Raw genomic sequence first — 524,469 nt, forward strand, 5'->3', positions numbered from 1 at the left:
AGATCTAGCTGAGCTATACAGTTTATAAATATATTGACAACTCCTAGGGATGTGAATATATTCTCTACAAACTGTAGATTAAACTATACTGACTAGCCTTCCTGCTCTATCTATCAATATATCTATCTATCTATCTGGTAGAAAAGACACTGTGTCTCTATCTATCTCTCTCTCTCTAACTGTCTGACTGCTCTGCTCTGTAACAAAGCCAGAACACACTACACGAGGCCGCCGTGCAGGCTGCCTTTTATAGTGTGGGGCGTGTACTAATCCCCCTGAGCCATAATTGGCCAAAGCCACCCTGGCTTTGGCCAATTATGGCTCTTCGTTTTTGGCACGCTGTGATTGGCCAAGCATGCGGGACATACAGCATGCTTGGCCAATCATCAGCGCTCAACGCCGCAGTGAATTATGGGACGTTTTACGTCACTCGAATTTGGCGGGAACGACCAGTTTTGTTCGGGTTTCATCGAACGACCAATGTTCGAGTCGAACATACGTTCGTATCGAACGCGAAGCTCATCCCCAGTGGAAACCTTGCAAGAAGATCTGAACAAATGAATGGGGTGGGCAACTACATGGCAAATAAGGTTTGTTGTAGAAAAATGTCAAATAATGCATTTGGGTGGCAAAAATATGAATGCAATCTATACACTGGGGGGAGAACCTTTGGGGGAATCTAGGATGGAAAAGGATCTGGGGACCTCGTAGAGGATAGGCTCAGCACTGGCATGCAATGCCAAGCTGCTGCTAACCAAGAAAACAGAATATTGGCATGCATTAAAAAAGGGGATTAACTCCAGAGATAAAATAATAATTCTCCCAATCTACAAGACTCTGCTCCGGCCGCACCTGGAGTATGCTGTCCAATTCTGGGCACCAGCCCTCAGGAAGGATGTGCAGCCAGATTAGTACCCATCTGCAGCCTAATCTGCGCCCACCCAATGCAGCCTGATGCCCATCTGCAGCATCAATGCAGCCTCTGTGCCCATCTGCAGTCTGATCTGCGCCCATCTAATGCAGCTCGATGCCTATCTGCAGCCTCACCATCTCATCAGGAGGGGCAAAACCCCTGCCACAATCACTGAGCCGTCATCTTCTGTACTCCGTCAGCAGTCACATACACAGTCCCGCCTCCACCATCGCCATTGGACCTGCTCCAGTGATTGACAGAACACCGGTCCAATGCCGGTTCCAGGGGCGGGACGTGTGTGTGACGTCAGAGCCGAGTAAACAGTACATGACGGTGCTCGTCCACCTCCTTCTACTCCGGCATTAAAACACGCACCCGTGATTTTCCCCCGGTTTTCAGGGGGGAAAAGTGTGTGTTATACGCCGATAAATACTGTAAATGTTTTGCCCCCTAGATGTTTTTGGGATTGGCCGCTAAGTTCTGGTCGTTTAAACCTAACCTGATCTCGGAAGCAGGCAGGGTACATCTCTGCTGTGAGTATTTGAAGCCCTCTTGTATTCATTTTTGTGATTCTTTCATCCTGACACGTTGCTATAGCAATGGCGGTGGCGAAAGTTCCCGCCCAGTTGCTCTAACAACCTGTCGATCAGGACATCCTGGTCGCTTTATTTCTGGTATTAAAAGCACACAAAATGATGGTATTAATGATTCCCATTGACTCCTAGAATAGATGACGCCGATATCCCAGGAGTCCATGGGAATCGCCTAGGCAGCTGGAGCTAGAAATGCTCCATACAAAAAGGAAAAAAAGGTATTTAGAAAAAATAAACTATTAGCCATTCGAAATATAGATGAGGATGGGCATTGGATTGATCACAAGTTAAACAAAATGGGTGGAACTCCACTTAAGGTTTGTTCTGTGATGTTCTTCCCCTGTGTGTGACTCGCTTCCCTTTTTGTGAGGTGATATATACAGAAGAAAGTCAGACCTTGTGGTCAGTCCAGGCATGGGAGTGATGTAGTAAGGACCAACTAAGTGCTATGTAAACTGGCAGAGTGGTGGAGATTCCCTTTATTTGGAACCCTGTCACAGGTTCTCAGAAGATGGACTTTAACCTCCCTGGCGGTATTCCAGAGTGTCGCTCGCCGGTGAATTTTCATTACCAAAAGTGGTAACCCCGAGCCACACTCAGGATTGCATCACAGGATCCAGGCACAGTTACTCACCTTGTCCCCAGGATCCTGCAATGTCCTCCTGCTGTGTCTGCAGGCTGTGTACTCCGCTCGATCTATCACTGTGCTGGGCTCTGTTCCCTGCAAGCGGCGCAAAGCATGGGGACGGTACCAGGGGCGGACTGACAACTCATGGGGCCCCCGGGCAAAAGAAGATTATGGGGCCCCCAGGCTTACAGATGGCCACCAAGCCAGGTGGCAGTACAGAGGCGGGGCAGCTAAAATCTCGGGATTTTCACATCAAAAGCATGTAGGTTTTGGACATATCAGGGACAGATGTAAAAAAAACACAGATTTTTACATACTGTCCCTGGTTTTAATGAGCCTGGCAACCCTGATGGGGCCCCCTAGTGGCATGGGTCCCTCGGGCAGTGCCCGAGTTCCTCAATGGTCAGTCCGCCCCTGGACGGTACCCAGCGCCAAATTCAAAAAGTAAAAAACACATACAGTACACTGTAATCTTACAGATTTGTCCAGTGCCCTGCATGCAGTTTTATATTATATATACTGTTATTTCTGCCTGCAAACTTGAGAATGTCCATAGCAACCAAAAACTGTCCCTTTTTTACGTCAAAAGCGATAATAAATTTGAATTACTTGTAGAAGAGTGATAGTGATATGTGGGGAAATCAACCACTGAAAGTAATGACAGCAACAATTCTGCAACTGAGCAAATTTCAGTATCTTTGATTTGATTACATTATTGATTACATTATTATTATTAATTAATTGTTATAATTATTTATAGTTATTTATTATTTTATGATTTCGTGTTTCAGTCTTTATCATACCCAGGATGTCTACTAGACCATTGTTGGACAGATTTTAAAGGGTTTGTAAAGGATTTTTTTTTTTACTTAATAGCTTCCTTTACCTGTAATGCAGTGCTGTTTTCATGTCCTCATTGTTAGTTTTTGCTCTCAAGTTGCTGTAATTCTTCTCTGATCTCCACACTTCCTGGTTGTCTGTTTCCTGATAACCACAGTACTGGGAGATTTCTCTCTGTGGTCACTAATCAAGGAGGTGTGATTACCGTGTGTCTAAAACCCCTCAGCACCAATCAGTTTCGTTTTCCAAACCATCACTGCCCTGTATTGGCTCTGTGGCTCTGTACAGCAGAGAAGCAGGAAACATGCAGAAACTACAGGTACATTATATGATTGATTTTTATCTATTTTTAATCGTTTTTAAAAGGAATCAGTTAACTATTATGTCTCTATACCCTGTAAACAGTCATTTCAGCAAAAAAAAAAAAAAATATTTGCAACTCCTTTAAGTGTGTTATTCCTAAGAATTACAGGCCTACAATATAAAACACCAAATTTCCATGCAAAACAATTGTACCGCTTTGAGCATCAAAAATCTGACATAATCATACCGTTGGGGAGATTAAGAAATTCAGTGGAATAAAAGGGTATAGTACAACACAGTCAACATAGTTACATAGTTAGTCAGGTTGAAAAAAGACACAAGTCATTCTAGTTCAACCATAAAAAATAAATACCAAATAACATCATACAATGCTTTTTACTCAATCCCATACCCACAGTTGATCCAGAGGAAGGTAAAAACAAAAAAACAGCAAAGTATGTTCCAACTTGCTACAGCAGGGGAAACATTCCTTCCCGATCCCGGGAGGTAATTGGATTTTCCCTGGATCAACTTTACCTATAAATGTCAGTACCCAGTTATATTCTGTACATTTAGGAAATAATCCAGGCCTTTCTTAAAGCAATCTACTGAGCTGGCCAGAACCACCTCTGGAGGGAGTCTGTTCCACATTTTCACATCTCTTGCTGTGAAGAAACCTTTCTGTATTTGTATTCTGTATTCTCCACAACCTGCAGTGCAACCCCCAGGGTCAGTGATTATTTTTGCATGTCACTACTAGTGTCTTGGAAATTCTCCTGATGACATTTTATATTTCTCCACCATTCCAGTTTACTGTATTACAGGAGGGGGTGGCCTTTATGGCTCAGCACCCCACAGTTCCTGCTATGTGGATGGGGGACTTTAACATGACAATAAATCCCAGCCTAGATAAACTCAGTCCCATTAACCATGTGTCAACTCCACCTTTGCTTACTAGATTTGGAAGGTTCCTTTCAGAGTTTACCCTGGTGGACACCTGGAGGTATAAGTAATAAGTAATCCCACATCGACTTGCTCCTCGTTTCGCCAGCTCTTTTGCCTAATCTACTTGATGTGGGGTTTGGCGTCAGGGTGCTTTCTGACCACTCCCCATATTGGGCTACTTTACGCTTGCCTACTCAGGGGTTAGCTGAACCCCTTCTGGCTTTCTACTATGTCAGATCTGGAGAAAATCCATAGGGAATGGGTATACTATTTCCGCACTAACCAGGGGTTGGCATCGGTTTGGGCGGTGTGGGAAGCTTTTAAATTATATAAGAAAATATTGTGTTGCGCTGATAATCAAGTAAAAAATTGCATACATATATATATACCATATACATAAATAAGAACCCCCTACACCTCAAATCAGGGAGGTATATGTGCAAAAGATAAACAAAAACCACTAAAAAACTATAATGTGAAAAAGTTCTAATAGAACCAGCAAAAATAGTTCATGGAAAAAACACAGTTCAGTACATAGGCTAATAGGAGACAGGTGTGAGATCCACAGTCCTCTGGTGTGCAGCTGTCATTATAGCAAAAAAAAAAAAAACCTTTCCCTTCTGGACTCCCCGATTAAACACAGGATATCAGCCGCTCATAAGGAGAAAAGAAAGATATATGGTGCAAATAACGTAATAAAATGGGAAATGAACCCTGCAATACAATGATTGCACTCACGGAACCTCGATGGTAAAAAGGCTCATCTGCAATCAGTCATTGAACGCCGCTCAGTGCTACGATCTCCTCAGAAGGACGGAGTCAACCGTCGATCGCGTCACTCGGCTTCTCCCCCACGCGTATCGTCAATAGCCACTTGACTTATTCATGGGTACCCATTTTATTACGTTATTTGCACCATATATCTTTCTTTTCTCCTTATGAGCGGCTGATATCCTGTGTTTAATCGGGGAGTCCAGAAGGGAAATGTTTTTTTTTTTTTTTTTTTTTTGCTATAATGATAGCTGCACACCAGAGGACTGTGGATCTCACACCTGTCTCCTATTAGCCTATGTACTGAACTGTGTTTTTTCCATGAACTATTTTTGCTGGTTCTATTAGAACTTTTTCACATTATAGTTTTTTAGTGGTTTTTGTTTATCTTTTGCACATATACCTCCCTGATTTGAGGTGTAGGGGGTTCTTATTTATGTATATGGTATATATATATGTATGCAATTTTTTACTTGATTATCAGCGCAACACAATATTTTCTTATTTATTCACTTTGGTTTTGTGCACCTCACGTGTCTGCAGCTTATCTTTAGTATTTTATATGGTTTTAGTAATAGCGCTGTAGTACCTTTTTACATATTTTTAAATTATATGCCCGCATGATCCTCTCCTCATGCATTAATAGGCACAAGGCATCTTCTAAACTAGTACTTCAACAGGTGGAGGAACATCAGAAATTCCTTGAACAGGTCTTTCTGACTGACCCTTCTGCCATCAATACTTCCCTCATGAGAATGCAGACTAGACTCACTGAACAATTACAATTTGAAAGCCAAACAGCTAATATTTTTCAGTAAGCAACGCATTTTTGAGCGTGGTGAATGTGCTGGTAAATTGCTCGCCTACATGGTCCATCTTGACTATAAGCCCCTGGTAGTGGTTACACGTTTAATACATCCAAATCAGACAGGGTTCATACAACAAGAATACATCATTCAATCTCAGGAGACTCTTCATGAATCTCCAACCCACGATATTGGTTCGCAGGGCAGTTCGCAGGTACGCAAAGGCGTTCAACTCCGTGGGAATTTCTCTGTAGGTTTGGCTTCAACCCGAAATTTATTAAATGGCTCCAACTCCTATACCAGGATACCACTGCCTGGATCAAGTCAATTGTAGGGTTTCAGATTCCTTCTCTCTCTATCGCGGCACCCATCAAGGCTGCCCCATATTCCCAATATTATACGCTCTGGCTGTGGAAACCCTCGCCATAGCTATCAGGGCACACGCAGATATTAAAGGCCTTTTGTATTGGACAGGTGACTGAGGTCATTAGTCTGTATGCAGATGATATGCTTTTGTATTTGAGGGACGCTGGCCCATCACTCTAGGCTGCTTTGCAGCTTTTCAAGCAATTTGGGGTATTCTATGGTTTGCAGATTAATTGGGCCAAGTCCCAAATCCTCCCATTGGATATAGGTGCCTCCACAGCAGTCCCCCTGGTCAGAGCCAGCAAGATCAGATACCTGGGCATATAAATCTCCCAATCTTTAATGGATTATATAGGCCTCAACCTTGAACCCCCTATAAGACCTCCTAAAAACCAAAACACAGACCTGGTCTCATCTTTCCCTTGGAATCGTGGGATGAATAAACCTGGTAAAAAAAGATACTCCTTCCCAAATTACTTTATATTTTAAGACATGCCCCTCTATATATCCCGGTACGTATATTCAAATCAATGGAATCTATTCTCAACATGTTCATTTGTTTAAGTGTCTGCAGGGCACACTTTCCCAATCACCAAGTTTCTGTGTGGCAGTCTTTCGCCACATGGAGGGCTTTGCAGTAGGGTTGCCATTTTTCATCAAGCCAAACCCAAACACTTTAGCTGCGCACAGGGCCGGCCCTATGATGGGACCGAGTGGTACCATGGGTACCAGGCAGCACTTTTAGGGGGGCAGCATACTGATGCCCACCAGCCCGTTCCGCCAGCTCCGCTACCCAAATAAAATTGATGTCCTTTTTTTCCCACAAATAGAGCTTTCTTTTGGTGATATTTGATCACCTCTGCGGTTTTTATTTTTTGTGCTATAAATATATATATTTTTTAACTTTTTGCTATAATAAATATCCCCAAAATTTAGAAAAATAAACTATTTTCTTCAGTTTAGGCCAATATGTATTCTTCTACATATTTTTGGTACCAAAAAAAAAAAACACAATTAGCGTACATTGATTAGTTTGCGCAAAAGACATTGTGGCCGCCGGCAATTCACAGGTCCCTTTATACTCCTGGATACATGTATAGAGCCATGGCAGGTACTTTTATATGCCTATATGCATGTATAGAGCCATGACAGGCCCTCTTTATACATCTATAGAGCCATGACAGGCCCTCGTTATACTCCTTTATACATGTATAGAGCCATGAGAGGTCCTCTTTATACTCCTATACATGTATAGAGCAAGGACAGGTCCTCTTTATACTCCTGTATACATGTATAGAGCCATGACGGGTCCCCTTTAGTTATCATGATATAAAATAATGAATGTGGGGGCCTTTTGGTTGGTGTGATTTTTTCTGGGGGGGGCAGCATTTCATTCTTGGTCCCAGGCAGCACAATGTCTTGGGCCTGCACTGGCTGCGCATAACAATTTATTTTGTAGTTTATGCTATAGGACTGTGAAAGACCTAAGACACCTTTTGGGTGCCCAAGAAAATTAGTATTGCAGTACATGTAGCATCCTGTGTTGCTACAGTGGGTGTGGCAAAAATGGGAGAAGTTTAAGGAGCATAGTTAAACCAAACAAGGTCAGTATGTCCCCCCCAGTACATCCACCCCAGGTCAGTCTGTCCTCCAGTATAATCCCTCCTTAGTCAGTCTGTCCCCCAGTACACCCCTCCAGGTCCATCTATCCCCCAGTATAATCTCCCCCAGGTCCATCTATCCCCCAGTATAATCCCCCCCAGGTCAATCTGTCCTTCAGTATAATCCTTCCTTGGTCAGTCTGTCCCCCAGTACACCCCCCCCCCCCCCCCAGGTCCATCTATCCCCCAGTATAATCCCCCAGGTCAACCTGTCCCCCAGTATAATCCTCCCAGGTCAGTCTATCCCCCGGTATACTCCTCCCAGGTCTGTCTGTCCCCCAGTATAATCCTGCCAGGTCAGTCTGTCCCCAGGTATAATCCTCCCAGGTCTGTCTGTCCCCCGGTATAATACTCCCAGGTCAGTCTGTCCTCCAGTATAATACTCCCAGGTCAACCTGTCCCCCAGTATAATCCTGCTAGGTCTGTCTGTCCCCCAGTATAATCCCCCCAGGTCTGTCTGTCCCCCAGTATAATCCTCCCAGGTCAGTCTGTCCCCCAGTATAATCCTGCCAGGTCAGTCTGTCCCCAGTATAATCCTCCCAGGTCTGTCTGTCCCCCAGTATAATCCTGACAGGTCTGTCTGTCCCCCAGTATAATCCTGTCAGGTCTGTCTGTGCCCCAGTATAATCCTGCCAGGTCAGTCTGTCCCCAGGTATAATCCTCCCAGGTCTGTCTGTCCCCCGGTATAATACTCCCAGGTCAGTCTGTCCTCCAGTATAATACTCCCAGGTCAGGCTGTCCCCCAGTATAATCCTGCTAGGTCTGTCTGTCCCCCAGTATAATCCTCCCAGGTCTGTCTGTCCCCCAGTATAATCCTCCCAGGTCAGTCTGTCCCCCAGTATAATCCCCCCAGGTCTGTCTGTCCCCCAGTATAATCCCCCCAGGTCTGTCTGTCCCCCATTATAATCCTCCCAGGTCTGTCCGTCCCCCAGTATAATCCTCCCAGGTCAGTCTGTCCCCCAGTATAATCCCCCCAGGTCTGTCTGTCCCCCATTATAATCCTCCCAGGTCTGTCTGTCCCCCAGTATAATCCTCCCAGGTCAGTCTGTCCCCCAGTATAATCCCCCCAGGTCTGTCTGTCCCCCATTATAATCCTCCCAGGTCTGTCTGTGCCCCAGTATAATCCTGCCAGGTCAGTCTGTCCCCAGGTATAATCCTCCCAGGTCAGTCTGTCCCCCAGTGTAATCCTGCCAGGTCTGTCTGTCCCCCAGTGTAATCCTGCCAGGTCTGTCTGTCCCCCAGTATAATCCTGCCAGGTCTGTCTGTCCCCCAGTATAATCCCCCCAGGTCAGTTTGTCCACCAGTATAATCCCCCAAGGCCAGTCTGTACCCAAGTTAATGTTCCCCCCACCGATATAATTTGAAGCGCTGAAAGCCGACGGGAGGGGAGAAGGAGATAGAAGGACTGGTGCTGCAGGACTGCCACTGATGTGTCCAGGATTTAGGTGGATTGAAACCCGAACACAAGATCTAAAACCCGAACTGTCCGGGTGAATCCCAGACAGGTGGCAACCCTACTTTGCAGGGCAGTTTTTCTCATGGCAGGCCTCAACTTTCACCATGGCACACTTAGGCCCAGATTCTTGTACACTGGGCGTATCTCTGCGGTGGCGTAACGTATCCGATTTACGTTACGCCGCCGCAAGTTTTTCAGGCAAGTGCTTTATTCACAAAGCACTTGCCTGTAAAGTTGCGGCGGCGTAGCTTAAATCACCCGGCGGAATTCAAATTCGGTGGGTAGGGGGCGTGTATCATTTAAATGAATAAAATATCCCAGTGTGCATTGCTCCAAATGACGTCGCAAGGACATCATTGGTTTCGACGTGAACGTAAATGACGTCCAGCCCCATTCACGGACGACTTGCGCAAACGACGTAACTTTTTAAAATTTCGACGCGGGAACGACGGCCATACTTAACATTGGCTGCTGCGCTGCTAGTATGATGTGTATAAATGATTCAATACCAACATAATCAGGTAAAATTAAACACACCACAATACACAAAGTGCTTAAAATGTGCAAAAAATATCAAAAGAGAAAATAGTGCACTGAAATATATAGTCCTTATAGCTGAGATCAGCTGAAAATGATTGAACGTGTAATCTTCATGTAAACACCCGAGTTGTGTTGGAAAAAATTCACAGCAAGTGTAAGATAGCTGATTGAAGAACCTCCACCTCAAGTAAATAATCTGCTTACCGAACACCAAATAATAAATCACATGTAGTACTGATAGATAACCTCCGTTCTCCAGCTAGGTTCCTCCACACCAGATGGAATTGATGGATAGTCCTTAGCCAGAACGCACTCATGCGTTGAACCCAGGAGTAAGAACAAGAAGGGCAAACATAGAGTAGTACTGCTAACAAAACGATTTATTGGTAGAACATAAAATATTGCACTCACATGTCCAAAGTAGTACAAAGGCGTGTGTTTTAAATGTAAAGCCGGCCGGCTTGAATAGTCCGCTCGTTCCTTCCGGATAGTCGCGGGCAAACAGTGATGACGTCAGCACGCCGTTCCTCCCTACGCCGTTTCGTCAATGAGATGACATCTTCCAGGGGCACGAGCGGCGTGCTGACTCGCCACTACTTATGTGCATTCAGTGTCAGTAGGACCGCCCAGACTTGACTTCCGGGGATCGTGGACACAGATCCGCCATTTTTAATGAGGGATCCTAGCCCAAATAGTGTATATCCCAACAACATTGAATGTTGGTGCCAACAATAATTCTCAATATTATATTGAATAAAATTGTATAGCAGCTAGTCACTAAGGCTAAAAGATATGTAAAAAATTATATAAAAAATTTGATATAAATTATTTACTAAACCGAAAGGATTATTAGTTACGGTCATTCTAATTAATCAGATTGAACCGACTTAGGTCATATACCGCAGACCTTTCAGCGTAAAATACACCTCAATTTATAGGTGTATCTTGGTTAAAAAACAACAACATTCAACCAGCGTTAGGCCAAGGTATAGGCACTCATTAAAGTATAAATCCCAAACCCATCACTGGTTGACAATGTGATGACATTAAATGTTTAAAATATTAAGTTAGGTCCAAAGGGACTCATATCATTGAATCCACTCATGATCCAACTGTGTGACAATATAAAATATATAAAAAATATAAAAACATCCGATCATGTATGGCAGAAAATGATCGGAATAACAAAGACAAAAATCAGTTAAAATTTGAAAAAGCGATGCATCAGATTGAGCTGATATGGCACACATAGGTGCAGATTTAGAAACAGAAAATAAGTTAAAACCAGAAAAAGTAAAAAGAAAAAACATTTTTAAGGAAGTCCTGATACCCCAGATGTCAAGTCAGGTTCACAACATGTACTTCAGAAATGATACTAAGTATTCATAATGTGGGATAACCTAACTGTTGTCAATAAACGCGTTGACATCAACATCTATATTTAATCCATATGGAGTATATGTACGAACACGGTGTATCCAGGCCATTTCTAGCCTGGATAGTTCTCTTACTAGAGAACCACCTCTCCAATGGGCATCATACTTGTCTATGCCCAGGAACAAAGTTCCCTCAGGATTCCTATTGTGACACAAATCATAATGGTGTGATACTGAATGATTTGGGAACCCTGATCTTATATTGGTTACGTGTTCTCCCAATCTGACCTGCATGGATCTCTTGGTTCGGCCTATATATTGCAACCCGCAAGGGCACTGTAGCAAATAGACTATACCCATAGAGCTGCAGGTAATGAATGGTTCGATGGAATGCTCTCTCAAGGTACTAGTTGACATAAATCTCAGAGTTTTTTTAGGTACAGCTTTGTTTAATGTACAGATTTGACATCTGCGACATTGGTGATATCCAGAAATGCCTCTCTGGAAAAAAGAGACCTTTTTAGTTGGCGGATCAACAACGTTTGGTGCTAATTTATCCCTTAATGAAGGGACACCTCTGAATATAATCTGAGGGTTGGCCGGAAGGAAAGTGCTAATTGTCCTGTCATTGCCCAGCAAATGCCAGTGCTTTTTAATAATCTTCTTAATAAGATAATGCTGGGTGGAGTAATTAGTGACAAAAGGTACAATAGGGCCTTCCCGGCGTGGCCTAGTGGCGGAATCTAAAAGTTTTGAACGGTCCATATCAGCAACCTCCTTCCTCACAGTGTCCAAGCTGGTGGGTTCATAACCCTTCTTAACCAGTCTAATTTTAAGGACTTGAGATTGGGATTGGTAATCCTCAAGTGACGTGCAGTTCCTCCTCATTCTGATAAATTGGCTCTTGGGTACAGAATTAAGCCAACTCTTATGGTGGCAACTCCCCACCGGAATGAAGGAGTTCCTGTCCGTCTTCTTAAAGTGTGTTTGTGTTTGAAAGTTACCCTCCTTCTTAATGATGGTAAGGTCAAGGAAGTTGATGGTTTCCCTGTCCATCTCGTGAACGAGATGGATGCCCCTATCATTATCATTAAGGGAACCTATAAATTCATCCAGTTGGAGTTTAGTGCCATTCCATAGGAGGAGGATGTCGTCGATATACCTTGCCCACAACAGGATGTGTGGGTTCCGGTCCTTATAGACGACATCCTCCTCCCATTTAGCCATGAATAAGTTGGCAAGACTCGGCGCATATTTTGCGCCCATGGCGACACTTCTAATTTGCTGGTAGAAATTGTGATTGAACCAGAAATAATTATGTCCAGCGGCATATTCCAAAAGTTCAATCAAATATTCTCTCTGTCCTTGAGGTACGTCAGAGAGAGCATCTAATAATATTTGACAGCTGATATACCTAACTCATGTGAAATGATAGTATATAATGAGCTTACGTCAGCTGTCACCAGCCAAGTGTCATCATTCGGCTGGATCTGAGACAGCATATTGATGACCTGCTTGGTATCTTTCAGGTATGATGGCATTTGTTGGACCAAGGGTTGTAAGAAATGATCAATGTATTTGCCCACCCTGGACGTAACCGAGTCAATGCCACTGACTATCGGACGTCCAGGGGGGCAAGTGAGGCTTTTATGAATCTTTGGTAAACAATAGAGAATTGGGGTTCTAGGTGCCCTGGGAATAAGAAATTCCCGTTCTTTTTCACCCAGTATACCTAGGTCAGAGCCTTTCTTAACTAGCACCTCCAGTTCTTTTTGATATTGATTCACTGGGTTGCCCATAAGGAGTGAATAAGTATCTCGATCATCCACCAATTTCATAGTGCCTTCGATATACTTCGAACGATCCATGACAACAATGCCTCCTCCCTTGTCCGCTGGACGGATAACTATTTGGCTATTGTTACATAGGGAGTCTAGACCCTTAATAAGTTCCTGGTCCATTTTCTGATTGGTTACCTTGATAGATTCTAAGTCTCTGAGTACAACATCCCTAAAGACCCTAAGGGATGGTGCTAACGTCCCTGGAGGATTCCATGTGGATGCATTAGCCAACCCTGACTGGATAGAGGGATGCTGAGCTATTGCTCTATCTTGATCAGGGAGGCCAGCGAAATAGCGCTTGATATTAATTTTCCGTATATAACGATGAACATCCATATACGTGGAGAATTTATTCATTTTTTTGGGAGGGGCAAATTTGAGTCCTCTGTCTAACAGTGACAGTTCTAATTGTGTCAAAGTGTGGGAACTCAAATTATAAATGCCCAAACCCCCTACATCCTTTGTTTCTTTGGGTCTTGTTCTCCTCCCCCCTCTGCACCCTCTTTGTTTTCTACAGGTCTTTTCACACCGTGATTGGTCCTGGGAAAACCCCATTGATCGTTTGTACGAGTGCCTAGTTGGTCTAAAGGGAAATCTCTTGAGGGGCCTAACCTGTAGAGTTCTTGAATCTGGTTAGCCCTCTCATAGTCTACTTGACTAGTATTACGTGGTCCATCCCTATCCCTCAATGGATAAAATTGGTTTCTTTCGTCAATATCACTGTCATCATCATAGTCATCTCCACTTCTACCTACTACTTTGGACATGTGAGTGCAATATTTTATGTTCTACCAATAAATCGTTTTGTTAGCAGTACTACTCTATGTTTGCCCTTCTTGTTCTTACTCCTGGGTTCAACGCATGAGTGCGTTCTGGCTAAGGACTATCCATCAATTCCATCTGGTGTGGAGGAACCTAGCTGGAGAACGGAGGTTATCTATCAGTACTACATGTGATTTATTATTTGGTGTTCGGTAAGCAGATTATTTACTTGAGGTGGAGGTTCTTCAATCAGCTATCTTACACTTGCTGTGAATTTTTTCCAACACAACTCGGGTGTTTACATGAAGATTACACGTTCAATCATTTTTAGCTGATCTCAGCTATAAGGACTATATATTTCAGTGCACTATTTTCTCTTTTGATATTTTTTGCACATTTTAAGCACTTTGTGTATTGTGGTGTGTTTAATTTTACCTGATTATGTTGGTATTGAATCATTTATACACATCATACTAGCAGCGCAGCATTCATTCCTTTTACAATTGATATTATTTGTTTATCTAACATTTTTTTGCTGCAGCAGCCACACTTATTTATTTATTTTGATTTACGTCATTATAAATTACATTCACAGACCTGCGCTGTATTTCCTATATATTTTTAACATTGGCTGCGCCTCATATAGCAGGGGCAACTTTATGCCGGGAAAAGCCTAACGTAAACATCGTAACTTTACCGCGTCGGCCGCGCGTACGTTCGGGAATTCGCGTATCTAGCTAATTTGCATACTTGACGCGGAATTCGACGGAAGCGCCACCCAGCGGGCCAAAAAAAATTGCAGTTTAGATCCGACGGCGTAAGAGACTTGCGCCTGTCGGATCTAATGGATATCAATGCGTAACTGATTCTAAGAATCAGTCACATAGATACGACGGGTCAGATTAGGACTTACGACGGCGTACATGGCGCTGCGCCGTCGTAAGTCCTTTAAGAATCTGGGCCTTAGTTTGCTCATCACTCTAAATACAGTCCAGTGGATTGAGAACAGGGGGGATCAAAATTTCATTATGGAACATCATGATTTGTAGTTACACTCATTATCGGTATCTACCAGATGCTGAAATTGCAGTTTAGGGTGGAGTAACCCTTTAATACTTAAGGCTGCAAGTAGTTATTGGTCTAGCATTGTGGCAAGCAATCTCTTCCATTTGCCTGCCGTGATAGTGAATATAGTTCATGTAATACTGATAGAAAACCTCCAGAATACATTTAGCTGCACTGCATATCCCTGCAACACAGACTTTAATTAACATTCTGACTGGAGAGCTTTCTTTGTGTGTATTTGGTCTCCCTTCCCCTCTCTCTCTCTCTCTCTCCCTCTCTCCTGCTTGCTTTGGAAAAAACTGCAATAAAGAACTTAAAAGCTTCTTCCAGAAGCCTGACCCCAAAGACTGTGCAGAGCTTTCATTGCCGAACCCTTTTTTTTTTAAGTGTTTAAAAGCTTTAATATTGAAGGCCTGTCAACTTTGTCCTGATTATTTGGCTTTCAGTTAAAAGGTTTTTGTTGTTGTAGCTTATGCAGTTGCTCTGTTGCTATGGGAACGTGACATCAATATGACGTTTTCCTGTTTAAAAGCTTTTAACTAAATTCCAGCCTGTCAGATGTAGGCCCCATTTTATGCTCTCAGACTTCAAGCTGTTGCAAAAGGGTTTCATATGCTCTGTTGTCATTCAAAGGCATCAGTTCTGCCTGAAGCATTGGGCTGCCTTTACGAGAGAGGGGGGGTGTCCTCTACTTAAAAGGTGCCCTGTGCTGGCAGCTCTTTTAAATCCCCTCTCAGCTGGCACTGTGGGCAATGGCTGCATCTGAGGTACCAGGTTACCTGCTCTCCTCACAGAGCGAAAAGCACAGGAGAGCCCGCAACTGGACAGACGCAGAGATGAGAGGTCTCATGTTGGTCTGGGAGGAATTCTTTGAGGAGCTGAAGCAAACTAAGCGCAATGCCAAAGTTTACGAGCGCATGGCGAACAAGCTTTTCGAAATGACTGGCGAGCACCGCCATGGGGAGGAGATTAAAATCAAAATCACCAACATGACTTTTCAATACAGGTAAGCTATGTCTTATAATTATCTTTTATCATTTACCTCCTATTTGGCATCGGGTATTGGGCAAATTACGGCGTGCTTGCGTGATCATGGGTTTACCCATTTTAAAGCTAAACTAATGGTCATTTTTTTTATTTAATTGCGAAAAGGCAGGCTTTTTATTGCAGAAGAGACATGCAACTTACCTGTCTATTTACAATCCTCTGCGGAATCTATACTGAGCTGCACATGCGCAGTTCAGTTCACATTCCAGGCACAATGCTAGCGTGTCAGGAAGACTGCGCTCCTGCACTGGCCAATCAAAAAGGCCAAAGATGGGCACCCGGAAGAATCCAGGGAGAAGATGCCAGCACAGATGAGGGATCTCGCGGGTATTGGACTGTTGGAACTAAGCAAGTATTTGTGATTTTGAAGAGGAGTGAGAAGGGACGGGGGCTGAGCTGTGCTCAGTGTCTGAATGGACACACAGAGCAGTGGCTCAGGTGCCTCTCATAGCAAGCTGCTTGCTATAGGGTTACTCAGCAGGAGGGAGGAGCCAGAAGCGCCGTCAGGGGACCTGAGAAGAGAAGGAGCAAGGCTGCTCTGTACAAGATTACTACACAGAGCAAGTAAGTATGGAATGTTTGTTATCTAGGGGGAAAAAAATCTGCTTTTAATATCACTTTAAGACTTTGTTGTCCTGCTTAATTTAATGTACAACATAGTAGAGGGGCCAGGAGTATTCCATACAACATGCACGGTACAGAAATATAATGTACAGAGGAGGATCAAGGCTGCTCTGTGCAAGACCACTACACAGAGCAAGTAAGTATGGTATGTTTGTTATCTAGGGGGAAAAAATCTGCTTTTAATATCACTTAAAGTGGAGGTTCCCCCTAAAAACATGTACCGTATTTATCGGCGTATATCGCGCACTTTTTTCCCCTTAAAATAAGGGGAAAATCGTGGGTGCGCGATATACGCCGATAGCCGCTTCCCGCGCTCAGTTTGAATTCCTGCGCCGACATTTACCGAGTGCAGTACACTCGGGTACATTCGGCTAGGCTCTGCTTCGCTCATGCTCACGCATAAACGTCACAGAGCGTGAGCGCGAGCGAAGCCGAGCCTTGCCGAATGTACCCGAGTGTACTGCACTCGGTATATGTCGGGGGAGGCGTTCGAACTGAGCGCGGGAAGCGGGGACACGACTTGAGGCGCGCGCTGGAGAAGCCCGGGAGGACACCACCGAGGCCGCAGACGGACGCCGGACCGGACGATGGACGCTGGGAAGACACCAAAACTGTAAGTAATAAAATCATATAACTTTTTTTTTTACAGGAATTTCGGGGGCAACTTTAGGGGTGTGCGGTATACGCGGCAGCGCGCTATACCGCGATAAATACGGTATTTAACATTCCATTCAGCATAATTCCAACATTTACACTATGCCGTTTTTTTTGTTGCTGTACATACCGTCTTATTGTTATTTTCCACCCGGCTTCGGGGTTCTCACTCCCGCAGGAGTAGGTGTTCCTATGCAGAGGCTAGATGATTGACGCCTTGTGAAAAACGTCCTTCCAGCGCATAAGGCGCGTCACCAGTTTTCCAAAAGTAGCCGGCTCTATACGGCGCCTGCGCAATCAGCTCTACACGGCAGGAACAGGCGCCGTATAGAGCCGACTAGCAGTTCGGCTACTTTTAGAAAACTGGTGACACGCCTTATGTGCCAGGGGGTAGTTTTTCACAAGGCGTCAATCATCTAGCCTCTGCATAGGAACGCCTACTCCCGCGGGAGTGAGAACCTGGAAGACGGGTGGAAAATAACAATAAGACGGTATGTACAGCACAAAAAAAACAGCATAGTGTAAATGTTGGAATTATGCTGAATGGAATGTTAAATACCGTATTTATCATCATATAGCGCGCACCGGCGTATAGCGCGCACCCCCAACCTAGAAGGGAAATTTAAAGAAAAAAAAAGAAAATACTTAGTTTGAATGCCCCTCGTCGGTGTCTTGCCCGGCGTCCATCTGCGGCCTTGTCCAGTCCAGCGTCCGTCTGCGGCCTTGGTGGTGTCCTCCCCGCTTCTCCCGCACTGTTTTTGAGCCGATCCCCGCTTCCTGCGCTGTGTTTGAACGCCACCACCGACATATACCGAGCACAGTACACTCGGGCACGCTCAGCTCTACTCGCATAAAGGCGGCACAGGGCATGACCGCGAGCGGAGCCGAGCCTGGCCGAGTGTACTGCGCTCGGTATATGTCGCGGCGGCGTTCAAACACAGCACGGGTATCGGCGTATATCGCGCACCCACGGAAAAAAGTGCGCGGTATACGCTGATAAATACGGTACATGTTTTTAGGGTGAACCTCAGCTTTAAAGACTTTGTTGTCCCGCTTAATATAATGTACAACATTAGTGCAGGGGCCAGGAGTATACCATACAACATGCACGGTACAGGAATATAATGTACAGCAAAGCATAGACAGTGCAGGGGTCAGGACTATAATGTACGACCTAGCATATACAGTGCAGGAGATGCAAGTATAATGTACTACATAGAAAATATAGTACAGGGGTCAGGAGTATAGCGTACATACAACATAGTGAATGCAGTGCAGGGGTCAGGACTATGTAAGATAAAGCTCTATGTACAACTATGTCCTAACTCTGGGGGATATTGTTTCCACTGAGCAGGAGCAATATTGTACCCCTTACCGACGATAAGTTGGAGAAAATACGCCCCAAATTTGGTGTAGGAAAGTTAAGTAATAGATCCCCTACCTCCATCCTAAAATGACTAGCCTCCCCCTTTTTGGTTCCCTTTCTGAGGACCCCAGTGTATGGATACCCGTGTGGGTGCACAAATGAGGGTAAGCAGCATCTCAGCTCTATCCCTCTGACCAATGTTTTCACCGATTCCTTTTCTCAGCGCTGCTGCAGTTCCCAGTGGCGTCACTAGGGTTGGTGTCACCCGGTGCGGTAAAACATGGTGTCACCCTCCCTCTGTCTAGGCTGCCCAGCACCAAGCAGGCACGGGCATGGGGCGCATCCCAAACCAGCCCCTGTAAATGATAGTATAGCGCAGTATAGTGGCAGGTTAGGGTAGTATAGAGTGGTATAGTGGCAGGTTGGTGTAGTGGGGTGGTATAGGACAGGTTAAGGTGGAATAGGGCATGTTGGGGTGATATAGGGTAGTTTGGGGTGGTATAGGGCAAGTTGAGGTTGCATAGGGCAGGTTGGGGTGGTATAGGGCAAGTTAGGGTGGCACAGGGCAGGTTGGGTTGGTATAGTGCAAGTCAGGGTGGCATAGGGCAAGTTGGGATGGCATGGGAAAGGTTGGGGTGGTACAGGGCAAGTTAGGGTGGCATTGGGCAGGTTGGGGTGGTATAGGGCACGTTATGGTGGCATAGGGCAGATTGGGGTGGTACTAGGGTGACCACGTGTCCCGGTTTGCCCGGGATCGTCCCGTAATATACATTTTTGTCCCGTGTCCCGGGAGCCTTCAAACCGGGACAATAGACAGTCCCGGAATCAACTGCCTGCCAGTCTGCCACACTCACTGCCACTGCTGACACAGTGCCGCTGTAATAAAATCATTCTAAATCACTGGTTGCTAGGGACGCCCCGCTTGGCGTGTAGCAACCAGTGACGTCACCGTGTCCCGCTCTCTCTCTGCGGCTCCGACGCCACCCCCACCTCCTCCTCCTCCAGCGGCCAGCCGCAGCAGAGAGAGCAGCAGTGTCACCTACCGCGGCCAGGGCCGTCTTACCGAGTGGGCACAGCCTGGGGCCCAATCAGGGCCAGACATTTGAAGCAGTAATCCGCCGCTCACCGCTCTCTGGCATCGGCACTTTTTTTATGCAGCGGGCTGCGGGAGCGTGACAGCAGCAGGGATTCGGAGAAGGTGGCCAGAGAGGATGTAAAAGCTCCCTGACCACCGAAGAGATGAGGTCTGCCTCCCCCCCCCAGAACTTGGATGCCTCCAACTCCTCTGCTTCAAGAACCGTGCGCCGCGCGGCCCGGGCCAGAGGAGTGGAGAACAGGCTGGCTGGGAAGTGGGAAGAAAGAACATGCGGAGCAGCGAGCACCCCCGGATCTAGAGGGAGACTCGGCGCTGCCACACTGCTGGCCATCAGGTACCGTACCTGGCATCCTGTACATACATGCCAGCACACTGAGAGGGGGCAGGGTGAGCAGAGGAGGGACAGCGCTATGTGGTCTGTCTCAGCCCCCCTATTCTGCCTGTCAGATCCCCATCCTCTGCCTCTAAGACCCCCATCCTCTGCCTCTAAGACCCCCATCCTCTGCCTCTAAGACCCCCATCCTCTGCCTCTCAGACCCCCATCCTCTGCCTCTAAGACCCCATCCTCTGCCTCTCAGACCCCCATCCTCTGCCTCTCAGACCCCCATCCTCTGCCTCTAAGACCCCCATCCTCTGCCTCTCAGACCCCCATCCTCTGCCTCTAAGACCCCCATCCTCTGCCTCTAAGACCCCATCCTCTGCCTGTCAGACCCCATCCTCTGCCTCTCAGACCCCCATCCTCTGCCTCTCAGACCCCCATCCTCTGCCTGTCAGACCCCCCATCCTCTGCCTCTAAGACCCCCATCCTCTGCCTCTCAGACCCCCATCCTCTGCCTCTAAGACCCCATCCTCTGCCTCTCAGACCCCCATCCTCTGCCTCTCAGACCCCCATCCTCTGCCTCTCAGACCCCCATCCTCTGCCTCTAAGACCCCCATCCTCTGCCTCTCAGACCCCCATCCTCTGCCTCTAAGACCCCCATCCTCTGCCTCTAAGACCCCCATCCTCTGCCTGTCAGACCCCATCCTCTGCCTCTCAGACCCCCATCCTCTGCCTCTCAGACCCCCATCCTCTGCCTGTCAGACCCCCCATCCTCTGCCTCTAAGACCCCCATCCTCTGCCTCTCAGACCCCCATCCTCTGCCTCTAAGACCCCATCCTCTGCCTCTCAGACCCCCATCCTCTGCCTCTCAGACCCCCATCCTCTGCCTCTAAGACCCCCATCCTCTGCCTCTCAGACCCCCATCCTCTGCCTCTAAGACCCCCATCCTCTGCCTGTCAGACCCCCATCCTCTGCCTGTCAGACCCCCATCCTCTGCCTGTCAGACCCCATCCTCTGCCTCTCAGACCCCCATCCTCTGCCTCTCAGACCCCCATCCTCTGCCTGTCAGACCCCCCATCCTCTGCCTCTAAGACCCCCATCCTCTGCCTCTAAGACCCCCATCCTCTGCCTCTCAGACCCCCATCCTCTGCCTCTAAGACCCCCATCCTCTGCCTGTCAGACCCCCATCCTCTGCCTGTCAGACCCCATCCTCTGCCTCTCAGACCCCCATCCTCTGCCTCTCAGACCCCCATCCTCTGCCTGTCAGACCCCCCATCCTCTGCCTCTAAGACCCCCATCTAAGACCCCCATCCTCTGCCTCTCAGACCCCCCATCCTCTGCCTCTAAGACCCCATCCTCTGCCTCTCAGACCCCCATCCTCTGCCTCTCAGACCCCCATCCTCTGCCTCTCAGACCCCCATCCTCTGCCTCTAAGACCCCATCCTCTGCCTCTAAGACCCCATCCTCTGCCTCTCAGACCCCCATCCTCTGCCTCTCAGACCCCCATCCTCTGCCTCTAAGACCCCATCCTCTGCCTCTCAGACCCCCATCCTCTGCCTCTCAGACCCCCATCCTCTGCCTCTCAGACCCCCATCCTCTGCCTGTCAGACCCCCATCCTCTGCCTGTCAGACCCCATCCTCTGCCTCTCAGACCCCCATCCTCTGCCTCTCAGACCCCCATCCTCTGCCTGTCAGACCCCCCATCCTCTGCCTCTAAGACCCCCATCTAAGACCCCCATCCTCTGCCTCTCAGACCCCCATCCTCTGCCTCTAAGACCCCATCCTCTGCCTCTCAGACCCCCATCCTCTGCCTCTCAGACCCCCATCCTCTGCCTGTCAGACCCCCATCCTCTGCCTGTCAGACCCCCATCCTCTGCCTGTCAGACGGCGTGTAGCAACCAGTGACATCACCGTGTCCCGCTCTCTCTCTGCGGCTCCGACGCCACCCCCACCTCCTCCTCCTCCAGCGGCCAGCCGCAGCAGAGAGAGCAGCAGTGTCACCTACCGCGGCCAGGGCCGTCTTACCGAGTGGGCACAGCCTGGGGCCCAATCAGGGCCAGACATTTGAAGCAGTAATCCGCCGCTCACCGCTCTCTGGCATCGGCACTTTTTTTATGCAGCGGGCTGCGGGAGCGTGACAGCAGCAGGGATTCGGAGAAGGTGGCCAGAGAGGATGTAAAAGCTCCCTGACCACCGAAGAGATGAGGTCTGCCTCCCCCCCCCAGAACTTGGATGCCTCCAACTCCTCTGCTTCAAGAACCGTGCGCCGCGCGGCCCGGGCCAGAGGAGTGGAGAACAGGCTGGCTGGGAAGTGGGAAGAAAGAACATGCGGAGCAGCGAGCACCCCCGGATCTAGAGGGAGACTCGGCGCTGCCACACTGCTGGCCATCAGGTACCGTACCTGGCATCCTGTACATACATGCCAGCACACTGAGAGGGGGCAGGGTGAGCAGAGGAGGGACAGCGCTATGTGGTCTGTCTCAGCCCCCCTATTCTGCCTGTCAGATCCCCATCCTCTGCCTCTAAGACCCCCATCCTCTGCCTCTAAGACCCCCATCCTCTGCCTCTAAGACCCCCATCCTCTGCCTCTCAGACCCCCATCCTCTGCCTCTAAGACCCCATCCTCTGCCTCTCAGACCCCCATCCTCTGCCTCTCAGACCCCCATCCTCTGCCTCTAAGACCCCCATCCTCTGCCTCTCAGACCCCCATCCTCTGCCTCTAAGACCCCCATCCTCTGCCTCTAAGACCCCATCCTCTGCCTGTCAGACCCCATCCTCTGCCTGTCAGACCCCATCCTCTGCCTCTCAGACCCCCATCCTCTGCCTCTCAGACCCCCATCCTCTGCCTGTCAGACCCCCCATCCTCTGCCTCTAAGACCCCCATCCTCTGCCTCTCAGACCCCCATCCTCTGCCTCTAAGACCCCATCCTCTGCCTCTCAGACCCCCATCCTCTGCCTCTCAGACCCCCATCCTCTGCCTCTCAGACCCCCATCCTCTGCCTCTAAGACCCCCATCCTCTGCCTCTCAGACCCCCATCCTCTGCCTCTAAGACCCCCATCCTCTGCCTCTAAGACCCCCATCCTCTGCCTGTCAGACCCCATCCTCTGCCTCTCAGACCCCCATCCTCTGCCTCTCAGACCCCCATCCTCTGCCTGTCAGACCCCCCATCCTCTGCCTCTAAGACCCCCATCCTCTGCCTCTCAGACCCCCATCCTCTGCCTCTAAGACCCCATCCTCTGCCTCTCAGACCCCCATCCTCTGCCTCTCAGACCCCCATCCTCTGCCTCTAAGACCCCCATCCTCTGCCTCTCAGACCCCCATCCTCTGCCTCTAAGACCCCCATCCTCTGCCTGTCAGACCCCCATCCTCTGCCTGTCAGACCCCCATCCTCTGCCTGTCAGACCCCATCCTCTGCCTCTCAGACCCCCATCCTCTGCCTCTCAGACCCCCATCCTCTGCCTGTCAGACCCCCCATCCTCTGCCTCTAAGACCCCCATCCTCTGCCTCTAAGACCCCCATCCTCTGCCTCTCAGACCCCCATCCTCTGCCTCTCAGACCCCCATCCTCTGCCTGTCAGACCCCCATCCTCTGCCTGTCAGACCCCATCCTCTGCCTCTCAGACCCCCATCCTCTGCCTCTCAGACCCCCATCCTCTGCCTGTCAGACCCCCCATCCTCTGCCTCTAAGACCCCCATCTAAGACCCCCATCCTCTGCCTCTCAGACCCCCCATCCTCTGCCTCTAAGACCCCATCCTCTGCCTCTCAGACCCCCATCCTCTGCCTCTCAGACCCCCATCCTCTGCCTCTCAGACCCCCATCCTCTGCCTCTAAGACCCCATCCTCTGCCTCTAAGACCCCATCCTCTGCCTCTCAGACCCCCATCCTCTGCCTCTCAGACCCCCATCCTCTGCCTCTCAGACCCCCATCCTCTGCCTCTAAGACCCCATCCTCTGCCTCTCAGACCCCCATCCTCTGCCTCTCAGACCCCCATCCTCTGCCTCTCAGACCCCCATCCTCTGCCTGTCAGACCCCCATCCTCTGCCTGTCAGACCCCATCCTCTGCCTCTCAGACCCCCATCCTCTGCCTCTCAGACCCCCATCCTCTGCCTGTCAGACCCCCCATCCTCTGCCTCTAAGACCCCCATCTAAGACCCCCATCCTCTGCCTCTCAGACCCCCATCCTCTGCCTCTAAGACCCCATCCTCTGCCTCTCAGACCCCCATCCTCTGCCTCTCAGACCCCCATCCTCTGCCTGTCAGACCCCCATCCTCTGCCTGTCAGACCCCCATCCTCTGCCTGTCAGACCCCCATCCTCTGCCTCTCAGACCCCCATCCTCTGCCTCTCAGACCCCCATCCTCTGCCTGTCAGACCCCCATCCTCTGCCTGTCAGACCCCCCATCCTCTGCCTGTCAGACCCCCCATCCTCTGCCTGTCAGACCCCCCATCCTCTGCCTGTCAGACCCCCATCCTCTGCCTCTCTGACCCCTCTCCTCTGCCTCTCTGACCCCCCTCCTCTGCCTCTCTGACCCCTCTCTCAGACCCCCCTCCTCTGCCTCTCAGACCCCCCACCACCACCAGTGACCAGACGAGGAGTCAGTCAGACAGTCACTCCATCTCCATTATATGACTCCATATCAAAAGGTGAGCAAATAGGGGCAATTGACACTGGGTGGCAGCATCTGATGGGGCACAGTAGCGACAATTTATGGGCACACTGGCATTTGATGGGGCACAGTAGCGGCATTTGATGGGGCACAATAGCGACAATTTATGGGCACACTGGCATTTGATGGGGCACAATAGCGACAATTCATGGGCACACTGGCAGCATCTGATGGGGGCACAGTAGCGACAATTCATGGGCACACTGGCATTTGATGGGGCACAGTAGCGACAATTCATGGGCACACTGGCAGCATCTGATGGGGGCACAGTAGCGACAATTCATTAGCACACTGGCAGCATTTGATGGGGCACAGTAGCAACAATTTATGGGCACACTGGCAGCATCTGATGGAGCACAGTAGCGACAATTGATGGGCACACTGGCAGCATCTGATGGGGCACAGTAGCAGCAATTGTTCGGCACACTGGTAGCATTTTATTGGGCACACTGGCGGCAATTGCTGGACACACTGGCAGCATCTGAAGGGGCACAGTAGAAACAATTGTAGGACACACTGGCAGCATTTTATGTGGCACAGTGGGAACATTTGATGGGGCACAATGATGGCATTTGATGGGGCACAGTGGCGGCATTTGATGGGGCACAGTGGCGGCATTTGATGGGGAACAGTAGGTGCATTTGATGGGGCACAAGTAGGTGCATATGATGGGAACAGTGGCGGCATTAGATGGGGCACAGTGATGACATTTCACGGGCACAAGTGACTGCATTTGATGGGGCACAAGTGTCTACATTTGATGGGGCACAACTAGTGACTGCATTTGATGGGGCACAAGTGACTGCATTTGATGGGGCACAAGTGACTGCATTTGATGGGGCACAAGTGACTGCATTTGATGGGGCACAAGTGACTGCATTTGATGGGGCACAACTAGTGACTGCATTTGATGGGGCACACTTGACTGCATTTGATGGGGCACAACTAGTGACTGCATTTGATGGGGCACAACTAGTGACGGCATTTGATGGGGCACAACTAGTGACTGCATTTGATGGGGCACAACTAGTGACTGCATTTGATGGGGCACAAGTGACTGCATTTGATGGGGCACAAGTGACTGCATTTGATGGGGCACAAGTGACTGCATTTGATGGGGCACAAGTGACTGCATTTGATGGGGCACAAGTGGCTGCATTTGATGGGGCACAAGTGACTGCATTTGATGGGGCACACGCGACTGCATTTGATGGGGCACACGTGACTGCCTTTGATGGGGCACAAGTGACTGCATTTGATGGGGCACAAGTGACTGCATTTGATGGGGCACGCGTGACTGCCTTTGATGGGGCACAAGTGACTGCATTTGATGGGGCACAAGTGACTGCATTTGATGGGGCACACGTGACTGCCTTTGATGGGGCACAAGTGACTGCATTTGATGGGGCACAAGTGACTGCATTTGATGGGGCACAAGTGACTGCATTTGATGGGGCACAAGTGACTGCATTTGATGGGGCACAAGTGACTGCATTTGATGGGGCACACGCGACTGCCTTTGATGGGGCACACGTGACTGCCTTTGATGGGGCACAAGTGACTGCATTTGATGGGGCACAGTGGCGGCATTAGATGGGGCACAGTGGCGGCATTAGATGGGGCCTAGGGCCCACTTTTGATCTTGCACACAGGCCCGCTGATTTCATGATATGCCCCTGCCCCCAAAACTGGCAAAAAAATATGTAAAAAAACGTCTTTTTTTTTGGGGGGGGGGGGGGTGTCCCTGAATGGCAGTTTGGAAATGTGGTCACCCTAGGTGGTACATGGCAAGTTAGGGTGGCACAGGGCAAGTTAGGGTGGCATTGGGCAGGTTGGGGTGGCATGGGAAAGTTTGGGGTGGTACAGGGAAGGCTGTGGTGGTACAGGGCAGGCTGTTTGGGGGGGGGGTACAGGGCAGGCTAGGGTGGTATAGGGCTTTTTGGGGTGGTACAGGGCAGGCTGGGTGGTACAAGGTAGGCTGTGGTGGCACAGTGCATCTTGGAACTCTATGTAGTGACACTGCAGAGTAACTCACTTACATAGCATGAATGCAGATGAAGACCCGGGCTTGTGGGTGGGGCTGCTGTGTCCTCGCCTCTAGCTGCAGCATCATCGATGGTGAAGGTGTCTGTGGGAGGAGAAGAGGAGGCAGCCACACCCACAGCTCCGCCCACCAACTCCGGCTCACATGGGGATAGCCTGACTGAGGAATGTTACAGGCAGCCTCCCCGCACGGCTAGATGCCCTGCTCGCACCGCTCCAATCAATACAGTACGGTGTTTAGCGGCGCGGTGGCCCCGGTGTCACCCCTCTGGTGGGTGTCACCTGCTGGGCATGTCAGCTAAAAAAATAATAATAAAAAAAAAGCGGACCGCACCCCCCGCACCCCCCTAGCAACGCCTCTGGCATTTCCAGACCAGAATGAGTCACTGTCTTGCCTCCCGTCACACAAAATTGTGAACTGAAAAATGGGCTGAATTGCCTTGGAGTAAGGAAAGGATTTTTATACAAATGAGCTGTGGGCACAACCCAACAGGGCAGGGCTGCTGGGCAAAGGCAGTGACAGACTCATGCTGTGATCCCAGGACACGGCCTTTGCAAGACAACTGAAAAAGTTGAGACTGTCCTGGCAAATCTGGAACAGCTTTGTGGTGTCACCTCCCTAGAAGGAGTGGCAACACACTCCGAAGTCATCTACTTTGCCCTCTCCTCCCTTCAGCATGCTTCCTGTCAGTACCATGTACATGCAGCAGAATCTGATTGGCTTTTAATGCCACCCTGCCCTTATCCCAGTCTAGGTGCTGCTGTGCAGACTCCACTCTGACTGGATAGATGCTGGTTCTTGGTCACGGATGTACTGGAGTCAGAGATATTTGGGCAAGTAGCATTTTTAAAAGATTAATATTGTACATTTCCTTTAAGACTGTGAGATTCCAGTCCCCTGGTATGGCCATTAGACTCGCTCACACTGACTGTTCTTTTGTCCACTCATTTATTTTACATTGTAGTGAATTTATCAGAGAGGAAGAAACACTTTGATGTGCTTTCTGTGTAAGATTTGTCTGTATTCAGGAGTGAGCAATAATGAACAGAGAAGCATGTCGGTACAAACGTGACCTAAGAGCACTGAAGAGATGCATTTAAACTCAATCTGTATTCTGATGCTCCATACATTGTGCATTACCTTTTAACCATCAAAACATATCAAAAACTATTCTTTTTTTTTTTTGTTAAAAATGCTATAAATGTTTTAAATGCTTAAGTGATTTAAGTAATAAATACAATTTTTATTGTATAACTGTATCTGTATTAAAACCCAAGTGAGCTTTGAGACTCCTTCCAGGTGCATTAAACCCAAAGAATTGTGATGTTTTCATTTTGTTTACAAAGCAGCCACATCCTGAGTAAAAAAAGCCTGCCCCTTGGCAGCATGCTGTAAAGAAGGAAACTTTCTGCGATAAAGCCGTAGTCACTGGGCCAGATTCATGTAGCACTTACACCGTTTTTTTTGGGAGTTGCACGGCGTAAGTGCAGATTTGCGCCGGCGGATCGCTGCGCCGTACCCAGAGAACCAGATTACGCCTCCAAATAGACTTCATCGCCTCGGTGTAACATTTCCACGCCGGCGCGGCGTTGGCGCAGATTTACGCTGGTCCGATCTGGCGCGGCCATGGTTTTTGTTTTTTAAATATGCAAATTAGGTTGTTGGGCCGATTCATCAATCTAAGCTTGACCGGCGCAGGCTACTCCCGATGCGCGGAACTGAAATTTCCGGCGCCAAGTTACCCCTCATAAAAGCAGGGGTAACTTTGCACCAGACTTGCACAGGTCAGCTGGAGAGAAGCTAAAGCAGCAGCGTTACAGACGAGCTGAGCAACAACACTTGCTGGACAACACATCTGTGTGCCAACATGCCAGGGGCAGCTGTGGTCCTTGCACTATTGCGTCGACGGGCACGTAGGAGGGCGCGAGAGAGGATATTCCGCACGCGCATTGACGTCTTTGCCATGGGGGAATTGGAGGTGTATCGCACCTACAGATTCAGCCGTGAAGTCATCCTGGAATTAACCAGAATCCTGCAGGATGACATCACCAGCCCAACACACCGCACACATGCAGTGCAGCCACTGGTGAAGGTCCTGGCAACCCTGCATTTCCTGGCCACTGGATCTTTTCAAAGAACAAGTGGATTGTCGGCTGGGATGTCACAATCCACCATGAGCAGGTGTGTGCACCAGGTTGTCCCTGCAATCCTGAGACGCATGGCCAACCAAATCATAAAACCCACCCAGGAGGTCCAGCGGCTGAAGACAATGAGAGATTTCTACCAAATTGACAGATTCCCACTCACCGTGGGGGCCATTGATTGCACCCATGTGGCACTACAGCCCCCCCGTGACATGGAGCACATATACTGCAATCGCAAGCATTGGCATTCAATCAATGTCCAGGTGATTGCCGATGCCCAATGCCTCATATGGCACGTCCGTGCCAAACACCCCGGGTCCTGTCATGACAGCTTCATCTACCGTCAAAGTGACATCCCTACCGAATTTGAACAGAACGTGTACAGGAACAGCTGGCTGGTTGGTGAGTGACATGGGTGTCAGGTATGACTGTCCCCCCCCATGATGCAGACATCACGAGGGGCACATGCATGACTAACATCCTCCTGTCTTTTCCCTTCCAGGTGACGCGGCATATGCACTGGGACCCCATATGATGACTCCATTCCGGAACCCCCAGACCCCAGGAGAGAGAAGATACAATGAAGCACACGCACGTACCCGTGGAGTGGTGGAGCGCACATTTGGCCTCCTAAAGTCCCGTTTCCGGTGCCTGGATAAGTCTGGGGGTACCCTGTTGTATTCCCCAAACTTTGTGTGCCAGATCATCGGGGCATGTTGCATGCTGCATAACTTCGCCATGAGAAGAGGCCTGGAGATTGAATTACGTGATGACCTGACCCCCGAACCACATAATCCCCCCCTGCCAGAGGCTACCCCGTCTGCTGATGCAAGAGCAGTCAGGACACGCCTCGTGGAGGGCTTCTTTTCACGTTAAATACCCACATTAATCATGGCACAATGATAATGCACGCATGTACACCACTGTGGTCCCTAGCACATACACCCCACATCCACATTGAATTGGATTAGACCGAAGTACCCCCCATGGTACTAGGGAGCAGCAACGCCGCACCAAGGTTCCAATTATGTTGCTGTACATTCATACACCTTTCACACGGGTCGTGGGGATCACTTCTCCCCAACGACTGAGGGTGACAAACCTTAATGGCAGGAGTGTCCCCCCCCCCCCCCCCCCACATTCACACACCATTCACACTGAAGCCTGCACTACTCCCCGTGTGCAGGGGGGAAAAAAACCCAATAACCTGAGTATATAATTAAAAAAAAAAAAAAACATAACCTGAGTATATAATTAAAAAAACTAAATCATAACCTGAGTATACAATAAATCAGTGTTTCTCAACTCCAGTCCTCGAGGCGCCCCAACAGGTCATGTTTTCAGGCTTTCCATCATTTTGCACAGGTGATTCAATCAGTTTCACTGCCTTAGTAATTAACACAGCCATTTCATCTGATGGAAATCCTGAAATCATGACCTGTTGGGGCGCCTTGAGGACTGGAGTTGAGAAACACTGCAATAAATAATAAAGACTCATAACCTGAGTAAAAAATAAATAGTCCAAAAAATCAACGGCCCTGGCGTGGGCTCTTTCTTGTCCCTAGTGTTTTGGGGCGCTGTTGCCTGGTGCGAGCAGGGGCTGGTGGGGTAGGTGGAGCTGGGGGGGCTGGTGGTTGAACCTCCCCCAGTCTCTCCATAGCTGCCTGCCTGCCCTCCATTGCCACGGCTAGCCGGTGGAGGTAGCTATTCGTGGCAGCCTGCATCTGCAGCCGGCGGGTGATATTGCTGCGCTGCTGCCGCCTTGTCAGCCTCCCCTCCTCTCTGACAGCACCTGCCAGGCTCCGGACCTCAGCAACCAGCTCGGATGTGGTGTTCTGCAGGTCGCCCATACAGGACAGAAGGGCTGCCCCGTTCCCCACAACGTCCTGCAGGCTCTCATTGATGTCCCGACTCTGCCCAGCCTGCTGCGTAACCGCCTCCTTCACTGCCACAGTGCAGGCAGCCTGGCTCTCGGCAGAGGACGCCAGGCTAGCTGCGACCCGGGTCAGATCCCCCGCAAGAGTCCCAATGTGGCAGGTCTGCCTGGTTTGGTCCCTTGCAAGACTTAACTCCAGCTCTGCCGGGACTCCCCTCGTTTTTTTTAAGCCTTCCTCGGGGCTGGCCCTGGAGGGGCTGGGGTCCCGTGAGGGTCTGGCCCTGGAGGGGCTGGGGTCCCGTGAGGGGCTGGCCCTGGAGGGGCTGGGGTCCCGTGAGGGGCTGGCCCTGGAGGGGCTGGGGTCCCGTGAGGGGGAATACCTGATCGGGATTGAGAGCCCTGAGGGGGAAACTCTCATGAGGGGAGAGGTTTGGGAGGGGCCAGCAATGGGGGTCTCCACCAATAAATAAAGAGTCTCCTCCTCTAACACCACCTGCTCCTCCTCCACTTCCTCCATCACAGACGTAGGGGCAGTCTCCACCCTGGATGTGGTGGGTTGCCCTGCAGCCAATGATGGCCCAGCTCCATCCTGCACATCTGTGGAGGACACAAAACATTCAGATGTTGGTGGACCCACACACTTGACACTTCTTCCCCCCCCCCCCACACACACACAAGCAACACACCCGAAAGAAGATAACACACTTACCTGTCCTCAAGGGCTGATCCCCAGAATCAAAGCCCTCCAGGCCCTCCACCAGCTCCCTAGCCAGGAACCTGGCCACAACAAGGTCCTCCGCTGTCAGGGTGATCCTTTTGGCTGGTCCTCCTCCTGTTCCACTGGCATGCTTTCTTTTGGCCACCAATTTTTCTTTTACTAAGCGACGCAAATCGTTTAGTTTCTTCCGAATGTGCTTTGGCTCCCTCTCCGCCACCCCCAAAGCATTCACCTGCGCTGTGATCTCCGCCAAAATTCTGGCTTTGTCAGCCTTGCCAGTGTAGGCACTCTGTGGCCCATAGAGGCAGTCCCCATGTTGGGAGAGGCCCTCAATAATGACAGCCCTCTCCTCTGGGCTGAAATTGGTCATCCGCCCACCTGACTCCTCATCAGCCATCACTGCCCCAGCACACTGCAAACGACCTAGCTTGGGAAAAAAAAGCTTCAGTACATTTGCACCTGCAGGGCGGAAGTCTGGGCTGATTTATGGACTGGGCGTTGGTAGTGGGTCGGCGTAGCTCAGGGGTCACGCCAGGGCGCAGTTCTGAGCATGTGCAGATTGGGGCATTTACCCCTGGATGGCACTTCATTAGCATAGGGTGACTCCCATTTGGCCTTACCCCGCCTTACGCTGTCTAAAATCCGCCCCGCTGGGGCATCGTAGACAAAAAAAGTTTCTTGAATCACCTAACTGCCGCTCCGCGCTGGACCGGTGTAGTCTAAAAATGATGCACCACGCCGGTGCAAATCTGCACCATTGTACATGAATCTGGCCCACTGTGAAGATGCCTGTAACACCCCCTGTTGAGTCAAAGCTAGGGCTCCCTAGTCAGCAGGGAGGATAAGCTTCGGTGAGTGCAATGATATAACCAGGAGGGGTGTCGGAACCTCCCCAGAGATACCACTGCTTCAGCACAGAGAGCAAGGCCCTTAAAGCGGAGGTCCGGTAAAAAAAAAAAAAAATTAAAAGTCAGCAGCTACACTTACCTGTCCTAGTCGCCAGCGATGTCGGCCCCCGCCGAGGCCGATCCTCAATCCTGGCAGCTCCAGGCCCCGCCATCCACAGTAAGGGAAACAGGCAGTGAAGCCCTTGCAGGCGGCTTCACTGCCCGTTTCCTATTTCACATGTCCGAGCAGCGCGGCGCTTTGTGAATGGGCCGGCTGCTTTCTGATATACACACAGTTCCCAGAATGCAGTGCGCCCCATTCACAAGAAGAAACCGAGTGTAGGAGGAGGAAGAGAATCCACCGCGGAAGATGAAGAGGCAGATTCGGGACTTCCGCATAGCAACAGCTATTTAGGGTAAGTAAAACATTTTTTTTTTTGGTGGAAAGATTTTTTTCAGGGTGGAACTCCGCTTTAAGCGTACTGCCAGGGGGCTGGCTTTTCTACACAGCTGCTTTATAACTAAAATGAGCTGTGAAACTTTGAACACTGTTCGTTTTGATGCACCTGGAATGTTTGTCGACCGCAATACACACAGATCTCACAAAAGTAAGTACACCCCTCATATTTTTGTAAATATTTTATTATATCTTTTCATGTGACAACACTGAATAAATGACACTTTGCTACAATGTAAAGTAGTGAGTGTACAGCTTGTATAACAGTGTAAATTTGCTGTCCCTTCAAAATAACTCAACACCCAACCATTAATGTCTAAACCGCTGGCAACAAAAGTGAGTACAAAATGTCCAAATTGGGCCCAAAGTATCAATATTTTGTGTGGCTGGCCACCATTATTTTCCAGCACTGCCTTAATTCTCTTGGGCATGGAGGTCACCAGAGCTTCACAGGTTGCCACTGGAGTCCTCTTCTACTCCTCCATGACGACATCACGGAGCTGGTGGATGTTAGAGACCTTGCACTCCTCCACCTTCCATTTGGGGATGCCCCACAAATGATCAATCGGGTTTAGGTCTGGAGACATGATTGGCCAGTCCATCACCTTTACCCTCAGCTTCTTTAGCAAGGCAGTGGTCGTCTTGGAGGTGTGTTTGGGTTTTTTATCATTATAGAATACTGCCCTGTGGCCCAGTCTCTGAAGGCAGAAGATCATGCTCTGCTTCAGTATGTCACAGTACATGTTGGCCTTCATGGTTCCCTCAATGAACTGCAGCTCCCCAGTGTCGGCAGCACTAATGCAGCCCCAGATCATGACACTCCCACCACCATGCTTGACTGTAGGCAAGACACACTTGTCTTTGTACTCTTCACCTGGTTGCCGCCACACACACTTGACAACATCTGAACCAAATAAGTTTATCTTGGTCTCATCAGACCAAAAGACATGGTTCTAGTAATCTATGTCCTTAGTCTGCTTGTTTTCAGCAAATTGTTTGTGGGTTTTCTTGGTCATCATCTTTAGAAGAGGCTTGGCCACCGTGCTGCAGATCGGTTTCAGGTTTTTGGAAATCTTCTTATAGCCTAGGCCATCTTTATGTAGAGCAACAATTATTTTTTTCAGATCCTCAGAGAGTTCTTTGCCATGAGGTTCCATGTTGAACTTCTAGTGACCAGTATAAGAGAGTGAGAGCGATAACACCAAATTTAACACACCTGCTCCTCATTCCACCTGAGATCTTGTAACACTAACAAGTCACATGACACCGGGGAGGGAAAATGGCTAATTGGGCCCAACTTGCACATTGTCACTTAGGGGTGTACTCACTTTTGTTGTCAGTGGTTTAGACATGAATGGCTGTGTGTTAAGTTATTTTGAGGGGACAGCAAATTTACACTGTTATACAAGCTGTACATTCACTACTTTACATTGTAGCAAAGTGTAATTTCTTCAGTGTTGTCACATGAAAAGATATAATAAAATATTTACAAAAATGGGAGGGGTGTACTCATTTTTGTGAGCTACTGCATAAATACTTTGCGGTTTGCAAGTGGTTTACCGGGATTATGCCTGAAGATATCAGTCATAACCCAAGTATGTTTTTTTTTCAGCAGATGGCTGACTTTCCCTTAAAACCATTCCGAGCTGCTCATGAGCCACTTCGCCGATCTCCGAAGCGGTGGAAGGGGAAGCGGCGGGAGGGGACGCCCCCCACTGCTTGCTGTTCCTTCTCTGGCATACCATTACCGCCAGTTTGCCTGAGAAATGATCTGCCAGTGCCGCTGTCTGCTCCCAAAGACGATTAAAGAGTTAACACTCTTTGATCGACTCTATGGCATTGGAAGACCAGAGCGACGCAATAACATCACTTCCATTCCAGTCTGGGAAAAAAATATTGAAAGCGTAAGATCAAAAAATGTATTATTTTTTGTCTTTAAAGATCTTTTTGATCTCAGTTCTCTTCATAAAGAGGACCTATCATCCTTATTTATTTTACAAGGGATGTTTATATTCCTTGAAATAGGAATAAAAGTGATAAAACATTTTTTAAAGTTCAGTGTAAAAATAAAAAGGAAAATTTTCTTGTAAAAAAAAATAAAAGTAAAAAGGAAAATAAATAATAGTAAAAAAAATAATTAAAGTGCCCTCATCAACAAAAGGTGGTTTTTCTGGTAGCTATTACCTCTATCAGACGCGTGTCTGAACTGGCGGCCTTGTCCTGCAAGGCCCCCTACTTGGTCATCCATCAGGATAAGGCGGTGCTGCGTCCGCAGCCCTCTTTTCTTCCAAAGGTCGTTTCGGCCTTTCACATTAATGTGGACATTGTTCTTCCATCCTTATGTCCTCAGCCGAAAAACCAGAAGGAGGCCACTTTACATTCTCTGGATGTGGTTCGGGACCTTCGAGTTTACTTATCGGCGACGGCTCCGTTCCGGAAGTCGGACTCACTGTTCGTGTCGGTGTCTGGTCCCAGAAAGGGTCTGGCAGTCTCGTCGGCCACCATTTCCATGTGGATCCGACAGGTTGTGCTTCAGGCCTATGCCTTGAAGGGGCGGGCGCCTCCTTTTCGGGTCACGGCGCATTCGACCAGGGCGATCGGTGCCTCTTGGGCTTTCCGACATCAAGCCTCTGTGTTACAGGTGTGTAAGGCTGCGACCTGGTCGTCGGTCCACACCTTTTCAAAGTTTTACAAGGTGGATGTGAGTGCATCTTCTGATGCCTCCTTCGGCCGCAGGGTGTTACAGGCGGCAGTTTAAGGTTGGAGTTCCTCCGTTAAGTAACTCCGGTTTTGTTTGGGGTGAAGCTTGGTTTGCTGCGTTGTTTTTTTCCCACCCCTCGAAAAAAAATTGACACTGCTTGGGGACGTCCCTACTGTCAAGGATGCTGTGTCCGTCTATGAACGGAAGAGAAAATAGGATTTTTGTACTCACCGTAAAATCCATTTCTCTGAGTTCATAGACGGACACAGCACCCACCCCTCCTTTGTACTGCTTGTTACGGACTGAGGCTGCTAAAGCAGGGTGTGGGTTATACCTGGGGAGCCACGCCCCCTGGGAGGAGCGGCACTTAGGAAAGGCTTTAACGCTTTAAGTGCTGTAAATTTCTGCCTAAGTCTCTCCTGGAAGGAAGGTGCATAACCCTACTGTCAAGGATGCTGTGTCCGTCTATGAACTCAGAGAAATGGATTTTACGGTGGGTACAAAAATCCTATTCCCCCCCCCCCCAAAAAAAAAAATGTATCCACTAGATGCCATTGGTGGAACTGCTGAGGAAATGCATCCTCTTGTCTACTACAATAGATCTCTATGGAGCCACCACAAGTAGTCGGGTAGCAATACTTCTGCTCTGGCATTGTGGTTTTTGGAAAACTGTATTTGAAAATAGACGGCAAGGAGGCAAGTTTAATGAGCACATTACTTATGTCCTCCAGTTCTTCCCATGATACTTCTTGGAGTTCTTCCTTGATGTCAGCTGAAGGTAAAATACTGTTTCATCTTTCAAGTGGCTTCCATAAGGAATTGTGGGACTGTCCCCAAGCACATACACATACTATCTCTACAGAACCCTCTCCATCTGTGGTTTCAAGCTCTTTCTTTCTTTTCCCCAAATAGTCACCTTAAGCAAACTAACACCATTAATAATACGCAAATTTCAAATGTCAGCAGCTCAGCCGCCATTGCCAACCGTAGTCTCTTCCCCTGGCTGCTGATGTATACAGACTGTCACTGGAAGGTGAAAGGTGATGGTAGGCTGTGATAAATATTCTGCTCTCACCTTCTCTATGTTGTGAAAGAGACGAGATTGAAGCACCCAGTGGGAAATAACTGGGTCTCGGGGTACAAACTGCAGCAACGTTTCCTTCACTGAATATACTTGTACACTGGTTTCTGAGCTGAATAGATTATATTTGGCAGCACTTTCTATAAACATTGGCAAAAGAAAAAGGTTGTTTAATGTATTTATTTCACATGAACTATAAGCTGTCTTTCTACAGAACCAAATTCAGCTCTAGAAGATGTTTTACCCCCTTTACGACCAGGCCATTTTTTGCTATTTAGCACTGCACTACTTTAACTGGCAATTGCACAGTCATGCAACGCTGTACCCAAACTAAACTTATATCATTTTTTTCACACAAATACAGTAAAACCTTGGATTGCGAGCATAATTAGTTCCGAAAGCATGCTTGTAATCCAAAGCACTTGTATATCAAAGCAAATTTTCCCATAAGAAATAATGGAAACTCAAATGATTCATTCCACACGCATTTATTCATAAATCCTTCAGTTTATAGTCCATATAAAAAGATTATAGCAATGTGATAGGTTGTGTACCCATAAAATGTCCATCCACAAATGGAAGCCTCCACAAGGGGATTAGAAGCAAAATCCAGCAGGAGCTACAGTGTATACAAGAGAAGAGAGGAGCCTCTAAGTGTAGCAATATGGTTACATTTAATGAAGGTACAACATTTAGCAACTCACATGTTGATGATTAAAAAAGGCACATCTAAGTATGCAGGGATCCGGGGTAAAGCAGTCCACCTCACCACCGGCTCTCACCGCTATTGGTCTGCAATCATGACTGGGAAGACTACCCTGAGATCTGAGACCGAGGCTTGGACCACTCGTGGAAGGGACGGCATCAATGGTGGTGCGGAGGACGGTCTATGTGGACAGCTTTACCCTGGATCCCTGCATACTTCAGGTAGGGCCTTAAAGGAGTGCATTACATACAGAGTTTGGAAAGGGGGGGGTTTACAAACAGAGTGCAGTGTTTGGGGGTGCACTGCACAGAGTTCAGCCTTTTTTCCATAGTTGCTTACCTCTGCATCCCCCATCCACATCTAACTGTCACCTCTTTTCAGCTCTGACCTCTGCATGCACTTGTAAACATAGAAGCCAGACTTCTGTGTTTAAGCCCAGGTTCACACTGGGCTGTGGGAGTGAAGCCGTGCGAGTTCAGCTGAACTCGCACGATTTCACTCCCGCTGGCAGTCCCGATTTTGGCTGCGATTATAGATATCTGTGCAGGTTTCTGCACAGATGTCTATGTAAATCGCGGCCCTAAATCGCAAAAAGTAGTACAGGAACTACTTTTTGAAATCGGTGCAGCGCCGCAGATGCAGCGTCGCACCGATTCGGACGGTGCCATTGCCGGCAATTTGCGGCAAATACCGCCGATTTGACATGCAATTTGACATGCCAAATCGCTTGTCAAATGTGAACCAGGCCTACAAGTGATAGTGGTGAACAGTCACGTCCCCCATGTTTCCCTCCTCGTTAGATGCCAAGCAAGGGTCACATAAGAGGCTTACCCCAGGGTGGGTTCTTCTGGGCTAGGCACCTTGCACAGGGTCACTTTATTACACATGGTACCTTTGCATTGTGCCGTTTCCATCAATGCTCTGAGACAAGGCTGAGGCTGCCATGGGGGGAATACTCAACCATATAATGGGCCTCTACTCTTATAGATAAATGTCTGGTTCCCTGTGACAATGTGCACCTTCTCTCTAATCCGTATTTGGGGGGATCAAGCAGGAAGCAACCATTGAGAGTGGTATACATGGAAGGAATTTGAATAAATTGCAGGAACTATTTTAATGGGTTTTAAGAGGTTTTAACTGTGAATACTCCTTGGTGCAAGGTGTAGCACCTTCGAATGTGAGTAGGAATACCTAGTTGTGTATAGTAATAAAAGTTAAAGTTCTTACAATATGGCAAATCCTCCTTGTTTTTCATATGATTCCTGTATGTGAAAGCTATGAGCACACCTGTATATTGGTGAGGGGAGCGGTGGATAAAGTTGCTGAGGAGGGATGACCCCTCTGGCAGTGGCGTAGCATGGGTTGTCAGCGCCTGGGGTGAGACAAGTAATTTGCGCCCCCCCTGACCCATGGATTTATCTATTTTCAGCCATCTCCAGTCTGGTCACATGATCCACCATGTGAGACAGCGGTGGCTGTAGGGAAGAGGAGAGCATGCTTGATAATGACTGGTAAAGCCTGGAGTGGTGACATCATGCATATGTTCCTATGTCCCACCTGTTGTTGGCGCTCCCTCCTCTTCACACTCGGGACAGCGCCCCTCTAAATTTTTCCCCCAGGGCGGTGGCCCCCCTCGCACCCCCCACGCTACGCCACTGCCCTCTGGTGATATCAAGTGTGGAGGAACTCCAGAGTCGTCGTGGACCTCTTTATGATAACATACATTACATGACTTACCTGTACCGGGTGGTCATACACAGTTCTCCTGTGTGGAGGTGATGGATCAATAGAACACTTTGTTGAAGAACTCCAACACCATTTTGAAGAATATTTGCACAGCGTTATAGCACTTTGGTGTTTAATACGCACTTATAAAATACTACTTTCTGGTGTGTGATGGATGTCCTAGAGCTGCGTGTACAGCTGCCCGTAAATAGGTGAAGGCAGCTGTATGCAGCTATGCACTGCTATTTGCAAAAAGTAGGCCATGTGCACAGATGTAATGCACCGAACGCACCTGTGTGCGTGGCTGCTTCATGCAAATAGCTGGTACAGGTACGTTGCTTTGCCCACAGGAGCCATTCTGCCAACTTATAAGTGCGTGAAGTGGCCGGCAAGTGGTTAATTGAACAAGCTGAAGTTAGAAGCTGGTTGGCTCCCATGCACAGCTGCACCAGACTTTGCACTCTCCAATTTTAGTAAATCAACCCCACTGTCTTTATGCTACACAAGCAAATGTGCCCATATACATGTAGCCTTATTATTATTATTAATAATAGTAATAATCATTTTTATTGTGTTCTATTATCAGATCATTCTAGGACTGGCTGCAAAAAAACAATGTTCGCAGTTTGGAAGTGCCAACTAAATTATTGCTTGAAAAATTGATTTTTAATTTTGTAACCAAAGTTTGCAAATCTGGGAACGCTTTTTAATGTTATTTTCTTTATCACTGTGTCTTCCTAGAAAGTTAAAATGTATGACGGATGGTGAAACTGTTCCCCCCGACTGGCCTTATTTTAAAACCATTGATCGCATCCTGTCTAAACTACCGGAACAGACAGATGGGAAGTTACAGCCTGGGCCTTCCACCTCTCAGACTGAAGCCTCGCAATCTCCGTCGGTCAAATCTACACCCCTCTATCTGCCCTACAACCAGTTCACATATGACGAGGGCTGTTTTCAGGATGACAATTCAGAGAGTTCCACAAGTCTGCAGTCATACAAGCAAAGGTAAAATACTGTACATGTTACTGGTGTGTTTACCCGGGAGTTGGAGGTGGCATTATCCCAGGCAATATACACTCATCAGACACCTTATTAGGACCGGGTTGGACCCCCTGTTGCCTTCAGTACTGTCTTTATTCTTTGTGGCACAGATTCATCAAGGTGTTGGAAACATTCCTCCGAGATTTTGCTCCATATTGACATGATTACATCACATAGGGCCAGATCCACAGCCAGCCACCGTAACTTATCTTTTCCCATTTAAAGTGGAGTTCCACCCATAAATATAACATTACAGCAGTAGTTTTAAAAAAATGTCATTAGTCCTTTATGAAAATTTTTTTTTTTTTTAGATGCCTTCAAAGTGTTGTTGCTAGGCAGAATAGTTAATCTTCCCACTTCCTGCACCTAGGTGCTTAATGCACCGCACAGACTCCTGTGAATGTAGTGGGTGTAACTTTCCAGGAGTCTGTGCACTCCCCAGTCTCAAAGAATCATGTGACTTGGACAGCACAGGTGCTGAAACCTGATCTGACACTGCTTGTGCAGCACTGAGCATGTGCGAGATCTGCAAGGCTGAAATCCAGGAAGTCATACAGTCTGGCTTCATGATGCCCACACTTAAGATGGCCCCAGTCAATTTCTATTTTATAAAGTGTCTAAATGCTGTAACAACCTAACAAAACGGACCTTAGTTTACAGACTAACTTTACTAGAATACATTAAGCTTGTGTATTACAGGGGTATTTATATTTAAAAAGTGAAATTGTGGCCGGAACTCCGCTTTAAGTTACACTGCCGGAAAATTTCTACCTAAGTGCCCGATCCACAAAGCACTTACCTAGAAATTTTCGGGTGTGTAACTTAAATTCCGCCGGCGCAAGGCGTTCCTATTCAAATGGGGGCTAGTCCCATTTAAATTAGGCGCGCTCCCGCGCCGGACGTACTGCGCATGCTCGTGACGTCATTTTCCCGACGTGCATAGCGCAAAATTACGTTACGCCGAGCTTCGTGAATCGCGCCGGGTCAAAAAAGTTGCGTCGGGAAAAAAAAAAGATACGGTGGGAAAAAAAAATAAAAAAAAATAAAATAACAGCGTCGCGGGTAAGAAGGGTCTACTTTTACAAGGTGTAAACAGTTTACACTTTGTAAAAGCAGCCCTAATTTTACACATGCAACTTAATACTTACAGAGAAAAAACGAAGCATAAAAGCTTCGTGGATCTCCGTAAGTGCTAATTTGCATACCCAAAGCGGCATTTCGACGCGAAATGCCCCCAGCGGCGGATGCGGTACTGCATCCTAAGATCCGGCAGTGTAAGTCCCTTACACATGTCGGATCTTCTGTCTATCTATGAGAAACTGATTCTGTGGATCAGTTCCATAGATAGAAACAGGGATACGACGGCGTATCAGTAGATACGCCGGCGTATCCCTTTTGAGGATCTGGCCCATAGTTCCTGCAGATTTGTCGGTTGCACAACCATGATGCGAATCCAACCATGCCACGTTCAAAGTCACTGAAATCCCCTTTCTTCCCCATTCTGATGCTAGGTTTGAACTTCAGTAAGTCGTCTTTGTGTTACCAAGCAATAGTGCGGGTGTACCTAATAAAGTGTCCGGTGAGTGTATGCTCATTCCTGAATGTTTAGATATTTTTCTATAATCCCAGCAATAGGATGACCGTATAAACAAGTTGTTTTCAAAAGACACAAAGTAAAGGCCCATACACACGATCTGACTTTTTGACAACAAACTTCAAAATTAGCAAGTTTTCAAAAAAAAACAACCGTGTGTACGCTCCATCGGACAAACTTTTTCGGTTTTCATCAGACAAAAGTTCGCTCTGCAAACGGACAATCTTTTCGGCAACAAAAGTCCTACGGTGCAAAGTCCTATCGTGTGTACAGAAGTCCATTGAACTTTAGTCCTAAGTACAAACACGCATACTCAGAACCAATGTTAAAATCAACCAACAATAGCAGAAGTTGACCAAAGGGTGGCGGTAAAGAGCAGAAAAAACACGTGATTTTGGGAAAGTTTGCTGAAAAAGTCCTGCCATTTGTATGCATACCAAGTTCAGGCCCTTCAAACAAAAATCCACGGAAAAGTTTGTTTGAAGTCCTATCGTGTGTATGAGGATTTATATAAACAAAAAAATGAGACTGCTCCAGAAATGCCGCAAAAAAGATACTTGTTTTATTGGACAGTGATAGCCAACCATTATATACAAGTAAAAAACACCACAGTCTAAACCTCCTGTCCATGTTCTGCCTTGTTTTGTCCCGATGCATGTACCTTAAAATGTAACTCTTGCCAAAACATGTTTGTTTTTGTTTTTTTGAAGAGTATTGAATATTTAGAACCTGTCAGGTTTTAATTACTGAAATAAATAGGGATAATAGTGCGCTAAACCTAAATATTATTCTTATTTAGGTACTTATATAGCGCCACCAATTTACGCAGTGCTTTACATATACATTGTACATTCACATCTGAATATATAAAATACTCTGTGCAGAATAAATCAGTGCAAAATAAATGAGTGCAGCAATCATAAATATAAGTATAAACATTAATGTCCACATGCAATCCAAAGTATAAATGTAGGTTCTTCTGTGATGGCCGGCGCTACTTTAAATTTGAAGGGTAGTCAGAGATTTAACTACCTCTGACTGTATGTTTTTCACTAAATTTGGGCTTCTGTTCCAACCATGGCTGTGCTGTGAGTGGCCACTATTGTTGTCTGGGGTGTCGTTATCACTCCAGGCCAAGGGTGGCAGCAGTCGGGTCACAGTGTTTTGGGTATTCCCCTTTAGCAGCCAATCAGAGTGGAGAGAGAGAGGGAGTTGATCGTCCCGCTGTGCATACTGGGGGAGAGTACTTAAGGGACAGATGTCATTAGCCCGGGGTTGTCGTCGCCGATCTTGGCCTGTCGTCCCACCACCCCCCGTGTGTGGCCCTCATGGCCGGGGGTGCGTGTTCAAATGTTCCTGGCTCTGGGACCACATTGGTCCAGGGTTGTGATCTACTAAGTAGGCCTGGTAGTCTGACTGGGGCTACGTTTGCAGAGTGGTCCTGTGCTGTCTGTCCTGAGGGAGGAAGCAACTCGATGAAGAACCTGTCTTGGAGAGCACGGAGCACGAGGCTGGTATCTCAGGAGAGGCCTTAAACTTCATCAAAGGACGCACCATTACTGAGAGGCTGAGTGATGGTCTCCTATCAGTTCTGAGTTCACAAGAGTTTATTCAAGAGAGATCGGGTGCTTAATCCTGTGTTGAGAAGGATTCTGGACCGAATACATCTCCACCTTTGGGAAGGTCTGTGACAGAGACTTTGCTAAAGTTTCCGTGTGACACCCTGGCTGCTAGGCTGGTGAGAGAGGCCTATCCAGGTGCACAATACTCACTCTGGCTAGAGCTACGTTGCTGGAAGCAGGAGTGTTTCCGAAGAAAGTTTTACACCTGAACCTACTACCTATTACCCTTCCACCTCTTCAACTACTACTTTTATTCTTTTACCATGTTGGGTAAATAAAGCAAAGAAAAAGAAGCCTAAAGTGTGGACATTGAAGTTTCCCAACTCTCATCGTATACCCTAGACGGGCGAAGGAATAGAGGTAACATGCCGCCCAAAACAAACCAGCAGCTCCTTCAGGGGTAGTGCTACAAAAACGAATAATCAATCCTTTCCAGAATTCGTGCCACACATTAATAGGAACAGGTGATAAAGAAGATGGTTGTCACCGCCACCTTTATGTGCAATGCCTGCTCAACTCAATGAAAGACCCCCTCGGGTTTAAATCACACTTTAATATTAATCCAGATCATCCACATAGGAAGCAAAACACCAGCTGTTTAATCAGAGATCCTGACAATTCCTCCCAATACCATTTGGAACACCAATCCTCTGAGTTTAATGCTTCACACCTGATCTGGTGTCTTCTGCAGGTTCCCATTCAGAGCAGAAAACCGACAGGCAAAGACAAACTCCTCCAGACCAGCCAAGGTCAGACCCAGCAATCAGATCCTCCTAAAAAGTTCCTCCTTGGAGTCACCTTGTCCTCTTCAGTTTTCTGAATTGCACATTTCCTGCAGGAGAGAGAAAAGAGTAATTTTCTGTCTCCTGCAGGATATGTGCAATTTACAAACTGAAGAGGACAAGGTGACTCCAAGTGTGCTCCAAGGAGGAACGTTTTAAGAGGATCTGATTGCTGGGTCTGACCTTGGCTGGTCTGGAGGAGTTTGGCTTTGCCTGTCTGGCATTGCACATAAAGGTGGCATTGACAACTATCTTCTTTATCCTCTGTTCTTATTAATGTTTGACATGGATTTTGGAAAGGATTGATTACACGTTTTCATTACCGAAGAATCTACATTTAGAATTTGGATTGCATGTGGACTCGGTACATTAATGTTTATACGTTATATATATTTATGATTGCTGCACTGATTTATTCTGCACAGTGTATGATGTATGTCTTTTATAAATTTAGGTTTAGCGCACTATTATCCCTATTTATTTCATATATTATTTAGTGTCAGGTCACTATTTAAATAGTTGCAGCTGTTCCTTTTTTCAACTTATTCTCATAGCAGCACTTGTGTATTTTTATCATATTTAATTGCTGCCGGTATCTTTATGGACTAGATTTACCTTTGGTGGTGACAAAGTCATTATGATAGGAAGAAAGAAAAATCTCAGAGGGGAGCACTCCAAGGCTCATGTGTTTCAAACAGGGAGATTTTGACTTTCTTATGACCTGTACACATGATCCGAAAATCGGACGACAGATCGTCTGACTTTTTTCGCAAGTAGAGATTGAATAAGTCACGAAAATTCTCGTATGACAAACAAAAAATCAGAAGTGATGTCATGTGTTTTAATGTATTTGTATTTTATATTCGGATGACAACTATACTGACCAAACAAAAAAATCGCACGATCTGGTATCGTACAAGGAAAATTTTCATGCTTGTCCGATCAAATAATAACGGGTCTTGAAACATAACCATTCAAATAAAGAAACCATTTATGGATAAGTTATATACAGTCCTGATCAAAAGTTTAAGACCACTTGAAAAATGGCAAAAAATCATATTTTACATTGTTGGATCTTAACAAGGTTCCAAGTAGAGCTTCAACATGCAACACGAAGAAATGAGAGTGAGACAAAACATTTTTTGAGCATTCAATTTCATGAAAACAATGAATAAACTGATGTAGCGCCCCCTTTACTTTCAGTAAGGGCACTACGCTAAAGTTAGTGGGAGAATGAGAGAGGTAAGTTGCTCTCATTCTTGATTATGTTAAATTTGGCTGTCGCCAAATCTGGATTGTTCTGTGGGTCAGACTGCGTTCTAGGGATGCGGTACCATCCCTGGGCGGCAGGTGGCGCCAGAGAGGTCCAGGCGGAGCCGCTTTTTTCTAGCAGCCAATTAGAGGGGTTTTCCCTCGCGGGGCATGCTGGGGAGGAGTATTTCTGTGGCGGAAGCCGTTGTTCTTGGTTCTTCGCGGGTTCCTGGTTCCAGGTGCGGCACCCACCTTTAGGGTGTGCGCACATCGGGGCCCCCACCACTATGGTCTACCTGGCCTGGGGTCGCTCGCAACACGGAGTTCCTGACTCTGGGCGGGCCTGGGCCCTCATGGCCTGGAGCAACTGATGCTATCAGGGACCCCAGTGACTTACTTGGTCCCCAGCTCTACTGAACAGATCCTAAGCTACGTGCTGTGTGGTGGGGGATCGGCTCAAGGAGAACCCGGATGCAGGTTGTCTGAGAGACTTGAACTGAACGAACCATCGGGGATCTGGTGACCGGGACATTGACAGGTACACTTCAACTGTCAACCGGTGACCCCATTGTGATTTATTGGGAGGATTCGCTCTGCTGTTCACATTGAGCCTGTGGCAGAGGCCTCATCTGGCATCTTAATCTAATCAGAGCCAAGTCCGTGGCAGGGACTTGTTCCTTCTCAGCAACCTTAAAGTGGCACCTCGGCTGCCAGGCCTGTGGCAGGGGTCTGTCCGGGGGCACTTCACCCACTCTGGCTGGAGTGGCGACGAACTGTACTGTTGCTGAGAGCAGGATTGCTTTCCTTTCATCCAAGCCTGATACCGCAAAGTTCTTTACTTCATCAACCTTTTCAATCTACCTCAAGTTGATGTTGGTTGTGTTGGGCTAAGAAATAAAGCATTCAGAAAACCTTATCTACGAACTGGACATTCGATTATTGCTCTACTCACTACCTTCACCCCTAGACAACACATAGAGGTAACTCAATACGCCGATCCCAAAACAACCAGCGACTTCTGAGGGGGTAGCGCTACATGGAAACAGACTGTTTTTCAGCTGATCAAAAGTTTAGAACCACACCTCCAAAAAAAAACTAAACCCCCCCAAAACAGAAATCCAACTTCCAAACATGAACTCAGTAATGAGTAGCTCCGCCGTTATTCTTGATCACTTCAAAAATTTGTTTCGGCATGCTTGATGCAAGCGTTTCCATGAGGTGAGTGGGAACATTTCTTCAAGTGGTGAAGACAGCCGCACGAAGGCCATCTACTGTCTGGAACTGTTGTCCATTTTTGTAAACTTCCCTTGCCATCCATCCCCAAAGGTTCTCGATTGGATTTAGATCAGGGGAACAAGCAGGATGGGCCAAAAGAGTGATGTTATTCTCCTGGAAGAAATCCCTTGTCCTGCAGGCATTGTGTACTGTAGCGTTGTCCTGCACAGACGAGGGCCCTCAGTCATGAAGAATGCTCTCTGCAACATCTGGACATAGCCAGCGGCCGTTTGACGCCCCTGCACTTCCTGAAGCTCCATTGTTCCACTGAAGGAAAAAGCACCCCAGACCATTATGGCGCCCCCTCCACTGTGGCGCGTAGATAACATCTCAGGTGGGATCTGCTTGTCATGCCAGTAACTTTGAAAACCATCAGGACCATCAAGGTTACATTTTTTCTCATCAGAGAATAAAACTTTCTTCCACCTTTGAATGTCCCATGTTTGGTGCTCTCTTGCAAAGTCCAAACGAGCAGTTCTGTGGCGTAAAAGGAGACAATGTTTTTGAAAACGTTTTTTGTTTTTGAAGCCCTTCAGTCTCAGATGCCGTCTGATGGTTATGGGGCTGCAGTCAGCACCAGTAAGGGCCTTAATTTGGGTCAAGGATCGTCCAGTGTCTTGATGAGAGACCCTGCTTATGCAGTTCAGCAACCCGACCACGTTCAAAAAGGGAGAGTTTTTTTGCCTTTGCCATCACAACGTGTGACTACCTGACAGAGAATGACAATGAATCCACATCTTTGCACAGATTTGGCCTTTTAAAGGCATGTGGTCCTAAACTTTTGATCAGCTGAAAAACAGCCTGTTTCAGTTTTATTCGTTGTTTTCATTAAATTGAATGCTCAAAGTGGCCTTAAACTTTTGATCAGGACTGTATATAGAGGGTGAGGTGGAAGGTGCACTTCAGATATATTTTGTATTAGAAGGACAAAGAGTAGCAAATTGCAAAGGTATTCTAAACTATCCAAACACTTCCCATGACAACCTAGACCAGTGATGGTGAACCTTGGCACCCCAGATGTTTTGGAACTACATTTCCCATGATGCTCATGAACTCTGCAGTATAGAATTATGGCAAATGTAGTTTCAAAACATCTGGAGTGCCAAGGTTCACCATCACTGACCTAGACAGATCAGGATGTACTGTAGATGGGCAGCTTTAGTCACATCAATCATCCAGCATTGCTCCTCATAAATGTAGTATTTTTTTTTTTTTTTAATACCATGGCTGTTCAAAATTTTGCAGTTTGGTATCATACATTTTATGGTTCAGTAATATTGGGTTATTTAACTCCTGTGCTGCTATTTCCCCTTGTATTCCTTAAATACTTATAGCTAAGCTCAGTAGCCTGCTCATATCCCACATATTTGAATGATATAAATGTAGCGCCGGCCCCGTGGGGTTGCTACGTCATACAGCATCCACACATTTCACCCTGCTGCCTGACATACATTAGACATACTTCTCAGTCAATATACAGTCTCTTGCTTGTATTTGTTGTTTTTATTAGGAACTTGGTTAGGGAAAAGGGACGTGGGATGCCAATAGGATGAACATTGCTTGGCAGAAAAAAAGTAGCTGCGTCACACTTCTTAGCAGAGTAAAAGTAACTGAGCATATGGGGCCAGATCCTCAAAAGAGATACTCCGACTTAACTGCTGTTCAGTCTGTGTGTAACTTTGGAAACGATCCTCAAAAGGCTTTTTCCAAAGTTAGACAGAAGATCCGGCATGTGTAATTGAATTATATATCAGACAGGAGGCTTCATATCTTGCATTAAACTTTCTTTTTAATGCTCATAGCAGAAATGGTAACAGCTATTCATTTAATACAGAGAAAAAATTCTTCATAGGACTACAATACCCAGCAGCCCCCGGGGGCCCCTCCCCCCCTGTCATAGTGTCTATATAAGGGGCTGTCTGGATCTCCTCCTCCTCTTTCTTTCTGCTCATGGCTAAGATAAGTACCATCCATGTTTCTGTTAATGTCTTTACTGTATTTTATAATAAGCTGTATTTTATAATAATGTAATATGTTTATTTTATACTGACTTCAGCTTAACAACTTTCTGACTGGATTAACGCACTGCGCCGTTTGTTTGGTTCCCCAGCGCTAGAGTTCTCTTTTTCCTTCTCCTGTCAGAAGCCATTTGTCATCCCCTCAGTTTCCTCTCTCTCACCCTCACACCGCACTTCGCGCGCTTTCCCTTGTGGAGGGGCGCGGCCGAGAGACGCTGTTCCTCGGCACGCCTCCCTGCACCTGACATCCTATCAGATCCAACGGCCGTAATCTCGCGAGATTACGGCCGCGTTCGTGAGGCGCGATTCCCTGCATCTCTTTCCACCTCAGAGCAACGGTCGGAAGGAGCAGGAGCGCGCTGGGGACTGGCTGTCTAGTTTTCTTTCCCTCCACTGCCGCAGAACCTCAATCAGGACCGCAATCTCGGTCAGGTACCTCGGGCAGACTAGGGGGGGATCAGCTGGGCAATACTTGACCCTGCAACAGCCAAAACAAATTATAATTTTAAAAGTGTCACTACTTGCCTGTCAGTGATTTATCCCTGACAGGGATTATTGGTACTAACATTCCAAATTTAGATATTATGGCTACCGAGGGCAATGGCTCAGGCCTGGGCAATGAAGTGGTGGATTTGGATGCATCGCATCTGTTATCCACAAATCTCATACAAGAACTCATTACCAAGTCCATTCAGGCGGCCTTGGCAGTTAATACAACAGGCTCTGTCTCAGTGCCATCCACTTCGGGGTGCCCCCCGACTAAAGGCAAAGCTGCCCAAAAACTTAAGCACTTGTCAGTGCATTTCGACTCCCCGGCAGGGGAAGTTTACAATGTGCCCCAAGCAGGATCCAATCCGACCTGCCACACCCCGCACATCCCAGACCACACTCGACCCTTGGGCCCCAAGGAGACAACAAAAGGGCATAGATCCGCCAGGCGGATTAAACCAGACTCATATGACACGTCCGAGGACGAGTCTGAAATGTCTGATGGAGCCGAATCCTCGGATTCACTCACAGACGATGAAGAGGATGCAGGGTTTACGGCGATCCACCATGACGCCAATAATGACTTGCCACAAAACGCCATTGTAGACTCCCAAGGGCAATCATTATTTAATCCGGACGAGATATCTCATCCGCGTTCGGGGGATTGGGCCCCACTCCCCCATGTGGCCCAATATCTGGAATTATGGACCAGACGGTCCTTGGATAGGGTCAACCGCAACAAGCTGCGGTCAGAATGTCCCAGACCACATGTGGCAAACAAAGTGGCTATCACCCCTGAGATAGACCCGGTTCTGCTCAAATATTTGACGAGATCCGGGAAATATGCAAAGAAAGGGATTGAAAGGTCCTTCAAGGTTATCCAGGATCGCATACTGGATATCCTTGGCCCCCTCACGAAAATACTAAATTTGGCAGAACAGGCGGCCTCATCAGCCCAACCTGTTGACCTCACACAACTCAGGGGCTGGGCCCAGCGCGCTATATGCCTGCTGGGCACAGCTAATACAACTTGCTCAGTGGAGCGCCGCCGCTCCATTCTGATGAAGCTGGACCCTCAACTCAGCCATCTGGCCGAGAATGAACCGGGACCATCGGCAGGAGGCCTTCTCTTCGGAGACGACCTCATTAAAAATATAAATAAATTTGTAAGTCTCTTTTCAAGCCTGGACAAGGCACAGTCATCACTGAGAAAGTCCCAACCCGGCCGGGTTTTTGGGAAGGCCGGTAGAGGCAGAGGGCGATCTACCGGCCGCTCTGTTCAATACAGGCCCTACTCGAGACCTGCCAACCAGCAGTACACTCCTGCTCCACAGCCGTACGCCATGCCGATGGCTCAACCCGCACCCTTTTTCCCCCCACGGGGACGTCCCTGGAGAGGACGCGGAGGACGTGGATTTCCAAGGTCTAGGCCACCGACCGGTGAGTTTTATTCCATCTTCAATTCCACATACACGGGTGGGGGGCAGACTGATGTATTTTTTCCATGCCTGGTCAAAAATTTCGACGGATTCTTGGATCCTATCGACGGTAACGGGTTATCGGATAGAATTCCTATCCCTACCGACCCTCAATGTAATACCCCCCCCTATCCATTTTTCGGCCCAAAACATGGAACTGATCGACAAGGAACTCAAAGAGCTCCTGGCCAAGGGAGCGGTCCAGGAAGTAGACCCCCTCTCCCCCGGTTTCATCAGCAACATCTTCCTGGTGAAGAAGAAAGACGGCGGCCATCGCCCTGTCATAAACCTGAGGGACCTCAACCAGCATGTGGCATACCGCCATTTCAAGATGGAGGGTATCCACCTGTTACGCGACCTCCTATGGCCAGGAGACTGGTTGATAAAAATAGATTTAAAAGACGCGTACCTCACGGTTCCTATGCACAACGAATCTCAGTCATTCCTAAAATTTCTGTGGCAGGACCGAATGTGGCAGTTCACCTGCCTCCCATTCGGCTTGTCATCAGCCCCTTGGTGCTTCACCAAACTCCTCAAGCCGGTAATTGCCGCCCTGAGGAGCAGGGGGGTACGCCTAATTATATACCTGGACGACATGCTGATCATGGCACGATCCAGAACATTAGCCTCTCTACACAGCCAATGGGCGGTATCCTTGTTGAGGGAACTCGGCTTCCTCATCAACTACAAGAAATCAGTCCTGGAACCCTCCCAAGAGATGGAGTTCCTAGGGTTTCTTGTGGATACCAACAAGGCTCTCCTTCTGTTACCGAAAGCGAAACTGGCTCTGATTCGCAAGGAAATCAGGGCCACATTACGCAAGGGTCAGGTCTCCCTTCGTTTGCTGGCTCGCATAGTAGGCCTATTATCGGCCTCTATCCAAGCCATCTTCCCAGCTCCTTTACACTATCGCGCCTTACAGAGACTAAAAACGCTCCACTTACGACAAGGGCTACGTTACGCGGACGAGGTCCCGTTAAGCCCGGACGCTATAGAGGAATTACAATGGTGGCTTCGCCACGCCATCCAGTGGAACGGCAGGACAATTTTCAACTCCTACCCGGAGGTGATCATAGAGTCAGACGCGAGTCGCCAGGGTTGGGGTGCCCGGTGCGGTCAAATCACCACCGGTGGGAAATGGTCCGTGGAGGAAACACACCTCCACATCAATGCCTTGGAACTTTTGGCTGCATACTTCGCGGTCAAAAGTTTCCTCCCTCATACCTCCAACAAATGTGTACTACTACGCATGGACAATATTGCAGCAGTGCAATACGTCAATCGCTTAGGAGGCACGAAATCCAAGATCCTGGCGGATATCGCATCCGATTTTTGGCAGTTCTGCCTCTCCATCAATACCACCCCTATGGCGGAATACCTGCCAGGGATTTCCAACACCGTTGCAGACTGGAACTCACGCTACCTTACGGATTCCAGCGACTGGACGCTGGATCGTTCGGTGTTCTTGACGCTGCAAACTCTGTGGGGTCCTCTGCATACAGACCTGTTTGCCTCTCGCCTCAACCGGCAATTACCCCGCTTTTACAGTTGGAGGCCGGACCCAGAGGCATTGGCAGTGGATGCATTCCGACAATTTTGGGCGCGGGGGACACACTATGCGTTCCCCCCGTTCAACATGCTCACCAGGACGCTCCTTCAGGTGGCGACCCAGGTGGCGACGGTTGTGTTGATCACACCCTGGTGGCCGACACAACCGTGGTTCCCTCTTCTCCTGGGAATGGCGATCGACTTTCCCCGTCTACTCCCATTCTCACCTCATCTCCTATCGAACGCGACCCTGGGCTGTCATCCTCTGTTGAGAGATGGCAACCTCCCCCTGTTAGCGTGGTTGATCTCAGGCTCGGAGTCTCTGAGAACGCGTTTTCACAATCGGCTAGAGACCTCCTCGCCTTGGCCTGGGCCCCAGGGACTCGGTCGGCATACAGATCGGCCTGGACCCTGTGGGTTCGCTGGTGTGATCAACGGCAAATTGATGCCGTTCATGCACCTGTACCAGACGTAGTGAACTATTTAGCTGACGCGTACGAGGCGGGCAAGTCTTATAGCTCTCTGAATGTATACAGGTCTGCCATCTCGGCCTATCATTGTCCGGTGGAAGCGGCACCGGTGGGTAAACACCCACTGATCTGCAGACTACTACGGGGGGTAAAATATAATCGCCCCCCCCGACCTAGATATCATTCCACATGGGATGTCTCCCAGGTGTTACGGCTCTTCACTTCTTGGGGGGAAAATGATATCCTCTCGTTGAAGAACCTTTCTATCAAGCTTTCTACCCTTTTATGCCTTATATCCATAAAACGGGTTTCAGATGTTAGGGCATTAGACATCTCCCGGCGTCATTTTTCACCGGAGGGTGTACGGTTCTCTGTGGTTCGCCGTACGAAAACAGGGATCCATACAGTGTTCTACCCCTTTTTTCCTGACCATCCACACATATGTGTGGTTCGGTGTTTGCAGCACTATGAAGCTCGGACGGCGACCCTAAGGTCAACAAACCAGAGTCAATTACTGGTTTCCTATGTGAAGCCGCATCTCCCAGTTTCCACGGCTTCATTGGCCAGGTGGGTGAGATCGGCCATGGAAATGGCCGGGATCGACACCTCGCTTTTCGGAGCTCATTCCACCAGGGGCGCTATGGCTACCAAAGTAGTCACCTCGGGGGGTTCCCTCGCGGACCTTCTACTGGCGGCGGACTGGTCGTCGGAAACGACTTTCAGACAGTATTACTTCCAACCCTCTAACCATGTCTCCTCCTCAATACTCTAATATATATTGCATGTACTGTATTAGGTGGTTAGCTTTAAACATGCAAGATATGAAGCCTCCTGTCTGATATATAATTCGGGATTTTCCTAGTAAACATGACGGTAAATCTGAGTTATATGAGGACAGGAGGCGATTATCTTCCCACCCTACCCACCCCATCATGATATGTTTTATCTTTCAGGTTACTGATGGGTGGAGTCTACGCCTACGCGGACGTTGAGAAGCAATCCGGAGTTCCCGTATGACGATTCTCTGTTTTTTGTTCCAGTTGAACACTGTTCAGATCGCATAACCAACACCCAGGTGATGTTTGTTGCTACGGCCCGTTTGGCCCTGTTCTCACCATCGACGGAAGTTTCCTCGATACCAGCGGGAAGAGATCCTCAAGGATAGACCTACGTGATGTTCCGTGATTATCCAAGATCGCATAAAGAAAGAGGAGGAGGAGATCCAGACAGCCCCTTTATATAGACACTATGACAGGGGGGGAGGGGCCCCCGGGGGCTGCTGGGTATTGTAGTCCTATGAAGAATTTTTTCTCTGTATTAAATGAATAGCTGTTACCATTTCTGCTATGAGCATTAAAAAGAAAGTTTAATGCAAGATAATCGCCTCCTGTCCTCATATAACTCAGATTTTCCGTCATGTTTACTAGGAAAATCCCGAATTACACTGCCTAATTTTAGGATGCAGTACCGCATCCGCCGCTGGGGGCATTTCGAGTCGAAATGCCGTTGCTAGTATGCAAATTAGCACTTAAGGCGATCCACAAAGCTTTCTAGCTTCCTTTTTGCGCCGTAAGTGTTATTTTGCAAGTGTAAAATTAGGGCTCGTTCTACAAAGTGTAAACTAGTTACACCTTGTAAAAGCCCATTCCAGCGACGGCATTTGGTATGCTTTCCCGAGGGAGAACTCCACGCAGGGGCGTACCTAGAGCATTTGGCACCCGGGGCGGATCCTAAATCTGGCACCCCCCCACCTTAAAATGTAATAATGTAATGTCCCAATGTGTCCCCTGCACACCTCTGCATCCTTAAATATCTCTTTGTCACTACTGTGTACCCCTCTCCACAACTGCACCTCTGGACCCCTTTACATTAACATTACACAGCACCCCGCACCTCTAGACCCTTTTACATTAAACAGCACCCTACACCTCTAGACCGTTTTACATTACACAGCACCCTGCACCTCTAGACCCTTTTACATTACACAGCACCCTACACCTCTGGACCCTTTTACATTACACAGCACCCTACACCTCTGGACCCTTTTACATTACACAGCACCCTATACCTCTGGACCCTTTTACATTACACAGCACCCTGCACCTCTAGACCCTTTTACATTACACAGCTCCCTACACCTCTGGACCCCTTTACATTACACAGTACCTTGCACCTCTGGACCCCTTTACATTACACAGCACCCTGCACCCCTGGGCCCCTTTACATTACACAGCACCCTGGACCCCTTTACATTACACAGCACCCCGCACCTCTGGACCCCTTTACATTACACAGCACCCTACACCTCTGGACCCCTTTACATTAAACAGCACCCTACACCTCTGGACCCTTTTACATTACACAGCACCCTGCACCTCTAGACCCTTTTACATTACACAGCTCCCTACACCTCTGGACCCCTTTACATTACACAGTACCTTGCACCTCTGGACCCCTTTACATTACACAGCACCCTGCACCCCTGGGCCCCTTTACATTACACAGCACCCTGGACCCCTTTACATTACACAGCACCCCGCACCTCTGGACCCCTTTACATTACACAGCACCCTACACCTCTGGACCCCTTTACATTAAACAGCACCCTACACCTCTGGACCCTTTTACATTACACAGCACCCTGCACCTCTAGACCCTTTTACATTACACAGCACCCTACACCTCTAGACCCTTTTACATTACACAGCACCCTACACCTCTAGACCCTTTTACATTACACAGCTCCCTACACCTCTGGACCCCTTTACATTACACAGTACCTTGCACCCCTGGGCCCCTTTACATTACACAGCCCCCCCCCCCACAGCTCTGGACGCCTGTATATTACGCAGACACCCCCCTAACAGTTATGGACCCCCTGCATGTTACACAGACCCCCCTACAGTGCAGACACCCCCCCATTCAGTGCAGACCCACCCCCCTACAGTACAGATCCCCCCATTCCGTACAGCTTCCCCCCTATTCAGTACAGCTCCCCCCTCCCATTCAATACACATCCCCCCCACCATTCAGTACAGATTCCCCCTCCCCCTTTCAGTACAAGCTCCCCCCGTCAGGACAGATTCCCCCCCCTTAAGGACAGATTCCCCCCATTCAGTAGTACCATAATGTACCTCATGATCGGGACATGCACAGACAGACATGCACAGACTGGTCTGGTCCCCTCCCCCTGTGTAGACATGCAGGAGGAGGGGGAGGCGTCTTTACACTGCTCGAGTCCAGCCCTGGCCGAGACTGATCAGAGCCACGACCAAGGAAGCAAGGGCGGGATCCGACGGGTGTCACTCAGGTGCAGCTCACACCCCCTCAAAGCGAGCCACTACCTACTTCTGTCATCACACGCCGCTGCCTCAACCCGCGGCGCCAGCTCAGCCTCACTGTCTCCGCTTCCGTCGTGGAGGGGAGCGGGGGTTGGTGCCTGCAGCTGCCTAAATCTGCCTCACTATCTCCGCTTCAGTTGCGGAGGGGGGCGCCTGCCGCTGCGCTGCCTAAACCAGCCTGATGCCTCCGCTCCAGTCGGAGGGGGGGCGCCGGCCTGACACCCCTCCCAGCGTGTGGCACCCGGTGCGGCCCGCCCCCCTCGCCCCCCACTTAGTACGCCTCTGACTCCACGGCAATTTGTAAAAAACAAAACCGGCATGGGTTCCCCCCCAGGAGCATACCAGGCCCTTAGGTCTGGTATGGGTTGTAAGGGGACCCCCCCTACGCCGAAAAATTGACGTAGGGGGTCCCCCTACAATCCATACCAGACCCGTATCCAAAGCACGCTACCCGGCCGGCCAGGAAGGGAGTGGGGACGAGCGAGCGCCCCCCCCCCCCCTCCTGAGCCGTGCCAGGCCGCGTGCCCTCAACATGGGGGGGTTGGGTGCTCTGGGGCAGGGGGGCGCACTGCGGGCCCCCCCACCCCAGAGCACCCTGTCCCCATGTTGATGAGGACAGGACCTCTTCCCGACAACCCTTGCCATTGGTTGTCGGGGTCTGCGGGCGGAGGCTTATCGGAATCTGGGAGTCCCCTTTAATAAGGGGGCCCCCAGATACCGGCCCCCCACCCTAAGTGAATGGATATGGGGTACATCGTACCCCTATCCATTCACCTGGAGGCAAAAAGTAAAAGTTAATAAACACACAACACAAGGCTTTTTAAAATATTTTATTATTCTGCTCCGGACGCCCCCCCTGTCTTCGTTATTAGCTCAATTACCAGGGGGGGCTTCTTCTTCCGCTCTCCGGGGGTCTTCTCCGCTCTCCGGGGGGGGTTTCTCCGGACTCCGGGGGGCTTCTTCCATCTTCTCCCCTCTTCCGCTCTTGACTCGGCGAACCCCGGTTCTTCTGCAGCTCTCCGGTGCCTTCTTCTTCAGCGCTGGCTGCCTGCTATGTTTGTGTGTTAGCTCGATTTCAAACAGGCAGCCGGCGCGGTCTTCTGTGACGTCAGGGTCTTCTGGTCTTCTGTTCTTCCGATGTTGCCTCGTCGCCTGTTGTCGCTGTAATGATGGAAGCGCGCCTTGCATCACATTTATATAGGCATCACCGTCCCATCATGCTCCGGCAGGTACCCACGTGGTGGGTGCCTACCCACGTGCACCCACCACGTGGGTACCTACCGGAGCATGATGGGACGGTGATGCCTATATAAATGGGATGCAAGGCGCGCTTCCATCATTACAGCGACAACAGGCGACGAGGCAACATCGGAAGAACAGAAGACCAGAAGACCCTGACGTCACAGAAGACCGCGCCGGCTGCCTGTTTGAAATCGAGCTAACACACAAACATAGCAGGCAGCCAGCGCTGAAGAAGAAGGCACCGGAGAGCTGCAGAAGAACCGGGGTTCGCCGAGTCAAGAGCGGAAGAGGGGAGAAGATGGAAGAAGCCCCCCGGAGTCCGGAGAAGCCCCCCCCGGAGAGCGGAGAAGAAACCCCCCCCGGAGAGCGGAGAAGACCCCCGGAGAGCGGAAGAAGAAGCCCCCCCTGGTAATTGAGCTAATAACGAAGACAGGGGGGGCGTCCGGAGCAGAATAATAAAATATTTTAAAAAGCCTTGTGTTGTGTGTTTATTAACTTTTACTTTTTGCCTCCAGGTGAATGGATAGGGGTACGATGTACCCCATATCCATTCACTTAGGGTGGGGGGCCGGTATCTGGGGGCCCCCTTATTAAAGGGGACTCCCAGATTCCGATAAGCCTCCGCCCGCAGACCCCGACAACCAATGGCAAGGGTTGTCGGGAAGAGGTCCTGTCCTCATCAACATGGGGACAGGGTGCTCTGGGGTGGGGGGGCCCGCAGTGCGCCCCCCTGCCCCAGAGCACCCAACCCCCCCATGTTGAGGGCACGCGGCCTGGCACGGCTCAGGAGGGGGGGGGGGCGCTCGCTCGTCCCCACTCCCTTCCTGGCCGGCCGGGTAGCGTGCTTTGGATACGGGTCTGGTATGGATTGTAGGGGGACCCCCTACGTCAATTTTTCGGCGTGGGGGGGTCTCCTTACAACCCATGCCAGACCTAAGGGCCTGGTATGCTCCTGGGGGGGGAACCCATGCCGGTTTTTTCTTTGAAAATTGGCATGGAGTTCTCCCTCAGGAATGCATGCCGCTGTCATTTTTTTTTTCCCCGACGCAACTTTAAGCCGTCGCGATCCTCAAAACTCGGCGTAACGTAACTTCGCGCATGCGCAGTACGGCCGGCGCGGGAGCGCGCCTCATTTAAATGGGACTCGCCCCATTTGAATAGGAACGCCTTGCGCCGGCGGAATTTTAGTTACACAGCCTGAAATTTCTAGATAAGTGCTTTGTGGATCAGGCACTTAGGTAGAAACTTTAAGGCAGTGTAACTTAAATTGGATTTTTTAAGTTACGTCAGGTTTTTGTGGATCTGGCCCATACTTCTTAGTAGAACAAAAGATGGTTGATTTGAATCTTGACAGTCTTTACCTCAGCACACTACTTGGGAGCTCTTACTTAACTGTCCAACTTTAGTCTTGTGTCATGCCATCAGCACATGACTAGGCCTCACTCTGAATAAGTCCCAGTGTCTTTCCTTGATAGCCCATTGAAGGCCGGGGTCTGCAGTACCCCTTTGTGGTAGCAACCGATTTGATAGAGAAGAATAGATGTAGATGGACTACTGATCCCAGCAAGTCCGATTACAAATCCTGCCGCCCTCCTGACTGCAGAGACTTGACACAAAACTCGCACAGTATCTCCCTCTGGCTCTAAATTTAGCTCCCCTGGCATGTCTCTTCCAAAGCTTTCCACTCACCGACACCTGTCTTGGATCCTTTCTGAATGACTTTACTCTGGACGTGCTGACCAACTGTTCTTCCAGCTCCTGTCTTACATGACCATGTAAGGAGAGGCTCCCTCTCAGCTCCCGAGTTCCCTGCCTGAGGTACAACCCCCCCCCCCCCGAAAGGGGGTTCCCTTAGACACGACAGTCTAACACTCCATCATTCAGTTCACCCAGCCGACAACTCTTCCCCAGCAGGCTGACCATGGGTATATATAGGAGGCCTGCCCCCTGCCAATTCTGCCCCTTTTCCAGAACCTTCTCCCTGTAAACAGAGGAGGCGCCCAAGAGACCCATGTCAGTCACCTACTGCTACACTGAACCACTCCCTTGACCCTAGATCAAAACAAACAGCATAGGCCTGCTTAAATTTAGCTGACAGCTTACACAAAAACCTACACTAGCACCTACCTACCTAAGGTAGTGGGTGCTACATAAAGATAATATATATCTATATATAGATCTAGATATATATCTAGATCTATATATAGATATATCTCTATATATATATATATATATATATATATATATATATATACATATATATATATATACACATATATATATATACACATATATATATATATACACATATATATATATATATATATATATATATATATATATATATATATATATATATATATATATATATATACATATACAGTACAGACCAAAAGTTTGGACACACCTTCTCATTCAAAAAATTTTCTTTATTTTCATGACTATGAAAATTGTAGATTCACACCGAAGGCATCAAAACTATGAATTTACACATGTGGAATTATACATAACAAAAAAGTGTGAAACAACTGAAAATATATTTCATATTCTAGGTTCTTCAAAGTAGCCACCTTTTGCAGCAGACACATCTCTAGAACTGTTAAAGCGGTTGTAAACCGCATAAACTTTTTTTTTTTCCCCCCAAACCTGCAATGCAAAAGGCATAATAGGCTAGTATGCATCGCATACTAGCCTATTATGAAATACTTACCTCGGAACGAGGTGTGTACCACTTACCTGGTCCACGCCGAGCAGGATGTCATCTTGCTCCGGCGTGTCTTCCGGGTATCGCCGCTCCAGCGCTGTGATTGGCTGGAGCGGCGATGACGTCACTCCCGCGCGTGCGCGCGGGAGATTTAAAATCGGCAGGGTCCGGCGATGCCGGTCCTTCAGCCGTGGAGTCCCCCCTGCGCATGCGCCGCCCGCATTGCGGGGGTAATATCTCCTAAACCGTGCAGGTTTAGGAGATATTATCCTTACCTACAGGTAAGCCATGTTGTAGGCTTACCTGTAGGTAAAAGTCCAAATAGTGGGTTTACAACCACTTTAAGAGGAGACTGTGTGAATCAGGCATTCATGGTAGAATATCTGCTAGGAAACCACTGCTAAAGAAAGGCAACAAGCAGAAGAGACTTGTTTGGGCTAAAGAACACAAGGAATGGACATTAGACCAGTGGAAATCTGTGCTTTGGTCTGATGAGTCCAAACTTGAGATCTTTGGTTCCAACCCCCGTGTCTTTGTGCGACGCAGAAAAGGTGAACGGATGAACTCTACATGCCTGGTCCCATCACACCTCCTCCTCCATGAAGCATGGAGGAGGAGGTGTGATGGTGTGGGGGTGCTTTGCTGGTGACACTGTTGGGGATTTATTCAAAATTGAAGGCATACTGAACCAGCATGGCTACCACAGCATCTTGCAGCAGCATGCTCTTCCATCTGGTTTGCGTTTAGTTGGACCATCATTTATTTTTATTTTATTTATTTATATATATATATATATATATATATATATATATATATATATATATATACACACACACAGAGCTACTCCTTCTATAATTATCATTGAGTGAGTGGGTGAGTGAAAAACCTATATAGCGCTACACATGCGAACTGAATCGCCTCAGGGCGCTTGGTATCCATTTCCTTCTATTTTTTGCCTTCAGAATAGGTGGGTTTTGATTTTTTTTCTGAAGGCCTGGTGATTCACTTCCGTTCGGATACATGTTGGTAATGCGTTCCACAGTCGAGGTCCTTGGACTGCAAATCTTCGTTCACCTTTGGACTTGTAGCGGGCCTTAGGCATTTGAAGTAAGTTTTGGTTAGTAGATCGGAGAACGCGATTGGGGTTGTGGCATTTAAATTTTTCACATAGATATTGGGGCGCACTTCCTTGTACACATTTGTGTGTCAGGCAGAGTGCCTTAAACGTAATTCGATCTTTTACGGGCAACCAGTGGAGGGACCTGAGGGAGGGCGAATTTGATTCCCAGGGTTTTTTTCCTGTTACAAGTCGTGCCGCCGTATTCTGGACGACTTGTAGATGAGCAATTTGGTATTTTGGGAGTCCGAGGTAAAGGGCGTTTGCATAGTCAAGTCTGGAGTTTATTATTGTTCCCACCACGACTGCTGTGTCTTCTTTTGGGATGAGGGGAATGAGTCTACGTAGCAGACACCACAGATGGTGGGATCCGCTGACTTCTGAACATATTTGTGCATCCATTGTCATGTCGGTGTCAAATGTGACTCCGAGACTTTTGACTTTGGTGCTAGGGGGTTTGTCCCAAAATGGGCGGGGGCGTCCATGTTGTTGTAGCAAGTCTCTTTCGGTTGGTGTGGAACTGAAGAAGTTCTGTTTTTGATCCATTGAGTTTAAGGTAACTCTCCATCATCCAATTCTCTATCAAAGTAAGGCATTTCTCTAGTCCGAGATAATGATCATTTTTGTTACTGTATACTGGCCATTTCCTGTTGCCTCCAAGAAAAACTGCTATTAGAAGATTAGTTAGAAGTTTGTCTTCCTGTAATTGCTATTGATTGTTTTTTGAGAAGGCCCGGATCTAGGAGGGTGCTGGGGTGGGATGCTCTCCCTAGGTTTTAGTTCTGCGCCCCCCCCCCCCCCTCCAGGTCTCCAAGGGTGTATAACTAATCCATGAGGCACTCTGGTGAGGTAAATTTAATGTAAGGTGGATTCTGATGGGGACATTTGATGTAAGGGGGTACTCTGTTAGGGACAATTATTGTAAGGAGGCATTCTGATGCAGACACTGGATGAAAGGGGGCACTCTTTCTCCAGATACCCAAAGCCAGATACAAGTCCAAAGGAGATCGAAGATTTGCAGTCCAAGGACCCCACCTGTGGAATGCACTACCAACCACCATCCGACTGGAGTCGGACCACTTGGCCTTCAGGAGAAGGATTAAAACCCATCTCTTCTGAGGTCAGGGGGTTCCTTACCCATGAAATGGATACAGCGCCCAGAGGCGATTCAGTTCGCATGTGTTGCGCTTTACAAGTTTCTCACTCACTCACTCTGAGGATAGCTTGAATGGGACACCTGATGTAAGGGGGCATTAAGTCTACAGATACAGAACTACTGTGCAGATAGCCATGTCAGGTTGACCATGCAGATAGAGATAAATAATCTGCTTTGAAAAGACATGAGAGGTCTACAGAGTTATTCTAACACTAAAATTGTTTGTTCATTTGTTTGGATAAAGTTAAGAAGGGTTAGAACCTCTGGCAGGCTTTCATTGATGTATGTGTTCCAATTGAGAAAATATTTACTATGTGGTTACTAGCGAAACATCTGTACAGTTTCAATTGTGTTATGAAGATGTCTCCTACTGGACCTATTGAGATATAGGGAACCATGAATACATTCCAGAGATTCTAACACTTTACTATGCTATCCAAAACTCAAAATAACAAGTCTTTACTGTATTACTGGTTGATGTACAAAGAGCCGGATTGTGAGTTTGCTCTTGCTAATATTCTACTTCTACTCTAGCTGAGACAAGATAAGATCTAAAGTCCATTATGTGCCTTGTTCCCTCACACTTACATTACAACTCTTTGTTTTAGGTCTGGTGAGAGGTCCATGAAGAAAAGGAAAGTGCACAGTTGTAGCTTTCAGAAGAAGTTGAAGGTCATGGAGAACATGTTGGAGGAACAGAAGCGGTTGAGCCGGGCAATGGAGGAAACCTGCCGGGAAGTACGACGGATTCTGGACCAACAGAACATCATCCAAGTACAGAGCTTGCAGCTCCAGGAACGAATGATGAACCTCCTGGAGAAGATGGTCTCCAAATCTGGACCATGACTGGCTCCACATACTGGTTTTGTAAATCTACAGCTTCCTATGGACAAGCTGCATTCCATCCTGTCATTGTGGTTTCCATTCATATACATTTTGTGTGGATGGTTCTCATTGGATGATGGGATCAAGATCAGATGATTAGACTTTTCTCTGAGTGCCTCCAATGGACCACATGTAAAACAATGTTCTGAGGATAGCGAATGAAACTACCTGGACATATGGGGCTAGATTCATGTAGGGGGACGCAAGTTTGTGCGGGCGTAGCGTATCCTATTTACGCTACGCCTCCGCAACTTAGACGGGCAAGTGCAGTATTTACAAAGCACTTGCTCCGTAAGTTGTGGCGGCGTAGCGTAAATCTGCTGGCGTAAGTGCGCCGAATTCAAATTGTCAAGAGGTGGGCGGGTTTTATGTAAATAAAACACGACCCCACGTAAATCACGTTTCTCACGAACGGCGCATGCGCCGGCCGTGAAGTATCCCAGTGCGCATGCTCCTAATCACGTCGCAAATAGTCACTGCTTTCGACGTGAACGTAATTAACACAAAGCCCTATTCGCGAATGACTTACGCAAACAACGTACAATTTTTAAAATTCATCGCGGGAACGACGTCCATACTTAACATTGGCTATGCCTCATAGAGCAGGAGTAACGTTACGCCGGAAAAAGCCTTACGCAAACGACGTAAAAAAAAATCCGCCGGGCGCACGTACGTTTCTGAATTGGCGTATCCAGCTCATTTGCATATGCTACGCTGAATTCGACGGCAGCGCCACCTAGCGACCAGCGTAAATATGCACCCTAAGATACAACGGCGTAAGAGACTTACGCCATTTGGATCTTAGCCTAATTTTGGCGTATCTTGCTTTCTAAATACAGAAAGAAGATACGCCAGCGCAGATTTGAATTTACGCGGCGTTTCTTTAGATACGCCGGCGTAAATTCTTTCTGAATCTAGCCCATAGTGTATAGGGATTGATTAAATCCCTTCATTACTGCTGCCTTCGCCTTCTTTATTTATTTTGAATTGCTTTTGATTATATCATTGGATTATTATTTGACTGCAACTAGCAAAACAAGGTTTGGGAAATTTTTATCTTCTCTAGCCAAAGGACTGAGTCACTCATGCACTTACAGTAAATGTATACAATTGAAGTGTTCTCCATATGTACAAAAGACGGTTCAAGAAGCAGCTTGCACAATGCTATTTACTTACTTATGTTTTCAGTTTGTGTGCAAAGATGCCCTGTGTGTGGTCATTTTTTTATTATTTTACACCTTGCCTATCAAAAACATAATCTGGGCTACCATCGCTAATTCAAGGCAGGCATATATCTGCATAGACAAAAATAGCTGTGATGGAAGATGCAGTTGTAAAATGGATGTGTAAGTTACAGTCTCCACAACTACTAGGTCATTACTGGAGCCACTATATGACTATATGTGACCCTCGGTGTTCACCACACTTGCATCAGCTTTCAGAAAATGATGCAAAGTACCAAACTCTCAAGGACAGGCATAGTACATACAGTATATAGGCTAAGGCCAGGACTGATTCCAAACAGGCAGAATGTGCAGCCTGCAGTAAACACATATTGCACAGCTGGTTCTAATCCTGAATAGCCAATTTAATTAACTGCAAATTATTATTTTATGCTGTTCTTCTTCCATTTCACGGAGAAGCAGATGCAAGGGACAGAAAATCACCTGCTTGTTTGTCTTGCCACAAATTTTTCACAGATACCTTTAGATCTGAAAATCTTCCAAAACGTTTCTGTAATTGTTATTATTAATTTATAAAGTTCACGTTTCATTTTTTTTTTGTTCTGGTGACCCCTTCATACTTGGGTAGGGGACAGGGGCGGACTGACAACTCATGGGGCCCCCGGGCAATAAAAGATTATGGGGCCCCTGGGCTTACAGATGGCCACCACGCCAGGAGGCAGTGCAGAGGCGGGGCATCTAAAATCTCGGGATTTTCACATCAAAAGCATGTCGGTTTCGGACATATCAGGGACAGATCTAAAAAAACATGGATTTTTACATACTGTCCCTGTTTTTACTGAGGCTGGCAACCCTGATGGGGCCCCCTAGTGGCATGGGGCCCTCGGGAAGTGCCCAAGTGACTCAATGGTCAGTCCCCCCCTGGTAGGGGACTGACTGTGGTTATCAATGAGAGACTCAGTGGGGTTTCCTGCAAACAGCTGTGGGCCAGAAGCCCCATTTAAAGCTATGGGAACCTGACAGCACCTGCAGCTATTCTCATGTTATAGAACATGCAGCGATTACCTGAGTTTGATTGGCACAGATAGCTTGCATCCCTGCTAATCACCTGCAGGTAATCGTTGTATGACAGATTACATGTGAATGGCTGCGGGACACTGTCAACTTTGAATGAGGCTTTCCATTCACAGCTGGATTTGCATTTGGCTTCATACACAAGTATTAATTGGGCCTTAAAGCGGAGTTCCGCTGAAAAAAAAATATATATTAAAAGTCAGCAGCTACAAATACTGCAGATGCTGACTTTTAATATTAGGACACTAAGGCCCCGTACACACGAGAGGATTATCCGCTTGAAATGGTCCTCTGGACCGTTCCCGCGGATAAATCCTCTGGCGGATTTTGATCTGATGGTTGTACTAACCATCAGATCGAAATCCGCGCGGAATCCATCCGCCGTGACGTGTCGCGCCGTCGCCGCGATGATGACGCGGCGACGTGCGCGACGCTGGAAGATAAAGACTTCCACGCATGCGTCGAATCATTACGACGCATGCGAGGGAGAGGAGCGGACGGATTGATCAATCCGCTGGACAGGATTCCAGCGGATAGATTTCTTAGCATGCTAAGAAATTTTTATCCGCTGGAAATCCATCGGCCGGAAATATATCCGCAGAAAAATATCCGCTCGGACGTACACACCACCGGATCTATCCGCTGGAACTGATCTGCGGATAAATCCCAGCGGATAGATCCGGTGGTGTGTACGAGGCCTTACCTGTCCTGGGCGCCCAAGATGTCAGGACCCAAAGCCAATCTCTCCCTCGGCTCTCGTGCGCTGCCGCCGCCATCTTCGGTAGGGGAATCAGGGAGTGAAGCCTTGCGGCTTTACTTCCTGGTTCCCTACTGCGCATGCGCGACCCCATTGGTACTTGCTGTCTTCTGGGACTTGTGTGTTTCCCAGAAGACAGCGCGGGGGGGGGGGGTGGATTACGCGCCGGACGTGGCGTAGGTCACCGCGGTGATCTATGCCTGGCAAATATTTGGATTACACATGTATCTGCTTCCTCCTTCCCCCTGAAAGGTGCCAAATGTGACACCAGAGGGGGGAGGGTTCCGAAAAGCGGAAGTTCCATTTTTGGGTGGAACTCAGCTTTAAAGCAAACCTAATATTTTCCATAGAGAATTTTCCCATGCAATAAAGCTATGTCTCGTAGTAGTTAGTAACTTTTAGCTGGCGTTGATCTGTAATGTTAGAGATATTTTGTAGATTATCCATGCCATTTCTTCCATTCTGATGAATGTTAGAGAAATACCAGCATTTATATTCACACGGTCAGAGGAACCTGTGTATTAATTGATAGAATATATTTTTCTGAATGGCTGAGCACCAATCAGATAGACTCCCAGGTATGAGACAGGAAGTCTTGGCTCGCTCCCGAGAACACAGTGCTGTATGTAGCCTCAGCTATATTCACTTTATAGCTCCAATCAGTGGCCTCACATGATAGGGAGGGGCATAGTTTATTTGGATAACAACAAACAACTATGTAAACTCTTTTTCCGCGTACACACGATCATTTTTCGGCATGTAAAAAACAAAGTTTTTAAAAAATTTCATTTAAAATGATGGTGTGTGGGCTTCACATCATTTTTCGAGTTCTGAAAAAACGACAAAAAAAAAAAATTCAAACATGCTGCATTTTTTACCGACGTTTTAAACTATGTCGTTTTTCGGGTTGTAAAAAATGATCGTGTTTGGGCTAAAACTACGTTAAACACCCGCGCATGCTCAGAAGCAAGTTATGGGACGGGAGCACTCATTCTGGTAAAACTACCGTTTTTTATGTAAGCACATTCATCACGCTGTAACAGACAGAAAAGCGCGAATCGTCTTTTACAAACACAAAATCAGCTAAAACAGCCCAAAGGGTGGCGTCATCCGCATGGAACTTCCCCTTTATAGTGCCATCATACGTGTTGTACGTCACCGCACTTTGCTAGAGCATTTTTTTAAAACAATAGTGTGTGGGCAACGTCGTTTTAATGATGAAGTTGGAAAAAAATTGTTTTTTTCTAGAGGCTGAAAAACTTCGTTTTTTAACAAGCCGAAAAATGATCGTGTGTACGTGGCATAACAAAAGCAGCAGTTCAGCTTTAAGAACTGTAGAAGTGGCTTGGATAAGCTATGAAACATCTTTAAACTTACAGAACAAGTCCAGTTGAATGTGACTATTCCTTTCTGTACCGTGTCCTGGATATATGAGAAGAACCTTCAGGCCTGGTTCACACCTATGCATTTTTTAGTGCATTTTCAGTTTTGCAGAAATGCACTACATTCCATTTAACATGGTTTCTTATTGGTCACATTCACATCGGTGCATTTTATGAAAAGGGCCAGGGACTTTTTTCTGTTTTTTGGTTCCATAGACTTCAATTAATCAAAAATATGTATTGAAAAATGCCCCTGAAATATTCACCTGCATAGGTGTGAATCAGGCCTCAGACAATAGAGGTTTTTATATTGCAATTTCTTTTTTAAACAAATTCTAAACCATATTCTTACCTTTTGCTTTCTGGAGATGCGGGTGTAGGCAATGGGCATTACAAGCACTTTATTCAAACGGACTGGTAAGTAGGAGGGCATGCCTACATTATTACCACCTGAACATTTCCAGTGTTGTAATAATAAAAAAATAAATAAAAAAAAGTCTGCACCCAAAGCCTGTTTGCAAACACAGTATCTTAAAAATGAACTCCAATTGCAGATGTAGCAAGGTCCCAGGCCTCTTTTGGTCTAATGAGAACCTCCAGGGCCAGAGATAGCTGACATCCTCCTGTATGTAGTGGGTTGTATGGCATAGTGGGTGCAAAGATGATTAAAGTCATTGGGCGCCAGACACTTCTTGAATCCAAAAGAGATTTTATTTCTCTTAACAAACTTTTGGGGGAGAGAGGATTTGGGCCAGGACACCCTTAGGTAGTTGCAAGTTCAATTAGCAGACAACGAGACTTCAACAGGAGGACAGCCATGCAGGGAAAGGCATCCAACAAGACGCCACATCTGCATGTGCGGGAATGCTGTCTCTTATGGCAACAGTCTAAAGCCGTGTACACACGATCAGTTTGTCTGATGAAAACGGACCGATCACCGTGTTTGGACACGGTTGGATTTTTGACTGATGGTGTGTAGGCAAGACTGATGAAAGTCAGCTTCATTGGATATCCGACGAAAACATCCATCGGATTCGATTCCATCAGATATCCGATCGTGTGTACAGGGCTTTACAGTTCCTAACACAAAGTTTAACAGTTCCTTTCACTTCCACTACAAGCGCTCCTTGTAGTTCTTCAGCCCACTGAGCTCCTGGTCTCTCTCTAGATCCGCTGATTCACTGACTCTGAATCCCTTAAGCTCTTCCAATCTTTACGGTGGTATCTTCCTCAAGCGTCAACTCTGTCTCTCTGATGGGTCCCTAGCTTGGCACTCAAGATACTTCTCAAGTTTCACTCCATTGGCCTGTTCGGTCCCTGGCTTGACACACAAGGCTGCTCTGCAAGCGTCACCTCCACTGGCTGGGTCCCTGGCTTGATGCCCACTCAAGTTTCCCGATTCTTCACCGTCTCCGGTTGGGGAGAATACTGCTCCGGTACTTGCTTCAGTTACTCACTCTAGTCCCTGGTAATAAGGTGGTTGGTCCCTTAGTGGCGACAGCTTCTCTTCTACCTTCGACCACAACAGGTTCTCCAGCCGGCAGAACCGCCACTTCTGGTTGGACTGCAAGCCACAATCCCAACCCTGCGCTGCTCTCTTGCTTCTGGATAGGCCCTCAGACAGCCTAGCAGCCAGATGTGCCAAGGATAGGCCCAATCTCTGGCCTAGCAACCCGGCAATACAATACACGTCCACCCAGATAGCCATCCAGGTGGCACAGAACAACGATCACTTGACTCCACCCGAATATATAGGCTCTCCCAGCAGGCCATGGGATTTTAAAAAAACCTGCCCATTGGCTGAGATACCCCAACACACCCATAACCTGAGCTTATGTTGCCCTTTTCGTATCTAGTTCCACAAAGTACCCGGCCACCTAGTGGTAGAGGAGAAAATTCCAGCAAGGTCAAATTTAGGGAGAAATCAATAGATCTCTATCAATAAACCAGGATAGTTATTCGTGGCAAGTAAATTTGTGAGGAGCAACCCTGCCTAAACTCCAGGGTGCTACACAGAGGATGCCTCTAGCTTAAATTCAAGCTCTGTGCAAATACCAATGAGCCAGTCAAATAAGCAGCTAATCAGATTTGGGGGATGTTCTTTACACAAACTGTATATAAAACGCAGAGGTAAAATTCTAGGTAAGGGTAGTTAACTGATAACAAGCAACACAACTACCAGTCATGGAAAACGGCCTTCCTACCCCCTAGTCACTGAAGGAGTCTATAAATGTTTGCACATAAGAGGCTCAAGCCCTGTACACACGATCGGATATCTGACGGAATCTAATCCGATGGATTTTTTCGTTGGATATCCGATAAACGTGTCCAACGCGGTGACGCAAAACACTACGACGTGCTGAGAAAAATGAAGTTCAATGCTTCCGAGCATGCGTCGACTTGATTCTGAGCATGCATGGATTTTTGACCGATGGACTTCCACACAGATGATCGGTTTTTTATCCATAGGAAGATTTTTAAAAAAAGTTCTATTTTTTTTCACCGATGGAAAACAAACCGATGGGTCCCCCACACGATCGGTTTGTCCGATGAAAGCGGTCCATCGGTCCGTTTTCATCAGACAAACCGATCGTGTGTACAGGGCTTTACAGTTTTTACACCATTTGATTACAATAAAATGTGTGAATTCTGAGAGAAAGTTGTGTGAAAACATTTGTAAATTGGCCCACCAAGTGTATAGAATTCCACATACAGTAAAGCCTTGGATTGCGAGTGTAATTGGTTCCAGAAACATGCTTGTAATCCAAAGCACTTGTATATCAAAGCCAATTTTCCCATAAGAAATAATAGAAACTCAAAGGATTCGTTCCACAACCATTTATTCATAAGTCCTTTATTTATAATCCATATAAAAATATTATAGCAATGTGACCAGGTTGTGTAACCATAAAACGTCCATCCACAAATGGAAGCCTCCACAAGGGGATTAGAAGCAAAATCCAGCAGGAGCTACAGAGTATAAAAAAGAAGAGAGGAGCTTCTAAGTGTAGCAATATGGTTACATTTAATGAAGGTACAACATTAAGAAACTCACATGGTTGATAATTTAAAGAGGCACATCTAAGTATGCAGGCATCCGGGGTAAAGATGTCCACATAGACCGGCCTCCGCACCGCTGTCAGTCTGCAATCGTGAACGGGAAGACTACCCTGCAGTAGAGCGATTGAGCGCAGCGTGGAAGGGACGACGTTCAATGGCGATGAGGAGGACGATCTATGTGGACTGCTTTACCCCAGATGCCTGCATACTTAGATGTGTCTCTTTTAATCATCAACCATGTGTGTTGCTAAATGTTGTATCTTCATTAAATGCAACCATAGTGCTACACTTAGCAAGACATCGCTTGTATATCAAATCAAGTCAAAATGTATTAAAACATTTTGCTTGTCTTGCAAAATGCTCTCAAACCAAGTTACTCTCAAATCAAGGTTTTACTGTAAACCCTTTTTTAAACCACTGCAGTGGTAGTTGGCTAAGGACATGAAAGTTGTAATTTCCCCAAAATATTGGCACAAAAACATGGAGATTTTGATTAAATGTTGCTGTTTTGGTTACATTTCTAATAAAATGCATTAACCACTTCCTTACTGGGCACTTAAACCCCCCTCCTGCCCAGACTAATTTTCAGCTTTCAGCGCTGACGCACTTTGAATGACAATTGCGCGGTCATACAACGCTGTACTCAAATAAATTTTTTATAATTTTTTTCACACAAATAGAGCTTTCTTTTGGTGGTATTTAATCACCACTGTTTTTTTTTTTTGCTAAACAAACAAGAACATAGAAAATTTTAAAATAGAAATCATGTTTCATAGTTTGTTATAACATTTTGCAAACAGGTAACTTTTCTCCTTCATTGATATGCGCTGATGAGGCGGCACTGGTGGGCACTGATAGGCTGCACTGGTGGGCACTGATAGGCACTGATGGGGACAGATAAGGTGGCACTGATGGGGACAGATAAGGTGGCACTGATGGGGACAGAGATAAGGCGGCCCTGATGGGCACAGATAAGGCGGCACTGATGGGCACAAATAGGGGGCACTGATGGGCACTGGTAGGTGACACTGATGGGCACTGGTAGGTGACACTAATGGGCACTGGTAGTTGACACGGGTGGCACTGGTAGGTGACACTGGTGATCAGCTTTTTTTTTCTCCTCACGCTATCAGAATGAGGAGAAAAAATAGCCGATTACCAGCTCTGTTTACATCACATGATCAGCTGTCATTGGCTGACAGCTGATCATGTGGTAAGGGGTCGGGATCCAGCGAGTCTCAGACTCGCTCATCGCAGAGCGCACCACGCCCTGCAGGGGGCGCGCAAGCCGCTCGAGAATGGGAGGACATCCATGGGCGCCCTCCCCGCAAATTAGGTCCGCACTGTAGCCGTCTAGTTAATGAAGAGGGAGGGTAAAATTATGGTGGCTTTCAAGGGAAATGGGCTTTAAAGTGCAAGTTCCCATTCAGCAACAGTTTACAAAAATCCCCCTATGCAATTCCATATCTTCTGAAAAGTACATACAAGCACTTCTCTTTTTTCAAATGGTGCACCTCCTCCCATGACTCTTGCACCCGTGGGGGGCCTCGCCACCCTGGCCCCTCAGTCCCCCTTCATCCTGATGTTTGCTGGATGGGCTTGGCACTACTATTGTGTTCCCCTTGGTGGCCCCTTCTGGCCATTCAAACTGCATGTGCACTTTCCAGCTGAACTCTGCAGTTTGAACCCTCTCACTGATGGAAATTCTGCAGGATTTCACTGGCCAGCAAGGGAGCCATGGAAACAAATTGGTATTTCTCTGCTCTGTATGGCGATCTTGTAGCTGGATAAATAACCTGTAAGTGTGCAATGTGTCTTAAGGTTTTAGTTGCCACTGCTACACGTCTATCGATGCACCACGTGGTCATTAATCTGTTGTGATATTTCCTATTTAGTTGGTTGATTACCACTGATTTAAAAATCTGACTTTTATGCTAAATTAACACTCAGACAGATCTTCATTTCTATGGTCATTTATGTAATTGCGATGCTGCAGAAGATGTTTCACCTCGAAATAAAATATTACTTTTGTACAAAAATCCTTCTTTTACTTATTTCAACTGCACATGATTGGATAATTAGGGCACTTTCACACTGGGGCGTTGGGGACTTCGGCAGTAAATCGCCACTATTTTTAGTACCCGCAAAGCGTCACTGCCGAAGAGCTTTGCAGGCACATCGACAGCGCTGCCCATTGATTTTAATGGGCAGGGTCGCTTTAGGAGAGGTGTATACACCGTTCCTAAAGTGTCTCAAAGATGATGCTTGCAGGACTTTTTTTTTAACGTCCTCTGGCTTCCACACTGGAGTGACAGGAGAGGTGCTCTGCAGGCGCTATATTTAGTGCAATAGTGCCTATAAAGCGCCTCAGTAGACATGTGCGTTCCCGTTCGTAACGAATGTATTTTCGTACGAATTTGTTAGTATTCGTACATTCGGATCAATTCAAGCATCCGAAAAGCTGAAAGAGCCAAAATACGAAAATTACGAATAAGCAAAATAACGAACAAGCGAAAATACGAACGTATGATTGGACAATCTTACTAAAATACGAAACAGCGAAAAAGCAAAAGAACGAAAATGACATCTATAACGAACGATTTGCATTCCGTATTTTAAATCCTTTGTCTGTTCATATTTTCATTCGTATGTTCGTATTTTCATTTGTGTGTTTTGTAAATCCGTTTCTTTGTCTGTTCGTAAATTTATGTACTTGTATCGTTCTTTCGAATGGGCACTGGGCAGTGTAGTTAGTGAGTGATGTATCTTACTTAAAGCGGAGGTTCCGCGGTTTAATGATTTTTAACTGTTAGGTTCAATGCATAGTAAAACATATTACACATTGACACTCACTTGCTAGCCGATTCAAATCGTATTGCCTTGTTTTCTGTCCTAAAGAAGAACTTTTAAAATTACATCCAGGCGTTTTCCATCTTGCTTGTGGGCAATGTGAAGCCCACAAGCAAAGACTTCCTGGATGCGGTGATGCGACCCTCCCATGACCGTTGGGGAAAACGAAGGACACACCCACTCCCACGAGGAACAGGACCCGGAAGCTACATAGAAAACCACTGGATAAAGGTAATCATTGAGCTACGGGGTAAAAAAACTATGGATTCTACATGTACTCAGCCTGCGGTTTGTAGTAATATAAACTTCAAATTTAGGGTGAACCTCCGCTTTAATATCTTAGCCAATCAGCTTATCTCTTTTGTGCTGAGTCACATTGTACAGTGTAAAGCCTCGTACACACGATCGGACTTCAAACAAACTTTTCAGTGGATTTTTGTCTGAAGGGAGTTGACCAGACTTTTGAAACCGAAAAAGTTTGTCCGATAGAGCGTACACGCAGATTTTTTTGAAAACGTAAATTTTGACGTTTGTTGGCAAAAAAGTCAGACTGTGTGTACGGGGCTTAAGAGAAAGTCTATCTTAATATGGATTAGCCGCGTGTTGCTATGTATTTACGAAAGTACAAAATTACGAATCCATTAAACGAAAATTATTATCTAACAAAATTACGTCTTACTAAATTACGAATCTTTATGAATCTACGGAACGAGACGAAACGGAACAAAAAAAATCGAACATTTTTGTTGTGCACATGTCTACGTCTCAGTGTGAAAGTGGCCTTAAAGTAATTACTCACAGAATTTATTGAATGTAGATTCTCAAATCCTTTACAAAGCAGCCTTATACTATGGGGTTTATTTACTATCACTGGAAAGTACAAAATCAGGCTAATTTCTGCATAGAAACCAATCAGCTTCTAACCTTAGCTTGTTCAATGAAGCTTTGGCAATAAAACCTGGAAGCTGGTTGGTTGCTATGCAGAAGTGAGTCTGATTTTGCGTTCTCCCTCTTTACTAAATAAATCCCTATGTCTCTTCTGCAGTAAAGGCTTCTTACCTTCCAGGCCACCAAATTCTTAATAAGGTACATTGAATTGCTTTCAAGGTTTATTCACGGCATGATGTATTGTCAGGATTGCCATACTCATCTACCTTACCAACCTCTCAGTGTCTGTCACCCCTCTCTGCCAATCCCTACACTGGCTTCCAATTACCCATCAAATTTAATTCAAAATACTAACAACAACATACAAAGCTATTCTCTGCCTCTAGATACATCTCCAATCTTGTCTCCAAATATCACCGGAACCGTCCTCTCCGCTCCTTCCAATACCTTCTGCTCACTAGCTCCCTCGTCACCTCCTCCCATGCTCGTCTCCAGGACTTCTCCAGAGCATCTCCCATCCTTTGGAATGCCCTGCCTCAATTTGTCCGGCTATCTCCTACTCTGGCCACCGTTAGGCGATGCCTCAAAACTCATTATAGCAAAGCCCATCCTGCCCTCACCTATTAATTAACAATTACAGGAACAGATTCCCTGTGTGCCCCTCGCTGCAGCAGCTGAAAGCTGGTGGAGAGGAGAGGGGGAGATATTAACTTTCAGCTGTTCCTGTATTTGCCTTCCTGCTGCACCAGTGGCGGCTGGTGGTATATTTTTTGGGGGGTGGCAAACAATTTACTCACTGAAGTGCTCTTCCCCCCCGAGCCCACCCCTTTTTTAAACGTATTCGAGCTACTGGCTCTTATTATGTGCTTCTAAAAAAAAAAATATCCATGCATCTGGCTCCCCGCATGTAGATTAGGGGGGCCGGTCGTATGGATTAGGTGGGCGGCCCTGCATTACGGGCTGCCACTGCACCGATCACCCCCTCTCTTGCTCACATCTGATTCCTCTGCTGCCTGGGCCCAGTACGGTAGGATAGAGCTGCACAATTAATCGTTAAAAAATCGTGATCTCGATTCAACCCCCCTGACGATCTCCAATGCAGAGTTTGCAGATTCTTTCATATAACAAGTAGAGAGACTTTATCTGCTCACTCAGCTGTCAAAAGAAAATATCCGGGCAGTCTGCCAAGTTCTTAACAGGAAACATTGGGGTGGATTCAGGTAGGGGCGCGCACTACTACGGAGGCGCAGCGTACCGTTTTTACGCTACGCCTCCGTAAATTACTTGAGCTACGCTTCATTCACGAAGCATTTGCTCCGTAATTTGCGGGGGCGTTGTGTAAAAGTGGCCGGCGTTAGCGCGCGTAATTTAAATGATCCCGTAGGGGGCGTGGATCATTTAAATTAGGCGTGTTCCCGCGCCGAACGTAGTGCGCATGCTCCGTCGGGAAACTTTCCCGAGGTGCATTGCGTTAAATGACGTCGCAAGGACGTCATTTGCTTCGGCGGGAACTTAAATGGCGTCCAGCGCCATTCACGATCTACTTACGCAAACAACGCAAATTTAAAAAACGCAACGCGGGAACGACGTCCATACTTAGCATTGGCTGCGCCTCCTAATAGCAGGAGCAGCCTTACGACGAAAGCGTCGTACGCAAGCGACGTAAAACTCGAACGCCGGGTGTGCGTACGTTTGTGAATCGGCGTGAGTATGCAATTTGCATACTCTACGCTGACCACTACGGGAACGCCACCTAGCGGCCAGCGTCAGAATGCAGCCTAAGATACGACGGCATAAGAGCCTTATGCCAGTCATATCTTAGGCTACAGTCGGCGTATCGAGCTTTCTGAATACAAAAAGTCGATACGCTGGCGCTACTTAGCAATTACGCTGCGTATCTATGGATACGCAGGCGTAATTGCTACCTGAATCTACCCCATTGTAACTAATGCTTCCTTCTTAGATCAAAGGGATAAACATCTGTATGTGTGAATAAAAAGTTTGGGCAATCTGCCAAGTTTGTAACAACATGAAATATTGTAACTAACTTCCTTCTTAAAGCAAACCCTGAGTCACGCTCGGGGTAGCTGTGCAGAGCCTGCAGCGACGCAGCTTACCTTCTCCTGGCAAGTTACTTACCTTGTCCCTGGATCCAGCGATGCATCCCCGCTGTGTGAGCGAGCGGGTCCTCGCTCGATTCACAGTGTCCCCGTGTGCCGCCGAACTCAGTTCCCTGCGACGTTACGACGCACAGGGGCGGAGAACGGCGCCAAATTCAAAAAAGTAAACAAACACATTACATACAGTATACTGTAATCTTATAGATTACAGTGCTGTATGTAAAAAATACACACCCCCCTTGTCCCTAGTGATCTGCCCTGTGTCCTGCATGTACTTTTATATAATAAAAACTATTCTTTCTGCCTGCAAACTGTAGATTGTCCATAGCAACCAAAAAGTGTCCCTTTATGTCAAAAATGGTTTTAGACCAGCTAGAAAACAGCGATAATAAATTATAATCACTTGCAGAATTGAGCGATAGCGATTTGTGGGGAAATTCGTCATAAAAAAATAAAAGTAATGACAGCAACAATTCTGCAACTGAGCAAATTTCAGTGATTTTGAGTTGTTTACATTATTGAATAATTTTTATTATAATTATATTATTATTATTTGTTATAATTATTTATAATTATTTATTATATTATAATTTATAATTTTGTTTTTAAAAAAATGTCATACCCAGGATGCCTACTAGACTCTTGTTTGGACAGATTTAAGTGAATTATTCCTAAGAATTACAGGCCTACAGTATAAAACGCCGAATTTCCTTGCAAAAATTGTACCGCTTTTGGTACAAAATTCCAGAAATAATCATACCGCCAGGGAGGTTAAAGTTCAAATCTTTTTCTGAGGCCTTGTACTCACGACCAGTTTCCTCGACAGAATCCATCAAGAAACTTGGTGGCAGAGCTTTTTTGCCGAGGAAACCGGTTGTGTGTACATTTTTCATCGAGGAAACTGTTGAGGAACTCGACGAGAAAAAAAGAGAGCAAGTTCTCTTTTTTCTCGACGGGAGTCTCAAATTGGCTCGTCGAGTTCCTGGTCGGGCTGGTTTCCGACGAGAAACTCGAGCGTGTGTATGCTAAGAAACCTGCGCTAGCTCAGAATAAAGTATGAGACGAGAGTAAAAGTAGCATTTGTAATGGAGATAACACATTTGTCACGCTGTAACAGACTGAAAAGTGCAAATCGTCTCTTAAAAAACTTTTACTTAACACGCAAACACAGATTAGCAAAACCAGCCCCAAGAGTTGTGCCAGTGGAATCAAACTTCCCCTGCCCTGCCATTGTATGTGTTGTATGTCACCGCGTTTGAGAACGACGAGATTTTGTCTTGACAGTGTGTACGCAAAGCAAGCTTGTCGAGTTCCTCCACAAGCCTGACAAGGAACTCAACGAGGAAAATGATGTGTTTCGCCCGACGAGTTCCTCGGTCGTGTGTACGAGGCCTGACACTTGTTTAAGTTAAAATCAATATTTCTTGCTAGAAAATTACTTGAAACCCCCAAACATCATATATATATATATATATATATATTAGCAGAGACCCTAGGGACTAAAATGGCAATTGCTACGTGAGAATCGTGATCTATCTTCTATGCAAAAAAAAAAACGTTTTAACCAGAATCATGCAGCTCTACGGGAGGACCAGTGCTGCCCCCTCATCAGCAGCTCTGGACACAGACTGCAATAAAAAGCTGTCAACATGTCTCTACTTTCTAAAAACGTAATAAAACATTTGAAGCAGACGTCCAGTTTCATTTTATTATTGTTATAATTTCCAACCTTTAAATCCAGGTACATTGAGATTGCATCAATAATGTCTTTCTGTTCAGTAAAGCGGAAAGGACCATTAAAAGGAAGTAATATTGATTTGCATTTCCTCTGCTAGCAAAATATTTCATTCATATTTTTTAGGCACTGTACTTTTATTCAGGTCATTAACTCTAACAAGTTTTCAACTTTCAGTAGAAATTAAGAACAAAAGAATCCAGCAGACTTTTCAGATGGATATATTAATTTTGAGTGTGATGACAAATGAGCCATTTCTATGAAGAAGCAAAGCTGCCAAGGTAGAGAGAGACTGGTAGAACCAAGGAAACAATCGGGATTGATTTACTAAAAAGGACCTATTTACAAATGGAAGAATATTTTGCATGCCGCTTAACTTTTGCCAAATATTGGTCCATTTTTTCTGTTCAAATGATTTATGGATCTATTCCAAATAATAAATCCATGCCACTACACTCTATTATCAACAGTGTTTGGACGCCTGCTTTTACACGCACATGAACTTTGATGGCATCCCAGTTTTAAGCCTCGTACACACGGTACGAATGCTGGCCAACCGAGCGTCTGATTTTTGTCAAAAGGGCGTGTGCCAGGATCTTGTCTTGTATACTAACGGTACACAATTGTCGTGCCACAAACACGATCGTAGTGACGTACTACGAGGAATTCCAGCTCTTGAGCGCCACCCTTTGGGCCCCTTCTGCTAATTTCGTGTTTGGTGAGCATTGATTTCGGGCATGCATGTTTGGCCTTTCAATTTTTGTGTGGAGGATTTGTGTACTGACCATACGAAAATCAGATGTCAAACCGTTGTTGAAAATTTACGATCATGTCATCCAACATTTGTTGGCCGAAAGTTGGACAACAATCGCCGATTTTAGGACAACAGTCCTAAACAGATTTTAGGACAACAGACAATCCCCTGTCAACAATTGTGTCGTCTATACGAGGCTTTAGTCCGTAGGCAGGGGCGGACTGACCATAGGGACTCTCGGGGTACTGCCCAAGGGCCCCATGCCACTAGGGGGCCCCATCAGGGTTGCTAGTCTTTAATAAAACCAGGGACAGTATGTAAAAATCGGTGTTTTTTTTACATCTGTCCCTGATGTGTCTGAAACCGACATGCTTTTGATGTGAAAATCCTGAGATTTTAGCTGCCCTGCCTCCTGGCGTGGTGGCCATCTGTAAGCCCGGGGGCCCCATAATCTTCTATTCCCCCGGGGCCCCGTGAGTTGTCAGTCTGCCCCTGTCCGTAGGGTTCAATATTGAGTTTCCCACCCTTTGCAGCTATAACAGCTTTACCATTGGTCCAAGGCTCCAAGGTATCCATTGAGCTCAGTGCCTCTGACAAGAAATGAGAGGCACTGTGAGCTCATCCTCTCAGTCTGCTGCAAACAGCTTGTATTTAAAAGAGAAGTATATTTTTTTAGATACTTTCCTAGGTGGATGCAGCATCAGACCGGCGCTGCAGCTGTCCCCTGGCGTCTCTGTACTGAGAAAAGTGGTGTTGTTGAGCTATGGAATGGGCCCACGTCCCTAATGGTAAAGAAAATGGAGAAAACTCTTCACTGAGAACCGAGACACCAAAGGCCGTGAATAGCTTGCTTCTCACTCCTCCCCGAGCAGAGTGATGCTGTCTGTCAGTCAGCATCTCTCCTGCCCTGTTCCTCCATGCTCATTGGAGCACTGAGCTGTGGAGGGGCAGGGAGAGACCATCTCAGTCGCTGAGACTGAAATCAGTCAAAGCAGCTGGCGGTTTCAGACTTCCTAAGTCGGGATTACGCGCTGTCTCGACTGATGGCAGTGACATCGGCAGACAGTGGACTTCAGACCGCTCTCCGCTGAAAAGGAATGCAAAACGAATTGCACTCTTGTGAGCCCAACCTAAAAAGCTCAGGCTGGACTTCTCCTTTAAACTGGCCGCTCTGTATGTAGCTTCTGACAGGCTGTGCAAATGTTGACCAGTGGTGGGGTAGGACTTCAGCTACCTAATGACCCCCAGGTCCCCGAGCTACGACCCTCAAAGACGATAATTTTTTTTTTCTTTATGTTCAGGGCAGGTAAGGCTCTGCCTCCCCTGACTGCATGTCCCTGAATTATTTCACTAAACAACAAACAGAATTGTCACCCTTTTATAAGAAGTGGGAAAAAAAATTCTACAGTTCTCAAGTTTAAGCGGTAATATAATTACAGTATGGCAAGGGGGTAAAATGACGACCAGTGACTGAATGCATCATTCAGTTATTTATTATTTTCATTATGCCCATGGTCGCTCTTTAATTATAAAGGGTGTGGAAGAAGGGTAACCAATATATGGACAATACTGTGCCAGCAACATAAGGTTTGAGTACTTTTCTGTACACTTTATAAATAAGCACTAGAGGGCGCCCATCAATCTGTCTCTCTGCCTCTTACTTGGGATATTTTCTGTCTGGACATCTGGAAATACTGCACATTGCTATAAACTTCAGCACATGGACAGCACTGTGGTAATGAAGAATTATTATACTGCCTAAACACACTATCACTATCTAGACTGCTACGCATGATTGCACTTTATAATGAAACCAAGGCGGATTTACTAGATGGAAGCGGCTAATGCATTTATGATGAATTTGTTTGAGATCACAGAACAGGTGGAGCTCCATTACATATTTTCTTCCTGCAGCAGCTTCACTAATCACTACGCCACCATATTCTTGGATTTTTGGTAAAATGTGTAGAACTTGGCACCTTATTCATCAATGGGTTTTCGTCAGGTTCTGAAAGTTTTTTACTATACTTTGCAAAAAGCGCTTGTTTATCCGTTCTGTAGAAAGAGCTTAGCTGATAGCTCGGCCTATGGTATCCATTATTGGAATCCCTCCCGTGGTGACCTTTTATGTATGAGTCTCATAGGTGTGAGCAGCCTATTGCTTTACGATGTGCAACCCAAATATCAAACACACATGGTTGTTATTTATTTTTTACAGACCCCATTGGGAGGCCTGATGTCTCCGGTTTGGGACAGAGAAAGGGACTGAGGACAGAAATTCCCCAGTCCCTTTTTCTGCAGCCTCAGCTTCACTGGACATTGAATGAATGGGAAATGCTCTGTGCTGAGCGGATTCCTGTTCCTTCACAAACTAAAGCATACTAAACACAGTTTACCATGCTTCAGTTCAGGATGGATTTGATTTAAATCACTGGTAAAAAGGCTTAATTTAAATCATAACTTTTAAAGACTTTCATCTCTGTCCCACAGCACGACAGACAGTCCCATTCACTATAAGTCCCATTCATGACAGTTCCATTCACTATAATGGGACGGCTGGTGATGCCGCAGTGACACAACAAGGTGAGGGACATGGTGGCAGAAGGTGAGTGGATGTCCGCTAACAGGCGCTGCCATGATGGATCTGAAATGACATGTGCTCTTTAAATGTAAGGACATATTCTTGCTGGTGGTTGGAATCTTTAATATTTGCAAACAAAATTAAAGGGGTTGTAAAGGTAAAAAATTGTTTCCCTAAATATCTTCCTTTACCTTAGTGCAGTCCTCCTTCACTTACCTCATCCTTCCATTTTGGTTTTAAATGTCCTTATTTCTCCTGAGAAATCCTCACTTCCTGTTCTTCTGTCTGTAACTCCACACAGTAATGCAAGGCTTTCTCCCTGGTGTGGAGAAAGCCTCTTGAGGGGGGAGGGGGTGAGCAGGCAAGTCAGGACACTCTCTTCTTTGCAGATAGAGAAAGGAGCTGTGTGTTAGTGGGCGCCCTGACCCTCCTGCTCGCCCCCTCCACCCTCAAGGGAAGAGGAAGTGAGGATTTTTCAGAAGAAATAAGGACATTTAAAAACAAAATGGAAGGATGAGGTAAGTGAAGGAGGACTGCACTAAGGTAAAGGAAGCTATTTAGGGAAAAAAATTGTACCTTTACAACCCCTTTAGAGTCGGTTCACACCTGTCCCCTCTCCTGTTTGTTTTGTCTCTCGAACCTCTACTGGCCAGGGTCCGCAAAGATCCAAACATCGAAGGAGTTAAAAGCGAGAAAGAGGAACACAAGTTATCTGCATTTGCGGACGATGTCCTCTTCTACGTAGTGAACCCCATAACATCAATTCCCAAGCTGATGACTCTTTGTGAGCAATATGGGGAAATCTCAAATTTTAAATTAAATCGCTCTAAAACAGAAATTCTGAATGTAAACATCAATAGGATAGAAGAAAGACTATTAAGAACAGTGTTTCAATTCCCTTGGGTGAAGGAACTTAAATACTTAGGGATCCGTTTGGCAAATACAAATAAGAAAATCTACGAGATTAATTATTTACCCTTACTAGACGAAATAAAGGCTGAAATCAAAAGAGTAAAAAATCGACCAATCTCATGGATCGGGAGAATAAATTTTTGTAAAATGGTCCTATTACCTAAAATGGTATACAAATTCCAAATGAAATGATCCCTATGGCTCTACCAAAGCCCATGCTCAATATGCTTACAAAATTGATTATGAACTACATTTGGAACCATAAGAAACACAGAATCTCCCTACAGACTCTAAAACAACCAAAAAATAAAGGTGGACTTGCTGTACCGGACATAAAAAAATACTACGAAGCAGTTGTCATATCGCGAGTAGTGGAGTGGGCCAGGGTCAACAAAGAAAAAAGGTGGGTCAATCTGGAAAATGCACTATCCAAGGTGAGACTAGACACAATAATATGGAACCCCCCCCCCAATTTAGAAAATTAAGCACGAAAATACATGGTATAACAAAAAACGCACTTAAAATCTGGGACACAGTAAACAAAAAAATGGAGAGGGAATTCAACTCACCCCTTATTGCACTAAAAAACAATGAATACTTTGCACCAGGGAAAACACAAGTGGGAGGAAATTGGATAAAGAAAGAATCAGCACAATTAAGAGATATAATTAAAGACGGACACTTGGTAACATATTTGGAATTAACACAGGAAAAAAGTTTGATGGAAATCAATAAATGGAGATATCAACAACTTAGTCGGTTCGTCCAGAAATTACCAACCCCACTGAGATCAGGGGAACAGTTAACAGAGATGGAAAAACTATGTTCATCGGAAAGCGTTAAAGGCACCATATCAAAGGTATATAGGATGTTAATAGAGACCGACGAGAGGGAGATACCACCATTTATTGAAAAATGGGAGAGGGAACTTAAAACACAGCACGATGGATCCCAACTAAAGAAAATGTTGAAACTGATACACTCCTCAGCAGTAGATAGCCGAACGGCTGAAACAAATTATAAATGCATCGCTAGATGGTACATAACCCCGAATAAATTAAGCAAATTTAAAGAGGGTCAATCAGAAAATTGCTGGAGGGGATGCGAGACCCCTGGTACTATGGCCCACCTATGGTGGGAGTGTCCCAAAGTAAAGATATACTGGGAGAAGATTTTGGAGTTAGTAGAAGAGATTACAAAAAATAAAATAAAAAAAGATCCATGGACGGTGCTATTCCACGGAGGTGAAGTAGGGCTAAGAAAATATAAAGAATCAATGGTCCCACACCTATTGAACGCAACTAAGAGGCTAATTCCCAGAAAATGGCAAGAGACAGAATGCCCTACGATTTGGGAGTGGATCGACGCCGTCGAAGAGACATACACGATGGAAGAACTAAGGGAAGGGCTAGAGGGGAATAGTATAAGTCAAAGTAAGAAATGGGAAGACTGGAGGGCTTTCAAGAGGTCATGGAGTTACGCTGAGAATCTGAGGGCTGACATAGGAGTTTCTGGAGAAACTTCATGAAGAGGCCATATCTGGTGAGGGGGGGGGGGGGGGAGGTTAGGGGGAATTAAACAGGACAGCACATTTTGTACTCTTTTCATACATTTAAATTTGAAAAAAAAAAAAAAAAAAAACGCAAATAAAATAATGTAAGTGATAAATAAAAGGAAGAAAAAAAAAAAATAAATAAATAAATAAATAAATAAAGAAATGAGTATAATATAGTCAAAAGCACACCCTTACTAATGATGTAAAACCAAATAGAGACGCTATGTGGGCTGGCAAAAACAAAAGCTGAGCGCTCTAAAGAAACTCTACGAGGTGGAACCTGAAGTAAGAAAAAAAAAAAAAAAAAAAAAAAGAGTCGGTTCACACATAGGCGGCCCGACTTCGGGGGCGACTCTGCAAGTCGTCCTGAGGACGACTTCAGAGGCGATTCGCAAAACGACTTCTGTATAGAAGTCAATGCAGATCGCCCCGAGCCGCCCCCGAAATACTACAGGAACCTTTTTTCTAAGTCGGAGCGACTTCCTATTAGAACGGTTCCATAGCATTGCATGGGACGCAACACGACAGGTGGCTGAGCCGCCTGTCGTGTCGCCCCAGTGTGAACCGGGTCTCTAGGTTTCCTATTTAGAGTAATAAGCTGTCGGATTAGTAAAACAGCGATATCAGAACCAATTTTAGGTTACACATTACACATCCAACTATGTGTGATTACAAATCACCCATAGTTGGAGAACTACTCAAATAATTTTATTTAAAGCGGAGGTCCACCCAATTTTTTTTTTTTTTTAAAGCCAGCAGCTACAAATACTGCAGCTGCTGACTTTTAAAAAATGGACACTTACCCGTCCAGCGCGCCCACGATGTCAGCAGACGAGGCTGAGCAATCGCTCGATCCTCACCTGCTTCCGCCGAGGATCGGTGAGGGAATCAGGAAGTGATTGCGGCTTCACTGCCCGATTCCCTACTGCGCATGCACGAGGAATCTCTCGGCGCGCCGTCACTGGTCCCCACTCTCTCCTGGGAAAGGTGTTTCCCAGAAGACAGCGGCTGGGGGGGGGGGGCTTTTGATGTGAAGGGGCTGGACAGGTGTCTGCACCCCCCTCCCCCTGAAAGGTGCCAGATGTGACACCGGAGGGGGGGAGGGTTCCAAAAAGCGGAGGTTCATTTTTTGTGTGAACCTCCGCTTTAATTAAAATAATAACATTATATCACATATTCTTGTATTTGCTTACACATAAATGTTTAGTAACTGAAACGCAAAAACAAAATATTTTTGAAAAAAACAAACAAACAAAAAAACTTAAAGTGGCTGTAAACCCTTTACAACCATTTTTACGTTCAGGTGAGCCTAGATTAAGGCTTACATGTAGGTGGTCGAAAATCTTCTAAACCTCCATGGTTTAGGAGATATTTACATAAATGATGGGCGCCGATGTCTACTTTAGCAACATCGATCGTCCTGTTCCTAAAGGAGCCCGTGCCATGATTGCGAATGCGCAGGAGTGACGTCATCGTGGCTCCGGGAAATCACAGCACCAGATCCCCGATACCCGGAAGTAACCCCCAGGAAAGATGTTAGCCGCCCGAGCGGTTTTCAAGGATGGCTGCGGCCTGCGGGGGCTTCGATCTGAGGTGAATATTACACAATGCTATGCATACTTGCTCTTTATGCCTTTGTCTTGCAGGGTTTTTCTGTTTTTTGCTTTTTTTAGGCTTTACTTCCTTTTTAAAGCGGACCTTCAGCCTTTTTTTCATTTTTCCCATCTAATAAATCTTCTGCCCTTGTTGTTTTAACTTTGGATGGTAAAACTTTTTGTTCTGCCAGTAAATACCTTATACAGCCCACTTCCTGTTTCTTGTCTAGTAAAAAGCCTAGGCTTATGACATCATACACAGCTCTCTCTCACTCTTGTGAGAGTTTGCCAGGAAGGGAGGGGGGATGAGTCATAAGAGGGCCAATGAGAGCTGTAGAGGTGTGGCTGTGTAAATCCAGGAAGTGAACAGGCAGCAGCTTTAGCTGCCCACAGTTAAAATGGATGCAGCCAGACTTAGTAGAAGGAGATTTCTGCAGCATATTTGGCAAGTACAAAATCAAAGTACCGTATTTATCGGCGTATACCACGCACTTTTTTGCCCTGAAAATCAGGGCAAATCGTGGGTGCGCGGTATACACCGATACCCGCTTTCCCGCGCCGAGTTTTGAATACTGCGCCGACATATACCGAGCGCAGTACACTCGGGTATAGTCGGGCAGTTTCGGCTCCTTCCGCGCTCACGTCCTGGACGCACAGGACGTCAGCGCGGGTAGCCGAGCATTGCCGACAATACACGAGTGTACTGCGCTCTGTATATGTCGGCGCAGTATTCAAACTCGGCGCGGGAAACGAGCGTGGAGGATGCGAGGACGCCGGACCCGACGAAGAGGACACCCGAAGCCGCAGACGGACGCCGGACCCGACGAAGAGAACACCCGAAGCCACAGAAGGACGCCGGACCCGACGAAGAGGACACCCGAAGTCGCAGAAGGAGGCCGGACCCGACGAGGCCGCCGATGGACACCGCGCAAGACACCAAAACTGTAAGTACAAAAAAAACTTTTTTTTCCACAGGATTGGGGGCACTTTTAGGGGTGCGCGGTATACGCGGGAGCGCGTTATACCGCAATAAATACGGTATATATAAAATAATATGGAAAGTGGTTGGAGGCAAGCTTCAGGATGACAAAGATGTTTTTATTACAAATTATGTGAGCAGACTGCAGTTCCTCTTTAAACTGAATATATCAGCTGGGTCAACATAAAAAAAAACTTCAAACGCGGTCCTTTCATTACAGCACGTCTTCTCATTATGTTGTTTCATTCAGGCCACAAGGCATCTCTTGGTTGCATTGCTTCCATTTTGCACTCATACCTGCTTTACCCAAAGGCAGAGGAGCTTCATTAAAATATTCCCAAACTGGGTCTCTTTTATGGTCTGCTGACATGTTGCTCCTCAAGGGAGGAGTACAGCACTTCTAGCAGAAAGATCACAAGGTTTATAAGCTGCATAGAAGGTTTCACTTTCATTTTTACTGCTTGCCCTTCCTCCTCACTTAGAGCCTGGTACAGATGCATTTCTCTTCAAACAATCATACAGTTTGTAATGTACATAGATTTGCAAAACAATGGGATAATGGGATATTTCTGAACTTTGTTTTATCTCGTGGCTACTGTGAAATTGTGTGAATGCAGCAATGCAGTGCATGTTATCCCAGCTTGGATTCATTGAATGAGTTTACCAAAAATATAATCATTGCAGAATATACAGCCTCGTGCTACATAACCAAGTTCCATTTCATGCTGAATAAACAAAATGATTTATGTATCTTAAATAGAAAACTATCTTTAGATAGATGCTTACTCAAAAAGCATTTTATTAAAATAAATTTGATAAAAATCTAGAAAAATCTGAAGAAGAGTTTGGGACTTTAAATGAGGCTCATATACTAATGTGCCTCCATCCCTATTTGTGAGAGGACAAAAATCAAGGTTTTGGACTTTATATGAGGTGTGTACCCAACAGTTGGTATATTACAAATAAATAAGGTATAAATTCATATATAAAAAGGTAAATACATATTAAAAACAATGGGCTAGATTCACATAGATCAGCGGATCTTTAGATCCGCGTGATCTATGTGATTTAAGATCCGCCGCCGCAAGTTTGAGAGGCAAGTGGGTAATTCACAAACCACTTACCTCCAAACTTGCGGCGGCGGATCGTAAATCCCCCGGCGGAATTAAAATTCCGCGGCTAGGGGAAGTGTACTATTTAAATCAGGCGCGTCCCCGCGCCAATTTAAATGAGCATGCACAGTCCGTGAATTTTCCCGGCGTCACTGGTTTCGACGCTTACGTAAATGACGTCCATCCGTATTACAGAACGATTTACGCAAACAACGTGAAAAAAAAAAATCGATGCGGGAACGACGGCTATACTTAACATTGGCTGCGCCTCATAGAAGCAGGGGTAAGTATATGCCGGGAAAACCGCTACGGAAACATCATGGGCCAGATTCACAAAGAGATACGACGGTGTATCTACAGATACACCATCGTATCTCTGACTTACACTGGTCCTATCTATGCGCCTGATTCATAGAATCAGATACGCATAGATAGGACTAAGATCTGACAGAGTTACACTGTGTTACACTGTCGGATCTTTTTTTCAATAAAAAAAAATGCGCCGGGGGCGTTCCCGCTGATTTACGATAAATAATATGTAAATCAGCGAGATACGCAAATTCACGAACGTACGCGGACCCGTCGCAGTGTTCTTACGTCGTTTCCGTAGCGGTTTTCCCGTCGTATACTTACCCCTTCTTTTATCAGGCGCAGCCAAAGTATAGCCGGCGTTCCCGCGTCGAATTTGAATTTTCCAACGTTGTTTGCGTACGCCGATTCACGAACACGCACGTCGCAAGTCCCGCTCACGTCGAAACCACTGACGTCCTAGTGACGTCAGTGGGAGCAATGCACGCCGGGAAATTCCCCGGACGGCGCATGCGCATTTAAATCGGCGCGGGAACGCGCCTGATTTAAATAGTACACTCCCCTAGCCGCGGAATTTGAATTCCGCCGGGGGATTTAGGATCCGCCGTCGCAAGTTTGGAGGTAAGTGGTTTGTGAATTAGCCACTTGCCTCCTAAACTTGCGGGAGCGGATCTTAAATCACATAGATCGAGCGGATCTATAGATCCACTGAGCTACGTGAATCTGGCCCCTTAACAACACTGCGTCGGGTCCGCGTACATTCGTGAATTGGCGTATCTTGCTGATTTACATATTATTCAGCGTAAATCAGCGAGAACGCCCCCCGCGCCATTTTTAAATTGCAGATAAGATCCGACGGTGTAACACAGTTACACCTGTCGGATCGTAGCCATATCTATGCGTAACTGATTCTATGAATCAGGCGCATAGATACGACTGGCCTAAGTCAGAGATACGACGGAGTATCTCTCTGTGAATCTGGCCCAATTATTTTATTGGGTAATCCAATCAGCAGATGGTAATTTATTATAACATGATTGAAGCGATTCATGAGATAAATTCATACATTGATGGTACAGTTGAGCCACAGCACACTTATAAGGATGTGAAATGAAAGAGCTGATTTATAAAGAATCACGATGGTATTTATCCATGATAGACATACATTGATATAAAGACGAAGTACCGGTACATAATAAAACCAGAAAGGTTGCATCCTATTGTACTCTACGCGTTTCGTAAAATTCACTTCCTCAGGAGTAGGTGCAATCCATGTATAAATAAACTCCGATAGCTGGATTCAGGTATCTTGCCGCAACTTTAAGGCGGCGTAGCGTATCGTATTTACGCTATGCCGCCTTAAGTCAGAGAGGCAAGTACTGTATTCACAAAGTACTTGCCTCCTAACTTACGGCGGCGTAGCGTAAATGGGGCCGGCGTAAGCACGCCTACTTCAAATTAGGCTGAGGGGGCGTGTTTTATGTTAATGGGGGGTGACCTGAAGTGATTGACGGTTTTTAAAGCGGATGTGCCACTAAACAAATATATTAAAAGCCAGCAGCTACAAATACTGCAGCTGCTGACTTTTAATATAAGGACACTTACCTGTCCTGGAGTCCAGCGGTGATCGCAGCAGATGACGAGCCGATCGCTCGTCACCCTGCTGCTCCCCCCTCCATCCACGGTGAGGGAACCAGGAAGTGAAGCGCTCCGGCTTCACTGCCCGGTTCCCTACGGCGCATGCGCGAGTCGCGCTGCGCCCGCCGATTGGCTCCCGCTGTGTGCTGGGAGCCGAGTGTTCCCAGCATACAACGGGGGACGGACGGGAAGGGGAAAAAAAACCCGTCCTTTGCCCGTATCGTAGGGCCGGAAGTGGGTGCAGATACCTGTCTGTAGACAGGTATCTGCACCCCCCTCCCCCCTGAAAGGTGTCAAATGTGACACCGGAGGGGGGGAGGGTTCCGATCAGCGGGACTCCACTTTAGAGTGGAGATCCGCTTTAAGAACGGTGCATGCGCCATCCGCGTACATATCCCAGTGTGCATTGCGCCAAAGTACGCCACAAGGACGTATTGGTTTCGACGTGAACGTAAATTACGTCCAGCCCTATTCACGGCTTACGCAAACTACGTAAAGTTTCCAAATTTCAACGCGGGAACGACGGCCATACTTAACATTGACTAGTCCAGCTATTTGATGGAATAACTTTACGCCTGAAAATGCCTTACGTAAACGGCGTATCTTTACTGCGACGGGCGCACGTACGTTCGTGAATCGGCGTATCTAGGCTTTTACATTCTCTACGCCGAACTCAACGGAAGCGCCACCTAGCGGCCAGCCTAAATATTGCACCCTAAGATACGACGGCGCAAGCTGTCGTATCTTAGCTAGGTTTAAGTGTATCTCAGTTTGAGAATACACTTAAACTTAGGACGGCGCAGATTCTGAGTTAGGTCGGCGTATCTACTGATATGCCGGCCTAACTCTCTCTGAATCTAGCTAAGACTGTTACCACGTGATGTTTAGGACCAAGGGCCTTCTAGAAATGTCTCCCCCGGGAACATGTACACGTCAGATTGTATAGTGAGGACTGTGGGAAGGTGCAGATCTCCATTGAGGGATGACTGATGACTCAGTTAGCCATCCATATAGGGTTCTTGTGTTGTCTGATATATCCATAATCGGAAATAAGATGCCATATATACCCAGGAAAAGTGAAGGATGAAGTCCTCTTAAGAGGAGTTAAATATATACGCCCTTTAACATTGATTTGTATCCACTCTGCTTCAGTTATAAATGGCCACAGTGAGCGATCGGTACCAATCACTCACTGTGTTCGTTCAGAAAAGGAAGGGGCTGGAAAATTATATATTTACTACCCCCGCTCTCCATCATAAAAACATCCCCCTGCAGCAGCCAGCGGGAGAGAAGGAAAGCCGTCAGCACTGCAGGAAAGGGGGGGCACGGTGGCCCGGCAACAGGGGGAATCTGCGCCGCACAGGGTGTTTAGGGTGGCCTATGACAAGTTTTCTCCCTAACCTTTTACATCCCTTGGGCTGCATTCACGTTGTGAAAATGTTAGGTAAAATGTGCGTTTTACAGTGTGTACAGTGTTACTGTAACACACAAATTGCAATGTTGTGCCCTGCCAATCGTTTTGAGCTGCACAGCGAAGCCCCATAACAAACATTTGTTTCAACAAACCATGAAGCGCCGGTGTGAAGCCCATTTCTTGCTTTCATTGCCATTACTCATGTCAGCCAATCAGGACTCGATTTGAAAAGGCGTGATTTCGGGATGAATTCTGATAGGTTGCTACAGTTTAGAATCTCATAAGCCACACACTTATTCTGATCTGATTGCTCATCAAAGACCGTTTTTGGTAGAAGACAGGGCTGCCATCAGGAATTTTGGGGCCCCTTACACAGCTTCAGGCATGGGCCCCCTGGAGCAGAGAACCGGGGGGGGGGGTGCTGAAATTGAGAAGCGGGGGGGGGGGGTCCTTTAAAAAAAAAAAAAAGGAGGAAATAAAGAAATATATATATATATAAAAAAGGGGGGTAGCCATCGGGGCCCTAGGGACCTCTGGGCCCTTTAAAAAAAAGAAACCTCTGGGCCCTTTAAAAGTATAAAATAAAAAAATAAACATTTATAAAAAATACATAAAAAAGGGAGGTTGCCATCCGGGGCCCTGGGAACCTCTGGGCCATTTAATAAAAAAAAATAAAAATAAAAAACATTTTTAAAAATAAATAAAAAAGGGGGGGTTGCCACATGGGGCCCTGGGGACCTCTAAGCCCTTTAATAAAAAAAAATATATATAAAAAAATATATATATATATATAATTATATAAATGTAATTTTTTTTTTTATAAAAAAAAAGGGCGGTTGCCATCCGGGGGCCGTGGGGACCTCTGGGCCCTTTAATTATATATATATATATATATATATATATATATATATATATATATACAGCCCTCAAAATTTCCACTCGCTTACTAGCATTTGGCGAGTGGATTTAAGCTGGGGGCGAGTGATGACAGGGCTGCATGACCAATCTCCCTCCAATCTGTGCCTACACTTGAGTCCCGATGAGATTGGCGGCCAAAGAGGAAAGGTGCATGCTCGGGAAAAGTAGTCTGGTGAGCCGCGCACAGGCAGAGCAGTATACAGGTGCTCTCCTTACAATTCTCATTAAAGCGGGAGTTCACCCATTTATGAAATTTTTTTTTTTCTCCCATAAGGTTCCTGCTCGTTTTGTCTAGGGGAATCGGCTATTTGTAGTAAAATATGTGCAGTACTTACCCGTTTTCGAGCTGCATCTTCTTCCGTCGCTTCCGGGTATGGGTCTTCGGGAGCGGGCGTTCCTTCTTGATTGACAGCCTTCCGAGAGGCTTCCGACGGTCGCATCCATCGCGTCACTCGTAGCCGAAAGAAGCCGAACGTCGGTGCGGCTCTATACTGTGCCTGCGCACCGACGTTCGGCTTCTTTCGGAAAATCGTGACGCGATGGATGCGACCGTCGGAAGCCTCTCGGAAGACTGTCAATCAAGAAGGAACGCCCATTCCCGAAGCCCATACCCGGAAGCGACGGAGAGGATGCATCTCGTAAACGGGTAAGTACTGCACATATTTTAAAATAAATAGCCGATTCCCCTAGAGAAAACGAGCAGGAATCTAAGGGGGAAAAGTGTTATGTACGGGTGAACCCCCGCTTTAAGCCATGGGACCTAACAGTATGACCTTCTGAGCCTGCCCCCCTCCCCCGGGCCCCGACCAATGTAGCTGGAGAGCAGAAAGTAATGAGTGTGGTGGAGGATTGCAAAAATTACCACTCCGGTGCAGCGCTCACTGAAAGTTGCCCTGACATGAGGGGCAGCCTTCTAGTTTGTGCAGTTTTCTTCTCCTTGTGCTCTATGTAAGTTTAGCCTGAGCACTGTGAACAGACTGGTCTCAATGTGTGCTGTGCGGTGTCAGTGTGCGCTGTGCTATGGTGTCAATGGCTGTACAGTTGTGTGGATCTCAGCGCTGGATTGTACTCCCTCCCGCTGTGCTGCAGCTCCTCTCTGCCAGCCTGAATAAAAGGGGGAAGTGGGGACATGCAAGCGTGGAGCCGCACACACAGGCTCCTGATGATGAGATGAATGGGAGAGAGAGAGAGGATGGATGGGAGTTGCAGAGGAGACAGCAAGAGAATGGGGAAGAGACCCAGTTCTAGTGCCCTGTCCCTCTGGTCTGCCCCCAGTGCCCTGTCCCTCTGGTCTGACCCCAGTGCCCTGTCCCTCTGGTCTTTCCCCAGTGCCCTGTCCCTCTGATCTGCCCTCAGTGCCCTGTCCCTCTGGTCTGACCCCAGTGCCCTGTCCCTCTGGTCTGACCCCAGTGCCCTGTCCCTCTTGTCTGACCCCAGTGCCCTGTCCCTCTGGTCTGCCCCCAGTGCCCTGTCCCTCTGGTCTGCCACCAGTGCCCTGTCCCTCTGGTCTGCCCCCAGTGCCCTGTCCCATTTTGTTAAAGTTGTTGTTGGTAATATTTAATTTTGTAACTTGATTATGCATAAAACATTGTCATTCCATGAGATAATCTACGAGGGCGTGTTTACGGGTGCAATTAGGCGCAGGGCAGTGTATGAAGTAGGTGGGGCAACTGGTGGCGAGTAACTCTTGAGGCCTGGCTAGTAGCTCAGGACTTGAAATTTTGAGCCCTGTATATATATATATATATATATATATATATATATATATATATATATATATATATATATATATATAATAAAAAATATATAAAAAAACATTTTTTTTATAAAAAATAAATTAAAAAAGGGGGGGGGGTTGCCATCCGGGGCCCTGGGGACCCTCGGGCCCCTTACAGGTGTACTGCCTGTACCCCCCTGATGGCGGCCATGGTAGAAGATATAATCAGATTTCGATGTTTTTTCTTTGTTGTGAAAGAGTCTTTGAAATAAAGATATATATGATTGGTGGTTTATTGTTAGGTGTATGACAAGCATTAGAATTCGTTTTTAATAAATCTCATCGTATTCATTAGATTCCCCCACTGCAAAGCCTGCTGGGAGCAGATGGAGCTGTGCAGTATAAAGCAGGCGACAGCGTGAGAGAGAAGCTGTTTAATGGCGATTCCTCCCAGCAGTGTACATTGTTCTGCTTGCTGATTATTCATTACAAGCTCCCGAGGTGATTTCAGGGAACAGCTTGTACACTGAGCTGCGGAACAATTTCAGGAAGAAGCTGCGAGTCGCCTGATGGAGGTTAAAGCCGAGATGGGAGAAGATTTCAGCGAAACAATTCACAACGCGCTAAAAGAGTGTCCAATTCCATGAGAAGGCTGGGAGGATCATTTTTGTGATTCCTTTGGATTATAGTGGACCTCACATAAAATCTAAATAGAGTTAAAGTGGTTATAAATCCTCCTACATAAGTTGTACCTGTTTTCTCTACAAAAAGTTAAAATTAAAAGTCCAGAATGTATAAAGCTTGCCTGAGCTGTCAGTAAAAAGGGGGTAAAGCACTGACGTTACTCTCTGCAGAACTCAGGGAGGAGAGTTCTGAGAGATTATTGGAGAGAAGAGACACATCCCCCTCCACAGAGCCAAGGCTGTCAATCGGCTGGAGGTCCCTCCCTCCCCTGTCACCTTTTTTCTCTTGGTGTCAGGAAAACTTGTCAAAAGTGATTTTTGTTGATAGCAAAGGCATGGGGCAGCAGACAGAAATGACAGTTGTAGCTAGATTCAGGTACATGTCCGAAAACTTTGCGGCGGCGTAGCTTAAGGCATTTAAGCTACGCCGTCGTAAGTTAGCGAGGCAAGTACATGATTCACAATGTACTTGCCTGCTTAGTTACGGCGGCGTAGCAGAAATGCAGGAGGCGCAAGCGCGCCTAATTCAAATTCGGCTGAGGGGGCGTGTTTTATGTTAATATGCTTTGACCTTACGTTTTTGATGTATTTTTTTAACTGCGCATGCGCCGGGCGCCTACATTTCCCAGTGTGTATTGCGGCTACGTACGCCGCACGGGCCTATTGATTTCGACGTGGACGTAAAGCATGGAAGGATATGCTTTGTTCAAATTTCATGTCTGAGGTTTACAACCACTTTAACTGCTTGCCGACCAGCCGCCGCAGTTATGCTCAAACAGAGATACGCTTAAACATATCAAAGATACGACGGCTTGCGCCGTCCTATCTTAGGTTGCAATTTTTCGGATGGCCGCTAGGTGGCGCTTCCATTGCAGTCGGCGTAGAATATGTAAATGAGTTGATACGCCGATTCACGAACGTACGCCCGGCCGCCGCAGTCGATTTACGCCGTTTCCATAAGGCATTTTCAGGCCTAAAGTTATTCCATCTATTAGGTGGAATAACAATGTTAAAGTATGGCCGCCGTTCCCGCCGCGAGATTCTAATTTTTTACGTTGTTTGTGTAAGTCGTCCGCGAATCGAGATTTACGAAGTTTACGTCCACGTCGAAATCAATAGGCCCGTGCGGCGTACTTAGCCGCAATGCACACTGGGAAATGTAGGCACCCGGCGCATGCGCATAAAAAAAAAAACGTCAAAAACGTGAGGTCATGCCTCATTACCATACAACACGCCCCCCTCCAAGACATTTGAATTTGCCGCCTTTACGCCCACCCGCTTTAGGCTACGCCGCCGTATATTAGCAGGCAAGTACATTGAGAATCATGTACTTGCCTAGCTAACTTACGGCGGCGTAGCCTAAACACGCTAAGCTACGCCGCCGTAACTTTGCACTGTTCTACCTGAATCTACCTACTTGTGTCAGATTTGTCTGCCGCAATGTCCCACTACAAATTGCTGATCACCCCAATTACTAGTAAAAAAATAAAAATTCCATAAATATATCCCATAGTTTGTAGACGTTATAACTTTTGCGCAAACCAATCAACCAATTAACGCTTATTAGAATTTTTTTTTTTTAAGAATACATGTTGGCATAAATTGATGAAGATTTTTTTTTATTTTTTTTATTATTGGATGTGTTTTATAGCAGAAAGTAAGAAATATTGTTTTTTTTTTTTTTCAAAATTGTCGCTCTTATTTTGTTTATAGCGCAAAAAAATAAAAGAAAGGTGATCAAATACCACCAAAAGAAAGCTTTATTTGTGGGGAAAAAAGGACATTCATTTTATTTGGGTACAGCGTCGCACGACCGCGCAATTGTCAGTTAAAGCAGTGCCGTATTGCAAAGAAATGGCCTGGTCATGAAGGGGGTAAAGCCTTCCGGGGCTGAAGTGGTTAAGTAAACAAATTAAAGTTTACCTCCAGCTAACACTTTCTAAGCTGTTACAACAAAAGTTATTTTTTTAATTCTTTAGGAATAATGTTTGAACCATATGAATAAAAGCTGGCCGTTGGAAGCACCCTGGCACCCTGGCACCCTGGTTCTATGGTTCCTATACAGCCAATGTCATGGGAATGGGATGCGGCTCATTAGAAAATAGATTGCAATGCTGACACCTACAATTAACAAAGGCCGTGTGTGTCGCCATGAATCGGGGAGAGAAGCACCACTTTTATTACAGGCCAGAAAACTTCTTTTCAACCCATTTCAACAATGAACAGAACTCCTCTTTGAATAAACAGTGAATTATACAATAATAGAAGTTGTATTTGGGCTGGATCTGCCAGTACCCGTCCATTGATCAGTGTCTGGCATGTGCCCATGGCACCTCTTGTCCATCTGTGCAAATTAGCAGATGTTTTCTATACAGCCTGGCAGGAGGAACAGAGGCTGCATACAGACTGGCACAGCGGTCTGATCTGTCATTCACAGCTAGGAAAGTAAGCCGTAATCAGAAAAATATAGAAAAGTTGATTGCCGTGTTTTATGCCAAAAACTACTACAGGCGGCAATGCTTGTCAGATGCCAACACAGAGGTTGGCCGTCTGCTCTATGTGTACAAAATGGGAACATTAATCTCCCATGGGAAAGTGAGGCAGCTGATATGTTGAAATATAGTAATAACAAGTAAAGCAGTATTAAACCCAAAACCCAAAATGTATGATATTGCAGCTTACCAATCATTAGATGCGGTAGCTGCATTCGTTTTCTTTTCTTTGGCCTTTTTCTACTCTGTTTTCACCTGGTGATCTGACCAGTAACACACTTCGGGCTAGATTCAGATAGCCCTGCGTAATTTAGTGCGGGGGTAACGTATCTCTGATACGTTACGCCACCGTAAATTAGGGCGCAAGTTCCGTATTCATAAAGAACTTGCGCCCTAAGTTACGGCGGCGCAACGTATGTGGGCCGGCGTAAGCCCGCCAAATTCAAATGGGGATGAATTAGTGAAAGAATCCCATTGCGCATGCTCGAAATTCCGCCGCAAATCGTCATTGCTTTCGACGTGAATGTAAATTACGTACAGCCCTATTCACGAACGACTTACGCAAACGACGTAAAAATTAAAAAATTTGACGCGGGAACGACGTCCATACTTAACATTGGTTGCTCCTCATATAGCAGGAGTAACGTTACGCAGGAAAAAGCCTTACGCAAACGACGTAAAAAATTTCGCCGGGCGCACGTACGTTTGTGAATCGGCGTATCTAGGTCATTTGCATATTCTACGCCAAAAACGACGGAAGCGCCACCTAGCGGCCAGCGTAAATATGCACCCTAAGATACGACGGTGTAAGAGACTTACGCCAGTCGGATCTTAGGCTAATTTCGGATTATCTTGCTTTCTGAATACAGAAAGAAGATACGCCGGCGCAGCTTTGAATTTACGCAGCGTATCTATAGATACGCCGGCGTAAATTCTTGCTGAATCTAGCCCTTCCTGTATTAGCGAGACAAAACTCTGGAGGAATGAGCACATTCTGGGGGGAGGGTAGTGTTAAAAGTATTAGCAGTTTTAGCAGGGTCGGTGTTCCATCAGATTCGGCGACCTATCAGAATTGGTAACAGAAGTGACGTTCCGTCGCCGTCATCTTGCTACACCCCGCACTCCTCCATAGTAAGGATACTCTGAGAAGGGGAAAGCGGACATCTTGTTACACCCACCAAAGTTTTGCATTTTACACTTATTTTGAACAGGAAAGTGAGTTTATATAGTGAAATACAGTGCTTAGAACTCCGTCTGACTGGTTAGATGTTGTTAAAAGCAGCAAACTTCTGTCAGATTAGCAAACCTGTGAGATCAGCAGCCGGCTTTCCGCTGCTTTTAAAATTCAACAGTCTAAGTACTGTATTTTATTATATAAACTCACTTTACTGTTAAATATACCGTATTTATCGGCGTATACCGCGCACTTTTTTGCCCTGAAAATCAGGGCAAAATCGTGGGTGCGCGATATACGCCGATACCCGCTTTCCCGCGCCGAGTTTGAATACTGCGCCGGCATATACCGAGCGCAGTACACTTGTGTATAGTCGGGCAGGCTCGGCTCCTCTCGCGCTCACGTCCTGGACCCGACGAGCCCGCCGATGGACGCCGCGCAAGACACCAAAACTGTAAGTACAAAAATCTTTTTTCCACAGGAATGAGGGTCCACTTTAGGGGTGCGCGCAATACCCTGATAAATACAGTAAGTGTCAAATGCAAAACTGTGGTGGGTGTAACAAGATGTCCGCTTTCCTCTTCTCAGAGAATATTTACTATGGCGAAATGCAGGGTGTAGCAAGATGGCGGCGACGGAACGTCACTTCCGTTACCAATTCTGACGGGTCGCCATATCTGACGAAACATCGGCGCTACCATAAGGCAGCTGGAGGCGCTATCATAGTGCGCCAGGGGGGGCAGTAAAATCCAAATCCCCTGCCACTTGCTAGGGATTCGGATTTTACTGCTGACATACACACTTTAGTAAAGCCGACTGTCGGCTTTCATGTGGAAGTGATACAAGCGTCTGTGAAGCCACCTATCACTTCCAGCACCACCACGATGTGCCGTCCTCCCTCGGCACTACCCACGCGTCGTGTTTACTGGGCTCCGCTGTCCCACCTGCGGGCCCCGGTGCTGTCATGACCGGCTGCCACTAGGAAGGGAGGCAGGAGTTCAGTAAACCTCTGTCCGCTCAGCCTCCCTCCTGTACACAGACCAGGAAGTGAGGTGTATGACATCACTTCCTGGGCCGGAGCTGTCATTGGGATCAGTGCTTCATTCATAAAAAATAGATTGGCTCAGAAAAATATCATATCGTGGCCATGGGCGTCCGCTGAATTTTTTTCAGGGGGGGGGGGCGCTTCCACAGCGGCAATACACAGTCGCATTTAAAAGCACCCTGCTAGTGGCCAAATGGCGCAGCTAAAACGACGGTAAAGCGGCGCTTTACCGATAACGCAGCCAGCTGGCAGTGTGAAATAGCTCTTGAGATAATTCAGCTTCACTCCATGCCCATATAAATATAGCCTAGAGAATGTACAGACCCCCCTTCAGCACAGACCCCCCCTTCAGCACAGACCCCTCCATTCAGCACAGACCCCCCCTTCAGCACAGACCCCCCCCCCCTTCAGCACAGACCCCTCCATTCAGCACAGACCCCCCATTCTGCACAGAAACCTCCATTCAGCACAGATGGACCCCCCCTTCAGCACAGCCCCCCCATTCAGCACAGACCCCCCCCTTCGGCACAGATGGACCCCCATTCAGCACAAACCCCCCCTTCAGCACAGATGGACCCCCATCCCATTCAGTACCTCAGATCAGCCATCAGCATGGCATGGGCACAGCAGGTTCCCTGTGTACACATAAACACTGTAGGGAAAGGCGGCTTCACTCTGCTCGCTGTGTCTGTGTGACATCCGGCCCGGGACTGCTCAGACAGCCCACAGCCGCGAGACTCTTCCACACCTTCTCTATTTTCCAGGGGGGGTCAATTGCCCCCCCCCCTTGCCCTATGGAGCGGACGCCCATGATCGTGGCCTTTAGATGGAACTAGTATCATAGGAAATAAAGGATCATCCACAGCTCCGCCTAGTGGCCATAATGTGTTTTTTTTTTTAAATGGACAACATTCGACCTGTAGAGGAAATGAGGGGAGAACATTCAGTATTTTTTTCCCATTTGCATAGCAGGAATATACCAGCAGTTTCACTGAATGAATAGCTATGCAAATGATTGCCATAAAATTTAGATGGATGAACGTCCAGCAAACATTTGATGTGCTAATCGAATGACTCCATTATGTCTGCCTAATATATGATCATATCGAGAGGACTGTTTAAAATATACCAATTATTCTGCATGCCATGGTCAAAATAATAAAAGAGGGGTCTATTAATAAACTCAAATATGAATGATATTAACTTTGTTAAATGAACATTTACCACATTAATGTTTTATGTAGTACTTGAACTGACATTATTTTTCATTTTAAGATTCCTTATAAAACCAATTAAACAAAACTCACCTATTCCCTTGAACTGAATAAAACACGTACAGTATTTGCATTTTCGCTGAGTCTTACAGGAAGAACGCAAAGCGGCTCATTGAATTACAGCGGTGAATTTTTATTATTTTAATGTACTCTAGTGAATATTTTAAAACTGGTAAAGCTGCAAATAATAAAAGTCCATTTGCAATTTAAGGTGCAGCTTTTTGTTTTTGGAATATAATCATGACCTTAAAGTGGTACCCCAATTTTTTTTTTTTTTAGTTTTGGATAGAATGAGGAAGGTTTAGAATCTCTGCCTGCTTTATATTGCGGTCTGTGTCCCTGTAGAGGAGAGCCTGTCATGCTGGCTATTGTTACAACTTGGAGGAAAATGTTATGGCTGCCACCAGAAAAAGGAGTAGAGAGGATGTCTTCCAGTTGTAACACAACTGATGGGATTTTCCTTTACTTCCTGTCATGCCTGTGAGACAGGAAGTGAAGTGAAATCCCCTTAAAGGGGGCTCTGCATTAGACTCACTCTTCAAACCTATCCATAATTAATAAAATATATATGCATAATGAAGAGGAATTTCACCCCCACCCCCCTATTATTATCAGCTATCAGAGTAAAACAGCTTTTCCACATAAGCAAAACATGACACCTGGCAGCATGGGTAAGAGAAACATGTGAGGGATGGACACAAAAATAGACTGTGCCTAGAGCTGGGCTTTAACCACTTTGCGACCCTGTTGTATTATTACAATAGGCTGGGCTGGTGCTCTGGTATCCCAGGTGGGGACGTCCCCCTGTTCATGTGCCTCGTGCGTGCCCAGGGAACACTAGACAAAGAGGAACACAGATTGTTGTACTTTGCCGCTGTGCATGGCCCTAGTACCATATGATCAATGTGATTGGTCACATGTCAGTTGTAATAAATGGCTGTCATTCATAGCCATTGTGTACTATTGTGATCTATGTGATTGGTCACAGTGATCACGTGGGACAGGGACAAGAACAGTGGGCCTGTACCATGTTATAGCTGTTGCCAAACACAACTATCACAATAGTACAAAATGGCATGTTAGTGGATGCCATTTACAGTGTAAAAGTGATTGCTTATACAGTGATCATCACTGTAATAAGCAAACATAGTGTACAAAAAAAAAAATCTGAATCACCTTCCCAGAGCAGTACAGTGTCTATGATAGAACGTAAAAGAAATTGACAAAAAATATGGAAGTTCTTAATACTGTTACCAGTTAGTTTGCCTGATCACTGCCACATCTGTAAAAATATTGTACTGCACTGTTCTGGATTTTAGGGTTTCTCAGGGTGCTACACAGCTGCAGAACCTCAGTGAACACAGACTCAGTCGCCAGACAGACCACACTTTCCCACAGCTGCGATCTGCCTCACACTGCACCTCACTGACAGGTGCTGATTCCTTCTTGTTGCCTTTCAAGCCTCCCTTGCAGGTGGGTTATATCTAGGGTTGCCACCTGTTTGGGATTCACCTGGACAGTCCGGGTTTAGAATCATGTGTCTGGGTTTCCGTCCACCTGAAGCCCAGACACATTATTCAGATAGGAATAAAGCTTGGAACAGGGCTTGACATAAGGGTGTGGGGCACGATCTACGCTGCATTACTCATCTCTTTGGAGTGCCCAAAAATGTCCCAGGTCTGTAATACAAAAAAAAAAAAAAACTGTGCGCCACTATAGTGTTCGGGTTTGGCTTGAAGAAAAATTGGCAACCCTAGTTATACCTAACCTCCAAGAACCCTCCCTGGTGTCCTGTAAATTGGTCATTATCATTTGTTTTATTTCATTATTATTGCTAAAATATTTTTTCATATTGAACAGCCCTGGGAGTAAAATACAGGAAGTATGCAGAATTTTTCAATTCTTTTATATATTTTTATTTCCACAACCTAATGTCACTGGTAATGTGCTGTGAGGCCGACTGACTAAATGGGAATGTACGTCATTATTTTGACATTAAAGCGGGGGTTCACCCTTAGAGGGCACTTTTCCCCCTTAGATTCCTGCTCGTTTTTACTAGGGGAATCGGCTATTTATTTTAAAATATGTGCAGTACTTACCCGTTTACGAGATGCATCCTCTCCGTCGCTTCCGGGTATGGGCTTCGGGAATGGGCGTTCCTTCTTGATTGACAGGCTTCCGAGAGGCTTCCGACGGTCGCATCCATCGCGTCACGATTTTCCGAAAGAAGCCGAACGTCGGTGCGCAGGCGCAGTATAGAGCCGCACCGACGTTCGGCTTCTTTCGGCTACGAGTGACGCGATGGATGCGACCGTCGGAAGCCTCTCGGAAGGCTGTCAATCAAGAAGGAACGCCCGCTCCCGAAGACCCATACCCGGAAGCGACGGAAGAAGATGCAGCTCGAAAACGGGTAAGTACTGCTCATATTTTAATACAAATAGCCGATTCCCCTAGACCGAACGAGCAGGAAGCTATGGGGAGAAATTTTTTTTTTTTACAAATGGGTGAACTCCCGCTTTAAATACTGGGATTATGGCAGCAGCTAGCTGGTATAGTTTTTCCCTTAGGCTTAAAGATAAAAGTGATATAGGCGGCGGATTCGCCAAAGGATCACCTTTATAGGCAGTGGAAGAGGTGACCCTCCCACCACTTCCAAGTAGTTTCCGAGCTTACCAAAGCCATGGGTAAGCTTGAAACCGATCCGTTGCAGCTGATGGGGGCCGCAATGAGGGCAGGATAGCCCCCACTTAGCGCTATGCCCTTGGAGGACCAGAGTGACCTCAGATGTCACTTACGGTTTCCGGGCTTAAAGACTATGGCCCGGATTCACAGAGACTTACGACGGCGTATCAGTAGATACGCCGTCGTAAGTCCCAATCCGCGCCGTCGTATCTTTAAGCGTATGCTCAAATTGAGATACGCTTCTCTGTTGCTAAAATACGACCAGCGTAAGTCTCCTACGCCGTCGTATCTTAGCTGCATATTTACGCTGGCCGCTAGGGCCATGTACGGCGATTTACACCAAGAATATGCAAATGAGCAAGATACGCCTATTCACGAACGTACGCGCGCCCGTCGCAGTAAGATACGCCGTTTACGTAAGGCGTTTTCAGGCATAAAGATAAACCACCAAAAAGATGGCGCAGCCAATGTTAAGTATGGACGTCGGGACAGCCGTCGAATTTCACGTCGTTTACGTCAGCCGATTTAGAATGGGGCTGGGCGTAGGTTACGTTCACGTCGAAAGCATTGACTATTTGCGACGTGATTTTGAGCATGCGCATTGGGATACGTTCACGGACGGCGCATGCGCCGTTCGTTAGGCGCGTCATTTACGTGAGGTCACAAATCATTACCATACAACATGCCCACTACAGCCTACTTTGAATTACGCACGCTTACGCCGGCCCATTTACGCTACGCCGCCGTAACTTAGGACGCAAGTGCTTTGTGAATACTGCACTTGCCTCTCTAAGTTGCAGCGGTGTAGGGTAAATAAGATACGCTACGCTCACACAAAGTTACGCCGCCCTACATGAATCTGTCAAAGGGTCGAAAAATATATATTTTTTCTTTTGCTTTTAGGGGTAAATGAGAGATCTGGGGTCTTTTTGAACCCAGATCTCTCGGTAAAGAGGACTTGTCATGCTTATAGGAATAGAAATTATCAAATACATAAATAAATAAATGAATAAAGACCCAAATAAATAAATATGAACGAACACATATGTAAGTCGCGCCCGCATATGTAAGCGGTGTCACGTGATCGTTAGAGCAAGAGCAATAATTCTAGCACAGGACCTCCTCTGTAATGCAAAACTGGTAACCTGTAAAAAAAAATTTATTGTCGCCTATAGAGATTTTTAAGTACCGTAGTTTGTCACCATTCCACAAGCGTGCACAATTTTAGAGTGTGACATGTTGGGTATCTATGTACTCGGTGTAACATAATCTTTAACAATCTACAACAAAAATTGGGCTAACTTTACTGTTTAGTTGTTTTTAATTTATTAAAGTGTTTTTTTTGTTTTTTTTTAAATTGCGTTTGAAAGGCCGCTGTTCAAATACAGTGTGACATAAAAATTTGCAACGACTGCCATTTTATTCTCTAGGGTCTCTGATAAAAAAACATATATAAGGTTTGGAGGAGTTCTAAGTAATTTACTAGCAAAAAATACAGATGTTTACTAGTAAACAATAAATGTCAGAAAATAGCAGGGGTGCTATGAGACCTGAAAGTTATTTCAATCGTTCCTGTGTTTTTAAAAGGTTGAAGAAGTACAATCTCTCAATAAACTCAGTGCCCTTGTAGGTGAGAATTGCCAAGGGTAATGTGCCAGCTAATAGTGTCCCCTGATGAGAAACAAGACATTCAGCCCTTGCTGTGTTTGCAGATTGAGGGACACTGAGACAAGGCTCTGGGTGAATTAATAATGGACTCAGCACAGGATCATCTTTCACGTCCTGCAACCGCGTGGGGGAGTGACCCAGGAAAGTGCAATGTAACTGACAGGCAGTTGCTTTTAAATTTAACGCGCCACTGATATGACTCTGAGAAGCTATAAAGCAAAGTACACAGTCTGATCCGGCAAAGAGCAGATGAATGAAACAACCGCCAGTATTTGATAATTGCAGCTATTATGTCACAAAGGTTTCTGTAGAACAGAGCAGCCATGTGTCAGTGTTACCTAAAAAGTACACCATTCCTTATGTATACATTTCTGAAATGTGGTCCACTTGTCAGAGAATCATGAAAAAGTATACGTTTCTAAAATGTGGCGGTGTAATTATAAAAATGTTAATTAAAAATTCATCAGATAAAAGTCGCGCTTTTCAATCATGTCTATACAAATGTAAAAATTCGATGATTAGAACAGTCCACAAGTGATGCAAAAATAAATCCTGATGTCAATCTCCACCATCCACCACAGTAGTGATCTTAAAGTGGATGTAAACCCAATTCATGAAATTTGAGCTGGGCACATATATCTGCAGTGTTTTGTTATCTCTCTTCAAAGAGCTAAGTCCCATAGCTCTCTCCTGACCTGTTCCTCTGTAATCAGCCTGATAACTCCTGACACATTTTCTGACACTTTAGACAAAAGCAGCCTGACATTTCTGTCTGGGGAGGTTGCTAAAATAGATTAGCAGGGAGCTGGCCCTATTACAAAACACCTCTCAGAGTCTCTGCCTATGATGAGATGGGGTGTGTGCCTTTCCTCCCATCAGCAATGTTGCCTATCTTGGCTGTATGCCCAGACATCACACTTTGTTAAACAGGAAGAGAAAATCTCCTAACACGATCTGAACTTTCTAAACAGTATATACTGTAAATGTGAAGACAGCAGATATACATATAAAACCTATGTTGGGAGATTTGGTTCATCTCTGTGTATCATCTGAGGCTGTTCACTTCACTGGGTGTATGGAGGGTTTACATTCACTTTAAATATCAGTGCCTCCACCAACAGCTGAAAGAATTGCTTACCAGCTCCTATTAAATTACTCGATCCGTTTCAATCAGGCTTCCATCCGGGTCACGGAACAGAAACGGCGCTGCTCAAAATATGGGATGACGCTCTAGAGGCCGCAGACGAAGGAGAATCTTGTCTCCTGATACTGTTGGACCTAAGCGCGGCTTTTGACACTGTAGACCACGGACTACTACTGGCTAGGCTAGCTGAAGTAGCCAGAGTCGCTAAAGGTGTTTTACCCTGGTTCTCCTCCTTCTTGGAAAACCGATCACAAATAGTGAAACTGGGGTCTTTCACTTCTGAAAAACGTACAGTGTCATGCGGAGTCTCTCAAGGATCTCCCTTATCGCCCGTATTGTTTAATATCTATCTTCGCCCTCTCTTTGAAATCATCAGTAACCAGAAGTTACTTTACCACTCCTATGCAGACGACACACAACTGTATTTCCGCATCTGCAACAAAAAGGATCATTCTCTTGGACTAGAGAAATGCCTCACTCTAATAGATAACTGGATGACAAACAGTTATCTTAAACTCAATGGTTCGAAAACAGAACTTCTCCTGTTTCACGCTAACCGGAAAAATCACCACGTCAACATGGACTCCCCCACCCATTCTGGGTAAAACTATCACCCCTAGCACCAAAGTCAAGAGTCTTGGAGTCATTTTCGATACCTACATGACAATGGATGCACAAATAGGGTCAGTAGTCAGCGGATCCCACCATCTGCTGCGCCTACTACGCAGACTCACGCTCTTTATCCCGAAAGAGGACATTGCAGTCGTGGTGGGAACAATCATCAATTCCAGACTCGACTACGCAAATGCCCTCTATCTAGGACTTTTTTTTGGGGGGGGGGGCATACCTATCTTTCACAGGTATTCTTTCCCCACTTCCGGGAGCCTCAGCCGCAGGTATTGATATCACGGCTGGGGCTCGCAGTATGGTTCCCAGCGTGAAGCCGAAAGGCTACAATGCCGGGTTCCCTTACTCGCAATGGAGGCGGCGTGCACGACAGCTGATGGAAACATCAGCTGCGGTGCTGACATCACTGGACTTACTGTACCCCAGTTACACCATATGCCCCTATGCTCAAGTCTGAGGTTCCGTGTCATCAGGTTCTTAAGGTGAGTATGGCTTTGCCTCTGTTGATCCCATTTTAGTTGATTGCCTAATGGTTGGTCAAACATTGTTCAATGTTGCTGCTATAGGTGTGCGCAGCCTATTGCATTAGGGTGTGCACCCCAAAGCTCAAACACGCGATAATAACACATTTTTATAAATAAATGTAAAAAATATCTTAAAATGTATTAAAACGTGAACAGTGTTAGTAGGGCAGTGGATGTGTCAGTAGGGCAGAGGTTGGTGTCTGTAGTTTTTTATTTCTATTACTTTATTTTCGTATTATTTTTTTACAGTTTTTTAGGAGCCCCATTGGGGGGCTTTGGTGAAATATCAGCAGGGGGGAAATGCACTACACAGTGGATGTGGGTGTGCCCAGGCACACCTGCCACAGCCCCTGTGCACGCCTATGATTGCTGCTGATTTGACAGCCCAATATGATGTAAATAAATTGCGCCGGGCATACGTATGTTTGTGAATCGGCGTATCTAGGTCATTTGCATATTCCACGCCGAAAACAACGGAAGCGCCCCTAGCGCCAAGCGTCAGTATTGCACCCTAAGATACGACGGCGTAGGAGACTTACGCCGCTCGTATCTTAGCCTAATTTAAGCGTATCTGGTTTCCAGAATACGCTTAAATTTACGATGGCATAGATTCAGAGTTACGACGGCGTATCTACTGATACGCCGCCGTAACTACTACGTGAAACTAGCCCTTTGTTGCATTCACTTCCTGTTTTGCTTTTTCTTTACCAGCTCTAGTACTTTAAAATCAGGAGTATCCAGGGATAGATCTGGATGAATTGACACGACTTGCAGCTACTTTGTTGCTTGTTCAGCTAATCCTTCTAATTGCAGACAGAACCCATAATGGAATTTGAGTGTGCTTTTTGTTTATCTGTATGATGAAATGGTTCTTCCTCATTAACTGACAAACAATACAAAAGACTCCAGATGCTTCTTCTCATCTCTGTCAAACAAACTAATAATTCAATCTCTCTAGTAACCACATATAACAATAACAGACACACCTCCAATGTCCGGAATTACTCCGACATCACATTCTACTAGTGCAAATACGTCACTTCATCAGGAACCCAACATCTACAGATGGAAACTCTGGACCATTCCTTTAACAAGGAGGATACATTATTTTCTAGCAAGAAAAACCAAGACAAAAATACCAGGATAAATGAATTGCATTATATGCCACAAAATCCAGTCTCATCAAAATGTAGGGTATTGTTTAACTTGCTTGCGCCGTCCTATCTTAGATTGCAATGTTTTGGCTGACCGCTAGGTGGTGCTTCCATTGCAGCCGGCGTAGATTATGTAAATTAGCTTTTACGGCGATTCCCGAACGTACGCGAGCCCGCCGCAGTCGATTAACGTCGTTTCCGTAAGGCCTTAGGCGGCCTAAAGTTATTCCACCTATGAGGTGGAATAACAATGTTAAAGTATGCCCGCCGTTCCCGCCGCGAGGTTCGAATTTTTTACGTCGTTTGCGTAAGTCGTCCGCGAATCGGGAGTTATGTCGTTTACGTCCGCGTCGAAATCAATAGGTCCGTACGGCCTACTTAGCCGCAATGCGCACTGGGAAATGTAGGCGCATGCGCAGTGTCAAAAAACTTCAAAAAACGTGAGGTCAAGCCTCATTTCCATACAACACACCCCCCTCCAAGCAATTTGAATTAGGCGCCCTTACGCCCGCTCGTTTTAGGCTATGCCGCCGTAGATTAGCAGGTAAGTAGATTGTGAATCACTACTAGCCTAACAAATTTATGGCGGTGTAGCCTAAAAAGGCTAGGCTAGGCCGCCCTAAAGTTAGGCCAGTGTGTGTGAATCTACCTATATGTGTCTAAAACCCCACAGCACCAATCAGTTTCGTTTTCCAAACCATCACTGCCCTGTATTGGCTCTGTGGCTCTGTACATCACAGAAGCAGGAAACAACATGCAAAAACGAAACTAGAAAATGCAGGTACATTATATGATTGATTTTTATCTATTTTTAATAATTTTTAAAAGGAATCAGTTAACTATTATGTCTCTATACCCTGTAAACAGTCATTTCAGCAAAAAAAAAATTTCCTTTAAGATGCGGCATTGTGGGCGCGCGTGCTGTGAGCTCCGCGAGTGTGATCCCGCGGACTCGATCGTCTCACAGAGAGGAAGAATGGGGAAATGCTGATGTAAACAAGCATTTCCCCAGTCTTCCTAGTGACAGGACACTGATCACAGCTCCCCGTAATTGGGAGTGGTGATCAGTGTCCTGTCACACATAGCCCATCCACCCTAAAGTTATAAGCACTCCCTAGGACATACTTAAAGGAGTTGTAAAGGAAACATTTTTTTTTTGCTGAAATTACTGTTTACAGGGTATAGAGACATAATAGTTAACTTATTCCCTTTAAAAATGATTAAAAATAGATAAAAATCAATCAAATAATGTACCTACAGTTTCAGTTTCGTTTTTGCATGCTGTTTCATGCTTCTGTGATGAACAGAGACAAAGAGCCAATGCAGGGCAGTGATGGTTTGTAAAACGAAACTGATTGGTGTTGAGGGGTTTTAGACACACAGTAATCACACCTCCTTGATTAGTGACCACAGAGAGAAAGCTCTCATTACTTTTTTCATCAGGAAACAGACTGTTCAGAACAGAGAAGGATTACAGCAACATCAGAGCAAAAACAAGCAATGAGGACATGAAACCAGGACTGCAGTAAGGTAAAGGAAGCTATTTAGCTAAAAAAAAAAAAAAATCCTTTAGTGACCCTTTAACACCTTCAGGGCCCCCTACTGGTTAACCCAATCATTAAACGCTGATTGCAATTTTTTTTACCAAAAATATGTATCGGCCTAAACTAAGGACATTTTTTTTTATATATATTTTTGGGGGATATTTATTATAGTAAAAAGTTAAAAAAATATAGCTTTTTTTTCAAAATTGTCGCTCTATTTTTGTTTATAGCGCAACAAATAAAAACCACCGAGGTGATCAAATACCACCAAAAGAAAGCTCAATTTGTGGGAAAAAAGGACGTCAATATTGTTTGGGAGCCACGTCGCACGACCGCGCAATTGTCAGTGAAAGCGACGCAGTGCCGAATTGCAAAAAGTGCTCTGGTCTTTGGCCAGCCAAATGGTCCGGGGCTGAAGTGGTTAATACCTGTTGCTGTCACTTTTTGCTGGACAGCATCTTAAAGTGGATAAAAATACAAATAAAGCCAAATAAAAGAAACCAAACCTATACTCCAAAGACCTGCTGGTAGGTTACAAGAAAAACAGAAATGGAAGGCGCGCACACCTAGTGCATTACCAGAGATGATTTAATAATAAAAAAAAAAATGTATAAAAGTGGGTACTCACAAAATGCAACTGACAAAAGGCCATAAACACAGTGGGCTAGATTCACATAGATTAGCGGATCATTAGATCCGCGTAATCTATGTGATTTACGATCCGCCGGTGCACTTTTGCGAGGCGAGTGCAGTATTCACAAAGCACTTACCTCGAAACTTGCACCGGCGGAGTGTACAATTTAAATCAGGTGCGTTCCCGCGCCGATTTAACTGCGCATGCGCCGCCGGCGAAATTTCCCAGTGCGCATGCTCCAAATGACGTCGCTAGGATGTCATTGTTTTCGGCGGCAACGTCAATTGCGGCCATCCGTATTCCAGACCGACTTACGCAAACGACGTAAAAATTTGAAAATCGGCGCGGGAACGACAGCCATACTTAACATTAGCTACCCCTCATATAGCAGGGGTAACTATCCGCTGAAAAAACCTGAACGCAAACGACGTAACAAAAAAGCGACGGGCGGGCGTTCGTTTCTGAATCTGCGGTTCTCCTCATTTGCATATCCGACACGTAAAAGTCCGAGGCGACACCTAGCGGCCGGCGGGAGATTGCAGCCTAAGATCCGACGGTGTAAGTCACTTACACCAGTCGGATCTTAGGCATATCTATGCGGAACTGATTCTTATGAATCAGTCGCATAGATCCGACCGTCGGATCTCAGAGATACGACGGCGGATCAGGAGATACGCCGTCGTATCTCTTTGTGAATCTGGCCCAGTGCATGGACATGCACAGAACACAGGGTACAGCTAACGTGTTTCGGGGGCTTACCCCCTTCCTCAGAGCTAGGCTAGTCTCGCACACCATGGGCAAGCGCTTTTATAGTTGCACGACCGCACAATTGTCAGTTAAAACGACGCAGTGCCGAATCGCAAAAAGTGCTCTGGTCTTTGGCCAGCCAAACGGTCCGGGGCTTAAGTGGTTAAAAAGAAAAAAACATAAACCTGTGATCTTTTCCTAGGATTGTGCCATAAACATGAATGCTCAGATCAACTTTTATGATAGAAGGATGGCGATCAGGAAGACATCAAGGTCTATTTTTGTGGAAAAGAAGAAAAATTAAACATAGCTGATCACAATGGGGGTTATTTACGAAAGGCAACTCCACTTTGCACTACATGTGCAAAGTTCACTTGAAATTGCACTGAAAGTGCAGTCGCTGTAAATCAGAGGGGTAGATCTGAAATGAGGGGAAGCTCTGCTGATTTTATCATCCAATCATGTGCCAGCTAAAATGCAGATTTTTTTCCTGGCATGTCCCCCTCAGAGCTACAGTGACTGCACTTTCAAGTGCATTTTCAGTGCAATTTTATGTGCACTTTGCACTTGTAGTTTGCACTTTTAGTGCAAAGTGGATTTGCCTTTTATAAATAACCCCCAGTGTCTCTCCAAATAGCTAACCACCAGTTGGTTTCAATGCAGAGGTTCCCAGCGCAGGAGAGGAGAGTATGCAAACAAGCAGGCCCGGATTTCCCACAAGGCCACAGAGGCCAGGCCTCGGGGCGGCAGGGCACAGAGGGGCGGCAGTGGCATGGAGTCCCCCGACGGCCGGAACATACAGTTAAGGAGCGGTAAGTTGCTTTCTAGCAGGGCTAAATGTAGTGCGGGGAAATCCACTCGCTCGTTAAGTGATTGTGGCGATGTCGCTGAAATCCCTTGTAAAATGTGTGCTGCCATCCGTCCTCCCCTCCCCCCCCCACATACCTCTCTCTGCTGGCTCTGTCTTCGGGACTCTGTTCTCCCCCTAGCTGACAAGTCCGTCTCCTGTCCCTCCCCCGATGTACACAGTAAGAGGGGTGAGCTGTGCTCTTCCCATCTCAGCTGTGACAGGAGTTCTAGCACAGTGCTAGGACTCCTGTTTTGGAGGTGACAGGGTCAATAAAGAGAACCTGTCACCTCCAATTGCTATCACACAGGGAATTGTTTTCTCCTATGTGATAGCAATAAAGTAGCAAAAAAGGTGAAAAAAAAAGAAATAATAATTAAATTAATAAAATTAAAAAGTAAAGCATAAGAAAAATAATATATATATAAAAAAAAGAAAAGTATACAAAAAAAAGTAGAAAAGTATACAAAAAAAAAAGTAAACGACAAGCTACAAATAAATAATAAAAAAAAGTAATAAAAAAAAAAAAAAAAAAAAAGAAACAAAAAATATTTGAACTAACCGTGCCATCCGGTTACCATTCTCCGTTGATTTGGGGGGGGGGGGGGGGGTTACATTGCGGAACCTGGCCTTGGGGCGGCAGGGAGAGAAAATCCGGCCCTGCAAACAAGGTTGAGCTTACAGGATTAGTATGATTGGTGTCCTAATGCCGGCTACACACAGTAAACATCCTGCTATTACAGCCACTTTCTGACAGATTTCAAGAGAAAAACAACCAAATGGATCAAGGCAATCGATCACCAACACTTCAGCCATATGATGGCAGTTATTTAGATAGGGGATCATAGTGCTGGCATCTCTGTGACGGGAACTACCAGCACTGATCTCCCAAGTATGTAAGCTAAGTTATTGTATTGCATCTACTAAGAGTGTAAACCACATTCTTTACACGGTGGTGGATTAACTACAGTCCTGGTATGTTTTCAGTTCCCTGGCCTCCGCAAGTTTAATGAGAACAGTACTTAAAGTGATTGTAAAAGATCACCTTGTGAAACAACCCATTCAGCTTAAAATAGAAATGAAATGCAAAACATTTTTGTATACATATAAAAAAATATATTATAAACACCTTTTTCCCCCTCATTTTTATAAGTGATCACATTCTCTCTGTTCTCAGCTGCTGGGGGCGGAGAAACAGCAGCACACTCAGCTTGCCAGTGAATTGCTGTCAAGTCTGATCATTGGAGGAGAGTACACTGAGTTCTCAGCATAGCTAGAGAACTGACCACATCGTGCTCTCTTGCTTAGTGTGGTCAGTTTTAAAAGGAGGGAAGAGGGACTGGCAGGAACACTAGAGATTTTACATAAAGGCAACAATACAAAGAGAACAGGATACTTTCTCATACAAGTACGTGGTACAGCAGCCACATATCAGCAATATAAAGTGTTTACCTTTTTTAAAAAAAAGAAAAGGAAAAGGAATATAAAATGTTGGGGTAACAAATGTTTTTTTTAACCTCTTCCCGCCCTCACGGCGGGTTTTTACGGCCACATTTTGGCTCTTAATTGCCGGGAGGCCATCTATATACGGACTCTGGCCTCCAGGCCACTGGGGGCGCGCGAGCGGCGCCGGCGGCGCGCACGCCCGCCGCGTCAGTCAGGTGCCCGCGATGTCCGCCAGGCACCCACGATCGGCGGTCACAGAGACAGAGACGTGGAGCTCTGTTTGTAAACACAGAGCTCTACGTCCTGTCAGGGAGAGGAGACTGATGGTTTGTCCCTTGTACATAGGGACAACCATTGGTCACCTCTCCCAGTCACCCCCCTCCCCCCACAGTAAGAATCACTAATTAGGGAATACATTAACCCCTTACTCGCCCCCTAGTGTTAACCCTTCCCTGACAGTCACATTTATACAGTAATCAGTACATATTTATATCATTGTTCGCTGTATAAATGTGAATGGTCCCAAAAATGTGTCAAAGGTGTCCGATGTGTCCGTCGCAATATCGCAGTCCTGACAAAAATCGCAGATCGCCGCCATTACTAGTAAAAAAAAAATAATAAAAAAAAAAATTCATAATTCTATCCCCTATTTTGTAGACGCTATAACGTTTGCGCAAACCAATAACTATACTCTTATTGCGATTTCTATTTTTACCAAAAATATGTAGAAGAATACGTATCGGACTAAACTGAGAAAAAATTATTATTTTTTCTTTTTTTATTGGATATTTATTATAGCAAACAGTAAAAAATCTGAAATTTCACCTGGGCAGGAAGGGGGTATATGTGCCCAATAAGCAAGTGGTTAACCACTTAAGGACCGGCTTACGTACATATACGTCATCACTTTAAAAATGAATATCTCGGTAACGGCAGCAGCTGCTGCCACAACCGAGATATTCATTGGCACTGCGCCCTGAGCCCACCCACTTGTGTGGCAATAGCAAATTAATATTCGCTATTATCTTCCTGCTTCTCCTCCAGGCCAATCAGGAAGTGGGTCCCGATTGGTCGAGAGGAGAAGCATATTATTGGCAGGCCAGGGGCAGAAGCAGGGGGGAGGCTACCGAGGAGGACACACAGGGGGAAGCCGCCAAAGCTGCCCTCGGCCTGGATGTAGTAAGTGGGGGTCTTGGGGGGCGGATGGGCGAGCGACCGGGGGGTTTGTTGGGCGAGTGACAGAATGAATGGAGGGGTGGTTTGTTTTGTTTGCCCCCTCCAAAAATGGAGCACCAGCTGCTATCTTATTTTCACATTTTTTGTATTTCCTTATTAAGCAATGTAATTGGGCACTCCACCTATATTTCAAACCAGTTCAGTTGAACTGAAAAGAAAAAATCAACAGAGAGATAAGATATCATCCATAGCATGCAAACACATAACACAGATGTGAGAAGGCTCTAGTGATTATCACACAAAGACATTACACTGCTAGCAGGCCTTCCAACATTCCTTCATGACACTTGTAAATGACTTCTGTATGCATGCTTTGCTATTCTTTAGAAAAGGCTACAGATTACATGTTGCCTCCATTGTTATTGGATATATCACCCCTTTAGGGCTGAAGCTTGGTGTAATTTGCTACCTGAATTGTTGTAAGGTAAGTTTGTCTCCAGTCCCACGAAGGTGCCTCAAAGTGAACCGCCGTACGACACAAAACTACTGTTTCTGTTTCAATCATTTTTATTTGTTTTTTTCTTTCCAAGTAAAAATAAGGCATGACAACAAAGCAATCTCTTACAGAGCATTGCACACGCAGGAGAAGATTTACTAAAACTGGAGAGTGCAAAATATGGTGAAGCTCTGCATAGAAACCAATCAGCGTCCAACTTAAAGCGGGAGTTCACCCGAAAAAATGTTTTTAACATTAGATTGAGGCTCATTTTGTCAAGGGGAATCGGGTGTTTTTTTTAAAATCGAAGCAGTACTTACTGTTTTAGAGAGCGATCTTCTCCGCCGCTTCCGGGTATGGTCTTCGGGACTGGGCGTTCCTATTTGATTGACAGGCTTCCGACAGGCTTCCGACGGTCGCATACATCGCGTCACGAGTAGCCGAAAGAAGCCGAACGTCGGTGCGGCTCTATACGGTGCCTGCGCACCGACGTTCGGCTACTTTCGGAAAATCGTGACGCGATGTATGCGACCGTCGGAAGCCTGTTAATCAAATAGGAACGCCCAGTCCCGCAGCCCATACACGGAAGCGGCGGAGAAGATCGCTCTCTAAAACGGTAAGTACTGCTTCGATTTAAAAAAAAAACACCCGATTCCCCTTGACAAAATGAGCATCAATCTAATGTTAAAAATTAAGTTTTCGGGTGAACCTCCATTGAAAAAGCTGAAGATAGAAGCTGATTGGCTACCATGAATAGGGTGACCACGTGTCCCGGATTTCCCGGGACAGTCCCGCATTTTGCAGGTCTGTCCCAGGTCCCGAGCACCTTCATTCCAGGACAATACAGTGTCCCGGAATGAAGCTGACACAGCCACCCCCCTCCCCTCTATCTGTTGCCACCACATCACCGCTTTACTCACTGACAGCACTTATCCTGGCCTGGGAATGTCTGGAGAGGAACAATCCCCGCCCCCTGCTTGTGATTGGAGAAATCATAAATCCCACCTCTTGTGTCTAATAACAGCAGGGCAGTGTAAAGCCAGCATTGGAACAAGGTCTCAGCCAGTCAGAACAAGTGCTGTCAATAAGTATAGTGGCGATGCGGCTGGCTTTTTTGGGGGCGTGATCAGTTCTTCTGGGTAGAGCGTGCATCCGCTGCCCCAGCTGTGCTGTGATTCATTAATGCACAAGCTGATTTTTGGGAAAGGGGTCCCTGAATGGCTGTTTGGAAATGTGGTCACCCTAACCATGAACAGTGCACCACTTAAGCCCTGTAGACTGCGGGCCATTCACAAAGCGCAGCTCGCTTCGCAAATGCGCATTAGGGCACATTCTGGAAAGCCACAAGGCTTCACTGTCGGTTTATCTTAGTCAGGATGGCAGTGCCAGCACCCGATCGCCGAATGAAGAATCGGCTGGGGTGAGGACATCACTAGATGCCTGGACAGGTAAGTGCACTAATATTAAAAGTCAACAGCTACAGTATTTTTTGCTGCTGACATAAAACATTTTTTGGGGGGGGAGCCTGGAGCTTCTCTTTAAGACCCATAGGGCCCATGGCACCATCAATACAATAAATCATCTGTAAGATCAACTTCAAAGTATTAAAGCTTATAACTTGTGTTGTAAAATTCCAAAGCATATTTCCGACAGACATCCTAATCATTTATTGGGGGTTAAATAACCCCTTAACTAAAGACAAATTACCATAAAATGGGAAACAGAAAGAAGATTAGAGGGGAAGAAAGGAAAGAAAGAATGAGAAAAAAAAAAGGTGGGTGCACAAAATAAGTTAGGGAAAGAAGGAAGGTCTGGTCGGGGATCCACTTCTCAAAAACCGAGGAGTCAGGTGGAACCTGCAAGTAGGTAATCCAGGAGGACCAGATATTTTCAAAAATAGTTTTTTTATCACTCAAGACGCTCACAATTTTTTTTTTTTTTAAATACTGTTTAAGTGATATATAAATTAAAAGAAAGTTATAATGCTATTAAATCGATTTGATTTTATTATTTGAATTTTTAAACTCATGTTTTGTAAATTAAAAATGCTGGCCATTAGCGGCGACAGGTCCCTAATCTCCATGCAAACATTCACAGTACAGGTGGAAAAAGTATATGAACCCCTAGACTAATGACATCTCCAAGAGCTAATTGGACTCCTGTTCGCTGACACCTCACTCCAATCAATGAGATGAGATGGGAGGTGTTGGTTACAGCTGCTCTGCCCTATAAAAAACACACACCAGTTCTGGGTTTGCTTTTCACAAGAAGTATTGCCTGATGTGAATGATGCCTCGCACAAAAGAGCTCTCAGAAGACCTACTATTAAGAATTGTTGACTTGCATAAAGCTGGAAAGGGTTATAAAAGTATCTCCAAAAGCCTTGCTGTTCATCAATCCACGGTAAGACAAATTGTCTATAAATGGAGAAAGTTCAGCACTGCTGCTACTCTCCCTAGGAGTGGCCGTCCTGTAAAGATGACTGCAAGACCACAGCGCAAACTGCTCAATGAGGTGAAGAAGAATCCTAGAGTGTCAGCTAAAGACTTACAAAAGTATCTGGCATATGCTAACATCCCTGTTAGCGAATCTACGATACATAAAACACTAAACAAGAATGGATTTTGTGGGAGGATACCACAGAGGAAGCCACTGCTGTCCAAAAAAAAAACATTGCTGCACGTTTACAGTTTGCACAAGAGCATCTGGATGTTCCACAGCAGTACTGGCAAAATATGCTGTGGACAGATGAAACCAAAGTTGAGTTGTTTGGAAGAAACACACAACACTTGTGTGGAAAAAAACAGGCACAGCACACCAACATCAAAACCTCATCCCTACTGTGAAGTATGGTGGTGGGGGCATCATAGTTTGGGGCTGTTTTGCTGCATCAGGGCCTGGACGGATTACTATCATCGAAGGAAAAATGAATTCCCAAGTTTATCAAGACATTTTGCAGAAGAACTTAAGGCCATCTGTCCACCAGCTGAAGCTCAACAGAAGATGGGTGTTGCAACAGGACAACGACCCAAAGCATAGACACAAATCAACAACAGAATGGCTTAAACAGAAGAAAATACGCCTTCTGGAGTGGCCCAGTCAGAGTCCTTACCTCACCCCGATTGAGATGCTGTGACATGACCTCAAGAAAGCGATTCACCCCAGACATTCCAAGAATATTGCTGAACTGAAACAATTCTGTAAAGAGGAATGGTCAAGAATTACTCCTGACCGTTGTGCACATCTGATCTGCAACTACAGGAAACGTTTGGTTGAAGTTATTGCTGCCAAAGGAGGTACAACCAGTTATTAAATCCAAGGGTTCACATACTTTTTACACCTGCACTGTGAATGTTTACATAGTGTGTTCAATAAAAACATGGTAACATTTAATTATTTTTGTGTTATTAGTTTAAGCAGACTGTCATTGTCTATTGTTGTGGCTTAGATGAAGATCAGATCACATTTTATGACCAATTTGTGCAGAAATCCATATCATTCCAAAGGGGTTCACATACTTTTTATTGCAACTGTATATCAAACACATAACTTCACAACTGTATGGCTCCCTCTAGCGAACAGCTCAACTGGTGTGTGTCCCGCTGTAACAACTCCTGGGAACAGAGAAACTGATAACAGTTCCTTTTTTTGGTGTCAGTCAATCTTCTGCTAGCTCAGTTGGTGCACTTATCTATTTGTATTCCAATAACAGGGTGAAAAGAGAGAATGATCACTTGATGTGTATAATGTAGTGATAAAATGAACGCTAGTCCTCCCAAATCATTGGGTCGCTCATAAGGCAATGTGTCTCTACTTGCGGCGCTGCTGACGCCAGCAAGTATCAGTAGAACTATAGGAGCCTTGCTCCTGCGACTCAGTTAACTATGTTGGTGGACAAGTGCCCTCTCACCACATGAGACCTCGCCTTGCCGGTGTCCTCAGTCCGGAACTTCTCTTCGGTTCTCAGTCTCTCTGTAACACGAGGTCCCTGGTCCTCCGCGCGGCCTCTCGCTGGATCCCACTGGATGGGTGGCTCCGGATGCTGCGAGGTGGGGACCCGTCCCTCTCTGGTTCGGTCGACAAGGCTTGTCCACAGGGATCCCTCTCTGGCTAGGCGATCCGCTCTCTCTCTCACTTTAGGACCAGGCTTCTCTGGCCTAGGTGCACCTGCAGCAGGCCTTTTGCCTGTTGAAAGATGGCATCCCGAGAGAGCGGGCTGAGGCCTCGCTGGTCTTAAATAAGTTCTCCCAGCAGACTGTGCGTGGCGCACTGCATTTTTGGTAGCACGATGACCTTGTGGGTAATGCAGTTTCAACCCAGCCCTCGGCCATGGAGTCTCTGTCTCTTGTACCACAATGACCATAATGCTTTGTCCTTGATATAACTGAACCAAACAAACTCCTATAATATAGCACACACCCGACACCAGAGGGAGCCAAATTTCTATTCAAGCACAGAATTACAGTCTGTTAAGTGCATGCATTGTAACACCTTGCTACAGATATATATCCTAATATATATATATATATATATATATATAGATATAGATATATATATATATATATATATATATATATATATATATATACATACACAGTATGGGGTTTGAAGGTGTTTTGAAAGGCCTAAATACTGCATTAATATTTACCTGGTAAATATGTGAAAAGGAACTCTGAGCTTCCCCTACTGACTGCAAATATAAATATGAAATATTTGATTAGAAAGGTTAGATTATATTAAAATTGATCAGACATTATTGTACAAAACAAAAAAATAGCAAACCCTTCAATGAACCACCCCCCCCCCCCCCCCCCCAGTTCCTGTCTAGGCTAGGTCACAATCAAAAATGACAATTCTCCCTGTGTCATCTTAACAGCAACCACTGTCATCCTAACAACCAACGATGTCACATGCATGCCAAGCATCACAGGAGAATGGTAGTGGACTTTCCTCTGTCCAGACCTGAAACCACCTCCACCTCCTGGGGGGGTGTCGAGGTTGTTGAGTGGGGGGGGGGGCGAAATGTCTCCTCCCTCAGCAGTCATCTCATCGACGCGCCGCAGTATATTCAGCGCTACGCCCGCCTCCTCCAATAGTACGGCTGCCGTTCAGCTCCGCCCGCCGCCTCCGATAGGCTGCCATTCAGCTCCGCCCGCCTCCTCCTATAGGCTGCCATTCAGCTCCACCCGCCTTCTCCAGCAGAACTGCCCATTCAGCTCCGCCCGCCTCCTCCTACAGTACTGAGCAGGGGGGGGGGAGCTCGGATCCTCACAGTGCGGGAAATGTAACCCTTTTGCTGGACTGCGGGAATATGCAGTCAGTGCGGGATAATCCCGCAGAATCCGTGCTTGTTGGGAGGTCTGATGGACACACATGATGTAAGAGGGCACTCTGATGTGGATAGCTGATGTAACGGGGCACTCTGATGGGCACACATGATGTAAAGGGGCACACTGATGTGGACATCTGATGTAAGGGGGCACTCTGATGGGGACACCTGATGTAAGGGGGCACTCTGATGGTGACACCTGATGTAAGGGGGCACTCTGATGGGGACACCTGATGTAAGGGGGCACTCTGATGGTGACACCTGATGTAAGGGGGCACTCTGATGGGGACTCCTGATGTAAGGGGAACTCTGATGTAAACACCTTATGTAAGGAGGCACTCTAATGAGGACTCCTGATGTAAGGGGCACTCTGATGTCAACTCCTGATGTAAAGAGCACTCTGATGGGGACTCCTGATGTAAGAGGCACTCTGATGGGGACTCCTGATGTAAGAGGCACTCTGATGGGGACTCCTGATGTAAGGGGCACCCTGATGGGGACACCTGATGTAGAAGGGCACTCTGATGGACACATATGATGTAAAGGGGCACTCTGATGGGCTCACATGATTTAGGTGGGCACTCTGATGGAGACACTTGATGCAATGGGGCACTCTTATGGGCTGTGGGCACATATGATGTAAGGGGGCACTATAATGGAGATACCTGATGTAAGGGGGTGCACTGAAAATTGACAAGTAATATTATTGAAATTCTAGGGAAATTGCACATTGCTTATTTTTAATATACAATTTTAATTGACCAAGTCCCAGTGGACGGGGCGAAACGTGTCAAGGAGCGTGGCTGGAGCAGTGCTGCCTGAGGAGGCCACACATTTCGTTAGCACTGGGTCAGTTTGAACAGTATCTCATGCAGAATAAGTTTGACATTTTCGGGGAAGTAAACATGCCACCTGCTCCCATCTTCTGAGCACCGGCAGGGAGATATTCAAGCCTCAGCTTCGAGCAGCACTTGGAGTTTCTTCAGAATCTGTGTCATAGCAGAAACATGAGATTCAGACCTCTGCAGGAGGAACATTTTCTGACCAGACCTCTTTGAATTTTATATCAATACCCCCGATGTAAACAGATGTTAAAATGTGATAAGTATATGTAGGCAGTGATACGTGTGCAAATGGTAGCTACCCACAATACATATGATTTTTTTTTATACATCCTTGTATTCCCCAAGTCTTAACCCTCTGTGGTTCAATGTGTGAAGCCCCCTGCCATGCCGCTCTATACAAACCTTTATATGAAAGTAAAGCAACATCGATCCCCTTAACAAATCAGACAGTTATATTAAATCATCACATATAATTACTCTGATCCTTCTGTTTCCGTGATGAATTTCCTAAGACTATTATTCACATCCTTAGACTACGCACAGACATATGGACATGTGTGATGGATTAATCCTTAAGAATAGTCTCTGCAAGCTTACAAGAGTTTGTCTGTCTCAGGCAGACCATTCCTGACACCATCCCTCCCACCCCATGATCACTATTAGATTGTCAAACCAGTGCCACCAGTTCAACTAACTAGGGATGACCCAGCCGGGCTGGAAACTTGCTGACAATTTGGTACTTTGTGTTCCTTACTCAGTCCCCTTCAAGTAAGTAAATCCACCTCTAGGTTACCGTGTTCTTCCAGGCAGATTTGTATCACCCGTCTGGCATCAGATTATTTCACGCACGCTATGTGGTCATTACTGAGACCGTCGGTGTTCATGCTAAGCTGTAACCTGGTTGCCTGCAATATGGTACTGGAAGACAATCCTTTTTGCAGTATATTATTAAATGAGCCAGATAGTTATGTATTTATTTATTACATTATTTGCTCATACAGTAAAACCTTGGTTTGAGAGTAAAGCAAAATGAAGGAAAAATGTTTGGACAGTCGTTCTCCAAAAATGTTGCTTTTATTGTAAAAATAAAATCACAGCATACATGTCACAGCAAGCAGGATACCAGCTGACGCGTTTTGCAAAACGCGTCAGCTGATATCCTGTTTGCCGTGACATGTATGCTGTGATTTTATTTTTACAATAAAAGCAACATTTTTGAAGTGCGGCTGTCCAAACATTTTTCCTTCATTTTGCATTATTATATGCATTGCCAGCACCCCTGGCTTCAGATCTGGTGAAGAGGTTCATCACTTTGCCTTGAGCGGTAATTTTCTTTCTTGGTTTGAGAGTAACTTGGTTTGAGAGCATTTTGCAAGACAAGCTAATTTTTTTAATAGATTTTGACTTCATATACAAGCGATGTCTTGACATAAGAGTAGCGTCATGTCACAACTGAGTATAAAATAAAAGAGAGGAGACTCTGAGGCCCCGTACAGACGAGGGAACATGTCCGATGAAAACGGTCCGTGGACCGTTTTCATCGGACATGTCCGCTCGGAGATTTCGGTCTGATGGCTGTACACACCATCAAACCGAAATCCCCGTGGACAGACAGCGCGGTGACGTGGCGGTGACGTTGACGCCGCCATGTCACCAAACCAGGAAGTAAAATACTTCCACGCATGCGTCTAATCCATTCGACGCATGCGGGATATATCTGTCCGCTGGTTAGGTGTACTAACCAGCGGACATGTCCGCCAGACAGCTTTCCAGCGGACATGTTTCTTAGCATGCTAAGAAACATTTGTCCGCTGGAAATCTGTCCGCTAGCCTGTACACACGATCGGATCTGTCCCCTGAAACTGGTCCGCGGACCAGTTTCAGCAGACATGTCCGGTCATATGTACGAGGCCTGAGTGTAGCAACATAGTTACATTTAATGAAGGTACAACATTTAGCAACTCACATGGTTGATGATTAAAAAGGGCACATCTAAGTATGCAGGGATCCGGGGTAAAGCTGTCCACATAGATCGTCCTCTGCACCACCACTGATGTCATCCCATTCACGAGCGGTTCAAGCCTCGCTTTCAGATCGCTCCACTGCAGGGTAGTCTTCCTGGTCACGATTGCAGACTGACAGCGGTGAGAGACAGTGGTGCGGAGGATGGTCTATGTGGATCGCTTTACCCCGGATACCTGCATACTTAGATGTGCCTTTTTTAATCATCAATCATGTGAGTTGCTAAATGTTGTACCTTCATTAAATGTAACCATGTTGCTACACTTAGAGGCACCTCTCTTCTCTTTTAGGCCCCTTTCACACTGGGGCGGGAGGTGTGCTGACGGTATAGCGCCGCTATTTTTAGCGGCGTTATACCGTTGGAATTGCAGCGGTATTTGGCCGCTAGCGGTGCAGTTTTAACCCCCGCTAGCGGCCGAAAAAGGGTTAATACCGCCGGCAATGCGCCTCTGCAGAGGCGCATTGCCGGCGGTATTATCGCGGTGTCCCATTGTTTTCAATAAGAAGGAGAGGTGGAGGAGCGGTAAACACACAACTCCTCTCACTGCTCCAAAGATGCTGCTGGCAGGACTTTTGGAGCGGTCCCGCCAGCACATCGCCTCAGTGTGAAAGCCCTCGGGCTTTCACATTGAGACTGCAGGGCAGGAGTTTTTCAGGCGGTATTTAGGCGCTATTTTTAGCACTAAACCGCCTGAAAAACTCCTCAGTGTGAAAGGGGCCTTATGCCGCGTACAGGCGGTCGCTTTTTTTTATGAAAAAAAAACGTAATTTTTTGTGAAGTAAAAAAACAACGTTTTTGAAACTTCATTTTAAAAAACGACGTTGCCTACACACCATTGTTTTTTCAAAATGCTCTAGCAAAGCGCGGTTACGTTCAGCACTCTTTTCCATTGAAGCTCGCTTCATAACTTGCTTCTGAGCATGCGCGGGTTTAGAAACTTTGTTTTAAACGTAATTTTAGCTACACACGGTGATTTTTTGTGACATAAAAAACGACGTTTTGAAAAACGACCCAAAAAATTGAAGCATGCTCAAATTTTTTTTTGTCGTTTTTCAGAAGACATAAAACAACGTTTTCCCCCCACACACGGTCATTTAAAATGACGTTTTTAAAAACGTCGTTTTTTTACTTCACATAAAGCGACCGTGTGTACGGGGCATTATACCCTGTAGCTCCTGCTGGATTTTGCTTATAATCCCCTTGGGGAGGCTGCCATTTGTGGATGGACATTTTATGGGTACACAACCTATCACATTGCTATAATATTTTTATATGGACTATAAACTGAAGGATTTATGAATAAATGGTTGTGGAACGAATCATTTGAGTTTCCATTATTTCTTATGGGAAAATGTGCTTTGATATACAAGTGCTTTGGATTACAAGCATGCTTCCGGGAAACAAATATGTATTTCTTTTGTCCATATGTACAGTCTAACAATGAAAAATTATGAAATATAATATTTTAAATCTAATGGCTTCCATTGTAGACCTAAAAATTTTGCTTGTCTTTGACTTCATAACTTTTTAAATCACCAAGCCAGAAGCAGCATGCAGCAAGTGAAGTCTGAACTTCATATATGCTTATTTGCTTCAGGTCAGTGACTCAGAAGATAATGAAGGCATTGGATTTACATGACATCCATACAATTATCATTTTTCAGTAAGTAGGGTTAACAGCCTTTGTAGCCTTCTTATTACAGGTTTACTTTGGTAGCTCTCATCATCCTCCTTGAAGACGAGGTTTTAATTGTTCTGACACACAGTTCCTGCTTCTTCTGACCCCCGCCATACTTTTACCCTAATAGGAGGCTGTTCTACAGAGAAATATATCCTTGCATTGGCTAAATGGCACACAGCCCTGTCCTTTCTGTGTTCACAGCAGTATATTTCATAACACAGGCTGCTGCGGGGACTCTGTGGATGGGTAGTCTTCATAGAAGGTAATGAGCATACCCACCATATGTACCATAGTAAGTGATTACTGCTCTCTTCTATGGAAGTGCCAATTTCAGAGACTATGTGCCAGGCAGACTCCCATGGTGGTATAGCTCCAGCAGATTCATTTTGCATAGAATAGAGAATTGAACCCTGTTGGGTTTTCCATGCTCCAACGCCCATGAGGTCCCTCACCAGCTCTGGAATCTTCCACCTGGCTTCTTCCAGGTGCTGGTCTTCGGCCATCTTGATTGGCCAGTGTGGGATGGCATCATACATCCCAACTTTTTGAGATGTGAACGAGGAACACCTATTAGCAAAAGTATGTAGGCATAAGACACACACCCTCTACCACATCCCCTTAATCGGTTCCCACCTAGCCTATTGGTGAATGATGCAGAGGCTGACCTCTTTTCGATCCGGGTGGTCGTCATATGATGTCCTTCCAGATCACACCACACGTACAGCCATGAGGCCGCGCAGCGGCACAATCTGTTACTGGCTGCGTCCACCGGACACAGCCAGTGACTGATCTCTGTAATGGCCCGCTATCTGTACCGTGTACCACTGTAACCAATCACAGCTGGTCACATGACAGCTGTAATCAATGGATGGCTTCCTTTCAAGCCATCCATTGTATACAATTGTGTTGCTAGCTGTGATTGGTTACAGTGATCACATGGTACAGACTGGGCCAATCAGGGCATCGGCTCCTGTGTCCGCACCTCCAGCGGCTTCCTCCGCCATGTGTCTCTTCTCTCTTCTGCCTAAGCGCTAGGAATCCAATAGGATCACCTGATGCTTTTAATCACTTCAGTCCTGGAAGGTTTTACCCTCTTCATGACCAGGCCATTTTTTGTGATATGGCACTGCGTTACTTTAAAGCGGTTGTAAACCGCATATGTAATTTTTTTTTTTTTTTTACCTACAAGGCAAAATGCATAATCAGCTAGTATGCACCGCATAATAGCTGATTATGAAATACTTACCTCAAAACGAGGTGAACAACACTTACCTGGTTCACGCCGAGCGAGATGTCATCTTGCTCCGGCGTGTCTTCCGGGTATCGCCGCTCCAGCGCTGTGATTGGCTGGAGCGGCGCCGCTCCATCGCTGTGATTGGCTGGAGCGGCGATGACGTCACTCCTGCGCATGCGCGCGGGAGATTTAAAATCGGCAAGGTCCGGCGGCTGCCGGATCTTCCGCCGTGGATCCCCCCTGCACATGCACCGCCCGCATTGCGAGGGGAATATCTCCTAAACCGTACAAATATTTTGCGCTGCCCTCTATTCACGGAGCAGTAGCTCCATAAATTTGCGAGGGCGCGCCGGCAAAATTGCCCGGCGTAAGCGCGCGCAATGTAAATGATCCCGCCGGGGGCGGGAATCATTTAAATTAGGCGCGCTCCCGCGCCGAGCGTATGCTCCGTCGGGAAACTTTCCCGACGTGCATTGTGGCAAATGACGTCGCAAGGACGTCATTTGCTTCAAAGTGAACGTGAATGGAGTCCAGCGCCATTCACAAATCACTTACACAAACGACGTAGATTTCAAATTTCGCGACGCGGGAACGACGGGTATCCTTAGCATTGGCTGCGCCTGCTATTAGCAGGAGCAGCCTTACGCTAAGCACGCCGTACGGAAACGACGTAACTTGCGTACGCAGGGCCCGCGCAACAATTGTGAATCAGTGTTAGTATGCAATTTGCATACTATACGCTGATCACAATGGGAGCGCCCCCTAGCGGTCAACGCAAGAATGCAGCCTAAAATCTGCGTGGCATAAGAGCCTTATGCCACGCAGATTTTAGGCTGCAGTCGGCGTTACGATGTTCCTGAATCAGGAGCATTCGTAACGCCGGAGCAAGTAAGCAATTGCGCTGTGTAACCTATGGTTACACAGGCGCAATTGCTTCTTGAATCTGGGCCACTGTGTTTTCCCCTGTCAGAACGACGATCTGCCTTGTTTACATAGGCAGATCGGCATTCTGCCTCTCTGGGGAACGATCGTCGGGTCCAGGCGGACATCGCGTCCACCGGACCTGCTGATTGGCTCCCCCTCTGGCCAATGAGCATGAGCACCCTTGCTGTCTATTGCACAAAATAATGTACAGGTCAAAAGTTGCCAACCTCCTGCAGCATTTTTTACTGACAAAAATGGAAAATGTATTGATGGAGCACATTTTTACTTACAACAACCTTAAAAATGACAGAACTCCTATTAAAAACGAGTACAACCTATAGTATAAACACAATATGCAAACACTGACAATACTCATAAGAAGTAATTTGCCTGGTTTTACACCTAAAAAGTCAACACAATATGACAAATTATCATCCCTTGATATTTACAGACAGTTGTAAAAATCACTGATTTTCACTGTTTGTAAATTTACTGACGGTTGCCAACCCTGTTACAGGTACGTTGTTTTGCGCAATAGAGCCGCCGAGCTGCAGTTTATCTACGGTAGGCGGTCTTTAAGTGGTTTAAAGAAAAGTCCCCCGGGGTGTACTTAGCTAAGAAAAACCCTCCTCCCTTCCTGAAGACTCCTGGAATGAATGACATCATTGCAGTGCGATTCCTGTACAAAAAGCATGTGATTTCCCCACAGCTCCTGTTTGAACCCAGGTTTATCATAGTGATTTTAGCCTGGGTTTACACCGGAGCAGTGCGGGAAATCGCATGTGATTCGGACAGGAATGGCACCACATTCCTGTTCAAATTGCATGCGATTTTTTGCAGTGTGATTAGAGTCCATTCATTTTGTATGGGCACAAATCGCACCACAGAGTATTGGTTTCAGGTATTGATTCATTTTCCCAAGTATGAGAAAATACTCGGTGTCCGCACCGATACTGGTATTGGTGCATCCTTAGAAGTAATGAAAAAAATGTTTAAAACAAGTAAATATAATATACTTTCCTATCTATTTACTAATGCTTGCAGAATCAGGATTAAAAATAGTCAATGTTGATAGAGAAAGTGAAGTTCCACTTTAAACTGTTGGATGTGATGGTCAGGTAGGTCTGCTAAGTAATGGTAAGGTAAGTATGATAGGTTATGGTCAGGTAGGTCTGATAGGTGATGGTCAGGTAGGTCTGATAGGTGATGCTCAGGTAGGTCCGATAGGTGATGGTCAGGTAGGTCTGATAGGTGATGGTCAGGTAAGTCTGATAAGTGATGCTCAGGTAGGTCCGATAGGTGATGGTCAGGTAGGTCTGATAGGTGATGGTCAGGTAAGTCTGATAGGTGATAGCCAGGTAGGTCTGATAGGTGATGGTCAGGTAAGTCTGATAGGTGATGGTCAGGTGGGTCTGATAGGTAATGGTCAGGTAGGTTTGATAGGTGATGGTCAGGGGGGTCTTATAGGTGATGGTCAGGTAAGTCTGATAGGTGATGGTCAGGTAAGTCTGATATGTGATGGTCAGATATGTCTGATATGTGATGGTCAGGTAGGTCTGATAAGTGATGGTCAGGTAGGTCTGATAGGTGATGGTCAGGTAGGTCTGATAAGTGATGCTCAGGTAGGTCTGATAGATGATGGTCAGGTAGGTCTGATAGGTGATGGTCAGGTAGGTCTGACAGATTATGGTCAGGTAGGTATGGTAGGTGATGGTCAGGTAAGTCTGATATGTGATGGTCAGATAGGTCTGATAGGTGATGGTCAGGTAGGTCTGATAGATGATGGTCAGGTAGGTCTGATAGGTGATGGTCATGTAGGTCTGATAGGTGATGGTCAGGTAGGTCTGGTAGGTGATGGTCAGGTAAGTCTGATATGTGATGGTCAGGTAGGTCTGATAAGTGATGGTCAGGTAGGTCTGATAGGTGATGGTCAGGTAGGTCTGATAGGTGATGGTCAGGTAGGTCTGATAGATGATGATCGGGTAGGTCTTATAGGTGACGGTCAGGTAGGTCTGATAGGTGATGGTCAGGTAAGTCTGATAGGTGATGGTCAGGTAGGTCTGATAGATGATGGCCATGTAAGTATGATTGGTGATGGTCAGGTAGGTCTGATAGGTGATGGTCAGGTAGGCCTGATAGGTGATGGTCAGGAAGTCTGATAGGTGATGGTCAGGTAGGTCTGATAGGTGATGGTCAGGTGGGTCTGATAGGTGATAGTCAGGTAGGTCTGATAAATGATGGTCAGGTAGATCTGATAGGTGATGGTCAGGTGGGTCTGATAGGTGATGGTCAAGTAGGTCTGATAAATGATGGTCATGTAGGTCTGATAGGTGGTGGTCAGGTAAGTCTAATAGGTGATAGTCAGGTAGGTCTGATAGATGATGGCCATGTAAGTCTAAAAAGGGGATGGTCAGGTAGGTCTGATAGGTGATGGTCAGGTAGGTCTGATAGGTGATGGTGAGGTAGGTCTGATAGGTGATGGTCATGAAGGCCTGATAGGTGATGGTCAGGTAGGTCTGATAGGTGATGGTCAGGTAGGTCTGATAGGTGATGGTCATGTAGGCCTGATAGGTGATGGTCAGGTAGGTCTGATAGGTGATGATCAGGTAGGTCTGATAGGTGATGATCAGGTAGGTCTGATAGGTGATGGTCAGATAGGTCTGATAGGTGATGGTCAGATAGGCCTGATAGGTGATGGTCAGGTAGGTCTGATAGGTGATGGTCAGGTAGGTTTGATAGGTGATGGTCAGGTAGGTCTTATAGATGATGGTCACATAGGTCTTATAGATCATGGTCATGTAGTTCTGATATGTGATGGTCAGGTTGGTCTGATAGATGATGGCCATGTAAGTCTGATAGGTGATGGCCAGGTAGGTCTGATAGGTGATGGTCAGGTAGGTCTGATAGGTGATGGTCAGGAAGGTCTGATAGATGATGGCCATGTAAGTCTGATAGGTGATGGCCAGGTAGGTCTGATAGGTGATAGTCAGGTAGGTCTGATAGGTGATGGTCAGGTAGGTCTGATAGGTGATGGTCAGGTAGGTCTGATAGGTGATAGTCAGGTAGGTCTGATAGGTGATGGTCAGGTAGGTCTGATAGATGATGGTCAGGTAGGTCTGATAGGTGTTTGTCAGGTAGGTCTGATAGGTGATGATCCTCGCATATAAGAACTCCCCGCAGCTCTATCAACAGAAATGGTCTAGTAGGTACAAAGCAGGGCTGTGAATGCCCCGTGGCCGTAGCTCACCCATGCGTCCTCCATTGTTTTGCTCTTGCTAGGCTATCTAGTCTCAGGTTACACGGCCTGTGTATATTCTGAGTTTGCTGTGCTATGTAATTTGGATGAGTTCAGTCCATGACATAAACAGTAATAATAGAAATAGGGTTCTTTTTCTCATATGTAGCAGTATAGTTCCTTTAGGTAGAGCGTCGTGTGTGCAGGGGGCTGCTGGCTTAGTTGAAATCTTGTGTCCTTTGCCTCACCCCCACATACATACCCGTGGGGGGTGGTAATCGTCCAGTGCTGTTATATCCCATAGTCACTGGATCTGTCACAGGCATTCACCATGTAGTGCCGACTATACCTGCCCTTTCTGCCCCTCTCCTTCATTCATAGATGCTGTACTATAACTTCCATCAGTGACAAGTGGATGATGAATGGAGGAGGGGTGGATGAATGAAATGTCTGCCTCCTCCATTCACAGACTGTAGATCTGAAAGACCCAGAAGCGGCTGGTGCTCTGAATTTTGGCGCCCCAAGCTCACCCTTTTTGAAGCCAATTAGAGCCTCCGACTCTAACCACGTGCTTCTAAAAAACGCCCTATTGAAATCCATGCGTTGCGATGACACCACTCCCGAGCATTCGCATGGGAGTCACATGGCCACACACCACCTATTGGGGCTGTCAATGTTCACTGAGCTGTGTTTAACCCCTTCCCTGCCAGTGGCATTTATACAGTAATCAGGGGCTATTTGTAGCTCTGATCGCTGTATAAATGACAATAGTCCCAAAATGGTGTCAAAAGTGTCCGAAGAGTCCGCCGTAATGTCGCAGTCCTGATAAAAATCGCTGATTGCCGCCATTACTAGTAAAAAAATAATAATAATATAAATGCCATAAAATGATCCCCTATTTTGTGGACGCTATAACTTTTGCGCAAACCAATAAATATACACTTTCTTCGCCTAATAGTCGCAAGTAGAAATTGAATAGGTTACTAAAGTCACGAAAATTTGCATACAAAAAAAAAATCGGAAGTGATGTCATGTGTTGTAATGTATTTGTTTTGTATTTTCAGACGACAACTATTACTAACAATTTTAACGCTTGTCCGATCAAATGATATCGGATGAATTGTCGTGATCGGCTCTTGAAAGCTCTGTACTAACGATCGGATTCTTCTTCGTACGATATTTGGATCGCGTGTACCGGGTATAACGATCGGATTATCGTACGATTCTTCCTCGAACGATATTTGGATTGTGTGTACCGGGCATAACGATCGGATTATCGTACGATATTTGGATTGTGCGTACCGGGCATAACGATCGGATTATCGTACGATTCTTCTTCGTACGATATTTGGATCGTGCGTACCGGGCATAACGATCGGATTATCCTACGATTCTTCTTCGTACGATATTTGGATCGTGTGTACCGGGCATAACAATCGGATTATCGTACGATTATTCCTCGTACGATATTTGGATCGCGTGTACCGGGCATAACGATCGGATTATCGTACGATTCTTCTTCGTACGATATTTGGATCGCGTGTACCGGGCATAACGATCGGATTATCGTACGATTCTTCCTTGTACGATATTTGGATCGTGTGTACCGGGCATAACGATCGGATTATCGTATGATTCTTCCTCGGATGATATTTGGATCGTGTGTACCGGGCATAACGATCGGATTAGCGTACTATTCTTCCTCGTACGATATTTGGATCGTGTGTACCGGGCATAACGATTGGATTATCGTACGATTCTTCTTCGTACGATATTTGGATCGTGTGTACCGGGCATAACGATCGGATTAGCGTACAATTCTTCCTCGTACGATATTTGGATCGTGTGTACCGGGCATAACGATCGGATTATCGTACGATTCTTCTTCGTACGATATTTGGATCGCGTGTACCGGGCATAACGATCGGATTATCGTATGATTCTTCTTCGTACGATATTTGGATCGCGTGTACCGGGCATAACGATCGGATTATCGTACGATTCTTCTTCGTACGATATTTGGATCGCGTGTACCGGGCATAACGATCGGATTATCGTACGATTCTTCCTCGTACGATATTTGGATCGTGTGTACCGGGCATAACGATCGGATTATCGTACGATTCTTCTTCGGACGATATTTGGATCGTGTGTACCGGGCATAACGATCGGATTATCGTACGATTCTTCCTCGGACGATATTTGGATCGTGTGTACCGGGCATAACGATCGGATTATCGTACGATTCTTCTTGGTACGATATTTGGATCGTGTGTACCGGGCATAACGATCGGATTATCGTACGATTCTTCTTCGGACGATATTTGGATCGTGTGTACCGGGCATAACGATCGGATTATCGTACGATTCTTCCTCGGACGATATTTGGATCGTGTGTACCGGGCATAACGATCGGATTATCGTACGATTCTTCTTGGTACGATATTTGGATCGTGTGTACCGGGCATAACGATCGGATTATCGTACGATTCTTCTTCGTACGATATTTGGATCGTGTGTAGGGCCCATTACTCTATCCATAATGTTTTGTCATTAGTTCTATAATAAAGAACACCTCGCCGGACACCTGAGCTCCTTGTGTGTTCATATAACGTATATCAATAGGAAGACTTTTGGTAATGAAATGTTCCTTCTATTATACAGGACTTGGGGTCACACAAGGGACAATGGGGATCTCTAGGTAACCCACATCCTCGCGGCGGTCTAGGTGGGCGCCATATCCGCCCTTGGTGTACATAGGTTGCCCTGGATCCGTGACAGCTCAGTGTGCCGAGCTCAGCCAATGGACGCCCTCCGTTCATATCAACACAAGCGTCTCCTAGGAGACGGCGGGGAGGGAGGAGCGAGTGGGGTGGACAGGGTGGGGATAGGCCGGGGAGGGGAGGAGGCGGCTATTGTCAGCTGGGAAGAAAGTTGAACGTTGGGAGGGAGAAGTTTTCAAATGACGATTATTGCGGAGTGTGCGATCCGGGGGAGCGGGACTTACCGGGACTGAGCCGGTGAGTGATGGGGGAGGGAGGGGCCACCCTCCGCTCTGTGCCTGTGTGTGATCACCGGAGGATCTATTGTGTGCGGAGAGGGAGCGGGGCTGGAGGAGGGGAGAGCAGGGGGGCCGGGCCCACCATCATCATCATCCTATTATACTCCCATCTACTGTGTCCGCAGCTCATACTTCTACTACTCCCATCATCCTCGACCTCACTACTGTGGGCATTCCTTACTACTAAGAGCTGGTACTATGGGCATTTCTTCTATACTTACTACTGAGTACTGGTACTATGATCATTTGATACTATTCTTACTACTCAGCATTTTCCACATCTACTCATTCTTCTACTACTCCCATCATCCTCACTACTATGGGTATTCCTTCTATACTTACTACTGAGTACTGATACTATGATCATTTGATACTATTCTTACTACTCAGCATTTTCCACATCTACTCATTCTTCTACTACTCCCATCATCCTCACTACTATGGCCATTCCTTGCTACTAAGAACTGGTACTATGGGCATTTCTTCTATACGGAGTACTGGTACTATGGGGATTGATACTATTCTTACTACTCAACATTTTCCACATCTACTCATTCTTCTACTACTCCCATCATCCTTACTACTATGGCCATTCCTTGCTACTAAGAACTGGTACTATGGGCATTCCTTCTATACTTACTACTGAGTACTGGTACTATGATCATTTGATACTATTCTTACTACTCAGCATTTTCCACATCTACTCATACTTCTACTACTCCCATCATCCTTACTACTATTGGCATTCCTTCTATACTTACTACTGAGTACTGGTACTATGGGCATTATTTTTGTCCTTGCTGGGTACTAATACTATGGTAATTCCTATTAAACTTGCTATCAAGTTCTGTCCACATATCCTACCCATCATTATACTGCTCCCATCCTCCTTACTACTGAGTACTGGTACTATGGCCATTGCTACTATACAACTACCCCTACTATTGAGTACTATGATCATTTCTGCTATACTTATTAATGTGTACTAGTACTATGGTCATTTCTACTGTCTTTGCTACTAAGTACTGGTAGTAAGGTCATCGCTACTATCCTTACTACTAAGTGCTAGTACTATGTTCATTCCTGCTATACTTATTAGTGGATACTTGTACTATTTTCATTCCTGCTATACATAGTTACATACTACTGAGTACTATTACTATGGCCATTCCTACTATACAACTATCGTCCTTACAATTGAGAACTAGTACAATGCTAATTCCAACTAGCCTTACTGTTAAGTTCTATAGTAATTTCTAATATCCTTGCTCCTGAGTACCAGTACTCTGGTCATTCTTTGGCCCCATACTCACGAGCAAACATGTCTGCTGAAACTGGCCCGCAGGCCAGTTTCAGCAGACATGTTTGGTCGTGTGTGGGCGCGAGCGGGCCGAATTCCAGCAAACATTTGCCCGCCGGGCCTTTTCCCAGCGGGCAAATATTCCTGGACTTGTTTTAAAACAGTCCGCTGGAATTCAGCCCGCTCGGACATGTACGGTCGTCAGTACAGACCTACCGTACATGTCCAGGCGCCCGCCGTCCCTCGCATGCGTCGAATGACTTCGACGCATGCGTGGAAGCATTTTAAAGGCGGGCCGCCCACGTCGCCGCGTCATTGTCGCGGCGACACCGCGTCATCGACGCGGCGACACCGCGGACACGCCCCGCGTATTGTTTACGCGCGGACTTCTGTACGATGGTGTGTACAACCATCGTACAGAAGCCCTCTGGCAGACATGTATGGTGAAAACGGTCCGACGGACCGCTTTCACCATACATGTTTGTCCGTGTGTACCCGGCCTTTCTGTCCTTACTACTAAGTACTGGTGATATGGTCATTGCTACTATCCTTACTACTAAATACTACGTAATAAATAATACTAAATAATTACTATAGTAATTTCTGCTATACTATTAATGAGCACTAGTACCATGGTCATTCCTATTATACTAACTACTAAGTATTGGTACTATGGTTGTTTCAGCTAGTCTTACTACTAAGTACTGGTAATTTGGTCATTGCTACTATCCTTACTAGATAGTACTAGTACTAATGTTAATTTCAACTAGCCTTACTACTAAGTACTGGTTGTCATTCCTACTGTCCTTTCTAAGTACTGGTGATATGATCATTGCTACTATCCTTGCTACTTGGTTCTATGGTAATTTAGCTAGATACGGCGATCCACGAACGTACGTCCGGCCGGCGCATTTTTTTACGTCGTTTGCGTTCGGCTTTTACCGGCGTAGCTCTTATGAGGCGTACTCAATGTTAAGTATGGCCGTCGTTCCCGTGCCAAAATTTGAATTTTTTACGTCGTTTGTGTAAGTCGTTCGCGAATAGGGATTTGCGTAGAATGACGTCACCGTCGTAAGCATTGGCTTGTTCCGGTTTAATTTCGAGCATGCGCACTGGGATACCCCCACGTACCTTGCATGCGCCGTTAAAAAAAAAAAACGTTGTTTACGTCGGGTCACAATGTATTTACATAAAACACGCCCCCATCACATCGATTTGAATTGCGTGCCCTTACGCCGCCAAAGATACACTACGCCGCCGTAACTTATGGCGCGCATTCTTTGAGGATTAAAAAAAAAAAAGTAAGTTACGGCGGCGTAGTGTATCTTAGATACGCTACGCTATGCGCCGATGTACGTGGATCTGCCCCTTGGACTTTAAGTGGTTAAACTTCATTTACACACAGAAGCTTGCTCTAAGAAGGAAGTTGGTTACAATGTTTCATGTTGTTACAAACTTGGCAGACTTCCTGATTTTTTAAATTTTTAGGGCCCTTTCACACGTACGGACAAACGGTCCGTTTATTACAAGTCCGCAACCATCCGCGTCCGCAAAGGTCCGCTTTTGCGGACAGAAGAAAACCCTATTTTTCTTCTGTCCGGCGGAACGGATCGGATGAATACGGACACACGGTCCGAATTCATTCGATTCCCCAAAGGGGAGAGCGGAGGAGAGACAGGGCGGTCTCTGCACTGTGTGCGGGGACCGCCCTGTCCGCCGACAGCTCAGCGAGGATTTACGGAGGGATCCCCGCTGAGCTAAACGGGCTAACGGAGTGGATCAATACGGATCCGCTCCCTGTGAAAGAGCCCTTACACAAGTTTATCCCTTTTGATCTAAGAAGGAAGCATTAGTTACAATGTTTCCTGTTAAAAACTTGCCAAACTTCCCGGATATTTTCTTTTGCAGACAAGTCTCTCCACTTGTTATATGAAAGAATCGGCAAACTCTGCATTGGAGATCGTCAGGGGGTTGAATCGAGATCACGATTTTTTTTTAACGATTAATTGTGCAGCTCTAAAATACCAATATAATTCTACATCTCCTGATGTATAATATATATGTAAAATGCTGTGTAAATTGATGGCGCTATACAAGTACCTGTAATAACCGCTCCATCCTCTGTCATACCAAATACTGGTACCAATATCATTCCATATCTCCTTCTGACAATTACTCTGCTCCCATCCTCCACCCTCCACTAATATAATTCTACGTCTCCTTCAGAGAGTTAGGCCCCATACACACGATAGAATTTATCCGCAGATACGGTTCAGCGGACCGTATCCGCGGATAAATCCTCTCTAAGATTTCAGAGGATTTCAATGCGATGGCGTGTACACACCATCGCATTGAAATCCGCGCTGAAATCCTCTGCCGATGACGTGTCGCGCCGTCGCCGCTATTATGACGCGGCGACGGGCGCGACGCTGTCATATAAGGAATTCCACGCATGCGTCTATTCATTACGGCGCGTGCGGGGAATCCCTTTGGACGGATGGATCCGGTAAGTCTGTACAGACGAGCGGATCCATCCGTTGGAATGGATTCCAGCAGATAGATATTCTGTGCATGTCGACAAATATTTATCTGCTGGAAATCCATTCCAGGGGAGATTTATCTGCGGATAGATATCCGACGGAGTGTACACACCATAGGATCTATCCGCAGAAACCCATTTGATGGGATTTATCTGCGGATAGATTCTATGGTGTGTATGGGGCCTCACTCTTCTCCATCCTCCGTAATACTGAGTGCTGGTACTAATATAATTCCACATCTCCATTAGAGAGTACTCTTCTCCACCCTCTGCTAATAAATGAGTACTAATACCAATATAATTCTATATCTCCTGATAACTGCTCCATCCTGTGCAAAACTGGTACTAATATCATTTCAATTCTCCTTCTGATCATTGCTCCATCCGCTGTAATACTGAGTACCAATATACTTCCATATCTCCTCATAACTCTGCCCCCATCCTTTCTACTACTGAGTGCAGGGAGTATTGTGATTAATGTTGTTGTTGTTGTTGTTGTTGTTGTTGTTGTTGTTGTTATTATTATTTAGCTACTTGTATTGCGCCGTCAATTTACGCAGCGCTTTACATATACATTATACATTCACATCAGTCCCTACCCTCAAGGAGCTTACAATCTAAGGTCCCTAACTCACATTCATATACTAGGGCCAATTTAGGCAGGAGCCAATTAACCTACCAGCATGTCTTTAAAGGGTGGGAGGAAACCGGAGTAGCCGGGGGAAACCCACACAGGCACAGGGAGAACATGCAAACTCCAGGCAGGTAGTATCGTGGTTGGGATTTGAACCAGCGAGCCTTTTTACTGCTAGGCGAGAGTGCTACTCACTACACCACTGTGCTGCTCAATGTTCTTTTCTGATACGTATACTACATTCATTGTTACCCGCTACAGAATACTAATATTATCACATCTTCTGCACTCCTGAATACCAGTATTATTATTATATCCCTTCTCTCTTTCTGATAATGACACTACTCCCATAGTATGAAATGTCACAAGTGTTCTTGTCATTCCTCCTCTTCTGATCATTTCAATGCTCCCATTTTCTGTATTATCGCGTTCACCATTCTTTTGATAGGAGTATTGGGCCAGATTCACGTAGATGAGCGGCGGCGTAACGTATCGTAGATACGTTACACCGCCGCAATTTTTCATCGCAAGTGCCTGATTCACCAAGCACTTGCGATGAAAACCTACGCTCCGGTGCAAGGCAGGCCAATTTAAATGGGCGTGTGCCATTTAATTTAGGCGCGCTCCCGCGCCGGACCTACCGTGCATGCTCCATTTCCAAACTCCCACCGTGCTTTGCGCAAAGTGACGTCATTTTTTCGAACGGCGACGCGCGTAGCGTAATTCCGTATTCCCGGACGGCTTACGCAAACGACGTTATTTTTTAAATTTCGACACGGGAGCGACGGCCATACTTTATACAGCAATAAGATTGCTGTGTAAAGTTAAGGCACCAAAAAAACCGACTAACTTTGCGACGGGAAACTAGACTAGCGGCGACGTAGCGAACGCGAAAAACCGTCGGGAATCGCCGTAACTCCTAATTTGCATACCCAACGCTGGTTTACGACGCAAATGCCCCCCAGCGGCGGCCGCTGTATTGCATCTTAAGATCCGACAGTGTAAAACAATTACACCTGTCGGATCTTATGGCTATCTATGCGTAACTGATTCTATGAATCAGTCGCATAGATAGAACAACAGATACGACAGCGTTTCTCCTGATACGCATTTGTATCTGCTCTGTGAATCTGGCCCAATGTAACTATCTTCTGTATATAGGTTGAACGCTATCTGCTTACTCCAGTGTTGCGTACTATAAAATGCTTTCCTCATATCTTGCTGATAATAGCTCCATTACTATTCAGTGTACATCAGAGTACAGTCTTTATTATGAGTACACAGATGTCTCTGGTACAATTGTCTGCTGAATACGGATTGTTGGATCTACACCTCTGAAGTCTGTTTATTATCCTTTTAGCTTATTTCAGGACAATATGTTGCTTTGTAGTGAAGCCCAAATGAAGATGACAGCCCAGGAATTTGCTGTTTTTTTGTTGTCGTTGTTGTTGTTATTATTATATATTTATTATATTTTATTTATTAATAATAATAAATAATTTATTTACATTTTGTATGTCATCAGTGGCAGCTCCCCTATCCTCCCCCTTCTCTTTGAATGCATGTGTCCCATATTACTGCTGTCTAGGTACCGCTTCTAGCAGACGCGATCATGAACCAAATCTGCTTTCCTTTTCTGTGAAACACAATCTCTTTGCTCATGTGACCCATGAGGCTCTCAGCTCCCTTTAGTGTTGCTTTCAGCAAGCTTGCAGCATGTGCACAGCACTGAAGAGTAGGTCTGAACCACAGGTATGATATGCGTTGCTCATTAGTAGAAGCCAGTTGGGGGATATCTCATTTCATTCATTGATCGATTGGTTTTTGATTAATTGTACAACTGTCAGAGAGATGTTGCTCATTGCTGTTTGTCTTAATCTCTTTTTTTTCACACAATAATGGTATAAGATCATAGAAAGAAATGAGATGTCATACCTAAGACCCCTTTCACACTGAAGCGTTTTTACAGCGTTTTAGCGTTAAAAATAGCGCTCTTAAAACGCTCTCCATGCATCTCAATGGACTCTTTCACACTGAGTCCTGCAAGCAGCATCTTTGGAGCAGTTTTTGGGCGCTAAAAAAACGCTCCAAAAACGCCCCTCTCTATTGAAATGAATTAAAAAGCGCTGTAAAAACGCCTTACCCTTTCATACTGAGGCACTGCAAAAACGCCCTAAAACGTTAGGGTCTTAGCGGTGCTTTACCAGCACATTGGGATTGCAGATGAGGCTTCGCTCTAATAACGCTGTAAAAACGCTCGGATAACGCTAGAAAAATGCCCCAGTGTGAAAGGGGCCTAAAAAGCTTGCAATCAATACAAGCACTTTGTAAATGAATCTTTACATCTTTGCATGGTCTTCACGTCACCAAACCGTCACTATTTAGGAGGGCCGGATTGGGGGCAGAAAATGCCCAACATCAGTGAGAATAAATATGACCTCAGGGTTGGTGGTCAGTAGGAGGAGTAGTAGTGCTCCGATTAGTAGGAGGAAAAGTATCCCATCATTGGTATCGGTAGAAGAAATAGCGCCCCCTTGTTGGTGTCAGTGGGAGGAATAGTGCCCCAAGGGCCGGATAAAGGCTGGAAAAGGGCCGCAGTTTGGAGACCCCTGCCGTAGACCTTTTACATGTTTCAGGAAGAAAATATCATGTTAAAATGCAACATGCCAACGCATGCATTGCTGTGTATTTAAAAAAAAAAAAAGTATTGGGCCTCATGTACACTGAGCCCAGCTCTTCTAAACTCTTTTTTTTATCTGCTTGCATGAGATAAGCAGCAGTCAAAACGTGACTAATGCCGCATTTTGCAAGCACATTTTGGTGTGGTCAGGCGTTTGGGCGCTCATTTCATTGGCCAGAATATTAAAGTGATTTTAAAGCCTTGTTTAAAAAAAACAAGACATAATTTCCTGCTCTGCAGCCGTTTTGCACAGAGCAGCCCACATCCTGCTCTTCTTGGGTCCCACACTGGCGCTCCTGTCTCCTCTCTCCTGCCCCCAGAGCAAGCAGCTTGCTGCGGGGGCACCCAAGCAGGTACGTTCCCAGACTGCAGCTCTGTGTGCCCAGTCACACATGGTGCAGAGGCTCGGCCCCCGCCTCCTTCATCTCCTGATTGGCTCACTGGCTGTGATTGCCGCTGCTGAGGCGCTTTGGTGGCGCTTCCCATTGATTTCAATGGAAAGGGGCGGTGTATACACCGCTCCTAAAGTGCCTCAAAGAAGCTGCCTGCAGGACTCTTTTTGACATCCTGCCAGCACACCGCTCCAGTGTGAAAGCACTTGGGCTTTCACGCTGGGATTGCAGAGGCTTTTTTCAGGCGCTGTTTTTACTGCTAAGGCGCCTGAAAAAATGCCTCCAGTGTGAAAGGGGTCTAAATACACCATTCCCAACCCGCTCCAAAGATGCTGCTTGCAGGACATTTCTAATTTATTGTCCCGCAAGTGAACCGCTCCAGTGTGAAAAGACACACTGGAATGAATGGGAGGTGGAATGAATGGGAGGTGCTTTGCAGCGGCTATTTCTAGCGCTAAAGTGCCTAAAAACCTCCCCAGTGTGAAAGTAGCCTAAAAGCCAGTAACTTCTTGTAAACAAACAAACCAAATGTCTGACGTCACAGAGGGGGAGGAAGTTCCTCCCACTCTTCCTAGTACTACCCATGTGACCAGTCGGGGGCGACCCACTTCCACCACCTATAAAAGTGATCGAGAGACATCTTGACCTCTGTTTGGTCTGCAGTTGCCATGGTGATGCACATGTGATCAGTTATGACACCATCCATTTAATGACTTGGCAGTTGAGTTGTACTCCATGTAGAAGTATGTGAAGGATCACATCATTATTACCATTTTGCAGTTATACCTTCTAGTGTACGGCTTTTCTAGTAAATAAGGGCTGAAGACATGATTTTTCAAGAAGTGAATATCTATTATTTTAAATTGTCCCTTTTTTGGTTGCTTCGTTTAGTGGCACAGTATTATTCATCATTAATAATTCAATATAAAGCATATGGAATTCTGGATGTTGGCTGCAGATAATTGGCAGTGGGGTTTTGAATATCCAAATACCCTATTATTCTTTTATGTTTATAGAATTCTTATAATATTTTTTGTATCAAAATAATAAACATGCCTTTTATTTACCTGCTCTGTGCAATGCTTTTGCACAGAACAGCCCTAATCCTCTTCTTCTGGGGTCCCACCGCCGAAACTCCGGGCCCCTCCTCTTCGTCAGGTGCCCACACTGAAATCCGCTTTCCCTGGGGGCAGCTGTGTGCACTCGCTGCTGCATCGAATTACACAGACGGTGGGAATCTGCCCCACCCCCCAGTTACCGTAACACAGGATTTGATTGACCATAAATCTGTCCAACAGGGAGAGAGAGGGAGAGAGATGCACATCGCTGGATCATATCGGGGGGATATTGCAGCACAGAAGTTTTTTCACCTTAATGCATTAAAATGAAAAACCTTCTGTGCTGCAGCCCCCCCCCCCCCTTTCTTACTTGAGCTCGATCTGATCCAGCTGTCTCTCACCTCATTGGACAGATTGATAGCGGGGGGGGGGGGGCATTGGCTTCCACTGCTGTCAATCAAATCCTGTGACATGGGAGCAGGGGGTGGGGCCGAGTCCCGCTTTCTGTGTCCAATAGACACATCAGTGGGACTCGGGAGGGTGCCCCCGTGGATAGTTGCTTTCCGTGGGGGCAACCGATGAAGGGCTTGGAATGCTGGTGGGGGACCCCAGGAGAGGAGGATCAGGGCTTCTTTGTGCAAAATGAAAGGTTTACAACCACTTTAAGGCTTTTGAACCACTTTAATATTGTACATCAGTATTGTTGCTATCAACGAAGGAAAAACAAAAAACAAAAAAGGGGGTCTATGGCAGCCAAAGAAGCTGGTCAGTCTTTAGCTGTCATAGTTTGGTGCAGTTTGGGTAGAATGACTGGTATGTCTACATAAAAAGTTATGAGCTTGTCATTCGACCCAGAATGGCGTATCCTGTATTATCTTATAATCAGCATGGTGTAATGGAAGATGGAAACAAACAGAATTTTTAAGGGTTGTCAATGAGCTGCTTTGTCACTTTAGTGCCATATTCACACATACAATTGTGCTCAAAAGTTTGGATACCCTGGCAGAAATCGTGACATTGTGCCATTGATATTGAAAATATAAATCGGCATGCCAAAAAACCTGGCTTTTATTTAAATGGAAAATTTACCTTTTACAGAAAATTCTGTAAGGTTAGCTTACACAGGACCCCCACCCCCAAGTCCTGCTGACCTGGAGTGTGGCAATTACCCGCTAGGAAGCATCGGGTCTCAGCCTCACCGGTAGAAATCTCCAAAACTTACATCATCAGGAGGTACGTTTTAGGAGCATTTCTAATTGGTCGGCGCCGTCACACAATCTTGGAACCCACATAGCCCGTCCTGTCGCCGCAGGTGAAGAGTAGAGAAAGCCGATGGGGTTTCAAATCCCCCGGACCGGTACAGCGCCGATACGATCTGTCAGTGCGGGGGTTCGCCAAACTCCATGTTAGTGGGACTGGGTGCAATGGGAAGAGGGGCCGGTGTAAGTTCACCTTACAGATTTTCTGCAAAGGTGAACTTACTAAGGATAGTGATTATATGAAGCCTTTTATTATCACATTTGTCTTTTTAAAAAATCACAATAACAGAAATCTCCCAAAAAAATGCTCAAATTCTACTCTACTGGAATACACTGCAACGGTGTTAAAGGAGTTGTAAAGGAAAATGTTTTTTCACCTTAATGCAATCTATGCATTAAGGTGAAAAAACATCTGATGCTGCCGAGCCCCCGTTATACTTACCTGACCCCTCGAAAGTCCCATGCGGTCCCGAGATCCTCTTCACCGCTCAGCCTGGCCGCTGATTGGCTAGAGCGGATGTATTGAGAGCAGCGCAGCCATTGGCTGGTGCTGCTGTCAATCACATCCAGTGATGCGGCGCGCCAAGGGGCGGGGCCGAGTGATGCAGTGAGCGGCTATGGACGGGAGCGTGCCCGCAATTACTGACCACCATGCGAGCTCTCGCATGACTGTGGTGACTAATTGCGGGGAGGACCAGAGACAGCCGCCGAGGGACCCCAGAAGATGTGGATCTGTGCAAAACTAATTGCACAGTGGAGGTAAGTATAAGGCCCCGTACACATGACCGGTTTTCTCGGCAGAATTCAGCCAGAAACTCGATGGGAGACGTATTCTGCCGAGAAAACCGGTCGTGTGTACACTTTTCGCCGAGGAAACCAACAAGGATCTCGTCGACCAAAAAGAGAACATGTTCTCTATTTCCTCGTTAGTCAATGGGAAATGTTGGCTCGCCGAGATCCTCGGCGGCTTCACAAGGAACTCGACGAGCAAAACGATGTGTTTTGCCCGTCGAGGTTCTCGGACTAGTGTACGGGGCCTGACATGTTTGTTATTTAAAAAAAAAAAATCCTTTTAGTAACCCTTTAACTTTGAAATTGGAATTCATATGCCTTACTGTCCTTGTGTTTTTGATGCAGGAAAAAACACACGATCAGATTTTCGGATCACTGTTCGTCCGTTTTTTGTTGCAAGCTAGTCTCATGTCGAAAGTGATGAGGTTACTCGCCATCCAAAAATTCTTGTACAACAGAATACAACTTCAGAAGTGGCGTAATGTGTTGTTAGTTTGTATGTATTCTTTCATTTTTGAGCATGCGTAGTCTTGCTTTTACGATTTTTTTTTTTTTTTTTTTTTTTTTTGTATGAAAACCATACTAATGAAACGAAAATTAGATGTTGAGTTCACGTACAACAAAAATGTTTTAGTCTGCCCATCCAGCTTTTGTCAGACGAAAAACTGTAATTGGCTGTCAAAATCGCCATACTAACGATGTGAAAATCACCACATCGTTTGTTGGATGGAATTTCACTTCTGATTTTCGGATCGTGTGTATGGATCTTTACTCGTCTATTGTTCTATCTATTGTTCTCAGCCTCCACCAAATTCCTTACTACTGCTGTGATCTGACTTCATATTAGAGGGTGGTTATGTTAGTTCTCCATGGTCCCTCTGTATGTAGGAATGTAGTCACCCTCCCTTACTCACTCTTGAGATGGGCCATGTTGTATGCACGTGACCGTATCTAACGTGCACTGTACATTCCAAACAAATGGATACAGGTGTATGTATTTTAATGGATGAAGAATGACACCCTTATAGACACTGGGCCAGATTCATGTAGATCAGCGGATCTTTAGATCCGCCAGATCTACCTGTTTTACGATCCGCCGGTGCAATTTAGCGAGGCTAGTGCATGATTCATAAAGCACTTACCTCGCAAATTGCACCGGCGGAATGCAAATTCCGCGGCTAGGGGGAGTGTACAATTTAAATCAGGCGCGTTCCCGCGCCGATTTAACTGCGCATGCGCCGCCGGCGAAAAAGCCCAGTGCGCATGCTCCAAATGACGTCGGTAGGACGTCATTGTTTTCGGCGGCTAGGTTACTTACGGCCATCCGTATTCCCGACGTACTTACGCAAACGACGTAACAAATTTAAAACTCGGCGCGGGAACGTCGGCCATACTTAACATTAGCTATCCTCATATTAGCAGGGGTAGCTATCCGCCGGAAAAAGCCGAACGCAAACGATGTTGAAAGAGCAACGGGCGGGCGTACGGACGTGAATCGGCGGTTCTTCTCATTTGCATATGCAACGTTTAAAAAAAAAGCGACGACACCTAGCGGCCGGTGGGAGATTACAGCCTAAGATTCGACTGGTGTAAGTCACTTACACCAGTCGCATCTAAGTGAGATCTATGCGGAACTGATTCTTATGAATCAGTCGCATAGCTCCGACCGTGGGATCTCACAGATCCGACCGTCGGCTCTCACAGATACGACGGCGGATCAGGAGATCCGCCATCGTATCTCTTGATGAATCTGCCCCACTGTATACATTTTATATGTGTAGAAATGCAAGTCGTTTATGCGGTAATACGTGGGTTTTCTTTTTATTTATGTTTTTACGCTGGATGTTTCTGCCAGCTTTTAACAGCAAGATACAGTGTAGATTATTTTAATTATATTGCCTGTTTGCATGAGCCTTTAAATGTCTATTACTACTACTACTACTACTACTACTACTACTACTACTACTACTAGTAATGGATTACATTGTTCTTTGTTCTGTTGTGGGGAGAATAGTAACAAATCAGAAATCGGCGTTCATTAAAATACACTGTATAATGCCGCAGAACGCTCTTCGATTTGGCTTCTGTGGGTTTTTGCACTCCATTGCATGTTGTACTTTGTTAGTAATCAGGTCACAGTAAGTATCTGCTGGAGTTGTGCCGGTTGTCCTTCATTAGCCTTGCCTTAAACCACAGGCATTGACCTTGCAAATCATTGTTTACTCGGCTTCTATGGAGTGAGGAGAATTGCAAGAGTGAAAAAAAAGTGGCAATCGGCCTGAGTCTGTGTAAGTTTCCACAGAGACGGGTTGGCATGTGTCGGACCGCCCTGGGAATACAGCAAGATGCTCTTTGTATTTTCCGGCCGCAGAGGAACAAACAGTGCGGGTTGTGGATTGACATGCAATGGTTGGAGCGATTTTTAGCTGGTGCCGAGCTGTCAGCGCATCCTCTGCCTAATGAGAACGACACAGCACGGCCTGGAGTCACCACACACACCTATTGTTCGGGGTCTGAGGGTTTTAATGAAGGTATGTGATATGGAGGCCGAACGTTAATTAACCACTTCCTGAACTAACCCTAAACAACATCAAGTACCAAAGTCAGAATGAGGATGTTCGATGCTGACGTATTCGACTGGGCTGGCCAGCCTGGCTCTCCTGGTTTGATATGCACATTGTTGGGGATTTCTCCTGAACTTCCACCACCAGGAACATTTGTGACTGATTAACGGAAAGGCAAGGTGTTCTGGGGAATAGCTCTCTTTCTCTTAAGCCGGCCATACATGGATCGAATTCCCAACAAATTTTCTTTTGAAAACTGTAAAAAAGAATTTTGGTTCAAATTTTGTACCATTAGGGCTCGTTTACACTTGCTTCAAAACATGGCTTCAGACACGCTTTTTTTAAAGCCTTCTTAATTCCGGTCACCAAATAAAATGGTTGGATTACAGTCCTGTTTACACCTTACAGCCGACGTATTCTTCTACATACAAAACAACAAAAAAAAATCACAATAAGCGACTGGTTTGCGCAAAAGTTATAGCGCCTACAAAATAGGGGACATAATTATTTTTATTATTTTTTTTACTAGTAATGGCGGCGATCTGCAATTTTTATTGGGACTGCGACATTATGGACACCGGACACTTTTGACACATTTTTGGGACCATTCACATTTATACAGCGAACAGTAGGGGTGCAACGGATCAAAAACCTCACGGTTCGGATCGTTCCTCGGATCAGGAGTCACGGATCGAATCATTTTTCGGATCGGCAAAAAAAAAAAAAAAAATTCTCCTCCACTGTAATACCCACATCTCCCCCCCCCCCCCCCCCCCTACTGTAATATCCACATCTCCCCCCCCCCCCCCCACTGTAATATCCACATCTCCCCCACTGCAGTGGCATCACTAGGGTTGGTGTCACCCGGTGCAGAAAAAAATGGTGTCACCCCCCCCTCCCACCAACTATAGTCCCCCCCCCAGTAAAGAACCCCCTCGGTGCAGACACCCGCATTGGGACAGACCCCCCCCCCCAGGTAGTACAGGCAGACAGATCCCCCCCAGGTAGTACAGGCAGACAGATCCCCCCCAGGTAGTACAGGCAGACAGATCCCCCCCCCAGGTAGTACAGGCAGACAGATCCCCCCCCCAGGTAGTACAGGCAGACAGATCCCCCCCCCAGGTAGTACAAGGCAGACAGATCCCCCCCAGGTAGTGCAGGCAGACAGATCCCCCCCCAAGGTAGTGCAGGCAGACAGACCCCCCCCCCTCAGGTAGTACAGGAAGACAGACCCCCCCCCCTCAGGTAGTACAGGAAGACAGATCCCCCCCCAGGTAGTACAGGCAGACAGATCCCCCCCCCAGGTAGTACAGGCAGATAGATCCCCCCCCCCCCCCGGGTAGTACAGACAGACCCAGTGGTGTGTCCCACGAGTGCTGGCTCCCCCTCTGTGGGTGTAAACAGAGGAGGGCCGCCGGGTGTACCAAGATGGCCACGGCTCCGGAGCTAGGCCGAAGCCGCGGCCTTTCCTAATGTTATGGCCGCGGCTCCGGCCTAGCTCCGGAGCCGCGGCCATAGCATTAGGAAAGGCCACGGCTTCGGCCTAGCTCCAGAGCCGCGGCCATAGCATTAGGAAAGGCCGCGGCTTCGGCCTAGCTCCAGAGCCGCGGCAATCCTCAGATCAGTGTGTGCTGATCCGAAGGGGGTGACCCATTCGGATCACGGATCAACTGTTATCCGTTGCACCCCTAGCGAACAGTGCTATAAATATGCACTAATTACTGTATAAATGTGACTGGCAGGGAAGGGGTTAACACTAGGGGGCGAGGAAGGGGTTAACTTTGTACCCTGCATAGTGTTTCTAACTGTGGGGGAAGGCGACTGACTGGGGGAGGTGACCGATCTGTGTCCTTATGTACAAGATTGATTTATAGCAGCAATTGGCTCGCGCTGCTGTCAATCAAATCCAATGACGCGGGCCGAGTCTGGCATTCTGTGTATAGGGACGTAAATGCTGGTCTCGGGAGCGTGCCTGCATGGATTTCCAGATGCCAGGAGGAGCCGCGAGCGCCGCCGGAGAACCCCAGAAGACGAGGTTCGGAGCCACTCTGCAAAACTAACTGCACAGTGGAGGTAAGGCTCCATGCACACTGAAGCTCATAAACGTCCGTTTTTGTGAGTTTGGGCGTTTATTTTTAACGGCCCATAAATTCCCCTCTATGTTATCCTATGTGTCCATGCACACATGGATGTTTATCAGCAGTGGAGTTGTCCGAACGCCCTAAAATCGTGTTCAGGAGCTGTTTTTCTGACCACAAGAAAATGCGTAAAAACGTTAAACACTGCTAAACTTTGACAAATGCTCAAAAACGTGGCTCACCAGCATTTTCTAAAGGTTTTTTTTGATCCATTCAAAAAAAAATGTATTCTTTAAAAAAAAAAAAAGCTAATAAACGCTATTGTAAAAAACCTTGAGAAACTCACTGCAAAGCTACTAGCGTTTTTATAAAGTTATTTTAACGTCCAGTGTGCATGGAGCCTTAGTATTATATGTTGTGTTGAAGCCGAAATAAGTGTAAATGAGCCCTTAGTGGGCCGCAGCAATGGCCCATTTTCATGCCGCCTTTAAATTTGAGTGATTGGGCATGTCAATTTTCTATTTATTTTTTTGAAAAACAAATTAATTTCTAATCAATAATGAGAGAATCATGCTAGAAATATAATCGACAAATAAATGCGCAAAAGCTGTGACCTGAAAAGAAGATTCCTGGCCACCAAATGTTCTTTTCTGTAGCAACATGAGGTGAAATTGAGGACTTGCTTGGGCAATGGTGGCACCATCGAATTATAAAACGCCCAAAATTTCTGATTTTCAAAAAACAATTGGTTCAGAATTTGAGCCATGTATGACCTACATTAGGCTACATTCATACAGCTGATGTTGCCAGCACACTGTGTGTGAACAGCTTCAGCGGTCAGATTTGTACTTTGTACACATCAATGGCCACTGCTGTCCGCTCACATATAACTGCTAGAGACTCTGACCAATCCTGGGCCCAGTCAGGATGTGTCTATGGTCGCTCTGCTTGCCTAGGTGAGCTGAGTGGAAGTGGGAGCCATTACCTGTCAAAAATAGGTACCCCCTACATATTAATTGTAGCGAGAAATGTTCAGCACCCCATCCTTCTTTAAAGGGGTTGTAAAGGTTCATCGTTTATTCTTTAAATTGGTTCCTTTAAGCTAGTGCATTGTTTGTTCACTTACCTTTTCCTTCAATTTCCCTTCTAAATGTTTTTTGTTCTTTGTTTGAATTTCTCACTTCCTGTTCCTCCTCAGTAAGCTTTCCACCATCATGCGAGCGGTGGAAAATCATTTAGAACAGCTTACTGAACACCTTACTGAGGAGAAACAGTTAGTGAGAAATTCAGACAAAGAAAAAAATCATTTAGAAGGGAAATTTAAGGAAAAGGTAAGTGAACCAACAATGCACTAGCTTAAAGTAACCTATTTAGAAAATAAAAAACGAACCTTTACAACCCCTTTAAGGACCTGTTTACATCTGTGTTGGCCCTCTGAAGAGTGATCTGCAATGGACTGCTTTTCAGTGGGCGTTTGACAGATGGCGAGTAGACGTTCTGTGCATACAGCTGCTGCATATTTTAGCCTGTCATTGATTTTGACAGGCTGCTGTCAGCAAGCTGTGTGCTGCACCTATGACTTCTAGACAGCGGGTTAAGTTCGAATGTACACTGTATGACCCTGTGCATTTTCCCTTTGGGGCTAGTTCACATCACATATGTTCCAGTGCTTTTTTTTTCTGCATGCAAAATGCATAGAAAGTTGGTCACATGTAGCTAGATTCATATAGATGGCCGAAACTTTAAGGCGGCGTAGCTTAAGGCATTTAAGCTACGCCGCCATAAGTTAGCGAGGCAAGTACATAATTCACAATGTACTTGCCTGCTAAGTTATGGCGGCGTAGCCTAAAGCGGGCGGGCGTAATGGCTCCTAATTAAAATTTAGCTAAGGGGGCGTGTTTTATGTTAATGGGGCTTGACCTGACGTTTTTAACGTTTACTTTTTAACTGCGCATGCGCCGTGCGCCTACATTTCCCAGTGTGCATTGCGGCTACGTCTGCCGCACGGGCCTATTAATTTCGACGTGAACGTAAATCCCTATTCACGGACGACTTACGCAAACAACGTAAAATTTTCGAATTTCGACGCGGGAAAGGCAGCCATACTTAACATTACTATTCCATCTATTTGATGGAATAACTTTAGGCGGCCTATCTCTTATGTAAACGGCGTAAATGTACTGCGGCGGCCGGACGTACGTTCGTGAATAGGCGTATCTACTAATTTACATATTCTACGCCGACCGCAATGGAAGCGCCACCTAGCGGCCAGCCTCAATATTGCAACCTAAGATAGGACGGCGCAAGCCGTCGTATCTTAGATATGTTTAAGCGTATCTCTGAGAATACGCTTAAACATAGGTCAGCGCAGATTCTGTGTTAGGTCGGCGTATCTAACTCTTTCTGAATCTGGCTAATGGTTTCTATGGCATAGTTCACACCAGTGCTTGCAGTTTCAAAGTTTCGGGGGAAAATAAAGTAGAACACGCTGCATTTTTCCTGCACAGAACTGTACTGGAAAGTGATAAAAACACATATATTTTTTTTACCACCCTCTGTCTGCCCAGACATGGTGCTGATTGGATGCTTCCATGATTTTGATTGGTGATTTTAATGCTGCATGCAGAATTTCCCAGGCAGTCTTGCCCATTAAACTATCCCATGTAAGTGAATGGGGTCGTGCCGCATTCATGAGCCAAATGCTTGGCCTGCAGTTAAAGCACATTCTCTCACAGCAATATTGCCATTCATCAACTAAAAAAAAAAAAAGACATCAGGACTTGGCAGCATCTCCTCCTGAATGCCTGCAAACCTCCTTTCACCGTCTTCTGAAAATTGATGTGATGCAGGAAACACAGTGAATACTGTGCGTTTCCCACATTGCACTGCAATCACACACCATCCATGCGATCTGCTGCAAGTGTCAATGTTAGATTAGCGTTACCCCAAAATGGCTCACAACATGCAGTGTGATTGCCAGAATCAGATCGCGTGTGATTCAGGTGCGGAAAAAATAGGGTCCTGCACCAGTTTGGTGCAGATGCAATGCGATTTAAGCCAAACAAAATGTATGTCTCAAATCGCACCACACAGACATTGCATGAGATGAGCACAGGAATGTGGTGTGATTCCAATGCGAATCACATGCGGTGTCCCCCCCCCCCCCCCCAATGCACAAGTGTGAACTAGGAATGCACTGATACTTTTGGTCAGGTACTCACCGATACCGAGTACCGATACTTCATGGTGTGATTTACATGCATACAAAATGAATGGGCACAAATCGCACTGCAAATAATTGCATCTCCAACGACTCCCCCCCCTCCCCAGCCTCCAGCAGTTCCAGCCACCCACTGTCCCTCTGTACCAGATTGCTGCTGTCAGACGCCAAGAAAACGCTTCACTGGTCTCCTTGCAGTGCTGACATTGCTTGCTAGACAGCTTCTGATTGGTCAGCGCCATCCATGTGACAGTGCTGACCAATTAGAATCCCTGTAGTCTATACTGACAGGCTGGGGGAAGAGAGCCGCTGGAAATGCGGGGCACAAAGCCATAGGAGAGGCAGATGTCCACAGTCGGATCAGGAGCCGGAGCTGGTGGAAGCCATCTTGCAGTGAGGTTTCCCGCACGGCTCCTGTGTGAACTCAGTGAATTCAGGCTTACTATGACAAGCCTGGGTTCACACCGGAGTGGTGCGGGAAACCACATGCGATTCGGACAGGAATTGTATCACATTACTGCTCGAATCGTATGCAATTCTTTGCATTGCGATTTTTGCACCCATTCATTTTTTTTTCAGTGGACGCATAGTATTAGTTTCGGGTACTGGAAACATTTTCATGAGTATGTTTATTCATGAAAATACTCAATATTGGCATTGGTGCATTCCTAGTGTAAACCCAGGCTGATTGTTGAAAGAAAATGTTCCTCAAATCATGAAATGCACTGATGAGAATTTTTCATACAAATGTTTGAAAATCCACTAGTGTGTGTGTGTGTGTGTGGCCAGCTTAAATGGCGGCATTTGTAACCGAGGTGTCTAGTCATAAGATACATGGCTATTCACATTACAGTGTTATTTGTTTCTCAGGTAAATGCTTCGCTGTTTTATTTGTGTGATTCAGACTTGTGAGCGGCTCTCCCTTGTGAGGATGTCATAGCGAGCTGTGCTGTGTGTACTTTGGCGCCGATATTCAAACAGAGCTGTGCGTTCGTTACTTTACCCTTTCACCTGCACAGGTCATGTGACTAGAACAAGTGAAAGACAACACCGCACTGGCTTCATTATTAATTCACCTGGAGTCTTATTTCAAAGACTTTTACCTCAGAAGGAAGTGTTTTCCTTAGTCAGAATAGACGTCAGTGTGCTGCCAGTTGCACATTGGTATGGTTTGTGTAATCTGCTGACACATCGGGAGTTCAGGGATATAGGACGCCTCTGCACTGTATGAAATGTGAGGTCCTGGAATGTTCATGGTTCTGTATAGATGGGAGTTCTAACTAAAACTGTACACTGACCATATAAAAATGTACACAAAGTAAGCACGCACACACTGCAGAAGAACCTGCAAGGACGGAAAGATTATGGCCTCATGCACACAGGCAGAAATAAATGCTACTGTTAGTTCTGCAAACATTCCAATGGAACCTTTCTAATAGGAGCGTCTTGAGTCGAAAAAGGTTCCTGTACTACTTTGGGGCGACTTCAGGGCAGCTTACATTGACTTCTGTACAGAAGTCATTTTGCAAGCCGTGCTGTATGGGGCGGCTTCAGAGTCGGACGACTGTGAAGCCGCCCCAGTGTGAACTGACACATAGAGGCGCCTGGCATTTTTTTTTTTTATGCCACTGAAAGCAGCTCTAGGTTATCTAATGTGTATATGCACGTTGTGTCATTTACAGGTGTAATTTAGAGCAGCGCTCAAAGGCATCAGGAAACAAATGTCCCAAACCAGCACTCAGAGAGGAGCTTTCCCATGTAATTTATTATTATAGGTACGTTTTCTATCTATTGTACATTCACATCAGTCCTGGCTTTCCTTCTGAAATGGCTTTATTCTTGCCACTCTTCCATAAAGGCCAGATTTGTGGAGTGCACGACTAAAGCCTCGTACACACGGCCGGTTTTCCTGACGGGAAAACTGCAAGGAGAGCTTTTGGCCAGGAATCTCGGCCGTGTGTATGCTCCTTTTCAGTTTTTCCGATGGGAAAACTGCCCAAATACCACCAGACAAAAAAAAGAGAACCAGCTCTCTTTTTTTCCCGGCGGACTTTTGCCCGGCGTTTTTTGGCAGTTTTCCTATGGGAAAAACTGCGATGGAGCAAACACACGGCCGGGATTCCCGACCAAGGCTCCATCGCAGTTTTCCTGTCGGGAAAACTGTCTGTGTGTAGGGGGAAAGACTGACCGAGCAGGTTCTCGGCTTTCCTCTCGGGATTTCCGACAGGAACTTTTCCCGTCGGAAATCCTGCACGTGTGTAAGGGGCAAAATGGTTGTCCTGTGGACAGCTTTTCCCACCTGAGCTGTGGACCTCTACAGCTCCCCCAGAATTACCATGGGCCTCTTGACTGCTTCTCTGATTAATGCTCTCCTTTCCTGGCCTGTCAGTTTAGGTGGATGGCCATGTGTTGGTAGGTTTGCAATTGTGCCATACTCTTTCTATTTTCGCATGATGGATTGAACAGCGCTCCGTGAGATGTTCAAAGCTTGGGATATTTTTTTTAATAACCTAACCCTGCTTTAAACTTCAACTTTATCCCTGCCCTGTCTGGTGTGTTCCTTGGTTTTCATGATGCTGTTTGTTCACTTTGTGTTGGTCTATCACATAAAATCACCATAAAATACATTTACGTTTTTGGTTGTAACATGACAAAATGTGGAAAAATTCAAGGGGTACGAATACTTTTTCAAGGCACTGTATGTACAACACCAGTAAACTCATGTCTTTCTTGATTTCAGACTCCTTTTTATTATTGTTTATAATTTTCTGTCTATTATGTGCCTCATATAAAAATGCCACTTTCTATTCTGCGACCTCTGGCTAATGAAACATATAAGCTGATATAAAATGCCATCACTCACAGGCTGAGCTAATATACAGTTTTAATAAGACTGGTGGCAGCTCTCTATTAAACTCCTCTGGAAAGAACAGCGGGAGGTGAGTACACTCAGTTAATTACACACACATCCATGCTGTTTTCTCCCAGAATCGGCTCTACAAAACCAGAGACCAGAGTGCAACTGGACCATTCTCCCAATGTGCAATGCCGCCTGCTCCTGCTATCTTCTGAATAGAGTTAGCTACTTCAGAAATATCTCTAATGCCTTGTACACACGACCGGTTTTCACAACGAGAAAACTGCCATTTTTTATATTGGTCGTGAAAACCGGTTGTGTGTATGCTCCCTACCAGTTTTCTCGACTAAAAAACTGCCCGCAAAAAAAATTGAAACCAGCTCTCTTTTTTTCTCGTGTTTCCCGTCAGTCTTTTTGTCGTTGCGAAAAACGGTCGTGTGTATGCTTTTCAGAGGGGGAAAAAACGTGCATCCTCAGAATCAAGTATGAGACCGGAGCGCTCTTTCTGGTAAAACTAGCGTTCGTAATGGAGATAGCACATTCGTCACGCTGTAACGGACTAAAAAGCGCGAATCATCTCTCGCCAATTTTTTTTTTTCTCAAAAAGGATGTTTATTGGTACATATGGTAACAAACAAGGGTATGCATACATATATAAAACTAAAACAGGCATTCCAGAAAACATTGGAATAGTACAAACTTAACTAATATATCCCTCCTGCATTCCACAAAACTAGCAGATAGTAAATATAAATCTAACCGGGCTGTAACATATCTCCCCCTGACAGACCAAGACAAAAGTGCAGTTGCAGACAGTTGTGCCCTTCACTTGTGACCTTCCATCACACCCCTCAAAGAAGCAGTCTGTCCATCACCAGTTCGAGCTGGGCCAACCCTGGAGTATTCAACCAAAGGGCCCACAGGAGCTCAAATTTCCCCTGTCGTCCTCTGTGCTGGTATATGTATTTCTCTAGGCGCAAAGTAGCACCCATCTGCGTTATCCATTCACCGAGGTTAGGAGGCTCAATTGCCTTCCAATGATGGAGGATAAGTTCACGGGCCTGGAAGAGGGCTCTGCCAATGGCTTGCTTAGGATTATCCTCAAGTAGTGTATCGTCCATGATGCCCAGGACACAGACTTTAGGGTCCTGAGTGATCGTGACCGAGAACACCGCATTCAGGTTGTTAAGAACCCCCCTCCTGTACAGGTGCAACTTGGGGCACCTCCACATCAGGTGAATGAGGTCCCCATGGTCCAGTGCACATCTGGGGCAATTATCATCTTCACCAAGGCCCATTTTAAACAATCTTGCAGTTGTGTAGTGTACCCTCATCACAATGAACAACTGCGATAGGCGTTGTGCAGTATTGAGCGAGCACCCCTGTACTGCCAGCAAAGCTTTCTCCCGTTGGTCCTCCTCAAATGCCCCTACATCCCTCTCCTAGGAAGACAACACCCGCGCGGGAAAACCCGGAAGGAATGAGGAGAGTAACATGGAGTACGATCTGGAGATAAAGCCCTTTAAACAGGTCACTTCAGTCATGTAGTGAAAAATCGGGGCAGGGGACAGAGTTCGTGGGTTGTCATCCGCCTGGGCCCTGACAGCGTGGCTTAACTGTAAATAATGGAAGTACATGGACTGAGGCAGTCCAAACCTCTCCTGCAGCTCCCTAAAAGGGAGCAGACGACCACCCGAGAAAATATGGACCAAATGAGTGACTCCATACCTCCTCCAGCACAAGTCAAAAGAAGCAATTCCCCATAATACTGATTGTTCCATATTGGGCTGTGCCCTGTAAAACCTTCAATATCTTGCAACTGGTGCGTTTTGTTCCAGATTTTTTTAATCAAGGCATAGGTGGGAAAGAGCTTGTTCAACTTGGCAAATTGCAATGCCTCAAGACACATAACCACTGCGTCTGTACCTGAAGTGTATTGTAAGAGGGTGGTCACCGGGTCCCCACCCCTTCCCCGTGGACACTGCCCGGGCAATATGCTGTAGTTGGGCGGCTAGATAGTATAGCCATGGATTAGGAAGGGCCAGCCCTCCCGCCTCCTTGGGCTTTTGTAACTGTTCCAGTTTGATTCTAGGGGATTTGTTAAGCCAGATGAAGGCCCGAAATAGGGAATTGATTATTTTAAAGAACTTCAGCGGGATCACCATAGGGGTATTATGGAAGATATACAAAAGTTGCGGCATGAATATCATCTTGGTGAGGTTTACTCTGCCCACTAAGGACATTTTCAATTTTGACCATATTTTTGTTTTGTCCCTAATCCGGCCCAACAGGGGAGAGAGATTCAGGGTGATATCACGGGGTTGCGGTGTGATCCAGATACCCAAATACTTAAATTCCGTAGACAGTGGGATATTCTGTAACATGGGGCCCCGTGTAGTTGCCGGGTCCAGCATCATAATTGCGGATTTGCTCCAGTTAATTACCAGGCCAGAATACGAACCAAAGTTTTGAATTACTGCCATGGCCTCCCCTAGGGATCCTGACGTGTCCCCCAGTAGCAACATAGTATCGTCTGCATAGAGCAAGATTTTCTCGTGTATCTGTCCATATTTCAAGCCAGTTATTAAGGGGTTGGAACGCACCAACGCTGCCATAGTTTCTATGGCAATGGCGAATAACAGAGGCGACAGGGGGCACCCCTGCCGAGTTCCTCTGTGTAGCGAGAAGGGGGAAGACACCCTACCCGCCTCTGTGATGACCGCTGAAGGGGAATTATACAAAAGTTTAACCCATTATTGGAACACCGGCCCAAATCCAAATTTAGTCAATGTCGCCCATAGATACTGCCCTTAAATTGTCTGCAGGGGACTGCATGTTAAGAAACAGTCTCCTGAGGTTAATGGCAGTGGATCTTTCCGGTATAAAACCGGATTGGTCTGGATGGATAATGGACGCTATCACTTTGTTTAGTCTCATAGCCAGTACTTTAACCAGGATTTTTATGTCGTTTTGAAGGAGCGAGATCGGCCTATACGAGCCTGGATCTAGCGAGTCCTTCCCGGGTTTAAGTAACAAAATTATACTAGCCTGTCTCATAGAGTCAGGAAGTTGTTGCGAATCCCGAGCCGAATTCAGAGTGCTGAGCAGTCTTGGTAATCTTACATCCCCATACTGTTTGTACACTTCGATTGGGATGCCATCATCCCCGGGTGCCTTGGAATTAGGAAAGGAGTTGGTGGCAATGAACATCTCCTCAAGAGTAATGGGAGCTTCTAGAGTTTCCTGGGACTCCTTCAAACACGGTAGCTCTAGCCCCTGCAGAAAATCCAGAGTCTCCTCCAATGTATGCGTCTGCTTTGAACCGTAGAGTTCTGAATAGAAGGCCACCAGTTCACGCATTACTAGGTCCAGATCATTCACAACCCTTCCCAGTGTATTGCGTACGACCCCGATAGACGGAGATGACTGCTGCGAGTGGACAATTTTGGCCAGGAGTTTGCCCGTCTGTTCCCCCTCCTCATAGAAGGCTAATCTATTAAAAAAACGTGTTTTGTCCGCTGTAGAGGCATCAATTCTGCTTAGTGCATCTTGAGCCGCTATCCACGCCTCGTGAGAGCCCTCCCCCGAGTTGGCAATGTATTCTGTCTCTAAGCATTTAATCATCTGTGCGGCCTAGTCTCTATGTGCAGATGTATTGTGCTTGATGGCATTAACCTCCGATATGAACACCCCCCTCAGGAAGGCTTTAAAAGCATCCCAAGTAGCACCCAAATCGGGATAGTCCGCATGTCTTTGCCAATAGGCTGCTATTTCACCTTCAATTTTAGTGTGAGAGGGAAAGAGATTCAACCAGAATGCATTCAGTTTCCATGGCGCTCTTGGTAAATTAGACTCTGGCCTGACCTTCAAGTGGAGCAAAACGGGGGAATGGTCTGAGATGCTTCTAGGAAGGTACTGGACCTTCTCAATGTATTGGGATGCCGATACCGAGCATAAACATAAATACATTTCAGATAGGGACATGTGCATTTTGGAGAAGCATGAAAATTGCCTCTCCAAGGGGTTCCTAATTCTCCAGGGATCTGTCCATCCCACCTCCTCTATAAATTTAGCCAGTGCCGGTCTCGCTCCCCGGGGCCACCCGATGGAGGAGGGTGCCTATCCAGATTAGAGTCTATTACACCATTAAGGTCCCCCACCAAGACTAGGGGCACTCCCGGGTTGCAGAGCTGGAATGTCAGAAGGGTGCGTAAAATTAATGGGTTAAATGGAGGTGGGACATACACTTTCGCTATAATCAACGTCAATTGGTAATTTCTGCAAAGTAGAAACACAAACCTGCCCTCCTGGTTGACCCTGGAGTCAAACAACTGAAAATCCAGAGACCGATGTATCAGAACACTCACCCCCCCCCCCCCCCCCCGAGAATAAGAGGAGTGAGTGGAGTGATACGCCCAACCAACCCAGGCAAATCCCATCCACGACACGGTGTCTGAGGTCAGATGGGTCTCCTGCAGAATACACACCGCCGGTAGATGTTTTCTAAGCGAAGTAGACACCATGGTACGCTTGAGTGGATCACTCAAGCCCCGCACATTCTGCAAAACTAAATTAGCACAGGTCATTATGGCACATTAGGAAATTAAGAGTTGTACTGCAATTGCGCGGATATGATTGCTCACCAGCCGAACTTGGCCTGCGGTGAGCCCCCGCATCCGCCACTCCAAAACAAATATACATCCCATGTCATCACTCCAACCCCCATCTCCCTAGCATGTACCCACGTCCCCATCTCTCAATTTTTAAAAAATGTAATTTTAAATGATCGTGTGTGGGCTTCACATCATTTTTCAGGTTCTAAAAAACAACAAAAAAAAATTTGAACATGCTGCATTTTTTAACGTAGTTTTAAACGATGCCGTTTTTTCGGGTTGTAAAAAATGATCATGTCTGGGCTAAAATGATGTTAAAAACCCAAGCATGCTCAAAAGCAAGTTATGAGAAGGGAGCGCTCGTTCTGGTAAAACTACCGTTCATAAGGGAGTAAGCACATTCATCACGCTGTAACAGACAAAAAAGCGCGAATCGTCTTTTACTAACACGGAATCGGCTAAAGCAGCCCAAAGGCGAATAGAACTTCCCCTTTATAGTGCCGTCGTACGTGTTGTACGTCACCGCGCTTTGCTAGGTAATTTTTTTAAAACGATGTTGTGTGGGCAACGTCGTTTTAATGATGAAGTTGAAAAACTTTTTTTTTCATGCTGAAAAATGATCGTGTGTATGCGGCATCAGCCATGAAAAATGAACAAAGCATATCCTTCTACTTGCCTCAATTCAAAGGACCGAATGTGATTCCTCTGTGATATCTCCTATCTCTGCTGTCTGTGTGCGTCATTGATAGAACTTTAAGCCAACACCTCAGCCTGTTGGGAAATGAACTGCCCCAATGATCTGTGTGTTTTAGAAGGCTCTACAGGAGAGAAGGTTACAGATAAACGGGTATAACTTGTAGGAGGATTTGTTTCATCTCTTTATTGCCTGAGTTCTATATTAACTTTAAATAACTCGGATGATACAAGACTGTAGTGTTTTTGGATATACTATGATCCATTTCTTTATATTTCTTTTAATGTTGTCCAACAGAATTAGTCTTTGACAATAGAAAGGATTACATTAAAAACTGTCATGTAATGCCACGTACACACGATCGGAGTATCCGATGGTCTAAAATCCAATGGATTTTTTCATCGGAAATCCATTCAAGCTGTCTTGCATACACACTGTCAGACTAAATTCTGACCGTCCAAAACGCGGTGACGTAACACACTACGACGAGCTGAGAAAAATTAAGTTCAATGCCTCCGAGCATGCGTCGACTTGATTCTGAGCATGCGTGAATTTTTCTTCGATGGAATTCCACACAGACGATCAGAATTTCCCATCGGAAGAATTTAAAACATAACAAGATCAGGATGCTACAGGGGGTGACAGGGTTCACTAAATACAGCCCCATTTGGGATAATCAATACTACCGGGAATAGCTAAAATACTGTATGGTCTGAAGTGGAAACATTATGGGGTGTCCCTTATGACGCACATAACTAGAGCGGGCAGCCTGAGATCCTTCCAGGAGCTCAGTGCTGACTTTCGGTTACCGCCATCCATGTACTTTTATTTGCAGCTTAGACGTGCGTTTGATGCCCAGAGGGAGGCAGATGTGTGGTCCATAGACTCGGCACCGATCTTGACTATCTGTTCGAAGTGTCTACCTACAAGGGGTTTATATCCAGTTGCTATGCCATGCTGCTGAATCTTTTCCTTCTGGGCGCCCCTTCAAAGGTGGTGGCCCGGTGGGAACAGGATGTGGGTGCGTTTGAGGATGAGCAGTGGGAGGAAGCCCTGCAGGTGGTCCCCATGTGCTCCCTGAACGTGGCACATAGACTGTCACAGCTATATATACTCCAAGGGTCCATTACACACTAGCCAGACTAGCTCGCATGGGATTGGAGGTGGATCCCATCTGCACTAGGTGCAGCAGGGACCACGTCGATCTTATCCACCTGCTGTGGCGCTGCCCAAAGCTCCATTTGTATTGGACAAAGGTCATCGACACTATTAACAGGGCTTTCCAGGTTCAGATACCTTTTGGAGCCTAAGATTTGTCTACTGGGGATAGCTGACAGCCTCCTGGTGGGGGATATCCCTAGGCAGGCTATTGGTAGAGCCCTGTTTCAGGCTCGCTTGATGATCCCGAGGCACTGGAAAGATACTGAACCACCCACGGTGCAGGAGTGGATTATGCAGATGGGGGTTACATTGAGGCTGGAAAAAGTTGTGTATCAGAGGAGAGGGACCAGCGGTAAATATGAAAAACTGTGGGCTCCGTGGCTGAACGTCCCGTGGCTGGCCCCGATAGATCTTGTATATGACCGTTTGTTTTAAGCTTGGGAGGGGTGGGAACATGTGTATGGTATGTTATACTGTCTACTTGCTAGAGTGTGTTGGATGGGGATGGCGGGCTTTGGCTTGTACTTGAAAACTTTGAACTGTCCACTCGGGGGAGGGAGTGGGGGCTATTTTACTTATAAGTGTATGGAGGTGTGCCGCGCCACACCGACTGTGTTTCTTTCTGCTTATGCTCTGGAGTTTTGTATCCTTTTTTACTTTTGTTCAATAAAAACCTTTGAGAAGAATTTAACCACTTAAGACCTGGACCAAAATGCAGCTAAAGGACCTGGCCAGGTTTTGCGATTCGGCACTGCGTCACTTTAACAGACAATTGCGCGGTCGTGCGACGTGGCTCCCAAACAAAATTGGTGTCCTTTTTTTCCCACAAATAGAGCTTTCTTTTGGTGGTATTTGATCACCTCTGCGGGTTTTATTTTTTGCGCTATAAACAAAAATCGAGCGACAATTTTGAAAAAAATGCAATGTTTTTTGCTATAATAAATATCCCCCAAAAATATAAAAATATTTCCTCAGTTTAGGCCGATACGTATTCTTCTACCTATTTTTTGGTAAAAAAAACCCGCAATAAGTGTTTATCGGTTGGTTTGCGCAAAATTTATAGCGTTTACAAAATAGGGAATAGTTTTATTGCATTTTTATTAATAATTTTTTTTTTACTACTAATGGCGGCGATCATTATGGCGGACAATTTTGACTCATTTTTGGGACCATTTAAAATGCATTGTTTACTGTGAAAATGACAGTTGCAGTTTGGGAGTTAACCACAGGGGGCGCTGAAGGGGTTATGTGTGACCTAATATGTGTTTACAACTGTAGGGGTGTGTGGCTGTAGGTGTGACGTCATCGATTGTGTCCCCCCATAAAAGGGATCACATGATCGATGACGCCGCCAGTGAAGAACGGGGAAGCTGTATTTACATACAGCTCTCCCCGTTCTTCAGCTCCGGGGACCGATCGCGGAACTCCAGCGGCGATTGGGTCCCACGGTCACGGAGCTTCGGACCGGGTCGCAGGAGCACGTGCGCCCGCGACCCCACGGCTGGGCTTAAAGGGCAACGTACGTATACGTTGATGTGCCCAGCCGTGCCATTCTGCCAACGTATATCGGCGTGGAGGGGTCCTTAAGTGGTTAAAACATGTTCTATTTTTTTTTTACTCCGATGGAAAAAAGTCTGATGGGGCCCACACACGATCGGAATTTCTGATGAAACAAGTCCATCTGACTTTTTTAATCGGAAAATCCGATCGTGTGTACGCGGCATAAGACATACATATATAGTTCTATTGCTGACATAACCTGCTGCAGACTTTTTTAGGGACTTGAAGGAAATTGGATTTTCATAAGGAGGTCAACAATGGCAGCCTTTGAATTTTTCTCATGATTGGTATCCTTTAATCCTCAAACACTTGTTGTATTTCTGTAGTGTTTCCTTGATGTATTTTGAGTGCAGGTTGACGTGGATTATCGCTTGTTTTAATGTGCACTGCAATGTACCCTATATTTTCATGTCATAACACGTGTCCGTGCTCGTTACCATGTTACAACATACACCGATTGGCCATAACCATAACATTCTGACCACTCTCCTAATACTGAGTAGGTCCCCCTTTTGCAGCGAAAACAGCCCTGACCTGTTGAGGCATATACTCTACTAGACCTCTGGAGGTATGTTGTAGTATCTGGTACCAAGCTGTCAGCAGCCGATCCTATATGATTCCTCCAGCTTACCTTGTTCCCATAGTGCAGGCATCACTAAATGGCAGCCCGCGTTACTGCTCTTTCTGGACCGTGGCGATTGCACCATTTAGTCGCCGCTTTTGTCCCCAGCCTCCTCCGCTATTATTAGCAGAGTAGAAGAGTGGACTGCGGGAGGCGGGACATTTCTGGACTGGGGGTGGGACCTGAGAGGTAGCTGCCTGTCATGTTAGGCGGCAGGTGATTGGCTGCTAGGAGGCGGTCGTAGCAACCAATCGCCAGTTCACCAAAAAGTCAATACGGCATCTCCTCGCCCGCCCAGTGCTGCTGCGCCTTCAGTTCACGATTGTCCCGCCTCCTGCTCTGTGAAAGATAGAGTGGAGAGGGAAGGGAGGAAAATATATGGAAATGTTAAGGATGGGGAGAGGCACTGCTATCAATCATCCAATGAAGAGCCAACTAGAGCTCTGAGAAAGTAACGCAGGATCGCGCCCAAGGAGATTCGGGTCTCAGGTAGGGGCTGGGGGGGGGGGGAGGGGGCGGTGACTGCAAGGTGCTTTTTCACCTCATTGCATAGGATGCATTAAGGTGAAAAAACACGAAGCTTTACAACCCCTTTAAGTGCAATGGTGACATGGTTTCTAGGATGTGCCACAGCCATGGTAATAATGGAATAGTACAAGTTGATTTTGTTACCGGAATTAATTGCCTGTGTCTGAAATGCAATATCCTGAAGGAGGTAATCGTTTGGCACAAATGACGTAGATTAATTGCAAAAGGTATTTCTCTTCTGGCTATTTCTCAAGGAAGGATTTGTCGTTTGTGGGATTGTTATGTCCGGTGGTAGGTAGGTAACCAGAAAAGCTTTTGGCTTTTATTTTTTATTTTTTTAGCTTACAGAACACTTGAGGTTTTATTTCATTAGCTCCAGTTCTTGGAAGATGTTCCTTTTTGCTTTTATCTGTGGTGGCGGACTTGATAGTTTTTGAGAACAAACATTGCTTACCCTACCTTGGTACTGTTTTTGGTTAGAAAAACTTGTAAGATTCTGAAAAATGGATATGAGTATATTAATGTTCTTTGAAAAAATTAATTTGAAGAGAGTTGATAGGGATGACCATTTTACGATTCTAGCAAAGTATATTGTTGAGATTGGGTAGTTTTAGCTTCTAAAACCAAATCTAGGGGGCTTATTTATAAAGTGGAATCCTGACGATTTTACACCATTTCTCCTGGATCCTGGATCACATAGCTAACCGCTATACTCGCTTCCTATCTTAATATGACTCTGTGTTTACCAGTCTGGCGGATAAAAGGGTAGAAGCTCCTCCTAAAGCCTTTATCCTACATGAAGACCCTGTTCTGCGATCTGTCTTTGCCACTCTGTCCATCTAGTAGAGCAGCCTTTCTCAACCTTTTCAACACAGAGGAACCCTTGAATAAACTTTCCGGTCTCAGGGAACCTATGCTAAAAATGACTATATCCACAACTCCTGATACATCAGTGTGATGGTCAGTGGGAAAATGCTCCTTACACTTGGGAAGTATGACACCCCCTACAGCTAAAAAGATCAATGGTGTCAGCAGGAACTAATCTGAGAGGCTGAAAATGCTGATTGCTCAAGAAACCCCTTCGCACAGGGTTTGACAAATTTTCTTGGAATCTAGGAGCCAGCTAAAAAAGTTAGGAGCCAGAAAACGCACCCCGTCCCGACGAGCTTGCGCGCAGAAGCGAACACATACGTGAGCAGCGCCCGCATATGTAAACGGTGTTCAAACCACACATGTGAGGTATCGCCGCGATTGGTAGAGCGAGAGCAATAATTCTAGCTCTAGAACTCCTCTGTAACTCAAAACATGCAACCTGTAGATTTTTTGAAACGTCGCCTTTGAATATTTTAAAGGGTAAAAGTTTGTCGGCATTCCACGAGCGGACGCAATTTTGAAGCGTGACATGTTGGGTATGAATTTACTCGGCGTAACATTATCTTTTCTAATATTAAAAAAAATGGGGATAACTTTACTGTTGTCTTATTTTTTAATTAAAAAAAGTGCGCTTGTAAGACCGCTGCGCAAATACGGCGTGACAGAAAGTATTGCAACGATCGCCATTTTATTCTCTAGGGTGTTAGGATAAAAAATATATATAATGTTTGGGGGTTCTAATTAGAGGGAAGAAGATGGCAGTGAAAATAGTGAAAAATTACATTAGAAGTGCTGTTTAACTTGTAATGCTTAACTTGTAATACCAACGGCCACCACCACATGGCGCCAGCTCACACAAGGAAGAGCTGGGGACTTCACAAAAAAAACATTTTTTTTGCCCACCTTTCAAGCCAAGTTGCCAGGATGCTATTTCTAGTCGCCATGGCGACCTGGCGACCGGGATTTGTCGAGCCTTGCCTTAGCAACCTTTTGGAGGAACCCTAGTTGAGAAACCTTGTACCAGGCCATAGCTGCCTGGTCCAGGGTCGTGTCCTGGGATCCTGGTTCTATCCCAACGCATCTCCAGCACCTGGAGCTCATGCCTGTAGCCCACTTTATTGCATTGATGAGTTGGTAGATCAGCTGAATTTCAATCCATGTATGGGCACCCTGGTTGTACCCAAGTCAATCCATTGATCGACTTGTGTAAACCAACCTGTCAAGTTTTTCCCACCGGCTATAGCAGTCAACACTAAGCATGTTCTGCCACCAGGGAAGGCTCCCCACTGGCAGAACACAATAGCGCTGCCAACCAGTGTTGAGGGGGGAATCAAGCAATTTTCTTTCCTTCCACCCATAGTGGAAGGAAAGAAAATAGCTTAAAATATGGCCTGCCTAAAGTTGGCAATAGACGGTTCGAATCTTGGACCATGTATGGGCAGGCTGATGAACTTGGGTATGACCATCATGTCGGATTTTCAGGATGTGATTATTGCCAGATGGCTTCTTGTGCCCCTGCCAAGAGAACACAATAGCTCCGCAGAAGGGATTCCCCCCATCAACACTGACTGTGTTGATAGGGGAATTGATCGATTTTTTTTTTTTTTTTTTTTTTCTTTCTGCAACCCATGGTTACTGGAAAGAAAATCGTATCATCTTGGAACTGCCTTCGTCATACCTTTGTCTCAAATGTTGATCTGTGAAACAGCACTGCTTTTCAGTATTGCTACTCTTCTTTACACATCAAGCATATTTTTCAGATATATTTTTTAATATTGAACTGATTGCACTCGTATCTTAAAAGAAAAAACGCATTTAGACCCCTTTCACACTGAGGCATTTTAGCGCTAAAAACAGCACCTGTAAAGCGCCTGAAAACTGATTGTCATGTCTCCCCAGTGTAAAAGTCTTGAGTGCTTTCACACTGGGGCAGTGCGTTTGCGGGGCAGGAAAAAAAGTCCTGCACGCAGCATCTTTAGGAGGGAGTGGGAGTGCTGTATTCGGCACTGCTACACCACCCCTGCCTATTGAAAAGAATGGGCAGTGCTTCCGAAGTGCCTGAAAAGCGATTTGCAAGCGCCGCAGGACGGGCGCTTATAACCCCTTGTTAACCCCTTCTTGGGTGTTAAAAGCAGCCCGCTAGTAGCCGAAAAGCAACACTTAGGCCCCGTACACACCATAGAATCCATCCGCAGATAAATCCCAGCAAATGGGTTTCAGCGGATAGATCCTATGGTGTGTACATGCCAGCGGATCTGTTTCCGCGGATATATCTCCCCTGGGATGGATTCCAGCAGATCGAATATTCGCTGACATGCAGAACATATCCATCTGCTGGAGTCCATCCCAACGGATGGATCCGCTGGTCTGTATAGACTCACCGGATCCATCCGTCCGAAGGGATCCCCCGCATGCATCGTAATGATTCGACGCATGCGTGGAATTCCTTATATGACAGCGTCGCGCACGTCGCCGCGACACGTCATCGCCAGAGGATTTCGGGGCGGATTTCAATGCGATGGTGTGTACACTCCATCGCATGAAAATCCGCCGAAATCCTCGAGAGGATTTATCCGCGGAAACGGTCCGCTGGACCGTATTCGCGGATAAATTCTATCGTGTGTATGGGGCCTCAAACAGCGGTAAATCGCTGCTAAATCTAGCGATGCTTTACCACTAAGGCCTCGTACAGACGAGAGGATTTCCGCTGGAAACGGTCCGCCGGACCGTTTCCAGCGGACATTTCTCCTCCGGATTTTGATCTGATGGCTTGTACACACCATCAGATCAAAATCCGCGCGGAAAACATCCGCGGTCACGTGTCGCGACGTGTCCGCGACGTCATGATGACGCGGCGACGTGCGCGACGCTGGAAGGTAAATTATTCCACGCATGCGTCGAATCATTCCGACGCATGCGAGGGATGGGGATCGGACGGACTTATCCGGTGAGTCTGTACAGACGACCGGATAAGTCCGAGGGACAGGATTCCAGCGGATAGATTTCTTGGCATGCTAAGAAATTTTTATCCGCTGGGAATCCGTCGGCTGGACAAATGTCCCCTGAAAATTGTCTGCTCGGGCCTACACACGACCGGATCTATCCGCTGGAACAGATCCGCGGATAAATCCCAGCGGATAGATCCGGTCGTGTGTACGGGGCCTTACAGACCCGCCGCCCCAGTGTGAAAGGGGTCTAAAACATACTGTAGATTTCCTGAAAGTCTACCTATTTTGTAGGCTTTTAATCTGCTTGAACAGTGTCAACATTTGCCAGGTATTTTTTCAGTTTTGTCATTTAAAAAATAATAATAATTTAAATATAAGTTTATTGACAAGATGGAATTAAATGGATGATAATTACGGTAATGCACTAACATGTTTTACCTTTTTGTACTTGTATTCTTTCTGTTAATGGTTTGCTTGCAGAGTGAGGAAATATTTGTTAACATTTTTGTCTAGCTGTACTGAATGTTTATTGGCCCAGGAAAGGGATTCAATGGAAGACAGATGTGTAATGTGTTTTGTATTTGTGTTTTCCAGGAGTCCGCGGCAGACGAGTTGAAGTTGGACTGGTATTTTTGTCAGCAAGATTCCTCAACATCTTATGTAAATGAAATGCATAGGCCGTTTGATCCCACCAAGAATCGTATAAAAATGCACAACTCTCATCGTCTTAGAAACGTTGAGGTGGCGCGAGGAAGAGCTGGTTATGGTTTTACTCTTTCTGGACAGTCCCCTTGTACCATAGGTAACGTGATTAAGGATAGCCCTGCTGAGTTTGTAGGACTTAAACCCGGGGATCAGATTTGTGTAGTCAACGAAATTAATGTCAAAAAGGCATCTCATGAAGATGTGGTCAAATTAATTGGAAAATGTTCTGGTGTTCTTCATATGGTCATCTCTGAAGGCGCTCGTCACATGGATTTATGCTCTAGCGATGAAGAAATTGCCTATTATGAGGGTAAAACTTGCTTGAGACCAAGGCTTGATTCAAAAGCCATGGGCATAAACCGAGCAGAGAGAGTTGTAGAAGAGATGCAGTCCGGAGGAATATTCAGCATGATTTTTGAGAACCCGGTATCTGGTGGAAAGACAGACAACCATGCACCAAAACAGAGGTCAAGGTCAATGTCTGCTTCAAATTATGAAATGAGAAGGGAGAAAAGCAAACACAGTGCAGAATTTCTTTCAACAGACGAAATATCAAAAATGATAAACAACGACTCTGTGTTCGCCAATGGGGTTCAGAACCTGGAGGACTTTGAGCTGGATGCAAGTATTTTAAATGTTGGTATGATCGTTGGCTATCTTGGCTCTATCGAACTTCCTTCCACAAGTTCCAACCTTGAGTATGATAGCTTGCAGGCTATCCGTGGGTGTATGAGACGCCTAAGAGCTGAACAAAAAATCCATTCCTTGGTGCTCATGAAAATCATGCATGACAACATTCAGCTTTGCAGTGATAAGTTGGGTATTATAGCCGTGTACCCTGCTGAAAAACTGGCGTTCAGTGCTGTGTGTCCTGATGACAAGAGGTTTTTTGGACTTGTCACCATGCAAAGTAATGATGATCAAAGCTTGGCACAAGATGAAGAAGGAATTTTAAGGACATCTTGTCATGTGTTTATGGTGGATCCGGAATTATTCCACCATAAAATACATCAGGGTATTGCCAGGAGATTTGCATTTGAATGTACACCAGATCCAGACACCAATGGGTGCTTGGAGTTCCCACCATCTTCAATGCCAGTTCTACAGTTTGTATCTGTTCTTTACAGAGACATGGGTGAGTTGATTGAAGGTATGAGGGCAAGAGCGTTTCTCGACAATGATGCTGATGCCCATCAGAATAACAGCACCAGCAGTAATAGTGATAGTGGAATTGGCAATTTTAACCAAGAGGAGAAAACAAACAGGGTGTTGGTTGTTGACTTGGGAAGTGCCCCAAATAAACACATCCCTCGCGGACTATGGGAGAATCCTGGTGGCAGAGCACAGAATCCATCAGTTCCACACTGGAATGGATATTCCAATGAGGATGATAGCCATTTTCCAGCAGCTGATAAACCGCAGAACTACAAGAAGCATTTGGGTCCATCGGCACGAATTGAGGTTCCTGTTATTCCACCAAGAGGACCACCACATCCCCCAAAGAAAGCTGGCCCAATGGATGTTGGAGGCCAGAAAAAATGGTTGCCTGTTCATGTAATACGAGATTGGCAGCAAGGGAATGTCAGTGATCAGGAGTCTTATGCTGACTCCACAGATGGATGGTCCAGTGTCAACTGTGGAACTTTACCTCCTCCAATGAGTAAAATTCCTGCCGACAGATACAGAGTGGAAGGAAACTTTGTGCAACCCCCTGCGTGCAAAGATGATTGGTCTAAAAAAGCCTTTGACATACATAATATTTTAGGGGCTTTACATGCGGCTAAGAAGTCCAGAGAACACCGAAAGGTAAGAAAGTTTGACTCGCTTCTTAATGAAAATGATCGTGGCGGCATGTAATGGTAAAATACACTGTCATAAAAATATAGGGCCAGATTCTCAGAGCAAGTACGCCGGCGTATCTACTGATACACCGGCGTACTTTCAAATTTGCCGCGTCGTATCTTTAGTTTGAATCCTCAAACCAAGATACGACGGCTTCTGGCTTCGATCCGACAGGCGTACGGCTTCGTACGCCTTCGGATCGTAGGTGCAATACTTCGGCGCCCGCTGGGTGGAGTTTGCGTCGTTTTCCGCGTCGGGTATGCTAATTAGCTTTTTCCGTCGATCCACGAAGGTACACGCGGCCGTCGCATTCTCTTACGTCGCCGCTAGTCGGCTTTTCCCGGCGTATAGTTAAAGCTGCTATTTCGTGGCGTATAGATAGACTTGCCATGTTAAAGTATGCCCGTCGTTCCCGCGTCAAATTTTTTTTTTTTTTTGCGTAAGTCGTCCGTGAATAGGAAAGGACGTAACTCACGTCTAAGTTCAAAAAATGACATTGGTGCGTTGTCATTTTGCGCAAAGCGCGGCGGGAAATTTCGAAACGGAGCATGCGCATTTCAATCGGCGCGGGGACATTTTAAATGAATCACGCCCCCTACTCGCCAAATTTGAAATACGCGCCGAGAAATACACTACGCCGACGTAACTTACGGCGTGAAATCTTCCTGGATTCGACTTGGAGCCAGGTAAGATGCGGCGTAGCGTATCTCTGATACGCTGCGCCAGGGCAATTCTATGTGAATCTGGCCCATAATCTCTACCTTGGGGGGGGAAAAATAAATATATATATATATATATATATATATATATATATATATATATATATATATATATATATATATATATATATATATATATATATATATATATATATATATATATATATATATATATATATATATATATATATAGCACACACTATATTGCCAAAAGTATTGGGACACCTGCCTTTACACGCACATGAATGACATCCCAGTCTTAGTCCATAGGGTTCAATATTGAATTGGCCCACCTTTGCAACTACGACAGCTTTGACTCTTTTGAGAAGGCTGTCCACAAGGTTTAGGAGTGTGTCTATGGAAATGTTTGTGGATTCTTTCAGAAGCACTTTTGTGAGGTCAGGCACTGATGCGGACGAGACGTCTTGGCTCGCAGTCTCCGCACTTATTAATCTTAAAGGTTTTCTATCCAGCTAAGGTCGGGACTATGTGCAGGTCAGTCAAGTTTCTCCACCTCAAACTTGCTCATCCATGTCTTTATGGACCTTGCTTTGTGCACTGGTGCTCAGTCATGTTGGAAAAGGAAGGGGCCACGCTTAAAGAGTTCCCTTCATTGGAACTAAGGGGCCAAGCCCAACCCCTGAAAAACAACCCCACACCATAATCCCCCCTCCACCAAAGGATTTGGACCAGTACACAAAGCAAGGTGTAATGCAAAATCTGGTTCGGCGCTGCATAGAAATAAATTGTCTTCCAGGATTTTTTGTCAAAGCTTAAAGTGGTACTAAACACACAGGGGCAGATCCACAAACGAATTACGCCGGCGTATCTATTGATACGCCGTGTAATTTCAAAGTTCCCCGTTGTATCTTTGTTTTATATACACAAAACAAGATACGACTGAATGAGGGATCGATCCGACAGGCGTACGTCTTAGTACGCCGTCGGATCGTAGGTGCATATTTACGCTGGCCGCTAGGTGGCGTTTCCGTCGAATTCCGCGTCGAGTATGCAAATTAGCTAGATACGGCGATCCACGAACGTACGTCTGGCCGGCGCATTTTTTTACGTCGTTTCCGGAAGCCTTTTTTCGGCGTATAGTTACCCCTGCTATATGAGGCGTACTCAATGTTAAGTTTGGCCGTCGTTCCCGCGTAGAATTTTGAAAATGTTACGTTGTTTGCGTAAGTTGTTCGCGAATAGGGCTTTGCGTAGAATGACGTCACCATCGTAAGCATTGGCTTGTTCCGGTTTAATTTTGAGCATGCGCACTGGGATACCCCCACGGACGGCGCATGCGCCGTTAAAAAAAATATGTAATTTACGTCGGGTCACGACGTATTAACCTAAAACACGCCCCCATCACATCGATTTGAATTGCGCGCTCTTACGCCACCTAAGTTACGCTACGCGGCCGTAACTTACGGCGGAAATTCTTTCAGGATACCAAAAAAAAACTAAGTTACGGCGGCGTAGCGTATCATAGATACGCTACGCCGGACGGAAGAATGCACCGATCTACCTGGATCTGCCCCACACAGTTTAATTTAGATTGTCTCTTCTATTTCTGTATGTGGATGATGGCACTGTAATTATTTTAATAAAAAAAACATCCAAGTACCTTTTTCCTAATCGACATACAGCTGTCACGTGACCCGGCTCTTTGCCAGCCTGTCTGCAGGGAAACGAGCAGGAGGAGCTTCTAGTCCACTGCTTCTGGTCACATGTTCAGAATTAAACAGCCTTTGGGATACTGAGTAAAAATAAATAATTGATTATCAATAAACTTCTTTTAAATTGTCATACAAGTATATATTTGAAATCACGTTTTTATTATTTCTTGGCAATAACATGGTGTTGGCTTATTTCTGCCAGTCACAGGCTGTGTCACACCCCTCCAGCCTGAGTCTTAAATTAATAGGGAGGTGAAGCCTCCATTAATCTACATGTAATATCCAGCCCCCATTGTGTTTAGCTGGTTAGTGGACATGGAGGAGGAAGGGAGTGGGCTGTAATTTACCACTGTGCATAAGCCCACTAGTGTGTGACTCTATAGTCCACATGGGCTGCTCAGATGTGATGGGGAGGAAATGCTCAGCTGTAGCATAGAAACTCACTGAAAACTGAGCGTGTGCAGAGTTACCACCATAGCTGCAAAATCCCTAGCTGAATTTGTACAGAAGGTGGAGATAGAGAGCAGCAGGATCAACCAGTTTTTTTGCAGCATAAAAAAAACGAATCTCATAGTGACTAAAGCCTCGTACACACGATACGATTGTTGGCAGGGGATTGTCTGTTGTCCTAAAATCTGACCGCTAGCACGCTCCTTTTGACAATTGTTGTCCAACTTTCGGCCAATAAATGTTGGATGGCAGGCTAGTACATTTTTGGCGGACAGCGTTCTGTTGTCTGATTTTCGTATGGTCAGTGCACAAATCCATTACACAAAAGTAGAAACGCGCATTCTCAGAATATATGCTCACCAAACACAAAATTAGCAGAAGGGGCCCAAAGAGTGGCGCTCAAGAGCTGAAATTCCTCGCAGTACGTCACTACGTTCGTGTTTGTGGCACGACAATTGTGTACCGTTAGTATGCAAGACAAGATCCTGGCACACACCCTTTTGACAAAAATCGGACGCTCGGTTGGCCAACAATCATACTGGCCCGAATTCAGATAGAGATACGACGGCGTATCTCCTGATACGCCGTCGTATCTCTGAGTTCCGTCAAGGGATCTATGCGCCTGATTCATAGAATCAGTTCCGCATAGATCTCCCTAAGATCCGACAGGTGTAAGTGACTTACACCGTCGGATCTTAGGCTGCAATTCCAGGCCGGCCGCTAGGTGGCGTTTTGTTTTTTTCACGCGGCGAATATGCGAATGAGGATTTCCGCCGATTCAGAAACGAACGCCCGCCGCTTTTTTTTTTACGTCGTTTGCGTTCGGCTTTTTCCGGCGGATATTTACCCCTGCTATATGCGGCGTATCCTATGTTAAGTATGGCCGTCGTTCCCGGGTCGAATTTTGAATTTTTTACGTTGTTTGCGTAAGTCATTCGCGAATACGGATGGCCGTAATTTACGTTCACGTCGAAACCAATGACGTCCTAGCGACGTTATTTGGAGAAATGCACGCTGGGAAATTTAGCGGACGGCGCATGCGCAGTTCGTTCGGCGCGGGGACGTGCCTGATTTAAATTCTACACGCCCCCTAGCCGCGGAATTTGAATTCCGCCGGGGGATTTACGATCCGCCAGCGCAACTTTAGAGGCAAGTGCTTTCTGAACAAAAACTTGCGCCGGCGGATCGTAAATCAGATAGGTTACGCGGATCTAAAGATCCGCTAACCTATCTGAATCTAGCCCACTGTGTGTTCACGAGGCTTAAAGCGGGGGTTCACCCTATAAACCCAAAAAAAAAAATTTTTTTTCCTCTACCATAAAATCAGGCATTGTAGCGCGAGCTACAGTATGCCTGTCCCGATTTTTTTTATCCCCGTACTCACCTTGTACTCGTACATCGAAGATACCGACTCACCTCGGGGAATGGGCGTGCCTATGGAGACGGAGGATGATTGACGGCCGGCTCTGGCACGTCACGCTTCTCCGGAAATAGCCGAAATAGGCTTGGCTCTTCACGGCGCCTGCGCATAGCCTGTGCGCAGGCGCCGTGAAGAGCCGAGACCTACTCCGGCTGTCTTCGGGGAGAGTGACGTGCCAGGGCCGGCCGTCAATCATCCTCCCTCTCCATAGGCACGCCCATTCCCCGCGGGAGCCGAAATCTTTAATGTACGAGTACACAGTGAGTACGGGGGTAAAAAAATCGGGACAGGCATACTGTAGCTCGCGCTACAATGCCTGTCTCGATGGAAAAATCATGTCAGTGAGGGTGAACTACCGCTTTAAGTGAGTATGAACATGTAAAACAGTACAACATTTATTGATAGTTTTTTATGATGTGGGTTTAGTGACCCCTTAATTGAACAAACTGAAGTTAGAAGCTGATTGGCTCCCATGCACCGCTGCACCACATTTTGCACTCTCCAGTTTTACTAAATCAACCCCCTTAAAGGGATACTAAAGGTTCAGTATTTTATGTTTATTTTTAAATAACAAACATGTCGAGCTTGCCTCCACTGTGCAGTTCGTTTTGCACAGAGTGGCCCCGAACGTCCTCCTCTGGGGTCCCACGGCGACCGTCTTGGCTCCCCTCTGGGAAGTTCTCTTGCGCGGCGCGCTCCCCTGCATAGCCGCCGAGTGTATGACTCAGGCGGGGGGGGGGGGGGGGGGGTTTCGTGTCACTGGATTAGATTGACAGCAGCGGGAGCCAATGGCTGCGCTGCTATCAATCTATCCAATGAGAAGCCGATCAGCCATGGAGAGAACGCAGAATGGCGCCCACAGAGATTTGGAGCTCAGGTAAGTAAAATGGGGGCTCGGGGGGGGGGGCGGAGAGTGCAAGGTGTTTTTTCACCTTAAAGTGGAGTTCCACCCATAAATATAACATTACATCAGTAGTTTTAAAAAAATGTCATTAGTCCTTTACGAAAAAATTTTTTTTTTTTAGATGCCTTCAAAGTGTTGTTGCTAGGCAGAATAGTTAATCTTCCCACTTCCTGCACCTAGGTGCTTAATGCTTCCTAACCTACACCGCACAGACTCCTGGGAATGTAGTGGGTCTAACTTTCCAGGAGTCTGTGCATTCCCCAGTCTCAAAGAATCATGTGACTTGGACAGCACAGGTGCTGAAACCTAATCTGACACTGCTTGTGCAGCACTGAGCATGTGCCAGATCTGCAAGGCTGAAATCCAGGAAGTCATACAGTCTGGCTTCATGATGCCCACACTTAAGATGGCCCCAGTCAATTTCTATTTTATAAAGTGTCTAAATGCTGTAACAACCTAACAAAACGGACCTTAGTTTACAGACTAACTTTACTAGAATACATTAAGCTTGTGTATTACAGGGGTATTTATATTTAAAAAGTGAAATTGTGGCCGGAACTCCGCTTTAATGCATGTGATGCATTAAGGTGAATAAACACAAAGCTTTACAACCCCTTTAACTTCTTCAACCTCAGCTGAACTCGCACAATTTCTAACCCGCATCAGTATGAACCTAGGCTCAATGTCATTTTAAATACTTTTAGTTTTAGGTTCCCGTAAGTCCCTGTGAAACAAAATTAACCTCTTGACCACCGCCCCATGTCAAAAAGACGTCCTCTTTTTAAAGATGGATATCTCGGTAACGGCAGCAGCTGCTGCCACAACCCAGATATCCATCTCTCTTCAGTGGGCGGTGGTGTACACAATAACGGCGGTCTTCGCGGCGGATTCGCCGCAAGATCGCCGTTATCGGTGGCGGGAGAGGGGCCCCGCTCTCCCGCGCCCTCCGCCGCTTACCTGAGCCGTCGGTAGCGGCGGAGGCGATCGGTCCGTTCAGCAGCTGACTGGGGTTGCGAGTGAGAGAAAAATGTCCTTCACCCGTCCCCATAGCTCTGCTGGGCGGAAGTGACGTCAAAACGTCAGTCCCGCCCAGCGTCTTAAAGAAACATTTTTTTTTTGTCATTTGAAAAAATGACAGTTTCAATTTTTTTTTATTTTTTTTGCATTTAAGTCTAAATATGAGAGCTGAGGTCTTTTTGACCCCAGATCTCATATTTAAGAGGACCTGTCATGCTTTTTTCTATTACAAGGGATGTTTACATTCCTTGTAATAGGAATAAAAGTGATACATTTTTTTTTTATTTCAGTGTAAAAAATTTACGAAATAAATAAAAATAAATAAGAAAACAAAAAAAAAATATTTTAAAGCGCCCCGTCCCGACGAACTCGTGCACAGAAGCGAACGCATACGCGAGTAGTGCCCGCATATGAAAACTGTGTTCAAACCACACAAGTGAGGTATCGCCGCGATCGTTAGAGCGAGAGCAATAATTCTAGCCCTAGACCTCCTCTGTAACTCAAAAAATGCAACCTGTAGATTTTTTTAAACGTCGCCTATCGAGATTTTTAAGGGTAAAAGTTTGACGTCATGCCACGAGCGGGCGCAATTTTTAAGCGTGACATGTTTGGTATCATTTTACTCGGCGTAACATTATCTTTCACAATATATAAACAAATTGGGCAAAATTTATTGTTGTCTTATTTTTTAATTTAAAAAAGTGTTTTTTTTTTCAAAAAAAGTGCGCTTGTAAGACCGCTGCACAAATACGGTGTGACAAAAAGTATTGCAATGACTGCCATTTTATTCTCTAGGGTGTTAGAAAAAAATATATATAATGTTTGGGGGTTTTAAGTAATTTTCTAGCAAAAAAAACTGTTTTAGTCTTGTAAACACCGAATCTGAAAAACAAGCCCGGTGGGAAAGAGGTTAAAATAAAGAAGGCTCATCACTGTGAACCAATGCATTTTATTTTGTTGCACAGTGCTGTCTATTTACCATAGCCCTTCACTGTCCAGTCAGCATCTGGAGGTAATGAGGATTTAATTGCCCACCAGGTGGTGAAGCATGAGTGTGTGAATTCCAGGAATGGCTGGCAGCATTGTAAATCTTCCTTTTTTTTTTTTTTTTTTTTTTTTAGGTTCGTATACAGTATTTTAGCTTTTTGCTGGGAGCTTAGATATAATAAGGCAAAGTGCTGTAAGCCATAGCAAGCAATTCGAATTCTTATTTCACCAGCCGGACTTTAGTAAGCTAAAACATATTTCATATGGAGTTTTTTTTTTGTACAAAGTTTAGGAGAGTTTAGCTGGGTTTTTTTTCTGCCAGAAAGCTCCAATCAAAAACGCAAACCAGATTTTTTTTCCTGCCTCTAAACATTGAGCTTAAAATATGCCTGTAATCATCCTAATGTGCATGGACACCTAGGAGACCATTGAGCTCCTTCTACAGGAAAACACACAACTCCTGTAGAAGCAGCGATTTTAGCCGGTGTGCATGGAGCCTAAGGGTTAATGAGCTCTCCATGTCCCCTTTGACCTTTTTTATTGGGTAATTGTAATAGTCTGGTGATCATATTTGCTCATTGGCACTTGTCTTTTTATATTCTGTTTACTGACATTTTTTTTCCCTTTTGCTAACTAGACCACATCTTGAAAATTGTTTGTAACTTTTTAAAAGCATAACAAAATTAATTTTACATTTACAATTGTACAGTTACAATTTTACATTTCCTAGAATTCAGCTTTAACATACAGGAGGACCATTACTAATTGGTTAAAAAAAGTTGCAAATGTGTCAAGTTAATAACAAGTAATTTGGATCACAGAAACGACTACCGTATTTATTCGAGTATAACGCGCACACGTGTATAACGCGCACCCCTAATTTTCGATTAAAAATCGGTATAAAATCATTTATTGTATGTCCAGCCATGTCCCCCGTATGTCCAGCCATGTCCCCCGTATGTCCAGCCATGTCCCCCGTATGTCCAGCCATGTCCCCCGTATGTTCAGCCATGTCCCCTGTATATGCAGCCACCTACTGTTAATCACCGCGGCGCGGGAACATTACAGACAGCGTTCGTTTGAACAGCTGTTTTCCCTGCCGCGCATAGACACTTCCCCTTGCTCGCGATTGGACAGATCCGTCCAAGGGGGAGTGTCTATGCGCGGCGGGGAAAACAGCTATTCAAACGAAAGCTGTCTGTAATGTTCCCCGCGCCGCAGTGATTAACGTTGTAGCGGCGTTGGTGGCGGCGGCAGCAGGGGAGGGGGGAAGTTTTCTATTCTAGTATCGGCGGTATTAGCGGGAGTACGAGTACTCCCGCTAATACTTGGTATCGGTCCCGCCACTGCCACCCCACCCCAGTCCTCGTTTATAACGCGCACCCAAAACTTTGATTTTTTTTTTTTGGTATAAAATTTTGCGCGTTATACTTGAATAAATACGGTATGAAGGAATGGGCGTTAAAGTGGTACTGAAGGTTGTGTTATAAAAAATTTAAAACGAAAAGCAAACATGTCATACTTCCACTGTGCAGTTAGTTTTGCACAGAGTGCCCCCCGATTGTCCTCTTTTGGGGTCCCACGGCGGTCTCTATTGGCTCCTCCCCGCAATAACTAACCCCCTCTGGGAAGCGCTCTCCCAAGGGGGTTACCTTGCGGGCTCCCGTCTCATACACTCAGCGTACATAGTTGCCGAGTGTATGACTCGGCCCCGCCTCCGGCGGTCACGTCATTGGATTTGATTGACAGCAACGTGAGCCAGTGACTGCACTGCTATCAATCTATCCAATAAAGAGCCAAGAAGCCGTGGGGAGAATGACTCGGTATCACGCCCACGGAAGTTCTGGGGGGAGGGGGTGGCGGGCGGACAGTGCAAGGTGTTTTTGTACCTTGATGGATAGGATGCATTAAGGTGAAAAAACACAAGGCTTTACAACCCCTTTAAGTGGTAATTCCCTGATGATATAGCATACACATATTCATTAAAACAAACATTTATTGAAATATATACAAAAAAACATGTACAAATAAGTAAACAAGCATGATAATAAAGGGGTGTTATATGGAGCTTACCAACATGTTTCCTGGCACAACGGCTGCTTCTTCAGGGCTTCATTCCATAGTTATTTTGAGCATAGCTACACATCTATGCTCAAAATGTCTGACGTGTCCAAGTTAAGTGGAGACCAAAGATAAATAGTCTAGTCGGCGAACAACGTACAGGAGAAAGAACCCAGCTGGATCAGAGATTACGTAATATTCACCCTCAAATCTGAATATGGTGAATCACTCTAGTGTTTTTTTTAAGCTCCTAGAAGCTATTATTAGCATTTTTTTCTGCTCTTAGAAGATAAATCCTTTGGGCCAGATTCATGTACAATTCCGGCAGCGTAACGTATCCCATTTACGTTACACCGCCGCAAGTTTTTAGCGCAAGTGCTTGATTCACAAAGCACTTGCCTGTAAACTTGCGGCGGCGTATTGTAAATCCGTCCGGCGCAAGCCCGCCTAATTCAAATGGGGCGTGTATCATTTAAATTAGGCGCGTTCCCGTGCCGAACGTACTGCGCATGCTCCGTTTTGTAATTTCCCGCCGTGCTTTTCGCAAAATGACGTCGCACCGACGTAATTTTTTGAACGGCGACGTGCGTTACGTCCTTTCCTATTCCCGGATGACTTACGCAAAAAATTGAAAATTCTACGCAGGAACGTCGGCCATACTTTAACTTGGCTGGTCTAAATATAAGCCATGAAATAGTAGCCGTAACTTTACGACGGGAAAAGCCGACTAGCGACGACGTAAGGGAATGCAACGAGTGCGCGTAGCTTCGTGGATCGCTGTAAACAGCTAATTGGCATACCCGACGCGGAAAACAACGCAAACTCCACCCAGCGGGCGCCGAAATACTACACCTATGATCCGAAGGCGTACGAAACCGTACGCCTGTCGGATCGAAGCCAGAAGCCGTCGTATCTTGGTTTGAGAATTCAAACTAAAGATACGACGCGGCAAATTTGAAAATACGCCGGAGTATCAGTAGATACGCCGGCGTATTTTGACTGTGAATCTGGCCCTTTGTGTACATGCACACTACTTTAGGCTATTAGCATTTTTTGAGCTTCAGCTTCTAGGAGCAGAATTTTTTAATTTTTTTGTAGAGTTTCTTGGAGTTTTTTTCCAGCAGAAAAATATGCTGAATGCTCCTAACTGCTACTAGCTGCTCCTAACTGCCACTAAGCCTAGGTTCACACTGAGCTGTGGGAATGAAGCCGTTCAGCTGAACTCGCACGATTTCCCTCACACATGTCAGCCCTGATCTCGGCAGCGATTTCACAGACATCTGTGAGGGTTTCTGCACAGATATCAATGGACATCACAAAAAGTAGTACAGAAACTACGGCGTTGCACCGATTAGACCGGTGCAATTGCCGCTGATTTGACATGTCAAATCGTATCAGTGTGAACCAGAGCTAAGGCTGTATTCGCACCTGAGCGTTTTTAGCTCGAAAAACGCCAGAGAAAACACCAGAAAAACGGCCAACAAGCAAAATCCCATTCATTTAAATTATATGGTTCAATAAGATTTTTATTAAGAATTTTTTGAAAGAAGTAAAAGAATAGAAAACATAGGTCGGTCACCCAACATCGGGCAGGCCGGTTGTCAAAATTTTAAGCAGAAATATTCCACGTCATAAAATTCAGTACAAACAAACTTTGAAATGTAACAAGAACATTTATTCAAGGATCCCTGCTATTCATTGTTCAACCACTAACAAGCACCTCTTCCGACCTGGGCGCCCCCTTGGGAGCCTGCTGCGCCCGAGGCCAGGAAGAAGCGAGAAGAGAGGCTAATAAGTGCAGGGGTGCCACTCAGAGCTAGAAAACCAGTAAGTTTATACATCTACTATAACTTCAGGCAGGCCAAAGAATTCGGATCATACCAAAAGAAGGCACGGGGTGGCCATGGCTAAACCAACCCATTTAGTGGAAGACGAAATAGGGGGTAGACCAGGTAGAAACGGTATAGGACAGGTGGAAAAACAGGAAGAGGAGAAGAAAGTAAAAGGGGGAAGGGGCGGGGCGGGGAGGGAGAGGGGGGGGGGGTGTGCCCGGGCTCCTAGCGCCCTGTATCGAATTCTTGTGTTTAGGTCCCCTTGGGCCCCTTAGGGCGGCGGGGGACTGGTGAGGGGTGGCAATCTGTTTTTGAGTTTATCAGAGGAGGAGTAATGCCTCCAAACTCCCCACGTAAAGGAGAATTTAGCGTGTCGTTCTAGGGCCTTAGCTTGCAGTTCTTCCATGAGCATAACTCCATTCATTTCATTAACCCATTCAGCCAGGGACGGGGGCAAGGGAGACTTCCAGTGCCTAGATATCAACTGTCTGCCCGTACTGAGACAGAATCTGAGGAGGGTGTGTTTCTGGAACTTAAAGGTGACAGGGAGGATAGACAGAAGTGCGACATTAGGTGAGGGGGTAAGGGGCTTATCATAAAGATCTGAGTAAGCCTGGAAAATCTGGTTCCAGAACGGTCGAATGACTTCACAGTCCCACCAAATGTGATGGTATGTGCCAATGGCTGCGTTGCATCTCCAACATGAGTCGGAATGCATTTAAATATAAATGTAGCGCTGGTGATTGTGGAGAGACCTCAGTGTCTCACTGGGTACATATAGTCACTGGATGTGAAACAAATATATACTAAACAATCCAATATAAATAAATGTGCCAATAAGTCCACAAAAAAGAAAAATGGTGACAAACAAATGAATGTCCATCAATAAAACATGTGGGTTGACGGTGAAGAAAATAAACATATAGCCAAATGGATCATCATGGGGAAAACATTATTCCGATGTGAAATAGATAGAATACGCTTACCAGAACCAGTAGATCTACTTGTCAGCGACAGCAGATCATAAAGGCATGGGAAATCCCAAAACGGATCAGCTCAACTTGTCTGACGACTCTGAGTAGTTGGAACAACGAACTTGGCCGTTAGGACCCGACAGTCCTCGACTGAAGACCCTGGATGGATGGTATCCTCCTGGATAGGTGGAACGGACCAGAGCTTACAGCCCTGCTTCCAACGGGTGTTGAGAGATGACGGGCGTCCTATTCAGACGCGTTTCGTCTGAATAGGACTTCTACTGGGGCCCCAGTAAAAGTCCTAGTCGGACTAAACGCGTAGGACTTGGTACGCCACTCCCCATATTGATTTTATTCTTAATTTTTCAATTTGTGATCACTTTTAATGTCAATGTTTTTGTTGATTTTTATTATAATAAAACCTCAATGCACTTGATGGGCCTTAAAGGGGTTGTAAACCTCTTTTTAAGTTTTTTTTTCCAAACTTGAAAGACAAAGGCATAATGAGCTAGTATGATGGCATACTAGCTCATTATGAATTACTTACCTTAAATCGAAGCCCCTGCAGCAGTCCTTCCCCCCCCCCCCCCAGCGGCGACATCTCTCCCGGAGGTTACTTCTGGGTATCGCCGCTGTGATTGGCCAGAGCGACAATGACATCACTCCGTGCATGTGCGGGGGAGCCGCTTTTCATGGCATTACCCTGGCTTAAAACGGCACAGAGTGCCCTTTCAAAACGACACATTCCCAGAAAGTGGCGCTCAGGGAAATTGAAAATTTCTCGGAGATATTGAAATCACCTACAGGTAAGCCTTAATCTAGGCTTACCTGTAGGTGTAACTTCCCCGAAGGGGTTTACAACCACTTTAATATTGGTTTATTAACCACTTTCTGCCTGGCTTATAGCAGAATGACGCCGGGCAGTGGTTTTGTTATCCTGACTGTTATATGACGTCTTTCAGGATAAAATGCTGACACACCCCATCTCTGATCGTGGTAAAGAGCCTCTAACGGAGGTTCCTTACCACGTGATCAGCTGTGACTGATCACAGCGTGAACCAGGAAGTGTCGGTAAATGACTTTCCTCGGTTTGCGCTGACAGGGAGAGCCAATTGGCGTCTTTCCCTTATCTGGGGGAGGGGGGGTTCTGCACTGATAATCAGCACATTAATTATCAATGCAGCCCCCATGAAAGGTGCCCACCAGTAACGCCTTTCAGTGCCTATCAATGTGCCAATTAGTGCCCCATCAGTATTGCCTGTCAGTGCCCTTCAGATGCCAATCAGTAATACCTGTCAGTAGCTCCTCTATCAGTGCTGCCTATCCAGTGCCATCTATCAGTGCCCATCTGTGCCCATCAGTGCCGTCTATCTGTGCCCATCAATTCTACATATCAGTGCGTCCTCATCAGTAATCATCAATGCCACCTTATCAGTGCCACCTCATGAGTGCCCATCAGTGCCGCCTCATCAGAGCTTATTAGGCAGCCTCATCAGTGCCTGTCAGTGAAGGATTAAACAACTTTGTTTAACGGAAACAAAAAATATTTTAGTTTTGTTTTTAGAAAAAAATAAAAACCCGCAGATGGGATCAACTACCACCAAATAAAAGCTCTATTTGCGGGAAGAAAATTATAAAAAAGTTTGCGTACAGTGTTGCATGACCGCGCAATTCTCATTCAAAGTGTGACAGCTCTGAAAGCTGAAAATTGTCCTGGGCAGGAAGAGGGGAAGTGCCTGGTATTGAAGTAGTTAAGGTGTCTGCAGAGATGAGCTACTAGTAATGAGGAAAGGGCCAGGGCTAGTGCCACTGATTAGGTCTTTGATACTTTTATATGCAGAAAAAAGCACCCTTGATTGTAGGGACCCTGGCATACCATTCTGCAGTGTTTCTCAACTTTCTTTTAAGTCAGGGCACCCCATTACAGAAAACTAAGCTAATAGTTTTACATAAAGCTGTAATATCCTGTAGCTGTAGGACATTTAACCACTTAACCCCCGGACCATATTGCTTCCCAAAGACCAGAGCACTTTTTGCGATTCGGGACTGCGCCGCTTTAACTGACAATTGCGCGGTCGTGCGACGCGGCTCCCAAACAAAAATGGCGTCCTTTTTTCCCACAAATAGAGCTTTCTTTTGGTGGTATTTGATCACCTCTGCGGTTTTTATTTTTTGCGCTATAAACAAAAATAGAGCGACAATTTTGAAAAAAATGAATATTTTTTACTTTTTGCTGTAATAAATATCCCCCAAAAATATATAAAAAAACGTTTTTTTCCTCAGTTTAGGACGATATGTATTCTTCTACATATTTTTCGTAAAAAAAAATCGCAATAAGCGTTTATTGATTGGTTTGCGCAAAAGTTATAGCGTTTACAAAATAGGGGGTATTTTTATGGAATTTTTATTAATAATTTTTTTTTTTACTAGTAATGGCGGCGATCAGCGATTTTTTTTTTTCCGGTACTGCGACATTATGGCGGACACTTCGGACACTTTTGACACATTTTTGGGACCATTGGCATTTTTATAGCGATCAGTGCTATAAAAATGCATTGGATTACTATAAAAATGCCACTGGCAGTGAAGGGGTTAACACTAGGGGGCGGGTAAGGGGTTAAGTATGTCCCTGGGTGTGTTCTTACTGTGGGGGGGGGGGGGTGGCCTCACTAGGGTAAAACACTGTTTACACACACAGCTCCCGTTCCCCGCTCTGTAACGAGCAATCGCGGGTGCCCGGCGGCGATCGAGCCCGCCGGGCACACGCACGGAAGTCGGGGGTGAGCGGGGGGCGCGCGCACGCGCCCCTAGTGGCCGCTCGAAGAACCGCCATATAGCTACGGGCTCTCGCCCAGGAGAGCCGACCTGCCGCCGTAGAATGACGGCGGCTGGTCGGCAAGTAGTTAACATTCTTCCAAAGCTAATATACCTTTGCACACTGGCACTGACTAGTATGACCAATGTTTCTCTCCCCCCTCTGATTCTCTCCATCACTCAGCTAATGTGACCCCAGTGCTGACGGGTGGGGGGAGCAGCATACAAGCATGCTGTGAAGGCATCCAAACACCATCAGCCAATAACATCATAGGTTGTTGGGATGCCAACGGAATGGCCCGCACAGTGCCCAATACTGCACGATGAAAACCTTTGGCTTTGTGTAATCAAGACAGATTTCCTCCACCCATTGCCTTGTACACAATCTTTGGTCAATTCGGATACATTTTTATGCATTTTGCCAAGGCACCTTTGAGGAACCCAGAAGGCACCCCAGTTGAAAAAGGCTGCTATACAGGCAGTGCCCGGGTTACAAACAAGATTCTGTAGGTTTGTTCTTAAGTTGAATTTGTATGTGAGTCGGGAACAAATATTTTAAGTGCAATTCCAGCCATAACAATAATTTTTATGTTTTTCTGGTAGCATAGGGAAGGGTTAACACCCCTGTAACGTTTTGGTTTGCTGTCTGTGCCCTGTTCAGAAGATTTCACCTCACTTTCTGTCCGAGACAATTGGATTTTGAAAATTTTGGGTTGTTGTGGAAACAAGGATTGGTGATAAAGCATCAGCGGATACATATTTTTCCCATAATAACTCTTATAGGAGTGAATTTCCCTTCCTAGGGGTAGATTTTGTCTCACTTCCTGTTGCCCCCCTCCATTTGTTTGTAGGAGTCGTTTGTAAGTCGGATGTTTGTACGGGCACCACCTGTACTGTACATTGGGCTTTAGGCACCTATGCATATGGCTTCTAAATGATGTCAGTAGTGCTCACCAATCATGGTTCCCCTCACAGGTTCACATTAAAGTGGAACTGTATTGTAGAAGATGAGGGGAACAATTGAGCTATTGGTTTGCCCTGTTCCAGCAATGACAGCTGCACTATGGTTTGACAGTTTGATTAAGAGCACAAGCAACTATGACAGTTCTCATTCTTGGCATGCCTTGAATGTAACTGTTTTGGGAAACGGTTAAATCAACCGGGTTAAAGAAGTAAACCCTAATGAGTTTTACTTCCTCTTTATTCCCCTGCACAGTAAAAGTTACACTTCCCTGCAAACGTTGCCCTCTGGTGGCCGCATCCATCTTCACCCCTCTTCCGGGGCCATGGACTCCGGCTCTGTGACTGTTGGGAGTCACGTTACGTCACTCCCGTGCATGCGCGCGGGAGCCAACAGTCAAGAAACAGCACGATCCTGCCCTTTCTTTAGTGCACATGCGCCGATGGCGTCGGCACAAGCGTATATGGTGAATATCACCTAAACTGTTTAGGCTTACCTGTAGGTAAAAGTGATGTGTAAGGCCTCGTACACACGTCCGAGGAACTCGTCGTAAATGAAACATCGTTTTCCTTAATGAGTTCCTTGTCAGGCTTGTCGAGAATCTTGACAAGCTTTCGTTGCGTACACATTGTCAAGACCAAATCTCCTCGTTCTCAAACGCGGTGACGTACAACACGTACGACGGCAGGGGAAGTTCGATTCCACTGGCACAACCCTTGGGGCTGCTTTTACTAATCTCATGTTACTGCGTGTTAAGTAAAAGTTTGGTAAGAGACGATTTGCGCTTTTTAGTCTGTTACAGTGTGACAAATGTGCGATCTCCATTACAAACGCTACTTTTACCGAAGGTGCGCTCCCGTCTCATACTTCATTCTGAGCATGTGCGGGTTTCTAAGCATACACACGAACGTGTTTCTCGTCGAAAACCAGCCCGACGAGGAACACGATAAGGAAATTGAGACTCCCGACGAGGAAAAAGAGAACCTGTTCTCTTTTTTTCTCGTCGAGTTCCACATCAGTTTTCTCGACGAAAAACATACACACGACCATTTTCCTTTGCAAAAAAGCTCTGCCACCAAGTTTCTTGATGGCTTATGTCGAGGAAAACGGTCGTGTGTACGAGGCCTCAGGGTTTACATCCACTTTCGGTTCTTGACCACTTCCCATCCTCCCCATTGTCATATGACGTCCGCAGATGGGACCTTCCATCCTGGGTGGGCATCATATGACCTCTTCGGCTTCCCGGCGGTATAGGGGCCGCGCGCGCCCGCTGTGTCACAGAGGAGCTGATGGTTTTTAACCACTACAGATCCGTGCTATCGTCAAAAGACGTCTGCAGCGCGGACCTGAAGTGCCGAGTGGACGTCTTTAGACGTCCTATTGTTTACATTACCCGCGCGCGCCGCTGGGGGGGCGCGCAGCGGGTAAACACTGTCCCGGCGCATCACTGGGAAGCCGATGCGTGTACCTGGCAGCCGCGATGTCAGCCGGGTACATGCGATCGTCGGTAACACAGCAGGAACGTGGAGCTCTGTGTGTAAACACAGAGCTCCACGTGCTGTCAGAGGAGAGGAGACCGATCTGTGTCCCTTGTACATAGGGACACAGCATCGGTCACCTCCCCCAGTCACCCCCCTCCCCCCACACAGTTAGAACACACCCAGGGAATACATTTAACCCCTTCCTCACCCCCTAGTGGTTAACCCCTTCCCTGCCAGTCACATTTATACAGTAATTAGTGCATTTTTATAGCACTGATCGCTGTATAAATGAGAATGGTCCCAAAATTGTGTCAAAAGTGTCCGATATGTCCACCGCAATATCGCAGGCCTGACAAAAAAAATCGCAGATCGCTGCCATTACTAGTAAAACATTTAAAATTAAAAATAAATCATAAATCTATCCCCTATTTTGTAGGCGCTATAACTTTTGCGCAAACCAATCAATAAACGCTTATTGCAATTTTTTTTAACAAAAATATGTAGAAGAATACATATCGGCCTAAACCGAGGAAAACATTTTTTTTTTTTTTTTTTAAATTGGGATATTATTATAACAAAAAGTAAAAAATATTGTGTTTTTTTAAAAAAAATTCTGTCTTTTTATGTTTATAGCGCAAAAAATAAAAATCGCAGAGATGATCAAATACCACCAAAAGAAAGCTCTATGTGTGGGGAAAAAATGATAAAAATATAATTTGGGTACAGTGTTGTATGACCGCGCAATTGTCATTCAAAATGCGTCAGCGCTGAAAGCTGAAAATTGGTCTGGACACGAAGGGGGTTTAAGTGCCCAGTAATGAAATGGTTAAAGCTTCAGTCTCCATGATTTCTCCTGGCTACATGTGTTCCAGGTCAGTGGCTCACTAGATGGTAAAGCCAGGATCAGGGTGACGCCTCGAGAGCTTGAAACATAGAAAACCAATTTGCAGCTTCATATTCTGTCCTCATATCATTCATAATTTTATGTGTACTTTTATGGAACCCTTTTATGATACTGGAGAATGCATCCCGTGGTCTTTAATATACAACAAACATGATATTATTATACCCCACTGCACTTTGTGCTGGGCAATGCCGAGCAATATGGGAAGAATAAATGGGAATGACAGCGGCTTCATGGCCCTCCTGTGACAGTGGAGGTTGTTCAGAGATCAGAAGGTTTTTCTTTTCTTGGCAGCCGTGTTGGTCCGATGCCATCCATGCATCACACAGTAGAGCGTCTGTATTTATGTAGAAGTATCTTGGCTCGGCGTGCCTCTCTGTGTCTCTTATAGAAAACACATGAAGCCGTCAGCCCATTCATTTTCCTGGATATTAATATGTGGGGTTGCCTTTCTGTGCGGACCTTGCCAAAATGCTTGCAGTAAAAGCCAATGGAGTAGATAAATCTAGTGTAAGTGTGGTAGTACCACTACAGACTTATATTTATAGCCTGTGAGTGCGATTTGTACGCTTTTGTTTTACAGCAGCTCAGAGACAAAAGTGTATAAATAATTAGGATTTTTGGGCTCCAAACATCCTAAAAAAAAAAACACCACTCAGTCACAATTCAATGTATAGTAATATTATACATAATGTAATAAAGTGCTCAGTTCCTGTTTTGTGTATTTTAACCACTTCCATACCGGGCACTTATACACCTTCCCGCCCAGACCAATTTTCAGCTTTCAGTGCTGTTGCACTTTAAATTACAATTGCGCGGTCATGCTACACTGTACCCAAACTAAATTTTTATCATTTTGTACCCACAAATAGAGCTTTCTTTTGGTGGTACTTGATCACCTCTGGGATTTTTATTTTCTGCAAAAAAAAAAAAAAAAATGACCGAAAATTTTGAAAAAAATAATTTTTTTTGTTTCCGTTATAAAACATTGTAAATAAGTACGTTTTCTCCTTCACTAATGGGCACTGATGGTACTGCACTGACTGGCACTGATAATGTGGCACTGATGGGCACCGATGAGGTGGCACTGATGTGGTGGCATTGATGATAGGCACCAATATGCGGCACTGATGGGCAACACGGATTGGCACTGATGAGCGGCACGGATAGGCGGCACGGATGGGCACAGATAGGCGGCAGGGATAGGCGGCACGGATGGGCAGGGATAGGCAGCAAGGATGGGCAGGGATAGGTGGCACGAATGGGCAGGGATAGGCAGCACGGATGGGCAGGGATAGGCGACACGTATGGGCACTGATAGGTGGCATGGATGGGCACTGATAGGCGGCATGGATGGGCACTGATAGGCGGCATGGATGGGCATAGATGGGCACTAACTAATGTGTTGTACTAATGGATGCCAATCAGTGCCAAACAATGCCTGCCAATTACTGATGCCCATTGTGGGCACTGATTGGCATCCATTGTGGCACTGATTGGCATCCATTGTGGCACTGATTGGCATCCATTATGTGTCATCCCTGGTGGTCTAGGGTGGCATACCTTTGATTTAAATCCCTGGTGATCTAGTGGAATCCCTGGTGGTCCAGTGAGCATCCCTGGTGGTCCAGTGGGCATCCTCAGGGGGGGCTGTGCTGATAATCGATCAGCACCAACCCCCCTGTCAGAGGAGCAGCCGATCGGCTCTCCTCTACTCGCGTCTGACAGACGCGAGTGAGGAAAAACCGATTACCGGCTTTTGCTGTTTACATCGTGATCAGCCGTGATTGGACACGGCTCATCACGTGGTAAAGTGTCTCCGTGAGAGACACTTTACCTAGATCGGTGTTGCGGGGTGTCAGACTGACACCCTGCAACAACGATCGCCGCGCTGCGCGCCCCCGGGGGCGCGCAGCGGCTCAGAATCCTGAGGATGTCATATGACGTCCAGTCAGGATTCTACAACCACTTTGCCGCCGTCAATCTGTCATTGGCGGGCGGCAAGTGGTTAAAGATGAATCTGTACAAATGCATTAACTATGATGCCGCGTACACACGATCAGTTTTCGGGTTGTAAAAAACGACGTTTTTCAGGCTCTAGACAAAAACGAAAACATTTTCAACCTCATTATTAAAACGACGTTGCCTACACACGATCATGAAAAAAAAATGCTCTAGCAAAGCGCAGTGACGTACAACATGTACGACGGCACTATAAAGGGGAAGTTCCATGCGGATGACGCCACCCTTTGGGCTGCTTTAGCTGATTTCCTGTTGGTAAAAGCTTTTCTGTCTGTTACAGCGTGATGAATGTGCTATCTCCATTACGAACGCTAGTTTTACCAGAACGAGCGCTCCCGTCTCATAACTTGCTTCTGAGCATGCGCGGGTTTTTCACGTCGTTAAAGCCCACACACGACCATTTTTTACAACCCGAAAAAATACATAGTTTAAAACGTTGTGAAAAAATGTTCCTAAAAATGTGGACGTTTTTCAGAACCCGAAAAATACTCTGAAGCCCACACACGATCGTTTTAAATGACAATTTTAAGAAACGTCGTTTTTTACAACCCGAAAAATGATCGTGTGTACGTGGTATGAGATATATTCTGTCAGATCATTGCTTGCTTTGTGCACCATAGTTCTATTTTGTTGTGTTCTCCAATGGTGGCGCCATCTTTATTCTGCAGCTTTCTCCTCTATGAATTGCAGACTTGTGTATGGATAAGAATGAAACTCCCCAGAAAAGGAGCTAATGTGTGTAGCGTCCTGCTCCTGTTCAGTAGGCGCTATTTGTAAATTTAGTTATCTGAGCTGTAGTTTAGCTCAGAATTTTATGGAAAATTATGGTTTCTGTCCAGTTCAGCTGCATTGCACGTATTCCACCTGACTGTGGGTGTCGCTGTCACCAGGAGTCAGGATTGGAAATGCAATGGGCTGGGTGTATTTGGGTGACTCTTGCCCAAAAGCAGCCCAGTGGGCGTGGTCCCCGCCGCTGTGCATTCTGGGGAGGGGTACTTAAGGGACAGACGTCATTCTGGCAGGGTCTTCCGATCCTGACCTGATGGCCCTACTGGCCTCAGGGATGTGTTAACAGCCTTTTGGTCTCAGGGCCTGCTGGCCTGAGGCTCTGCTACTGAGGGTAGGCCCAGGAGTTTCTGGGGCCTACTGGTCCAGGGATGGGCCTGTGCTGTTTTCTCTGCAGGAAGAAGCCGAACAATTGGGGATTCAATTAGAGGACACATCCTGGCTAATCTACCTCACAGTGCGGCCGGTTTGGCTGAAAGATCCTACCACTGTGAGCTGTGTAATTTCTTTGGAACTTTGCAAAGTGTGTGTGTGGTTACACGATCATGTGGCAGAGGACTGTGCAACGACTCAACGGCATTCATCAGGTCTGTGGCAGAGACTTTTGAATGAGCTTCGCACCGGCTGCTAGGCCAGTGAGAGCGGCCTATCCGGTGGTTGCTGAATCCAGTGTGGAAACATGTGTCCTCTGGATCCAAGAGCGTACCCGTGATACGCAAAGCAAGGTACCTGAATCTCCACATACCCTCCATCCCTCTGTCGGAACTTGTTTAACCACTTAAGACCCGGACCAAAATGCAGCTAAAGGACCCGGCCAGGTTTTGCGATTCGGCACTGCGTCGCTTTAACAGACTGTCATGGACACTTAGCATTTCAATAGCCTGAGCTAAGCATTGAAGGGTCATTGTCCTATTGACCTAGTCAGGACAAAATAAACCACTTGTAATATGTCCCATCTCATGTAATACATGAATTATGATTTATCAGCCACCCTCTCCTGTGTAACAGATGTCAAGTAGAAACACTTTAGCATCCCAAGGTCCATGACACAGACAATTGCGCGGTCGTGCGACGTGGCTCCTAAACAAAATTGGCCTCCTTTTTTTCCCACAAATAGAGCTTTCTTTTGGTGGTATTTGATCACCTCTGCGGTTTTTATTTTTTGCGCTATAAACAAAAATAGAGCGACAATTTTGAAAAAAATGCAATATTTTTAACTTTTTGCTATAATAAATATCCCCCAAAAATATATATAAAAACATTTTTTTTCCCTCAGTTTAGGCCGATACGTATTATTCTACCAATTTTAGTAAAAAAAATCGCAATAAGCGTTTATCGGTTGGTTTGCACAACATTTATAGTGTTTACAAATTAGGGGATTGTTTTATTGCATTTTTATAAAACTTTTTTTTTTTTACTACTAATGGCGGCGATCATCGATTTTTTTTTTTTTTCATGACTGTGACATTATGGCGGACTCTTTGGACAATTTTGACACATTTTTGGGACCATTGTCATTTTCACAGTAAAAAATGCATTTAAATTGCATTGTTTACTGTGAAAATGACAGTTGCAGTTTGGGAGTTAACCACAAGGGGGGCGCTGAAGGGGTTATGTGTGACCTCATGTGTGTTTACAACTGTAGGGGGGTGTGGCTGTAGATGTGACATCATCGATTGTGTCCCCCTATAAAAGGGATCACATGATCGATGCCGCCGCCACAGTGAAGAACGGGGAAGCTGTATTTACATACGGCTCTCCCTGTTCTTTAGCTCCAGGGACCGATCGCGGGACTCCAGCGGCGATCGTGTCCGTGGGACCCCCGGCCTCGGTGCTTCGGACCGGGTCGCGGGTGCGCACCCGTGACCCACGGCTGGACAATAGCACAGCACGTACCTGTACGTACATGTGCCCAGCCATGCCATTCTGCCGACGTATATGTGCAGGAGGCGGTCCTTAAGTGGTTAGTAAAACCCTTGAAGAAAAAGAAGCCAAGTGTTGGTGCGGACATTTGTGACCCCTAGGACAAGAATGGTGAACAGTAAGGTAACTGCAGGCCCAAATGTAAACCAGCAGCTCCTTCGGGGGTAGTGCTACACGTGTAATAATTGTGGGGATGTATTACTAATTCACTCCTGGCGTGTTGATCTTCTCACTGTAGGAATGGAAAAACTGTAAATGACACGCTCTCTCTCATTATTTAAATTAAATACACTTGTATGAGTACCAGGGTGGATAAAAATTAATGATTTAAGAAAAACAAAATCAGATTTTTTATTTATTTTTTATTTAACCACCTTAATACAGGGCACTTTCACCCCCTTCCTGCCCAAGCCATTTTTTAGCTTTCAGCGCTGTCACACTTTGAATGACAATTGCGCGGTCATGCAACGCTGTACCCATATGAAATTTTTATAATTTTCCCCCCACAAATAGAGCTTTCTTTTGGTGGTATTTGATCACCTCTGCAGTGTTGCCCTATAAACAAAAGAAGAGTGACAAGTTTGAAAAAAACACAATCCTTTTTTTTTTTTACTTTTTGCTATAATAAATATCCAATTTTTTTTTTTTTTAAACAAATTTGTTTCCTCAGTTTAGGCCAATATGTATTCTTCTACATATTTTTGGTAAAAAAAATCACAATAAGCGTATATTGGTTTGCGCAAAAGTTAAAGCGTCTACAAAATAGGGGATAGATTTGATGGCCCGGATTCACAGAGAGCGGCGCACATTTATGCCGCCGTAGCGTATCTCCTGTACGCTACGCCGACGCAGCGCAGAGAGGCAAGCACTGAATTCACAAAGCCAGTGCTGCCAAAACTGCGCTGGGATTCCTAGGCGTAAGTGGAAGTGGGCGTGAGCCATGCAAATGAGGTGTGACTCCATGAAAATGATGGGCCGAGCGCCAGACAGATACGTATAACGAATGGTGCATGCGCCGTCCCGTGGACGCATCCCAGTGCGCATGCTCAGAATCACGTCGGAACTACTCCCTAAGATACGCCGGACCACTGCCTACGGCGTGAACGTAACCTACGCCTAGTCATATTCACGTCCTACGTAAAATACGTCGGCTTGTGTTCCCTGGTGCAGCCCTTTGCATGGATGCTGCTGAGTTACACCTTCTTTATGGGGCATAACTTTACGCCGGACGTATGACTTTACGCGCACTGCGTTGGCCGCACGTACGTTCGTGAATTGCCATATCTCCCTCTTTTGCATATGTAAATAGAAAATCAATGGGAGCGCCAAATGCGTCCAGCGTAAATTTGCGCCCACTCTACAGCCGGCGTAGGCAAGTTAAGTCGGTCGGATGAAGCCTGTTTTTAGGCGTATCTTAGTTTGTTGGTCCGGTGCATAGATGCGACGGCGCATATTTGCACTTACGCGGTGTATCTGGAGATACGTCGGCGTAAGTGCTTTGTGAATCCGGGCCATAGCATTTTTATTTATTTTGTTACTAGTAATGGTGGCGATCTGTGTTTGTTTGTTTTTTATCGGGACTGCGATATTGCGGCGGACATATCGGACACTTTTGACACTACTTTGGGACCATTCACATTTATACAGTGATCCGTGCTATAAAAATGCATTGATTACTGTATAAATGTGACTGGCAGGGAAGGGGTTAACACTAGGGGGGCGATCAAGGTGTTAAATATGTGTCCTAGGGAGCGATTTTAACTGTAGGGGGAGGGGACTCACAAGGGGAGGAGACCGATCAGTGTTCCTCTGTACTGGGAACACGCATCGGTCTCCTCTCACCTGACAGGACGTGGATCTGTGTGTTTACACACACAGATCCACGGTCCTGCTCCATTACTGGGCAATCGTGGGTGCCCATCGGACATCACGGCTGCCGGTCACGCGCATCGGTTCCCGGTGACACGGCGGGAGCGCACCCCCTAGTGGCTCGGGAAGGCGAGGATGTCACATGACGCCTGCCCAGAACGAGAGATGCACCGTCTGGCCGTCATATGACAAGCAGTTAAAATGTAAGGACTTATTCTCACTGGTAGTTAGAATCTTTAATATTTGCAAACAAAATGAAGGTTTCCCATTTAGAATAATAAATTGTCAGCTTAGTAAAACGGCAATATCGGAACCAATTTAATCATACAGTTTGTAGTGTACATAGATTTGCAAAGCAATGTGTTAAAGGAATATTCCTGAACTTTTTTTTATCTCATGGTTACCGTGAAATTGTGTGAATGCATCACTGCAGTGCATGTTATTTCAGCTTGCAGAGCTTGTATTCATTGGCCCGGATTCACATACATTGGCGCATATTTATGCTGGCGTAGCGTATCTAATATACGCTACGTCGACGCAGCGCACAGAGGCAAGCACAGTATTCACAAAGCACTCGCCCCCAGTCGCTCTCAAATCTACGCTGGGTTTCCTCAGCGTAAGCCAGCGTAGGTGGAAGTGGGCGTGAGCCATGCTAATGAGGCGTGACCCCATGTAAATGAAGGACTGAGCGTCATAATGTTACGAATAACGCATCCCAGTGCGCATGCTCAGAATTGCGTCAAAACAACTACCTAAGATACGTCGAATCACTGCCTACGACGTGAACGTAACCTACGCCTAGCCCTATTCACGTACTACGTAAACAACGTAAAATATGACGGCTGTGTTCCCTGGTCCATACCTTAACATGACTTGCGCCTCATATATGGGGAATAACTTTACGCCGGACGTAGGACTTACGCAAAGCGCGTATTTTATGCGCCGGGTGCAAGTACGTTCGTGAATCGGCGTATCTCCCTCATTTGCATATGTGCATAGAAAATCAATTGGAGTACCACTTGCGGCCAGCGTAAATATGCGCCAACGATACGCCGGCGTAGGAAAGTTACGTCGGTCGGATGAAGCCTATTTTCAGGCGTATCTAGTTTTGTGGGCACGGCGCACAGATACGACGGCGAATATTTACACTTACGCGGCGTATCTCGAGATACGTCGGCGTAAGTGTTTTGTGAATCCGTGTTTTAATGCATCCTAAATAGAAAACTATCTTTTTAGATAGATTTTTTTACTCCAAAAGCATTTTATTAAAATAAATTTAATAAAAAATCGGATTTAAATTAAAAAAATTGTATCTAAATAAAAAAATCGGTTTAAATTAAAAAAAAAAAAAAATTCTTCTTTTTTTCTTTAAATCATTGATTTTTATCCATCCTGCTATAAAATATTTGAAGAACTTTTGAAGGAATCCACATGTGACCTGAAGGGAGCTTCAGTGTATTGTCAGGAGCTGTGATTATTAGGTTGCTGTTTACTGAGGCCTGTATGGTAATCTATGCACACAGCGCAGAAAATAACACACAATACATGGAACGTCGCTGTTTGCTTTATTTTTAGACCCGCAGTCTTCTCACATTGTTTGTTTTTTTGGACTGCAGGCTGGAAGCTGCGCTATTGTAAATCTACCATAAATCTTGCAGCGAACAATGCTCGTCAGGCGCTTGATTTATTATAGAATTTCCCATTTACAAATCCGGTTACTAAGAGTATTAATTAATATGTAGCCAATGTTTTGATTGAGTTTTATTTGCTGAAAGCATCCTTTTATTGTTTAATTACTAAATGTCTGTCTTCCTGAGATGTCATTTACTTGTAGACGGCTATTATTATTGATGAAAGACTTTTACTTTGCTTTTCTTTTTCTTTGTTTATCTTAGTCTGCATTTTGGTATATATTTTTTTATATCAGTGCAAAGGGCGGTACTTACATTCAGGGCCGCCATCAGGGGGGTACAGATAGTACACCTGTAAGGGGCCCGGAGGTTCCCGGAGGCCCGGATGGCAACCCCTTTTTTTTTTTTTAGGGGCCCCAGATGGCAACCCCCCTTTTTTTTTTATTTATGTTTTATATATTTTTAATATATATATATATATATATATATATATATATATATATATATATATATATATAAAAAATATATAAAACATAAATAAAAAAAGGGGGGGGGTTTATATATATATAAAATAAAGGGCCCAGAGGTCCCCAGGGGCCCGGATAGCAACCCCCCTTTTTTTTATAGAAAAAAAATATTTTATATATTTTTTATTATTAAAGGGCTCAGAGGTCCCCAGGGCCCCATGTGGCAAACCCCCTTTTTTTTTTTTTGTTTATAAATGTTTATATTTGTTTATATATTTTTTCTTTATTAAAGGGCCCAGAGGTCCCCAGGGCCTTGGATGGCAACTCCCCCTTTTTTTTATTTTTTTATAAATGTTTATTTTATTTTTTTTATATATTTTTTAATAAAGGGCCCAGAGGTCCCGGATGGCAACCCCCCTTTCTTTGTAATTATTTGTGTGTGTATATATGTGTATGTATGTATGTATGTATATATATATATATATATATATATATATATATATATATATATATATATATATATATATATATATATATAATTATTTTCTTTTAATTAAAGGGCCCAGAGGTCCCCAGGGCCCCGGATGGCTACCCCTCTTTTTTTATATTTTTCATTATTTCTTCTTTTTTTTTTTTGTAAAGGGCCCCCTCCGCTTCTCAATTCGCGGCAGCGCCCCCCCCCCCTGCTTCTCAATTTCAGGCGGCAGCACCCCCCCCCCCCCTTTTGGTTCTCTGCTCCAGGAGGGCCCATGCCTGAAGCTGTGTAAGGGGCCCCATAATTCCTGATGGCTGCCCTGCTTACATTTATTGAGACGTGTGCTGGTATAAGCTGTCCTATTTGAAACCCAAAGTCCAACGCTAACCTCTCCTCCCCCTGGATACCCCGCAGCCGCAATCTTAGGCCTCGTACACACGATAGGTTAACCAGAGGACATCGGTCTGATGGACCGTTTTCATCGGTCAAAACCAATCGCGTGTGGGCCCCATAGGTTATTTAACCTTAGGTTAAAAAAAAGCCAACTTGCGTTAAATTTAACCAATGGATTCCTAACCGATAGGTCAAAACCGATCGTTAGTAGGCACGACCATCGGTTAAAAATCCACGCATGCTCAGAATCAAGTCGACGCATGCTTGGAAGCATTGAACTTCGTTTTTTTCAGCACGTCGTTGTGTTTTACGTCACCGCGTTCTGACACGATCGTTTTTTTAACCTATGGTGTGTAGGCGTGACCGACCATCAGTCAGCTTTATCGGTTAACCTATGACAACTGTCCTTCAGACCGTTCTCATCGGATGGACTGATCGTGTGTACGAGGCTTTACTTTGTTGCAGAGGTCAAGGGAGCTCATACAATAGTCTTTTTTTTTTTTTTTTTTTCAATTGGTGAGTTGAATGAAAAAATAAAAAGATTCCCCCATCCACACATTCCGTTTCAATAATGTTTTATTCAAGCTTAACAGGTAGCGGTAGTTTCGCTCATGCAGGGGCTAGCATTGACCGTTATTACAAGGGTTAGCTTACAAAGACAGCCACAAAGGCAAAGTAAACATGATGGATAAAATGAGAGCTAACAGCAGCAGAAAATAGGCTTGTTTCATAAAGCCGTCCGGGCCTGAGGGGGTCCTGAACATCGCGTATTCGTTCTAAAAACAAACCGAACTTATGGGGCGTTCGTGGGAAATTCTAGCACCGTAAAACGCCCCATAATGCACTGCAACACAGTACATTGCTGTATGATGATTGGCCAAAGCATGCACCTGACCTGCATGCTTTGGCCAATCACAGCGCGCTCTGCTGAGAGAGCCCTAATTGTCCAAAGGCAGGGTGCCTTTTGGCCAATCATGGCTCAGGAAGACTAAGTCCACGCCCCACACTATATAAGGCTGCTTACATAGCGGCCTTGTGTAGTGTTGTTGGTGTGGACAGAGAGATGACTTGAGTTAGATTAATCAGGCATGTTATTCAGTTAGGCTGCTTTCACATTGCAGCGTCGAGCCGCGGTGACGGTATAGCCGCGCTATTTGTAGTGTGGCTATACCATCGTGTTTACCGCGATATTCGGGCGCTAGTGGTGAGGTTTTAACCCCCGCTAGCGGCCGAAAAAGGGTTAATACTACGATTTCAATGGGAAGGCGCGGTATAGGAGCGGTGAACACACCGCTCCTATACCGCGGTAAAGATGCGGCTAGCAGGACTTTTGGAGCGTTCCTGCTAGCGCACCGCTTCAGTGTGAAAGCCTTCGGGCTTTCACATTGAAGACTACAGGGCATGATTTTTCATGCGGTATAGCAGCGCTATTTTTAGCGCTGTACCGCATGAAAAATGCCCCAATGTGAAAGGGGCCTTAGTGACAGTGTATTTGATATATACAGTCAGTCTGGTGTGTGTGTGTGTATAATATATATATATATAGATTAGAGCTGCACGAATAATCGTGAAGAATCAAAATCGCAATCTTTTTCCATTCCTGATCTTCAAAACAGCCTGTCAAGGTCTTTCTAACAAGTGCAGAGAGTTCTCACAGCTGAAAAAACTAAATCCAGGCAGCCTGCCAAGTTTTAATACAACACAAAGTGAATAAGTATAAACAAAGTGTCTTTTCATTCTTTTATCAAAGGAAAGAACTCTGTAGATGAAGGAAGTTTAACCATTTAAAGACCAAACCTTATCTGACATTTGTTGCTTACAAGTAAAAATCATTATTTTCTGCTAGAAAATTAATTGGAACACCCAAACATGAGAATATGAATGAATATATATATAATATTTTAGCAGAGCCCCTAGAGAATAAAATGGTGATTGTTGCAATATTTTATGTCACACCGTATTTGCGCAGCGGTTTTTCAAACACAATTTAAAAAAAATACACTTTAATGAATAAAAAAAAAAAAAAAAAATTAAACAGTAAAGTTAGCCCAATTTTTTTATATATATATAAAATATATGTGTGTGTATATATAAATTTATAATATAATCTCTGCATTCAGTGTAGCCTATACGTTCAGTGGCGTATATTTTCTAATACACTCCAGGTGGTGTACACAGTATCTAATACAGTGTTGTGTGGTGTTGCAAAACAAAAAATACATGTCTGGAAGGCCACCAAGAAGAGGCAGATGTTCACAGGCGCACTAAAAGAGGGCAAGCAGCCTCTGTGTCTACAGTGAACAGTTGTGGTCGTGGACATGGTGCATTCTCTCAGTAGATGGACATGTGCGGGGGGAGGGGTGCCTATGCTGATGGGGGGGGTCTACACTAAGGTGGGTGTCTATACTGCAGTGGTCTGCGACAAGTGTGGTGTGTATACTGCGGGGGGTCTGTACTAAGGGGGGATTCTTTACTGATGGGGGGGGGGTCTGCACTGTGGGGGTCTGCACTAAGGGGGGTGTCTATACTGTGGGGGTCTGCACTAAATGGGGGTGTGTCTATACTGCGGGGGTCTGCACTAAGGGGGGTCTGTACTTGGTGGGGGAATCTATACTGACGGAGGGTGGTTTGTACTGAGGGAGGGGGGTCTATACTGACGGAGGGTGGTCTGTACTGAGGGAGGAGGGTCTGTACTTGGTGGGGGAATCTATACTGACGGAGGGTGGTTTGTACTGAGGGAGGGGGGTCTATACTGACGGAGGGTGGTCTGTACTGAGGGAGGAGGGTCTGTACTTGGTGGGGGAATCTATACTGAGGGAGGGGGGTCTATACTGACGGAGGGTGGTCTGTACTGAGGAAGGGGGGTCTGTTCTTAGTGAGGGGGAGCTTTACTGCAGGAGCGGGGTCTGTAGTTAGTGGAGGGGGGTCTGTACTGAGGGGGGACTCCAACCCTAGTGACGCCACTGTGCAGTCTTTCTGCACCACCAACTTCTGTAAGCATTGCCAGCACTTCAGGATGTGTATCAGCCGCTATGTTGCTTAGACAGGTTTTGGAAATAAGGACAGCACTATGAATTAAAGAAAAAAAGGATGCATGGCAATTCATTTTTTTTTTTTAAACTGTAATGTTAATGCTATGTGGGTGCCTCCAGTTTCTCCTATTTGGTTGCTGAATGTTCTTCCTATGTATGTGATACCCGGTCTTGTCATGTGAGTGTTACCTGGTCCTGCTAGGCGAGTGCTATCTACAATGCTTTGCACTAGAAATGGAAGAAATCCATAGAAAATATTGGGGTAGATTCAGTAAGCAATTGCGTCTGCGTAACCATAGTTACGCAGCGCAATTGCTTAGTTGCGCCGGCGTATCGACTGCTCCTGATTCAGGAAGCTTGATACGCCGACTGCAGCCTAAGATATGACTGGCATAAGGCTCTTATGCCGTCGTATCGTAGGCTGCATTCTTACGATGGCCGCTAGGTGGCGTTCCCGTAGTGGTCAGCGTAGAGTATGCAAATTGCATACTAACGCCGATTCACAACCCTACGCACGCCCTGCGTACGCATTTTACGTCGTTTGCGTTCGTCGGGTTCCGTGTAAGGCTGCTCCTGGTATTAGCAGGGGCAGCCAATGCTAAGTATACCCGTCGTTCCCGCGTCGCGATTTAAAAAAATTACGTCATTTGCGTAAGTGAATCGTGAATGGCGCTGGACGCCATTTACGTTCACGTTAAAGCAAATGACGTCCTTGCGACGTCATTTGCCGCAATGCACGTCGGGAAAGTTTCCCGACGGAGCATGAGCACTACGTTCGGCGCGGGAACGCACCTAATTTAAATGATCCACGCCCCCTACGGGATCATTTAAATTACGTGCCCTTACGCCGGGCATTTTTAAGGAGCGCCCGCGCAAATTACGTAGCTACTGCTTCATGAATGAAGCGTAGCGCAGTTAATTTACGGAGGCGCAGTGTTAAAACGGTAAGCTGCGCCTCCGTAAGAGGGCGCAATTCGTACCTGAATCTACCCCATTGTTGCAGCCACAGATTTCCTTTTTGCCTAGTTTCATAATTTTCTATGAGTTTGAAGTTTTATCGCCATAATAATTGTTGGCGGTTTGCCAATGTTTTTGACTAGTTAAAAAAAAAGAAGCCTGCTCCTCAGATGAGCATGAAATGATGCTTTTCTCCGATTATTGTCAGGCAGACTTGTATGAGAAATCTCTGGCTGCTCAGCATCAGTATAGTTGGCACTTTCTTCAATATCCTGGCAGGTCTTGTCGGACAGTTGCAGAGACACTCCCAGGTTTTAGAGGTCTGTTCCAAGATTTCTTGCTTGGAAAATCCAGCAGTCTTGTGATTGCGGTATGCTTCATGGCGTTTTCCATCGACCATCTTTACAGAGCACCGCTTTTAACCACTTCGTATCCGGGCCAATTCTGACACTTCTCTCCTACATGGAAAAATCGACCTTTTTTTTGCTAGAAAATTACTTGGCACCCCCAAACATTATATATATTTTTTTCAGCAGAGGCCCTATAGAATAAAATGATGGGTGTTGCAATTTTTTATGTCACAAAGTATTTATACACTTTATAAATACACTTTAATGGATTTAAAAAACAACACACAATATTTACCTCAATTTTTTTGTATAATGTGAAAGCTGATGTTAGGCCGAGTAAATAGATACCTAACATGTCACACTTTACAATTGCGTCTGCCTATGGAATGGCAGCAAACTACATTCCTTTAAATTCTCCATATACACAGTCTCGCCCTGCTGTGGACATGCTCAGTTGCTCTCCATTTTTAGGCACTTGCTGAGGGGTAGATTCAGGTAGGGGCGCGCAAAACTGCGTCGACGTAACGAATGACATTTACTTTACGCCTCCGCAAGTTTTACGGGCAAGTGCTTGATTCACAAAGCACTTGCCTGTAAAGTTGCGGCGGCGTAGCGTACAAGGGGTCGGCGTAAGCGAGCGTAATTCAAATGATCCCGTAGGGGGCGTGGATCATTTAAATTAGACGCGTTCCCGCGCCGAACGTACTGCGCATGCACCGTCCCTAAAATTTCCCGACGTGCATTGCGGTAATTGACGTCGCAAGGATGTCATTGGTATCGACGTGAACGTAAATGGCGTCCACGGATGACTTACGCAAACTACGTAAAATTTTGAAATCGCGACGCGGGAACGACGTCCATGCTTAACATTGGCTGCGCCTCCTAATAGCAGGAGCAGCCTTACGGCGAAAACGACGTACGCAAACGACGTAACAAACAAGCGCCGGCCGCACGTACGTTTGTGAATCGGCATAAGTATGCATACTCTACGCTGACAACTACGGGTGTGCCACCTAGAGGCCAGCGTCAGAATGCACCCTAAGATACGACGGCATAAGAGACTTATGCCAGTCGTATCTTAGGCTACAGTCGGCGTATCTAGCTTTCTGAATACAGAAAGTAGATACGCCGGCGCTACTTAGCAATTACGCGGCGTATCTATGGATACGCAGGCGTAATTGCTCTCTGAATCTATCCCTGAGTTTGTAGACCGATCTGCTGACAGCCTTAAAGCAGAATTAAAGGGGTTGTAAAGGTACAATTTGTTTCCCCAAAATATCTTTCTTTACCTTAGTGCAGTCCTCCTTCACTTACCACATCCTTCCATTTTGCTTTTAAATGTCCTTATTTCTTCTGAGAAATCCTCACTTCCTGTTCTTCTGTCTGTGACTACACACCGTAATGCGAGGCTGTGTGTTAGTGGGCGTCCTGACTCTCCTGTAGTCCAAGGGAGGGGGCGAGCACTCCAAACCAGGGAGAAAGCCTCACATTACTGTGTGGAGTTACAGACAGAAGAACAGGAAGTGAGGATTTCTCAGAAGAAATAAGGACATTTAGGCCCCATGCACACGAGACGCTGCTAAACTCGAGTTCAGAGGCATTTGGGCATTTTTTTCAACTGCCCCTGAACACATTTAATGTTATCCCATGTGTCCATGCACACAATCACGTTTTTTGGCGTTTTAAAGCAGTTGGGTTTAGGGCCGTTTTTTCAGACGCAAAATTTTGGGTTCAGAAGCATTTTTTTTTTGCGTTTTGAACTTTTGGAGGGTCTACAATGTCTTTGAGATAAGCGCTGACAGCCGCAAACGCAGTAAAACGCAGCAAAACGCGGCAAAAACAGGCGTTTTAAACGCCGGTTTTTGCCTTTGAAAACGTGAGTTTAGAGGTGTTTGTAATTGCTTCTCGTGTGCATGGGGCCTTAAAAGCAAAATGGAAGGATGAGGTAAGTGAAGGAGGACTGCATTAAGGTAAAGGAAGCTATTTAGGGAAAAAAAATTGTACCTTTACAACCCCTTTAAACCATCCTATTCTTTAAAGTGAAGGAAGCTGCTTCTGTTTGATCTGTAACTGCCATGGTGCTGCACATGTGGTCCGTTATGACACCAGCCGTTTGACAGTTTGGTTGAGGACAAAAAGCAAATGATACAGCAATCCTGGCATTCCAGGTATGTAACTATTTTTTGAAGCCGTTAAAGAGTTTGTAAACCATCTTCTCTTTTTTTATATATAAATATAACATACCTGTACTTGCCTGCTCTGTTCAATCGTTTTGCACAGATTAGCCCTGATCCTCTTATTCTGGGGTACCCGACCAGTGCTCCAGATCCCCCTCTTCGCCGGGTGCCCCCACGGAAAGCCGTTTTCCATGGGGGCACCCGTGCGGGGCTCGCTTCTGAGTCCCGCTGCGTCGTCCATTGACTCGGTCCCACTCCCCTGTCACTGGCTTTGATTGACAGCAGATGGAGCCAATGGCTCCTGCTGCTATCAATCTCGCCACTGAGGAGAGAGACAGCTGCTGGAGCTGCTGCACTCGTGCACATCACTGGATCGGATCAGGCTCAGGTAAGAAAAAGGAGGGCTTTGGGGGGGGAGCTGCAGCATAGGGTTTTCACCTTCATGCATAGAATCAATTTAAATGGATAGGTTTATTTCTTCTTTATGATTTACTGCTGTTCAGGGGCTTTGGGCTTCAGCAAAATGGCAGCCTACAGCAACAATAAACAGCAACTGGAGGCAATTTACAGCACACAATAATTTTGAAAGCATCATTATTAAATGTGGAATGTATGTTTCTTGCTAAACAACATTATTATTTTTTTTATCAAGTTGTTATGGTTAAAGTTCCCCTTTAACCACTTGAGAACCACGCTATAGACGAAAAACGTCCACAGCGCGGCTCTCAACTGCCGGGTGGACGTCCCTGGACGTGCTGCTGTCTACATTCCCCCCGCGCACCGCCGTGGGCGCGCAGCGGGGGAAACCTCTGCCCGCCGTGTCACGTGGTGCCGATGAGCGTGCCTGGCGGCCGCGATGTCCTCCCGGTACTTGCGATCAGCAATTACAGAGGCAGGACTTGGAGCTCTGTGTGTAAACACAAAGCTCCATGTCCTGTCAGGGAGAGGAGACCGATGCTGTGTCCCTTTGTACATAGGGACACAGATCAGTCACCTCCCCCAGCCAGTCCCCTCCCCCACAGTAAGAATCCCTACCAGGGAATACATTTAACCCCTTCCTTACCCCCTAGTGTTAACCCCTTTCCTGCCAGTCACATTTATACAGTAATTAGTGCATATTTATAGCACTGTTCGCTGTATAAATGTGAATGGTCCCAAAATAGTGTCAAAAGTGTCCGATATGTCCGCCGCAATATCGCAGGCCTGACAAAAATCGCAGATCGCCGCCATTACTAGTAAAAAAAAAAAAAAAAAAATCATAAATCTATCTCCTATTTTGTAGGCGCTATAACTTTTGCGCAAACCAATCAATATACGCTTATTGCAATTTTTTTTTTTACCAAAAATATGTAGAAGAATACGTATCGTCCTAAACTGAGAAAAAAAAAAAAAATGGGATATTATTATAACAAAAAGTAAAAAAAAAAATTGGGATATTATTATAACAAAAAGTAAATACATATCAGCCTAAACTGAGATCAAAAAATATAAAAAAAAAAAAATGGGATATTATTATAACAAAAAGTAAATACATATCGGCCTAAACTGAGAAAAAAAATATATATAAAAAAAAATTGTGATATTATTATAACAAAAAGTAAAAAAAAAATTGGGATATTATTATAACAAAAAGTAAAAAAAAAATTGGGATATTATTATAACAAAAAGTAAAAAAAAAATTGGGATATTATTATAACAAAAAGTAAAAAAAAATGTGTTTTTTTTTCACAATTTTCTGTCTTTTTTGTTTATAGCGCAAAAAATAAAAACCATAGAGGTGATCAAATACCACCAAAAGAAAAATGATAAAAATATATATTGGGTACAGTGTTGTATGACCGCGCAATTGTCATTCAAAATGCGTCAGCTCTGAAAGCTGAAAATTGGTCTGGGCAGGAAGGGGGTTTAAGTGCCCAGTAAGGAAGTGGTTAATAATAATAAAAAGAAGTAAAAAAAATCAAAAATGAAGCATTATAACAAGATAAATGCATATTACAAAGAAATCCCTTCTCTCTCCAACAAATGATTCACATACTCCTTGTAATAATAGGAGGGAAGGGACACTAATGAACTTTTAGTAAATCTGGAAGAGTGGGTTGTAGATTTTTCCTGCAGTGCCACCTGCTGGTAGATGTGAGTATTCAGTTTGTAACTATAAGGGAACCCTGGAGTCCCATTATTTCCATGTGGACAAATTCCAGCTTTCTGAGCGGCGAGAATCCCGTTGTTGTATTATATAGCCAAGAGAGATGTGGACAGCAGCATGTTATTACCCAGAAGGGTCAGAGTCGTCTGTCTCAGAGTTGTTTTTAGTGGATGTAATTTCAGAAGAAACGATAAAACTTTCTGTGAAGAAAAATGTTATTGTTTATTAAGGTCTTAAACTGTCGCCTTTGAATGATGGCCGCTGTGCACAGTGCCTCCTCCTGTGGCTGAGCAAGTCGTAATCATTCCCTTCATTCCATGGGCCACGTGTTGTTAAAAATTTGCCGAGCCAAAAGCAAGATTTAACCACTTCATTACTGGGCACTCAAACCCCCTTCCTGCCCAGACCAATTTTCAGCTTTCAGCGCTGACGCATTTTGAATGACAATTGCGCAGTCATACTACACTGTACCCAAATTATATTTTTGTCATTTCTTCCCCACTAATAGAGATTTCTTTTGGTGGTATTTGATCACCTCTGCGTTTTTTTATTTTTTGCGCTATAAACAAAAAAATAATATATTTTTTTAAAACACTATTTTTAACTTTTTGTTATAATAATATCCCAATTTTTTTAAAAAAAACTTTTTTTTTTCCTCAGTTTAGGCCGATGCGTATTCTTCTACATATTTTTGGTTAAAAAAAACAACGCAATAAGCATTTATTGATTGGTTTGTGCAAAAGTTATAGCGCCTACAAAATAGGGGATAGATTTATGATTTATTTTTTACTAGTAATGGCGGCGATCTGCAATTTTTGTCAGGCCTGCGATATTGCGGCAGACACATCGGACACTTTTGACACTATTTTGGAACCATTTCACATTTACACAGCGAACAGTGCTATAGTAATGCACTGATTATTGTATAAATGTGACTGGCAGGGAAGGGGTTAACACTAGGGGCGAGGAAGGGGTTAAATGTATTCCCTGGGAGTGATTCTTACTGTGGGGGGAGGGGACTGACTGGGGGAGGTGACCGATCTGTGTCCCCATGTACAAGGGACACAGCATCGGTCTCCTCTCTCCCTGACAGGACGTGGAGCACTGTGTTTACACACAGAGCTCCACGTCCCTGTTCTGTCACTGCCGATCGCAAGTACCTGGCGGACATCGCGGCCGCCAGGCACGCGCACTGGCACCTCAGCGATGCGCCGGGCACAGTTTTTTCCTGCTGCGCGCCCCCAGCGGCGCGCGCAGGGAATGCAAATAAAAGGACGTCCAGGGACGTCCACCCGGCAGTTGAGAGCCGCACTGTGGACGTCTTTCATCTACAGCACGGGTCTCAAGTGGTTAATGACTAGTAAAATTGTTGGCCGATCCTTTTTAATGGAAATGTTCAGATCTTCAAAAATCTGTTGCATCTTTAGAATAATTGTATAATAATAAAATTTGTTCTTTTTGCAGAGTTCAAAGTTTGGCCACACAAGCGGGCTGGTCCAGGGGACGCAACGCTCCTCAGGTCGGAGGTCACTTGGAAGATCAAAAAGATTCAGTGTCACACGCTCGCTTGATAACTTGGAGGTAAGGATACTTGTGTGTGTGAATTCTTACTTTTATATTGTTAAGAATATAGTCTGTTACTATATGGAGTATATATGATGAAGTCACGAACAACATTCTCATTCGCAGAGGTATGCAACCAAAGTTTGGTAGTAAGACCTGAAATTTGGGCAACAAAGGGTTAATTTACGAAAACTGGAGAGTGCAAAATGTGGCGCAACTCTGTTCACGGTAGCCAACCAGGTTCTAACTTGGAAAGGAATATACTGCGCTGTCATTTGATCTAAATAATAAAACGAATGGGCATGCTGCGGCTAATAATGTGAGATATACACAATAAAACGATATGAAAAAGAAAAAAGCTGCGCTACCTAAAATAATATTCTGAATAATAGTGAACATAAAACCAGAATAAATGATGATAATACACAATAAGTGTGATATGAAAAAAGTGCGACACAAACTGATACAGCCGTGCTGTCTCCAAGTGCAGCCGCACTGTCTCCGAGTGCAGCCGTCCTGTCTCCGAGTGCAGCCGTCCTGTCTCCGGAGTGCAGCCTCGCTGTCTCCGGAGTGCAGCCTTTGCTGTCTCCGAAGTGCAGCCTTTGCTGTCTCCGAAGTGCAGCCTTTGCTGTCTCCGAAGTGCAGCCTTTGCTGTCTCCGAAGTGCAGCCTTTGCTGTCTCCGGAGTGCAGCCTTTGCTGTCTCCGGAGTGCAGCCTTTGCTGTCTCCGGAGTGCAGCCTTTGCTGTCTCCGGAGTGCAGCCTTTGCTGTCTCCGGAGTGCAGCCGCGCTGTCTCCCCCACCTCTGGCCACATGCTGTATTGCATGCCATAGAAGTCAGGTCTCAGGCCTGGTACACGCGATAGGTTAACCAGAGGACAACCGATCGTGTGTGGGCCCCATAGGTTATTTAACCATAGGTTAAAAAAAAGCCAACTTGCTTTAAATTTAACCTATGGATTCCTAACCGATAGGTCAAAACCGATCGTTAGTAGGCACAACCATCTGTTAAAAATCCACGTATGCTCAGAATCAAGTCGACGCATGCTTGGAAGCATTGAACTTCGTTTTTTTCAGCACGTCGTTGTGTTTTATGTCACCGCGTTCTGACAGGTTCGGTTATTTAACCTATGGTGTGTAGGCGTGACGGACCATCAGTCAGCTTCATCGGTTAACCTATGACAACTGTCCTTCAGACCGTTCTCATCGGATGGACTGATCGTGTGTACGAGGCTTCAAACTGTACTGATGTTTTCAAGCTACAGAACCATTGGCATCTTTATTTTATTCGGACTTCACTTTCCAGCCATCCTCCACAGTCAATATAATCATTTCAATTTGCCATATAAACTCAGATTGAGTGAGAGAGTCCTGACCTTCCCGCCAATTTTTCCTGACAGATGTGAGGGGGGGACGCCCAGAGTTTCTGTCAGTGCCAGGCTGTAGATATCAGAGGGCAGAGCTCATGTCAGTGCCAGCCTGTCAGGAAAAATTGGCGGGAAAGTCAGGACTCTCTCACTCAATTTGAGTTTATATTGACTGTGGAGGATGGCTGGAAAGTGAAGTCTGAATAAAATAAAGATGCCAATGGTCCTGTAGCTTGAAAACATCAGTACAGTTTGAGACCTTAGCACGATACAGGAACCAGGGAGTGGAGAAATTACTGCAAGGAGCCATTATTATTCTGGCCAGGTTGTCAGTATCAAGCGTGCATGATCTCCTTAACACGAGATCTATAGTTTTGGCAAATATTAAACCAGAGGTGTACTGCATGCTTTCACGGATGTTAACATTGGATAGATCTTCTCAGAAAAAACACCTATTTATTTTTGGACTTTTATTGAATTTGCACTTTGATTATCATTTTGTATCAACAACATTTTTTATGAAACCCATCTGATTTTATATTAATGGATTTCTCCTTTTAATATTGACACTTTATTTAGTGTACGGTAGACGTTATGATTTTGTGTTGCACTTTTTTCATATCACACTTATTGTGTATTATCATCATTTATTCTGGTTTTATGTTCACTATTATTCAGAATATTATTTTAGGTAGCGCAGCTTTTTTCTTTCTCAAATCAGCTTCTAACGTCAGCTTGTTTAATTAAGATTTGACAAAAAACCTGGAAGCTGATTGGTCTTCACCAGGTCATTTGCACTAGATTTTGTACTCCAGTTTTAGTGAATCAATCCCACTATCTTTCAGGTACAGTGGAACCTCGGATTGCGAGTAACGCAGTTAATGAGCGTTTCGCAATATGAGCACTTATTTTTTTTAAATCCTGACTCGGTTTGCGAGTGTCGTCTCGCAAAACAAGCAGGATTCAAGCCTCTGCAGTACCGCATATGGGCAGTGGTGCGGGAGCGCCGGTGACATTTGGAGCCTTTTGGAAATACTCGGAAACACTCAGTTCCCGAGTGCAGCCGTGCTGTCTCCGAGTGCAGCCGTGCTGTCTCCGAGTGCAGCCGTGCTGTCTCCGAGTGCAGCCGTGCTGTCTCCGAGTGCAGCCGTGCTGTCTCCGAGTGCAGCCGTGCTGTCTCCGAGTGCAGCCGTGCTGTCTCCGAGTGCAGTCGTCCTCCCTCCGAGTGCAGCCGTCCTCTCCGAGTGCAGCCGTCCTCCCTCCGAGTGCAGCCGTCCTCCCTCCGAGTGCAGCCGTCCTCCCTCCGAGTGCAGCCGTCCTCCCTCCGAGTGCAGCCGTCCTCCCTCCGGGTGCAGCCGTCCTCCCTCCGAGTGCAGCCGTCCTCCCTCCGAGTGCAGCCGTCCTCCCTCCGAGTGCAGCCGTCCTCCCTCCGAGTGCAGCCGTCCTCCCTCCGAGTGCAGCCGTCCTCCCTCCGAGTGCAGCCGTGCTCCCTCCGAGTGCAGCCGTGCTGTCTCCGAGTGCAGCCGTGCTGTCTCCGAGTGCAGCCTCGCTGTCTCTGGAGTGCAGCCTCGCTGTCTCTGGAGTGCAGCCTCGCTGTCTCTGGAGTGCAGCCTCGCTGTCTCTGGAGTGCAGCCTCGCTGTCTCTGGAGTGCAGCCTCGCTGTCTCTGGAGTGCAGCCTCGCTGTCTCTGGAGTGCAGCCTCGCTGTCTCCCCCACCTCTGGCCACATGCTGTATTGCATGCCATAGAAGTCAATTTGGAAGAAAAAAATAATTGTTTCCATTGACTTCTATGGGAAAACTCGCTTTGATATGCCAGTGCTTTGGACTACATGCATTCTCCTGGAACGGATTATGCTCGTAATCCAAGGTTCCACTGTACTCCCAACATGCCAAGAATTGCAGTATTTTGAAAGCAATGTCTGAGTTGGATAAGTAGTTCAGGGGAATGAGAGATTTTTTGTGTAATAAATGCGCAGACATCAATATATGTTAATGGCTTCCTGTCTGGTACTACAGGCCAATCAGCAGGCTGATAAACTGTTTCTCGGCTTAAGGATGAGCAACACTCAATGTACTAGTTAAGGGGGAAGGGTCCCAGGTCCTGGATCTAGGAAGGAAAAGGGGGAGAGAGCAAAGGAATGGAAGAAGATACACTATATTGCTAAAAGTATTGGGATGCCTGCCTTTCCACACAAATGAACTTTAAAGTAGATGTAAACCAGCCTCATATGATACACAGGGATGAACCAAATCTCCCTATATAAGTTTTACATGTATATCTGCTGTCTTCGCATTTATATACTGTTTAGAAAGTTGAGATCCTGTTAGGAGATCTTCTCTTCCTGTTTAACACAGAGTGTAATGTCTGGGCATACAGCCAAGATGACTAACATTGCTGATTGGAGGAAACACACACACCCCTCTTATCAGAGACTCTCAGAGGTGTTTTGTAATAGGGTCAGCTCCCTGCTAATGTATTTTAGCAACCTCCCCAGACTGAAGATTCAGGCTACTTTTGTGTAAAAAGTCCCAGAATTTGTCAGGAGTTATCAGGCTGATAACAGAGGAACAGGAACAAGAGAGATAAAACGCTGCAGATATATGTGCCCAGCTCAAATTTCATGAATCGGGTTTACATGAATTTTAATGGCATCCCAGTCTTGGTCCGTAGGGTTCAATATTGAGTTGGCCCACCCTTTGCAGCTATAACAGCTAGGGTTGTCCCGATATCACTTTTTTAGGACTGAGTACAAGTACTGATACTTTTTTTCAAGTACTCGCCGATACCGAATACCGATACTTTTTTTTAAATGTGTCCCCAAATGCAGCCACGTCCCCCCACATATGCAGCCACATCCCCCCACATATGCAGCCACATCCCCCCACATATGCAGCCACGTCCCCCCACATATGCAGCCACGTCCCCCCACATATGCAGCCACATCCCCCCACATATGCAGCCACGTCCCCCCACATATGCAGCCATGTTCCCCCACATATGCAGCCATGTCCCCCCACATATGCAGCCACGTCCCCCCACATATGCAGCCATGTTCCCCCACATATGCAGCCATGTCCCCCCACATATGCAGCCATGTCCCCCCCACAGATGCAGCCATGTCCCCCATACCTAAATGCCGCCGCAACGCTGCTGCCGCCGCTGCTTAGTTAATACGGGCGGGGAACATTACAGCTTTCATTTGAATAGCTGTAGTGTGCCGCGCGGCGTATAGACACTCCCCCTTGCTCGGGATTGGACAATTCAAGGGTGAGCGAGTAGGAGGTGGAGGAACTTGACTGGCCTGCACGGAGTCCTGACCTCAACCCAATAGAACACCTTTGGAATGAATTAGAGCTCAGACTGCGAGCCAGGCCTTCCCGTCCAACATCAGTGCCTGACCTCACAAATGTGCTTCTGGAAGAATGGTCAAACATTCCCATAGACACACTCCTAAACCTTGTGGACAGCCTTCCCAGAGGAGTCAAAGCTGTCATAGCTGCAAAGGGTGGGCCAACTCAATATTGAACCCTATGGACCAAGACTGGGATGCCATTAAAGGTCATGTGCATGTAAAGGCAGGTGTCCCAATACTTTTGACCGTATAGTGTATGTAGGAATGTAAAGATCTGATCACTGTTGTAGCCTTCTCATAGGAAAGGAACTCCGCCACTTCCCGTTGGTGCGTTTTCAGGAAATTGGAATACTGTCATTTTGCCCACCGTGCCATCTGCTTGTAAAAATGTACGCAATGTTTTTTACCTCTCTGGCACCAAAATTCTACATTCTGGGTGATGTAACCAATCGATGTCTTTATCTCTAAATAGAGGTTTTATGATGACAAGAGTCCCATTTGAATACATGGTATGAAAGAGCCCTAACAGTATGTGATATTTATAAATGGGAGGGGCTCAGGGCATGTTGAGCTGACCTTGTATTTTACAGCAATGTGAGCTTTAACCACTTCCATACCAGGCACTTACGCACCTTTCCTGCCCAAGCCAATTTTCAGCTTTCAGCGCTGTCGCACTTTGAATGACAATTGCGCGGTCATGCTACACTGTACCCAAACAATTTTTTTTATCATTTTGTTCCCACAATTAGAGATTTCTTTTGGGGGTACTTGATCACCTCTGTGATTTTTATTTTTTGCGCAACAACTAAAAAAAGACCGAAAATGTAGAAAAATATTTAGTTTTAATTTTTTCCTGTTAATTTTTTTGTAAATAAGTATGTTTTCTTTTTCAATTATGGGCACCGATGAGGTGGCACTGATTGGGCACTGATAGGCGGCGCTGGTATGCGGCACTGATGGGTACTTATGGGTGGCACTGATGGGTACATATGGGTGCTACTGATGGGTGGCACAGATGGGCACTGATAGGTGGGCACTGATGGACACTGATGCATAGGATGCATTAAGGTGAAAAAACACGAACCTTTACAACCCCTTTAACCACTTCCAGACCGCCGCATGTATATGTACGTCGGCAGAATGGCACGTACAGGGACATTGGCGTACCAGTACGTCCCTGCCTAGACGTGGGTCGGGGGTCCGATCGGGACACCCCCCACTACATGCGGCTGTCGGATTCCCGCGGGGAGCGATCCGGGACGACGGCGCGGCTATTCGTTTATAGCCGCCCCCTCGTGATCGCTCCCCGGAGCTGAAGAACGGGGAGAGAAGCATGTAAACACGGCTTCCCCGTGCTTCACTGTGGCGGCTGCATCGATTGAGTGATCCCTTATATAGGGAGACTCGATCGATGACGTCAGTCCTACAGCCACACCCCCCTACAGTTGTAAACATACACTAGGTGAACCCTAACTCCTACAGCGCCCCCTGTGGTTAACTCCCAAACTGCAACTGTCATTTTCACAATAAACAATGCAATTTAAATGCATTTTTTGCTGTGAAAATGACAATGGTCCCAAAAATGTGTCAAAATTGTCCGAAGTGTCCGCCATAATGTCGCAGTCATGAAAAAAATCACTGATCGCCACCATTAGTAGTAAAAAAATAAATAGATAATAAAATTATCCCCTATTTTGTAAACGCTATAAATTTTGCGCAAACCAATCGATAAACGCTTATTGCGATTTTTTTTTACCAAAAATAGGTAGAAGAATACGTATCGGCCTAGGCTTGAGGAAAAAAAAAATGTATATATGTTTTTGGGGGATATTTATTATAGCAAAAAGTAAAAAAATATTGCATTTTTTTCAAAATTGTCGCTCTATTTTTGTTTATAGCGCAAAAAATAAAAACCGCAGAGGTGATCAAATACCACCAAAAGAAAGCTCTATTTGTGGGGAAAAAAGGATGCCAATTTTGTTTGGGAGCCATGTCGCACGACCGCGCAATTGTCTGTTAAAGCGACGCAGTGCCGAATCGCAAAACCTGGCCTGGGCATTTAGCTGCCTAAAGGTCTGGGGCTTAAGTGGTTAAACCTCAACTTTGAGCTTTAAAGACTTTCATAAAAAACATCTTCAATATCCACAAAGGATATAAAATTATTTTGTGTGCACCAAGTGCTTTTTCAAACCCAGATATTAACTTGCAGAATAGCAGTGACCTCATATCATATCCAGGGGCAGACTGACCATTGAGGCCCTCGGGCACTGCCCGAGAGCCCCGTGCCACTAGGGGGCCCCATCAGGGTTGCCAGGCTCATTAAAACCAGGGACAGTATGTAAAAATCTGTGTTTTTTTTACATCTGTCCCTGATATGTCCGAAACCGACATGCTTTTGATGTAAAAATACTGAGATTTTAGCTGCCCCGCCTCTGTAATGCCTCCTGGCTTGGTGGCCATCTGTAAGCCCGGGGGCCCCATAATCTTCTATTGCCCGGGGGCCCCATGAGTTGTCAGTCCGCCCCTCATCATATCATAGCTTTTGTAGAGAGCAGAGTTGTGGGCGTGACCCAGCAGACTCTACCATCTACTAACAACTATAGGAGGGGGCGGAGACCAGACCAATCACCCTGCACTAGGACAGAGAGTAGCAGTGGCTGGTCTGTATTACAGGAAGCTCTGCACAGAGGTAACATTTCATATTAGATCTGGAAATAAAACCCAAAGCGCACCAAGATTCAAGCAAGAACACTCATGATGAATGGATTTAAAGTCTTACAGTATTTCTATTTACAATGTTCCTTTGAATGGAGCTGTCAGTTCAGTCCGCGCTCAGAAATTGCGGTGGGTGCCAGTTGCGATGTCTGAATGCAGGTTGTGTTGGCAGAGGGCTCTGATGGACCGTGCCCAGGGCTTAGAACTTAAATCAAATCGAATTTCCTTTCAGTAGAAAGTGTCTTGAATCCTGCCAGTAGTGTAATTGTTGGGCCTCTGTGGAGAAATTGAATGTGGTTTTGCAGGGCAGGAGTACAAGCTTTGAAGCCAGGAATAAGCACGTGAGCAGACTGGAGGCCTACAGACAGGCTTTCCTCTGTGCAGGAGGCAGTAAAAGACAGACATGCAGAACGGAGCCCAGCTGGATGCCCTGACCCCGTGCCCAAGATGTGGCCGCTGTGTCAGGTTTGGGCACCGTAACACAGCCACCATTGTCCTCCACTAAAAGAAAACCAATTGGCTTTCCTTCTTCAGCCCACACCGCACACTTGCCTCGGACTACTTTCTAGCAATGACCTTGATTTGTAGAACTGGGCTCATTTTAAAAGCCATTTTTACAATGATGTAAATTCTAAACGATAATCCATGACCGTATGTCATCCCGCCTAATGTGTTCATCTAAGGAAAAGCAAATGTTCTACTAGCAGAAAATTGCTGAAATTGAAATATAAGTATCGGATTATTTTGACTGCTCAGGGCTTTCTGTGATTTCAGAACTATTACTGAAAAAAAGAGCGTATGTTCCAACATTCCTGGCCTTCTTAAAGGACAACTACACCCCAGATGGACCAACCTGCTTTGGAGGGAGCAGGACAGGCTTACGCCTAGTACACATGTGAGGTTTCTCCGCCGGATAAAAAAAACGACGGTTTTCCCGACAGAATTCCTCTCGGGCTGCCTTGCATACACACGCTCAGACAAAGTATGCTCGTCCAAAGCACGTGACGTACAACAAGTACGGCACTATAAAGGGGAAGTTCAATTCCAACGGTGCCACCCTTTGAGCTGCTTTTGCTGATCCCTGTGTTAGTAAAAGTTTGGTGAAAGACGATTCGCGCTTTTCAGTCTTCGTGCTATTCAGTCCGTTACAGCGCGATGAATGTGCTAACTCCATTACAAACGCTTGTTTTACCAGAAAGAGCGCTTCTGTCTCATACTTGATTCTGAGCATGCGTGGTTTTCCGCCCTTCGGAAAACCATACAGACGGACGGATTTCCCGCTCTGATTTTTGGCCTGATGAGAAAAAAAGTGATCCTGATGGAGCATACACAGGGCCGGGATTCCTGACCAAAAGCTCTCATAGCAGTTTTCCCGTTGGAAAAAAACGGTCGTGTGTACGAGGCATTGGTTACAGAGTTTGACCTAGCGCATGCGCCGTTCATAAAAGAATCCCAGTGCGCATGCTCGAAATTCCGCCGCAAATCGTCAATGCTTTCGACGTGAACGTAACTTACGTACAGCCCTATTCGCGAACGACTTACGCAAACGACGTAAAATTTTCAAAATTCGATGCGGGAACGACGTCCATACTTAACATTGCGTACGCCTCATAGACCCAGGGGTATAAAACAAGCCCACATCATCCCCATTTGAATTACGCGGGCTTACGCCGGACCACATACGTTACGCCGCCGTAACTTAGGGCGCAATTTCTTTCTGAATACGAAACTTGCGCCCTAATTTACGGCGGCGTAACGTATCTGAGATACGTTATGCCCGCAGAAAGATACGCTGATCTTTCTGAATCTGGGCCTAAGTGTTAGAAAAGCAAAACCGCAGAATTGGGACGTGATATGCAATGCTGAGTATCATTATCCAGCATATTGGATCATAAATTAGGCTCATTATTGAAGAAGTGACATTTATTGTGGTTCAGACACAGAAAACTTGAAGAACTCTTTCATCACCAGAGCCAAAGGTACAACTTACAAGAAACGCTTAAGGTTAAATATGTAATGAAATGACAACAATAAATCATCTATACCTGAGGCCAGGTGCAACAATGCTGGCATATTATCAAGGATCAGAGAACCCTCTTTTTTGTCATAGTAAACTGCAGCCTTAGGGCGGTAGTGCCTTAGGGCACTTTCAAACTGAGGCAGTGGGGGGCGGTATCGGTAAAGTGCCGCTGTTTAGGCTTTGCCGCCGATAGGGGTGCGCTTTTAACCATCCAAAGGGGTTGAAAAGGCGTCAAAATCATGGTAAAAAGTGCTTTGCAGGTGCTGCCCATTGATTTCAATGGGCAGGGTGGCTTAGGAGCAGTGTATACACTGTTTCCTCACCGAGAGGTGCGCTTGCAGGACTTTTTTTCTCGTCCTGCAAGTGTACCGCTCCAGTGTGAAAGCACTCAGGGTTTCACACTGGTGTGACAGGAGAGGCGATTTACAGGCGCTTTGCAGGCACTATTTTAAGCACTAAACCGCCTGTTAAACGCTTTAGTGTGAAAGTGGCCTAATAGACAACTCGCCGATGTACCAAGAACTCTTCAGTCTGACTTCCATAAACAAAGTTATTACCTTGTTAGGGTGCTGCGGGTTTCCCCCTTGCACAGCCTTCTTGCATAGAAAATACTTTTCAGAAAAAGTTTCTTTGCCTATATACAGTGCCTTGAAAAAGTATTCGCACCCCTTGAAATTTTCCACGTTTTGTTACAAACAAAAATGTAAATGTATTTTATTGGGATTTTATGTGATAGACCAACACAAAATGGCACATAATTGTGAAGTGGAAGGAAAATGATGAATGTTTTTTTTTTTTTTACAAATTTGTGAAAAGTGTGGCGTGCATTGTAGAACTGCCTTTCGCTGCAATTACAGCGGCAAGTCTTTTTGAGTTTTGCGCACCTAGAGTGACATTTTTGCCCATTCTTCTTTGCAAAATTGCTCAAGCTCTGTTAGATTGGATGGAGAGCGTCTGTGATTCTCATTAGGATTTTGACTGGGCCATTTTAACACATGAATATGCTTTGATCTAAACCAGGGGTCTCCAAACTTTTTAAACAAAAGGGCCAATTTATTGTCCTTCAGACTTTAGGAGGGCCAGATTGTGGCCAGTGAGGGCAGAAAATGTCCCGTGCCCAGCACCAGTGAGAATAAATATGGCCTTAGCACTGGTGGTCAGTAGAAAGAGGAGTAGGGCCCCTATCAGTAGGAGGAACAGTATCCCATCATTGATATCAGTAAAAGAAATGGTGCCCCCTTGTTGGTGTCAGTGGGAGGAATAGTGCCTCATATCAGTTGTAGGAATAGTGCCCCAAGAGCCAGATAAAGGCTAACAAAGGGCCACATCTGGCCCTCGGGCCGCAGTTTGGAGACCCCCTGATCTAAACCATTCCATTGTAGCACTGACTGTATGTTTAGGATCATTGTCCTGCTGGAAGGTGAACCTCCACCCCAGTCTCAAGTCTTTTGCAGACTAATAGGGTTTCTTCTAAAATTGCTCTGTATTTTGCCTCATCCATCTTCCCACCAATTCTGACCAGCTTTCCTGTCCCTCCATAGGATGCATTAAGGTGAAAAAACACGAGGGTTTATAACCCCTTTAACCGCCTAGCGCCCGCGCTATAGCCGAATGACGGCTACAGCACGGACCTGAAAATCCAAGTGGACGTCAATTGACGTCCGCCCCTTTGCTCGTTCCCCGCGCGCGCTCCCGAGCGCGCAGCAGGGAAACTCTGTGTTGGCCGTGTCCCTTGGACACAGCCAATCACAGATCGCGGCGAATGGCCAATCAGAGTGGCCATTTGCTATGCGATCTGTGCGGCCAATGAGAGATGATCTCAAATGTAAACATTTGAGATCATCTCTCATTGCCGGCTCACACAGAGACAGCGTCCTGTCTCTGGAGAGGAGACCGATCTGTGTCTCTTGTACATAGGGACACAGATCGGTCACCTCCCCCCCAGTCACCCCCTCCCCACCTACAGTTAGAACACTTTATAGGAAACATATTTAACCCCTTCCTCACCCCCCAGTGTTAACCCCTTCAATGCCAGTCACATTTATACAGTAATTAGTGCATATTTATAGCACTGATCACAGTAAAAATGTGAATGGCGCCAAAAATGTGTCCGATGTGTCCGCCATAATGTCGCCATCCCAATAAAAATCGCAGATCGCCGCCATTACTAGTAAAAAAAAAAAACAATTCTGTCCCCTATTTTGTAGGCGCTATAACTTTTGCGCAAACCAGTTACCAAAAATATGTAGAATACGTATCGGCCTAAACTGAGATTTTTTTTTTTTTTTTTTTAATTGGGCTATTTATTATAGCAACAAGTAAAAAATATTGTATTTTTTTCAAAATTGTCGCTCTTTTTTTTGTTTATAGCGCAAAAAAAAAAAAAACGCACAGGCGATCAAATACCACCGAAAGAAAGCTCTACTTGTGGGGAAAAAAGGACGTCAATTTTGTTTGGGAGCCACGTCGCACGACCGTGCAATTGTCAGTTAAAGCGACGCAGTGCAGGAAGCTGAAATTTCACCTGGGCAGGAGGGGGGTATATGTGCCCAGTAAGCAAGTGGTTAAACTCTTCTGTTTTCTGTGGTGTAGCACAAACAACAATTGGTGCTATTTCAGCACATGCCACAAACATTAAATACATTTTGGCCCTCAATGAGCCCCACCTCCTCCTCCATCTTGGGGGAAGGGTCACTGTTTGCCACCTTCATCCTGGGCACTTTATACCCTTGAGCAAAAACCTCAACTCTCGGCTGTGCATGGTATAATTATTCAGTATAAGCACAGGTTTCAGGAAGTTATATTATCAATGTTTTAAAATCCATTTAGTATTGGTTTAATGTACACATATTATTATTTTTTTTATCAGATCTTTTATTTGTATTTGTTTTTAGTTTCTAATCAATTAGGCCGCGTACACACGATCAGTCTAAATCGATGAAAACGGACTGAAGGACCGTTTCATCGGTCCAAACCGACAGTGTGTGGGCCCCATCGGTCAGTTATCCTTCGGTCCAAAAATGTAGAACTTGCTTTAAAATTCAACCGATGGACGCCTAACCGATAGGTCAAAACCGATGGTTAGTACGCAAAAGCATCGGTTAAAAACCCGCGCATGCTCAGAATCAAGTCGACGCATGCTTGGAAGCATTGAACTTCATTTTTCTCTGCACGTCGTTGTGTTTTACGTCACCGCGTTGGACTCGATCGTTTTTTTAACTGATGGTGTGTAGGCACATCAGACCATCAGTCAGCTTCATCGGTTAACCGTTCTCATCGGATGGACGGATCGTGTGTACAGGGCTTTACTCGCGTACTGCCACTTTAAACGTACGAGTCGATACTTCTTGGGTTTCTGTTCACTGCCGTTAAGGAAATGTCCTGATAGCTATAGCCACCAGGGAGCTGAAGGTCTTGGAGGTTTCTAAACTGCAATTGAGTTTGACTTTAGTAACACTGTAATCTTGTTCTGTTGAGACAAAGTAGAAAAAAATATAGCAATAATATTACAGTGAAATCTATGGGACCCGAAGTCACCATGGTAACTGGTGATTACATACGGCTGCGACGGAATGAGGAGCCATCCATACTGGGCCACCAGACGTTTATATCTTTTAACTCCTGTGTCTTCTTTCAGGCTTACAGTGGAATGCTCACCAGAGAGTTTGAATGGGTGAGGGATGTTAAACCAAGGATTATGTGCTTTTATGGGCCCAATGTCTTGTTTGAGCTCAAGAATAAGAAAAATTTACTCCCAACGAGACTCTTCCAATCCCCCTTGTACCCCCCCCTTTTTTTTTAAGTATATTTTGTGCGTGTGCTCGAGAGAGGAGCCGGACTGCAGGAGTTGGGAGTAGGCAGGCCTCCCCCAGAGGCAATTTGCCACCTTTCTCCATGCCCCAGGTGGCAATGGTGGGTGTGTGAGGGGGTCCTCCCACACAGCCGCCCTACCTGCTCCGCTTTGAAGCCCAACGTGGCAGAGGGACTCCCTATAAGGGAGTGAGAGGATCTAGCCCGCTCAACCAGCCCCGTTAGTCCTTCGCCTCTCTTTTTAGAGACCGCGTGGTCAAAGTGCGTGCATGTTAATCCAATTTCGAGTGCGTGTAAGTGTGGTGGTTTTTGTGGGAGGGGGGTGGGCGTACTAAGCGCAGGCTTACCTCGCATAGCACACCCACCGGGAGCCGGGCTGAGACCACCAAACTCAATTCACATGTAGCTAAGACCGGGACCCCCCCCCCCCCTTTAATCCTGCCCCAATCCCCCTATCTTTTTCCCGGGTTGTGCTAAAAAAAAAAAAATCATGCATCTGTGCAGCAAATCCAACAATATTCTCTAGGGTTTCGCTGTTCTACTGCTGCATGGCCGGTCCCACACTGCCGTCTCTCTGATGTCATTGGGACCATTTAGGGGTCCTGCTGCAAGAACCCAGAAGCAAGAGCCAGCCCCCTAATGATGAGCAGCGGTGCATTGTCTATAGAGTACTCAGGCCTCCTGGGATGAGTTATGGGGGTATCCCAGGAGGCTACAGACAAATGAATATGTCATTTATCTAGGGAAGAATATGAGAAGAAGGTTTTAAAACAAAACAAAAAGTCATATTGTCAAAGGGGGGGGGGGGGCGTTGTAGGAGTGAACTTGTGGAATGTGGGGTGAAAGTTTTAAGGAACTGTTGCAGAGAGTATGCCCAATTCCAGGATCAAAACCTTTGGCATAGGCAGATCCTTCCCTGCACAACTGGAACCAAAGTTGAGGGGATAAGGAAACGCATGGATTTTAACACAGGTTGGGCTTTGGGTTTAACTTTTTTTAAACGGAGCTGAAGATCAGGCATCTCGAGGTGCCCGCTAGTACCCGCGCCGGTCTTCAAATGAATGTGTCAATGTGGTGCTTCTTAGAGCATACATACAGTACTAATACCAGCATGTGTTTGGAGTGTGGAAAGAAACCAGAGTACCTGGAGGAAACCCATGCAGGCACAGGGAGAACATGCAAACTTCAGGCTTTGGTTGGGATTCGAACCGACAACCCTAGTGCTGCTATGCGGAATGCTAACTACCCGACATGATCCGCATCACGACTGGGCTTGGAAACATACTGACATGTACAATCAATATTGAATCTCTTCACTCAGCACAACCGTATGATCTTAGTTCATGGACTTATCCACTCTAGGTTAGATTGTTCTAATGCATGGGTGCTCAACCTGTGGCTCTCCAGCTGTTGCGGAACTACAATTCCCATGAGGCATTGCAAGCCGCTGACAGGTACAAGCATGTCTCCCAAAGGCTGAGGCATTATGGGAATTGTAGTTTTGCAACAGCTGGAGAGCCACAGGTTGAGCACCCATGTTCTAATGTTTTCTTTCTAGGGCTCCCACAGAAGTGGATAAAACGATTGCAGATTACACAGAATCATGCTGCAAGACTAGTCACAAACTGCCCAAGGCGGAATAACATCTCCCCCCGGTGCTTAAGAATCTACACTGGCTCCCGATAGCAAAACGGGTTGAGTTCAAGGCACTCTGTCTGGTGTTTCGGGCCTATTTTTCCGATGTACTTATCGAATATGACACAACACTACTGTCCACCCAGAGAGCTTTGCTCTACTGACGCCCTGTTAGCAATTATTCAATCTAGTCGATCAGCTTCAAAAGGTGGCCGCCGGCTCCAAACACTGGGGAACTCTCTTTGGAACCAGCTCCCTCATCAGCTCCGAGCATCCTCCTCCTTGATGGCCTTCCGTAAGGGCTTGAAAACACTTATTTTTTCACAAGCCTACAGATAGAGACTTGGCCTTCCAAGCCCTTAGCAGGACGCTGCCTTAATCCCAGGCTGCCGTCCATGGTCAGGGAGTAGGGATAGGCTTTTTGTGCCCTGACACCCCCCCCCCCCCCCTTCTTTTTATATTTCTGTTTATTTCTTGTCTGTTCCCCTCTTTTACTTTAGATGTCCTAGTTTCTTCTTTTTGCTCTTGGGAACTGGATACCCCCAGCTTGTTGGTAAGCGCTTAGACGCGAGTTTCACAACTCGCATTCGGCGCTCTATAAGTATTTATTCCAATCCAATCACATGTCGCTAGCCCTTCACTTTTCCACTCGTCCGATTTCTTTATCTATCCATGTATGGCCTCCGGTTTCCATAATTTTTGGAAACTTATGTTCACGCAGGGATTTTTCCCTCTTTTTATTTCTATATTATCACTATACTAATAGATTTCATTTTTGTATCACTAGCTTCCCACATATGTGATATACCTAATACTGGTCTGCACTTCATATTCATATATATATATATATATATATATATATATATATATATATATATATATATATATATAATACACTTTTTTCACATGTTCATATTCAGAACCTCGGTTAATATATATATCTTATAGCACCTTAGTATACATGTCCCCTTTTTCACTTAATTTCCAATGTATCCTCATATATACATACACATATATATAATTCCTTTTTTATATATTTTTTTATATTATATTTCAATTATGTCACAACATAATTGATGGTCGTGAGCTTATGCACTTTTTTATATTTATATATCTATACACTGTTATGTGCATACTCATATACACGGGGTACATAATTATCTCACTTCTCTTATTCTTAAAACTTTTCTTTATATAATGATTTCTCAATCATTATATTTTGTGTTGATTCTGGACAGTTTTTCATGCTAAAAAGATATCTTCATTAATATTGTGCCCACATCATATAGTTGGTAATAAGCACCTTTTTTGTATTATTTAGCAGCGACTCCTCTTTTTTTATCTCTATGAGACGGGAACGCTCGTTCTGGTAAAACTAGCGTTCGTAATGGAGTAAGCACATTCATCACGCTGTAACAGACAGAAAAGCACGAATCGTCTTTTACTAACATGAAATCAGCTAAAGGGTGACGTCATCCGAATGGAACTTCCCCCTTATAGTGTCGTCGTACGTGTTATACGTCACCGCGCTTTGCTAGAGCATTTTATTTCACGATTGTGTGTAGGCAAGGCCGTTTTAATGATCAAGTTGAAAAAAAAATCGTTTTTTCTAGAGCCTGAAAAACAGTTTTTTACAACCCGAAAAATGATCGTGTGTATGCGGCATTAGACTTTACTTGAATTAGAATTTTGTCCTCTGAAGTATGTATTAATGTTTCTAAATATAAAACCATTTGTAGAATGCTAGGTCTGTGCACCGCATCCCCAATGTGAAGAGGATGATCAAGGATGCCTTCTGCCGAGATTGGTGCTGAGCATGCATATTGAAGTCAGAGCAAGGAGCTGACCTTTGAATATCGCAACACAAATAAATATGTAGTTCCCGTGTCCACTAACAGAGTATTCTGCCTGTAAAATACCAGATCAGCAATTCTTCAATTAACCCTGCTGACACCAGAACTCTGAAAAGTAGTAAAAAAGAAGAAAGATTTGAAGTTTGCTTGAACAAGTATCCATCACTGGTACAAATTTGGTGCATGTATAGCCAGAAATGTATTCTTTTTAAAGTGGAAGTAAACCGGAAAAAAAAAAAATGGGCTCCTGCAAGACAGTGCCATAATGTGCTAGTATGCACTGTATACCAGCACATTATGACAAACTTGCCTTAAAACGAAGCCCTCCAGCGGCACACTGTCAACGCTGACAAGGTTTTCATCTTTACCCCATTTTTCTTTCTGGGTTTTTCAACTTCGGCCATCTGGCCGAGTAGCGTTAACACTCCCCCACGTGCACTTGTGAGTTATGGCTTACGACACAGAGCTCTGAATGGACGACACTGTCTATTCAGAGCGCAGTACCCATGTGTCTGTGACATCAGCTTCTACCAAAGTGATTATCTCCTCAATGGTGCATGTTTAGGAGATATTTACAGGTACAGTGGGGATCGAAAGTTTGGGCACCCCAGGTAAAAAATTTTATTAATGTGCATAACGAAGCCAAGGAAAGATGGAAAATCTCCAAAAGGCATCAAATTACAGATTAGACATTCTTATAATATGTCAAAAAAAGTTATATTTTATTTCCATCATTTACACTTTCAAAATTACAGAAAACAAAAAAATGGCGTCTGCAAAAGTTTGGGCACCCTGCAGAGTTAATATCTTGTACTGCCCCCTTTGGCAAGTATCACAGCTTGTAAACGCTTTTTGTAGCCAGCCAAGAATCTTTCAGTTCTTGTTTGAGGTATCTTTGCCCATTCTTCCTAACAGTCTTCCAGTTCTTTGAGATTTCTGGGCTGTCTGTCACGCACTGCTCTTTTAAGGTCTATCCATAGTTTTTCAATTATGTTGAGGTCAGGAGATTGCGAAGGCCATGGCAAAACCTTCAGTTTACGCCTCTTGATGTAATCCCCTGTGGATCTTAAGGTGTGTTTAGGATCATTATCCATTTGTAGAAGCCATCCTCTCTTTAACTTCAGCTTTTTCACAGATGGCATCAAGTTACCATCCAAAATTTGCTGAAATTTTATTGAATCCATTTTTCCTTCTACTCGTGAAATGTTCCCTGTGCCACTTGCTGCAATACAACCCCAAAGCATGATTGATCCACCCCCATGCTTAACAGTTGGACAGAGGTTCTTTTCATTAAATTCTGTGCCCTTTCTTCTCCAAACGTACCTTTGCTCATTCCGGCCAAAAAGTTCTATTTTAACCTCATCGGTCCACAGAACTTGTTTCCAAAATGCATCAGGCTTGTCTATATGTTCATTTGCAAAGTTCAAACGCTGATTTTTGTGGTGAGGACGTAGAAGAGATTTTCTTCTGATGACTCTTCCATGAAGACCATATTTGTACAAGTATCTCTTTATAGTGGAATAGTGTACCACAACTCCAGTGTCTGCCAGATCTTTCTGGAGGGATCGTGCAGTCAAACGTGGGTTTTGAATTGCTTTTCTTACAATCCTGCGAGCTGTTCTGTCTGATATTTTTCTTGGTCTTCCAGATCTTGCTTTAACTTCCACTGTTGCTGATGACTTCCATTTCTTAATTACATCCTGAACAGAGGATATTGACATCTGAAAACACTTTGCTATCTTCTTATAGCCTTCTCCAGCTTTGTGAGCGTCAACTATTTTCAGTTTCAGTTTTCTAGACAACTGCTTAGAAGAACCCATGGTGCTGATTGTTGGGGCAAGGTCAGATGAGTCTGGGCATATAAAACCTTTGGGATTGACATCACCTGGTCTTCCCAGACGATGATTGAGAACAATCCATGACACTGGCAGGTCTCAGCTTTGCAAAGGGGGCAGTGCATGCTATAAATTCTGCAGGGTGCCCAAACTTTTGCAGACGCCATTTTTTTGTTTTCTGTCATTTTGAAAGTGTAAATGATGGAAATAAAATCTAACTTTTTTTGACATATTATAAGAATGTCTAATCTGTAATTTGATGCCTTTTTGGAGATTTTTTTCATCTTTCCTTGGCTTCGTTATGCACATTAATACACATTTTTACCAGGGGTGCCCAAACGTTCGATCCCCACTGTAAGCCTTATTATAGGCTTACCTGTAGATATAAATCAAAAAGTGGACTTTACTACCACTCAAAGGAGAAGTCCAGCCTGAGCTTTTTAGACTGGGCTTCTCCTCTGGGTCACAGGAGTGCAATTCGTTTTGCACTCCTGTGACCAGAGTCTGAAGTCCACTCTCCGTTGACGTCACTACCATCAGTCGGTGCAGCGTGTCATCCCGACTTCCAAGTCGGGATCCGCCAGCTGTCATGATTGATGGCAGTCTCAGGGAGCCGCTGAGACGGCCCGCTTCTAGCCCCTCTACTGCTCAGCGCTCCAATGAGCACTGAAAAGTAGAGAAGAAGCGATGCTGACTGACAATCAGCATCGCTCCGCTAGGGGAGGAGTTGGAACCGAGCCATCGTCGATGTTTGGTGTCTCGGTTCTCAGTGCAGAGATGCTAGTGGACAGATGCAGCATCATCCTGATGCTCCATCCACCAAGGTAAGTATGAATAGAAAAAAAAACATACCGGTACTTCTCTTTTAAACTTTGATAGATCAGGGAATTGTTTGAATCCCTGTCAGGTTTTTCTTTCACACATTTTTTATTGACTTTAAGGTGGATAGATCAGCATATACAGATAAGCATAACACCTAAAACAACATAAAACCTAGAGTACCATCAAAGACCCGAAAGAAGAATTTCCCCCCTTCCTGACCAGAGCACTTTTTGCGATTCGGCACTGCGTCATTTTGACTGACAATTGCGCGGTCGTGCGACGTTGCACTCAAACAAAATTGACATAATCCCCCCCCCCCCACACACAAATAGAGCTTTCTTTTGGTGGTATTTGATCACCTCTGTCGTTTTTATTTTTTACGTCTACATATTTTTGGTAAAAAAAACCTGCAATAAGTGTATATTGATTGGTTTCGCAAAAGTTATAGCGTCTACAAAATAGGGGATAGTTTTATGCCATTTTTATTCATTAATTACCGTATATAATCGAGTATAAGCCGACCCGAATATAAGCCGAGGCACCTAATTTTACCACAAAAAACTGGGAAAACGTATTGACTCGAGTATAAGCCTAGGGTGTCCATGTGTATGCCTTACTGTGTCCATGTGCATGCCTCACTGTTCCCATGCCTCACTGTGTCCATGTGTATGCCTCACTGTGTCCATGTGTATGCCTCACTGTGTCCATGTGCATGCCTCACTGTTCCCATGCCTCACTGTCCATGTGCATGCCTCACTGTGTCCATGTGCATGCCTCACTGTGCCCATGCCTCACTGTGCCCATGACTAGGCTGACGTTTAACATGGGAGTCTATGGAAGGGCTTTAAAAAATCGGTGCTCCCCAGCCGTAGGTCCCCTAGACAACAAACTTTGCACACTTGTAGAGAAGAAATGGGGCTACATGTGTGCCAAGTTCTGGGTTCAGGGGACTTACGACCGGCCGTTATTGGATCCCCAAAATCACCAGAGAAATTACTGTTTGACATGGGAGCTTATGGAAGGAGTGCCCGGCTTTGAAAAATCGGTGCTCCCCGGCCGTAGATCTCCCCCCCCCCCCATACGGTATATTATTTTTTTTAAATTAGTAATGGCGGCGATCTGCGATTTTTATCGTGAATGCGATATTATGGTGGACACATCAGACACTATTTTGGGACCATTGTCATTTATACAGCGATCAGTTCTATAAAAATGCACGGATTACTGTGTAAATGACACTGGCAGGGAAGAGGTTAACTCTAGGGGCGACAAAGTGTGTCCTAGGGAGTGATTCTAACTGTGGGGGGGGGGGGAATAGGCTCACTACAGCATGACAGATCACTGCTCCTGATGACAGGGAGCAGTAGATCTCTGTCATGTTGCTAGGCAGAACAGGGAAATGTTTCCATAGGCATCTCCCCGTTCTGCCGCTCTGTGACATGATCGCGGCCACCCGGTGGACATCGAGTCCACAATGCTGCGATTTAAAGGCGTTGTACAGGTGCGTTGCTTTGCGCAGCTGTGCCATTCTGCCGTCGTATATCGTCGTGCAGAGGTAGGCAAGCGGCTAAAATTGAGGCCATTTTGAAGATTTTAATCTGGTTTGCTTGGTAGCCATGAAGATGTGTGTGATCAAAGTTTCTTGGTCTTCAATGATGTATGTTGTAGGATTATGTAATAGGGCTTCCCATAGATTCTTCCCCAAATTAGAGGAGCCCTGTCAGGTTTTAGCAACTGTCTTTTGTTTCCTCTCTAGTTCAAAGTTTTTGAGAATTGTCACCAGAACAAGAGGTGAGGAGAAAACACCCAATGGGGACACCTATTCTCACAATTTCTGTCCCCCCACTTTGTAGAAGGAAATTAATATCTCTCCAACCCTTCTCTACTCTTATCAAACAATAAAAAAGTGGCTACAGATGAACTTTATAGTGGAGGAGCTGAAAGTGTTTGTAAAGGCTGAAGGTTCTCTACCTAGCTTGAAATGAAGACAGACACAGTTTTTGTTTCATCCAGCTGTATTTGCTTAGTGCAACTTATAATACCCAAGTGATGGAACACCAACATATCAGAAAAAAATAAAATAAAAAGCAGAATCACTGAGTTGGAAAAGGGATCACCCCCTTGTGTCCGTATTTTGTTGGACCACATTTTGCTTTAATTTCAGCCTTCAGTCTGTTGGGGTATGTCTCAACTAACTTTGCACATCTAGACTTTGCAATATATGCACGCTCTTCTTTGCAGAACTGCTCAAGTTCAGTTAAATTTGATGGTGACGGGTGATAGTTTGTCCCAATTCCATGAGCGTGCGCAATTTTAAATCATGACATGTAAAAATATCAAATGTTTTGGGGTTCTAAGTAATTTTCTAGCAAAAAATACAGATTTTTACTTGTAAACAACAAATATCAGAAAAAGGTCTGGTCTTTAAGTGGTTAAATGAAATGTAAAGTCAGAAGGTTTTTTATCTTCATTCATTCTTACCTGAGCCCATCTCAGTCCAATGATGTCCAAGACTCTCCCTTCTGATCGGCTGAGACAGCAGCGGGGCACCATTGGCTCCCGCTGCTGTCAATCAAAGTCAGTTAGCCAATCAGGAGAAGGGGCGGGGCCGGGGCTCCATGTCTGAATAGACACAGAGCTGTGACTCGGCTCGGGTGCCCCCATAGCAAGCTGCTTGCTGTGGGGGCACTCGACAGGAGGGAGGAGCCAGGAGCAGCAAACAGGGACCCGAGAAGAGGAAGATCTGGACTGCTCTGTGCAAATCCACTACAGCAGAGCAGGTAAGTATAATATGTTTGTTATTTTTATAGAAAAAAAACAAGCCTTTTACAATCCCTTTAAGAGCCCTTTCACACTGACAGTGTGGCCTCGTTGGCATTAAAGCGCCCCTAGTTTTAGCAACGCTTTACCTTTGTTTTAGAGGTGCTTTTCAAGTTACAAGTGTGAATACAGGGTTAAAAGCGCCCGCAAAGCACTGCCGCTGAGGTGATTTGCAGGCGCTGCCCATTGATTTCAATGGGTAGGGGCACTTTAAGAGCGGTGTATATACTGGCCCAGATTCAAGTAGAATTGCGCAATATTTGCGGGGGAGCAGGGCAACGATTTTGCCCTGTGCCCCCGCAAATATTTTGCGCTGCCCTCGATTCACGGAGCAGTAGCTCCGTGAATTGCGAGGGCGCGCCGGCAAATTTGCCCGGCGTAAGCGCGCGCAAGTTAAATGATCCCGCCGGGGGCGGGAATCATTTAAATTAGGCGCGCTCCTGCGCCGAGCGTACAGCGCATGCTCCGTCGGGAAACTTTCCCGACGTGCATTGCGGCAAATGACGTCGCAAGGACGTCATTTGCTTCTAAGTGAACGTGAATGGCGTCCAGCGCCATTCACGTTTCACTTACGCAAACGCCGTGAAATTCAAATTTCACGGCGCGGGAAGGCCGGCTATACTTTAGCATTGGCTGCCCCTACTATTAGAAGGGGCAGCCTTGCGCTAAAAGTAGCCGTACGGAAACTCCGTACCTGGCTTGCGCGGGGCCCGCGCAAGCTTGTGAATCAGTGGTAGTATGCAATTTGCATACTACACGCTGATACACAATGGGAGCGCCCCCTAGCGGCCCCCGCAAGAATGCAGCCTAAAATCTGCGAGGCATAAGAGCCTTATGCCGCGCAGATTTTAGCCTGCAGTCGGTGTAACTAGGTTCCTGAATCAGGAGCACTCGTTACACCGGAGCAAGTAAGCACTTGCGCTGCGTAACCTATGGTTGCGCGGGCGCAAGTGCTTCTTGAATCTGGGCCACTGTTCCTAAAGTGCCCCTGCCCATTGAAATCGAGCAGGTGTACATGCCGTTCCTAAAGCGCCCCAAAGATGTTGCTTGCAGGAATTTTTTAGACATCCTGCTAGCGCAGCACCCCAGTGTGAAAGCACTTTCACACTGGGACTGCAGATAAGGCATTTTCAGGCGCTCTACAGGCGCTATTTTTAGCGCTAAAGCGCATGAAAAACGATTCAAGTGTGAAAGGGGCCTAACTGTCATTGGTATTTCATTAGGAAATGTGCTTGTTTTGGTTGTCTCATATAAAATTCTTACACCTGGTTGCCTTGTGGGTGTTAACTGGTTATATGTGTTTATTGTAATATAATTTGGGGGGTGGGGGGGCTATAAATTACCCCAGCCGCTTCCAGAGAGATTATGGCAAGGAGTTTATTTTTCTTTATCACCAATAAAATGGTGGTAGAGGTTGTGGAGGAGCTTTTTGTTAGGCAGACTTTGACCTCTCTGCTACCCAAGGGACTTCTCACCCGTTCTATTACTTGGCTCTGGTAATTCACTACTGAATCTTGTGTGTGGTCCTCATGTCCTCCAGAGGAGCCGCATTACTGAGAAGGATTGGCTCATCACATCTGTCTTTCTGTTTGGAATCTGGTGATGAATTCTCTTCATTACACTAGATAATGCTCATTTCTGAGAACAAATGCAGAGGAAAGTGGATTGGTTGTCCTTCACAACCAGCTGACCTCTTCCTACTGCAGATTTGGTGTTAAGCGATTGCACTTTATTCATGCCGAGCTGGGGGTGTAGGGTTTAAAGCTGACGTTCAGCCCAGGTTCACACTGACTACGGGAATGAAATTGTGTAAATTCGCACGATTTCATTATCACATGTCAGTCCCGACTTCGGGGGCGATTTCAGGGACATCTGTGTGGGTTTTCATTGCAGCAAGTCGCATGAGCAGTCGCAAAAGTGTGAACCAGGGCTACTGTAAACCTGAACATGTTGCCCATGGAAAATTGTTTTATTACCTACACCTAAAAGTCAATACTAAAGAAAAATAATTCACCCGCGTTCACACTGGTGCGATTGGTCATGTGATTTGACAGCTCCAAGTCGGATGACATGTTGTACCCTATCGCCAGCAATAAAACTGTTCAAATCGGTGCAACATCGACTTTGCGGTGCGGCACTGATATGAATATTCCCTGCCCTATTTTTGATGATTTCAGGTGCGACTTGCATAGACAGAGCTGCATGATTAATCGCGGAGAGAATCGCAATCTCGATTCTCCCCGCCTGCTATCTCCCCATGGGATGACCCGCGATTCTTCTGTGTCACTGCCGGTTCCACGTAACCAGCGTGGAACACAAATGGCGCCGATATCGGAAACCGACGTCAGCAGCCTGCGCCGCTGGATGGATGCCTGGGCTTCTCTCACAGTTCTGTAGTGTGTATCCATGCTCCACCCAGTGGTTGCCGGCGGTACTGCTTCTGATGTATAAAAGAGGCCAGTGATATGTCTATAATGTTAAAGACCATATAACTCCTATGAAAAAGTTTGATTCTGCTTTTTTTCATAGGAGTTATATGGTCTTTAACATTATAGACATATCACTGGTCTGTTTTTTATATATTCATATTTTCAGATAAGTCACAGGTTTATTTATTTGGGGGGGGGGGTTCATGACATTCAGTTTTTGAGAATCATGAGAGAATCGTGATCTTTAGTCTAAGCAAAAGAATCGTGATTCTCATTTTGACCAGAATCGTGCAGCTCTAATAGACATCACAAAACATCACATGTCATTGCATAGATATCTGTGCATGAAGTCGTACAGATGTCAGCCAAGTCGCTCCTGAAGTCGCAATGACATGAGGCTTTTAAATCAAGTGAAGACACATTAATTCAAAGTCGGATTTGACGTGAACGGGGACTTTGGTCCCTTTCAGGCGTGCGGACCGTGGGCCAGATTCATGTAGATCAGCGGATCTTTAGATCCGCTAGATCTACGTGTTTTACGATCCGCCGGTGCAATTTAGCGAGGCTAGTGCAGTATTCATCAAGCACTTACCTCGCAAATTGCACCGTCGGATCGTAACTCCCCCCGGCGGAATGCAAATTCCGCGGCTAGGGGGAGTGTACAATTCAAATCAGGCGCGTTCCCGTGCCGATTTATCTGCGCATGCCCCGCCGGCGAAATATCCCAGTGCGCATGCTCCAAATGACGTCGCTAGGACGTCATTGTTAGCGGCGGGTACGTCAATTGCGGCCATCGGTATTCCCGATCGACTTACGCAAATGACGTAAAAATTTGAATCTCGGCGCGGGAACGACGGCCATACTTAACATTAGCTACCCCTCATATAGCAGGAAAAAGCCGAACGCAAACGACGTTAAAAAAAAGCGACGGGTGGGCGTATGGACTTGAATCGGCGGTTCTCCTCATTTGCATATGCGACGCGTAAAAAAAAGCGACGACACCTAGCGGCCGGCGGGAGATTGCAGCCTAAGATTCGACTGGTGTAAGTCACTTACACCAGTTGGATCTAAGGGAGATCTATGCGGAACTGATTCTTATGAATCAGTCGCATAGATCCGACCGTGGGATCTCACAGATCCGACCGTCGGCTCTCACAGATACGACGGCGGATCAGGAGATCCGCCGTCGTATCTCTTGATGAATCTGGCCCCGTATGTCCGCTTTTTTATCCATCCGTTTGCGGATGAAAAAGGGACATACATTGGTCCCTATGTGATTGCGGATAAACATCCGCTGACGCCTGTAATCACCCGCCTCCGCAAAGATCCGATTTTGCAGACGGAAGAATGTCCTATTTTTTCTTCCGTCTGCAGATCGGATTGGATGAACACGGACGTACGGTCCGGGTTTATCCGATTCCCCCATAGGGGAGAGCGGAGAAAAGACAGGGCGGTCCCTGCACAGTGTGCGGGGACCGCCCTGTCAGCCGCCGGCTCAGCGGGGATATACGGAGCGATCCCCGCTGAGCTTACGGACACACGGAGGTAGATCATTACTGATCCCCCCCGTGTGAAAGGGCCCTTAGGGTGGCTTTGCACTGCTCTTTGAAGGCAGCATAGGTACAGTGCATTGCACCCTTGGTTTTGGTGCAGGTTAGCTGCGCTTTGCCATAGACCTCAGTTATGTCCAGCGACTTTGGTGCGTTTTGTGAAAGTGTACCAAAACCCCAGGACATAATATAAGTCTATGGCAAAGTGCAGCTAACCCACACCAAAGCCTTGGGTACACTGGGCTGCGACCTAAACGTGGCGGGGCGGTGTGAAACCACCCTTAAAAAAAAAAAAAAAGGCTTCTGAAAGGATGGGTTATCGTATCCATCATGCTTTTAATAAGCCGCATTGAAGGCTGCCTTTATTTTCTCCTTGTATTGGTTTGTCTATATAATGAGCACTCTGGCAGACACTGTGAGATGACAGTTTTGTTCTCTTAATAAAAGCTTATTTATATGTTTTTGATCACAGCTTTCCTTAGGGAACATGTAGCATAGTAATAGCATGTGGTACGATGGTAATGGATTCCCGCAGCAACACAAAAGCCAGAGTCTTTAAAACAGACATGATCCCATACCCCACCAGCGGGAGCCCATTATCCCGATTCAGCCTCCTTTACCGCTGACAATATGTCCGTTCTCGGCTCTAACTGTGTGATTGATGAACACTGGGTTTCAGCTAGTCAGAGCCACGTTGGATATATCATTTATATTCATGTATTGTAGAGCACATTTGACCACCGTCTGTAATTGTTCGTTAAGAATAATCTGAATGGGAGCCATCTTTGATGGGGATCCCACAGCTGCCTTTCGTTTCCTTCAACTATGTATTATAATCAGGCCCGTCGGAACAGGACAGGCAAAACAAGCAACTGCTGGGGGGGCCAGAGCTGGCCTGGGGCCCCAGCAGAGCGCCGCCGCTTCCTATAAATGCTGTAACCTGTAGCGTGGCCAATCTCCTTCCCTAATTCCTCCTGCAGTCCGGCCGGGTACCGTAACCGCGTGGTACAGGAGATTCAGTTTCCTGTTCCCGGCCGGACTGACAGGAAGTGCACACACTCAGTGCTTACTTCCTTTCAGTCTGGCCGGGAACAGCAAACTGACGTTCGGCAGCAGCAGCTGTATGCTTCGGTATGCGGTAGGGAGGGGGGCAGCAGCTGTATGCAGCGGTATGCGGTAGGGAGGGGAGGAGGGGGGGGTTAAAAATAACATGGGGGGGAGGCAGTCAGAAGAAGTACTAGCTGACGTTCGGCAGCAGCAGAACCCCCCCCCCTCCGCTTATCTTGTCAACTTACCCCACCCGCTTCTCAACTTGAAACTCAGCAACACCCCCCCCCCGCTTCTTGCTTGGGGCCCCCAAATTTTTTCAAACGGCCCTGATTATAATTTCTTATAGCATCTACAATAAGCTTACTTCCAAACATTTCCTCAGATTTTCATCTATAGTAAAGTGCTGAGGTATATCAATATTATAAAGTGACCATTAAATTATTGTAGAGAAAAGAGATTTTGATGGAACTTGCCCCTCTGCCTTTTCTCCCCATTTGTTTTTTCTTTGTAAAACCCACCACATCATCCAGGATGCCCATGCTGGCAGATCATAAAGCAGTATGCAGAATACAAAGATTTGCCGCATCATACAGCAGAATGGAGCAAGTGTTGGTGACAACAAACATAAGAACATAAGCAAGGGTTTCCTCCACTAAAAGCGACTTAATATTAAAATAATGGATGTCAGGACCAGGACCTGAACCTGCGACCTCCTGCTGTGTCTGGCAGGATCTCTTCTTGCTGGGCTACCTGAGATGATGGACAGTTGTCTGGACAATTCACTTGACAACTTTGCCTTAGACCTTGTTTCTGGTGAACCTTGAACTATTTACCCCTCCCATGAACTTCCTGTTTAAGCCATGCCTTTTCACTTCCTATTTGGCAGATTATTGTGCTCTTTTCAGCCAAAATTTCACTCTTGTCACTCCTGCTGTGGTCTGTATCTTCACTACGCTTCTGCTTAATTCCAACCTGCAACCACTCGTTACTGACCCTCGGCTTGTTCCTCAACTATGCTTCTGCTGGAACCCAACCTGCAACCACTCGTTTCTGACCTTTGGCTTGTTCCTCAACTACGCTTCTGCTGGAACGCAACCTGCAACCACTCGTTTCTGACCTTTGGCTTGTTCCTCAACTACGCTTCTGCTGGAACGCAACCTGCAACCACTCGTTACTGACCTTTGGCTTGTTCCTCAACTACGCTTCTGCTGGATCCCAACCTGCAACCACTCGTTACTGACCTTTGGCTTGTTCCTCAACTACGCTTCTGATGGAACCCAACCTGCAACCACTTGTTTCTGACCTTTGGCTTGTTCCTCAACTATGCTTCTGCTGGAATGCAACCTGCAACCACTCGTTACTGACCTTTGGCTTGTTCCTCAACTACGCTTCTGCTGGATCCCAACCTGCAACCACTCGTTTCTGACCTTTGGCTTGTTCCTCAACTATGCTTCTGCTGGAATTCAACCTGCAACCACTCGTTACTGACCTTTGGCTTGTTCCTCAACTACGCTTCTGCTGGAACCCAACCTGCAACCACTCGTTTCTGACCTTTGGCTTGTTCCTCAACTATGCTTCTGCTGGAACGCAACCTGCAACCACTCGTTACTGACCTTTGGCTTGTTCCTCAACTACGCTTCTGCTGGATCCCAACCTGCAACCACTCGTTACTGACCTTTGGCTTGTTCCTCAACTACGCTTCTGATGGAACCCAACCTGCAACCACTTGTTTCTGACCTTTGGCTTGTTCCTCAACTATGCTTCTGCTGGAATGCAACCTGCAACCACTCGTTACTGACCTTTGGCTTGTTCCTCAACTACGCTTCTGCTGGATCCCAACCTGCAACCACTCGTTTCTGACCTTTGGCTTGTTCCTCAACTATGCTTCTGCTGGAATTCAACCTGCAACCACTCGTTACTGACCTTTGGCTTGTTCCTCAACTACGCTTCTGCTGGAACACAACCTGCAACCACTCGTTTCTGACCTTTGGCCTGTTCCTAAACTACGCTTCTGCTGGAACGCAACCTGCAACCACTCGTTTCTGACCTTTGGCTTGTTCCTAAACTACGTTTCTGCTGGAACGCAACCTGCAACAACTCGTTACTGACCTTTTGGCTTGTTCCTCAACTACGCTTCTGATGGAACGCAACCTGCAACCACTCGTTTCTGACCTTTGGCTTGTTCCTCAACTACGCTTCTGCTGGGTCTCAACCTGCAACGACTTGTTACCGACCTTTTGGCTGGTTTACCAACTGTGCTTCTGCTTGATCTTAACTTGCAACTATTGGTTACCGACCTTTGCCTTGTTCCTCGACTATGATTCTGCTTGATTCCCAACTTCCAACCACTCCTTACCAACCTTTAGCTGGTTTACTGACTACGCTTCTGCTTATCCCTACCTGCTATATCTGCTACTGGAAGTCTGGTGAATACCGGTTAGTGTTTAGACCCCAGCACCTTGGGTGTCATCTGCCAGGGTTACCTGCTTGTATACTTCTGCTGGTTGGTGGGAGCCTCTCAACTGCTATAGCTACTGGTCTCCAAGCCTGACCCCTGACTGTGACACATAGAACAAGATCTATGCATCAGTCTTAACTTTGCCTGTAAAGGACAATATTGTTCTAACCCACCCTATTGGTCTTTATGGCCATCCATTACATTTCAATGACCAATAGGGTTGCTTGGAACTTTTAATTCTAGAGAAAGGGTTAAGATTTGTATGAGAACTTGGTGACTAGATTTGTGGTTCTGAGACATCACCTTTGTCTGACTTGACTCCTCCACAGCCTAACCCTCTCACATCTGCCATATACAAGCCAAAAAAATAGAAAATCAAGAACCCACTGCCTCCAATGGGTTCATCAAGCTAACATTCACCTTTGGACTGCCACCAGCTCCACAGCGCTGTCCAACTGTAATGTACATAAATCCTGAAAAGACAAGTCAGCCTTATGACGTGAAACACATTAAAGCATTCATACACTGCTAGCAGAAAAAGGAGAGCAGGCAACACTGTAGTCCGTATTGCAAAGTTTATTGGCTACATCAGAGCATCATAAAATGGCTAACGCGTTTCGATGAGAGCCTTAATTGTAGCCTAGGCACCTTTTTATCAGTAGTAGAGTGTGAGATAATTCTCGGGGCTGGTGCACCCTTTTTTTGACGATTTTGGTTTGCCTAGAATTAAAGATTTCCCAATCAGAAGAGGGCTGCAAAGCCATGAGTGGATCCTTGTCACTGCATGGATTTGATCAGTGACCTACCTCATTTCCAGTTAAGATCCTTCGCCTTGTTTTTTTTGTTTTTTTAACACTTGAGTGATGTAGTGTTCATTTTACATTCAATTCAATGCTGTTGTATGCAATGGCTATTTTGATTGGAATCTCTTAAAAAGCCGTGTATATTGGCTAGTCATGCCTTTGAGAAGCTCCAGTCGGCAAGAACCTGAAATGATCATTCCAAACAAACTGAAGAACATTTTAGACTACTCGGGCTCCAGGGTGACAGACATGTCCAAATAAAGTGAAATATTCCTAAAACAGATAAGTCATTTTTTAGGTAGTCAATTCAATTGTGCAAGTGGAGCATAGGGGACACCTACTCACAGGGCCGGCCTTTGGGGTGTGCGAGCTGTGCGGCCGCACAGGGTGCCATGGGCAACAGGGGTGCCGTGTGGCCATCCAGAGGCGTACTAAGGGGGGTGGGGGCGTACCACACACTGGGGGGGTGTCAGACCGGCAACGGGGGGGGCGGCACTCTGAACGGGGGGGGGGGGGGTCTGCATTGAAGGGGTGGATACACTGAAGGGGGGTCTGTGTAACATGCAGGGGGTCCAGAGCTGCAGGGTACTGTGTAATGTAAAGGGGTCCAGTGATGCAGGGTGCTGTATAATGTAAAGGGGTCCATAGGTGCAGGGTGCTGTTTAATGTAAAGGGGTCCAGTGATGCAGGGTGCTGTTTAATGTAAAGGGGTCCAGTGATGCAGGGTACTGTGTAATGTAAAGGGGTCCAGTGATGCAGGGTGCTGTTTAATGTAAAGGGGTCCAGTGATGCAGGGTGCTGTGTAATGTAAAGGGGTCCAGTGATGCAGGGTGCTGTGTAATGTAAAGGGGTCCTCTTTGTGTATGTTTAGGTGACCAGGGGGCGAGGGGTCAAGATGGGGGGGGGGGGTGCCACAGGATTAGCTTGCACAGGGCGCCTGAACACCTAAGGCCGGCCCTGCCTACTCATGACTGTAAGTTATGTCCCATGTGCATACTTCTTATGTTGTTAATTTTAGCTGCTCTTAGGCTTTGAGAAAACCTTTGTTTGCATGTAAGATAGGGACTTTTGATTGTACAGTTGAACCTTGTTTTACGAGTAACGTGGTTAACAAGTGTTTTAAATAACAAAACTTTTTTTTTTTTAAATCGTTGTTGTCTCGCAAGAGGAGCAGAATTCAAGCTAATGGGGTGTGCAGTACCTTATTTAGCCAGAGGTGCTGGGGCACCGGTGACACTTGGAGCGATTCTGAGCCGTTTGGAAATACTCGGAATCACTCAGAGTATTTCCAAGGCTCTCCAGTGCCCCCCCCCCACCTCTGGCCACATGCGGTATTGCATGCCATAGAAGTCAATGCGGAACTAATTATCTTTGTTTCCATTGACTTCTATGGGGAAACTCTCTTTGATATGCGAGTGCTTTGGATTACGAGCATTCTCCTGGAACGGATTATGCTCATAATCCAAAGTTCCACTGTAGACTGTTTCAGGGCAGGGACTGATGTGAATGCACCTTATGTAAAGTGCTGTGTACATTGGGGGTTATTTACAAAATGCAAATTCACTTTGCACTACAAGTCCACTTGTAAGTTACGCTGAAAGTGCACTTGAAAGTGCAGTCGGTGTAGATCTGAAATGAGGGGAAGCTCTGCTGATTTTATCATCCAATCATGTGTGAGCTAAAATGCTGTTTTTTATTTTCCTTGCATGTCCCCCTCAGATCTCCAGTGACTGAACTTTGCACTTTTAGAGCAAAGTGGATTTGTCTTTCATAAATAACTCCCATTGTCAGCACTATGTAAACACCTGCAATACATAAATAACTAGGCTCTTATATTCAGAGTATATACCATTTTCCCTTAATTAGCAGCATGTCCACCCTTCTTTTATTTTTATTTTTGATTTGCAAGGTCATTGAAAGTAATGAGTATAAGATGATGCCATTTCTTACAGCAAATGCACACTTGTACACTTGTAAGACTGCATTTCCTACTCACTGCCACTAGATGTCCATCTTGTCATTTTGTAAGCTTACTGGTAGATCTATATTCTGTATTGCAGTTCAGTACAGGAACTACTCTTCACTGTATAAATTTCATTTTTCATTAAAACATTTCACATAAATGGTGCTGTTCCTTGTTTGTAGTTTTGCTTTACTTTAAAGTGTGAATTGGAAGCCGAGTGCGCTTTTCCTGGAAATCCTGCATAGAGATGAGCAGTTGCCTTGACCTCTGCATTGCAGGTCAGCGACCTTCCTGCTGGAATACGTATCTCATTCTGCTTCTGCAAGGCACATGGGCCCTCCTATGATTCAATAGTCTCTGTCTTGCTCTAAGCACTCATGTAAATCGAATTAAATGCAGCCAGCGGAGGAGACCGCCGGTCTGAGGTCAACACAGTAAAGTGTTTAGAAGTGTTTCCGTGTTTTATCAGAGGACCCTAGCTGTGTTTAATTTTACTCTTCTGAATAGGCTGTCTTTTAAAGGGAGCCTGTGCTTTCTCAGTGCTAAGCAAAGCAGTGGGTTTGCTAAAAGCTACCCTGTCACTGCAAAAAAATAAAAATAAAAATTGATATAAAGGTGGTCTCCTGGAGAAGATCCCGCCTCCGATTCCTGTGTCTACTACCTCCCCTTCATTGCCGCCTCCATCAGTCTCTTGTGCATTCAACATTTTGGATGCCCTTGTCCCTCGCCATTGTTCTTTCCTGTAAAATCTACATCACTGCAAGTCCTGTAGAGATGTAGGGGTGAGAAGATGGAATCACTGTGCACGGCGAGGGACACATACATCCAACATTCCTAGGCGTGTCAAATGTTAGGCCTCGTACACACGGCCGAACATGTCTGCTGAAACTGGTCCAGTTTCCGCGGACATGTTCGGTCGTCTGTACGGCCGACCGGACAATTTTCCGGCAGATCGGACAGGTTTCCAGCGGACAAATGTTTCTTAGCATGCTAAGAAACATGTCCGCTGGAACCATGTCCGCCGGACATGTCCGATGGTCAGTATGACTCATCGGACATGTCCGCTCGCCCGAGAACCCGCGCATGACGTCGAAGTGATTCGACGCATGCGCGGAAGCATTGAACCTCCGCGTCAAAATCTGCTAGCGGACATGTCCGATGAAAACGGTCCGCGGACCGTTTTCATCGGACAGATCCGCTCGTGTGTACAAGGCCTTAAAGAGACTGACATAGGCTGCGGCATTGGAGCGTAGAGGAGGTAGGAGAACAAACTGTTGGAGAGCTCCTCTCTTGTAAGGTACCTTGATTTGGATATGTTCAGGGGCACATGAAAGATGATCTCTGGCTAGAAAGACACCCTTTCCCACCACACTCCTCTTTAGCTAGTCACAATATTATATGAACAAAACTAAAAGCCCTGTTTACATACCTGAAATCATAGTCACGTGAACGACCATTCTTCTTTCTTCTGGTCTGTATTGTAGTAGAGTGGGTCCTTTATGCAGTACCTATGGTATTTTCCATGTTGACATTGATGCTGCTAAGGAAGTCCATTATATGGGGGTACTAGCAGGGTCCTGAAGGCTTCAAGCTGTAGTGTTATGACATAAGGGGCTCTCACAAGGCCAACCAGTGCTTCCTATCATCCTACAAGCCCATAAGAGGTGCTGCAGAAGGCCATAAGACAGCAGAATCATAATATGTTTTTGTGTTTTTTTTTTTTTTTTTTATTATTTTATATATTTGTTTAGTGTGGGTGGGAAGTTTTTTTTTTTTTGCTCTAGGACAGGGACGTGCAATTAGCAGACCTCCAGATGTTGCAAAACTACAATTCCCATCATGCCTCTGCCTTTGGGTGTCATGCTTGTGGCTGTCAGAGTCTTGCTATGCCTCATGGGACTTGTAGTTCTGCAACAGCTGGAGGTCCGCTAATTGCATATCCCTGCTCTAGGATAAGCTTTCATTTATGCCCCCCCCCCCCCAGTCCCACTGCTTATACTTGCCTCTTTTTCTCTTTTCTCTACCCTGCCAAAGCAATGTGACGTACCCAATACCTCCATATGTAGGGGAGAATATGATTTTGTTTTTCTTTTAATTTGCTTTTTATTCTGGGGGGTAAATAAGGTTACAGGGTAGAATATGGTAGGATGATTATAAGTGGTGATGGAGGGGGAGCAGTGAAGAGAACCCATTGCTTTACCCTGCATGGACAAGGCTCAGGTTCACTTTAAAGAACAAAGAGGTCCCGTATATACTCGAATATAAGCCGAGGCACCTAATTTTACCACAAAAAAACCTGGAAAAACGCATTGACTAAAGTATAAGCTTACGGTGTCCATCTATCTGCATGCCTCACTGTGCCTATGCCTCACTGTGCCCATGCCCATAGCTCCCAACTGTCCCTGATTTCGAGGGACTGTCCCTGATTTGGAGCAATGTCCCTCTGTCCCTCATTGCCCCTCATTTGTCCCTAATTTTGGTCTGATCTATATAGTTGTATATAAAATGCACTTTTTATCTTTCAAAAGGTGTTCCCTAGAGCTAAACCTTTCATGCAAATTCCAAATTGCTGCATTTGTATATTTTAAAAGCCAATATAAAGGAATAGTAGTGATAAAAAAAAGCCCTTGTGGATTTAATGAACCTTTTTTTGGTTAATTCTCCTTTAAGGGGGTGTGGCAGGGGGCATGGCATGGGGTATGGCATGCGGTGTGTCCTATGCCTACATACATTTGCTAGTAGATGTCCCTCATTTCCATCTCAAAATGTTGGTAGGTATGCCCATGCCTCACTGTGCCCATGCCTCACTGTGCCCATGCCTCACTGTGCCCATGCCTCACTGTGTCCATGACTAGACTTACGTTTAACATGGGAGTACCGGGTCCCCAAAGTTACCGGAGAAATGACCGTTTAACATAGGAGTCTATGGAAGGGGTGCCTGGCTTTGAAAAATCGGTGCTCCCCGGCCGTAGGTCCCCCAGACAACAAACTTTGTACACTTGTAGAGAACAACTGGGGCTACACGTGTTTTGGGGTCCAGGGGACTTACGACCGGCCGGTGCCAGGTCCCCAAAGTCCAGGAGATCAGGCGCAAAAAGGTGACTGGAGTATAAGCCGAGGGGGGCATTTTCAGCACCAAAAAATGTCCTGAAAAACTTGGCTTATACTCGAGTATATACGGTACCTTTTCTGTGGTACATCTTTTCTATACAGAGCTAGTCCACCTCTGCAGTGCAGCACTAGAGCTGCTAAAAGTATCTCTAAATCCAAAACTTTTTCCCTCCATAGATTAGGAAATGGTTAAAGCCCGACACTGGGAAACTTGAAAATTCTCCCTTGCCGTGTGGCTGCACCCACGCAGCAAAAGCTAAACTGATTGTTTAGGTATAGTGGCATAGAAAAGATAATTTGCTTACCTGATCCCTGCAGTGTCTTATCCCCCCATGCTTCAGTAGTCTAAGGTAATGATGTCATCAAGACCAATGTTTCAGATGGGATGATGCTTCAGTTCATCGGCAGAGCATAGGGGTGCACCGTCTGCAGAGAGGACCAAGTTAGTAAACGTTTATTTTATTCTCTCCTTCGCTTAAACAAGAGGAGCACCCGCACCACAAGGGAGAATTTTCAAATTTCCTGGATGTATGCAGGTGCAGTCTACTTTCTCCACTGTAGGTGGCGCTATTCCACGGCGACACTGAAGTTGAAAAGGAAGTAAAGAGGAACTTGGTTTCTTTGATTTCCTGGGTCACTGGAGAAGCGATCTAATTGGATGCTGCCGCTCCATGTGACTCTAGCAGCCATCTTGGGTCAGACAGTGCCTCTTTAAGGCCCTGGCTCCCAGGTTTGTTGTGCATTTTGCGAGTTGGTAGAGTAGGGACAGGTACCCCATCTGGTAGGGACAGAACTAGCTGCAGGGAAAGGTTCCTGACAAGAAGGGAAAGTGTTGGGCTCGCAAATTCTCTGGACATCCCTCTGGGCACAAGATGGTCGGGCCGCATTCTTCCCCTCCTAACCGGTGCCGGCTGATTCACAGCATGTAGAGAGCAAAAATGTCCCTGGTTTGGCTGCCTTCTCAGAGTTATTTATGAACTGTCTGCTTTATTTCAATACAAGTTCTTTCATTGCACTGGGACTGAGTGTATTGGGATGGGGTGCTACTGCACCCCACCTACAAGGAGTTTGTTGTTAAACCCGACCCGTCAAGTTTTTTTTTTGTCTCCCATTTTTCCTTTACATGCCTGTCTTGAAGAGACCCACTGGAATGGGAGAAAAAAACTCTCCAGAGTGAAGAAAAATTACTCTTAACGCCCGTACACACGATCGGTCTTTTTGACAACAAACCACTGATGGACCTGTTTTTGCAGACAATCCGACCGTGTGTACGCTCCATCGGACAAACTTTTTCGCTTTATCATTGGACAAATGTTCGCTGTGTGAACAGACAAACTTTCTGGCAACAAATGTCCTAGGTCGACTAATTTGATTGTGTGTACACAAGTTCATTGAACTAAAGTCCAAAGTACAAACACGCATGCTCAGAACCAATGCTAAAGATTAGACAACAATAGCAGACGTTGCTCAAAGGGTGGCGGTAAAGAGCAGAAAAACCACGTAGTGTGTCTATTGCGTCACTACGTTCGTGTTTGTTGGCTGAAAAAGTCCTACCAAAATCCACGAAAAAAAAGTCCGTTGGAAGCCCGATCGTGTGTATGAGGCTTTAGATAGACATCTCTGTAGTAGGTGTCCTCATTGAAATATCTTGCCTCTATTCATGCTCTGTGACAACCGTAAAATTGCGAAAATCCCATGACTGTTTCCCAGTGGAGATGATCATCAAGACAAGTAGGTGGGGTGAATCGCCTCACTGGGCACACAGACCACTTTAAAACCTGCCAGGGGTTCTAACTCTTCCACATGCTATCCAGAACTATTTGGCCATTAGATCCCCAAGAAGAACCTTGGAGGCTACCATGGCTAGCCTCTCATTCGGAAAATTCTGATACTTTGACTCTCTGACCCAAACAAGTATGCAGATAAGAGCATCTGACTTTCTTGATTTACATTCTTGTTTTGGTTCTGTTCCTTAAATAAATTAATTTTGAGTACAAAATGAATTGCGTAGTCACAAATATTTTCCAGCACATTAAAAAATGACTGAGACAAATTGCATTTTATGTTCTGGGCATTTGTTGGGAAACACAATTCACACTGCACGGATTAATCGATTTCTTGTCACAAATTGTACCAAAATGCATGCTATTTTTATTTTAAAGCGGAACTAAAGTTCTACTTTTAAAGCGGTGTTAAACCCAAAAGCAAACATTTATTACTTTTATATTGCAGCTTAGATGTGGTTATTTTCACCTGACAATCTGGCCAGTAAGTCTGTTGTTGTTCAAAAGAACAAGCTATCTTGCAGATGATCGCCATTTATTTATTTACCTTTTTCCCAAAAAGAGAAAAACTGTTTTTGTAACTGCTTATAAAATGTTACTCTGAGTTTGGCTTCAATTGGTTAGTGTATCTAAATATTCTAGTACATCTAGCACTCCACTCCCCCCAGACTAAGGTGACCAGATTTTTAAACTGAAATCCGGGGACATATTTATTTTTTACTAGTAATGGCGGCAATCAGCGACTCTGCCCATCCGCCTCACAGCCTGTCAAGTCTTACGCTCCGGGCCCCGGCTACTACTGGGTTTGGGAGCGGAGGAAGATCACTCCGCCAGGGAAGGCAAGGAGATAGGCAGGCACCTGGCCGGGACTTGAGCCAAGGCAGAAGAACATAGGTGTGGAGCTGGATGGGCATGCACCTGAAACTGAAAAAATATTCCCTCCACTCCAACCAGCACATGATTTCAGAAAAGGGCACATATAATGGAAAAACATAGAAACCCCCCCCCCCCCCCCCAAGCTAGTAGGAGCGGCAGAGCAAGGGGTTTGTATTCAGAATTTTTTTAATTAATTCCGCACTGACTGTCTTTGAAATTGCCCCAGTCCCTGTTCAACTCCAATCCGGGGACACACCTGGTCCGGGAACAGTGTCCTGTAGAGCTGCACGATTCTGGCCAAAATGAGAATCACAATTTTTTTTGCTTAGCATAAAGATCACGATTCTCTCACGATTCTCACGGCGTAAAATCTTTTACATTTATACAAAAAAAAATGGGCTAACTTTACTGTTACTGTTTTGGCTAGTTTTTATTTAATTCATTAAAGTAATTTTTTTACAAAAAAATTGCATTTAAAAAGACTGCTGCGCAAATACAGTGCAACATAAAATATTGCAACAACCACCATTTTATTATCTAGGGTCTCTAATAAAAAAATATATAATGTTTGGGGGTTCTAAGTAATTTTCTAGCAAAAAAATAATAATGATTTTATCTTGAAAAGAGCTGTCAGAAAAAGGTTTGGTGTTTAAGTGGTTAAACGTTCCCTAATTTACATACAGAAGTTTATTCCTTTGAAGTGATACAATGTTTAGACTTAACTTTCCACTGATAAAGAATGTTTTTAAAACTTGGCAGATTGCCCAGACTGACTTTTGGCTGAGAGCAGACAGGAAATTCTTTGCATACCAAAGTGCAGAGAGAAAATTATTTTCATGTCAAAGATCGCGAAACCCTGTGTCAAGAATTGCAACGGGAAAAAGATCGCGATAGCGATTCTTGACGATTAATCGTGCTGCTCTAGTGTCCTTAAAGGGGTGGTTCCCCCTTAAAAACGACTTTTTCTTATTCCACTGCCCCCCCACATTCCATCACGATTAAGGCTCTTATTATTTTTTTCATGCTGTACATACCTTAGTACAGCATATTCACCCGTGCATCCGGGTTGCGAGTCCCGCGGGAGTGGGCACTCCTCACATGCCGGTGATTGACGTTTTGCCCAAAAACGAGCTCCCCCCCCGTCGCGTAAGCCGCGTCACGGTTGGCGAAAGGAGCCGAATGGCGAGTCGGCGCTATACTGCGCATGCGCATCGCCGTTCGGCACCTTTCGCCAACCGTGACGCGGCTTACGCGACGGGGGGGGGAGCTCGTTTTTGGGCAAAACGTCAATCACCGGCATGTGAGGAGTGCCCACTCCCGCGGGACTCGCAACCCGGATGCACGGGTGAATATGCTGTACTAAGGTATGTACAGCATGAAAAAAATAATAAGAGCCTTAATCGTGATGGAATGTGGGGGGGCAGTGGAATAAGAAAAAGTCGTTTTTAAGGGGGAACCACCGCTTTAATCCGGGGACTGTCCCCCACCCCAGACTGACAATGTTGTGGTCCAAAGGTGCTCCCTGTGCTCCTTCATCCAGAGTGGGAGCACTCTAATACTGTAGGTGTGTTACTGGCCAGAACACCAGGTGAAAACAGAAGAAAAAAAGGCTAAAAAAGAAAAGTGAATGAATGCAGCCATCATATCTTATGATTGGTAAGCTGCAATGTATAAAATATTTGGTTTTGGGTTTAATACCGCTTTAAAAACTGCGAGCAGGCAGGCTCTTTATTAAATTAAATGTCTCTTCTGCAGTAAAAGACACCTACCTTCCTGCACAGTCTGCTTGGGAAAGTACAAGTGCAGCCCAGTTTACACTCCGGAACAGTGCCTGTGCGCTGGGACGTCTGTGCTCCTGCACATGCTCAGGAGTGACTTCATCCTACACTGGCCAATGAGAACAGCTGCAGCCTGGCACCCGGAAGAAGCTGGGTAGAAGATATTTTCGCTTGAGGCGATTAAGTTCGCATTTGTTGCGCTATACAAGTTACTCACTCTGGTGAGGGATGTTGGACTGTTGAAGTAAGGTAGGTATCATGGAATTTTAAAGTAAATCTATCATAAAGAAATAGGGTGGCTGCCATCTAAAGATCCTGATGTGGGTGGTCACTCCTACCAGCGACCATTTCCCGTCCTGACCTGGCCACTGGTCCTCAGCTGATTGCAGTGCCTAGCGGGGGTTAAAAGCACCCCGCTAGTGGCCGAATACCTCTGCAAAAACGACGGTAAAGCAACACTAAAAATAGCCGTGCTTTACCACCGATGCCACACGCGCCCAAGTGTGAAAGCAGCCTTATGGGAAGAAGGCAAGCTCACCCTGAGATCCATCCAGAGCTGCCCTGTATAGCCGGGATGGTCCATCTGGTGTTCGGATATCCTTCCAAAGTATGTAGGAGTGTAGAGAAGAGATGTCGGTCCGTCCACCGTGAGAGCCAATGGCTGATGAAGGAAGCGTGGCTTTCTTCCGAAACACGTTCCCATTGTGTCATTTTTACACTGAAAAGTCTGCAGGAGTCCGTCATGTCACCAGCAATCTATTTAACTACCCCCTATTTTGTAAACGCTATAACTTTTGCGCAAACCAATCAATGAACGCTTATTGCAACTTTTTTTTTAACGAAAAATATGTAGAAGAATACGTATCGGCCTAAACTGAGGGAAAAAATCATTTTTTTATATATTTATGAGGGATATTTATTATAGCAAAAAGTAAAAAATATAAATTTTTTTCAAAATTGTCGCTTTATTTTTGTTTATAGCGCAAAAACTTAAAACTGCAGAGGTGATCAAATACCACCAAAATAAAGCTCTATTTGTGGGAAAAAAAGGACGCCAATTTTGTTTGGGAGCCACGTCGCACGACCGCGCAATTGTCAGTTAAAGTGACGCAGTGCCGAATCGCAAAAAGTGGACTGGTCTTTGACCAGCAATATGGTCCGGGGCTTAAGTGGTTAAGGACCGGCTCCTGTACATATGTGTTGGCAGAATGGAACCGACAGGCAAATCAATGTATATTTACGTCAGATTGAATTTGCCGGTGCGCATGAGCCTGCCGCGAGCTCTGTACCCGCGGACTCGATGTCCGCAGTTGTCGCGCGATCGGGTCACAGAGCTGAAGAATGGGGAGATGCCACAGCATCTCCCAATTCTGCCTAGTGACATGTCACTGATCGTCTGTTCCTCTCATCGGGAGCAGCGATCAGTGATGTGTCACTCGTAGCTATGCCCCCTAACATTTACATTTACTCCCTAGGACACACTTAACCCCTTCCTCGCCCCCTAGAGGTTAACCCCTTCATTGCTAGTCACATTTACACAGTAATCAGTAGGGTTGTCCCGATACCGATACCAGTATCGGTATCGGGACCGATACCGAGTATTTGCGGGAGTACTTGTACTCCCGCAAATACCCCGATACCTAAATAGAATACTTGATAAGCCCACCCCACCACCCACGCCGCCGCCGCCAACGCAACGAATGCCGCCGCCGACCCCGTTGCATACCGCAACAACGCCGCCGCCGCATGGGTTAAACAGCGTGCGGGGAATATCACAGCTTTCATTTGAATAGCTGTAGTATTCCCGCTGCGCCGCGTATAGACACTCCCCCTTGCTCAGGATCTGTCCAATCCCGAGCAAGGGGGAGTGTCTATACGCGGCGCAGCGGGAATACTACAGCTATTCAAATGAAAGCTGTGATGTTCCCCGCACGCTGTTTAACCCATGCGGCGGCGGCATCAAGGTATGGGGGGGGACATGGCTGGATATAGGGGGGACATGGCTGCATATAGGGGGGGCATGGCTGCATATAGGGGGGACATATATAGGGGGGACATGGCTGCATATAGGGGGGACATGGCTGGATTTATGGGGGACATGTCTGGATATAGGGGGGACATGTCTGCATATGTGGGGGGACATGGCTGCATATATGGGGGACATTGCTGCATATGTGAGGGGACATGGCTGCATATGTGGGGGGACATGGCTGCATATATGGGGGACATGGCTGCATATGTGGGGGGACATTGCTGCATATGTGGGGGGACATGGCTGCATATATGGGGGACATTGCTGCATATGTGGGGGGACATGGCTGCATATGTGGGGGGACATGGCTGCACATGTGGGGGACATGGCTACATTTGTGGGGGGACATGGCTGCATTTGGGGACACATTTAAAAAAAAGTATCGGTATTCGGTATTGGCGATTACTTGAAAAAAAGTTTCGGTACTTGTACTCAGTCCTAAAAAAGTGGTATCGGGACAACCCTAGTAATCAGTGCATTTTTAAAACACTGATCTCTGTATAAATTACTAGTTAAAAATGAAATATTAATAGAAATGCCATAAAACTATCCCCTATTTTGAAGATGCTATAACTTTTGCGCAAACCAATCAATATACGCTTATTGCGTTTTTTTTTGTTTTTTTTTACCAAAAATATGTAGAAGAATACGTATCAGCCTAAACTGAGGAAAAAATACCAGTTACACTTACGGTAGCTGTTTTTCTGTAAGTCTTACAGGACGGCACCTTGAGAGTAGACTGGCTCCACCTGACAGGAAACACAATCAGAAAGAGGTTTAAAAGCCCCGCCCCTCCCCGTGCACCTCAGTTAGTGATAAAGTAACCACCATAAGAGCACGGGAACCAGTATATAAAAATACAAACCATATAAATTCCTCAGGGTGGGAAATAGGCCTGCCGTCCTGTAAGACTTACAGAAAAACAGCTACCGTAAGTGTAACTGGTATTTTCTCAAGTCGTCTTCCAGGACGGCACCTTGAGAGATAAGCAAGTAACCCTCAGGCCTACCTTAGGGCGGGACAACTGCCTGCAGGATTCTTCTGCCAAACGTCAAGTCTTGGGGTGACAGAAGTTCCACTCGGTAGTGTTTGAGAAAGGTGTTCTGGCTTGACCACGTTGCTGATCTACAGATTTGTTCCACTGAAACTCCTGCTCTCTCTGCCCAGGAGGTTGCTATAGATCTCGTGGAATGTGCCTTGACTTTAGGTACTGTTTTGCCAGCCTTAATGTATGCTAATGAAATTGCCTGTCTTATCCACCTAGATATAGAGGCTCTAGATGCTTGGCAACCCTTTTTCTGTCCTGAAAAATTAATTAGCAAGTGAGATGAGCGTCTGAACTCGCTCACCCTTTCCAAATAACTTAACAAACAGCGTCTTACATCCAAACAGTGGAAGGTCTCTTCCCTTCCGTTCTGTGGATTTGCGCAAAATGAAGGAAGAATAATTTCTTGTGACCTATGAAATTTCGTTGCCACCTTAGGTAGGTACAGGGGATCCTGACTTAGGACTACCCTGTCTTCAAAAAGACGAAAATAAGGCTCTTTGATTGAGAGCGCCTGCATGTCTCCTATTCTTTTGGCCGTAGTAATAGCCAGAAGAAAGGAGAATTTAAATGTCAACAGCCTAACCGGAATGCTGTCTATCGGTTCAAACGGAGGTTTGGATAGATGGTCTAGAACCAAGGTGAGGTCCCAGGGGGGAACCCTGGAGATTTGAATAGGGGATAACCTATCCCTAGCCGACAGGAACCTCTTGATCAGCGGATCCAGGGCCAGCCTCTTGTCTAAAAAGTAGGACAAGGCAGCTACCTGTACTCTTAAGGTTCTTGTGGCTAGTCCTAGATCAACTCCTTCCTGGAGAAATTCCAGGATGACAGATATTTCAGGTAGTGGGGCTTGCCTGGCTGCACACCAGCGTGAAAAAACCCCCCAGGTCTTAGCATAGATTTTCCTAGTGACCTCCTTATGACTAGCCAAAAGGGTATTTATTACCTTCTCCGAACAACCTCTCCGCTGCAGGTTCCACCTCTCAAGTACCAGGCCGTCAGACTGAAAAAGTCGGGCTCTGGGTGAAAGATCGGTCCCTGCCGCAGAAGGTCCACTCGGACCGGGAGAGGAAGGGGGGGAAGAACTGACCAACGTTCTAACATTGGGAACCAAGCTCTTTTGGGCCACTGGGGAGCGATCAGGATCAGCTTCCCTCGTGAGCGACTCCGTTTCTGTAGGACCCTTGGGATCAGACTCAGGGGAGGGAAAGCATAGGCCAGCTGAAATGTCCAGGCCTGGGCCAACGCATCCACACCCTCCGATCCCTGATCCCGGGAGAGGGAGAAGAACCTTCCTACCTTCCTGTTCTTCCTGTTCGCGAAGAGGTCTATCTCTGGGTTGCCGAAACGATGTCGAACCCAGTCGAAGACTTCTTGATTTAATTCCCACTCCCCCTGGAGGATGGGTTGGCGGCTTAGAAAGTCCGCTTCTAAGTTTAGGACTCCCCTGATGTGGATTGCTGAAAGGGAGAGGACTCTCTGTTCTGCCCAACTCAGAATTTCTAAGGACAGCCTTAGGAGGGAACGGGACCTGGTGCCTCCCTGGTGATTTATGAACGCCACCGTGGTTGCGTTGTCGGAGAGAATCTGTATTTCTTGGTTTATGACTCTCTCCTCGAACGCCTTCAAGGCCTTCCCGACCGCTAATAATTCGCGGAAGTTGGAAGAGGACCTGCTCTGTTGTCGATCCCAGCACCCCTGGGCCTGGAGACCCGACATGTGGGCTCCCCACCCCCAGGAGCTGGCATCCGTGGTTATCCTGAGAGGATTTGTCTGGTTCCATGGGAGGCCTTCCTCCAAATTCTGAGGAATGAGCCACCACCCCAGTGTGCATTTTACTGACTCCGGGATGCTGACCCTGGAGTCTAGGGATGAGTCCTTTCCGTCCCAGGAGGAGAGCAGGAAGGCCTGCAGGGATCTGTAATGAAGCTGGGCCCATGGGACCGCTGGGATGCATGAGGTCATCAGTCCCAGTAACCTCATGATCTGTCTGAGGGAAATTTCTATTGACCCCATGACGGACCTGACCACTGACCCGAGTCTCTGGATCTTGTCCTCTGGAAGAACCAGCTTTTTCTCTATGGAATCTATCAGGAATCCCAGATACATTTTTCTCTGTTCTGGGAGGAGAGAAGATTTTTCTCTGTTTACAATCCATCCCAAAGATTCCAGAGTAGTCAGGACGGTGGCCAGATCCGAGAGAAGGAGTTCTCGGCTGGGGTTGAAAAGCAGTAGGTCGTCCAGGTAGGGGACAAGGGAGATCCCTTTCAGATGTAGAAAGGCGACCACCTCTGCCAGGACCTTCGTGAAAACCCTTGGGCTGGAGGCCAGACCAAAGGGGAGTGCGGTGAACTGCCAGTGCTGAATCCCCTGAGGGGAGGCAATGGCAAATCGGAGGAACCTTTGATGGTCCCTGAAGACTGGGACATGGAGGTAGGCGTCCCTCAAGTCTATGGTTACCATAAAGACTCCTTCTAACAACAGTCCCTTGAGACTGTAAATGTTTTCCATGCGGAATTTCTTGTAGAGGAGAAAGGTATTTAAAGGTTTTAAATTTATGATCAATCGGAATTTCCCCGAAGGTTTGGGCACCATAAAAATATGTGAGTACACCCCCTGACCCTGTTGTCCTGGCGGAACTGGGATTATGACTGCCTGCTGAGCTAGATCTGTGACACTTCCCAGAAGGGCAGCTGCCTTGAGGGGATCTTGGGGTAGATGAGTGAGGAGAAATATTGGGGGGGGAAGTTGGCGGAATTCCAATCTGTAACCCTCCCTCACTATTTGCAGAATGTGAGGACTCCGTGTTATACTCTCCCAGGCTGGAAAAAATTGGGAGAGTCTTCCCCCGACTCTTAAGTCACTTGGAGTCCTTACCTGCGGGTTTGGGATCGGGGAAAAGGATACCCCCTTTTGGCTTATCCTTTCCCGCGATCCAACGCTTATTAAAGGCCGATCTTCGGTCAGAAGGTCGGTTTTTATTCTGGGGGCCTCGAAAAAATCTTCTCCTGTTAGGTCTAGGTTTTGGGGGGAACCGTTTCCCCTTTTCTGAGGCCCTAGTCAGAGCTTGATCAAGTCCTGCCCCAAAGAGAAGAGTACCTTCAAAGGGCAGGGCACATAGACGGGTCTTGGAGGCAAGATCACCTTCCCACGTCTTGAGCCATACCGCCCTTCTGGCGGCGTTGACGAGAGCACCCGTCTTAGCAGAGGATCGGACTGTTTCAATCGATGCGTCTGCAAGATAGGCAACCGCACTGCCTATGACTGTAAGAGAATCTCTAATTTCTTTAAACTTGGAGGTCTGAGGTACATGCTCCAGAAGTCTGGTTAACCAGGTATCTGCATTCCTAGCGATGCAGGAAGAGGCTAAAGCGGGTCCAAGGGCAGCCGTATTAGCCTCCCAGGCCCTGCGAAGGGAGGTGTCTGCCCGCCTGTCTAAGGAATCCTTTAAGTTCCCTGCATCTTCAAACGAGAGGTCAGACTGCCTGGAGAGTTGGGCTAGAGATGCATCTAGTTTAGGAGTTTTAAACAAAGTATTTTCTAACTCCTCCTTAAAGGGACAGCGCCTCTTCCAGGTCTTGTACCTTAGTAGTTTCTTTTCAGGCTCAGCCCATTCCCTCAGAACTATATCTTTAAGTGACTGATGGACTGGGATAACCTTTGGCTGAGGTTTAGCTAAACCCTGGTACATTCTGTCCTGAGGTGACACTAGCTCTGCTGGCTGCTGGATCCCCTCAGAGGCATAGACAGCAGACAGCAGACCCCCCATGTCATCTGTAGAAAAAATATATTTGCCTGACCTGGCATCCTCATCCTCATCCTCAGAATGACTATCAATTACCCCATCTTCTGGAGCCTCTGAATCTTCGGTGTCAGATAGGAGAGACTCCCTAGCCCTGGAAACTCGTGGCACTGGGGTGGATGAGCTCTCTTGAGAAGAGGGGCCGGCTGCTATGGGCTCAGGATCCCTATTTTTTAAGGTGTCCTTAAATTCCTTTAATGTGGAGAGCATTTGGGATTGGACAGCTAGGAATTCTTTCATAATCAGGGAAGTTTCCTTTGCTGTCAATTTTTGTATGCATTTGGCACAAAGAAGTTTGGAGTAATCTGCAGCCAGCTTAATGCTACAGTTACCACACCTCTTGGTTTTGGAAGTGTGTTTTAGGGAGAGAATAGCAGCTTCCCCCTGGGCAGAAACCTCCTCCCCTGTAAGGGGAGAGAAAAAATATATCACAGTTCAAACATCAAGTGGGAGAGGAGAGGAGAGGAGAGGGGGGGAGGGGGGGGAGGGAGAGGACCCAGTCCAATATGCCCCCCTGACATTCTGAGGCAGACTCACCCTTGGTGGTGTCCTCGGCAGCGGCTGCTAGCGAACGATCCTCGCGCTCCATAGCGAAGTCGTGTAGGCGCCACTCTCCTCCTTGCTGCAGTGAGAACAGCGAGGAGCCGACGCCGCTGGCGGCCGCCATTTTAGTGAAGACCGGAAGCGGAACTTCGTCATCACCGCGCGCCGCCTGTGACGCGGCGTCGACTGCTGGCTCCATTCGAAAATGTCCCCGGGAGGACAGTACACCGGAGCCACGCTGAGGAAGCCCTCACACCCGCCCAGCAGGTAAGGGGTCCTGGAGGAGAGGGAACATGGCCACATAGGAGTACTGGAATAGCCACTATCCCAGGGATTCCTACAGAAAGGAAAGAAGGGGGGTATTGTTTGCAATCTTCCCCCCCCCCCCCCTATCACACGGGGAAAACCCCCCGGGACAGGCATTACACCTTTAGCTGAGGCAGGGACGGCCCCCAGGACCCACTGCTCAGTACCCAGAGGGGGACCACCAGCCCCAGGCCTTAGGTCTGATAAAAAATAACAAACTGTTTCGCTGGTGGGAAACACAATCAATAACTGAGGTGCACGGGGAGGGGCGGGGCTTTTAAACCTCTTTCTGATTGTGTTTCCTGTCAGGTGGAGCCAGTCTACTCTCAAGGTGCCGTCCTGGAAGACGACTTGAGAAAAATTGTTTATTTACAGATTTTTTGGGGATGTTTATTATAGCAAAATGTAAAAAATATTGCTTTTTTTTTCTTCAAAATTGTCGCTTTATTTTTGTTTATAGCGCAAAAAATAAAAACCGCAGAGGTGATCAAATACCACCAAAAGAAAGCTCTATTTGTGGGAAAAAATGACGCCAATTTTGTTTGGGAGCCACGTCGCACGACCGCGCAATTGTCCGTTAAAGCGACGCAGTTCCGAATCGCATAAAGTGCTCTGGTCTTTGGCTAGCCAAATGGTCCGGGCTGAAGTGGTTAACAACTGTTGCTGTCACTTTTTACTGGACAGCTTGGTCTGCATCTTAAAGTGGATAAAAATACAAATAAAGCCAAATATAATAAACCAAACCCATACTCCAAAGACTTGCTGGTAGGTTACAGGAAAAACAGAAATTGAAGGCGCGCACACCTAGTGCATTACCAGAGATAACTTAATAATAAAAAAAATTGTATAAAAGTGGGTACTCACAAAATGCAACTGACAAAAGGCCATAAACACAGTGCATGGACATGCACAGAACACGGGGTACAGCTAACATGTTTCGGGGGCTTACCCCCTTCCTCAGAGCTAGGCTAGTCTCGCACACCATGGGCAATCGCTTTTATAGAAAATGGTGGAATTAAAAACGGAGTGTCAAAAAAGCCACGCCCTCAAAGGGGCGGGGGAAAAAAAGATAAAGTTTAGTTATACTAATGTGAAAACAACATAGTCCATATCAAAAACGTTTATGTGAGAGTAAAAAAAAAAAAGAAAACAATTATCCAACATAAGTGCACAAATAAATAAATAATGATAATTCATTCAAATCCATGATATATTGCACATTCACTTATATTTAGTCAGATGAATACAGATGTAGGAACGCTTAAAAAAAAAAAAAGGTGTCAATCCACGTCTCACCTCTTTATGCCTGAAGTAGCTGCGGGGGGATGAGAGGTTTTGGGCATTTAGAGGTGTCCAAAAACCACACACTAGGAAGCCAGGGAACCAGCGCAGTACCAGGGGGAATCTACTTCCTGGAAACTCCGGAAGATGCCTGATGACAAGTGACATCACAAAAATAGATGGGGCGGAAAATATATATATTTATGGTCGTTACCCTCTGACCGAGAGAGATGTGGATCACATAAACACGCGACAAGACTTACAACATAAATAGACCTGAAGTGTGCCTTGGTGGTCTGGTCAGTATGCCAAGAAAAGGGGGCATACCCAAGCTAAGTAATTGGTAGTTAATTGAAGAAGGATATGCTGAGAAGTGCCCTGAAAAAGGGAAGGGCGGGAGGGTGTCGAATGCGATTGAATGCGCAGACTCACGGACATGAGGTGAGCTGGAAAGAGTCGGCCCAGTGACGTGTAGTACTGCACACTGAACCGACAAAGAGCATGTGTGAGTGGGCTGCTTAAATACCCTCCGGGCTCCTCCCATAAACTCAGGCCACCATACTGGCCTTCTTATTTATGGTCGTTACCCTCTGACCGAGAGAGATGTGGATCACATAAACACGCGACAAGACTTACAACATAAATAGACCTGAAGTGTGCCTTGGTGGTCTGGTCAGTATGCCAAGAAAAGGGGGCAAAAGACTCAGATAGGGAAATAGTTTATATTGATTTCTTGTATTTATTGAGTCAGCTTGGTAAAGGCTTGTGCCATTCCTTCATGAGGATTTGGGATGTATGTGGCAAAACAAGGAGACTTCCATCAGCCTGGTATCTTGATTACGTAGTCTGGTACTCCCTGTTGGGAGGCAACTGAGGCTGCTCTAATTCAGAAAGAATGTCCAGAGAACTGACTGGGGTCTGAAGCCCAAGTTATTTAGGAGGATTCTGACATGCTTGACACACTGGCTGACACTCAGGGAGCTGGTTTAGAAAGGGTAGCAACGAGCTACCATCAGATTGGCTGGGTAGATGGAGCAGTAGTGGGTCGAGCACCGTCACTGGGCGTCAGGCGTTGTCAGTCTGAAACAGGTTGATGTCAACCCCAGGGGCTGGTTTGTTGCGTTTGCAGACTGTGAGAGTGTAGTGGTTCGAAAGCGAGTTGGGTGGCGTCGGAGCAGTGTGTGACTGCCGGAGCCGCTGACTAAATTCACTAGGTTGTAGGGAACCGTAGAAGGCCTGATAGATGGCTGTTCGGGTGACTAGTCTGGGCAAAGCCCTAAACAGGGAACGAGTAAGGGTTTTAGACATGTCCCTAAAGAGGGGACTCTTGAAAGGTAGGCGCTTGCCACTGACTACAGGTTGGTGCTTCTGTATGCCCTGTAGGAGGGACTTGACTGCATGGGCTCGAGAATACTGACAGTTTACTGGGGTCCTGCAGGGACAGGAAATGCTGGATGCCATCTAGATATGGCGTGATAGTATTGAGAAATGGTCAGCTGCATGTGGCAATACGATGTGAAGGCTAGGATGTGTTCAACTGCTGCTTCGGGGCAAGGGGCCAAAAATTTGCGATTAGTGTTCCAAGCAGTGCGATAGGCCTTCAGTGTGTTGCGTGCCAAGGAGTGGTTAATAAGTTGGATTGCGTTGGTGAGATGTGACTTCAGTCCATCGTCAGCAATGTCCATGGTGGGACAGGGACAGTTGTTGGGTCGGCTCCAGGCTCTTGCTGGAAAAAACATCCATTCCAAGGTTGGAATAGGAAAGCGCATCAGCTGCTTTTTGCATTTGCCTGGAAAAGGTCTACATAAGATATTAACTGGTGACGGAGTGACAGCTGCGCGAGCCTGCGCAGGAAGTGATGGGGAGTGATTTAGATCTACCTTAATCGATGATGTCGGCTGTGGCCTGATTGTCTGTGGTGAAGAACAGTGTCTGTCCTGTTCAAGTGTGGTCCCAGACCTGGGCAGCTGCCACGATGGGGTGCAGCACGAGGTGTGATGAAGACTGGGTGAAGCAAAAATATAAGAGAATTTCTGGGGGCCAAGTTTTGGAGAACCAGTGGCGGCCTAAAAATGGCTGCAAAAGCCTTTGGTGGCTCGGCTGACACTGCCGGGATGAAGATTGAAATGCTGTTCTATCAGGTGGGGGAGTTGTCCCACATAGCTAAGTCTGCTACTGATGCTTGGTCTAGTTTGAGAACTTGGACTGGATCTTGCTTTGGTGTGAGAAAATCAAGACAATACACAGGTGCTCAATAAGACGATATACATGCACTAGCAAGCCAACGTGCACTCGCAGGCCAACGTGCACTCGCTGGTGCTGGATGAAAACCTGAACTAACCGCAGGGAAAAAACACAGAGAAAAGATGAGTGGCCCGCATGCCACTGAAGATGAATGGCCAACTGGGTGCCACTGTGTGTTTGTGTGGCTGATTGTTTGTCACTGAGGTGTGTTTGCAAGTTTAGTTTGTATTCGGGTTTGCACGTAGGTGCCTGCCGCAAAGTGTTTTATACTACTGCAGACAATATTGTGCGGTTGCAAGGGTGTCAGTGAGTGTCAGGTTGCTGGGATGATATTGTGTGGTTGCAGGGGCCTTGAGTATGAAGGTTTGTTTTGAGATGGCATTGCGTGTTTGCAAGGGTCTCAGTCTGGTTTGCTGAGACGATATTGCGTGTTTGCAAGGGTCTCAGTCTGGTTTGCTGAGACGATATTGCGTGGTTGCAAAGGTCGCGATGATTATGAGGTTTGTTTTGAGATGGCATTGTGTGGTTGCCACGACTTTGTATGGCTGCAAAGGTCTGAACGGGTGTCAGGTTGCTGAGATGAGATTGTGTGGTTGCAAAGGTCTAGACGGGTGTGAGGTAGCTGAGATGATATTACATTTAGCAAGGGTCTCAAATGAGTGTCAAGTTGCTGAGACAATATTCCCCTTTATTTTTATGAAAACGACTGTGAATGAAACACTGGTAAACATGAGTTACCGCATCTGGCAGTGTTTACAAGCTGTTACAGGCATTGGCGTTTCGAATGCATTTCGAATGCCTCTGAACATCCGTCTGAACCCATTTTTTTTTTTTTTTACCAACAGCAGTGTACATGAGGCCAAAGATGATTTGTCTGGCTGCAAGGGTCTCAATGAATGCCAGGTTGCTGGGGCGAGACTGCATGGTCACAAAGGTCTTTGACGAGTGGGAGGTTGCTCAAGACAGTATTGCGTGGTTGCAAGGGTCTCAATGAGTGTGGCGCTGCTGAGACGGTATTGCGTTTGCAAGGGTCTGAACTATGGTGTAAGGCTGCTGAGACGGTATTGCGTGGTTGCAAGGGTCTCGATGAGTGGGGCTGCTGAGACGGTATTGCGTTTGCAAGGGTCTGAACTGTGGTGTAAGGCTGCTGAGACGGTATTGCGTGGTTGCAAGGGTCTCGATGAGTGTGGGGCTGCTGAGACGGTATTGCGTTTGCAAGGGTCTGAACTATGGTGTAAGGCTGCTGAGACGGTATTGCGTGGTTGCAAGGGTCTCGATGAGTGTGGGGCTGCTGAGACGGTATTGCGTCTGCAAGGGTCTCAACAATGGTGTGAGGCTGCTGAGACGGTATTGCGTGGTTGCAAGGGTCTTGATGAGTGTAGGGCTGCTGAGATGGTATTGCGTTTGCATGGGTCTCAACAATGGTGTGAGGCTACTGAGATAGTATTGCGTGGTTGCAAGAGTCTTGATGAGTGTAGGGCTGCTGAGACAGTATTGTGTTTGCAAGGGTCTCAACAATGGTGTGAGGCTGCTGAGACGATTTTGCATGGTTGCAATGGTCTCAACAGGTGTCAGGTTGCTGGGCCGAGATTGTGTGGTGACAATTTTTTTTTTTGCACTTTTTATATTTCTTGCTTTTTTTTTATTTATTTTTTTTATTTTTGGGCATTTTTTTTTGCATTTTTTTTGCGTTTGTAAGGGTCATGTGTTGCAAGGGTCTTAACAAGGGTGTCAGGCTGCTGTGACAATTTTGTGTGCTTGCAAGAGTCTCCATGAGTGTGGGGCTGCTGAGACGGTATTGCGTTGGCAAGGGTCTCAACAAGGGTGTCAGGCTGCAGAGACGAATTTTGCGTGCTTTCCAAGAGTCTCCATGAGTGCGGGGGCTGCTGAGACGGTATTGCGTTTGCAAGGGTCTTAACAAGGGTGTCAGGCTGTGGAGACGAATTTTGCGTTGTTGCAACGGTCTCAACAGGTGTCTGGTTGCGGGGCTGAGATTGTGTGGTGGCAATTTTTTTTTTTTTCTGCACTTTTATTTCTTTTTGCTTTTTTTTTTTGCGTTTTTTTTTTTTTATAATAATTTTTTTTTTTTTTTGTAAGGGTCATGTGTTGCAAGGGTCTTAACAAGGGTGTTAGGCTGCTGAGACGATTTTGTGTGGTTGCAAGAGTCTCGATGAGTGTGGGGCTGCTGAGACGGCATTGCGTTTGCAAGGGTCTCAACAAGGGTGTCAGGCTGTGGAGACGAATTTTGCGTCGTTGCAACGGTCTCAACAGGTGTCAGGTTGCTGGACTGAGATTACGTGGCAGCAATTGTTCAATTTTTTTTTATTTTTTTTTGCGTTTTATATATTGTTTTCCTTTTTGCGTTTTTTTTTTTTTTTTTTGCATTTTGTAAGGGTCATGTGTTGCAAGGGTCTCAGCAAGGGTATCAGACTGCTGAGATGATTTGCATGGTTGCAAGGTCTCAATCAATAAGAATTGGGTTACTGTGGGATAGACACACCTGGTTTGTTTGTACCTTAAGCAAGCAGTATAAGGTAGAAGGACAACGCCTGTTTGAATCGTAGGTTCCGCAGGGGCCACTAATGAACGATATGGGAGACAACGAATGGTAGCAAATTGATAAGACATAAAGAATGTAATAACAAATCTTACTTGCGACAGTGGGCCATGCGAGTGAGTTTGCGGCGGACTGTGGCTGGAGTGAAACATGTCGGGAACGTGTAGCGTGATGCCGTGCATGGGGCAAAACAACGAGGTTTGGTGTAGAAAATAGAACACGAGAAGTGCGTATCCATGCTTTGTAAGCTCCACTGCGGGAACCAAACATATGGTACGGGTGACACCATGAGTGGCCACGAATTTGACATGACAAACAAGCTAACGAATCCTACCTGGGACAGTGAACGTGCGACTGGGTTTGCTTTGGACTGGAGTGGATGTGCAACACATCCGAAGAGTGTGGTGTGGCGCCATGCATGACGCACAGGCAATAACTTTGGTAAATAAATGAGAGAGAAGAGCCGTGTACAAGCAATTCGTAAGTTCCGCTGTGGGAACAAAAACACACGACATGGGGGAAATAATGAATGGCAACGGTAGAAAGTATGCAATGTATCTGATACAAAATGGTTGTAAAATGCATGAAATTAATCCGATACGAATTGATAGTAAGGAGTATTGAACGAATCCGATATGAATTGGTTGTAGAGTGTATGCTACCCTTTGCTTTGAAACCGAACACCTACCAACCACCCATCCCCCCAGGCTAATCAAGTGCAGACAAGGCACCAGGTGAGTCCAATTACCACCTCAATCTGCCAAAGAACCCATACAAACACATGCTAATCTCCAAATGGATTTACAAATGAATCGCATGTTTGGCAGAAGGAAGTTACAAATGTACTACGCCTGAGCCAAATGATGTTGGAACATGAGCAACAGTAACTCAGAGGCAGTTTTTTTCCAAAAGGGATGCAGGATAGGAAGCATAACGAATTGCAAGATTGCACAAGATACGAAAAGGTTTGAATCCTACCTGCGAAGTAAGCGGGAACCGCCGGCGAAGACCATGAAGGGAAGGGAGAAGCCGCAAAGCGCTTGCGATGTCGAATGCGATTGAATGCGCAGACTCACGGACATGAGGTGAGCTGGAAAGAGTCGGCCCAGTGACGTGTAGTACTGCACACTGAACCGACAAAGAGCATGTGTGAGTGGGCTGCTTAAATACCCTCCGGGCTCCTCCCATAAACTCAGGCCACCATACTGGCCTTCTTGTATATAAACATTTAATAACAAAAAAATAACAAAAACTCCCTGACAGAACTGAACCATTAGGGAATAGTGAATTAACCACTTAAGGACCCCCTACCGACTATAATCATTGGCAGAATGGCACGGCTGGGCACAGGCACGTACAGGTACGTTGCCTTTAAGAGCCCAGCCGTGGGTCGCGCGCGCGTGACCGGGTCCGAAGCTCCGTGACCACGCCCGCGGACCCTATCGCCGCCGGTGTCCCGCAATTGGTCACAGGAGCTGAAGAACAAGGAGAGGTGTGTGTAAACACACCTTCCCCGTTCTTGACTGTGGCAATGTCAGTGATCGTCTGTTCCCTGATATAGGGAACGACGATCACTGACGTCACACGTCCAGCCCTGCCCCCCTACAGTTAGAAACACATATGAGGTCACACTTAACCCCTACAGCGCCCCCTAGTGGTTAACTCCTAAACTGCAATTGTCATTTTCACATGGATTTTTATAGCACTTTTCACTGTGAAAATGACAATGGTCCCAAAAATGTGTCAAAATTGTTCGATTTGTCCGCCATAATGTCGCAGTCACGAAAAAAATCGCTGATCGCCACCATTAGTAGTAAAAAAAAAAATATTAATAAAAATGCCATAAAACTATCCCCTATTTTGTAAACGCTATAACTTTTGCGCAAACCAATCAATAAACACTTATTGCAAAATATATATATATATATATTTTTAAATATGTAGAAGAATACGTATCGGCCTAAACTGAGGGAAAATGGGATATTTATTATAGCAAAAAGTAAAAAAAAAAAAAATTCAAAATCGTCGCTCTGTTTTTGTTTATAGCGCAAAAAATAAAAACCACAGAGGGGATCAAATACCACCAAGAGAAAGCTGTATTTGTGGGGAAAAAAGGACGCCAATTTTGTTTGGAAGCCACATCGCACGACCACGCAATTGTCAGTTAAAGCGACGCAGTGCCGAATCGCAAAAACTGGCCAGGTCCTTTACCTGCATAATGGTCCGGGTCTTAAGTGGTTAATAAAAAATAATAAATAAATAAAAAATGATATTTAATAGGGAAAAAAAATTGCTGGTAGGTTAATTGGATCCTGTCTAAATTGTCCCTAGTATGTGTGTGTATGAATGTGAGTTAGGGACCTTAGAGTGTAAGGGCCAGATTCACAGAAGAGATACGACGGCGTTTCTCTGAAACGCCGTCGTATCTCTCAGAGTATCTATGCGACTGATTCATAGAATCAGTTACGCATAGATAGCCCTAAGATCCGACAGGTGTAATTGTCTTACACCGTCGGATCTTAGGATGCAATACCTCGGCCGCCGCTGGGTGGAGTTCGCGTCGTATTCCAGCGTCGGGTATGCAAATTAGCAGTTACGGCGATCCACGAAGGTTTTTCCCGTCGTTACGTCGGCGCAAGTCTTAGTTTCCCGTCGCAAAGTTAGGGATGCTATTAACATGGTGTAAAATTACTCCACCATGTTAAAGTATGCCCGTCGTTCCCGCGTCGCTTTTAAATTTTTTTTCCCCGGCGTAAGTACGTTACGCACGTCACGATTCACAAACACGGCGCGCCGCCGTAATTTCACAGAAAGCATGTCGGGAAAATTGCGAACGGAGCATGCGCAGAACGTCCGGCCCCGGAGCGCGCCTAATTTAAATGGTACACTCCCCATTTGAATTGGGCGGGCTTGCGCCGGACGTGTTTACGATACACCGCCGCAAGTTTACAGGTAAGTGCTTTGTGGATCGGGCACTAACACTGAAAACTTGCGGCGGTGTAACGTAAACGGGTTACGTTGCGCCGCCGCAATTGTACCTGAATCTGGCCCTAAGCTCCTTGAGGGTAGGGACTGATGTGAATGTACAATGTATATGTAAAAGCGCTGCGTAAATGGACGGCGCTAGTACCTGAAATAAATATGCTAAATACCGACAATAACAACATACTGTATAGTTGTGATTCTAGCGGAGTTCTACAGAGACGCATACCTCTTGTAAAAGACGTTTATTAGATCACCAGCCCTGGTCGGCAGTTCATACAGCTCAGTGTTATTATATACTGTCATAGTAAAAGAATGTGTCACAGATGAACTGGCACAGGGGTCTATCAGCGCAGTATAAATGGCTTTATGTGTGTATGATAGGCGAGAGGCCAGTATTATATCGGCGTCTTCTCTGTGCTGATCTTGATGCCGGCTATTTTCCTGTCTTCCCGTCAGGAGAGCCCATAGAGGATCTGTCATCATGTTCCCTGCTGGTTTATTATAGTGCTCCACGACCATCGCACAGAAAAGACTCCTTTACAAGCCACTTACATTGTCATCAGCACCACTTATTCTCTCAAATTGAATCTTCTTCTCTACGACCATTTAAGTTTACTGAGTAACTGCCAAAATACAATTCACAACCATGTAAGACGTCTTTGTCATACTTTGAACAGACACATTCGCTTTGTTTTATAGATAAAAATGTAAAAAAAAAGATCAGCTCAATGCAAATCCTCTTATCTCTGTGTGTTAATGTTTGTAAACATTGTTTAGATGTATACTTTGTTATTCTAGAAGTACATGAAGACAGCCATATTTGCTCATTACATACTCGGCCTTTGTTTTCTGCTTTGCAGTGCTATACAATGGTTATGTTTTTATTGCTTGTGCTCACAATACAAGTCTGAGTCTGCTGATCAAATGAAAACAATGAACTCCCTGAGCGGCTCATAGGTTATCTCAACAGTTGTTAAAAGCACTTGCCAACCAGGCTTTTTCTGGAACTTTTTGTTTTCAAGTTTAAAGGGTAACTCCACTTTCATGGGGGGGGGGGGGGGGTAGCAAATAAAAAAATAATATAGCATATACAGTAATGCCTCGGATTGCGAGTAACGCGGTTTACGAGCATTTCGCAATACAAGCTATTATTTAAAAAAAATCCCGACTCGGTTTGCGAGCTTTGTCTTGCAAAACGAGCAGGATTCGAGACTGGGGTGTGCAGTACCACATTTGGCCAGAGGTGCGGGAGCGCCGTTCGGAAGCCGCTCAGCCGCTCACACTTCAATCCTGAGGGTCTCCGAGCCTTTCCGAGTGTTTACGAATGTCTCCAGTGCCCCCACCTCTGGTTACATGCGGTACTGCATACACTAGCAATGCCACTGAAACGGATTATCTGAGTTTCCATTATTTCCTATGGGGAAACTCGCTTTGCTATATGAGTGCTTTGGATTATAAGCATTCTTCTGGAACAAATTATGCTCATAATTTAAGGTACAATTGTGACACAAGTCAAATTGCAGTTTAATGTTCTTAAAAAATACCTTTCCTTTTCAATCTGCAGCTCTGTAATTTTCTGAAAATGCAATGCAATATGGCAACCTGGAGGTGTTCTGTACACAGCCCCCAGAAACATAATTTCCTGCTTGTATGATTGGCTCCCTGATTTTCCCAGAAGTCTGCACTAAGATACAAGTCAGATTTTTGGCATCCCCTGCAACAAAAATGACTTTTGTAAGATACTCTTAAAATCACGTCTAAAGGGATGCAGACCCCGCAATTTTCCTCCTTAAAACCCTTGACTCTGCAGCAGCTGATTGATAATTATTAAACCACTCCCATTAGAATCACTCCGCACAGGGCACAGAGGAACAAACTGTGATTTCTTTAGAATAACAAAAAGGTAGGAATCTGCAACAAAGTTTGGTAAAATCGTTGCAATGTGCATTGATCACCCAGAGGGGAAGGTTTGTTTCTCGACAAAAGTGGAGTTGCGCTTTTAAATTCATATTTTTTGCTAGAAAATTATCTTTAACCCCCAAACATTATACATACATTTTTTTTTAGAAGAGACCCTAACCCTAGGAAAAAAAAAATGGCGCTCAAACTTTTTATGTCACACAGTATTTGCCCACCGGTTTTGGAAAAAAATACACTTTTAGTGAGTTAAAAAGTGAGTTACAGAGGAGGTCTAGTGCTAGAATTATTGCTCTTGCTCTAACATTGGGGGCAATACCTTATGTGTGGTTGGAATACCATTTACATATGTGTGTACGCCTTCACGTCTGCGAGCAGGGAGGGATGGGACGCTATACATTTTTTTTTTTTATTATTATTATTTACTTTTTTATTTTCACACTGTTTGTTTTAAAAAAAAAATTTTTTGATCACTTTTATTCCTGTTACAAGGAATGTAAACATCCCTTGTAATAGAAATAAGGATGACAAGGTCCTCTTTATGAAGAGATCTGGGGTAAAAAAAGACCCCGAATCTCTTCTTCACCTTTTTAAAGGCAAAAGATAAAAAAAAAAAAAATGATTGATCTTTCGAAAAAAAAAAAAAAAAATCTTCCAGCTTGGACCGAAAGTGACGTCATAATGACGCTCCGGTCCTCCAAGGCCATTAATGTCGATCAGGGAGTGTTTAATTTTTGATCACCTATGGGAGTAGCCGGACGCACCGTTGCATCGTTTCTCGGGCAAACCAGTAGAAACGGTTAAAAAAAAAAATCGCAACACCCGCCATTTCATTCTCTAGGGCCTCTGCTTAACCACTTAAGCCCCGGACCAATATGCAGCCTAAAGACCCAAGGTGTTTTTACAGTTCGGGACTGCGTCGCTTTAACAGACAATTGCGCGGTCGTGCGACGTGGCTCCCAAACAAAATTGGCGTCCTTTTTTCCCCACAAATAGAGCTTTCTTTTGGTGGTATTTGATCACATCTGCGGTTTTTAGTTTTTGCGCTATAAACAAAAATAGAGCGACAATTTTGAAAAAAAAGCAATATTTTTTACTTTTTGCTGTAATAAATATCCCCCAAAAACATATATAAAAACATTTTTTTTCCTCAGTTTAGGCCGATACGTATTCTTCTACCTATTTTTAGTAAAAAAAATCGCAATAAGCGTTTATCGATTGGTTTGCGCAAAATTTATAGTGTTTACAAAATAGGGGATAGTTTTATTGCATTTTTATTTTTTATTTTTTTTTTACTACTAATGGCGGCGATCAGCAATTTTTTTCGTGACTGCGACATTATGGCGGACACTTCGGACAATTTTGACACATTTTTGGGACCATTGTCATTTTCACAGCAAAAAATGCATTTAAATTGCATTCTTTATTGTGAAAATGACAGTTGCAGTTTGGGAGTTAACCACAGGTGGCGCTGTAGGAGTTAGGGTGCACCTAGTATGTGTTTACAACTGTTTGGGGGTGTGGCTGTAGGAATGACGTCATCGATCGTGTCTTCCCTATAAAGGGAATGACGCGATCGATGCGCCGCCATAGTGAAGGACGGGGAAGCCGTGTTTACACACGGCTCTCCTCGTTCTTCAGCTCCGGGGAGCGATCGCGACGGAGCGGCTATAAACAAATAGCCGCGCCGTGGTCCCGGATCGCTCCCCGAGCGGACCCGACCTCCGCATGTAGCGGGGGGGGTCCCGATCGGACCCCCCACCCGCTAATAGGCGAGGACGTACCTATACGCCCATGTGCCTGTACGTGCCATATTGTGGACGTATATGTACATGCGGTGGTCGGGAACTGGTTAAAAGAAAACATATATAATGTATGTTTGGGGGTTCTCTGTATTTCTCTAGAAAAAAAAATTTAAATGGCAATTTTTACATGTAGGAGAGAAATGTCAGAATTTGCCTGGGCTGGAAGTAGTTAAATATTGGAAGCAATGTTTTACATATTGAATTATATTTATTTGAATTATGCAAAAAAGAGAACACAGCACAGGTAGTTACTTTCCTTGGAAGGGAGCTATCTGATTGGAAGGTTTACTGCTCTATCTGTATGAAAGGAGTCAATGGCTTAAAGTGGAGTTCCACCCATTTTTTTATGTTTGTCTGTGCTGCATGCTCTAATCTCATAGTGTTCAGAATGGACAATTTTTATTTAATTTGTTGCTTGTAAATACCTTTATTTTGTAGTCCTTCATTACTTCCTCCTCCTTATTTGCCTAGGCTATTTGCAAGGGTTTCTGGGATAGGCATCATGTTTCCCAGTAGTCCTTGCAAACCTGACTGAAACCTATTACATTGCTTGTGCGAGATATGCAAAGCTGAAATCCAGGAAGTCATACAGTCTGGCTTCATGATGCCCACACTTAAGATGGCCACGGTCTATTTCTAGATTATAAACTATTTCTAAATCTAAATGCTGTAACAACCTAACAAAACGGACCTTAGTTTACAGACTAACTTTACTAGAATACATTAAGCTTGTGTTTTTCAGGGGTATTTATATTTAAAAAGTGAAATTGTGGGTGGAACTCCCCTTTAATCTGCTGGTTGCAGTGAAATTACATAGGATCTGATTTACTAGAACTTGAAAGTGCAAAATCTGGTGCTGCTCTGTATAGAAATCAGCTTCCAGGTTGTATTGTCAATGCTTGATTGAACAAGCTAAAGTTAGAAACTGATTGGCTACCATGCACAACTTGAAAAATGTGATATCTCGCGCCAACAGTGAAAAATAAATAGTATAAATTATTCGTATAACAAATAATTAACGGTGAGCTGCTCCCCAAAAGTTAAGACCTAAATCAAAATTGTAATCAAGTGGTGCATAAATGGGGCGCTAAAATCAATAATAATGCATGATAATTAAGTAGGTGGAAAAATATATAATGAGATGTTCCTTCTGAACCAACAGTGAACAAAAAATTATAAAAATACCACTAGTGCAACAGTGATAACAAATGGTGACAAAACCTAAATAAATGAATGTGATAAATAAATAAATATATAAATAAATAAAAAATAATAAAATAAAAGTCCATTCATGAGTTTCCGTGTTGGAGAGTACTAGAACTCAATATTGCAGTGTTGGAAATTCAATACAAGAGATGTCCACCTCCACCAAGATCAGAATTATCCCCAAAAAGGTGCACAAATAGATGGCTCCTTACCACAAGGTGTTGACCTTTTTAATTAAAAAGAGGTCAAATAAAGCATTGGTCACAGAACCAGTATTCCAGGATTCAATTGCGCGGCTTTACGTTCCCTTAGTCCAGTCAATCTCACAGTATCAAACAAAGAGAAAGAGAGACCACCATAGTGAAGTACTGTTTATTAAAATCCATAAAATATTGCATCGCCAAATGGCCTCTTACTTTTGGTGGTGCCTTGGACCTGGCACTGAGGCTAGTCAGCGTTGCGGAGAATGTATGGAGAGGGTTCCTCGCTGGGGAAGCTGGCGTGCGTTCCAATCCGGAGAACCAGCGGGATCGAAAGTGCGTAATTGTACGTAACCAGGCGCCTCGACGTACGTTTTCGTGTTGCCATGCATCATTATTGGTTTTAGCGCCCCCTTTATGCACCACCGTGCACAACTTCACCAGATTTTGCAGTCTCAAGTTTTAGCAAATAAACCCCATAGTGTTGAAATACAATATTTCATAAATGCCCGATTTAACCACTTTCCACCCGCCATATAGCAAAATGACGGCCATAAATTGGTTATCCTGACAACAGCATGGCGATCGGTTGTGTGGGGTGTCAGTCTGACAGACCGCAACTCTGATCTTGGTAAAGAGCCTATATTACTATTTGATCAACTGTGTCCAATCATAGCTTATCACATGGTAACCAAAAAGGGCCGTTTATTTGGATTTATTCTACTTGTGCTGACAGGCGCGAGTAGAGGAGAGCCGATCGGCTGCTCTCCTGACAGGGGGGTCTGCGCTGATGATAATTGATTATCAGTGCAGACCCATTTAGGATGCCTACTGGGGGATCGAAGTTGTTGCGCGGGGGGGATCAAAGTTGTTGAGCGGGGGGGGGGGGGATAAGTTTGTTGAGCGGGGGTGGGGGCTAAGTGGATGTCTCTCACCTTTGCACAGCATGTCTCCTCCCTCAGCAGTCATCTCATTGACGCGCCGCAGTACATTCAGCTACGCCCGCCTCCAATAGTACGGCTGCCGTTCAGCTCCGCCCGCCTCCTCCTATAGGCTGCCATTCAGCTCCTCCCGCCTCCTCCTATAGGCTGCCATTCAGCTCCGCCCGCCTCGTCCTATAGGCTGCCATTCAGCTCCGCCCGCCTCCTCCAGCAGAACTGCCCATTCAGCTCCGCCTGCCTCCTCCTACAGTACTGAGTGGGGGGGGGGGGGCGCTCGGATCCTCACAGTGCGGGAAATCTAACCCTTTTGCGGGACTGCAGGAATATGCAGTCAGTGCGGGATAATCCCGCAGAATCCGTGCTTGTTGGGGGGTATGCTCTGTGCCCATCAGTGATGCCTGCCAGTGCCTCCTGATCAGCGCTGCCTATTGATGCCACCTATCAGTGCTGCATATAAGTGCCTCATCATCAGTACCCATCAATGACACCTCATCATTGCCACCTCATCAGTGCAGTGAAGGAGAAAACATACTTATTTACAAAGCACAAAAAATAAAAACCCCAGTGGTGAGCAAATACCACAAAAAGAACGTTCTTTTTTTAGGTACAGTGTAGCATGATTGCACAATTGTCATTTAAAATGCGACAGCGCTGAAACCTAAAAATTGGACTGGGCAGGAAGGGGGTGAAAGTGCCCAGTATTGAAGTGGATTAAATAAGGAAATAACGCATGTACAAAACCCACTATACAGTATATTATACTGACCATAATCCTGAACTAAGCTTTACCCATGTCAGTGATCTCTTCCGACATTCTTTCTTAATTTCTGTTCCCTATATCATAAAACACCAACACCCGAGTTCTGTCCACACTTGCCTTCCCCTTTCTACAAAGACACTCAGCCAGACTGAGCATTAAAGCAGGCCAAGGCAGTTATGTCTCCTAGCAGTCATATCATGCCAGCATGTCTACAGCCTTCTTGTTTTAAGGGCATGTTTACTTGGGTGAGATAAGATTTGTCACTTTACAAAGATGACACTTGAGACAAGAAATGAAGGATGCAACAAAGCATATACTAATGATCAGATTTACTCTTCTACTCTATACGGCTCAGTTTGCCATACTGGTTCTACCAGAACGTGTGACCTTTAACGTGACACTGTTATTGCAGAAGAAATGCAAGTAATGGCCCTGCAAATAACAAGGTATAATACCTCTCGGCAGGCGTCCAGCCCTATTATTGCTTTGCTGAAAATCTATTGTGGCTGAAAATTCCTCAGCATCTAACATACGTCTGAAAGCATTGGATGCCTGCGTTCTCCACCATGTGCTGTGGTTCTATCAGCCCCTACATCGTTTTATCACACAGTAGTTATCTAGGGGCTTGTGGGAGGAACCACAGAGCACACTGGAGGCCCGGGCATAGATTTGGTAGGGTTATTCAAACTACATGTCTATTTCCCCCAATATAATATCTGTGTATTTTGGCTATCTTGTACAGCGGAACCTTGGATTATGTCAGGGGTGTCCAAACTTTATTCAAAGAGGGCCAGATTTGATGAAGTAAACATGCGTGAGGGCTGACTATTTTGCCTGACATTCTTTGAACCATTAAAATTTGGTCTCGGTGTGTTCCTCCAAGCAACTAATACACGGCCCAACAAGAATTTTCTTGCCTTTGTGGCTGTGTGTGGTGAAGAGATGAGCTTGGGCGTGTTATTTGGATATACCGTATTTATTGGCGTATAACACACACAGGCTTACCATTGCCATGAATGCAGCCTTACCATTTCCATGAATGCAGCCTTACCATTGCAACTAATGCAGCCTTACATGTGCCATAAATGCAGCCTCACATGTGCTATGAATGCAGCCTTACATGTGCCATAATTGCAGCCTTACATGTGCCATGAATGCAGCCTTACATGTGCCCGAATGCAGCCTTACATGTGCCATGAATGCAGCCTTACCATTGCAACCAATGCAGCCTTACCGTTGCAACCAATGCAGCCTCACATGTGCCATAAATGCAGCCTCACATGTGCCATGAATGCAGCCTTAACATTGCCATCAGTGCAGCCTGATCGATGCCCATCTGCAGCCCTGGAGGGCAGAGGGAGAAGGGCGGGACGAGTGCCGACAGATTACAAACAGGAGAATCTCTTGTTTACTCTGTGGCCTCTTTAATACAAAGTCCCGCCTCCTATGTAGACAGAACAGTCGTCCAATGGCATCCCAGGAGACTGACTTCCAATACAGACGCTGCTGAGTAAACAGGAGATTCTCTTCATGTAATCTGACGGCGCTCGTCCTGTCCCCTTCCAAGGCAGTGCCGATAAATACGGTATATATCTTTTGTGTCCCGGGGGGCCACAAACAATGTATATATCTAAATCCCCAGGGGGGGGCATATTAAATCAACAGGGGGGCCGCATTTGGCCCGCGGGCCGGATTTTGGACATGCCTGGATTAAGTAATCCAGGAGAATGCTCGTAATCCAAAGCACTTGCATATCAAAGCGAGTTTCCCCATAGAAGTCAATGGAAACTAAAATGATTGTACTTTATATGTGTCATCATCTCCAAAACTTCTACCTCATTGTCCATGGGGCACAAATGTTTAGAGTGCTGAACTTTCTATAAGAGAAGGGGTAGTATAATTCTAATATCTGTGAATGGCCAAAAAGAGAGTAGATAAGATAAAGAAATCGGAAAAAAGGGGAGGAGAACAAGAGCAGAGGGTAGAACAAGCCAATGAAAAAAAAAAAAGCAAAAGAAGGAAGGGCAGAGCCTCCCTGGGAGTTGCGCTTTATGAATATTCGTAGGTTGAATATAGAATATTATTAGTGGGAATGCTTAATAGCATTCCCAGTATTGTTATTCGTTTTTTATTATTCTTATGATTTTAATTTTATTCCGTACGTTCCGTAACTTCTGCATACTTTCAGCTATTAACCACTTGCTTACTGGGCACATAAACCCCCTTCGTTCCCAGGCGAAATTTCAGCTTCCGGCACTGCGTCGCTTTAACTGACATTTGTGCGGTCGTGCGACGTGGCTCACAAACAAAATTGACGTCCTTTTTTCCCCACAAATAGAGCTTTATTTTGGTGGTATTTGATCACCTCTGCGGTTTTTATATTTTTTACTTGTTGCTATAATAAATATCCCAATTTAAAAAAAAAAAAAAAAAAAATTCTCAGTTAAGGCCGGTACGTATTTTTCGACGTATTTTTGTAAAAAAAAAAAAAAAAAAAAATCGCAATAAGCGACTGGTTTGCGCAAAAGTTATAGCGCCTACAAAATGGGGAACAGAATTATGATTTTTTTTTTTTTATTTTTTTACTAGTAATGGCGGCGATCTGCGATTTTTATTGGGACTGCGATATTGCGGCGGACGTATCGGACACTTTTGACACAAATTTGGGACCATTCACATTTATACAGCGATCAGTGCTATAAAAATGCACTAATTACTGTATAAATGTGACTGGCAGTGAAGGGGTTAACACTAGGGGGTGAGGAAGGGGTTAAATGTGTATCCTAGGTGTGTTCTAACTGTGGGGGGAGGGGGGTGACTGGGTGAGGTGACCGATGCTGTGTCCCTATGTAAAGGGACACAGATCGGTCTCCTCTCTCCCTGACAGCACGTGGAGCTTTGTGTTTACACACAGAGCTCTACGTCCCTGCTCAGTTACCGACGATCGCGTGTACCCGGCAGACATCGCGGCTGCCAGGTACACGCATCGGCTTCCCAGCGATGCGCCGGGACAGTGTTTACCCGCTGCGCGACCCCCAGAGGCGCGCGCGGGTAATGCACTTGAAATTACGTCCAAAGACGTCCAGTTGGCACCTGAGAGCCGCGCTGTTGACGTATTTTGTCAATAGCGCGGGTCTCAAGTGGTTAAGACCATTCAACTTTTAAAATGTTCAGCTCTTTCAGCTAATGATGGGACTTCAACTTTTTTTCTACTATTTAAACTTTTTAAAATATTAAGCTGTTAGACACTTTTTTTTAACATTGAAGTCAATGAGAGCATGCTTTAAATCCTTAAAATCTTCTTCCGCTACCAAAAGTTTCAGCTCCTTCATACTTTTATCTACACCAAAACAAACGCAGAACATGTAAAATGTTCACAAAATATTCAGCTATCCGGCTATATCTTTTCGGTTTGATATCTTTTAAGCCCTGTACACACGATCGGATATCTGATGGAATCTAATCCGATGGGTTTTTTCATATATCCGATGAAGCTCACTCTCATCAGTCTTGCCTACACACCATCGGTTAAAAATCCGATCGCGTCCAACGCAGTGACGTAAAACACTACGACGTGCTGAGAAAAATGAAGTTTGGTGCTTCCGAGCATGCGTCGACTTGATTCTGAGCATGCGTGGATTTTTGACCGATGGATTTCCCCACAGAGGATCAGTTTTTTTTAACCATAAGAAAAATTTAAAACGGGTTCTATTTTTTTTCAGCGATGGTAAAAAAAATGATGGGGCCCACACACGATCGGTTCGTCCGATGAAAACGGTCCATCGTTAATGTACAGGGTTTTACAGTTTTTGTGAAAAACCTGTTTAAGTTTAGTGATGTTTTCTGGAAACGTTATCGATTAAACAGAGTGTCTATTGGGCTGGTTAGAGTGGATGATGTCATCGTTACAGCACAGAGCTTTAAAAAAATTATCTTTTGTTCCTTTTCTATAAATTGCTCTCACGCCCACAAGATCTACTTGTCATACACAATTTATACATCAAAACGTAGGTATTTTTGTCTTGTTTCAGGCAATGTGCTCAGTTTTTACTTTTGGCTGGTTGAACTTCCAAATGACAAGAGTTCTACACTTTTTTCCATTGACTGTACTGTATAAAATTCTTCAGATTTAGATATTAATGGCTGTGTGTTGCATTATTTTGAGGGGACAGCAAATTTACACTGTTATACAAGCTGTACACTCACTACTTTACATTGTAGCAAAGTGTCATTTCTTCAGTGTTGTCATGAAAAGATAGAAAGGATTTACACAAATGCAAGGGTTCTACTTACACTCCTATAATAAAACACACCCAAATAACAATAAAGAGGGGTACAGTGGTCCCCAAATTGGCAACACAATGGAGCTAAATATTCCATTCACCCTTAGGCCTCATTCACACGGGGGTATGAATCCGTTCCCCATGGGAGGGCCATGTTTACCGGAATGGGGATGCACAGGTGTTCCCAGCATCCCGTGTAGGCAGCCCCATTGCTGTCAACTGGGGTGCAGTGACTGTACCCAATGTGACATCTGTGTGGGTGCACGGCCCCTGAACACACCCAGGGTGCGTCCGCACAACTGCACCCACATGGATGTCCTTTTTGGGGTTAATGCCGCTCCCACACAGGGTACAGACTCATACACCCCGTGTGAGTGAGGCCTTGGACTTCTCCATGAAGGACCTCACTGACGGGAAGAGTTCTCATTTCTCCAGCAGAGAAAGCCTAAAGAAAGCTGGAAAGACTTTTCCGAACTCTGAAGAAAAAAAGAGTTCCAACCTCCATTCATAGCTAGTCCAACACACGCCTCAAAAACATACCGGCCTTCAACCTCCCCTTATAGCCGGTCTAACACAGGCCTTAAAAACATACCGGCCTTCAACCTCCCCTTATAGCCGGTCTAACACAGGCCTTAAAAACATACCGGCCTTCAACCTCCCCTTATAGCCGGTCCAACACACGCCTCAAAAACATACCGGCCTTCAACCTCCCCTTATAGCCGGTCCAACACACGCCTCAAAAACATACCGGCCTTCAACCTCCCCTTATAGCCGGTCTAACACACGCCTTAAAAACATGCCGGCCTTCAACCTCCCCTTATAGCCGGTCCAACACAGGCCTTAAAAACATACCGACCTTCAACCTCCCCTTATAGCCGGTCTAACACACGCCTTAAAAACATGCCGGCCTTCAACCTCCCCTTATAGCCGGTCAAACACACGCCTCAAAAGCCTACCGGCCTCCAAACTTCACAACATAATCAATTACTTTATGTCGATCGACAATACATAATCAAACATATCACCTGTAAAAATGTGCTTGAGATGCTGGTGGTAAACAGCCTGCTAGGCCCGGGGGGAACCAAACCAAGTCCTCCAAAAGCTGCCTCATATCCAAAAGTTGCCAAGAGTGTAAATGTAGACACTATGCTTTAAGGTTAATCAAAAATATCACATTCTAAAGGGAAAGGTAGAACAAAGGGAGGGGGGGTATGGAAGAGGCAGAGAGGGAGGAAAGTAGGGGGGATGGAACGTTGCGGGTAACAAAGGGGTGTGGGGGTTCCCCCAAACCCTCACACCCTTTTTCATCCAACCTTCCCTTTGCTCCCTCTCTCCCTCTTCCATCCCCCCCTTTGCTCTACCTTTCCCTTTAGAGTCACCGTCACCATCATTCTGACAGATTGCCCTCTCTGTCTCTCTAATAACAGAATCCCCTACCACCAGGATCTGCAGCCGATGACGTCACATTTTTTTAATCTCATGGTGACATAAAATAACTGCCAATTTTTCTTAACCACTACCCGACGGCCGTACGACTTTATACGGCCGCGGGGTGGTTCTGAATCTCTAAGGCCGAGTACTCACAATCAAACATGTCCGATGAAACCGGTCCGCGGACCGTTTTCATCGGACATGTTTGCCCGGGGACTTCTGTTCGATGGCCGTACACACCATCGAACAGAGGTCCGCGCGTAAACAATACGCGGGGCGTGTCCGAGGTGTCGCCGCGACAATGACGCGGCGACGTGGGCGGCCTGCCTTTAAAAGGCTTCCACGCATGCGTCGAAGTCATTCGACGCATGCGAGGGATGGCGGGCGGCAGGACATGTACGGTAGGTCTGTACAGACGACCGTACATGTCCGGGCGGACAGGTTTCCAGCGGACTGTTTTAAAGCAAGTCCAGGAAACAGTTGTCCGCTGGAAACCTGTCCGATCGGCCCGAAAATGGCCCGCTCGGGCCTACACACGGCCAAACATGTCTGCTGAAACTGGTCCGCGGATCAGTTTCAGCAGACATGTTTGGTCGTGAGTACGGGGCCTAACAGGCCGTAAAAAGACGGCCTGCGCGCGCATCCGGCGGCGTGTGCTCGCCGCACCGCTGAGATGCCGATGCGAGTGCCTGGTGGCCGTAATGTCCGCCAGGGACTCAGGATCGGCGGCTACAGGGACAAGACGTGGAGCTCTGTGTGTAAACACAGAGATCCATGTCCTGTCAGGGGAGAGAGGAGACCGATCTGTGTCCCTTGTACATAGGGACATAGATCGGTCACCTCCCCCAGTCACCCCCCCTCCACCTACAGTTAGAACACAATTTAGGGTACACATTTAACCCCTTCCTCACCCCCTAGTGTTAACCCCTTCAATGCCAGTCACATTTATACAGTAATTAGTGCATATTTATAGCACTGATCGCTGTATAAATGTGAATGGCGCCAAAGAGTGTCAAAAGTGTCCGATGTCTCCGCCATAATGTCGCAGTCACGAAAAAAATGCTGATCGCCGCCATTAGTAGTAAAAAAAAATAATAAAAAATAATAATAATTCTGTCCCCTATTTTGTAAGCGCAATAACTTTTGCGCAAACCAGACGTTTCTTGCGATTTTTTTTTTTCTCCCCAAAAATATGTAGAAGAATACGTATCGCCTAGACTGAGAAAAAAAATGTTTTTTTAAAAAAATTGGGCTATTTATTATAGCAACAAGTAAAAAATATTGTTTTTTTTTTCAAAATTTTTGCTGTATTTTTGTTTATAGCGCAAAAAATAAAAACCGCAGAGGCGATCAAATACCACAAAAAGAAAGCTCTATTTGTGGGGGAAAAGGGACGTCAATTTTGTTTGGGAGCCACGTCGCACGACCGCGCAATTGTCAGTTAAAGTGACGCAGTGCCACAAGCTGATGGTCAGGAAGGGGTATATGTGCCCAGTAAGGAAGTGGTTAAAGGAGCCACGTCCTTATTTTTGAACTTTGTGAATTCAACTTGTAGGATCAGTATATGGATCTAATAGGGACACGGCTCCTTTTAAGAAGATGTTTTTGTGAATGAGATTTAACCCTTTCACTCCCATGGCTGAAATAAAGATCTCTATTCTTATGATAACATCTTTTCATTTATTTTATTTTATCGTTATTACACCCCAATTATTTCTCTATTCTTAACCCTTTCACTACGAAATCATATATTTTTTTTAATTTATAACCCTTTAAATGCCAAACCAATATTTTTTCCCCCCCATTTGTTACATTATAAATAAAGGAAATCCTGCTTGTTTTTAGTGTTGGATGGAGTGGAGAGGGATTATTAGAACCTGTCAGGCTTTTTCCTTTAAAAAAATTGTCGGTTATTTTTTTATTTTTTTGCTGAGTTATCATGAGTTGTTGTTTTTTAAATCTCTTGATGACTCAAAAATAACAGACGATTTTTCTTAACCACTTGCTTACCGCACTTAAACATCCCCTCTTGCCCAGACCAATTTTCAGCTTTTAGCTTTCTCACTCTTTGAATGACAATTCCGCGGTCATACGACGCTGTACTCAAATGAAATCATTTTTTTCCCCCACACATAGAACTTTCTTTTGGTGGCATTTGATCACGTCTGTGGTTTTTATTTTGTTAAAAAATTAAAAACGACCGATTAAAAAAAAATACAAAACCGTTTTATATTTAGTGAGACTGCTTCAGCAGTCCCACAATCGTTGTTCGTTTTTTTTAATTTATCTTTAATTTTATTCCGTAAATTTTTTGGCTCTGCGTAACTTCTGCATACTTTCAGCTATTAAAACCATTCAACATTTAAAATGTTCAGCTCTTTCAGCTAATGATGGATTTTCTTCAACTTTTCTTTCTACTATTTAAACTTTTTAAAATATTATTAAGCTTTTTAACACTTTTTTTAACATTGAAGTCAATAAGAGCATGTGACAGTTTTTGATGGGGCAATAGGATGGGGCAGTTTTTGATGGGCAATAGGATAGTGCAATTTTGATGGGGCCAATTTTGATGGGGGCAATAGGATGGGCAGTTTTTGATGGTGCAGTTTTGATGGGGGAAGTTTTTAATGTGGCAATTTCATGGGGTTTTTGATGGGGCAATAGGATGGGCCAGTTTTTGATGGGGGAAATAGGATGTGGCAGTTTTTGATGGGAAAATAGGATGGGGGCAATTTTGATGGTGCAGTTTTGATGGGGCAGTTTTTAATGGGGCAATCTGATGGGGGGCAGTTTTTGATGGGGCAATAGGATGGGGCACTTTTTATGGGGGCAATAGGATGGGGCAGTTTTTGATGGTGCAGTTTTGATGGGGGAAGTTTTTAATGTGGCAATTTCATGGGGTTTTTGATGGGGCAATAGGATGGGCCAGTTTTTGATGGGGGAAATAGGATGTGGCAGTTTTTGATGGGAAAATAGGATGGGGGCAATTTTGATGGTGCAGTTTTGATGGGGCAGTTTTTAATGGGGCAATCTGATGGGGGGCAGTTTTTGATGGGGCAATAGGATGGGGCACTTTTTATGGGGGCAATAGGATGGGGCAGTTTTTGATGGTGCAATTTGATGGGGGCACTTTTTGATGGGGCAATAGGATGGGGCAGTTTTTAAAGGGGCAATATGATGGGCAATTTTTGATGGGACCATTTGGTGGGTCAATAGGATGGGTCAGTTTTGATGGGGCAATAGGATGGGGCAATTTTGATGGTGCAGTTTTTGATGGGGCAATAGGATGGGGGCGGTTTTTGAAAAAAACTTTTTTTTTTAAAAAAAAACATTAAAACCACACCTACTTTTCCAACTATTCTCACTTCAATTTTTTCTTACAGATTTACACAGTTACTCTAGCCACTCCAAACAAACAGTTACTCCACCCACTCCAGTTGTAGACTACTGGTGGAGGCAAGAAAAATTTCCCCAGAAATTGTACCTTTTCTAGTTATTATTATTTCAGGTACTTGTATAGCACTGTCAATTTACGCAGCGCTTTACATATACATTGTACATACACATCTGTCCCTACCCTCAAGGAGCTTACAATCTAAGGTCCCTAACTCACATTCATATACTAGGGCCAATTTTAGACAGAAGCCAATTAACCTACCAGCATGTCTTTGGACATGTTAGAGGAAACTGGAGTACCCGGAGGAAACCCACGCAGGCACAGGGAGAACGTGCAAACTCCAGGCAGGTAGTGTCGTGGTCGGGATTTGAACCAGCGACCCTTTTTACTGCTAGGCAAGAGTGCTACTCACTACACCACTGTGCCGCCCCATAGAGAATATACTGTATATATTAGCATTTTCAAGGTGGTTTCACATCCTTCGACCTATCTAATCTCGATAGGAAGCTAGAATTTTGTGAAATGATGTGTAGATATGGGTTCATCGTTGAAAAGTACTTTGAAGATCTCCAAGTTGTCCAAGGTTTTCTTTTGGCCATCTTTTATAATTATGCCAACCAACCCACCAGGTTTTTTGGTATTTCTGTTGTGTATCTTTCAGAATTGAGGTAGGTTCCTCCATATACTGCATTTTGTTAATTTGTGTACACCAGGGGTGCTCAACCTTTTGAAGAGGGTGGACCACTTAATTGACTTGGTAACCGGTCGCGGGCCACAATGAACTATGGGGTTTTACCGCCACCCAAACCGCAAACGTAAATTATCCCTTAGTGTCCTGAGCCCCCTATAAGGCTTTCACACTGATGCGCTGCGATTTACCCACACCACAGGTGCGGTACAATGCACCTCCGGCTTTCCTGTGGGTTTGCTGCACTGAGCCATAGACGTCTATGACATCTTGCGAGTGTGATGCCCTTTATGAAAGCGCACCAAATCCGCAGGATGTAATAGTGGAGATGCAAGTCTATGGCTCAGTGCAACTAACCCGCAGGTGTCCTTACTGAATGTGTGGATTGCAGTGCAGTATATGATGTTTTTATACACTGACCTTTTCCTGCAGCAGAGCATGTTTACGTACCTCCCAACTTTCTGAGATGGGAATGAGGGACACCTATCAGCAAAAGTATGCAGGCATAGGACACGCCCCCTTAAAGGAGAATTGTACAAAAAAAATAAGACTGGTTAAACCCACAAGTGCTTTTTTACCACTACTATTCCTTTATATTGGCTTTTTGGAATTTACAAATGCAGCAATTTAGAAATCAGATGAAAGGTTTAGGCCCCTTTCACACGGACGGATAGAATGGTGCTTTTATCTGCGGATTTTAGCGCAGCTAGAAGCACGCAATGCTTTCCTATGACACCCTTCACACACTACGGTTACCTGCGGTTTTGTGCAGATAGAAAAAGTAGAACTAGATGCCTCTTTTAAGCTCTTTTACGAGCGAGGGCCCCGGGCTTCTTCGGCGTCCTCTGTGCGCGCGGGGGGGGGGGGGGCGGGCCGGTCTTCACTGACGTCTGAATCTCTTCCGCCGGGGGGGTGGGGGGCGCTTTAATCTTTAGCTCTTTTCTCTTTCATGGTTTCTGGTCTTCACCGCCGTCTGGTTCTCTTCCACCGGGGGCCCCCGCTCTCTTCTTTAGCTCTTTTACGAGCGGGGGCCCCCGGGCTTCTGTTGCCTTCTGCCTTCTACCCCATACTCATTCACCTAGGGTGGGGGCCCAGGATCTGGAGGCCCCCTTATTAAAGGGGGCTCCCGGATTCCGATAAGCTCCCCGCCCGCAGACCCCGACAACCAACGGCCAGGGTTGTCGGGAAGAGGCCCTGTCCCTCATCAACAGCACCTACCTCCCTATGTTAAGGGCATGCGGCCTGGCACGGTTAAGGAGTGGGGGGTGCTCGCTCGTCCCCACCCCCTTTCCTGACCGGCCGGGCTGCATGCTCGGATACGGGTCTGATATGGATTTTGGAGGGACCCCCACATAGTTTTTTCGGCGTACGGGGGTTCCCCTTAAAATCCATAGCAGACCCAAGGGCCTGGTATGCTCTTAGAGGGGGAACCCATGCCGTTTTTTTATTTGAAATTTGGCGTGCAGTTCCCCCTCAAGATTCATACCAGACACAGTGCTTGGTATTGGCAGGGATCCAAGTCGGATCCCCGTTCAATATTGTGCCGCGGCTAAACACAACCGCAGCTAATCGCACTGTACAAATGCAGCTGACTGCTGTGCCTGGAGTCTTGAATTCCAGCAAAAGATAAACATGCTTTTATCTGCGGCAAAACAGCCGTCCGTGTGAAAGGGGCCTTAGAGCTGGAAAACACTTTTTGATAGCTAAAAAGTGCATTTTATATACAACTATATGGTTTAGACCAGGGGTCTCAAACTCAAATTACCTGAGGGCCACAAGACAAGTTTTCATATGCCATGGGGGGCCGCATGCAAACTTTCAAACTTCAAAAACAACAGTACTGGTGTCAGCGAACACATTATTAACCCCCAGCACTGGTGTCAGCGAGCGCATTATTACCACCAGCACTGGTGTAAGTCAGGGTTTGACAAATTTTCTTGGAATCTAGGAGCCAGCTAAAAAAGTTAGGTGCCAGAAAACGCACCCGTCCCGACGAGCTTGCGCGCAGAAGCGAACACATACGTGAGCAGCGCCCGCATATGTAAACGGTGTTCAAACCACACATGTGAGGTATCGTCGCGATTGGTAGAGCGAGAGCAATAATTCTAGCCCTAGACCTCCTCTATAACTCAAAACATGCAACCTGTAGATTTTTGTAAACGTCGGCTATGAAGATTTTAAAGGGTAAAAAAGTTTGTCGGCATTCCACAAGCGGACACAATTTTGAAGCGTGACATGTTGGGTATGAATTTACTCGGCGTAACATTATCTTTCATAATATTAAAAAAAATGGGGATAACTTTACTGTTGTCTTATTTTTTAATTAAAAAAAGTGTAATTTTTTCCCAAAAAAGTGCGCTTGTAAGACCGCTGCGCAAATACGGCGTAACAGAAAGTATTGCAATGATCGCTAATTTATTCTCTACGGTGTTAGGATAAAAATATATATAATGTTTGGGGGTTCTAATTAGAGGGAAGAATATGGCAGTGAAAATAGTGTAAAATTACATTAGAATTGCTGTTTAACTTGTAATGCTTAACTTGTAATACCAACGGCCACCACCAGATGGAGCCAGCTCACATCTGGTGGTAATAACTTGTAATACCAACGGCTCACCACCAGATGGCACCAGCTCAAAAAAAATAAAAAATGGCCCGCGGGCCGGTACTTTGAGACCACTGGTTTAGACCAAAATGAGGGACAAATGAGGAGGAATGAGGGACAGAGGGACTTTGCTCCAAATCAGGGACAGTCCCTCGAAATCGGGGACAGTTGGGAGCGAAAGGTTTGGAGACTTGATCACATTGATTTTTTCTGATCATTGTCAATAGAATTATTTTTTTTCTACAGTAGGTTAAACAACACATTTACTAAATAATGTAAATGAACCGATGAAAGTAATGTTGTCCCTTTAAAAAAAACTTTAAATGCCCAGAGCTATTACTTAGGGTCAGTAAGGGTGATGCTGAGGCCGTTGTGAGGATAATTGCTGCTGATGTCAATGGGAATCCCCAGCAGCCTATAAAACCACTGACGTGTGTTGTGAATCTCAACAAGAAGTGAAATTTGACAGTTCTTTTATACAGAACACACCAAAACCATCAGTTACTTTTTGTTCCTATGCAGTGGAAGATATCCAAAATCTTCTGTTTTTTTTGCTCTGTCCTTTCTTCTTTTTTTTTGTTTTTTATATCCACTGTTTTCTCTACAGACATGTGCTTAGCGCTGGCTAATGCTCTTCCAAATAAGATTTAATGCTTCTTTCTAGGAAATACAGATCTAATCGCAATTACTAAAATCGCATGACTTTAATATGTTAATCTCATTTTAAAAGTTGGATTTCCATCTTTTTTTAAATTCTGCAGTTTTCATGTAAAGCAAAGTTGGTGATCTTGCCATGAAGAAACTTGTTCAGACACTTCTTGTTAAAGGCTGACAACACCTGTGATCCTTTGTCGTCAGCTGGTCACATGTGCTCTGGCTGCGACTGCAAGCACATTACGCTTGTACGGTTTACCTTTTTGAATATCAGCAGTGATGCACACATTTAGGCGCATGTAGACTGGAAATGACTTAAATCCTGGAGGAGATCAGCAGCATTGAGATGCAAAAAGGGCAGGAATAAAACAGTGTAAAACACAGTTGGGTAGATTCACGTAGAGATGCCTAAACTTGCGGCGGCGTAGCTTAGAGTGTTTAGGCTACGCCGCCGTAAGTTAGCTAGGCAAGTACATGATACACAATGTACTTGCCTGCTAAGTTACGGCGGTGTAGCCTAAAGCAGGTGGGCGTAAGGGCGCCTAATTCAAATGTGTGTAAGGGGGGCGTGTTTTATGTTAATGGGGCTTGACCTTACGTTTTTGACGTTTTCTTAACTGCGCATACGCCGGGCGCCTACATTTCCCAGTGTGCATTGCGGCTAAGTACGCCGCACGTGCCTATTGATTTCGACGTGGACGTAAACAACGTAAATCGCTATTCGCGGACGACTTACGCAAACGACGTAAAAATGTTGAATCTCGAAGCGGGAACGGCAGCCATACTTTAACCACTTGCCGCCCGCCAATGACAGATTGACGGCGGCAAAGTGGTTGTAGAATCCTGACCGGACGTCATATGACGTCCTCAGGATTCTTAGCTGCTGCGCGCCCCCGGGGGCGCGCATCGCGGCGATCGTTGTTGCGGGGTGTCAGTCTGACACCCCGCAACACCGATCTCGGTAAAGAGTCTCTCACGGAGACTCTTTACCACGTGATCAGCCGTGTCCAACCACGGCTGATCACGGTGTAAACAGGAAGAGCCGTTGATGGCTCTTCCTCACTCGCATCTGACAGACGCGAGTAGAGGAGAGCCGATCCGCGGCTCTCCTGACAGGGGGGGTTCGCGCTGATTGTTTATCAGCGCAGCCCCCCCTCAGATCGCCACATGGACCACCAGGGATGCCCACCAGGGAAGGGCAAAACAAAAAAATATTGAGAAAAAAAAAGGAAAGGAAAAAAAAAAAGGATGCAAAAAAAAAAGATGACAATCAGTGCCCACAAATGGGCACTGACTGGCAACAAGTAAATCAGTGCCGCCCCAGTGTCCATCAGTGCCACCCCACAGTGTCCATCAGTGCCACCCCACAGTGCCCATCTGTGCCACCCCACAGTGCCCATCTGTGCCGCCCATGAGTGCCCATCAGTGCCGCCCATAAGTGCCCATCAGTGCCGCCCATGAGTGCCCATCAGTGCCGCCCATGAGTGCCCATCAGTGCCGCCTATGTGTGCCCATGAGTGCCGCCTATGTGTGCCCATCAGTGCCGCATACCAGCGCCGCCAATCAGTGCCACCTCATCTGTGCCCGTCAGTACTACCTCGTCGATGTCCACCAAAAGAAAGCTCTATTTGTGGGTAAAAAAGGACGCCAATTTTGTTTGGGTACAATGTAGCATGACCGCGCAATTGTCATTCAAAGTGCGACAGTGCTGAAAGCTGAAAATTGGCTTGGGCAGGAAGGTACGTAAGTGCCCTGTATGGAAGTGGTTAACATTGCTATTCCATCTAATAGATGGAATAACTTTAGGCCTGATAATGGCTTACGGAAACGGCGTAAATGTACTGCGGCGGCCGGGCGTACGTTCGTGAATCGGCGTGTCTACTCATTTACATATTCTACGCCGACCGCAATGGAAGCGCCACCTAGCGGCCATCCGAAATATTGCAACCTAAGATAGAATGGCGCATCTCTGTTTGAGCATACACTTAAACATAAGTCGGCTTAGAGTCTGAGTTAGGTCGGCTTATCTACTTATAAGCCGGCCTATGTCCTAGTACACACGAGAGGATTTATCCGCGGATACGGTCCACCGGACCGTATCCACGGATAAATCCTCTCGAGGATTTCCACGGATTTTGATCCGATGGAGTGTACTCACCATCGGATCGAAATCCGCGCCGAAATCCCATCGCGATGACGTGTCGCGCCGGCGCCGCGATGATGACGCGGCGACGTGCGCGACGCTGTCATAAAAGGAATTCCACGCATGCGTCGAATCATTACGACGCATGCGGGGGATCCCTTCGGACGGATTGATCCGGTGAGTCTGTACAGACCACCGGATCGATCCGCGGGAGCCAATTCAAGCGGATAGATTTGTAGACATGTCTACAAATTTTTATCTGCTGGAATTGGGAAATTTCCGCGGATAAATATCCGCTGGAATGTACACAACATAGAATCTATCCGCTGAAACCGATCCGCTGAGATTTTTCAGCGGATGGATTCTATCGTGTGTACGGGGCCTAACTCTTACTGAATCTACCTAAGTATTTTTAATACAAAATGGCCGTTGCTTATGATAACAGACTTAGGCCTAGATTCACGTACCCCAGCGTAAGTGTGGGCGGGCGTAGCGTATCGTATTTACGCTACACCGTCGCAACTTAAGAGAGGCAAGTGCTGTATTCACAAAGCACTTGCGTCCTAAGTTACGGCGGCGTATCGTAAATGTGCCGGCGTAAGCGCGCCTAATTCAAATTGGGAAGAGGTGGGCGTGTTTTATGCAAATAAAGCATGACCCCACGTAAATGACGTTTTGAACGTACGGCGCATTCGCGCCGTCCGTGGACGTATCCCAGTGCGCATGCGTCGGATAGAATGCCTAAGATAGTCCAACACTGCCTACGACGTTAACGTAACTTACGCACCCCCATTCGCGTACGACTTACGCAAACAACGTAAAAAGATACGCTTGTTCCGACGTCCATACTTTGCATGGGCTACGCCACCTAGAGACCTGATTTATCTTTACGCCGGCGTATGTCTTGCGTAAACGGCGTAACTAATTGCGACGGGCGTACGTACGTTCGGGAATCGGCGTATCTTGCTCATTTGCATATTGGACGCGGAAAACAACGGAAGCGCCACCTAGCGGCCAGCGTAGATATGCACCCTAAGATACGACGGCGTAGCAAACTTACGCCGCTCGTATCTTAGCCAAATTCAAGTGTATCTGGTTTCCAGAATATGCTTAAATATACAACGGTGCAGATTCAGACTTACGACGGCGTATCTACTGATACGCCGACGTAAGTCTCTGAGAATCTGGCCCTAAATGTCATGCAGTAATACCCTGTACACACTAGCGGAATTTCCGCCAGCAAAAGTCCGATGTGAGCTTTTGGTCGGAAATTCCGACCGTGTGTAGGCTCCATCAGACTTTTTCTGTCGGAATTTCCGCCAGCAAAAGATTGAGAGCAGGTTCTCTTTTTTTTCGACGGAAAAAGTTCCTATCGGAAATTCCGATCGTCTGTCTGCAATGCCGTTGGGGAAAAAACACGCATGCTCGGAAACAATTCGACGCATGCTCGGAACCATTGAACTTCTTTTTCTCGCCTTGTCGTAGTGTTGTACTTCACTAGGTTCTTAACGCTCAAAAGTTCAGAGAACTTTTGTGTGATCGTGTGTATGCAAGCCAAGCTTGAGCAGAATTCCGTCCGGAAAAAACATCCAACTTTTTTCCAACGAAAATTCCGCTCGTGTAGGCTTTTGATCCACTTTAAAGGGCAATGCCAGTCAAACAGCCAGATATTGGTTTAGTCCTCATTATACTCGGCTAACAAGTACTCTCCAGGAAAACAACCAAGTGCTCAGTGAAATAACATTAAAGCTCTCAATACTTATGCCGCGTACACACGATCATTTTTCAGGTTGTAAAAAACGTTGGGCCAAATTCTCAAAAAGTCTGCGTAACTTAAATTTCAGCAGTTAAGTTACACTGACTTAAAATTTCTACCTAAGTGCCCGATCGTCAAAGCACTTAGGTAGAAATTTCAGGCCGTGTAACTTAAGTGCCGCCGTCGTAAGGCGGTCCTCCTCTCCTGGGGGCGTTTAAAATTTAAATGAGGCGCGCTCCCGCGCTGGCCGTACTGCGCATGCGTGTGACGTAATTTTCCCGACGTGCAGCGCGCGAAGGTAATTAACGCCGGGCGGCTTTGAGAATTTCGACGGGACACTAAAGTTGCGACGGGTGAAAAAAAAAGACGCGCCGGGAAAACAAATGATTATAAAAAAAAATGTCAGCGTCGCTCAGCATGCATTCCTGAGAGGGTGAACTCCATGCCAATTTTCAAAGAAAAAACCGGCATGGGTTCCCCCCCAGGAGCATACCAGGCCCTTAGGTCTGGTATGGGTTGTAAGGAGACCCCCCCACGCCGAAAAATGTCATGCTCCGGCAGGTACCCACGTGGTGGGTGCCTACCCACGTGCACCCACCACGTGGGTACCTACCGGAGCATGATGGGACGGTGATGCCTATATAAATGGGATGCAAGGCGCGCTTCCATCATTACAGCGACAACAGGCGACGAGTCAACATCGGAAGAACAGAAGACAAGACCCTGACGTCACAGAAGACCGCGCCGGCTGCCTGTTTGAAATCGAGCTAACACACAAACATAGCAGGCAGCCAGCGCTGAAGAAGAAGGCACCGGACAGCTGCAGAAGAACCGGGGTTCGCCGAGTCAACAGCGGAAGAGGGGAGAAGATGGAAGAAGCCCCCCGGAGTCCGGAGAAGCCCCCCCCGGAGAGCGGAAGAAGAAACCCCCCCCCGGAGAGCGGAGAAGACCCCCGGAGAGTGGAAGAAGAAGCCCCCCCTGGTAATTGAGCTAATAACGAAGACAGGGGGGGCATCCGGAGCAGAATAATAAATTATTTTAAAAAGCCTTGTGTTGTGTGTTTACTAACTTACTTTTTGCCTCCAGGTGAATGGATAGGGGTACGAATGTACCCCATATCCATTCACTTAGGGTGGGGGGCCGGTATCTGGGGGCCCCCTTATTAAAGGGGACTCCCAGATTCCGATAAGCCCCCGCCCGCAGACCCCGACAACCAATGGCAAGGGTTGTCGGGAAGAGGTCCTGTCCTCATCAACATGGGGACAGGGTGCTCTGGGGTGGGGGGGCCCGCAGTGCGCCCCCCTGCCCCAGAGCACCCAACCCCCCCATGTTGAGGGCATGCGGCCTGGCACGGCTCAGGAGGGGGGGGGACGCTCGCTCGTCCCCACTCCCATTCCTGACCGGCCGGGTAGCGTGCTTTGGATACGGGTCTGGTATGGATTGTAGGGGGACCCCCTACGTCGAATTTTCGGCGGAGGGGGGGTCTCCTTACAACCCATACCAGACCTAAGGGCCTGGTATGCTCCTGGGGGGGAACCCATGGCGGTTTTGAATTTAAAAATTGCCGTGGAGTTCTCCCTCGGGAATGCATACCAAATGCCGTCGCTGGAATGGGCCTTTACAATGTGTGACTAACTTTCCACATTATAAAACCAGCCCTAGTTTTGCGCAGGCAAATTCGGAACTTACGCAGAAATCAAAGTGCTGAAATGCTTTGAAAATCTGCTTAAGTCCTCATTTGCATACGCAAAGCTGCATTTCAATGAGAAATGCCCCCAGTGGCGGATGCGGTACTGCATCCTAAAATCTGACCGTGTAAGTGTCTTACACATGTCAGATTTTCTGCCTAACTTTGGAAAAAGCCTTTTGAGAATCGTTTCCAAAGTTAGGCACAGGGATACGCAGGCTGAACAGCAGTTAAGTCTGCGTATCTCTTTTGAGAATCAGGCCCGTTGTTTTTAAAAAAAATTATTTAAAATGATTGTGTGTGGGTTTCAGAGAATTTTTCGGGTTCTGAAAAACGACAAAAAAAATTCGAACATGCTCTATTTTTTTAACAACGTTTTAAACAATGTCGGTTTTCAGGTTGTAAAAAATGATCGTGTGTGGGCTTTAATGACGTGAAAAACCTGCGCATGCTCAGAAGCAAGTTCTGAGACGGGAGCGCTCGTTCTGATAAAACTACCGTTCGTAATAGAGTAAGCACATTCATCACGCTGTAACAGACAGAAAAATGTGAATCGTCTTTTACAAACACAAAATCTGCAAAAGCAGCCCCAAGGGTGGCGTCATCCGCATGGAACTTCCCCTTTATAGTGCCGTTGTACGTGTTGTACGTCACCGCGCTTTGCTAGAGCATTTTTTTCACGATCGTGTGTGGGCAACTTCGTTTTAATGATGAAGTTGGAAAAAACTTTGTTTTTTCGAGAGGCTGAAAAACATTGTTTTTTACAAGCCGAAAAATGATCCTGTGTACGCGGCATAAGAAAAACTGTTTTTCATAGGGATATACTGAATGTTGTAACTTTTCAGGGCTGTGTCTTTGCATAAAGAGCACAGGTTTCTGTCCTGTACTTTCTGTTCAGGGGACTGAATACATGTGCCTGCTTTATGTGCAACAGGGTAACCAGTCCCGACAGCACACTTTTTGTAGTTTTAGCTTCAATTATGGTGTAGGACTACCCCCTGCAGAAGCAACTTGGTAATTTGGGTTCTCTGTTCTGCATCTCGACTACAAGAATACCCTCAGCCCCTCTGACACACCTGGCTGAATGAAAGTTACTGCAAGCAGGGCAGGACTTGGGGTGGTGGGGGGCCCCTGGGCTTGAGTGTTGAAAGGGCCCCCTGGAGCCGAGAATTGGGGGGGGGATCGAAGATGTTGAGCGGGGGGGGGGGGGTCATAGTTGTTGAGCGGGAGGGGGGTGTGCATTAAAGTTGTTGAGCGGGGGGGGTGCCTCTCACCTGTGCACGGAATGTGCCACAGTCCTCCACACACCGCTCCAGTTCCTCCTGCTTCCATGCTGCCTCCTCTTGCAGTGCGGGAAAATTAACCCTTTTGCGGGACTGCGGGAAGAAGCTGTCTGTGCGGGAAAGTCCCGCAGAATCCGTGCGTGTTGGGAGGTATGCGCAGGGCCACCATCAGGAATTTTGGGGCCCCTTACACAGCTTAGAGGCGGGGGGGGGGGCTTTACAAAAAAAAAGAAATAAAGAAAAAGAATAAATATATATATATATATATATATATATATATATATATATATATATATATATATATATATATATAAAAAAGGGGGTAGCCATCTGGGGCCCTTTTAATAAAAAGAAAAAAGAAACCTCTGGGCCCTTTAATAAAAAAAAAATAAACATTTATAAAAAATACATAAAAAAAGGAAGGTTGCCATCCGGGGGTCTGGGCCCCTGGGGACCTCTGGGCCTTTTAATAAAAAATAAAAAAATATAAACAAAAATAAACATAAATAAAAAAAGGGGGGGGGGGTTTGTCACATGGGGCCCTGGGGACCTCTGAGCCCTTTAATAAAAAAAAAAAAAAAAAAAAAAAATATATATATATATATATATATATAAATGTAATTTTTTTTATAAAAAAAAAAGGGGGGGGTTGCCATCCGGGGGCCCTAGAGACCTCTGGGCCCTTTAATAATAATTATATATATATATATATATATATATATATATATATATATATATATATATATATATATATATTAATATAAACAAACATTTTTTTTTATAAAAAAAAAAAAGTGGGGGTTGCCGTCTGGGGCCCTGGGGGTTGCGATCCGGGACCCCTATTGGGCGGGGCCCATGGGCTTGAGCCCAGTCAAGCCCAATGGTAAGTTCGGCCCTGACTGCAAGCACTTATAAGAACACAAGTATAGATACCTTTTACCTTGGCTGTGAATTGGCACCAGGAAATAGACACAAGACTGTTTAGTGGTCAATGAACTCAATGTATTGGTACAGGTTAGAATAATTGGTGGTTTGGGCATAAATAAACATACATAAGGTAGGTTCAGACATTGTCCACTAGAATCACTATGCCAAGGTAACTTGAAAATATAGTTTTGTGCCAGTAGACTGTGATTAACTTGTGGATCAGCAAAGTTAGTAATAAACAGTGCATGAACTGTAATGTGAATAATATTATAACTAGTCTAGAGTACACTCTAGGAGAATGGTTAGCATATCATGCAATGTCCCCTGAGAGGTACCTCCGTAACATAAGTATTAGGCGACGGTCTCTGTGTAGCAGCTGTAAAGGGATAGTCTTTAGTCCTAATTATTTAACGGGCTAGCGTTGGGGCCCAGTTGTACCATTGGTGCACATGAAAATAATCCCGGCCAAGTCTACAGGCAGCAATAAGGCTACTAGATTGATGTATGGTCAGTTCCTAAAGGGCTAAGTCTCTCTAGCAGCAGATAATAAATCTCCACAGCAGCAGCTCACCAGTCTCCGCGATATTGCAGCTTACCATCTGGTCACACACAGCGATTAGTCCACTCTCTGCTCTGCACTCATATAAGGTTGTCAGCACGCCTGGACTCAGCGATCCAGATCCCGCTCAGGTCGCTGTTATGCGGCAGTGGTGGTGCACACTGGACAGTGATGTGCATGACAACCAAAAACAAGAGAAGGGCGCACCGACCTACTGCAATTCCATTAAAACATTTATTAAAGGGCATAAAGTATCACAAAACATACTCACAAACATAGGTGATATAAAAGCATGACAAAGCACGATATGAACTGGACACCTCCCAGGAATACTGCGCCACATAAGCAAGAAGACCAGAACGTGTCCGTAATGGCTAGGCTAATGTGTTTTTAGGGAGAGACCTCTTCCTCAGAGAAGGGCTCTGCGGAGGAGGGTTCTCCCTGGAAACGTAACTTATGTAGGAGGATTTGTTTAATCTCTGTGCATCACCTGAGGCCAGGCACTTTACTGTATATGGAAACCACTTTAAGGTATGGATGCAAAAGGCTGAATAACAGTTGTGCTGTGACTCTCAGACAATTCGAATTTCTCCTGTGGATGTAAAAGTGTGTTCCAATCTTTAGGAGCGTCTCCTCCATCTTTCTTCCACATGGTAGATTTCCCAATAGTGACGTGCTTTGTAGGGTGCGTCCGCTCTTCCCCCACACAGGCCTGACACTTCTATGAAGTCACTTTGTAAGCATGTCTCAGACTAGACAGTGAGATAAGCGAGGTAATTCCACAGTGACGTACTGGAGCTGCACAGGACAAGCAAAAGCACATTTCTTTTACATAGAAGAACGTTTTTGAACAAATAGATTTGTTTTCCATTACACCTCTATAATGTTTTGAATTGTACGAAATAGAACAGCCACCGACTAGCTGATATAAAATATGTCTGTAAAACTATCATAGATTAATAAAAAATATTACCCAGAAAGCTTGTGAGTCATGAAGATTTTTAGGGCATGTTTACATCATACGACGTGTGTAATTGTGCACCTAACATATGCATTGGTGTGTAGTGTGAGTGCATGCTTCCATGTGCTGCAGTAAGTTATTGAAAAAGCCCCTTCTCCTGCACCTTCACACCTCAGATCAGCCCCTTCTCCTGCACCTTCACACCTCAGATCAGCCCCTTCTCCTGCACCTTCACACCTCAGATCAACCCCTTCTCCTGCACCTTCAAACCTCAGATCAGCCCCTTCTCCTGCACCTTCACACCTCAGATCAGCCCCTTCTCCTGCACCTTCACACCTCAGATCAGCCCCTTTTCCTGCACCTTCATACCTCGGATCAGCCCCTTCTCCTGCACCTTCACACCTCAGATCAGCCCCTTCTCCTGCACCTTCACACCTCAGATCAGCCCCTTTTCCTGCACCTTCACACCTCGGATCAGCCCCTTCTCCTGCACCTTCACACCTCAGATCAGCCCCTTCTCCTGCACCTTCACACCTCAGATCAGCCCCTTCTCCTGCACCTTCACACCTCAGATCAGCCCCTTCTCCTGTCCCTTCACACCTCAGATCAGCCCCTTCTCCTGCACCTTCACACCTCAGATTAGCCCCTTCTCCTGCACCTTCATACTTCGGATCAGCCCCTTCTCCTGTCCCTTCACACCTCAGATCAACCCCTTCTCCTGCACCTTCACACCTCAGTTTAGCCCCTTCTCCTGCACCTTCACACCTCAGATCAGCCCCTTCTCCTGCACCTTCACACCTCAGATCAGCCCTTTCTCCTGCACCGTCACACCTCAGATCAGCCCCTTCTCCTGCACCGTCACACCTCAGATCAGCCCCTTCTCCTGCACCTTCACACCACAGATCAGCCTCTTCTCCTGCACCGTCACACCTCAGATCAGCCCCTTCTCCTGCACCTTCACACCTCAGATCAACCCCTTCTCATGCACCTTCACACCTCAGATCAGCCCCTTCTCCTGCACCTTCACACCTCAGATCAGCCCCTTCTCCTGCACCTTCACACCTCAGATCAGCCCCTTCTCCTGCACCTGCAAACCTCAGATCACCCCCTTCACACCTCAGATCAGCCCCTTTTCCTGCACCTTCATACCTCGGATCAGCCCCTTCTCCTGCACCTTCACACCTCAGATCAGCCCCTTCTCCTGCACCTTCATACCTCGGATCAGCCCCTTCTCCTGCACCTTCACACCTCAGATCAGCCCCTTCTCCTGCACCTTCACACCTCAGATCAGCCCCTTCTCCTGTCCCTTCACACCTCAGATCAGCCCCTTCTCCTGCACCTTCACACCTCAGATTAGCCCCTTCTCCTGCACCTTCATACTTCGGATCAGCCCCTTCTCCTGTCCCTTCACACCTCAGATCAACCCCTTCTCCTGCACCTTCACACCTCAGTTTAGCCCCTTCTCCTGCACCTTCACACCTCAGATCAGCCCCTTCTCCTGCACCTTCACACCTCAGATCAGCCCCTTCTCCTGCACCTTCACACCTTAGATCAGCCCCTTCTCCTGCACCTTCACACCTCAGATCAGCCCCTTCTCCTGCACCTTCACACCTCAGATCAGCCCCTTCTCCTGCACCGTCACACCTCAGATCAGCCCCTTCTCCTGCACCGTCACACCTCAAATCAGCCCCTTCTCCTGCACCTTCACACCTCAGATCAGCCCCTTCTCCTGCACCATCACACCTCAGATCAGCCCCTTCTCCTGCACCTTCACACCTCAGATCAGCCCCTTCTCCTGCACCTTCACACCTCAGATCAGCCCCTTCTCCTGCACCTTCACACCTCAGATCAGCCCCTTCTCCTGCACCGTCACACCTCAGATCAGCCCCTTCTCCTGCACCTTCACACCTCAGATCAGCCCCTTCTCCTGCACCTTCACACCACAGATCAGCCTCTTCTCCTGCACCGTCACACCTCAGATCAGCCCCTTCTCCTGCACCTTCACACCTCAGATCAACCCCTTCTCATGCACCTTCACACCTCAGATCAGCCCCTTCTCCTGCACCTTCACACCTCAGATCAGCCCCTTCTCCTGCACCTGCAAACCTCAGATCACCCCCTTCACACCTCAGATCAGCCCCTTTTCCTGCACCTTCATACCTCGGATCAGCCCCTTCTCCTGCACCTTCACACCTCAGATCAGCCCCTTCTCCTGCACCTTCATACCTCGGATCAGCCCCTTCTCCTGTACCTTCACACCTCAGATCAGCCCCTTCTCCTGCACCTTCACACCTCAGATCAGCCCCTTCTCCTGCACCTTCACACCTCAGATCAGCCCCTTCTCCTGCACCGTCACACCTCAGATCAGCCCCTTCTCCTGCACCTTCACACCTCAGATCAGCCCCTTCTCCTGCACCTTCACACCTCAGATCAGCCCCTTCTCCTGCACCTTCACACCTCAGATCAGCCCCTTCTCCTGCACCTTCACACCTCAGATCAGCCCCTTCTCCTGCACCTGCAAACCTCAGATCAGCCCCTTCACACCTCAGATCAGCCCCTTTTCCTGCACCTTCATACCTCGGATCAGCCCCTTCTCCTGCACCTTCACACCTCAGATCAGCCCCTTCTCCTGCACCTTCATACCTTGGATCAGCCCCTTCTCCTGTACCTTCACACCTCAGATCAGCCCCTTCTCCTGCACCTTCACACCTCAGATCAGCCCCTTCTCCTGCACCTTCACACCTCAGATCAGCCCCTTCTCCTGACCCTTCACACCTCAGATCAGCCCCTTCTCCTGACCCTTCACACCTCAGATCAACCCCTTCTTCTGCACCTTCACACCTCAGATCAGCCCCTTCTCCTGCACCTTCACACCTTAGATCAGCCCCCTTCCGCCTTCACACCTTAGATCAGCCCCCTTCCACCTTCACACCTCAGATCAGCCCCTTCTCCTGACCCTTCACACCTCAGATCAACCCCTTCTTCACACCTCAGATCAGCCCATTCTCCTGCACCTTCACACCTCAGATCAGCCCCTTCTCCTGCACCTTCACACCTCAGATCAGCCCCTTCTCCTGCACCTTCACACCTCAGATCAGCCCCTTCTCCTGCACCTTCACACCTCAGATCAGCCCCTTCTCCTGCACCTGCAAACCTCAGATCAGCCCCTTCACACCTCAGATCAGCCCCTTTTCCTGCACCTTCATACCTCGGATCAGCCCCTTCTCCTGCACCTTCACACCTCAGATCAGCCCCTTCTCCTGCACCTTCATACCTCGGATCAGCCCCTTCTCCTGTACCTTCACACCTCAGATCAGCCCCTTCTCCTGCACCTTCACACCTCAGATCAGCCCCTTCTCCTGCACCGTCACACCTCAGATCAGCCCCTTCTCCTGCACCTTCACACCTCAGATCAGCCCCTTCTCCTGCACCTTCACACCTCAGATCAGCCCCTTCTCCTGCACCTTCACACCTCAGATCAGCCCCTTCTCCTGCACCTTCACACCTCAGATCAGCCCCTTCTCCTGCACCTTCACACCTCAGATCAACCCCTTCTCCTGCACCTTCACACCTCAGATCAGCCCCTTCTCCTGCACCTTCACACCTCAGATCAGCCCCTTCTCCTGCACCTTCACACCTCAGATCAGCCCCTTCTCCTGCACCTGCAAACCTCAGATCAGCCCCTTCACACCTCAGATCAGCCCCTTTTCCTGCACCTTCATACCTCGGATCAGCCCCTTCTCCTGCACCTTCACACCTCAGATCAGCCCCTTCTCCTGCACCTTCATACCTCGGATCAGCCCCTTCTCCTGTACCTTCACACCTCAGATCAGCCCCTTCTCCTGCACCTTCACACCTCAGATCAGCCCCTTCTCCTGCACCTTCACACCTCAGATCAGCCCCTTCTCCTGCACCTTCACACCTCAGATCAGCCCCTTCTCCTGCACCTTCACACCTCAGATCAGCCCCATCTCCTGCACCTTCACACCTCAGATCAGCCCCTTCTCCTGCACCTTCACACCTCAGATCAGCCCCTTCTCCTGCACCTTCACACCTCAGATCAACCCCTTCTCCTGCACCTTCACACCTCAGATCAGCCCCTTCTCCTGCACCTTCACACCTCAGATCAGCCCCTTCTCCTGCACCTTCACACCTCAGATCAGCCCCTTCTCCTGCACCTGCAAACCTCAGATCAGCCCCTTCACACCTCAGATCAGCCCCTTTTCCTGCACCTTCATACCTCGGATCAGCCCCTTCTCCTGCACCTTCACACCTCAGATCAGCACCTTCTCCTGCACCTTCATACCTCGGATCAGCCCCTTCTCCTGTACCTTCACACCTCAGATCAGCCCCTTCTCCTGCACCTTCACACCTCAGATCAGCCCCTTCTCCTGACCCTTCACACCTCAGATCAGCCCCTTCTCCTGACCCTTCACACCTCAGATCAACCCCTTCTTCTGCACCTTCACACCTCAGATCAGCCCCTTCTCCTGCACCTTCACACCTTAGATCAGCCCCCTTCTCCTGCACCTTCACACCTCAGATCAGCCCCTTCTCCTGACCCTTCACACCTCAGATCAGCCCCTTCTCCTGAACCTTCACACCTCAGATCAGCCCCTTCTTCTGCACCTTCACACCTCAGATCAGCCCCTTCTCCTGCACCTTCACACCTCAGATCAGCCCATTCTCCTGCACCTTCACACCTCAGATCAGCCCCTTCTCCTGCACCTGCAAACCTCAGATCAGCCCCTTCTCCTGCACCTTCACACCTCAGATCAGCCCCTTCTCCCGCTCCTTCACACCTCAGTTCAGCACTTCACACCTCAGATTTTCCCCAATTTCTGCACCTTCACACCTCAGATCAGCACCAATTTCTGTCTGACACGCTGCATCTCTGATCGTGATAAGATCCTCTGTCAGGTTTTAAAAAAATAAAAACACAGAGGTGATCAAATATCACCAAAAGAAAGCTCTATTTGTGGGAAAAAAAGGAAGTAAATTTTGTTCGGTTGCAACGTTGCAATTGTCGGTTAAAGCGACACTGTACCATATCGCATAAAAGGGCTTGGTCAGGAAGGGGGTAAATCCTTCCGGGGCTGAAGTGGTTAAGGGGCACGAATACCATTAAAAGTTCCCTCTTTCTCCTCTCAGAAAATGATGTATGCAAAAAGTGTTGTAGTAATTTATTGTCAGTAAAGGTAAAAACGGACAGACCCAGTCTGGGGTGGTAAGAAAGGAGACCCCCTTCCCAATGGCTCTGAACACGGGTCTTCCTCTGGATTCTAGCAGAAATGACATTGGTTCCCGTGTGGTGGAATTACTGCGATTCTCACAGTTCCGCCTGACTCCAATATACTCAGCATGTTGTCATCATGAGTCTTATGACACACCGCCGCTGTACATAGAACCTCCACTCATTCATGGAAGTCAGAGCAATAATAGGAACACTTCAGATGATTATGACTTCCTTCTAATCCAGCATGTTAATGGCACACAGCTAGAAATGACCCTGAATAGCACATTGTAATCACACCGCTGACTGTGTCAATTCTGTACCGTCCTGAATGGTGGGCAGAGCCCTCTTCCCTACTTATTAAGGTGTGTAAAGCTTGGGAGGTGTGCTGAGGCTCCAGAATTAAACACTACTTTTACCATTTACATCATCAAACTTTCTAATATTAGAGATAAATCACATAATAATGTCTATATTTATAAAGTTGGAAGTACACGGCTTTCAGGTTAAAGTGTACCTGTCACCTTCGAGTGCAAATGGGGGGGGGGGGGGGGACGGCCAAAAACAATCCCAATCAAAGCATTACTTTAGTAATAAGTTTAGTGAGTCCCTTTTAGGGGAAGGTAAAGTGGGGGTTATTTACTAAAACTGGAGAGTGCAGAATCTGGTGCAGCTCCCTTGTAAGGGAGAAGGGGCCAGATTCACATAGGAGAGCAGCGGCGTAACGTAACGCAATTTTTCATCGCAAGTGCCTGATTCACCAAGCACTTGCGATGAAAACCTACGCCGGCGGCCTCCGGCGCAAGGCGGGCCAATTTAAATGGGCGTGTGCCATTTAAATTAGGCGCGCTCCCGCGCCGGACCTACTGCGCATGCTCCGTTTCCAAACTACCGTCATGCATTGGGCGCCGTGACGTAATTTTTTTGAACGCGACGCGCGTAGCGTAATTCCGTATTCCAGGACTGCTTACGCAAACGACGTTGATTTTTAAATTTCGCCCCGGGAACGACGGCCATACTTTAGACAGCAATACACTTGCTGACTAAAGTTAGGGCAGCTAATCCGTCATGAATCGCCGTAACTCCTAATTTGCATACCCGACGCTGGTTTACGACGCAAACTCCCCCCAGCGGTGGCCGCGGTATTGCATCCTAAGATCCGACAGTGTAAAACAATGACACTTGTCGGATATTCTGGCTATCTATGCGTAACTGATTCTATGAATCAGTCGCATAGATAGAAACAGAGATACGACGGCGTTTCAGCAGATATACGCCGTCGTATCTCCACTGTGAATCTGGCCCAAGGTTTTTATCCTAATGCATAAAAACCTATTCTCTCTCCAGCGATGTCCACGAATGTCTAAGCTGCCTTCCTTCTGATTTGGCTGAGACATTGGCTCCTGTGGCTGTCAAAGTCAGTCAGCCAATCAGGCAAGAGAGGGGGCAGGCCGGGTCGGGGGTCCATGTCTGAATGGACACACGGAGCTGCAGCTCGGCTCGGGTGTCCCCATAGGAAGCTGATGACCGTGGGGGCACTCAATAGGAGGGAAGGACCAGGATCAGCAAAGAGGAACCCGAGAAATGGAGGACCCCCCTTCTCCCCTCCCCCCCCCCCCCCCCCTTCTCCCCTTCCCCCCCCCTTCTCCCCCTTCTCCCCTTCCCCCCCCCCTCCCCCTTCTCCCCTTTCCCCCCCCTCCCCCTTCTCCCCTTTCCCTCCCCCCTTCTCCCCTTTCCCTTCTCCCCTTTCCCTTCCCCCCCCTTCTCCCCTTTCCCTTCCCCTTTCCCTTCCCCCCCCCCCCTTCTCCCCTTTCCCTTCCCTGTGTGAAGGGGGAGAGACGGTAGAAGAGATCAGCGCTGTGCACGGCTGCATCTATTCTTCCCTTACTTCTTCTTCACACAGCAGCAGGAGCCATTGGCTCTTCTTGCTGTCAATCAAATGCAGTGAGGAGGAAGTAGGGGGCGGGCCTAAGTAGACACACAGGTCGAGAGCGTGGGTGGACTACGCTCTCCCTATATCCAGTGACTGTCTCTGGTAGTCCCAAGAAGAAGAGGAGGAGCCAAGATCGCTGCCGGGGGCCCCAGAAGAGGAGGATCGGGACCGCTCTGAGCAATACCACTGCACAGAGCAGGTAAGTATAACACGTTTGGTATTTTAATAAAAAAATTATAAAAAATTTGCCTTTAGTAACACATTAATGTGTATCTAAACCCAAAACCAAAAATGGAACATATAGTAACTTCTTAGGCCCCATACACACGAGAGGATTTATCCGCAGATACGGTCCAGCGGACCGTTTCCACGGATAAATCCTCTCAAAGAAATCCGCTGATTTCGATGGGATGGAGTGTACACACCATCCCATTGAAATCCGCGCGGAAATCCTCTCCCGATGATGTGTTGCGCCGTCGCCGCGATTATGACGCGGCGACGGGCGCGACTCTGTCATATAAGGAATTCCACGCATGCGTCAAATCATTACGACGCGTGCGGGGAATCCCTTTGGACGAATGGATCCGGTAAGTCTGTACAGACGAGCGGATCCATCCGTTGGAATGGATTCCAGCAGATGGATATGTTGTGCAGCACAACAAATATTCGATCTGCTGGAAATCCATCCCAGAGGAGATTTCTCCGCGGAAACAGATCCGCTGGCATGTACACACCATAGGATCTATCCGCAGAAACCCATTTGCTGGGATTTATCTGCGGATGGATTCTATCGTGTGTACGGGGCCTTAGTCCTTGGTGTGGTGGCTCCTTATGTTTTCTTCTATTTTTTTTAACAACCTTCTTTATTTTTAATTCGCACATTCTACAAACAATGCACTTTTTGTCCTTGGGTGGTTACGTTACTCCTCCATTGTATCCAGGGTGGGAGCCGTGGTTGTCACCCCAGGATGCTCCATTGATATGGACTACAAACATGTCCATAACGCTTCATCTCCAGTACATGAGGGGGGGGGGGGGGCAATTGGAGAAGAAGAGGGGAGAGGAGGGACAGGTAGTGCGACATGAGCTCTTCTCCTCTATTCACAGAACCCCTTGTATTCTGTGAAAGAAATACAAAGGGCTAGATTCAGCAACGATTTACGCCGGCGTATCCATAGATATGCCGCGTAAATTCAAAGCTTCGCCGGCGTATCTTCTTTCTGTATTCAGAAAGCTAGATACGCCGACATTAGCCTATGATACGACTGGCATAAGTCTCTTACGCTGTCGTATCTTAAGGTGCATTCTCACGCTGGCCGCTAGGTGGCGCTTCCATTGTTTTCGGTGTAGAGTATGCAAATTACCTAGTTACGCCGATTCACAAACGTACGTGCGCCCGGCGGTAGTTTTTTACGTCGTTTGCGTAAGGCTTTTTCGGCGTAACGTTGCTCCTGCTATTAGGTGGCGCAGCCAATGTTAAGTATGGACGTCGTTCCCGCTTCGAAATTTGAATTTTTTGCGTCGTTTGCGTAAGTCGTTCGCGAATAGGGCTGGACGTAATTTACGTTCAAGTTGAAACCAATGACGTTGTTGCGACGTCATTTGAAGCAATGCACACTGGGATATGTACACGGACGGCATATGCGCCGTTCGTAAAACACGTCAATCACGTCAGGTCATCACATATTAGCATAAAACACGCCCCCCTTCCACATTTGAATTACGCGGGCTTACGCCGGCCCCATTTACGCTACGCCGCCGCAACTTACGGAGCAAGTGCTTTGTGAATACTGCACTTGCTCCTGTAAGTTGCGTCGGCGTAGCGTAAATACGATACACTGCGCCGCCGTAAGAAGGGGCGCAGCTACCTGAATCCAGCCCAAAGCTTTTTGTGAAAGGGAGAGGAGGGGCAGGTATGCTCCCGGAGCCCTTTGCTGTCCTAGCTGCATATTCCATCCCTGGAAATCCAGAGCTGCGTGTGAAGGAGGAGGCTTGCCGCAAGGTATCAATTTTTATATTACAACAGCCATCCATAAACAGTATACAGGTAGATAGTTTGGGATTCAAGATTTTCTTTTCCCTGGAGTTAAACTTTAAGATATGCCTTGCTTTACAATCTGCGTAAACAAGTTTCTCTCACTTTTATATATAGATGTATAGATAGATTGCTATATAATTATCTGTAATTTCTCTTTTTTACTTTATAAGAGAAGGAACATTTCTTCTCCTACGCACAGCTGGCTTGCTGAATTGTAAGACCTAGCAATCAGCCCTTATGTAAGCTACATATGAAGGGCAATAATTGATCCGTGACTCATGCCAATTGGGTCAATCACAGGTATGTTCAGGAATGCTGGAAAAGGGAACCAAATCTAACGAAACACGGGATCTCGGGGGAATATGGAATGCAATGTTCATTACACTGGATGTATGTATAGCCTCTGGGGTTGGCAAGGCTGCCAAATTCTACATTTTCACTTCTTCCAATCCAGATGCCAAGTGACCCTGACAGCAAATTTCAGCTTGAGCCTAAGGAGGCAGATCAGTCCGGAAGCAGGGAAGGGGCATGGAGTAGGTGGGCATGCTTACACATGTAATGCTGAAGGAACACTTTGGCCAGAGGTCAGATTTCCTGTCCAAATGAAGTCCATGGCCAACTCTATAGAGTTCTTCTAATCCAGTTGTTTCCAAACTGCGTCCCTTTGCTTGCCTTTATCCTTGAGGCATAATTCCTGCCACTGATGCCAACAATGGGGCATTATTCCTGCCACTGACGCCACCAATGGGGCATTATTCCTGCCACTGACGCCAACAATGGGGCATAATTCCTGCCACTGACGCCAACAATGGGGCATAATTCCTGCCACTGACGCCAACAATGGGGCATAATTCCTGCCACTGACGCCAACAATGGGGCATAATTCCTGCCACTGACACCAACAATGGGGAATAATTCCTGCCACTGATGCCAACAATGGGGCATAATTCCTTCCACTGACCCCAACAATGGGGCATAATTACTGTCACTGACGCCAACAATGAGGAATATTTCCTTCCACTGACGCCAACAATGGGGCATAATTCCTGCCACTGACACCAACAATGGGGAATAATTCCTGCCACTGATGCCAACAATGGGGAATATTTCCTTCCACTGTCGCCAACAATGGGGCATAATTCCTTCCACTGATGCCAACAATGGGGCATAATTCCTTCCACTGATGCCAACAATGGGGCATATTTCTTTCAACTGATGCCAACAATGGGGCATTATTTGCTACCACTGACGCCAATAATGGGGCATAATTGCTGCCACTGACGCCAACAATGGGGCATAATTGCTGCCACTGACGCCAACAATGGGGCATAATTGCTGCCACTGACGCCAATAATGGGGCATAATTGCTGCCACTGACGCCAACAATGGGGCATAATTGCTGCCACTGACGCCAACAATGAGGCATAATTGCTGCCACTGACGCCAACAATGGGGCATAATTGCTGCCACTGACGCCAACAATGGGGCATCGTTGCTGCCACTTACGCCAACAATGGGGCATCGTTGCTGCCACTTACGCCAACAATGGGGCATCGTTGCTGCCACTTACGCCAACAATGGGGCATAATTGCTGCCACTGACGCAAACAATGGGGCATAATTGCTGCCACTGACGCCAACAATGGGGCATAATTGCTGCCACTGACGCCAACAATGGGGCATTATTCCTTGCACCTACGCCAACAATTAGGCGCTATTCCTCCCCTAATACCAAAGATCTGGCATTATTTATTCCCACTGGGGACAGTCCAACCCCATCCGCCCCCCAAAGTCTGAAGGACAGTAAACGGGCCCTTTCTTTAGAAAGTTTGGCCGTAGATTTGGAAAGGCGAGTAGAAAGGAACGCCCGGTGTCCAATAAGATACAAGTTGGAAGGTGATTTAGAAGGTGTTTGTTTGAAAATAGAAACAAGTACATCGAGCCAACGTGTTTCGAGTGAAAAGCCCTAAAGAAGGGGTCATCCCTGTTCAACCAAAATGTTTTGGCTCAATGTGCTTGTTGCTATTTTTAACCACTCCAGCCCCGGAAGAATTGGCTGCCCAATGACCGGGCCATTTTTTGTGATTCGGCACTGCGTCGCTTTAACTGACAATTGCGCGGTTGTGCGACATTGAACCCAAACCAAATTTCTGTTCTTTTTTTCCCCATGAATAGAGCTTTCTTTTGGTGGTATTTCATCACCTCTGCGGTTTTCATTTTTTGCAATATAAACAAAAATTTTGAAAAAAAAAGCAATATTTTTTACTTTTTGCTATAATAAATATCCTCAAAAAAATATATATTTTTTTTACTAGTAATGGTGGAGATCAGCGTTTTTTTAATCGTGATTGCGATATTGCGGCGGACACATTTGACACTTTTGGGACCATTGTCATTTATACAGCAATCCGTGCTATAAAATGCACTGATTACTGTGTAAATGACACTGGCGGGGAAGGGGGTTAACCACTAGGGGGCAAGGAAGGGGTTAAGTGAGTGATTCTAACTGGGGGGATGTGCTACAAGTGACACAACAGTGATCACTGCTCCCGATGACAGGGGGCAGTAAATCAGTGTCCTGTCACCAGGCAGAACATGGAAATGCCTTGTTTACATGGGCATCTCCCCGTTCTGCCGCTCCGTGACACGATTGCGGGACACTGGCGGACGTCGAGTCCGCGGGTTCCGTGAGCACGGTCACGGAGCTCGTGGCAGGCGCGCCTACTAGGCGGCAGTTTCAAAGCAACGTACAGGTACATTGCTTTGCCTGCCCGTGCCATTCTGCCGACGTAATTGTATGTTAGGCAGTCAGCAAGTGGTTAATAAACGCCTTCTAACTCGCCTTCCAACTTGTATCTGATTGGACACCAGGCGTCCTTTCTACTCACCTGTCCATTGATGTTTCATTTGACTTTGACATGCCTGACTGATGCTTTATAGATTCCTTCAGCCTAACATGGCCAATAACATAGAACAATAGGCTGCCCGAGGGCCCCATGTCACTAGGGGACCCCATCAGGGTTGCCAGCCTAAGTAAAACCAGGGACAGTATGAAAAAAATCTGTGTTTTTAAAAAAAATCCCAAGATTATAGATGCCCCGCCTCTCAAGTACCTTTTCTGTGTGTGTATGTGTGTGTGTGTGTGTATATTGTGTCTGTGTGTGTATACTGTATATGTATACTGTATTAGCTAGATTCAGGTAGATGTGTGCATGTTTGCGGCGGCGTAGCGTATCGTATTTATGCTACGCCGCCGTAAGTCAGAGAGGCAAGTGCTGTATTCACAAAGCACTTGCCTCCTAAGTTACGGCGGCGTAGCGTAAATGGGGCCGGCGTAAGCGCGCCTAATTCAAATGAGGATGAGGGGGCGTGTTTTATGTAAATTACTCGTGACCCGACGTGATTTACGTTTTTTATATCCCAGTGTGCATTGCTACAAAGTACGCCGCAAGGACGTATTGGTTTTGACGTGAACGTAAATTACGTCCAGTCCCATTCACGAACGACTTACGCAAACGACGTAAAATTTTCAAATTTTGACACGGGAACGACGGCCATACTTAACATTGGCTAGTTAACGGAAGCGCCACCTAGCGGCCAGCGGAAATATTGCACCCTAAGATACGACGGCGCAGGCAGTCGTATCTTAGCTAGGTTTAAGTGTATCTCAGTTTGAGCATACACTTAAACATACGACGGCTTAGATTCCGAGTTACGACGACGTATCTACTGATACGCCGGCGTAACTCTTTGTGAATCCAGCTAAATGTGTGTGTGTGTATAGTTTGTGGCCCCATAATCTATTGCCTGGGGGCCCCATAACCTCCTATTGCCCGGGGGCCCCATGAGTTGTCAGTCCGCCCCTGGTGCTTAATCATGATTAAGCACCATTCTACGGTGTGAAACGCGTAAGTTGTTTGTCCCCCCTTCTGTACAGTATGGACTGACTGTTTTTCTGGATTTGAACCACCAATAAAGGTGTTGTATTGGAGTGCGGCCGTCCAGGTCTATTCTTTTGTCTCTTGATCTCATGCAGAGCCTGTGTGCCTCACTAGGGCGTGTATTCTATGGAACTCCTGTGTGAGAGCGGCAACCTTTCCCCTTCATCACATGAAACTTTGGTGCATGTAAGACATTGAGACCACATGGAAGTTAGGAGCAGTGTGCCGGGCATAGAAAGGCGGGAATAGAGAAGACAGGTTCTCTTGGAGAAATATGGAATGGCCAGTCCCTTCCACACCAGAACTTCTTGAACTTCTTAAAGGGGAGTTCCAGGCAATATTTATGTTTATTAAAAGTCAGCAGCTACAAAAAGTGTAGCTGCTGGCTTTTAATAAACAGACACTTACCTGCTCCAGCGTTCCAGCGACGCGCCGGCCGGGGCTCCGCTCCTCTCCCCCCCTCCTCGGCCGGCGTCTTCATTGTCACTGTGTGTACCCGGCTGTGACAGCTTTCGGCTTCACGGCCAGGCACTCACTGCGCATGCGCGAGCGGCACTGCGCATGCACGCGGCTCGGCGCTGCGCTGTTTGATTGGACAGGCGATCGCCTAGAACCTGTCACGTGTCCTAGACGATCGCCTACAGGGAGGGGCTGCCAAAAGGCGATTAAGCTAATCGCCTTTGCAGCCCCTCGGCGGAAGGAGGAAGTGGGACAGGAAGTCCCCTTCTCCTGAAGCCTCCACTCCCCCCCCCAAAAAAATTACATGCCAAATGTGGCATGTAAGGGGGTGAGGAGTGGGATAAGAGGAAGTTCCATTTTTGGGTGGAACTCCGCTTTAAACCTATGATGACTTTTAAAAGAAAAAAATCTGGGTATGGGTATATGAATATAGTTGCATTGGTCCAGTGTAATCGTGTATGTCAGGGGACTCCAAACTTTTCAAACAAAGGGCCACTTTATTGCCCTTCCGAGGGCCGGGCAAGGGAAGAAAATGTCCCAGGCCCGGCATCAGTGAGAACCAATATGGCCTGAGGGTTGGTGGTCAATACGAGGAGTATCCCCCCTATTAGTAGGAGGAATAGTATCCCATCATTGGTATTGGTTGGCGATATAGTGCCCCATTGTTGGTGTCAGTGGGAGGAATAGTGCCTCGTATCAGTGGGAGGAATTGTGCCCCAAGGGCCAGATAAAGGCCAGCAAAGGGCCATGTGGCCCTCGTGCCGCAGTTTGGACACCCCTGGTGTATATACCATACCTGTGGGATCCCTCTAAGATAGAAGTCACGATACTATTCACCCCTACTACAGTGATCTCCACTAGAGTTCACAAGCACCATTCAGAAATTGCTTTGCATTTACTCAATGGGTGCCAAGTGTTCTCCGATTGGACGGTTTAGTCACACTTTCCACCATGTCCAATCACAGAGGGCTTTGTATCTTTGAGAAGATACAAAGCCTTCTGTGAATGGTGCCCATGCTGTGTGGCTGACCTCCTATGTTTCAAATGCACGGGACCTGGGAGCTCCTGGAAATCATTGTATTAGAAGTGCCTACTACAATGATTTCCAACTTCTACAGCCGGTGTCCAAACTTTCTGTACAGAGGGCCAGTGTACTGTCCTTCAGACTGTAGGGGGCCGGGAGTAGAAAATGTGTCGGCATCAGTGGAGTGACCTATGCCCCATCGTTGGTGTCAGTGAGAGGAATCATGCCCCATCATTGGTGGTGTTGGGATGAATTGTGTCCCATCATTGGTCCCCATCGTTGGTGTCATTGGAAGGAACTGTGACCCATTTTTGGTGTCATTGGGAGGAACTGTGCCCCATTGTTGGTTTCATTGGGAGGTACTGTGCCCCATTGTTGGTTGTCATTGGGAGGAACTGTGCCCCATTGTTGGTTGTCATTGGGAGGCACTGTGCCCCATTGTTGGTTGTCATTGGGAGGAACTGTGCCCCATTGTTGGTTGTCATTGGGAGGAACTGTGCCCTATTGTTGGTGTCATTGGGAGGAACTGTGCCCCATTGTTGGTTGTCATTGGGAGGCACTGTGCCCCATTGTTGGTTGTCATTGGGAGGAACTGTGCCCCATTGTTGGTTGTCATTGGGAGGAACTGTGCCCCATTGTTGGTTGTCATTGGGAGGGACTGTGCCCCATTGTTGGTTGTCATTGGGAGGGACTGTGCCCCATTGTTGGTTGTCATTGGGAGGGACTGTGCCCCATTGTTGGTTGTCATTGGGAGGAACTGTGCCCCATTGTTGGTTGTCATTGGGAGGAACTGTGCCCCATTGTTGGTTGTCATTGGGAGTCACTGTGCCCCATTGTTGGTGTCATTAGGTGGTACTGTGCCCCATTGTTGATTGTCATTGTGAGGAACTGTGCCCCATTGTTGATTGTCATTGGGAGTCACTGTGCCCCATTGTTGGTGTCATTGGGTGGTACTGTGCCCCATTGTTGATTGTCATTGGGAGGAACTGTGCCCCATTGTTGATTGTCATTGGGAGTCACTGTGCCCCATTGTTGGTGTCATTGGGGGGCACTGTGCCCCATTGTTGGTGTCATTAGGAGGCACGTTGCCCCATTGTTGATTGTCATTGGGAGGAACTGTGCCCCATGGTTGGAATCCGCTTACATGAGTAATCACACCTATGTGATCTGATTCTGTCAATCGCACTGCTATTGTGAACTGTTTGGGGTGTCGGGATTCGCTGTTTCCTGCACTGCATTTATGTGACCTGAGATCAATGGGAAAAAGAGTGAGGGTCCACTTAGAGCTCGGCACACACATTACAATCTGATTGTACAATCTCCTTTACATCTATCAACAGCCATATAGGACCTGCCTGATTGTAGAGATGAGGGAGGCTCTCCTATCACATAGATTGTACGATCAGGTTGTAATGTGTGTATGATGATTCCTTCAATTTACAATCGGCCTGAGATCTACCCGATCTATGTGATAGGGGGACCTCCCAACTCTGTACAATCTGGTTAGGAGTATATGTAGTGTCGGTCCTGTGTATGGTCTCTGTACAATCTGGTTAGGTGTGTGTGTTGGAGTATATGTAGTGTCGGTCCTGTGTATGGTCTCTGTACAATCTGGTTAGGTGTGTGTGTTGGAGTATATGTAGTGTCGGTCCTGTGTATGGTCTCTGTGCAATCTGGTTAGGTGTGTGTGTAATGGGGTATATGTAGTGTCGGTCCTGTGTATGGTCTCTGTACAATCTGGTTAGGTGTGTGTGTAATGGGGTATATGTAGTGTCGGTCCTGTGTATGGTCTCTGTGCAATCTGGTTAGGTGTGTGTGTAATGGGGTATATGTAGTGTCGGTCCTGTGTATGGTCTCTGTACAATCTGGTTAGGTGTGTGTGTAATGGGGTATATGTAGTGTCGGTCCTGTGTATGGTCTCTGTACAATCTGGTTAGGTGTGTGTGTTGGAGTATATGTAGTGTCGGTCCTGTGTATGGTCTCTGTACAATCTGGTTAGGTGTGTGTGTTGGAGTATATGTAGTGTCGGTCCTGTGTATGGTCTCTGTACAATCTGGTTAGGTGTGTGTTGGAGTATATGTAGTGTCAGTCCTGTGTATGGTCTCTGTACAATCTGGTTAGGTGTGTGTAATGGAGTATATGTAGTGTCGGTCCTGTGTATGGTCTCTGTACAATCTGGTTAGGTGTGTGTTGGAGTATATGTAGTGTCGGTCCTGTGTATGGTCTCTGTACAATCTGGTTAGGTGTGTGTGTAATGGAGTATATGTAGTGTCGGTCCTGTGTATGGTCTCTGTACAGATCGGAGGTGATCGCACACAAAGGATAGACTGGGGGAACCCTCAACCTAATTGTCCTGGCTGCTGGAGGGGGCGGGTCTGTAGGCGTGCCGTGGGCGGGGAAATACAAGCTGCCCGCCCCCGGCTGTCTGCGCCTAATTGTCCTAAATGATGAAGTGGGCGGTTCGGTGGGCGTGTCCTGGAGACACACACAGACCGAGGTAGAGCGCGCTGAGGCTGCAGTGCTGTGTATGAGCTGATGTCGGATCGGCTTCCTCCGGAGAGCGGACGGGGGGGAGGACTTCACCATGAAAGAGACCTTTATAGAGGAATTCCTGGTGGCCACAGAGGACTCCCCCAATACCAGCCAGCTATCGGTGAGTGATGATCCCCCGATCCCACAACTTCACTCTGTGCGGAGACCACAACTCCTTTGTCCCTTTATCTCTATAAACGATGTGATTGGCTCTACAGGAGTCCCAGCTGTCATTTCCAGGGACAATCACTGCTCAGCCAATCACAGGGTGCCAGTCTTGGTATTCCTTCTCCTGGATTGGTCCTCCTCTCCTATGGGGACCATACACACTTCCATCATCATCATCAATATCCTATTCATCTCTCCCCATGGGAATCCATCGATCTGTAGTCCCCAATCAATCCATAGGGGGGGACACACAATCCATAGGGGGGGACACACAATCCATAGGGGGGGACACACAATCCATAGGGGGGGACACACAATCCATAGGGGGGGACACACAATCCATAGGGGAGACAATCCATAGGGGGGGACACACAATCCATAGGGGGGACACACAATCCATAGGGGAGACAATCCATAGGGGGGAGACACAACCAACCCATAGGGGGAGACACAACTAATCCATAGGGGGGACACAACTAATCCATAGGGGGGACACACGATCGATCCATAGGGGACACAATCCATGGGAGACACATGATCGATCCATAGGGGACACGATCACACAATCAATGCATAGGGGAGACACAGTTCTAAGTTTTCCACCAGAAAACTCCTAATATGACCAATCCATGATCTGATCGATCCGTCTCAGCGCTTCCAATCAATGCAAACCTTCCCCACCAATCCACTCCCTATGATTGAATCTGATCAATATCCATTCTAAATCGATTAGAAGAGAAGTTATGACTATTCACCTGATTGCAAATTCAATCGTTTCCATCAAATCCTACAACGATTGGATAATGGATGTACAGAGTGTATGGCCTCTATAAGGCTCCCCATGCACTTTACAATCTCTGTACAATCAACTTTACATCTAGCACAACTATGTAATGTGAGGACCTCCCTCATCTATCCAATCGTTTTTGTTTTAGCCAATGGAATGTTAGGCACTAGGAGGAGGGGCCAGAAATTGGGCATTTTCAGGCGCTCCTATTGAAGTCTATAGGGACCGACTCTGTCCCTGAAGCCTAGTACACACGGGGCGAATGTCGGGTGACAGCGGCTGGTTCAATAACAACCGGAATCTTTTGATGGGCCGTGACCAAAGAAAGGTCTGCCGATCAGCAATCTCAGCCAATGGCGGAGTGTTCTGGGGGTGAGGGGCTTCGGCGTCCCCCTCCCTGTGTCAGAACACAACAGCTCGGCAGGGAAAATTGATGTACTAACATCATATTGTCAGTACAGCGGCTCTGACCAGAGCTGTCAGTTTTTTTTGTTTGTTAAACCTGCCGGTGAAATGAAATAAAGCTGGTGGTGTGTGCCAGGCTTGGGGCAGACTAATTCTGCCCATACACTATATAGAAAAATCTTTCAAGTAATGAACAATCAGCCGCGGGAGCGAACGATTTTGCCATCTTGTAACGAGCGAATTCTGATCGATAAATCTGTTTTCCGTTTGTCTTGTCGCACACGCCCAGTGCAGACCGTTCGGGGGAGAAACGCATTAACCTTTCAATTCATCGTTCGTTTGGCAGAAATTGTCCAAACTTTTTTTTTTTGCTCAAAAACGTCCTAAGCGATTTGTGCCCGTTGGGCTGACCGGTAGCAAACACATGTCTGGACTGCATATTTTTACACCCCCACTAGCTTTGGGTGACAGTCAGGTGTGATCGGGCACCATAGGATACAATGGGGGATCGTGATTTCCAGCGGCACAGTCGCTCGGGGCTCACTAGTGCCAGTTCTTAGGCTGCATTCACACCTGAGCGTTTTGTCGCCTGAGGCGCCACGCTCAAAAACGCTAGAGGGGGAAAAAAAAATACATTATTCCCTATGGAGATGGTTCACATCTCTACTACAAAACGCCTGACGCCGAACGCCTGAAGCTCAAACAAGTTCCGGACCCTTTTTTGTGGCGCGAATCGGGCGGTTTGGGCGTTTTTGATCGTTTCCATTTCCCATAGAAACGCTCTATTCAAGCGACTAGCGCGACAACGAGCGTTTCGTCACTTTAATCAATAGAACATTTCACCCAGGCAGAAGATTAAAATAATCTACCAACAAGTGATGAAAAGATGATAATTTTTCCTATTGGCTAAAATAAAAAATGTCGAAGTACAAAAACGCCAGACGACGCTGTATGCAAACACGCAAATAGCATGAATACGCGCGACAAAACGCCAGAAAAAACGCCCGATGCTCAGGTGTGAATGCAGCCTTATTATCAAAACTGGAGCTGTGCATGGCATCCAATCAGCTTCTCTCTTCAGCTTGCTCACTTCTGATTTGAAGATTAAAACTAGAAGCTGATTGGTTGCGGCGCATGGATCCTGTCTGCTTCAGTTTTTATAAGGCCCTTTTCACACTGACACGCTTTTCAGGCGGTTTAGCGCTAAAAGTAGCGCATAAATACCGCCTGGAAAAAATCCTGCCCTGCAGTCTTCAGTGTGAGCGCTCCGAAAGTCCTGCTAGCCGCATCTTTGGAGCGGTGTGTTTACCGCTCCTCCGCCGCTCCTTCCCATTGAAATCAATGGGAAACCGTGGTAATGCCGCTGGCAATGCACCTCTGCAGAGGCACATTGCCGGCGGTATTAACTCTTTCTTGGCCGATAGGGGTTAAAACCCCACTGCTAGCGGCCGAATATCGTGGTAAAAACGTCTGTATAGCGACGTTAAAAGTAGCGCCAGCGCACCTCCCACGCCCAGTGTGAAAGGAGCCTTAATCCCCCTCAATGTGTGTTGGTCAAACAAGTTTGTTTGGACACTTTGACAACCAGCAGCTCCTCATTGAATACATGGCATGACCGTGTGCATGGAGTGTAAGCTCTGAGGATCAGGGGACACTGATTCCTCCTCTATTGATTGGTATAGTAACTGTAATGTCTGCTCTCATGTTGTAAAGCGCTGCGCAAACTGTTGGCGCTATATAAATCATTAATAATAATCTTCCCAGGATGTAGAGGGAGTGATCTGAGCTGTGTGCTTGCTGATCCATCTGATTGCCCCATAGACTGTTTGGGGGGGGGGGGGAGTGTTGTCTTTGTTGTAGGATCCCCCCCCCCCATCTGTGTGCAGACTGATAATGTAATTGTGTGTCTGGGTGGGATCCTTCATTAGTGAGTTGCAGGGAAGGTGCAGCCGGTGTTGATGCCGGAGCAGCATGGGGCACTGATCTGTGCCAGGGATTGTTTGCTTTGTCTGAGTTCTGCACTTTTATTTTACAATGTGACCCCTCAGAGGGGAGCCGGCCGTACACTCACAGTGACATTTAACTGCTTGTATGCCGGGAGCAGATCTCCACCAGAGACTACACAGCACTCCGCAAGAGAAAGACACTTTGTATCGGGTTTGCTGGAATGGAATCTAGAGAGAAGGCACATTTATTATTATTATTATTATTATACAGCACCAACAGTTTGCGCAGCACTTTACAACAGTGCTTGGCACTTCAGCCTGGCAGCACTGGGGTCCTCTGTTAAAATCCCACTAGCTGCATGGAGTTTGCATGTTTTCTCCCTGTGCTTGTGCAGGTTTTCTCCAAAACTATGTTGATTGGCCCTTTTCAGACGAGGATTCAGTCTGTCCATCTTTTTCTGTGGGTCGCAGTATATCTCAATGGGGGTGGGTAGATCTAAACAAATGTGCGTCACTTTCCATCCACCGCCACAAAGCAAATGGGAAAGGTGTGCGTCCGTCTCTGTTTTTGAAGACCCAGTCGGGACACACCCACTTTACCCCCCCCCCCCCTTATAGATTGTAAGCCCTCTAACCCCTTCTGTATTGGAACTGTACTGTCTTGCCCCCATGTTGTAAAGCGCTGCGGAAACTGTTGGAGCTATATAAATCCTGATTCATAATAATCACCAATGCATCTACCTGCCAATAGAGAAAACTTGAATAGGACATGGGTGCTGTAAAAGTGATCTCCATTGCGATCTGATCTTTTTACTTATTATTATTATTATTATTATTATTATTATTATTATTCACGATTTATATAGCGCCGACAGAAGCATGAGGTCAGGCACTGATGTAGTTCTAATTTATCCCAAAGGTGTTCTATTGGGTTGAGGTCAGGACTCTGTGCAGTCCAGTCAAGTTCCTCCACCCCAAACTCGCTCATCCATGTCTTTATGGGCCTTGCTTTGTGTACTGGTCCAAATCATTTGGTGGAGGGGGTTATGGTGTGCGGTTGGGCTTCCAGTGAAAGGAACTCTTAAGGCGTCAGTATACCAAGACATTTTGGGAAATTCTATGCTCCGACTGGTTTGGGGACGGCCCCTTCCTGTTCCAACATGACTACACACCAGTGCACAAAGCAAGGTCCATAAAGACATGGATGATTGAGTTTGGGGTGGAGGAACTTGACTGTCCTGCACAGAGTCCTGACCTCAACCCGATAGAACACCTTTGGGATAAATTAGAGCAGAGACTGTGAGCCAGGCCTTCTCGTCCAATATCAACCCCTGACCTCACAAATGCGCTTCTGGAAGAATGGTCAAACATTCCCATAGACACACTCCTAAACCTTGTGGACGGCCTTCCCAGAAGAGTTGAAGCTGTTATAGCTACAAAGTGTGCGACACCTCAATATTGAACCCTACAGACTAAGACTGGGATGCCATTTAAGTTCATGTGCGTGTAAAGGCAGGCGTCCCAATACTTTTGGCAGATTGTGTGTATTCAGTATTGTCTTTATGACTGGTTTACTTTAAGCCCACACACTAGAATGCGTAGGGGCAGTGTCCTGTGTTGTCACAACAAAATGCACGGCTTCTTCTTCCTTTTTTGGTGTGTGTGTGTGTGTTGTTGTTGTTGTTGTTGTTGTTTGTGTTTTTTTTTTTTTTTATACTTCTACTTTATTGGAATGTCTTGAAATGACTCTCTTTATTGAAGGCCAAGCAATAGTACAGTGGCATTACTGTGTATGAAAGGTATTGGTGTTGTGCTTGTAATCGCTCTTCAGGAGGGATGTGCACGGACCACCTCTAGACTGATAGTTGCAAGCATTGTAGGAATGGCCCTCCTAAGGCACCATACAGACTGATGCAGGAGGCTCTGACATGTTTAGTATTGTCCAGCACCGCTGCTGGCAGCCTGTTAAACTGTATGGGAGGCTGACAGCTGCTGCGGCTGGACAGAGTACCTGGGGGGACTAACATTTAGGACAATAAGTGCCCAGGGACAAATGTTTGGAATGCAGACTTCTTGTGTTTTGGGCTTTCTTTTGCCTCTTCTCCCTCCTAGGTGCACCATCCAGCTGCAGTGACCTCTACTGGCTGGATGATGCATCTGTGTCCTCCCCTAACACCAGATCCTCCTGAACATCCAGTGTGAATAGCGGCCTTCACCACAGCAGCCAGGTTTGAGTTTATTCCAATCTGTTTATCTTAAACCATTTCTGATTGGCCAATGTGGTGTGCGTCTAAATAAACTACTTGTAGAAGGGGATGACAGTTGCCTGATTGGCTAGCACTCTCATATCTAGGGACCCAGCACACAACCATTGACCAGGCATATAAAGGATTGGAGATATCTGCCCATAGCAAGAAATGAAGGTTTATCTTGCCAGTAGTTGGAAACTTTGACCCGCATTTCCAAAATAAATCCTGCAATTTGATTCTACTGGTAACCACTTCAGTTTTCATACAAGTGAGTGTGTAAATGAACGCCTATTTATATGTACCTAAAACACCAAACAATATCTTCACACACTTCCTATTACCCATTAAAGTGTAGAGAACTCGTGCTTCCTTTTTATCTTCGGAATTTTTTTTTATTTCACGTTGTGGTAAGACAGGTTCCGGCTTGTCATTTGGAAGCCGATTTGTTCCCGGACTGTGTGCGATCTTTGTAGTGTGCCGTAGGACATGCTGTCATGTGATGTATATGGTACAAGTGATATAATAGCTTTGAGTGATTTCTATTGTAGACAGGTAATCCATTTAATGTTACTCAGTCCTTAAAGGGGTTCTAAAGGTACAATTTTTTTTCTCCTAAATAGTTTCCTTTACCTTAGTGCAGTCCTCCTTCACTTACCTCATCCTTCCATTTTGCTTTTAAATGTCTTTATTTCTTCTGAGAAATCCACTTCCTGTTCTGTCTGTAACTCCACACAGTAATGTTAGGCTTTCTCCCTGGTGTGGAGTGTCGTGCTCGCCTCCTCCCTTGGACTACAGGAGATTCAGGACGCTCTCTACGTTGCAGATGAAGAAAGGAGATGTGCGTCCTGACTCTCTGGTAGTCCAAGGGAGGGGGCGAGCACGACACTCCACACCAGGGAGAAAGCCTTGCATTACTGTGTGGAGTTACAGACAGAAGAAATAAGGACATTTAAAAGCAAAATGGAAGGATGAGGTAAGTGAAGGAGGACTGCACTAAGGTAAAGGAAGCTATTTAGGGAAAAAAATGTTACTTTTTACAACCCCTTTTTAACTTCTGATTTTTTTATTACCGTATATGCCTAGCATTATACAACAAAAAAAAAAAAATTGTCATGTATAAACATGGAGGACAGCTTGTTATTGGGTCATGTGTTGCAGATCTTTGGTATTTGGATTCACCTGGTATTACAAACTAAAATTATAAGTAAATTACCAGCTAATTTATTAACGTAAAGAGACACTAAACACACATGGTTTAGTTTACATTGTCCCTTCTTTTTCTGTATGTAGATGATGGCACTAATTATTTTAACAAAAAAAAAAGACCCAGCTCTTTCCCAGCCTGTTTGCAGGAGGAACTTCTAGTCCTCTGCTGGTCACATGTTAAAGCGGAGGTTCACCCTAAAACAATTATATACCATCACATCCAGCATACTTCCAACATCAACAGTATGCTGTTTTTTTTTTTTTTGCTGTACATACCGTTTTATTGTTGTTTTCCCCCTGGGTTCTGGCTCCCGTGGCAGTGGGCGTTCCTATTCAGAGGTTAGATGATTGACGTCTGGTGAAAAACTTCCCCTGGCGTTTTTCCGTAAGTAGCCAAATCTGCAAATCGGCTCTACATGGCGCCTGCGAAGTCCGCTCTACACGGCGGGAGCAGGCGCCGTATAGATATTTTTTTAGGGTGAACCTCCGCTTTAAAACAGACAAAAAAACAGCCTTTGGGATGTAGGGTAAAACTAATATCGATAAACTGTCTTTAAATTGTCGTGTAAAAATTAAACCAAATCTTTTATTTTTTGTTACGAGCAGATTTCTGCCAGTCACGGCACCTCCAGCCAGTGCCTTAGTATAGGAGGGGGAGGTGAAGCCTCCAGCAACCAAAATGTAATTTCCTGCCCCATTGTGTTTTAGCTAGTTAGTGGGCATGAAGGAGGAGGAAGGGGTGGGCTGTCATTTACCACTGTGTATATGCCCACATGCTTGAGTTTGTTGTCACATGGGCTGCTCAGATGTGATGGGAAGGTAATGCTCAGGGTAGAAAATACACTGAAAACTGAGCATGTGCACTAGCTTCCAAGATTGTTCTGCAAAATCCCCAACTGCAGTGGGGTCAGAAGGGGCAATAGAAAACTGCAGGACCAACCAGGTTATTTGCAGAATAGTGACTGTGTGCGTCTGAACTGCATGTAATACAGCATTTATTGATAGAGTTTTTAGTGATGTGGGTTTGATTATACTTTTAAATCTCTTTTGGGATGCATAGATTAACTGAAATAAACTGAAGATTTTCTACGTTGCATAAACTAATTTAGAAGTGTTAAAGAGGAAGTAAACCCTGATGGGTTTGACTTCCTCTTTATTTTCCTTTCTAAGGTAAAGCATAATGGGCTATTATGCATCGCATAGTAGCCCATTATGTGTCGCTTGCCTAAAACTGAAGCCTACAATGTCAACGCTGTCCCCTGTATAGGAAGCGTCCATTCTTCACCCCTCTTCCTTACGGGGCCGCAAACTCTGGCACTGTGACTGGCCGCAGTCACTCCCGCGCATGTGAGCGGGAGCCGCCAGGCGTGGCATGACCTCCTTTAGAAATGGCACGTGCGCCGTTGACATTGGCGCTTGTCTCTTTTGTAAATGTCTCCTAAAATAGTAAATATCTCCTAAACCGTGGGGCGTACCGAAAGGCTATACTTACCCGATCCTTTAATCGTCTGGAAAACCACACCCCTCCATGTCCAGGGGCGGACTGTTCCTGACACTCTCGCATCCAAATCTGGTGTACGACACATCGGGAATGTCCATTCACAAGACCTTAAGGGGGCAGGGACCGGACTTGTGTTCGGTGGATTAGGTAAGTATATACTGCAAGCAGCATCTTTGGAGCGGTGAGAGGAGCGGTATGTATACCGCTCCTTTCCATTTAAAACTATGGGAAACCGTGGTAATACCGCCCGCAATGCGCCTCTGCAGAGGTGCATTGCGGGCGGTATTAACCCTTTATCGGCTGCTAGCGGGGGTTAATACCGCACCACTAGCGGCCGAATCCCACGGCAAATCCGTCGGTATAGCGCCGCTATTGTTAGCGGTGATATACCGCCACCGCGCCTCCCGCCCAGTGTGAAAGGGGCCTTATTCAGTGCAATGTGACAGTATGTTTGTCAGGGATTAACCCCTGCCGCTCCTTCCTTTTGTCCCCTGCCGCTCCTTCCTTCTGTCCCCTGCCGCTCCTTCCTTCTGTCCCCTGCCGCTCCTTCCTTCTGTCCCCTGCCGCTCCTTCCTTCTGTCCCCTGCCGCTCCTTCCTTTTGTCCCCTGCCGCTCCTTCCTTTTGTCCCCTGCCGCTCCTTCCTTCTGTCCCCTGCCGCTCCTTCCTTCTGTCCCCTGCCGCTCCTTCCTTCTGTCCCCTGCCGCTCCTTCCTTCTGTCCCCTGCCGCTCCTTCCTTCTGTCCCCTGCCGCTCCTTCCTTCTGTCCCCTGCCGCTCCTTCCTTCTGTCCCCTGCCGCTCCTTCCTTCTGTCCCCTGCCGCTCCTTCCTTCTGTCCCCTGCCGCTCCTTCCTTCCGTCCCCTGCCGCTCCTTCCTCCATTGCATCCGGTAACTATTTTCCAGTGTTTGATATGAGGAAGCTTGTGACCACCTTCCACGTGACGGTGCTTAGATCTAGCAGCCAATTTCTACATTTGAACACTGTCACATAACAGGAGTAGTAATGAAACAGATTGGCATGAACAGCCAACTATGGGGGCTTTGGTGGTAGCGGTGATGAAGGAAGCAGCCAGTCAGTGTGCTACATGGGCAAGGCATTGTTTGTTAGTGTGAAACGCGCCAGTCTTCTGTCTGTTCTGATCTGCTGTGGCGTGTATTTTGAATAAAGGCAAAAACTTTTTTTTTGGTGCGGCTGTCCAGAATTTCTTCCCATTTGCAAGAGTGTGGATGGTGCTAACAGTTTACCGGTTGCCTTGGTGTTGGTCCTAAATATGTCCAGCAGCACTTAACTTTTTGTTTTGTTTTGTTTTTGTACTCATGTTGGCGTTACATTGCATGCTTTCCTAGTTACTTAACATGTTACAGGACTGTACATCTGGCGATTAACACCTGGAGAATTCAAGGTATTGTACTGGACATTCAGTCATCATAAAGATCGCATATATTTGTATACATGACTCGGCCATTGACATGGTAGCTGTTGCTGTACTTGCGAAGACTTGAGAAGACAGGTGACTGGGTAATTACATCATCACGGTTATATATTACCGTGTACAGTACAGATTTGATGTTGCTTACAGAGATTGGCTCAGAGAAGAGGACACACTAGTTGGCCGGGATATAGGAAATCATTGTCTTCTCTTATCGTAACCGGGATCCTATCATTGCTCAGGCAAGACTGTTCCATTTGTGTTCCGCGTGGATCTGATACCCGACGTCCAAATCGCCTGCTTGAAGAAAATGAAAATTCAGCTTAAAATGCGTCCATGCCTTTGCTTCGAGGTAACGTTTGACATGACGGGGAAAGTACTTTTAGTTGTACAGACATGTCGTTGTGGAAGAATTGGCTGTGGTCGGTCTTTGTAAGAAAAGCTATATGGGTGTGGTGAGCTGTAGATTGTTTAGGGATTCTAAATGGCATATTTTATTTGGGTAAGCTTCAATAGGCCATACATTATTATTTTTTTTATTTCACAAGCAGATGAAAAAAAAAAAAAAAAATAACTAATTCCCACATTTATGGTAAATTGGGAAATCTCTCCCGCTGAATTATTCAATTATTCTGCTGGCCCCTCTCCAGCAGAATACAATGATCTGCATTGGTGGCTAAAGCCGGTGGCACTGATCGTTCAAGAAAAACCCGACAGTCTGCTTGTACACTAGTTGCTGGATTGACTTGTGTACAACCAGCTAGCCTATACATTGATCGAAATTCAGCTGGTCCCTGCTGAACTGGCAGAATTTTGATCCATATATGGCTGGCTTAGGTAATTGTGAATTCAGAAGTTATTCCAACGTACAAGTATCCATGCGTTGGCTTTTTATACCTACGGCCTTACCTGTTGTACTTTCCATCGACACGGCTTGGCTTGCACTTAAATAACAGGTTATTGACGAATGATCTGTTCCTTCATTCTCTTTGCATGGGTAGCGATCAATAAATGATCAGACCACTTCGTCTGCTATTGATGAACAAACCTCTTTCAGTAGTTTTCCATCTGAAACAATATTCTTTGTCTGCGTTTGGGAACCCTGGGGACACTTTTTTTTTTGGAGGAGCCAGCAGATTGCTTTTAGGGATTTGTGAAAGATTTGGTCAAAAAACATTAATTTGCAAATAATCAAGTGAAAGCGTTTTGTCAGACTGCTAAAAAAACAGAACTGTGATTGGCTTTTTTGGGGTTTAGGTTACGTGTGTGTGTGTTTGTTTTTTTTTTGTTTTTGTTTTTTTATGAAAAAAAACCTTTGGGGTGAATAGAGATAAAATATAGGAGTTGCTGCTACTAGAAATTTCTCAGCACCATTGCAGAATATTCCACTTCTTTTCCTTCAAAAGTTCCTGGGTTGCTTTTGCAGCGTGTTTTGGAAAGAACCCTCCTAAGTTTTTGGGTGATTCCTTGATTAATATTCAGCCTGTTCTCTGCTGCCCATAGACAGATAACCAAATCTGGTTAGTTGTGGGCTTTGTTAGCAGAGATTAAATTACCAATCCTGCTGGGGACAATGGATCCTCATGTACAGTTACCATACCCAGTTGGATATCTGCGTACCAGTTCAGTCTGGTCATTGTTGGCTTAGATATACAGTATTGATGTTTTCAGAAATGTCAAATTTCCTTCAGATGAGGCGAAAGCCAACAGTAACCTTATTTTAAAGGGGTTGTAAACCCTCAAGGATTTTCACCTTGATGCATTTTATGCATTAGGGTGAAAAACCTTTTGTAGTGCAGCACCCCTCCAGAGTCCCTCTTTTACTTACCTGAACCTGATCTTTCCAGGGAAGAGCACAGCAGCTCCAGCTGCTGTCTTGGGTCCTCATTGGCTAGATCAGGGGTGGCCAACCTTTTTAAAGAGCAAGGGCCACCTAGGTGACTTGGTAATCGGTCGCGGGTCACAATGAGCGAAGCAGGTGGATGGCAGCCCTCTCTACTCTATAGAGCCCACACTTCCTTTTTTTTTTTTTTTTGTGGATTGGATTTGAGGTAGGCGTTTTTAAACGAAAACAAGTCCATTTACATCTGCTACTCCTTAGATGTGAATGGAGGGTCCAATTGGGTAGGACTGACCGTGCGAAATGGGTCTTTGGCTCAGTGCATGTAACCCGCATGTGCACTGCTCTGCACCTGCGGATCAGTTCGAAAACAGCCCGATAACCACAGCAGAACAGATATGCCCATATATACTGTGATTTTTAGTAATAAACTTTCCTTTAATAACGGTATTCTATTCTATTCCATCCCAGAGCAGGAGGTTGTGGGCCACATCGGAGGGCTCCGCTGGGCCACATGTGACCCCAGGGCCACTGGTTGGGCACCCCTGGGCTAGATGGCTGAAGGAGCATTGGCTCCCACTGCTGTCAATCAAAGCCAGTGACATGGGCGCTGGGGTCGGAGCCGAGTCCTGTCTGTGTCAATGGATGCAGCAGCAGGACTTGTGAATGCACCTGCACGAGTGCCCCAAGGAAAGGCAGGTCTCTGTGGGGGCACTCGAGCAGAGGAGGAGCCAGGAGCGCTGCTGGGGCATTGGGGCTCCAGAAGAGGAGGATCGGGGCTCCTCTGTGCAAAACCCTTGCACAGAGGAGCGTGATGTGATGTTGTGTTTTTTTTTTTTTTTTTTTATAAATAGAGCATTGTTCTTTGGCTGGGGCAGCTTGAGAGGTAAGTATATATTTTTTTTTTAGTGTTGCTTTAACATATGCTATATATTTGTTCTAAGAAGGATTTAGTTCAGTGAATGTTTTTGTTGGTGCATTTTGACCCACCTTACCATAACCTGCCATGTTATAAAGTCTCATTGGTCTCTAAACCCTATTGATAGAAGGCATTGCACTGATGATGAGCAACATCTGTATGCAGTAAGACAAGCAGATACCTTATTTACTAAGATTTTCAGTGCACAACACTCGTTCAGTGGGGGGCTTTTTGGTTCCTTTCGGCTCACCTCCCCATAACCGGCAGAGTTATACTTTTTTCCTTTTTAAAACACAGAAATCCTTGTTTTGCATGCAAGCCCTTGGGTGTCTGGTAAGCCGAGACCTGATGTGAATCATTAGCTCTCCTACTACACATTGCATGCAAAAGTAGTTTGTGTTTTTCCTGGAGTTCTCAACAAAGCCACCCGCTGATAACCAACTTTCAGTCAGCTTAATTTGCATGATCCTGCAGGTTTATCTTGTAGAAGTGAAGAAAACCGATTTTGTCTAAAAAAATCTACCATGCATGGATAACATTCTGATTATTCACTCCTAATAGATAGTCGCCCCTCCATAGACTTATCAAATTTAAGATGATTCCTACTGAATCGTTCTACATTTGCGCCACGGGTAGCTCTGTAAGCTCCTTGCCAAAATCGACTAAGCTGGGTTCAAAATTATCAGCCGATCATTGACTGCATCCTGTCCTGTTCAGTCACTGTTTGGTGTCGGGTGACACTCAAGACCCTCTGCCTCACCCACAAATGCACGCATGGAAACGCGCCTCAATACTTGTGGGAGAAAATAAAACACTACACCCCAAATCGGGCCCTATGATCAACTAACCAGAACCTCCTCTGCATCCCCTAGGCCCGCTACAAATCTAAAGGAGAAGGAAGATTCGCAGTCCAAGGACAACGGCTGTGGAACGCTCTACCTACAGACATCCACATGGAAGAAAACCATCGGGCCTTCAGAAAAAAACTTAAAGCGGGGGTTCACCCTAAAAAAATATTTTTTTTCCTACCATGTCATCCAGCATACTAACGCGAGCTACAGTATGCCTTTATTTTTTGCGCCGTACTCCGTTTAATCCCGTAGTTACGTTTCAGACTCCCCGCGAGGAATGGGCGTTCCTATGCAGAGGGGAACATGATTGACGGCCGGCTATGGCGCGTCACGCTTCCCAGAAATAGGACTTGGCTCTTCACGGCGCCTGCGCAGTCAGCTCCTAGTCTGTGCGCAGGCGCCGTGAAGAGCCGAGTCCTACTCCGCCTATTTTCGGGAAGCGTGACGCACCATAGCCGGCCGTCAATCATGTTCCCCTCTGCATAGGAACGCCCATTCCCCGCGGGGAGTCTGAAACTTAACTACGGGATTAAACTGTGAGTACGGCGCAAAAAATAAAAATAAAGGCATACTGTAGCTCACGCTAGTATGCTGGATTTCATGGTAAAAACTTGTTATTTAGGGTGAACCACCGTTTTAAGACCCATCTATTCTGAAGCGTTTCTGAAAGACGACATTGGATACAGCGCCTTCAGGTGATTTAGTTCGCATTTGTTGCGATATACAAGTTACTCACTCAGTATGTAGCAGGGTATTGAAAATGGGTCATGGATGGGTATTCCAGCATGACAATGACACAAAACACATGGCCAAGGTCACAAAGGAGTGGCTCAAGAAGCACGTTAAGGTCCTGGAGTGGCCTAGCCAGTCTCCAGACCTTAATCCCATAAAAAATATGTAAAGGGAGCTGAAGGTTAGACTTACCAAACGTCAGTCTCGAAGCCTTAATGACTTTGAGGACCTGCAAAGAGGAGTGGGACAAAATCCCCCCTGAGATGTGTGCAAACCTGGTGGCCAACCACAAACCAATGACCTCTGTAATTGCCAACAAGGGTTTTGCCACCAAGTACCAAGTCATGTTTTGGGAAGGGATCAATGACCATAACTTTTTTTTTTTTAAATACGTTTTTCTGGATATTTTTGTTCTTCTGTCTCTCGCTGTTAAACCTACTATTAAAATTTATAGACCGATAATTTCTTTGTCAGTGGGTAAACATACAAAATCAGCAGGGGATCAAATACTTTTTTCCTTCACTGCACTTTTCTAATGCCGCGTACACACGGTCATTTTATGTGATGAAAAAAAATGACTTTTTTAAAAACGTCACTTTAATTGACCGTGTGTGGGGGGAAACGTCGTTTTATGTCTTCTAAAAAACTACCAAAAAAAATTGAAGCATGCTTCAATTTTATGTGTCGTTTTTAAAAACGTCAACTTTTACTTCACAGAAATTGACCGTGTGTTGTAAAAAACGTTGTTTAAAACGAAGTTTTTTCACCCGCGCATGCCCAGAAGCTACTTATGAAGCGAGCTTCAATGAAAAAACGTGGTGGAATGTAACCTCGCTTTGCTAGAACATTGTGAGAAAAACGAGGGTGTGTAGGCAACTTCGTCTTTGAAAATTGAAGTTTCAAAAACGTCGTTTTTTACTTCACAGAAAATGTCGTTTTTTTTCATCACATAAAGTGATGGTGTGTATGCGGCATAACACTTACGAGTAGGGTTGTCCCGATACCGATACTAGTATCGGTATCGGGACCGATTCCGAGTATTTGCGGGAGTACTTGTACTCCCGCAAATACCCCCGATGCCTCATCCGATACCACCCCCCATCCCCGCCGTTACGCCGAATCCCCGCTGCCGCCTGGTTAATACGGGCGGCGGGGAACATTACAGCTTTCATTTGAATAGCTGTAGTGTTTCCCGCCGCGTATAGACACTCCCCCTTGCTCGGGTGAACTGTCCAATCCCGAGCAAGGGGGAGTGTCTATACGCTGCGCGGCGCGAATCACTACAGCTATTCAAATGAAAGCTGTAATGTTCCCCGCCCGTATTAACCAGGCGGCGGCGCGGGGATGCAGGTAAGGGGGACATGGCTGGATATGGGGAGGACATGGCTGGATATGGGGGGGACATGGCTGGATATGGGGGGGACATGGCTGGATATGGGGGGGGGACATGGCTGGATATGGGGGGGGGACATGGCTGGATATGGGAGGGAGACATGGCTGGATATGGGAGGGAGACATGGCTGGATATGGGAGGGAGACATGGCTGGATATGGGAGGGAGACATGGCTGGATATGGGGGGGGGACATGGCTGCATTTGGGGACACATTTAAAAAAAAGTATCGGTACTTGTACTCGGCCCTAAAAAAGTGGTATCGGGACAACCCTACTTACGAGTCATCAATAGATTAGATGACTTGACAAGAGTCGTAAGAATGTTCATTTAAAAACCTATTACTGTATGACCAGCTTAATATGGAAGAGAAGATCTCGGGGGATCTGAAGCATGGCAGGATGTGACTTGGGACGGTGCTAATTGAGATGTAGCAGTTGGTTACCTTTTTTATAAAGGTAAATGTCTTTTAAATCCTCTGCTGGCCAAATGCTACAGATCTTTCTGAAAGGAAGATTCCTTTTCCAATTAGCAGGTAACAAATCATTATTGGCCATTTCTTGAATATAAATGAGTGTGTATTATACAGAGGAGCTGTCTTGCTTACCTCCTATTTAGTCTCGCACTGGTCATAATTGCCTGTTGTCACTGATAGGACCTCTGCATTCTGACTGCTAAACAGATGGACCCCTTTTGGTGCAGCTATTCAAAAGCAATGGGCCCAGATGGTCTGTGGTGGCTCTTGTCAGGTTATTTAATTTTTGTTGATATAATTTGTTTTCCATATTGATGAACCCAAACTTTTGGGTCACGCAGGAGATGACAAATGCAGGCATACAAGTGACCAACATTTTGCTGTACAAACTGTTTTGGTTGTTGATATCTTGTAGTTGTGGCAACAGTTGCCGGCAAATGGGCACAGGGTAGGGGCAAGGTTTTGACATGACTATCGATTGCCTGATCTTTAAGGCTTGCCATCTGATTGCACAATCTTTTAGGTCTATCAAAACTATACTGTATATGGGGTGCACCAGCCGGTTTAATAGTATGGCAGCCAGTCCATTTGTTCAGCTGGCTTCTGTTGAAGGGGCATGACTGAAAAATGTCTGATCGAGGGCACTGACAGGTGTTCTGGGGGGAAGCTGGGGGCGGGACGTCCCCTTGTCAGAACACAATAGCTCAGCGGGGAAGATCACTGTACTAACATTGCATAGTTCGTACAGTGGCTCTTCAGGCCCGCTGGGTTGATGGGAGAAAAAAAGAATAGTGTGTACCAGGCTTAAGCTGTAGAATCCCTACCTAAAGCATTTTGCTTGACTTTTGTATACAGTCAGGTATAGGTGTAGGGTCTACATTGGCCCTAGTATGTGTGTGAATGTGTCTTGAGGGCAGGGACTGATGTATACACTGTATTTAAAGCGCTGCGTAAGTTTATGGCGCTATATAAATACCTGTAATTAATAAAGCCATCTTTAGCCATATAGGATTCCAATCCCTGCTTAGTGTATTGCTTTTTCTTCCCTCTATAGCAGGGGTGTCCAACCTGTTGCCAATGGGTCACATGCAGGCCAAGACGCCTATAAATGTGGCCCAACACTAAATCTTAAACTGACTTAAAAATGTTGCTTTGTTTTTGTTGGCAGGGGGGTTTATGTTAAAATGCATTTTACCCTTAAAGCGGTTGTAAACCCTAATAAGTAAAAAACCTGCAAGACAAAGGCATAATGCATTGCTTACCTTAGATCGAAGCCATCCTCGTCTTCCCCTCCGGAGGTTACTTCCGGGTATCGCCACTCCGACGCTGTGATTGGCCGGAGCGCCGATGATGTCACTGCGCACAGGAGCAGTCAAACCCGGCATTCTCAGTGCGCCGTAGACAGTGGTGCATTATTTTTGGCAAATATCTCCTAACGCATATAGGTTTAGGAGATATTGCAAACACCTGCAGGTAAGTCTTTTTCTAGGCTTACCTGTAAGTGAAAATTGTAATGGAGGGTTTACTTCCATTTTAACGAACACATGCGACTGAAGAAAAATGTGACAGCGTCTCTTTACTGGACTTTTATCTTCCTAAGGGCCCTTTCACACGGGGCGGATCAGTAATGATCCGCCTCCGTGTGTCCATCAGCTCAGCGGGGATCCTCCGTAAAATCCCCGCTGAGCCGGCGGCTGACAGGGCGGTCCCCGCACACTGTGCAGGGACTGCCCTGTCTTTTCTCCGCTCTCCCCTATGGGGGGATCGGATGAACACGGACCGCGTTTCCGTGTTCATCCGATCCGCAGACGGAAGAAAAAATAGGATTTTCTTCCGTCTGCAAAATCGGAGCTTTGCGGAGGCGGTGATTACGGGTGTCAGCGGATGTTCATCCGCTGACACTCGCAATCACATAGGGACCAATGTATGTCCCGTTTTCATCCGCAAACGGATGGATGAAAATGCGGACATACGGTCCGCACATGTGAAAGGGGCCTTAAAGGGGTGGTTCCCCCTAAAACAAAATTCGAACAATACTTTCGGATGTCTGCTTACACTGCGGGTAGGCTGGCTTTTGTTTTTTTTGTTTTAGTACATACCTCGATATCGCCGTTTCCTCGCTTGGCGGTGGGCGTTCCTAGTTGATTGACGTTCCTCAGACGGGCGCATACTGCGCGTCACGACTTTCCCAAAGAAGCCGAACGTCGCTGCGCAGGCGCCGTATAGAGCCGACTCTATACGGCGCCTGCGCAATGACGTTCGGCTTCTGTCGGAAAGTCGTGACGCGCAGTATGCGCCCGTCTGAGGAACGTCAATCAACTAGAAACGCCCACCGCCAAGCGAGGAAACGGCGATATCGAGGTATGTACTAAAACAAAAGCCAGCCTACCCGCAGTGTAAGCAGACATCCGAATGTATTGTTAGAATTTTGTTTTAGGGGGAACCACCCCTTTAAGCAAAATCTCCTACTCTTCATAGTCACGCCTTTTCCACCAGTTTTTTGGCAGCAACTATATTTGTGAGCATCTAGGATGAAGCACACGAAGGGCAAAATTGGAACCAAAATATCTGATAAACACCCTGAGAATTACTAATATATGCATCCAACCAGATATTGATGCATTCGTTTATATAACCCAGTGTCCAATATCGCATTTGTTTTATGCTGCCCTCTCCTAATTTCTTTGTACAATTTTTTTATTATTATAAAAGTGTGTTTTATTACTTTGGGTACATTTATCTATATCCATAATTGTTCACCTTTAGGTGGTCAATGCTCTCTGGTAAGAGTACATTCTTAGATTGGTGGTGGTTTAATCGCAAGGTGGAGGATTCTGTAGGTAATTGAACGGTCAAGATAACTGTTCACTCATTTGGTGACTCATGGAGTCACTGTTTTTTGTTTAATAATGCATTTAATTTTTTATTTTCTAACGCAGCACAATCCATTTTTTTTTTTTTTTTAAAATATATGTCATATTTTCAGCTTGCTATTGCCAGTGGCTGTAGCCACTAGCAATAATCGCTGGGGTCTCCCCTCCGCCCCCCCCCCCCCCCCCCCCAAGGAGAACACGATGGCTCAACACTGACTTTTTTTTTTTTTTCTGCCACCTATGGTGGCAGGAAAGAAAGTCACACCATATGGGTCTTAAGTGGAACAGCTTATTGCACAGGAATATTTTTTAGATCCCGCTAGTATTGGGCCTCAGGGGGTTTCTTCTATATAGCAGAGTAGAGGATCAAAGCAGGATGAAGCTCAAGCCCTACATTTATCTATACCTTTTCTTCCTACAAACAAATACAATGTTGCCTATGCTAACCTTATTGTGTAATGGGACGGACCTTGTCTTTGCTTTTGTTTTGGGTAAAGCAGCATGTGGTCAAACGCCTGTTTAATGAGCACAAATTGTCAGTGCTTAAGTACAATGGAAGCCAGTAGGGTGTCAGAACAAATAGGCTCAAGGCTACGTTATTTTGTATTTTGAGACTTGTCCTGGGATTATGTAGGCCATACGTTACACATGTGTTGTTGTGTCTTTTGGGGGGGGTTCGTCTAGCAAAGCAGGTTGAACAAAAAAATAGCCTATTTCCTCCATCCCATCCACACACTATCTGAGCCATTGTCTTCTGAATATATTGATTGATCAGAAGAAATCTGATGGGCTGGTTGTGCACAAATCGATTGATCGACTTGTGTAACCAACCTGCCCCTACACAATTTGACCTGTCCTTGCTGGAGTGGTCAAATTTCGATCCATGTATGGCTGGCTTTTGTGTATTGTCAACGTGAATGATTTGGGGAAATTTAAAGCGCCAAAATACAAGATTTCAGTCCGAACACCTCTATCAACCCAGAAGATTTAAGCTAGCCATACATTACTCCTTTTTATTTTTTATGTTTTGGTCGGAGCCTGCTGAATGGGGGGGGGGAATTGCCGATTTTCCCCGTCCACACATTCAAGGTGGATGGGGAAATCCTTCCTGCTGTGTCTTTGTATTCTGACAGCAGAGACTGCCCCACTGTCAGAATACACTGATCAGCCCTGCAGGTTATTGGCTGCATGCACTTATTAAATGCTGGTTTGGGCTACACACCTGCTGAACCAGCCAAATTTCCATCCATGTGTCGCCAGCTTTACAAACCGTGGTGTTTAAGCCTTGCTCACGGGGTACAGAAAAGTATTAAATACCCATTCTACTTTCTGCTATATTCTTACATTTTCTCCTCTATATATTGCTGTGTCCAGAACTCACTCGTGCTTTGGGTATCGAGCATTATCCATGTTGTATTACATATTGCATTGCATTATGCTGTAATTGGATTACCCCGCCGGCTTTTTACGGGAACATCATCGCTGACTTTTTTTCTGTAATGTAACTTGCATGTCTTTATGTGATACATATGGCTGTAAATTGGAGAACCGGTGATTGGAATGATAGACACACATTTTAATGGAGAACAGGAATTTTCCATAGTGCTGAGCTTTTAGAGGTAAGTGGCAGGTTCAGAAAGCTGAAGACCTGGGCTAGCGCTTGGTCTTATAGACCAGGGGTCTCCAAACATTCTAAACAAAGGGCCGGTTTATTGTCCTTCAGACTCTTGGAGGGCCGGACTTTGGCCAGCAGGAGTGGAAATTTTCCTGGCATCATTGTTAGTAAACATCTGGTATTAGGGGAAGAAATAGTGCCCCATTGCTGGTATCATAGGGAGGAATAGTGCTCTATTATTTGTGTCAGTGGGAGAAATGGTGATCCATTGTCGGTGTCAGATGGAAGAATAGTGTCTCGTATCAGTGGGAGGGTTAGTGCCCCAAGGGCCGGATAAATGCAAGCAAAGGGCCGCATCCGGCCCTCGGGCCACAGTTTGGAGACCACTGTTATAGACTATGGGTAAGCTTTTCGGTTCCCATAGCTCTGTGATGCCTTAAAGTGGAGCTCCAGTCCCCATTATCGATTGTTTTAACGTCTCCCCCGTGATTGTTAGAACTTCAACTTTTAAGATTTGAATAATGCTATTGATGTGTTCCTTCTACTTTCTATTAAACCAATAAAATCATACCTCGGAACCAGGCAGAGCCAATCAAGGTTTAGTGCATCTGAAGCCTGCTTGTTTACTTTCAGGATTCAGAGCAGTTGGCTACCGAGTATGCACCTCCTGATCTCGTTGTTGTTGTTGTTGTTATTTATTATTCTTAAAAAATGCTTATAAACGCAGTCTTACCCATGGGCCTCGATGCGTATGACTAGAATGAGCAGGGAGATTCCGATCTTCTTAAAGGGGTTGTAAAGGAAAACATATTTTTTTTCCCTAAATAGCTTCCTTTACCTTAGTGCATTCCTCCTTCACTTACCTCATCCTTCGATTTTGCTTTTAAATGTCCTTATTTCTTCTGAGAAATCCTCACTTCCTGTTCTTCTGTCTGTAACTCACCACCGTAATGCGAGGCTTTCTTCCTGGTGTACAGAAAGTCTCTTGAGGGGGCGAGCAGGAGTGTCAGGGCACCCACTAACACACAGCTCCTTTCTCTATCTGCAAAGTAGAGTGTCCTGACTTGCCTGCTTGCCCCCTCCCCCCTCAAGAGGCTTTCTCCACACCAGGGAGAAAGCCTTGCATTACAGTGGTGCGTTACAGACAGAAGAACAGGAAGTGAGGATTTCTCAGAAGAAATAAGGACATTTAAAGGCAAAATCGAAAGATGAGGTAAGTGAAGGACGACTGCGCTAAGGTAAAGGAAGCTATTTAGGCGGGGGGGGGGGGGGGGGGGACCTATAAACCCTCATAACACTTCTGGAAGTGCAAGGTCTTCAAACTCTTTCTGAAGCTTAGCAAATTGGTGGTGGTTTTTAGGACCAACGGAAAATCATTCCATACCTTTGCCCCCCCCCCCCCCCCTACACCGAGAAAGCACGTCCTCCTTGTCTGTTTCCTCACCCTAGGGGAAACAACATTGGTTTGTCCCACTGAACGTAGTGCTCTACTAGGAGCATATTGTGTGAATTTTTTCCACCTCCATGGACTGTCCTATGCATAAAACACTGCGTGGCGCAGTTTCTTCATGACCGGTTGCCATAGCAATGGCGGCATCAGCAAAAGTTCTTGTTCCATGGTTATGGCAACATATCAATAAAATGACAATCAGGAAGGCAAGTCATGTTGGGGAAACGAGCATGTCTCTGCACTTAAAAAAAATACATTTTAAACATGGCAAAAAGTGGATTTAAGTGACTGAACATGGCATGGTTGTTGGTGCCAGACGGGCTGGTCTGAGTATTTTAAAACTGCTGATCTACTGGGATTTTCACACAACCATCTCTGGGGTTTACAGAGACTGGTCTGAAAGGAAAAATGTCCCACGAGCGGAGGTTTTGTGGACAAAAATGCCTCGTTGATGTCCGATTTAAATTGGCAGACTGGTTTGAGAGAATAGAAAGGCAACAGTAACTCCAAATAACGTTACAACCAAGGTGTGCAGAATACCATCTCTGAAGGCATAACACATCGAACCTTGAAGCAGATGGGCTACAACAGCAGAAGACCACACCCGGTGCCACTCCTCTCGGCTAAGAACAGGAAACCGAGGCTATAATTTGCATTAGGTTCTCCAAAATTTGACAAAAGTAGATTGTAAAATCGTTGCCTTGTCTGAGTCTGGATTTAAGCTGCGATTTATTCAGATGATAGGGTCAGAATTTGGTGGAAACAACATGAAAGCATGGATATATCAGCGGTTCAGGCTGGTGGTGTAATGGTGTGGGGGTATTTTCTTGGCACACTTTGGGCCAGTTAGTATCAAACGCCACAGCCTACCTGAGTATTGTTGCTGACCATGTCCACCCCTTTATGACTAGTGTACCCGTCTTCTGATGACTACTTCCAGCAGGATAATGCACCATGTCATAAAGCTATAATCCCCTCAAACTGGTTTCTTGAACATGACAACAAGGTCACTGTACTCCAATGGCCTCCACAGTCACCAAAACAATAGAGCCCCTTTGGCATGTGGTGGAACAGAAGATTCACGCCATGGATGCGCAGCCGACAAATCTGCAGCAACTGTGTGATGCTATCGTGTCAATATGGACCAAAATCTCTGAGGAATGTTTCCAACATCTTGTTGAATCTGTGCTGCGAAGAATTAAAGTGGAGGTTCACACGGAAATGTTAATTTTTAACATTAGATTGATGCTCATTTTGTCAAGGGGAATCGGGTAGTTTTTTTTAAAAACGAAGCAGTACTTACCGTTTTAGAGAGCGCTCTTCTCCGCCACTTCCGGGTATGGGCTGCGGGACTGGGCGTTCCTATTTGATTGACAGTCTTCCGACGGTCGCATCTATCACGTCACGATTTTCCGGAAGTAGCCGAACGTCGGTGCGCAGGCGCCGTATAGAGCCGCACCGACGTGCGGCTTCTTTCGGCTACTCGTGATGCGATGTATGCGACCGTCGGAAGCCTGTCAATCAAATAGGAATGCCCAGTCCCGCAGCCCATACCCGGAAGTGGCGGAGAAGAGCGCTCTCTAAAACGGTAAGTACTGCTTCGTTTTTAAAAAAACTAGCCGATTCCCCTAGACAAAATGAGCATCAATCTAATGTTAAAAAAAAAAATTTCGGGTGAACTCCCGCTTTAGGGCCCTTTCACACATACGGACAAACGGTCCGTTTATTACAAGTATGTTTACAGACTTGTATTGTATCTCTATGGGATTGCAGACGTTATCGGATGATGCATCCGCTAACGTCCGCAACCATCCGCGTCCGCAAAGATCCGCTTTTGCGGACGGAAGAAAACCCTATATTTTTTTTTTTTCCGTCCGGCGGAACGGATCGGATGAATACGGACACACGGTCCGTATTCATCCGATTCCCCATAGGGGAGAGCGGAGGAGAGACAGGGCAGTCTCTGCACTGTGTGCGGGGACCGCCCTGTCCGCCGACAGCTCAGCGGGGATTTACGGAGGAATCCCCGTTGAGCCAAACGGGCTAACGGAGCGGATCAATTACGGATCCGCTCCGTGTGAAAGAGCCCTTAAGGCCGTTCTGAAGGCAAAAGGGGGTCCAACCCGGTACTAGCAAGGTGTACCTAATAATAAAGTGGCCTGTAAGTGTTTATTATCCATTTGGAACTGCAGTGGAGATAGCGATTGTAGATTAAAATAAATTGTAAAAATGGGTGGAACTCTGCGTTTGACCGAAATAGAAGGCTGTGTTCATTCTAGTTGTTGGGACATTTATATTGTAAAGTGCTGCAAACCGTATTGGCTTATTAATATTAATCTTTGTACTTTTCCCTCATTTTCTGAATGGCCTTTTTTTTTTTTTTTTTTTTTTACTACCTGTGTCCACAGGTAATACATTTTAGTTTTTTAAATATGTACTAGTCAGGGAGATGACAATTCTGTACTTGTCCATGCAGTGAGTAATGGAGCAGATCTGCAGAATTCCATAGCGTGTGCAGGCAGAGTGCGGTTCTGAGCCGCCCCTCCTGAGTTATGGCAGCGCCCGGGAGGAAGAAGCACTATTTCTATGACATGCTGCGGCGGAGACAAGGAATTTGGAGAAAAGAGACTTTTGATTGCTGTGATCAGAAGGTGAGGGGCTTTGATGTGTGTTGAGGTTACAAGTCTTTTGTAACGCTCTAGGATCATTTAGTACGTTGTCCCTAAGGTGGTATTTGTTTATTTAAGGAGGTTAAATGTACCATAGATTTACGTATTTCGAATAAAAAAAACTTGTCTATGGCATGAACATTCCTAGGGTGTCCGATGAACGCTATAGTGTTGGTTGAGCTGCAGTGCCCACCCATACAGATAAATTGTCCCATTATCGAAAGGGGCACGAAGCATTGGCAGCATATCCATGCCATTGAGAACGCGCCAGATATTTTTTCCAGAATGGGAAAACTTTCCTCTAAAGGGTGTGATTGTTTTGTATTTGTTTAACTGATTGGCGATCGTGGTTATCAATAAGAATATCTGTGAATAGTTGGTTGTCTTGTCCGTTGTCTTGTAGAGTTGGAATAACTCGTACTCAAGGCCAGCATAGCGGTGTAAGGCCTTGTGTACACTGCAGCTGGTAAACGGACATTTAGGAGCAGTTGGGTATTTTTTTTTTTCAGCAGCCCCTGAACTCTCCTTTATCGGTACATGTACACTAAGTACTGTATTTATCGGCGTATAACGCAATTTTTTTCCCCCCTTAAAATCGGGGGTGCGTGTTATAGCCAAACGGCTGCCTCGGAGGGGAAGGAGGGAACGAGTGCAACCGAAATAGACAGTTGAGTGTACTCGGCTCTGGTTGCAGTCATGCCAAGTCCCGCCTCCTAGCATTTATGTCCCGCCGTTGGACCGGTGTTATGTCCATCATAGGAGAAGGGGCGGGACTACGAGACGAGTACACAGGACATCCGGCTCTGTCTATCTCGGCAGCGCTCGTTCCCTCCTCGAGAGGCAGATGGACACTGACCATGCTGCATTTTAGGGGTAGGCTGCAGATGGACACTGTTGGGCAAGGCTGCAGATGGACATTGATCATTCTGCAATGATGGGCAAGGCTGCGGATTGACACTGATAAGGCTGCATTGATGGGCATTTAAAATGCAAGTTTTTTGGGGTTTTTTTCTTCCCTTAACCACCTATGGACCCCTTCACGCCGATATACATTGGCAGAATGGCATGGCTGGGCACAATCACGTACCTGTACGTGTCTCTTTAAGCCCAGCCGTGGGGTCGCGACCCGGTCCGAAGCTCTGTGACCGCGGGACGCGTGAACCCGATCGCCGCCGGTGTCCCGCGATCGGTCACCGGAGCTGAAGAACTTTGTCGTGGCAGTGTCATTGATCGTCTGTTCCCTGATATAGGGAAAGACGATCAATGACCTCACACGTCCAGCCCCGCCCCCCTACAGTTAGAAACACATATGAGGTCACACTTAACCCCTACAGCGCCCCCTAGTGGTTAACTCCTAAACTGCAATTGTCATTTTCACAGTAAACAATGCATTTTTTATAGCACTTTTTGCTGTAAAAATGACAATGGTCCCAAAAATGTGTCAAAATTGTCAGATGTGTCCGCCATAATGTCGCAGTCACGGAAAAAAACGCTGATCGCCGCCATTAGTAGTAAAAAAAAAATTAATAAAAATGCAATAAAACTATCCCCTATTTTGTAAACGCTATAAATTTTGCGCAAACCAATCAAGCGCTGCTTGCGATTTTTTATTTTTTTTGTACCAAAAATAGGTAGAATACGTATAGGCCTAAACTGAGGGGGAAACAGTTTATTTATATAGATATAGATAAATATATATATATATATATATATATATATATATATATATATTAGGGTTGTCCCGATACCACTTTTTTAGGACCGAGTACAAGTACCGATACTTTTTCATGTAGTCGCCGATACCGAATACCGATACTTTTTTTAAATGTCATGTGTAGAGGTCGACCGATATATCGGCCGGCCGATATATCGGCCGATATTTGGCCGTTTTTAAGAAATCGGCATCGGCCGATTATTGTGAAAATTAGGCCGATTTTCGGCCGCTACACTAAACGCTGCTTTGCCCCACTCCACCTACAGCAGCACGAGAAATCATTACCCGCGCCGCTGATAGCCTGTGCCGGCCCCTATAGAGGAGAGAAACAAACAAGTTTCAGTAGCACCGCCCAGCCCCGCCCCCCTACCTCGGCGGGCTGTAGCAGAGGAAGAAAGCATCGTGATGATCAAACATGTCACAAGCCCGTGCCGCTGCCGCCACTGCTGCCTGTCTGACTAGTAACTCAGAGAGGTGATCATGGCCAGCACTACCTCCTCTTCCTTCCCTGCATGGAGTCTAGATAGCTGCAAGGTACCAAGCATTACTGTATTTTCCCTACATACCAGTAATTTTTTAAAAAGCTTGCAAGGAATTATTTTTTTTAGCTTTACAACATCTTTTTTTGCTGCATCAGAGCATGTCACACAAGTTAATTCTATCTGGTGAAGGTTGTAAGGCTACAGATAGCAAAAGACATTCAAGCTATGCAATTTATTTTATAGTGCATTGTAGCTTCTTATAGCTATAAAAAAAAAAGGGCAAGTCAAAAATGTTGTGTGCTGCTGTGCCCACTGTAGACTTTAATCTCCTTTAATGGGACACCTGGCTAAGACTGACAAGCAGGCATTGCGTTGCATTGTGAAAATGGATGATGACTCTGGGTGGATATCTGCCTCTTCACAATGTAACTCTCATCCTCATCCACCTTCACAATGCAACTCAATCATCTTCATCCCCCTCCACAATGCACACATGGCCAGCACCATCCATCTATCCATCCCCCCTCCACGGCCAGCACCATCCATCCATCCCTCCTCCACGGCCAGCACCATCCATCCATCCCTCCTCCACGGCCAGCACCATCCATCCATCCCTCCTCCACGGCCAGCACCATCCATCCCTCCTCCACGGCCAGCACCATCTATCCATCCCCCCTCCACGGCCAGCACCATCCATCCATCCCTCCTCCACGGCCAGCACCATCCATCCATCCCTCCTCCACGGCCAGCACCATCCATCCATCCCTCCTCCACGGCCAGCACCATCCATCCATCCCTCCTCCACGGCCAGCACCATCCATCCCTCCTCCACGGCCAGCACCATCTATCCATCCCCCCTCCACGGCCAGCACCATCCATCCATCCCTCCTCCACGGCCAGCACCATCCATCCATCCCTCCTCCACGGCCAGCACCATCTATCCATCCCCCCTCCACGGCCAGCACCATCTATCCATCCCCCCTCCACGGCCAGCACCATCCATCCATCCCTCCTCCACGGCCAGCACCATCCATCCATCCCTCCTCCACGGCCAGCACCATCCATCCATCCCTCCTCCACGGCCAGCACCATCTATCCATCCCCCCTCCACGGCCAGCACCATCCATCCATCCCTCCTCCACGGCCAGCACCATCCATCCATCCCTCCTCCACAACACATCTCCCACCCACGCCCAGCACCATCCATCTCCCCTCCACAACGCATCCCAATGCAAAAATCGGCCCAAAATATCGGCCGCAAAAATCGGCATCATATATCGGCCATCGGCCTCCCCAATTTCTAAATATCGGCATCGGCCAGAGAAAAACCCATATCGGTCGACCTCTAGTCATGTGACAGTTTTCAAACCACAATACAGACTAAGGATATTTTCTTTAGAATTATGAAGAACTCTAACTCAAGACATTATAAAAGAATAAAAATGAGTAAAAATGAATAAAAATGTTTTATTTGCTTGTCACGCAGTAGTAAAAAACTCAAAGAATTTTCATAGAACATGTTGATAAATACAAAAAAAGTATTCTATTTAGGTATCGGGAGCATTTGCGCGAGTACGAGTACTCCCGCAAATACTCGGTATCGGTACCGATACTAGTATCGGTATCTGGACAACCCTAATATATATATATATATATATATATATATATATATATATATATATATATATATATATATATATATATATATATATATATATATATATATATATATATATATATATATATATATATATATATATATATATATATATATATATAGTGATGAAAATAAGTATTTGAACACCCTGCTATTTTGCAAGTTCTCCCACTTGGAAATCATGGAGGGGTCTGAAATTGTTATCGTAGGTAGAAGAATACGTATCGGCCTAAAGTGAGGAAATTGTTTTTTTTTATATATGTTTTTGGGGGATATTTATTACAGCAAAAAGTAAAAAATATTGAATTTTTTTTCCAAATTGTCGCTCTATTTTTGTTTATAGCGCAAAAACTAAAAACCGCAGAGGTGATTAAATACCGCCAAAAGAAAGCTCTATTTGTGGGGAAAAAAGGACGCCAATTTTGTTTGGGAGCCACGTCGCACGAGCGCGCAATTGTCTGTTAAAGCAACGCAGTGCCGAATTGTAAAAACGCCTTTGGGCATTTAGCAGCATATTGGTCCGGGGCTTAAGTGGTTAAAGCAACACACAATGTAACGCAGCACAATGGATTTGTAAAGTGTGGATGAACCCTGAAAGTAAAAGTTCTGGCTGTTGCAGACACCAGGCAATTACTATAACCTCAAATATACCACAACAGTCAAGACCTTCTGTATTGGTCCCATAGGAGTCATCCATCCAGACAATACCCCCTGACCTCAGCTTGGTGAGGGGAAGTGAGAATCCCATAGACAGCTAATTTCCATGTGATGTATTATGCATTGCTCATCCAGGATCTGACTGACCATAGAGATGATGGTCCTTTCCATTCCCTTGATATACACTTTTTTTATTTATTTTTATTTTGCTTAGTGGATCAAGCATGTCATTACACTCTTTTTTATGGGCCATTGGATTGTTGAACCATTTGTCACCAGAGGTGCGACAATTTACCTGCAATAGCCGGGGTAACTTGAGGTTGTTGTGGAAACTCAACCTAGGCCGTCAGTTCCTTTCTGTCACCATTTGGCCACTTCAGAGGACGTCTGACTAATCAAGGCATTGATGGTATGACTAATGAGCTCTCCAAGCTGTAATGATTTAATGACTTCTATGAGTGTGGAGTTTTATGTAGAGCTGTCAGCTGTGGCAGGAAATACAACAGTGAAGGCAGCTGCTGAGAAGACAAAAGGTGATTTCTGCCTCTGATGGAGAAGACCAATTCAAAAAAGGATGAAATGGAGATTGAAGAAAGTATCTGGAGCCGTGCTCCCAACCTGCGGGCGTAGGCTAGATCTGTGATTAATTTGTGGGGTCAATTATGTAGTAACTGGCATGGGACACAGATTTTTTAATTTAATTTTTTTTGGTTTGGTTGACTTCACACGTGTTGCGGTAATGCATGGAAAAACCGTGGTTACTGTAAATCGGGATAGGCAACGTGTTGTAATGTTATGCATTAAAGAAGTACAGCCAAAGTTTGTTTGGCTGTGGATCACAGGGGTGCAGTTCACTCTACACTCCTGTGACCTGTTTTCAGCGGGCTGACGCCACAGAGCCAGGCCAGGCTCAGGAAAGATCGCCACCATATGGTCAGGATCCGCCCACAAGCCTGGACTGGCACTCGGCTCGGCCTCTAAACGAGGGGCAGAGCACCAGCTTTCTGCTCAGGGAGCTCTGAGAGCTGCGCAATCAGCATTTTTTGATCGCTCAGTTAGCAGACTTAGAGCTGGCAGGGGATGCTGCATCCAATGAGGTAAGTAATACAGTGTACATAAGCAAGAAAAGTAATTCATGTTAACTTTTTTAAGCGGTACCGCACTGTAGTGCACTGGACAGGCATGAAGCATTATTTGCATAGCACTCTATTCCAATGCAATGCCTTGGGTCAGCCCATTCCCGTTTTTTAATGGGCTTTGAAAAAGAAAACTTCACCCACCTACTTTAAACTTTTTTTTTTTTCCCACCCTGTCTTACCTCCACCGCTTCGCTCCGCCTGCTTTGCTCTCCCAAAGCAGTCACTTCTCTGCTCCGTCTCCTCCCGGTCTGTATGTCGCACTCTTCTCCTGGCCCGAGAACACTTACCTGCTGCCTCCTCTTGTCCACCTTTCACTCTGCCTGGTCCCACCTGTTTTGCGCCTGCCTCCTTTCCTGTCGTGGGGGGGGGAGCGGGGTCCTTGTCCCGGCTCAACAGCCCACGCCTGCTGCCTCCCTGGAATCCAGAAAGGATAAGGAAAGCTTAACATAAATCTCCGGGACCGGATGGCTTGCACCCAAGAGTCCTTAAGAAACGCAGTCCGGTTATAACCAGACCTCTATTCCTTATCTTCATGGACAGCTTACTATCAGGATTGGTACCAGCTGATTGGCAGCCTACATGGTACCAATCACAAAAGGGCAGAGATCTATTCCTAGGAACTATAGGTCTATCAGTCTAACATTGGTAGTTTGCAAACTATTTGAGGGGATAAGGGACCATATTCACAAGCTTAATGTATTCTAGTAAAGTTAGTCTGTAAACTAAGGTCCGTTTTGTTAGGTTGTTACAGCATTTGGACACTTTATAAAATAGAAATTGACTGGGGCCATCTTAAGTGTGTGCATCATGAAGCCAGACTGTATGACTTCCTGGATTTCAGCCTTGCAAATCTCGCACATGCTCAGTGCTGCACAAGCAGTGTCAGATCAGGTTTCAGCACCTGTGCTGTCCAAGTCACATGATTCTTTGAGACTGGGGAGTGCACAGACTCCTAGAAAGTTACACCCACTACATTCCCAGGAGTCTGTGCAGTGTAGGTTAGGAAGCTTAAGCACCTACGTGCAGGAAGTGGGAAGATTAACTATTCTGCCTAGCAACAACACTTTGAAGGCATCTAAAAAAAAAAATTTCCGTAAAGGACTAATGACATTTTTTTAAAACTACTGATGTAATGTTATGTTTATGGGTGGAACTCCACTTTAAGCTGCATAGGAGATTTTTCACTGTCGGGGCGGTAAGGATGTTGAAATCTCTTCCACAATTGGTGGTGTCGGCAGGAAGTATGGATACTTTTTTAAAAGACTCTTGGACGTGAATCTTAACGTAAACAATTTAAGGGGATGTGGGAAATTTAATATTTTCTACACGAACACAGGTTGAACTGGATGGACTTTTGTCTTTATTCAACCTTACCAACTAGGTTGCCTTTTTTTTTATGCTGGGGTTGTCCATAATAAAAAACCTCATGCCCAGTGATGCCAGCGTTGATCTGTTGTCACCCGCTGCTCCACACTCTACCCCAGTTACCGCACCACCGTCTTCCTCTCTAAAGTCATTGGGAGCTGGATGTCTGTTCCCGGTTCTTACAGCTGTACCCCTGATGACTCCCTGCTGGGGCCTTCCTCCTTCAGCACTGTATGCCTAAGCTGATGCCACCTGGGATATAAGATGTATATATCTCAGGTGGATGCTGGTGCAGGCTGACGACAAAAAAAGATTGGGAGAGGACTACAAAGGTGCATTTTGGCATGAAGGTCCACTTTACGAGTCTTGGTGCAACAAAAAAGTCCACCTACACTATAGATGGCTGTGGCAGCATGGCACACACTTTTACATCGCTACGTTGGGGTGCCTTTTAAGAATGAATGGCATTGCATTGTGGCTCACATGCACTGTGTGTTACACACGCTGGCACTGATGGACGAGAATGATTGGAGCCTAAAGTTTTTCTGCATTTTTCGGGGGACATTTGCACCAGCCATGAAAGCAGATGGTGATCCTGGTGTAATGTAGGTTTGTCTTTCACCAGCAATAGGAGGACCATTTTGTTTATCGACTCAGTGTGGCAAATGGTCCACAGCGGGCAACATATGCTGGTTGTGTCGTCAAAGTGTCGTCTTGGATAACATACCTGCCAAGGAAGTATTTTTCATCATATCAGCTGCTGGCTGCATGTAAAGTTGTAATTAGACCTCGGTCTTTACCTGCCAGTGTGAATCATCATAATTTGCTGTCTGGGATTTATTTGGTTTATTTACTACTGTAAACCGTGACTCATGTGCGAGAGTCTTAATGATTGCACCATCAATCCTGTTCTGTTATGTAGACATGATCGTACAAGACAGAAATGTATGAATGAGCATATGTTGCCGTGTGGTGCAAGGTAGTATTTTATTTTTAATATTTGTTTTTAATAAATGCTGTAGGATTGTAACCCTGAAAATGACTTTAATGGCAACCAAGATACTAGTGGGTAGCTTCAGGTAGGGGCGCGTAAAACTAGGTCGGCGTAGCCTAGCGTGTTTACACTACGCCGCCTTAAGTAAGAGAGGCAAGTACATGATTCACAAAGTACTTGCCTTCTTACTTAGGGCAGCGTAGTGTAAATGCGGCGGGCGTAAGGGCGCCTAATTCAAATGACTGGGAGGGGGGGCGTGTATTATTGAAATGAGGCCTGACCTCACGTTTTTTGACATTTTTTACACTGCGCATGCGCCGGGCGACTACATTTCCCAGTGCGCATTGCGGCTAAGTAGGCCTTACGGGCCTATTCGTTTCGACGCGTACGTAAACAACGTAAATCCTGATTCGCGGACGACTTGCGCAAACAACGTAAAAAATTCGAACCTCGCGGCGGGAACGGCGGGCATACTTAACATTGTTATTCCACCTCATAGGTGGAATAACTTTAGGCGGCCTATCGCGTACGGAATCGACGTAACTCGACGGTGTAGGCCCGGTGTACGCTCGTAAATCGTCGTGAATTGGTGTAGTCCCTCATTTACATAATCTAGGCCGGCCGCAATGGCAGCGCCATCTAGCGGGCAAAAGAAACATTGCAGCCTAAGATAGGCTGGCTTGCGCCATTCTATCTTGGGTATGTTTAAGTGTATCTCTGTTAGAGAATACACTTAAACATAGGCCGGCTTAGATTCAGAGTTAGGTCGGCTTATCTGTAGATAAGCCGGCCTAACTCTTTGTCAATCTACCTATAAGATTTTAGTAATTGGTCTTGCTTTATTGTGGAAGAGTGGGTTCCCAAATCTTCCAAAGGGAGTGTTCCTAAAGCCTCATACACACGATCGGACTTCCATCTGACTTTTCTGTGGATTTTGGTCCGAAGGGCGTTGCCTGTAAACATTTTCAGCCAACATTCACCAAACCACGTGTTTTTTTCAGCTCTTTCCCGCCATCCTTTGGGCAACTTCTGCTATTGTTGTCTGATGATTAGCATTGGTTACGAGCATGCGTGTTTGTACTTTGGATTTTAGTTCGATGGACTTGTGTATACACGATCGGATGATCAGACGTAACGCATTTGTTGTCGGAAAGTTTGAGAGCATGCACAGCGTACATTTTGTCTGTGGAAATTGCAACAAAAATTTCCGATGTAGCATACGGATGGTCAGATTGTCCGGTAAAACGCGTCAGTCGGACCGTTGTCGGAAAGATCCGATCGTGTGTATGGGCCTTTAGTCTCCTTTTTTCCATATTTTACAAAATTTGATTGTATTTTGGCAAGGAATGTGTGCCCAGTTGAAAGGTTTCCATAAGCCGGCCATAGACTGTTAGATATTTGAACCATCTATGGGCTGGTTGATTGTGCCCAAATCGGTCCACCATTTGACTTGGGTACAACCAGCATGTCGTATTTTTCATGCGATTATCGCCAGCAGCTATAACCACTAGCAATCATCTCTGTGTGTCCTCCTGGCTGCAGAATAGAAAATCTCCATCTATAGCCGGCTTTAGTCATCCCCAACTTTCACCCAATCTTCCTAAAATCAGCAGGTGGCAGCCCTTGGCTGTTTGTTTTTTTTTAATTGCATTCTTTGACTCTGAAAAGGTCAAACTTCCTGATAATTGAACATTGAGTTTTAGCGCTCATTAAGACCCCTTTCACACGGGCGCCTTTGTGTAACGGTTTCCACTTGCTCAGCGGGGGATCGCTCTGCTGATCACTGTTGAGCAGGAGGATGACAGGTCTGTGTTCGCTCCTCTATGCAGAACGGCCATGGTGCCGCTCTCATGGGGAAATTGGATGGAAACGAACCGCGTGTCCATTTTCCATCCAATCCGCCAGATGGAAAATAGGACCACATCTGTCTTTTTATTTGTGGGCAGGATCGGATGACGGCGGGTGTCAGTGGACATCCGCGGCTCCATAGGGAGACTGGAGGGTCCAGTTAGGTGCACCTGAAAAACTGACAGGCAGACCTGATTGGACAACCCATCTGAAAGGGCCCTACAGGATTTCTGTTTGCTTTTAAACCCAAAAACATGGGGGCAGATCCTCAAAGAAATTACGCCGGCGTATCTGTTGATACGCCGCGTAATTTCAAATTTTGCGCGTCGTATCTTTGTTTTGGTATCCACCAAACAAGATACGACGGCATCTGTGTTAGATCCAACAGGCGTACGCCTTAGTACGCTGTCGGATCTAAGATGCAATTTTCCGGCGGCCGCTGGGTGGCGTTCACGTCGTAATCCGCGTCGAGTATGCAAATTAGCTTTTTCCAACGATCCACGAACGTACGAGCGGCCGTCGCATTCTTTTACGTCTTTTTCCAGATTATATTTAAAGCTGCTATTTGGTGGCGTACTCAATGTCAAGTATGGCCGTCATTCCCGCGTCTAATTTTGAAAATTTTACGTCGTTTGCGTAAGTCGTCCGTGAATGGGGCTGGACGCCATTTACGTTCATGACGAAAACAATGACGTCCTTGCAACGTCATTTGGAGCAATGCACCCTGGGAGTTTTGACGGACGGGGCATGCGCAGTTCGTCCGGTGCGGGGACGTGCTTCATTTAAATGAAACACGCCCCCTACTCGCCGCATTTGAATTCCGCGCCCTTACGCCGTGAGAAATGTACACTACGCCGCCGTAACTTACGGCGCAAATTCTTTCTGGATTCAAACCAAAGCCAGGTAAGTTACGGCGGCGTAGCGTATCTCAGATACTCTGCGCCGGTGCAGATCTTTGAGGATTAGATATCTGTGCCTCTCAATGCAAACCCAGGCCCAGTTAATGATTTCACAGGAATGTTGTCAGAGAATGGCACATTACCCAATTCCAAGCTGGGAAGAGCAGAGAATTGATGTTGTTTGCCTGCTGGTATTTGCGGAGATAGTGACACAATGAAATTGTAGTGTGGCTCTGATCCTAGAGACAAACATTGTCCTCACACTGTGGAATGAGGTTTTCCTTCCATGCTGGAGTTCCTAATCTGGAAGGTAAACGTGTCCCAGAATAGCCCAATGCCACACTTCTTGTTTATGTGATAAGGGGTGAGTTTCCCGGCAGAGTGTTTATGTTCTGAGAACATTTGTCATCCGCTGTTGGCTCAGAACAACCTTGGCGAAGATGTAAACAGACTTCTAGACCCATAGACAAATGATTATCCCTCAATTATGTGTAGATTGTTTGACCATTCCTATTGCTGCTTAAACAGCCACTTGGCACGACAAAATGTTCATTTAAAGATCATCTGAGCATAAATAAGGTGCTAGTGAGGTCCTGATCACGAAGCATTGTACCGCACTGGAAGAACGCGGGTCTCCGATAGGACACACCGATCACTATTTTCTATGCATCCTATTCACACTGCAATGGACCCTGGAAGTCAGTCGTGTGCGCTCACAAACTCCTCTATTGCCTGACTGTCTTTATGAAGTCCACACCTGATATCTGTGCATTCAGTGACGTGATCTGCATATTCTGGACCCAATATTCAGACTTCACTTCACCCCCGGAAGAATTGGCTGCTCAATGACCGAGCCATTTTTTGCGATACGGTGCTCCGTCGCTTTAACTGACAATTGCGTGGTCGTGCGCCGCTGTACCTGAACGTAATTTATTTTTTATTTTTCCCTACAAATAAAGCTTTCTTTTGGTGGTATTTGATCATCTCTGCGGTTTTTGTTTTTTGGACGATAAACAAAGATCGCCAATTTTGAAAAAAACACAACATTTTGGCACCAATTTTTTTTTTTAAAAAGCTTTTTTTTTTTTCTCTCCTCAGTTTAGGCCGATATGTATTCTACATATTTTTGGTAATAAAATTCGCAAAATGGGTGTATTGATTGGTTTACGCAAAAGTTATAGCATCTACAAAATAGGGTATAGATTTTTTTTATTTTTTTTTACTAGTAATGGCGGCGATCTGTTATTTAGTTTTTTTTTTATTTTTTTTATCAAGACTGCGACATTATGGCGGACATATCGGACATTTTGGGGCCATTGGCATTTATACAGCGATTGGAGCTATAAAAATGCACTGATTACTGTGTAAATATCACTGGCAGGGAAGGGGTTAACTGTTCCCTAAATGTGTGTTCTTACTGTGGGGGATGGAACTGACTATAAGAGATGGCAGATCATGATTACCAGCTCGTAGGAACTCTCAATCTCTCTCTCTACTCACAGAACTAGTGTGTGTGTGTGTGTGTGTGTGTGTGTGTGTGTGTGTAATATATATAGCACACACACACACGTCCCTGTTCTGCCTCTCGTGCCCGCGATCATCGGGACCACTGGCCACGAGCATCGGCACCCTTTACGTGCAGCAGGCGCGCCTGCTATACAGCTTAAAGGGACCGACGTACAGCTACGACTTCTCGCAAGATGGTCGGCAATCGGTTAAAGCGGGAGATGCAGCATGATACCTAGTCAACCTGTATTATTGGACAGAAAGGTTTCTTTAACAGCAACATCACAGAGAAATTGGGCTTCCTATTGCATTGTTTACTCTTCAGTAATTTTTGTATTTTACTTCAATCGTTTTACTCTCTTCTGTATTTTGGTTGATGGAGTTCTAGATATAGATTTGTAGTTAATCCACTAGAGGGAGCCATCAGCGGCATCTCTATGCCAAGGCTTAAAGGAACATTGCCATACAAAATCAATTATTGAATGCCTCCAAAAAGCTGACCCTACACTGATCAAAATTTGGCTAGTTCATCAGACTGACCAAATTTCAGTCGGTGTGACTGTCGGACAATTAAATTCCCCTGATCTCATTCCACAACTGTGAAAGATTTAGACGAGATTGTGCACTGTATACGATCGGATATAATCAGGAGACTGATCAATACACCTGCAATTTCTTACCAATATGGGAAAACCTGTCCCGACTCCTCCAGTCAGAAATTTGTGCTGTATAATTGTTTTCTAATTATTTCTCATTATTATATTTGAATATACCATTCCACAGATCTTTACACGGGGCATTCACATCGGTCCCAAGCCCTGAATGACCAAACGGTGTAATCTCTCTGCCATGTTATCTCTCACGCACGCACGCACTTTCTTGCTCATTTACCTTTCCCTCCATCTCTAGCATGCGCTTCCCTTTCTCCCCTTGCTTACCTCTTTCCCTCCCCTCTTTTTCCCCTTCCGCCTCTTTTATACCCCTCGCCTCTTCCCCCCCTGCTTGCCTTCTTCCCCCCCCCCCCTGCTTGCCTTCTCTTCCCCCCCCCCCCCCTCTTGCCTTCTCTTCCCCCCCCCCCCCTGCTTGCCTTCTCTCCTCCCCCCCTGCTTGCCTTCTCCCTCCCCCCCATTTGTTTGCCTTCTCTTTCTTCCCCCCTGTTTGCTTGCCTTCTCTCCCCCCTGTTTGCTTGCCTTCTCTCCCCCCTGTTTGCTTGCCTTCTCTCCCCCCTGTGTGCTTGCCTTCTCTCCCCCCTGTGTGCTTGCCTTCTCTCCCCCCTGTGTGCTTGCCTTCTCTCCCCCCTGTGTGCTTGCCTTCTCTCCCCCCTGTGTGCTTGCCTTCTCTCCCCCCTGTTTGCTTGCCTTCTCTCCCCCCCTGTTTGCTTGCCTTCTCTCCCCCCTGTTTGCTTGCCTTCTCTCTCCAACCTGTTTGCTTGCCTTTTCTCCCCCCCGTTTGCTTGCCTTCTCTTTCTTCCCCCCCATTTACTTGCCTTCTCCCCCCCCCCCCCATTTGTTTGGCTTATTTTTCTTCCCGTCCACCCCCATTTGCTTGCCTTCTTTCTCCCCCCCTGCTTGCCTTCTCTCCCCCCCCCCCATTTGCTTGCCTTCTTTCTCCCCCCCTGCTTGCCTTCTTTCTCCCCCCCTCCTGCTTGCCTTCTCTTTCTCTTTCTCTCTCTGTCTCTGTCTCTGTCTCTGTGTCTCTCTCTCTCTCTCTGTCTCTCTCTCTGTCTCTGTCTGTCTGTCTGTCTGTCTGTCTGTCTCTCTCTCTCTCTCTCTCTCTCTCTCTCTCTCTCTCTCTCTCTCTCTCTCTCTCTCTCTCTCTCTCTCTCTCTTCCCCCCCCCCCCCTTGCCTTCTCTTTCTCTCCCCCCATTTGCTTGCCTTCTTCTCTCCCCCCATTTGCTTGCCTTCTTCTCTCCCCCCCATTTGCTTGTCTTCTCTTTCTCTCCCCCCCATTTGCTTGTCTTCTCTTTCTCTCTCCCCCCCATTTGCTTGCCTTCTCTTTCTCTCCCCCCCATTTGCTTGCCTTCTCTTTCTCTCCCCCCCATTTGCTTGCCTTCTCTTTCTCCCCCCCCCCGCTTGCCTTCTCTTTCTCCCCCCCCCCCCGCTTGCCTTCTCCCCCCCCCCCAATTTGCTTGCCTTCTTTCCCCCCCCCCCCCCTGCTTGCCTTCTCCCCCCCCCCCCCTGCTTGCCTTTTCTTTCTCCCCCCCATTTGCTTACCTTTTCTCCTCCCCCCCCCATTTGCTTGCCTCCCCCCCCCCCCCCCCCCATTTGCTTGCCTCCTCTGTCCTGACTGGGTGGCAAGCCTATCATACTAGCTAGGTTTTTGAGATATGGGAGGAAAATGATGGCATCCAGAGGTACTAAACTTCATGTAGATATTGACTTTGGTGAGAAATAACCCGGGACCCAATTCTGCAAGAGAATATACTGCAGCATATTCGCTACAAATGGGTCCCTGATACAATGCAGATCACAGTTTATTGTACTATAGGATCATATCCTTGTGTAATCCTTTTTTTGCCAAGAACTGTAAAATACATCTAAACATTCCTTTGCCAACATTTACAGAAATTGCAGTTGGCTAGAAACTTTCAACTAATAAACAATTCAGTAATACACTTTTCCTGAATAAAAATCGGTCAAGTCTGGCCCAAAAGATCTAGTAGTCTACCCCCGGGGCTCAGACATCTTGCCCCATTAGGCTAGGCTGCCAGGGGCATCCCACATGGGACACTTTGCCTTTCCCGTGACTGTCTGCAGACGATGCTTTAGTGGTCACAGGCACTAGTTGGAACTGAATAGAAAAGCCTGACTACTGACTTTTACATAGTTGAAGAGACCCATCGTGTTCACCCAAAAATTCGGAATTTCCATGTTTTAACAGTGCTGTTTTTACAACCCGAAAATGACATTGTTTAAAACGACGTTAAAAAATGCAGCATGTTTGAATTTTTTTTTTTTTTTTGGCGTTTTTTCACAACCTGGAAAATGATGTGTAGCCCACACACGATCATTTTAAATGACGTTTTTCAAAAACAATGTTTTTTTTCATGCCGAAAAATGATTGTGTGTACATGGCATTTTGGTTTTAGTCCTATTCTAGTCTTCTGCAATTGTTTTAGTCGAATACATCTCCAGTACATTTTAGTTGTTTAAAATCAAATGGGTGCAATTAAATTATAATGCATTAGTTAACATTTCTCTACAATATCCAAACTCATTATATACTGCTGGAGTGAAAAATCTCTATCCGACTCTACGGTCTGTCGTCATCCCTTCCCCATAGGGGAGAACGGCGCTCTGACAGGTCGGTCCCTGCACAGTGTGCAGAGACAGACCTGTCCTCTGCCTGCTCGACGGCGCGATCCCTGCTGAGCAAAGCGGAGCCCACACATGGATCCGCCCCGTGTGAATGAGCCTTTAGTCTTTTGACTAAAATGCCTTTTTAGTTTTAGTCCCGTTTTTCATCTCAATTGTTTTAGTCTTATTTTAGTCGACTAAAATGTTTTAGTCAACAAAATGAACATTGCTTCACTTCCAAGAAGGAATCGGGTTTAATTTCACACGCGTTCTGTATAAGGCACATTTTTTTTCTCATTTACACTCCAAAAAAATGTGGAGGTCATAAGAATCCTGTGAGATGCCTCTGTAACCTCGGATATCCTCGCACCTTTCAAAGCAGCTAAATGACTCCTGTGTTCTGATTCAAGAGACGTAGTTGTATCATTTTGGTTTACTTGATCTTCTAAAAAGAATGTTCCCTCTTTAGCATATGTGTCTATGCAAATGATGGTGGAGTATTTTTATCCCGATGCTGATTAGTGTTTTTATGCAAAACCAGCATATTATCATTTTTTTTTTTTTTTCCCCAACGATCTGCGTGTGACTGATAGGATTGAAATTCTGATTATCTAAGGAGGAGCTTCTGCGTTTTCTGGTGGGAGGGTGGAGCCAGCTGCACTTGAGATTGATATGTTTGGAAGAGCGCTTTCAGAATATTTTGTGCATTCTGAGCTTGACGGATATTCCTCTTTTTTGTTTTGTTTTTTGTTTTGTTTTTTTTTTTGTTTTATTTTTTATTTTGAAGTAGATATTGTAATGTTTCTATACACTCATGTCTCTCTCTTCTTTTCCGCAGGCTGCTACAGTCTCCGATGGAGGTAAGACCGCCTTTTATTATATGTATAAATGTGGAAAAAAATGTTTTACATTAAAGTAAATATTTCTAATCTTTGAATGCCTTAAAAATGTATAATGTGCATTTTGCCAAATATTTTCATTTTGTAAATTTTTATGCATTTGTGCTTTTTTTTGGTGCAGTTGATAGGACGGGCAATAAGTAATTGGCCTTGTTTAGCATTATTGTCCATTTTTATGCCTCTGCCAACTCGGGAAGTGTTCTTTGTGCCCAGTGGGTGGTACAAAAGCCGAACAAGCGTTCATCGATTTATTATTTACTATGTCCGGGATTTCTCTATCTTTTGATTGGTTTATCAGATTAGCAAAACAAGTTGGTACGGTGTTAATTTTCTTGCTGACATTTCATTTATGTTTCTGCAGAGGGCTGATGAATGTGTTACACGCAGCTGTCACTGTTTAAAAACTCTTCCGTAGTAGTTTGCATAGGGCAAGTTGAAACGCGCTGGTCGGCAGGTGTTTGCTTGGTTACATGGGGATCCTTTACAGTGAAAGTTTGCATATTAATTCCCACAAAGAAACCTTGTGCCTTGTCTTTCATACCCTCCAGCAGGAGCGTCCACATGCAAGGACATGCGGCTCGTCAAACCTCATTGAGGGAGACTGGAACATTTTACATTGCTGTCTATTGTTTGGCAGTAATTGTTTCACGGTAATCTGGTCTTTACAGCTGTGGGTGCTATTTGCAGACGGATTAACTCGGAGAGTGCCGTCTTCTTCTGCTCTTGTTGTATTGATGGCACAAGGCATGGGTACCCCCAGTGTCTCAGTGCCAAGCATAACAATGCGGTACAGAAGGGTAAAGTAGCAATACAGAGTGCAGGCTCATGGAGCAACCAATCGTATTTGTTTGTACTTGAATTAGATCTCGGAAAGACCGTTTCCAATTGGTTGCTGTACATTTCCCCAAAATTGTCCTTCAGTCCTACTAACTATGCATATTTTTTTTTGGTGTACTCAACTTTGTGCCTATGTGAGGTTATTGTTTCAGCAATGTCAATGAGGACATTGCATTATTTATTATGCTTTTAAGTGTAAAAGAAGGATGATATACCCAATACTTTGTTAAGAAAGCAGGTACCTGTGTGTTGGAAGCCCAAATTTAACAGCTTATCTGAACTCGAGAAAGAGTCCTTAACCACTTGCCCACCAGGACAATTCTGACACTTCGCTCCTACATGTAAAAATCCTCATTATTTTGCTAGAAAATTACATGGAACACACACACACACACACACACACACATATATATATATATATATATATATATATATATATATATATATACCGTATTTATTGGGGTATAGCGTGCACCCCGAAATTCCTGTGAAAAAACAGATTTTTGTACTTGGTTTGGTGTCTTGCACGGCGTCCATCGGCGGCCTCGTCGGGTCCGTCTGCGGCTTCGGGTGTCCTCTTCGTCGGGTCCGGCGTCCTTCTGCGGCGTCCTCCTCGCTCGTTTCCCGCGCCGAGTTTGAATACTGCGCCGGCATATACCGAGCGCAGTACACTCGCGTATAGTCGGCAATGCTCGCGCTGACGTCCTGGACGTGAGCGCGAGTGTAGCCGAGACTGCCCGACTATACACGAGTGTACTGCACTCGGTATATGTCGGCGCAGTATTCAAACTCGGCGCGGGTATCGGCGTATATCGCCCACCCACGATTTTGCCCTGATTTTCAGGGCAAAATAGTGCACGGTATACGCCGATAAATACGGTATATATAAAGCAGGGACCCTAGAGAATACAATGGCGGCCATTGCAATTTTTTATCTCGCACGGTATTTGCTCAGCAATTTTTCAAACGCGTTTGGAAAAAATAAAGTTTTGTGCTTTAAAAAAAAAAAAAAAAACAGTAAAGTTAGCCCAATTTTTTACAGATAAAGTTGCGCCAAGTAAATAGATACCTAACATGTCACACATTAAAATTGCACATGCTCGTGGAATGGCGCCAAACTTCTGTACTTAAAAATCCCCATAGTCGATGCTTTACAGTTTTTTTTTTTTTGGTAACATGTTTTGAGTTAGAGGACGTCTAGGTCTAGAATTATTGCTCTCGCTCTAATGTTTGCGGCGACACCTCACATGTGTGGTTTCAACACCGTTTTCTTGTGTACGTGTTCGCTTCTGCGTGCGAGCTACTGGAGACAGGGGCACTTTAAAAAATAAAATAAAGTGTGTGTACAAATGAAGGGGGTGGGGACAAGGGACAGTGGATTGTGTGTGTGTGTGTGTGTGTGTATCTAATATACACACTTTTTATTTATTTTTTATTTGACACTTTAAAAAAAAAAATGTTTTTTGATCACTTTTATTCCTATTAACGGTAAGATTTTAGGCCAACAGTCTGTCAATAGACCGCTGCCGACAATCGTACTGTGTGTACGAGGCTTAAAGTGTTTGTAAACCCTCCCCCTGAAGTTACACCTACAGGTAGTTGCTTGCTCAGCATGGGGCCATTAAAAGATTATCTTGCATTTTTCTTAACGAATGCAAAACATTCTGTGATTGGACAAGGCAGAGATTATGACATAATCACATTGCCTCCCCACTTTGTCAAATGCGCGCGCTTTGCGATGTGACTTTGCTATACAAATCATAGATGGAAATCGCCTTTCACCTGACCATACGCGTCGGCTAAACAGTGGCTGCATGTAATCAGTTGTATCCACTGTTCAGCTATTCTGACAGCGACAGGTTGTCACAAAACAATAGCCAATGCCAATAGCAACTGCTGTCAAGTTGTTTCTCTATTGGGAGATCTGAAAAGTCATTTGTCCATGTTTCTGACTTTTCTTTTTGTTGGACCGTTTCACCTCTGGCACTTCTATGGTTTGATAATACAAAGCTGACAGGAGATTCTTCCATCAGGATGAGGAGAATCGATGAGCCGGTGACTTGTCCTTAAAGCGGAGCTCCACCCTAAAGTGGAACTCGCGCTGATCGGAAGCCGCCCCCCCCTCCGGTGTCACATTTGACACCTTTCAGGGGGGAGGGGGGTGCAGATACCTGTCTAAAGACAGGTATTTGCACCCACTTCCGGCCACACGTCACGGGCAAAAGACGGGTTTTTCCTGACTTCCCGTCTGTCCCCCGTTGTGTGCTGGGAACACTCGGCTCCCAGCACACAGCGTGTGAGCCAATCGGCGGGCGCAGCGCGACTCGTGCATGCGCCGTAGGGAACCGGGTAGTGAAGCCGGAGCGCTTGACTTCCTGGTTCCCTCACTGAGGATGGCGGGGGGAGCAGCAGAGTGACGAGCGATCGCTCGTCCTCTGCTGCGGACGGCGCTGGACTCCAGGACAGGTAAGTGTCCTAATAAAAGTCAGCAGCTGCAGTATTTGTAGCTGCTGGCTTTTAATATTTTTTTTTTTACTGGCACATCCGCTTTAAGGTTCCCCTAACGGGGAAGTTCCTTCAAGGACTGCGCAGGCGCAAACTTGCCAACGGAAATCTCCGAACCTCGCCCGGCATCCAGGCTCATTCTTTAACATCCCCGTGGATTGGAGGATGTTAAAAAAAGAGCCAGGAGGCCGAGCGAGCCGTCCGAGTGCAGCGAGGACCTGAGGCCGACTGGCCACTTACCTCGAAAATCCACGTTGCCCTGGATGCCGGCCGAGGTTCGGAGATTTCCGTCGGCAAGTTTGCGGCTGCGCAGTCCTTGAAGGAACTTTCCCGTTAGCCGGAACCATCTCGGCAGATCACATTGCGCCTGCGCAGGAACTTTCACGATAGCCGGAACCAGCTCAGCAGATCACCGGAACAAAAACATTTTACTCTGTATGACCAGCTGAACTCTTTTTGGGTTTTCTTATTGGGCGATAGAACATGGTTCTTCATAGAAGCATGGCTGATTGGGACTTGCCAACGTGGAGAATTTCTAGCAAATTAAAAAGCCTTGCTGGGCGATAATGAGTACTTCTGCCTTCCGAGGATCTTGCTGGTGATTTCATGCAGTTCAACAACCACCCAATAACGATTATTTGTGGGTCGTTTCTGAATAATCAAAATTGGGATCATACATCACTTGGAGCTGCCTGGGGTCACCCTTCTCTATAGTAACGTCTGAAGGTTTTTTATCTTGATGTATTCTATGCATGAAGATAAAAAGAATCTGTGTGTGGCAGCCCCCCTAATTACTTACCTGAGCCCCATCTCTCTCCAGCCATATCCACGAGTGTCTTAGCCATCTGGGAATCTCCTCCTGATTGGCTGAGACACAGCGGCGCCATTGGCTCCCACTGCTGTCAATCAAATTCAGTTAGCCAATCAGAAGAGCGAGGGGTCGAGCCCGGGGCTCCATGTCTGAATGGCTACACAGAGCTGTGACTTGGCTCGGGTGCCCCCATAACAAGCTGCTTGCTGTGGGGGCAATCGACGGGAAGGAGGGGCCAGGAGCAGCGAAGAGGGACCCGAGAAGAGGAGGATCTGGGCTACTCTGTGTAAAACCAACTGCACAGAAGAGAGAAGTATGACCTAGAGCTGCACGATTAATCGTTAAGAATCGAAATCACGATCTTTTTTTCCCGTTACGATCTTTCAAACAAGTACAGAGAGTTCTCACAGCTGGAAAAACGAAATCCAGGCAGCCTGCCAAGTTTTAGTAACACGCGACGCGCTGAATAAGTAGAAACAAAGTATCTTTTCGTTCTTTTATCAAAGGAAAGAACTCTGGCTTGAAGATGAAGGAGGTTTAACCATTTAAAGACCAAAAATTTTCTGATATTTGTTGCTTATAAGTAAAAATCATTATTTTCTACTAGAAAATTGCTTAGAACACCCAAACATGATATTTTTTTTTTAGCAGAGACCCTAGAGAATAAAATGGTGGTTGTTGAAAATTTTTTTTTTTTTTTTTTTTTAAATACACTTTACCGTTTTTAGTTATTTTTTTGAAATTTATTAAAGTTGGCCCAATTTTTTTTTTTTTTTGGGAAAGCTGCGAGTGAGTGAATAGTGATCTTTAGTCTAAGCAAAAAAAAACAACATTCTCATTTTTAGCCAGAATCGTGCAGTATAACATGTTTGTTTATTAAAAAAAAAAAGGCTTTGCCATCCCTTTAACCAATCTGCTATCAATTATAGTGTTACTAAACCCACAATGGTAAAAATCAGTCTGTAAAGCATGCTTGTTACACTCACTGTGGAACTTGAAGGGTTAATCCTCCGCATTGTGTAAAAAAGCTGTTTGGTTGGGTCTTCTCTGAGCCTCCCCTTCTTCCACTGTCCCCAATTTATCTCCTGATAATACAAAGCCTTTGGAGTCCCTCTGCACATGCTTGGTTTGGTGTGTGTTGCTTAGTTTCGTCTTCTCTGATCCTCCCCTTCTTTTACTGTCCCCAATCTATCCGCTGAGATTACAGAGCACATGCTCAGTTTGGTGTGTATTTGCAAGAGCGTTTTTGCTTTTGTTTTTTGAGAGGATACATGTGATCCGCACTGTTCAGACAGAGGGTCAAGGGTCATGCAGCCTCATTGGACAGTCAGAGGAGCATGAAGACTCCTCCTACAAGCTTTAACCAGTGCTCACTCAGACAGTGATAGAAGTCGCAAGACTGCTGATGAGAAAAGGTATTTAGCAGTTTATATTTACTAAAATAATGTGCATTTCTGTGTACTGTGGGAGACCAGATATAGTGAATGCAGAGTCCTGGGTTTAGTAACACTTTAAGTCTTGGTTGCTTTAGGTTACAGCAAGTTGCTTCTGCATTAGGCCCCTTTCACACGTGCGGACCGTATGTCTGCTTTTTCATCCATCCGTTTGCGGATGAAAAAAGGGACATACATTGGTCCCTATGTGATTGCGGATAAACATCCGCTGACACCTGTAATCACCCGCCCGCCGCAAACATACGATTTTGCGGACAGAAGAAAACCCTATTTTTTTTTCTTCCGTCATCGGATCGGATGAACACGGACACACGGCTGCAATATTATTATTTTTTATTATTTTATTTTTTTTCTCTAATGATTTGGAGATAATGTCACATAAATTTACTTAACTATAAGTACTTGCAGATGTGCGCAACCCTGCACATGAAATTGGTAATTTATACATTTTATGGGTTGGTTCCATGATTGCGTTTTTTTACTTATTTTTTTTTCCCCTCTTCATAATCAGCTTTAATCAGCATGTCTTCAAAATTAAGGCTGGAGAAGTAGCTGATCTTTTTTGATGGAAATGGAAATTTTGAAAAGGTGGCTGTGATTTCAGAGCAGTATAGACATCTGGTTAATGGCGCATGTTCACAGATCTAACACATTTGGATGGTCCCGGGGCTGAGGCAGGATAGAAAAAGGTCCAACACATTTTTCTTTCCACCTTTTTCTTTTGCTTTTGTTTTTGGTAAATCAAAAAAATATGTGCACACTTTTTTTTTTTGTAAATTAATTGTGCACTTGGTGGCACTTGTAGGCATTCATTAACTGGAAACTGAACAAATGACAAGCCCCGTACAGGCCATGTTATGCAGCAGATGCTTAACCACTTTTCTACCACTGTATGTTTTTTTTTTTTTGTTTTTTTTTTTAATGGCGGATCAACTGCTTTTTTTTTTTTTTTTTTTTTTTGTTTTTTTAACCCGGCGTTCTTTTTACTAGAAAAAATAGCTGTCAGACGGCTGATCCACCCAGGTACTGTTGTGTGCCGAGTTGTCTATAGACGGCTCTGTACTACACATGGGCATTGTACCAAGCCGATCCAAGGGGCTGGGTACAATGTGATTGGTCATCATCACAATGATCACATGGTACTGTTTACAATGCTACTCCCTCCACTTCCCCTTACACAGGAGAAAACAGGAGAAAAAGATTGTAGTAAGTGAGAATGGGAGCAGAAGGAAAGGACCAGCAGCTGCATATTCATTCATTCATTCATTCATTCATTCATTCTAGTTAAGGACCACACAGATGTTTTTTATTAATAGTTTTATGGCCCTCTCCTCTTACATATACTAGCTCCATAATGTCTCCATGTGACATGTGTTAACCCTTTCACCGTCCTTATCCTGCCCATGTGAACATAACCCCCTTCTGCTCCATTCTGCCACTACGAGTTCAGTACATTTTTACCATTTACCATCTCATTCCCCTCTATGACCTTTTACATTTCATGTATCTAGTGCACTGTTCTAATTCTCCATGTTTGGTGCCAGCTTGTGTGGGGGGTTTTTTTTTTTGTTTGCTTTTTTGTTTTAATGTCCAAAAACTTGTAGCAAAAAAGGTCACTTTGACATGTCTACTTTCCAAAAAAGGGTCATTTCAGGGGTCTTCATTCTATTCTGACTTTATTTTAACACAAGGTAGGGGAAAACAAATTATTTGTTGGTTCCCAAATTTATTTATTTTTATATAGTATTTATTTTTTAGTTTATTTTTTTAGTTAATAAATACAGCCAACAGAAAACGGTATTTTAAAAGACGAAACAGGATAGAAAATGTTGGCACAGTGTTGTATGGCAGGGTAATTGTCAGTCCAAATATAATAATATCACAGTGCTGAAAACTAAAAACGGCCTGGTAATGGAGTATTACAGGCTGGTGCTCAAACGGTTAAAGCACATTTTTAGAAATGGATGTATTTTTATTCCCCTTGAAGGGTGCCTGGGGAGCCCTGAAATCAGGGACATATGTTCATCTCCAGCAGCACTCTATAGAGAATGAGCAGGTCTATCAATCCAGCATTACGGCCTGGTGGGCAAAGCTCCAACTTTCCAAGCCAGAGAGTTTGTATTTGCATACTGAGCCTTCTGGGTTTTAGGGTTGCTAGGGCGCAAGTAAAACAATGGTATAGAAGCACTGTCGGCTGCATCAGGATGCACAGTCTGTCTGTAAAACATTATGACTCCGGTCGGGGACCAGGGAGTGCAAAAGCGGGACTAAATGAGTACTAAAATAAACGACATTGGGGGATCATCATACGGCTACCAATCATAAGACTATGTGAAATGGGCAAAGCAGAATTCAAGTGTGTCTAAATCCAATAGATATTTGTTTAACATTTTGGATAATTAAAGGAGAAGTCCAGCCTAACAATGAAATTGCTACATCTACAGACATCCATGAACTAATACTAAGTGCCGGTTCACACTACAGCGACTTGGGATCCGACTTGTCAGACCTCAAGTTGCCCCCCAGTCGCTGGACATAAGAAATTCAATTGAAGTGAATGAGAGTCGTCTTAAAGGGACACTAAAGGTTTTTTAAATAACAAACATGTTCTACTTACCTCCACTGTGCAGTTCGTTTTGCACAGAGTGGCCCGGATCCATGTCTTCTGGGGTCCCTCGGCGGCTGTCTCGGCTCCTCCTCGCAAAAGCTTTCCACGTTCATGCGAGCTCCCTCGCATGGTGGAAAGCTTTTGCGAGCGCGCTCCCGTGATACATCGGCGGCCATAGCCGCCGACTGTATCACTCGGCCCCGCCCCCGGCACGCTGCGTCATCCGCTGTGATTGACAGCAGCGCCAGCCAATGGCTGCGCTGCTATCAATCCGCCCAGCCTAGCCAATCAACGGCCAGGCTGGGACCCGAACAAGGTGACAAGCACGCGCCCGGGATTTTCAAACGGTGAGGTAAGTAAAACGGGGGCTCGGGGGCGGTGCTGTCAGATGTTTTTTTACCTTAATGCATAGGATGCATTAGGGTAAAAAACTTTTACCTTTACAACCCCTTTAATGTACACTACTGACGTTGCTCCGACTTCAGAAAAGGTTTCTGTACTACTTCAAGGTGACTTCTAGGCAACTTGTACCCATAGATTTCAATGGAAGTTGCCTCCAAATTTGGATCTCCATCTTAACTGAAGCAACTTTACAGGAAAATAAAATGGTTTACCCAGGCAAACCCCTCCCTCCCACAGAGCTGATTATTCTGTGATTGGCCACAGCCAAATTAACATTTTCGCCAGCACACCACGGATCATATATAACGTCAAAAAAGTTTTAATGCACAAAAAAACATCACAAGAAGTGCAACGTTTCGAGGCCACATAGGACCTCTTCGTCAGGCACTTGCCTGACGAAGAGGTCCTATGTGGCCTCGAAACGTTGCACTTCTTGTGATGTTTTTTGTAATCTCCCCAATAGGAAACCAAAAAAACGACTCTATACAAAACAAAAAATAAAAAATCCTTTGGCTTGCAGAACAAAATTAAACACGCAAGACAATTAGAAAAAATGCCAAAGCTCTAAAATGCTGAACAAAAACATGCATGCAAAAGCCAGGGAAAAAGGCTCAAAAACCCGACACTCAGGTGTGCATATAGCATTAGGGTCCATGCACACTGGGCTTAAAAAATAAATAAAAACAGATTAATGTTATCCCGTGTGTCCATGCACATTGGGACATTTTAGAGGCAAAAAAAACCTTCTTTTTTTTGAGTTTTTAAATAAGCCACACCGATCACTATCCTTTTTCCCTCTCCATAGTTGCAAACCCCCCCCGTACATGCTCAGAGTTACGGATTACGAGTATTAACCACTTAAAGCCTGCCTCCTGCACATTTACGTTGCCAGAATGGCACGGCTGGGCACATGTACGTCCTGTACTAGTACCCAGCCGTGAGACACGGGCGCGCGACCCGGTCCGAAGCTGTGGGACCCGCGGCCCCGATCGCCGCTGGAGTCCCGCGATCGGTCCCCGGACCTGAAGAACGGGGACAGCTGTGTGTAAACACAGCTTCCCCGGTCTTCACTGTGGTGGCGTCATCGATCGTGTGATCCCTTTTATAGGGGGTCACACCTACAGCCACACCCCCCTACAGTTGTAAACGCACTTCAGGTCACACATAACCCCATCAGCGCCTCCTGTGGTTAACTCCCAAACTGCAATTGTCATTTTCACAATGACAATGGTCCCAAAAATGTGTCAAAATTGTCCGAAGTGTCCACCATAATGTCGCAGTCACGAAAAAAATCGCAGATCGCCGCCATTAGTAGTAAAAAAATAAATAAAAATGAAATAAAACTATCCCCTATTTTGTAAACGCTATAGATTTTGCGCAAACCAACCGATAAACGCTTATTGCGATATTTTTTTTTTTTTTTTTTTTTTTTTTTTTTTTTTTACAAAAATATGTAGAAGTATACGTATCGGCCTAAAATGAGGATAAAATATATTTTTTTATATATTTTTGGGGGATATTTATTATAGCAAAAAGTAAAAAAATATTGCATTTTTTTTTCAACATTTTTTCGCTCTATTTATTTTTGTTTATTTCGCAAAAAATAAAAACCACAGAGGTGATCAAATACCACCAAAAGAAAGCTCTATTTGTGGGGAAAAAGGGACGCCAATTTTGTTTGGTAACCACGTTGCACGACCGCGCAATTGTCAGTTAAAGCGACGCAGTGCCGAATCGCAAAAAGGGGCAAGGTCCTTTAGCTGCATTTTGGTCCGGGTCTTAGATTGGTTAAAGGAAGAATCGGGATAACACTTCCAACTTCTGAAATAAGTTGGAAATGTCATCCTTTCATTATTCTTTCCTGACGGATTTAAATCTAAAGTCTAAAAAGAGACGGCAGTTGGTTTCTATTCTGATCCAAGCCCTTGCTTGGTGGCCATCAACCACATTACTGCTCTTTGAACAAGGTTACTATTGTCCTTCGGTGAACGGCTCTGTTCTGTTGATGTTCTATGAAATTCATAACCAATAAAAAATTCCTGGAACATGAAAGTTCAGAAAACAGTCAGGATCTTTTTTTTTCTAAACAATAATTGGTGCCTGAATGAAATTTGCCTGTGCGATGAGAACAAAAATGAATTCATTTTTTTATGCAAGTTAAATGTCTTTTTAATAAGAGCCTCTTACAGCTAGATAGGAGAGGTGTCCATTGTCTTGGCCACTCCACCATTCATGGCATTTTAAACCCATCACTTAGGAGAAATAAACCTAATTTTTTTTGTGCGTGTACTCGAGAGAGGAGACGGACTGCAGGAGTTGGGAGTAGGCAGGCCTCCCCCAGAGGCAATCTGCCACCTGTCTCCATGCCCCGGGTGGCAATGGCGGGTGTGTGAGGGGGTCCTCCCACACAGCCCGCCCTACCTGCTCCGCTTTGAAGCCCAACGGGGCAGAGGGCTGATCTAGCCCGCTCAACCAGCCCCCTTAGTCCTTTGCCTCTCTTTTTAGAGACTGTGTGGTCAAAGTGCGTGCATGTTAACCCAATTTCGAGTGCGTGTAAGTTTGGTGGTTTTTGTGGGAGGGGGGTGGGCGTACTAAGCGCAGGCTTACCTCGCATAGCACACCCACCGGGAGCCGGGCTGAGACCACCAAACTCAATTCACATGTAGCCGAGACCGGGATCCGAACCTCTAGCTGCAGAGGTGAATGGCTTGTCAGCGCAGTGCCAATTGCGTTGAGCCACCGCAGCTCCTGATGGTGCCACCATTGATTGCGAAATTCGACCAACCAAGCACTCAATTTCACCTCCTGATGCTACAGAAAAGAATTTACGCGGCTAGGAATCTTCTTTGCTTTCGGAGAATTGCATTTCTCGCACGATTCTCCCATCATTGATTTGAAAATCGGTAATTTTTCAAAACCTTTCCAAGATGTACTATAACTCAAATTCAATGGCCACGCGAAAATCTGCTGTTGCTGCAGCCCACTAATGGTGCAAAATACGAATGAAATTTCTTAGGTTTTTAGAAAGAAAAATCTTTCGACATTCGACCCATGTATGGCCTGCCGTAGGGCTGAATCACACCTATTAATATCTGCATTGTCTCAAAGTTCTACAATGTTCGGTGTATGTGCATTGCCATTCAAATTCATTGGACCCCCCATTGAAATACATGAAGTGGACAAAGGTACTTGTGTCTCAAAAATTAATTATAAAAAAAATAGGTAAGTAAATTTTCTGAGAAACAAAACAGCCAACACACCAAGAGATAAAGACCCCAAATCTTTACTGAGGTCTTAATGGCAAAAACAGCAGATTCAGCCCACAGACCTCAAAAACATTATTTTGGAGATGCTAGGCACCTTTCTCAAAGTGACAGACAAAGTAAATTTTCTGGCCATGGACGTGCACTGAGGGCCCATTGGGTTTTTCCAAAAGCATCTTCCGGGTCAGTTACATGAGATGATCAACTCCGACCTCTACAAGAAAGCACAATACCAAAAACCCTAAAATGCCCTTCCCAAACATTGGTCCTCCATTGTTCAAAGTATTAAACATGTTATCCTTGCCTGCTCTGTTGCAGTGGATTTGCACAAGGCAGCCCAGATCCTCTTCTCAGGTCCCTCTTTGCTGCTCCTGGCCCCTCCCTCCTGTCGAGTGCCCCCACAGCAAGCGGCTTGCTATGGGGGCACCCGAGCCGAGTCACAGCTCCGTGTACATTCAGACCCGGGCCCAACCCCCTCCTTTTCCCTAAATGGCTCGCGCGGCTGTCAAAGTCAGTTTGCCAATGGCACCAGTGCTTTCTCAGCCAATGAGGAGAGTCCCGGACGGCTTAGACACTCATGGACATTGCTGGAGTGAGATGGGGCTTAGGTAAGTATTAGAGGGTGCTGGTGGGAATGCTACACACAATTCTTAAAGCAGGAGTTCACCCAATGATGATTTTTTTTTTCTCTTTTCCCCTTAGATTCCTGCTCGTTTTGTCTAGGGGAATCGGCTAGTTGTTTTAAAATATGAGCCGTACTTACCGTTTTCGAGATGCATCTTCTCCGTCGCTTCCGGGTATGGGTCTTCGGGACTGGGCGTTCCTTCCTGATTGACAGCCTTCCGAGAGGCTTCCGACGGTCGCATCCATCGCGTCACTAGTAGCCGAAAGAAGCCGAACGTCGGTGCGGCTCTATACTGCGCCTGCGCACCGACGTTCGGCTTCTTTCGGAAAATCGTGACGCGACGGATGAGACCGTCGGAAGCCTCTCGGAAGACTGTCAATCAAAATAGGAACGCCCAGTCCCGCAGCCCATACCCGGAAGCGGCGGAGAAGATGCATCTCGTAAACGGTAAGTACAGCTCATATTTTAAAACAACTAGCCGATTCCCCTAGACAAAACGAGCAGGAATCTAAGGGGAAAAAATGTTATGTACGGGTGAACCCCCGCTTTAAAGTAGTTGTAAACCCACTACAAAAAAACCTGCAATACAAAGGCATAATGAGCTAGTATGCATAGCATACTAGCTCATTATGAACAGCTCACCTTAGATTTAAGCCCCTGCCAGCATTTCCAGGACACTGCTCTGCCTGGTGATATGTCTCCCGGGTTATTTCCGGGTATCGTGGAATAATCTTGGAATAATCTTATCCGCTAATATGAGCAATAAAGCTTTTTTGTCTTCATACAGTACATAGTTGCCAACATTTGTCCAGGGACACTTTGCAGCACAGCTATTAATTAATTACCACACTCACTTCCCCGAAGCTCCACCCACTACGCATAATCTTCGCCAGGCGAAGATTATGCGAAGTGGGTGGAGCTTCGGGGGAAGTGAGTGTGGTAATTAATTAATAGCTGTGCTGCAAAGTGTCCCTGGAAATTTTTTAAAAATGTTGGCAACTATGACAGTATCCTGCATGGGGAGGCCCTTGGTGTATAGTGGAGTTGCTCACATACTTGGGCCAATCATTGTGACAAATTAGGACCGTCTAGGGACTAGTCCAAGTCTACTTTGTTTGTGACTGTTTGGATATCGTTGTGCTCTGGACATGAATGTGATAAATCTACTTTGTGGCGTTTTGAGAGTTTGCAGTGTTTTTCTTTTTCTAATTTACTGGAGATTCCTCGATACTGTCATTTAAAAATAGGGCCTGGTTTTCCTGCTAATTCATGGCTGGGAATATCCACTGTGTATTAGAGAGATTACATTTCATCATAGACCACTGCGCTTGGAATCTGTCCAGGTTCAGAGCTTCACTGGAAGTTATGGCTAAATCAAACAGTGTTTTCCATTTCTGGAAGTCGCCTTCTGCTGCACACGCGTGTCCAGAGGGGTAGGGGTTAATGAATGGAAAAAGGCCTGGCTTATACACCATTGTTTGCTACTTCTGATTGGATGCCTATCATGTTTTACTGGCATGCCCATTCTACAAAAAACAGACGTTTGGCCAGCTTCTGTCAGACAGGCTGCTGTACACATGGACTGAACGATGGCCGGTTTCAGATGAACCAGCCGATATTTGGCCCGTGTGTACCAGGCTTTAGGTGTGCTGGAGCCAGAGGTCTCTAGAGGGGGTAAGATCGGATTACTTTTTAATTGCCTCCCTAGATGAGCAAAATATGGGTCTCCTGCAGGTTAGGGCAGCATGGACCCCCATATTTCTCTATCAAATCCAGGACCTGGGACAAACTGGTCTTCTCTAGCTACGTGTGTGTGTGTGTGTGTGTGTGTGTGTGTGTGTTATATATGTATGTGTGTGTGTATATGTATATATAAAAAAAAAAGCTCTGCACACAGAAAAAATAAAAATAAAATATATATATAATTTTCTGTGTGCAGATCTTTTTTTATAGAAATAAATAGAAACTGCAAAGCCTGCATCCCCATTATATCTACATTCCTGCTGTCTGAACTTTAATATTCCGCAATGAAATAAAGGCACGTTGTATCATTCTCCTGCTGTTAAATGTGCCAATAAATCCTGAGCGTTGATCTTCCTTGGCGAGCCTTGGATGTACCGTGTGCTGCCTTCTACTTACCTTGTTTATTTGATGGCTCAGAGATGAGTTTTTCCTTGACTGCACCTGGTTATCCTGTGGGGGGTATTATGATCTTTTTATAAAAAGACCCTATAGTGGCAGCTGGCACCCTGTCCTTTTGCTAAAGAGCACTGTGGTAGGGAAAACGTCAATGGAAAACGAGCCGCAGCAAGAGAAAGTTCCACTTTATGGCTTCCTCCAAATACCCCCCCCCCCCCACAAAAACAACAAACCTTCTGGGACCGGAAGGCTGCGGCACCATTCGCAGAGCGCAGCTGAGAAGCTGCAAGGAAGCGGCCAGCTGCCCACAGTAAACATGCTGACACTTGGGAAAAGTAAGTCAAACAGGGTGAAGAACCACCTTAATACTGCCTTTTCCCCGCATGGGCTTATTACTAAAAACTCTTAGGAAAAATAAGGTTCGAAGAAAGCTTGTTGACTTTTCTAATCATTAGTGGGTCAAATCGATGTTCGTTTTCAACCGTAGTGGCGTGGAAATTCAAAAGCCAAAAAAATGTTCCGAGAATGTTCTCAGAATTTCCGTACAAAATTTTCTTAAGATTTTGTTCTAAATTCTGTCCATCTATGGCCAGCTTTAGCTGCACTCTCCTGACGGCTTAGTCCCATCTTCTCTTCACTGATTGAAGGGCAGAAGCCATCCAGGAGTTGCTGCCAATCACAATGGGGAGGACTGGGCTATGGGACAGGAGGAGCCATTGTTGGACACATCTACCCACCCCCTTAAGCTCCCAACTGCCTATGACACCAGCAGCACTGGAAGACAAGGTTGGTAAAAGTGTTTGACAGTGGTTCCTCCTAACATTGTTATTCACAATGGGGCAGAAATCCCGCCCTGGAGGTTCAGTGAATGGAAATTGGGAGCAAGAGCGCATGCAGTGACAACACAGTGGAGAAGTCCTGCTCAGAGAGTTTAGTATGCCATGAACACATGGAGCGTATGCACAAGAGGTGGCACCTCTGCGGTGGTAGATGCAGGGCTTTTTTTCTCTTGGAGAATAGGTGCAGCTCCTCCCCCTTCCAAGTCTCCACCTCCTACCCCTTTGTGCACATCCCTTGGTACCATCCCCTAGCCACTTTCCAGCGTACTGCCCCTTTTAGAGAATACGGAACCAAGTATCTTTTTTTTTGGAAAGTAATTTTGTATGGAATTTGTTGCTTATAAAGAAAAGCAGTAAAATGGATACCTCCAGCAATAACCAACCCCGCTACCAACAATAGATCCCCCAGCAACAATACCCCCACCAAAACATATGATCCACTTCAGCAAAAATAGCCCCCACCCCCAGCAAAAATGTATCTCCTAGCAGCCAACATCAATAGACCATTCAGCAACAATAGACCTTAACTAAACCATAGATTCCCCCTCCCTCACTAGTAGATCCACCCCCAGCAACAATAGACGCCTTCCTAAGCAATAGATTCCCCACCAGCATCACAGTCCTTCAAAACAATAACCCCCCCAGAAGCTAGCATCAACAGATCCTCCAGTATATGCCGATATACCGCCACCTCTTTGCCATTACATACGTCCAGTGCTAGAGGTGTCGGAACTGTATTCCCCCATGTTTCGGCTGTAAAAAAAAAAAAATCCTTGGTAGATGATTCCACAGATTGTTGCCACTGCCAACAAGCAGGAGGTAGTCACTGGCAGGATCAAGTTAAGGTTCAGTTAAGTTTACGAATTCAATATAAATGAAATGTAATAAAGACATAAATGCCATAGAGCAGGGGTCTCAAACTGACGGCCCTCCAGCTGTTGCGGAACTACAAGTTTCATCATCCCTCTGCCTGTGAGAGCCATGCTTGCATCTGTCAGCCTTGCAATGCCTTGTGGGACTTGTAGTTCTGCAACAGCTGGAGGGCCACCAGTTTAAGACCCCTGCCATGGAGTAATGGACACATTTATTGTAGAGTGTGTTTTTTTTTTTTTTTTTTTTTTTTTTTGAGAGGGGTTTGTGAAACTTAACATCTTGAACATCAGAAGAGGATCGAAGCTGTTTTAGTACAAAGTGCTTTCTAGTTTGTGTTGCAGCCCGTCAGTTCCTCCCTTCCATATTGTACCCTGCCTTAACCTCCCTGGCGGTATGATTCTGTCAGAAAAAACATGCTAAAAGCGGTACCATTATTTGCAAGGAAATTTGGCGTTTTATATTGTAGGTCTGTAATTTTTAGAAATAACTCACTTAAATCTGACCAAACAAGCTTCTAATAGGCATCCCGGGTATGACATTTTTTTAAAAACAAAATTATAAATTATAATATAATAAATAATTATAAATAATTATAACAAATAATAATATAATTATAATAAAAATTATTCAATAATGTAATCAAATCAAAATCACTGAAATTTGCTCAGTTGCAGAATTGTTGCTGTCATTATTTTTTTTTTTTTATGACGAATTTCCCCACAAATCGCTATCGCACAATTCTGCAAGTGATTATAATTTATTATCGCTGTTTTTTAGCTGATCTAAAACTATTTTTGACATAAAGGGACACTTTTGGTTGCTATGGACAATCTACAGTTTGCAGGGAGAAAGAAACGTTTTTATTATATAAAATGACATGCATGACACAGGACAGACCACTAGGGACAGGGGGGGTGTGTTTTTTTTTACATACAGTACTGTAATCTTATAGATTACAGTATACTGTATGTAAGGTGTTTGTTTACTTTTTTGAATTTGGCGCCGTTCTCCGTCCCCGTGCGTCGTAACGTCGCAGGGAACGGAGATCGGCGTCACACGGAGGCACTGTGTGAATCGAGCGAGGTCCTGCTCGCTCACACAGCGCGGTGGCATCGCTGGATCCAGGGACAAGGTAAGTAAAACATGCCTGTGGATCTAGCAAGGCAAGCCCGAGTCTGACTCGGGGTTACCGCTCGCAGCAGGAAAATCTAACCCCGAGTCAGACTCGGGAATACCGCCAGGAAGGTTAAAGGGTCACTAAAGGATTTTTTTTTTTTTTAGCTAAATAGCTTCCTTTACCTTACTGCAGTCCTGGTTTCATGTCCTCATTGCTCGTTTTTGCTCTGATGTTGCTGTAATTCTTCCCTGTTCTGGACACTTCCTGGTTGTCTGTTTCCTGATGACCACAGTACTGGGAGATTCTAGTTTCATTTTCCAAACCATCACTTCTCTATGGCTCTGTCTAGCACAGAGGCAGGATAACATGCAAAAACGAAACTGTAGGTACATTATATGATTGATTTTTATCTATTTTTAATCCATTTTAAAAGGAATCAGTTAACTATTATGTCTCTATACCCTGTAAACAGTCATTTCAGCTAGAGATCTGTAATGACTATTCTTTTTACTGGCAGTTTGCCTAATATGCAGGGAAAATTTGTGAAAAAGGCTTCTTTGTATGGATCTGAGGCCCCGGATTGTCCTGCTCCTTTCCTTTTTTTATTTCTAAAGCGTTATTCTGTCCTTTTTGTGGATTACTGATGCTCTTTTTATGCTAATTGCTATAACCCTGCTCATCCTCCATCACTAATATTACAAGTAGAAGTGGTCACCGGGGTCTCCTGTGCCTATTGGTGTGTTTCACTGTGACATGAATAATTAAGGCCCCTGTTTCTGCGGCAGGCTAAAGGTCCTCTTTATTCAATAATTTAGCAGGCTTCCCATGCGGCTTTGTTAAGCGTACTATCAGTTTTCTCCTCTTCATGCCACAGGGACAGAGAGAATCAATTTGTCTGACCGCAGAGGCTTGCTGGTATTCCCGGAAAATTACATTAATTTGTTTTTAACGTTTCAGTAATTGCCAGGAGCAATGCACCATTGGATTAGGAGAAGCCATGGAAAGCTGAGGCGGGCATGGATTCTGATGGCTGGTTCTCTGTGAGGGATTTGAAGTATTTGGTGAGGTGGCACACAGGCTCCTACCAGCTCTACCCAGGTAAAAGGCTGCCCTGTTCTGTTATCGCGTGCCCTGTTCTGTAATCGCGTGCCGCAGCACAATGGGAGAAGCTTTCCTTTAGACTTGTTTTCTTTGAGGATTGTATTCGATGGCTTCTTAGCGTAACAAGTTTTTTATTTTTCTTTCAGCGTTGTACTCGCACCTTTTAACTCCTTTTCTACCCCTATAAAGCAAGATGCATTTTTCTGGTTATATTAGGAAACAGGAAATTATAATAGGACATTTTTTGGTGTTTTTGTGATAGTGCTACATTAATAAACTGTGTCCGGTCTTGGCGAGCGATGGCAGAGACCTCCGTGCACTTAAGTCATATTTTAGCTATATGTGGCGTTAAAGCGTAAGTAGAAACAAAACTTGTTTTGATATCGTTTGGATAGATTGGAGAAGGGTTAAAACCCATGCCCAGTTTTATTATTTGTAGTTGGTGTACCATTATGGAAAATGGTCTTCACTAGTTGGTGTACCAATCTCCCAAAATGTTAGGAATCACCCTCTTAGCCGTACTAGAGCAGATGTAAAATATATATATATATATATAATGTGTGTGTGTGTATGTGTGTGTATATGTGTATATATATATATATATATATATATATATATATATATATATAAATACTTTTTTTTTTCTTTGAGGACAACTCTAAAATTTGGGACTTGGATTTAATGACAGTAGTCATCATGACAAACAGGGGGTAACTCCTTTTTTCTAATGGGGACAGACAGAGCAATAATGCTGCCTCTTGTTGTCCAAAACTAAAAAAGTCTCTAGGCAAAACTTTAAAGTAAAATTGGTTTTTATTTGCTTTGTAAAGGTTTTGCACAGAGCAGCCCAAATCCTCCTCTTCTCTGGTCCCCTTCCAGCACTCCTGGCTTGCACCGAAGGGCACCAAAGAAAGAGCACTCCCCACCCTGCCCCCTCTGTCTCCTGATTGACTCACTGGCTGTGATTGACAGCCATGGGAGCTAATAGCCAATCAGAAGTGCGAGTCCCCGGAGAGGCAAGGCTTTTGTGAACATCGCTGGATAGAGATGGGGCTTGGGTAGGCTGGATAGAGATGGGGCTTGGGTAGGCTGGATAGAGAGAGGGGGCTTGGGTAGGCTGGATAGAGAGAGGGGGCTTGGGTAGGCTGGATAGAGAGAGGGGGCTTGGGTAGGCTGGATAGAGAGAGGGGGCTTGGGTAGGCTGGATAGAGAGAGGGGGCTTGGGTAGGCTGGATAGAGAGAGGGGGCTTGGGTAGGCTGGATAGAGAGAGGGGGCTTGGGTAGGCTGGATAGAGAGAGGGGGCTTGGGTAGGCTGGATAGAGAGAGGGGGCTTGGGTAGGCTGGATAGAGAGAGGGGGCTTGGGTAGGCTGGATAGAGAGAGGGGGCTTGGGTAGGCTGGATAGAGAGAGGGGGCTTGGGTAGGCTGGATAGAGAGAGGGGGCTTGGGTAGGCTGGATAGAGAGAGGGGGCTTGGGTAGGCTGGATAGAGAGAGGGGGCTTGGGTAGGCTGGATAGAGAGAGGGGGCTTGGGTAGGCTGGATAGAGAGAGGGGGCTTGGGTAGGCTGGATAGAGAGAGGGGGCTTGGGTAGGCTGGATAGAGAGAGGGGGCTTGGGTAGGCTGGATAGAGAGAGGGGGCTTGGGTAGGCTGGATAGAGAGAGGGGGCTTGGGTAGGCTGGATAGAGAGAGGGGGCTTGGGTAGGCTGGATAGAGAGAGGGGGCTTGGGTAGGCTGGATAGAGAGAGGGGGCTTGGGTAGGCTGGATAGAGAGAGGGGGCTTGGGTAGGCTGGATAGAGAGAGGGGGCTTGGGTAGGCTGGATAGAGAGGGGGCTTGGGTAGGCTGGATAGAGAGAGGGGGCTTGGGTAGGCTGGGTAGAGAGAGGGGGCTTGGGTAGGCTGGGTAGAGAGAGGGGGCTTGGGTAGGCTGGATAGAGAGAGGGGGCTTGGGTAGGCTGGATAGAGAGAGGGGGCTTGGGTAGGCTGGATAGAGAGAGGGGGCTTGGGTAGGCTGGATAGAGAGAGGGGGCTTGGGTAGGCTGGATAGAGAGAGGGGGCTTGGGTAGGCTGGATAGAGAGAGGGGGCTTGGGTAGGCTGCAGCTCACAGAAGGTTGCATAGAATGCATGAAGGTAAAAACCTTGTGCCTTTACAACCACTTTAAGGGCTCATCCACACTGCATCTCAAAGAAGCTGCTCCTATAGGCTTTTAAGCTTTTTTGCGATCTCATGTTTTCTGCCAGGAAACTCTCCACTCCCCTCCGCGTTAGCCAATGTGTCCCACTATGGCTTTTTCAGGAGTTTACATGCTATTACAGGCAAAAAAAACAAACAAAAAACAACCTTCCCAAACTTGCATTATTGAGAGGAGCCTTAGAGCAGAAAAAACTTGCAAAAAATCGCTAAAAACGCACAAAATTAAGAGAAAAAATTGGTTGCGGGGGGAGAGTTTGTGGAAAAAAAGTTTATGCACAAAAAAGTACACGCTTCTTCGAGCTTGTAGGCAGAGAAATAAAAGCTCAAATGCCTGTGAAGGTAGCTCCCTTTTTTCTTTTTTTTTCTTTTAAGTGCATTGTGCCTGATCCCTAAGTGTGTTTTTTGTTTGGCATCTGCATACATTTCAATAGAGTTTTTAAAAAGGAGGTCCAGTTTAAAAAAAAATTTAAGTCCGCAGCTACTAACACTGTAGCTGCTGACTTTTAGTAAGGACATTTACCTGTCCAGGGTGCCCGCGATGACGGCAGCTGAAGCCGAGCAAACGCTCGGGTCTCGGCTGCCCCACCGATATCCTCGGTGAGGGAATCGGGAGGTGAAGCCTCGCAGCTTCATCCCTACTGCGCACAACGTGAATGGGCGATGTCACCTGGGACACCTACAAGGTCCCAGAAGACACCGCTCCCCCATTCCCCAGGAGGCGGCGCAAGGAGGAGAAAGAAAGACGACTGACCGCGGATCAGGAAGTGGCAGATTAGGACTATCTGCCTAGCATCAGGCACTTTTTTTTTTCTTTTTCTTGGTGGAGCTCTGCTTTAAAAGGATTGTAAAAAAAAAAAAAAATGCCTATACTTGCCTGCTCTGTGCAATCGTTTTGCACAGATAAGCCCTGATCCTCCTCTTCTGGAGTACACGTTGGCGCTCCAGGCGCCATCTTCATTGGGTGCCCCCACCCAAGGCCACTTTCCCTGGGGTCACCTGTGCTCCCTAGTCCCACTGCTGCGTCCATTGACTCTGGGTTTGATTAACAGCAGCCGTGGGGGGGGGGGGGGGGGGGGGGGGGATCTGCACCACATAGAATGCATTAAGTAAAAAACCTTAAAGGGTCACTAAAGGAATTTTTTTTTTTTTTGTTAGCTAAATAGCTTCCTTTACCTTACTGCAGTCCTGGTTTCATGTCCTCATTGTTTGTTTTTGCTTTGATGTTGCTGTAAATCCTCTCTGTTCTGGACACTTCCTGGTTGTCTGTTTCCTGATCACCACAGTGCTGGGAGATTTCTCACGGTGGTCACTAATCAAGGAGGTGTGATTACTGTGTGTCAGCACCAATCCAGTTTCGTTTTGAAAAACCTTCACTGCCCTCTATTGGCTCTCTGGCTCTGTACAGAGAACCAGGAAACAACAGCAAAAACGAAGCTGAACTGTAGGTACGTTATATGATTGGTTTTTATCTATTTTTAATCATTTTTAAAAGGAATCGGTTAACTATTATGTCTCTATACCCTGTAAACAGTCATTTCAGCAAAATATTTTTTTTCCTTTAGTGATCCTTTAAGGCTTGACAACCACTTTAAAGTGGTCATGGTGTGTTTAGACCTGAGAATTCTAAATGGAAAACTGATGTATTTGCAAATTTAGTTTTTTTTTTTTTTTTTTTGTGACTTTTTAACTGTTTAGCACACTTCTGTTTTTATGGCTGGTCATAGATCCATCCAAGCAAGTTGGATGGAGGAATCCACCCTGCTGTGCTATTGTAGTCTGACAGCGGGGACTACGTCACTATCAGATTACACAGATCAGTGCTGCAGACAATTTTCCAATAGTTCCATTCGAACAAATGCCTTCTCTTGGATGGAAATGGTCAAAGACGTAGGCGTGCGCACAGGGTGTGCCAGGTGTGCCCAGGCACACCCTAATCACCCTGTGCAGCACAGATTCTCCTACTGCCCTGGCTCCCCTATTTCCCCCTGCAGCGCTGCCAGATTTTCTCCTCTCTTATTGGCTGTTGCTGCTGGGATGTTTTAGGAGTGGAGAAGTGGGCAGTAAATAGGTAATTTACCGGCCCCTTCCCTTTCTGAATGAACACGTGAGCGATCGGTAGTGTGTGTTCGGGCGTTTTAGAGTGCACACCCTAATGCTATAGGCTGCGCACACCTATGGTCAAAGATGTATTGAAATTTGTCTGGTCCCTGCTGAACTGTATGAATTTTGATCCGTCTATGGCCACCATTTTTCTGTTGAATCTGGAGAGTTGCATGTTAATAGTAAGCCAAGAGGAAGTAAACTCAGTTTTGTTGGGGGGGGGGGGGGGGGTTCTCTTCCCTGCAAGTAAAGGCACAATGTGCTAGTATGAAAAGCATACTAGCACATTGTGACACTTGCCTGCAAACGAAGCCTGCATTGTCCCCGCTGGAGGCCGCATCCATCTTCCTTTGGGGGTAGCGGACTCTGGCTGTGTGACTGGCCGGAGACGCGTGACGTCACTACCTGTGCGTCGATATCGGCACAGAATACAGTAAATATCTCTTAAACTGCGCACGTTTAGAAGATATTTACAGTACCTATAGGTAAACCTTATTCTAGGCTTACCTATAGGTACAAAGTTAGACAATTTAACCCAACTGCTGAGATAAGACATTAGCCACTCAGGTAGTGCATTGTTCAGTGACTCAGCCAACTCATAGGCTTCCATTATGGGAAGGAATGGTACAAAAACAGTTGTAAATTATACATAGGATCAAGGGTGTTTTTTTTTTTTTATTATTTTTTTTTTTATTATTTCTTCTTCTAACCATAAAGTTAAATAAGGGGTAATTTAAAGCAAAACTATACACGTTTTTTATTTTATCTAAAGTAAAAATGTAACGGCAGCTGACAAGTTCATAAATGTGGTTGGCTACCTTAGTTGTGTAGATAATTTTTTTTTTTTTTTTTTTTTTTTCTCACCTGGTGATTCTGTCAGTAACAACCTCCCTGTCCTAGGGTGAAAAGAATGACTCCTTTTTTTTTTTTTTCATAACGTTGGGCATGGGGCTCTTTAGTCCACAGAGATAGCTGGGAGAATACAGGTTATCTCGCTAGATTTTTGGCCGGAGCAAAATGTGTTTTTTTTTTTTTTTTTTAGTTTTTTTGCTGTTTTTTGGAAATAGATCGATCAGAACACCTTTTCAGTTTTATATTTTGCGTCATCACGCTCTACAGAACGGTAGACTGATACAGCGGAGGGAATAGGAGGAGACGCAGAGACTCATCGCATACTGCCTGAGAGAATTTGTATATTGCGCGCAATACATCTACTCCTGCAAGTGCATTACCACCTTTTATTAAAGTCCTTTATTGCAGTTTACACTATGGGGCTCTTTTGCTTTTGTTTTTATCCCTGAGATCTGTATCAACGTTTGACTCAGCATATAAGAACCGGCTCCAGTCTTTTTGGGAGACTCTAAACACCCTGTACCTGGTTTGACCGCCGTGCTTGTGGTCTTATCTGGTAAGGAGACTACATCTTTATCACACGGGTGTTCATTTGGTGGAAGGAATTGTTTTCTTTCATGTCGACCATATATGATAAGAAGATTTTGGATCCACTCAATTTCACTTGGGACTCTTTTTTGGAATCTTTTTTTTTTTTTTTATTCACTTTTATCTATTCAACAATAGGGCATGTTAATATATTTTGGATTAATCACATATCTATTTTATTTTGTATATGGCTGCAGTTTCTGTATTCACTTACACTTTTCTCTGCATATGCACATAATTTACTTTATTAATTCCATATTCATACATTTTGGTGGCATTATTAATTATTTTTTTCACTTGTATTGTAATTTTTTCCATTTTTGGTGTCATCAAATTTTTCACATATATTGTTCTTGCGCCGTACCTCATATTATAACACGTTTTCTAAATTTGTATCTACAATTTTTTGGTACTGGCAGCATCTACGTTCTTTTTGGTTTAGCGCAGTGTTATTTTTCCAATTCTTTGGTAAAAAAATGTTTTCTCTTCAGTTTTATATTTTATAGGGCTGCTACTGATCAAAATTTTTCTGTTCGATTAATCTTTTTTTTTTTTTTTTTTATCGATTAATCGACTAATTTCAATTAATTATAATGCACATACAGATCCAACTACTTTTAGCTGATCTCCTTGCAGGCTGATTCCCAGTGCAGCTACCAACCACTGGAAAAATGGATAGCAGGATACAAAAAACACACAAATGTAGCGCTCGATGGGAATAGCATTAAAACTTTTATAGTCTTCAAGTAGGTAACCAAATAAATATTGCACTGGAGATAAAATCGCTGTAGCTACATAAACTGTAAAAATGGTGCGAGTAATACCAAACGGTAGCAAAAGCATTCATAAAAACATGTAGCTAAGTATGATACTGGTATAAAAATGTGTACAAAGATACCACTGCTGAATCCAGATGAGGAGGGGTTAACATCAGTCCGTCAGCATGTAGATGTCCCATGAAGGGAACTATCACAACTCCCAGTGGATGGTTGTAGAATCACAGGTTGATAGAGGGAAGTGATAGAGGGAAGTGTAACAGCCCTTGCGTGTGACAGATAGTGAGGTCCCGCCGGCATGCAGATATGAAGGCACAGCAAAGGAGCCCTTCAGATGGTCACGGCAAGCCCCGCCGGTGTCCGTGACGTTACTGGATCTCCAACGGAACTCCCTGAAGGGCCAGAAGCCGACGGAGAGGTGAGTACCAATCAAAAGAATTTTAATCGATCAAAACGATTTTGATCGATCAAAAAAATTAAAGATTAATCGATTAATTAAAAGTTAATTTGCACAGCCCTAATATTTTACCAATCCAAAATGGAGAAAAAAAAAACCATTGTTGGAGTTTACATCCAGTCCTCTGTACCAAAAACTTCAACTATCAATTTTTAGCAAACTGGCCCTTTAATAACAATAATTTTCCCAGTAATGCATCACTGCTATATAAACGTGAGAAACAGAACCATGTTATGTTTAGTTACAAGGATGATTATTTTCAAGGGAAAAGAGCAGCATATGAAAATAGTACTGATCTGACCTAATCCCTTGGCTATAAATCAGTGTCTGACTATATGCTTGAAAATACATAGTTGTAGGTTTTCTGAGTGGTTCTGCTTGGGATATGTAGATGGAAGTTTGAGGCCACCTGCATCTGGCGGCTGCTTTTAGGATTCAATACATTTTGGTTACTGTAGTGAGCCAAGTGTTTTGAGGTTTTCTTGAGCACATTGCAATGTCTTAATCGCTCTATTGGGATGCTCTGCACTACTCTAGGTAAGAAGACTAATGCCTAGATTCACATACCTTGCCGCAACTTTGCGGCGGCGTAGCTTAAGGCATTAAGGCTACGCCGCCGTAAGTTAGCGAGGCAAGTACATGATTCACAATGTACTTGCCTGCTAAGTTACGGCGGTGTAGCCTAAAGCGGGCAGGCGTAAGCGCGCCTAATTCAAATGTGTGTAAGGGGGCGTGTTTTATGTTAATGGGGCTTGACCTTACGTTTTTTTATGTTTTTTTTTTTCTTTAACTGCGCATGCGCCGGGCGCCTATATTTCCCAACGTGCATTGCAGCTAGGTACGCCGCACGGGCCTATTGATTTTGACGTGGACGTAAACGACGTAAATCCCGATTCACGGACGACTTGCGCAAACAGCGTAAAAAACTAGAATTTCGATGCGGGGAACAGCGGCCATACTTAACATTACTATTCCAACTAGGGCCTAGCTCTAACTTTACGCGGCCTATCTCTTACGTAAACGGCGTAAAAGTACTGCGTCGGCCGGGCGTACGTTCGTGAATCGCCGTATCTACTAATTTACATATTCTACACCGACCGCAATGGAAGTGCCACCTAGCGGCCATCCGAAATATTGCAATCTAAGATAGGACGGCGCAAGCCGTCGTATCTTACATATGTTTAAGTGTATCTCTGATTGAGTATACGCTTAAACATAAGTCGGCGTAGATTCTGAGTTAGGTCGGCATATCTACTAACTCTTTCTGAATCTACCTAAAAGTCCAGCATGATGTAGGTGAGGCTCATTCTACATTTAACCCAATGCCTAGTACACACAGGTCGAATGTCGGAAGAAATCGGCCAGTTTAATGAAAAGCGTCCGACATTTGGGTTGTGTGTGTCAAGCAGTCCAACAGAAGTCAGCCTCTGACAGAGAAGCATGCTGGAAAACCACAGCCAACCGGCTCCCAATCAGCACTGATCGGAATGTCCTGGCGGTGGGGGATGTGCCCCTGTCAGAACACAACAGCTCAGCGGGGGGGAACACGAGTGAACAAATCCCCCCCCCCCCTAAAAAAAAACTACCAGGCCACGTGCCCTTAAAATGGGTGGGGGCAGGGGGGAAACCTGCTGACGTGTCATTGGTTAGGGACACGGCAGCTGGCTTCCTGCCCCACTCTTTAACAACCAGCTATTGGTAAAGACGCTTTGGCTGCCGACTCTGAAAATTCGCATCTGAACCGTATATGAAAATCACAGCTGAACCGCTGCTTTGTAAATTCACAGTGAAAAAAGGGTGGGAATTCACAACAGACCTGTGTGAACCTAGTCTTGGGCCCCTTTCACACGGGCGCTGCTCTGTCCAGTCGGCGGGAGATCCGTCTACAGATCCCCTGCTGAATCGGCGCAGAATGGGACAGATGTCACTTTTGTGACCTTTAAAAAAAGCAAACCCACCTATAGGTCTACAGGCCCCTTACCCTTCCAGAGTCTATGGTGAATTTACATTAAAAAAAAAGAATACCTAGACTGCAGCAGATATTTATCATGTAGTGCTGTATCAAGAATCTCAAATACCGGGCTCGTAAAAAAAAGCGCCTCTTCATACTGTACAGGCCACATCATCGCCCATGTGAATGAGCCCCAAGACCTCAATCACACAGAACTTTAATACCTCAATACAGTTTTATATTTTAGTTTTAGCAGGTATTTTATCATAATTATTTTAGTGTATTTTTAGCGAAAAGATAATTTTTGATATTTTTGGGGTGGGGGGACCTGATCAGTAGCCCTGTGCTTTTTTTTTTTCTTTAGGAGAAAACTTAAGGCATACTAACTCTGGCATTGGGTGCGTCACAAGAGAAAGTGATGGTAAGTGGCACCTAATATTTTACGAGAATGTCGAGCAAGCTTTTCCTGGCATTCATAAATAATAATTTACAAGTCAAATCCTTTGCTTGGGTTGTATGCAAATACGGCTCTTAATATATCCAGGCCTGTGTTGCTCATATAATTGCTACTATAGCTACTTGGAGTACAGAAGGAACACCTTCTTTTTCTCCTGAGCTTATGACTTTGTCATTTGCGCCCACGTACACATGCTTTTGTTCGCCCCCCCAAATACAAGTCAATATAAATGCAAAAGCAGGTTGATGCAGCTCAGGAGGTCAACTGCAAGTCCGATGCCCCTGTCAATGAACTGTGAATGGTCCCGAAAGCATCTGAAACTGATCCCACAAGCCTACATTTTCCAGTCTATGCAACCCTTCGCAATATATTGGCAGTATATACTGTACATCTCTTGTCCATATGCTTAAGAAGAAAACTTATCAGAATTATCGGACACCATGGGTCTGTGGCTTAGATACCAGAGGCAGCTTTTCCCTTTTCTAGATGTTGAACACACAATTTTTTCCCCTCATCAGCAGATTGTCATTTTATACAAGGTTAATTAAAACATTGTCACATTATTCTAAACCAGATTTGAAGCAATGAAATAAGAACATGTCCCCTTTTAACCACTTCTCTACTTTGGGTGTTTTTCAGATTTGGTGTTTACAAGACTAAAACAGTTTTTTTTTTTGCTAGAAAATGACTTAAAACCCACAAACATTATATATTTATTTTTTTCTAACACCCTAGAAAATAAAATGGCGATCATTGCAATACTTTTTGTCACACCATATTTGCGCAGCGGTCCTACAAGCGCACTTTTTTTGGGGAAAAAATCACTTTTTTTAATTAAAAAATAAGACAGCAATAAATTAGGCCCAATTTTTTTATATATTGTGAAAGATAATGTTACGCCGAGTAAAATGGTACCCAACATGTCACGCTTACAAATTGCGCCCGCTCGTGGCATGGCGTCAAACTTTTACCCTTAAAAATCTCGATGGGCGACGTTTAAAAAATTCTATAGGTTGCATTTTTTGAGTTACAGAGTAGGTCTAGGGCTATAATTATTGCTCTCGCTCTCACGATCGCGGCGATACCTCACTTGTGTCGTTTGAACACCGTTTTCATATGCGGGCGCTACTCGCGTATGCGTTCGCTTCTGTGCGCGAGCTCGTCGGGACGGGGCGCTTTAAAAAATTTTTTTTTTTTATTTATTTTGATTTATTTTATTTTTTACACTGGAAAAAAAAAAAGATCACTTTTATTCCTATTACAAGGAATGTAAACATCCCTTGTAATAGAAAAAAGCATGACAGGTCCTCTTAAATATTAGATCTGGGGTCAAAAAGACCTCAGACCTCAGATCTCATATTTAGACTAAAATGCAAAAAAAAAAAAAAAAAAATTTGAAACTGTCATTTTTTCAAATGACAAAAAAAAAAAATGTTTCTTTAAGAGGCTGGGCGGGACTGACGTTTTGACGTCACTTCCGCCCAGCAGAGCTATGGGGACGGGCAAAGGAGATTTTTCCTTCAGTCTCGTCACCAGCCGAACGGTCCCGATCGCCTCTGCCGCTGCCGACGGCTACGGTAAGCGGCGGAGGGCGCGGGAGGGGGGGCCCTCTCCCGCCGCTGATAACGGCGATCTCGCGGTGAATCCGCCGCGGAGACCGCCGTTATCGTTAACAGAACCGCTGACACTAAAGATTGATACCTTGGTTGTGGCAGCAGCTGCTGCCGTTACCGAGATATCAATCTTTAAAGTTAGGCCGTATAAAGACGTACGGCGGTTTGGAAGTGGTTAAAGTGCTACCTGCCCGTGTAATGGTTTTGCATAGAGCAGCCCCGATCCTCCTCTTCTCGGGTCCTCCGGTGGTGCTCCTGGCTCTTCACCCCCCCATATGCTGAGTGCCCCCTGAGCAAGCCGCTTGCTATAGGGCACTCGTGCGTGCTTACTCCCGAATCCCACCTTGTGTCTCCATTGACAAGACAAAATGGGGCTTTGCCTCGCCCCTGCTCCCTCCTCACTGGCTGTGATTGACCGCAGCGGTTCCTGCTGCTGTCTGAGCCAATGAGGATGGAGAGAGCTGGAAGAGCAGCTGCTTTTGTGCACGTTGCTGGATTGAGATCGGACTTAGTTAAGTATTAAGGGGGCTTCAGTGGCAGATTTATAAGGGGGACAAAAGGGAAAACTGCCCTGGGGCCCCCCTGGCAGAAGTGGCTCCCTCTATACAAAATTGTATAAAACAAATGATATAAAATTGAAAAAAAATCAAATGTATAATAATAATAATAATAATAATAATAGTAATAAAACAAAAATTACTATATGTATTTTGGGAAGTAATATTTTTTTTCAACTATCATGCGTAAAATTCTCTGGACTGATATATTGCATCGTTTTTAAAAACATATTTTGGCTGATCATAGGAACCACACATAGCGCACTATGACTCTGTGTATGTATGTGTGTGTGTGTGTGTGTGTGTGTGCGCGCATGCGTGGCCTCAGAATGACGTGTCATGCATTTTAAAAATGTTTGACTGTCATTGAGGATGTAAACCAACTCCTGTGTTTAAGGACCCCCCAAACCTGAAGTACTCTGAGCCTCAAAACGTCTAAATTTGCCCCTAAGGGGCTGAAGGGGAGCTGCACGCAACATTTTTTACCTTTTATGCATAGAATGCATGAAGGTAAAAAACCTTTTAGCCTTTAGAATCCCTTTTAAAGGCATGATCCCAGAAGAGGGGCTTCCCTTGGGCAACAATGGTTATGTTCTTGGCAGCCGCACGGCTGGAAATACGACTCTTCTTGAGGTTTGTTGTGCGTATCCTTTTGTCACGCTGTCAAGATATCGTAATTTACAGCAGTACAGAATGTCTAATGTTGTCCTTGCTGGGATCCTCCTGCTTGATGACAGGCTTTAGGGATTTAGTAAATTTTCTGGCTCTTTGGCTGTCTGACTTTTGCCCATAGGGTTTCTGCTCTCTTTCAGCTGACTGAGGTCCTGTCACTTATGATATTGTGGTCTAGGGAACACCAACTGCTTCCGAAATCATGTGCTCAGCTGCTTGGGTTCTATCCTGTTCCATGGAAATGGAGCTATGCTGAGGCTTTGCTTTTGTTTTTCACTTTGAAAGTTTAAAGTTGGTCTATGGCAGCCTTTCTCAACCTTATTAACATGGAGTAATGTGACCAGACATCCCCAGTTTCAGGGGACAGTCCCCTGATTGAGGACACTGTCCCCGGACCAAATCTGTCCCTGGTTTTGTCCCCAGATTGGATTTATAGGGGGCAGGGGCAATTTCAAAGATAGTCAGTGCAGAATTAAAATAAAAAAAATAGAATTACACACACCCGCTCCGCCATGCCTACTAGCATAGGGGGGTTGTATTTTCCCATTATCTGTGCCCCTTTCTGATGATCATGTGCTGGTCGGAGTGGAGGGAATATTTCTTCAGTTTCGGGCACATGCCCATTCAGCTCCGCTCACATGTTTTTCTGCCTTGGCTCAAATCCTGGCCAGCCACCCGCCTATCTCCTTGCCTTCCCTTCCTTGCCAGTGACATTTTTACAGTAATCAATGCATTTTTATAGCACTGATTGCTATAAAAATGCCAATGGTCCCAAAAATGTGTCAAGTGTCCAATGTGTCCACCGTAAGGTCGCAGTACCGATTAAAAAAACGCAGATCGCCGCTATTACTAGTAAAAAAATTAAATAAAAAATATTCCATAAATCTATCCCTTATTTTGTAGACGCTATAACTTTTGCGCAAACTAATTAATAAATGCTTAATGCGATTTTTTTTTTTTTATATTTTTTTTTTACAAAAAATATGTACAAGAATATGTATCGGCCTAAACTGAGGAAAAAAATATTTTTTTTTATATATTTTTGGGGGATATTTATTACCGCAAAAAGTAAAAAATATATATATATTTTTTTTTTCAAAATTGCTCTATTTTTGTTTATAGCGCAAAAAATAAAAACCGCAGAGGTGATCAAATACCACCAAAAGAAAGCTCTATTTGTGGGGAAAAAAGGACGCCAATTTTGTTTGGGAGCCACGTCGCACGACCGCGCAATTGTCAGTTAAAGCGACGCAGTGCCGAATCACAAAAAGTGTCCCGGTCATTGACCAGCAAAATGGTCCGGGGCTGAAGTGGTTAAAAGTAACCTCCGGACACCAAGGAAGGTGAATCCAAATGACTTTTTTTTTTTTTTTTTTTTTTTTTTATACATTTTGAAAAATATAGGAGGGGATTTTAGGTGCAAAAAAAAAAGGCATGTACATTTATCTCATATAAAAAACATACAAATTTAATTTTTATCAAAATAAAAAAAAACATTTTATTGGAAAACGGCAAAATTTTCTTGCGATCATGATGTATATGATGTATGTAAGTGGTTTGCACTTGACATGTTTCACCAGAAATATGGCTTCTTCAGGAGACTCATGAAGCCCTGTTCAGAGTGTTGCTACAATTGAATAAGAAGCATTACATTATAAAAGCAGTTTAATAAATTCAAATATTTAACTAAATACATATACATTATTTTGAAAACTCCTCTATAGTATGTACAAAGGGGCAGATTCACAGCGGAAATACGCCGGCGTATTTTCAAGTTTGCCGCGTTATCTTGATTTGGAATCCTCAAACCAAGATACGACAGCTTTTGGCATAGATCCGACAGGCGTACGGCTTCGTACGCCTTCGGATCGTAGGTGTAATTTTCCGGCGGCCGCTGGGTGGAGTTTGCGTCGTTTTCCAGCGTCGGGTATGCAAATTAGCTGTTTACGGCGATCCACGAAGGTACGCGCGTTCGTCGCATTCTCTTACGTCGGTTTTTCGCGTCGTACAGTTTAAGAGTGCTATTTAGATGGTGTAAAATTACACCATCCATGTTAAAGTATGGCCATCGTTCCCGCGTCAAATTTTAATTAGTTTTTTTTGCGTAAGACGTCCGGGAATACGAAAGTACGTTACGCACATCGCTATTCAAAAAACACGTCGGGGCGCCGTAATTTTGCGCAAAGCACAGCGGGAAATTTTCAAACGGAGCATGCGCAGAGCGTTTGGCGCGGGAACGCGCCTAATTTAAATGGTACACGTCCCATTTGAATTAGGCGGGCTTGTGCCGGACAGATTTACGTTGCGCCGCCGTAAGTTTACAGGCAAGTGCTTTGTGAATCAAGCACGTACGCCGAAAACTTGCGGCGGCGTAACGTAAATGGGATACGTTACGCCGCAGCGCAGGTACATGAATCTGGCCCAAAGTACCTAATTTCATAGATGATGCAATGGAACTTCTCACCTTGTGTGCATACACAGAATCGCATGTGATGGAGATGGTAACACCTGAGGAGCCGTTCCGCCAATCAGCGGTCACAGAATGAGCTCTCTAATGCTCCACACAAATAAAAACTTGCAGGCGGTCTATGATACGCAGCGCTTTATCAGATTAAAGGTCATCTAGTTTGAGTTTCCATCTACTTTAAAGGAAATCTGTCACGAGAGAAGTATAGAAACGCCCACTGCTCTGTTAAATGCTAGTTGCCTGGCTGTCATGGTGATCCTCTATAATTGCTGACCCAGAACAAAGCATGCAGAGAAGGATGTTTTAGTGTTTCCTGGTCTGCATACATGATTTGGGTCAGTGATTCTGATGCCAGAGACCATTGTGACAGCCAGATAATTGGCATTTTCACAAGCAGGTTTATAGGTAGCCCCCCATATTGCGCTCATGACAGGTTTACTTTAAAGGCAAGCTGAGCGGTTTCTATAGAAGAACTTCTCTGTCCTGATGGCATCACTTATCCGCTGTACAGAATTTCTTGGCAAGCGTTAAATAAACAGTAATGAAAATAACAGGCCTGCCTGGTTGTATTCGGAACTGAATGTGCACGCCTGTGGAAGGCCCGCTTTGTTGCACGCGGCATGTTAACATAATAATGGGTCTCTGGCTTATTCTCCCCTCGCTAGTCATGTTGATTGCCCATTGACTGCAGCTCCAAGCAGATTGGAGCAGGGGGGGTAATTATACTGACAGGCATTTAATCCGCAGCTTTTGTGGGTTGTGTGATGACTTGATTGCCTGCTGTCAGAAGGGCACATCCCCGGAGTTAGATCACTGTGCAGCCGGCATTCTGTCTAACTCATGCACTTTTCTATGCCAGTCCCGGCTGACTCCCAGGCACAGTCTGTAGCAGCAGGGTGCAAATAATGCTTGGACTAGCGATAATGGGAACTGTGTACCCACAGAATCAAAACGGCTTTTCATTTAGCATAGAATGCAGAATCTGGTTACCAAGTGTGAATTAGTGTATTGTTGTGTACCACTATATGCCCCCCTGGGAGGGTATTGCTTTTAGGTGTATGCCAGGTGAAGGCCGGGTTCACACTGGTACGACACGACTGTTGTACAACTGTCCTACTTTGCTCTGCGACATCGGTCCCACATCCATCCGACTTGAATGAACAGGATACTACTTTGATCCGACTTTGTGATAGTCTGACTTGTTCTTTGACCAATCAAAACAATCCCAGAGTGAGATAAAACTCCTTTTACTGCTGCTGTAATTACATGTCGGATGTCAAAAGTCGGATGGTAAGGACAAGGATCCGACTTTGATCCTATTTCAATTAGCGATGTCCCGATACCTCTTTTTAGGACCGAGAACAAGTACCGATACCTTTTTTTTTCATGTACTCGCCGATACCGATACTTTTTTTAAAAATGTGTCCGTGTGTCCCCCAAATGCAGCCGTGTCTTCCAATGCAGCTTTGTGTAGGTCTTTCGCCAGGCCCCCCCCCCCCCCCCCCCCGCAGTCTAGTTGATCAGCGTTCAGGGAACATAACAGCTTTCATTTGAATAGCTGTGTGTTCCCCGCCGTGCTACGTCATATATAGCCCCTCCCCCTTGTCCGGACACCTTGATAGACAGATCACCCGTCCAATCCTGGGATGGGCGATCTGTCTATCAAAGTGCCCGAACAAGGGGAGGGGCTATATATGACGTAGTGTGGCGGGGAACACACAGCTATTCAAATGAAATCTGTTATGTTCCCCGAGCGCTGATCAACTAGACAGCAGCGACATCAGCTCTCCTCTCCTCCAGTGGCATGTTTTACATACCCGCGGACTGCTCTGCTCTCTGCCTCCTCTCTGCCCCTTTCTGACCGCTCTCCGCCCGCTCTCAGAGGATGAAAAAAAAAGGATCGGTAAAGCATCGGGGGCATTTGCGGGAGTACATGTACTCCCGCAAATGCTCAGTATCGGTACCGATACTTGTATCGGTATCGGGACAACACTAATTTCAATGATATTCAATGGCCTGAAGTCGGACCAAAGTAGTGCAGGGAGCTTTTTCAAAGTCGGACCGACTTGTGTCAGACCAGTTAAGACGGCTCTCAGAAGGGAAACATGCGACATGAGCTCCCAATGTTTTCATGACAATTCTTTCACCGCTCCAGGTGAGCCTCGTAGATCATCAAGGGTTGTTGAACCACCAGGGTGCTGGCAATGCTGATTGTAGCACATGGACGAAAAAAACTCTGGATAGCCGCACTCCAAAATGACTTAAAATAAAGTTGGTCTTTTATTGTCAAAAGCACATGCAGACACTGCAAACAACAAGTACAGAATGGCCGACGCGTTTCACGCTGCAATTCAGCGTTGGCCATGACTAAGCGCTGAATTGCAGCGTGAAACGCGTCGGCCATTCTGTACTTGTTGTTTGCAGTGTCTGCATGTGCTTTTGACAATAAAAGACCAACTTTATTTTAAGTCATTTTGGAGTGCGGCTATCCAGAGTTTTTTTCGTCCATGTGCTACAATGTTTTCATGAGCTCCCAATGTCGGAGCGTTTGTCGTACCAGTGTGAACCCGGCCTAATGCCCTGTACACACGATCGGTTCATCCGATGAAAGCGGTCTGATGGATTTTTTCATCAGATATCCGATGAAGCTGACTTTCATCAGTCGTGCCTACACACCATCGGTTAAAAAAACTATCGTTTCAGAACGCGGTGGCGTAAAACACAACGACGTGCTGAGAAAAATGACGTTCAATGCTCCCGAGCATGCGTCAACTTTATTCTGAGATTGCATGGATTTTTAACCGATGGACGTACCCACAGACGATCGTTATTTTCTATCGATTAGTTAACCATCAGATAATTTTATAACAAGTTCCTAGTTTTTTAACCGATGGATAAATAACTGATGGGGTCCACACACGATCGGTTAGTCTGATGAAAACGATCCATCAGACCGTTTTCATCAGGCAAACCGATCGTGTGTATGCGGCATAACTCTTAAAAGAATAACCACATATGGTTTGAGGTAATCGAGCGCTGTACTTTTTTTTGTGGTTTATATATTACCAAGGCTTCAGCAACGTGACAGGTCTTATAAGGCTCCTTAACATGAAACTGTGGTGGATCTAATCGGCAGGGAATCCATGAGCAGATCCCTTGCTGGATCAGAGCTGAACAGGATGAGTGTCTGTTTTCTTCCATTAATGTCCATTTAGTTTGTGCCTGGTGGATCTGTGACAGCTCTGTGGGTGGCCAGATGTAAAGCCCCATACACACACACACACACACACACACACACACACACACACACACACAGGCCGCAATCAGCTAGTTCAGTAGATACCAGCGGACAATTAGACTGTTTTGTACAGGTCCTTGTTCAACAGAAGCTGATCTCATGACCGCCTTCTGTCGATTGAACATGGTGGAAAACAGGGCTCGACAAATCCCGGGCGCCAGGTCGCCATGGCGACTAGAAATAGGGTCCTGGCGACTTGGTTTTTTTTTTTTTTGTGCGCTGGCACCATCTGGTGGTGAGCCGTTGGTATTACAAGTTAAGCATTACAAGTTAAACAGCAATTCTAATGTCATTTTCACTGCCATCTTCTTCCCTCTAATTAGAACCCCCAAACATTATATATATTTTTTATCCTAACACCCTAGAGAATAAAATGGCGATCGTTGCAATACTTTCTGTCACGCCGTATTTGCGCAGCGGTCTTGCAAGCGCACTTTTTTTGGGAAAAAATAAGACAACAGTAAAGTTATCCCCATTCATTTAATATTATGAAAGATAATGTTACGCCAAGTAAATTGATACCCAACATGTCACGCTTCAAAATTACGTCCGCTCGTGGAATGGCGTCAAACTTTTACCCTTTAAAATCTCCATAGGCGACGTTTAAAAAACTCTACAGGTTGCATGTTTTGAGTTACGGAGGAGGTCTAGGGCTAGAATTATTGCTCTCGCTCTACCAATCGCGACATGTGGGGTTTGAACACCGTTTACATATGCGGGCGCTGCTCACGTATGTGTTCGCTTCTGCGCGCAAGCTCGTCGGGACGGGGCGCGTTTTCTGGCTCCTAACTTTTTTAGCTGGCTCCTAGATTCCAAGCAAATTTGTCAACCCCTGGTGGAAAAGCAGCAGCCAATCAGCGCTTGCAGCCAGAGCGCTAACCAGTGTTTTCTGGCAGGGTGGGCGGTCCCACTGTCAGTACAGTGATTTCCCTGCTGTATTATTGGGTTCTAACATTGCATAATTTGTAAAGTGAGCTCTTCAGTTTATTTTTTTAATTCAGCTAGCTGGGTTTGAAAAAAAAAAATATATTTTTTAGCGCGTACCAGGCATTAACAGATGTGACATTTAGGTCCCCAAAAAATGAAAGGACCTGGGTAGACTCAGAGGTAGGCGAGTGTAAACACACACAAGTCTGTTTAAATCCACCTGTGCTTAGCGCTTGCATAAAGCTTTAAATCCGGTCCACCTTAAAAACGAACATGTGAACCTGATCGGAATGACCATGTGAAAGGGCCCTAATGACGCTTTAGTTGCAATAGCCATGCCAAAGCATACCAGCTATTTTGCAGCAGGTGTGCGAAATCTAGCATGGGCCCGCAGCAAAAACACAGAAGCCAAAAAAGCAGTAAAATATAATAAAGCAAAACTCATTTCTGAATACAGTTCTGCTTTAAAACTGGCCGTGTAGTTTTGTGGTATTACTCGCTGTGTAAACCTGAAGCTGAGCGTTGCTCACCACTATAATTTGTAAAGTAATAATTACCTGTGCTATGTGACGGGTCTTTTGTACAGGTCTGACTTGGTACAATTTGCCATAGATATCTGTTTTACTTTGCCGTAGTCATAGCATTGTATCTGCTTTTATTATAATGTTTATATTTGATGAAAAAGTGAAGTTTTATAGGCTGACAGCCTTAGTAACCATGTCCCGGGGCATACATGTTTTCTCACGTAGCAGGGTGGAGCGGATATTCTTGTGTGAGAACGCTGAATAGACATTGACTTGTATATTCTTGACCTCATTTCCAGGCCATTGTGGAGACAGATGTATACACTGATGTATACACAGTTTTTACTGACTGAACTTGCCGTTTTTGTTTGTTGGTAGCTTTATACTAATGCAAATGTTCAGTGATAGTGCCGTGATCAGTGTTGCTATTACTCATGACAACCAATCAGAAATTGGCTTTCAATTTTTAGTCTGCCTGATCAATGGAGTATTTTTTGCACATTTATGGCATCCTGCCTGTGCCATAGTGTGAAGAGTGCCTGTGCTGGGATGACGCGATCCATTATTTTCAGCATAGGCGCTCAATTTCATGACAAAAAAACAATGGAGGATGCGACCATCTCGTGCATTACCATAAATAATTTTTATTAAATCCACATAAGAAAATGGATACTCGCATGCGAATGAAAGTTAATAAGCCAAACCGATCTGCTCCAGCTAGAACGCAACATTGACAAGTCCTAGAGACAAATTGTTGGATTGCTGATGTGTTTTGAGGGTCATGCCCATTTACTCTGAGGAGGGCTGCACCCTTGATGGGCATGGTAGAAAAAAAGTTGGATGGAAGAGTGTTTGTTTGTTTTTTGGACTTGAGCTCACTTTCATGAGTATCTTTATTTTCTAGTACCCCAATGTCCCCACCAATGTCACAAGAGTTAGGAAACTCTGTTAAAGGGCCACCTCCTTTCCCTAGTCACCGACGTGCATTCACCAGGGAGGAAGCTGGATTGGAGTTCAAAGCGATGCTTGGCTCCTTTCGGTCCTCGCACATGCAGAATTTTCCAAAGACCTCAGTGGAGGAAGTAAGAAAAAAAATAGGGCATCTAAGACCGGTCGTAGACGATCCGAATCTCGGCCGGTTCCCCAGGAACCACCCGAATTTCCATCCATGTATGGGCAGGCTGAATGTACCCAAGTTGATGATCAACTTTTGTACAACCAGCCTGTCGGATCTTGCATACAATTGTTGCTAGCGGCTGCTAGCAACAATCGCTGTTCACCCAGCGAGGACAGCTTCCCCCGCCAGGAGATTACAATGGCTCGGAGAGATTCATTCCTCTTCCAACACTAGAAAAAAGATTATAGTTGTGCTGAAAAGTGAAAAATTGAAAATGATAATCAAAATCCTAAATAATGAAGACCAAGCAATAAAGTCCAAAGATTCCAGAGTCCTCAAAATGCTTGGAATATTGATAGTGAAGAAATAATGCAGTGAACCAAAAAAAAAACGTGAAAACACCTTATGAGATATGCGCTTACCAGAAGGCAAGCATGTTAAGCTTGCGGCTGAACCCCAACCAGGGTCTTTACACTGGAACAGCCACCGACATCAGGGATGAGGATCCTCCCGATTGGCATAGATGGTATAATAATCCCAGGGGAAAGACTCACAATAGTGATGTACCATAAACACAGTATTGGCTAAATAGTAACACACCGAGGAAGAGAGAACCACCACCGACAGGAAGCACCAATTAAATTGCGCGCTTACCAGACAGATAAGCTTTGATAGCTTGCGGCTGAACCCCTGCCAGGGCCTTTATACTGGAACTGTCTCCAACATCACAGGCTCAGGGCTCTCCTAATTTCCAAAGTGACAGTAAACCACCAAAAAAGAAACTCACAATAGTGATGTACCGTAAAAAAATGTATAGGTTTAATGTAAAAAATGCACTTACAGAAATAGCTTTCTTAAAAGTATAAAAGGTCAGCCGGCCGGCTTCCACGAACGCCCGTCCTCATGGACCGTAACGCCACACGTCAGAACGTCTCCTTGCCCGACGTGCGTTTTGGCAAATAATGACGTCGTCCCCAGACGACGTCATTATTTGATGAAACGTACGTCGGGCAAGGAGACGTTCTGACGTTTGGCGTTACGGTCCATGAGGACGGGCGTTCGTGGAAGCCGGCCGGCTGACCTTTTAGACTTTTAAGAAAGCTATTTCTGTAAGTGCATTTTTATCTCAACATTGTTTACATCCTCTTCACCACACCATGACCACCAACTCGATTTATACAGAGAACATTTGCAAGCGTGTGACTGCTCAAGTGACCTTTTTGTTACACTCATTTGGGTGGACAGTGGAATTGTAGTATGTTGGCCAGCGTTATATAATTTATTGAAACTGAAAAAAAAAATATTTTTTTTCCCAAATTCTAGTGATTTTATGGTAGGTTATGTTAACTGGCAACTCTAGCTGTGAAGAGTGGCAGTACAAGTTTGGAAGATCGTTCTGCTAGAAAGAATTTTTTTATTTTTTATTCCCTGCTTGTTTTTTTAATAACATCTGATCCATGCTCTGCTCTTTATCACAGTGAAATATTTTCTCTTTTCCTCTCTGGCAGAACTGAACAGCACTGATCTGAAAGGATGTGTAAGCGAGAACAGTCTGAGCAGCAATGCCAGCCTGCCCAGTGTACAGAGCTGCCGGAAACTCGGCGAGCGCAGAGTGGCCAGCTGGGCTGTGTCATTCGAAAGGCTTCTTCAAGATCCAATTGGCGTTCGATATTTTACGGTAAGAAATACTATCACACGGACATGGTAACAGCAGTCGAATGCTGCAGGTGTCAAGATGAAAGTGGAATTCCAGGGGTAAAGAAAAATATTTTGCAGCGGCTACAGGTGAAATAAGTTGCCTCTAGCGAAGAGTGTGCTGGGACTGCAGCATTGCTGGTTATAGTAGAAATGAAAGTTTAATTCACATCCAAACTCGCTCATCCATGTCTTTATGGACCTTGCTTTGTGCACTGGTGCTCAGTCATGTCGAAACAGGAAAGGGCCATCCCCAAACTGTTCCCACAAGGTTGGGAGCATGAAATTGTCCAAAATGTTTTGGTATGCTGACGCCTTAAGGGGTTCCTTTCCGGAAACCAAGGGGCTAAGCCCAACCCCTAAAAAACGACCCCACATCCTAACCCCCCCCCCCCCCAACCAAATGATTTGGACCAGTGCACAAAGCAAGGTCCATAAAGACATGGATGAGCGAGTTTGGGGTGGAGGAACTTGACTAGCCTCAACCCCATAGAACACCTTTGTGATGAATTGGAGCGGAGACTGAACCAGGCCTTATCGTCCACGTCAGTGTCTAACCCCACAAATGCACTTCTGAAAGAATGGTCAAACATTCCCATAGACACTCCTAAACCTTGTGGACAGCCTTCCCAGAATAGTTGAAGCTGTTATAGCTACAAAGGGTGGCCAACTCTGTATTGAACCTTACGGACTAAGACTGGGATGCCATTAAAGATTATGTGCGTGTAAAGGTAGGCGTCACAATACTTTTGGTAATATAGGGCCAGATTCGCGTATAATTGCGTAAATCTGCGGCGGCGTAACATTTACGTTGCACCGCCGCAAGTTTTACGGGCAAGTGCTTGATTCACAAAGCACTTGCCTGTAAAGTTGCGGCGGCGTAGCGTAAATCCGCCCAGCGCAAGCCCGCCTAATCCAAATCATTTAAATTAGGCGCGTTCCTGCGCCGAACGTACTGAGCATGCTCCATCACTAAAATTTCCCGACGTGCATTGCGCTAAATGACGTCGCAAGGACGTCATTGGTTTCGACGTTAACGTAAATGGCGTCCAGCGCCATTCACGGACGACTTGCGCAAACGACGTTCAATTTCAAATTTCGACGCTGGAACGACGGCCATACTTAACATTAGCTAGACCACCTAGGGGGCAGCTTTACGCCGCATATCTCTTACGGAAACGACGTAAATTTACTGTGACGGGCAAGCGTACGTTCGTGAATCGGCGTAACGACTCATTTGCATATTCTACGCCGACCGCAATGGAATCGCCACCTAGCGGCCGGCCTAGAATTGCAGCCTAAGATCCGACGGTGTAAGTCACTTACACCTGTCGGATCTTAGGGAGATCTATGCGTAACCTGATTCTATGAATCAGGCGCATAGATACGACCGGCCGGACTCAGAGATACGACGGCGTATCAGGAGATACGCCGTCGTATCTTCTTTATGAATCCGGCCCATAGTGTCTATTCTCCCTCCAATAGACTACAGTCTCTAGCACCACGATTGTGTGTGTGTGTGTGTGTGTACAGTTTAATCAATTCCACTCATATCTGACAAAGCGTTTTTTATATCTTTTGTAAAAAAAACATTTTATGATCTTGTCAAACTTTTGTAAAAGTTTGACAATTTTAAACAATTGATGCCTTTCTTTCCAGGTTTCTTTTTTCATTACTTTTTGAGCAGAAGCAGGGTCTCTTTACAGACTGAACATTCACTTTCCTGCATAAGCCCAATTATGACTGGTTCTCTTTAAGATTAGCATTTTTTATTGACTAAGGCAGCTGATGGTTTTTTTTAAGAGTCTGTTTGAACTCTCAGTATTTGGCTTTGCCCTCCTTTTTTTATATTTCTTTTAGTTTATGGACTATGTATTTTGTTTTTACATACACAATTTGATCTTTGCCTTTTTTACTTTTTTCTATTATTATTATTGTTTTATGAGTGTCCTTTGTATTATTTATTGCTGGATGGTCTGGGGTTGACCTTGACGTTGGTGGTTGTTGCTCTTTTGACTCCTGTTTACCACTTGCTTCTAGTTCCTGAATCTTATAGAACTATAAAGAGAATTATACAGTATGTGTTCTTTTATTACAAGCGGCAGTAAAAGGAATAATCTTCTAGAATGTTTGCATTTGGGTCACCTGCCAGATTAGGATCGGGAGGCGTTTCCGTGAAAGGGAATTTATGTGAAAGTTGAATTCTCAGTAGAAGACAACCAACACTTTTTATATACCGTATGTCTCTTTGACCACATCAGATTCACCTTGAGAGGAATAACTATTGTAAACAGAGAGGATTCATGACTATGGTGTCAGTGGTGAGCCCATTTACTTGAATGCAGTATTGGTTGGGTAATAGAAGAATTTTCATATACCCTTTTCACTTCCAAACAGCATGAATGCCCTGGAGCCATATACATTTTAATGTGTATGGTTAGCCTTTGTCCTCCAGGGACTTGACTTGGCCAGAGTCGTTTAAGGCTCTTTCACACTTAAAAAGTGATCCACCTTTTGTTTCAGAGGTGTTTGAAAGGCAGTGAGGAGGCGATATGTCCTCTCCTCGCCACCTGATTTAATCCTATAATTGCCACACTACCATGCGTGCATTGCTGCCCCATAGAGTGTTTTGCCGGCAGCACTGCCCACCAAAAGCGACATGCTGCTTATGTTTTGCCACTGCATGTATTCAGCAATGAGTGGCTGTATGTCTGTGGGCAATTGTGGGTGACGGGGGAGTTGGGGCATGGTGTTAAATCCTTGACCCAACTACCTGGTTTTGCTGCCCATTGGCCGCGTGTGTGAACAAAGCCTTAGGCAGCCCATGCATTCGTTATTTTTTCATTCAACCAGCCGGTTGAACAAAAAAGACCCAATTCCATCATGCCCGCATTCAAGGTAGATGGGAGAATATTGTATTATAAAGGCGGAGAAACCTCACCCCTCTCAGAATAAAGTATATTCATCAACACTGCTGGCTATAGCTGGTGATGCTGATCGTGCAGTTTTCAACAGGCTGGTTGTATAGCAGTTGATTGGTAGATCGACTTCTGTACAATCAGCTTGCCCATACATGGATCGAAATTAGACCTGTCACTGCTGAACCATGTATGCTTGGCTTAAGAATAGTAAAGTCAAATAGAGAGAAAATCTTAAATGAAGCCAGTACAATAATTATATTTTTTAAAGGTAGGCTATTGTGGACCACATGGGAGTTTTGGTGTTCCTGGTCATTTTTGTGTGTTACAACGTCTCCTGTTGCATTCTCCGTAATATGAATAAATAAAAAATGTCAACAAAGCGTGGGAACCCCTTACAATGTTACCGGGCTTGAAGACAGAGCAGAGATCTCAACCGATTTCAGGAACTGTCAAGTGGTGTAATTCTCCATCTACCAAACAAACTAAAATAGACCAATGTCTTTATTGCATCGGCCAGCCACCATTATGTCCGCTGTTTGCCGTAATTAGCAATGTCTACTATGCAGGAAGACATCTGTAGACGGGCAATGGAAAAGGGTTGTGACTTTTCTGACCTGATAACGGAGTTCGGCTATGAGGCTGTATTGGGTACAATTAGTACCTTGTAAAGAGTATTTCTAATTTTTTCTTTTATTTGCCTGTAGGAGTTTTTGAAGAAAGAGTTCAGTGAGGAGAACATTTTGTTCTGGCAAGCCTGTGAATATTTCAGCCGCGTTCCAGCTCATGACAAAAATGAGGTAATTTATCGATATTGTTTTTCACTGTATTTGTCCCGCTGCTTTTCTACATTCTGAACGTCATCAATTCCTGAAAAATCACATTTGCCTCACACTTCCGTGAAAGCTCCATCTGGTTGTTGATCACTTTTATACTGCCTGTGGACCAGAGAAATGTTTACACTTCTGCTTTGGGACTGTAAATTCAACAATAACTTTGTCATTATCTACATTCCTAGATTGTAAGCTCTAAGGAGCAGGGCCCTCTCATTCCTCCTGTATTGTCACTTCTTCAGTGTCACATGAAAGGATAGAATATATTTACAATAATGTGAGGGCTACAGATACTGTATATGACTTGTCCTGTAATTAATAGTCCTTTTCTGATTTGCAGTTGTCCTACAGAGCCAGGGAAATATTTAACAAGTTTTTGAGCAGCAAGGCGACCACTCCAGTCAACATTGACAGTCAGGCTCAGCTTGCTGATGACATTCTCAATGCCCCGCACCCAGATATGTTCAAAGAGCAGCAGCTGCAGGTAATTTGTTTTTAGGTGAAAGTCCTCCTGTTTCACTATTTACACCTTCGTGTTAAAGTGGCCAACGAGTCAAGTATGACTGTTCGCAAACTAGTTATCATCAAATAAAATATTGAGCAATTCAGAATGATCAATCGGAATCGGTTATAAATGTAGTCTTCAAAAAGCGATCATCGAAACTCTATTCAAAATCTTTGAACCACTTTAGGATAGCTAGAGAGATATACAGTGGAACCTCGGATTGCGAGTAACGCGATTAACGAGCGCTTCGCAATACGAGCACTGTATTTTTTTTTTTTTAAATCCTGACTCGGTTTGCGAGTGTTGCCTCGCAAAACGAGCAGGATTCAAGTCAAAGCTGTGTGCAATACCGAGCAGAGACGATCAGAGCCATTCAGAAATGCTTGGAAAATCTCAGAAATACTAATTTCCCGGGCCTTTCCAAGGTTTTCCGAGTTCAGCCGAGGTGTCCTCGGGCCTTTCCGAGCGTCTTCGTTGCTCTCTGGCTCCCCCCACCTCTGACCATATGCGGTATTGCATGCCATTGAAGTTAATGCGGAACTCATTTTCGTTTCCATTGACTTCAATGGGGAAACTCGCTTCGATATGCGAGTACTTTGGATTACGAGCATTCTCCTGGAACGGATTATGCTCGTAATCCAAGGTTCCACTGTATATATAATGTGTGTGTATATATGTGTGTGTGTGTGTGTATATATATATATATATATATATATATATATATATATATATATATATATATATATATATATATATATATATATATATATATATATATATATACACATACACACACACACACACACACTTCCAAGGGTAGCCACGGCCCTCTATGCTTGAACTAAATGCCCAGGTGCTCATCCACAGAGAAATCCATGTTAATCCAAAACTGGTTGGAGGCACTCACGGGTTTTGCAGAGGAGGAAGATCAAAAACATTGCTGTTTTTTAATCTTCTCCTCTGCAAAACCCGTAAGTGCCCCTAAACCAGTATTGGATATACTGTGTGTGTGTGTGTGTGTGTGTATAGAGATCTGTAAACCAATTATTTACAATTATTTTGTCATAACACTATAAAATTGATGGCAAATATTCTCTTTAAGTAGTGATGATTGCCAGCAGATGGAACTGGTGGCCCTCTTTGCTACTAGCAGCATGTAGTAGCGATTTATTGTGCATGATTGCAAGATCTTGGTTCAAATTGTAATGCTGACCTGAGACGGCCTAAAACCACTATGTAATGACAATGGCACTTGTACTTTATGCATTTTATAAGGATCACGTGATCATTTTGAAGGCTTTAACATAATTTTTTGTTAATGTGTGTTCTATTTCTCAGATATTTAACCTGATGAAGTTTGATAGCTACACTCGATTCCTGAAGTCTCACTTGTACCAGGAATGCATGCTGGCGGAAGTGGAGGGACGATCCCTGCCTGATCCCCATGAGATACCCAGCAGCCCAACCTCCAAACATAGCGTGAGCTCAGACCGTTCTAACTTCTCTACTCCTAAAAAGGTACCAAATCTAAATCCCTCTCAGTCCTTGCCAAGTGGTTTGACGTTGAAAGTCACTTGCAGTCATTGGATGCTCATCAAACATGGGCACGCATCAGCTGCTATTGATTTTGTAAAATTCCACACAGTAATTCTGGTATTTGGAGGGGGGTCTATTGGAACAGGTTTCCCGCTGAAAATGATGCTACAGCAGTTGCTTTTACAAGCTAAACAAGTGTCAGAAGGAAAAGCCACACAACTCCAGTCACATGCTCTAGCAGCCTCTGGGAGTTATTTACGAAAGGCTTATCCACTTTGCAGTAGAGCGGCACGATTCTGGCTAAAATGAGAATCACAATTCTTTTGCTTAGACGATAGATCACGATTCTCGCTGCGTAACAACATATTTCACATTAAAACAAAAAAAAAATTGGGCTAACTTTACTATTTTATTTTATTATTTTTTATTCACAGAAGTGTATTTTGTCGCATTTGAAAGACCGCTGGGCAAATACAGTGTGACATAAAATATTACAGCAATTGCCATTTTATTCCCTAGGGTCTCTGCTAAAATATACTGTATATACTCGAGTATAAGCCGAGTTTTTCAGACCATTTTTTAGGCTGAAAAATTACCTCCTTGGCTTATAGTCGAGCCGGCAGTAAAACGTGTTCAAAAGCGTGTCTGCCGTTTGTGTAATCCATATGCAGCCGTACCTTTTTCTTTGATTAAAACAGAGTGTGTCTGCAGCTGTGTAATCGAGATTCCAGTCCATTTGGCTGTCCTTTTTAAGAAAGCCCCTTCTCCTCCTCATTTGTCCGTGATGGAGGAACACTGATACGATGCTGAGAAACTGTATCAGTGTTCCGCCTATCACAGATGAGGAGGCAGGGCTTTCTTACAAAGGACGGCTGAATAGACTGGAATCTGGATTACACAGCGGCAGACACACGCTGTTTTACTAATGAAAATGTGAGACTGCAAGTGGGCACAGTGAGGCTGCAGATGGGCATTGTTTACCCAGTAGTTGCTGCATTTTCCCACCCTAGGCTTATACTCGAGTCAATATGTTTCCCCATTTTTTTGTGGTAAAATTGGGTGCCTCGGCTTATATTCGGGTCGGCATATACGCGAGTATATACGGTATATAATGTTTGGGGGTTCCAAGTAATTTTCTAGCAAAAAAATATTGATTTTAATTTAAAGCGGGGTTCCAGGCATAACTTTTTATTTATTTTTTTGCAAGCTAAAAATTAATCACCTTAAAGGAGTTGTAAAGGAAAATGTTTTTCTTTCTCGTACATCACGGGACACAGAGCGGAATATTCATTACTATGTGGGTTATATGGAGTACCTTCAGGTGATGGACACTGGAAATCTCAAACAGGAAGTGCCCCTCCCTATATAACCCCCTCCCATAGGAGGAGTACCTCAGTTTTTTCGCCAGTGTCTTAGGTGTTGGTCATGGTTTAGCTTTGCCTCCACATCCTTGGGATCAAGGCAGGCTAACCGGATCTGTCCAACGGCCTCAGTGCTAAAGTGGACAGTATCCGGACCCCAAAGCCATGGGGTTTGCCCATAACGCTTCTCTTTTTAGAGAGCTGGACCCTGGGCCCAGGACTTAGAACCTTGGGCATCTAAAGCTCCTGTTTGCCAGGGTGCTATATGGGCCCAGGACAGTGGCTCCTTCATAGGAACCCAGGGCCTGAAGGTCTAGACGCCACCCACGGAGATGGGGGAAGATTGGACCTCTTGCTGTGCAAAAGTCCTGCAGCATGGAGCAGGTAAGTATTGGGGAGCCTGCGGAACTTGGTTCTTAGCAGATTCCCTGGAGGGAGGTGCACAGGGGGTCATGCCTGGGTATGCTCTGCATTGGCAAGGAATCACTATGTCTATGGTCAAAGACAGGATGATTCAAATCTTTTTCCCCCAGTGATAGGTGTCCTCCCTGGTAAGTGTTGTTTAGCTAGGTCTGCTGCGCTAGGTGTGGGATCTCTGTGAAATACAGGAGCCGTGTTTCCCATGCTAAGAGGAGGTCTGTGACCTACCTGAGGGCTTACCTGCCTGGGTGCTGCGCCGCTCCGTCCTCCTCCATGTGCGATGGCCCCCGACGGGCGCGCGCGCGCGTGCCCGAGATATGAACGTTTTTTCGCGCCATTGGCTGGGGTGGGGGCGCATCCCTGTGGGCGGCGATTTACATATAGGAAGGGGAGGCCCTTCCAGTAGCTGCCAAAAGCTCAGTGTCTTCCTGAGTTAGAGGAGGAGGACGCAGAGCGGAGCTCGCTGAGGCACCCAGTGGCGGAAGGAAAGATTACAGTCTTTTTCTAAAGAATAGACTGTCAAACCTACAGATAGGTTTCTTTTTCCTTTTTTTCAGCAGATGGCTATTGGCAATACTTATTAGGAGACAGAGTATTTTTCTTTTCCTCTTCGAAAAAAAAAGAAGAGGAAAAAGGGAAAGTACTTCTGATCTCCCTTCTCAGTTTGGGCGTTAGTCTCTATCGTTCCCAAACCGGCAGATCCCCTTAGCTACGTCTGTGGCTGGGTGATAGCAGGTGTACCTCGGTATTGTACCGTGGCTTCTGGGTCAGAGGGTACAAAGGGTGGGGATTCCTCCGCAAAATCCGAGGGCTCAGACACTGCTATGCCGCTGCTCTCCCCACAGGACATATCAGGGCACGCCCTGATGGGACCTGGGGGATCTGGTGCTGGGGCTGGTCCAGTTCAGTCCAACCCCGGCTTTGTCACTGAGAGGGTGCTTGCTGTTTCTTTAGGAGAACTAGAGAAAAGAATGGCAAAAAGAATAGCTAAGGCTATTTCGGGTAGAAAGCGGACTAGGTCTCCGTCACCCGAGCAGGAACCCTCAGACTCGGAGATCCTTTCCCTAGGGGAATTGGATAATCCTGACGTTTTGGACCAGGGTGGTTCAGAGATCGAGGATCCGGATACTGAGGAGTCTAGTTCAACCTCCCAAGGGGAAAGTTTGTGGGTTCAAGCTTTAACGGACATGGTCCATGAGGCATTTAAGTTACCCATACCAGAACCTCAAGTATCGGCGGTTTCAGCTTTAGGCTCATTAAGAGCGCCTCAAAGCAACGCAGTTTTTCCGGTCCATCCTCTACTCGAGGATGTCATATTTCAGGATTGGATCAAGCCAGATAGAGTCTTTTTACCACCTAAAAAATTCTCTGTTTTATATCCTATGGAGGAGAAATTCTCCAAAAGGTGGGCACCCCCGGCGGTGGACGCAGCCATCTCCTGTGTGAACAGATCTTTAACTTGCCCTGTAGAAAACTTACAGGTGTTTAAGGATCCGGTTGATAAACGCTTGGAAACATTACTTAAGGCCTCCTTTACTTCAGCAGGGGCGATAGTTCAGCCCGCTGTGGCTGCTATTGGAGTTGCCCAAGCATTATCAGATAAGACTAAGCAAATGCTTAAACTTATCCCTGCCCAACAGGCAGAGGAATTTTCGGATATACCCAGGGCTATACGCTTTACGGTGGATGCTATCAAGGACTCCATCCAGCAGGCGTCACGTTTATCCTTATTTCTAATCCATATGAGAAGGCTCTTATGGTTGAAGAATTGGGAGGCTGAGCCCCCGTGCAAAAAACTCCTGGTAGGGTTTCCCTTCCATGGAGGACGTCTCTTCGGAGAAGATCTGGATAGATATATTCAGACTATATCAAGCGGCAAAAGCACTCTCTTGCCAGTCAAGAAGAAGGCCCGAGGGCCCGCATTTAAGCGCCAGCCCTCCCCGGGGCAGGGGCCCTCTAATACCAAACAGTATCGACGGCCTCCTGCAAGATCAGGATTTAACAATAAGCCGCAGGGCCAAGCCACGGGGGGCAAGAAGCAGTGGTACCGCAAGCCTGCGAAGCCAGCCCCCAAGTCGGCCTTATGAAGGGGCGCCCCCACCCACGATGGTGGGGGGAAGGCTGCGTCTCTTTGCAGAGGTTTGGGAGGCCAGCATTCCCGACTGCTGGGTACGGTCTTCCGTGACCACGGGCTACAAACTAGAATTTCTAAAATTCCCTCCTCCTCATTACCAGGAGTCAAGAGTACCAGGCGACCCTGTGAAAAGAGCCGCATTGATGGCGGCATTGAATCATCTGCTATGCCAGAAGGTGATAGTAGAAGTACCAGTCCGGGAACAGGGATTGGGGTTCTACTCCAACCTGTTTATCATCCCAAAGCCCAACGGCGATGTCAGGCCAATCTTGGACTTAAAGGGAGTAAATGCGTACCTAAAGGTCCGCTCATTCCGGATGGAAACTATTCGGTCAGCTGTCGCCGTGCTCCAGAAGGACGACTTCATGGCGTCCATAGACATAAAGGATGCTTACCTTCATGTGCCAATTTTTCAGCCACATCAAGTATTTCTACGCTTCGCGGTGGCTCAGCGTCATTTCCAATTTGTGGCGCTCCCCTTCGGGTTGGCTACGGCCCCCCGGGTATTCACGAAGGTCCTAGCCCCAATCCTAGCCAATCTAAGGACCCAAGGGGTCACGGTCCTGGCTTACCTGGACGACCTCTTGGTCGTAGACCACTCGTCTCCTGGCCTGGAACGAGCAGTGGCCCTCACGGTTCAGTACCTCGAGAGGTTCGGCTGGGTCCTAAATCGAGACAAGTCAGCATTCCTGCCAACAAGGCAGCTGGAATATCTCGGCATGAGATTGGATACAGAACAACAAAAGGTGTTCCTACCCCTATTAAAGGTCAAGGCCATCAAAGAGCAAATACAAATAGTTCTAAGAAAGAAAAGGCCAACTGTTCGCCTATGTATGCGACTACTAGGCAAGATGGTGGCCACATTCGAGGCGGTTCCGTACGCTCAGAGCCACACTTGCATCCTGCAGGCAGCCATCCTGTCAGCATAGAGCAAGAGGCCTCAGGCCTTAGAAATTCCTTTGCCACTCTCACCAAGAGTGCGGCAAAGTCTATCTTGGTGGTTAAACCCTCAGAATCTCCTGAAGGGAAAGACTTTCAGTCCTGTGACCTGGAAGATAGTAACCACAGACGCCAGCCTGATAGGCTGGGGAGCAATTTTGGATGGTTGCACTCGCCAGGGCACTTGGGCAGCGGCAGAGAAGCAGTTGCCCATCAATATCTTGGAGCTCAGAGCTGCTCGACTAGCCCTCAGGGCTTGGACGTCCAAACTACAAGGGTTCCCGGTGAGAATACAATCGGACAATGCCACGGCGGTGGCATATATAAATCACCAAGGGGGAACCAAGAGTCAAGCCGCTCAGAAAGAAGTGAGCTTGATTTTCTTGTGCCCTGCATATCGGCTATATTCATTCCCGGAGTGGACAACCTACAGGCGGACTTCTTAAGTCGCCAGACTCTGTTGCCGGGGGAGTGGTCTCTGCATCCACAGGTCTTTCAGACACTCTGCCAGAAATGGGGAGTGCCGGACGTGGATATCATGGCATCGAGACTGAACAAGAAGCTAGACAGGTTCATGTCCCGCACAAGGGATCCCAGGGCCTGCGGAACCGATGCGTTAGTTTGCCCTTGGCATCAGTTCAAACTTCTTTATGCATTTCCCCCGCTCCAGTTACTACCCCGCCTGCTGCACAGGATCAGGGTGGAGCACATACCAGTTATCCTGGTAGCTCCAGCATGGCCCAGAAGGGCATGGTATTCACTAATCCTGAAGATGGTAGTGGGAGACCCTTGGACTCTTCCTCTACGGCCAGACCTGCTATCGCAAGGTCCGATCCTCCACCCTGCCTTACGGCATCTAAATTTGAGGGCCTGGAAGCTGAATCCCTGATTCTCAGGGGTAGAGGTCTGTCTCAGAAAGTAATCTCTACCCTAATCAGAGCCAGGAAACCGGTCTCTAGGGTGATTTATTACAGGGTCTGGAAGGCCTATGTAGGCTGGTGTGAGTCCAAGCGATGGCTTTCTCGCAAATTTACCGTCGATAGAGTATTACGTTTTCTCCAGCTAGGAGTGGATAAAGGACTGGCATTAAGCACAATCAAGGGACAGATTTCAGCTTTGTCAGTGTGGTTTCAGCGGCCGCTGGCCACCCACTCGCTAGTTAAGACCTTCATTCAAGGGGTCTTGCGTATTAATCCTCCAGTTAAATCCCCACTTTGTCCGTGGGATTTAAATCTTGTTCTGTCAAGTTTACAGAAACAACCTTTTGAGCCGTTGGCTGAAATTCCTTTGGTTTTACTGACAAGGAAGTTAGTATTTTTGGTTGCCATGGTTTCCGCCAGAAGAGTATCGGAACTGGCAGCCTTATCCTGTAAGGAACCATATCTTATTTTACATAAGGACAAGGTCGTTCTCCGCCCTCATCCTTCCTTCCTACCAAAGGTTATATCCAGTTTTCATCTAAACCAGGATTTGATATTACCATCCTTCTTTCCTAAACCTACTTCCAAAAAGGAAGGGTTGCTGCATACCTTGGATATTGTCAGGGCCATGAAGGCCTATCTTAAAGCTACAGAGAAGATCCGGAAAACAGATGTGTTGTTCATTTTACCGGATGGGCCCAAAAAGGGGCAGGCAGCTGCAAAATCCACCATCTCGAGGTGGATTAAACAGTTAATCACTCAGGCCTACGGCTTGAAGGGGTTGCCTCCTCCTTTATCATTAAAGGCTCATTCTACTAGGGCCATGGGCGCCTCCTGGGCAGCACACCACCAGATCTCTATGGCTCAAGTTTGCAAGGCGGCAACCTGGTCTTCTGTCCACACGTTTACAAAGTTCTACCAGTTGGACGTAAGAAGGAATACTGATACAGCCTTTGGGCAGGCAGTGCTGCGGGCTGCAGTTTGAGACCCTCGGGTTCCGGGGGCTCCCTTTTGAGTAAAATTTAAAAATTATTTTTTTCTCAACTAAGTTGGATTTAATATGATTTAAGTATATCTCTAAATTAAATCCTTTTGTCTTGGGAAGATGTCTCCCTCCCCTCATTGTAAGCATTGCTTTGGGACATCCCACATAGTAATGAATATGCCGCTCTGTGTCCTGTGATGTACGAGAAAGAAAAAGGGATTTTTAATACAGCTTACCTGTAAAATCCTTTTCTTGGAGTACATCACGGGACACAGAGCTCCCACCCCTCTTATGGGGACCATTTTGGGAGGCATACCGCTTGCTACAAAACTGAGGTACTCCTCCTATGGGAGGGGGTTATATAGGGAGGGGCACTTCCTGTTTGAGATTGCCAGTGTCCATCACCTGAAGGTACTCCATATAACCCACATAGTAATGAATATGCCGCTCTGTGTCCCGTGATGTACTCCAAGAAAAGGATTTTACAGGTAAGCTGTATTAAAACTCCCTTTTTTCACCTTAATGCAATCTATGCATTAAGGTGAAAAAACATCTGATGCTGCCGCCCCCCCCCCCCCGAGCCCCCCTTATACTTACCTGACCCCTCGAAAGTCCCGCGCGGTCCCGAGATCCTCTTCGCCGCTGATTGGCTAGAGCTGGCTAGAGCGGATGGATTGAGAGCAGCGCAGCCATTGGCTGGCGCTGCTGTCAATCACATCCAGTGACGCGGCGCGCCGAGGGGCAGGGCAGAGTGATACAGTGAGCGGCTATGGCCGCTCGCTGTATCACCGGAGCGCGCGCGCGCAATTACTCACCACCATGCGAGCTCTCGCATGACTGTGGTCAGTAATTGCGGGAGGGCCACAGACAGCCGCCGAGGGACCCCAGAAGACGCGGATCGGGCCCACTCTGTGCAAAACGAACTGCACAGTGGAGGTAAGTTTGTTATTTTAAATGAAACATATTTTTTTTTCCATTTACTAACCCTTTAAATAGTCCCTAAAACATATTAATATCTTCCCAATCATTCCATAAATCATTGCAAACACTTGCCTTATATCCTCCAGCTCATGTTGTGGCCGTATCCATCATATGTGTGGGCATGTGAAGCCCAGTTCCTTTTTTCTTCCTGGTTTTCAGGAAGAGGTGCATGCTGGGTGATTTTTAGGCACAGTAATGCCCAGAGACTCCTGGGAAATGAGTGTCATCATTTCCCAATAGGCAATGGGGTCTTAGGACAGGAAGTTGAACCTAGGACCAGGAACTAGGCAGATTACAGGGTGGAACTCCGCTTTAAGAAACAAGTGTCAGAAAAATATTTGGACTAAGTTGTTAAACTTCCTGCATTTACACACAAGTTTGCTCTAAGAAGGAAGCATTAGTTACAATGTTTCAAGTTGTTAAAAACTTGGCAGACTGCCCAGATAGTTTATTTTGACAGCTGATAAGGCTCTACACTTGTTTTCTGAAAGAATCGTCGAACTCTGCATTGGAGATCACGATTTTTTTAACGATTAATTGTGCAGCTCTACTTTGCACTACATGTGCAAAGTGCACTTGAAATTGCACTGAAAGTGCAGTCGCTGTAGAGGGGGACATGCAGGGGGGAAAAAACAGCATTTTAGCTTGCACATGATTGGATGATAAAATCACCAGATCTACCCCTCAGATTTACAGCGACTGCACTTTCGAGGGGAAAATTATAACTTGTAGTTTGCACTTGTAGTGCAAAGTGGATTTGCCCTTCGTAAATAACCCCCACTGTGTTGCCTATTTGCAAACGGCCCTATCTGCCCACAAATATGGAGTGGGAACCAGATGCAGAGAGTTTTCAGGATCTTCCGGCAAGCTGAAGGAAGATTTCCCTTACGTGTTGGTTGTACAAAATACTATTAAATTCAACCATTGCTCGAGGCCACACATGATCCAGCACAGAAAGGGGAGGCTTCTCAGATCTTGCCCTGGGGAATTCATATGCATGTCGGAATGTGCTGTTGGAGTAATAACAAAAACAAATCTCTGTGCCCACAAAATCACAAGGTGAATAAATCAATAATTTATGTATATGAATAACCTAAATGAGTCGCGGCAAACCACTCAATGTATTCCCACAGCAAAAATATAAATTGATGGAAAACTCTGTTGCTCCACTTAATGATCACTTCTATAGCACAAAAAAATGTACTATTAAATAGCACGTGAAACAAACAAATATCAATCGCAACCATAAGTCCCCTTCCCCATGCATACCATTGTGATAAATTTAAGAGCCCTCTGTGATCAAATATCCATCCGCCACATAAGGATCTTTTACTTCTGTGCTCCACATTAAATCACAGTGCTTCACCGCCAATAGAAATACCTGCTCACCTGAAATATTGGACCCATATAAATGAATATTCAGGTCTCCGGAGAGCTTTCACTGGGCACAGGTTACTCCATCCATCCACCAGACTCCACAGATTAATGGGATGGATCGGGCTGTTTAATAGCGGCACGGCATCAGACCCCTCCCCCCCCCCACTAATTTCCTCTGTAGAGTAGCGCAACACTCCTATTAAGCCCCGTACACACAATAGGTTAACCAGAGGACAACGGTCTGAAGGACCGTTGTCATAGGTTAACCGATGAAGCTGACTGATGGTCCGGCACGCCTACACACCATAGGTTAAATAACCGATCGTGTCAGAACGCGGTGACGTAAAACACAACGACGTGCTGAAAAAATGAAGTTCAATGCTTCCAAGCATGTGTTGACTTGATTCTGAGCATGCATGGATTTTTAACCGATGGTCGTGCCTACTAACGATCGGTTTTGACCTATCGGTTAGGAATCCATAGGTTAATTTTAAAGCAAGTTGTCTTTTTTTTAACCTATGGGGCCCACACACGATCGGTTTTGACCGATGAAAATGGTCCTTCAGACTGTTGTCCTCTGGTTAACCTATCGTGTGTACGAGGCTTAACTATTGTCAGAGATAAAGAAAAATATAAAGTCTTGTAGATCTTTCCTTTTTATATATATGTGTGTGTGTGTGTGTGTGTGTGTATAATATATATACAAATGTGTGCTGACTCATTTCTCTGTGTATACAGCAGTCCAGTAAAAAGACTAAGTCAGGGCGATCTCTGAATGAGGAATCGGGAGGAGAGGACGATAATGATAAAAGGAAAAGGGGAACCTTCTTTTCATGGTCCAGGAGTAAAAGTATTGGGAAATCGCAAAAGAAGAAAGAAAATGGAGATGTTTCTAATGGTGAGTATTGGTGTGCTAAATATTGATGAAGTATAGGGGCTGATGCTCTGTTACTGTCACTGATTGATTGGGTTTCTGCATAGCTAACATAGGCTGTATTATAAGGCAACACACAACCACCCACACGTCTTTGACAATCCAGTAATACATTTGCATGCAACACAAAAGATTCCAGTCTCCCTGCTTGCAATGTAAACCACTTGTAGCTACCCCAAAATAGTTTATGCATTTATTTTTAATTTTTTGAGGGAATATTATATTGGGTCCCTATTGCCAAACTACTAGAGGTGTAGGGTGACAGTTTTTTTTTTTTTTTTTTTATTATTATTCTTTACGATTACTGAAAGAACACATACAGGTGTAAGGTTCTTGATACGTCCGTAAAACATATTTCCGCAAACATGTTCAGCGCATCTCAACTGACACCGCTGGCCAACAACCCTATTACAATTGCATTGTATGCAGTGCGAACTGTATCCATACAAGCTGGTGGCTTACAAAGGGGAACTCCAAGACATTCTGGAACTATCTGGGCACTAGAACCATTTGAAGAACCTTCCAAAATGTGGCGGCAACCAAATAAAAAAAATTGTAAAAAGACAAAACGAAACAGACCAAGAGAAGTAGGGTGCCAGTCTGCCGCTCTTCTAGTTGCCAGTTCTAGGTGTACTTACTGTGAGCAAACTGTCCCTTTCAACCGTCCAAATTCTAGTCTTGGCATGATGTATTGTCTGATCTAGCAGGTTGACTGGGGTCAGGGTGTGTTGAACAAGGCAATTGGCCTAGGGAAGGGGGGTAAAAAGTTACCGGTTTGGCATTATTGAGGTGTGAGCAATAATCCGACAAATAATGAATGTAGGAGAGGATGGTGTCCAAGTTGTCCAAAGCAACCAACCAGAATTAATTTATCTCAACGTATAAGTAAGGTTGAGAAAAGGCATTGTTCTGAAAGTTTTGCTCAATGCCAAATAAGCCCATCCATTCTGAATAGGCAGTCTAAAGCAGCCTTATTCAACCAAGGTGCCTTGGCAAAATGCCTAAAAATTGCCCAAAAATGTAAACAAGCCAGCAGGTGGATCAATCCTTCCTTTTTAGATGCACAAAAACACATGTTTTTATTGTGCACCATTTCAACCTTCCAGCCACTGGTGTCCTAACAATGATGTCATCAATGTAAAGAAGGGTGTTGATCATTGACACAGCATCCTTGTTTGATCCCTCTCTCTGTCAACACTGGGGTCACATTAGCTGAGTGATGGAGAGCAGCTGAGGGAGAGGAGAATCGTTGAAATACTAGTCGATACCAGTGTACAAAAGTGTATTTGCTTTGGAAGAATTAATTGCCTCTAATGTTGGGTGTCCTGCGTGTGTCAATTCTACCGCATTATATAAAACTATTATGCCATGTACAGACATTCCGACAACAAAAACATGGATTTTTTTCCGACGGAATGTTGGCTCAAACTTCCGAATGTCAAGAAAGCGGTGACGTACAACATGACAAGCCGAGAAAAATTAAGTTCAATGATTCCAAGCATGCATAGGTTTTTTACGAGTCAGAATTGGCTACAAACGATCGGAATTTCCGGCAAGAACTTTTGTTGTCGAAAAAATTGAGCACCAGCTCTCAAATATTTGTTGTCGGAAATTCCGACGGCAAATGTCCGATGGAGCCTACACACGCTCAGATTTTCCGACAACAAGCTCATATCAAACATTTGTTGTTGGAAATTCCGACCGTGTGTACGCAGCATTAGAATAGTTTTTTACATTTTAGAATGGGGTGTCTTGAGGCTGTCTAAAATTTTTAAAAGGTGCCTTGACTGAAAATAAGTTGAAAAACGTGTGTCTGAATTATGGGGTTAAAAGCTTTTTTGCAAATCATCAGGTTGGTTGGATGGAACATTGTGTGTAAGGGCTTGGTATTGCCCAGATGCCACCAAAACAAGAGGCAGGTTTCCATTTCTGCTAGAGCCCCAAAACGTTCTCGAAGAAAGTGTTTGTTTGAATTTTTCTAGTAAATAATAAATTTCGCTCTCCTTGTAAGTAGTACCATACTAGTCATAACTCAGTCACAGTGCAGTGTTAAGATATTTTTCCCAATGGATATGCATTGCCATTAACCAGCACAGTTTCATAGTTCACAACTGATGGTCTCCTCTTCATCATTTTCCTGGCAGACTCCACTTTTATCAACGGGGGTCCTGGCAGAAGGCGCGAGTCTCAAGGTTCTGTATCCTCTTCAGCAAGCCTTGAGATGATTAATTGTGGAAGTAATGGCAATGCTCTGGAGGTAAGGAGCCAGTTCTAACTGTAATTGTTTTACAAGGCAGCAACTCTTATCGGACCACTTGACAAGGAACACTTTAAAAGCCGGGAGCTCCCATTATGCATGCTTTAGCTAAATGATCGTATGGATTCTTGTGACCTTTTGTAATCGAATTTTCATGTAATGTGCTTGTCTCACCTTGAAAAAAGATTTATTGTAATCCTATTAGAGGAATCCATTACTGGCATCAGTCTAACAAAGTGCCTGAAGGAAGAAGAGGTGTCATCCTTGGTAGCCAATCGATTTCCTCACTCTTCTTCCTTTTTTTTTCAGTGCAACGTTTGATTATTTTAAATACTACAGTGGCGAGAAAAAGTATGTGAACCCCTTGGAACTAACAGCTTTTTTGACAGCAAAGACTCTAAGCAAGCGCTTTCGATCGCTCCTGGATCAGACCTTGCACAACGTTCAGGAGGAATTTGATCATTTCTCTTTTACAAAACTAATTCAGCTCAGACAAATTTGTAGCATGTCTGGCTCTTGGGTCATTCCACAGTATCTCTATGGCGGTTAAAGGTTAACTCCACTTTCATAATGAAAAAAATGAGCAAACAATTTGTTTTATATGTTATATACAATTGCGACACACTTCATATTGTACTTGAATGTTATTAAAAATTTCCTTTCCTTTTCCTTCTGCGGCGCCAATTTTCTGTAAAATGCAACATGGCTACCTAAAGGTGTTCTGTACAAAGATGGCGTACAGAACGCCTCCCAGATATGTCATTTCCTGCTTGTGTGTTTGTTTTTTCTTACTGATTTTTCCAGAATTTTACACTAGTCCCCTGCAACTAAATTGTCATTTCTGGTGAGGGACTCCCAAAGCTAAACCATGTCTAAAGGCATGCAGACCCTACCACTTTCATTATTGGAGCCCTTCAGGTGCAGCAGCTGACTGATCATTATAGATGATGGTGTACAGAACGCCCCCCAAATATATTATTTCCTGCTTGTGTCATTGGCTTACTGATTTTCCCAGATGTCTGCACTAAGATACAAGTCCGATTTTGAGCATCCCCTTCAACAATATTTTTATTTTTGGTGAGATACTCCTAAAGGTAAATTGTGTCTAAAGGGATGCAGACCCTGCCACTTAACTTTTATTAGAGCCCTGCAGGTACAGCAGCTGACTGATCATTATAAACCACTCCCATTCAGATTCACTCTGAACATGGACACAGACAAACAGCTCTTTCTTTCAGAATAACACAAAGTAAACAGGCAGGGTGTCCATGGCAGAACTAAACACTTACTCATGAACAGGGATATTTGCCAGTTCCCGTGAAATCTTTAAGCCTTTAGCTGTTACTTGTGGGTTCCTCTTTACCTAATTGAGAATTCTGCATTGGGCATTGAGTCGTCTTGGCTGGACGCCTACTTCTAGCAAAAGAAGACAGTACTCTCCATTAATAGACCGTTTTATCTGTCGACTGAACACTTTGAGATTTCTTTGTATGCATTTCCAGCCATATGCGGGGATTAACTACTTTTATACATTGAGGGCTTCTTTTTGCGAGGCATGGTTCACATCAGCTCATGCTTCTTATGAACAGCAATCTTAACCTGTTTGAGTGTCTTATCAACCAAAGTAGCTTTAAACCACACCTCCAAGCTAACTTCATTAATTGGATGGCAGGTGTGCAAACTACTGACTCCAATAAACTTTTGTTAAAGTATTTTGCAGGGGGGCAGCACGGAAAGAGTCCCCACTGGCTTGCATTACACTGTTAGTGTTGTGCCAGTCTAAGGCCCCTTTCACACATGCGGACCATTCGGATCCGCCTGTCAGTTTTTCCAGGCGGATCTGAACGGGCGCTCCATGTACCTCTATGAAGCGTTGGATGTCAGCGGTGACATGTCCGCTGACACCCGATCAGATCCGATCCTCTCCGCTAAAATGTGACGGATGCAAACCCTATTTTGCATCCGTCTGGCGGATCGGATGAAAACGAACAGACGGTTCGTTTTCATCCGATCCCCCATTGTGGAAAGCAGAGATCTGACTGGTCCGTCTCTGTACAGTGTACAGAGACGGACCTGTCATCTTTCGGCTCAGCGGGGATAAACGGAGTGATCCCCGCTGAGCAAGCGGATGTCCAAAAAACGGATCCTCCCAGGATCCGCATGTGTAAAAAGGGGCCTTATGGGGCGGGTTGGGCTGAGAGGAAAATTAGTCTAGCGCCCCCATAAAGCGACTGGACTGATTCCGGTATGCGGACAGCCGGCATTCCGCAACTGCTTTTGCGCTGCTTCTAACTTTGACTGTCCTATCATCCTGGACCACAGATCTTCCTCATAGTGCTATATGTTTTCTGCTGCACCATTGGCATGGTTATATCTTCTTAGTCCTCTCCATAAAATTATCAGAAATTTGTGCTTAATGTAGAACTATAAGCAACACTTTTTTTTTTCATTTTGGATAGCGTAAGGGAGGGTTATAGCCCCTGTCAGTTTATTTTTTACCGTCCCTGTCCCATTGCAGATATTTCCCTTCATTTCCTGTCTCATAGCCAAACATTGCCCTCCCCTGACCCTCAGAACTAGTGTCCCCACTTAAAAATTTCAGGGTGGGTCTTAAACAGGAAGGGGTGTGGCCTTGACAGGAAGTGGTGGGTCATATTTAAAATAGGGGGTACACGAGTTTAGTCAGGCCTTGGGCAGCACAAATCCTAAATACGCTACTGATATGGGGTCACTTACTTTTTCCTCCAGCAATGTGAATGTTTAATGGGTGTGTTCAGTAAAGGCACAAGAAATAAGAATTGTTTGTGCGTTCTCAGTTTAAGCACATGGAGTTTGTCTATTGTTGTGACTTAGATGAGGATTAGATCACATTTTATGTCAAATTACTGCAGGAAACCAGTTAATTCCAATGGGGTTTGCATACTTCTTCTTGCCACTGTATTTCACGAAATGATCTTCTGCTCATCATGAACTTTGCATGTTTGCACGCTGTATTGCAGCCCTCACAGGAAACATTAAATGCGTCATTTTGTACTAGTTATGCTGTCTGCTCTTTATCGTCTTTTCCTTTGTGTTCTCCAAAGTTTGAATCGTCCAGAGTGTCGTCTTCTGAGAAATCCCCTAAACACTGCTACATCGCTATGCCAGATGGCTCCTCCTGTGCCATGGTTGTGAAGGCTGGTTTCTCCATTAAGGAAATCCTGAGTGGCCTGTGTGAGAAGCATGGCTTTAATATTGCTGCAGTGGATCTCTTTTTAGTTGGTGGAAACAAGGTAAGACCCTTTCTGCTAAGTTGGGCTCTACCCCTGTGTTTTTTTTTTTTTTAGTTAGAGTGATACTTTTTGAGCCTTTAGTTGGTCTGTGGAAAAAGTGTTTCTGGATTTACACCGATCATTTATCTGCTACCCCTGCCTTACCCCCACCCACTGATGTTCTCCATTCTCTCACAAGAGGCTTTGCAGCAGTGGGAGCTATTGGCTCTTGCTGCTGTTGACCAACTCCAGTGAGCAGAGATCTTGGGCAGGGCAGAGTCAATAGATGGACACAGTGCTGCTCAGGATCGAGTCTGCACTTGGAGAAGAGGAGGAGCCAAGCCCGCCGGAGGGAGGGCGACTCCAGAAGAGGAGGATCAGGGCTGCTCTGTGCAAAACAATAGCACAGAGCAGATAAGTATTTCATGTTTGAGAAAAAAATTACAACTATAGAATCACTTTAAAAGAGAAGTATGGGATTTTTGGGGGGGAATCACACTTGCCTAGGTAGATGCAGCATCAGTTTCCCGTCGGGTCTAAAACTGAGAACTGAGCAATCAATCATTGCCGATCTTTGGTTACCAGAGCTTTCTGAAAAGAGAGCTGGTGACTTCTCCTTTACATTTAATGGTTACAAATAGGTGGACTCATGCAATTCCACTTGCTACCCAATCTAACTATACTGGCGCTTGGAAGCTGTTTTGGGCCCTTTTTTGCTTCCTCTCCCCTGTCGCAGCTCTTTTCCCAATCCCTAGATAGCAGCTGTGAAAACTTTGTAAAAACTAACTTTACCTCCTTTTTACTTTCATTCCTCTTTTCCCGATAGCTGGCAGAGCAGTAGAAAAAAAAATATCCACCCAATCAGATAAGGAAGTATTTTGTTGTATCCTGGCAGATTAAAAACACAGATTGCAAATTGATGTTTTTTGGGTTAGATTATTGTTATTCTGTCAAAGTAAAATGCAGGTTGCCACTACTGAATTCTTATTTTGAGAATGCTAGTTTCTGACTGTCATGCTAATTCTTTGGCTTTAACCACTTCCGGACCACCATTGTCATATGACGTCGTGGACTTTAAAGGAGTAGTCTGAAGCCCCATTCCACAACATGCCACAATGTAGCCAATGGAAATACCTTTTAAAAGACGCCACTTTCATGAAAATCGGCCCAGCAGTTCTTCTTTTATTCCCTCCCGAAGTTTTCTGCACTTCCGGGTTCTCTTCCACGGCCGCCATGATAAAACTACCTCTCCCAGCATGCCCGCTCCTCTCTTCCGGTAATCTCCTGCCCTCCCCCTGTAACTCCCCCGCTCGGCCCCCTCCCTAAATTATAATCTTACACGCCCCCTCATCTCGCACCTATTTTCCCTATCCCTGCCTCTTAAAATGTGTCCTTCTATTGGATTGCCGAGCTCCAATGAGCTTTCGGCTAATGTTCTATAATGAACAAAATATAAAATATATATATACTTGCATTATATGAAATTGGAAGAGAATATTTCCCTGGTAAAAATCGCAATAAAACACCGTACACAAAGTATTCCAGTCCAGTCCACAATGAAAATGTATTGTTGTTAAAAAACATTTATAGCCAAAAGGAGGGGTTACATATGTAAGGAATCCCCTTTATTTTAATATTCATTAACACTTTGATTAGTATTGGACACTTTACAAGTGACCAATACTAACCTTACATAGCTGTTGCTTTGTAATAAGATACTGTCTCCCTACGCTGGGAGAAAGGAGCAAGACGTGCTGTGAATAAGCGTACATAGTACGCAAGCGTACAATGGACTTTTGTAGAAATTTACTATCCGTAGATTTTTCTATTGTCGGCCGTGCGCATGCGCGGTACGTAACCGCTGATTGGAGGACAGCGCTCCAATAGGCGTTTGCTGAGCTGAGCCAATGGCAGCTCAGCGCATATATGAATAAATTAAGTCAGGGGGAGTATTCGACTCCGGGCAGGGAGGCCGGCGCAGCCCGCAGTGACTCCTGGGATCGATGAGTCACCGGGCAAAGATGGCGGCGGATGAAGAAGAAATAGAAGTCGAGCGTCATCAATAGACCCAGCTTCCGGCCGGAGAGAAAAACGAGGAGAAGACCGGGAAGAAGACCATAAGGAAAACGTGAGTATATTTGAATGTGTTATAACTTTGTGTGATGCTCTATTTCCCCCAGAAAAACTTGGCTTCAGACTACTCCTTTAAGTGGGGATATCTGAATGATGCAGCTGCAGGCATCATTCATATATCGTCTTTCCCTGCACCGTAAAAAACAATAGTGGCTTTTCAGCCACTTCGTTGTTTTTACAGGCGGCGCCCTCCGGTGCTTCTACCGGCTCGCCCATGCGATCGGTCAGCTCTATGACCTTCGGAGGCCGGGCGCAACATTATGACGTCGCGTCTGGCCTCGGCAGATGTAAGCACTGCCGTTTCTTCTGCTAGGAAGCCGTGATCGTTTTATAAATTGCTCTGCACATACCGTGCAACATAAAAAGTTGCAACGATCTCCATTTTATTGCCTAGGGTCTCTGCTAAAAAAAATATGTTTTGGAGGTTTGGAGTAATTTTATAGCAATAAAATTATGATTTTTACATGTAGGAGAGAAGACACAGATTTAGCCTGGGTGGCAAGGGGTTAAAGAGACCCCGTTGGCAGACCATTAATTTCCACTTCAATCCACCCATGAGATAATTTATTTACTTAACTTATTTTATGCATGTTGAAAGGGATCTAAAAGTCTGCCTTGTGTAGACATCCAAAAGCCGTGAGGCTGCTGCTGGTTGTCGCCGTCTTGGATGCGAGATCAGCAAAATCAAATGTCATTTAAGTGGCACTTCAGTCCTTGCAGGCACCCCATTGCGATGTCTGCCTGGAAGAGAGGGTAATTTTAAACCCCCTGGAGCGGAGTACAGATGTCTGCACACAGCAGTGGCTGGCAGTGAAAGTGTTAAATCTCCTGGGCCCCCTCTGCTGACAATAAGCAGTGTGTAGAATGTGCTGGTCTCCCCCCCACAATGTGTAATTTATTGTGTGCCTCTGTTTATTTTGTCTTCCATGTAACTCAGCCGCTCGTTCTCAGCCAAGACAGCAGCATTCTCGAGTCCCGGGATCTAAGAATAGAAAAACGGACGTTATTTCGGTAGGAGAAACCAAATGAATCTACCAAATGTAACATTTTGGGCTGCTGGGAGGTTTTCCATTGCAGACCCTCCTGGCAGTAACTTTTTTCCTGTTCCAGTTTATTTAATAAATGTGTTTCATCAGTGTCTGCACTCCACAGTCTACCAAACTAACAATCTCTCTGGGGTTATTACAGCCATGGATCATTTCACGTCTACTCGTATTTTCCTGTGTATGGAATTGTGCAGCTAAAGCAATTTGAAAAGAATGAGCTCCATGAAAATGTCTTGCCGTGTTTGTAAAGCCTGAGAATAATGTCAGCTCAACATTTAACCTCTTAGGCCTCGTACAGACATGTCTGATGAAAACGGTCCGTGGACCGTTTTCATCGGACATGTCTGCTGGGAGGTTTTGGTCTGATGTGTGTACACACCATCAGACCAAAATCCCCGCGGACAGAGAACGCGGTGACGTAGACGACACCGACGTTCTCTGACACGGAAGGTCAATGCTTCCACGCATGCGTCAAATCAATTCGACGCATGCGCGGGATTTCGGGCCGCTGGTTATACGTCATAACCAGCGGACATGTCCGATGAGTCGTACTAACCATTGGACATGTCCGACGGACATGGTTCCAGCGGACAAGTTTCTTAGCATGCTAAGAAACTTTTGTCCGCTGGAAACCTGTCCGCTAGCCCAGGAATCCGGTCCGCTAGGCCGTACACACGGTCGGACATGTCCGCGGAACAGTTTCAGCAGACATGTTCGGTCGTGTGTACGAGGCCTCAAACAAGAGCTCTGATCAAATAGATCGTTGGATGTAAAACTGACAACATGCATGTACCTTTCCTAGGGACTTCAAACTAGAGGCACTCGTGTGCAAATGATGTAGTCGTAGTAGTATTATTATTCAGGATTTATCTAGCGCCAACAGTTTACGCATCGCTTTACAACATGAGGGCAGACAGTACAGTTACAATACAAATCAATACATGAGGAACCAAAGGACCGTGCTCATTAGAGCTTACAATCTAGAAGAGAGGGTCTAGTGGAACAAAATGTGGGGGATGAGGTGATGGAGAAAATGAAAATACAGTTACTAGGTGTGGGTAGGATAGGCTTCTGTGTGGAGAAGTGTTTTCAGGGATCTCTAAAAGCTAATGGAGTAAAAGATAATCGGACAGATTGGGATAACGAGTTCCATAGGATTGGAGAGGCTCTGGAGGCGAGCATGGGAGGAGGTGATAAGAGAGCTAGAGAGCAGGAGGTCTTGAGAGGAACGAAGAGAACGAATAAGTTGGTATTTAGAGCCTAGGCTAGTGATATAGTTGGGGGCAGAGTTGTGGATGGCTTTGTAAGACGTTGGTATTTTGAATTTAATTCATTGGGTGAACAAAAGCCAGTGGAGGGATTGACCGAGAGGAGTAGCAGACACAGAGCGGTTGGTAAGGTGGATAAGTCTGGCAGCACCATTCATGATGGACTGAAGTGTGGTTAACCTATGTAGAGGTAAGCCAATGAGAAGGGAGTTGCAGTAGTCGAGGCGAGAGATGACCAGCGAGTGAATTAAGAGCTTTGTTGTGTCATTGGTTAGAAAAGGGCGTTATTTGGAAATGTTGCGGAGATTGAGGTGGCAAGATTTGGACAGTAATTGGATGTGGGGCTTAAAGGAGAGTTCTCACTTATTGCTGTTGGGGTGGTTCTACAGCCTTGGCCAAAAATTATGAGAATTACACAAATATACATTTTTCACAAAGTCTTCTGCTTTAGTGTTTTTAGATCTTTTTGTCAGATATTACTTTGGTATACTGGAGTATAATTACAAGCTTTTCAGAAGTGTCGAAGGCTTTTACTGACAATTACATTAAGTTTATGAAAAAGTCAATATGTGCAGTGTTGACCCATCAAGACCTCTGCAGTTCACCCTGGCATGCTGTCAATCAACTTCTGGAACACATCGTGACTGATGGCAGCCCATTCTCGCATAATCGATGCTTGGAGTTTGTCAGAATTTGTGGGGGAGTTTTTGTTCACCCACCTCTTGAGGATTGACCACAAGTTCTCAATGAGGTCTGGGGAATTTCCTGGCCATGGGCCCAAAGTGTTGATGTTTTGTTCCCCAAGCCACTTGGTTTTCACCTTTTGCCTTATGGCATGGTACTCCATAATGCTGGAAAAACATTGTTCGTCACCAAACTGTTCTTGGATGGTTGGGAGAAGTTGCTTTAGGAGGGAGTTTTTATATCATTCTTTATTCATGGCTGGATTCTTAGGCAGAATTGTGAGTGAGTCGACTCCCTTGGCTGAAAAGCAACCCCACACATGAATGGTCTCAGGATGCTTTACTGTTGGGATGACACCGGACTGATGGTAGCGCTCACCTTTTCCTCTCCAGACAAGGTTTTTTTCCGGCTGCCTCAAACAATTGGAAAGGGGATTCATCAGAGAAAATGATTTTACCCCAGTCCTTAGCAGTCTAATCCCTGTACCTTTTTGAGAATATCAGTCTGTCCCTGATGTTTCCCTGGAGAGAAGTGGCTTCTTTGCCCTTCTTGACACCAGGCCATCCTCCAAAAGTCTTTGCCTCACTGTGTGTGCAGATGTACTCACACCTGCCTGCTACCATTCCTGAGCCAGCTCTGCACTGGTGCCCCTATCCCACATCTAAATCAACTGTAAGAGACAGTCCTGGCGCTTGCTGGACTTTCTTGGGCGCCCTGAAGCCTTCTTCACAAATGCAATAAAAATGTATGTTTTTTTTTTTTTGGAGAACTCTGTTCCAAGCTTTCTTGGTCTTTTGTCATTAAATGTTTCTTTCTTTGCTTTTAGATTGGATCTTGTACCAATTAACCGATCAGTGGGATTAAAAGCCAAACCGACAAAGCCTGTGACTGAAGTCTTGCGTCCCGTTGTGGCTAAATATGGGCTGAACCTTAATGATCTTGTTGCTCGACTTGTAAGTCAGTTTTCAGTTTCAGTGACCAATGATAAATGCTTAGTGGCCCCCCCGATCAGGCTATCCAGGTCTGATAAATTGAATGTCACTGACTTGGTGCAGGGTGGGGAAAGGTTCATCCAGACCCAAAGCACGCTATAGGAAGAGATAGCCCGACCGCCGTACACCTTGTCCATCCTGAGTAGTTGGCAGGTAAAAGCTGCTTTAGCTTAATTCATCCAAGCCATGAATTTGGCCAGGCTGTGCAGTGGCCAGACTATCTCTTCCTATTTCTACAGTTTGAGGTGGCACCATGTTTTATAATTTCTGCACAAAACAAAATTAGAGAGAAAAATAATAAATTGTTTAGCTTATCATCTAGGTTGATGTTACAAAGTGTGTTCTGAATGCAGTGGGACTAAAGGGAGGATACTCGCCTTCCTAACCCTCCTTCGCTGGCGCCATCTTCTTCTGTGTGGCAGGTTTTGCCCAACTTCATTGGCCAATGGGGGATGATGTCACTGCTCTGCTTGCTTAGGATCTAGTTATCCTGGCACACCAGCCGCTGTAAGGTGAGCTGGGCATGCACAGCTCTATTTACAGTCTGGGGGATTGCTGTGAGCAGACAGCAGGTAGGTATGTTTTATTGCAGAAGAGACATCGAATGCAATTACAGTACTTTAGTATAGCTTCAAATATATACACCAGTAATAGTCCATAAGCGGTAGAAACAAATGAACTGTCTAACTGTTCTGTCTTTTCAGAGTGGGGAGCAGGAGCCCCTAGACCTGGGTGTCCCTATATCCAACCTGGACGGCCAGAGAGTTGTATTGGAGGAAAGGGATGGTTCCAAAATAAAAGGTAAGTGAACTCGCTCTTACTCGCTTTAATACCTTCTCATATCCTATTTACTTGGTATGATGGGGCCCCAAATTATATCGGCTCTCTTTTTAAAAAATTCAGCCCCTTAATGACGAGGCCATTTTTTGTGATACAGCACTGCGTTACTTTAACTGACAATTGCGTGGGAGTGCGACTTTGTACCCAAAAAAAATTGATGCCCTTTTTTCCCACAAATCGCTTTCTTTTGGTGGTATTTGATCACCTCTGCGGTTTTAATTTTTTGCGCTATAAACAAAAGAACGGCGACCATTTTGAAAAAAAAATTTTTTTTACTTTCTGCTATAATGCATATCCCAAAAAAATAAAACATTTCTTGTTTCAATTTAGGCCAATATGTATTCTGCTACATATTGTTTGTAAAAAAATACCAATAGGTGTATATTGATAGGTTTGCACAAAAGTTATAAGGTCTACAAACTACGGGATAATTTATGATTTTTTTATTATTGTTTTTACTGGTACAGTAATGGCGGTGATCAGCCAGGGGAGAATCATGTTCTCCCCTGTCAGATCCCCTGTTCTGCCAGAGGAGGCAGGGGCCGGACATGGCGTAGATCGACGCGGATTCTGCAGCGATCTATCGCCATACGTGGGAGCAAATACTTGTATTAGACAGATATCTGCTCCCCCCTGAAAGGTGCCAAATGTCACACAGGAGGGGGGGAGGAACCGGAAAAGCGGAAGTTCCATTTTTGGGTGGATCTCCGCTTTAACCATGGGTCATTGAGGCCTAGTTGTCCAGGTCACATTCATTGTTCATCAGTGTATGTCGGATTTATCTGGTACATCATCATGTCCCATTGTGCTCATTTTCAAACTCTGAAGTTAGCGAGCTCTCTGCTTACAAATTTTTATTTTCTCAAAACCTATAATAATGTATATGGTGATATTTAATGTGTGTTTTGATTGCAGACAAAGGAAAGAATCCTGTGATGAAGTCAAACCCTACATTAGCCAATCCCAGGAACTTCACATCTACGGTAAGGCACCATTTCGAAGCACAGGGACTCAGCGTCCCCTTTCCACCACAATAGTTATAGTTCTCCTTTGAAATCAGTTTGGTGGGACTTGCCTCATCAGAATTTGAGAATCAGAAAATTAACTTTTTTTTTTAAATTATCACTGGTAGACTATCACACGTGACCCTTGATGTGGTGCCTGCTGTCATATTATTAATCTTCTGGTGCTGCGGAGGGTAAATAGTCGAGGGACCTGATACAGGCACTCATCAACATCACACACGCCAACTATGCCTGCAATTTTTGCCCCCTCTTCAATTCATAGGAGCTGTACTATAGAACCTGTCAATGAAAATCTCTATTAATGTAGGATGGGCAGAAGAATGAATGATTTAAAGAAAGGGGAAAAAAAAGCATTAGTGATCGGTACCGATCACTGACTCTATTCATTAAGACAAGGAAGGGGTCAGTAAATTACACATTTACCAGCTCCTTCCCCCGCTCTCCATCCTGACAGATTCCCTGCAGCAGCCGGCGGGGGGTGGGAGGAGGTAACCTAGCAGCATCCAGCGGCTACATGGAGGGATCGGTCCCTCTACATGCCGCCACCCTCCTCTCCAGGTGTACAGGGGGGCTGGGTCACAATGGCAACCCTTGTAAATTACACCCCTGCTGTGTCCTTCATGCTTTGAATTGCAGATGTTCTGTAAAGGTGAACTTGCGCTTTAACCCACCAAGTATCCCTTCAGTTTACAGTTTATTGGTGTTCTTTGCCGTCTTCAATAAACCAATAAATTAGGTAAATGTGGAACCTTCGTCTGTGTTCTTACAGGTAGAAGATCGGCCTCTTGTGAAGTCTTCCTCCATTAGACTGAGAGGGGAATTTGGGAAAGGCACAAGAGATTTTCGACTGCAGAAAAAAGATGAAGCGGTGATGAGAGTGGGCAGAAAAAAGCAGCATAAAATTAATCTGGATGAAGCAGAAGGTAAATACCTGGAAGCGCACTGCTTCATTACACTTTAAAGGTATATGTAGTGTGCTGTAAAAGTGGCAGTTAGAGAATATAGTCATTGTCACGGTGGGGGGGTCCCCTGGTAGAACACTGTGAGAAAATGTTGCCTGTTCCCCTTTTGGTCCCCCAGCAGAGTGCCCACTGTGAGTACTGCCATTCCACGTAGAGGCCTTGGGAATGTGTGCTGCTTGCAGGTAAGTATGAAGTCTAGGGAGAGCCCAGGAAAAAGGATGGGCATTGTGCGTATGTTTGTCACTCCTACATAGAATGGTTCCCTGTACTGTGCAGGGGGGTGTTTAGAGTGTCTGCAAATGTTTAGAATTCAAATCGGCTAGGGTGAGAAATGGGTATGACAGGTATTCATCTTTTAGGGGAAGGATGAGGGTATTTATCAGCCCTTGGTTGGCTCTTAGTTCAGTGATGTGAATTTAAGGGTAGAGTGGGGGAGAGATTTATAGGGGTTTTACACCGATCAGTCATAACTAGGGTTGTCCCGATACCAGTATCGGGACCGATACTGAGCATTTGCGGGAGTACTTGTACTCCCGCAAATGCCCCCGATGCCAGATCCGATACTATCCCCCTTGCCCCCCCCCCCCCCGCCGCCGTCGTTGCCGCCACCGCCGCTGCCTAGTTAATCAGCGTACGGGGAACATTACAGCTTTCATTTGAATAGCTGTCTGTTCCCCGCCGCGCCGCGTATAGACACTCCCCCTTGCTCGGGATTGGACGGGTGATCTGTCTATCAAAGTGCAGATCACCCGTCCAATCCCGAGCAAGGGGGAGTGTCTATACGCGGCGGGGAACACACAGCTATTCAAATGAAAGCTGTAATATTCCCCGCACGCTGATTAACTAGGCGGCGGCGGTATCTAGGTATGTGGGGGGACATGGCTGCATCTGTGGGGGGGACATGGCTGCATCTGTGGGGGGGACATGGCTGCATCTGTGGGGGGGACATGGCTGCATATGTGGGGGGGACATGGCTGCATCTGTGGGGGGACATGGCTGCATCTGTGGGGGGACCTGGCTGCATCTGTGGACACATTTTAAAAAAAAGTATCGGAATCGGCGAGTACTTGGAAAAAAAGTATCGGTACTTGTACTCTGTCCTAAAAAAGTGGTATCGGGACAACCCTAGTCATAACATAACATTATGACCACCAACCATAACATGACCACAAACCTAATCTTAAGTCCCCATTTTGCTGCCAAAACAGTCCTTGACACATAGAGGCATGGACTCCACTAGACCTCTGAAGGTATGCTGTGGTATCTGACACCAAGCCACCAGTAGCATATCCTTTAAATCCTGTAAGTTGTGAGGTGGGGCCTCCAAGAAAATTTTTTTTTATTTCCTAGCACATCCCACAGATGCTCAATTGGATTGAGATCTGGAGAGTTTCTAGACCAAGTCACACACCTTCCATTGATGCTCATGTGCCCATTGTAGGCACTTTTGACTGTGAACATGAGTCATCCAACCAGTCCGCAGCTCTCAATCCGACACCTTTTAAACTGGAACCAGCATTAACCTTTTCAGCAATTTGAACAGTAGCTGTTCTATTAAAGTGGACTACACAGGCCAGCCCTTGCTCCCGATGTGCATTAAAGGGTGACTAAAGGAATTTTTTTTTTTTAGCTAAATAGCTTCCTTTACCTTACTGCAGTACTGGTTTCATGTCCTCATTGTTCATTTTTGCTCTAATCCTTCTCTGTTCTGAACACTTCCTGGTTGTCTGTTTCCTGATGAAAAAAGTCATGGGAGCTTTCTCTCTGTGGTCACTAATCAAAGAGGTGTGATTACTGTGTGTCTAAAACCCCTCAACACCAATCAGTTTCGTTTTCCAAACCATCACTGCCCTGTATTGGCTCTGTGCAGCATCGAAGCAATAAACATGCAAAAACGAAACAAACTGTAGGTACATTATATGATTGATTTTGATATATTTTTAATCCTTTTTAAAAGGAATTGGTTAACTATTATGTCTCTATACCCTGTAAACAGTCATTTCAGCAAAAAAAACATTTACGCCGTTTCCGTAAGCCATTATCAGGCCTAAAGTTATTCCATCTATTAGATGGAATAGTAATGTTAAAGTATGGCCGCCGTTCGAGATTAAAAATGTTTACGTCGTTTGCGCAAGTCGTCCGCGAATAGCGATTTACGTCGTCTACATCCGCGTTGAAATCAATAGGCCCGTGCGGCGTACTTAGCCGCAATGCACACTGGGAAATGTAGGCCCCCAAGCGCATGCGCAGTAAAAAGAAAAACACCAAAAACGTAAGGTCAAGCCTTATTGACATAAAACACGCCCCCCTTACACACATTTGAATTTGGCGCCCTTACGCCCACCCGCTTTAGGCACAATGCAGGCAAGTGCATTGTGAATCATGTACTTGCCTAGCTAACTTACGGCGGCGTAGCCTAAACATGCTAAGCTACGCCGCTGTAAGTGTAGGCACATCTACCTGAATCTACCTATATAGCTCTGGGCTATGTTTGCACAGCCTAGGAGCCTCAACCCAAGGATTGCTGAAAACGGCTCTGGTTGCAGGACTATTGCCACCAAGTTAAGGAGATGCAGAAGAGGCAGGTGGAGGAGTCTTCTTTCTAGCATTTATAAAGTTTTGGGTAGCTGAATCTTTACATTTTTGGGGATTTACAGTGTAAAATATGTAGAAATTAAAGCTGCACCAGCTAAATATATTTTCTGACCATGTAAATCTTTCAGGAGATGTGGTTTCTAACTACATTATTATTTTTTTTTCCCTTGTAGCCTTTTTTGAGATGATTTCGAAAGCACAGGGCAATCGGGCAGAAGACCAACGAGGCCTCCTAAGGAAAGAAGACCTGGTCCTTCCAGATTTCCTTCGATTGTCACCTCCCAATGAGATTTCTTCAACCACGGGAGCAGGACAGACTAGCAGAAAAAAGATGGAGAAGAGCACCAGCCTTGACAAAGGCACCAATGGTGCTTCCCGTGGGTTCCTAGGTACAAGACAAGACTTCACCCAAAATGGTGCAGACAGGTCTGCCAAGTTCAGTGGAGCGGGGAAAAGGGACAAAGACGAAACTGTGCCACCTTCTGGAAGGAAGCTGTATGCTCCCTTTAACCCTCCACTGTCTCCAATCCTTCATGTCCAGGACAGACACGCCGCCAGCCGCGAGCGGCAATCTAAAGACTTGTCCAGCGGCAACATTCAGACTATCGAAGACGACAATGTGGCGGATCTCACCCTAGTGGCGGAAGGAGACATTAGCAGCCCCAATAGCACTTTACTTCCACAGCCCCCAACACCACCGCGCGACATTAGTAAGCTGTCCGAAGCCAACTTTTCACCCCCTCCTCCCTGCACAGGCAGCAAAGATAGTTCTGGATGTCAGAGATCAGGTATTTCCGGATTTTAAGTTTACGTTCTGATTTTACAAACCACTCGCTTCCATTTTATGTATATACTTTTTATTTTATTTTGAGTTTTGCACTTTTAAAATATTGCAGATTTGCACATTGTTTTTATTTGTTTATACAGTATGTATGTATATATGAGGTCGTTGTGCATATCATACCCCTCCTTCAGTGCCGATAAGGCCAGCAGGAACTGTTTACAATTCAAGTGCCAAAACTGTTTACAAAATCAGATCTGTTATAACGCTGCCCACAAACCTTCAGACCGTCTGTGAGATCGGAGGGTATTAATGATCCTTCTACGAGATTGCAGTACTCTCAACTTGTGTGCTGATGCTTTTACATCATTGGCTGCACTGGAAAATGCTTCATCTTCAAGCTGATTTAAAGTAAAATGTTATCAAACTCCTAACTTTAGTTCATAAATCGTATAAAAAACACAATAATATGCTTTTTTCATGAAAATTGATCATCTGTAAAAATAACTGGAAATAACGACTTGATTTTGGATTTGATCAGGACACGAAAGGAACCGCACGTGGTCTCCTTGAGGCTGCAAAAAAAAAGTAATAAACGTTAAAAAAAATTGTAAAGTTTTGGAGGTGGGCAGCAGCCACATTCCAGACTAGCAAAATAGATTTTTTTTTTTTTTTATTAAATTTTGTTTTTTAATTTAAACTCCATGTGCTTTTTCCAGATTAGAGCAGTTAGATCCCTGTAGCATGGACATTTTTTTTTTATTATTGATATTTTCTAAAATGCCCAACATTGAAAGGGGCCAAATCTACTCTGATCTCTCACGCAGAGGAATAAGGCGCACGTGCTGGCGAGGAATTTTAATGTAGATGTAGTTTTGAACTTTACCTCTCTGAACCTTTACATATAATCTCCTGTCTTGAGCTGGTTCACGGTGTGGCTGTAGTCTCATTATTTTATTATATTTTTTGTTTAAAAAAAAGTCTTCAGCTCAACTTCTTTGACCACATTAAATAAAGCAGCAGTGATGAGCAGCCAATCAGATTTTATAACCAAAACCATGAAATAGTTGCTACAAGCTACATTGCCATTCAGAATGCTGGTAGCCCCCCCCCCCCCTTTTATTTTTTTCGGTCTGTAGGTGACAAATGGGGTATTAGATCATATTTTCCTTTTTTTTTATTATTATTATTTTTTTTATTCTTAAAAAAAATATATCACACCAGGTCTATTGAAGGACTGGCCAAATATTGATCAGATTGTATAATTTTGTACATTAATTTTGTTTTATTTTTTTATGTTTAAACATAGATCAAAATGTGGCATAAATTGTATAAATATTTTATTGCGTTTCGCGTTCATCTTTTTTTTTTTTTTTTGTGTTCACATAAGTGAACAGTTGGAGAGGATTGTAATTCGAATTTTGACTTCTTAGCACACATGGAACTATGCTTTTCCTGGTCTTCTGTAAACCCAGCACATCCTGTTTTGCATGTTTGCCGATAACCCAGACTATGTATAAATATTCTGTATAGTTTTTATCAGTCCTTTATTTTTTGACGCAAACCATGTTATAGCAAGTGTGCCTTTCTGATGCATGATCGTGTGTTTCCATAGAACTAGTTTTCTGCTGTGATTCCTCAATGATTTGATATTGATTTCAATACACACCATACATTCCTGAAACTTCTTGAAGGCATTCTACGTTTACCGCCCAGCAAGTGAAGCAGCAGCAGCCATTTTGAAGCTTTGGCATAAAAGAAAGGGCAGTTCTTATTTTCTATACCAGCCAATCAGTTTCTCCATTTATTCAATATTGCATTTGGAAAATCAAAGGAAGTCTGGTTGCTGTGCACAACAAGAAACTTTGTTCCTTAAGGCGTATGTAAACAAAAAAACAAAATTGCAATATATACCAGACCTTAGTCTGAACGCTAATGCAGCCATTACATGCTAAGAAAATTTCAGCAACTACATAAATGATCTGCTGATCTTGCTAGGAATGTAGTGTCCCTTCCTCTGAAGTAAAAGCAAGCAAAAACAAATGCATCTCTTTTGTAAACCACTAATCCCATCAACCCAGCATGCATTGGAGATACACAAAGGCAGGGTCAGTTGAAGTTCAGTCTGGTTGTCAGCCATGGCTCCTTCCACAGATACAATGGAGGAGTGAACATAGCCCTCCAAGGACAGGAAGTGTATGTGTTTGCAGGTTTACCAGGTGAAAAATAAAGGAGGAAAAGACTGAATAAAAAAACAAATGCAGCCACCTTGTCTAAATATATTAATTTTGGTTTGAGTTTAGATAGGCTTTAAGACCACAAAAAGGACACACTCATATATTGCATTCAAAGTGGACAGTTCAAGACATTGTCAATTGCCAAAGCTCCAGTCCAGTGCTAAAAGCTGCCATTATTGGCCACCTACTGAAAGCCGTGTAGGTCAGTAATGTACAAGGTGTAATGTGCTCTGTCCCAGAAATAGCACAGGGTTGAGTAGGGAAATTAGAACCATTTAAAGCCCAACTCTGAGCAGACTCCTCTTACCCCCCCCCCCCCATGCAGTGGGGCTGTGCCTGCACTGCGAGGGTCAACTACTTGTTTTTTTCTAGGGGTGAGCACAAAGATCATACTCTCCTGATCTGTCGATCCTCTAGAAAACTGTGCTCCCCCACGTCCCAGAGTGTGCCGTTCCTGACTATGGTGCGTTCTGACATCAGGAACAGTCTATTTTCAAAACCGCTGGAGCACGGGGGTGCCCAACTGGTCTTGTGCAGGAATGCGCAATGGGTCAGATAAGTATATCCCAAGATGTCCTCTCCCCTAGAACAAAACAAACAATTAACCCATGCAAGTGCGGGCATTAGGGATCGAACAATATCGTTTTTTCAGGGCTGATACAATACCGATTTTTTTTTCAGCTGCCTTTTTAGGGCGATATCGCGTGCCAATATTCTTCTATACAATTTAAATTTTTTATAGTTATACACTTTTTCTATTTTTTTAATCACTTTTACTGCTGTCGCAATGAATGTAAACATCCCTTGTGACAGTAATAGGCAGTGACAGGTACAAGCCCCTCCTGCATCTGAAAGTATTCAAAACTTCAAGATACTTTCTATTTTTTAAAACTGGCGCTTTTAAGATGCCAGCAATCTGGAAGTGATGTCATGACATCACGTCACGTCCGGGTTACTAGATTAGAGACAAACAAAGCATCGGCTTTGTTCGGGTCTTTGGCCAGCCAGTGAATGTGGTGGCTGGTGGCTTGGCTCTCCTGGTGGGACAACCCATGATACAAATGTTAAGTGGAAGTTCTAGTGTGTATTGCACCTTGTGCCCTTAGTGGAAGGTAAAACTTTCTTAAGGAATTGACAAACTATATCGCCATACATGTTCATGGCTATTTGTCCTTTTGTCATATCAGCCAGTCAGTCTGAGGATCTAGTTGTGACATCACTGTAGATTAATAGACCCAATCGGGGTAATCGGAGAACAATTGCAGCTTCTGCTTTCTATAAAAATATGGAATTTTACCAGTTGCTTGTTTTGCAGAATTGATGTGCTTTAGAAAAAAGAATTGCGGCATAAAATTAAGAAGTCTAAACGTAGAATAAATGGAAGACTTAGAAATGCAGAATAAAATATAGAAGGAAAATGGCACACACTTTAAATCTTGTGCTCGAGAAGTAAAATTGGAAACTGATTGGTTGCTATGGACAAGTATACTTCTTTCCTATGGCATATAACTATATTAATTTCCTGAGGCCCATTGACACTTGGACCTCGTGTATGAAAAATAAATGGGGTTCAAGTATCAATAGGCCTCAGAAAATGAATTCATGATTCTTGTCAGGAATATTTGTTAAGCCATCAAAACGGTGACTTTTTGGTGATATTATACAGGATTTGTATAGCATCAACAGCTTTTATTAAATATATTGCATTGCGTTACCATTCAGCTTTCAAACCGGCTGCCTTGCTGCACTTAGACTGAGTATTTTTTACCTGAATTGTGATATCGGTGTAAAGACAACCCCATTGTAGAATCCCATTAAGATGAATTTCATTCCTTCAGCTGATCTTGTATACTGCATGTCAATCCAATGCTGTCCAATCTGTAGCCTGTGCTCACACCTTCTTGCTCTGTAGATACCCTGATTGTAGACATATTGTGTGTGCCATTTTGTACTGATCTTCTCAAAATGTAATAAACTCTTCTCTCCATTCTGCATCTCCCTTGCTTCTTTGTTTCTGCTTCTTTTTGGAGCGTCAATCTAACAAATTCATTCTAAAATGAAAAGCACCATTTAATTTTTATCACATGACTTAATTCAGTTAACACAACCATTAAATTACCTTCAACCTCATAAGTCTGCAGTGCAACTTATCTTTTCTTTAGATACACATTCTATTTGGTCATGGTAAAAATACATATACTTCTGCATGAAAGTGTGTCTACCTATGTTCTAAATGGCATGTTCTTTTCTAATGTGGTACTATTTGATGTATTTTCCCAACCCTCCATCTGCCAGAAGTTTCCAGTATAGGGTACATTTTTGAAAGCTGAAAAACTACTGGGGGAAGAGGCCACTTGGCCTTGGGCACATCTGTTAAATGTGTTGCATGTAGACTTTGGGTGATGGTAAACCTAGTTCCATGATTGTTGAACCTAATTCTTCATGGACGTTCTCCCTGCAGCGCAGGTTTACAAAGTCACACATTGAGGTTGATTTACTAAAGGCAAAGCTACTGTGCACTGCAGGTGAAGTTGTGACAGAGCTTAGTGAATAAGGTAAAGCTTCACTTTGTAAAGAATACCCAATAACATGCAAGGAAAATAAAAACTGCATTTTTTCTTGCACCTGATTGGATGATGGAAATCAGCAGAGCTTCTCCTCCTTTACTAAGATGTAGATCTCCTCTGTTGACCGCAGACAGGTGACGGGGGATCGCAAACAGATCCCCAGGTTGCCGATGCTGTGTCATCCGTCCCCCCCCCCCCCCCCCCCACAGCTTTAGAGTGCCCAGGCGCATGTTCAAACAATCCCAGCCCGCAGAGACGGCCCCTGCCCCTTGCATACATGTAGCTGTGGGGTGGGGAAATCCTCTGAAATAGCTTGGAAGGATTCAGGCTCTTCCACTGATTGCAGTACTCTCCTCCATCGGTCTCCCCTCCCCTCTGATCCATCCAAGGCACTTGCAGGTGAGAGGAGAGCCAGCAGAACATGCAGCTCTGTCATTAAAGCTTCCATGCGCTACGCTACATATGTAAAGATTTTTTGTGCCTTCCTTACCCCCCCCAATACTTTACCCTCCTGACCTCCCTGCACCATGCCCTCCTGACCCCCCCCCCCCCTTACTCTGCCGTCCTGAGCCCCTAATACCATGTCTTCCTGACCCCCCACAATACCTTGTCCTCCTGAACCTTACTCTTGTGACCCCCCCTTGTTCTCTGCCCTCCTCACCCCCCAATAGCATACCCTTCTGACCCCCTTCGCCCCTGTCCGTCTGCTAGGCCGCAAGGGCCCCCATCTAATCCTAGTACTCTCCTCAGGGCTCTCTACCTCCACCCCGTTCAATTTATAACTGTTCCGTAATCCCTTTGTTTTCAATCAATTCCGCTGGACCTAATTTTGGATGTTTTATGTGTTCATGGCCTGAAAACAGTCATTGTCAGGGGATGCTGTCCTCCCACCCTGTCTGCCTGTCCTCCCCTGGGGTTCGGGACTTCTATCAAGGGGTATTCTTCACCATCATCTACACCATACCTAATTGTAGGTTTACTTGATCTCTTGGCTCCTGCTGGGGCACCTAGTGCATAGGTTATGGCGTCAGTTAAAGTTTTAAGGATTGATCTGTTCATATCCGAGATTATGCTGCTATCTGGAGAGATTGGAGAAGTAGGGTTAGCGTCTTGTTCAGAGGTGGTTCCTCTCACAGGGGTGGATGTCACAGGGAGGGTGGTACTCTGGGCAGTGGCTTGCACCTGAGGGGAGGACCATTATAAGGAGGTGGTCTCTGGGTGCTACAAATGAAATCATCCTCTTTGTCCACTAGGGGCAGTTGAGCTTGGCATTTTTATTTTGTTCTAGCATGTTCAAGCCAGCATTCCGCCATTGCTAACCCACACCTCCTTTGATCTTTTGGGTCCTAACAATTTAAGCTTATCCACATCCTGACAATCTTTTACAGTTTAATTTATTATTAAATCCAAATTTAGGGTCTTTGCTATGCATACATTTCTTATCTCCTTTTAATGGCGCATTAGGAACACAACAGCAGCACACACAATACATTTCTTTACAGAAATGTATCCCCATGGTGCTCTGTTCTTTTGCTTCAGTGTTGAGTTTAGAATACAAGACTGGTAATTCCACTCTCAAACCCCACCAAAATCTATGTAAAACAACAAAGTCCAAATTCCCCAAACAGGAAACCTATGCACATATATATATATATATTCCATACCTTCACTTAACCCACCCCCCCACCTTTTTTTTTTTTTAGAAGTACAGTTGGTTTAAAACACAAACAAAATGGAGTGACCGGATCAGAATTCACAAGCGCACAGACAAAAGAGGAAGTGCACTTAGCTTGGATGGCTGAAAAATTCCTTAACAATACAAATGTCTGTAATTTCAGAGAAAGGTGTTTCCACAAAGTATTGACTTAGGGGGGCTGAATACGCCACACTTTTCACATATTTATTTGTAAAAAAAAATGAAAACCATTTATAATTTTCATTCCACTTCACAATTTTGTGCCACTTTGTATTGGTCCATCACATAAAATCCCAATAAAATACATTTATGTTTTTTGGTTGTAACATGACAAAATGTGAAACATTTTAAGGGGTATGAATACTTTTTCACATCACTGTATGGCGGTTGCTGTATCAATCAACTTCTGTACGACCACCCTCTCGGGGTCTTTTGCAAGCGATCAGTGCTGCCGACTATAGCTGGGAATACTAATCATTGTGTTCTGATGGCGGGAAAGGCTCCCTGCCCTGAGAACGCAATAGTACAGTGGAAGGAATTCCCCCATCCACATCACATGTGTGGATGGGAGGGATCAGCAATTTTTTATTTATTTTTTTGTACCTGCCATTCCTGATTGAATGAAAAAAAAATGTAGAATGTATGGCCGGCCCTTAAGCCAGGCACATACGTGTCGAATGTCGAGAGACATTTGCCGGTTCATAGGGCGGCTTCTGTCAGACGAGCATGCTGGAAAACCAGCACCTGCCCGACTCTAGATCAGTTCTCTTAGCCAATGGCGTCCAAGCCGCTTTGTTGAACAGAAAAAGACTATTGTGTATACCAGGCTTTTTTCAGACTCCTTTTATGCTTTTACTACATACAAGGGACATGCTTAGATGGTTATTGGTTGACAACTTCATTATCCAGATTTTTCTATAATATTGAAGATGGTTGAAAATATCACTGCACCTGTTACTTATTTCCCCACATTGGTACTGCCAAGTCACTATCTGCCGAGCTCAGCAAGTATGGGTAAATTTGACTGGTCCCCGCAGCTGCTCATTGATTATTTATTCGCTACATGGCTTGACCCAGACACCCACATAATTTGTTCACTGCAGGGGATGCTGGAACAACAAATCTGGGAAACTGCAGGGACATCACTATTGGAAACGGTTTGCCTACTTATAGTACAAGCTTGACTTTCTTATTTAATTTGGAGCTCCTTCACTTCATCAAACAAACCAAACTTTAAGAGGGTAAGTAAAACTCTAAGCTACAATGCAAGTAATACACCAATCAACCATAACATTATGACCACAAACAGGTAAAGTGAATAACATTATCTTGTTCCAATGGCACATGAAAGTGAGTGGGATAGATTAGACAGCACGGGTTGTTCCTGAAGTTGATGTTTCGGAAGCAGAAAAAATGGCCAAGCGTAAGGACTTGAGTGACTTTGACAAGGGCTTAGTAAAGGCTGGATGACTGGGTCAGAGTAACTCCAAAACTGCAGTTCTTGTGGAATGTTCCCGGTCTGCAGTGGTCAAGACCTACCAAAAGTAGTCCAAGGAAGGAAAATCAGTGAAATAGTGATGGGGTTATGGGTGGCCTAGGCACATGGGAAGCAAAGACTGGCCTGTGTAGTCCAGTCCAACAAATGAGCTCAAATTGCTGAAAAGGTTAATTATGGTTCTGATAGGTTTCAGAACACAGTGCATCGCAGTTTGTTGTTTATAGGGCTTTGTAGTTGCAGACCTGTGAGGGTGTCCATGCTGATGTGTCTACAGCCAAAAGCACCTACATTTTTGGCTATATTTTTTTCTTCAGTATCTTTAATCAAGGCTCTGCTTGAGCTGGTCTCAACATAGCAACTATCTGAATTGGCAGAATCTCCGCAATAGCTTTAGAGACTTTATTCAGAATATGCAGAACTGGACAAAAATGTGGCCTTCTGGTACTGGACTCTGAACTGTAGTACTTTCCAGGCCTGAGTGTACAGTGCTAATCATGGAGTGCTTTCCATGCCCAGAGAAGTGGCACAGCCCCAGATTTAACTCTGTCTCTGAAGATTCATTTAGTAAGGCTGGTTGGGTTAAAACAGTGGGAGCTACCTTGCTGTATTGTCCACCACCACTGTTAAGGTTGAGGGATAAGGGCTTATGTCATTCGTTGGGTGGAGCATTGTGCACACATACTCTCCTCTCTTTTCTGCCATTCTGGGTCGAGCAAGAATCATCCCACTGCGGCTTCTGATGCACCAGGTTGATCGTCTGTCAATTTTCACTGCCCATCTACAGTGAGTTTGTCACCTTTGGCTGCCTGGAACCCTCATCTGCACTTATGCCCCGGATTTGTGAGTATTGTTGCAGTACAGCTATGTAGAGATGTCTTGGCTAGTATGCACAAAGAATAGACCCACTGTCATGGGTGACCTCAGTCCATACTTCCAAACATTCCATAGGGATTCTGTTGGTGTTTATCCTACATCCCCAGTAGAAACAGACACCTGCAATCTACAAACGGAGACCCCTATAGTTAGGACATCTGCAGTGTCTCCTGAACCTCCACTGTGTGAGGCTGAAGGCTCCCTCATGTCCACGGGGACCTCCATGCCAACCATGCACTTCCTGTGTGTTTGGGACCAGTTATTGGAACAATCTGCCTGCAGAGGCTCTAACCGCACCCTGGTGCCATCTTCCAGAGAATCATCCTCTGATCCTCCCGAGTCCCAAAATCAAGTTGATCCTGATGGACCAGTTGCAATCACTACCAAAACCCTCTTTGAAGAGGGTCTGTTTTCTGGACTCTAGCAAACAAAGTCCCTTGACTGGAGTTTACATCTGCAGTCTTCACTTGGAGATGGCCTTTCCTGGATCTAACGCTGGTAATTTTGGTTTACCAATAGGTGATTGGGTTTGGTTCATTTTGTCACTGAAGCGGTCCTCTTACTGGACATTTGCTTGCTCCCTTACCTGTCAAGGAAATTACCCTTTGCACCCCCTTCGGGACTTGCCAGGTGCATAGGATTGTTCTGCTACCATGGTCTCCTCTTCTCTTGTGGGCTTTGTCACCTTCAGCCTCCTGTTCAGTGTTTGCGCGACATCCAGATGATTCTTTTGGATCTTCAAGTGCTACTTTGCTGTCTCTAACTGGGGGCATGTTGATGCCTTCATAAGAATTCATATCTATCTGGTGTCTTCGGATTCCCAGGGTTTTCATCTGATTTGTCAGAACAGACTGTTCTGCCGCCACAGCATGCTTCCCTGAGTCGGCATGCTAACTATTCTTTAATTGGATGTCTGAGTGCTACAGAATTTTTTCTGGGAATGCTTTGGAATTCTTCCATGGACAACACTGAGGGTGTCTCTGCTGACAACACCGATTCTCCTGGTGATAAGGCTTCACCTTTTGGATCTCAGCTGGTGACCTCCCTATTAAGAGTTCAGCACTGCTTGGTAAGAAGTGTCCATTGCTGGATGGCACTGTTGTCCCTTGGACTGTTAGCAGGCAGAACAACTAAGGGTTCTTCTGCAATTACTCTGTGTGGAGCATAGTCTGGAGGTCTTGGTGAAACGTGATCATCCAGAGTTGGGACCTTCATCTGCAGCTTTGTTTTCTCTGGCTCCCTTGTTCCTGCGCTCTCAGGTGAATGTTCCTTGTAGTGGGACTGAGATGCCTGCCCATTATTCTCCTCACTCCGAGTCCTCGGGATGGGTTCGGGAAAAGTGACTGATTCCTAGAATCGGTGTTGTGGAACCAGTATTCTCTCAATCCTTGGGTGCACTCTACCTACTGAGCGGACGGCTCATCCTTCAGGTAGGGTGTTTTTGTGCATCAGTTTTTTTTTTTTTTTATGGTTCCGTTTGTTTGTTCTTCTTCAGGATAACTTCAGGACTGGTTCCCCTGGAGGGATCCTCTTTAGTTTGGGTGAGGGATTGCTTTTTTATCCCCTAGTTGGGATGTCATGTTGTAAGGACGTTCACAACTTTGTTGTTTATCTATAAGATTGGTTACTTGATCAGGACCTGATGCTCATCATGGAGCATGTTTCTCTAGAGGTAAATGGTCAAGGTTTGGGCCTTCTGTCTCATTTTGACTGGCCAGTCTTTTCTTTTAGACTTTTTATCTCCGTTGTTTTGGTAGTGTTTTACTTCACCTGTTATTTTGGTGGATTGCTGATTTGCTCTCTAGTCCTTGCTAAGAACAGGGGTCCATTGCTCAATCCGTCAGCTATTTCCCCTTGGCAAGGGTTTAATCGTTCTGTTCTAGAAAATCAGATTTATCCTTTTGTACTTTGCTTGATTATAGCTGTTCCTTATCTATGCTTAATTAGGGAGGTTCCTTCATTACCCCTGATGTGGTAATTTTATGGCCCTATCAGTGGCTGTTTCTTACCTCTCAGTTGGATTGCTTTTGGAAATCACAACTGTAACAGAATTCCTGGGTCCCTTAATGGAAAATAAAGAAAACCTAACATTATTTTCCAGGAGGGCTGCAATATAAGCCCTACACTGAAAATAAGCCCTAGTTTAAAATGCTTGTAAAATCCTATAATCCACTCTATTACAGTAGTATAAAATGTACAATGTGTGTGTTTCTGTAAAACAATTGTGGGGAAGAGAGCTTTGTCTGGTCACAGAAGCGCAGAGCAGTGCTATTACGAAGGTATTTGGCACAATTATATTACAGAAACACACACATTGTACATTATATACTACTGTAATAGAGTGGATTATAGGATTTTTCAACTCCGTTCAAACTGGGGATTCCTGTCAGGCAGGGAGAGAGTGGGGGAGAGAAGACAGCACATTACATGGTAAGACCTACCCTGAAAATAAGCCCTACTGTGTCTTTTTTTGCCAAAATTAATATAAAACCCAGGCTTATTTTCAGGGAAACACGGTAGCATATGATCTTTTTTTATTGTAGTCTGAGGGATACAGGTCCTACACATCTCTGCTGTTTTCTCTATTTGTTTTATCATAAAACTAAGGCAGAGTTGGGGGGATTATACAGGGGCTTGCTTGCCAGAAGGATAGCGATGTCACACCCTGCAAAACGGATGATGGAGATAAGAAAGGTAAGTATTTTCTTTCCGTGCATTTTTGTCTTGGCTGTTTAAAGAATATAACTAACAAATGCACTTACATTTGCAGAAAAAAATGTGCATTTATTTTTTTTATTTTTTCTGCGGGAGCCTGCAAAGTATTGCACTAGCAATCAGTGGATCGTGGGTTCAATGTCCATCTCCTGCACACCCTTCCCCCCAGCTTTCTGCCCGCCCCCATACCTTTGAATGGGCTTTCAGTTAGAAAGGAGGAGCACGCTGAATAACACTCTTCCAGTTCCCTGAGAACTACAAGCCATCTGCCTTGGTGGTAGATTGGACATGTAGTTTATTCATTCACAGATTTCTGTTAATGAGTGATGAAGCTGTATGGTCGGAGCCCCGCACAGCCGTGCTGGTTTTAAATGTGACAATAGTTGCAGGGGGAGAAAACCCCCCACCTGCTGTCACAGGGAAGGGGGGAGGGCCCGGGGGGGTGTGGTGCAACATGTTCCAAAGATGAACTTTGTCCTAAATTTTGAATGAGTTTTTTTTTTGCTTTATTTTTTTCTGGTAATCCTGCAGATAACAGACTTCCTGTCCCTGGGTGGCTTTGTCACTCCTTCACTGTATCTATGGAGGCAGATATGGCTGTGACCCTAGGCTTCTCTCCAAGACTCCAAACATGTCCATATCTCTTCATCTCCATTAGATAGGCAGGGAAAGTGGTAGTTTGCAGAAGAGATAGTGAGTGAGTGAGAAACTTATATAGCGCAACACATGCGAACTGAATCGCCTCTGGGCGCTTAGTATCCGTTCCCTATTGTCCTTTTGCCTTCAGAAAAGATGGGTTTTGAGTTTTCTTCTGAAGGCCAGGTGATTCACCTCCATTCGGATGTTGGTTGGTAGTGCGTTCAATAGTCTGGGTCCTTGGACTGCAAATCTTCGTTCTCCTTTGGACTTGTATCTGGCTTTGGGTATCTGGAGTAGATTTTGGTCGGTGGATCGGAGAACGCGATTGGGGTTGTGACTTTTTAATTTTTCGCATAGATATTGGGGGGCATTTCCTTGAACACACTTATGCGTCAGACAGAGTGCCTTAAAAGTAATTCTGTCTTTTACTGACAACCAATGAAGGGATCTCAGTGAAGGCGAGATTGATTCCCATGTTTTTTTCCCCAGTCACGAGTCGAGCGGCCGTATTTTGAACGACTTGCAGACAAGAGATTTGGTATTTTGGGAGTACGAGGTAAAGGGCAGTTGCATAGTCGAGTCTGGAGTTGATAATTGTTCCAACCACGACTGCTATGTCTTCTTTTGGGATAAAGGGAACAAGTCTACGTCGTAGGTGCAGCAGATGGCAGGATCCGCTGACTACTGACCCTATTTGTGCATCCATTGTCATGTGGGTGTCAAAAATTACTCCGATTTTTGACTTTGGTGCTAGGGGTGATGATTTGTCCCAGAATGGGCGGCGGTGTCCATGTTGGTGCGGGAGATCTCTTTCGGTTGGCGTGAAACAGGAGAAGTTCTGTTTTTGAGCCGTTGAGTTTAAGGTAACTCTTCGTCAAAGTAAGGTATTTCTCTAGTCCGAGATAATGATCCTTATTGTTGCAGATGCGAAAATATAGTTGCGTGTCATCTGCATAAGAGTGGTAAAGTAACTTCTGGTTACTGATAATTTCAAAAAGAGGGCGGAGATAGATATTGAACAATACAGGCGACAAGCGGGATCCCTGAGGGACTCCGCATGACACCATGCGTTTTTCAGAAGTGAAAGGACCTAGTTTTACCATTTGTGATCGGTTTTCCAAAAAGGAGGAGAACCAGGGTAAATCCGAGTCTGCGACTCTAGCTACTTCAGCTAGGCGAGTCCGTAATAATTTGTGGTCTACAGTATCAAATGCTGCGCTTATATAGCTGGGCAAGAAGGTTTTCTGTGGTGCAGATCACAGGAAGTGCGAAGGACTCTGAATTTCTAGCAGGATGAACAGATCGTTTCTATATTTCATAAAAATGCTTTTGAAAAAAAAAAAGAAAACAAATGCAGCCAACAAATCTAAGGACTGTAATCCGCCATATACTGCATTTTTTTTAGTTCTCCTTAAGGGTGCAGTCAATGAAAGAACAGGAAACCTGTGATTTTTACTGCAGCCTATAAATATCTGTAATCAAACGTATCTATACAAAGGAAACCAAGCAGCCTTACTAAACGCCAGTGAAGTTATTTCCAAAACAGACAAGAGCTGGAACGTTTCTCGATGACATACGAGAGGCGGATGGAGATGACAATTTATGTGATAAAGTGATCCTGCTGGGTCTCAGCTGAAGTGAACAGCACCTCCCTGGTGTGTTGGGGAGTTTATCTTGTCCTTTCTGTGATAAATTAGGACAAGGGGGAAGTAAACAGCATTCTGATTGTTTTCCAATGTCTTAAAAAAGCAAGTGGAGGAAGATAGTCCTTGAGATAAGGCCAATTGGCGAGAAGTGAGGGGTCATTCATCCTGACTTGTCATCCCAAAGCATGATTACCTGAACACACAAACAGGGAAGGGCTGGAAGAATGCACTGCGAAAACTATGTCCATCCAATACGTCATTTTAAGAGTTTTTTGTTCCAATTTTAGAAAACACAAGTATGGCTTACTTCCCTTTTAATGAAAAGTTTAACGCAGATCACAGCCATTTGCATTGAATTTACCTGCTTTTAATTTTTCATTTATGGTTGCGCCTAATGAAAGCCATATATAGCCTGGATATACCACAATTTTTTTCCCTTGTTATCTTTATTATCATTTATTGGGACATATTGGGACACCTGTCTTTACACGCACATGAACTTTAATGTCATCCCAGTCTTAGTCCGTAGAGTTCCATATTAAGTTGTCCCACCCTTTTCAGCTATAACAACTTCAACTCTTCTGGGAAGGCTGTCCACAAGGTTTAGGAGTGTCTATGGGGATGTTTGACCATTCTTCCAGAAGAGCATTTTTGAGGTCAGGCTGTTGGATGAGATGTTGTTGGATACGAAGGCCTGGCTCGTAGTCTCCACTCTAATTTTTCCCAAAGGTGTTCTATGGGGTTGAGGTCAGGACTCTGTGCAGGCCAGTCAAGTTCCTCTATCCCAAACTCGCTCATCCATGTCTTTATGGACCCCGCTTGTGCACTGGTCCAAATCATTTGGTGGAGGGGGATCTTTATTGGAACAGTTTGGGGATGGCCCCGTCCTGTTCCAACATGACTGCGCACCTGTACACAAAGCAAGGTCCATAAAGTCGTGGAGGAACTTGAGTGGCCTGCACAGAGTCCTGACCTCAACCTGATAGAACATCTTTAGGATGAATTAGAGTGGAGACTGTGAGCCAGGCCTTCTCGTCCACATGAGTGCCTGACCTCACAAATCTGCTTCTGGAAGAATTGTAAAACATTCCCATAGACACTCCGAAACCTTGTGGACAGTCTTCCCAGAAGAGTTGAAGCTGTTATAGCTGCAAAAGATGGGCCAACTCAATATTGAACCCTATGGACTAAGACTGGGATTCCATTAAAGTTCATGTGCGTGTATAGGCAGGCGTCCTAATACTTTTGACAATATAGTCTATTTATATACATAATTTCGTTTTCGGGTTACATCAAAGTACCAATATGATTTATAAGGTAAATTTCTCTTTGTAAGAAATGGGCTTCGTCTCCTTTCCATGGGAGTCACCCCCTCTAATGCAATTTGTCCAGTAGGGCCTTATTCGTACAGGCGCTTTGATTAAGCCCCTCACCATATTGTTGTATTCCTTGACGTGTCTGATGAGCTGGTGTTTAGCCTGACTAGAACATGCACAGTGTGGTCAGTCAACTGGAATAACAGATCAGGGTATTTGAATAGTATCAATTTCATTTTTTTAAAAAATCTTCTGATATTACAGAATTAAAACAATATAGTGAATTGGATAATAATAAAAAAATATATAATTTTTTGCTAAATTTCCAACTCTAGTTGACAGTCTTTCAAGTACTACAAGCATGATATTCTGAGCTGGAAGAATATACCCCAGTTTAATTGTCTAATACAGTGGTCTCCAAACTACAGGCCTTTGCTTGCCATTATCTGGCTGAAGTAATTTGATACAATAATTAACTATTCCGAAGTTGGTTATGGATTCCCTCTATTTATTGCATATATGTATTAACTTGTCTATTCCCCTATTTAGCTAGTCTATTACGACTCTGATAAGCACAATGATATAAGGTTAGCTATGAAAATAAACACACTGCTTAGTAAAACAATATCTTATTTATTTCCCACGAAAATAGGAATATGCTAGCATGGAAATATTATAGAGAATTATACAGAGTATATGACAAAAGAACATCAGAGATACTTATCACATCATCTAGACATGGTCTCATCAGCTGGGCTCAAGATGGTATAAGAGAAAGAGCCACGAGGCTCACAGAAGCAGGCCAAGAGCAAAAAAGGGATGATTTCCCTTCTTTGTACATCTTTTACACATTCATTCAGACCCACTCGTAACCCACCCTACGAGCCTCCTGTCCAATGAGATATTGCCAAGAGGCAGTCCTTTCAATATATTATATTACTGTCCGTCCTGCTGTATTGGCCTCTAGGGGCAGTATTGTCCATGTATCCTCTCCAGGTGCCTTTGGTCTTTGTCACCCCCGACATCAATCATCCTGGCAGCAATGGCTCTCTGAAGATTGCTTGCTGAGTGCTAATCAATGATTTCCATCTTATCGCACTAGCCGAACAGGAGCCAGGATTTTGTGATGCAGATTCTGATATGCTACAAAGCTTTGATTGTAACTGGTTACATTCCAACTTGATTGTATCAATCAGAAAGAAACTCCAGAAATATGATATTAAATCATGTTGCCTTCCAACACCGGCCCTTGGTGCACCATTTCATCCACTGACACCAACAATGGGGCACTATTCCTCCCGCTGACACCAACAATGGGACACAATTTCTTTCCATTGACCCCAAAAATAGGGCATCATTCCTGTCCACTGACAGTCGTACTTTCCCCTCCCCCCCCCTAGTCTTCCCTTCTTGCTCTTCCCTTTGCACTCTTCCTCTATTTTGTTTTACCCTCCCTTTTTTTACTCATGTTGAGTATTAGGTTTTAAAATTACTGTTATATATGTTGAGTCGTTTCATCTTTTCACTCTCGGCAGGCCATAGTTTTCTCCCCCGATAGTTGGATGGGGAGCTGGTTCTTCCCAGCGGGTGGAACGTACCCTGAGGCCTAGGATTGACAACATGCATTAGGCCATAGACATGGTAGCACTGTATGTAAACTATGATTCATATTGAGAAAGGCTTGTGTGTCACATTTCTTTGAGTAAAAACGTTTCCGCCAATATTAGGAGGTGCAAGGGCCTATGTATACAAAAGGGGGATGATTCCTTAAAGGGGTTGTAAAGGTAAAACATGTTTTCCCTAAATAGCTTCCTTTACCTTAGTGCAGTCCTCCTTCACTTACCTCATCCTTCCATTTTGCTTTTAAATGTCCTTATTTCTTCTGAGAAATCCTCACTTCCTGTTCTTCTGTCTGTAACTCCACACAGTAATGCAAGGCTTTCTCCCTGGTGTGGAGAAAGCCTCTTGAGGGGGGAGGGGGCGAGCAGGAGGGTCAGGACACTCTCTACTTTGCAGATATAGAAAGGAGCTGTGTGTTAGTGGGCGTCCTGACACCCCTGCTCGCCCGCTCAAGAGGCTTTCTCCACACCAGGGAGAAAGCCTTGCATTACTGTGTGTAGTTACAGACAGAAGAACAGGGAGTGAGGATTTCTCAAATGGAAGGATGAGGTAAGTGAAGGAGGACTGCACTAAGGTAAAGGAAGCTATTTAGGGATTTTTTTTTTTTCCTTTACAGCCCCTTTAAGAAAATTGAAATATTGACTTATTGTATGTCTCTCAAAACATGTTGTACACTGCTTCATGTGAAGCCGAGATCTTTATTTTGTATTTGTTTGTTTTTTTTTGTTTTTTTTTTCTTTAATTACTGTAAAACTTTAATAAACACCATTGAAATATAGAGTAACTATGTTACTAAAATAAAGATGAGCAAAAAAAATCTCCCTGCAATACTTTATAAATCCGGGAGTGTCAATCTCCTGTTTCCCCTGCCGTACTCAGTGTTCTCCCAGGTAGCCTAGTCCCTACAAAACACAATGATATGCACGTTGGTGGGAGGAACCACTGTGGAGACATTGGAGGTCAACACTCCGCAAGTGTCACCTTCTCAGAAGATTTTGGGGGACGATTGGAGAGGCCTTTGGCAGTGCAGGCAGGCGGAGAGGTATTGAGCTTCTTCTTTTCTTGGGAGATGCTTATGTTGATGTGGAATATCTCCATGTCAATGTTCCTTTTTTTTTTTTTTTTTTTAGTGATGGGTTCCTTTAACCACTTAAGACCCGGACCAAAATGCAGCTAAAGGACCCGGCCAGGTTTTGCGATTCGGCACTGCGTCGCTTTAACAGACATTTGCGCGGTCGTGCGACGTGGCTCTCAAACAAAATTGGCGTCCTTTTTTTCCCACAAATAGAGCTTTCTTTTGGTGGTATTTGATCACCTATGCGGGATAGTTTTATTGCATTTTTATCAAAAAATTTTTTTACTACTTATGGCGGCGATCATTATGGCGGACACTTCGGACAATTTTGACACAATTTTGGAAACATTGTCATTTTCACAGCAAAAAATGCATTTAAAATGCATTGTTTATTGTGAAAATTACAGTTGCAGTTTGGGAGTTAACCACAGGGGGCGCTGATGGGGTTATGTGTGACCTCATGTGTGTTTACAACTGTAGGGGGGTGTGGCTCTAGGTGTGACATCATCGATTATGTATCCCTATAAAAGGGATCACACGATTGATGACGCCGCCACAGTGAAGAACGGGGAAGCCGTGTTTACACACGGCTCTCCTCGTTCTTCAGCTCCGGGGACCGATCGCGGGACTCCAGCGGCGATCGGGTCCGTGGGTCCCGGTCACGGAGCTTCGGACCGGCGCCCGCGACCCACAGCTGGACAATAGCACAGCATGTACCTGTACCTGCATGTGCCCAGCCGTGCCATTATGCCGACGTATATGTGCAGGAGGCGGTCCTTAAGTGGTTAAAGTGGATGCTGTAAAATTTTATATAAATAGCTTCAAGATAAACTATATTGCACCAATTATTTTTTTTGTAAGCATGTCTAGACACACTGACATTGAATTATACCTTTGTGAAAATAGGAGTCTTTGGGGTTTTTAATAATTGATCTTTTCTAAATGTATTATTAAGCCTGAGTCTCAAACACCAAATAGATAATAAATAAAATAAATTACCGTTAATCTTTATTCAATACAGAATGTAATATAAGAAGTAGCAATTTTACTTTGGCCCCCTAATTGCTTGGGCCCCAGGACACCTTCACCCACATCACCTGCTGTACTTTACAGACCTGCTCTTGCCCCTTCTGTCCAGGCCGGGGGCATAACAGTGCATGAGCTGCCTTACATTACCCAATTTTCATCCGTTATATGATAAAAAAAAACAATCATCTTCTAATTTTGGGACATCCGAGTACTGTAGGCAGTGATGAGTCTTAATGAGCACTTGCAATCAATAAAAGAGAAAAGTACTTTTGCTTCATAGGGGGAGAAAAATTCTTTCACTGCTGACACATACCAGCTATGACTAAGCATCTATCCATGATGTGAAACATGTTAGCTTTTTGTCCCCTATGTCCACTTCCTACCATTGATTGCAATGTTGCATGAATTTTTGGATGTTATACAGCTTTGGATTTTATCCTTTGTTCATTTTGTTTCAATGAATCGCCTATCAGAGTGCGGCAGTCCAGGAACATTTATTTTTTCCACTGCTGACACATAGATGGAGGAAATTGCGGAGGTTGAAATTGGAGTCAGCATGACAGGTCTCTGCTGTTGTCATTCCATGGAATATACAGTACCAGATATATTTATATGTGTAGGATTTCTTCTGATCATCTTTACAAGAATGAATATGAAAGCTTCAATTCACACTCGTTTTTGATAAGGCGCTTCTCATCATTTTCACTTTAGTGCTTGGTGAGTCATTAACCCCCAACCAGCTTCCTTACTTACCAAGTACCAAAGAGATGGCACTGATATGTACTTACTTCTTCTGGGTCAGTAACCGATTAAATAGTGAGCAAGAATGTTGGCACCAGGAGCTGGCACCATATAACACATGTAAGCAGTGGCAAATTCAGAATTTCTGCTCTAACAGGTTCTCTTTAAACTAGGGATGCACCGATACCAGTTTTTTAAGACTGAGTATGAGTACCGATACTTTTTCTCATGTACTCGCCGATTAGGGTTGCCACCCTTTTTCCAAGTCAAACCCGAACACTTTAGTGGCGCACAGCAATTTTTTTTTTTTATAGTGTAAACTATACATATATTTTTCTATTAAATAACATTTATAATCATTGAATCATGAAGTTAATAACAAGAGTCCCCCTTTATATCAAAATTCCACAGAGTTCCCCTTTTTACATCTGAATCCACAAAGTTCCCTTTACCTGTAAGGTAGGACTCTGCTGTAAAGGAGAACTCTGGGCACTCTGACGTAAGGGATGCTCTGGGAACCCTGATTTAAGGGGGAACACTGAGAACTCTGATGTATGGAGAGGACTCTGATGTAAGAGGGAACACTGTGGCCTCTGGTGTAAAGGGGAAGTCTGATGTAAGGGGTGCTCTGAGAACCCTGATTTACCTTAGTGTACTCACTCAGAGGCAGGAGAGAGAAGAGGGGGAGACTTCAGTCCCAGACAGGGATGGATGGTGAGCTTACTCACCCCTTGGCAGTCAGCACCTCTCATCCAGATGTATCTGGGGCTGCTGGACTTCAAATTTCCAGCACACGCTTTCGGGCGGGAGGAAGGGGAGCAGATCAAACCCTCGCTCCTCTCTTGTCTGTGTGTGTGTGGGGGGGGGGGGGGATTGTTAGTGCTGACTTTGGGCAGCATGAAAGAGAGTGTAATAGACGCTCTCAGCTTAGACAACTGCAGCCAGCAACCCTGCTGGCAAACTATAGTCCAGTCTGAATAATGTGTCCGGGTTTCAGGCAGTCTGGAAACCCGGACGCATGATTCCGAACCTGAACTGTCAGTGTGAATCCTGGACAGGTGGCAACCCTATCGCCGATACCAATTACCAATGCTTGTTTTCAATCCTGGTTCACATAGATGCAATTGAATGCGTTTTTAACCGCATCCGATTTACATGACATGAACCAAAAGGCGTTTCTATGCGGGCAACCTGCAGTGTGATTTCAATAAGAAATATGTAAGCCAAATTTTTGTCACAATTTTTTTGGAAAATAAAGATTTTTTTTTTTAATAATTTTATTTTTTTACAATTTGTTGATACATAATATGTCATACTGTGATTTGTATACTGTCACTAGTGCAGTACAGCAACATTATATAACCGGTGTGGTGGTGATTAAGGACACCACCACACAAAATCATAATAATAATTTTTAAATATTTTTTATTTCTTATTACTTGTTTTAAATTTTTTTTTTCTTTTTTTAACATATAGTGACCAGAGCAATACAATATTACCATAGTACTACATATTACATTGTACTACTCTGGGGAGGTGATCAGGATTTTATTTTTTATTTCAGTTTCTTTTACACACCATGATTGCTTATAACCGAATTTTAGTTATAAGCAACCATTTTTTTCTGAATGAAAACTATTCATTCAGTGTTTACTATTGTGATTAGCTGTGATTGGCCACAGCTAATCACATGGTACAGATGGGCTGTGATTGGCCATGTCTGTACCATGGGATCACTGTAACCAATCACAGAGCTCATCACAATAGCACACAATGAAAGGCATGAATCAAAGCCTTTCATTTTGTACATTTGTCTTGTGATCTTCCGATTGGCCACAGCGATCACGTGGTATCGGCAGCGGACAGGTACAGTAATCTGTCATCGGCTGTGCCAATGGACATAGCGGATGACACATCGCGCTGGAGCATGGGCCGATCATGGGAGGATATCATATTACAATAGGCCGGGCAGGAAGGAGTTAAACAGTAATGGCACCTATTTTTAATGTTTTACATAGCTACATCTGCAAAAGGGGCCAGCTTGAAGTGAGGACCTAGCAGGACCTAATTCTATGAATAATGTTCCACTTTGCAAAAAAAAAAAAAAGCAGCTCAGGATTGAATACATATTTTTGATCTAGAACTGCTCTCTGCATTACTTTTTTTCTGACACAAGATGTCCTCAGTCTTCTAAGTTTAAAAATGCCCAACATCATTCATCCTGGAAGACTGAGGAAAGACAGTGAGTGCAGAGTAGCACATTGTATTGATGCAGAGAGAACATGGGGACCCTGCATATCATGTGACCAGCCTGTAGACAAATAAAAAGTTGAATAGCAAAAACAGAGGGATGAACATCCGGCAGAAGGCTGAGCCTACAGTTGGGCTTTAATATATCTTGCAAGACTCCCTTTAAAAGGGAATGTAAAGTAAAGTATTTTCAAATGTTTTAAATAAACAGGTAATGCATCAGTTTGCTGTACATAACCCATTTGTCATTGTAATTTATTTTTTAAAAGACTACCTTATTTGCTCATTACATACTCAACCAAGTCAGTTGAGTTTCTGAAAACAGCACATTCTCTTAATGGCTGCCATCTTATCAATAGCTGAGAGAGAGAGAGCCACAGAGGTTGCACTGAGCCAATAATATCTCCCTCTAGTGGCTAATCTACTATATAAGGCTGGCCATACATTGAGCAAATTTATTTCCTGCAACCACAGGTTACAGGAAAGAAATTCACTCAATTTCCCCATCAACACAGACAGTATCGATGTGGGTATTAGTGTTGAGCAGAATACGCCATATTCGATTTCGCGATATATCTCGAATATATAGTCGAATATTCGAGATATATTCGCTAAATTCGAATATTCGTGATATTTTATCGAAATGAAATGATTGCGAATTTTCGCTATTGTGAATGCGAAAATAATTGCGAATTTTCGATAACTGCGGTAGGAGCACTCTGATTGGCTCAGAATATTCGTGATATTTTACAATACAAAATAATTGCGAATATTCGGCAAATGCGGAAGGAGCACTCTGATTGGCTCAGAATATTCTTGATATTTTACAATACAAAATAATTGCGAATATTCGGCAAATGCGGAAGGAGCACTCTGATTGGCTCAGAATATTCGTGATATTTTACAATATAAAATAAAAAGTGTTTTGCATTGGTGGTGATTCTTTACTCTATCCATCTGTCACAGCCGTTTGTCAATCAAACACCTTGAAGATTGAACACGTTCATGCTGCATGCTTTGGACTTTTTTTCACTTCACATATCAAAGACATTTTTCTGAAAGATTATTTTTCTATTATTGGGACTATATTTCTTTATATATTTGTTTCACTGTGTATTTCACAAGTTATTTGCGCTTGATTATTTTATAATTTGCCCACATGTCTTGTCACTAGACATATTTTTTATTCTTGTAGAGCGACTCCATTTTCTGTCTTGTATTAATTTATGTTGTATAACATTTTTGAGTTGCTGCTGTATTCTCCCCTTTTTTTAAGGTATGCGCAATTTTTTCCTTCTTACAAAAAAAAATAATATCAAACATACAAATATTCATAACATACACATACACAAAGCCCCCCCCTTTTGCATCAGAGACAATCAGAGTTCTCCTACCACAGTTATCGAAAATTCGCAATCATTTTCGCATTAGCGAAAATTCGCAATTTTTTTTTTTTTATATTCGGCAACATAAAAGGATCGCCTCAGCTCAGCTACTCGGCCCAGGGTCTCTAATCATACCAGCAATGCTTTTAGACGTCGATAGGATGTGATCTGTTTTAAAAATAAAATTGAAAAAATGTGAATATTCGGAATTGCGAATATTCATTGCGAAATTCGAAATATATCGCGAATACTCGAATATGCCATATTCGAGCCGAATATTCGCAATACGAATATTCGTGAGCAACACTAGTGGGTATCCCTCCTCCATGGTCATTGTCTTCTCCCAGCAGGGAAGTAGGGAGAAGACAGTGATTATCACTAGAGGCTATAGCACCCGCTAGCGATAATTGCAAGAGAATCCGTCAGGCTGGTTGTACACTGGTTGGTACAATCAACCTGCCCGTTAACAGTTCGAATCTCAGCCAGTTCTTGCTGAATCTTGCAAGATTCAAACCGTGTAGGGCCGGTGTTCTGACGAGAAATGACACCCGTCGAATAATGCCCGCCCTGTACTGCGCTTGCGCAGTACGGAGGACAAAGGAGCTGCCGAAAGTCTCCGAACATGAACAGCTGTTGATCAGCTGTACATGGCGCCTGCGCAATTAAGACTACATTGTGCCACACGCTCCCGATGCTCGTGCAACTCTCCAAGGGCGGGCGTATTATTCATTGAGCTCATCAACATTAAACTACCCGCCCTTATTAGCTCTGCCCATCATTCTAAAATACGGCCTCTTTTGTAGGCATCCGCCCCTTACATGCTTCTTAATAATACATCCACCCCTTTGAGAAATGCACCCCCCATCGTATGATCTCTGGTCATCATGATACAATACGACCTCCTGGTTAATCCCCACAGACACTAGTCAGGTGCTAGCCCAGCTCGCATGCTGTGTATTGTGAAGAAATAATTCCGGACAGCTGCACTTCCAAAAATCCTTTTATTGAAGCTTTATATGACAAGTGGTTGACAGATGGAGCAGGGGACAAAGAGGTAGACGCGTTTTGTGCAAATATCAGCGCTTAGTCATTACCAAGTACCATGTAATGACTAACCGCTGATATTTCAGCGAAACGCATCTACCTCTTTGTCCCCTGCTCCATCTGTCAACCACTTGTCATATGAAGCTTTGATAAAAGGATTTTTGGAAGTGCAGCCGTCCGGAATTATTTCTTCACGATGAATAATACACCCGCCCCTTGCAGAGTTGCATGAGCATCGGGAGCACGCGAGAGCGTGTGGCACAATGTAGTCTTAATTGCACAGGCGCCGTGTACAGCTGATCAACAGCTGTTCATGTTCAGGGACTTTCGGCGACTCCTTTGTCCTCCATACTGCGCAAATGCTGCGCCTGCGCAGTACAGGACGGGCATTATTCGACGGGGGTAATTTCTCGCCACAACACCGCCCTAACAAAATTAAGGAAAAGCAATGATGACAATTTATGTAACAAGGGGGTAATTTGTTCTAAGCTTACTAAGTCTGTTCTTCTATTAATTTTTAGGTCCCAGGGAGAAAAAGAAGAGTCTATCACGAAGCACAGAGAGCTTCTGGGAGCAATCTCCGAATAGTTCAAAGGAGAAATTTGCCAACCAACGTAACCCTTCAACCTGTCTTCTGCCAGCCGGAAGAGTCATTGACGTAGATGGGGTGAAGCCGAGTACAAGGAGGAAAGACTCTGGGGACGATGTGGGCAATCTAAGCTTTGAGGGGTACATTTCCGAGCTAAAGACTTGCAAGGGCCGAATGCGGACTGGTGTGTACAAGACATCTGACTTGCCAGCGATGGTGACTGCAAAGACTGACAGGAACAAAGAAGCAGACACGAAGTATAAAGCCACCTTTGTGTAGGACGGAGAAAAGCAGGAAACACTGCGACTCGTAGATTTACAGTTGCTGGAATGCCATTCATAGGATGTCTTAGTTTAAAGTATTTCTAAAGCCAAAGCTTTTTTTTTTACATTAAGAAAAAGGAAAGTTAAAACAGGCTGCTTTTCCTTGCCATCTGCATCTCGATGGGGAGAAATTCCTTTACTTTCTGTCCCAGAGCCACAACAGGAAGTAAAGAAAAGTCTCCCTGAAAGAAGGGAAATCCTTTTTTAGAAGGTTGTCACCAGGGATTTTTTTCTCAGAGAATGGGTGCAGGAACTCCCCCTTTCTGAGTCACCCCTTTTATTTGCCCCCTACCCACCTCCAATCACTAGACACGTTCAATTTGTTTTGTTCCAAATTCATTAATTCCGAAATTTACGAATTTTTGAATTTACGAATTTTGGAATTTCAAAATTTTGGAATTTTGGAAATTTCAAAATTACGAAATTAAACATTTCGGAAATTGGAATATCGGAATATTTAAATTTCGGAAATTTGGAAATTCTAAAATTTGAAAATCGGAAATTCGAAAATTCAGAATTTTAAAAATCGGAAAATTTGGATTTTCGAATTTCTGAATTTTCGAATTACCAAATTCCGAATTTTCAAATTCCCAAATTCCAAATTTTCGAATTTTCTAATTCTAAATGTTCGAATTTACCAAATTTCCAAAAAATGCAAAAAAAATATGAATGTTACAAAAACAAACACATTTTTCGTCAGAGCACGTCTACCAATCACCATTCCTTGGTTCCACCCCCTACCCACCTCCCATTTATGTCCTTTTAGAGAATACAGAACCAAGTATAATTTTGTGGTGATAAGTAATTTGTATGGAACTTGTTAATAACAAGAAAAGCAGTAAAATATTTTCCCTGTAGCCAGTAACAATAGAGCTCCCTCCAGCAACAGTAGATCCCCTCCAACAACAATGGACCACCCAAAACAAAAATCCACCCCCTGCAGCAACAATTGAGCCTCGTCAGCAACAACAGATCCCCCCACAGATAGCATCAATAGACTCTCTAGCAGCCAACAATAGACTCCCCCTCTCAACAGTAGATCTCTCCTAGCAATAACTGACACCCCAGCAATATAAGACCCACTCCCAGCAACAATAGGTCCCCCACCAGCAACAATAGACCCCCATCCTGCAAAAGTAGATCCCCTCCAGCTAGAATAGATCCCCCAGCAGCCAGTATCAATAGACCCTCCAGCACACCCCAGCACCACTTACCATTACATACAACCAGCGATGGAGGTGCCGAAACTACGTTCCCCCACGTTCCCCCTTGTTAACTCCTTTATGGAGGATTTGTCTGTATTCCTGTTCCAGCTCAATTTTTGGATTTACCGTCATTTAGTCTAATCACTGTTTGTGACAATGGTTACCAGGACACAGACATGTGGTTCTCCCCATTAAGGCCACTGACTAAAATATGGAAACTGAACAGGGGTTCTAGCCCTTCCGCACTTTATACTAAAGTAAGATAAAAACCCTTGGCTTTAGATACTGTTTGGGGTAAAACACTGCCATATCTAATATCAGTGTATATTGTATGACAGTTGGAAACCATGACCAGAGTATAATTTGGATACACTTTGGTTTGGTCCATTGTTTCAAATTAGGTCCATTTTCATTTTGGTAATTGTCTTGCCAATGTTTCTTACGGTTAGATGCTAGTGCAACGGAAAAATAGTAGCACTTCCCAGACAGCCAATCAGATCTTTTATAGGATATATCCCAAATTTCTACTGACCTGGAGGTGTTAGATGAGAACATTGTAGGCATAGCATGATGACAAAATGAATATCTTAAATCCCTCATATTGTCAACTCCAAGGAGCATCAGGAATTTTTACCCATGTTCTGTATCCATATGTTGTATATGTCTAGCCAAAAATGTTTCTGTCTATTTCCCACTGGGACAATTCCCTACACTTCCTGTCCTAGAGACACAATAGGAACTATAAGGGGATCTCTCTAGATTTAGGGAAAACAGAGAGGGTGTATCTCCCAACAGGATCAAAGACAGCAGAAAAACCCTGACAGAGCTGCTAATGCTCCATGCAATAAGCTCAATTCACAAAGCTAACACACCAGCATAAGTACGTTTGTTTTCATAAAAGTGACCGTTATTTTCAGTTCAGTCCAATAAAATCTGAAAATGACAGATGCATGGCTGAAAATGAAGTACCTTGGGCTGGAGTTAAAGCAGAACTAAACCCTTCTACCATTTTCAGTCAAGGAAGCTGACATCTTGGCCTCTGTTTGACCTTCGGCTGTCATGTGATCGGTTAGGACATCAGCCATTGGATGGCTTGACAGTTTGGTTGAGAGCACAACCAATGTGACAGTTAGGGCTAGTTTACACTTGCTTCAAAACATGGCTTTGGACACGCTTTGTTAAAGCTTTCTGAACCCCAGTCAAAGCCCCTGTTACTAAATAAAGTGGTTAGCTTACAGTCTTGTTTACACCTTCCTTTTACTTGATGCTTCGATGGAGCTTCGATGAGTCTTTGATGGAGTTTCAGTGAGGCTTTGTCGGGGCTTCAAGCAAGCTTTTCCATAGACTTCTATGAAGACTTTGAAGACGCTTTGGAGCACCACTAAACCTACATTGGGTATCATTTTTGAAGCTTACTCCATGATGTTTAGCTTAAAGTGGAGGTTCACCCGGAAATGAAAATTTTTAACATTAGATTCATGATCATTTTGACAAGGGGAATCGGGTAGTATTTTTAAAATCGAAGCCGTACTTACCGTTTTAGAAATACATCTTCTCCGCCGCTTCCGGGTATGGGCTGCGGGACTGGGCGTTCCTATTTGATTGACAGGCTTCCATCAGGTTTCCGACGGTCGCATCTATCGCGTCACGATTTTCCGAAAGTAGCCGAACGTCGGTGTGTAGGCGCCGTATAAAGCCGTGTCGACGTTCGGCTTCCTTCGGCTACTCGTGACGCGATAGATGCAACGGTCGGAAGCCTGTCGGAAGACTGTCAATCAAATAGGAACGCCCAGTCCCGAAGACCATACCCAGAAGCGGCGGAGAAGATCGATCTCTAAAACGGTAAGTACTGCTTCGATTTTAAAAATACTACCCGATTCCCCTTGACAAAATGAGCATGAATCTAATGTTACATTTTTTTTTTAGGGTGAACTCCCGCTTTAAGTCTACCTATACAAGCCAAAAAAGTCAGTTACTTTCAGTTGAGTCTAATGAAATCTGAAAATTGCAGTCACATGGCTGAAACTAGCTGTGCTGAAGTTAAAGCCTTATGAATTGAGCCTAACCTCCTTTATATTTAAAGCGGAACTTCACCCATAACAATTTGCTTCTTGCTGGAGGCTGCCATTTTGCTGAAGCCCAGAGGCCCCAAACAGCAGTAAATCATAAAATGGAACTAAACCCATTCATTTAACTGTCTCAAAAGACTGTTAAATTCCTGGAATGCCAGGATTTCTAACAGTGACATTTGACTGTGCCCTCAACCAAACTGTCAAACCATCAAATGGCTGGTGCCGTAACTTATCACATGTGTAGCACCATGGCAGTTGTAGTTTAAACAGAAGCATCTATCTTCCTTGGCTGTAAGGGATAGGGGGGTTTAATTTCACTTTAAGGCTGTCAGCTGATCGGCCTCTACAAATTCAGCAGTGCCTAAAATGGGAGAGCAACTGAGTATGTACAGAGCAGGGTGAAACACTGTTTATTACTGGATTTTAAACAGTATCACGTATTAAAAATGTTTTACATAACTATACCTGCAAAAGAGGCCAGCCTGAAATGATCTAGCAGGACTTAATTTTCTGACTAAAGTTCCACTTTAAAACCCCTTTCACACTGAGGCAGTTTTCAGGCATTAAAGGGCTAGTAATAGTGCCTGTAAAGCACCCGAAAACTGCCTCCCATGCCGCCTGAATGTGAAAGCCCGAGTGCTTTCACACTGGGGCGGTGCACTTGCGGGACATTAGAAAAAGTCCTTCAAGCAGCATCTTTGGGTGGTAATTGTTACAGTTTGATTGCTTTGGAAACCAGCCACATTTCTCCTCTTCAATGCTCCCTTTTTTCTGGTACTGCAGGCACTGGTTTGTCATTTCATAATAGTAGATACAACCCGGCCCATTTTATGTAGTGCGATGATGAAGCAGAGTGTTACTAATTAAATGTTCCAAAAGGCATCCGATTATAAGAAATTTAGAGTCTGACTATTTTTATATGCTTGTAAATATTGTTGAATATACTGATTTTTTTTATACACGTGGTGTTTGTGGAAAGTTTATGCACTTTTATGTCCTGTCACTGTAAATGTTTCCTTTGTTATGAACTCCATCGTACATTGCGCTGTAAATAAATTCCGTGTACGTGTAATTGATGCTTTGTATTGACGATGACATGGCCATGCTTGTATCACGCCAGTGGCTGGATTGAATTAAATTATTTTTAACTGCAACTGAGCTGCAATGCTATTCCCTACTAAGACATACTATATGTATTTAAAAAGTGTATATTTTTATATATAATATTTTACATTTGCCAGAGTTAGAATTCAGGCCATACAGGGGCAATACAGTGTGTAGAGCCTGCCTAATGGCATTCTTAGGAACCTCCGCCACTGGGTACAGCTGCCCATTGAGATGCATTAGAAGAGGCAGGTGTGTGTGTGGCTGTCAGCCAAGGGTTGTGCAAAGCACCCGCCTGAGCACTAACGTATGCTCTAAGTGTAGATAGTGTGCATTTGGAGAATACGTCAGTGCTCATGAGTATGCTTTATATAAACCCTGGCACATAACCATGTACAGCTGCCTCGTCTAATGCATCTCAATGGAAGGCTGCAGCAGTGGATCCCAGGAATGTCATTATGCAGGCTCTACCCACTGTACACCCCCTGAATAGCCATGTGCATGCAGTCAAAGGCCCCCTTCAGACAAGTGGTCCTATCGGCCCAGCTGTCTATTCTCCTTTATTAGGCAGTTGGATGTAAACAGACTTGTGTCTATTTACATCTGGCTACCTCTGGATCCGATCCGGCAGTAGAAAGGGGACCTGTTTCCCTTCGTCTGGCTGGATCAGATCAGAGGGCAGTCAGGTCTAAATGGACAGCCTGTATAAGCGGAGCAGACACTATCCCCTGGCCGCTTAGATCCTTTGCTAAGCACAGCTGGATCCAGCCCATGTGAAAGGGGCCTTATAGTCTCTGGATTTCCCTATATTCAGAAGGAGTTGATTGCCAGCAGGAGAGAAATATAACAATAACAGTGGTAGACAGGGCCGTTTGAAGACATTTGGGGGCCCCAGGCAAAAAAAAAAAAGTGACATTTCAGTTTTTAAGTTGTGCACTTCCTGTCAGTCCGGCCGGGAACAGGAACCTGATTCTCCTGTACCGCGCGGTTATGGTACACGGCCGACCAGACTGCAGGAGGACGCAGCGGTGCGGCAAGGGCCTTCCCTGCTGGGGCCCCTGGCCAGCTCGGGGGCCCCCTGGCCAGCTCGGGGCCCGAGGCAAATGCTTGCTTTGCCTGTCGGGTTCCGACGGGCCTGGTGGTAGAGTCACAATGTATTTTGCTTTGTCTTTTAAGGTTCTTTACAGTAAAAGCAAGGAAGCATAAAAACCTCTGTAGTGTATATTAAATGTACTAAACAAAAATCCTGTACTCTTGTAGGAAAAATACACACCAGAGTATCACATAATATGCATACAATATACACATGCCCAAACTATCTATCCTTCCCAGCAAATTAGCATGGACAATGTATGCAATAGGTGTACACTAAACAGTTACTTAACTTGGTTCTTCCTGGTGATGGAGTCTTCTTCCAGGTTTCATGATCTCTCCAGACTGCTTTTTGGAGTCCTGCAAAAAAAAGTCCCTCCCCTTCCTGTAGCATTACTTCCTGTCCTAAGCCCATGCACCAGTCCAACAAGTTCATTAGCATATGAATGTGAAAGCCTAGCTTTTTTAAAACAATGCACGGTCTTAAAAATGTGATTCAATTTTTATGCTATAAAAATCACTAAAATAGTAATAGCAACAAACAATGGTAGCTGCGGGTTTCAGGCCATGAAGCTGGTGTATTTTGTTTGGAGAAATATGATAATCCATGTATTATTCCTTTATGGGAAGATTTTCAGAATATTCCCAGAATCCCCACCATTTCTACAGAGCTAGCCCAAGAGGTCTCAAATGAAAGCATATCTAAACCCAAACTTAGTTTATTGCAACTTTCCAATTCAAGTTCTATTCTGTGAATAACACACTTCCTGTCCCTGGGTGGCTACAATCAACTCCTTCACTGTATCTATGAATGAAGTCATGGTTGTCAGTCACCCAGGCTGGACTTCAACCATGTTCGCTTTTATCCTTCCCCATTATATGGCAGATGAGATTAGTAGTTTACACTAGTAGCTTTAATAGAAAGAGAGGATTCTTTTTGCTGTCAGCTCATCTCACAGGAAGTGACAAGGACACTGCATTTCTGGAAAGATCAACAGGTGGAGGGGTTAAAACTTACTGTCAAGCCTCCATCTCACCTTACCTTACCTTGTCTCAGGGCCCTGGAATTTCTGCCATTCAAACATACACATTTTCTATACTGGTTGAAAATATTTTTAGCCTGAAAAAAAAAGAAAACAAACGTAGCCACCACATATAAGGACTAGTAAGCTGCAATCTATTACATTTTTGCTCTTGGGTGTTAGAGATGGTTAGAGATGGTGAAGTCATTGGGGTTGATTTTACTAACGGCAAATGGATGTAAACTTTGCAAGAGAAGTTGCACTGGGGTTGGGCTTGGCCCCTTAGTCAAGTGAAGGGAACTCCTAAGGTCGTCAGCATACCAAGACAATTTCATGTTCCCAACTTTGTGGGAACAGTTTGGGGATGGCCCCTTCCTGTTCCAACACGACTACGCACCAGTGCACAAAGCAAGGTCCATAAAGACATGGATGAGCTAGTTTGGGGTGGATTAACTTGAATGACCTGCACAGAGTTCTGATGGAACACCTTTGGGATGAATTAGAGCAGAGACTGCGAGCCAGGCCTTCTCTTCCACATCAGTGCCTGACCCCACAAATGCTCTTCTGGAAGAATGGTAAAACATTCCCATAGACATACTCCTAAACCTTGTGGAAAGCCTTCCCAGAAGAGTTGGAGCTGTTTTAGCTGCAAAGGGTGGGCCAACTCAATATTGAACCCTACGGACTAAGACTGGGATGCCATTAGTTCATGTGCATGTAAAGGCAGGTGTCCCAATACTTTTGGTAATATAGTGTATTCAGGGGGCATGTATACGTGCAAATACAAAGCAGGGATTTGGCTAACACTCATTGGTGATTTGGACTCTAACCCTACGCTGTGACTCCATAACCCCGGTGCCTTCCCGTTGTGGATTTCGTATATTGCTGATATATATTTGCCATCTGGTAAGCTGCAGTCCATGTGGTGGTGGTTCACAAGGCTAACAAGTGCACCAGGGTGTTGTCTGTCCTGAATTTATCAATTACATTGGACTTTATCTTATATAGACTTGGTTGTTCACAATTTATGTTGGCGCAGTCTTTTTTCCTTTACAAAGCAGGGATTGCCTTAGCTGCTTATGATTGGCGGTGTGCAGTGACAGCTTCCTGGCGGGATAGCTCAGGTGGGTCCAGACTAGGATCTGAACTCATTCCTGGTGGTAAGGACATTGCATTTCTGGCAAAATCAACTGGCATTCTCTGTATTTGCTGGTATGTTGCAATGGATCACATTTTCCCTTTTAATTTTTACTTTTAATAAAGCTCTTCTTTAGAATTCAGTAAATATTACGAAGCAGTGAAGAGATGTGTTGAAAAGGGTCAAAGAAAGTTATGGACAATCAAGAAATGTCATTTTCTCTAAAGTTTAAAGCAAACTTCCAACTTTTTTTTATATAATATACTGAAGATCAAGGCTGATAAAATTAGCCTTATATAATTTTGCGAGGGTTTCCACGGCAACCAAGTATTTATAGAGTTGAGAGATATTTACATTTTAAACAGCTTGTATGGATGTGAATTGGAAGAAAATAAGTTAGGAGATGTTTTATTTTGATCACACATTGGGACACTTAAATTACCTGCTTCTTCTCTTTCTGCCCTCTTTAAATTTAGAACGCAGTTGGTATAATTATATGCGGCATCATTATACTGTGCAACAAATTATTCAACAATGTCCATTGCTCTGTTCACATAAAATTCCTGCCTCGTAGTCTGACACAGTGGGCTGCTACATCACTTCAGCTCTGTAGGATAATGTCAGTATTCTCATTTCACACGTTTCTAGATTAGGCTTAGATGTAATGGGCCAGATTCTCAGAGATTTGCGTATCTCTGCGGCGGAGTAACGTATGTCATTTACGTTACGCCGCCGCAAGTTTTACGGGCAAGTGCTTGATTCACAAAGCACTTGCCTGTAAAGTTGCGGCGGCGTAGCGTAAATCCCCCGGCGCAAGCCCGCCAAATTCAAATGATCCGGATAGGGGGCGTGGATCATTTAAATTAGGCGCGTTCCCGTGCCGAACGTACTGCGCATGCGCCGCCCCTAAAATTTCCCGACGTGCATTGCGCTAAATGACGTCGCAAGGACGTCATTGGTTTTGACGTGAATGTAAATGGCGTCCAGCCCCATTCACGGACGAGTTCCGCAAACGTAAAATTTTCAAATCGCGACGCGGGAACGACGGCCATACTTAACATTGGCTGCGCCTCATAGACCCAGGGGTAACTATCCGCTGGAAAAAGCCAAACGCAAACAACGTAAAAAAAAAGAGCCGGGCGGTCGTTCGTTTCTGAATCGGCGTAATTCCTTATTTGCATATTCGTTGCGTAAAAAAAACAAACTAAAAAAAAAAAAAGCATCAATTGCAGCCACTGTGCCCATCAAGCGCAGCCACTGTGCCCATCAAACGCAGCTACTGTGCCCTTAAATTGCCACCACTGTGCCATCAAACACAGCTATTGTGCCCATCAATTGCCGCCAGTGTGCCCCATCAATTGCCGCCAGTGTGCCCCATCATTTGCCGCTACTGTGCCCCATCAAATGCTGCTAGTGGGCATCCCCTGCCTGGGGTCATGCCGCTGTCCTCCATGCTCCGAGTCCTCAAAGTCTTCTCCCATCCTCTTCCTGTCCTCTGCTATGATTGGACGCCTGATAGGCAAATGCAGCCACTGTGCCATCAATTGCAGAAACTGTGCCCATCAAATGCAGCCACTGTGCCAATCAAATGTAGCTACTGTGCCCATCAACTGTAGCTACTGTGCCCATCAAATGTAGAAAATGTGCCCATCAAATGCAGCAACTGTGCCCATCAAATGCAGCCACTGTGCCATCAATTGCTACCAGTGTGCCCATCAATTGCTGCCACTGTGCCCATCAATTGCCGCCACTGTGCTCATCAATTGCTGCCAGTGTGCCCCATTGGATTCTGCCAGTGTGCCCCATCAATTACTGCAAGTGTGCTCCATCAAAGCTGCAAGTGTCAAGAATCTAACGTCTATAACATTAATAAATAAATAAATATGAAAAGCAGCTGCCACAATCATAAAAGTGTTCGCACACCAAGGATGAAATAAAGATGAGGGGTGTTGAGGCGCATACTAAATAATAATATAATGTGATATTGTTCCATTATCACAGTATATTATTTATTTAGTAAGTGCCTCAACACCCCTTATCTTTATCTCTCAATGGGAGATACCATTTCACGGGCACAATTGAAGCCTATACAAACAGCGGGGGGGAGACCGTAGTTCTGAGATTGTGCCTCGCTGTTGCGGGGCAGCTTTACAGAATGCTGATGGTCCGATTTTGTCTGTGTTGCAGGGCAGGTTTGCTGTGTTGAACAGGCGGTTTTGCCTGTGTGACAGGGCGGGTTGCAACACAGACAAAACCAGCACACAGCCACATGCCGCCCTCCAGCAGCGAGACACAATCTGAGAACTACAGTCTCCCCCTTAAATTCTGCCTGTGAAATGGTATCTCCCATCGAGAGATACCTCGTATGATGTGCGCATGCGCCATGGTTACGTCAGCCCAGCTGATCGGCAAATCAGCTGTTGTGCTATAACGTATGGCGCATGCGCAGTTTGTCCCGTGCACTATTTGATGGGGGGCACTTCTCGACAGAACACCGGCTTAAGGCCGTCATGTGCAATAGTAACATTTACAATCAAAACTACCACATTACAGAAAAACAGCAAAAGGGGATCCTAAGCACTGTAATTCTCTTATCCTGGTGCTTTTCTATAATAAATAGGTGCTGTCCACGTTTCTGGAGTGGGAAAATGAACACAAACATTTGGCAGCCTGCTGCGGGCAATGCCACGATCAATGCAAATGGGTTTTCTTTATTTCATGTTTGAAAATAAGCTGCACAATAATTTACAAGCTGAACTCTAACATAGCGGTCACAGCAATATAAACACTTCTAGAAGTCGTGGAAATTTACACTTTGTTGTTTTCAAACAGTACAAATGTGCCAGATCTCCATATCACTGCGCAGTGCAAACAATTGAAGCTGTAAGAAGTATACAAGGAGTAACACTAGGGACCCCACTGTTACAGTGCCTTGAAAAAGTATTTATACCCCATGAAAATTTTACACATTTTGTCATGTTACAACCAAAATGTAAATGTATTTTATTGGCATTTTATGTGATAGACCAACACAAAGTGTAAGGTAAATGATACATTTTTTGCAATATTTTTTACAAATAAATATCTGAAAAATGTGCCTAAATTAATGAAGAAATTAGATTTTTTACATTTTTTTTATAGGATATGTTTTATAGCAGAAAGTAAAAAAATATTTAGGTAGATTCACATACATTGCCGCAACTTTGCGGCGGCGTAGCTTAAGGCATTTAAGCTACGCCGCCGTAAGTTAGCGAGGCAAGTACATGATTCACAATGTACTTGCCTGCTAAGTTACGGCGGCGTAGCCTAAAGCGGGCAGGCGTAAGGGCGCCTAATTCAAATTCCTCTAAGGGGGCGTGTTTTATGTTAATAGAGCTTGACCTGACGTTTTTGACGTTTTTTTTTTAACTGCGCATGCCCCGGCGCCTACATTTCCCAGTGTGCATTGCGGCTAAGTACGCCGCACAGGCCTATTGATTTTGACGTGGACGTAAACGACGTAAATCCCTATTCACGGACGACTTACGCAAACGACGTAAAAATTTCGAATTTCGACGCGGGAACGTCGGCCATACTTAAAGCGGTGGTTCACCCTCCATAGCAACATTTTAGCATAAATTAAGGCATAGTAGCGCAAGCTACAGTATGCCTGTCTTAATTTTTTTAGCGCGGTACTCACAGTGCAATCCTGTATAGAAGATCCCGACCGCGGGGAATGGGCGTTCCTATCCAGACGGAGGATGATTGACGGCCGGCTCTGGCACATCACGCTCCCCGAAGACAGCCGGAGTAGGTCTCGGCTCTTCACGGCGCTATACGGCGCCTGCGCACAGACTATGCGCAGGCGCCGTGAAGAGCCAAGCCTATTTCGGCTATTTCCGGAGAAGCGTGACGTGCCAGAGCCGGCCATCAATCATCCTCCGTCTGGATAGGAACACCCATTCCCCGCGGGGAGTCTGTATCTTCAATGTAGGATTGCACTGTGAGTACCGCGCTAAAAAAATCAAGACAGGCATACTGTAGCTCGCGCTACTATGCCGAATTTTATGCTAGAAGAATTTTTTTTTTGTTTTGTTTGTTTATAGGGTGAACCCCCACTTTAACATTGGCTACACCACCTAGGGCCTGGCTCTAACTTTAGGCGGCCTATCTATTACGTAAACGGCGTAAATCTACTGCGGTGGCCGGGCGTACGTTCGTGAATAGGCGTATCTACTGATTTGCATATTCTACGCCGACCGCAATGGAAGTGCCACCTAGCGGCCAGCCTCAATATTGCAACCTAAGATAGGACGGCGCAAGCCGTCGTATCTTAGATATGTTTAAGCGTATCTCTGTTTGAGAATACACTTAAACATAGGTCGGCGCAGATTCTGAGTCAGGTCGGCGTATCTACTGATACGCCGGCCTAACTCTCTCTAAATCTACCTAATTGTTTTTTATTTTTATTTTTCGCTCTTATATTGTTTATATCGCAAAAAAAAAAAACGCAGAGGTGATTAAATACCACCAAAAAGCTCTATTTGTGGGGGAAAACGGAAAATTGTATCATACTTACCAGTAATTTTCCTTTCCTGGTGCCTATCCATGGCAGCATACTAGTGATAGAGCTCCGCCTCGACTCCTCCCTCAGGACTAGTGAATAGAATAAATTAAAGGCATAGCCCCTCCCCCAACATTCTCCGTAATATAGAATACCGAGGGTGGGAGCGTATGCTGCCATGGATAGGCACCAGGAAAGGAAAATTACTGGTAAGTATGATACAATTTTCCGTTTTCCTGGTGCCTCCATGGCAGCATACTAGTGATAAATAACTAGCTTGACGCGGGTGGGATAATGCTTAACAATAAGAGTTTTTAATTAGAAGAGGACATAGCAGCCTGAACTGCCCTTCTTCCGAACTCCACCGTTGTAAGAGCTCCTGGGTCAATATGGTAGTGCCTGAGAAACGTGTTACGAGACGACCAGGTGGCTGCCCTGCACACCGTCTCCAGCGATACATTAGCCCTTGTTGCCCAGGAAGTAGCGACTGCTCTAGTGGAATGAGCATTCACTCGAGATGGAGGCTCCATATTCTTCGCCCTGTAGGACCTCTGTATCAGCTTCACAACCCATGATGCCAGAGTCCTGATGGAGGCTTCCTTGCCCCTGTGTTTACCAAAAGGTATGATGAACAGTCTCTCCAAAATTCTGAAGGAACTGGTGGCCTCTAGATAGGCCTTGAGTGTTCTGGACACATCCAGTTCGTGGCAGGATTCTGTATCTGTATCTGCGAATATTGGTAGAGCCCAAGGTTCCAGCAGGTGGCTTGTAGAGGCGACCTTCGGCATGAACCCTCTAAGTGGGCGAAGTTCCACCCTGTCAGGGAAGAAGGAGATGTGGTCTTCCCCAATTCCTAAGGAGTGGAGTTCTGAGATCCTCCTACCGGAGGTGATGGCTAGCAGAAACGTTGTTTTCAACGTTAGGTTCCATAGAGTTATTTGTTCTACTGGAGCAAAAGGTTGGATTGACAGAGCCTCGAGGACCAGAGACAGATCCCATTTAGGAAAGGATCGTCTAGCAGGTGGACGGATCTTCAGGACGCCTTTAAAGAAGATGACTAGTAAAGGATCTTCTGCCCACCTTCTACTGGTTGCGGCTGAGATTGCTGCTACCTGAACCTTGAGGGAGCTTAGACTAAGGCCTAGGTCAAGTCCTGTCTGAAGGAAACCTAATACATGGTTTGTAGAGGGAACGATAGGATCAAAGCCGTTATCGGCTGCGTAGGACAAGAATTTATCCCAGATCTTCGAATATATAGTATTCGTTGTAGGTTTCCTGGCCTTTAGGAGGGTTGAGATGACCCCTGACGAGCAGCCTAGGGACTCGAACCTTCGCCTCTCAACTTCCAGACTCGAAGGTCCAACCTCTGAGGGTTTGGGTGAAGCAGTTTGCCCTGCAGCAGAAGTTGAGGGAATGCTGGAATCTTGACTGGCGGACTCACACTGAGACGCATGGCAAGTGGAAACCAAGGTCTCTTCGGCCAGTACGGGAGTATCGTCAGTACCTGAACTGATTCCCTGAGTAACCTCAGGAGAAATTTGAATATCAGTGACCGCGGAGGGAAGGCATATGCCGTGGAGAACCTCCATGGGCATGTCAGGGCATCCACTGCTTCGGCTTGCGGATGTGGAAACCGGGAGACAAATCTGTCCAGTTTGGCGTTCTCCGAAGAGGCGAACAGGTCCACCTGTGGGGGATCCCAAGAGTTGGCAATCTGACGGAACACCCGCAGGTGGAGCGTCCACTCGTTGTTGTCCGAGAATCTCCTGGACAATGCGTCTGCTTCCGTATTCAGCCTGCCTGGGAGGTATACCGCTCGAAGGTCCAGGAGGTTCTTCTCTGCCCAAAGCATGATCGGCTCTACTTCCTTGAGGAGCGACCTGCTGCGCGTGCCCCCCTGCTTCTGCAGATAAGCAACCGCTGCCCTGTTGTCTAGGCGAAGCAGAATCCTCTGACCCTTGACTTGGGATGTCAGGGAAGTTAGTGCCATAAAGGCTGCCCTCAATTCTAGGATGTTGGACACTACGCCCTGGGTGGAGAATGACCATTTCCCCTGTACTCTGGATTCCCCGCAATGGGCTCCCCAGCCCTGTCCGCTCGCATCGGACGTAATTGTGGTCCAATGAAGGGACCCCAAGTGACGGGGTCTGGAGAGGTTCTCTGGATCTGTCCACCATTGAAGACTCCTGCGCATCAGTCCCGTAATCAGGATCGTCTGGGACAGTCGACGTTTCCTCCACTGCGCCAAGAAACCAGTCTGAAAGAATCTCAGGTGCCAATGGGTCCATGGGACCATGGGGATGCAGGCAGACATAGTGCCAATGAGGCTCAGGCATTGTGAGGCCGTTAAAACCGGGCTCTGGATGACTTTGATCATTTTCTGGATGATAATCTCCCTCTTTGGTGGTGGTAACGACACTGTACCCCTCAGGGTGTTGAATGCTGCGCCCAAGTAGACCATCTGTTGAGTTGGTGTGAGCTGGCTCTTGTCTAGGTTGACTAACCACCGTAACTCCCTTAGAGTTTGGAGCAGAATGTTTCGATGGCACATCAGTTGCTCTGGACTGCTTGCAAGGAGTAGGATGTCGTCCAGATAATGATACACCCTTAAGCCCTTCTCCCTCAGGGGGGCTAGGGCAGATAATAGGATCTTGGAGAATACCCTGGGAGAGGTGCACAGCCCAAAGGGTAGAGCTTGGAACTGAAGGTGAGTATGACCCACTGCAAATCTCAGGTATTTCTGCAATGTAGGCTGGATTGGAACATGCAGGTATGCGTCCTGGAGATCGACTGAGATCATCCAATCCAACGGCTGGACTGCTTGAATTATTGTCTGCAAGGATTCCATCTTGAAGCTCTCGGTGTGAATATACTGGTTGAGCCTCTTCAGGTCTATCACAGGCCTCCATCCGCCCGTCCTCTTGGGGACGAGGAATAAGGTGGAGTAAAAACCCGTGAATTGCTCTGCCAAGGGCACAGGAATGGCTGCTTCCTGAAGCTGGAGTGACACTAGAAAATCTTTTAGAGCTTGAGCTTTCAGAGGAGAAGATGGAATTTCCGTTCTCTTGAACGAGCTTCGAGGTGGAGTTTGAAAAAACTTCCAAGAGTGCCCCCATTGGATAGTGGACAGAACCCAGGGGTCCTGGCAATGGGTGGCCCAGGCCGAGGTAAAATGTTTTAGCCTGGCTCCCACCGGGAGTGTCAGGGATGGTTTGGCATCAAAAAGACTGCTTTTGCTCCTGAGGAGGCGGAGGGGCTTTCATCTTCCTGTTCAAGAAGGATTGCTGAGTGCCTCTCCAAGGTCTTCTGTTGTCTCTGAATTGACCCGAATTTCTGAAGTCTCTTGGATCCGAGCGGCAGAACCTAGAGGGACCGCCTCTGAATCTTCGTGTTCTCCTGTCCTGTGGAAGCATACCAGACTTCCCTCCTGACAGCCTAGAGATTGCATTATCCATCTTATCTCCAAAAAGCGCCTTTCCATCAAAGGGAATCTTGCACCAGCTCTGTTTGGATGAAAGGTCAGCTGACCAAGGTTTCAGCCATAAGGCCCTCTTTGCCATCACAGAGTGTAGCATAGATCTTGCCGAGCATCTAATGGTGTCAATGGCAGCCACTCCAACAAAATCTGCCGATAGCCTGAGTTCCTCCAAGGCTTTTATTATGTCTTCTGTAGGAACGTTCTGACGCAGAGCAGTCTCAATGTTATCTGTCCATGACCTAATGGCATTAGAGACTGACGTGAGGGCGATGGCCGGCTTACAAGCCGCTCCTGCCGCTAAGTAGCTCCTCTTTAGTTCCAAGTCAATACGCCTGTCTAGGGGATCCTTGAAGGAGGTGGAATCCTCCATTGGTAAGGTCACATTTTTTGCAAGTCGTACTACTGATGCATCCACTACAGGCATGGAGTTTAGCGCCTGTGTTCCAGACTCTGGTAAGGGATACAACTTGTTGAGCCGGCTCAAAGAGAACTTTTTATCAGGCTTTGCCCATTCGTTAAGAATGACCTGGCTAATTTCCCCCATTAATGGGAAAAGAATCTGCTTCCTCTTGAGAAAAGGAAAATAGCTTGTCGCCTCCTGAGGGGGATCATCCGCCTCTTTCCATGAGATTGCTGACTTGACTGCCTGGATAAACAGGTTTACCAGGGAAAAGCTGAACCCTGAGGGCTCTGACTCCTCTGCTGAGTACTCCGAGTCATCTCCGGGTGAGGAGTCTCTGCCTGACCGATCAGTCGGTAGTACAGGCGGCCCAACTGTTGAGGGGCCCGGGAGATTGGGTTCCACATTTTGAACCTGTGATACCTGCGAGGTCGGCTGAACGGGAACCGTAGCCAAGAGCTTGGAGAAGGAGTCCCTCATGGCTTTGTCCAGCAGTTCTACTGCGTGCCGATTTTCTTGCTCGCGGTTGGACGCATAGTCCGTAAAGCAATCCTTACAAACTACCTTGTCCGGTAGTGGCGTAGCCCCGCATGTCCAACACTCCTTTTTCTGTGGCTTCTAGAAGATGGAGAATGATCATGACTCCTGGATCTTGACCTCTGTGATCTATGGCGTGGAGATCGGGATCTTCGTCTTGATGAGTGGGACCGGTGTCACGAGGAATCAGATCTGCGGACTGGGCTGTCATTGTCACGACTTCTTGATGACTTTCTGGTCCTCTTGGAGTGGGCAGGGCTACGGTGTAAGGAACTCACGTTAGAAACAGTGAGGGCACTTTTTTTTTTTTTTTTTAAATACTCACGTTACTGTTGGTCCATACCTAATGGTGTGAGGATCTTTGTTACGTGGTGAATGACTCATTGCAGAGCTTGGGCGGAAGGATCGGCTGCGAGAAACATAGAGAGGCCGAAGAATAAGTGAGAGAGCAAACCATACAAAGAAAAAGAAAGTAGGCACCTGTCTGCAACCTGCAGACAGGTGCTGATACACTGGCACTTCCCCCATCTTCTCCCCTCTTACCAACAGGCTCAGGGCTGGAAAACCTAGCAGGGCCTAGCAACTGATACTACACCAGCAGCCAAGCCCTGATTCTAGGTCCCTTTATAAGGAAGTGAGTGGAGCGCCCACCAGGACCCGCCCCCAGCCATAACACTGGAAGTAAGGGTAAACTAGCCCGTTTCCAGTCTCCAAGATGGCCGCCGCGTCCCGGGGAACCATCGCGCATGCGCCGCGCATGCGCCGCGCATGCGCAGAAGCGCCGGCGCCCGTGACACAGGAAGTCCTGTATCAGGGCGTCGGGATCCCCTCTAACGCAGCCGCCGGTGTACTGACAGTGCGGACGCCGATCCGCACGGCCCCCCCCTGCCACACATGAGGGACCAGTGGAGACCAGCAGTACCCGCGGCTCCTCCCCCGTCGCAGACCCGACCCCCAGACTGTCAGGAAGCCCCGAGCGACAGGGGGACTCACCGACAGACAGACTCTCCTAGTGGAAGCACCGGAATTTGTCAGGATCAAAGAACCTGGTAATATAAGGGGGGAAAAGCAACAACAATAATAAAACGGAAGCAAACAGAGAGAGAGAGAGGGAAAAAAAAAAGAGCCAAAACACAAAATGAGAGGAAAAAAAAAAAAAAAAAAAAAGGAAATAAATGACTGGCCTGGGGTAGTGGAGCCGATCCTTCCGCAGCTTACATGTCATCCATAAGTGCTCCTGGCAGTTTGCGTTCCTATGAGGAAACTCTGCGATACGACCCCAACAGATCCACAGAGGGGTCTCCCAGCTTATTAGCGCTAATAGCGGCCCAAGAACAGGGACTGCTCGCGGGAAAGGCTAAACCCGGCGGACGCTGCCGACTGCAGAGGTATGGACATACTTCTACTCTTCACCAGTACAAGAAGGTATGGAGGAAAAAAAGGCCTTTAATTTATTCTATTCACTAGTCCTGAGGGAGGAGTCGAGGCGGAGCTCTATCACTAGTATGCTGCCATGGAGGCACCAGGAAAAAGCATTGCACGACCACACAATTGTCAGTTAAAGTAACACAGTGCGGTATCGCAAAAAATGGCCTGGTCATTAAGGGGGGTAGAACCTTCCGGGCCTGAAGTGGTTAATGCTATGCCTTTATTTCCGGAGATTTTCCCTCACTTCTATTCTACTTCTTCTACTTGACAAGTTTTAGACAGATCAGGAGGCAATGGGAAATCTTCCCAGTGAGGACACGTGAAAGGCTGGCCGGAGGCTAGCCCGTGTTTGTGGGAGGAGTCTGCTGAGTACTTAATCCTCCTCCCCTGTCGGGTCCTGTGTTGGCGTCATTTCAGGGGTGCTTGGTCTGGTTTCTTTACCGTCATTCTAAAGGTGGGGGGCCGGGCCACCAGGGTGCCTAATGGAAAGTTCCAATATCATTTGTTACTTTTGACTGCTCTTTCCTGCGAGCACTTTTTTCATCAAGGTACTCGTCCATGGTCTGGCGATTCAGCAGTTGCTACAGTTTCGGAGGGGGGGGGGGGTTGTATTGGCATCCACCAATGTCTTCCTTCCTTGCATTATTCACTTCCATCAGCCCTGCAGTTGATAGGCAGAGGCGTCCCTAGGGGGGGGCCAGAGGGGGCCCTGACCCCCCCAACATCATGCTGCCCACCATGTGCCCCCCCCCATTTTGCTCCCCGAGAGGGAGAGCATCCCCAGCCAGCTCTGCGGGGGATTCCTCCCCCTCCCTGTGCTCGCCGACACTACATAATGTGCCCCCCCCCTAAATATGAAAGCTGGAGACGCCACTGTTGATAGGGCAGGATAATTGGTGCATTCAGGACTTATGCCGCGTACACACGATCATTTTTCGGCATGTAGAAAAAACTTAGTTTTTTCCAACTTCGTTATTAAAACGACATTGCCCACACACTATCGTTTTTAAAAAATGCTCTAGCAAAGCGCGGTGACGTACAACACGTACGACGGCACTATAAAGGGGAAGTTCCATGCCGATGACGCCACCCTTGGGGCTTCTTTAGCTGATTCCGTGTTAGTAAAAGACGATTCACGCTTTTCTGTCTGTTACAGCGTGATGAATGTGGTTACTCCATTATGAATGGTAGTTTTACCAGAACGAGTGCTCCCGTCTCATAACTTGCTTCTGAGCATGCGTGGGTTTTTAACGTCGTTTTAGCCCACACACGATAATTTTTTACAACCCAAAAAACTACATAATTTAAAACGTTGTTAAAAAATGCAGCATATTCTAAAAAAAAAATGTGTCGTTTTTCAGAACCCGAAAAATGATGTGAAGCCCACACAACACTATCATTTTAAATGCCATTTTTTAAAAACTTATTTTTTTTCATGTCGAAAAAACGATCGTGTGTACGCGGCATAAGACTCGGTTGTCAGGTTACAGGCAGAAGCACGACCTGATGATTATCAGGTGGGACCAGTGTTCTGTGGGTCTGGCATGGTTCCATGCGTAATGATGCTTATTGCCTTAGCACATTGGCCTTTTTGCAACTCACCCTCTCACTTCCCCCGTACCAAGCATGGGTAGGCCAGGGGTTGGGGGGCTTCACAGAGCTACTTTACTGGTATCCGGTTCAAGTATTTCGATCTTCTTGGCCATCTTTGCAGGGGCTCCTCGGGCCAGCCCTTGCTCCATTTCCCCCATGTATCCTCTCATCACAAGCAGTTCATTCTCATGGCGGGGTTGTCCCGGGCATCAGGCCTAATCCATCTTTCATGGGACGTTCAGTTGAGTTCTGGGCTGCTTCGCAGGTTCAATAGGGGGTCCCTTCTATCACAAGTCATGAGTCAGTGGGTTTCTACTGTCATAGTGGATACTTACCAGAGATGTATACTGTTGCCATCCAGGCGCGTGCTACTCTACTTGACGGATTGTTACCTACCCTTCTTCACCTAAATATGTGTATTTTTGCCCTCTTTTCAGGCATACTGACCAGCTAGGTCAAGGCATACCTCAGGCCTTGGTTGTTTGGGTTATCGCATTTCTTACGCGGAGACTCTTACTACAAGTGGAAGGCTGGCCGGAGGCTATACTGTGTTTGTGGGAGGAGTCTGCTGAGTACTTAATCCTCCTCCCCTGTCGTGTCCTGTGTTGGCGTCATTTCAGGGTTCCCACCCACCCGTTTCCCCCAGCTTTCGTACATACTTTTACTCTTTGTACATTTTTTTATTCTTACATTCAGGGTATGCCCTCTTTTTCAGGCATACTGACCAGCTAGGCCAAGGCACACCTCAGGCCTTGGTTGTTAGGGTTATCGCATTTCTTACTCAAAGACTCTGACTACAAAGACAGCAAAAGACCATTGTTCTAGTACAGAGAGAAGGGCTATTGCTTTGTCTGCTTGGAGCAGTCTCTCCTCACTTCCTGTCCAGGTAATGGGTATCAAACAGAATAGGATGTAGGGAGAATTCCCCTTGGGGAAGGGGCAGGGGGCACAGACAGTACTAAAAACCTGACAGATTTTTAATCCTTCCCCACTCCATCGAAATACATAAAAATAGAGGTTTGGCTACAGTTAGGCTATAAATAATACATTTATTTTTATAGATCTATAGACCAGATGTATCTAGGGTTGCCACAGTCCAGGGTTTAAATCCTGTGTCTGGGTTTCAGTCCACCTGAAACCCGGACATATCACTGGCAGCACCAGTCCTCCTATCCCCCTCTCCCCACCTGTTGGCTTCTAATGCTTTAAATTATATTGGTGGGGGGGGGGGGTGCTTTAACTGGGGTACAGACTGATGTGGGGAGATTATTCTGGGGGACAAACTGACCCGGGGGGATTACACTGGGGTAAGACTTACCTGGGGGGGGGGTGATTATACTTGGGTCAGACTGACCTGGGGGGGATTATACTGGGGTCAGACTGACCTGGGGGGGGATTATACTGGGGTCAGACTGACCTGGGGGGGGGGATTATACTGGGGTCAGACTGACCTGGGGGGGGGGATTATACTGGGGTCAGACTGACCTGGGGGGGATTATACTGGGGTCAGACTGACCTGGGGGGGGATTATACTGGGGTCAGACTGACCTGGAGGGATTATACTGGGGTCAGACTGACCTGGGGGGGGGGATTATACTGGGGTCAGACTGACCTGGGGGGAGAATTATACTGGGGACAGACTGACCTGGGGGGATTATACTGGGGACAGAATGACCTGGGGGGGGGGGGGGGGGGTACGTACTAGTCAGAATTATACTGGGGTCAGACTGACCTTGAAGGTTTTGTATTGGGCGACAGACTGAGCTTGTTTGACTTAACTATGCTCCTTACGCTTCCCCCATTATTAACACAATTTGGCCACACCCATTGTTCATCACAGAAAACTATATGCGCTGCAGTACTACTCAAAGGTGTCCCAGTTTTTTTTTACAATCCCATAGGGCAGTGGTCTCCAAACTGCGGCCCGAGGGCCGGATGCGGCCCTTTGCTTGCCTTTTTCCGGCCCTTGGAGCACTATCCCTCCCAAGGATACAATACACTATTCTGCCATCTGACACCGACAATGGAGCACCATTTCTCCCACTGCCACCATTAATGGGGCACTATTCCTCCATATGATACCAGCAATGGGGCACTATTCCTCCCCCTAATACCAGATGTTTACTCCCACTGATGTCAGGAACATTTTTACTCCCGCTGACCAAAGTCCGACCCTTCAAAAGTCTGAAGGACAATAAACCGGCCATTTGTTTAGAATGTTGGGAGACCCCTGCTATAGGGTATACAGCAAAAATAAAATTGGCATGCGCCGCTAGAGTGTTCGGGTTTGGCTTGATGAAATGGTGGCAACCCTAGATGTAACAGAGGGCCAGTAGTGGAGGAAAGAAGAGCGGGGTATGTGTGTCCCAATGCTGCTCACTGTAGTTAAGGGCCCCTTCCTAGAAATGCAGAATTTAGAACAGGGAGGGTACAGAGTGCATGGCACAATGATTAATAATCACGTCTGACAATGGGTTCAGTGGAGCTGGAGTGTTTGCCTGACAAAGATCCTTCGAAATAAGTACTTTGCTGTTTGAAGTTCACCTGCAAACTGCTCTTACTCTGCAATTATCTCCGGCAAAGTTTATTTCAATGATGGAAAATATGAGGCAGCTGTGAGCTGTTTTGTATGAAGGCGATGACAGTAAAGTGGCTGATGACGCTATTGTCCATGATAATGAATATAAAACTATTTTGTAGGAGGAACATGGTCTATCTCCCTGTGTCTCCTTTCCAGATTCCCCACAATACTGACAGTTTTCTCTGTTTGCATCACTCCAGCACGTTCCTCCAACTACATAGATAGGTAGATTCAGAAAGAGTTAGGCCGGCTTATCAGTAGATAAGCCGACCTAACTCCGAATCTACGCCGCCGTATGTTTAAGCGTATGCTCAAACAGAGATACGCTTAAACATATCTAAGATAGGCCGGCTTGCGCCATCCTATCTTAGATTGCAATTTTTCGGATGGCCGCTAGGTGGCGCTTTCATTGCGGCCGGCGTAGATTATGTAAATGAGCTTGTACGCCGATTCACGAACGTACGCCCGGCCGCCGCAGTCGAATTACGTCGTTTCCGTAAGGCCTTAGGCGGCCTAAAGTTATTCCACCTATGAAGTGGAATAACAATGTTAAAGTATGGCCGCCGTTCCCGCCGTGAGGTTCGAATTTTTTACGTCGTTTGCGTAAGTCGTCCGCAAATCGGGAGTTACGTCGTTTACGTCCACGTCGAAATCAATAGGCCCGTACGGCGTACTTAGCCGCAATGCGCACTGGGAAATGTAGGCGCCCGGCGCATGCGCAGTATCAGAAAACGTCAAAAAACGTGAGGTCAAGCCTCATTACCATACAACACGCCCCCCTCCAACCAATTTGAATTAGGCGCCCTTACGCCCACCGCGATTACACTACGCCGCCCTAAGTAAGGAGGTAAGTCCTTTGAGAATCATGTACTTGCCTCTCTTACTTAAGGCGGCGTAGTGTAAAGACGCTAGGCTACGCCATCTTAAGATTGCACGGCCGTACCTGAATCTACCTATATATGTGAAAGCCCAACTCCCGGCAAAAATGAAATTTAAATAGTGCAATATGCCTCAATTACCTTACTTGGCAGTCATAAATCCAAACACCTCTTCCTAAGCCTTCCTGCAGTTAATGAATCAAAGTCACACTTTCCTCTATGAGAAAAACAAATATCCTGCTCTTAGGACCAGTTTTTTTCCTTGCTATCTTCTTGGGCTCTGGTCCCAACGCTGTATCCTGGCCTAGGCCAACAAGGCCCAGGCCTAGGGCAGCACCTTGCAGGGGGGCAGCACGGAAAGAGTCTCCAACGGCTTACGGTACACTGTTAGTTTATCATATATACCTAGATATATGAATGCAGAGAGAATAAATTGTATACAATTATATAAATAAATATATAAAGTGCTGCAAACAAATGACTACAGGTGCAATGATACATAGGTAGATTCAGAGAGAAGTGCCTACAGTTACGGTGGCGTAGCTTAGTGTGTTTAAGCTATGCCGCCGTAAGTTAGCTAGGCAAGTACATGATTCTCAATGTACTTGCCTGCTAAGTTACGACGGCGTAGCCTAAAGCGGGCGGGCGTAAGGGCGCCTAATTCAAATGTGTTGGGGGGGGGGCGTGTTTAATGTCAATGAGGCTTGACCTCACGTTTTTTACGTTTTTTCTAAACTGCGCATGCGCCGGGCGCCTACATTTCCCAGTGTGCATTGCAGCTAAGTACCCTGCACGGGCCTATTGATTTCGACGTGGACGTAAACGACGTAAATCCCGATTCGCGGACGACTTACGCAAACGACGTAAAAATTTCGAATTTCGCGGCAGGAATGGCGGCCATACTTAACATTACTATTCCACTAGGGCCTAGCTCTAACTTTACGCGGCCTATCTCTTACGCAAACGGCGTAAAAGTACTGCGTCGGCCGGGCGTACGTTCGTGAATCGGCGTATCCCCTCATTTACATATTCTACGCCGACCGCAATGGAAGCGCCACCTAGTGGCCATCCAAAATATTGCAATCTAAGATAGGACGGCGCAAGCCGTCGTATCTTAGATATGTTTAAGCGTATCTCTGTTTGAGCATACGCTTAAACATACGTCGGCGTAGATTCTGAGTTAGGTCAGCTTATCTACTGATAAGCCGGCCTAACTCTTACTGAATCTACCTAACAAAGTGCAATGATAATAAATATTAAAAAATTGATAATAATTTTACTAGTAAAAAATAAAAATAAAATAAATACAAATATCCCATAGGGCCATATTCTCAAACAAGTTACGTAGGCGTATCAACAGATACGCCTACGTAAGTCCGTTTCCTATGTTTAAGTGTATTCTCAAACTGAGATACACTTAAACATGCCTAAGATACGACAGCTTGCGCCGTTGTATCTTAGGCTGCAATATTTACGCTGACCGCTAGGTGGCGGTCAGCGTAGAATATGCAAATGACTAGTCACGCCGATTCTCGAACGTACGCTTGCCCGCCGTAGTGTTTTAACGTCGTTTCCGTAAGCGATACGCGGCGTAAAGATAAAGATGCCCCCTAGGTGGCGTACTCAATGTTAAGTATGGCCGTCGATCCCGCGTCGAAATTTCAAAATTAAACGTCGTTTACGTAAGTCGTCCGTGAATGGCGCTGGACGCCATTTACGTTACAGTCAAAACAAATGACGTCCGTGAGACGTCATTTAGCGCAATGCAAGTCGGGTAATTTACCCGACGGAGCATGCGCATTACGATCGGCGCGGGAGCGCGCCTAATTTAAATGATCCACGCCCCCTGCCTGGATCATTTGAATTAGGATGGCTTACGCGGGTGGACTTTACGCTACGCCGCCGCAAGTTTACAGGTAAGTGGTTTGGGAATCCGGCACTTGCCACTTAAACTTGCGGCGGCGTAACGTAAAGTACATACGTTCCGCCGCCTGAAATGTATGAGAATATGGCCCATAGTTTGTAGAAGCTATAACGTTTGCACAAACTAATCAATATGTGCTTATTGGGATTTTATTTTACCAAAAATATGTAGCAGAATACATATTGGCTTAAATGTATAAAGAAATTCAATAAAAAAAGAAAAAAAAATATTGGATGTGTTTTATTATCATTATTATACAGGATTTATATAGCACCAACAGTTTGCGCAGCACTTTATAGCAGAAAGTTAAAAATATTGCCTTTTCCTTTCAAAATAGTTTTTTTGTTTGTTTATAGAGCAAAAAAACGCAAATACCAGGAAAAAAAGGACATCAATTGTATTAGGGTACAGCATTGCATGATCGCGCAATTGTCAGTTAAAGTAACGCAGTGCTGTATCACAAAAAATTGCCTGATTATGGGGGGGGGGTCTTTCTGAGGTCAAGTGGTTAAAGAGGACCACTGCAAGTGTCGCCTCCAGGGCTGGTGCTAGTGCAAGGCAACATGGGTACTTGCCTTAACTCCCCTGGGAACGCCTGGGAACAGGGTGGAAAATTGACAGTTGCCCGCCCGATTGTAGAGTGTGTCTGTGGGCTGCGGGCGGCATCTGAAGGAGTCAGGACGAGTCAGTGTGAGGTGCCCTCGGACCCCCCCCCCAGCCCGTCTATCTGCCAGTGTGAGGGGCCTGCCAGTTAGTTAGCTCCGCCGCGGGAGGAGGGGGGGTTTCATCCGCTGATATTGTTGAGGATGAGGGGACTGGAAAGAGAGGGCAGAGCTGAGACAGTGGATGTGGACCGCCCCTATCCAGAGAGAATGTAGGGAGGCGAGGGCGGTCACTGAAAAAGAAAGTCAGCTGACCAGTCCAATCACATGAAGGGGGAGGAGCTCTCTCCTGGCAATCCATGAGGAAAAGGCATCCCTAGAATTCTGAGGAGGAATTGATTGCCTGAACTAAGTGACAAATCGATTCCAACCTTCACCACCTCTGCCTCTTACTGATCATCCCATCCACCCACCACTGCTGACACCCTCCTTCAATACCACTGCTGCTCCCCCTCAACACCACCGCTGCCACCCCCTCAACACCACCACTGCCACCCCCCTCAATACCACCGCTGCCACCCCCTTAATACCACCACACCACTGCCACCCCCTCAACACTACCGCTGCCACCCCCCAACACCACCGCTGCCACCCCCAGTAATACCACCGCTGCCACCCCCCTCAACACCACCGCTGCCACCTCCTCAATACCACCGCTGCCACCCCCTTAATACCACCACTGCCACCCCCCTCAATACCACCCCCTTAATACCACCACTGCCACCCCCTCAACACTACCGCTGCCACCCCCCAACACCACCGCTGCTACCCCCCCGTAATACCACTGCTGCCACCCCCCTCAACACCACCGCTGCCACCTCCTCAACACCACCGCTGCTACCCCCCAACACCAACGCTGCCACCCCCCTTAATACCACCGTTGCCACCCCCCTTAATACCACCATTGCCACCCCCCTCAACACCACCGTTGCCACCCCCCCTCAACACCACTGCTGCCACCCCCCTTAATACCACCGCTGCCACCCCCCCTCAACACCACCGCTGCCACCCCCCTTAATACCACCGCTGCCACCCCCATCAACACCACCGCTGCCATCCCCCTTAAACACCACCGCTGCCACCCCCTTAATACCACCGCTGTCACCCCCTCAACACCACCGCTGCCACCCCCTCAACACCACTTCTGTATGGTGTGTGTGTGCGCGTGTGCGTGAATGCATGCCAGGGGCGGGGGGGGGGGGGATTGCGACAAAATGCACCTTCGCCTGAGTTGGCAAAAATCCTTGCAACGGCCCTGGTTGCCTCCACCAATAAGAGGTGGCCACATCATGCAGGCAGTGATGTGAGCACCCAAAGAAGTATCCAAGTGGTTAGAAGCAGTGCCGATCCTGACCTCCCTGGGGCCCTAAGCAAAATGACATGGCACATTAAAAATGAGAAGCGGGGGGCGCTGACGACAGTGACATGTCACATTAAAGAAAGTTGAGAATCGGGGGTAGGGGGTGTTCTGCTGTCGGAAATGACATCTTACATTAAATTGAGAAGCAGGGGGTGCTGACTTCTTACCTCTTCTCCCATGCAGCCAGTTGAGAAGCGGGGTGAGGGGGCCTCTAGTAATTTGGGGGGCCCTTCGCAGATTTGCGGGGCCCTAAGCGGCTTGCATAGTGAGCCTATAGGGCGGATCGGCCCTGGTTAGAAGGGGGTAAAAGAGGAGTTGCTAATATCCTGGAGTCACAGCAATGTGCAGTTTGGTTAAGCTGATCATACACCCAGGGCCGGGACAAGGGGGTTGGCAGGAGGGACGGCTGCCCTGGGCACTGTATTCTGTATATGCAGAATAGCATGCTTGTTATACTTACTGTGGAACTTCAGGGGTTAAATCCTCTGCATTGTGTAAAAAGGCTCTTTGATCCTGTATGGGTAGATCCTCCCCCTTCTGCAAGGTCTCTCTTGACAAGGCCATATAAGACACAATCAGAGTAGTAAAGCTGCACATGCTCAGTTTGGTCTCCATTGCTCCATTGCTGGAGATAACAATTCCTTGTTGAGCTGAGCTTTTCAGGTCACATGGTATTGACATCACACATGTGCTTGTGTGTGGGTGTATAACTGCAGCACCAGACACAGTGGCAGCATTTAATGGGGCACAGTGGCTGCAATTGATGGGCACAGTGGTGGTATATGATGGGACAGTGGCAGCATATGATGGCACAGTGGCGGTATTTGATGGCACAGTGGGAGCATTTGATGGGTACAGTGGCTGCATTTGATGGGGCACAGTGACTGAAATTGTTGGGCACAGTGGCAACATTTTATGGCACAGTGGCGTCATTTAATGGGCACAGTGGCTGGTTTTTATTGGCACAGTGGCAGCATTTGATGGCACAATAGCTGCAATTTATGGGCACAGTGGCGGCATTTGATGAGCACAGTGGCTTCAATTGATGGCACAGTGGCTGCAATTGATAGGCACATTGGCTGCATTTGATGGGCACAGTGGCTGCATTTGATGGGCACAGTGGCTGTTATTGATGGCACAGTGGCTACATTTTATGGGCACAGTGGCTGCATTTGATGGCACAGTGGCAGCATTTGATGGACACAGTGGCTGCTATTGATGGCACAGTGGCTACATTTTATGGGCACAGTGGCTGCATTTGATGGCACAGTGGCAGCATTTGATGGCACAGTGACACCATTTGATGGGAACAGTGGCTGCATTTGATGGGGCACAGTGGTTGCATTTCATGGCACAGTGGCAGTATTTGATGGGCACAGTGGCTGCATTTGTTGGCACAGTTGCAGCATTTGATGGGCACAGTGGCAGCATTTGATGGCACAATGGCTGAAATTGATGGGCACAGTGGCTGCAATTGATAGGCACAGTGGGCGACATTTGATGGCACAGTGGCGGCATTTTATGAGCACAGTGGCAGCATTTGATGGCACAGTGGCAGCATTTGATATGCACAGTGGCAGCATTTGATATGCACAGTGGCAGCATTTGATATGCACAGTGGTGGCATTTGATGGGCACAGTGGCTTCAAATGATGGGCACAGTGGCTTCAATTGATGGCACAGTGGCTGCAATTGATAGGCACTTTGGCTGCATTTTATGGGCACAGTGGCAACATTTGATGGCACAGTGGCAGCATTTGATGGCACAGTGGCGGCATTTGATGGGCACAGTGGCAGCATTTGATGGGCACAGTGGCAGCATTTGATGGTCACCATCGTCCGCCTCCTCTCTCCGCCGGACACAGCCCGGCGAATGACGCTGCTGAAGTTGTGACATTTCTTTTATAGGTGAGGCGGGGCCACCAGTCACGTGACCCCGTCCCCCTCTGACGCACCCTCTGCTACGTCACTGGGGAAGCCTGGTTTCCCCCTTGTGTCAGAGGGGGTGGGTACGTGACAGGTGGCCCTGCCTCACCTATAAAATAAATGTCACTGCTTCAGCAGCGTCATTCGCCGGGCTGTGTCCGGCGGAGAGAGGAGGCCGGCGATGCTGCGCTTTGAAGGTCTTCTCATCGCTGGACCGGAGAGGAGATCACCCTTAGCTGGATACAGACAACGTTGGAGCAGGGAGCCGGACCGAGTGGATTACCACCACTGGATTTATTTTTTATTTTTTTATTAATAAAGGACTTTTTTCTACGGTGTGTGTGTGTGTGTGTTTTTTACAACTATTTACATTTCCTTTGTGAAATGGTAGGGGTACAATGTACCCCATTACCAATTCACATAGGGGGGGCAGGATCTGGGGGTCCCCTTTGTTAAAGGGGTCTTCCAGATTCTGATAACCCCCCTGCCCACAGACCCCCACAACCACTGGGCAAGGGTTGTGGCGATGAGGCCCTTGTCCCCATCAACATGGGGACATCCTCCCCATGTTGAGGGCATTTGGCCTGGTACGGTTCAGGAGAGGGGGGGGCTGCACTCTGTCTCCCCCTCTTTTCTGCAGCTGGCCAGGTTAACGTGCTCGGATAAGGGGTGTGGTGTGGATTTTTGGGGGAACTCCACGCCATTTTAAAAAAAAAATTGGGGTGGAGTTCCCCTTAAAATCCACACCAGACCTGAAGGGTCTGGAATGGATATTTTGGGGGAACCCCATGTCATTTATTTTTCAATTTACGGCAGGGTTCCCTTAATATCCATACCTGACCTGAAGGGCCTGGTAATTGAATTTGGGGGGAAAAAACGTAAGTTTTTATAAAAAAAAATTTTGGGGAAATTGATACATGTCCCCTGGGGCAGGACCCGGGTCCCCAAACACTTTTTAGGACAATAACTTGCATATTAGCCTTTAAAATTAGTACTTTAGATTTCTCCCATAGACTTTAACAGGGTGTTCCGCGGCTTTTCGAATTTGCCGCGAACGCCTCAAATTGTTCATTGTTCGCCGAACAGGCAATGTTCGAGTCGAATATGAGTTCGACCCGAGCTTGAAGCTCTTTCCTAATAGTGAGCCTAGAGGGCGGATCGGCCCTGTGTGTACCCTGTTCTGAAAATGACTTGGCCACAGTCTTACAGGTCTACAGTAGGTTGTGTCTGCAGCGCCAGGTTTCCATTTTCCTTTTGTTCTATGGCACATCTCACCATTTATTAGGGCAGCAATTTAGCAACTCTCATACCTGCCAGCCGGTCTATGAGTATTTTATGGGCTGTGTCATCTGCAGCCGTGGGCCTCTCTTCCATCAACCTTGTTTTCAGGAATATCGTAACGGTAATGTGTTGGCTGTGGGAGTAAATGTAACAGTTACTGTTTCCCTGGGCTTAGCCGTGACTTGTGATAAACACAGATATGGTTTAGTGTGCTGTGTTTGCCAAGGCAATTTTTTACTCTTTGAATCTCCCTTTAACTACCTCATTCACCGCCATCCCCAGCAACACAATCACTTTTGGAACCTAATGCCTCTGTCCGTCCATGCTTCTATTTTGGCCTTCTTTTTGCTCTAAGAGAAAAATGTATTTTTTTCCACTACAAAAAAACTTTTATACTATGCTAAATCAATCATGCAACTTAGACATTATTGAACTGGACATTTAAAAAAGTTAATATAAAGGAAAAGTAATGTTAAAAAAGCACCTGGATATTTAACCACTTAAGGACAGAAGGTGTTTTTCAGATTCGGCGTTTACAAGACTAAAACAGTTTTTTTTGCTAGAAAATTACTTAAAACCCCCAAAAATTTGAAAAAAATATATAACACCCTAGAGAATAAAATGGCGGTCATTGCAATACTTTTTGTCACACCGTATTTGCGCAGCGGTCTTACAAGCGCACTTTTTTTGGAAAAAATTCACTTTTTTGAATTAAAAAATAAGACAACAATAAATTTGGCCCATTATTTTATATATTGTGAAAGATAATGTTACGCCGAGTAAAATGATACCCAACAAGTCACGCTTAAAAATTGCGCCCGCTCGTGGCATGGTGTCAAACTTTTACCCATAAAAATCTCGATAGGCGACGTTTAAAAAATTCTATAGGTTGCATTTTTTGAGCTACAGAGTAGGTCTAGGGCTAGAATTATTGCTCTCGCTCTAACGATCGCGGCGATACCTCACTTGTGTGGTTTGAATACCGTTTTCATATGTCGGCGCTACTCGCGTATACGTTCGCTTCTACGCGCGAGCTCGACGGGGCGCTTTAAAAAATTTTTTTTTTGCTTTTCGCATTTATTTTTATTGATTTTAGAATTTTTAACACTGAAAAAAAAAAAAAATTATCACTTTTATTCCTATTACAAGGAATGTAAACATCCCTTGTAAAAGAAAAAAGCATGACAGGTCCTCTTAAATATGAGATCTGGGGTCAAAAAGACCTCACATCTCATATTTGGGCTTAAATGCAAGAAAAAAAAAAGAAAAAGGAAAATTTGTCATTTAAAAAAATGACAACAAAAAAATTGTCTCTTTAAGACGCTGTGCGGGACTGACGTTTTGACGTCACTTCCGCCCAGCAAAGCTATGAGGACGGGTGGGGGCCATCTTGCCCTCACTCATGTCCTCACACACTAGGCAGCAGCACCTGATCGCCTCCGCTGCTACAGACGGCTCCGGTAAGCGGCGGAGGGCGCGGGAGAGCGGCGGGAGGGGAGGCCCCTCTCCCGCCACCGATAACGGCGATCTCGCGGCGAATCCGCCACGGAGACCGCCGTTATCGCTTACACGGCCGCCCACTGAAAAGATGGATACCTCGGTTGTGGCAGCAGCTGCTGCCGTTACCGAGATATCCATCTTTAAAAAGAGGACGTATATATACAGTGGGCCGTCGGTAAGTGGTTAAAGCTAAACTACACTTTATTGGAGCACCACTAACTGAAAAAACGATTTCATTCAGTTTCAACATTGAAAGCAAACTCACCTGTACATCCAAGGCTCCGTGCTTTATTTTGTTGAGAAAAACACTCCCCTAGCATTTGTAGCTGTGGTCATCTTGAGTAAGTACAGGTGATTCATGTCGCATTTACTTCCTGAAATCCACCTGCTCTTGGCTCAGGCATGCAGGCAGGAGGACCTGTTACAAAGCCCCTGCTCCGCCTCCAGGTGAAAGAAGATAAAATGGCCATGAGGACTCATGGGATGTATGACATCATTTTGGTCTAGGCCAGAAACCAGGAAGCAACTGTAGAAACTGTAGAAATGTAAAAAAAATGGTTTAAAACAAATACATATAATATACTTTGCTTTCCATTTACTAATGCTAGCAGTATAAGATTTAGAAATAGTTATTGTTGATTGAAAGAGATTAGTTTCACTTTAACCAATAGGTTTTTGCATACTCTTCATGGATATTGTGTAGGAGACGTGGCAAACATGGCCGGCCCTACCATGGGACCCAATGGTACCATTGTACCAGGCAGCACTTTCAAGGGGGGCAGCAAATTTCCTGCCTGCACGCCATCCCATTCCGCCAGCTCCACTCTCCACTGCACTGTGGGGCTAATTGCCCCCCGACCGCTCCTCCTGTTCCGCTTTCCGCTCTCCGCTCCACTGTGGGGCTAATTGCATGAATAGAGCCATAACAGGTCCTTTTTATACTCCTATATACATGTATAGAGCCATGATAGGTCCACTTTAGTTATCATGATATAAAATAATGGATGTGGGGGCATTTTGGTGAACGTAATTTTTTTTTGGGGGGGGGCAGCATTTCATTCTTGGTACCAGGCAGCACAATGTCTTGGGCCGGCACTGGTGGCAAAGGTGTGTCTTTTGTCTACCTGCTTTGAGCTAAAATGTGTCCCTCTTTCTTGTCTAAGAAAGGTGGGTGCACTATGCCACTATATTACCCCCCCACCTTCCCAGCAGCATACACTTACCTTTCAATGCTTTAACAGTTGGGAAGGGGAGCATTGTAGTGGTCCTCAATACATGAAGGTACTAGGTGTTTACTTTGGCCCCTGGTGCTGGATGTAGAGGGAATGAAGGAAAGCCAAGTATATGCTCTTGGTGGGAGGACTAAAGCAAACCTGTTCCAGGGGCGGACTGACAACTCATGAGGCCCCCGGGCAATAGGAGATTATGGGGCCCCCAGGCAATAGGAGATTATGGGGCCACACAGTATACACACACAGACACACAATATACACACACAGTATACATACACACAGAATACACATACACACACTGAAAAGGTACTGGAGTGGCGGGGCAGCTATAATCTTGGTATTTTTTTTAAAACACAGGTTTTTACATATTGTCCCCGGTTTTACTGAGGCTGGTAACCCTGATGTGGCCCCCTAGTGGCATGGGGCCCTCGGGCAGTGCCCGAGTGCCCAAATGGTCAGTCCGCCCATGCCTGTTCCTTTGCCCTGAACGGCCAATGCAGGGGTTTCCATTAAAGCAGAACTCAAGGGAGAACTGAATAGCCAATAACCAAGTCAGCTTTTGCTGCAATATCAAGCAGATATTGTCCAAATTATGTCCAGAGATTTCCCACCCAGTATTTTCTCTGCTCCTAGATGTCCTCCGTCTGCCAGCATTGTACACCCCACTTCCTTTGAGCCCAAAGCAGCTAAAACAGAATATGAAAAACATATGGCTACAGTAAGTAAAACAAGCCCTCCAAACATCTTTAAAGCCCTACTTTAAATGTCTCTTTTGCAGTGGGGCCAGCCTAGTAGCGCAGAGGAAATGGGCAAAAAAAGTAAAAATATATATATATATATGCCACCTGGACCTAAATGAGCGGCTAACCCTTGCAGTGTTGGTGTAACCCCATTAAAAGGGAGAATTTTAAGGTTTTCTGGTGTTGGGCTTATTGACAGGGACAAGGTAAGGGCAGAAAGACATGCTGCAGGTTCATTGGCTCCTAGAATATGTACAGTATCTCACAAAAGTGAGTACACCCCTCACTTTTGTAAATATTTTATTCTATCTTTTCATGTGACAACACTGAAGAAATGGCACTTTGCCTCAATGTAAAGTAGTAAGTGTACAGCTTGTATAACAGTGTAAATTTGTGGTCTCCTCAAAATTACTCAACACACAGCCATTAATGTCTAAACAGCTGGCAACAAAAGTGAGTACACCCCTAAGTGAAAATTTCCAAATTGGGCCCAATTAGCCCCCCCCCCAGTGTCATGTGCCTCGTTAAAGTCACAAGGTTTCAGGTGTAAATGGGGATCAGGTGTGTTAAATTTGGTGTTATCGCTCTCACTCTCTCATACTGGTAACTGGAAGTTTAACATGGCACCTTGTGGCAAAGAACTCTCTGAGGATCTGAAAAAAAGAATTGTTGCTCTGCATAAAAATGGCCTAGACTATAAGAAGATTGCCAAGACCCTGAAACTGAGCTGTAGCACGGTGGCCAAGACCATACAGCGGTAAAACAGGACAGGTTCCACTCAGAACAGGTCTCGCCATGGTCGACCAAAGAAGTTGAGTGCATGTGCTCAGTATCATATGCAGAGGTTGTCTTTGGGAAATAGACATATGAATGCTGCCAGCATTGCTGCAGAGGTTGAAGGGGTGGGGGGTCAGCCTGTCAGTGCTCAGACCATACGCTGCACACTGCATCAAATTGGTCTGCGCGGCTGTCGTCCCAGAAGGAAATCTCTTCTAAAGATGATGTACAAGAAAGTCCGCAAACATTTAGCTGAAGACAAGCAGACTAAGGACATGGATTACTGGAACCATTTCCTGTGGTCTGATGAGACCAAGATAAACGAATTTGGTTCAGACGGTGTCAAGCGTGTGTGGCGGCACCCAGGTGAGGAGTACAGACAGGTCTGTCTTGCCTACAGTCAAGCATGGTGGTGGGAGTGTCATGGTCTGGGGCTGCATGAGTGCTACCGGCACTGGAGAGCTACAGTTCATTGAGGGAACCATGAATGACATGTACTGTGACATACTAAAGCAGAGCATGATCTTCTCCCTTCGGAGACTGTGTCACAGGGCAGTATTCTAACATAACATCTCCAAACACACCTCCAAGACGACCACTGCCTTGCTAAAGAAGCTGAGGGTAAAGGTGATGGACTGGCCAATCATGTCTCCAGACCTAAACCCTATTAAGCATCTGTGGGGCATCCTCAAATGGAAGGGGGAGAAGCACAAGGGGCCAGATTCATGTAGCTCAGCGGATCTTTAGATCCGCCAGATCTACCTGTTTTACGATCTGCCGGTGCAATTTAGCGAGGCTAGTGCATGATTCATAAAGCACTTACCTCGCAAATTGCACCGTCGGATCCTAACTCCCCCCGGCGGAATGCAAATTGAGTGTACAATTTAAATCAGGCGCGTTCCCGTGCCGATTTAACTGCGCATGCGCCGCCGGTGAAAAAGCCCAGTGCGCATGCTCCAAATGACGTCGCTAGGACGTCATTGTTTTCGGCGGCTAGGTTACTTACGGCCATCCGTATTCCCGACGTACTTACGCAAACGAAGTAACAAATTTAAAACTCGGCGCGGGAACGTCGGCCATACTTAACATTAGCTACCCCTGATATTAGCAGGGGTAGCTCTCCGCCGGAAAAAGCCGAATGCAAACGACGTTGAAAAAGAGCGACGGGCGGGCGTACGGACGTGAATCGGCGGTTCTCCTCATTTGCATATGCAACGTTTAAAAAAAAGCGACGACACCTAGCGGCCGGCGGGAGATTACAGCCTAAGATTCGACTGGTGTAAGTCACTTACACCAGTCGGATCTAAGGGAGATCTATGCGGAACTGATTCTTATGAATCAGTCGCATAGCTCCGACCGTGGGATCTCACAGATCCGACCGTCGGCTCTCACAGATACGACGGCGGATCAGGAGATCCGCCGTCGTATCTCTTGATGAATCTGGCCCAAGGTCTCTAACATCCACCAGCTCTGTGATGTCATCATGGAGGAGGGGAAGAGGACTCCAGTGGCAACCTGTGAAGCTCTGGTGAACTCCATGCCCAAGAGGATTAAGGCAGTGCTGGAAAATAATGGTGACCACACAAAATATTGACACGTTGGGCCCTATTTGGACATTTTCACTTAGGGGTGTACTCACTTCTGTTGCCAGCAATTTAGACACTAATGGCTGTGTGTTGAGTTATTTTGAGGGGACAGCAAATTTACACTGTTATACAGGCTGTACACTCACTACTTTACATTGTAGCAAAGTGTAATTTCTTCAGTGTTGTCACATGAAAAGATATAATTAAATATTTACAAAAATGTGAGGGGTGTACTCACTTTTGTGAGATACTGTATATATGCAAGTGAGATAGAGACCTTAGATTGTAAGAGTGCATGTACAATATGTAAAGTGCTGCGGAAATTGTAATCGCTATATAAATACCTAAAATAATAATAGGATTACGCACTTGCATAGCACAGCTGGAATGTATTTGGCTGTCTGTATGATATTGTTTTTTAAAAGAATAAATATAAAAAAAGTTCTATAGCTGCTTGTCAACCCCCCTCCCCCCATATTCATATAAATAAACCCATGTACAGGCATCCGATGTTATAGATCTTGCTTTTGCAGACACTACAAATTCTTTATCTCAAAAAGGAAACTTTTCTCTATTTCGGAGGGAAATACATTATCGGGAGAGCTAAGGAGGACATTGTTTTGCAACAAGTAACAAAAACTCTATTTCTGGAAGAGCGGGCCAGCAAATTTCCTACGTCTGTGATCTGTTCTTCTCCAACAATGTATGAAAAACACCCACATGGAGTCGTTGTCATTGCAGCAGCTGTGTGAGATGATGAATGGAGAGGAAAATGAAAAGAAGGACTCCGCTTTCCTGGAACGCCATCCGAATCAACTGTGTATATGGGCCAATCACGGCCCTTCTGAAGGGTAAACAATAGAAAACTGAGATTGGGCAACTATAAAATGAAACAATTATAGCCTAATGCCGCGTACACACGACCGTTTTTCGGGTTGTAAAAATTACATTTTTAATGGTCTAGAAAAAACGATCGTGAAAAACAAAAATGCGTAAACACGTACGACGGCACTATAAAAGGGAAGTTCCATTCGGATGACGCCACCCTTTGCATTGCTTTTGCTGATTTTGTGTTAGCAAAAGATAGTGAAAAATGCTCTGGAGCCTACACACAATCGTTTTTAATAACATTAAAAAAAACGTAATTTTTTACAACCCGAAAAACGTGTGTACGTGGCATGAGTTTCAGTGGAAAAAAAGAAATACAATTTAAATCAGCACAAGGAACAGTACTTGCATTTAATGAGGAATGTCCCTTGTGCTGATGTCAGCTGTTCTATTTCCTTGTTAAAATCCGAAGTCTTCAACCCCCCCCCTTTTCCCCATACCCCAGCAGCCATAACCCTCTGGTGTGCGACAATACATGATGGTGGCAGTCTGACAGGGAGATGGTGGGGTATTGGTACCTTCGGCATGCTGTGGGAGTTGTTGGGTGACTGTAAACATTCCCCTGAAAACCCACCACTCTCTCTACAAATTTAAACACAGCCCAGGATGCTACAGCCACCATTTATAAACAGTGTGACAAGTGGTTAACCCCTTTCCGAAGCTTCCTCCTTTCAGAGCATCTAAGTTCCGAGAGGTAGAGGTGGGAATTCAGATCATGTGACTGATCTGATTGGCTGTCACAGTGAGCGTGCTCTTAACACATCAACAATTCCGTATAGATGTGTAGCAACTTCTAATGTGCAGGGCTGTCTTAATGAGAGGGCACACCTGGGCACGGCCCAGGGGCTCCAGCTGCATGGAGGGCCCCTGCACTTTCCCCAAAGCAGCTGGTCCTTGAGCCCACGCTACCCCGAAATTGTTGGCCCCATGATGGCACTGAGTGTGATGGATACACAGGGGAGGCAGGCTGGCAGCGGTGCGCCATGCTGTGCAGAACGATACCCATTTCTCAGCCAACAGGGGGGGACAGGGCCTGAGTGCCAGTGATGCTCTGACCCCGCCCCATACAGCTTGAATGCTCGGGACTCGAAGGCTGCGGGGTAGGAGCTGGAGTGGGAGCTGCTGAGTCGACAACACTGAGAGCCCACCTGCAGAAGTAGCATTGTGGATGGTGTCATGGTGAGCCCAGCTGTGCAGCACTGTTTGCACCGAAAGGCTTGGAATGCCCAGAGGGATGCTCCCTCCTCTGTCCCTCCTTCTGCCTGCTTGATTGGTATAGGTGAGTGCAGTTCTGCAGGTGGGCACAAAGCCAAAAGTTTACAGGCACTGTATCTCCACTGGAAAATGGGGTACTACATGGATGGAATAATGGTGCTGGGGATATCAAAGGTGTATGGGGAAAAACAATGCTGGGGTGTATGGGGGTAGCAATGCTTGGGGGGCGGCTATAGTGCTAGAGGTATCGGGGATGTAGAGAGGCCACAGTGCAGGGTGTATCAGGGATGTAATGGGGTCACATATCAAGGGGTATCTTATGGTATATGGTTACAGTGCTGGGGGGATATCTGGGGTGTAGAGGGGTCAGAGTGCTGGGGGGATATCTGGGAGCTAGAGGGGCCAGATTGCTGGGGGGATATCTGGGATGTAGAGGGGTCAGAGTGCTGGGGGGATATCTGGGGTGTAGAGGGGTCAGAGTGCTGGGGGGATATCTGGGATGTAGAGGGGTCAGAGTGCTGGGGGGATATCTGGGGTGTAGAGGGGTCAGAGTGCTGGGGGGATATCTGGGAGCTAGAGGGGCCAGATTGCTGGGGGGATATCTGGGATGTAGAGGGGTCAGAGTGCTGGGGGGATATCTGGGGTGTAGAGGGGCCAGATTGCTGGGGGGATATCTGGGATGTAGAGGGGTCAGAGTGCTGGGGGAATATCTGGGGTGTAGAGGGGTCAGAGTGCTGGGGGGGGGACATCTGGGGTGTAGAGGGGTCAGAGTGCTGGGGAATACCTAGGGTATAGAGGGGTCAGAGTGCTGGGGGGACATCTGGGATGTAGAGGGGTCAGAGTGCTGGGGGGATATCTGGGGTGTAGAGGGGTCAGAGTGCTGGGGGGGGACATCTGGGGTGTAGAGGGGTCAGAGTGCTGGGGAATACCTAGGGTATAGAGGGGTCAGAGTGCTGGGGGGACATCTGGGATGTAGAGGGGTCAGAGTGCTGGGGGGACATCTGGGGTGTAGAGGGGTCAGAGTGCTGGGGGGATATCTGGGGTGTAGAGGGGTCAGAGTGCTGGGGGGATATCTGGGGTGTAGAGGGGTCAGAGTGCTGGGGGGATATCTGGGGTATAGAGGGGTCAGAGTGCTGGGGGGATATCTGGGGTGTAGAGGGGTCAGAGTGCTGGGGGGATATCTGGGATGCCGAGGGGTCAGAGTGCTGGGGGGATATCTGGGATGTAGAGGGGTCAGAGTGCTGGGGGGATATCTGGGGTGTAGAGGGGTCAGAGTGCTGGGGGGATATCTGGGGTGTAGAGGGGTCAGAGTGCTGGGGGGATATCTGGGGTGTAGAGGGGTCAGAGTGCTGGGGGGATATCTGGGATGCCGAGGGGTCAGAGTGCTGGGGGGATATCTGGGATGTAGAGGGGTCAGAGTGCTGGGGGGATATCTGGGGTGTAGAGGGGTCAGAGTGCTGGGGGGATATCTGGGGTGTAGAGGGGTCAGAGTGCTGGGGGGATATCTGGGGTGTAGAGGGGTCAGAGTGCTATCCCCTATTTTGTAGACGCTATAATTTTTCCGCAAACCAATCAATAAACACTTATTGCAATTTTTTTTACGAAAAATATGTAGAAGAATACGTATCGGCCTAAACTGAGGAAAAAAAAAACATTTTTTTTATATATTTTTGGGGGATATTTTTGGGGGATATTTATACAGCAAAAAGTAAAAAATATTCATTTTTTTTTCAAAATTGTCGCTCTATTTTTGCAGAGGTGATCAAATACCACCAAAAGAAAGCTCTATTTGTGGGGGAAAAAAGGACGCCAATTTTGTTTGGGAGCCACGTCGCACGACCGCGCAATTGTCAGTTAAAGAGACGCAGTGCCGAATCGCAAAAAGTAGGCCGGTCATTGACCAGCAAAATGGTCCGGGGCTGAAGTGGTTAAAGAGAACCTTTCTTGTGTGAAATGGGAAACAAGCCATTTCTGACCTTCAAAAATGACAAGTTGCCTGGCTTTTATTCTAGCCCTCTGGTTGCTTTCACTGACCAGGAACAAGAATGCAGATGAAGAAAGTCAGGCCTCGTACACACGACCGAGTTTCTCGGCAAAAACCAGCAAGAAGCTTGCTGGGTTTTTTTTTTTTGCAAAGGAAATCGGTCGTGTGTACACTTTGACGAGGAAATCGTTGAGGATCTCGTCGGGCCAAAAAGAAAGCATGTGTTCTTTTTCCTCGACGGGAATGGGAAAATTTGGCTCGCCGAGATCCTCGGCGGCTTCACAAGGAACTCGACAAGCAAAAACGATGTGTTTCGCCCGTCGAGTTCCTCGGACGTGTGTACGAGGCTTCAGATGTATCATTGTTCTGGGTCCATGCCTCGAAATGCTGATGCCAGAGATTAAGCATACCAGTCCGGCAACTAGCATTTGGAAAGCGAGAAGCCTCCATGTTGAGCTCTGTTCTCTCTGGCTCTGCCAGACTTCTAGATGTTATATTTTTTTACCTCTTAGCAACATAAGCTGGAGCTGCAAAACTGTCTGAAGAGCGATACAAATGTCACGCTTGATTGCTGGACTCTGTTTTCCTTTGAGTGGATTTTCAGACTCCGGCCTGAACACTGCTCCTTTAATAGTAATGGTGTACGTCATGAACTGTGCTGTATATAGTGTGAAAGCCAAAAGTCAAACCATGAATTATACTACTGTATACATTTACTGCTGGTTTATTTATTTTTGTATCTGTTTTGTAGTCTTCAGATGCTGAGTTATATCTCTTCTCTGCAGTTTGTGTTTGGGAATATCTAAATATAGAAGTGGAGGATTGCTTTCCAGACATGGCCCAAATGGATCATAATCCCGATCACATGTCTACAATCATAATACAATACTACTAGAACCTGTCGGGTTTTATTCTTGCTATTACTGCTGGCGGCTATAGCTGCCAGTAGTGATCATTGTATTGTGCTGGTGGGGAAACCTTCCTGAGCTCCCCACCAATAAGTAGACACATGGGTCTTTTTCATGGATTCGATTGATCAAAGATGCACTTCTTTGCACTAGAATATATCCCACAGAATGAAAGAGGGGGGTAATAATGACTAGACACTTGCTGGATTCATAACTTGTCGGCTCTAAAATACCCTGGACTAAATAATGCTCTCAGTTACAAATCGTATTTATAAATAAAAGAGCGTCAATCCACCAAAACATACCTTCCAATTTCAATATGCGACTATACCCCCTAGAGCAGTGGTTCTCAACCTTCTAGGGGCGTGACCCCTTGATAAAATTTCCCAAGTTGTGGGGACCCCTAACAGTAAAATTATTTTCATAGCATGGGTTGTCAGCACGTTGTCACGCCCCTAACCCACAGACATTTAGCGCTCCCTAAGTCCTTGTATTGGTAACTATAAATCGCAGGTAGTGTCACTCACTGTCTCCGGCTTCACTGTGTCTCCAGCTCTGTGGTGTCTCGTAGCAGTGACACCTATGCCGAAATCAGGAGATAGGGTCTCCTCCAGCCCCTCCCACTTCATAATCCGCACCAGTCAGCTGACCTCTAGTCTTTGCCCCCCAGCCATGCCGTAAAATGAATGGGCGCCTGCGAAGAGGCTGAGTGGGCAGCTGTGGGCTCCAGGGATAGCCCTGCTGGGTGGCTGAAAAAAATGCAGGGAGAGTGATATAGGCTTCAGGAACAGCTCAGGATTCGGTGACCCCTGGTAAATCATCATTTGACCCCCGAGGGGGTCCCGACCCCCAGGTTGAGAACCACTGCCCTGGAGGGTACCAACTGCTATTGCTAGTCTTTGCAGGTCTACTGTATATTGACCTATGTTAACCTATGTATTGATCCTAAACTTGGTATGTGTTGCTATATCATGCTTTTAAATTGAATTGACAAGATAGACCTTTCACTTTAAGGATGATAGAACAGATGAAAATGACAGCCACACAATCATTTTTGGAATAGAAATTATAACTATTTTTATTTACGCAATTAAATTCATCAATGTAACCTTAGTTTCCAATGCAGGGCCTGGTTTGTGACAGACGCCCTGGGCACTCGTTCCTCTGAGTGTCTAACCAATCGCCCTAGGAGCCCTAGTATTGTATGATTAACGTGTGATACTGGAACGACTGATCCACTATTGCCTGACTGGGGCACTTCCCAGAGCCCCATGAGTCATTTTATGTCAGTTGTTCCACCCTATGACACACGGGAGGCGTGTTCACGCTTCCCCTGTACTCATTAAGGGCAAGGATGTTCCAATATTGTGGCATGACTGTTACGCGTCTGCGTAATATGTCCCTTCTGCTATACCGGACCAGCGCATGCGCACCAGCATTAATTAGACGTCCGCATCCCGCTGGTGACGTCAGATGCCATCGACAGGGGGAGACAAGAAGTGGCGTTTAGCCACTATTTTCTGACTGAGGCAGTGAGAGAGAGAGCTTGCGTCTCCCTTCTCCCTTTGGATTCAAACTTTGGAATTTACTCAACAGGTAAGAATCACTTGACTGCTTACACTCTTTTTGGTGACCACTCTGATTAAGACAGGGACCCGCTGAAGATCCGCTGAAGAAGTCCTGTACCTTTGGACGATACGTGTGCGGGGGGCTTCTATTTGATGTCAGGACAGCCACCTACCTGGTCTTTTATCGTTGTATACCCACATTCTATGCACTAGGATATAGTGCTCTATTTGTGAGTACCTATTTTAATAAATTTATATTTGTACTGTGATCATACGTAGAGCACTATGGGCCAAATCCTGAAAAGAGATACGACGGAGTAACTGCTGTTACTCCGTCGTATCCCTGGTCCTAACTATGGAACTGATCCACAGAATCAGTTTTCCATAGTTAGGGAGAAGATCCGGCATTTGTAATTGAATTACACTGCCGGATCTTAGGATGCAGTACCGCATCCGCCGCTGGGGGCATTTTGTGTCGAAATGCCGCCTCGGGTATGGAAATTAGCACTTATGGAGATCCACGAAGCTTTTCTGCTTCGTTTTTTCGCCGTAAGTATTAAGTTGCATACGCAAAATTAGGGCTGCTTTTACATGGTGTAAAGTTAGTACACCATTTAAAAGCAGACCCTTCTGTCTAGCGACGCGTTTTTTTTTTCGAATTTGAATTTTTTTTTCGCACCGTATCTTTTTTTTTTCCCGACGCAACTTTATTGACCTGTCGCAATCCACAAAGCCCGGCGTAACGTAATTTCGCGCTATGCACGTCGGGAAAATGACGTCATGAGCATGCACAGTACGGCCGGCGCGGGAGCGCGCCTCATTTAAATGGGAATCGCCCCCATGAAATGAGGAACGCCTTGTGCCAGCGGAATTTAAGTTACACGGCCAGAAATTTCTAGGTAAGTGCTTTGTGGATCGGGCACTTAGGTAGAAATTTTAAGGCAGTGTAACTTAAATTAGAATTTCGCCGTTACGCCGGGTCTTTGTGGATTTGGCCCTATGTGTTTGCTTTATACCCTTCCATGACATCATTCCACGTGTGAGTGTATTGGATGACCATCCATCATCTGGCGTTTTTGGAGAAAAGGATTTCGTGTGGAGACACCGCTTAACCCCCCCCTTCTTAAGGGACAGCGCATTTGACCTGCTGCTTACACAGAGGTCCTTTTGTTCAGGTGAGCAGTTTGTACTTCTGGTAGAGGATACCTGTTTGCTGTGTCTAAGGAGTCTGACCTGAGCACCTTACCACTCTAATTGATCATTTTTGGACTTGTTTTATTTTGTGTTTGTTTTTAGCGCTGCACTGCTTTTTTCAGGTAATAATCACTTGACTGCTTACACTCTTTTTGGTGACCACTCTGAGGGATTAAGACAGGGACCTGCCAGTCACTCTTGCGGGATGTTAACCAACTGAGACAGGTTACATTGCCACACTTAAATAGAGGACTTGTGCCTGCTCTCTCTTCAGCTGAGTCGATACTGGAGTTCTGTCTCAACCCACACACTATACATAAACCATATAGAAAGAACACATATATTTATTTGTTCCTTCAGGATTCTTTGGTTGAATGTGGACCATAGGATAATTGTATTGGGCCCCTACAGCTAAAGGAATCTTCGCTATTTCGGTCCTCCACCACGTTTCCATTCACCTAAGCTCCCCCCCCCTGCATTCTCAGCACCAGCTAAATACCCTTCTTAGTGGGAAAAGGGGAACCAAGTGGTTCCAATCTGATCCATGAGGAATAAGGTAATTGACTCACATACAGACAGTTTGATACCTATCTGGATGACTTGAATTATTTCTAAAAAACATTTTATATACTATAGGTGATATATTCCTTGTCTCTCCCCTGTGGTCACACTACGACTCATAAGCCTGGCTTCTATTGACATTTTTCTACCCATTTGATTCTGACTTTTAAGCATCCGGTAGGCCCATCTTCTATAATTCAGTATTTTGATATTTATGAAAGAAAATATTTTGTATGATGATAAAAAATAATTGAGAAATTATAATTATAATTAACAATTCGATATTTACAAAATGTTAAAAATGTTTATAAATGTTTGTCTTTTCATCTATAGCATTAACTTCATGCAGCACTCTCAAGTCTCCTGAGGAAGCTTTTCTGGGCGAAACATGTACAGCAGAAGTGGTTGCATGGTTGTACGAATTGCATGTTGATGTGACAATTTTTACTATTTTTAACTGATATAAAATAAAATATTAAGTTTTTATCTATTTAGGAAAAGTTGTTATCTCTTTTTTGACACCTTTAAAGTCCCGAAGTTTGTAACTATTTGGGATGCGGTGCCTATTTTGGCATTTCACTGCCCAAAACCTTGTATCTTGTATGATAATATAATTTATTCAATGAATTTAATTCATACAATTCATAGATTTGTACATCATCTAGGTTGCTGGACATGATCAAAATAGTGCAGCACTACCCCCGGAGGAGCTGCTGAGTAATTTTGGGTGGCACGTTACCTCTATCTTCTCGCTGTCCAGGGCAAAGTGAGAGTCTGGGATTTATTTACAGAACTTTAGTAGAAAAGAAGTAAAGGGGTGGAAGGGTAGGTAGGTTCAGGTGCATAATCACAAATAGGAAACATTCCTGCTTCCAACAAACAGTTATCGTCGCCACTCTAGCCAGAGTGGGTATTGCTCACCCGGATAGGTCCCTCTCACTGGCCCAGCAGCCGGGATGGCGCACGGAATAAAGTACAGTCTCTGCCACAGACCTTCCTTTATGGGGAGACACTTTTGGTCCAGAATCCCCTGCCACAGGATTCAGCACCCGGATCTCTCCAGCTTACTTTTGGTAGAACTTTAGTTCCGACGGGCGACGCCGTCAAGCCACTCAGTGTATTGTGCATCCTTTGATGAAGTTTCCAGGCTTACTCCCAAGGTACCAGCCTCTTGGCAGAGGAAGGGAGTCACCGCTTCAGGTGGGTCTTGTAAGCAATTTAGGAACTTCTCAGGAAACCAAGGTGCTGGCAATGCACGAGGCAAATGTAGAATTTCGAAAAGGGATGGACAGCTGCACTCCAGGGAAACTTCAAAAGTTGTCTTTATTGGTAAAAATGGACATGCATCACAAAAAACACAGCCAAAGGAAGGGACAGCCGACGCGTTTCACACTATTTCAGTGCTTAGTCATGGCATGTACCAGCCTCTTGCATGGCCCTCTCCAGGATAGGTCCTCCCCTGGCTTCCTTCATCAAGTGGCCTCCTCCCGCAGGACAGACAGCACAGGATCACCTCTTCAAAAAGACAGGCCCCAGTCTGACTACTGGGCCTACCAGGCAAAGCCGCGACCCCGGACCAACGTGGTCCCGGAGTCAGGATTCAGGACACGCACCTCAGGCCAGAAGGTCCATGGGGTGCAGACGGACGGACCCTGCACCAATGGCGTCTGTCCCTTAAGTGCCCCTCCCCAGCATGCACAGCAGGGCGACCACTCCCACTGATTCGCTGCTGAGGGGAACACCCAATACACCCTGACCTTGCTGCTGCCACCCTTGGCCTGGGGTGGTAAGGACACCCCCAGGCGAGCAATGGTGAAACTCTCAGCACAGCCTTGGCTGGAACAGAGGCTAAATTTGCTATTAATCATACTAGTCTGAGCCAAATAACAGCTCAAATCCCCGCTAAATTTAAAGTAGTGCCTGTTCAACAGGAGCAGGGCGCTACAATACTATTTTATTATACTACATACAGACATAGAACACTATCAGACCCAATATAATCTGTCACCCCTTATACATACAATGAACTCTACAACCCCCAACATGCCCTGACCCAGGACACAGTTATAGTACTATTACACTTCACACAGATACAGAACTTAATACTTGGGATGATTGAATTAGGAGAATCATTGATTCACATTTATATTCTACCTAGTAGTAGTATGGAAATCTGTATATTCCACAAAGATTCACAATTTATGATTCCAGGCAACTGTGATCTGCATCACTGCAGGATGGACAAATATCCATGAATATATATTAGAAAATAAAAAAAATCTATGATGCCTGGTTGTAAAGCCAAATTTGCTCATCACTGCAGCACACCTGACTGCTTGATGTGAACACTATACGGTTCTATCATATTTTATTTTTACATGGATGGTTGGCCTCCCAACATAAACTACCGGTATACATGATCGTAATACAATTCTATTATATTCTGTATTGACATTGCACCTTCCAGCAAGAGCATTTTCCTGATATGTACTGTCGTTAAAGAACACTAAAGCTCCAACATGAGCTTAGCACAGGACATAATCAAAATACAGTTCTAATATACCCCATAATGGCATAGACCACCATACGCCCAACATGACCTGACCATCAGTGCCAGGACAGGGTCGTTCAGTGCCCAGGGTGAAGATGCCAAACTGCAAAGCGCTCCACCCCAGTTTATTATATGCATATGGAATGCAGAAAGATGGAAAAGGCAGAACAACAATGTGGTTTCACTAGAGCACAAAACAACTGAACATTTAGAGCACTGGCGGTCACTGTTAAAATGATAGAAGTCCTCAAACGTGCCTCCTGACAACCCCAGAAGGCTGCACAATAGCATGTTTTGCATTGAGGACGGTGCACTACATTAGCCTATTAAAAAATGAATGGGCTGTAATGCGCTGGAAAGTCTGGCCCTTCTGCGTTTTTTGCAATGTACTGCAAAGCATTTTAGCACTAAAGCCCTACATTGGTGTTGTAACCAACAGCATCTGGACACATTCAACTTGTGACCCCCTCATCTAAGTTGCACTGGCCACACACCAGGTAATGATGCTCTGAGATGCTCTGTGTGAAGTGAAATAAAAACCTGGCTTTGAAGTATTTATTTACCTAACTGCTAACCTGCTCCAGAAGGATGCCACTCCCCTGATGACATCATAGGAGCCGGTACTATGCTTCTACTATTGGGAAGAAATCACGTCACCTGACAGTAGTGTGGCTTCATTCTAGTGCGAGGTGCAGGAATGCAGAAAATGTCCCAGCATTCACCATCCTGATGCCACTCTGCAGGGTTCCCTGTCCCACTTTGCCTGCTGGGCACAGGGCTAAACTTCAAGAGTTCAGAAAAGCAATTTCTGTGAGTGAGGGCAGGTCACAGTGTGCTCCCCCCTCAAAATGTATGTACCCTGGACAGCACCCTGCCCCCATGTTGATGAGGACAGGGCCTCTTCCCGACAACCCTGGCCGTTGGTTGTCGGGGTCTGCGGGCGGGGGGCTTGCTGACCTTTATGCAAGTCATAAGAAATAGCAAACATCTTCTAAACAGCCCCTACAATAAAGGAGTGGAGTGCTGAATTCAACCGTTTGCAATGTCTAGAGGACATGACGGCACAACACCATGAGAGACAGTCTACCTACATTGTCACCTGGATTGTCTTCTTGTGGTCAGAAAAAATCAAAGTCAATGTTGCTTGGGTGTCTAAACTAAATTTGGAAAATGATGGTGCGCCTCTCTGACCCCATCACCCAACACCTCACCCATGCTTGCCTTCTTCTCTGACCCTCCTGGCTCCCCTTCCCTCTCCCCTCCTGAACTCTTTTTCTTCATTTCTCCTTTCCCTTCCTTCCATCACTGCACAGGATTGGCTGATGGGTTTGTATAAGGGCTCCAAGGGCCAGATCCACGTAGCCCGGGCGCAACTTAACTTTCCCGATTTAAGTTACACCGCCGCAATTTTTCCAAATTAGTGGCCGATCCACAAAGCACTTACCTGGAAATTTGCAGCGGTGTAACTTAAATCCGTCCGGCGCAAGGCGGGCCCAATCGAATGGGGCGAGTCCCATTTAAATTAGGCGCGCTCCCACGCCGGACGTACTGCGCATGCTCCGTCGGGTAAATTACCCCACGTGCATTGCGCTAACTGACGTCACACTGACGTCATTTGCTTAGACGTTAACATAAATGGCGTCCAGCGCCATTCACGGACGTCTTACGCAAACGATGTTGATGTTTAAATTTCAACGCGGGAACGACGCCCATACTTAACATGGCTTAGGAGAACTAGGGCTCAGCCCTAGTTTTACGCGGCGTAACCCGACTGAAACTACGTAGATTTAGATCGACGGGCCGTTCGGGGATCGCCGTAAGTCTTCATTTGCATATTCTACGCTGGCCGCAATGGCCTCGCCACCTAGCGGCCGGCCTAGAATTGCATCCTTAAGATGCGACAGTGTAATTCAATTACACCTGTCGGATCTTAGGGCTAGCTATGCGTAACTGATTCTATGAATCAGTCGCATAGTTGGAAACAGAGATACGACGGCGTATCAGTAGATACGCCGTCGTATCTCGTTTGTGGATCTGGACCCAAGTTCCCAAACAACTAACATCTCGTAACCTGAATGAGATGTACTTGTGCATTATTGTGGCGATCTCAAAGGTGACACCTGTCCACACTATCTTATCACATGAAGCTGTTGTTGATGTTGACAGATGTATTGTCTGATGCCATTCTGTTTCCGCTCTATCTCTAACAATGTGTTGGTTAATGGAACACTTTTCTGTGACTACTCTCAAAAAAATCAATAAATCTTTATTCTTAAAAAAAATTAAATAAACTTTTACATCTGAATATGAGACAATACAACCGAACCTTTGCTAGTTAATTACAGGCTGAAAAGTAAAAATAATGGTTGTTGGCAATAGCTTTAGGATAAACACAACTGGCCCTATTTGAGCCGTCTAACAATACCCACTCCATAAAGCTTGCTATTTCGGAAGTATGGAAGGCCCTTTACTGTTGGTAAATACAGTGCCTTGAAAAAGTATTCATACCCCTTGAAATTTTCCACATTTTGTCATGTTACAACCAAAAACTTAAATGTATTTTATTGGGATTTATGCAATAGACCAACACAAAGTGGCACATACTGTAATTGTGAAGTGGAAGGAAAATTATAAATGGTTTTCAATTTTTTTTTTACAAATAAAAATCAGAATAGTGTAGCGTGCATTTGTATTCAGCGCCCTTCGGGCTGGGTTCACACTATACTACACAACAGCAGTACGACTTTCATCCTAATTTGCTCTGCGACATTGGTCCTACATCCATCCGACTTTCATGAACAGGATACTACTTTGATCCGACTTTGTGATAGTCTGACTTGTTCTTTGACCAATCAAAACAATCCCAGTGTGAGGTAAATTCCTTTTACTGCTGCTGTAATCACAATGTCGGATGTCAAAAGTCGGATGGTAAGGACAAGGTGCCTAATCCACAAAAACCCGGCGCAACGTAATTTTTCCCATTTAAGTTACACCGCCGCAAAATCTCTACCTAAGTGCCCGATCCACAAAGCACTTACCTAGAAATTTTGAGCGGTGTAACTTAAATCCGTCCGGCGCAAGGCGTTCCTAATCTAATGGGGCGAGTCCCATTTAAATTAGGCATGCTCCCGCGCCGGACGTACTGCGCATGCTCCCGACGCGATTTTCCCGACGTGCTTTGCACGGTTTTACGTTACGCCGAGTTTTGTGAATCGCGCCGGGTAAAAAAAGTTGCGTCGGGAAAAAAAAAAGATGCGGCGGGAAAAAATTTTTTTTAAAAAGAAATTTGACAGCGTCGCGGGAAAGAAGGGTCTACTTTTACATGGTGTACCAACTTTACACTTTGTAAAAGCAGCCCTAATTTTGCGACGGCAAACTAATACTTACGGAGAAAAAACGAAGCGTAAAAGCTTTGTGGATCTCCGTAAGTGCTAATTTGCATACCCGAAGCGGCATTTCGACGAGAAATGCCCCCAGCGGCGGCTGCGGTACTGCATCCTAAGATCCGACAGTGTAAGTCCCTTACACATGTCGGATCTTCTGCCTATCTATGTGAAACTGATTCTGTGGATCAGTTCCATAGATAGAAACAGGGATACGACGGCGTATCAGTAGATACGCTGTCGTATCCCTTTTGTGGATTAGGCCCAAGGATCCTACTTTGATCCGACTTCAATGATATATAATGGGCTGAAGTAGGATCAATGGGGGTTATCCACAAAAGGGATACGCCGGCGTATCTACTGATACGCCGTCGTATCCCTGTTTCTATCTATGGAACTGATCCACAGAATCAGTTTACCATAGATAGGCAGAAGATCCGACATGTGTAATTGAATTACACTGTCGGATCTTAAGGATGCAATTCTATTCCGGCCGCTAGGCGGCGGGGCCATTGCGGCCGGCCTAGAATATGCAAATGAACACTTACGGCGATCCACGAACGTTCCGACGGGCCCGTCGCGCTAATTCTACGTCGTTTACGTCGAGTTACGCCGTGTAAAAATAGGGCTGAGTCCTATTTGACTAAGCCCTATTAAGTATGGCCGTCGTTCCCGCGTTGAAAATTCAAACTCTACGTCGTTTGCGTAGGACGTCCGTGAATGGCGCTGGACGCCATTTACGTTACCGTCTAAGCAAATGATGTCGGAGCGACGTCTGTTAGCGCAATGCACTTCGGGTAAGTTACCCGACGGAGCATGCGCAGTACGTCCGGTGCGGGAGCGCGCCTAATTTAAATGGGACTCGCCCATTTGAATTGGCCCGCCTTGCGCCGGACGGATTTAAGTTACACCGCCGCAAATTTCCAGGTAAGTGCTTTGTGGATCGGCACCTAACTTGGCAACTTTGCGGCAGTGTAACTTAAATGGAAAAAAGTAGTGCAGGGAGCATTTTCAAAGTCGGACCGACTTGTGTCAGACCAGTTAAGAAGGCTCTCGTAGGGAAACATTGATTTTCACACGTCATGCGACATGAGCTCCCAGTGTAGGAGCGTTTGTCGGACAAGTGTGAACCCAGCCATGTGGTCAAACCTTAAGGCCCTATCTACACTGCTGCTGCTAAACGGACGCTCAGAGGCAGTTGGACACTTTTTTCAACTGCCCCTGAACTCATTCAATGTTATCTTATGTGTGCATGTATACAGTTTTGTTCACTGTTTTTAGGCAGTTGCGTTTATAGGCCTATTTTTGAAGGCCAAAAAATGAGTTCAGACGCCGAAGTTTCTGACGTTTCAGATGCCAAACGCGTCTAAATGTGGTAACCCGCGTTTAGCTTGGTTTCGTTTATAGGCGTTTTTCATTTTCCGCAAAAACAACGGTAAAGTGCAGCTAAAAATAGCCGACGCCCCCACCGCCCCAGTGTGAAAGCAGCCTAAAGCCTCATAAACATGATTGGACTTCCATCAGACTTTTCCGTGTTTTTTTGTTCGAAGGGCGTTGTCCGTGAACTTGGTATGCATACACACGGTAGGACTTTTTCAGCCAACAAACACGAACGTAGTGATGTAATAGATGTACTACGTGGTTTTTCTGCTCTTTACCGCCACCCTTTGGGCAACTTCTGCTATTGTTGTCTGATCTTTAGCATTGGTTCTGAGCATGCGTGTTTGTACTTTGGACTTTAATCCGATGGACTCGTGTACACACGATCGGATTAGCCGACGTAGGACATTTGTTGCCGGAAAGTTTGTCTCTTCTCACAGGGAACATTTGTCCAATGAAAAAGAGAAAAAGTTTGTCTGATGGAGCATACACATGGTCGGATTGTCCGCTAAAACAGGTCCGTCTGACATTTGTTGTCAAAAAGTCCAATCGTGTGTATGGGCCTTAGGAGTTTCAATTTGTAAGCAATCAGGCAGACCCTTGCACTACGTTTTGGTAAATCTGAAGACACAAATCTGCCGAAAATCTAATAGTGTGTATGGGGCTTAAAGGAACACTAAAGGTTTGTTTTTTATTAGATCAATTGATTGCTGTAAGCAAGAGCATTTAAATATCACTTACCTCGTTTTTCCTTTTGACCTCCAAAATACAGTAATCCAGGTTTTAAAATGCCATTTCCTGTCTCTCCTCTTCTTGCTTTCCACCAGCATCTGAGCTGTTTTGCATGGTGGAAAGCAGAATGTGCTCACCCCCTCCCTATGACTACAGCCCTGCGTGAAGATGATCTCTTATCCCTCACAGGCATGGAGGCTAAGCCTAATGGGAACTGTAGTTCCCATTAGGACGTGATGTAGCAAGAATGAATGCGCACCGCAAACCAGAAAGTCAGTGAGAATAATGATTCAGGAGTGCTGGAGGTGAATAAAACGGCTCGACTTCAACAGGTATCAAACTAGTTATAATGCAAAACATTACTTTTTTCTTTATCAGCTACTGTCAGACTTTAATTTAAGAGGAAAATATTTTTGTCTTTACAACCCCTTTAAGCCTTGAAGAATATCTCACTAAAAAATAAAATTCCTATTACAGGTGGTGCATAAAATCTGACTTGTATATTATTGCAGACTTCTAGAAAAATCAATGAGCCAATCACACAAGCAGGAAAGTACATCACTAGGGGAGTGGTGTACAGAACCCCTCCAGGTTGCCGTACTGAATTCAATTCTAAAGACAATTACAGCGCCGCAGATTGAAAAAGAAAGATCATTTTTAATAACATTCAATTTCAACATGGCTTCTGTAACAATTGAATGTGCTGTATTGTTTTTGTTTTGGCTAGAATTTATTCAGAAAAGGAAAGTTACCCTTTAAAGCAATAGTAAAGTTTACATTAACCACTTCAGCCCCGGAAGGATTTGCCCCCATTTTATGCGATACAGCACTGACAATTGCGCGGTTGTGCGATGCTGTACACAAACATAACTGACGTCCTTTTTTACCCACAAATAGAGCTTTCTTTTGGTGGTGTAGAAGAATCTCACACTTCTCTGCTGGGTCCCTAGCTTGGCACTTCAGACACCTTTCAAACTTCACCCCTGCCAACTGGCTCGGTCCCTGATTTGACACACAAGGCTGCTCTGCAAGCGTCACCTCCGCTGGTCGGGTCCCTGACCTGATCAATGCCTGAAGTTTCCAGATTCTCCACCTACCCTTTCAGTGAGAATGTGGTTCCGGTACTTGTTTCAGTTACTCACTGTGGTCCCTGGTAAAGGTGGTTGGTCCCTTTGTGGTGACAGCTATCCCTTCTACCTCTGACCACTGACACTCACTTTTGATTGGACTGCAAGCCGTAATCCCAACCCTGCGTTGCTCTCTTACTTCTGGATAGGCCCTCACACAGCCTGGCAGCCAGATGCCCCCAGGATAGGCCCAATCTCCTGGCCTAGCAGCCCAGGGCAGACTCGTCCATCCAGACGGCAGTCCGGGTGGCAGAGAACACAGATCACCTGACATCACCCGAATATATAGGTTCTCCCAGCAGGCCAAGGGATTTAAGAAAACCCCTGCCCATTGGCTGAGATACCCCATATACCAGTGGTTCTCACCCTTCTAGTGCCCCCTTGATAACATTTCCCAAGTTGTGGGGACCCCTAACAGTAAAATTATTTCCATAGTGTGGGTTGTCAGCACCCAAGGCAAGACAAGGATTTTTCGCCCCTAACCCACGGATATTTAGCGCTCCTTGAGTCCCTTCCACTTGTACAGTTTTAAAAAACCTTATGGTACATTTTTGGATGTACCACTCTCCCTTTGCTCTCCTTTCTTTCCCTTTTATCTCTCTCACCTATGCCAAAATCTGAGGTCTCCTCCAGCCCCTCCCACTTCACATCCCTCACCAGTTAGCTGACCTCTAGTCTGTGTCCCTCAACCATGCTGTGAACTGAATGGGCGGCTGCGAAGAGGCTGAGTGGGAGGTCGCGGGCTCCAGCAACAGCCCAGCTAGGTGGCCACAGGCTCCAGGGACAGCCCGGCTGGGCGGTTGCAAAAACAGCCCAAGATTTGGTGACCCCTGGCAAATCATCATTTGACCCCCGAAGGGGTCCTGACCCCCAGGTTGAGAACCACTGCCATATACCCATAACCTGACCTTGGGTTGCCCTTCTCATATCTAGTACCACCAAGTTCCTGGCCACCTAGTGGTAGAAGACAAAAGTGCAATAAGGTCAAACTTAGGGAGAAATCAATGGATTTCTATCAATTACCGTATTTATCGGGGTATAGCGCGCTCCCGCGTATAGCGCGCACCCCTGAAGTTGCCCCGAATTCCTGTGGAAAAAATAGTTTTTGCACTTACAGTTTTGGTGTCTTGCGCGGCGTCCATCGGCGGCCTCGTCGGGTCCGGCGTCCGTCTGCGGCTTCGGGTGTCCTCTTCGTCAGTTTACACCTTTCTCTACATATTTTTGTTTAAAAAAAAAAAAAATCGCAATAGACATATATTGATTGGTTTGCACAAAAGTTATTGCGTCTACAAGCTACTGGATAGATTTAGGGGACTTTTTCTTTATTTTTTACTGTTTTTTTACTGGTAATGTGATCTTTAACAGGATTGCGACATATATATATATATACATATATATATATATATATATATATATATATATATATATATATATATATATATATACTTATAAAAACCTGTTACACTATTGGTCGCCTGGCGAATCTCTTTTCCTCCGTCCTTCAGTGTGGGTTTCCTGACCCCAGTGCAGGCTGACGGGTTCCAGTAGAGACATTTCTAATTGATATTTGATATTTTCATTTATTGTCATCCCAGGTGCAAATTTTATCTTCAAATTTTGGACATTTTACACCAGACAAGCTTTTTTTTTTTTAAATCTCCATTTGTGGCTATCGTGTTCTGAAACTGATCCCACTGGTTGCTTCTTGCCCAGTTCGTTAGGCACCAGAAGAAAATTGCTCAGTGTACAGTGTGCTTTACTCACTATTTAAAAAAAAAAGAAAAAAAAAGAAAATAATTTTGGCTTGAGATAAGGGAATCTTGTGATCTTATTGAGGAGTCTGGATCACTACTGAAGTGGCGCCATCTACTGGACAAATCAAGTGATGCAGTTGTAAATGACTGACGATCACTGCAGTGTTTGTACTATGTTTATATCTGGTAAATTTTTATTTTACAGGCAAAAGATTTGTTATCTAACCTTTTCTTGCTTATTATAGTGTTTTAAAGTTTTTTATACTAAATCTGCATGATGAATAATGTAACTAATATAAGTGTTAGGGCTCATATACATTTGTGAGGTGCATTATTGTACTGTGTTAATACATGCATTAGTTCTAACACACAAAAATGTTTTGGTCTTATTGGAATATATGACTACAGATACCCCAATTATTAGCAAAATAGATATTTTAGACATAATTGGTATAAAACTGGAGTATGTTTATGCCTCCGTCCATTTGCACGTGTCTGTCCTTCAGGCAGGACAGAGAATTCTATGTAATTATAAAATTTAACATCATGCATGTAATAGTATATATGAAGTTTGGATTTACCTTTATCTTCCAAATGATCTGAATACAAGGAGAACTACAAGACCAGACTACACAAAGCTGGATTTATATGCAAATACCTATCATATTTTACCCAGCAGTATTGGAATTTAGATTCAGATGCCGGGTCATTACCGTAATTGTTACATCTCCAGAATTTCTATTCTGAGATATAAATAAAGTGTGTGTGATGTAGTTGCTCTGATTCACTTATCGGCTGCCAGTCACAGGGGCGGGCTTCACCGTGACTGATCACTGTGGTAGCCAATCAGAGGCTGCCACAGTGATCAGGTAACTCTAAACCTGTGAGATCCGGCAAAAAAATCCCAGTGCAGTGAGGGAGCATATATGTGTTACGTGTAAAGGCGTGAAAATGCTTTTTTTTTTTTTTTTTTAATAAATCCTGCCCAAAAATATACTGACCATGACTTTTGACCCTGACCTTGGCCCTTACTTGCCCCAAACACTAACCCTGGCACTGACCTAGCGAGAGAGAGAGAGAGAGAGAGAGAGAACACAGGTGTGGGCTTCACAGTGACTGATCACTGTGATAGCCAATCAGAGGCTATCACAGTGACCAGGAACCGAGAGTTCCGGGTCCCGATCGTCAGTACGGGACCCTGGGCTCCTGGTGAGACCCCAGTCTCTGTGCTGTGAACACTTGGTGTGGCACGCTCACAGTATAAAGACAGATATGCATATATGCAGCCCCACAGAAAAAAGCTCAGTCCAGTTAGGCCACGGAGGTCTACACAACCACTGTTTTTCTTTTGCTATATAAAATAAAAAAGACCAAAAGATTTAAGAAAAAACTGTTTCCATTAGTTTTTGTTAAAAAGAAAACACCCAATAGAAAAGCTAGGACAGTACAAACACTCTGAAAATCTCATTTTTGTAAATCAAGAAAGATTCTAGTATTGAGGTGGCAAATCATGGAGCTTAGTAATGGTACAATAGATACAGCACATCATTAAAGTGATATTAAACTTTACATTTTCTATAAAAAAAGAAAGACATTATACTTGCCTGCTCTGTGTAATGGTATTGCACAGAGTGGTCCCTTACCACTTCTTCTGGAGTTCCTTGCTGGTGCTGTCCAATCCTCCTTCCTCTAGGTGTCCCCTCAGCAAGCTGTGTGCCAAGGAGACACCTGTGGGTGTGCACTCTTGATTCAGGCTGTGTGAGTCCATAGATACAAACAGTGCTGGGAAGTCACGCCCCCACTCCCTCCGACTTGTGGGTGGGTGCAGTGTTGTGTGGCAGCAATAACACACACAATCCAGGTGCAAATAGTAGAACTTGTATTGAAGTAAGGCAAAAAGTTCACAACAACCCGGTGGGAGGATTTCCAACCGAGAACACCAACAGAAGCCAAACTGACAGCATCTGTGGTGGAATGCAGCCTGGTCATTCTGAGCCTAAACGGGAAGGTGTCCAAGAAGAGATAGAAGCCCTAAGCTTTCCCTACTCAACTGGAAACTTTCTTTGCTTCTAATACTGCCCCTGACAGACTGGTGACCTTTCCCTACCCTACCCACACGTGAACCTGTGCCAAACCCAGTGGCCAGGGTCTTTAATAGACTCTGCCACACCCAAGATGGCTGCCAGAGTCACATGGGTGACCAGCATCCAATCGGATCACTGCCCCAGTGGCTCAGGAAACCACAGAGGAACCATGTTCCTCCTGACTTCCTCTCCCTTTGCATTGCTGCTGTGGTTGAGCACCACCTGCAGTGGAGGCAACAGACTGCACTTGCCTGCACGCTGCTGCCTGTGAGTCCTTTGAGACCAGAAAAAGAGTATGCAAGGACAGTGCTGGATTGTGAGAGGTGTCAGGTGTTGGGGGTGTGGGGCAGTTAGTGTGGCTGTACTTCTCCTGTGGACCACAGGAGTGAAGTTCATTCTGCACTCCTCCTATGACCCCTTTTCAGCAGAGAGCAGGCTGAAGCCCGCTGTACGCTGACGTCACAGAGCTGGCCCAGGCTCGGGCAAGATTGTGACAATGGAGTCGGGATCCACCCACATGCCTGGACCAGCAGCCGCTGAGAGCCTAAGCCGGCCACTCCCGCCCCCTCCACAGCCCAGCACTCCAGTGAGCGAGGAAGGAGGGGGGCAGAGCAGAGAGCTGGTGACTGACAGTCACCAGCTCTCTGTTCATTAAGCTTGGCGGTTCTCAGTGTTAGAGGCACGGGGGAACAGATGCAGCATCACACCGCTGCTACATCCACCTAGGTATAGTAAGTATGATTCTTAAAAAAAAAAAGCCCCCATACTTCTCTTTTATTGTACAGGTCATATACAGAGACCGTCGTTGTGAAAGAAAGAGGAGGACTGTCAAATGTAAATGCCTGAAGTGCACATATGTAATTTCTGTGATTAGCTATCACAGTGATCACAAGGCACAGAGCCATTTTGAACGGCTCTATGCATTTTGCCTTGCAGATGCACCAAGTAGTCAGCAAAGCACAATTTTCTAAATGTACATCCACCAATCCGCTGTTAGTAAGTTGTTTAAAGCTTGTTCTTTTACCTGGGAAATTCAAATGGTGTATTTATTTGAAAATCCCTGTGGCTACCTTTGTGCTTTTTGCTGCTTGTTCCTTAACAGGCTTGATTATTACTAGCGATTCAAGAGAAATTCGAGCTACAGTATGTATGTCTGCCCTCCATTTCCAAGAATACGCTGCACAAAATCATCATGTTTGGGATTATTCATAGACATGAAAAAGTTTCTCGGCCCACAGTGAATCAATACTGCTCAGTCATTATTTGCTTCTAATGTCTAACAATACCACACTTTTCTATGAATCCTAATGATGTGACCTTGTATGGGTCATTGACTTCTTATGATATCTGATAGTGTGTTAAAATACCTTTCTGCTGTCATTCTGATGCCCATTGTGTGAGAGTAAGATTTGCCAAATAAATGTTTTAATAACATTATTGATTTTTTTTATATGATTATATATAGAGTTTGGTGTTCTACTTGATTTTGATATCATTTATGAACTGTAGGTAGAGAGAGCCCTGCAAATCATTCCTTTAAGCCCCTGTACATCCATCTTCTGTAGGTTTATAGCAGGGAGACCAGCTAAATATAGAGCCAGGGGTCCAGCCTGCACACACCTGTTTCTAGCTTGTTAGCTTTCATCAGTGCAGGAACCATGGCTTCTGAGAAGTTGGGCTTATGGAGTAATGAGACAGTACAAACATTAGGTTACTAATGGGGTTAGAAATAAAACCCCTCATCAAAAACTAACAGAACTTATTCCTGAAAATAAAAGTATGTGAATGGGAGGGATTTTAATTGCTTTATGTCTCTTTTGCAATACAGGTTTCTTAGCTTCCTCCACACAAGATGCTTTAGAGCCCTTTCACACTGTGCCACTCATAGCGTCGGCGGTAAAACACAGCTATTTTTACCGCCGACGCTATGGGCGGATATGCGGCGCATTTACCCCCGCTAGCGGCTGAGAAAGGGTTAAAACCGCCCGCAATGCCCTATATATAGCCGCGCTGTCCAGGGATGGACTGGCCATTGGGACTACAGGGAGTTTCCCGGTGGGGCGATGGCTAAGTGGGCCGGCTTCAGTGACAGCAGACTGCCGCCCCCCTCCGCTCCTCTGTCTCTCCCTCCCCGCAGAGCTCACCTGGGGGAAAGAAGCAGGGGGAGGACCAGAGGAGCAGGGGGGATGACAGAGGAGCATGGGGGGAGGGGACAGACAGCTGACTCAACAGCTATGGCCTGGGAGTTTCTCACTTCTGCCTAATCTTGTCCCATAAGAGGGGCACCAAACTGATTCTTTGCCCCGGGTGAAAAAATGTCTAGCTTCCCCACTGGTACTGCCTATAAGAGTACCAGTACCAACCGTTCTACTCTAATAAAGTAGAACGGCTAGTGGAGGGGGAGAGGGGGCTTGGGTGGCCGGGGAGGGGGGGGTGCGGAAGTTGTCCGGCCGCCATGGGAGAGACCTGTCAAAGTGGGCCAGTCTGGATGAAGTCCAGGGCCAAATTTCTGTCCCAGTCCAGCCCTGGCGCTGATTTCAATGGGCAGCAGTGGAGGAGGAGCGGTAAACAAACCACTCCTTCTCCTCTCCAGAGATGCGGCTAGTAGGACTTTTTTTACTGTCCTTCTAGCACACCGCTCTAGTGTGAAAGCCCCTCGGGCTTTCACACTGAAGGGAATGGGGACATATTTTTAAGGGCGTATTGTAGGCGCTATTTTTAACACTATAGCGCCTGCAATACACTCCAGTGTGAAAGGGGTCTTAGAGCTGTGGTGGTCAACTGGAAAAATATAGAGGACCTCAAGCGTGACCCCCAACACCTACAGAGGGCCACACAGTAGCAGCACATTTTTGCTCATCAACTCCCCCAAATGTTGGGTCTTGCTGCATTTTGTGCAGTATACAGTAAAACCTTGGTTTGAGAGTAACTTGGTTTGAGAGCGTTTTGCAAGACAAGCTACATTTTTTAATAACTTTTGACTTGATATACAAGCGATGTCTTTATATAAGAGTAACGTCATGTCACAACTGTGTTTAGGCGTGTGCATGCAGTTTCCACTCTGACCTTGGAGGTTGTATATAGAAAATTATATATTAGTGACATCAGGATGTATATTGTGCATTTTGTATGCTTCTTTATCTTTCCTATACAGGTTTTTCTGGACCCACCTACTATCAACACTGCGGAGAATGGGCAGCTAGATAGATAGGTTGTGTATGTTTGTATGTCTCCTGTTATTTAAATGATGTCAATATTGTAATGCAATGTGTGAATTCAGTCCTTCCTTCTTTTCCTCTTTTTTCTGTCTGGTTTAGCAGGTATCAGGCTAGCATTCAGGCTTGAATGCTTTGGACACTGGGGACAGTGTCATTTTTCAAGTGGGGGAGTATGTCGCGCCCCCTTACTTTCAGTATGGGCACTACGCTAAAGTTAGTGGGGAATGGGAGAGTTATTTTGCTCCCATTCACAATTTGTGGAAGTTTGGGCTGCTGTCATTCCAGAACCGTCCTGTGGGCCAGTCTGCGCTCCAGGGGTGTTTTTCCACCCCTGGGCAACAGGTGGCGCTAGAGATGTTCTGGCAGAGCCCCTTTTCCCCAGCAGCCAATTAGAAGTGTTTTCCCTCGCTGGGCATGCTGAGGGAGGGTATATCTGTGGCAGACGCCTTTGTTCTTGGTCCTTCTTCTTCCCGCGGGGTCCATGTTCCAGGTGCGGCATCCACCTTCAGGGTGCGCACATCCAACGGACCCCAGCGATGGCCCTCCAGACCGGGGTCGCCTTACACACAGAGTTCCATGTTCCTGAGAGGGGCCCCAGTGACTTACTGCGTCCCCAGTTCTATTAAAAGGATCCCAGGCTGGGTGCCGTTCAATTGGGGCGTCGGCTTGAGGAGAACCGGGAGGCAGGTTATCCAACAGAGCTTGAACGAACCAATTGGGGATCTGGTGACCGGAATGCTGACAGGTACGCTTTGCTGTCATCCGGTGACCTATGCTTAATCTACTGGGAGGATTCGCTCAATTCGTTCATCTAGCTCATCTAAAGTAATAGGCCTGTGGCAGAGGCCCTAGAGCCAGGTCTGTGGCAGAGGCCCTAGAGCCAGGTCTGTGAGAGAGATCTGTTCCTCCCAGCAACCTAAGTGACACTTCGGCTGCCAGGTTCGTGGCAGGAGTCTGTCCGGGGGCACTTCACCCACTCTGGCTAGAGTGGCGACGAACTGCAATTTGATACTACTGAGAGCAGGACTGCTCGGTTCATATCCAGGCCTGATACTCTCTAGTTCTCTCTCTTGCTTCATCAACCTTTTCTTCCTATTTGATGTTGATGTTGGGCGTGTTGGCCTCGAAATAAAGCATTGGAAAACCTTTATTCATTGTCTGGACATTTGCTCACTACTCTGTTCTCCACCTGCACCCTAGACAACACCAAGGTAACTCAATACGCCGATCCCAACAACAAATCAGCGGCTCCTGCGGGGGTAGCGCTACATAAGTATGACATGTTTATTATTTTAGTAAATAGTTAAAAAAACAAAGCTTTAATAACACTTTAACTCTTGCATTGCAGATGTAGCCCTACTGCAAGGGAAGATTTTTGCTTTTCCTGGGTGTTCAGCTTTAACAATTTCTCAGACTATTTGGAAGAGATTTTGTGACTGATGTTGCTATATTTGTTTTGCCAGCATGTTAGCCGCAAGTGATTGTATTCAGGAAAAGCAATATCTGTTATTGCACAAACTGTGCTGTGTAAATGTTCTCGGGTAGTTTGAGACAAGTGTTTATCCTGTTAAACACAATTGCCTTTTTATGCAAAGTACCATTGAAGAGTTAATGGGACGTGGTGTCACAACCCACCTGGCAGCCCCAAATGAACTGAGAGAGCGGTAATAGCAGAACTGCTGTGTACGCTTGTACCACTTAACCTCCTACATTGCTGGAGAACATAAGCTGGTATATAAGGAGGGTCAGCATGGCTCTCTTTTTTTTTTTTTTTAAAGCAAAGTTCTGCCGGAATTATTTTTTTTAAAGTCAGCAGATGCAAATACTGCAGCTGCTGACTTTTAAAATAAGGACATTTACGTTTCCAGGGCGCCCGCCATGTCCTCACCTGAAGCCGACCCGTCCCTCGGCTCCTGGGAGGAGGCGCCGACATCTTCAGTAAGGGAATCAGGAAGTTAAGCCTTGCGGCTTCAGAGCCTGTTTCTTACTGCGCATACGTGAGTCGCGCTGCACTTTCTGATTGGTCCCTGCTGTCTTCTGGAACCTGTGTGTCTCCCAGAAGAAGGTGGGGGGAATGGAGGAAGGACCAGACATGACGTAGATCGCAGCGGATACTGCAGCGTTCTTTTGCCAGAAGTGGGAGCAAATACCTGTATTAGACAGGTATCTGCTTCCCACTCCCCCCTGAAAGGTGACAAATTTGACACCAGAGGGGGGAAGGAATCCGGACAGCGGAAGTTGCATTTTTGGGTGGAACTCCGCTTTAAGGACCGGTCCAACCAAAAGCAAGAATTTAGTTATAGCAGGGAGGCCCGGAATGGAGAGACAAGAAAACAAAGTATTGGAGTGCCGGGCATGACAAGGTGGAGAGGAGAGGCAACATAAGGTTAAAATTGGGAAAGGTTTGGGGGGAAGTCCAGAGAGGAGGAGGCTGGAGAAAAATGAAGAAAAACGGTGGAGCAGTTTAAAAGGAAGGGGTGGGAACTTGCAAAGGCACTTGGGAAGTTTTCAGACAGAGAGAGGAAGCTTACCCACCCACCCTCCATGTTGTGTGGTATTTTTCTGTGTTGTTGGTTTGTTCTCTTTTCTTTCAGGGTGTATGGATTCGGGACGTCATAGCAGCTGGAACAGGCGGTGTGTTTGGTCTTTGATGGTGGCAAAATCAGATGTCATGGAAATGGTGGGGGGCTCATCGGTGGTATGTGCCCCTCTGATGTATTCCAGTGGAACGGTGTCTGCTGGAATACGGTTATGGTTGCACTTCGGGAGTGGGTTGTCTCCGAGCTGGTGATACGGCTGTAGGCCTGGTATGGTAAAATTATTGTCCCGCAGTGTAGTGGTGGAAAGTGGAAAAGTTTTGGGTGCTGTCAGAGACCAACAGACTGGGAAACTGCGATTTAAAATGTGGAATACATTTTAATGGTAAGTTATTTGATTAAAGTTATTTAATATTTGGAGATATTTATTTTATTGGTTAATAAAAAAAGGCTATTATGGCCAGTTATACTCCAACTCCGGTGTGGTCTATTATTATTTGGAATAAAGGGGTAGGATATGGAAAAAGGTATAGAAAGGGAAAACGGGGGTGTTATTTAGAGATTTTGGAATATCTCGAGTACACTGGTCATGGAGCCGGGTGAGTTGGGTCAGCCCCCGGCTTCTAAGGGTTGTCTACTGGTGACAACAGTGGACCATGATCGTGTAATGTGTGTAGAGATGACTGCCTGTAGCCTCCATGGGAAGCCTATATGATAGGGTGACAAGACAGGAGCACAATTGGAAGACAGGGACAGTGCATTGTCACCCCATAACAGGAAGTGCCTGCACAAGGACCAAAATTATCGCCAAATAAATATGCCCACAGTGGAAATGTAAAAATGTCCTCAGTCCAAAAGAACTATACAGGTTCCATTACTGAAGTGTACGAAAAATAATATAAAAAAATATATATATTTTTAACACATCTAGTACAAGGTATAAGTACAAAGGTGTACAAAACCAAATGTGAAAAAACATTTCATTTTGTTTTTGTACACCTTTGTGTTTGCAGCTATATTATTTATTTATTTGTTGTATATTTTTTCTTGAATTATTTACTAGTAGCGCTGTAGTATCACTTTGACATACAAGGTATAAGTAGTTGACTCATTCCCTTTATGGCCTCTTTCATGCTAGCTGAGCCACATTTTTACTGCTCTCTGGCTGATTCTGGCCACCCACCTAAAGTCTAAAATACAGCAGGAGGAGACTGTTCAAAATTAAGGTGGCTTGTTAAGTTGAAAGGAGACACCACCTGGTAAAGTCGGGCATTTACAGTATCTCACAAAAGTGAGTACACCCCTCACATGTTTGTAAATATTTTATTCTATCTTTTCATGTGACAATACTGAAGAAATGACACTTTGCTACAATGTAAAGTAGTGAGTGTACAGCTTGTATAATGGTGTAAATTTGCTGTCCCCTCAAAACAACTCAACACACAGCCATTAATGTCTAAACCGCTGGCAAAAAAGTTGAGCACACCCCTAAGTGAAAATGTCCAAATTGGGCCCAAATATTTTGTGTGGCCACCATTATTCTCCAGCACGGCCTTAACCCTCTTGGGCATGTAGTTCACCAGAGCTTCACAGGTTGCCACTGGAGTCTCTTCCACTCCTTCATGACGACATCACAGAGCTGGTGGATGTTAGAGACCTTGTGCTCCTCCCCCTTCCAGTTGAGGATGCCCCACAGATGCTCAATAGGGTTGAGGTCTGGAGACATGCTTGGCCAATCCATCACCTTTACCCTCAGCTTCTTCATCAAGGCAGTGGTCAACTTGGAGGTGTGTTTGGGGTCATTATCATGTTGGAATACTGCCCTGCAACTCAGTCTCCGAAGGGAGAAGATCATACTCTGCTTCAGTATGTCACAGTACATGTTGGCATTCCTGGTTCCCCCAATGAACTGTAGCTCCCCAGTGTCGGTAGCACTCATGCAGCCCCAGACCCTCCCACCACCTAGGGTGACCACATTTCCAAACTACCATTCATGGACATCCTCCCTTCCCAAAAATCAGCTTGTGCTGTAACGAATCACATCACAGGGATTGGACACAAGAGGCAGGATTTATGATTTCTCCAATCACAAACAGGGGGCCGGACTGTGCTCCTCCAGGCATTCCTGGCCACGACAAGTACTGTCAGTGAGTAAAGCGGTGATGTGGCGGCCTTTTTTGGGTGCATCAGATTGGCCATGGGGGGGGTGGCTGTGTCAGTGTCATTCCGGGACACTGTATTGTCCTGGAATGAAGGTGCCCGGGACAGACCTGCAAAATGTGGGACTGTCCCGGGCAATCCGGGACACGTGGTCACCCTAACACCACCATGCTTGACTGTAGGCGAGACACACCTTTCTTTGTACTCCTCACCTAGTTGCCGACACACACACTTGACACCATCTGAACCAAACAAGTTTATCTTGGTCTCATCAGACCACAGGACATGGATCCAGTAATCCATGTCCTTAGTCTGCTTGTCTTCAGCAAACTGTTTGAGGGTTTTCTTGTGCATCATCTTTAGAAGAGGCTTCCTTCTGGGACGACAGCCATGCAGACCTTCAACCTTTTTAACACACCTGCTTCCCATTCACACCTGAGACCCTGTAGCACTAAAGAGTCACATGACACTGGGGAGGGAAAATCGCTAACTGGGCCCAATTTGGACATTTTCACTTAGGGGTGTACTCACTTTTGTTGCCAGCGGTTTAGACATTAAAGGAGTTGTAAAGGTTATTTTTTTATTTTCTAAATAGGTTCCTTTAAGCTAGTGCATTGTTGGTTCACTTACCTTTTCCTTCGATTTCCCTTCTAAATGTTTTTTTTCCTTTGTCTGAATTTCTCCTCAGTAAACTTGCCAACATCATCCGAGCGGTGTTTAGTCAGCCAGAACAGCTTGCTGAACAGCTTACTGAGGGGGAACAGGAAGTGAGAAATTCAGACAAAGAAAACAAAAAAAAAATTAAATTAGAAGGGAAATCGAAGGAAAAGGTAAGTGAACCAACAATGCACTAGCTTAACCACTTCATTACTGGGCACTTAAACCCCCTTCCTGCCCAGACCAATTTTCAGCTTTCAGCGCTGACGCATTTTGAATGACAATTGAACGGTCATACAACACTGTACCCAAGTTATATTTTTTATAATTTTTTCCCCACAAATAGAGCTTTCTTTTGGTGGTATTTGATCACCTCTGCGGTTTATATTTTTTGCGCTATAAACAAAAAAAGCAGAACATTTTGAAGAAAACACAATATTTTTTACTTTTTGTTATAATAATATCCCATTTTTTTTTTTTAAACAATTTTTTTCCTCAGTTTAGGTCGATACGTATTCTTCTACATATTTTTGGTAAAAAAAAATAAAAAAATCGCAATAAGCGTTTATTGATTGTTTTTTTCCGCAAAAGTTATAGGCCCATATTCTCTCTAAAAATCCGCGGGCTGCGCTTAAGGCACTTACACGCCGCTGTCCCAACTTACAGGAGCAAGTGTTGTATTCCCCAAACACTTGCTCCATAAGTTGGGACGGCGGAGTGTAAATGCCCCGGCGTAGCCTGGCGGATCTCCAAGGGGGCGGCTTGTATTCAAATTAAGCGCGCCCCCGATTCTAATGAACTGCGCATGCGCCGGGCTTCAAAAAGCCCAGTGCGCATGCTCCAGTTCTCGGCGGAAAACGTCAAGAACGACTTACGGAAACGACGTACCCGACGAAAAAACACAACGCGGACCCGACGCCATCCGTAACATGGCCTACGTGGGACTTGCGGAAACTTACTCCTCATATAGCAGGAGTAAGTTTCCGCTTACGCAAACGACGTTAGCGACGGTTACGCGATGCGAACTCGTTCGGGAATCGGCGTAGAAGGATCATTTGCATACGCAAATGAGTCCTTCACGTAAATGCCATCTAGCGGCGGCCGGCGTCATTACATTTAAGATCCGCCAGTGTAAGTGACTTACAGATGGCGGGTCTTAAGTGTATCAATGCGAAAATGATTCTAAGAATCAGTTGCATAGATACACGGGCCAAAAAAGGGAGATACGATGAAGTATCCTGAGATACTCCATCGTAATTTCTATGAGAATATGGCCCATAGTGCCTACAAAATAGGGGATACATTTATGATTTTTTTTTTTTTTTTTTACTAGTAATGGCGGCGATCTGGGATTTTTGTCAGGCCTGCAATATTGCGGCGGACACATCGGACACTTTTGACATTATTTTGGAACCATTCACATTTACACAGCGAACAGTGCTATAGTAATGCACTGATTACTGTATAAATGTGACTGGCAGGGAAGGGGTTAACACTAGGGGGCGAGGAAGGGGTTAAATGTATTCCCTGGGAGTGATTCTTAGGCCCCTTTCACACGGGGCGGATCAGTAATGATCCGCCCCGTGAAACTCCGCTTGCTCAGCGGTGATCGCTCCGTTGATCCCCGCTGAGCAGGCGGATGACAGGGCGGTCCCCGCACACTGTGCATGGACCGCCCTGTCTTTTTTCCGCTCTCCCCTATGGAGGGATCGGATGAACACGGACCGTCTGTCACCCGATCCGATCCGGCAGACGGATGTAAAAGTAGGTTTTTCCTCCGTCACGGGAGCGGAGCAGGCATGTCACCGCTGACATCCGCGGCTCCATAGAGGAGCACAGAGCGCCTGTTCAGGTCCGCAAAAAAAACTGGCAGGTGGACCTGAAAGGGCCTCCCGTGTGAAAGAGCCCTTACTGTGTGTGGAGGGGACTGACCCCCAAGGGACCCCCAAGGGACACAGCATCGGGACACAGCATCGGGACACAGCATCAGTCTCCTCTCTCCCTGACAGGACGTGGAGCTCTGTGTTTACACACAGAGCTCCACGTCCCTGCTCTGTCACTGCTGATCGCAGGTACCTGGCGGACATCGCCGCCGCCAGGCTCGCGCTTCGGCATCTCAAGCGATGCGCCAGGCACAGTTTTCCCCCGCTGCGCGGGGAATGCAAATAAAGGGAAAAGGGAAAATGCAGTTGAGAGCCGCGCTGTGGATGTTGATGTCTTTCATCTACAGCACGGGTCTTACGTGGTTAAAGGAATCTTTTTAGAAAATAAAAAACAAACCTTTACAACCCCTTTAATGGCTGTGTGTTGAGTTATTTTGAGGGGACAGCAAATTTACACTGTTATACAAGCTGTACACTCACTACTTTACATTGTAGCAAAGTGTCATTTCTTCAGTGTTGTCACATGAAAAGATAGAATAATATATTTACAAAAATGTGAGGGGTGTACTCACTTTTGTGAGATACTGTAAGTCAATAGGGATAAGCCACAACTGCAACGCATTAGCTCCATTGGATACTCTCAGCACAGCCATGGCTGGAACAGAGGCTAAATTGCCCTTAATCACTCTGGTCTGAGCCAAATAATAGCTAAGACCCCACTAAATTGAAAGCAGCGCCTGTTCAACAGGAGAAGGGCGCTACACAAATAAGGATGATGCCTTCCAAACTCCCCAGTGTGATTTATTTGCAGGAATCAGGCATATAAAGGGGATAAAGAAAAATCTCCCATAGTGCAAAACACATAGGGCCAGATTCAGATAGATCAGCAGGTCTTTAGATCCGCGTAATCTATCTGATTTAAGATCCGCTGCCGCAAGTTTTAGTGGCAAGTGGGTAATTCACTAAACACTTACCTCCAAACTTGCAGGGGCGTATCTTAAATCCCCCGGCGTGCATTTCTCCCAATGACGTCGCTAGGACGTCATTGGTTTCGGCGTGAGCGTAACTTGCGAGGAGCGGATTTGTGAATCGACGAACGCAAACGACGTAAAAAAAAATCGACGCGGGAACGACGGCCATACTTAACATTGGCTGCGCCTCATAGAAGCAGGGGTAACTATGCGCCAGGAAAACGCTTACGTAAACAACGTAAAGTGACTGCGTCAGGCCCGCGTACGTTCGTGAATTGGCGTATCTCGCTGATTTACATATCATCGCCGTAAATCAGCGAGAACGCCCCCAGCGGCCATTTTCAAATTGCAGTTAAGATCCGACGGTGTAACACAGTTACACCTGTCGGATCTTAGGCATATCTATGCGTAACTGATTCTATGAATCAGTCGCATAGGTACAACCGGCACAACTCAGAGATACGACGGTGTATCAGGAGATACACCGTCGTATCTCTTTGAGAATCTGGCCCATAACCTGGAGAGACACCACCGGCCATTACTGGATTCAAAGACCAGGAGATCTACCCCCGTTCCCCCAGTTAAGGAAATCATCAAGGCTATATTTAGGCCCGGTACACACGAGCAAACATGTACGGTGAAACCGGTCCGTCGGACCGTTTTCACCGTACATGCCTGCCAGAGGGCTTCTGTACGATGGTTGTACTAACCATCGTACAGAAGTCCGCGCGTAAACAATACGTGGGGCGTGTCCGCGTTGTCGCCGCGACGATGACGCGGCGATAACGCAGAGACGTGGGCGAGCCTGCCATTTAAAGGCTTCCACGCATGCGTCAAAGTCATTCGACGCATGCGAGGGACGGCGGGCGCTCGGACATGTACGGTAGGTCTGTACTGACGACCGTACATGTCCGAGCGGGCAGGATTCCAGCGGACGGTTTTAAAACATGTCCACGAATATTTGTCCGCTGGGAAAAGGCCCGGCGGGCAAATGTTTGCTGGAATTCGGCCCGCTCGCGCCCACACACGACCGAACATGTATGCTGAAACTGGCCCGCGGACCAGTTTCAGCATACATGTTTGGTCGTGTGTACGGGGCCATACTCCTTACTGAGGTAAGAGTCCAGAGAGCATTGAGTGGTAGTCACGAAGATTTCCTATAGAAGACACTGGGGTGGATTCAGGTAGGGGCGCGCACTACTACGGAGGCGCAGCGTACCGTTTTTTTACGCTACGCCTCCGTAAATTACCTGCGCTACGCTTCATTCACGAAGCAGTAGCTCCGTAATTTGCGTGTGCGCTCCGTAAAACTGCCCGGCGTAAGCGCGCGTAATTTAAATGATCCCGTAGGGGGCGTGGATCATTTAAATTAGGCGCCATTCACGATTCACTTACGCAAACAACGTAATTTTTAAAAATCGCGACGCGGGAACGACGGGTATACTTAGCATTGGCTGCCCCTGCTAATAGCATGGGCAGCCTTACGCAGAAACCGACGAACGCAAACAACGTAAATTGCGAACGCAGGCCGTGCGTACGGTTGTGATTCGGCGTGAGTATGCAATTTGCATACTCTACGCTGACCACTACGGGAACGCCACCTAGCGGCCATCGTAAGAATGCAGCCTACGATACGACGGCACAGAGACTTATGCCAGTCATATCTTAGGCTACAGTCGGCGTATCGACCTTCCTGAATCAGGAGCAGTCGATACGCCGGCGCAACTAAGCAATTGCGCTGCGTATCTATGGATATGCAGACGCAATTGCTTACTGAATCTACCCAACTGTTTTTGACACTACGTTCATCACAGTCACTTCAGCAATTTATTTACTTGTTTACATAAGATATTGTGGATTTCAGCACTTTACTTAGAGCCGGTCCACACAGGGGCGACCTGGGATCAGACTTCAGGTTGCCCCAGGTCGCCTCAAGTCCTGCTGCATGAAGAAATTAATTAAGTGAATGGAGCCGTCTTAATGTACACTACTGCAGTCGCTCCAAAATGGAAAAAAGATTCCTGTACTACTTCAATCTGACTTCTAGGCGACTTGTACCCATTGATTTCAATGGAAGTCGCCTCCAAGTCGGATCCCCGTTCACAGTGAGGCAACTTTACAGGAAGTCGCCCCAGTGTGAACCTGTTCTAAGGCAAGCTCCTCCCTCCCACAGGGGAACTCCACGCCAAATTTTAAATAAAAAAACGGTGTGGGTTCCCCCTGCAAGGGCATACCAAGCCCTTAGGTTTGGTATGGATTTCATGTGGAACCCTCTACGCTGAAAAAAAAAGGCGTGTAAGTCCCCCCCAAAGCCATACTAGACCCTTATTCGAGCACGCAGACCGGCCAGTCAGGAAAGGGGTGGGGACGAGCGAGCGGCCCCCCTCCTGAGCCGTACCAGGCGGCATGCCCTCAACATGGGTGTTCTTTTTCCTTTCTGCCGGGCACCACCGCTGTCTTCTTTCAGCCCTTTCACCAGCGGGGGCCCAGTCTTCTGCGTCGCCTTCTTCTCTTCTTCGATGTTGACTCAACGCTCCCTCGTTGCCCGGTGTGCAGCGATTTATATAGGCCTCCTATGACGTCACAGTCCCAGCATGCTCCAGGTGGTGATGACATAAGGGGGCAGGGTAATTATGTCGTCACCACCCAGAGCATGCTGGGACTGTGAAGTTATAAGAGGACTATATAAATCGCTGAGCACCGCACACCCGGCATTCCCCCCACCCCTTTCCTCACCGGCCGGTCTGCGTGCTTGCATAAGGGTCTGGTATGGATTTGGGGGGGACCCCACGCGTAGGGGGTTCCCCTTGAAATCCATACCACACCTAAGGGCCTGGTATGCCCATGGAGGGGGAACCCATGCTGTTTTTTTTATTTAAAATTTGGCATCGAGTTCCCCTTCTTGGAGGCGACTTCAAGTCGTGTTTTAAGTCGCGTTGTGATTCATTCTCAAGTCGTGTTCAAGTTGCCTCCCAAAGTCGCGCTGAAAGTCGTTTTGCCTCTGTGTGAACCGGCTCTTATCAGAGTTAATTTGGACTTTTTATTGCTTATTTGCACAGTCATTATGACATTTTGGGCCAGATTCATAAAAGAGATACGCCGGCGTATCTCCTGATACGCCGTTGTATCTCTGAGATACGATTGTCGTATCTATGCGCCTGATTCATAGAATCAGGTCACGCATAGATATCCCTAAGATCCGACAGGTGTAAGTGACTTACACCGTCGGATCTTAGGCTGCAATTCTAGGCCGGCCGCTAGGTGGCGATTCCATTGTGGTCGGCGTAGAATATGCAAATGACTAGTTACGCCGATTCACGAACGTACGCTTTGCCCGTCGCTGTAAATTTACGTCGTTTCCGTAGAGATACGCGGCGTAAAACTAAACCTGCCCTCTAGGTGGTCTAGCTAATGTTAAGTATGGCCATCGTTCCCGCGTAAATTTGAAATTTCACGTCGTTTGCCTAAGTCGTCCGTGAATGGCGATGGACGCCATTTACGTTAACGTCGAAACCAATGACATCCTTGCGACGTTATTTAGTGCAATGCACGTCGGGAAATTTTAGGGACGGAGCATACGCAGTACGTTCGGCGCGGGAACGCGCCTAATTTAAATGGTCCCCGCCCCATTTGAATTAG

At 45.6% G+C, this 524,469-nt stretch overlaps 2 protein-coding genes across 2 annotated transcripts; both read left to right on the top strand.

Annotated features, from left to right (window-relative positions):
* Positions 1-15,402: 15,402 nt before the first annotated feature.
* MSANTD1 (Myb/SANT DNA binding domain containing 1) lies at positions 15,403-63,245 on the top strand. The gene is made up of 3 exons (XM_040335345.1): positions 15,403-15,872; positions 39,719-39,985; positions 62,717-63,245. Exons 1-3 carry the CDS (start codon positions 15,619-15,621, stop codon positions 62,952-62,954), a joined length of 759 nt encoding a protein of 252 aa, XP_040191279.1. The 5' UTR covers positions 15,403-15,618; the 3' UTR covers positions 62,955-63,245.
* Positions 63,246-133,077: 69,832 nt separating this feature from the next.
* On the top strand, positions 133,078-452,198 carry RGS12 (regulator of G protein signaling 12). Its single transcript, XM_040335346.1, has 18 exons — positions 133,078-133,175; positions 168,183-170,099; positions 208,025-208,141; positions 352,216-352,237; positions 392,910-393,079; positions 396,722-396,814; positions 397,188-397,331; positions 398,691-398,870; positions 408,747-408,903; positions 411,084-411,196; positions 414,280-414,468; positions 417,518-417,591; positions 420,405-420,531; positions 421,275-421,371; positions 422,326-422,393; positions 423,205-423,358; positions 426,166-426,780; positions 451,626-452,198. The coding sequence occupies exons 2-18, from the start codon at positions 168,258-168,260 to the stop codon at positions 451,970-451,972; spliced, it is 4,509 nt and encodes a 1,502-aa protein (XP_040191280.1). The 5' UTR covers positions 133,078-133,175; positions 168,183-168,257; the 3' UTR covers positions 451,973-452,198.
* The last annotated feature ends 72,271 nt before the right edge of the window (positions 452,199-524,469 follow it).

Source organism: Rana temporaria, chromosome 1 (assembly GCF_905171775.1).
Source record: "Rana temporaria chromosome 1, aRanTem1.1, whole genome shotgun sequence".
NCBI lineage: Eukaryota > Metazoa > Chordata > Amphibia > Anura > Ranidae > Rana > Rana temporaria.

What these genes read in the sequence shown, in the direction of transcription:
- RGS12 (XM_040335346.1), top strand. Translation starts at nt 168,258, where the DNA reads ATGCATAGGCCGTTTGATCCCACCAAGAATCGTATAAAAATGCACAAC. An exon ending in GCTCGCTTGATAACTTGGAG is followed by an intron (nt 208,142 to 352,215) that starts GTAAGGATACTT and finishes TCTTTTCCGCAG; the next exon opens with GCTGCTACAGTCTCCGATGG. An exon ending in TCAAAGAGCAGCAGCTGCAG is followed by an intron (nt 397,332 to 398,690) that starts GTAATTTGTTTT and finishes TCTATTTCTCAG; the next exon opens with ATATTTAACCTGATGAAGTT.
- MSANTD1 (XM_040335345.1), top strand. Translation starts at nt 15,619, where the DNA reads ATGGCTGCATCTGAGGTACCAGGTTACCTGCTCTCCTCACAGAGCGAA. An exon ending in AACATGACTTTTCAATACAG is followed by an intron (nt 15,873 to 39,718) that starts GTAAGCTATGTC and finishes GTGTCTTCCTAG; the next exon opens with AAAGTTAAAATGTATGACGG. An exon ending in CTGCAGTCATACAAGCAAAG is followed by an intron (nt 39,986 to 62,716) that starts GTAAAATACTGT and finishes TCTTTGTTTTAG; the next exon opens with GTCTGGTGAGAGGTCCATGA.